We start from the raw sequence: 419,174 nt of genomic DNA on the forward strand, positions 1-419,174 counted from the left end.
ATATATTACTGTTGGTATATACTTTAAACTCATGAAGGGCCCTTTTTAGTTTTCAAGTTCAGTTTTTAAGGGCACAGGATAGAAAAACTTTGGAGAAACTCCTGGAACGTCAAAACCCCATTCCTTGTGTCATGAGTCCAGCTTCCTATCAGTGGTAGATGGGTGTCACACACCCTCTGCTGTGTGCAGACAGATGTTTTGTTACAGTGAGGCTGACTGGTCTATTGTAAGATGTGAACTGCTTACAATATGGTTGTGTCTACCTATAATGCTAGCATACAGAAGCCTGAGGTAGGAAGATTTCAACTTCATCGCCAGCCTAGGCTACATAGAGAGACCTTGTCAAGATTAACAACAAAAAGCCAAGTGTTGTGGTCCATGCTTTTAATCATAGCACTTGAGAATCAGACAGATCACAAGTTCAAGACTAGCCTCGTTGGCATATCTTAATGAGATCTGGAGCAGCTAGGGCTGCATAGTAAGACCTTGTCTTAATATAAAATGAAAGACAGAGAGTTCACAAGTTCAAGACTAGCCTCGTCTACATAACTTAATGAGATCTGGACCAGCTAGGGCTGCATAGTAAGACCCTGTTTTAATATAAAATGAAAGGCAGAGAGTATTTAGAAGTCAGATGTGGTCTGGATCCATACTTGGTCTGAGAGAAACGTCCATGTCCCTCTTTCCTGCAGGGGTGCACTATGTATTTGACACCACAATCGCGGCAGATTTCAGCATCCTGGAGACTCAGAAGGAATTTGTACGCCGGTATCACCGACACAGTGAGGAGCAGCGTGAACTACCCATGTTGACCTCTGCCTGTCCTGGTGAGCACAGGCCTACTGGTACCATTTCCCCAGAACTGTAGAAATAAATGTCCTGGCTTTGGCTAGAAGTCGGCAGGCCCATTCCACTCAGCAGGGCACCTTCTGAACAGGGACGATGTAGAGGAGATGTCTTGGTTCATTCTGGACTGACAGTCTCAGTTAGAAGGCAGGAGGAAGCAGGGGGATCTGACCTCATGTGTTCTCTCTCTAGGTTGGGTCAGATATGCTGAGCGGGTATTGGGCCCCCCAGTCATCCCACATCTCTGCACTGCCAAGTCCCCCCAGCAGGTCATGGGGTCCTTGGTGAAGGATTACTTTGCTAGAAAGCAGGTAAGCCAGTCCTCTCCAGAGAAGAGCAGCAGAGGGTAGACTCAGGGTGGATACAGCCTGAGGGAGAACACTGTACACTCCACGGACAGTGTGGCCCTGGACCTCCCGGTGGAGACACTGCCTGATTGCATCTGTTCTGGGTGCTTCAGAAAGCTAAGCCCCCCCCCCATCCTGACTTTTGCTCTAGGCTACAGATCCCCCCCCTTAGCCTGCCTTTTGGTTTTGTTTGGTTTTGGTTTTTTTTTTTGAGACAGGGACTCTCAATGTAATCCTGGGTGTTCTGGGACTCACTGTATGGATCAGGTTGACATCAGACTCAGAGAGATCTGCAGCCTCTGCCTCCTGAGCACTGAAATTAAAGAAATGTTCTAACACACCTGGTCCTAAATTTTTTTATTTTGAATTTTACTTTTTATTTTATGTGTGTGGGTGTTTTGACTATGTGTTTGTATGTCTATGCACCACTTACATGCCTGGTGCTACAGAGGTCAAAAGATGCTATTAGATCCCCTGGAACTGCAGATACATCTGGTTGTGAGCTACTCTGTGGGTGCTGGAAATTGAACCCAGGTTCTCTGGAAGAGCAGTCAGTCTCCTTGACCACTGAGCCATCTCTCCAGTCCCTGGTCCCATGGTCTTAACACTATCTGTCACATGATAGATAAAACCTAGTCTAGGGTGCCTTCATGTCCCTTGCCTCATCCCATCCCCATCTTGTGTTCCAAGACTTTGGGCAGTTTGAGATAAATCACATCCTTCCTTTCTTTCTTCTTGTTAACCAACTGTTTAAGCATCACACTGACTAGGAAAGACAGCAAGGGGAGGGATCTTCCAAACACTGAAGCCAGCCTAAAGGTTGTATCCATCTGACAACCTCATTTTAGCCATAGGAAATATTTCTTTGTTTATAAACTGTTTATATATAGTTGGCAAATTTCACCCCCCACCATGTGTATTGAGTTCAAGGGACAGAAAATTGGCTATGGATTGGTCTTCATTTCCTTTGCCCTCTATTTTTTTTAAAAAAAAAAATACAGACACACACACACACACACACACACGTTCTATCTGCATGTCTGCCTTCAGGCCAGAAGAGGGCACCGGGTCTATTATAGATGGTTGTGAGCCACCATGTGGTTGCTGGGAATTGAACTCAGGACCTCTGGAAGAGCAGCCAGTGCTTTGAACCTCTGAGCCATCTCTCCAGCTCCCCCTTGCCCTCTTATACCTGCTTTGAGAGTTCTAGCATTTCTAAGTCTTCTCAAAGCTCCCAGCCCTGTGCTCTCTGAGTGGAACCCAAAGTTACAGATCTGATTGCAGGTGCAGGTGGGGACATCTTGGCCTAACCCCCAGAAGGCTAAGATCAAGGTATAGTTCCTCTTGAACTCTGCCCCTACCCTGAGTAGGGCTTTTGTGCTCTGGCCTCAATGTAAAGGTCACTGGGCAACTGGCTCTTGATTTGTCTCGGGAGAGCAGGGTGGCCTAGATGTTGTTCCTTGAACAGCTTCAGAAAGTCTTCAGGTAAAACCTGCTCTTACCTGTGCAGAGCTGGTGGGGTAGTACCGTACATGGGGTAGGGTAGAAGCAGCATTTGCGACTCCCCCATATTCTAGTTGACATCCTTGAAGCTCTAAGTGAGTGCTCTCCTCCACAGAATCTGTCTCCAGAGAAAATTTTCCATGTTGTCGTGGCTCCTTGCTACGATAAGAAGCTGGAAGCTCTTCGGGAGGGACTTTCCACCACTCTGAATGGTGCCAGGGGCACTGACTGTGTGCTGACATCAGGTGAGAGCTGGACTCAGAAAGTGAGCATTCCTCTGACACTGATAATTGGGTTCAGCTGCCTAAAGTGAAGAGGAGGCTCCTGCATCCTGCCTGCCCTCGGTCTTCTTCCAGAGGAGTCAGGTCTCTGGGAGAACGATTGATATGTTCTTACATCACAGCCATCAACATGGTTTCCTGTAGAGGGCAACAAGTGTTTGTGCACACAGACAGCACTGGGGAGGCCAGGAAGGTTAAACACACAAGCATCCTTCAAAGGAAAGAGATGTTTAACTTGTCCTCCTGTAATTCTGGGAGTGGACGTAGTTTACAACCTGTCTGTCGAGCCAGGCTTTGCCCATATCTCCCAGAATTTAGGTTTTACTATTCCAGACCCTTCCCCAATAAATCTTGAGCATTGTTTTGGGCCATAAAACCCATCCTTATGAATGATGTCTTTTGTACAGCCTCAGTGACTTCTATGTTGTCTTAGGGCCAGACCAAATCCTGACTCCAGTGGGCATTATGTCTACATCAGTCATTCATTCTCCTTAGAGCCTGTCCAGGAACTCGCTCCGTAGACCAGGCTGGCCTCGAACTCATAGAGATCCGCCTGCCTCTGCATCCCAAGTGCTGGGATTAAAGGTGTGTGCCACCACCGCCCAGCCTCCTAGACCCTTATCTTTAGCATTGCTTCTGAGTCAACAAGAGACCATTTTAGGGATGAAGCCATATGTGTTTGTAAAGAGCGTCAATGTAAAGCTGTCTTAAGCTTTCTTGTCGTCACAGAGCCAAGTTAATTGTTATCAGAAAACTTTTTTCCCCAAAATTGTGCTGTGCTTAAATATGGGTAAAATAAGTGAGCTGTTGGTCAGACTCTCGAAGTCTTGGCCCAGCACCAGTACCAGGCTGAACTGAGTTTCATCCTTGTCTCTTTGTGGATGCTTCTCTGCCTGCTGTAAAGCCTGTGGAGACCCTCCACACTTTCCCACAAGCGAGGAAGCCAATATACACTGAAAAAAGTGGAAGATTCCTATGTACTCTAGTGAATGCTGCATTTAGTGGCCCTGCTGGCAGCTCTCTTCAGATGCTATGCTTTAGAGCAGTGGTTCTCAACCTATGGGTGGCGACCCCAACTGGGATTACAAATCAGATATCCTGCATATCAGATATCTACAGTATGATTCATAACTGTCGAAAAATTATAGTTACCAAGTAGCAAGGAAAATAATTTTGTGGTTGGGGAGTAACCGCAACATGAGGAACTTTACTAAAGGGGCTAGCGTTAGGAAGGTTGAGAACCACTGCTTCAGAGAGAGACTACAGCACATTCGGTTGGGGATGAAAATCAGCCGCTGAAGTCCTGGAAGCTTTTCAGAAGAAAGGAGGTCAAGAGCGCTTGTGGGAGCTTGTTAGGATCCAGGCTCGTCTGCTTGAATCAGACTCTGAAAGCTGATCCTTGAAGGTGTGTGGACCGGGGTCAACCTTGAAGACCAGGAGCTCTCTTCCTCCCTGTCCTGTCCTGTCCTGTCCTGGGACTCTAGCTTTGACCAGGGTGGGACAGTGCAGCAGGGAGTATTCAATGGTGCTGGTCTAACTTCCCGAGTGGGGTTCCAGTTTCTCTCGAGCACCACATTGAGAACTCAACCTGTGCTGTGTGTTAATGGTGTCTCATGGCACCTGCTGTCTTACTGATGTCTAGGGGACTCTCCCGGGGGGGGGGGGGGGGGGTTTCTTGTTAAGCTGTATATGGAAAGAAAGTGGTATACAAAGTATACTTTTCTGGTAATGTGCAGTGTAGCGTGTCTCAACCTCCAGTGCAGTGTGGCGCATACACAGGCTTTCGCTTTGATTCAGTATGAAGCAGCTACAGCATTACCTCAGGCCAGGGTTCAAAAGAGGATTCTGTTTTCACATCTTTTTAGAGCTTTTCTGATGCCAGCATTACCAGTTCCCGGCAAGGGGCTCCTGAGATATGAAATGGATCATAAAGCAAGGGGGGTCCTAGCTTTCTAATGCAGAATTTCTCTGGGAGAAGCAAAGCCTGGCCCAGAGCTCTGGACCACCTGTCCTTTCAGTGACTCCCGCCTCTTGTTTTCCTCCAGGTGAAATTGCTCAGATAATGGAACAAAGTGACCTCTCTGTGAAGGACACTGCTGTGGATACTTTGTAAGTGGCATCTTTGTAAATGGGGAGGGGCCTCTAGTGAGCTTTGCAGGCCCCAGGCTGCCTTTATCAAATCATGTGAGTACTGAGACAGGTTCCTGCAGTTTTACCAACCTTGCCTTTGCAGTGGATTCTCTAGTACTGCCAGGGGACTTGAGGGCTTACAGTATCCTTCAGGAAGAAAGGAAGCGTAGAAGCTATGTGGGGAAGAGCCACGCATCTAACACTGTGACTTCTTCTGGTCCCTTTGCACCAAGAACACAGCTGTTGGGTTTCTGTTTCCCATGGTGACCCTGATGCCTAGCTAGGACTTTGGATTTCGCTGCACAGAAAAGCAAGGGAGTGAGTCCCAGTGACACAGCCCCACTGCAGTCTTGGGTAGATGTGAAATGACAATTCACGTTGGTCATTAGACCTCATTAAGGATATGCTCTGGGGGGCTGGAGAGGACTCAGTGGGTTAAGAGCGTTTACTGCTTTTCCAGATGATCCAGGTTTGTTTCTCAAGCATCCACATGGTGGCTCCCCAAAGTTTAAATACCTGCAAAGGACTAATCTTTAAGTGGTTCCCTGGATCCTGTTCCTATAAAAACTATAAAAACTACTTTGTCTTAGTCAGGGTTTCTATTGCTGTAATGAAACACCATGACCAAAAAGCAAGTTGGGGGAAAAAGGGCTTATTTGCCTTACACTTCCACATTGCTGCTCATCACTGAAGGAAGCCAGGACAGGAACTCAAACAGGGCAGGAGCTGATGCAGAGGCTATGGAGGGGTGTTGCTCACTGGCTTGCTTCCCCTGGCTTGCCCAGCTTGTTTTCTTATAGAACCTAGTAAGTACCACCATCCCAGGGATGGCACCGCCTACCATGGACTGGACCCATCCCCCATTGATCACTAACAGAAAATGCCTCACAGCTGGATCTCATGGAGGCATTTCCTCAGCTGATGCTCTTTCCTCTCTAATGGCTCTAGCTTGTGTCAAGTTGGCACACGACACTAGCCAGTACGTCATCAGCACCAGTGACGATTTTGTCTTGTCTGTTTGAGGTTTGGAGACATGAAGGAGGTGGCAGTACAGCGTCACGATGGAGTGAGCTCAGATGGGCATCTGGCCCACGTCTTCAGACATGCAGCCAGGGAGTTGTTTGGCGAGCACGTGGAGGAGATCACCTACCGTGCACTGAGGTTTGTGCCGGCTTATCTACAGCTGGGGTGCCCAGGAGGGATGCTGACAGCCAGCCAGAGCGGGGGTGATACAGGCGGCCCATATGCAGTGTGTGTGGTGTGCCTGGTGTACGTGGTGTACATGGCTGCTCCACACGAAAGCCAGCGCTGCCTACGATAGAAGGGCCTTTTGTGAGTCTCCCCACTGAAATTACGTTGGTGACATCTAAGACTTAAATTGAAAAATGGGTCGATATGGTAAACCTCGCACTGGGGAGACTGAGGAAAGATTGTGAGTTCAAGGTTAGCCTGGTCTACATAGCAAGACGGTACTTCAGACAAACAGAAGTGATCTTTAGGTCAATGACCATTAAAATCCATGTTTTGATTTACAGAAACAAAGACTTCCACGAGGTCACCCTTGAGAAGAACGGGGAGGTCTTACTGCGCTTTGCTGCGGCCTACGGCTTTCGCAACATCCAGAACATGATCCTGAAGCTCAGGAAGGGCAAATTCCCGTATCACTTTGTGGAGGTCCTCGCATGTCCCAGAGGTAAGCGGTGCAGCAGGCCCGTAACAGCCTGTCCACAGTAACCACGCAGGGCAGGTTGCTTTCTCATGCGTGGCATGCCATCTTCAGCCATGAAGTTCCCTTCCCTCAACTGTAGCGTGAGAAGTGGACAGCTGTATCCTTAGACATTCCCAGGGACATTCCCGGGGAGCCCCACCCGGTACCAAGGTCACTAATGTGGAGCTGGTCCATAGGGCCCACTGGTGGAAGCTGGCAGCTGGAAAAGACAGACGTCGCTTGCTCCCTAGGAGTTCCCCTTGCTGCACAGGGAAATTAACCATCCAGGTGTAAAGACCAGGGCAGCTGAAGAAAGTTCCTGTCTAGGCGGAGAGACAATGAGAGCAGGCCAGAGCTGGGATAGGTGTAGTGCCTAGAATCTCTCGCTGATAGAGACGGTGTAGGTACTGGAGAATGAGCGGAGCCTCTGATCTTAAGTCTCTCTACACCCCTGGGTGTGACGGAACAGTCTCAAGACCAGGAGTGTCTAGGTCATCCTGAGTTTGTGGTGACGAAAGGTACTTAAGTAGGAACACCAGAGTTCTCAGAAGCCCAGGGGAGCTAGGCAAGGTGCATTGTCAGAGACGAGAAAGGGTCCATAAGGAGTGAGATAAAGGAGAGCCTATATATTTCTAGTCCATCCATGTCCTAAGGGATCTTCCAGAGGAGGGAATCTGCTAGTGACCAGCATCTAAGGGGGGATGAGAGCAGGGGGCATCTACTTTTCCTGGGATTGTACCCAGGTATTGTACGTGTATATGGTAAGCAAGGGCTTTCTTATAGCTTTCTATTGAGCTATGTATTCCCAGCCTATCTCCTGGCTCATTTAAATGAAAGCTTGATGCTGGGAGTGGAAGCCAGGAACTTGAGCCTTCTAGACACACACTCTGCCACCAAGATATTCCTACCCCTAGGTCCTTAGTGCATTTTGGGGCGTGTGTGAATGTGTCTATGTGTGTGTCTGTGTGTGTATCGGCAGGTCTAAGAGTGGGTGGTACTGACAATAGGAGACCCACACTGATTTAGACTGTATGGCTGGGATGCTCATGCAGAGCTCTTAGCTCACTCAGCCCTAAGGCAGCCTTGTAGGGCCTGCACACTGACAGCATTGTGTGCAAGTGGTTGTGCTCATAGCTTTTTAGCCATTCTATGCTTTTTGGGTAATTTTCAGAAGCTAGGAATCCAGACAGCAGAAAGCTGCCACTTCTAAAGGCTTTTAGGTAAAACTGGTTTATAGGTAATGTGTGTATTTATATATATGGTAAGACTAAAGAATACCCAGGGGCTGGAGAGATGGCTCAGAGGTTAAGAGCATTGTCTGCTCTTCCAGAGGTCCTGAGTTCAATTCCCAGCAACCACATGATGGCTCACAACCATCTGTAATGGGGTCTGGTGCCCTCTTCTGGCCTGCAGGCATACACACAGACAGAATATTGTATACATAATAAATAAATAAATAATTAAAAAAAAAAAAGAATACCCAGGACTCTCCTCCTGGGCAGGCTCCATGATAACCTCAGAGAATGCTGCGAGCCCCAGAAACACGCCCAAATCACATGGTACTACCTGTTTCATGCTTCTGCTTCCAACTGTGCCCCTTGATGTGAAGCTCCCTTGTAACCGGCTGTCCCATAGGGAAGATGAGATTCACCTCTGTGTATCTTTCAGGATGCTTAAATGGCAGAGGCCAAGCCCAGACAGAGGACGGCCACACAGACCGTGCACTGCTGCAGCAAATGGAAGGGATCTACTCCGGCATCCCCGTGCGGCCCCCAGAGAGCAGTGCGCATGTGCAGGAGTTGTACCAGGAGTGGCTGGAGGGTACCGAGTCCCCCAAAGTCCAGGAGGTGCTGCACACCACATACCAGAGCTTGGAGCCCCGCACAGATGGCTTGGATATCAAGTGGTGACAGAGCGGGAGGTCAGGAGGGGGCAGCGCCGAGTGGAGAGCGGTGGATGTTTCACGAACAACAGGTCGCTCAGCGGCATGCAGCTTCACGTGGTGCTACCTCTGTAGTGTGTGAGGGAGTGGAATATTTTCACATGGAAAAAGCATTTTTCCTCTCTGAGTATCCTTTTAGCCCAAGATTGTGAGAAAGACCCCAAAGATGAGGCCAGGGACACGCCCCTGTCTTTCAGGGGTCTTGTTTGTTTGTTTGTTTGTTTTGTTTTTTAAAGAATCCAAAATGTATTCATTTTTTGGTTTTTGTTTTTTAAGAAAGGATTTCTCTGTGTAGCCTTGGCTGTCCTAAAACTTGCTCTGTAGACCAAGCTGGCCTCAAACTCCTCACAGAGATCCATTCACCTCTGCCTCCCAAGTGTTAGGATTAAAGACGTGTGCCACCACTGCCCAGCTCCAAGTGCTAGGATTAAAGGTCTGTTCCTCCACCACCCAGCTCAAAATGTGTTCTTAAAGACTCAACCCCCTGGAGTTGTGATCTATGAACCTCAGAGTATTGCTGCGGAAATGGAAGGGCCAGGCTGCTCTGTGGTGGGTAACTATGGTTACACAGGTCCAGTCTTCCTACCCAGTTTGGCTCTTTTACTTGTACACATTTTTGAAAATAATTTTGAATTCTAGGGTCAGCAAGATGGCTTATTGGCAACAACCTTAGTTTGACAATCTCGTGGTAGAAGGAGCGACCACCTGCCGTAAATTATCCTCTGACTTCCACACAGTCACCGAGCCTGTCAGCTTTGAGGTTGATCCTCTTCAGGGAAAAGGCTGATGAGAACAACAGATTCCGCCAAGTGGAACACTTGCTTAACATACATGAGAGCCTGATTTGAATTATTTTAAAATAAATGAGTCGAGAATTAAGACGGTAGCCTACTTACGATTTGGGGTTCTAAGGGAGGTCCAGCTCATCGGTTACCCTCATGGGGCAGGAAGATGCTGGTAGTAAGGGGAAACAGTGTATCCACACAGAGGAGTAGCTGCCCAGAGGTAACCTCTACACAATCACTTGACACATGCCAGAGTTCATCCAGGAGGTGATGCCTGGTGGTTTTGTAAAGCCCTTGGATTTTGCTCATGTGTGTAATTGCCTTGACTCCTCAGTGCTGTTGGCTTTGGTTTGTTTTGTTGCTCCTATGAGACTGTCTAGGAGCATAACTGAGTCTATTCTAAACAGCAGTTCTCAACCTGTGGCTTGCAACTCCCCCCACCCCAGAGGTTGCATTATCGGATATTCTGCACAGCAGATATGTGTATTATGATTCATAACTGTAGCAATATTACAATTATGAATTAGTTGTGGAAATAATTTTATGGTTGGGAATCAGGAGAACATGAGGAACTGTATTAAAGGGTTGCAACCTTAGGAACGTTGAGAACCACTGTTATAAATTATAATTTTTTGCCTTCAGTCCATATGCCTTGGTATCTATCCCTCAAAGTAACTGATTATGGAATAAACAGTGCAGCAGGGTCTGAGTATAGAGCTGAAGGGCCCAGAAGCTGTCCTACCTATCCCACACTACAGCCTGCGGTATGCCCCAGCCCGAGTGATGTTACCTTGTTCCTGAGTCCCTTCCTGATAGGTCAGGAGGATGCCCAGCCAGCTCAGAGCACTTAAAGTCAATGGTGGGAAGGGACTAACTTCCTATCCGTGACAGCAGCTGAGGCTAGGTCTAAGATATGAGATGGCTTCTGTTTTGCTGATGCTAGGTTGTGGCCCTGTGAGCTTTTCAAGACTGCAAATGGCTTTCCGTTCCTCCATCATAATGGAAGCACGAGCAGGGTGGTGGCGACACATGCCTGTAACCCCAGTACTCGGAAGGCAAAGGCAGGTGAATCTCAAGTTCAAGGCCAGCCTGGTCTAAAGAGCAAGTTCCAGGATAGCCAGGGCAACACAGAGAAACCCTGTCTTGAAAAAATCCAGAACAAAAGTGCAAATAGTTTAAGCACAAAATGAGACAAGACCTGGTCAAAGCAGTATGACAGTTGTGGTCAGAGTAGATCTTCTGATGAGTGACTGGTTCCAGCATGACAGTTGTGGTCAGAGTACACGGTGTCTCCTGGTGAGTGACTGGTTCCGGCATGAGGAGACAACATAATTCCAGTTCATATCAACTCAGTATCCTGTTTCACAGTGCCTATGATCTGCACGGCAGAGGACCATTTTCTTAGTTTGTTTCCTACCTGACCTGAGCTGTATTGGTTTATGCCACTGTGGATAACCATGCTTATACACGATGAAATTCTGTCACAAAGACAGCAAACTTGGTTTCTATTACAGGTAATTTAGAAATGGTTCTATCAGGGTGGGAGTCATGGTTCAGGAGCAGACTGTGTGCCTATTGTACCTGGCACTGGGTTCATCCTCTGAAACCACAAAAGCAGAAAGTTGGTGGGGAAAGATTCACTACATTCTTTCTGGTAATGTATACGTGGGATTGCTGTAAGATTTGACCCAGCCTGTGTGCCCTACCCATCACTGGTTGACATCTGGGCTTGCCAGGTGCATCGCAAGTGAGCCAGCTACACAAGTGGCAGTCGCAGCTGGCAGCTAAGCTGCAGGTACTGCCTTGGGTGCAGCACTCATCTGAGAGGCACAGCTGGCTGGAAGGGTAAGGCAGGAATATGGCTTTTCTCCCACTTGGCATACTACATGTGGGTTCCGTTCTGCAGCTACAGAGGGGAAATTACCTGAGGAATTTACTTTGGCTTGGTACAGTCCATTACTGCAGAGAAGAGGCCTCTTACCTCACCTTCCATGAAGCGCAGTATTTCCTGTGGATGTGTCTCCTTGTAAATACTAAGTTGAGATGAATGTGAACCCAGTGCAGTGTGTGTGTGTGTGTCTGTCTGTCTGTCTAGTGCTGGGAATGGAACGCAGGTATGTCATGTGCTAGGCAAAAACTGAGCTGCATCTCACACACACACACACTTACTCTTTTTATTTTGAGACAAGTTCTCAGTAAGTCACCCAAGCCGGCTTTGAACTCACTATGTAGCCTGGGCTGACCTTGCGGGTTAGGCGTGGCCAAGTAGTATGGCGGGTTTGTAGACTTTCTAACAAGTGCCAGGAAAAATCGAGTCGCTGCAGATGCTCAGTGACTCAGAAGCTCAGCTGCTTCTGCCGCTGTAGTTGGGCAGAGCAGAGGGGCAAGGAGCTGTGCTGAGAGGGTACAATCTGCATGGAGGCAGAGGCCTCCGGTGGGGGGGGGGGGGCGCTGGCTCCCAGCGGTCGCCACCCGGGAGGCTCTGATTTGAGGCAGGTATCTGAAAAGCCCCACGTTGGACGCCAAAATGTAGCGGGCGTAAATGAAGGCAGACAGAAATTATAATAATATATTCAGCTTTAATTGGGAAAGAGACTTACAGAACCCGAGTTTCCAGCGGAAAACAGGAAAGCAGAAGGGAAGGGGGAGAGCACACCAGCAATATTTATTAGTAAAAAAATCCCCAGGTGACCCCGCCCTACAAGCAAGGTGATTGGCTGGGGCTACCCCTACAATTTTAATCATCCTACCTCTACTTCCCAAGTGCTAGGGTTATAGATGCAAGCTGCAAGCTACCATAACCTGTTTTTATTTATTTGTTTGTTTGTTTATTTGTTTATTTATTTATTGTTTTTCAAGACAAGGTTTCTCTGTGCAACAGTCCTGGCTCAAACTCGCAGATATCTGCCTACCTCTGCCTCCTGTGTACTAGGATGGATTTAAGCCTGTGCCACCCAGCCCAAACCCTGTTTATACAGTGGAGGGACTGAATCTAGAATTTGAGGATATACTAGGCAGGCTTTCTGATAACTGAGCTATGTCCCCAGCTCTGTTTCTTCTCCTTATCCCTTTCTTGTCCTCCCCTCTGCCCTTTTCTTTCTCCTTCCTTTCCCTTCCCACCCTTCCTTTTACCCCCACCCCTCTGATATCTAATGCTGGCCTTGAACTCTGGCTCAAGGGATCCACTCAGCCAAACAAGTAGATGTCACTACAGATTTACATCACTGCTGGAGAAATTTTAATAGAGAAAGGTCTCAGAATCATACTTTTTCAGCCAGATATGGGGCATACACCTTTGATCACAGCACTTAAAAGGTAAAGGTGGGTGGATCTCTTGAGTTGGAGGCCAGCCTAGTTTACATAGTAAGTCTCAGACTAGCCAGAACTAAATGGTGGAGACACTATCTCAAAAAACAAACCAAAACAAAACAAAAACGAAAAATCCCTTTCCTTCAGCCTTCCTCCCTGCTTCCTTTCTTCCACCTTAAAAAAAAATTTTTAATAATTTGTTTTTATTTTATGTGCATTGGTGTTTTGCCTGTGTATATGTCTGTGTGAGGATGTCGGATCCCCTGGAATTGGAGTTACACAGTTGCGAGCTGCCATGTGGGTGCTGGGAATTGAATCTGGGTTCTCTGGAAGAGTGGCAAGCGCTCTTAACTGCTGAGCCACCTCTCCAGCCCCCCTTTTGTGTTTTTGAGACAGGTATATATATACCTCTATGTCCAGCTAGCCACATTCACATCTCTTCCACCCACTTTCCCTGTCCCTCTCACTGCCTTCCCCTCCGTTCTGTTGTGTTTTGAGATACAGTCACATTTAGGCAAGGCTTGCTTTGAACTCCTGATTCTCCTGCCTCCAGCTCCCAAATGCTGGGGTTACAGGAAAGCCACCGCCCAGTGAGATTTTCCTTCAGATCCTGACAGTAAATTTGGGAATGGCGGTAGCTGGAGAGATTGCTCAGCAGCTAAGTATGCTTGCTACTTTTCTAGAGGACCCAAGTTTGGTTCCCAGGATCCACATCAGGTGACTTAACCACTTTTAACTATGGCTCAAGGGAAACTGATACCTTCTTCTGACCTCTGCAAGTAACCACATGTACCTGGCACACACAAAAAAGTCTTAAACCAGCACTGGAGGCAGAGGCAGGTGGATCTTTGTGGTTCAAGGCCAGCCTGTTTCCAGTGAGTTCCAGGTCTGCCAGAGCTACACGTGGGATGATCTCAAACAACAACAACAAAAACAAAAATAAAAATAAAAACAACAAAAACCAAACCAGGCGATGGCAGTACATTCCTTTAATCCCAGCACTCAGGAGGCAGAGGCAGATAAATCTCAGTTTGAGGTCAGCCTGGTCTACAGAGCGAGTTCCTAGACAGACTCCAAAGCTGCAGAGAAACCCTGTCTCCAAAACAAAAACGAAACAACAAAAAACCCAAAACAAACAAAGATGAAGGCAAAACCCAGAATATTTTTTAAGATTCAGTCTGAGGTGTATATTGTTCAGGTATTTCCCTTGCCTAGCGTTTGCAAAGCCCTAGGCCCATCCTGAGCACCAAGTAAGCAGGCACGAGAAGCAAACGCCTTTATCCCAGCATTCGGGAGGTAGCATTAGAATGAGAGTTCAAGGTCATCCTCAAAACATTCAGTATTTTAGGCCAGCCTGGAGTAGATTGAAAGGAGGAGGAGTAGGAAGCAAACCGTCTCCCATGGTGTCTCACTAATGTCTCTTCCCAGTCACTTCACGTCATTGCCAGGTCTTTATAATGTCAGTCAATTTTAGCCCCTCCATCAGGTGTCAGGATTTTGGGGGTTGGTTGGTTTGTTTTGTCTTTTTTTTTTTTTTTTTTTTGAGACAAGGTTTCCCTGTGTAGCTTTGGAACAAGTCCTGGAACTAGCTCTGTAGACCAGGTTTGCCTTGAACTCACAGATATCTGCCTGCCTCTACCTCCCAAATGCTGGGATTAAAGGCGTATGTCAACACCACCCGGCAGGATTTTTATTTTACATTTGTTTTTGGAGAAAGTATTCCCACCTATTGAGGTGATACTAAACACACTTCTGCCATTTTGTAGCTGTGTATTTATATAAAGCAGTATTCCTAGCAGTGATAATCATAAAATCAAAATTTGCTGGAGTATGCATTAAATTTCAGTACTTGGGATGCAGAGAAAGGTGACTCTGAGTTCCAGGCCAGTCAGGGCTACATAGTGATACCCTGCATACAGATCAAACTGAAAATCATCAAAGATGCTCTATGTCTTGCAGGATCAAACGTTCAGCATATGAAGCAACTGAAAATCATCAAAGATGCTCTGTGTCCTGCAGGATCAAATACTCAGCTGGGTGGGGGTGGGGGTGGGGCTTAGGAAGAATTATATGCGGGTGGATCCTGGGGACTCACTGGTCAGCTAGCCTTGCCCAAAAGGTGAACTCCAGGTTCATTGAGAGACCTTGCCTCACAAAAAGACAAGGAAAATAAACATTGGGGAAGACATCCTGACATCAGTCCATGGTGTCCACACATCCTGCAAGAGAGAAGCATTCACTCATATATATATATATATATATGTATATATATATATATATACACACACATATATATGTATATATATAAAACTAGACAAGCACATGGACCCTATTAGTATGCAAATTTGCTTTATGCTAATAAAAGCTAAACATGTATGTTGAATAATTGCTCTAAAATAAATATCTTTATAATTTATTATAAGTGTTTGGTTTGGCCAGATATGGTGTGGTATGTGTCTTTTATCCCGACACTTGGCAAGCAGAGGTGGGTGGATCTCTATGAGTTCTAGGTGATCCTGACCTACATAGTAAGTTCCAGGCCAATCAGAGCTAGAGAACAAGACTCTTGCCTTTCTTCCCCCCCAAAAAAAACCCCCAAAATCAACCACAAAAGCCAAACAAAGCAACGTAACTGTATGTTTATTTTGTATACCTGTTATTACCAGGATTGTGTAAAAAATTATTGGACAAAAATTGGTGGAGAGTGGAAAAAGATTTAGCCCTGTTATAGGTAGATGCTTGAAGCACAGTGCAGCCTCAAAACGGCCCTGGGCTCGAACATGTATAAAGCAGAAGCTCAGTCGCTGTCAGTGATGGCGAACACTTCTTGCTCTTGACTACGCATTGTCCTTTGACTGCGTTTTGTCTCTAGACGTTTACCTATTTATTTCCATGGTTATCTCTACATCATCTACAATCCCTCAAATGAATGTTTAATGAAATGGCTTTCTTCCATATTTATAGTACAAAGCAGTCAACCTTTAGAAATTTGTACGGTGATTAGTCATCTATATGTCAAAAAAGACATGGCAATGTTATAGAGACACGTTGATTGTCATTACATTTATCGCTGGGACACACAGAATGAATTAAAATGCAAAACGTTCTGACGCCTCTCGCCCGGGGCCGCTATTTAGAAGCTCTTGTGCAGAGTAAGTATAGCCTGCTCTCAACTTCTCCACTATACGGTCCCTGACCTGAACTCCTTTTGTGCCTCAGTGAGAGAACACTGCATCGCATCAGCCAGCACCTAGGGGCCACCATGTTGGTGTGACGTTCCTCATGACCACGTGCCTCCCTTAGCAGAACCAAAGCAGGTGCATCGCTGCCCTTCGGTCCTGGAAAAGACACTGGGGCCTGAGCTTCGCCCCTGTATGGCACCGGCTTCTTGAGCCCCTCACAGCCTGCTCGATCTGCACGGCTCTGCTGTTCTCAGGCCCCCGTGATGGTTTCTTTTTTAAAGGAGTGATGGGCTGGCTGGCTCTCTCTGTCTCACACTCACACACACACTCACACACACACGCTGGCAAAACGTTCAGATTTGCAGTCATTGCTATGAATTACTGAGTGCAGAACTATACACCGGGGTAGTTTTGAGTTGCAGCCGTGCGCTGTCACACTAGCCGTGCAGCGTGCGGGACTCGACGCAAGCCTAGGGTGCAGTACGAGCGTGGTCACCGGCTCTCCGGGCGCGCCCGCGTCCGTCGTGACCTTGGACCCCCGCTCACCCCGCGAACGCGCGCGGCCCCACGCCAGCTCCCCATCCGCCCCGGGTTTTCCGCGCCGCCGCGGCCAAGCTGCGTCGCGCGACGCCGCCGGACGTGCGGGCGCTCGGCGGCGCGGCTCACCATTGGCCGGGCTCGGTAGCCCCACTGCGTGCGCCGCGCCCATTGGCCAGCGTGCCCGTCCGTCGTCGGGCCCGGCGCGCGGCCGCGCGAGCTCCCGCCCTCGCAGCTCTCTTCGCCGGCCGGCGGTCTCCGCGACCGTGCTCGGCTCGCGCGGCCCACGACCGCGCCCGGGCCTCGGCCCGCCAGGGCGCCCGCGCGGATCGGCCGGGCCTCGCAGGCGATGGCGGCCGCGGCGGCGCTGTCGGGCGCGGGCGCCCCTCCCGCGGGCGGCGGGGCCGGGGGCGGCGGATCCCCGCCGGGCGGCTGGGCCGTGGCGCGGCTCGAAGGCCGCGAGTTCGAGTACCTCATGAAGAAGCGTTCGGTGACCATCGGGCGCAACTCGTCGCAGGGCTCGGTGGACGTGAGCATGGGCCATTCGAGCTTCATCTCGCGGCGCCACCTGGAGATCTTCACGCCCCCGGGCGGCGGCCATAGCGCGGCCGCCCCGGAACCCGCGCAGCCCCGGCCGGACGCGGGCGGCGACTTCTACCTGCGCTGTCTCGGCAAGAACGGCGTGTTCGTGGACGGGGTGTTCCAGCGGCGCGGGGCGCCGCCGCTGCAGCTGCCGCGCGTGTAAGTGGCGGGCGGGGGCTGCGGCCTGGACCTGACCCACGCTGGCCACCCCTCGGGAGGGAGGGACCCAGATCCTGGGGGGCAGGCAGGACCCAGACCCACCACCCCAGCTACCTACGAGCGGGATCAGACCCTGGACCAGACCTCTGGTCACCCTTCCGGAGGGAACCTGACCGCTATCCAGGAGCAAGGCTAGATTCAGCACCAGGACCAATTCACTGATTGTGACCTACAGCCAGAATCTAGACTTAGGGACCCACCCTAGTTTAACGCCCACTACCCGAACTGGACCACATCCGCAGATTCCACCAGGGATGTTTAACCTGCTGGCCCCCTTATGTCAGATCCCATGCACTGGTATTGCAGCCCACAACCCTTTGTCCAGTCTGACATGGGACTCCCAGGACACAGACCGTCATTTCTGCCATTAGCCACCGGCTCTCCCTCCCTTCATCACCTGTGTTGGTGGGTGGAAGTTTTATGGGCTCTCAGTGCCTTCTGGGAGTTTGCATAAGTTGTTATAACCATCAGGGAGGTCGCACCTAAGGGAGATGTTAAGCTGTGTGTGGTAGGAAAACTGACCCGAATTTAATACCCAACTTAAATCAAGAATAGGTATCTTGTTACTTTTTCTTGTTCACATTTTCAGTGGCAAAAAATTTTGAGGGCAGTGTCTTAAGCCTAAGAGTAATCTTTTCCCAGTTTTTTTGTAGCCAAAAAATAGAAAACTTCAAACATGAAGGATTTAAAATCTGTCCAGAACCTTAGACATCTGGGAAAACTGGATACTTTCAGCAGTTTTTTTTGTTTGTTTGTTTGTTTGTTTTTGTTTTTAAAGCATCTCTAGCCAGGTGTGGTGTCTACAACCTGTAATCCCAGCACTCTGGAGGCCGACACAGTAGGTAGAAATTTGAGTTTCCGGCTCAGTTGGACTGTGTAATAAACTCTAGATCAGTTTGAATTGCATGGCAAGACACTGTCTCATAAAACTAAAATCAAGAACAAAAGGTGTTTGGTTTTTAAGGACTTGTCACAGGTCACATAGGGTGACAAGGGAGCCTAGTAGGGACTGTCAGTCGTAGTACAAAACAATTTCATTTACTTCTTTGGTTGGAGAAAGTTGTTGTTTGCTGTGCGTGAAAAACAACTTTGCTCTCCAGGAAATGCTAATTATTCCCCAGGGTTCCTTTTCTAGATCTTTGCTAGTGTAGCTTTTGCCATAGACTGAAGTTCTTATCGCTTTCAGTTTTTGGAGATAGATAAGAGCTGTGCTTTTAAGTTAGGTTGATATGTGTGCCATATATCATAGCCTTGGAAGGGTGTTCCAGTATGGGACACTGCTGGGCTGCAGAGCTCACTTTTAAGAAGAATTTACCAGTCTCTGTGGTTCAGGCACTTGTTGCTCTTATAGAGGACCTAGCTTCAATTTTCAGCTTGTCCACATTATAGCTGCAACCTTTGGTCACTCTTAGGTGTCAGGTACCCTCTTGTGAACGCGGTGCTCACCAGGCATGCACATAGTGCACAGACACATGCAGGCAAGCACCCATCCACTTAAAACAGAATACATTTAAAATTACATTTGTTGCCAGGTATAGTGAGTGGTACACACCTTTATTCCCAGTACTCAGGAGGCAGAGGCAGGTGGATCTCTGAGTTCTTCAAGGCCAGCCTGTTCTACAGAGAGTTGCAGGACAGCCATGCTTATCATAGAGAGACCCTGCTCCAAAACAAACATATATAATGTTTATGCGCGTGCCTTCCTTACATCCTCCACAGCACACAGGGAGGCCAGAGGACAGCAGTTTCCCCAATTGTCAGCTGTGGCCGTGTGAGCCTTACCAGTGAGCCGTCTTGCTGGCCTACAAGTTCTTTTTTATTGTTATTACTTTTTCAAATTTGAAATTAAATTAAAACACTTTAGATTAAAGAAAACTTGTGAGTGTGTGTCTGTGTGTTGGTATGTACATGTTGAAGGCATGTATCCTCGGGCATCAGGATCCCCTGGAGCTGGAGTTAGGGGTGGTATGAACTGACAGGTGCTGGGAACTAAACTCAGGTCTTCTGAAGGAGCAGTGCGTGTTCTTACCTGATGAACTGTCTCTCTAGCCCCAAATTATTTTTTAAATCTGTTCTTCAAATTTCATTATTACTTTACGTGTATAGATGTTTTACCTGCAAGTATTTGTCTGTGTACCATTTGTTTCTGGTGCCTTCACAGGCTGGAAGAGGGATTTGGATTCCCTGGCGCTGGAGTTAGACAGTTGTGAGCTGCCATATGTGTCCTGGGACTTGAACCTGCGTGCTTTGGAAGAATAGCCAGTGCTCTTAACCACTGAGCCGGCACTCTAACTGCCCAAATTCTTTTTAATGGATTTTAAACAAATACACACACATGTACATACACTTAAAAGGGAGTGTAAAAGAATAATTGTGCTGAGGCTGAAATGGTTTTTATTTTTATGTTTTTTGAGACAGTCTGACTATGGAGACCAAGGTGACCTTGAACTGGATGGAGATCTTCCTGTCTCACCTGCACCTGGTGTAAACACTTGTTTGTTTTGTTTTCAGATGTGTTATTCCTCTACAGGCCAAGCAGACTGGGAACGCAGTGTGGTGTTAGGCTGGCCTTGAACTCTTAGTGAGTCTTTTGCCCCAGCCTTTCTCTCTTTTTTTTTCTTCCCCAAACAGTATTTCTCTATGTAGCCCTGGCTGTACTGGAACTCTGTAGACCAGGCTGTCCCCAAACTCAGTGTTCTGCCTGCCTTTGCCTCCCAAGTGCTGGGATTAAAGGTGTGCATCACTACAGGTTCCACTAACTCCAAGTGCTAGGCTCTATGGACTGCCACGACTGCTTGGTTTTCCTGTTGAAAATCACTGTACATTAAAAAAAAAAAGCAGTCCATGGTTGATCTCTTGTTTAAGCCATCATGATTTTATCTAGTTCCAACTTTTACATCTTTACATTTTGTAGTTTACTTAAAAATTCAAAGAGGTGCCCGGCATCTTAGTGCCTGCCTCCCAGCACTTGGGAGGAAGAGGCAGGAGGATCTCTGTGAGTTCCAGGCTAGCCATGGTTCCAAGTGCCACCCTGTCTAAGAAAACAAAATTCAAAGATAATTTAGAAGAATTATGAAGTGCAATAGTTTAGGTTTAAAGTGTGATTGATTCATTGGAAGAGTATATTCTGTGTGTATTTGGCATATCCAGGCTCTGGTGAATATCTTTGGTACTCTGGTTGTCTCTGCAATGGCCAGTGAACCCTGTGCCCACTGTGGATGGGTACTTGGGACTCAGTATTGCATGGCAACAACAGGGGAATGTGTTTTTCTAAAAACAAACCCCCACATGATTCTGAACATCCTTGTTCTTCAGTCATGTGTGCAAGGGAATCTATAAGGGAAATGTGACATTTTAGTTCTGAGACCCTGTGACTCGGGAAGCACTGGTGTTCTGGATTCAGTTCTCTTGGGGCTCCTGAAGGTGGGCAGGTGAGTGGGCCTATAGCTTGGCATTGGAGTAGAGGGCATCCGAGCTGGGAGTGACCTTAAGGGGGAAGTGGGTTTATTTGGCTGGTGGGACAGTGCTTTCACTTTAGTGAAAATGCCCCCCAGCCCAGGCTCAGATAGTTGAATATTGGGTCCCCTGTGGGGACTGTTTGGGGTGGTTGAGGAGGTGTGCCTTGCAGGGATATGTCCCTCAGGGTAAGCTTTTGAAATTAAAAGCTTCTAGTTTTGTTTTTTCTATTTCAAACTCATGGTTCAAGATCTGATCTCTTAGCTTTCTGCTCCTGCTGCCATGCCTGCTGCTGTACCTTACGCTGTAGTGGTTTTTATCCCTTTAGATAAGATCATTCTAGAATAAACTCTTTCTTCCCTAAGTTGCCTTGTTATGGTATTTTATCACAGCAATAGAAGAGTGCTAATACAGTGTAGTAAAGAAAGTCCTCTTAGAGGATGGGTCCCTTGCTGCACAGTGCCTAAAACCATGGTGGTGGCGCATGTCTTTCATCCCAGCACTTGGAGGCAGAGGCAGGTGGGTCTCTCGAGTCCGAGGCCAGCTGGTCTACAGAGTGAGTTCCAGGACAGCCAGGGCTACACAGAGACACCCTGTCTCCAAACTCCCCCCCCCCCAAAAAAAAGAGAAGAAATCAGTGTGACCATAAAGTTTGGGGTTGTTCCTGTTGTCGTCATGGTAGCAGACTTAAATATAACATCAAAATAAGCAATTTTTTTGTTGTTTGTTTAGGCAACTTTTAAAAAATGTTTTCTTTACAATATATGTAAGTGTATGGGTGTCAGATTCTTCAGGGCTGGAGTTACAGGTGGTTGTGAGCTGATGTAGGTGCTGGGAACCAAACGTGGATCTTCTCCAAGAGCAGTAAATTCTCTTAATCACTGGGCTATCATTCCAGTCTCACCCTGATTTGAGAGTCTTCTGTTTTGAGTTGATTTCATTGGTTAATAAAGGAACTGCCTTGGCCCTTGATAGGACAGAAAATTAGGTAGGCGGAGAAAACAACAGAATGCTGGGAGGAAGTGAGGCAGACGCCATGCCTCTCCTCTCCAGGGCAGACGCATGAAGCAAGCCGCCAGGTCAGACATGCTGAATCTTTCCCGGTAAGACTGGTGCTACACAGATTACTAAATATGGGTTAGGCAAGATATGAGAGCCAAGAAGAGGCTAGATATAATGAAACCAGGTAGTGTTTAAATGAATACAGTTTGTGTGTTGTTATATTGGGGCATAAGCTATCCAGGTGGCCAGGAGCTGGGCGGCAGGAACGCAGCCTGCAGCTCTCACTACACCACCCCAACCCCCAAATAAGTTCTTTGTTTTGTTTTCTGAAACAGGGTCTTTCCACATTGTTCTAGAACTTAATGTGTAGACCAGGCTGGCCTCTAACTCAGAGATCTGCCTGACTCTGCCACCTGAGTGCTGGGATTAAAGGTGTGTGCCACCACAGCCCAGCCTGGCCCAGGTTTTTTTTTTTTAAGGTCTGTTTGTTTGTTTATTTAATTTTATTTGTGGGTGCTCTATCTACATGTAACCTTTATGCCAGAAAAGGGCATTGGATCCCACTATGGATGGCTGTGAGCCATCATGTGGTTGTTAATGCTGTGATTGTCCCTCTTGGCTTCTGTCAGTCTCTGTTTGCTTTTTATTTGTATTTTTAAAATCCATATTTATATTTATACATGAGATCCTAGAACATAACCTCTTTCTGGGAGAAGTGGGCATTTGAAGCTGAGTTCTATAAGCTTTGAAAGTCATCTCTTGCTTTCCAGGTGGCACAGCAGCTTAGGGTACCCTGGGGGTGGTTGGTGACATGCTATTCTCAAGAACAGCCTGGCAGTAAGTTACCCTTTTGCTGCCAAGATTAGAGAGGCAAGAGGGCTTCCTTGCTGTCCACAGCACTTTGTGGTCTGTTGTCATTATCTTCTTGAGTTCTAATTCCTCTTCTCACACAGTTTTTTTCCCCCTGCTAGTCTATTAGATTCAGTACCAAATCCCCCAAAGACTTGCAATCCCTAGAAATGGCACAGCACAACTGCCTGGTAACAGTTGTTATTTGTGCCATTAATTGCTGGTTTACCACGTTACTCTTGAGCAAACATGCTCAGGTGCTGGTATAGTAGGATGGGATTCTAGCTGGATGTGGCTCCCTCATCTGCTCTCACCCCGTGTTCTAGAAGGTCCCTCTGTATCGCCAGTTGCAAAAGCACAAGGCAGCTTTGTGCACTTTTGGAAATACTCCAGGAGAGGATGTGGTAGTGAGTACAGACTTCTCCATTGGGAAAGTGCAACTGTTTCTGTTTTCTTTTTAAACAAGAGAGAGAGAGGGTTTCTAAAACAAGTTAATTTCTAAGGAAAACAATTAGTATTTTGGATAATATTTTTTTGTTTGTTTGTTTTGTTTTTGTTTGACAGGGTTTCTCTGCAGCTTTGGAGCCTGGCCTGGAGCTAGCTCTTGTAGACCATGCTGACCTTGAACTCACAGAGATCCACCTGCCTCTGCTGTGATTAAAGGTGTGCACCACCACCACCACCACCACCACCACCACCACCACCACCACCACCACCACCACCACCCGGCTTGGATAGTACATTTTTTCCAGTTCTTATTTTATCTTGGTTCTCTCTCTCTCTCTCTCTCTCTCTCTCTCTCTCTCTCTCTCTCTCTCTCTCTCTCTCTCTCGGCAGGTTTTCTCTGTGTAGCCATGGCTTTTCTGGAACTTACTCTGTAGACCAGGCTAGCTTCAGACTCACAGAGATCCTCTTGCCTCTGTCTTCCAAGTACCAAGTGCATGTGCCATCACCGCCTAGTTTATGTTTGATTTTTTTTTTAAATTTGTTTTTAGTTTATGGCATTGGTATTTTGCTTGCATGTATGTCTGTGTGAGAGTGTTGGATTCCCTGGAACTGGAGTTTCAGATAGTTGTGAGCAAGCATGTGGGTGCTGAGAAATGAACCCAGGTCCTTCGGAAGAGCAGCCAGTGCTCTAACCGCTGAAGCATCTCTCCAGCCCCGCTTATGTTTTTGTTTTGTTTTGTTTTTAAGCAAAGGCGATTTATACCATCTTAAATAATGACAATATATTTGTCAGCTTTCATGCTTCTGGTCTTTTGAATTCACTAATTTAATTTAAGTGAACCATGATCTGTCACAGGCACATGTTGCTCTTGCTGTCACTCAAAGCATGTGTTGAGCATCCTATCAAGTTGTTACCTCTCATATCCCAGGAGTGGTGGCACAGGAAGATGTAAGGACTCTTCTTGAGACTCAGCTTCATTGAGAGGTACTACCTTCCTTCCACATGGATTTGCAGTGTGTAGCTACTTTGAAGCAGATTCTAGGAATTCTTTAGACAGTATCTGCTTTTTGCTCTAATTGACCTTTTGACAGAGCTTGTCTACCTTATATAGTGAAAGCTGTAGTAGTCCAAGAAGTGGTTCTGATGTCTCTCCTCAAGACTTTAGGCAATGTAGACATGTTTTCTAGGCATATGTAGAAGGCTGGTGTACTGCCATGCAGAGATTGAAGGCCAGGGATGCTGGCACAAATTCCGCAGTACTCAGGACAGATCCCCACAATGGATGACAGTCCCAGGTGTCAGCAATGACAGTTTTCAAAACATGCGTGGGCACATGTGTGTGGGGGCACATATGTAGACTCACAGGAGGACAACATAGGGAACTGGTTTTCTCTATCATGTATGTGGGTTCTGGGATTACACTGAGATGTCTTTATTCACTGAGATATCCTGTTGGCCCTTGACAGATTAAAAAAATACACATGTGTTATTTGTGGGGAACTAATGTGTGTCATGGTACATGTGTGGAGGTCAGAATAACATTAGGTGCACATTCTTGCTTTACAGTGAACTCCCTTGAGACCTAATTCTCTTTCAAACTAGATATGCCTGTAACTTATGGGAGAGACATCTCAGTTTTGCCCCACAACAGTATCTGACTTGTGCCTATAACAAAAGCTGCTCTCGTCTCGTCCTCTTCTGTCTGACACTTGAGCTGGGCCTTGTGGTTGAGGGAAGGACCTTGGTTCTAGAGCTGAGAATTGAGTGCTGAAGATCCTCTTTGTTAATGATTCTCAGCAGACTCGATGAGAGCCTGCTGAATTTGGGGGGAGAGGGAGGAGGGTTCTTTGTAGAAAATCTGAAAAGATTCCAGGGTCAAGGTTAAAGTTAAACATTTGTAATGGTTATGTTGAAGCCTCAAAAGGTGGTTCCACTGTAGCTTGGAAAAATATTATTGTAGTTATAAAAAGAACCCAAAATCCCAAACTCCAAGTTACTGTGTTTCTGTGTTGGTGTTATCCAACTAGACCCCTACCTGCTTTCACCATAGTATGCCCATTCTAACCCTGGAGAAGGAGCCTAGGAGTGTCTGATTGGCACAGCTCTGTCCCATGGCCGCGGTAGCTTTGGTTTGTTCACTAGACAAACTTCTGTCCAGTTGATTTTAGTGTGACATAGTCTTCTGGGCACATTTATGGTTACTGAGGGTTGGGTCTACATTGGTTGGGGTTTTGTTTTGTTTTGTTTTGCTTTGCTTTGCTTTGCTTTGCTTTGCTTTTTTGAGACAGGGTTTCACTGTATAGCCCTGGCTCTGTAGACCAGACTGGCCTTGAACTCACAGAGATGCACCAGCACTGCCCAGCTGTTTTATTTTTTGTTTTTTAACCCGAGTTCTACTTTTGTCACCCTGGTTTACTGCAGGGAGAGTGGACCGGTTAGGTGTGCATAGAGTCATCATAGCAGCAAGCGACAGCTATCCAAGATACTGAGACTCACGCAGCTGCAGTAGCAAAGCTCATCTCTTGGTTCTCTCTTAAGTGGATATAAACAGGTTTGCTAGAGACACGAGAGGAGTTGTGAAAATGCTACGTTTGCCATTTCCAAACTGTTAGAGGCGTCTCCATGCCCATCTGAGCCTGGTGTGGCCTCCGTGGCTTAGGTTAGCTGTGCATTCTGATTTTTTTTACAAAATTATTTATTTTATGTGCATTGGTGTTTTGCCTGCATGTGTATATGTATGAAGGTGTTGGAACTCCTGGAGCTGGAGTTACAGACAGTAATGAGCTGCCATGTAGGTGCTGGGAATTGAACCTGGGTCCTCTGGGAGAGCAGTCAGTCTTCTTAATTTCTTCAGCCCCCATCCTGGCTTTTTAATGAGTCTTTGTCTACTTTGCCCACTTTTCTACTAGAGCATATCCTAAATATACCTAAATAACCATTCAGGTCCTGAGTATATAGTCTGTGGATCTGAATGGCTCCTCTTCAGGTTCTCCTCTTCCTGGAGTTGTGACCTGTGACCTCCTCTAGGTCAAGGGACTTAATGGGACTCAGGTGTGTAGCACAAATTCTAGTTGGTCTTTCTTAAATTTGTTTTTTAAATTAATTTATTAATTATACACACACACACGCCAGAAGAGGGCATCAGATCTCATTACAGATGGTTGTGAGCCACCATGTGGTTGCTGGGAACTGAACTCAGGACCTCTGGCAGAGCAACCAGTGCTCTTAACCTCTGAGCCATCTCTCTCTCTCCAGCCCTCTAGTTGGTCTTAATAATTAAAACCCAGAATCAAATATAGAGGTTAATGCTGAAGATCAGAGAACCAGAGAGGCCAGCCACTAGAGAGTTTTTTTACCTCTACCAATTCTCAGATCGAAGGGGCGATTCAGTCCTCGGGCTGCATCTCCAGACTCCCTGTCTCTGCTAAACCTCAGACTGCACTGAGCTCCTCTCTCCTCCCAGCCAAATCATTCCTGTCTCTACCTCCCTAGTGCTGGGTTAAAGGTGTGTGCCACCACTCCCTGGCCTCTAGTGGCTTAACTCTGCACTCTGATCTTCGGGCAAGCTTTAATTGTTAAATCATAAACAAAACATCACTACACAGGTGTTTACTAGTGAATTGTTCAAGGTAGGCATAAAGAAAGATATGTATGGGTATGTACAAAATGCTATATGTAGGTCAGAGGATACACATGTATACATACATATATGTCAGAGGACAGACCATGTTGGTTCTCTCTTCTGTATGAATTCCAGAGATAGAATGCAGGTTGGCAGACGTGGCAGCCAGTGCTTTTACCTGTTGAGCCATCTCACCGGCCCTTGATGTATGTAGGCTTTGTTTTATTTTATTTTTAATCTTATTTTGAGACAGGGTTTCTCTGTGTAGCCCTGGCTGTCTTGGAACTTGCTCTGCAGACAAGACTGGCCTCTAACTCAGAGACTAGCCTGCCTCTCCCTCCTGAATGTTGGAATTAAAGGTGTGTACCACCAGCCCATCAATACATGCCTTAGAACATAACATAACCTTGTTATCAATCTTGACTATCAGCATTGGAAGTCATGTTCTCCTTGTAGTTTGCTGGGGGGGTTGTTGGTTGGTTGAGAGCCATGTGAACCTTTCATTTAGTAACTGAGATACTTGAGCATGTATCTGGCTGTTATTTTGATAGATCATCTGAAAGCCAGTCTTCCCAGTCTTGGAATTGGGTTTGACGAGGCCCACCATCATCTCTGGTTAGTCTTGCACTTTGCCTGGGGAGCAACCCAAGTGACTTATTTACATTCTAGTGTAAATATCATACATACTGATACTTTGGAATGTCTTGATTCCCAGAGAAGGTCTCAAAGCCCATGCCTCAGGCAGTATCTTTTGTTTTTGGACTAAATTAATTTGTCTAAAGCACTGAGGTTTGGTGGTTTGGCTTGAAGTTTTTTCTTTTTTTTTTTTTTTTTTCTTTGCTTTTTACTTGAGTTCTTAGGGTTGGAGCAGAAACAGATTTGGAGACTGCCTTCAGCTTCTACTGGTAAACACTCAAAGTTAGAAAACGTTACTAGGAAAGATGACCGCACTGCAGGTGGTTGTAGGTCAGACACTGAATGAAGGGCTGTCAGCTGACCTGTGAGTAGGATTGCAGTCTGGTTTTTGGAGTTGTCTGAAGAAAATTATGTCTAAGAGGTCTGAATACGTTTTAACCTGAATTGACTAGATGCTGATATTACCTGTCTGTCTGTCTTTTGCGTTCTGTTGCTCTCACTGTTTCACTCTTGTGATGGCCACTGAACCAAGACCGACACAAATCCTGGAAAGCTGTTTCACCTCCAGCCCCACCCCGCAGGTAGTCTTTTAAATGATCAAATTGTATTTGAAAATCTGTGATAATACTTGTTATAAAGAACTTTGAAAACTCCCTGAAGTAGATGGAGTTTGTAGAGGTGCTATTCTGTGAAAAGTTTCTGTAAGCAAAAGCATAGGGCAAATACTGACCTAGGCCACTGTGGACAGAAAGAAAAGTTCAGGGCTGGAGAGATGGCTCAGAGGTTAAGAGCACTGGCTGCTCTTCCAAAGGTCCTGAGTTCAATTCTCAGCAATCACATGGTGACTCACAACCATCTGTAGTGGGATCTGATGCCCTCTTCTGGCATAATACATATAGTTAGAAAACTCATACATAAAATAAATAATAAATAAATTTTTTTTTAGAAAGGAAAAGTGTATTTAGGGGAACAAACTGCTGGGTCTTGCCAGTTTTATGGGGACAGGTGTGTGTGTGGGGGAGCCAGAAAACCTTGGGGCTAGAGTGAGGACTTTAATCTGTTACAGACTAATTTGGCTTAATCTGGAACTAGATGCCCTTTGTTGGAGATAGTTGTCTGTTGGAGACAGATAAGGGAACTAATAACTTGCCAGGCAAACAGGAATTCACTTCATGAGATTGCTGAGGGATGCTGGGTCTACGTTTTTGTTTACCTCATAGCAGTCCTGTTACCCTGTTAAGAATCCAGCCTCAGGTTAGCCCAGAATGTCATTTAGGATATTGTCAGTGGCTTTGCCATTTTTAGGACCTGCTTTGGACTTAACAGTTAGAATTTGATTTAAACAGTAGAGACCCTGTTGGAGGTGAAATGTATCCTGGCTGTGTCAGTATTTGTTATTTGTTTTGGGTTTTGAAACAGGGTCTTCCATCGTAGCTTACTTCGGCTGACCTCAGACTACTACCAGTCCTCACCAGCCTCTGGAGTCCTGGGGTGCCAGGCTCGTGGCCACACCCAGTGCTCATTTTCCAGTCACTTTGTGACTTGCTCTACACGGATCCCTGTCTGTTGGACAGGGTGTGAATTATGTTGTGTATACACATTCTCTCCCTCTCTCTCTTCCAGGATTTGATTCTTATCGTCCATGTAGCGGCTAATAACCTGGAACTTCAGTTCCAGGGACTCTGATACTCTATTCTGGCCCTGCATGAGCGTAGTGCCTGCAAGCAAAGTATTCACACATATAGAGTAGAAATTAAATATTAAAATAATGATTGTGTTTCTAGTCCTCGTAGCCTAGATAGACTTTACTATTGTTTTAGATTTATTTATTTTATGCATATGAATATTTTGCTTGCGTGTATGTTTGTGAGCCATGTGCATATTTGGTGACCACAGAAGTCAGAGGCATCTGATCCTATGGAGCTGCTGTTGGGAGTGGTTGTGAGCCACCGTGTGACGTAGGGATCAGCCTTATACAAGAGCAAAAGTTGCGCTGAGCCACAGAGCCATTTCTCCAGTGTTAGGTGGTTTGTATTTTTGTTTGTTTGTTTTTCAAGACAGGGTTTCTCTGTACAGTCCTGGCTGTCCTGTTACTTACTCTGTAGACCAGGCTGTCCTTGAACTCAGAGATTTGCCTGCCTAGACCTAGTGCTAGGGTTAAAGGTGTGCACCGCCCACCACTGCCTGACTGGTTTTGGGGTTTTGTGTTTCCTCTTCAGCCTGTTTATGGACTATGAAGCTGTTCTGTTTTCTAAGTCTGCATTAGTTACTTTTCTTGTGCAGTGATGAAATATCATGGCCAAGGCAATTTTTAGAAGGAAGGGTTTGTTTGGACTTACAGTTCCAGAGGGATGATAGTCCATTATTATCATGGCCATGGTGGGGAAGCAGGGTAGCTGGAGCAGCAAGTGGGAGAGTTCACACCTTTAACAAGCAGAAAGGACAGAGGGAGGGAGGGAGGGAGGGAGGGAGAGCATGCGCACTAGAAACTGCATGGCTTTTAAAACCAGTGACACACTTACTTCATCTCCTAAGCCCGCCACAACTTTGCCAACAGCTAGGGACCAAGTATTCAAATACCTGAGAATATGGGGGACATCTCATCCGAACCACCACATTGTTTTAATTAACAATGTCATCTCACTCCCAAGGAGGGAAATGTCCTTGACAGTCCTCATCTGCATTTCTGGCTAAATTAGAACAAATGGATTAGAGTTAATAATGCTCACAGATTAAGATTTTCTGTTTACTGTCTTTGAATTTTATGTTTTTCCTATGATAAGAAATCAAGACCTGTTTTTTAAAATGTGTGTTTGGCGTCTGGGATTATAGGAAATAAAATCAATTTGGGCTAGCAAGATGGCTCATTGGATAGAGGTGGTTACCACCAAGCCTCAGCATCTGAGTTTGAGTTCAGTCCTCAAAACCTACGTAGTAGAAGGGGAGAACCAACTCTCATCACTGTGGTGGACACTTCTTCTTTCAGATAAATAAGCAAAAATGTCAAAAACATAAATTAGCCTAATAAAGTTTCTGACAAAGAGCTGCTTGCTCACTATGGAGATTAAATTCTTTGTATGAACTGATTTTGTCCATCAGGATCTGAAATTTTAAACAGTTTAAGACAGTGTCAAGGGTGCAAACCTAGTGGGCTTTTGTTTTGTTTTGTTTTTCTTTTTGGGGGTGGGGGGGTTTGGTTAGTTTTTTTTGTGTGTTTTCTGGTTTTGTAAAAGAGGATTGCTAAATTTGCTACCCAGGCCTGTCTCAGACAGGAAGAGAATTTAGTTCTTCATTTTGACTGGGTTGATAATATTGTTTCTTTTGGATTTTAGGTGAATGGAAAATGATTCTTGTCTTGGGGGCAAGGGCATAGCCTGGCTTACTGTGTTCTGTTTTCTGTCCTGCCCCTGTAGATTTTCTGTACTAAGCAGACAAACTCCTCCTCTGTAGAATCTCCTCATGAGGCTAAAGTTGGGCATGTCATAGGAACAGTTGGATCTTGGGAAATAGGACTAAGGAAGATGAACTGCCGTTTCCTGTTGTCAGGTTAATACATAAAGGGTAACTCATGAACTCTCTTTTAGAATGAACTTCTGTTTGTTCATTTTGTATTACTAAGGGAAGGGATTGAACCTAGGTCTTCTTAGATCCCAGGCAAACATTCTACCAACTGAGAGCCTTTTTAGCCCTAGAATGGAATTGTTTTGTTTTTGGAGACAGTTTCTCTGTGTAGCCTTGGCTGTCCTGAATTTACTCTGTAGACCAGCCTGGCCTCAAAACCCAGAGGTCTCTGTCTCTGTCTGTGCTGGATTAAAGGTTTGTGCCATTACACCCACCTCAAAATGTTTTTTTCTTTTTAATAGATGTTTTTTGAGTAGTTATAGGTTCAGTGTGTTAAGGGTAAAGAGATTTCCTTTAATACTTTCTGCCCAGTGACTACAGATCATATAAACTATGAGTCAAGATTTTGTTTAACCCACTGGGTAGTAGCTTGTACTTTGGTCTGGTAGTGTGTGAGCCTCTGCTCCTGGCTCTGACACATGCCGGCCAATAGAGGGCAGGAGTTACCAGCTTACTGCTCTGCTTCTCTGGATAATTTTGGGTCTGCTGTGAGAGTGATCCAAGATAAGTATGCAGGGGGCGTTTGTTGCCTGTCAGTAGCAGTGCAAATACTAACTAGTGGTCTAGGACAGCAGTTTAGGGGACTTGCTCCTTTTCGTATAGTCATCTCGTGTGCCTCGTTAGAGAAATTCTGTGAGGAGTGGCACAGTGTTAGAATCCACTGGAAACCTGCGGGTCTGGTGGACTAAAGAAAAGTGGATGTCGCGTGTGCTGTGTGTGATTCCACAGTCCCGAGCACCTTGTGATCCAGACTGTTAGACTTCTGAGGCAAAAACACAAGGATGTTCTCACTAAGTGGGGCAATTGAAGGCTATAATTAACTCTTCAATGCAGGTCAGATGGGCTGCCAGGGGATTTGAGGTTAGGTTGTCAGAACCTTTGCTTTTAAATTTGGACAAGGGACTGCAGACCTGTATAAGATACAGGGCAGGAGGAAGGAAATGCTAAGGGTGGCATGCTCTTCAGCGTTCTTGTTCTTTCTTCCCGGTTTTCTCTTTAGTCCCAGCCCTTCCGTAGCCTGTGGGTTCATCCTTGTCCTCCCTACTTCTCTGAATACACAGAACTCCTTAGCTGCCCCTCTTTCTCATTTGAGCGTTTCTCTGATCCCTCTGAGTCATTGCCGTTGCTGCTTTTCTGAAATCCAAACGCAGAAGTATTCTGTTCTGGGTGAAATTTAGTGAAAGCCACTTGTGTTAGGATGCATATCATCAGCATCCTTCACACTGCCTCCTCCTTGGCTCTGGACCACTGTCCTGCATTCTAAACCATGCATTAGGTGTCTTTGCTTTTGAATGGATATAGAATAAAGAATGGACTCTGAGGTAAAGGGATTTGAAAGTTGCTTATGAAAATAGTCTGTGTCTTTAACATTTTTTCTTTCATTTCTTCCCTCCCTCCCCCTTCCTTCCTTCCTTCCTTCCTTCCTTCCTTCCTTCCTTCCTTCCTTCCTCTCTCTCTCTCTCTCTCTCTCTCTCTTTCTTTCTTTCTTTCTTTCTTTCTTTCTTTCTTTCTTTCTTTCTTTCTTTCTTTTTTTGAGACTGGGTTTCTCTGTGTAGCCCTGGCTGTCCTGGAACTCAGTCTGTACACCAGACTGGCCTTGAATTCTTTTGAGATTCGCCTGTCTCTGCCTTCCAAGTGCTTGGATTAAAGGCGTGCACCACCACTGCCTGGCTTCATGTCTGTAAACTTTTAAGAATGTGAATTTAGTACAATTTATTCTATTCCAGATGGACACATAAAATAGTTTTATCTGGAATTATTATGGATAATGCTGCTGTGAATATTCTCAAGTGCTTCCGTGTTAGTCTGTGAGAAAAGATCTCATGTATCCCAGACTGACTGACCTGGGACATAATATATAGCTCAGGATGACTTTGAACGCCTTCTGATCCTCCTGTTTGACTAGTAACTGTTACAATTATAGGCATACACCACCATATCTAGCTCTTTGGATAGATTTTAAGTTAGGAAGCTTTCTTAAAATTTTATTTATTCAAAGCCAGGGTGGTGGTGGCACTGGCCTTTAAGCACTCAGGAGGCAGAGGCCAGTCTGGTCTATAAGAACTAGTTCCAGGACAGACTCCAAAGCTACAGAGAAACCCCATCTCAAAAACATCACAAAAGTTTATTTATTCAAAAAATTTATTTATTCTTGTTAGTATTTATTTGTTTATTGAGACTAAAGTACCATTCTGTGGCTCATACTATCTTGGAACATCATATAGTTCAAGCTGGCCTTGAGTTCTTGGTAGTCCTGTCTCAGCTTTCCAGTATCACAAGTGTGTGAAACCATACAGCTATGCCTAGCTGGTTTTGTTCCTTTGTAACAGGGCCTCTATGTCTTCCAGGCTGGTGTGGAGCTCTCGATGATCTTCCTTCCTGCCTCAGCCTCCAGGAAAGAATTTTTGCATTGCTTCTTTTGAGACAGTCTCACTGTGTAACTTTGGCTGACCTAATAAAAATTTGCTGTGTAGACCAGGCTAACCTGGAATTTACAGATATCCACCCACCTCTGCCTTCACATGCTGTTATTAAAGGAATACACCACCACACCCAGATAATGGATGTTTTTGTTTATTTTTAATTTATTTTAATGTGTATGAGTGTCTTGCCTGCATGAATGCCTGTGTACATGGTGAGTCTTGTGCCCATGGAGGTCAGAAGATAGCATCAGGCCCTTCCCTGAAACTGATGTTAGATAGCTGTGAGCTGCTGTGTGGATTTTGGGTACTGAGCCCAGGTCCTCTACAAGAGCAGCAGTAAGTGCTCTTAACCATTGAACCATCTCTCCAGCCCCGAAAAGGATGTTTTTAAATAGAAATTTGCTGTTGTTTTTGTTTGAAACAGAATATCTTCATGTAGTCCTTGGACTTGCTCTGTAGATCAGACTGGTCTCCAGCTCAGAGACCCACCTGTCTCTGCCTCCTAAGAAAATTCTAGTGTATATTTTTAGGTGAGCTCATGTGTGTTCCTGCTGGGTTTGCTCCTTAAGCTTTCTATTTCCGACTACGTGGTGGTGCACACCTTTGCCTTGTGTGGTTAGAGCCATGCTGGGGGGAGAAAAGACACTGACTGTATTATAGTTCAGGTGCTTTGACATTTTCTCTTTTGATTGCTGGCACTTTAGCAGGTACCTGTAGTTTGAGTTTGCTTTTCCCTGCTGGCTGCTGGCTTGGAGGATCTTTTCATGTGCTGATTAGCCATTCCATGGAGTGCACAGGTGGTGTGAAGTGTTAGGCGTGAGGAGGGCTAATGGCATTTGTCACCATAGGTGACTGAGTGTGGAGGAGGACAATCTTGTTCACCCAGAGCCAAACATGCACAAACTCTTGACTGCTGTGTAATCATCAACTTTATTAGTGATGAGAAAAAAACACTTCTAGACCCTTACAGGTAAAACAAAAGTAACACTTTGTCCAGTGTGCCACTCCAGAGTTAATGTGTGCGTCCTAAAATGTGTCAGGGTGGTTTTCAGGGTTGGGGGAAGAGGACACCACTGTGTTCTGTTTGTTTTTAAATTAATTGTTGTGTGTCTGTGAGAATGCATGCTTTTCACAGAACATGTGTGGGGTTCAGAGGACCGTTTCCAGGAGTTTATTCTTTATTTCCACCCTCGCTTCTGGGGTTCAAGCTCAGGTGATCAAGCCTACACAGCGGGCACTTTTACCCACTAAGCTATCCTGGCTTGGCTGGTTGCTATTTTAAGTAGGCTTTCTTTGAAGTATACTTCATATAGAACAGAGCAATCCGAATGTGAGTTTGAGTGATGTTCGTGTACATCCTGAGAGTGCCCATCGCAGTCTGAAACTAGAGCATCAGTTCACCCTCAGAGTTGCAGGCATCACCTTCCTGTGGGAGCCCAGGCAGTTTCCTAGATCAGTTGTGTGGTTTTCAGATTTCATGAAATGGAGTCGGTGGAGCAAACTCTTGTGTTGACTCTCTTTGAATGATGTTTTTGAGATGCACTTGTGTTACTTGCATGAGTGGTTTTCCTTTGCAGTGGTTGAATGGCATTCTGTTGCATGGGTTCATTCTCCTTTTGCTGGCTCTGTGTCCTGTCATCATCTCCTGTCTGCTCTACTTGCTCCTCCTGTTGTCCTCCCCTCCCCCGTTTCTTCTCTCTTCTTACTGGTTTGAAACTAGAGCACATACATGCTAGACACATACACTCTTACTACTGAATTAATCCCTATCTTTGTACTCTTTATTTTGGGATTGGGGGGGTCACACTCTATAACCCAGGCAGGCATTGAGCTTTTGATCCTTGTCTCTGCTTTCTGAGTAGCTGACATTACAGGCCTGTACCATAGAGCCAGTTTTTCTGACAAGTGGTCAGGCAGAGCAGTGGGTAGAGAGAGCTCTTTTCAGAGTCTTTGTTAATGGAATTAGGGGACAGAATTGCTGAGATGAAAAGTTGAGAAACTCAGAGCTGGTGTTGGTGGCGCATGCCATTAATCCCAGCACTTGGGAAGCATAGACAGGCAGATTTCAGTGAGTTCAAGGCTAACTTGGTCTACAAAGGAAGTTCCAGGACAGCCAGCACTGTTACACAGAGAAACCCTGTCTCAAAACAAAAGAGAAACTCAGATGAGCCACTCACATTGCTCATCACAAGCCACTGGGACACTGCACCAGCTCCTGAGAGTCTTTGAAATCAAGGCTCACTGTGGAAAGGTACCGCCCACTAGTATGTCATTCATTCATTGTGTGTGGGCCTCCGATTAACTAAGGGCCACTGATGTTACCAAGTTTCAGTGTTTATTTAATTCCCGAGAGGACACAGAGGGAACTGGCAGTGGAAGTACTCATGGGCTTATTGGTAGGTCTCCCTTTTTTTCTTCCAAACTCCTCTAGCCTAGAAAGAGCAGTTTTTTTCTTTAAAAATTTTCTCGTTTTTTTGTTAGTTTTTTTTTTTTTTTGATACAAGCCTAGTGTAGCTAAAGTCATAGCTAAGGCTGACTTTGAACTGGTCCTGCCCCCACATCTGAAGTGCTGAGATTGCAGGTGTGTACCATGACATCAAGTTTAGAGTCGAAATTTAAGACAGTGTTTTAAGAGGCTGGAGAAATGGCTCAAGAGTTAAAAGCACTGACTGCTTTTACAGAGGACCCAGATTCAACCCCCACATGGTGGCTCATAACTATCTGTAACTCCAGATTTGATGCCTTCTTCTGACCTCCACAGGCACCAGGCACTTACCCAGTATACAGACATACATGCAAGCAAAACACCCATTCACATTAAAAAGAGAAAGAGAGATTTAATATAGATATAATCACGGGCATTAGAGGCATGAGAAGATCTCTGTTAGTTCAAGGACAGCTGGCCCTACATAGGGTTTCAGAACAGCCAGGCTACATGGTGAGACACTGTCTTGAAAGGAAGGAAAAAAAGAAAAGGGAAGAGAAAAATTCCCAACCAAAACATTATAGGATTTGCTGGTACTATAGCTGTTTTAGATGAATCTGCCTCCAAGAGGAATCTGCACTCCTGAGACTCCAAGATTATGGGTGTCAATATGAAAGAGAAATGCACAGTGGAAAACAGGAACCACTGGAGTTGTTTGAAGAAGTTCCAGGAGCAGGCGATGGTTTCCCAGAGATCAGGGACATTTGTCCCTTCACTGTAAGGGAGATGGGTTGGTTGCACGAAATCTGTTGGAAGCACTTATTTTGTATTTTGTTTTTCAAGATAGGGTTTCTCTGCATAGCCTTAGCTGTTCTGGTACTTACTCTGTAGACCAGGCTGGCCTCAAACTCACAGAGATCCACTTGCCTCTGCTTCCAGAGTGCTGGGATTAAAAGTGTATACCACCACCACACATCCACCACACATTGGAAGTAATGTTTTGGAAAACAGTTTAATAAATCAGTTGAACTTATTTTATATAAAGAGACACATACCTGTGCTTTTAAACTGCTTTCCTACTTAGAGACCATTTAAACATAATTGGTTCCCACGGTACTGTAAGTTGGTGTGAAGGTCTGGTTTGTACCTAAAATATATGTTGGTGAAGCCTTAGGGGTGTCAGCCCAGTGCTCCAGATTGTCTGTGTGTCGCCTTTGTAATACAGTGAAGGAACCATCTTTAGCCAGGACAGAGGCTGGAAGTGTTAACATTGTTAATCTTTGTTCAAGTAAAGGGAAATTAGCTATTGCTGGGGACTACATCTGGCAGGTGTTTGATTTTCTTTTTTCTATTTTTGGTCTATACTTTTTATTTTCTTATGCTGATCTGGGTACTGTCTCTGTGTGTTTCTCTGTCTCTCACACACTCTTTGTCCCTCTCCTGTCGATGGGGTGAAAGGCATGCCTCATATTTCCCAGGTTGCTCTTGAACTTTCTGTTTAGCTAGAATTGGTCTTGAACTTTTACTCCTACCTCCCAAGTGCTGGTTTCACAGGTGTGTGCCATTATGAATGGCTAGTGTCATGTAAAATACCTTTTTTGTGGTATTAAATGATTTGGTGTACATTGTGGGTGGATTTTGAAGTGGGGAAGGCCCCCCTCACCTGCAGTTTCTGTGGGGAAGCTCAGGCTTCTGGTGGACAGCGGACATGAACTGACCATTGGGTTTGTTTTTCAGGTGCACTTTCAGGTTTCCGAGCACAAACATCAAGATAACATTCACAGCCCTTTCCAGTGAGAAGAGAGAGAAGCAAGAAGCCCCAGAGTCGCCAGTGAAGCCTGTGCAGCCACACATCTCACCCCTGACCATTAACATTCCAGACACCATGGCCCACCTCATCAGCCCCCTTCCCTCTCCCACGGGAACCATCAGGTACAGCAGAGGCTGAAGGTCGCATGTCCACAGCTGTACCCAAAGTGACCCTATCTGTTTTCACCGCAACTGGCGGTCAGGAGTTTGCTCAAAGTTTTTGTTGTGAATTGTAATTCTCACATGTTGGTAGGTTGTGGGATTCCTGTTTGTATCCCTTTAGGTTTGTTTTACCAGAGCCATTTCTGTGGCCTTGGAATTAGAGTCTGGTGAGCACACCACAACAGTGGTTACATAACCCTTCCTAAGTCTCCTGAGTTACTGCTAAGCAGAGGTAAGGGCTAGGGTTCCAGTGATTTCCTCCATCAACCGTAACTGATGGTTAAGAGGGCAGCCAGTGCCTTGTGCAGACCTGGTGTGGGTTGTTGTGTGTCTAGAGATTGAGATTTCACTGCCCTGTCTCTGTCTTCCAACTTATTCTGAGCCTTGGAGGGGAAAGTATAAATGCCTTAGGGGGAAGTGTACATGACTTACTTCTCACTGAGCTCTCACCCATCATTATTCTCAGAATTGTGGGCATCCGTGAGCTCCTTCATTTGGTGGTGACGGAGAATAGCATTGAGGGAAGCTCTGGTGGCAGTAGGGGTGGAGCTGGTGTGTTTGGAGTCTCTAACCCTGGTGACTAAGTCTGGGGCTCACTTTTTTTTTCCTCCCTCCCTCCCTCCGTCCCTCCCTCCCTCCCTCCCTCCGTCCCTCCCTCCCTTCCTCCCTCCTTCCTTATAATTTACTAATTTACTATGTACCAGTGTTCTGTCTGCATGTATGCCTGCACACCAGAAGAGGGCACAAGATCTTATTATGGATGGTTACTGGAAACTGAACTCAGGACCGCTGGAAGAGCAGCCAATACTCTTTAGTGAATAAGCCATCTCCTGTCTGCCCTCCCTCCCTCCCTCTCCCCCTTCTCTGGAACTCACAGAGATCCACTTGCCTTTGCCCCTGATTCTGGATTCCAGCTTTAAGTGTAGTCCTGTTTCCTGTTTTCTTCTTTTTATTTTATTTTATTTATTTATTTGGGGGGGTTGTTTTGTTGCTATTTTTTGTTGTTTGTTTTTCGAGACAGGGTTTCTCTGTGTAGCTTTGAAGCATGTCCTGGAACTCGCTCTGTAGACCAGGCTGGCCTTGAACTTTAGAGAGATTTACCTGCCTTTGCCTCCTGAGTACTGGAATCAAAGGCCTGTGCCACCTCTGCTCAGATTGTTTCCATGTTTTAAAATATTTTTTTTTCATTGAAGAGCTGACAGATTGTCTAATTATATTTCTTCTAAAACTTCCCACAGACAGAGTGACAGAGTCTCTAGGAACCATATTCAAAGCTGAAATTTAAAATTCTAAGAGGCTAGAGAGATGACTCAGCTCTTAAAGAGCACTTTCTGCTCTTACAGAGGGACCCGGGTTCAGTTCCCAGCACAACACGGAAGTTTACAAACATCTAATTCCAGTTCCAGGACATCCACCACTCTCTTCTGGCCTCCCAGGCACCAGGCGTGCACGTGATACACGTATACATAGGTAAACACTTCAAACATGTAACATAAATCTTTTTTTAAAAAATTAAGTTAGGGGCTGGAGAAATGTCTCAGAAGTTAAGAGCACTGGCTGTTTTTTCAAGAGGATCCAGGTTTCAAGTCCCAGCATCTACATAGCAGCTCAAACTGTCTATAACTCCAGCTCCAGAGAATCTGACACCCTCACACATACAGGCAAAACACCAGTGCACATAAAAATTTAAAAAAAAAAAAAAAAACTTCCTGTTAGATGTGATGGCTTACTCTCTCTGGTAGAGTACATGGGACCCTGGCTCCTCACAGCTTATCCTGGCTATTGCATTTCCTGACACATTGCTTGAAGCAATCTTCAATACCACAAAGAATTCCAGGGAGTACATTTTTTTCTTAGGAAATACTGCTTTCTCATTTTTTTTTTTCCAGTTTAGCTAGACATGGTAGCACATACTTACAATTCCAGTACTTCAGATTCAGAAACTAAAGCCAGAAAATTGCTGCCTCTTTAAAACCAGCCTGCAGTACAAATGAAGGGCTGTCTCAAGAAAAGTAAGTGGCGCTGGGGAAGTGTAATTCCAATTCCAGGAGATCAACATCCTATCCTGGCCTTCTTAAGGCACCCACATAGCATATATGCAGACAAAACACATTAAAAAAAAAAAACCTTAAAAAAGAAATGTTTGTTTTCCCTGATCTCAGATCTTTACTAAAGAACAATACTATGCTTGCTTTAAAGTAGACTTTCCCCTCTCTTTCACAGTGCTGCAAACTCCTGCCCATCCAGTCCCCGGGGAGCAGGATCTTCAGGGTACAAAATGGGCCGTGTGATACCATCTGACCTCAATTTAATGGCTGACAATTCACAGCCAGAAAACGAAAAGGAAGCTTCAGGTGGAGACAGCCCAAAGGTAAGTGTCTGTCATCTTGTACCTGGGGCTGGGAAGCATTCTGTAGACATTGGTCACTGTGGGACAAGTCCTTTTAGGAACACCGTGTTGTTTTAGTTCAGCTTCTCTGCTGCTGTGATAAAACACTGTCCTACACCCCCTTCTAATAATGGCCATTCCTGAGGGAAGTCAGGGTAGGAATCCAGAAGCCGAGGCCATGAGAGGAGTGCTGCTTCCTGGCTTTTTGCTCATACAGCCCAGAGTCACCTGCCCAGGGGTGTTACTGCTGACAGTGGGTTGGCCCCTTTCAGATCAATAATTAATCAAGAAAACGCACCATAGATATTCCTATAGGCTACTCCGGTAGAGGCCATTTGTCAGTTGAGGTTCTTGCTTCCCACTGATCCTAGTTTATGTCAAGTGGACTGAAGCTCACCAGCACAGCACACAGTGAAGTAACCATCTATCTATGAATTGGATTCTTGTGCAACTCTTAATGTGCCATAGGTATCAGGGTTCATAGTGCCTTTTTTCGTTTGTTTTGTTTTTGTTTTTTAAGACTGTTTCTCTGTGTAACAGTCCTAGTTGTATCCTGGAACTCGCTCTTGTAGACCAGGCTGGCCTCAAACTCATAGAGATCCACCTGCCCATGACCCCTGAGTGCTGGGATTAAAGGCGTGTGTTGCCACCACCCAGCTGTAATGCATTTTTTAAATCCTTGAATATACATGTGAGGACCCCAGGGCAACTGTAGGCACAGTACTGATTATATATAAAATTTTTAGTAGCACAGAAAGGCTGTTGTTGCAGTGTTAAGTAACAAACAGTCTGTACATATGTGACATGTTCACAAAGAACACAAGTCATAGCTATGTTACCTTGTGCACACAGAGGCATTCCTAGGTGCTGGGTTGAAACGTCACAGTAGAAAGGAGACTATGATGCCAGAACTAATAGTGATCTTTGTGAGGCAGGAGCTGCTGGGTACTAGCTATGCTAATACTCACTTTGCAAAATTTGTTCCACCCATTTCGAGTATTTTCCATGTTAAATTATTTAAAAATAAAAATATTTTTATGCTCAGTATTTCAGCACCTGGGAGGAATCTGAGTTCAAGTCCATTCTGGTTTGTTTACATAGAGGCTTTCAGGCTATTGGAAGTGTACTTAGTGATACATTGTTTCTAAAAAACAAAAACAGCATTTTTAAGGCCAACAAAATAGCTTAGCAGATAAAGGCACTTGCCACCAAGCCTGAAGATTTGAGTTTGATTCCTGGGACCCACATAGTAGAAGAGAACTAACTCCTGGAACAAATGAAAGCATCCTCAGAAGCATGTAAGAAAAAAGCCCTAGGAAGTGCATTGGCCATTTGAGCAGGGATGAGGCCTCAACCTCTGAGCCAAGCACATGGTGTAGGGACAGCTAGCTGCTCAGCCACATGTCAGACTCAGGTTCTTGTTTCCCTGGTTCTTTTCCTAGAACCTTAGGGTGTGCTGTTGTGGGTGCTTAGGCAAAGCTTTTAGCAGCCTAAGTGATAGCAAAATAAAGTTAGCCATTTAAAGTGGGCTGTGGGAGTCTTCTGAATGCTGGCATTGGTTGATGGAGAATTGATAAGCATCTCTCAGCTTACTGGAGATCACTGTCTTGTCACTTTGTTCCTTATACTTCTAATTTTGCCCTATCCCTAGTGCATCTCCAATGAGATGGTGTTCTTATTTTTGTCTTGGTTTTTGAGATGGGGTCAGCTGGCCTAAATTTACTATATAGTACAATAATAGTTTGTTTCAACACTATGTAAAAATCTAAAAATAAAAGTCAGGGTTGGAGAAGAGTCTGGAGATGTGACTCAGTAGTTAAAAGAATACTAGCTGTACTTCCATAAGACATGGGTTCAAATCCCAGCAGCCACGTGGTGGTTAACAAGCTATAACTCCAGGTCTAAGGAGATCTGACTCTTCTGTCCTACATGGCACTGCATACACATGGTGCACTGACATGCATGCAGGTAAAAATACCCCCACATTTAAAAAGTAAATAAAAGTGTATACTTGATATATGAACAGTATGCATCCTTGTGGTGCTGATGATCAAATCCAGGCTTTATACTGAATGTGCTTTGAATAAGAATAAGTGGTGTTATTTGAATATACTCTCTTTTTAAAAATTTATTTATTATGTATACAATGTTCTGCCTGCATGTATGGCTGAAGACCAGAAGAGGGCACCAGATCTCATTACAAATGGCTGTGAGCCACCATGTGGTCACTGGGAATTGAACTCAGGACCTCTGGAAGAGCAGCCAGTGCTCTTAACCTCTGAGCCATCTCTCCAGCCCTTGAATATACTCTTTTGCAGATTGCTCCCCTTTTTAAGATTTATTTCTCCGTTTATCTTTGGGACCTGCCAGCTACGGCAGCCTCCCTTCCTAGCCACAGAAGAGTGTTCTTATTTCTGACAAAGTTGTCACCATTTAAATGGGTTATGATTCTGACATCAATAAGTAACATTCTCAGTTGATTTTAGAAGTTAAAAGATTTATTTATTTATTTATTTATTACATAGTGTTCTGCCTACATGTCTGCCTTTGTGCCAGAAGATGGCACCAGATCTCATTATAGATAATTGTGAGCCACCATGTGGTTGCTGGGAATTGAGCTCAGTACCTCTGGAAGTGTTCTTAACTTCTGAACCATCTCTCCAGTCAGAACTCTCTCTGAGACTTATGCTGGTACATGTGGGATTTTGAAATGTTGGAAAGATTGGGAGCTACCAGCAGCCTAGGATGAGCAGTGACTATTTGGCTCCTTCACAGCCGTGTGCTCACAGTAGAGTCTTGGCAGAAGAGGGGCGTTTGGAGAGTTCTCCTCAGGTGCTCTTCTGCCTTGTGCATCACACCTAGACATGCCGGTCCCTCTCCACGTCACAGGGCGTTTCTTGATGTGTATCGCTCTGGATTTCACTGAAGTCCAGCGGCTTCTATCGGTTTTATTTTTGTTCTTGTCACTTCAGTTTTCACCTGTGTGATCCCCCCCCCCCAATAGTGTTTCTCTGTGTGGGCTGTCCTGAAACTGTTTGTAAACTAGACTGGCCTCTTGTTTCTGCCTCCAGGGTACTGGGATTAAAGGCATACACCACCACTACGCCTGGCTCCTTATGTGATTTTTAATCTTTATGCTGTTCTACAATTTTTCTATTTACTTTTCCCAGATTTTCTCGATCATATTACTTTTATAATAAAAAACCCTTGTTGCCTGGCGATGGTGACGCACCCCTTTAGTTCCAGCACTTGTGGGTAGAGGCAGTCAGATCTCTGAGTTCAAGGTCAGCCTGGTCTACAGAGTGAGTTCCAGGACAGGTAAGCCTCCACATAGAAACCCTGTCTCGGAAAACAACAACAACAAAGCCCACACTGTTGTAAGAATACTCTTGAATCTTAGGTGCTTTTTTTTTTTTTTTTTCTAACACAGGATGACTCGAAGCCACCTTACTCCTATGCACAGTTGATAGTACAAGCAATTACAATGGCTCCTGATAAACAACTCACCCTAAATGGAATTTATACACACATCACTAAAAACTATCCATACTATAGGACTGCGGACAAGGGCTGGCAGGTAAGTCCATCTCAGCTTGCTCGCGTCCTGTGTGTTGAAGATGCTGTTTATCCGTCGAAGCTGTTAAAATACTGCCTGCCGTTTTCTATGTCAGAGAAGTCATGGGGGGGGTGTCTCCCACTGGAGAGCTCTAGGCAGGATAGCGCCCTGCTGCTCTATCCAGGAGGAGCAGCAGTTCTGAAGAAAAGTGAAACTGGCATGTTCTTCTGTACAGACCAGGGTCATGAAGATGACTGTGCCTCTCACCTGAGTGTGGCTGCTCCAGGAGTGGTTTAGTGAGAGCGTGGTTGCCTGCTCTGGGGTCTGTTTTAACTCAGCAGCATACGTTTTCAACTTGCTCCTATCCTTGACCTTGGGATGTTGACATCCATTTGATCTTTTACTGCCATGAGAGCGTAGCTGCCTTTCCATCTCTGTATGTCAGACCTTACTTATTCTGACATTGCTTTGGGGCAGGGGCTCTCAACAGAACAGCTTATTTAAGAAAATTGTATTTCCAGGGCTGGAGAAATAGATCAGTTGGTTTAAAAAACATAACAGTTATAACTTGTGCATAAGGACTTGAGTTTCATCCGTAGAATGCATGTAAAAATCAAGGTGCTGGAGAGGTGCATACGGGCATCTCTGGGACTCAACTCACTATCTGATAAGCTTTAGGCCTGTCAGAGACCGGGTCCCAAAATATACCAAAGTGTTTTGCTCCTGAGGAATGAACCTCAGAGCTATTTCCTGGCCTACACACACACATAGGCACAGAGGCGGATTCCTGCCTGAGTTCTGTTTTCCAACATTATGTTTGGAGGATGTGAGTGTTCCCTCCCTGTCCCAAAGGCCTTGCATCCATAGGATTGCTTTTCAGTCTAAGTTTTAGGATATTACAGGGTCTGTTCATTGAACAGCTTTTTTTTTATTAATTTATAGAGGAGATTCTAACACAAAATGGGGCAGTCTGAGTGATTGTATAGAAAGATGGACTATTTCTTCCTTATATTTTCTGTCACAGTGCCTCCCTCTCACCGCTTCCCTATTAAATCTCCAGGTGTTGCCTAGGCTGGCCTCGAACTTGTAATATTCTTGCTCAGCCTCCTAAATTGCTGGGTTATAAATGCACTCTCATGCCTGCTTCCAAAATGATTACTTATAATTTTATAATTTACCCAGCCTGGAGTCGGTTGTTTACTGTGTTTATAAGAAAGTGTGAAAAGATGGGCTATCATCGTCTGAAAGGACCAGAGCTAGTTTGGCGTTCCCATCCGATGAGAAAGACTGAGTGTGGGAGCTGGAGCTCAGGTCCCTTCTAGGAAGGCTCAGACTAGGGATGCTTGTTTTAGGTGTTCATTTAAGATTACACTAATTTATAGGTCACATGAGCCTATCGTGATTTTCATACTTGTAAGAACAGATTGAAGGCACATTAATCTTAGCCTTGATCGCAGTATATAGACCTGAATTATATGGAAAATGGGTCCTTTTTTGTTTGTCTCTAAACTAAATATTTTGTCACTTCCTCCTGTTTTTACAGTGCTGGCTAGGAAATTGCACGTGACCATTTATGAATTTGACCTCATGCTGTATGCAGATTCTCGGAAGGGGGTGGTTAGGAAGGAGACCCAGGCTAGGTGGATTCTGTTAGTATTCAGATCAGTTCCCTGAGTCTCCTGAGCACGTAACTGGTAGCAGAGGAGCTTTCATGGCTCATGGTGGACGGAAAGCCTAGTTACTGCCTCCACTTTTCCACTAGCTGATAGCGTGCAAACTCAGTTGTTCCCTGGCCTAGTGTAGCTGGGGTCTGTGGAGTGTCTTCTGTATGGGAGCAGCCTACCGTAGGCAGGCTCAGTGGGCAGTGGCTTTGAATTGACTGGTTGACTGGCTTTTATCTGTTTTCAGGTTTCAGAATGATTCAGATTTTGGAGTGTTTGCCTGTCTATAACAAGATATCATAGGGGAAATAACCAGCTTAAGGATGATATTCATTCAATTTTTTTTTTCTTGTACGAATAGTCTGCAGGTGATTTTATGTAAACTTTCTAGGACGCTCGTGTTAATGGCAGTTTGGCACATGGGGGCAAATGTGAATTTTTTACTGGAGCATCCTGTTGCCCTCTAAGTTTTTGATTTGGTTTCGGTTTTGTGTGTGTGTGTGTGTGTGTGTGTGTGTGTGTGTGTGTGTGTGTGTTTTAAAAGACAGTGTCTCCCTATGTAGTCCTGGCTGCCCAACAACTCGCTCTGTAGATGAGGCTGGCCTCAAACTCAAAGATCTACCTGCTTCTACCTCCTGAGTTCTGGGATTAAAGGCATGTGTCATCATCACCTGGTGATTTGGGATTTTTAAATTAGGGTGTTGGAGCCTGTGTCATCCTTGTCTGGGTTGCTTCTCTTAACATACAGCCTTTGACTCTGCCTCTCCTCCAAACCTGAAAGGTCTGAGTGCAGCTGGTGAAGGTTTGCCTTCTGTGTGAAGGGCACCAAGAACAGTCCCCTTTGGTTTTCTAGAATTGAAAGAAAGGTTGGTTGTCAGCAATACCTGATAACAAAACATCGCACCACGTGTCTTGGTTTTTTTAAATATTCTAAATCTCAACGAGTCAGACACAGCCAGGCCCCTCATACTGCTCACGATGTAACTCAGGTCCACAAAATAGTCAGAGGCCTGGCTGTTCTGGAGCAGCCCTGGGACTGGTAGTAAAGTGATGCTGAGCATCTGTTAGATTTTTTTTTTTTTTTTTTTTTTTTTTAGCTGCCTGTGACAAGTCCGAACTTCAGGCCGGCCATGGCTAGTTTTATTAGAAGGTTAATGGGGAATTGAGAAAATTGGGGATTTTTGGGTATTCCCTGATTTTATTTTGAGTTATTACCACTTTGAAAGAAGATGAGATAATAGCTGATATTCATGACTTCCACCCTGCGTGTACTTGAGGTGTGGTCACATTCAGATCACAGCAGGCTCTGTCTCAGACTTGGACAACCTGAAGCTGAACTTTCTGAAGAATGATGGCTTCCGAGCTGATTTTCTCTCGTCCCTGACAGTGTTATTGTTGAAGATCAAATAAACACATGGATGTGCTTCGCAAATACAGAGCCGAGTACTTGACTAGAAGGTGGAGTCGTTGAAATTCCTGGTCTTTACTGACTTGCTGAATAAATCCTTTATACTGTATTAATGTACTGTACATGGCATGGCAGACTGTCAGCTAGTTATGTGCAAACATTTCTAAAGGAGGGCCTTGTGTCTGCTCTTTGTCTTCAGACAGTCAGCAGTTAGTCCTGATCCCACCTGGCAGAAGGAGGGAGATGTGGGAGATGGCAGAGCCTTAACCCTTCCCATGCCTAGGTTCCCCCTCTCCACCTGAGATTCCCTGAGTTGTGGCCACAAAGGCTCCAACCCAGAGCAGTCTCCAGCCAGGGAGGGCTGGGCCTTGAAGCCTCTCTGTCACGTCTGCATTGAGCATCTAGTTTTCTGCTTTACAGGACACTAAGGCTTGGGCACATCTTCATTTCTCAACAAAGAATTATATGAAGTCTACGTATTTTTTATGTTTCATAGAATTCAATCCGCCACAATCTCTCTCTGAACCGTTATTTCATCAAAGTGCCACGCTCCCAGGAAGAACCAGGCAAAGGCTCCTTCTGGAGGATAGATCCTGCCTCCGAGAGCAAGCTGGTAGAGCAGGCTTTTAGGAAGAGACGGCCTAGGGGCGTGCCTTGCTTTAGAACCCCCCTGGGACCGCTCTCCTCTAGGTAAGGACACAGGAACCAGAGACCACACCCATGGTCAATAATATCACCTCAGTGTGCTGGGGAGCTTCTTTCCGAAAATGAGGACCTGCGGATGCCGTTACTGGTGTTGGGGTGGGGACTGGGGAAGGTTGGTTGTGTTTGTTCCTTACTGTTCTGCGTTCCTCCTGTGTTGCTTGCTGTTTCCTTGAACTTGATGCGCATCTTACAGTAATGAGACCCCAGTAGGCAAGGTCATGGGCCACTGTGTTTTCCTTTCTTTTGGCATGTGAACAGTTTTTAAAGCGACCTTCAGTTCTGTGCTCAAGATTTCTCATTTGTCTGATTTTGAAACCAAACACTTTAATCTATTGGAAAAGAAATGAGTTTATTAGAAACCGTAAGGCCCCACAGTCTGCTCCCTGCTGCATCCTGCTGACTGGCTGCACAGGAACTGCTCAGAGAGGGCACCAACCTTTTCATGGGACTGAGCGGCCTCTGACATGCGTGGGAGAGAAAGTCAGAACACAGAGCTGCTCTCTGTTGGCAGGAGAGAGAAGGCTGCCCTTTACAAAGTGAGGTTGAGTGGACAAGTCCTTTCTGGGGTATCACTGTGAAAACCCACTGTCTTCTTTTGGTGACCCAGGAGTGCCCCAGCCTCTCCCAACCATGCAGGAGTGTTGTCCGCTCACTCCAGTGGCGCCCAGACCCCGGAGAGCCTGTCGAGGGAGGGCTCCCCAGCCCCCTTGGAGCCGGAGCCTGGCGCCTCACAGCCCAAACTTGCCGTCATCCAGGAGGCACGGTTTGCACAGAGTGCACCAGGTGAGACCACAGGAGGAGAGGTGGCAAGGGTCAGGCAGTGGGGCCAGACAGACAAATATGCCTGCATTTGGCACTAAAGCAGTGGTAGGACCCTCAGGAAGCTTCATACCTTGTGCCTGGCACTTTGTGTAGTTCCTGAGTGTTATGTAGAAGGTTTCGGGGAAAGAAAGTGGCACTGGGAATTAATTTTCTCTCCCTCCCTCTCTCTGTTCCACTCTCTCCCCCTCCTTCCTTTCTTTTTCTTTTTTTTCCATCAGCTCAGGTGAGATAGAGTATGGTTGTAATGTGCCTGACCGAGAGGTTGAGGCAGGAGGATTGCTGTGAGGTTCAGGACAGCCTGGGATTCATAGTAGCCCTGTTTCTAAAAACAAAAGTCAAAGAATCAATATTTCTCAATTGCTTCTTTTTTTTTTTTTAAAGTCTCTTCTCACTAAAAGAAGCTACACAAACTAGGCAGTGATTAGAATAAAAATATATCTACTTAATGAAAAAGGTGAATATTCCCAGTTTACTTGCAAAACCATAATATAGAAGGAAATGTGTGCCTGGAAAGATGAGCATTTTGACCACTAGGCATGATGGATGCTCAGGGAAACCCTAGCCTGCTCCCTGTCTGCAGCTGCTGGTGTCCACTTGCGAAAGCCAGGGAGTGGCCTGGGTCTGCTTCTGCGCTTTGTGCCTCTGTCCTACCAGGGCAAGTTCTCTAGGCCCAATATAGGGTGTGTTTTCGAAGGAGGAAGTATAGAAAGAGGTAGTGGGAGAAATCAAAACCAAGCTAAGTTTGCAGTCTTTGATTCTTAGATGTGGGAACTTAATGTCCCCGTTAAGATACTACGTTTCGACCATAAGAGATGGCTCAGTGGTTAAGAGCATTCTCTGCTCTTTCAGAGGACCTGGGTTCAGGTTTGGTTCCGAGTATTCAGTGTCCTCTTCTCACCCCTGTGGGCACTCATATGGTGCACAGACATAAAAGTGAGCAGAGTAGTGAGACGAGTAAGCAAAAATAAATCTTGAAAAATTGTAATAATAAAAAGATAGTATATATCTCTCATTAGTAATATTCTGTATTTTAAAGTGTAGTGTTTATGTTAGTAAGTGCTTAGTGTGAGAACTATAAGACCAAGGCCCATGCAAGCCTTAACACTGCTCATGTTTTCTCCCAACAGGGTCACCTCTCTCTAGTCAGCCCGTCTTAATCACTGTCCAACGGCAGCTACCCCCGGCCATTAAGCCTGTCACCTACACTGTTGCAACCCCAGTGACCACATCCACCTCTCAGCCACCTGTTGTGCAGACGGTACATGTTGTCCATCAGATACCAGCAGTGTCAGTCACCAGTGTGGCTGGACTGGCCCCAGCAAACACATACACAGTTGCTGGACAAGCTGTGGTCACTCAGGCTGCAGTGCTGGCTCCTCCTAAGGCAGAACCACAAGAGAATGGCGACCACAGAGAAGTCAAAGGTGAGCAAGAAGACAGCACCTCGTGCTAACTTTTCAGTCCCATAGAAGTTCACAGGCTCAGTTGTCCTTGGCTGTTTTAATATGTTCCTTAGTTTTTGTGTGATCGTTTCTTTACTTCCGTTTTAGGGTGGCAATTGCGTCCACATACATCCTAGAGAAACCCTGTTTTACTAAGTACAGCCCTAGCCCACTGTTGGTTTTAAAGATTTTACTCTGTGTGTGTGTGTGGTTTGCACAAGAGTGTGTGTGTATGCATGCACCCTTGGAAGTCAGAGGTGGTTGTCTTCTTGGAACTAGAGTTACTGACCAATGGAGGTGCTGGGGATCAAATCCGGTCCTCTGAGTGTGGTATGTTCTCGTAACCATGGAGCCATCTCTCCATCCCATTACTTGGTTTTAAACATTTCTGCAGTACTAGGCATCAAGCCTAGGGCTTTGTACATGTCAGGCAAGTCCTTTATGGCTAAGCTATAGCCCCAGCTTTTTTTTTACCCCCCCCCCTTTTTTTTTTATTTTTTATTTTTAAGGCACAGTTTCAAGTTACCCAGACTAGTCTCCAACTTACTTTGTAACCCAGACTGGCCTTAACTTGCCAGTAGCTGAGGTGGTAGCCATGTGACACCCTGTGACACCCTGTGTTGGAATTAGGCTTGCACCATACTTGTTTTCATAAATTGCCAAGATCCCGGCTTTGCAACAGTGTATCATCTCTCTTCCTTTTCTTTTGATTTCAGTGAAAGTAGAGCCTGTCCCTGCAATTAGCCCAGCCACACTAGGCGCTGCTAGCCGAATCATCCAGACATCACAGGGTACCCCTGTCCAGACAGTGACCATAGTACAACAGGCGCCTTTAGGTCAACACCAGCTTCCAATAAAAACTGTAACGCAAAACGGAACTCACGTGGTACCAGTGCCTCCAGCAGTGCACAGCCAGGTGAACAACGGTAAGAACGTTTGTTCGCGTCTGTTCGTGTCCCAGCAGAGATTCTTGACTATGGGAAGAAGCGTTCCATGCTTGGTTCTGACTTGACTTTGTAGTTTTGTCTGTGGAAACGTTTGCCGTTTAAAGCCATGGGAAGTGCAAGGGATGCTGTGGGAGCCACGAGGCTTGGTATTTTCCCACCACAGCCCCTTTGTCTCTAGAGTTTTTTTTTTTTTAATTTTATTTATTTATTATGTATACAGTATTCTGTCTACATGTCTGCCTGCAGGCCAGAAAAGGGCACCAGATGGCTGTGAGCCACCATGTGGTTGCTGGGAAGTGAACTCAGGACCTCTGGAAGAGCAGCCTGTGCTCTTGACCTCTGAGCCATCTTTCCAGCCCCCTAGAAATATTTTTATTTTCATTCAGTTATTTTTACTTTATGTGTATGGGTATTTTGCCTGTATGTGCATCTGTGCACCGAATGCATTCATTGTCCGTGTAGGCCATAGAGGTCAGATCCCCTGGAACTAGAGGCGCAACAGTTGTTAGCTGCCTACGGGTGCTGGGGATTGAACATGGTTTCTCTAACCACTGGGCTAGTTTTCTGGTCTCTCCCCAGAAATTTTTACAACATCCTAGGAAAATACCAAACAAGAAGCCGTTTAATAGAAAGAGGGTTTATTTGTGCTCAGAGTTTGAAGATATAGCCTGTCATGGAGTGCAAGGCAACTGGCCACATTGTGTCTACTATTGACAAGCGGGAAACTTTCTCTTTCCAGTTCAGGGGGATATAAACTGTGTGTTGTCCGTGTGTGGAAGGAAGGTCGGAGGACAGCTTTGTTCCTGTGGGGTCTAGGATCAGACTTACTTTGTCACATGGAGGCACAAGCACCTTTCCTGCTGAGCCCCGTAAGGACAAACTCAGATTTTTCAGAGTTAATATGTTCTTTCTTTTTTGAAAAACTACTGGGGATGGAGAGATTATGGTTAAGAACACTTGCTATTCTTCTAGAGGTTATGGGTTCAGCAACCACCACTAACTCCAGCTACAAGGGATCTGGAAGTGTCCTCTGGCCTCTGCAGGTACCTACATTCACGAGTTTGCACACGCACGTAGAGAGATTCGCAAACATGCATATAAATAAAAATAAGTCTTTAAAATTTTTATAAAACTTTATGATGGGGTACATGTGCCGTACATAGCACACATGTGGAGGTCAGGACAACTTTGAGAATTTTGTTCTCTTTTCCACATTTGTGTAGGTTTTTAGACTTGAACTCCCGTGGTCAGGCGCAAATGCATTGTATAGTCTACTATAAAGACTGTGCATATAGTCAGCAGTGTTGCGGGGTAGGGTGCACATGAAAGTCAGAGGGCAACTTGTGGGAGTCGGTTTTCTCTTTCCATCAAAGTATGGAACTCAAGTTCTCAGGCTTGGTGGCAAGCTCTAAGTTACCGTACTAGCGTAAGCATGTCTTCTTTATAGGCAAATGCTTTAGGAAATGACTTGAACAGGTGAGAAATGGCTGTCTTTCAAACCAGAATAGCCTAATTTCCTCCTTGGAAGGAACAACTCTCTGTCCTTCAGGTGAACAGAAGCCACCCCCGTCTTGACAACAATGAGCTCTTGAGTAGCTTGTGCATTTTAAAAGCTGCAGAAGTTATTCTTGTTGATGGAAATACCCACTAGCCAGGCATTGACTGCAGCTTCCCTGATTTCCTCTGCTTAGGATTCCCTGCCTTCGCCCTTCAGGGCCATCCCTAGGGTTCTGTGTAAGCTTAGCTCTGTAGATTTGGAGTGCCAGGGTGGGTTGTGGTCGAGGGTTTATGCAGTAGTGTGGGTTCTGATGTACTGTCTCTCTTCAGCAGTGGCGAGTCCTCTCCATATGCTGGCAACCCATGCGTCAGCATCGGCGTCCCTGCCCACAAAGCGCCAGAACGGTGACCAGGCAGATCAGCCGGAGCTCAAGCGCATTAAAGCAGAAGATGGCGAGAGCATTGTCATTGCCCTGAGCGTAGATGCGCCACCAGCAGCTATGAGAGAGAAGGGGATCCAGAACTAGCTGCTGGGAGACCTTCTCTTCAGACATCAATTTGTGGTGCCAAAAGGAGATGCTGCCTCTTCCTGAAGCAGGGAGCGCATCCTCAGTGGGTAAAGGGCCCTGCGGTTGGACTTCACCTCTTAGCACTGAAAACATGAACCCAGGTGGCCTTAAAACTCCCTAATTTAAAGACAAGTTAGACTTGAACAGACCCACAACAGCAACCCTGGTTCCAGAGGTGGTGTCTCCTACAGAGCACTCGCTGGGCTGTCATCTGTGGGCTCAGCTTTTACTACAAGCAAGAACTCTGAGTCTCTTGTGCAGATGCAGCACCCGCTGCAAGTGGATCTCTCTGGCTTTCCTCTAGGGGACAGAGCCATAGCCACCTGCTGCCCTCATAGGACCTGCTGGTTGCGGCTGAGAGACAAGACAGTATTTTGTTGTCTACATGTGGAATTAGAATACTTGGAGATGTCCTTTCTTTACTAAATAACGGGGTCTTTGACATTTCATATCACTCCATTTCTACTCTGGAAATTTGAGATTCATTTGGGGGAAGAATGTCATTCTGTTTGTTTCTGTGGTTTGTTTCCAGCCCATGGGATGGTTTGCTCTGGTCTGTCCTGCCTGTTTGGGTGGCACTTCTTTAGGATACCTGCTTGCCCATTTCCGTTCAGAGCAGTTCCCTGTGCCATTGTAGAGGGTGGGTGGACTGAGGCTGCATGGACCCATAAGGCCGGGGCACTGGGACAAGGGACCCCGGGAGCCTCTAGCCTCCGGGCTGCACGTACCTGTTCTTGCGCGTTCTGTTGTCTGTTTCTTTATGTTGACTTTGTCCTTGGCATAGTTTCCCACTCTAGTAAATGAGTCTCCTACATATTGTGTATGCTTAAAGCAACAGATCCCCCTCCCCCTTGGGAAACAGACCCAGCTTTTGTTACACCTCCCTTTTCAGACCGAAGTCATAGGTCTCTTCCAGAACCCTGCTGGGAGTCATAGGGGTCCGCTCTGGCTTCTGGCACCTGACTGGTTACCTGCATGGCGAGAGCTCTTGGAGAGATTGAGGGTCTTGGAAGTAAGACCCAGTGGCCAGGTTCTCAAGAATCCAGGCCATTTTCTGATTCTCTAGAGGTTTCTCTGGCTTTTCAGAATGAAGTCCCACACTAAGTCTGACTTACGTCCTATATAAGTAAACTTTAAGAGGGAAGGGTGAAGAGAGGTGGGAGGCCAGCAGCCCAGCCCACACTCAGGATCACCGCTCATCTTTCCGGAGCATTCTGGACTTAGCTGAGCAGCAGGCAGAGGGACTTAGCCTCATTGTGGGTTGTTGTTTTTTTTTTTTTTTTAAATGTCATCATCATAACGTTATTTATTTAAATGTAGTTATTTTGGTATTTAATTTTTTTTAAGAGAAGGGGGGGAAACCCTGTATTTTCCTGGTAGAATGAAATGGCTCAGAATGGTATATTTAGGCAATTTAAAACATTATTTACATAAAGACCAAATATGATAAGTCTGTTCTAAGTATTGCTTCACCCACAGTATGGAGCTGTCACAATGTTACTGCAGATGATGTGTGTTGACGTTCTGGAGTTACTGCACACAAGCTGGATTTATATAACTCAGCCACTGAAAACAATAAAAGATGAGACATCATGTGAGTGAGAACACGTGTGTGCCACAGCAGTCTGCCTTTGGACTGCAGCTTGGGGGACTGGAGCCCCTCCAAGCCGCAGTCTGCCTCCTCCATCTTGCAGGTAACCTTGAAATGTGTATTTCTTAAAGGTTTGCATTTTGCAAAGCACTTTGGGTTCTCTTGTGCCCAGCATGTGGGTCCCAGCTCTGGGCCTCAGTTATGTGGTGCTCTAGCAGGAGGCCACCCTAGTGAGGTGGGTTCGGGCACCACCAGCTGAGCATACTGTGTCTGGGGACATCTGCCTGTAGCATGCTTGACTAGGATTGGGTAGATGTTCCCTGCGTGAGTCAAGTCTGCAGACTCGTTACCTCTGAGCTCCAGACAGACCTTAGGAGTCTGCAGGGGTTTCTTTTGGGGGCTCATAGAAAAATTTTGAAGATGGAAGGAGGATTTTTTTTCTTGAAGGCCACATTCTCAGTCTCAAGTGAGTGAAGTGTCCTGTGCAGCCACAGGCACACACTCACCTCTTCTCCTTGCTGCTCTTTGGTACATAGGAATGTAAAGCTGAACGGAGCGGGCACAAGCTAAGCCGCAGACTAACAGTACTGAACCCAGGTTTCCTTGCCAGTGTTGCAGGTACTGCTTTAGTCTATGTTCCTGAGTCCCCAGAAGCCGCTCCGCACACCATGGCTGGGCTCGTCTGCTGTCTGATGTGGGGTGGGGGCGATGACCCTGACACCACAGCAGCTTGCAGCAGTTCCCAGGTCCACTGTGGCACCTCAGTGTTGAATGCTTAACGAGTCTCTCTTCGACCTTTACCAAACTTCTGAGCTCCCTCAGGGACTAGATAACTTGAGTAGCTTTGGCTTGAACCACACAGAACACAAAGGGAAACTTTGCTGTGTCCTGGGTACAGTACATTCCAGAATGTGTGTGGCATACTTTGTATATTCTCCACACCGCAGAATGTCTCCATAAACACCCCACCTCACCTCCTTGTCCTCTGCGGGGGGTGGCTGGGCACAGAGTAGCTGAAGTAGTTCAGAAGGGGCTGGGGAGTATCAGGACTTGGGTTTTCTACGCTGTGTGACACAAGGAGAGAAGTGACAATCGTGAAGTCCGAGCATCTGCTGTTCTAGAGTAAGCAGAGTGGTGATCTGTGTGCAAAGATTTGGAATTTTTAAAAAAAAGTACCAAGTTCCTGAAATTCAATAAAATATTTTTATTAATTTTAACTGAATACAGAGTATCATTGTCTTTTGATAAGCAGCTACATCTGTCTTACGTCTGTGCTGGGAGACTTTCCCAGGAACACAGGTGTGTTCAGCACAGGCTTCTTCGGGGGTGCAAGCACAGGGTACGATAGTGACAGCTATACAGGCAGCTGTGTGCTATCCAGGGTTGGAGTTCAATTATTTTAGAGTTTTAAGTTGTCCGTGACCCCAACCCCAATGCTTGCCCTCTGACCTAAGGATCAAGATCACCGAAAACAAGAGATAGCAAAATGTTTGCCAAAAAGGTATACAGGTGTTGAGGTTCCCAGGTGATGACAGTGGCCTCCCAGCTGCTTTCCCAAGGCGGAATATATGGAAACTCTGGGGATGTGTGGTCAAAGCCAGGAGAACTTACAGGTGACGCAGTGGCAGCCCAAAGGTGGGGAGCATCCTGAGAAAGCGCTCCCGTGCAGGTGACAGTAGACGCCACAGTGCTCTGGTAAGCAAGAGGTGGCATTAGGAGCACTGAATATTTAGAAGGACCTTGGCAAGGAATTGGGAGGGTTGATCAGTAAAATGTTTGCCTTGCATGTACAAGTCTGGATTTGATCCCCAGAACTTGATACGTCCATGTGGTAATCCTGTAATCCTATCCCTCAGAAGGTGGAGGCAGGAGAATGAGAAACTGAAGGCCATCCTTGACTGCAGGGCAGGTTTGAAGCCAGTCTGGGCTACATGAGATCTGCTCAAGAGGGAGCAGGGAACCCTTTAACAAACAGGAGAAACAGGGTGCCTGGGAGACAGAATCTGGGGATACTAGCATGCACAGGGAGTTAGAAATTCCCCGTACTACTGCACCTCACGTCCATCTGCAGCCATCATGGCAAAGCTGGCCAGGAGGGTCTGTGAATTGTCCAAGCAGTGCATGCAGGGTGGACCTGAGCAGCCCAGAGCAGGCTGGGAGAATGCTTCCCACACACAAAGGTGGGTATGACTACACAAGGTATATGGATATGAAGTCAGCCCAGCAGTGGTTGCTAAGGTAAAACCATATTCCAAAGAGTAAGCAAGTGGCCAAAGAAAGCTCAACCCAAAGAGGACAGCTGTCAACTCCAATATGACCTAAATGTAAATAAAAACAGATGACCATTGGAGAAGAATTAGCCATGCTTCCTAAAATAGAGCAAATGCTCTTGAAATAAATCAAAAGGTATAGAGCTTGGGCATCATAAATGATTAGGTAGATACAGCATTTGGAAATGAAAATAAACTTCAGGGACATAAGCCCCTGAGTTCCCAGCAAAAGATGGACTTGGCTTTCAATAAAACAAGCCAGGTGGTGGCGCACACCTTTAGTCCCAGCACTCTGGAGGCTCTGTGAGTTCAAGGCCAGCCTGGTCTACAGAGCAAGTTTCAGGACAGCCAGGGTGGTTAACCAGAGAAACCCTGTCTCAAAAAATAAAAACGAAAAGGAACGGGATGTGCAAATGCCCATGAGTAGAGACTATTGAATTTAGATCCCACGTAAGACCACAGTTAAGATCATCTTTAAGTCATGGACAGGGATTCACAGTCATTGTGAGTCAAAGGAGAGACTACTGTCATCTTAGGTCCATGGATGGACACTAAGCACAACTAGGAAATTTAAAGGGCTAAGGAACACTATTGATCAGAAACTGTACAAGCAGAACAAAATGCTCTTAGAAAATAAAGAACTAGCTAACCCGTGGAGCTGCTTCAAGTACTAAGTAAGTCCTTGTGTTTTCATTTAACTGATAACAAGGTGAAAATTTTAAACCTCCAGGAATCAAGAAAAAGTTAAAAAAAAAAATTAGAGATATTTAAGCAAGTAACTTGCATTTTTAAAATGTGATCCTTTTAATTTGCCTGTATTAAAATCATTCAAAACAAAACTTAATTGCTGCTTGCTTAATTAGAACATTTACATTGATAAAGTTATGCAGGAAGCAGAGATTTGACGTGGTAAAACTCGTACTAGAAGTTAGCTTTACAGCCTAAGTGTAACTCTGTTTCCTTCTATGCTACCTGGTCCCACCACAGCGTGAGTTCAGACAGTGACTTTAGCAGAATCCGTACAGTTCACAATGGCCTGTCTGCAGGTCTACGATCTAACACGGAGGCCAGGAAGACAGCAAATGTGAGCCTCTCTCAGAGCAAGAGAACCAGCTGGATGTACTCTAAGCTTTAGACGTGGAAACCAGCAGGTAACGGCTTTATTTCCAGTACTATGAATTAGCACAAGATATAAAGGAACATACTCGAATGAATGAGCAAATTAAACTCTTTAATCAAGAACTAGAAGCTAACTTTGGAACTGATAAACCCACCTGAAGTTAAAAATATATGCCTGTAATCCTAGGATTTAGGAAACCGGCAGGATTCCAAGTTCAAGGTTAGCCTGGATTGTACAGTGAGTTTTGATGGGACCTAGGCCACAGCAAACTTTGAATTAACAGACAAAAAAGAAGAAAGACACAGCCTGTGCTTGGACAGGATGGTTGGGACAATGACAGAACCACACTAGTGACATCACTGAGAAGGTGACCAATAGAAAGTACCATCCTGGCACTTGGGAGGCAGAGGCAGGTGGATCTCTGTGAGTTTGAGGCCAGCCTGGTCTACAGAGCGAGTTCCAGGACAGCCAGGGCTGCACACAGAAACCCTGTCTCTCGAAAAACCAAATTAAAGAAAAATTCAGGGCTGGAGAGATGACTCAGAGGTTAAGAGCACTGCCTGCTCTTCCAAAAGTCCTGAGTTCAATTCCCAGGAACCACATGGTGGCTCACAACCATCTGTAATGGGGTCTTGTGCCCTCTTCTGGCCTGCAGGCAGACACACAGACAGAATATTGTATACATGGTAAATAAAATTTATACAGATGGAAATAATTTAAGAATGCGTTATGGTCAGTAGTCAGTTTTCTGTACTACATTAGGGAATGGGGTGATAAAGGGCAAGTTTTATTATTTATTTCCAAGACAGAGTATTTTCTGTGTAGCTTTTGCAGCCTGTCCTGGAACTTGCTTTGTAGACCAGGCTGGCCTTGTGCTCAAGAGATCTGGGATTTAGGACCCGCGCCACCACCCGCTATTTATTTTTTTGAGACAGGGTCTCATAGCCTAGGCTGCCTTGAACTTCTCATTCTTTTACTTCCCCGAGACCACAGGTGTGTAATGTGCCTGTAATCCAGGGTACCACCATCAGTGACCTGTGTGTTGTGTGCTAACCAAACACTCGACCAGCTGAGCTACATCTTTAGCTCCAAGCGAGAACTGTTAAGAATAAGGAAGTGAGCTCAGAGGTGGTGCGTTTCTGAGACCTCAGTCATCTGAAAACCGAGGCAGGACTTGATCCGGAGAACAGTAAAACTGGGACAAGGGTGGAAGGAAAGTGGGTGTGGTGGTGTCCGTCCTCCTCTGTTGTACAACCCTCTGGGCTACAAGAGACAAACATTAAATCAGAGCCATAAAAATGAAAAGCCGTACAGTTAGGAAAACACACCCAAATGTACTTAACGCAAAGCAGGGTGTAACAGAGATTGAGTGCAAAGTCTTACAAAACTGGCCCAGGTGGCAGTAACACTTCTAAGAGAAAAGCAGGGCTTGGCTCATGTGCGGTCACTTGCCTGACATGCAAAAACCAGGAGCACGCAAGAAAAATTCACACATGACTGATCCATGTTCATACAATCCAACCTTTCTACACATGAAGGTCTTGTTCTTCAAAGACTTGAAATGGGCAGGGTTGAGGGCAGAGCTTGTGTTCCCAGGAGAGGTAAGGGGGGATATTGGTTGAGGCTGGAGACATAAGACTATTTCAATAAATAAATTTGAAAACAATGTGCCCGGCCTGGTCCTAGTGTTGAGGTTTAGGAACAAGTGAATGAACGTCAAAGCTGAGAACTCTCTGGAGCCCTCTGTGGTATACATTCCCTTAATCCTATTAATCCCAACACTACAGAGGTTCTGAGTTGGATGCTGGCCTCGTCTACACAGCAAGTTATAGGACAACCTGTCTCAAATAAACAGTAAGAATTGAAAGCCTTCAGGCCCAACAAGCTTGTATATCTTTGTGCACAGTTATTTCCGTTTTAGCACTGATTGTGCTAGCAAAAAGTGTGAGTATTTTTGAGCAACCACAGTATCTCTGGCATTGAACTTGCTTTCTTTTTCAAAGCAGTACTTGCAGTGTGGAGGCTCCAGGAATTCAAGGCCACCTTCAGGCACACAAGAGTTTAAGCCCAGCCTGGGCTACACAAGATCCTGTTCTCAAAAAACCAACTAACTAAAGAAATGTTTCTAGAAAACTTAAATATTAGCCCCTAAAGCTAGGCATGGTGGCCAGCCTAATCTACAAAGTGAGTTCCAGGTCAGCTAGGACTGTTAGAGAAACCCTGTCACAAAAACAAAACAAAAATTGGGACCTAATGCTGATTGAAATTAAAATGTCTTCATCATTCATCTTTTCTGGTGGTAGAAGTGTGAGACAGTTCTACAACACTGTATTTCTCTGTCTGTCCCTCTCGTTCTTAATAACTACATATAGCCAGGCATGGTGGTGCATTCCTTTAATCCCAGCACTTGGAAGAAGCAGGTGGATCTTGAGTTTGAAGCTAGCCTGGTCTAAATAGTTCCAGGACAGCCAGAGGCTGCTAGACAGAGAAACTCTTGTTTCGAAAAAGCAAAACAAAAAAGAACTACATAAATTTTATTTTTTTTAAAATTCTAAGTACTTTCCAAAATGTGAGAGTCAACCAAACACCTCGATCAGCCAGCTGAGGAGAGGTCATACATCATGACTGTGACCACCAGGCTATAGACCATGCTTACACCCAGAGGCATGGTCTGCCTGAAGAAAGAAAACATTAAACAAAGACTTGGTCCCACAGTGACGTTGGCCAGAAGGGGAGGAGGAACGATCAGGGGTCCACTCAACCATGTGAGCCTGTGGTTTCTGAGAAAGGAGAATGTTGGTGCAGGACCTGGCAGCTCTGGTGGACGGTAACATTTAGTTTGCTGAGAAGAGTGGGCAAGGCAGAAACAGAGCGCAGTTTCTCATGTCCTCAGATGCTAAGACCACACCTTGGAAAAACCGCCAATCAGGAGCTTCTGGAATCCCTGTAAGTGCCAGCATTCAGATATCCCCTCTTGGGTCAAGGCCCACCTACCACTGGGTGTTTGAAAACCCTGTCTGCTGATGCCTGTAAACCTACAGAGCTTTGCATGGTCCACCAATTCTATTATTACCCAGAGACAAAGACAAATCTGAGGAGCAGGCAGCACTGAGTTTTCTCTTAACCCTTGCATTGCCACTCACAGGGAGCCCACGTGTGCTCACTGCCCCTTGCAAGGTGTGCCAAGGATGGTGTGGGCTGGAAAGTTGACTAGGGAGGCCACTAACGAGGCTTTGCCCAGGGTCAAACACCCTCAGCCTGATTAGATGCCAGGCCCTCTTGTGCCACCCATCCTAGCTTCATGCCAATCCCGTGGTGCTGGAGCACAACACTGCCTCAAATCCTGGTGTATCATCGCCTGTCACCTGCTTGCCTCCCCAGTTCTGAAGCTCCAGTTCACACTGGGAAGACCCATGCTTCAGGACCAACCACTGCAAGTTGGAAACATTGAAGGATCATCACACTGCCTGCCCCCCAAAACTGCAAAAATATTATATAAACCAGTCTGACACCAGCCAAAGTATATGGACGAGCGGTGCCTCACAGAACCTTCTGAAGGGCAGCTTGCTGATACCTCTGAAAACAGGAAGCCAACGCTGGTATGACAGGGGGCAGTGACACCAAAAAATTTTTTATTAAGTGTTCCATCTGTACCCGCTCTCTGGATGGTCCTAAACCATACAAACTCAGTTTCTCTTTTCAGAGGCTGTGCTGGTGAGGTACCCATGTAACAGGGCACTCTACTCCCAGCTCAATGGCCTACAGGTCTGCCCTGCAGCAGGTGCAGGACCCTAATCCCATTATATACTCAGGATGAGAACATCTGGCTTCATTACACATGGCTCTGCTCTTTACAGATAGAGTACAACAAAATTAGTCACTTTTATTTCAAAGAAACTACAAACAAGTGTGCAAAATTAAGTTTCATGATTAAATACACATAAAGTAACATGCATACTTGACATCAAATCCACAGTTAGCCGATTACAGGAATATGAAGGAACTGGCAGAACTGAGAACCTGCTGCTGGGCACAATTTAAATGTTTGCAACCCGAAATCAAAACCGCAAAACCGAGCTTCTTAGAAGATATGTAAAAAACTAAACATATACCTCAAGTGGCACAGAAACACGGAGCCTGTAGCCTGTGTCAGTACCAGGATGTGCCTGCCATCCCCAATGCTAGCGTGTGTTCCTGTGGGTGTTGGGAGAGATGAGACAGGGTAGACACCACAGGCAAAGCCAATTCCCTTCACACAACTGGTAGCTACAGGCACATGGACATTGCACTGAGAAGGCCCCTAAGTTAAGTAATGCTTTCTTCTGAAGTGATTTTTAAAGTCTATGTGTTACTTTGTTCCCTAAAGGTAATGGGAAGTTCTGTTTTAACCCAAACTAAACCAGGAGACCCTGCCTCCCTCGCAGCCTGAGGACTGTGCCTCAAGCGGGATGTAATTCATCCTTTTCTCTGGCAGGTCTGGTGAGAACCCCAATCATGTGCTCTGAACAGTGCTCCTCACGTGTGGCGGAGGTTTCTCTACCCTTCTGGAGTGATGTAGGATGTAAGCCTGACACACTCACCCTACCAGCTTCCACTGACTCGTGTTTGGACAGTCCCCAGGGACTGCAGGGAGCCTGCTGGCATGAAGGTGTGGCGGTGTCACTAATGCTAACATCACAGCTGAACTAAAGGGTGGTGGCTAGCAAGAGCCCGAGATGCTCAGAGCCACAGAGTCTGCAGAACCATGAGGACGAGTCCTTTTGATATGGGAATGAGAAGCCTTGCTCAGGAAGGCAGACAACCACGTATGGCTTCGAGACCAAGGTCCTCGAGAGGGTCCTTGAGCCCCTCACCCACAGGCCTGGGGCACTGGCACCAGCCCCAGGAGTCCACAGGGCGCTGGGTGGTGGCATCAGCTGCACTCATAGGCAGAGTCACAGCTTGTCATCGGTCATCTCCAGGAACTGTGCACACACATCACGGACACACTCGCCCTTGGGATTGAACAGGAACTTGTAGTAGCTGCCGTCTGCACAGATAGCTGGGAGAGGAGACCACATTAACACATGAGCACAGTTAGGCCCCACCCCAGCCACAGGACTTGGTGCAGTCTGGACCACATGCTGAGGCCTCCCACACAGGATGAACTAACTACTCACCAATGACTGCATTGGGCTCTGTTCCAAAGGCACAGATGCATGGGGAGCCTGATGGAACCTGGAACTTGGAGAAGCTCCACTTGGAGCTGAAGTATTTTGGAAGGAAACTGGCTGATGCCAAACTGTAAGCACAAGATGAGAGGCTTTACATTCACAGAGACAGAGACAGAGGTGTAGCTGGCTTGATACCACAGCGCTGCTGAAAATTCTGAAATTCTTTTACAGCTTAGGGCTGTTCTTTTTATTTTTATTATTATTATTATTTAGTTTTCTGAGGCAGGGTTTCTCTGTGTATAGTCCTGGCTGTCTTGGAACTTGCTCTGTAGACCAGGCTGGTCTTGAACTCATAAAGGTCCACCGGCCACTGGAGTTACAGACAGTTGTAAGCTGCCATGTGGGTACTGATACTGAACCAGAGCCCCCTGGAAGAGGAGTCTCAGTGCTCTTAACTCAGGAGTCACCTCTCCAGCCCCGGATGGAGTGATCTCATTTCTTATATCATGGTTCTGTAATAAGACAGCATGGCTCTGGGCACAGGGAGGGGCACAGGCTCTCTGGCCATCAGACTAACCCTCGACGAGCATGGCAACACTCAGGAACCGACCTGCCCGGAACCAAGTGTCCAAGAACCTGACAGTAATGGGGCCTTGGAAGTGGAACAACAGGTGCAGGATCATTCCACATTCACCTTCAAATCCCACAAACACCTAAACTGACATCAGATTTGCCCTTACAGGAAACACAGGGAACTCCTAAAACCCACCTAGACTGTTTATTCCTTTTGGGATCTTCAGCTGCAAAGATGTGCACAGTGCCGTGATCACTGGACACACAGATGAGAGAAGCGTCCTGATTGAAGTTGATGCTGCAGAGAAACCAGACAGGGCTTGGGTCTGTGCAGATACAGAGAACCGGAGAGATCCAACCCCCTTGTTGTCAACACACACAATGCACTAACTAGCCCACATCCCAGGTCTCAGCACTGCCTTGTCAAAAGCGTTCACCATGGAACCAGGGATCACTCTCTGTTCACCAGGGCCCCCTAGGCACCACTGGGGATACCTGTGTGCCAGTGAAGGGTGTGGGGTTTCCTGAAAGGACCTCCATGCCAGTTTCGGGAGGTTCAGGTGAGAAAGGCATACCCTGCCCTGAGGAGGTGGCTCCCAAGTGTGTCGTAGCAGGCAATGGCTATATGCCTTCTATGCCTTCTGTACTGACAGCAGACATTTGGGGAGTGTGCCTAGGGCCAGGGCACACAGGTTAAACTTCCAATCTCAATGCCCACAGGCCAGCTCTTGCTGTAGCCATGGTATGAAATGCTGCCTGGCTGGGCTTTAGCACTACATACATTGTGGGCCCTTAAAGGTGAAGTGTTCACTCTCAAAACGAAACAAACTGGCTACAATAATTATAGACAAACCAGCAAGGCCTCTACCATAAAGGGGGAAGTAAGCACCACAGGCCCATAATAAGAAGTAAAATCAGTAATAAAAAGAGCTGAAGCCGGCGATGGTGGCGCACGCCTTTAATCCCAGCACTCGGGAGGCAGAGGCAGGCGGATCTCTGTGAGTTCGAGACCAGCCTGGTCTACAGAGCTAGTTCCAGGACAGGCTCGGCTACACAGAAGGATCCTGTCTTGAAAAATCAACCCCCCCCCTCAAAAAAAAAAAAAAGCTGAAACCCAATAACCTAACAGCTCAGTCACACCCTCCCACCTGTGCCGCCACCCTGGTTCTACCGCTCCCAGGGTGAAGCCCTTACCAATAGATATTAGCCGCTTGAGATCCTCTTCGTAGCTCCTGGACTAAATGCCCTGATGAAGTATCAAATATTCTTATAAGGGTCCCCTTTGAAAAACAGTGAAGTGTTTCATTATCAACAATTTGTAACTCTGTCATCAATCTGAAACGATTTACATAAAAACCCACTGGCCCAGACAGCCCTGTATCGATTCGCCCACAGCACCTAGAATCCAGTATGTCTCTTGTCTGCTACCTCAGGCACAGCGCAGGAGGGGCCACAAGACCATCCCCCGCCTGCTGCAGGTCCTCTCCACAGGCACCAGGCCCTCTTCCTCTCAGGAAATGAGGCAGCGCAGAATGATAGGAGAACTTACACACCAACTGCACCAACCTCCCGGAGCAAGAACTGTTCTCAAAAGACTCAAAACTTTAAAAAAAAAAAAAAAAAAATTTCCTTAAAAGTGAAACATAAAAACAGTTTTTGTGGACGATGACCTGGCAACCTCTGGAGATGGCGCAGGGAGGGAAACTGCCTGACATGCACTGGATCCACCTAACCAACCCACACTGCTCAGTCCTATCCATGGCAAGGCTGCACGAACCCAGTCTAACAAGATGAAGTTCAAGTAAATTCTAGAGAAGAAAACATTAATTACTGCAGAATCCTGATGGAGGTGGGCCTTGTATCTTATCTGTTGATTTCATTGGTTAATAATAAAGAAACTGCCTCGGCCCTCATAGGACAGAAAATTAGGTAGGCGGAGTAGACAGAGGAGAATGCTGGGAAAAAGAAGCTGAGTCAAGGAGTCGCCATGATTCTCCCACTCCAGACAGACGCAGGTTAAGATCCTCCCTGGTAAGCCAGCTCGTGGGCTACACAGAATATTAGAAATGGGTTAGAACAATATGTAAGAGCTAGCCAATAAGAAGCTGGAACTAGCTGGGCCAGGCAGTGTTTGAAAGAATACAGTTTCCGTGTAATTATTTCGGGGCATAAGCTAGCCATGCGGGCGGCCGGGTGCCGGGGACGCAGCCCTGCCGCTCCTATTTCAACAGAATCCAGTGTTCTAACAGTATTCATTAAAAATAAACTTGTTAAAACAAACAAATACTTGGAAGGCAGAGGCAGATACATTTCTAGGAGTTTGAGGCCAGCCTGGTTTACATAGTAAGCCCTTGTCTCAAAACAAAAATGAAAACAAAACCCCAACCACCAACAGCCCCCACCCACCCCTACCCAGAGTTACTAGTTTATCTGGTTTTTGTTTTGTTTTTGATACAGAGTCTCATCCTGCACCAAAGGATTGCCCCAGCTGGTCCTGAGGCCATAATGCCCCTGCCTGTTTCCACGTGCTAGCATTACAGAAGTGAGCCATTAAGCCTGGCTATAGTTACTAGTTTTATAAATATTACATTAAATGAGTGACAGAATAGAATAGAATATAAAAAGGTTTCTAACTGGCAAAATGACACAGCCTGACGTTGAGTAAAATGCTTTTACATAAGAATGTATTTTGTAAGTTTTCTCTAAGCCACACTGGTAAATATACAAAGTTCTGCCGAGTTGAGAAAACAAAAGAGAACACACATGTCCCACATTTCTAATGGATTCTGATGTGTGTTCATCTAGTGATGGTGTCCACAGCTGTGTACACACACAATAGAGGCCAAGGGTGAATGTTCTGATGTGTGTTCATCTAGTGAGGGTGTCCACAGCTGTGTACACACACAGAGGCCAAGGGTGAATGTTCTGATGTGTGTTCATCTAGTGATGGTGTCCACAGCTGTGTACACACACAATCAGAGGCCAAGGGTGAATGTTCTGATGTGTGTTCATCTAGTGAGGGTGTCCACAGCTGTGTACACACACAGAGGCCAAGGGTGAATGTTCTGATGTGTGTTCATCTAGTGATGGTGTCCACAGCTGTGTACACACACAATCAGAGGCCAAGGGTGAATGTTCTGATGTGTGTTCATCTAGTGAGGGTGTCCACAGCTGTGTACACACACAATCAGAGGCCAAGGTCCTTTCTCTATGGCCCTCAACCTTATTTTTTGACCCAGATTCTCTCACTGAACCTGGGTCTCATTATTTCAGCTACAAGGACTGGCTAGCAAGCCCAACAAGGGAAGTACTTACTGTGCAAGTACCAGGAGTGTACAAAACCCATTTTAAAAAGTCAGGAATGGCACACATCTGTAACCTCAGCGCCAGGGATGTGGAGATGGCGGGGTCACTAGTGTTCACTGGTAGTCAGCATAGCTGACTTGGTAAGTTCCAGGCCAATAACAGACCATCTCAAAAACATGGCTATGTGAAGAACATCTGAAGCTGACCTCTAGTCTCCACACACGCATGTGCAAACGATCACCTGCATACGTATAACTGAGGTATAGGGAGTTGAAAATAAAGAATCTAAGGGTAAAAGAATTTTTAAAAAATCCTTTGCCAGATAAGCCCATCCTACCGACACCAGTTTCTATTTATTTATTTATTTATTGTTTGTTTGTTTGTTTAATTTTGAAGACAGGATCTTATACATACCAGACTGGCCAAGAATTGATTCTTTTATCCCCACCGCCTAAGTACTGGTAACAGGTATGTATCATTATGGCCCACCTCCTTTTGTTTTGAGGCAGGGTCTCACTATGTAGCTCTCGCTGGTCTATGTGGACCAGACAAGCCAAGTGCTGAGATGAAGGCATGTGCCACCACCAGACCAGGCTAGCCTGGAACGTCTAGAGCCTCTGCCTCCCAGTGCGGGGACTAAAGGTGTGCACCACCATGGTTAGTGCAGCTCTGGAGAGCACATTCGGGGAACTGTATATAGTTAGGTAAGCATTCTATCAACTGAGCTACATTCCCAGCTGAGAAAAATCCCATTTCTAAATCTATAAAAACAGTCCTTGTCTAGTCAGCTGTAATTCCAGCACTTAAGAGGCTGAGGCAGATACCTAGGCCTCTTGGTAACCAGGACAGGAAGCAGCAGACTTGCTAACTCTCTGCTGTATGTCCACAGATACACTGACCACTGCTGTCTGTTAACAACAGCTCAGGAAACAACTAGGCAGGGTAGAGTCTAACTGTGACTTCTCCCAGAAGGCTGAATCCACTGATAGAAACACTACTGGCTTGTGGGCTCACTTTAATTAATAATTTCCTACAAGGTGAAGTTGGGCTTACTGTCCTAAGTGGAAACCATAGTAAAAAAAAAAAATACTAATTTTCAGAAGTTTATGCAGTGGTCAGCAGATAAAGGTACTTGTAGCACAAACTTGGCAACCAGAGTTCAATGCCTGGCACCCACACAAATACAGAAAGAAAACCAGTTCTACAAAGCTACCCTCCATCCCTCACGCTCCCCCCTCAAATAATCTAAAAACAGGTATAAATTTTTGGTTTTCACTTCAGACAAAAATAAAGGACAACACGGTTATGGGGGTTTGAGTGAGCAACATTCCCCTGTAGGCTCAAATGTCTTAACACTTAGCCCCAGAAGCTGTTACTGCCTGCGGAGAGTATGGAATCTTTAGGAGCTAGAACCTTGCTGGAGTAAGTACAGCACTGGGGTCGGCTTTGAAAACCCACTGCCCACCCCCATGCGACCTGTCAGCTTCATCTGTTGTTATGGATTCTCCCTCTCAAAGTCAAAACGAACCCTTCCATGGCCGCTGCTGGTCGTGGAGCTTTATCCCAGCACCAGAAAGGAACCAACAGAACCGTCAATGTGCCAAAGTCTCAGTCTGTGGTTAAGTCAATGAGGAAGTATCCTTAGGCAGTGTCACCAGAAAACCAAGACCTAAGTCCGCCTCAGTCTTCCGAGGGCCCCGGTTAGCAGTCTGTCTTTACTAGGTTTGTAAGGAACAGGAAATAAAGCAGACAATGTTGGAGGCCTGGCCTAGACCCCGACCCACAGTCAGATCTCACTGGCATGGAGGCCTGCACTTACTTTTTCAGATGCAGTTGCAATTCGTGTTCCCTGCAGGTTGAGAGCAATGCAGCTCAGGACGCCCTCATGTGCGGGAATGTCCACTGGTGGCTTCTCGGTGCTGGCCAGGTCCACAAGCTGTACGTGGCCGGTGTGAGTGCCGGGGAAGGCGAGAAGGGAGTTGTTACTGTTGGGACACAGGACACAGAGACCTATGCAGAGACAGAGAGAACTGGTTGGAAGATGACACTGGCTAAGCCTGTTTCCTCAGCCACAAGTCAACTATTTGTGGAGTGTATCGACCTAGAACAGTCACTGACTGGAAAGAGTCTCGGGGCTGACCAAGCTGCTGCCCACGAGACCTGCTTACACAGGGAACACTTGCTAAACAATTTACTACTCAACACATTTATCTATCAGGCGTCCGTCTTCCATAATGCCAGCTACTGAGAATACAACAAAAATTACAGAATTTAAGAACTACTCCATCAGCAATGACACAAACTCTCAAATACTTAGAGTCAATCTAGACACAGATGTAGCACAACATGCAGAGACCCAGACACACTTCCCAAGGCCATGGTTGGAAAAGCCAGCTTTGCCTGTGTCTAACTCATCCACAGCCTTCAAAGACATAGCTAAACCCTCAGCACACAAGCTGACAGGGAGGGTTATGAGGAAGAAAGGTCCTAAAAGACCCCCCCCCCAAAATGCACAAAAAACGTAAATGTATAAAGTAAGACTGGAAGATTAATTTTAAAGTTTCAGCAATGATGGCAGAGTGATCACCGGAAAAGAATGGAGAGTCCAAAAGAGACTTGATTCTTACTCATCAAAACAAAGGGAACCAAAGTAATGTAATACACAAGACAAAAGCAATACCCTGTATCAAAAACAATGGTTCTCAGCAGAGTGCAGTGGAGCACAGCACCTGAAAATCCCAGCACTCAGGAGGCTGCGGCAGGAGTGTGTGTGGGAGGCCAGCCTAGGCTATGAGAACCTGTCTCAATAAACACAAGTATTCAGAGAACAGAACATGTACTTCCTGGCTAGTGTGTCAGCTACTCTGGGAGCTGAGTCAGGAGCAGTCGAGTCCTGAAGTTCAGGACTAGCCTAGCAAGACTTCACTCAAACAAACAAAAAAAAGAGGTAAGAGAGAAAAGGAAAAGAGAAAAATGAAGGGAAAGATGCGGTAAGCATGTAATTTACAGCACAACATAACTAAAGGGGAAATGACCATCTCTGCGGCAGTATGAGGTGAGGTTGGATACGTAAGCCAGTTACAAAAAGTCTACTCAAAAAAGAAGAAGAAAAGGCCAGAGCTCCCAGTGTGGTTAGCTCCGGAGGCAGACCACAGAGGAAGAACCCCAAGACTGTGGTAAGGGTGTGGTATCCAGGATGCTAAGGGAGCTCGGGCAGGCACTCCCGCGCTTGTCTGAGTGCGCACAGGGCACCCAGCCTCTTCTGTGTCCCCGCTGCTGCCTTCTTCTCCAGTTCTTACCTTTAGGGTTATAGCAGGTTTCAAAGACGTGCAGCTGATGGGGATTGTGTGTGAATGTAAACACCTTAATCATGGAGTCCAGAACCACAACAATTCTGAAAAGAAAAATGCAATCAGAGCTCCTCTCCTCAAAAGTAAAATAAGCATTTTGAGATTTCTGTTCCCACTGTGAAACTCAGAAACACAGGATACCTCACACAAAAATGACTGGGCTTGTTTTTATTTTTTGTCAGGGTCTCAGCTGGCTTCAGTCTCAAATTTACAGGGGTCCTCTTGTCTGATCCCTGAATGCTGGGACTGTAAGTGTCTATCAACACACCTACTTTGTGTTTTTTTTTTTTTGAGTTAGGGTCTCATACAGCCCGAAGTGGCCTTGAACTTGTTACATACTCGAGGGTGGCCTTAACTCTTTATCCTCTTGCCTTCATTTCCCAAGTGTTGAGATTATGGGTATGCGCCACCATTCCTGTTACAAACAGGTCCAATGTGGCCAAGAAGGCAAAAGCATAGGGGCTGAGCACAGCTGGAAGGGCCCACCATCCTGCAGAGCACAGCTGGATGGGCCCACCATCCTTCAGAGCACAGCTGGATGGGCCCACCATCCTTCAGAGGTCACTCTCAGAGGAACTTCATGAGCAGACAGACGTCTCAACTAGAGCACTAGCTAGGTGAGACACATCACAGAATTACACTCTTACTCTTAAAACATTTCTGTAATTAAGGAAATTGTACCAGGAGTTGTGGCACAAGCCTGAGAAGCCCCTCCTGCCACCTGGAAAGCTGAGACAGAATAGAAAGACTTTAGGACCAGCTTGGGCTACCTAGTTAAAAAAAAAAAAAAAAACCCTGATCAACAAACTAAAACAAAAACAGAACAAAACACCACCCAAAAAATTTCCAAGTAGAAGATTATTAGTTTGGGTCAAATATTTGCATTATTACAGCCTCTAAACACTACCATAACTAAGCTAAGAATGATGCAGGAGAAGCTCCCACATACACTCAACTCTACAGCTGACATACAGGGGAATCTTAGGAACATGACACATAAATCACATCAAGTGAAAACACAAGGGATAGTGATGAAGCTCTTCTTTCTCCCAGTCAACAAGGGAACAGGGTGAGCTCTGTAAGGCAAGGCTGGGCAGGGCCTGCTACTTTCAGCAGGGAAGAGTCAATGACAAGATCAGCTTCCAAGTTCTCTTCTACACAGGACACCCAGTAAAAGGTAGCAATTGACAAAGCCCGGCTGACACTGCGGAGGTGGCTTCACATGCAGACCTGGGGACATCCCCATGACTACCCAGAACATCCTTCTACAGAATCTAGCAGCCAATCAAATTTCCAGCCTTCTTCAGGGCAGAAGAAACAGAAACAAAAACAAAGTAAAAAAACAAACAAAAAACAGTAACAAAAAAAAAAAAAAAAAACACCCTCTTCTGCTATGGGTCATAAACTAGTTCCTGACATTTCAATACACTATTCCACAGAAAATCACCGTATCTGTTTTTTCAGGAAAAGAAACTCCACTTAGAAAATTACCACTGAACCCACCTATCTCTCCGCAACTTGACAGCTTTGACCTCCGTGGAGAACTCTATCTCGATGACTGTCTTCTTCTTCAGGTCATCCCAGATCATCACTGAAACACCAGAGAGTGCATATGGCGTCACAAGTGGCCCACAGTGCAGAGCTGCAGGTGGCATCTGACACATGAGGCCAAACGGCAGGTATGGCCAGGCTTGCAAGGCTAGGTGGAGCTAGCCCTCAGAACCCTTCCCGACTCACACAAGCACAACCAAGGTCTTAGGAAACCTACCTGTTCGTACACACTCAAGCCTGCTTCACCTGAATGAGCTAAAAAGCAAGAGTGACGATAGTGACTCGTGGAAGTGTTTCAGTGCCAGAGAGAGTGAAAAGGGGGCTGGAGATGGCCTGGTGGTTAACAGTGCTTGCTGCTCTTCCTGTGGACTCAGGTTCAGTTCTGAGCACCCACGTCTGGTAACTCACAATCACCTATAATTCCAGGTCCAGGGACTCCAATGTCCTCTTTTGGCCTCCTCTGGCACTCACAAACGTGGTGTACACTCAAACACACATGTACAGAAACAGATTTTTAAAAACCGGCTGGGAAGATAGCTCACTGTTGAGTATCGTCTAGCATGCCTTTGGAGGCCTAGGTTCAGTTCCTAGCACCATAAAGAAAAGGGGGGAGTAGGGGAAAGCAAGAGAAGGAACTGGCAGGTGACAAAGAGAAGGCTCAATAGGTAAAGTTTCTGTGCTGAGTCTGATAACCTGAGTTCACTACCTGGAACCCACTGAACCCGCATGGTGGAAAGAGAACCAGTTTCTGAAACTTCTCTTCCTTACCCCATGCATAAATAAATAATTTTTAAAATCTTTAAAAATGATGATAGGTAGTAGGGAGAATATAAGACTTAGCACGAAGAAAAGGGGAGGGGCAAGATCCCTACCCATAACCACACTACTTTTTCATCTCTCTGCTCCTGATTCTAAAACAAAGGCAGAATTGCAGGGCCAGCCTCACCTGAGTGCTGGCTGTTTCCCGTGTGCATAGAGCTCCACTGAGAACGGCAAGCCTAGGACCCATAATCACCTCTGCCTCTGTACATGGTCCCCTTTCTTTCCTTTTTGGGAAACAAAAAGGAAACAGAAACAAAGCCTCAAGACACCCGAGGTACTTTCCTGCCCTCACAATCCTTTCTTTTTTTCCTATATCAGACATGAGCTATTCCAATTCTCTACCAGACACTAGCTTACCCTCCCAGTACACCCTCAACTACCACTTAGTTGCTGTGGGATAATTTTCTTATACCTTGTAAAGATTTGTCAGTCTTTTTGGTTTAATAAAACGCTGACTGGCCAGTAGCCAGGCAGGAAGTACAGGCAGGGCAACCAGACTAGGAGAATTCTGGGAAGAAGGAAGGCAGTCTGCAGTCACCATCCAGATGGAGAGGAGTGAGATGAGAATACCTCACTGAGTAAGTTACCAAGCCATGTGGCTAACATAGACAAAAATTATGGGTTAATTTGAGTTGTAAGAGCTAGTTAATAATAAGCCTGAGCTAACAGGTCAAGTCACCCAATTTATAATTAATATAAGCCTCTGGGTGTTTTGTTGGGACTGAACAGCTGCAGGACCAGGCAGGACAGAAACTTCCGTCTACACTTAGTCTCCCTCATCCCCAAGACACGCCCCACTCCATTCTCAAGTAACCCTCCATCTTCCCTGTGCTTTTTCTCCCTCCTTCTTTTCAGGTCTTTTTCCCCTCAAGCTTTCTTCCTTCAGATGGGATCAGCTGTGCTCACTTCCTCCTCCTAACAAAAGCTAGATTAAGCTCAACTAAGGGTGTGATGTCTACAGTGAAAAGAAATTTTAGGAGGGCCATACCTCTCACCTGTAATTTCCTCTAACATATATAACAACAGATCCACACCAATACTGTAACCCATGCACCCACAGCCAACCTGGCTCTTTGTTCTATGTGAACAACAAGTTAATGTTCTATGAGTCCATGGCTTTCAGCAGGGGAAAAAAAACTTCCCTAGACTTTGCTTTACCCTGAATCACAGTTACACCACTACCCACCTACAGGTGAAGCACACCTCACTCATTAACAGTTGACATCCACCTACTCTCTGGAAGCTCCTTTCCTAGTGGTTTTCAACACTCCAGAGGACTACTAGAGAGGCTCTCACATGGTTACAGACATAAGACGCTCTACAAAATTCAGGCACCAAGACATACATGGCACGGTTTTAAAGACAGGACTACTGTACCTTTGTTGGGAGGATATTTCGGCTTTTTTCCACCACCAACTAAAGCTAAATAGTTACAGCGAAATAACATTTCCACGTGGCCAACTCCTCCTTCTAGAAATTCTGAAATGATAATTTAAAAGTTAAGATGTTTAGCAAATGGGAAAGTAACAACATGCAACGCTAAGCACGCCACTCATTTATTAACTTCTTTTTGAGCCAGGTCTCGCTATGGAAGCCCTGGCTCTCTGCCTGCCTCTGCCTTCTGAGTGCTAAGATTAAAACACGTACCACCACAGCTGACCTAGCCAGCATTTCATTCCCACACTATTTCAAGTGTGTGGGTGCTTTGCCTGCATCACACCTGTGTACCACGTGTGTGCCTGATGCCCGCAGAGGCTAGCAGAGGGTATTAGGAAATCCTGGAACTGGAATCGTAGAAAGTCGTGAGCTGCCATGTGGTGCTAAGAATCAATCTTGACTGCTAAGCCATCCCTTCAGGCCCTAGCATTTATTCTTAATCATCAATGTGTAACCAAATACCATCTGAAGTAGAAATGGTGACTACCTCAGAAAACAGTCAGGCTTTCCTGACTTCTCTCAAGTTTCTGTCATTGTGAGCAACAGTCTCTTGAGAGCTAAGAACAAATTCCCTGAGAAACTAATTGAGTAAAAGTGGAAAATGTGTGTGTGTGTGTGTGTGTGTGTGTGTGTGTGTGTGTACACATATATACCTAGATAAATCTCTCTCTTTTTCTCTTTTTCTTTAAGACAGGGTCTCTATATAACCCTGTCTGTCCAGGAGCTCACTATGTATTCCAAAGTGGCCTAGAACTCACAGGGATCCTCCTCCTCTGCCTCCTGAGTGCTAAGGGTGTGCACCACCACAACCAGCTCCCAAATTCATATTTTAAGATGCAACAAGTTCTATAGATTTTGGAGAAGTAAGCAGTTGTGGTGCACACCTGTAACTCCAATACTCAGGAGGCTGAGGCAGGAGGATTAAGAGTGCAAGATGAAGATGGCTCAGTTGGTACAGAGCTTGCCATGTAAAGCCCGACTATCTGAGTTTGATCTCCAGAACCTATATAAATGTAGAAGAGAACAGAACCCACAAAACTTTGACTTCAGCATGTGCACCCAACACTGCACATGTTGAAGAGCACAAAGCTAGTTTATACTATATACAAAGACAGTCTCACAAGTAAATAAACAAACAAGGCCCTGGGTGGGAAAGAAGGGAGGGTGGGTGGGTCAGCTGATCACAAATAACACGTATGGTGCCACACAGTAGCATTACTGTTGAATCTCAGCGATTGTACTTTTAGTATTGATGTCTGTATGGTTAGTTGTATGTCAACTTGACACAAACAAGAGTAATCTGAGAAGAGGGAACCCCAATTGAGAAAATGCCTCCATAACATTTGGTTGTATGTCAGCCTGTAGAGCATTTTCTTAATTAATGGCTGGTTGATGAGAAAAGTCCAGCCCATTATGGGTGGTGGCACCCCTGGATTAATGGTCCCGAGTTCTATGAGAAAGGAGGCTGAGCAAGCCATAGGGTGTAAACCAGTAAGCAGCACCCTCCACGGCCTCTGCACCAGCTCCTGCCTCCAGGTTCCTGGCCTGTTGAGTTTCTGCCTTGGCTTCCATCAACGGACAGTTACGTGGGCTATAAAAGCTGAATAAACCCTTTCCTCTCCAAGTTGCTCTTGCTATGGTGTTTCATGAAGGAATAGAAGACAGTGTCTGTTTTCAGTCTGAGACAGGGCTCTCACGCTGTAGAGAGTGCGGAGATTATCTACTGGTGCTTTATTAGTCAGGGCCCCACTTTACAGCAAGAACTCACACTTCTCTGCCTCAGCCTCCAGAGCACTGGGATTATACGTGCAACTTCAGCGGGATGATAATTTCCTTCTATAGAGCTAAGATAGTACTGGAATCAGAAAATTTAAAACCCAACTTTGGAGAGAAATGGTTATGATTCTTCATTTTCAATAATTTATCTAAAATTTGTTCACTTATTGTTAATGCTTTATTACCTCAGTAGTTAAGGACCAGGAACTGACAAACATTTAAGAAAAAATATATAGGACGAGAAAGTAAGCCGAAAATAACTCTACTTATCAAAATTAATCATAAAAATGAAAAGCACAATTATTTTATTTACCTATACAATTTCTAGTTCCAGCTTTTGAAAATTTTTATTTTATGAAAACACAGACTAGGGAGCTAGAAAGATGGCTTAGCAGTTCAGAATAGTGGCTGCTCTTCCCAAGGGCCCAGCTCTGACTGCCAGCACCTGTAGCTCTCAACTGCCTCTAACTCCAGTTCCAGGGAACCCAATGCCCTCTTCTGGTCTCTTGTGAACCAGGCATGCAAGAAGTACATAGACATACATTCATTACACACACACACACATACAAATTTTAAATAAAAAACAAACAAAACATGGATCAAGACACCAAAATAGCTAGGCATTAGTGGTGGAGGCACAGGCAGGTGGGTCTCTGAGTTTGAGGCCAGTCTGGTCTACACAGCAAAACCCTGTCTCGGGGGGAAAAAAAAGATATTGAAATAAATAGGAAGAATTATAGTTTATCATTATAAAGAAAAATTTTCTTTTTCCAGACTGTTTTGTTATGAAGCCCTGCTTGGTCTTGAACTCACTCACACAATCCTTCTACAGCGGTTTTCTGAGTGCTACGATCTAAATGCCAGGGTTACAGATATGTGCCATTAAACCCAACTATTAATATTTTTTAAATGCTGGACATTTACATAACTGGGATTAAACCCATGATCTGATGTCTCTATTTTTACATTCAGGAAGAAAAGTGCATTAAATACACCTTATCCTTCCCAGCAGAGGTAAGCAGGACTGAAGATGTGAGGAGGAAGAGAAACATGGTCGCCCCGTTTACAAAAGGTCACGTCTTCTCTCTAGACTGAGGGCTAAGATGGGGAATTCAGGAAACGATTGCCATACCGTACCTTGTTTCTCTTTTTCTTTGAGTGGATCAGTGTTATAGACTCGGAATCCATTTTCCATTCCACATGCAAAACATCCTAAAGTAAGAAACATGGAAGAGACATGTTAATCCCCAGGGCTATTGCCAGCAGAAGGGGTCCAGGGAAGCTTCTGTCACATGTTCAAACCATATATGCTGTGTACTAAGCCACAGCGACCTGGAATGTACTTTGGATGGGCATTTACCATGCCGTTTCCCCACTCTGGGCCCTTCTCTGGCATTCCAGTGGGCCAGGTTTCTGCTTAAACATCGGACACACCTCTCACTAGCGCCAGACTCACCAGACGCCCCTTCTACAACACAGTGCTTGAGTGCTGTGTCAGGTATGTTAGGGATGTGCAGTGCTAGGAGACAGGGTGAGGCTGCTCTTTGCCAGCTCCACGGTGACCTCCTAGAGAGCAATCCTGAGGTCTCCCAGGACCTCACTCTTGATTGTTCAGACTCCTCAAACTCCTGTCAGTCACAAGCAGTGACTGACTTAGGACATCCCAGTCAGTCACTGTCTCCAAGTCACATACTGAGATTGTCAAGGTCCAAATAAAAGGTACTGCTAGGAACTGAAAAAACACCCAGGACGGGTGGTGGTGGCACACGCCTTTAATCCCAGCACTAGGGGAGCAGAGGCAGGCGGATCTCTGTGAGTTCAAGGCCAGCCTGGTCTACAAGGGCTAGTTCCTGGGACACCCTGTCTCAAAAAACAAAACAAAATACCCAAAAAACAAAAAAAAACCCACCCAGGTCTCAGGATGATACGGTGATTCCTATAATCATGGCAACATAAAACTACACTAATTAACTTCAAATATGGTGCTCAACTATTACTGAACTCAAGCTGCAGCTGAGAGAGGGAAACCAAACACTTCATCTTTTCCTCCCAAGTCAGTGGTTAAGGGAGGCAAAGGTTCTCTGTGGTACCAGCTCTAGAGACAGAGAAGACACCTGCTGCCTGCCTCTGGCCTCTGCATGAACAAATGATTTCTAAACCCACCAAGAGCAGCCAGTCGGTGATGGTGCATGCTTTCTATTCCCAATACTGGGGAGGCAGAGGCAGGAGGATCTCTGAGTTTGAGGCCAGCCTGGTCTACAGAGTTCCAGGACAGTCAGGGCTACACAGAGTAACCCTGTCTCAAAAACCAAACCGAAAAAAAAAAAAAGTCAAAACCAACCAACCAAAACAAACAAACAAACAAAAACAATTCACCAAAAAAAACCCACCAAGAGTAAATCTACAAATCAGTATAAGCCAAACCAAGTTGTAATAGACTCAACGCATAAGGCTACTCTAGCCAGAGACCTTGGGACTCCTGATCCTCCGGTCTTACAGGACTCTACCACCATCCCTAGTCAATGGAAGTACTAGTATTGGTGCAAACCCATGACCTCATGAGAGCTAGGCATGCACTCCATTAACCGAGCTACATTCCTGTGACTGAGTAAGAATGGCCCCCATCTGGTGTGGGAGGTCCTTCTGTCCATGTGCAGCTTTCATTGGTTAATGAATAAAGAAACTGACCTGCCTGTTGATAGGGCAGAACTTAGGTGGGGAAGACGGAACTGAATGCTGGGAGAAGGAAGGTGGAGAGAGGCACCACAGAGGCACCATGGAGCCACTAGAGACAGACATGCTGAATCTTTCCCAGTAAGCCACTGCCACGTAGCGATACACAGATTAATAGAAATGGGTTAAACTGAGATGTAAGAGTTAGCCAATAAGAAGTTAGAGCTAATGGGCCAAGCAGTGTTTTAATGAATACAGCTTCTGGTAGTGTAAGCTAGCTGGGCGGCCAGGACAAACAAGCAGGCCCCTCCATGCAACAATTAGCACCAACGTGAGGGACTAAATCCACTTTAAACACCGGAGAGAGCTTAATTTTAAACACAAAAACAGGAGTTTAACACAGCTTTTTGCTCTTTACTGGCTCCCTTAAGGGAGATTTTCCTGACTCCGCCGCAGCAGGAAAAAGTGGCGGTTTTAAAATGCCGGCTGTCTGGGCCACTGCCAGTGCGAGCCCTGACTCTTTCAGGCAGGTCTGGCTACAGAGCATCTGAGTTGGGTTTGTGAGCAGCATCAGATTAATAGAAATGGTACACTGGATTAATAGTCCAGGTACACTGGACTGACAGTGTACCTGGAACTGGAGCAGTGTGCTCGGCTCAGAGACACAAGCAGCTCCACCATGCTGGACAGTGCAGAGCTAGCTGGAACTACCATATATGTCATAGTAATAGTGTGGCTTAAGTTTTAAACTGGGCAGGCAAACAGGTAATACCGTATTACCCCTACTAATGGCACAACTTGAGTTTTTAAGAAGCACTTGTCGTTTTAAGAAGTGCTCCTGGACAGTAAAGAATTACAGATTCAGACATAAAAGACCTCTAAATGGGTCACAGTGTTGGATAAATGTATGCAGGCTTGGGAGAGAGAGGAAGAGTGTAGAGTCATAAAATAAAGTTAATGATTAAAAAAGGGGTAAAGTCTTTAAAGAGGCAGAGTACAAATAGTCATAGATTAAAAGGAGTAAAGAAAAATAAGCCACGTAAAAATGGAAAATCCAGAGAGTCTGGATTCTGTATATTATTGTGTTTTCTTTGAATGTTTTTGACTGTGAAGGAGCTAAGTACAGAGAGACATTTCATTGTATGGGCTGCTAAGCTAAACCAGCATGTATATTCTACGGGTATCTTGACTTCAGAATTTGGGTCTAACGACATGTTGCTTGGGAAAAAGAGGTTCTTTTGTTTTCATAGAAGACGAGAACCTGTGGATTGCTTCCAGGCGAATATGGTTTCATAGGCAACGCCCCCCTGAAAGGTCACCATGAACACCCTCAAAAAATTACTTTGCCCAACTGCTGACTGGAATGAACCTAGCACACAGGATACAGCATGAAAGACCTGATTAACAGCAGGAAGCAGTATGGACAAATCTATGCCCATATTCCCAAATACTGACTACAAATGTTTGTTTACATTTAAAAGGGATATGACATAGATATTAATAATTTGCTTTGGTATGGATCTTGGTTTATTTGCTGTGGGACAATGGTCTGTATCCTGTCAATTATATTTTAAATAAACACTGATTGGCCAATAGCCTGGCAGGAAGTAGAGGCAGGGCGATGAGAACAGTACAATTCTGGGAAGAGGAAAGCTTATTCAGCACTTGTGACTCAGCCACAGAAGAAGCAAGATGTCACTGCTGAAAAAGGAACTGAGCCATGTGGCTAATACAGATAAAAATAATGGGCTAATATAAGTTATAACTTAATAAGAAGCCTGAGATACTAGGACAATCAGTTTATAACTAATGTAGACCTCGTATGATTTCTTTGAGACTTAGCAATTGTGGTAACTGGGCAGGACAGAAACCCTGACATTTATCGATACAAATTTAAGGTCAATTTTGTTATATTTATATTTCTGATCTTGATTAAGGCATTGTGTTTGTGTAGCGCATTTAAAAATGCAATGTAATAGGTAGTCATTTATAATAAGTCAAGATTGTAGTCATGTTAGTTAGGTTTTCTGGATATATAGATATATTTCAGTTAGTTTTTCTTCAAATCTTTCAGAGACCTTCAGAATATGGCATTTAAATGTTTTAATAACTTAGGACTTTTCATGATAATGAGACATGTCTGCTCCTGGCAGCATCAGTTACTCCAAGAAGAGGATGGGCATTGAAGAGACTCCTTATGGAGTTGTTTAGCCATCTGGGCAAGAAACTGCTCTTGCCTGGATTGCTTAACTGGACATGCAGGACCCACAGAGAAATGACTGCTGAACTTGCCTAAAGGTGAGATGATCCTTCAGGGTACCTGCTTCATGAAAGAGTCTGTGAAATATTCTGCAGGATACAGAAGAAAGTGACTGAACTGTCTTTGAAATTTCCTGCTTTATGAAAAAGTCTGTTGGATACTATGGGCCTGTAGGCTGAAAATGGATGCCTCAACGATACAGAACTTTGGGTGACTGTCCAGGCAGTGAGATGTCTCTGTCAATTCTAGAGTTTTAGAAATTGCTTACAATGCACTTCCTGTTTACTTAGGTAATATTATATCCTTCTGGAGTCTTTGATGGAGTTGAAGAATTTATAGTTATAGTTTTCCTTAGTTTTGATAAAAGATAAAGTAGATATAACTATTGTAACTGCAATTCTTGCTTGATAATTGTTTTGTTATATGTAATTTTACTATGTTAAAGTTAAAGCCTTCCTTTTTGTTTAAACAGAAAAGGGGAAATGGTGTGGGAGGTCCTTTTGTCTATGTGCTGCTTTCACTGGTTAATGAATAAAGAAACTTCCCTGGCCTTGTAGATAGGGTAGGTGGGAGGACTGGACTGAATGCTGGGAGAAGGAAGGCAGAGAGAGACACCATGGAGCCACCAGAGTCAGACATGCCGAATCTTTCCCGGTAAGCCACTGCCACATAGTGACACACAGATTAATAGAAATGGGTTAAAATGAGATGTAAGTTAGTCAATAAGAAGTTGGAGCTAATGGGCCAAGCAGTGTTTTAATGAATACAGTTTCTGTGTGGTTATTTTGGGTGTAAGGTAGCCAGGCGGCCGGGACAAACAAGCAGGCCCCTCCATGCAACACCCCAGCTCATATATTTGAATACTTGTTGTCTAGTTGGTGTAACTGGGAAAGATTTGGAGATATGGGCTTGTTAGACAAGGTGTGTCACTGTCAAGGTGGCTCATCAGGGCAACAGAAAAGTAACTACAACAATTTGCCAGCTCAAAAGCTATTTTCTTTCTTTCGTTTTTGGAGACAGGGTCTCTCTGTGTAGCCCTAGCTGTCCTGGAACTCACTCTGTAGACCAGACTAGCTTCAAACTCAAGAGCTTTGCCTGTTTCTGCTTTCCAAGTGCTGGGGTCAAATGCATGCACCGTCTCAAGGAATTGTATAATTATTAATTCTGTAAAAGGTTTTATTACCAAAATTTATTTTTAAAAAATGCTCTTAAATTCAGAATGTTTGGCCAGAGGATGCCCATTGTATGCCTACCCTACCATGCTGATGCTAACTGTGCTTCTTCACAGCCCCCACAATGGGACCACGCCTAAGAGAGAAGCCACCAGGTCAGTAATCCCAGGCTGCTCTACAACACTGCAGTCTGCTTTCTTCCAAGAACTGCCAGTGCCTTCAAAGGACAAGAGTAAATCTGCCTATCTCCAAATCTAAAGGAAAGCTTCCTACACCTGTCACAAGACAGACATTATCTACCCCTTAGCTCTGTTTACCTTAGAAACATTATAGCTATCCCTTGGGTTTTGATCATATTAAATGCATCCCTCAAATCTCCTGAAACACCTAGCCCATGAACTCCAAGTAAATATATATATAGATAAGATATACAATAGTACTACCTACTTAAAATTATTTTTTGTACCCCAGCACCTCAGAATAAATTACTTAAAAATTATTTTAAGAGGGATGGTGTGAGTATGGTATATGAAACAGGAGGATCAGCACAGTTCACACAGTGAGTGAGACTCCATCTCAAAAACAAAAATGGCTAGGTGGAGGTATAGGGAGGGGATCTCCATGATTCCAGAACAGTCAGAGATACACAGTGCAACCATCTCAAAAATAAACTTAAAGGTTTTTTTTTTTAAAGGAAAAAACCATCTTCTTAGCCAGGGGCAGTAGTAGAATCAGCCTTGTAATCCCACCTACCCCAGAGGCTGTGGGTAGGAAGATCCCTTGGCTCAAGATAAGCTTGGCCAAGAGAACAAGATCCTGTCCCAACAACAACAAAATTCAAGTTAAGCTCATTTTTCTGGGATAGGAAATCATACATTTGCTGAAGTGCCTTCAAAAATCTTATTTTTGAATGCCAAGATGTTAAAACTCTTAGAAGCCCAGAATAACAGCCTTTACAGTTTTCTCTTCCTTTGGAGAGATTTAGAAAAATGTAACTGAGCTAGGCGGAGAGCCGCACTCTAATCATTGCTCACAGGAGGCAGAGGCAGGTGAGGTGAATCAGAGCTTGAGGCCAGCCTGGTCTACAGAGTGAGTTCCAGGACACCCATGGTTACATAGAGAAACCCTGTTCCGGAAAAAAAAAAAAAAAAAAAGGGAACTTGACATCGGAGGCAGGGGTTCCTGCCCACATCTTTTAGCACACAGTGATAAAAAACATCTCCCCCAAGACCCCAAAACTCATAGAGCGGCTCCCAAAAAGGCAAATCATAGACGTCTTTTCATTCTATTGAACAGAAGAAAACACCGGAGGGGAGGAAGAGGGGTATTGCTGGGACCTGCATCAAGATGCCAGCCCACAAGAACCACGACAAACTGCCGCTCCGTGACCGGTAGGACCTTCGACGACACCCGATGGCAACGTAAACGCTTTAAGACCCTTATGCCCAGCAGTAAGCCTGCGTGGTCTAGGCACCCGGTACAAAGTGAGGCTGCCCGCGGGGAGAGGCAGCGCGTCCGCAGGGACAAGGGTTGGGGGGGTGTGCTCGCCACGCTGTGGTTGCCCTGGCTGGAAAAGCGGGGGGGTGGGGATGTCTCCATACAGGGTGGTTCGGAGATCTCTCCCAAGAGTCTGGGGTCTCAGGGCGTGACCGAGGTCTCCCGTTAGGGTCGAGGGAGACACTCGCGACAGACAGATCCGGGGCCCTGCAGTGTCGGGGTCTCCCGGAAGGGCTGGGGTTACTGCCACGGAGCCGGGCCCGGAGTCTCACCATGGTCCTGGTTGAAGCCGGCATACAGCAGCCCGTTGCCGTGGGGGTTACACGGCAGAAGGTTCATGGTGCCGTCGCGGGGGGAGCGGGGGGTCCCTCGCCCCTCAACACCGCATTCCGCTCAAAACCCGACGATCTACCCCGTCGCGCGGCGCTAGGGCCGCCGCGGCCGGAAGCGACGGTCCTAGGGGCTTGCGTCGTGCGTGTGTCGTCAGCGCGTGCGTCGTCAGTGCGCGCGGACCCGCTGGTGCGCGCGCGCAGCTTGCGAGCTCCAAGCGCCAGAGGCTTTCTAGCCCCGGGAAGCTGGTGGCCGGGGAAAGCCGAGCGCGTCCGTGAGGGGCGGGGTGGACGGATCGGAGGAGGAGCTGCGGAGGGAGGTAGGTGCCTCGGCTCTCACACAGCCGGGCAGGATTGACGGGACCGCGCCCGACACGCCTGCCCACGTCGCAGATTCTCTCGGAACCCTGGCCGCCTTCCCACGAACGCACGTTCCCCCAGAAGCAGCCTTCTTGAATTCGCACTTGCGTTTTCCAAGAAACGGACCCTCGCCAAGAAACCGACACAGTCGATCTCTTGTGTCTTTTTGGGCTCCCTCAACCGACTGACCTCCCACAGACACAGATTCCCCCAAGAGACACCTCCCTCACTCCAAGAGCCTCATAGGACACAACCCTTGAAGGAAAGTTCTCCTCCACCCCCTCCTCCCGCACTAATCACGGGGTGGGGGCTGTTGGTTGGGGTGTCCTGGTCACAGAGGTTTAGACCCCAGTTAGACCACTCAAACTTGAATGGCTACTATTCTCAGGATCCCTTCTTTCCTCACTGGCCTCTCCCTAACTTTACCACCCTTTCCCCCAGTAAAGACAGCATCTTGGAAGTAGCGAGCCGTCGTGTAGGAGTCCTCCAGAGCTTCCAAACTGTGAGACTAATACTTCTGTTATTTGTAAACTATCCCATCTTGGGTAATTTTTGTGAGAGTTCTTCAGATGACCCAAGATTGCTCATCCATCTCTCTGCCCCATCCAACAACCTGGGAAAGAAGTGAGTCTCACAGGGAGAGCTTGTGAGCCCCCCTCCCCTTACAGCCTGATTTGAGTTACCTCACTAACAAGCAGCTTTGGTTTTGCTAATGAAAACCACATTTAATTTGATGAAGCTTTTTTCTCAGCAAAGTGAGTCTGGGATCTCCAAATTTTTGCAAAAGCAAACACCACCGTGACATCTATAATGCACTTACTTTGTCTACATAAATTTTAAAGATTTATTATTTTTTAAGTGTGTGTGTTTCTATGTAAGTATATGCCATATGGGTGAGGGTACCCTCGGAGGCCAGAAGAGGAAGTTAGATTCCCCTAGAGCTGGAGTTACAGGTGGTTATAAGTCACCAGATGTGGATGCTGGGGACCAAATTCAGGTCCTCTGTAAGAGCAGGAGGTACTCATAACTACTGAGCAATCTCTAGCTCAATGGCTAGCCTAAATAATATCAGGTAAAAAAAAAAGCTTTCTGGGTAGGAAAATCTCTGCAATGCAGCCATTTTCACAGGGCAAATGAAGACATAATCGTGTGTGATATGTTTTGCATCTCAGAGTTTGAAGAGAAGCTCACACACCTGGGATTAATGAACCCATGCTCAGACTTTCCAGTGAATGCCACAGGGGAAAATGGCAAAGGTTCACTGGGGTTTAACCTGCACTTCAGCTATACTTTCTGTGTATTCACCACCAAAGCATGAACACTTTTTTTTAAAGGATTTATTTATTGATTATGTGTTGTGTCTGAATGACTGCAGACCAGAAGAGGGCACCAGATCTCATTACAGATGGCTGGGACTTGAACTCAGGACCTCTGGAAGAACAGCCAGTGTTGTCAACCACTGAGCCATCCCTCAGCCCCAGCATAAATACTTTTCTTAATATGTTCCATTTGATAACTTTCATTCTACAGAAATTTGCTGTAGCACTTGCTGGCTCTATCACTTTTTCAGGTCCCCATCATAAACTATGACAGACTCGGTGTGAAAAAAATGTATCTATTCTACAGCAGTCTGGAAGGCAGAGGTTCAAAATCAAAGTGCATGAGGGCTGTGTTCGCTCTCAAAGGTCCTGGGGAACAAAGGCAAAACCTCTGGGCAGCCTGTATGTTCCACAGATATCAGGCTTCCAAAAGGCTCCAGGTCCCAGGAGTTTACAAAAAAAAAAAAAAAACCAAAAAACAAACAAACAAAAAAAAACAGGTCTGGACATGGTGGTGTGTGCATGTGATGTATTCCCTAAGCTGAGGCATAAGAACCTATGTGGAGTGGCTGACTTAGCTGGGGCTCTCTCCCACACAGCCCACCATCCGTCCCAGCAGCACTGAAGAGGGGAGGAAAAGACATTTAAGGAACTTTCTCCACACAGCAGGATGCTCACCTGTTAGCTTCAAGTCTTCAGTGGACCACACAGCTGTGTTCCGTCTTCTCTGAGGACATCATTTCTATGTCTCTGGAGTCCTGTAAATTGTTAAATCTGTAAAGCACTAACAAAAATCATAGAATATCCGAGCTTTATCTTAGTTCACTTGTTGTTATTTAATCCCTTCTTGTGCCCTGCTTCCCAAGTAGCAGGACCAGAAAAGAGACCTAGACTTGAGCCTTTGTAGAATCAGTAGGGTTTTTGGTCAAAAGAGTGACAAGGGTTTCATCTGTAGGGAAATGCCTGGCCACAGCTCTCTGCTTCAGTAAGGGACAATAAACTCTGACATTTGCCAGGAAACACAGGGATGTTGTTGTCACTTTATTTTGTAAAGACAAGGTCTCACTCTAACCTTGGAAATCACTGTGTAGTTCCATGTTGGTCTAACTATCACAGCAAAATTGCTTCAACATCCCCAGAACGGGGGCAGCAGCCATTAGCCCCGCACCCAGAACGGGGGCAGCAGTCATTAGCCCCCGCACCCAAAACAAGGGATAGCCGCCATTAGCCCCCGCACCCAGAACGAGGGATAGCAGCCATTAGTCCCCGCACCCAGAACGGTGGCAGCAGCCATCAGCCCCCCACCCAGAACGGGGGCAGCAGCCATCAGCCCCGCACCCAGAACGGGGGCAGCAGCCATCAGCCCCGCACCCAACGCTGCTCCTTTTCTCTGCATTATCTTTTTTTCTTTTTCCTTTCTTTCTTTCTTTCTTTCTTTCTTTCTTTCTTCCTTCCTTCCTTCCTTCCTTCCTTCCTTCCTTCCTTCCTTCCTTTCTTCCTTCCTTCCTTCCTTTATTTATTTTTAGTTTTGGTTTTGGTTTTTTCGAGACAGGGTTTCTCTGTGTACCTCTGGCTGTTCTGGAACTCACTCTCTACAGAGCTCCTCCTGCCTCTGCCTCTCCGGAGTGCTGGTATTAAAGGTGTGAGTCACCGCTGCCCAGCTTGTGTTTCTTACCTGGGAAAGAAATCTTTCCCAAAGGTTACAAAGGTCAAAACCTAACCTTTGTGGTAAGCATCGTGAACCAAAACCATCCTCGCTGGCCACACCAAGCAAGGAGTCAAATGAAGAAAAGGGCTGCCACGACTTAGATCTAGAAAGAGGTATCACAAATTTTCAAAGAGAGGAACAATATCCACTTTATTGAGAAATATTCCCTTAAATAATACGGTTTCTATTCCATTGTTTACTGAAACACCTTTCTCCTTGCAATCAGTTGAAACAATGCTGGTTATGCTCAACATAATTGGAGATATCTTTGGCATTTTCTTCCTGTAGCTTCGTAACTTGTAGAACACTTTGTACAAAAAATGTAGGTTTACAGAAAAATATGAATATAGATTACTTATTAATCCCAAAATGTAGTAAATGACATAGCAAAAACTTTATCAAATCCATGTCCTACCCAAATGGGACAGATCTGTGGTACACAATCTCTGTGTGCAGCTGCAGCACTTTTATAAATTGACCTTTGACATGAAAAGGTTTACAAAAAGCCCCTCTTGTAATACCAGTGATGCTAGCCTATCTGACTATCATTGTCTCTGAGATTTCCTTGAATATGTATTCACTACACACATTTTATCAGCCATACAAAAGCAGTGACAGAAAAAGTTGCACAGCAATCATGATAAAGGTAACATCCATAATTTCATATTATCAACAGTAGAGCAGAATACTAATTTTTCCCTTTGCACACACAAGTCCAGAACAAGAGCTTCATGCACATCCACACACAAGTGTCAGTCACGGCACACTGGGCATTCACACCACACCGGTGGCATAGGCATTCCACACGAAAGCAGCATCGTTACTGGGAGTGATGGAGACTATGTTTCTTGAGTCTAGAATGGTCTCTGTCCTCCAGACTCTCCTAGAGAGCCAGCTCTCTTCACTTCGTAATTTTTAGGCAGGGTCTCATTAGTTGCCCAGGCTGGCCTTGAGCCCAGGTGAGCCTTGAGCTTGTGATCCTCCTGCCTCAGACTCTTGAGTTGCTGGATGACAGGCCAGTGCCCCCAATTCCAGGCTCTAAGAGATTTTGCAGCCATTCCTGGTACAGTTTCTGGGTGGGCTCTGGGGTGCGCGGCTGGCCCTGGCTTTGCAGAAGCTGCTCCTCTTGTGGCTGGAGCTGGCAGTTAGGGAGTAGGAACGGCCATGCATCATCCTGGCGTTCAGGCCATTGGCCATAGAGAACGACTTAAGGTGGCTTCTTAAGGCAACAGGGAGCGGGAGCTTGTCTACCAGGTGCACAGGTGTGCAGGACACCACAGCACGGCAGCAGAGGTCTTGCAAACTCAGTACTTGATAAAAGAAAAGAGAACCACTTACGTTATGGTTTCCATAATGAGGGATGTTTACAAGGGGAAGCCCCAAATCTGATTGCCTCCCCCCAGGAACTAGGAACCTCAACCAAGAGGCTGTGTCACTGATGAATGTAGCAAACCCTGTTCTGCCTCCACCTTTGCCCATATACAGACCACAAAAAAGAAAAAAATCTTCCCATGAGCTTTCTTCCAAAGCAGCAATGATTACTCCTTTTAAATACATTTGCTTTTAAAAAGTGAACATTTTATTTATGCATTTGTTTGTCTAATTAACTAATTGTGTGTGTATCTGTGTGTATGCACTTGTGTGTGCATGACACACCCTACACACGGAGGTCAAAGGCCCTCCATGGAGATTCCAGGGATCAAACTCAGGTTGGCAGCTTGGCAGCAGGTACCTTTCCCCACTCAGCCATCTCAGAGCCATGAAATGATTGGATTTTTGAGAATGGGCACAGAAGCCTTGAGAGAAGTCCTAGGAGGCAGACAGTCGTGCAGGGGGCTATAGAACCACCTCCCATCTGATGGGCTAAAGGAGACTTGGACTGGTCCCCTTAGCATACCCTTGCTTGGCCTCCAGAGACGGTCCATCCCATGCCGCAGCAGCACGATCCTGGCCAGCTCAGTGAAGGATTCTGTAATGTTGAAGTTGCACAGAGGGCTAACCTCAAAGAAGGTCACACCCAGGCGCTCGGCGTAGGCCTGGGCCTGTTCTGTGGGCACCTGCCGCTTGAATGCCAGGTGCAGCCGGTTTCCCACCAAGATTTTAGGAACTCCAGGGGCATGCTAGAGCATGAGACAGGCAAGGAAAACAGTTTGAGTGGTGTACCCCTACAAGTTCATGTCCACCCAGAACCTCAGTGGTACCCTACTGCAAATACGGTCTTTGTATACACAATAACTGAAGGTGAAGCCTTACTGAATTGCAGGGGTAAGGGAACTGTTCTAATGGCAGGTGCCCTCATAAGGGTAGGAGAGGACACAGAGGGGGCACAGGGAAATGCCATGTGACAAAGAAAGCAGAATGACTGCCTAGGGTAGCTGCAACCATCAGAAGTTGGGATAGGCAGAAAGAGTCTTGTCCTGGAGCTTTTGGAAGAACATGGCCCTGCCAATTTCTGTCCCCCAGGACTTGGAGGACATTAATGCTGTTTTAAAACACTCGACCTGTGGCCCTTTATTAGGAAAGCCACAAAGTCAGCATCAGCAAGCTTGGTGCTCATGCACCAGGTCTCAGCCAGCAGCTGGACAAGCAGCAGCTCCATCACTGCCCACTCACCCCTCCCTCCAGCCAGGAACCTGCATGCCTGAGTCGAGGCACAGCAGAGCCCAGCTTCCCGAACCTTAGGGTCCCTGGGTCTCACTGTTGGCCCAGCTGTAAGGTGAAGCATTCTCCCTGTTGTTGAACCTCTGGCCAATGTCTCATATCATACCTCATCAATCTCCTTAATCCATCGGTTGATGCCATCAAAGGACCACCGGTTGGCAATGTCATAGACCAGGATCACACCCTGGGAGCAAAGCCACAAAGATCAGCACACAGAAGAACACAAGAGGCAAGCTTGGTCCAGAGATTTGAGGAGACAAAATTATTTTTAAAAATCAAGACAGTATCTCATTGTATAGATGAGGCTGGCCTGGAACTCACTGAGATCCACCTGCCTCTGTCTCCCACGTGTTGGAATTAAAGTTATACACCACTTTGCCTGGTCCCTAACTAATCATTTTACATACGTTGACAAAAGCATGTAATTTTGATTTGTCTATTCCTTATAGGAGTTATTTCCCATGATGTTCTACACGCTCACTGATAGATGCTTAAATAGTTGAGCTAGGGGCTGGAACTTATATCTATAAGCTTGTCTGGGGCATAGGATATGGGGACGTTGCCACCTAATGAAAATGCAAAGTGGACACATGGACATGCTTATACATAGATAAGAAGCTCAAATACAGATAGTCACATGCATGTACACATACATTCAGGCCCTCATGAGAATGCATCTGGGATGCCGAAGAAACATAAGCCACCAGATTATAGCACATGACCTGCATAAATTTATATATAGGCTTCACTTATCTTCTAGTTCAGCCATAAAGGAAGTGGCTGAGTAAGAATCCGTAAACGCTATTTTTCAAAATCAATTTGATCTCCAGTCCCGGAATGCGATTACCTGTGCGCCTCTGGAGTACGAGCGGAATATGGTACAAAATCTCCCCTGCCCTGAGGTGTCCCTGGAAAAGACGTTGGAGACTGTTAGGAGGAACTGGTGTTTCTTCTTGACGACCACCTTCTTAAACTTTGGAGCCACAGCAAGTACCTTTTACAGTCATTGTGCTGGTGGCCATGACCTGCCAATCCAAGACAAGGCCACCACACAGCCCTCTTGAATTTTCTGGAGAGATCGTGGCACTACATTCCCTATGGTGTGTGTGTGTGTGTGTGTGTGTGTGTGTGCGTGCGCGCGCGTGTATATGTGTGAAGGTTGAGGACAATTTGTGGGAGCCTGTTCCTCAATACTGAGTGTCACACTCAGCTCATCAGTCTTGAGGACAAGCACCACTACCCACTGAGCCATCTTGACGGCCCCTATTTTTTTTCTTTTCTTTGTTTTTCTAGACAGGGTTCCTCTGATGTTGTGGAGCCTGTCCTGAAATAGGTCTTGTAGACCAAGCTGGCCCTGAACTCACAGAGATCTGCCCGCCACTGCCTCCCGAGTGCTGGGATTAAAGGTGGGTGCCACCACCACCTGGCTCCCTGAGTTGTTTTTTTGAGAAAGGGTATTACTCTGTAGCCTCAGTCCCCTGAGCACTGAGATTTAAAAAGTGGACACCACCACACCTGACTGGTTGTTCTGAGACAGGGTTTCTTTATGTAACCCAGGCTTAACCCAAGCTTGAAATGACCCTCTGACTTTCCTGCTCCCAGTGATGATATGTGCCACCAAGCCTGTCTTTAATATCTTTTTAAAAAGAGATTTGTTTGTTTTTATTAATGTGTACCTGTGTCTGTGTGAGATTTTGTACACTGGATGAATGCTGCAGAGACCAGAAGAGGGTGTCAGAGTCTCTGGACCTGGAGTTACTTGATAACCTTGAGCCACAGGTAGAGCTAGGGACCAAACCCAGGTCCTCTGGATGAACAGCAAGTGCTCTTAATACTGACATATCTCTACGGTCCCTAATATGTACTTTAAAGGTCAAACTAGCACCCAGGCTTGGGGACACACGCCTTCAATCCCTATACTCTAGAGGCAGAGACAGGCAGATCTCTAAGAGTTCAAGACCAGCCTGGTTTATACAGCAAGTTCCACCACCTGGGGCTACATAGTGAGACCCTATCTCAACAAAACAAAAAGTCAGACTAGAAACCTAGCAGGGGATTTTAAGTTTATTCTCAGAGGCAGCAGAGTGGAGTAGTGGAAGGGTGCTGGGCCCATAACATTATCCTCAGAAATTTAAGTAAACCTAACTTAAATTTTAAAAGTTCTTTTAAGGTTAGGAATATAGCTTGGTGGCAGTATATTTCCCTCATGCAAGCAAGGCACTGGGTTCCATCTCTAGCACAGAATAAATTTTTTCGATGATTACGCAAGATAGATCCTTCTTTGATACCCAGTTGCTTCATAAGCAGATCCTCCGCAGATGATGACACACACCAGGAGTGCGGTTCTCAGGCCAGGCCAGCATGCCAAGAAACTACAGGAAGAAGAAAGGATGTTCCCAGAGTGGGTTAGGCCATGCACGCTGCTGTAGACGCAGCGTCTTTTTTTTTCTCCTTTTTTTTTTTTTTTTTTTTTTTTTGAGACAGGGTTTCTTTGTGTAGCTTTGGAGCCTGTCATGGCAGTTGCTCTGTAGACCAGGCTGGCCTCAAACTCACAGAGACGCCCTTGTCTCTTTCCCGAGTGCTGGGATTAAAGACATGCGCCACCATCGCCTGGTTAAACTCAGCATCTTGAGACAGAGCCAGGGGACTAGAGGTGCAACCTCAGATGTATCTCCCCAAATGTTGTAGGGTATTATTTTAAGGTGTGTTACATTTGTTTATGCTCTGGAACATTTGTCTTTAACAATGTTAAGATTATTTTAAGATGTGGTGCTTTTGTTTATGCTGCATTTGTTTAACTCTGTGAACCTGTGATTCTTTGCCTGTCTAAAACACCTGATGGTCTAATAAAGAGCTGAATGGCCAGTATCAGGCAGGAAAAAGGATAGGCAGGGATGGCAGGCAGAGAGAATAAATAGGAGAAGAAATCTGGAAAGGAGGACATCACGGGTCAGCCACCCAGCTACACAGCCACTGAGAAAGAAGTAAAGAAAGGTACACAGAAATGAGAAAGATAAAGACCCAGAGGCAAAAGATAGACAGGATAATGTAAGAAAAACTGGCTAGAAACAAGCCAACCTAAGACCAGGCTTTTATAAGAAAGACAAAGCTTCTGTGTGATTTATTTGGGGGCTGGGTGGTGGGCCCCCTAAAAGAGTAAAGAATTCAAAGAGTAAAAAACAACTACAATTTGGCATTCCAGCGAGAACACCCAAAGGTCAAGGGAGCTCAGGAGAGAGAATGAGCCCCAAGTTCCCAGGTGTAGGTCCTAGAGAATGAGGCGGACAGGCGCTGTTTAGCTGAACTCAAGACTGGTGTGGTGCCTGCCAGGAAGACCAGAATAGAGGGAGCTGTAGCCCAGGTGATCAAACAAGGCCCCTAGCCTTGGAACCAGGACACTGTGAGCTCTGTTCTGTACACTCAGAACTGAGGCTGAGAGAACCGAGCTGTCCTGGCCACTCTACTTCTATCTCTGACAGCACCCAATGAACTGAAAGAGGAAGCAGGTGACAACCAGGTGTCTTCTACCAACAAGCGCTCTTTCTCGGACACATCCTAGGTGCACATCCCCTTAAATAATGGACTCAGACAGCCGAGTCAACATCTTAGGGGAACGCCATCAGCTCCAGCTAGGACTAAAGGGGCTGGTTCCAGGGCTGGGGCATCCCGACTGGCACAGCCCCCAACTCACCAAAGCTGCAGTTTCACTCTTCGGCCATCCAGCAGGATGGTGGTCGTCTTGTGATCAATTCCTGGAAAAGAGTCAAGGACATATTAGGTTTGGGGCTGGATGTTTTTCCTCAGCCATCACCCACGACAGAACTATTAAGTATGTGGAACCCTTGCATCGAGAGAGAAAAGGTCATACAGCTTCAAGTTCACAGGCAGGTTGAGATCTCTGAGGATTCCCTTGGACCCCAGACTGGCCTCCCGGTGGACAGCCACTCAGATTCAAACACTCTGGCATCCATGTTGGCAGCCATCGGCTCAGTGCCTGGGTACTTCCCAACTGCATGTTGGACTTTGGTCATCCCCCAGTGCTGTCTTGAGGATGGGCACTGAGCCAGGAGGGCTGGGTGACCCCATAATGCCCACTTGGATCTTCCATTCTCAAGAACCGCTCTGAATCTCCACAGAGCTATGCACAGCCTGGTGGGTGATGGGTTTGCCACAGTGCCGTAGCCAGCTGGGGGCTCATCACTCACCCTTTCTTACCTCTGCCCTTTGCTCTGACCATCCTGCCCTGCACACGAAAACTAATCTCAGCTGTCTCCGAGGGAACAGAGTTAAAACGGTAAGCCTGGCAGGAGGAGTGGGTCCCCCAGGTATTACACTAGGAATGTGAAGGAAATACAGTCTGGGAGCAGAGAGGAAGATGCCAACTCTAAGTTTGTGTGTGCCCAGGAAGGTAGGCTTGGGGAGCAGCCTCAGATCAGGTGACCTCTAGACTATACACTATGGGCAGTTTTCTAAACTTTCCTCTCTTCTCAAGCTCATGTGTATGGGCATGTGTGTGATGTATGTATATGTCCACACTTGTGCACGTGTGCATGAGGATGTGAATACATGTGTGTCCAGCATGTGTGAAGGTCAGAGGTTAACCTCAGGTCAGTCTCTACACCTTATTTTAAGATTTCATTTTTAATTATGCGTATGCATGTGTACATGCGTGTGTGTGTCCATGTACACGCAAGCACTTGATTTAGAGTTACAGACAACTGAGAGCTGGCACGTGGGTGCTAGGAACTAAACCTAGGTTCTTCATAAGAGCAACGAAGTCCTCTGACCACTGAACCATTCCTTCAGCCCCTACTTTATATTTTTAAATGTATTTAATTTGGCCAGGCATGGTGGTACATGGCTTTAATCCAAGCACTCAGGAGGCAAAGGCAGATGGATCTCTGTAAGTTCCAAACCAGGCCAGCCTGGTCTATATAGCTAGTTCCAGGCAGGCAGGGATGCATAGTAAGACCCTGTCTCAAAAAATTACTCGTAGTTTTTTATTGTTGCAGTTATTTTATTACTTTGTGTATGTGTGTGTGTGTGGAGAGACAGAGACAGAGAGATGGAGACAGACAGACCGGCACATGTATGTGTTGTGGCATACATGGAGTTTAGAGCACAATTTCTAGGAGTTGGTTCTCTACTTCTACCTGTGTGAGTCCCAAGGACCAAACTCAGGCAGTCACTGTCACCAGCTGTCTCCTCCACAACCCCCAGTGCCAGGGTTACAGACACGCCTCTGAATTCGGCTCTACTGTGGATGCTGTGGGTGGGGTAGGATCTGAACTCAGGTCATCATGCTCTCAGGGCAAACACTCTACTAGCCGAGCCATTTCACCGGCCCCGCAGGTTTGGTGTTTTAGTTTTTGTTACATTCATGGGCACATGGCATGCATGTAAAGAATGCATGCTATAGCACGTGTGTACTTAGAAGACGGCCTCTCCTTCCACCTTTTGGACCTCAGGGATCAGATTCAGGTTTGTTGCTGCTGTTGTTGTTTTTCAAAACAGGGTTTCTTTGTGTAGCCTTAGCTGTCCTGGCCCTCGCGCCATAGACCAGGCTGGCCTTGAACTCAGAGATTATTCATCTGCATCTTCCTCTCTAGTGCTGGGATGAAAGGTGTTGGCCACCACCACCCAGCTGAATTCAGGTTCTTATGCTCAGTGGCAAGAGCCTTACCTGCTGCTCCATCTCTCTAGCCCCCCAAATGTGTGTGTGTTGCACTCCCATGTTTTGCTGGGATGGAACTCAGGGCCTCACAAATGCCAGGTAACTGTTTTACCAAAGGACTGTATCCCAGATTCCCCCAAACTTTTGTTTTGGTTTTCGAGACAGGTCTCATGTAGTCTAGGCTGGCCTCAAACTATCTATGTAGCTAAAGACCTTCCTCTGGCTTCCCACCTCCCATGTATTGGGAAGACTCGTAGATCATGATCTGTTCTCTTTATGAGACAAGCCACGCCCACTCCCTTCCCTCCCTGCCCTCCACTGAGGCAGGCAGATCTTCCTTCCTGCTTGTAGCCTGACTCTCTTCCTTTTCCTTCTCTCCCCCACCTCAAGAGTCCATCATGCCAGTGGACGGTAAATCCGCGGAAGAACGAAATCCCACTCCTTAGAGAGGAATGCCTCTGCTGCTCTTCTTAAGAAGCTTGGTTGGGGTCAGAAGCATGGCGCGTCCTAGCCCATTAATGAGAATGAGCAAAGATGCTGGCATGCCTGTGACTTTGGACACTCCATGAACTGGCTTGTCTCACCCCTGACAGCCCCTCCCCCATTTCTCCAACTTTGTGTTCTTTTGACCTCTCAACGTCTCTTGTTTTTGTCTAGTTCCTACCCTGGACCTTCAGATCCACGGAGTTCCCAGAACTATCAAGCATGGGTGTTCTGCAGTGATCAGCAGTGAGGCATACAGAGCCTGACATACATACAGGTAGAATGTGGATAGGGTTAACTGTGAGGGTGTTTCCTTTCCCTGGAATGCTAAGGGTTTTTCACTCTCTTCACGAATCTATGAATAAACACACTTGGAAATCTATTTTAAATGTTGAAATAATAATTCTGACCTCAGGATGTCTGTCTCCAGACAAGCAGAGTACCAACCCTTCACAGGCTGGAGGGCATATCATTTTGGTCTTTGAAGAGACTGACCCATTCCTAGGCAGGCTGGCTCTTCCAGCCTTGAAATATCCTTTGGCTCAGTCATACTTACAATCACATTTGATCCATAAGGACTGACTGCTCATATGGAGGAGGTCCCATAAGATTGCTTCTCCTAGCAGGGCAGAAGTTGCATACACCTTTAATCCCAGCACTGGGGAGGCAGAGGCAGGAGGATCTCTGTGAGCTGGAGGCCAGCCTGGTCTACAGAGCGAGTTCTAGGACTGGCTCCTAGCTACTGAGAAACCTTGTCTCAAAAAAACAAACAAAAAGATTACTTCTCCTAGTAACATTGTAGCACTCTGTGTGGTCATGCCCTAGGATATCCCCACAGTGAAAATTGACTCCTGATGCATTCTTTAGACTGTGTCCCTGTTACTAAGTGGAACTAGGCTGTACTGTAACAAATATAACAATATGGGATGTGGTTCTTAAGCACTTATAAGTTCTATTACATTATTTGTCAGAGACAATGTATCTGGTCACACACATGTGCCATAGCCTGTGTGGAAGGTTAGAAAAAAACTTGCAGTAGTCCATTCTTTCCTTCCACCATGTGGGTCCCGGAAATGAACTGAGGGCATCATGCTGGTGGGAGTCATCTTTACCCACTGAGCCATCTCACTGGCCTACCTACAGCCCCCATACCTTACAAGCTTCATAAAAGAGAACAAGATTTGGCTTTTGTTTTCATCAAAGTAATGGGTCTCTAGTTTCAAGTCTCAAGCCATTCTGAGACCCAGTAGAAACATCGCAGGCCATCCTACCCTACCTATGTCCCATTCCCTATTTAAATTTTTTGTTCCCCCCAGTAATTATTTTGTCAACCTTTGGCCTGAGATAAGATCTCATAGTTCAGGCTAGCCTTGAAGTTGATATGTCCCTTTGCTTGCTTTGAACTCCTGATCTCTCAAGTGTTGAGATTATAGGTATGTCCACCACATTCGTAAAATTGTTTTGGTTTTGGTTCATTTGTTTTTTGAGACAGAGTCTTTGTTATAGCCCAAGCTGGCCTCGAAATTATGGCAGTTCCTGCCTCCACTTCCTGTGACTCTAAGCATGTGCTAGCATGCCTACCTATGTTTTAACCTTTATTAACCATTACTTTGCTATTTTTCTCCAAATTTTTAGTAACTTGTGTTCTTGACTTCTGAATTTGCAGTTTGCAGATAAGGGGGATATGATATGAAGATTAACACTTTGAATTGGTATGGATCTTGGTCTACTGATATGTTTTAAGGTTGATTTTGTTACACTGTGTAGATGTATTTCTGTTCTTGTTTAAGGTATTATGTTTGTGTAGCTCACTGAAAAATATAATGTATAATTAAGAAATACAGATTAATAGTCATCTACAATAGTCAAACTATAGTCATGTTATTAGATTTTCTAAATATACACAGATATTTTTCAGTTACACATATAATCTTCAACACTTCAAAGACTTAAAGAATATGGCATGTAAAATATTTTAAGAACTTAGACTTCTCAACAGTGAGCCATGTCTGCTTTTGGCAGTAATTACTTCAGAGAGGTTGCTGAGCATTGAAGAAAATCATTGTGGAATTTGCCTTCAGTGTGACGAGGCTAGCCATTTGGGCAAGAAACTATTCTTTTCTGGACTGCTTGACGGTATGCTGTATGAACCGGACATGCAGGACCCACAGTAACTGCTGAACTTTCCAAAAGACAGGATGGTCCTTCAGGGTTCCTGCTTCATAAAAGAAACTGCAGGACATTTGGTAGGACACAGAAGAAAGTGTCTGACACACTGCCAATAGAAGCAAAACCATCTTTCAAATTTCCTGCTTCATGGAAAAGTCTGCCAGATACTATGGGCCTGCAGGCTGAAGATAGATGCCCCAGTATTACAGAAGAACTTTGAGTGACTGTCCAGGCAGTGTGATATCTCTGTCCATTCTAGAGTTTTGGAAGTTGCTTACTGTTTACTTAGGTAATATTATATCCTTCTGAAGTCTATGATGGAGTTGAAGACAAATAGTTATAGTTTTCCTTATTTATGATAAAAGATAAATTAGATATAAAAAATTTAGACTCACAAAGATAGAATAGATGATGGAGTATTTTCCTCAATTTGCCAAATGTAAATGGACTAAATATTATAACTATAATTGTTGTTTGATAACTGTTCTGCATATGTAATTTTATTATGTTAAAGTTAAAACCTTCCTTTTTATTTAGACAGAAAAGGAGATGATGTGTATTCCCCTCTGTTATGCTGTGAATATTTTATTACCATTGGTTAATAAAGAAGCTGCTTCAGCCTGTGGCAGGGCAGACTATAGCCAGGTTGAAAGAGATAGAGAGAGAAAGTAGGCGGAGTCAGGGAGATACCACGTAGCTGCTGAAGGAGAAGGACAGTCTGGAACTTTACCTGGTAGGTCACAGTCTCATGACAATACACAAAATAAAAGAAATGGGTTAATTTAAGATGTAAGAGTTAGTTAATAAGAAGCCTAAGCTAATAGGCCAAACAGTGCTGTAATGAATATAGTTTCTATGTGATTATTTGGGTCTGGGCATCCGGGAAACAAATGAACAGTCTCCTACTACACATGGACCTCATGTTCAAGGGATAGAACAAGTCCTGAAAGTTCTCTCTGATCTCAAAGTAGATACCATGGCATGCATAGCTCTACACACATACACACATGTTCACACTCAACTTCCTGTTTATTTAAGTCTACGGTCAGAATCTCCCTGCCTGTTCTCGGCCAGGAACATCCCCCAGTATGGAGTTCCTCTCGAGTTTATGATTTCCTTGGTTCTCTCGAGGAGGATGCATGGAAAGTAAGTGCGGAGGTGTTGGGAGCGTCCTTACACATCTTTGAATTCGATAGGGATTTAAACTGGGTAGGGAATACTTTTCTTCCAGAAGTATGTTTATGCTGATGGCAGATGTCAGGCTGGTCCTCCATCCTTCAAACAGTCGGACTTCCTCTCAGCCAGCGGACAGGGCTGCTTTCTCCTCTAGCACTTGGCACCTTCATGCTTGTACTTAGATGGCAGCTTGCCACACTGACTGTCCTCTGACCCGTTTAGTCTCAGGCCACAGATGCTTCCACTCTGAGAAACAGTCTGGTTATTTTATTTCATGTGTATGTGTGTTTTGCCTGCATATATGTCTGTGTGCCACATGCATGCAGTACCCAAGAAAGATCAGAAGAGGGCATGAGATTCTCTGGAACTGAATATCCAGATGCTTGTAAGTGCTGGGGATTTAACCCATGTCCTCTGGAAAAGCAGCCAGTTCTCTTAACTGCCTCAGAAACATTCTGTTTTTGAGTCATTGTGTGTGTGTGTGTGTGTGTGTGTGTGTGTGTGTGTGTGTGTGTGTTTTGAGATAGGATCTAATGTCTCTCTCTGGCTAGACTCAAACTCAAAATGTAGTCAGGGGTAATCTTGAACTCCCAACACTCCTGCCTCTACCTCCCAAGTGCTGGTTTGTGTCATGCTTGAATTGAAAAGCTTTCTTGAATTACATATTTGTTTTTCCTTCTGGAACATTGTCAAGAAGATGCTAAACACTGTAAACTTATCCCATAACTTTCTTTTCTTATTTTTCACTTCTTTCTTGTTTCTTTCTTGCTCTCAGTCTTTTACAAAGTCTGTTTCATCCTCTCTCCTTTTTTTGAGATAGAGCTTCATTTCTGTTACTACTATATTTCCAGTTTCTAAGATCTGTCTTGGTTTTATTGAATCGGTCCTTTCTGAGACTCTGTTCTGGCATGAGCCAGCCATCCTGCAAACAATGTTGGACACAGCAGAAACCCAGCAACCTAAGAGTGCTGGAGAATGCCCTAACAGAGGGACTGCTCACTACATGCCCTACACAGCATGATCATTGACAACATTCACCTGGTTTAGAGGTCCTGGGCCAGCTTCCTCCCAAGGTAAGAAACAGCAAACCTGAGAAGCAGGCTTGAACATGGAGGTCGTCTGTGAGAAATCCCACCAGCACTGGGATCCAGCCTCGCTTGGAATAAGCCCTGCTCTAACTGGCCAGACACATGATGTGGGAATATCTTTTCTGCTTAAGCTACTTTTTTAAAGTTTTTTTTTCATTTTTTTGAGACAGGGTTTCTCTGTGTAACAGCCCTAGCTGTCCTGGAACCAGCTCTTATAGACCAGGCTGGCCTCGAACTCACAGAGACCCGCCTGTCTCTGCCTCCCAAGTGCTGGGATAAAAGTGTGCACCACCACCGCCGGCTAAGTTTTAAGTTAACCGTTTTGTTCACCAAAACTGTTCAAATTACAATGCCTGGAGGAAGGAAAGAGGAAAATATGGGGGAGAGAAAAAAGAGAGGAGTGTGGGAGGGAAGGAATGGCGGGGGGGGGACTCCTAGCCTGGGAAAGGCACAGAAGATACACTTGAGGATCCCCTACATAAAGTCCGCTGACCTCCATGGACCCCATAAGGGTAAGTAAGCAAGAATTTAAAAGAAAACCTATTTAGGGAGCAGGAAGATGGCTCAGCGTGTCTCTTGTAACCCTCGCTCCAGGATATCGAACCCCCTCTTCTGTTTCTGTTGTCATTGCTGTATTATTTGGTTTTGTTTTGAGACAGGGTCCCACTGTGTAGTTCTGTGTGGCCTAGAGCTTGCAGACCAGGCTGGCCTCAAACTCACAGAGATCCATCTGCCTCTGACTCTTGAGTATTAAAGGAGTATATCAGCACACCTGGCCTCTGCCACCCTCTTCTGGTCTCTGCGTATCCACACACATACACATAAATGAAACTTTAGCACAGCAGCAAGAATTTAGACTCAGGCTTGCGTTATTAGAGTGGTTTGGCTGCTCCCAGATGACCAGTTCTCAAAGGGTGAGAACCTGCAGGGTTGGCCCCAGTGTGCTGGGGACTGCGAGTGACTTTCCCAGCCTCTGTGCGCTGTCCCTGTGGGGCCTTCACTTCCTCCAAGGCAGTGAGTGATGTAACCTTTCCTCACAGTTTCCTTTGTCTCCAGTCTGGGTGCTGTTTCCCCCAGCACCTCTCCGTAGCCCTGTGAGGATTCAGGGCAGGGCTAGTTGGGGTGCTCTCTCAGACTGTCGAAGACATTCTTAACAAAAATGCCATGAATAATGTTGATTCTGAACAACTGAGACCCATTTCCCACAGCTCTAGCGAAGGGAGTATAAGAAGCACCAGCAGATTCAGATCTGGGAAGCGTGGTTTCCTGATTCCCAGTTGTGCTGTCTCTCAGCACAGGAGGCCAGGGAGCTTTCTGGGCTCTCGTGTAACTCATCAATGAGACCCCGCTCCATCCCCTCCCCTCCCCATATCAACATATAAATTTGGGTGAAGGAACACATCCAATTTATCATGTGGGGTGGGGAGACAGAGCTTTCACCCCACTTCTAACGGATAGGGTAGTCACTCAAGTCAGGTAAGCGGTAAGCATAACCCACTGGGGACATGATGATCAAAACATAGATGTATACCCATCATGACACCAGCAGCTTCCTCAGCTTGCCCTGGGTCTCAGTGTTCCAGGCTGGAAGTAAGGATACACCTGCCACAACTCAAGGGTCCTTGCCTGTGGTGGGTATAGCCATGTCTTTTCAGCACCTTGGGTCCCACCTAATAAGGGTACTCAGCCTTCGGGCCTCAATATACCACCCCATGTGTAGCCGTGTCTCTTCCAGGCTAATCCTGGAGTGTCCCTTCTCCCCTGTGCTCCGATGGTTTCTCACCCATCATCTCTGTCTCTACAATGCTCTGAAAGCATTCTTATTAAAAAAAAGTTAATGTCAGTTAACTTTTTTATGACTGGGAAGCGCTATGAAAGTCAAAGTCATTCGGAATGATTCATAGCTTTTATCTTGAACACAGAAGTTGCCTTCCTAGTGTTTATAGAGCCAATTTTGGCACCAATGTCTTCTGGCATAATTTTTAACATTTGTGTAACCTATTTTTCTTTTTCTTTACTTTTTTAATGATTTATTTATTATGTATAGAGTGTTCCGTCTGCATGTGTGCCTACAGACCAGAAGAAGGCACCAGATCTCATTACAGATGGTTGTGAGTCACCATGTGGTTGCTGGGAACTGAACTCAGGACCTCTGGAAGACCAGCCAGTGCTCTTAACCTCTGAGCCATCTCCAGACCCCTATTTTTCTTTTTAAAAAGGAAAAATTAGCATCCAACTGTCTTTGGATGAATACCTGGAGTGGCGTGGACTCTGCATTTGACCCCATTTGACCCCAGCCTTGGTTAACAGACCTAACTCTTTTGAGTTGATTACAATGAGTTTCTCACAAAAAGAGCCCAGACCAGTAGCTGTTGCCACTCCCCAACTAACTGGAAGTCAAAAGGCCACAGAGGGAAGCTGGGGTATCAATTGGGGCTGTTCAGGTGCTGCTATCTATGGTCAACTTGGTCTTCTCTGGCTCTTTCCTGTTGCTCTATCACACTCTAGACCAGCGGCCCTCAGCGGCCTATGGTATTTATCATTCCTCAGTCCTCTACCCTGGGCTCATCCCCATGCACGGGAGAGGCAGAGAAGACCCAGCCTTCAGGTATCTAATCCTCCATTACCTGAGTCAATCACACATGCCTGCTGGACTTCTAGGGTCAGAAGTCTGGTCCCCGACGAAGGGAGACTGAAAAGTCTTTGCTTAGGACACACCTGCCTCTTTCAGGATCCCTGATGCTTGGATGAGGCCTTTGCCTTGCTGTGGTGTTATGCCTGCTTAGATCCTGGCACCTGACCAGGGTCTGTGGCTCCCCTCCAACACCTCCACAGAGTCTGGATGTCAGGTCCTGGGAAAAGCTACCAGTCCTCTGTTCAGTCTCTCTCTCTCTCTCTCTCTCTCTCTCTCTCTCTCTCTCTCTCTCTCATCCACCCATCTACATCCATCCATCCATCACCCATCCATTCATCACCCATCCATCTACATCCATCCGTCCACCACCCATCCATCCATCATCCATCCATCCATCATCCATCCATCACCCATCCATCCATCACCCATCCATCCATCACCCATCCATCCATCATCCATCCATCCATCATCCATCCATCCATCATCCATCCATCCATCACCCATCCATCCATCACCCACCCATCCATCACCCATCCATCCATCATCTACGTACCTACCTATCTATTATCTAATATGGCCACAAAGCACACAGACACAGAAGTCGAGGACTCACACAGGTAATTTTAGGTTCACACAACACAAGAATTTTTCATAATCTTTCTTTAGTTTCTGAGATATTTTGCTTTATGCTGGCTAGTGTTTTCTTGATATCAGCTCATCTGATGTCTTATTGTGTTTCTTCTTTGTTGTTGTTGTTATATTTTTGATCCATGAGGTTGTAACACTGATGCTGTCAGTGTTAGCATAAAAAATACTATTAAAATTCATTGAGTGTGGCTAACTCTGCCTATGAGGCGAGTCGGGCCAATGAACTGGCTCTGTGGGTAAGGGTGCTTGCCTCCTGCATTTGATCTCCAGGGCACAATGAGTCGGAGGAGAAAACTGGTTCCTGTAAGTTTCCTCAGACCTCCACATGTGTGACATGGCCCACAATGATGTGTGCACACACATATACAATAAATACTGAAAAAGAACATGATTACAATAAAGGAAACTTCTAAAACAAAGCCTGTCAGAATGCCCATTGAGTCAGAATAACAGGGTTATTAATAGAAAGATAATTTTAACCTTAAAAAAACCTCACGCACAAAAAAAGAAAAAAAATCAAACACCAAGCTATTCTCCGCACACTCAGATGAATAAGTGATTTAGTAATCTATTTTGACTCCTCCACCAGCTGCTGCTCTCTATTTCTGGGAGTGAGTCGACAGGAATGTGCCCCTTCCTACGAAAGATCACTTAGGGTGCAAATACTGACTAAATGTAATGTATAATATGTTCGTTTCCGAGCACCTGACTTTTGAGTAATATCAAATCAAAATATGAGCTATCAGATTTGGGGTTTGGGGGTGAAGCCAATGGTCTGTAAGCAGACAGTGGTGACAATTGCACAACAATGAGCACACTCAATGCTGCTGGAACAAAATCAGTCTAAGATGGTTCACTCTGATCTTAAATGTGTGATTTTTACCATATCAGAAAGAGCTTGGCCTTCTGTCTCCTCCCCGGGACACACCGCTTACCTTGTGAGCTCACTCATCTGGGCAAGCGTGGTAAGGGAAGCCAAGTTCTATTTTTAGCAGCACCCTGTTCTAAATCTGCACAGAGAACACCGCTGTGGTTATTGCTTATCTTAGAAGGATCTCTGTGCCCTTCCCGGGGTCCACTTTTGGTATAGCAGACACTGTATAGAACACAGCGTGTGTACGGTGGGAAGGGAAGGGCCTCACGGAACCTAGCTCAGAGGATGTGACCTGAGCGAGCAAATCACCTGTCTGTTCTAGGTTAGGTTGGCCCGTCCCCGTTACCCCAGAAGATGCCAGGATGTCATGACGTCAAGACACCGAACCTCACAAATATCCTGGGGTTAGAAAGGGCAGGAGACTGGACATATGGGGGCCTGTTGCCTTGCAGATATCTGGAATGTATGAAGGAACTGGGCTCCCAATGAGCACACAGGAGTGTTGTGCTGGTGTGTGTGAGCTGTTGACCCTTGTGTGTAGTGATATTTCACTTGTATTTCAATAAACAAAGCTTGCCTGAAGTCAGAGAGTAAAACAGCCACACTGATCAGCCTTACAGACTAGGCAATGGTGGCACACACCTTAATCCAAGAAGCCACACTAGTTTGCCATAGAAACCAGGTGGTAGTGGTGCACACCTTTAATCCCAGCACTAGAGAGGAATATAAGACAGGAGGAGACAGCTCTCAGACACAATCTCAGTCTGAGGATTCCTGGAGGAATTTCGGACTGAGCTAGAGGCAAGCGCCAGTGGCTGGCTGTATTGCTTTTCTGACTTTCAGGTTGAACTCCAATATCAGTCTCTGGGTTTTTATTAGACATGCTACACTAATGGGCTAAGAGCTGTGTGGTCCAGAGAACGAACATGAATATGAGAAGCCCAGGAAGAAGCATGACACTAACACCTGTTTAACTAGGTGGTGGTGGCGCACGCCTTTAATCCTAGCACTTGAGAGGCAGAGGCAGGTGGATCTCCGTGAGTTTGAGGACAGCCTGGCCTGGTCTACAGGAGGAGCGATTCCGAAGTGCACGCGGGGCCCCGAGTTGCTGTCATTGCAGCTGGGAGGAAGGGACCTGGGGAGCCATACCTCCTGCCTGTCCTGTGTTGCCTGGGAGTGAGCAAAACACACTTGGTTCTTGTCTGTGAGCAAAACTTTCTGATCTAATTAGCAATGTGTTTATATGTATACATATGATTGTGTATCTGCATATATTATGTTTTGTTTTATTCATTTATTTTTAAAGGTTTATGTCTTTATTTTATGTGAGTGCTTTGTCTGCATGTATGCTTGCCCGTATGTATGCTTGCCCACCAACAGAGGGCATCAGATTCTGTTACAGATGGTTGTAAGTCACTGTATGGCTGTTGGGAATTGAACTCAGAACCTCTAGAAGAACAGAACATCCAGTGCTCCTAATTGCTGAGCCACCTTTCCAGCTCCTCTATAGATAATTTGGATTTCCTCTAATATAGTAAAGGATAGTAAGTGGGTAATAATGTCAATCATTAGAAATAAAAGGTCACTGGAGATACTGGTAAAAATTACTTTTGTATGGGGTTGGAGAAATAACTCAGCGCTTAAGAGCACTGGCTGCTCTTGCAGAGGACCTGGGTCCAGCTCCCAGCATGCACGTGGTGGCTAAGAAACGACTGTAACTCCAGTGCCCTCTTCTAATCTCCATGGGCACTGGATGAACACAGCATATATAGACATATGTGCAGGCAGAACACCCATTCACATAGAATAAAAATAAATCTTTTTTATAAATCCTTTGTAATTTAGAAAATATTACTGGAGATATTGGATAAAGGCAACTAAAACAGACGGCCAGGGCAAAGCCTCCATGTCATCTGCGAGTCTGTCGGGCTGGGGTGCCTGGTCACTATGGGATCACGAAAGCCTAGCCGGACCTGTGATGAGGACCCTAAGCCTGAGGCTGACTTTGGGGGGGGGTCTTGGGAGATAAAGTTCTTGATAAGGTCCTAGCCAACAGAGACCAACATGGGTAAGTCAAAACCAACAGCTGCTAGAAGAGGAGGTCCCTTGGGGGACCCCAAGTTCTTGGTTCTGCCTTCATGAGAACGGTAGCACCAGGCTAAGGATGTGGCTCAGCTGGTAGCATATGTACTTGTCCCAGCATCCACAAAGATCTGGGCTTGACGCTCAGTCCTGCATAAACCACACACAGTGGTATATGTCTGTGGTCCCAGCACTCAGGCAGTGGAGACAGGAGGATTAGAAATTCAGGGTTAGTGCCAGGTGGTGGTACACACCTTTAATCCCAACACTTGAGAAGCAGAGACAGGTGGATCTCAGTGAGTTTGAGGTCAGCCTGGTCTACAGAGTGGGTTCCAGGACAGCCAGGGCCACACAGAAAAATATGGTCTCGAAAAAAAAAAAAAAGTTCAAGGTTGTCGGGTGTGGTGGCACACACTTTAATCCCGGCACTCAGGAGGCAAAGGAAGGACAGATCTAAGAGTCTGCATAGAGTTCCAAGTCAGTCAGGGCCATGCAGTGAGACTTTTCTCAAAAACAAAAACAAAAAAACAGCCCAGGGTCACCCTTGGCTACACAGCAAGCTCTTGGCCTGCCTAGAAAATCATCTTTAAAATGGGGGTCACTGCCATCTGTGCTGGATTGAACGGTGTCGCTCTAGACTTTATATCTCTCCAGAATCCCAGAACCTAACCTTATTCGGAAAGAGAAATAGGGTCTTTTCAGATGTAGCCAAGATGAAGCCATAATGAATTAATTTGGGCCCCCAATCCAGTGCCTGGTATGCTTATAAGGATAAGGAGATGGAGAGACATACAAGTCAGCCTGCCTTATGCCAAAGACCAAGGATTAATGATACCAAGAAGTGGGGTGGCAAGGAAGGGCCCTCCCCTCAGGCTGTCAGAGGGAGCAAGGCTAGCTGACAGCTTGATTCTAGGCTCTGCCTTTCTCTCTGTTTAAGAATCACTGCAGCTATTGTAAGGCCCCATGTGTCAATTGTCACAGCGGCTTGGGAAGCCTTCCTCCGCTAGCTGCACTTGAAGGCCCGCCCCCTCCCTCTGCTCTGCTCTGTCTTCCACAGCCTAAGGAAAGCTCCCACAGAGGAGCCCCCCTTTGCAGGTTCCTCCCACACCAGCTACCTGACCCCTAGTTTGATGAACTGGCTCCACCCAAACCCCCACAGACGTTCAGTGACCTCCCAACACACACAGCATTCTGAGCAGACGACACCAATTTCATCTGTGCATAGGTATTATTAATCTAAGAGAGGACGGTGAGACTTCACAGCAGTCAGTGCATGTTTTCCTGTTAAGATGACAACCTTTTGTATGAATAATTAATAGTCTATACGACTAGGCCAATTACTGTTTAATATGGATATTTATGAGTCTTCCTCTATAAACCTGTTTTGCTTTTATGTTGTTTAAACCAATCAAACCAATCCTGCCACAACCCACAATATTAACACACGGTCAATTCAAATGTCATGTTTAGAGGAGGGCAATTAAATGTTAACTGCAGGAGGTTGGGATACACAACCCACACAGTGTAGCAACAGTTTGAGGCCGGTTTTGCCTCAGGTCAAAACCTTGAGGAGCATTGGCGAGGGCCTATGCAATTCTTTTTTTTTTTTTCTTTTTTCGAGACAGGGTTTCTCTGTGGTTTTGGAGCCTGTCCTGGAACTAGCTCTTGTAGACCAGGCTGGTCTCAAACTCACACAGATCCACCTGCCTCTGCCTCCCAAGTGCTGGGATTAAAAGTGTGCGTGCGCTACCACCGCCCGGCCCTATGTAATTCTTTATCAGCAACATTATGGGATTCTTTCTAAGACACGACCACCAGCAGCTAGTACCAGGCAGACCCTGCTGGGACCACAGCACCCTGGGCTTTGGCTTGACTGTCAAGCTCTGGCACTAACACACAAAAGGAGCATCTCTCTGCCTGGGCTCCTGATGGTGCAAGTGTATTTGCTGTCACTCTGCCAGTGGAGGCTAGGGAATAGAAATCACAGGGCAGTTCCCCCATTAGCTAGGGATCCAAGACTCAACTGTGTACCTGGTGGAATTCTGTAAACTGTGTATCTGAATTCGATACAATATGTTCAGAGTCTAACAATCAGTGGGCTTGTGTACCTGAATTCGATACAATATGTTCAGAGTCTAACAATCAGTGGGCTTGTGTATCTGAATTCAATACAATATGTTCAGAATCTAATAATCAGTGGGCTGGAGAGATGGCTCTGTAGTTAAGAGCACTGGCTGCTCTTGCAGAGAAACTGAGTTCAATTCCGGGTACTCACAACCATCGGTGATTCCGGATTCAGGAGACTCAGCGCCCCCTTATGCCTTTAAGTACTACGTGCACGTGGTATACAGGCACACATCTGAGGTCAGACACCCTGACCCACTGTCCAAAGTCCAAATTCTTCTTTCATGGATGTAAAATGTCTAAGATGCCACAAGAGTACCACTGTTTCAGCCATGTTCAAACAGTGGTTCTTTGTATAGGTTGTTCCAGCATATAGGAGGAAAAGCCAGATTCACAGACGGCTGTTCATTCAGGAAAACAAGCAACACTAATGATGCAAGCAATTTGCTAAATTGGTGTATTATCACAGAAAGTCCTATCCTAAATCCAGTCACTCTACCAAGACGGTGCAATTACATTTTGTTTTGTACGGTATACAATAACGGTTTTCTGTCTGGGTGTCAATTTTTCAATAAAGTTTTAATTGTGGGGTTAAAAAAGGAAATTAAGATCGATGGTAGCTATGGTGGCACATGCCTTTGATTAAAACTCAGGAGAAAGAGGAAGGCAGATCTCTCTGAGTTCAAGGCCAGCCTGGTCTTCATAGTGAGTTCCAGCTAGAAATACATAGTGAAACTATGTCTCAAAACTAAAACAACAGCAACAACTAAACGCCCTCAACCCCAAATGTCATGGAATGCCAACTCCAGTTTAGAAAAAAACAAAGCATGTAGCCAAATTCACTCACAAAAGAAAAACAATGCTGTGCGCTAGCAAGATGAAGAGATGAACGTTCAGAGAATGAAGGCACTTATCAAGCCTGATGACCTGAACCCCTTCCCAGAACACACATGGTAGAAGGGAGAGAGCCAGTTCCCAGAGATTGTGTTGTCCTAAACCTCATGCATTTAGATACATGATAAATAAATAAAATGTTAAAGGAAGAAAAATCATGCTGTGGAAAAATAAAAATAAAACTGTCTAAATGGCCCAAAGATCATACACATAGTTCCATACTTAAAAACTGTACATGCCAACAAACCTTGGAAAAAAAGAGTGGGTTGATGAGATGGTTCAGTAGTTGTTCTTCAAGAGGCCCCAGATTCGGTTTCCAGAACCCACATGGTGGCTAACAACCCCCTGTAAATCCAGTTCCTGGGGATCCGGGGATCCAGTGCCCCTTTGTGATCTCTGTGGCCACTGCATGTATGTGGTACACAGATACACACAGGCAAAACACCCAAATGCTTTTTTTTTTTTTAAAGAAAAAACTCTATCCACTTCTCCAGGGTCAACAGTATACCAGGTACTGGAGTCACAGCTGCTTATGAACCAAGAAGCAATAACTTCACTATAACAACCCCACAACCCACCAGCAAGGACAACAGACAATGCCACCGTGGAGGTCAGGTGGAGACAGATGAGATGACCTAATGCCACCGGGCCTCCCGGAGACCGTTTCTTGGATATTCCTTGCTGATGCTTCTTCCCCCCCCCCACCCTTGTGTAATAAAGGGCTGACGGTGAGACCCAAAGCTTATTACAAATTTTAAAAAGCCTTTAAAGGGCGAGATCAGCTGGAATGAACCAACTCTGAGATAACATAAAACGTGAAGAAATTCCTGTGAGCTGCATTTTTGTCATAAACATTTTTTTTTAAATGAGGTAGTGTCTCCGGTCTCTCAGCTAGCTTGACCTTCACCTTGCACTTCAGATCCAGTTCTACTACCTGAGTGACAGGATCATAGGCGTGTAAACCCAGAACTTCACGCCCGTTAGGCAAGCATTCTATCTACATACCCAGTCCACATACCAAGTCTCAAATAAATACTCTTGAAAATTATTTTGAGGCTGGGGTCATGGTTCAGTGGATAAATGCATCTGCTGTAAAACCAGAGGTCCAGCCCAGGATTCACGTAGTAAAAGGAGATAAATGATTCCTCCAAGTTGTCCTCTACATGTGAGCTATAGCACACACACACACACACACACACACACACACACACACAGACACACACACAATAAAATGTAAACATTTCAAAAATAAATAAAAATTTATTTATGACTCGGTAGGACCTCCATCTCATGGGTTTTTAAGTGTAAGCCCGTGGGACACTGCAGAATTTTTCAGCGTTTTATTTGTACGTAATCTTTTCTCTGAGGGTAGCAAATTAAGCAAGGTACATCTGGGAATAAAGTTTGAAACATAGTTTAAAAATCTTATACTGCAAAAAGCACGCACAGCCTGCACATGCGTGTTGATATGGCCCATTGCACTCCTCACACCTAAGAGTTGCAAGTTCAAGACTCATGGGACTGCAGAGTGAGTTCAAGGCTAGGCTCGACAACCTAGTAAGAAGCCATCTCAAAACCAGAAAGTAACAAAAGGAGGCATGGCACGGTAGCACATACCTTTAATACTTTAATACTCCAGGGGCAGAGGCTGTCAGACCTCTATGAGTTCCAGGCCAGCCAGAGCTACATAGCAAAACCCTGTATCAAAAAACACAACAAGCCGGATGGTGGTGGTGCACACCTTTAATCTCAGCACTTGGGAGGCAGAGGCAGGACGATCTCTGTGAGTTCGAGGACAGCCTGGTCTACAAGAGCTAGTTCCAGGACAGGCTCCCAAACTACAGAGAAACCCTGTCTCAAAAACCAAATAATAATAATACAAAATAAACAAGACTAAAAAACAAAACAAAACACAAACAACAACAAAAGCAAACAAATGAAAAAAGAGGGCTATGTTTGAGCAATGCCTAGCACGTAGGAGGCCCTAGGCTCACTACCAGTACCACACACAGACGCAAATGCAGCTTTATTGTTTTCAAGTACACAGAAGTATTTCTCAACATTAAAAAAAAATTGCATTGGAAAAAATGTTCATACTTCATACGTGGCACCACGATCTACAAAGAAGTAGGAGATCAAACCCTCTTTAGGGAGCTTCCCCAGCGGGCACGGGTTCAGGTTGGAACTCTTGAGTTCACACCAGGAAGCAATGACTTTATACATCATGTTTTAAGTCTTAAACAGGTTGCCATGGGAAACCTGCAGGGTAGCTATGCAAATGAGCAAATGCAGGGTTGCCTGCAGAACAGAAAGAGGAGGAAACGACAGCTCTGGGAGGAACATTTGTCACGAGCAAAAGAAAGGGGAAAAGATTACAACTGGGTCACTGACTAAGGAAGCCTTAATGCCCCTTGTATGGACAGAGCATTAAGGAAAGGGGCTTTCCTGAACATTATTTCTTAGAGCGAGATTTCTGAGTGGTGGGGATATAGCAAAGTTCCCTGAGTCCCCCCTCCCCTTCCACGCACCTCCATATAGCAGAGGCCACTTTACAATCTCAAGGGCATTATTCACCCTCTCGGGACCTGATAATATAACTTGTCCCCTAAATGATTCTTTTGTTTTGTTTTGTTTTGTTTTTGAGACGCGGTTTCTCGGTAGCTTTGGAGCCTGTCCTTGAACTAGCTCTTGTAGACCAGGCTGGCCTCTGCCTCTGCCTCCCGAGTGCTGGGATTAAAGGTGTGCGACACCACAGCCCGGCTCTCTAAATGATTCTTGTATACTCTCAATACATGGGAATTATTATTATCTCTTGGTGAAAATGAAATTTAAAAAATATGGAGATTTTTCCTGAGAGGAAGGAGCTGGAAGGGCTGGAGAGATGGCTCGGTGGTTAACAGCACTGGCTGCTCTTCCAGAGGACTGGGCTCAATTTCCAGCACTCACATGGCAGCTCACAACTGTCTGTAATTCACCTGAGAGTGATCTGACAGCCTCACACAGATATACATGCAGGCAAACATCAATGCGTGTAAAACAAAAATAAATAAATCGTAAAAAAAGGAGCTGGAGACACAGCCAAGAAGGGAAGTAGTCAGGGAACATGGCATGCCTGTTCTGCTGGAAGCATTTGGGAAGCAACAGATGTAGTATTTGGGGTCTGTTTAATCCACTTCCCTTCCCTAATGAAATTCATAAACTACAGAACAGTCCTCGATCCGGGAAAGGAAGGTCAGGAGCTGGTGTGGGACGTACCAGCCACTGAGGCAAAGGGGAGAACCTGTCGTGGGATATGCATAAAAACTACCAGCCCTGTTCCTCCTGTGCCTACTTGGGAAAGAATAAACAGAACAGTCCAGAAAGGTTGAACTGGAGACCCGCTTGCTGGTCAGGAGAGAGAACCTTGGGAGAGACCAGGACACCATAGTCGCCGCAGGAATGGAAGATAGGTCCCTTGGGAAACAGGCACCATAGCAAGGGTCCTCATAGGTGGCAAGACCCTGAACCCAACACCCTTTGCCTTCCAGCTGCCGGACAAAGGACAGTAAAAGGACCAAGTCATTACGCTAACGAGAACACACCTCACAGGGCTCCCTCAGCAAGACAGGAGGAGCTTACATGAATGAGGCATGCCCAGAGGGGTGCAAACCAGCTGCCATGGTTTGGATGACTGTCCCCAGCAGCCTGCACGCTTTGGTGTGCTCTTAGGGTGACAATTTTGGTAATGGATGGAGCCTTGAGCTGGCTGGTGTGAAGTCTTGGGTCACGGTGGAATCTCAGCTGCCTCTTTGCTCTTCTTTTGCTTCCTGTTTGAGGAGATAAGGGGCTTTCCTCCAGTGTACTTACTGCCTTGCACCAGGCTCAGAGCGTCAGTGCTGCTGGCCATGGATTAAATCTCCAGAACTGTGAGTTAAACAAACCTTTTGTCTTTATAAAGCGAGTACCTCAGCTATTTGTTATAGAAACGGGACGCAGGCTAACATACAGACCAACTGCTCAGGCCCAGAGTACTCCAAGAGCTGTTGTCAAAGAGCTGGCACAAGGAGGGAAGACATTTCTCCAACTGGTTAGCTAACTGTCAAAAAATTACAAAATGTGCATTGATTTCTGTGTTCACTGTTTTTGTTTTTCTGTCAGCTTAACTGAGGCTAGAGTCGTCTGAGAAGAGAGAACCCCAGCTGAAAGAATCACCCACCACACTGGGCTGTAGGCAAACCTGCGGGGCATTTTCCTGATTGATGACTGATGTGGAAGGACCCGCCCACTGTGGGTATCGCCATCCCTTTGCAGGAGGCCCTCTGTATATATAAAACAAAGTGAGCAAGACAGTAGCATTCCTCCATGATGGCTGCCTTAGGTCCTGCTTTGAGTTCCTGTCCTGACTTTCCTTTATGATGGGCTGCAAGATGAAATAAAACTTTCCCAAATTGCTTTTGGTCACGATACTTCTCACAGCAATACAAACAAAACAAAACAAAAAAGACAAATAAACAAGACAATCACTCATACCACATCCCAACTGGAAGACAGCCATCGGTATCAAAGGTAGACCAACAGCTTTTAAAGGGGAACATTTTCACTGCGTGTCAATAGGACACAAAACTCACCTCCAACCATGAGGCATTGGTAGTTTTGGTTATGTTAAAATCAGAGTCTTCTGTTTGCTCAAAAGGATTGACAAAATGCTCCCAGGGGAGAGTCACTATGCTCAGGGCAAGTAACTAACACAAGACTCATAGACATATTTTTAAACACTCCCACCAATCACTAAAAATAATCAAGCTCCATGAAAAAAAAAAAAGACAAAGCTGTGCATATTTGATAAAACAAGAAATAAAAAATGAAAATGTGTTTAATTTCATTAGCCAACAGAAAATAAAAATCCTAAACAAATGCTTTAAAAAATTTCTGTGTCTTTTTGAGGTTGGATCTCATGTAGCCCAGGCTGGCCTTGAACTTGCTATATATCTAAGGATGATCTTGAACTCCTAATTCTCCTGCTTCAACCTGACCTCTTAAATGCTGAGATTGCCATTCTAGGCCACTACATCTATGTTTTTCGTTTTGCTTTGTCTAGTTTTGTTTCCTCTGTATAACAGCCCTAGCTGTCCTGGAATTAGCTCTTGTGGACTAGGCTGGCCTCAAACTCAGAGATCCACTACCTCTGCCTCCCAAGTGCTGGGATTAAAGGCGTGCACCACCACCGTCCGGCTTATTTTGTTTCTTTAATGTGGTGTTGAGGAGCAACACTAGGCCTTCATGCACGTTAGGAAATCACTCTGCCAAACGAGCTACACCCCCTAGATCACACTAAAATAAACGAAAGAGGGACTGGAGAGGTCGCTCAGTAGTTACGAGCCCATGATGCTCTTTCCAGGAGCCTGGGTTTGGTTCCCAGCTCCCACATATAGCTCACAACCTTCCATAATTCCAGTCCCAGGGAATCCAACATCTTCTTCTGATATTCATGGGCACCAGGCATCTATGTGGAGTACCTACGTGCATGAAGGCAAAATACTCACAACAATTTAAAAAAAAAAATCTAAAATCAAGCAAAAGAGAACAGCTAAAATATGAAAGGAAAGTATTAAAGTGATTAAAGTGTTGGTGAGGGTATAAGTCACCACAGCTCTTGTAGAAATGTATGCACCAGAGTTAAATTTATGTGTAAGTATTCACGTCTGGTGTGTGTGTGTGTGTGTGTGTGTGGTTATGGGAACTGAGCCCATGGTCACACATATGGAAAGGCACATGCTGTATGACTAAGCTACACACTCAGCCCCACACACGTGTCTCACACTCAGCATTGCTAACAGAAGTGAAAAAGACAAGCACTGGAAACCACGGTGCACAGCAAAGAAAACCATACCATCAGAAACTGGAAACCACACACATTCCCATGACCAGCAGGACCGGCAAGCCACAGTGTGGCCACTTAAAGTGTTTACAAACAAGAACCTCACATGCATATAGGAGCGAGAGAAGCACTCACAGAGGAGCAGACGCTGTGGGATTCTCCTTTCCACCGTATAGATTCAGGCAAGAGTGACCTATTCTGTCAAAATCCAGGATTGTGCTTATGTTGAGGGGCATGGTGGGACTGGTAGAGGGGAGGCTGGCAGAATCACATCTTTTTTTTTTTTAATTTTTATTATGTATACAATACTCTGTCTGCATGTATGCCTGAAGGCCAGAAGAGGGCGCCAGACCTCATTACAGATGGTTGTGAGCCACCATGTGGTTGCTGGGAATTGAACTCAGGATCTTTGGAAGAGCAGGCAATGCTCTTAACCGCTGAGCCATCTCTCCAGCCCCCAGAATCACATCTTAATCTGGATGCCGGTGACATGGCATGTTAGGGTTGTGGAGTTCGCTAAGCCGTGTAACAACAGAATGTGTACCATTCTACAGCACATGTCACCCCAAAACGTTAAGAGTAACGAAAGCATGACAAAGGGACCAAGGGACAAAAGAAAGTCCCTTCTGCCTGCTTTGACAACACAGTGAACTTACAAAAACTTTAAGTCAGTAAACTATGAACTCAAATAGATATTTGACACTTTTTACTTTAAAGTTTCATTTATGTTTACTTTCTGTGTATTAATGATTTGCCTGCATGCAGGTATGTGTAGCACGTGCTTGCCTGGTGCCTTCAGAGGCCAGACGAACACGTCAGATCTGTGGGAACTACAGTTACAGGCAGTTATGAGTTCCAGCACCATGTGGCGCTGGACACGGAACCCAGGTCCTCTGGAAGAGCAGTGAGTGCTCTTAACTGAACCGTCTCCACAGCCCCTCAAGGAGATCTTCAGTGAAATGTGGAAACTGTTTACATTGAAAAGAGGAAAATAGCAAAAATAAAGAAAAGCTTTGGAATGACATCATTCCTCAATTAAAAACTAAGCTGCAAATAACTGCAAACAATTTACTAAAAGCAAAATGCTCAATAAAGAAAGACAAGCTAGCTGGGTGGTGGTGCCACGCACCTTTAATCCCAGCACTTGGGAGGCAGAAGCAGGCAGATCTCTGAGAGTTTGAGGCCAGCCTGGTCTATAAAGAAGAAAATAAGAACAACATAGTGACTGCATTTGGACAATGCACAGACATCCAGCATAAAACTGCAGGGAAGAACAGCAGGCATCTCATCAATGTGCACGCTCAAGCCTCATAATCTGTGAGTGTGTTAGGGTACAGATGGAATTAAAGTTGGTAATAGAAAGTATTAAGACAGAGATATTGTCCCGGATCGTCTATGTGCACAAAAGTTATCATAGGGTCTGTGGGAGTGGCAAGGGGAGACAGGAAAATTCATGTCAGAGTGAAGGGAAATGAGGAAGACACAATGGCTGCCAATGGCGCTGAAGACCAAGAGAGGGGCTCGGAGCCCTGGGGTGCAGGAAGGTTCTAGAAGAAGTTGAGAAAGACAAGCTAGAAGACTCTCTCCTTGAGTTCCATGTCCTACTTATGCCTTGCCTTTAGGTCAGCCAAACCGTAGATTGCCAGACCCAAAACTGCGAGAGAATACACTTCTGTTGTTTTAAGCCGGCTGGTAGTCATTTTTTGTAACAGCATACAAGAAACTAATACAAAACCAATAGAAGATATTTTTATGGACATAAGAACAAATTCCTCTGAAATTAAGCAAATATTTTTTTTTTAAATCTAGGAACTCAGATTATCTAATATACCAAAACCTCTGAGTCATGGCCCGATTAAGCAAGGAACTGTAAGGCAAAGAAAAACAGTCTTCAGAAATTCCTGAAGAAACGACAGACTACCCATCTAGGAAGTCAGTTGACTGGAGGCTTTCACCATGACAACATCAACTACTAGACAGACAGTGAACAAGTTCCCAGGTGTTGAGGGAAAAGAGCAGTCTAGTCTAGGAACACTATGTACAGCCAAGGCTTCGTCCAAAGGCAGACAATGGTGTTCTCAGTGCAAGCAACTCAAGAAAGCTCTTAGTCTTTCCTGGATAACTGGTAACGAGAGGCACCACAAAGAACCTGGGAGTAAGCTATGCTTCAAAGGGTTAGCCAGTGCTGAATCCGGGTGAACACTGCACCCTGATATTAGAGCCACAATACAGACTCGAGGGTTATGAACCTCGGCAGTATGAGAATTGCAAAGTGGGCTACAAAACCAGGACATGGGTGGGAGAGTGGAGCGTGATGCTGCAAACATCCCCCTCCCCTGCCAAAGCACCGAGAGTCTCACGACGAAATGTCTGTCGTCCTGATAACAGCATAACGGCCCCATCCTCATAATGGCGTCTCTCCCCCATTTATTTATATTTCTTCTTTCTTTTCTTCTCTCCCCTCTTTTCTCCCTCCTGTTCTGTTTTCTTTACCCCCTCTCCCAGAAAGGGTCTCACATTGTAGCCCAGGCTGGCTTAAAATTCATGTCCATTTAACCCCCTCTGCTTCTTGAATGCTGGGATTACAGATGTGAGCCACCATACCCGGCCTGTTCTTCCTACTCCCTTTTCTTAGCCCTAGAAGAAATATTTAGTAAATCAAAGGTCCACAAAGGCCACAACTATGGTATCAGTTCTTTCTCAGCCACGTCGACAATAAAATATGAAGGAAAGCCTTGCTCAATCTAACCAGGCTGCTCACATGTCATCAACGTCTTTCTCACTGCCCACATCAAGCAACTACTGTGGGACTCATATCCCTTTTGGGGGTTCTCTAAATGTTTGACTCTTCCTCTGCTGAGGCCAATGCCTCATTGAGCACCAAGACCTGAAGACCGGACTGTGGATACGTGCCTGCTCTTGGGGTAGCGCTGTCCAACAGAACTTTGCCCTAAAGGTCTAAATCTGTGCCGTCCAGGCTGGCAGTTACCGGCCCTGGACCACACGCTTTGTAGAGCCTTGCTAGCCCATGTGGCATTGCCAGGGGGGCTAGAGATGCCTGCAAGCCCGGAGGACGGAGGTCTGTCCTAGAAAGGTGAGCTGAAACCTCACGATGATACCAAAAGGCAATCACAATAGTCATTCTCCACAGCCACAGTACGAGGGAGGCGTCACCACATGACTATTCTTGTATGTCTGGCCCAGGTTTCTGCCCCAGTGTTTTCTTCCTCTCGGGTGCAGGGTCTCAAACCTCAAACTTCTATCTGTGCCCAGTCTCCCGAGCCTCTTAGTTGGGCACCTTCCTACACTCAAGCCAGCTCCACAGGGTCACTGAGGCGCTTCCTCCTAAAAGCCCTGTCCACTAGAACAGGGAGCCCCAGTGCTAGATGCTTGGAACACGAGGCTCAAGCCTAGTCTTGTTACTCTCTGCTTGCAGTCCCACGCACCAAAAGGTCACGGCCCCGGAGCTCGTGGACTCTCCTGTTCCCTAGTCCGCTGCCTCTCTGCCCATACCTCCCGCAATCCCACTCACTTCTCCCAGACTCGTCGCTCGCACCTGCGGTCTCCCTCGACACCCACCCCGAGCCGCTTTGCGGACTCTGCCCACAGCGCGCAGTCTACCCCAGCATGCGGGACCTAGCCCTGCCCAGTCGCTCCGTGGGCTACACCCACTCTGGAGCGGCCGCTCGCACCGAGACCCCAGCGCTGCGCCTCCGGGTGCTGCGACCGCGCTCCCGCCGCTGCGCTCACCCGCCGGGTGGCCATAAGGAGACTCGGCTGCTCCGTCCTGCAAGCTGGCCAGGATCTCGCCCTTGCCCACGTCGCTGTCGCCCACCAGCAGGAACTTAAGTAGAAAATCGTAGGCCCGCACAGGGCTGCCCAGGGCGCTCATCATGCCGGCCTGGCCACCCCTCCCATACCGGCCCCAAGCTGCGCGCAGGCGGCTGCGGGTCCCCGAGCTCCGCGGGGAACGCGTTTGCTCCACCGGCCAGGGGCGCTTGACAGCCGCAGCGTCCCGCCCACTCTGCCTCGTCATTGGTGAGTCGCAGTTGCTGAGGTAGATACACATGCTCATTGGCTAGCAAGCTCGTCCATCTAGTTCTTAACGCCTCTGCACCTCGCCCACCGCCTCTCTTGGGAAGACTTGTTGCCTCGACCAATGGAGATCCGGAGGCGGTGATGGGCCGTGCCAGAAGGAAGAGGAGGCGGGAGGCCTGCTTCCACAACCAATGGAAGAGAGGGTTGGCAAGGAAAGGCGTGGCCAATGTCACTCCTCCCGGTGAGCTAGTGCACATCGGGAGCCGGCTTCAGATTGGTGTGTGGGAAGTGAGACCCTGCCTGGTAACAAGGATTTACCCCGCAACTCCACAGAACTTCGAATGCTGGCATAAGAGCTGTGCACGTGTCCGTGTGGGCATCAGATGGAACTAAAAGATACAGGCAGTTGTGAGTTCCAGGACCAAGTGGACACATGGACGCTTGCACCCTGGTGTGCGCGCATGGGCGCCTCAAGGTCTTCGTGGGTTTCTCTGTCGATGCATATCAGTGTATCTACTTGTGTGTGTATCGCGTGCCTGTGAACAACATGTTGGGGACTTGCCTGTCTTTGACCTTCTCTTAACCCCTAGGGAGCAGTGGACGTTTGAACAAGCCCGGCTCTGTGCTCTGGGGCTTCTCACCAATAGGCACTAAGTTACATAGAGTAACTGTAGTTTAGCATCTCCGCTACATCTTCGATACAATCTGAAATGGAAGAGCTTCTTACACTCTGTGCCCTCTGTTTTATTAAGGAGCACATTGTACTGGTTCGTTCAGTTCCAGGAGCGGGTGGAAAAGAAATAGCGGTGTAAGAAAATTACCAAAGTGTTTGTGGACACTGTTCTAAGAGGAATGACTGTCCGCAGCTTCAGAACAAGGATGTTTTAACGCCGAACAGGCTGGTGTTGAAATAGGAAGCGGTGGGGCTGCGTCTCCAACACCCCGGCCGCTTGGCTAGCTCATGCCCGAAATAACAACACACAAACTGTATTCATTTAAGAACTGCTTGGCCCATGAACTCTAGCCCTTACAGGCTAATTCTCGCACCTGGACTAGCCCATTTCTAATAATGCGTGTAAGCACCCCAAGGTGCGCTTACCGGGAAGATTCTAGCCTCCGTCCATGCTGTCCGGGAGCAGAGCAGAGTCTGACCTCACTTCCTCTTCCGCCCAGAATTCTATTCTGTTTACTCCTCCCATCTATCTTTTAACCTATCAGGGCCAAGGAGTTCCTTTATTGCTTAACCAATGAAATCAACAGATTGATATATGACACTCCCACATCAGGCTGGTCTTTGAGCAAGGCAACGGCTGCTTCCCTGCAGGACTGTTAATTACCTTTCAGAAAGAGTTGACCACAATAAGCTCTAGTTTCAAAATATGGTTGCAGTTTAGAATGGGTAATTGAGACAGGGTTTCCCTGTGTATCCTTGGCTGTCCTGGCACTAGCTCTGTAGACCAGGTTGGCATCAAGATCTGCCTGACTCTGTCTCATGAGTTCTGGTATTAAAGACATGTTCCACCACTACCTAGTGCTAGGATGGATGATCTTGCTGAGCCGATTCTGACTCAGAACAAGACTATCTTTGACTTAAGGCCACACTGTTACTAACCAAGATAAACAGTAGCTGCAGCACCAAGACATTGCAACATTGTCTGTCCACATAGAAAAACCTCCCTTAAAGAGCTCTTTTGAATGCCTATGCCTAGACAGCCTTTCCCTACTGTTTTGCAAGATGAAGTTGTTACACAGGGCATCAAGTAAATTCTACTTTTGCCCTCTTCTGTCACAATTCCCGTCTCACCAGCCTGTTGGTGTCATTCCTGTGAGATGACGGCATATGGTTTAAGATTATAGCCAGTCTGATTGATGGCGTTGGAGACCAGCATCAACAAGGATAACACTTACCAGGGTAGGGGAGTGGGGAATAGAAAAATAAGTAAAGAGAACCAAGATGTGAGTGAAAATAACAAATCAAAGCATAGGATAGTATCTGGAGGGAGTTCCAGTGAATACTGAATCACCCTAATTTCCATTTGCTTAAATACCTCAACCCCAAAAGGTATGAGTAAGGTAAAAACTGCAATAACACGATACAAGAAATGAACTGAGCAGTTGGAAGATTACAGGATACATTCTTAGTTAAACGTTCTGTGGCCAGAACAAGACAAGTAATGCTCACACCCTAGACCAAAACATTCTGTTGACTTTTGAGGCCAAATAGGACTACACAATGTGACCCTGTGTCAACAAAACAAAACCAACCCCTATACTTCAAAATTTTTCCTTTGCCAATTGCATTCATACAGATTTTATTTTTTATTATTATTTCTAAACTTATGTATATGTATGTCTGTGTGAGTGTACACTGTTGTGCACGCGGTTGCCAACAGAAATCCAAAGGTGTCAGATCTCTTGGAGATGGAGTTACAGATGGTTGAGAGCCACCTGATATGGGTGGGACCCAAACTTGGGTCCTCTGGAAGAGCAGCAAGCACTCTTAACTGATGAACCATGTCTATAGCCCCCAATTAGGATTTCAAAGTTTTTTCTTTGATTGCCAGTTTATTTACAAAACTTACTACTTACAGACTGATCAGTTGATCAGTTGACTGATTGACGTGCTGGCAAAGCCACTAATTACAAAAAATAAGGCAAGAGCTTTACTAAGATTACTAAGATACATCTCAGGTCCCCCTCCCCCTTCCTCCTCCTCCTCTTCCTCCTCCTCCTCCTCCTCCTCCTCCTCCTCCTCCTCCTTCTTCTTCTGCTTCTTTTTAAATAATAACTTTGCCAGCACGTCAAAGTTCTTGCCTATGGTGGTAGTTTGAATAAAAATGACTCTCATAGGCTCATATATTTGAATGGCTAGTCACTAGGGAATAGCACTGTTTGGGAAGGATTAGAAGGTGTGGCCCTGTTGGAGGAAGTGACTCTGGGTGTGGGCTTGGAGTTCTCAAAAGTCCACACCCAGCCCAGTGTTTCTCTCTCCCTCTGCCTGCCTGTGGATCAGGATGCAAAGCTCTCAGCTACTTCTCCAGTGCCATGTGTACCACCATACTTCCTGCCATGATGACAATGGACTAAGACTCTGAGATTGTGAGCAAGCCCCAGTTAAATGTTCTCTATAATAAGAGTTGCCTTTGTTATGGAATCTCTGTGTTAGAACAGTGACTAATACACCTACCAAACACAAAGTCCTGGGTTTGATCACCGAATAAACTGGGCATGGTGGTACACACCCATAATCCTAGTATTGGGGAGGTGGAGGTAGGGAGATCAGAAGTTAAGGGTCATCTTTGGCTATGTAGCAAGTTTGAACCCAGCTTAGACTACATGAGACCCTGTCTGAAAACAAAATATATAAAAGTCTTCAGCCTGCTGCCTGGAATTATACCCAATTTCAGCCTTTCCCTGCTGTGGTACAGAGCCAGAACACTTCCTGGAGGGAGTGATGAGTGGCATCTGTCTCCTTTCCCCCCATGGTCCTTATCATATCATAGAAGTCACTTTGAAGCTGGTCTTTACTCAGCTCAAACATGGCAGCTACCACCTGAAGGGAAAAATCAAAGGTACCTTGGTATACTGAAGGGCTCCAGGCCACATATGTGTTCAGTATTCATGGTTTATATAAAATCACATAGAATTCATATAGATTCTATAAATAACCTTCTATACTTATACTTAAAATAATCTCTGGATTATTTTCAATACCTAATACAATGTAAATGATAATAGTGATCCCAGCTAGATTATTTGTAGTATCTAATACAATGTAAATTGTTGTTCTTACTGTTTGGAGAATAATGATAAGAAAAAGTCCCGCTCATATCCTATACAAGTGAATTTTTTTTTCATCAAATATTTTTAGGCAATGGTAGATTGAGCCCATAGTGCAAAATATACAGAGGGCCATTGGAAATGCCAGAAAGACTGTTGCTATATTCAGGTGACCGTTTTTTGCCCTGAAATAAATATGAGGCCCACCAAACAGCAACCCAACATGGATGCTTACTTCACAAAGCAAGAGTTCCCACTTGATTTGGGTTGGATGACCTCTCCAACCCATAATTTTAATAGTTGTATAAAGTAGGCAGAATGTAGAGAGATGAATACACCACTAACAAATCTCTTCAGTCCAAGGCTGGGCTTCTAGCTCTGCCCACCTCTGGTTACTAAAAAATTCCTCTTTGTGGTCAAGCTGACACATCTATGAATTTCTGTCCATATCCTAGTCAGCTCTGAGAAACCAGGCTCTGACTAACAGGAGTCACACTAAAAGGACAGACGGAACAACAGAAAAAGGGGACCTACAATTTCTCATGGTGAAATACAACAAGAAGGTACACGTGATGTTGACACTTTGGAAGTGAGGGGAGGGTGGCTAACATTGTATTTTATGTTTAAATTACTATACATAAGAGATCTATAAAACAAGCCAGGCAGTGGTGGCACACACCTTTAAACCCAGCACTTGGGAGGCAGAGGCAGGAGGATGTCTGTGAGTTCGATGCCCTGGGTAGTGGTGTCTATCCCAATGCCAAATAAAATAAAATCCTGCTCAGCCTTGTCCACAACAGTGAAAAACTTGGAATGAAGGCTTACCCATCACGTCTAAGTGGATCTTCCAAGAGCTAGTTCCAGGACTGGCTCCAAAGCAACACAGAGAAACCCTGTCTCCAAAAACAAAAACAAAACAAAACAAAGCAAAAAAAAAAAGAGTGTCAGAGTCCTGTTTGTTCCTTCTTCCCTGTCTTCAGACACTAGGACACTAGATCTTTTTGGAAGAGAAAGCATGGCTCATAGATTTGTCAAGATAACTTGATTTGCTCAAGCTCTGTTCTCAAATGCCCATTAATGGTTTACTGTTGGGGTCTTGGAAAGATGACTTGGAGGTTAAGAGTAGTGGCTGCTATGCCAGAGGACCTGAGTTCAAATTCCCAGCAACCACATGGTGGCTCACAACCATCTGTAATGAGATCTGGTGCCCTCTTCTGGCATGAACAGGCCAGCAGAACACTGTATGCATAATAATAATAAAAAAGATTCACTTCACTGGTGGTAATCCATGTGTGCTCTGAGTCAAGCAAAGGTACTAGGTAGAGTGGATATTTTGTTTATGTTTTAACAAATAAAGCTTGCCTGAGATCAGAGGGCAGAGCTAAGCCACTAGAGGCCAGGGAGTGGTGGCACACCCCTTTAATCCCAGGACTCCGAAGACACAGACAGATGGAGCTCTGTTAGTTCAAAGCCACCCTGGGCTACACAACTGTTGAAATAGGAAGCGGTGGGGCTGCGTCTCCAACAACCCGGCCACTTGGCTAGCTCATGCCCGAAATAACAACACACAAACTATGTTCATTTAAGAACTGCTTGGCCCATGAACTCTAGCCCTTACAGGCTAATTCTCGCACCTGGACTAGCCCATTTCTAATAATGCGTGTAAGCACCCCAAGGTGCGCTTACCGGGAAGATTCTAGCCTATGTCCATCCTGGCCTTAGAGCGCAGAGCTATCGTGTCTATCCGGCAGAGCTGAGCATGGCGCTGTCCGGTCTCTCCGGGAGCAGAGCAGAGTCTGACCTCACTTCCTCTTCCGCCCAGAATTCTATTCTGTTTATTCCTCCCACCAATGCTTTAACCTATGAGGGCCAAGCAGTTTCTTTATTGCTCAACCAATGAAATCAACAGATTGATATATGACACTCCCACATCACACAACTAACTCCATTTTGTGCTAACATCCATCTTGGTACCCAATAGCCTTTTGTCTCTGACTCAAGCTCCTGGGAGATAAGTCCCAGCAACTCTGACTCCTTGACTCCCACCCGGAAATGTACAGCCACCACCACCTGCCTGTTACAGTGACTCGCTGCTGACTACGGCTTCTATAACTCGCTGACACAGACAATCCAGGGCTATTTTGTGGTCACCTTGTCCATCTTATCTTGGCAAAGCAGAACAAGATTCTTACCTTTAAAAGCCCGTCCTTCTCCTACCTCTGCACAGTAAATCTCGGATTTGAGTTTGAGACTCTGGCCCTACTTACAGCTTTAATAAATCTGGCTTATTATGATCTGAATTGAGTCTGAAGGAACCCAGTAATAGTGAGGACCTGGGAACTGGCTTGGCTCTGGGACACAGTGGAGATAGTGTATGGACCACTGCTGCCATGGTTGAAGTGAGGCAGTGCCTCTACCACACCCCATCTACCTTTTATCTGTAGTACGAATAATAAAAACCAGAGTCAGATATAGGGGTTAAAGCTGAAGATCAGAAAGCTGGGTGGTGGTGGTGCACGTCTTTAATCCCAGCACTCAGGAGGCAGAGGCAGGCGGATCTCTGTGAGTTCAAAGACAGCCTGGTCCACAGAGTGAGTTCTAGGACTGGTTCCATAGTTACTGAGAAGCCCAGACTCAAAAAAAAAAAAAAAACCACAACAAAACAAACAAACAAAAAGCTGAAGATCAGAGAAGCAGAACATTAAGGTACTCGAGACACCTTTTACCAAATGCTCAGACCGCAGGGGCGATGCTCAGGCCGCAGGGGCGATCCTCAGACTGCCTAGACTGCACTTTGTCTCCCCAGCCCTCAGTCTCTGCACTCCAGTGAGTTCCTGTCTCTTCCCCTTATATTCCTCTCTCTGCCCAGCCATATTGCTCCTGTCTCCACCTCCCTAGTTCTGGGATTAAAGATGTGTGATCCCAAATGCTGGGATAAAAGGTGTGAGTACCACCACCTGGATCTGTTTCTGGATTGATCTTGTGTAGTCCAGAATAGCCTTGATCTCACAGAGATCTGTCTGCCTCTGTCTCCTGAGTCCTGGGCTGAAAGGTGTGTGCCACCACTCCCTGGCCTCTAGTGGCTTAATTTTGCACTCTGATCTTCAGGCAAGCTTTATTTATTAAAATACAAATAAAATATCACTACACTTACCTGACCCTTCTTCCACCCTCCCCTGTTCCTTACCCTTATACCTCCATCTCCACTGAAGTCTACCAAACTGATCTCTCTACTCACAGGCCCCTACTGTACTCCCTGAAACTGGGCTTGTTGGCCCCTTTTGAAGGTTCAATAATCTAATTTTTCTTCATTAATACATGTCAAAGACACCAGAAAATGTGTTTCCAGAATACTCTATGTCAGGTTAGTACCCACACTTGCAAAGACCAGACTGGGTTGTAAAAGCTTGGACCTTCCCATCGGGTCCATGCCCCACAAGCTCGGGATCCTGAAGGCAACACCTGCCATTCAAGCTGCATCAGCCCACAGTGCTGTGTGTGTATTATCAGAGAGCCAGTCTGAGGGTACCTGGTTTTCCTCGGAATAAACTTTGACTTGGCATCCACACCGATTGCATAAGCCCTGAAAGGCTTGAGGTCTTGCTTTCTACCAGACTCAACTTTCTGGTTCCTTTGGGTGTTAACCACCTACACGCAATTGTGTCCAACTTACCAGTGTTGTTTGTGTGTCTGCTCCCACACACCTCCTGAATCCAGGGTCTCAGACACTTTTCAAGACAACTCTTTCATCTTTCTGGGCCCCTTAGGGAGCTGAGTGAAGCGTGTGTTGGCTTCTGTTTATGTAAGATCCAGGCGCAGGATTATGCTGTAGTTATGAGCTCCTGGGTAATGGTAAAGAACGCAGAGGGCTCAGCACTGAGAAGTGGGAGCAGCCTTGTCCCAGGCTAATCAGAACCCAAGCTTTAGAAGTACTGCACAGAACAACCCACGTTTTACAATTAAGTTGCCATTTATTGGACCCCAGACTAGGAATACTTGCAAGCAAAGTTAAAAAGCAGTGTGTGTGTGTGTGTGTGTGTGTGTGTGTGTATGTGTGTGTGTGTGTGATCATGGAACCCAGAGTCTCAAACGTGCTAAGCAAGGCAAGTATTATACCACTGAGCTACAATCCTATCCCAATTTAAAAAAAACAAAACTTCCCTTTTCTTGCAAATGTCCCTTTTCCCTTTAGACATCTTTCTTTCCTTCCCATAGGAACCATCCCGCAGGGGACATCAGAACGCCACTTGAAACATCTGGCTTGAGAGCTGTCTTTATACATTAGCCAATTTGCTTTATTTGCAACTGGATGTAGCTCTCCAGTCTTGTTGGAGATTATCTACCAGGATGGAAGTTAATATCCAAAAAGGATTGGGGGAGTTGGGTGGAGTCGCGGATACTGGGCCATGTCTTCTCTCAGGGCTCACACATCTGCTTGCTAGTGTAGGGTCTGAGCAAATGCTGAAGAAAGACCCCGACTCAAATAGTGTGTAAGAGCAAAGAGTGTTTACTAATATTCTAATTAATCATGTGGGGTCACTCACCTGTACAAAATGGCGACAACCCCAAAAGGAGCGTGTAGCCTCCTTTAAAACATAGAAAAGGGCAGTGTCAGAGACAGGTCATCTCAAATATGATTGGTTAAGCAAGTACACTAGTACACTTTTAATTGGCTGAAGTTTAGCTTAAACGTTTTTGGACATACTTGCACAAGCTTGGGCAAGTTTGGATGTGACTCAGAGGGGCTGCTGGATTTGTCCTTGAGACATCGTGAGGCTCCCTCATCCCTGAATGTAAGAGCATTGTGGATAAATGGCCCTTTGTGGGAGGGACATCTGTTTTTCCCTTCTCAGATAACTCAGCTGTGAGGAGTTTAGCCTCTTCTTTATCAACCATAGTACCTCTGTAACATCTATAGTTGCAGGCCGGGAGGTGGTGGCGCATGCCTTTAATCCCAGGACTTGGTAGGCAGAGGCCGGAGGATCTCTGTGAGTTTGAGGCCAGCCTGGTCTACAAGAGCTAGTTCCAGGACAGGCTCCAAAGCTACAAAGAAACCCTATCTCGAAAAAAAAAAAAAATAAATCTATAGTTGCCTTTACTTTCAAGACTAGAGACAGCTGTAGAAACCTGGGCCTCAGTCTCTCTGGAAACCCAGGAGAAGGTAGAAGACTCATTGAATTTTCCTACCTGAAGTATAAAAAAGGCCTAACAGGGCCTGAAGATTATTCTTCTTATCCTGGCTCCCTGACACTGCTCCAAGGTGTTGATTGTCCACTCTGTCAATCCTTAGGCTGGGGTAACAATAATTTCTGCTACATCTGCTTTTTTAAAACTGTTTACATAACTGGTCATTGACTGTTCAGGTGAAAACTTTGCAATATTTCCTGGAAAGAGAAGAGAGATTTTTGCCAAACTTTTTGTTGTTGTGTAGCAAGTTTTCTTGTCAGACTATCTTTTGTGGGACCACCAGCTCCCCAAATAATGACATGAAACATATTACTAATTATTTAGCTTTAGCTTAGACTTGTCTCAACTAACTCTTATAACTTAAATTGGCCAATGTATATTAATTTGTGTTCTGACATATGGCATTACCTCTCTTCCATCTTGTACCTCCTGTTTCCTCTCTGTGTCTGACTGGCGACTTCGCCTTTTTTCTCTCCAGAGTTCTCTCTCTGCCTGGACGTCCCACCTGCTTAGGCATTGGTCATTCAGTTTTTATTACACCAATCAGAGGAATACATTTTCACGGTGTACAAATATCCCACACCCTTGTTGTTCGTGTTGATGTTTCCTGAAATGAACAGAGCCCATCAGAACGTGGAGTGTCAGGTCCCCGGTGAGTTCCACCAGATGGAGATGCATGGCCCACAGACACAGGCATTCCAAGAAAGTACAGGGTTTCCAATGGTGATGAAAGGTGTTTACAAAACCATATCCTGTGTAAGTCAGTTGTGATGGAGGAGTGATTCCTGTCCCTAAGAGCTAATGAGGGTCATGTCCTCAAGAGTTTATCCCCACGGTGACTGGAAGAATTTTCCATAGCCACTTCCTGTGTTGGAGGCCTTGTTTCTGACACAGTTCCAGAGTTGATCCCTTAGGGCATATCTTCTCAGGGATAACCCTAGCCAGTTTGGGCACAGTGGATGTCCCCAAAGCCAGTCCAAGAAGGTCGAGACTCCTGATACCATGAGCTACTGAGAACCTTACCATAAACACCAATGCTTCTCATCAAGAGGAGAAAACAACTCCACAGAATCAGAGTGGAAAACAGCAATGATCCTAAGAAACTGTGGTAAATATACAGCTTTTGCAAATTTGGGGGTAACAGATGAGTATCAGAAGCCTCTGCCCGAGCCACTTCTAGTGGGAAAGGAGTCTGCCCTAAGCAACTCAGGCTGCCAACCAAACAGCTCAGACCCAGCAAGCTGTCATTTCTTGGACGTCTGCAGGCTAGACGTCCAAGATGAAGGTAGGTTTGGTTTCTGTTGAAGACTGTCCTATCTTTTAGATGAGGCCCTTCTGCTTTATGTGATCTCTCTTTCCCCATCCCTGTTGGAGGAGAGACAGCTTGTTGGTTTCTGGTCTCCTGGCTAGCTTAGACACAAAATAATCACACAGAAACTGTATCAATTAAATCACTGCTTGGCCCATTAGCTCTAGCTTTTTATTGGCTAACTCTTACATTTTAACTTAACCCATTTTTATAAATCTGTGTATTCCCACGTGGCTGTGGCTTACCGGGGAATGTTCCCAGCTTCTGTCTCAGGCGGCTCCATGGCTTCTCCCTCACTCCGCCCTTCTTCCTCCCAGCATACAGCCTAGCTTTCTCTGCCTAGTTCTGTTCCTCCCTGCCATAGGCTCAAAGCAGTATTTTATTCATTAGCCAATAAAAGCAACACACAGACAGAAGGGCCTCCCACACCACCTCCCCTGCACCTTCCCCTCTTCTCTTTCTTCTTGGTCACCTCCTCTTCTTTTTTGTTTGTGTTTTGATTTTTGAGACGGAATCTGAAAATGTGGTCAAAAGTGGCATGGAACTCAGTCTTCTAACTTGGTATGCTAAATGCTGGGATCACAGCTTCTGCCTCCATGCCTAGCTTCTCTACTTCCTCTTGTAAGGCCACTAATCCCATAGGAAAAATCTCCACGATCATGAACAAATTCATCCCCAATTTTTTCTCAAAGCCTCTCTCTCCAAATACTTTTGAACTGGAGTTATAGCTTCAATGTGATTTTTTTTTTTAAAGACAGGGTTTCTCTATGTAGTGCTGGCTAGCCTGTAACTCTCCCTGTGGACCATGCTGACTTAGAACTCACAGAAATCTGTCTACCATTGTCTCTTGAGTGCTGGTATTAAAGGCATGTGCTACCACAACCAAACTATTTCAACATGATTTTAACAAGACACAGATGTTTAGTCCATAGAGAGGCTGATGGTGGTAAAAGACTGTGACTTCTACTGAGAGCAAGAAAGGGGTATGGAGTTCAACCTACCAAGACCCTTGGCTGGGAGGTATATGCCTCTGTCCCTTAGCTAGCCTTTTGCAAAAGTACTTCTTTGGTCCTAGAAAGCATGTGTCTGAATCCTAGCCTTATTGACAACAGATGATTCCCAACTGGGTGAGAGAGCTGAACTACTCATTGTAGGATACTGAGTAGCAATCCTGACCTCTGTACATTAGAGTCTATCTCCCTTCTCCTCAGTGGTAACTAACAAAAAAATGTGTATAGAAGTTTGAGGCTAGCCTGGTCTACAAATTGAGTTCTAGGACAGTCAGAGCTACACTTGGAAAAAAAACTAGTCTTGGAAAAAAAAAACAAAAACAAAGCAAAAAAAAAAAGGAAAGAAAAGAAAAAAATGTCTATAGAATTGTCAGGATGTTGGGTGCAAGACACCACTACCAGCAACCGATTGAGTGAAGTCTGGTTTGCATGTAACTATCTCTTATCCAAGAGACCATTCTAGCCCCATAGCACAGGCCCTGTACCAAGTGTAGAGGCCTTCACCCTGGGGAGGAGTAATATTTACTCTTTTACTGTACATGTATACATGATGAGAGACACTCATAACATGATATATATGTGAAAATCGGAGGACAGTTTTGAATAACCAGTTCTCTACTTCCGGGCGTGTGCAGCAAGCTCTTTACCCACTGCACTCTCTCGCTGGCCTGAGGGTAATGTCTTATGTGACAGTTTCAGTTTGGGAAGATGGGAAAGTTCTGGACGGTGGGAAGAGTTGCTCAAGAATGTGAATGCACCGGGCATATGGTGGCTCACGCCTTTAATCCCAGCACTCGGGAGGCAGAGGCAGGTGGAGCTCTATGAGTTTGAGGCCAGCCTGGTATACAGAGAGAGCTCCAGGACAGGCTCCAAAGCAACAGAGAAACCCATTGTGATGTCTTGCTGGTCCCCCAAGTGTGCCGTACTGCAAGGGAAAACTCTGCACTGTAGCTGCTCCAGTTAGATGGCAGTGAACTGCTGGAGAACACTTGGCCTGAGGCCCATGTACCAAGGGGCACAGTCAGATGCCATGAAGAGACATAATGGTGTCTGGGGGCCGGGGGCTGCATGTACAGCGAATTCCACACTACATACATGCCTGAAGTAGCCTCCTCCTTGCCCGTGCAAATCTATAGTTGAAAGATCTCACCCAGTGTTAGCCTCGATGCTCTGGCCATCTGGGGACATCGTGATGGTTATAGGGACCATGGGTACCCTAGAATTGTTCTTTGGTGGGGCTCCAGGAGGTCCTTGTCTCACCCCCAAAGTGTCCACTGCAGATGTCAGCAACCCTGGATGAGCCCCAGGGGGGCAGTCCCTGTACGTGGGGCTGAGGTGCAGGCGCGTGAGAGAACCTGTAGGAGCACTGGGTAATTTTAGCACACTCTGGACCCACCTAGGCTGTTCTGGTTGGAGAGAACATGGGTGGAGTGGGGTGAACTGTGGGTGGAAACTGAGCAGGGAAAGTTTGAAGGTAAGTTTTTCAAACAGGGGCGTGGGAGCCCTGGTGAGGCAGGGGATGCAGGGGGCTGCCTAGCTGTCTATGAGAAGAAATGTTGGCAGGGGCAGGCTGGGGACCACATTCAAATGGATCTCGTGTCAGGGCTCTGGTACTTCTGGGGCATCCACAGGTTAGTTCTACCCAAAATAGACTTTCTTTCTATAGCAAGAGAGCAACTGGAATACAGCGATGGATTTTGGTGAGTCACCAGCCTACACACACCCACTCAGTGCTCAGCTGTTAAATTCTATTTACTTCTCCACAGAAGGGAAGAGAAAACAGAGTTCGCGTATTCGTACAAGCCCTTGGTTTGAGATAAAAACCATCAACCCAAGTCTACAGTTCTGTGATCTATTTTTATCTGGGCACAAGAGAAAGTTAAAAAAGGGTGGCTTTTTTTACAATTAGTGGAGATAAAAATCTCGTTTTATGAAAAGGTATTTCTTGCACATGGCCTGGAATTTGCCCTCCACCTTCTACAGTAAGGGACCTCCTGCCTGAAATTGTACACTAGGCCAGAGGAGGGGCGATGATGGCAATGGGGAATTGGACAACCCACCATCTGCTCTGCAAATTACAGAGCAAGCTTTCTTCAGAAATACAACCCATGTCTTGAAGGTCTTCAAACAGCTGAACAGTTATTGTATGAACTAGAATTCCACCCCTTCCTATACAGCCCCAGGCAAAAACACTTCCATATAAGATATTCCTAGTGGCTTTATGCCTGATAAATGGACAAATATGATAATTTATATCAGGAAGGCAACTCTGACAAATGCAAAAACCTTGAGGACATCATGCTGAGTAAAATAAGCCAGATGCGGGTCCCAGGAGTGAGTGCAAGTAAGAAGTTGAATGGGGGCTACTGGAGCGGAGTTGTACAGTTAGTGTTTAGTGGGCACGGGTTTCAGCTGGAGAAGGACAAGTTCTAAAAAGGTTAAGATGGTCTCAGGGTGTATCTCAGTGATAAAGCTCTTGCCTAGACTATGCAAAGTCCTGAAACAGAATCCCTAGCACAGAAAAAATAAGGTTAAAATGTTAAAGCTCATGTTACATACATACACGCACACACACATACAAATACGCACACACATGTGCACATACACATACACATGCATGCACACATACGCACATGCATGCACATACACAAACACACCTATCTATCTATCTATCTATCTATCTATCTATCTATCTATCTATCAACAAAATCGAACTATGTGGCCCTGGCTGGCCCTGTGTTTGCTATGTCCGTCAGGCTGGCCTCAATAAAGGTCTTCCTGCATCTGTCTCCTCAGTGCTGGGGTGAACGGTGTGCATCATCACGTAAGGCAAGGATAACTTGTTATACTGACCAGCTCTAGAGATGAAACCCTGGTGGGACCTCTACCCACGTTGCTTCTCTGAGCCATTGTGACCTCCTATGTGCCAGTAAGAACTGGTTTGGTTTGGTCTGGTTTTTCCAACTTTTGGGAGGGGTAGCTTTTCAAGACAGGGTTTCTCTGTTGCTTTGGAGTCTGTTCTGGAGCTTGCTCTGTAAACCAGGCTGGTCTCGAACTCACAGAGATCCATCTGCCTCTGCCTCCCGAGTGCTGGGATTAAAGGCGTGAGCCACCATATGCCTGGTGCATTCACATTCTTGAGCAACTCTTCCTACCGTCCAGAACTTTCCCATCTTCCCAAACTGAAACTGTCACATAAAATATTACCCTCAGGCCAGCAAGAGAGCGCAGTGGGTAAAGAGCTTGCTGCATGTGACCCTCAGAACCCACACGGTAGAAGAGAATGGACTCCAGAAAGTGGTCCTCTGACAGGCACACGATGCTTACCCACTCCCCCACATCAGCCATAGATAAATAAATATAAAAACCTACATTACATCCACTTGGTGCAGAGAGTGTTCATTCATCCCGAGGCCCTTTCAGCAGCCACTGTGATGGATGGAGAGGCAAGAATTATACACCACTGTGTGAGTCGCCTGTCAGACCCAGGGAGCCAGCTCTAGTGGGAGACACGACAGACAAGCCAGGTTCATAGCATCACATGTCCAGATGAGCCGCTGTGGGTCAGAGAATGGGCCATTTCTCCCTGGCTGTGCCCTAGAAGGAAGCCAGATGACTTGTGGAGAATGAGAGTGGATATAGAGGGCTGGACAGGGTCCTGTCCCTGCAATAACTAGAATTCCAATCCAATTTGATTGGATTAAAAAATCACAATGGAAACATACCTCTGAGTGTGCCTATAAGGATGTTTCCAGAAAGGTTTTGTTGAAAAGGTAAGATCCACCCCGCATGCAGGCAGGACCATTCCGTGGGGGTCCTGACGGAAAATGAAGAGAGAGAGATGACCACCAGCATCTGAACACAGAGGTGTGTTTCCTGACGGCCTGTGCAGTGTGACCAGCTACCTCACACCCCTGTCTTCACAATGTCCTGTCCATGACGGACCACACCTTCAAACTGTGAACCAAAATGAACCCTCTTCCTTTAATAATAAGATAATAAACTGTTGCTTTTTGTCAGGTGTTTGGTCAGAGCAATAAGAAAATTAATTAACATAGTCTCCTTTCCATTCTTTGTTCTCCAATCCTGTGCTTTTGATGGACCAACTGATACAAGCGATGAGATCTTTTCGTGCTGTATTGGACCTTGTTGAGTTTGTTTTCCCCTTAACTGCCGAATCCCAAGATCATTAAAACTTGCTTGGAGCAGATAAGCAGATTTGAGGCCCCCAAAATCACAGAGGCTTCTGCCAGTGCTATTGGCTGCATGCTAGAACTAAGTGCATTTTGGGGGTTACAGGACACAGTAAGACACTGTGGGTGGTGGTGTTGTTACTACAGGACTTGAAGAAATCAAGCTTGGCTGAACGGGCAGTGTCTTCTGTATCTGTCATCTGTCATAATACTGGAAGGTATTGTGTAGACTACTGACAAAAGGCTGTTTTCACCAATCCTGCTTGATTTTGTTGTTGTTATTATTGTTTGTTTCAAGACAGGCTTCCTCTGTGTAGCTTTGGAGCCTGTCCTGGAACTAGCTCTTGTAGACCAGGCTGGCCTCGAATTCAGAGATCCACCTGCTTCTGCCTCCTGAGTGCTGGGATTAAAGGCGTGTGCTACCCCTGCCCAGCTCCTTCCTGGTTTTGGATCACCGTGACAGGCAAAAAGCGTTTGCTGGTGCAATCGTGGCACAACTGTTAGGCATTCAACCAATTGCTTTCCCACTGTTTTAAAGCCACCTACACCGGTACAGACACATTTGGTTGGAGATGTCATAGACTCTAAACAGGAGAGCTATTACTGTTGTTTTGTTAAAAGGATGTGATACGTTGCCTGTCAAATTGTCTTCTAAACATTTGTGTTTATGTCTATAAAATGCTGTTTTTATTAGTCTGGGTCATTAAAGTAACTTCATTTTATTTGGCAAGAGGTGGGTATTGTAGAGACTTACAAGCAGCCAAACTGTTAAGAAAAACTGACTGCAGCTGTGGCACGGTAGTCTTCTCAGTAGTAAACAGCAAAAAGTAACTAACCATTCATTTCATACTTTTCCCCTAGGGTCCAGGGAACATCACAGAATAAGAAACAGAATTTAAGAGGCAGAGGAAGCAGGTAGCTTGCTGGGTGGCGATCGTTAGCTGAAACATTCCTTCCTGGAAGGAAAGAAGATTCAAGTTCAGGAGATTTGTAAGACTCAGGAGCTCACCAGGTTTCTGAGATTCACTGAGCCCCTTTCAAGGTTAGGGTGGAGCTGCCTGCCTGCAGTGCAGGGAGCTCCTTGGCCAGTATCTATCTTGGGGTGGGGTTTTGAGTGATGCTCCCTTAACTTTCTGTTGCTAGTAACAGCAGCAAACTCTTTGTTTCACTAAGAAAGGCTTGTGAGGAATCACTTATTTGGTCTTTACTTAATGTCTAGTCTTGAGTGAACAGACATTTGTTGACATCTCCTGGGAAAAGTCATGCAACTCAGGATTTGAGAAAGTTCTGGAGTTTCCCTTGGGGCCTACCAAATCTACCAAAGGTTTGAGGCTGGCTGTTCACAGGGAATTTTTTTTAAATCCCCCCCCCAAAAAGAATATAAAAACAACAATAGAGGCCTGGCGGTGGTGGCGCACGCAGGTGGATCTCTGTGAGTTCTAGGCCAGCCCTGTCTACAAGAGCTAGTTCCAGGATAGACTCCAAAACTACAGAGAAACCCTGTCTTGAAAAACCAAACCAAACCAAACCAAACAAAAAATAATAGAAATGTCTTCTTGTTTTCTTTTGAGATGGGGTCTCTCTGTGTGACCCTGGCTGTCCTGGAATTCACTCTGTAGACCAGGCTGTCCTCAACCCACAGACATCCACCAGCCTCTGCCTCTGGGACTAAAGGAATAAAAATGTCTTTAATCGGGTTAGAGAGATGGCTCATTGGTTAAGAGCACTGGCTGCTCTTCCAGTGGACATAGGCTCAATTCCCAGTACCCACATGAAGCTCACAACTGTCTGTAACTCCATTCTAGGGAATCTAACACCTTCACACCAATAAATATAAAATAAAGTAAAATAAATTATTTTTAAAAATGTCTTTAATCAAGCCTGGTGATGATGACACACACCTTTAATCCCAGCACTCCAGAAGTGGAAACAGGCGTACCCGTGAGTTCAAGGCAAGCCTGGTCTACAGAGCAAGTTCCAAGACAGCCAAGGCTACACAGAGAAGCCCTGTGTGGGGAAAAAAAAAGTCTTTAATCAAGCAACTTTATTTTCTCAAGAATGAACTAATAAATACAAATGACCTATCTAACAAATTACACATATTTTTGTTATACACAATCAACATGGGTGTTCTGGATAACATCAATGAAAGGCACATGATACAATTCACTATTTGGCCTGGTAAAATGGCTCAGTGGGCAAAGCTGCTGGCTGCTAAGGACTTGACTTTGATTCCTGGGACCCACAGAATGAGAAGGGGAAAACTAAGTCCCGCTAGTCCCTCTGATGGCCCAAGTGTGTGCACGTGTATGTACATGTATATGCATGGATAATGTAATAAGAACTTTTAAAGGAACTGGAGACACGACTCAGTGGTTAAAAGCACATCCTACTCTTTTTTTTTTCAAGACAGGGTTTCTCTGTAGCTTTTGGTTCCTGTCCTGGAACTAGCTCTTCTAGATCAGGCTGGCCTTGAACTCACAGAGATGCACCTGCCTCTGCCTCCTGAGTGCTGGGATTAAAGGTATGTGCCCCAACTGCCCTGCTAAAAGTATGTATTACTCTTGCAGAGTCCCTGAATTAAATTCCCCTGTTTGACAGCGCACAACTGCCTGTAACTCCAGCTCCAGGGATTTCTGGACTCTGACTTCCACAGGCTTATGCGCTTGCACGCACTTACGTAGACAAATACACACAATTAATAATAAAAGTAAACTTTATTACAAATTTTTCTTTAAAACCTTAAAAAACAAGTTACAGGGGGAACATACTCAAAATACATTGCACGAAAGGATTTTTCAATAAAACAGAATTTATATTTTTGACTCGCAAAGAGTTTTTGAATAAAAGGGATCTCCCAAACATTTACAATGGTGTTTGCAGAGTCATCAAATTTTATGTGGAGGCAAAGAAAACTGAAGAGTTAAATTAATGTCATCAAAAATAACTTCTAATTCATGTCAGGTATGGGTGGCATGTCCCTTTAATCTCAGCACCCAGGAGGCAGAGGCAGGTCTCTGTGAATTTGAGGCCAGCCTGGTCTACACACTGAGATCCAGGGCTACATAGTAGATTCTGTCTCAAGGGGAAAAACAATGACAAAAACAAATCATAGAACAAAAACAACAAAACCAGTTCAAATAAAAATAGAAAAAAATCATCTATAGGCCATTTCAATGCCCAGAAAATTGGCCATGGATTAAATTGTTCCAGGTCAAGAAATACAACGCCAGGGCTGGTTCAGTGGATAAAGCCTCCCGCCACTAAGCCTCATGTCCTGGGACCCGGGCGTCAGGAAAGGGAGTACCCGTTCCCTTCAGGCTTTCCTTTAGCATGGTAGGAAACAACATCTCTAAAGTAAAGGCAGTTAGCGTCATGAAGGCAATTATTCCTCAGCTTTAAAATGTTTTTATTTCATTTTCATTCTTGAAAACACATTTTCCCTGGGAAAGTTATTTTCTTTTGACTATAGTCGATCATTCCACTATCTTCGGCTTCCAGGAAAAACAGATGTTAATCCTGCTTGACATCTTTGCTATTCGTATTACAGACTTCCTTTGCTTTTGCTATTTTATTACTTCACTGCTACTTGTCCAAGAATGGACATCTTTTCCTTTATTTACTTTACGGTGCTTCTCTGGGGCTAGAGGGAGGGCTCAGCAGTTAGCCCAATTCTTTCCCAGTACCCACTTCTGAAGGCTTACCAAGGCTTGTGATTCCAGCTCCAGGAGCATCCAGCACCTCTGGCTTCTGCAAGCACGGGCACTCGTGTACACCCCCCCCCACACACACACACAGATACACACAGACACAGGCAGAGCAGGGGTAGGGGAAGAGAGAGGGGTGGTAGGAGGGAGGATAAATCTTAAAACGGTAGAGCAGCAGCATACAGTGGCATATGTCTACCATCTCGGCACCTCTGAGGCTGAGGCGAGGAGTATTGAGAATTGGAGGCCAATCTTGCGTTAGAGACTCCGTGTCAAAACAACAGTAATGTTTCTGGGACCTTAAGTCAAAGGGATGGTGTATTTTACCAGTTCTAGAACATGTCAGTCTCTTTTTTTTCTTTTTGAGAGCTTAAACTAAGAAAGATTTTATTTTTAAAACAAAACAAATTCATTAACACACATCCAAACACCACAGCAAGCACTCACTCCCTGGGTGTTTGTTTGTTGTTTGCTTGTTTTGAGACAGGGTTTCCCTGTGTAACAGTCCTGGCTATCATGGAACTCACCCTGTAGACCAGGCTGGCCTCGAACTCACAGAGATCCTCCTGCCTCTGCCAACCAAGTGCTGGGATTAAAAGTGTGTGTCACCACTGCCCGGCTCCTCAGGTTTTATAAAAGAGAAAACTGCATTCAGGTGTCACACAATCATTTTAGAAAGTCTACTGCTTGTGGTGACATGGGACATCTAAGAAGCCATTGTGTGTTTGCCGCTGTGTGGAAATGCATGAGCAATGAGAAACAATAGAAGGCGGTGTGGCCTCAGTCACACTTTCTGTGTGCTCTTGTTCTCCCTCCCCAGTTAATCAGCAGGTAAATGTACAAGGAATTTGATATCAAAGAACACTTCCAAAGGTCAAAAACAGATTCAAGGCCATGGCTAAAGTTACCATGGAAGTCTGGGGGTGCAGTGGGGGTGTTCCCAAAAGCCAGATTTCACACAATAGCAGACACTAACTGTAGTAGAAAAGAAACCCCGATTAATAGAGGCTGATTCTTACGAAGCACAGGAACCCTGACTCATTGACCTAGGCATCGCTGTCTTGATCAACTCCATCAGTTACTTCCTGAGGTCTCCTTCAGTGAAAGTCTCACTTAACTCCTTGGCCATTCTTCAGATTTTTAAATGACATTCTCCAAGTTTTGTCATCGCTGAGGAGCTTGAGAGCTTTCAGGATTTCTTCTTGGGAGTCTTTCTCTAACATTTTCTGAACCATCACCGTCAAAAAGTCACCAAAGTTTATTTTCCCTGTATCTTCCTTATCGATTTTGCCTATCATTTTCCTGATTTCTTCTTTCGTGGATTCAAAGCCTAGGGCCCTCCTTGCCACCTTTAGTTTCTTGATGTGTGTAGTTCCAGTTCCATCAGTATCAAAGAGCCTAAAAGTTTTCCAGATTTCCCATTTCTGTTCTTTATTAAATTCAGCCTTGCTGGGCGGTGGTGGCACACGCTTTTAATTCCAACACTTGGGAGGCAGAGGCAAGTAGATGTCTGTGAGTTGAAGGCCAGCCTGGTCTACAAAACAAAACAAAACAAAACAAAAAAAAGTTCAGGCTTATGGCTCATTATTTTTTGCTGACCATTGGGTGCCATGTTAAATCTCAGCACGTGGGAGGCAGAGGCAAGCAGATCTTTGTGAGTTCAAGGTCAGTCTGGTCTACATGGCTAGTTCCAGGACAGCCAGGGCTGTTACACAGAGAAATCCTGTCTTGAAAAACAGAATAAAACAAACAAAAAAAGAATGCCCTTCGGGGGACGTATGGAGAAACGGCTCAGTGATTAAGAGTACGACTGATCTTCCAGAGGACCCAGTTTACTTCCTCTCACCCACACGGTGGCTATAATCCAGGAGATTATAATCTGTCTATAATCCAGGAGAGTCTACTCAATTCTGACCTCCATGGGCACCAGGCATGTACATAGTGCCCAGATATACATACAGACAAGACATCCATACACATTAAATTAAAGAATGGACTCTGCCCGGAATGCAGGGATTATGCTGGGTTTATTGTGCCAGAATATCTCTCGGGAAAGCCCAGAGCTGGCTCCTTTATTCTGCTTATACATGTTTGTTCCATGACACGGGTAAATCCAACATCTGTCTTCCACAAGGTGGGGCAGAGCAAGTTCACCGCAGCAGGATGAGAACGGAGTACATAGCCAGTTGCCCTGCATTTGTTTCTGTGGTGGGACCTGCTGGCCAACTGGGTGGGACCAACACAGGCTCCTGAAGTTGAGGTCTCTCCCTTTTATGTGCAGGTGAAATATTGTTCCATCTAGTGCTCAACCATGCTGTCTTGCCCCTCATGACTCTGATATCAAGAACAAAGGGCAGAAGTATTTAGTGCCCTCCTCTGGGACTGGCAACCAGCATATAATATTCTAATTAATAATGACACACACTCCAATTTGGGCATGTTGACACACTCCTGTAATCCCAGCACTTGGGAGGTAGGGACAGGAGGATCAGGAGTTCAACATCATCCTTAGGTACACGGCATGTTAGAAGCCAGCCTGGGGAGCTGGAGAGATGCTCAGCAGTTAACAGCACGGGCGGTTCTTCCAGAGGTCCTGAGTTCAATCCCAGCAACCAGAGGGTGGCTCACAGCCATCTGTAATGAGATCTGGAGCCCCCTTCTGTCCTGCAGGCAGACATGTAGGCAGAACACTGTATATATATATTATAGTAAGTTAATAAATCTTAAAAAAAGAAGAAAAAGCAGCCAGCCTGGAATACAAGAGAACTTGTTTTTTGTTTTTGTTTTTTTTTAAAAGTAAATAAAAATCTAAAAGTAAACAACATGAATATATACATAAAGATCTCTCAATGCCTACATTCCCCATTTGCTTAAAACTTGTGTTTAAAAAAAATAATCTAAGTAATATGAATTTGAGTTGTAAACCTAACCAAGATCAGACAAGAATAACTTCTACCAATGCCACCGCTGCTTTGTTCAAGGACAAGGCCTATAGAGTGAGGTCCTATCTCACAAAAATCAACTCCACGTTCCACAGGCAAAGCAGCAACAACAAACTTATTTATGTTTACTACATTCATTTAATGTTAAATCAGTCATTTCTCTCCTCAGTGTAGTGTGCTCATCAAGCCAGAACGGAATGACCTTCCTCCAGAAGGAACTCTGTGGGAGGGCCTCCGACAGCAATTCTTTTCATCTTCAGTCTGCCACTAGGTCTTACTGATTTCAGGTTTGCAATTTTTTTTTTTTTTTGAGACAGGGTTTCTCTGTGGCTTTGGAGCCTGTCCTGGCACTAGCTCTGTAGACCAGGCTGGTCTTGAACTCCCAGAGATCCACCTGCCTCTGCCTCCCGAGTGCTGGGATTAAAGGCGTGCACTACCATCGCCCGGCTTGGTTTGCAATTTTTTAAGTCTCTTTCTTTTTCATTTTTATTTTTATTTTATTTTATTTTTGAGACAGGATTTCCCTGTGTAACAGTTCTGGCTGTCCTGGAACTTGCTTTTTAGACCAGGCTGGCCTTGAACTCACAGAGCTCCTCCTGCCTCTGCCTCCATCGTGCTGGGATTAAAGCATGCACCAGCACACCCGGCTTTTAAATCTCTTTCCTTATATCTATACACACATCCTGCTAGTTTGTTTCCTCTAAGCACGACAGATTTTTAACAGGCGTTGGAGGAGCTGAAGTCTGGCTGGGACATTTGCTAATTTGATAATCACGTTCAAAACAAAACCTCTTTTTTTTTTTTTTTTGAGGCAGCAAGCCCCAGGGTTAACAGACTCAAGCAGTCGATTCCTGCACTGAAGATCATTGTCACCAACCTGGATGCTCTGGCAGGTTGAGGGGACAGCTGAGCTGCAAGGGTGTCTAGGACAAGGGAAGATATGAAGGGTCTCTGTAACCACCACAGCCAGCTGAATAAAGACCTGCAGCTAGAGGCAAGAAGGCGGTTCGGTTCAACACTAAGTGGCTGGTATTGGTTCAAACCGTGAGTCTGACCCTGACCCTGAGTAGTTTATTTAGGCATATATTTTATGCACAGCACAATTTGGTTAAAAAAAATCCTAACGATAATGAACTCAATCTCGTGTGTACAATAAAGCTGAAGACTTGGGGCTGGAGAGATGGCTCAGTAGTTAAGAGCATTGCCTGCTCTTCCAGAGGTCCTGAGTTCAATTCCCGGCAACCACATGGTGGCTCACAACCATCTGTAAAGAGGTCTGGTGCCCTCTTCTGGCTGCAGACATGCACACGGACAGAATATGGTATACATAATAAATAAATATTAAAAAAAATAAAGCTGAAGACTTGAGTCTTTGCAAACTACATGACAAGCTCCTAAGGGTCTAGGGAAGGATTCGGTGTGGTCTCAGTCACACAGCTCAAAGGTCACCAGGCTACTAACCACGCCTGCTCACAGGTTATGCCTCCCTTCCTTTGAAGGAACAACGCCGTGTGTTGAACATTCCTCGTTCCCCTAGCATCTGTGAGCACAAGGACCTCCATGTCTCCCACCAGAGGGCAGGTCTGTCGGGCAGGGACCTTAGCAGGGAAAGCCACCCTCTGTCTTCACAGCAGTTCGGGAATTGTTTCGAAGCAGTTTGAACGGAGAAGAGGTTGCACGCGGAGGGGGCCACCAGGCTGGGCCCCACACCCACTTCCCAGCGCCAGCCTCACTGCAGCCAAAGTGAACCTGTGGGTGTGGCCTTGCCTCTCACCTCGTCCTAACCAATCAGATCCCGCCCCTCCAATGGTGTCCCCGCCCCTTCCTCCTCGTCACCCAATCCCCTCACTGTCCCGTGTCGGCCCCGCCCCGCCGCTCTACCGCTTCGGCTGCAGGCCTGAAGCAGGTTTGCTGTCCCGCAACTGCCATGGAGACGGTGCTGAAGCGGGAGCTGGGCTACAGCTCGGTCAAAGCTACGGGTCACTCGGGAGGCGGGTGCATTAGCCAGGGCCAGAGTTACGACACGGACAGAGGACGAGTGTTTGTGAAAGTGAACTCCAAGGCGGAGGTAGGACCACCGGCCCGGGGCTCAAATGGGGCCAGGTTTGGGTGCACGGTGTGTGTCTGAGATCCCGAGCCTCCCGGGGCTCTAGCTCTGGGTCTAGGTCCGTGGTGGGTAGCGTTAGAGTCCCAGTCTGCAGCCATAGGCTCTGTCTGGTCGCCGTCCACGCGTGACCACCATACTCTGGCCTCCGGCCTTTGCACAGTCCTCTGCCTTTGCACACTCCGGCCGCACTGGCTTTGCGCATGCTGTGGTGTTTTGAGATCGCAGTGTCCGCTTCTATGAGGAAAGCCTTTATGTTTGGCGAGTTTTGAGAAACGTCAGAGGACATGCGTTTTTATCTAGAACTTATTTCAACTCCCACGGATCAAAGATCTCTCACCCCAATACGCTCAGTTTGTGTGTGGACTTTTTCTGAAGTGCCCTATTGCTTCCGCAGGGCGAGCTCCGCTGCTCCAGTTGTGTTCCTGGTTGCCGCTGTCCCGTTTTCATTTTAAGCTGCTCGCTCCAGGGCTTTTGCAAGGGAGGTGGATGGCTTCTGTAGGACTTTTTGGATAAGACTAAAGGTGTTTATCTTGCCGAGCCCTGCACCTCACACACCCTCAAAGTGCTTTTTTATTCTTTCCTTAGAATTGGTGTCTATAACCAAGGCTGACCTCCAAACACAGTCCTCTTGTTTCAGATTCTTGCTGGGGTTACAGGTCTTAGCCACAAGCCTGGCTTGCATGTACGTTCATTTTTCTTTCAAGAAAGGAATTCTACCTTTCACATGTGTGTTAACCTTTGAAATTATTTTCTCAAGACTTGCCCGGTCTACAGACATCAGTTGAACTCTGTCAACGGTCCTTGAAGTTACTCTTGCACTAACTTATCCTCAGTGCCAGTGCTTGGTGTGACTGTGATGGCCTTCATATTCCACAAGCTGGGCTCAGACTCAGAGACTTGCTTTGCGGAGGTCCTGAGTTCAATTCCTATCTGAACTTGCATTCTCTTTCTCTGGAAGCATTTTATTTTATTTATTCTTTATGACACAGATCCACTCTATATGTAGCCCAGGCTAGCCTGGAACTTACTGTGGAATCCTCAGCCTCTCAAGTTAGGTATGATTACACATATCAGCCAGCATATTCTGCTAAGTTTTTTTTAGATTTATTTATTCACTTATTTATTCAGTTTTAAAGGTGATGTGGATGATTGTGTGTGTTGGGAGAGATGTGAGTGTGGTACCCATGGGAACCAAGGGCATCAGATCCTCCTGCAGCTGGAATTGCAGGTAGTTATGGCCTACCTGGTGTGGGAGCTGGGAACTGAATTCAGGCCCTCTACAGCCCCCTGCTGGGTTCTTTCAAAGTCTACTTTCAATTCTCCAGCCTTCCTCTCCCTTTGATGAATGATGCGGGTACACAGGCCATAAGGCAAACATCTGCTGATTGTGGATATAACTGTTGTGTTGGGAATCCAGCTCGTCCATGTTCTGCTTTCTGTGAGTCAAGACTACTGCTACTAAGGCTGCTCCTGTATTTGCTTTTTTATGCCTTGCTAGGATCTACCTGGTCTAAGTTTTTCCCCACTTGACTGTTCTTATGTGATTCTTGTGAACATACGTGATTGGTTTATCTCAATTTTAGTTCCAGATTTTGTTTTGTTTCCACAATGGTCCAACCGAGGCTTAATTTTCCTATAGGTCTGTTCATGAGTAGCTACTTTTGTAGCTTAGATTCTTCAGACCACAAAAGCAGTAAATGACATCAAAAGGAGCTCTGCTTCTTAATGGCTTCGCTGTCCTTTTTAAACCTCTCCTGATTTTTTTTTTTCAATGCTGCTTCTTAAAGTAGTCTCTGTCACCAGGATCTTTGTGGAAGTTTAGCTTCTCCTTCATAGTCTAAAGAGATTGCTGTGAAGGTTCTGCCTAGGACATAGCTCTTATCTTTCTCCTCAGAAACGTTGGCCCTGTTAGTGAGTAATAACATCTGTAGAGTGTTTAGAACGGGCTGTGTGTTAGCTGCTAACTCAATCATAACCCAAGTTTAAGAAATTCAGTATTCTCTCATTTTATAGGTGAGGAAACTGAAGCCAAGAAAGCTTAAGTAGCTTGCCCAAGATCACAGAGGTAGTAACTACGAGAATGAGTAGGAGAATTTCCACGGTAGCACTGTTCAGTTAGGGATGTTCACACTGTGAAATAGTATACATGGTGAAGGCATAAAACAAATACACCAGACCCCACTACCCATGTCCCTCTGTGTAAAACGCAGCACTCAGGAGGCTGAGGCAGGGGGATTGTGAGTTTGAGGCCAGCATGGACTACACAGCAAAACCCTGTCTCATAAAAACAACAACAACAACCCAACAACACAAAAAGAATGACCAAACGGGCAGAATAGCTCTTTGATGATAGAAGCCAGGGCAGAGAGAGCTGTCCTGGGGTGAGCATTGGCTGTTGAGTGAGAAGGAGTGGAATTTCTGTTGGTATCTGGATTATTGATCTTGTGATGGCGATGCTTCAAGATTGATTGATTGGCACATGTGGGAGGCAAAGCAGGCAGTTCTCTAAAGAGTTTGAGGCCAACCTGGTCCACATAGCCAGTTCCAGGGCAACCAAGGCCACACAGAAACCATCTCAAAAAAGCTAACAAACAGAAGGTGTTGGTTACTTTTAATCCCAGCACTCAGGAGGCAGAGGCAGATGAATTTCTGAGTCTGAGGCTAGCCTGGTCTACAGAGTGAGTTCCAGGACAGCCAGGACTATGTGGAGAAACTCTGTCTCAAAAAAACCAAAGCAAACAAACAAACAAACAAAATGCAGCCCCAAACTGAGAAGTAGAAGCTTTCTCATACCTGTGTGACTTCGGCACTTCTATTTTTCCCATGAGTTCCCAGAAAGCACTGTCCATTTCTTGAGTCCTCTCTGGCATAAATGTGGTTTGGAACTGTAATGCCTGAAGAAAGCGTGTCTAACTGACCTTTCTCTGCTGACCTCGGTTTCCTCTCCATTGTTTGACTGACAGGCTAAGAGAATGTTTGAAGGTGAGATGGCCAGTTTGACGGCCATCATGAAGACAGACACAGTGAAAGTCCCCAAGCCTATCAAGGTCCTGGATGCCCCAGGAGGCGGGAGTATGCTGGTGATGGAGCATTTGGACATGCGGTACCTGAGCAGGTCTGTCTCGACGCCATCCTTTCTGCTTAAAAGCAAAGGCTCTATTTTTCCCCGGTGTGGTTCTTTTATTTTGGGGGCATGATTTTGAAGTGTGGTGTAAAGAGCCCTAGACCACACAGATGATGACCCTACAGTCTGACTGGCATGTCCTCTCTGCCAACTGAAAGCCAGAGAGAGGGCTCTCTCAAAGTGAGATGATTACAGAAGACTCTGCTGCAAAGTCTAAGAAGACTAGGAAAGGCGGTCAAATAACGGGAATCTCCTATTTCAATTTTGTTTCTTTATTTTGAAACAGTCTTATACAGCCGAGGCTTGATCCTCCTGCCTCCTCCTTCCTAGAATTCTTGCTATTGTGCCTTCATACCTAGTTTTCCTCCTATTTCAGTAGAATGAACTTTTAAAAAAAAATTATTTATTTTATTGTATTGTGCATGGGTATTTTGCCTGCATGCACAGCACAGATATGTGTACCACATGCATGCCTGGTGTGATAGATTCCTGGAACCAGATCCGTCTGGACAGTTGTGAGCTGCCATCTTAATGCTGGGAATTGAACCCAGGTCCTCCAGAGGAACATCCAGTGCTCTTAACCACTCCAGTAGGATGAACTTTGTGCTCAACACTTGACCTGCTTTATGTGCCTTGAGCTCTTTCAGATGGATCTGCTGTCTGTGTGCCATCTGTTTAGTTCCTGCGTTTTGGTTTTAGTCATGCTGCCAAGCTTGGGTCCCAGCTTGCAGATCTGCACCTTGAGAACAAGAAGCTTGGAGAGGGGCTCCTGAAGGAGGCTGGCACCGTGGGTAAGGGACCCGCTCTGGAGAAGGGCCTTCAGCCCATGGGCTCAGGGATGGGGTGACGCTGTAGCCTGTGCTGATGCCAAAGGCAGGGTGGGCACCCTAAGGCTGCACATTTGCCGTGCAGTGAACGCCATGGATGTGATGGGCACAGTGTGTCTTAGACATCGCTGGACGTGAAGCTGCGTGATGTTATGGTCGCTTTACTTTCCAGAAGTGAGTCTAATCTAAGTTGTTTAGCTTTCAGTATAAAGTGGCTCCTTTAAACACATTGTTGTCTCTTCCGTGTACACCACCCTTGAGACTCAGAATGACGGCCCTAATGCCCCCCATCGTAGAACAATGCTATGGTGTTAGCATTGAGAGAATTTCCCAGGATTTTCAGGCTGACAGTTGGTAACTCACACGCTGACTCTGCTAGACAGAATAGCTGATAGTCAGAGAGCAAATGATCTGGTCTACTGTGTCATGTTCTTCTGGTGGGTCCTGCAGCCTGCCCATGCTGTGAGGATACACTGGTTGTACCGTCAGCCTGTCTCTGTCTCTGTGCTGTGAGGATACACTCAACTGGTCGTACCATCAGCCTGTCTCTGTGCTGTGAGGATACACTGGTTGTACCATCAGCCTGTCTCTGTGCTGTGAGGATACACTGGTCGTACCGTCAGCCTGTCTCTGTCTCTGTGCTGTGAGGATACACTGGTAATACCGTCAGCCTGCCTCTGTGCTGTGAGGATACACTGGTTGTACCGTCAGCCTGTCTCTGTGCTGTGAGGATACACTGGTAGTACTGTCAGCCTGTCTCTGTCTCTGTGCTGTGAGGATACACTGGTAGTACCGTCAGCCTGTCTCTGTCTCTGTGCTGTGAGGATACACTGGTAATACCGTCAGCCTGCCTCTGTGCTGTGAGGATCTACTAATAGGCCCGTTAATACTAATAGGCCCGTTAACTGGCTTTTCTGTTGCTCCCAGACTGCATGGAATTCATTATTGAGAGTTCCTTGAGTTGGGGAGATACATGAGTTTGATGCCATTTCAAAGTGTAATAGGTTTTTGTTTGTGTATTTTTTGAGACAGGGTTTCTCTGTGTATCTTTGGCTGTCCTGGTACTCACTCTGTAGACCAAGCTGGCCTCGAACTAACAGAGATCTGCCTGCCTCTGCCTCTCTAGTGCTAGGATTCAAGGTGTGTGCACCACCATGACCCAGCAAGTATAATTTTATCTGTCAAAAATGGAACTACATTGGTCCCTGAAAACCTCTTTTCCTGATGGATTGTGTGGTAGATATTTTTCCTCTCTAAACAAATGCATGTTTGATTTATTTTTGGCAATGTTTTGTATCCCTCCATCCCCATGCATTCTCTGGTACTTGGTTCTGCTTCTGGAATAGCTATTAAGTTTGCTAAAGCAGATGCTATTCTGAGTGATTTGAGGGTCTTGCTTATCTCTGGGTGCGGGCATGGGGAGGTAAGGGCATATTGACTGCAAAGGAACATCTCTGAGCTCCCAGGGTGGGCTGAGGGTCTTTTGGGACAAGGGGACAAACTAGTGACCTTTCTTTGTTTCTTTTTTATGTGAAAGGGAAAGGAAGTGGACAGGCAGAGCGGCCCTTTGTGGACCAGTTTGGATTTGATGTAGTGACATGCTGTGGGTACCTCCCCCAGGTGAGTGGCACGGAACTTACTTCCATTTCACAGTCAGACACAGTAGGGAAGTTGCCCTACTCCTTTCTGGGAGATTTTGTAAGTCTTTGCACCATTTTTTCCCTGATAATTTTTTTTAATATTTATTTATTTGTTATGTATACAATACTCTGTCTGTATGTATGTCTGCAGGCCAGAAGAGGGCACCAGACCTCATTACAGATGGTTGTGAGACACCATGTGGTTGCCAGGAATTGAACTCAGGACCTTTGGAAGAGCAGGCAATGCTCTTAACCACTGAGCCATCTCTCCAGCCCTCCCTGATAATTTTTAAGAAGTTGACATGAAGTAAAATCACATGTTAGATTAAGATAGAAAATGAGACAGAACAAAAAGTTAGAATGTTGGATTTCAAAGAAGGGTTAAAAATGAGAAAATCTGTAACTTTTGTTTTATTTTGATTATAATTATTTGTTTGTTTGTTTGTTTGTTTTGAGACAAGATCTCACTATGTAGCTTTGACTGGCCTGGAGCTCACTTTGTAGACCAGATGTTGGTTTCCTGGCCACCCAGACCTGAATAATCACACAGAATCTATATTAATTACAGCACTGTTTGGCTGATGGCTCAGGCATATTCCTTGCTAGCTTTTACATCTTAACCCATTTCTATTAATCTATGTGTGACCACGAGGCTCTGGCCTACTGGTAAGGTTCCGGCATCTTTTCCTTTGGCAGCCACATGGTGTCTCTTTGACTCAATCTACTCTATATCTCTGTTCAGATTTCCTGCCTGGCTTTATTCTGCCCTGCCATAGGCCAAAGCAGCTTCTTTATTAACCATTGTTAATAAAACATATTTACAGCATACAGAGGGGAATCCCACATCAGACATCTGCCTGTTTCTTCCTCCCAATTCTTGGGATTAACGGTGTTTACCACTATGCCCAACTTATTTTTAGAGATTTTATTTTATATATATATATATATATATATGTATATACATATATGTGTGTGTGTGTATGCTTACCTGCTAAGGCAGAAGAAGGAATTAGATCTTCTAGAGCTGTAGACACAAGTGGTTGTGAGTAGCCTGAAGTGGGTGCTTGTAACTTCAGCTTTTCTGTATCCCACCCAGTCATGAGTCCCTTTTAAAATAGTCACTCAGAAGCCGGGCGGTGGTGGCGCACGCCTTTAATCCCAGCACTTGGGAGGCAGAGGCAGGCGGATCTCTGGGAGTTTGAGGTCAGCCTGGTCTACAAGAGCTAGTTCCTGGACGGGCACCAAAGCTACAGAAAAACCCTGTCTTTAAAAACCAAAAAAAAAAAAAAAAAAAAAGTGTTAGCCAATAAGAAGCTAGAGCTAATAGGCCAAGCAGTGATTTATTTAATACAGTTCCAGTGTGGTTATTTTGGGAGTCTGGGCGGCCAGGAACAAACAAGCGGCCTCCTACTACACTAGATGTTTTATGGTGGGCACAGGGGCCATAGCTGGGTGGTAAGCACCCGTGCCTGGACGTTCTTCTTCTGAAAGAGGTTCCATATGACTTTTCTCATCTCTCCCAGGACAAGGTAAAATGTGGCCAGGTAGATGGTCAGAAACAAGCCCTGAGATCCAGAGGGTCAACTAGCTCAGGCCTTTGTTCCATAGTTGTTGTAGTTAAATTGTTTGAGTTGATCTCCAGGCCTGGAAGGCTGCAACTAGTCACCCGGCTCACCCTACTGACCATTCCCCGGGGACGCTGGCCCTGCAGTCTCAGCCTGTGTTGAGACTTCATGCTGCCCGGTCTTCCCTCAGCTCTCAGCCTCCTGTGGCTGCTACTCCTCTTCATGCTTCCTGCAGCCCATTCCACACTGGGAGTTCTGGGCACTCAAGTCTCCTTCAGTTCTGAAGTTTTCTGTAAAGTCTGTGTGCTGACTTTGTCAACTTGACACAAGCGAGAGTCCTCAGAGGAGGGAGCCTCAGTGGGGGCAACGCCTCCGAGATCCAGCTGCAAGGCATCTTCTCATTTAGTGATCCATGGGGGAGGGCCCAGCCCACGGTGGGTGGTGCTACCCCTGGGCTGGTGGTCCTGGGTTCTATAAGAAAGCAGGCTGAGCAAGCCATGGGAAGCAAGCCAGTAAACAGCTCCCCTCCATGGCCTCTGGGATCCTGCCCTGTTTGACTTCCTGTCCTGACTTCCTCCAGTGATGAACAGCAATGCTGAAGTGTAAGCCTAATAAACCCTTTCCTCCCCAGCTTGCTTTTTGGTCATGGTCTTCAGTTGCAGCAACAGAAACCCTGACTAAGACAGTCTGCTCTGCCCTATCCTCTCTCCTGAGCAGGTAAATGACTGGCAGAAAGACTGGGTCACATTCTATGCCAGGCAGCGCATTCAGCCCCAGATGGACATGGTGGAGAAGAGGTCTGGTGACCGGGAAGCTCTTGAGCTGTGGTCTGCTCTGCAGGTGAGCAGGGCCTTCTCTGTATACCCAGTGCCAACGGTGCCCACTGAGCACTGATGGGGGGACTCCAGGGCATGGGCAGCGCTGATTGTATTTCTTACAGCAGTGCCCGTCTCTCTCTAAGTCAGACATATCTGAGTAACGGCTTGTAGATCTGTGGAACAGCACTTAGGAAGACACCTACACCTCCATATTCATTGACCGCCTTGTCTAAGACTCCATCTTCCTCCTTGCAGTTGAAGATTCCTGACCTGTTTCGTGACCTGGAGATTGTGCCCTCCTTACTTCACGGAGACCTCTGGGGAGGGAACGTAGCAGAAGATTCCTCTGGGCCCATCATTTTTGATCCAGCTTCCTTCTATGGCCACTCAGAATATGAGCTGGCAATCGCTGGCATGTTCGGGGGCTTCAGCAGCTCCTTTTACTCTGCCTATCACAGCAAAATCCCCAAAGCCCTGGGATTTGACAAGCGCTTGCAGCTGTATCAGCTCTTTCACTACCTGAACCACTGGAATCATTTCGGATCTGGATACAGAGGATCCTCTCTCAACATAATGAGGAATCTCAGCAAATGAACTGGCCAGAGGGCAGTCTCTTCTGAGTGTGCTGGGTCTCCTAACAAGATGATTCTGTGTGCAGATCAAGTCTTACATCACAAGCGTCACTGCCCTGAGGGAAATGCCTCGGAGTCAGGTGACCAGATTCCAGCTATTCCAAGGAGTTCACGATTCCCCACCGTCTTTTCCTCACGGGATTCTTCCCACTTACTCCATGGCTGCACTTGCTTAAGATACCTTGACGTCTTAATTCTTAGCTTTGTAGAGCATGGGTTATTTCAGAGGAATGGTTATATAATCCTGAAGTTGCGTACATTGTGAGACTTCCTGGCTAGGTCAGGCCTCAGTGGTGATTTGAGCAGAGACTTAGGAAGTTTAGGTACAGGGCACCACACCTTGCTGCAAAGGAAAGAACTGTGAGGACCGTGTTGGTGTGGCCAAGGTGCCTACCTCCCGTCGCTTCCTTGTGCGTTTGGAACATTTCTGAGCTCTTCACAGTGATGCTTTGTGATGGTCAGGCTTGATCTAGACATGGAGTCCTCTTGTCAGGAGATCTGAGTAATGACCAACTCTGAAATCAGTGATATTCCCTCTGCTTGTGTAGCGCTTCTGAACCCTGCCACAAACTGAGCTATCAACCTTAGGGTAACTCAGCTCAGTTTAGGAGCCTGGAAAAACGTTAGTCAGCTTTGTGTGTTCTCCTCCTGCTCCTCCTCCTCCTCCCCCTCCTTCTTCCCCTTCTTCCTCTTCCTCCTCTTCCCCTTCCTCCCCTTTCTCTTCCTCCCCTTCCTCCTTCTCTTTTTCTTCTCCTCCTCCTGCCTTTTGTTTTTCAAGACAGGGTTTCTCTGTGTAGATCAGGCTGTCCTGGAACTCACTCTGTAGATCAGGCTGGCCTCAAACTCAGAGATCCACCTGCCTCGGCCTCCAGAGTGCTGGGGTTAAAGATGTGCACCACCACTGCCTTGCCTTGCGCTGCTACAGAGATTTACATTGGTATGGATCTTGGTTTATTGATACAAATTTTAGGTCAGTTTTGTTATATGTATATGGGCCAAGCAGTGATTCAATTAATACAGTTTCTGTGTGATTATTTTGGTTCTGGGCAGCCAGGAAGAACAAACGGCTCCTTGCAACATTGTGCTGTTTTCTAAAACTGTCATTTCCTTGCAACATATGAACATTTGTGTCATTATTTTTTGTCTTTCAACATTGTAGAAATGGGAAATTTCATGGTTGAAATTGATGCTGATAAATCTTTTTGCCTAAAAATTTGAATAAAATTGCAGTTGTTTCAGTGATGCCTGAGACTTTTTTCCACATACACGTGCTCAACATTTATCTTAGCTGTTCGCCAGAAAATATTGTAATGCTATATTGCCTGAAGCTCACTGTGTAGACCAGGCTGACCTCAAACTCAGAGATCCACCTACCTCTGCCTCCTGAGTTCTAGGATTAGAGGTGTGCGCCACCACCACCTGCAGACCCTACCACTGTTTTCAGGGACTTAGTATCCCACTGTCTTGCCTCTGGATTGTTAGTGGCTCTTATTAGCCCTCCCTATGCAGTTGGGTCCTGTGTGCCTCTCATTGTAGCTATCGTCTGCCAGGACCTTAGTGAAGCTCAGAGGGCTGTGGGAGGACAGGCTTTCTTTCTGAGATAACCTAGCAGTCTGTCCAGAGACTGATGGCCGATTCACCTGAAACATCCCTGGGATTTTTAGACAACAGTTACACAGAATAGCCTAGAAACCTCCAGAGAGGGGACAGGTCCTATGAAGAATTAAAATGCCTCAAACTTCCCAACGGTTAAAGAAGCTGACAAGCAACAGAGCCTTCTTAGTCTAAAGCAGAACGGTCTGACCACCCTGAATTTTCTACACAGTCAATTTGTCAGCCAATAATGAAGAAGTTTCTGGCATGTTGTTTTCAATGGTTTATGTCAAGGAACAGTGGTAGGACAGGCCTCAGGCGGAGACAGCAGTTATGTTTCCTCTAGATGGCCATTCTACCTGATTTTTGGAGTGAGCTTTCCACACCGTCAAGTCCATCTACTTGGTATGGCCTTGACGGATCATAACCAGTTGTGTGGGCGGCAGAGAAGGCCCATGTGGGTTTGCTTTTCACATGAGCCACAAGATCAACACCAAAGCTTAGATCCATGATAATCTGGCAAAGCCGTTCCTCCAGGGGACGCTCAGAGAAACGACAAAGCTTTCCTGCTGTCTGAGTGTGAATGTCGACTGTGCATGCAGAAAACGCCCACCATGGCTTTTTCTTCTCAGATATTCACAGCCTGAAGACTGCTCCCCTACAGAGACTGCTGCTGACTCCGGCTCCTACTGAGATTAGTGGAGCCTGCTCCCTTCCTTTAGCTAAATACCACAAACCCTGGCTACTTGTTCAACAGTAAGCACACTGAGATTCTGGGATGCTGAAGCTTCTCCCTCAAGCCTTTTCTGTGTGTCCATCCATATGTCTCTTCTCATTTCCTCACCACCCCAATTAGGTCAGTCCCTGGAGCCCTGGAAGACCCACAGAGGGAAGACAGTTAATTGTGCTTGGGTTTATAACCAGGTTAGAAAAGGCCCTTGGGTGGAACCTTGGCTCTGGAGATGCCCACTCTGGCCTCCATGATTGGGAATGTTCAAGCCACATTGGGAGGCCGTATCATTGTACCTTGGCTGTTAGTGTCTGCTGAGCCCAGATGCCAATCATCCTACACAGGTGCCAGAAACAGGAATTATTAAAGAACCTCAGGGAACCCAGTTTCAGTCCTGAGCTAGGGACAGCCCACAAGGACTACAGGGATAGCCAGAACTGACAGGTTTTGCCCTTCTGAGGCCTGCTGGAGCTTCTAAGATAGGCTTGCTGGTTGTGGCCTCATGCACATTATCTGGTGTCTGATCGGGGTCAGAGCTGCCGAACTGTCAGCTGGCAGGTCAGGAGGGAAACCCTGAGCCACATGGTACAGTCAGGCTTTCGATGACACGTCGTGGGCCCTGAGACAAGGATTCAGAGGATGGAGCCCAAAGCCAGATTCAGTTTAAAATATTCTGAGCTACATCCCAGCACTGGGTCAGGTGCAAGTCAACTCCTCTGTGCTTCGATTTCTTTACAGAGAAGGTGGGAAGTAACTATAGATCCTCTCACAGGACAGCTGTGGACTTAGCTGACATTCACTCGTGCCTCAGCACGCACGGAAAGTTCAGCAACGGATCACTCACCCCACTGGAGACATTACAGAAAGACATTATTAGTACACGAGGGCACCAGCAGCTCATGGTGGGGGCTGGGATTTGAGGCAGCCTCTCCTAAAACCCTTGAGGGTTACCTCGGTACAGACCGTACTGCGCGCGTGTGTGTGTGTGTGTGTGTGTGTGTGTGTGTCCGTGCGTGCATGCGTTCGCCCCTGTATATACATGAGCATATGTGTCTTGAAACTTCTTTCTTATCATGGCTATCCAGACTCTCACCTACCTTGGGTGGGGCAGTCTGCTGCTATCATAACCCCCAGTGCAGCTTTTATCAGCCAGCCCTGTGGCATTAAAGGTGCCACTAGGCCTAGCTAGGGCACCCCCCCGCACCCCACTGGCTAGGACTCCACCCTACTCTGTCCAGTGAGAGCCTAGCTAAGCTTATAGCCTCTCCTCAGGCTAGCTGAGTCTCCAGGTTGTGCCTTGTGTTACAAGGATAAAGAAGCCCTGGCCCAAATCTTCCTGTGGGCCACTACTGATCCACCCAGTTGTGCAGGGCGCACAGGGCCTAGGTGGACCCCAGATGGTGCAGACAGATATACTGGGACTTCTCATGTATGCTGTGAGGACACAAGGACACTTTCTCTCTGTCTCCCAGGCTTTACCCAACACTCAAGATTAGGTCTGCCGGTCCTGCTCCCCTGGGATGAGTCAACCCGGAATAGAAATCCCGGAATGAGCCTCGTAGGAGAGCTCTGAGAGCCTTTGCATCCCTGCTACCCCGGGTAGAGATTGTCTTGGAGAGAAATGGCTGTCTGGTAGAATTCCCCCTTCTTCTCCCTCCCACCTCAGCTCTGGTGCAATAGGAGCGTGCAGCGATAGTGCGCACCCGAGTGGCCGCTAGGAGCCAGGAGGCCGCGGCGTCACTGGGTCCGGACCTTGTGATCGCCCAGCAGTAACTGTCCCCACTCCCCGCCACTGCGTGTTCGCGCGGCGTGTTTACTTCTGGTACCCGGGCCCCTCCTCTGTGTCATCTCCCTGCATTCTGGTCCTCTGGTCTCCATGGAGCAGCTGCTGCGCGCCGAGCTGCGCACCAAGACACTGCGTGCCTTTGGGAGCTCAGGGGCCGGCTGCATCAGCGAAGGCCGTGCCTACGACACCGACGCTGGTCCGGTGTTTGTCAAGGTCAACCGCAGGACGCAGGTGCGCTGAGGGGTGTGCAGGATGGGTTCTGGGGAGGGGAAAGAGGAATGCACGTTTCTGGGAAGTAGTAGGGGGAACTAGACCTGGTGTCTTTACCCTCCCTGAGGGGTCAGCTCCTGCAGGGAGGCTTCCTCCTAGAACTGTAGGATTTGTCTTTGATGTATAATCACTCTTGTTTTTTTGCCCCCACACAAGGGCTTTAAATTTCTGCTGTCATTGATCATGGAGATGAGTCTCAGCTGTAAACACCATCTGCCCACGTCTGGTCTCTGCCTTGAGCTCAGCTCCAGCATTCTGGGGAAAGAGAGGAGTCCCACTACCAGGCTAGCACTCTTCCTCACAAGCTCTGGAGTTACTAGGACACCTTAATGTATTCCTGTTTAAGAATGTGTGGAGCCAGGAATAGCAACACATATTTATAAGCAAAGTGCTTAGGAGGCTGAGGGCGGCATATCTCAAGCCAGCTGGGCCACATGAGGAGACCCTGACTCAAAACAAAACTAACAACAACAAAAGAATATGAAAAACTATAAGACAGATGGAGAGCGTTGGCTAGAGGCCCCAAGAGCAATCTGCTGATGGCACAGTTGGGTGCTCCCCCAGCTCTGAGGGTTTCCAGAGGTCCTATGCTCCAGATGTAGCTCTGGAAGGTGGTTCCAGTAGTTATGCTGACTGTGGGGGGAGAAGAGGATCCCAGAGCAGCCCTTTTTGGTCCCCCAATATCATTAGAGATGGTGTCAGAAATAGGACTAGCCTGCATCCTCTGTACTGTTGGGATCGCTTGGAGGTTCACCCTGGAGACATGGCTGGGGTTTGCAGATCAGATGCTCTTCCCATCCAGGATACCCAACCCTTGCCTCTTGGTCCCAAGTGCAGGTTTACGGTTTAAGGATACCCCTCTGACGTTCCCCTTGGAAATCTGAATTAAACGCGAAGAATTCTTTTCATGTGTGACAAAAGTGTTTTGGCTTCAAGTTTCATTTTTTTTAATTAAAAACATTCAATTATTTTTTGTATATGCATGTGTGTGTGTGTGTGTGTGTGTGTGAGAGAGAGAGAGAGAGAGAGAGAGAGAGAGAGAGAGAGAGAGAGAGAGAGAGAGAGAGAGAGAGAGAGAGAGAGAGAGAGAGAGAGAGAGAGAGAGAGAGAGAGAGAGAGAGAGAGAGAGCTCTGGCTTACACACACCACGATGTATATAGAAGTCAGTGGACAACTTTTGGGGAGTTGGTTCTGTTTTTCTGCCTTGTTTTCTGGCAAGGTCTCTCTTGTTTCTGCCCCTACAAAGCATGTTCCAGGGTAGCTGGCCTCAAAGATTCTAGGCAATTTTGCTGTCTCTGCCTCCTGTCATGTAGCGGGAGGGCTTGGATTGCAGGTGCACAGTACGAGATTTGACTTTTCACGTGGGCTCTGGGGATCAAAGCTGGGTCATCAGGCTCGTGTGGTAAATGCTCTTACCTACCAGTGTCATCTATTTTTAATTTTTAAAAACCTATGATTCTAGCCAGGTGGTGATGGCGCATGCCTTTCATCCCAGCACTCGGGAGACAGAGGTAGGAGGATATCTCTGAGTTCCAGGCCAGCCTGGTCTACAGAACGGGTTCTGGGACAACCAAGGCTACACAGTGAGACCCTGTCTCAAAAAACCAAACCAAACCAAACAAACAGCCACCCCATGATCCTATATATATAGAAGTATTCACAAACCCATTATAAATGCATTTTTTTGTGGGGTGCTGAGGATTTCATTCAGTAGTACAGCATTGCCTAGTATGCACAGTCTCCTGGGCTCAGTCACCAGCACCATGAATAAATAAGTAAATAAATAAAACACATGTTTTTCACCACGGTATGAACAATATGTAAGTCTGCCTAAAAATAAAATGGGATATTTGTAGAAATAGTTTAGGAACAAGAAAGCCTCTGGGTGCCAGCAAAAGCCTTACCGGCAAGCAGGCTGTATGAGTCTTTTGTAGCTTCCCTAGTCCCTGCTTGTAGGGATAAGTCCCTCCAAGAGGCAGGAAAGAAAGCAGTGCCATGGAGGACCCAGGCCCCAACTCGGACTTTTTGTTAGCTCTTATCTGACTTGAGCCTGCTCCTCCTGTCACCCCTTGTCATCCCTTTGTGGTCTGTGCTTCTTCCACAGCAAGGCTTTGCCGTATGGGTCTTCACACAGACACCTTGAGTCCTGGCATCGGGTTTGTCCTTGCAGCTCCTTACCTGAAGGGGTCCCTTTCGCACCCTGGCCTTGAGAGGTGCATGTGAGGTTGTTTTTCAGTAACTGAAGGCACTTGGTTTTGTGGCTTGTGTCAAGGGCCATGCATCCCTTGGACTGGCTAACAAGGCCCCTGTGAGAGTCCAGGTTATCAGAGCTGACAGTGTTCGTGGCATTTGGATGCAGGCCCGGCAGATGTTTGAGGGAGAGATGGCAAGCCTGGAGGCCCTCCGCAGCACTGGCTTGGTGCGGGTACCTAAGCCCATGAAGGTGATTGACCTGCCAGGAGGTGGGGCTGCCTTCGTGATGGAATATTTGAAGATGAAGAGCCTGAGCAGGTGAGTACATTTGTGTGGATGGGAGAGGGAAGGTCATGTGTGCACATGTATGGGAGAGGGAGGAGGGCCGTGTGTGCACGTGTATGGGAGAGGGAGGGCCGTGTGTGCACGTGTATGGAGAGAGGGAGGAGGGCCGTGTGTGCACGTGTATGGGAGAGGGAGGGCCGTGTGTGCACGTGTATGGGAGAAGGAGGGAGGGCCGTGTGTACACACGTATATGGGAGAAGGAGGGAGGGCCGTGTGTGCACATGTATGGGAGAAGGAGGGAGGGCCGTGTGTGCATGTGTATGGGAGAGGGAGGGCCGTGTGTGCACGTGTATGGGAGAAGGAGGGAGGGCCGTGTGTACACACGTATATGGGAGAGGGAGGGCCGTGTGTGCACGTGTATGGGAGAGGGAGGGCCGTGTGTGCACATAGAGACACACAGACAGGAAGAGAGAGGACAGGGAAAGTCTGGCATAAACACAGTGAGACAGGTACAGAAAGAGGCAGGGACAGACAGACACATAGACAAAAGACACAGAGAAATAGAAATAGAGAAGACAGACAAAACAGGTGGAGAGAAAGCAGTGGAAGGGGGGACACTAGGGAGCAGCCTCTGCTCAGACAGAAATGGACTGAGAGAAAGAGAAAGAGCACTGGGAAGAAGCCTCTGCTGAGCTTGCATAACTCAGTCCAGTGGCCAGAGTCCTTTTTCTTTTTTAAGGTGTTACTATGTACCCCTGACTGGCCTTGAACTCACTATGTAAACCAGCCTAGCCTCTGCCTTCCAAGTGCTGGGATTAAAGGTGTGCCTCACCATGCCTGACTGGCTGTCAGAGTCCATTTTTAAAGATTTACTTTTATTATACACATATGTTTGTCTACAGGTACGTGCACCAAGTGCATGTCCAGTGAGGCTAGACAAGGGTTTGGATTTCCTGGAACTGGAATTAGAGATGTTTTTGGGCTGTCACATGGGTACTAGGAACCTGGGTCCAATGCAGGAACTCTGAACAGATGAGCTGTCTCTTCTTTCTTCAGCTCTGGTCCTTGGAGTCCACTCTTTATTGTTCTGGTTTCCTCTTATTGGACCTGAGATCTTGAAACTGAAGCTTCTATTAATTCTCCAACTTTCATAAGAATAACAACTTGTCTTTCTCTACTAAATTAAAAAAAAATACTTATTTTATGTGTATTGGTGTTTTGTCTGCATGTATGTCTGTGCACCACATTGTGTACTGCCCTCAGAAGCCAGAAGAGGGGGTTTGGATCCCCTCAGCCTGGAGTTATAGAAGGTACGAGCCATCATGTGGGTGCTGGAATTGAACCCAGTTCCTCTGGAAGAGCAGCCAGTGCTCTTAACACCTGAGCCATCTCTCAATCCCCTATTCTTTTTTTTTTAATATTTATTTATTTATTATGTATACAATAGTCTGTCTGTATGTCTGCAGGCCAGAAGAGGGCACCAGACCTCATTCCAGATGGTTGTGAGCCACCATGTGGTTGCCGGGAATTGAACTCAGGACCTTTGGAAGAGCAGGCAATGCTCTTAACCTCTGAGCCATCTCTCCAGCCCCTATTATTTTACTTTTAAGAGTACCTTTAAGGTATTTATAACATTTCTCAAAGCAGAACGTGCTGACTAGTGTTATTTGCCTGCCATTTTAACTGCTGCCTTTCTTCTTTCTTTAGCCAGGCATCAAAGCTCGGGGACCAGATGGCAGATTTGCACCTTTATAACCAGAAGCTCAGGGAGAAGGCCAAGGCCCGGGAGAACACAGTGGGTCAGTTCAGTTCACCCTGGGCCTAGCCCGTCAGCTCTCTTAGATGGGTGTTCGTGCTGCTGCTTCTTGGTGGCATTTTAATAATGGGTTGAGTGGTATAGCATCTCCCTTTATAGTTCATCAAACAACTTTTTCTTTATTTGTGTGTGTGTGTGTGTGTGTGTGTGTGAGAGAGAGAGAGAGAGAGAGAGAGAGAGAGAGAGAGAGAGAGAGAGAGGAGAGAGAGAGAGAGAGAGACATGTTCAGGTACTTGCTGGGGTTGATCTGCCCCTGATCCTCTAGAGGTAGAGTTGCAGGTAGTTATATATTGCTTAACCCAGGTGCTGGGGTCATCTCTCCAGCCCCAAATACACTGTGAAAATGAGATGATTAAGTAATTTTAATGAAGCTTATAAATGAGTAGAATTGGCTTCTAACCAACCCGTCCCACAGTCTGTCCATTGGTCTAGCGTAGAAAAGCCCCGGCGAATCTATGTGCTGGCTTCCATGCGTAGTGAGCTCTCAGATGACCAGTGTCGGAGCCATTTGTGTGCAGGCAGCCAGGTCTGCAGGTCATTCTCCTGAGGTCTGGTTCCCACGACAGATTTCTGTTGACAGGCTGTGGGGCTGAGAGTGCCGAGCCCCAGGGTGTGACCAAGTTCGGCTTCAACACGGTGACGTGCTGCGGCTTCATCCCACAGGTGAGTGTCTGAGTGAGGGCGTCTCTACCTAGTGATGGCCATTCTTGAGGCTCCGGTGCTTGACTGAAGTGCCAGTCGCTGACCCCTTGTGTGCAACAGAGTGCCAGTTCTCCAGATACCGGAGCGTTCAGCCGTTGTTTCTGAAGGCAGAGTGTAGGCGGTGACACCTATGACAGATGTGAAGGCTACCCGAGCCAGGCTTGGAGGGAGTCAGCTGATCGACATTCCAGGTGGGGGCATCAGTGATGCAAAAGATATGCTATAGGAGGGTACCAGGCCTGTTTAAGAGTCTGAGGAGTGTAGACAGGGTAATGCCAAAGATCAAGCCCTTATCGCTCAGGTCCTTTTCCAGGGCTGCTAACATGATTGTCCTTTATTAAAATACAATTGAGATGTAATTCATGTAACACAAAACTCTCCATTTTATTTTGTTTGTTTGGCTTTTCAGGACAGGGTTTCTCTGTGTAGCCCTGGCTGTCCTGGGATACCCTCTGTAGACCAGGCTGGTCTCAGACTCATAGAGATCTGCCTCCCTTCACCATGCCCAGCTAAAGCTCTCCCTTTTAAAGTGTATTATTCAATGATTTTTAGTACAATCGCAGTGCTAATGCAAATATCACCGTTATCTTGTGTTCAAGTTCTAACCAGGCCCTTACTGCTTAGCCTCTGAGGTCAGAGGAGGTCAGGTGTGTTCAGGCAATATGTCTTTGGATTTTTATGTCTCATTCCAGAATATTTTCATCACCCAATAGCAACTCCTGTTAGCAGTCACCCCCTTTTCCGCCCTCACAAACTGCGCATCTCTATGCCCATTCTAGACATTTTATATTGGCGACATTGTGTAACATGTGACCTGTGTCCAGTTTCTCTCACTTACTACAGTGTTCTCAAGGTTAATCTACCGCACAATTAATAAAAACCCCAAGACAGAAACTGGAGTTCAACCTGAAGGTCAGAAAAGCAAAACAGTCAGCCACTGGCTGTTACCTCTTCCTCAGTCTGAAATGGCAATCCTGCCTCCAGGAATCTCAGAATGAGATTCTAGTGCTGGGATTAAAGGCCTGCACCACTACCGCCCGGTTTCTATGGCAAACTAGTGTGGCTACTGGGACCACTGCCTGGTCTGTAAGGCTGATCAGTGCGGTTGTTTTACTCTCTGCTCCATGTAATCATTTCAATATGTTCCATGTCAAATCTTTTGAAGTTTATACATGAAATCCGTTCATGTCAAGTGTGTCCAAAGTCTATTCCAGTTTATGGAATAACCATGATCTCTGTCTATCCGTTCATCTGCTGATGGATGTCTGTTGTTCCTAGCGTGTTTTTGATAAATAAAGCTGCTATGAACCTTTGTGTAAGTCATTGTGTAAAAGTACTTTATCTTGGGTGTATACAGGAGACCCGAGACAGGAAAGCCTGGGTAGCGCAGTAGGTTCTTACTGAGTTTTTGTGAAACTGCCACATAGGGCTGAGAGTTGGTTAAGAGTACATACTGCTTTTCAGGAGGACTTGAGTTTGGTTCACAACCACGTGTCACTTCAGCTTCAGGGGATCTGATGCCCTCTGTCGTCCTTTGCAGGTCCCACACATCCGTGGCATACTCTTACAGATCCATGGCACACTCTCACAGATCCGTGGCACACTCTCACAAATCCGTGGCACACTCTCACAGATCCGTGGCACACACTCACAGATCTGTGGCACACTCACACAGAGATACACACACATAAAATTTAAAAATAGATTAAAAAAATAACAAAAAGCTGCTCATGCTTCCAAAGAGGTTGTACCAGTTTACAGTCTCATCAGTTCATATAAGAATTCCATTTTTTTTCTACTCTTATCTACACTGGATGTTTTCTGTAGTTGTTTTCAGTTGAAGCTGAAGAAAAGCGTTCACTCTGAGATTCCATTTTGTATTTCTGTCATGACTGGTGGGTGATGTGGAATAAGCATATGTGGGCACGCACACATGTTAACTGTATGTCTTCTTTAGCATATGTGGGCACGCACATGTGTTAACTGTATGTCTTCTTTAGCATCTGTGGATGTGCACACATGTTAACTGTATGTCTTCTTTTCCTTTCCCTTCTTGAGACAGGGTCTCACTATATAATCCTGTCTGACTTGAAGTTGAATGTAGACCAGGCTGGCTTTGAGCTTGCTATAGTCCTCCTACCTGAGCCTCCCAAGGGCTGAGGTTACAGCTGTGGATCACTATGCCTGGCCCTGGCAAAAGCCAATTATTATTTTTTAAAATTGAGCCAGGTATGCCATACGCCTGTAATCCAAGAAGTTTGGAAAACGGAGGCAGAAGAATTAGAAATTCTTAGGCACCCTTGGCTACACAGCATGAGGGCCTGGGTTCGGATCCCTGGCCCTGCTGTGAAAATGCTGGGCACTGTGCCATGTACCTGCAATCGCCTATACTGTAGTCACAGTTCTGGCTTCTCTCGTTGCTCAGGTGAATGAATGGCAGGATGACTGGCCAACGTTTTTCACACAACACCGGCTCCAAGCACAGCTAAACCTCATTGAAAGGGACTATGCTGACCGAGAGACACAAGAACTGTGGTCAAGACTACAGGTGGGCATACCGCTTCTCTCGAAAGAGGCTGTCTCTCATGAGCCTCTTGTGCATGTGGGGGCCTCTCAGGACTGAGTCAGAGTTGGGATGGTCAGGTTGTGGGTACATCAGCCACCACTTTCTCACCCCGTAGGTGGGGGGAGGGATGGGACAGACCCTTGGCTCATAGATTTAACTCATTTTATTTGTCCACTCTTAACCTCAGTTTTTTTCCTCTACCAAAGACCCGATGTGCCACCCTTAGTGAAAATGTGTGTTCCTGCATGACTTGTTTCAAAATATATTCCAAATTATTAGAAACACAGTTCATCTATCAGTCTAGGGCAATGATTCTCAGCCTGTGGGTCGTCATCCCTGGGGATCAAACGACCCTTTCGCAGGGGTCACATACCACATATCTTGCATATCAGATGGTTACATTACAATTCATAACAGTAGCAAAATTATAGCTATGATGTAGCAACAACTTAATTTTATGGTTAGCAGTCACCACAACATGAGGAACTGTATTAGAGGGTTAAAGCATTAGGAAGGCTGAGAACCACTGGTTTAGGGTAAACATGCATCAAAGTAATGTTATTTAACAGAAAAGATTCAGGTACATATGTGCAATAAACCAAAAACATAGCTCAGAGGGTAGGTACCAAACTGGTTCATAGTCTACAGCATAAAACTAACTTCTGAGATTTCCCATAAAGCTTTTGGGCTCATTTGGTTAGTTCCCAGAAAGCTAGGCAAAGCTGCATTCCTGAATCAGGTGAGCCTTTGGACCCGACAGATTTTTTGGTTGGACTCTAGATGAATCCATGTCTCTCTGCTCTATTTCCAAGCTCGGGATAATGAACCCATGGGCCTCTGAGTCCCACACTTCCAATACTTTCTCTTCTAGGTGAAGATCCCGGACCTGTTCTCTGGTGTAGAGATTGTCCCTGCCCTGCTCCATGGAGACCTCTGGTCTGGCAATGTGGCGGAGGATGACCAGGGGCCCATTATTTATGATCCAGCTTCCTTCTATGGCCATTCTGAGTTTGAACTGGCAATCGCACTGATGTTTGGGGGGTTCCCCAGATCCTTCTTCACTGCCTACCACCAGAAGATCCCCAAGGCTCCGGGGTTCGACAAGCGCCTGCTGCTCTATCAGCTCTTCAACTACCTAAACCACTGGAACCACTTTGGGAGGGAGTATAGAAGCCCGTCCTTGGGCGTGATGAGGAAGCTGCTCAGGTAGCAGAGGGCTGGGACCCAATAAAAAGTCAAATCGGGACCCCGACTGGGCTAATTTGGAGTTGGCCTCCAACAAATTCATCAAGAACCGGCCGTGAGGCTGACAGAGGGAGCTGTGTATGCAGCTCCTGTTGATGCTGGCATCTGATACAGCATCACTGTTCCCGGCAAGTTCCCCCCTCAGCGGCTGCAGCCCCAAGTGCCACAGTTGGGTAGGAAGGACCACCCCCGCCAAGGCTCTGGTCATTCAGTTGCAATCGCCACCGGACCCTCTTTAGTACCTCACTTTTTTTCCTACTTTTTTTTTTAGACATTATTTTGTGTGTATGTGTGTTCAAATGTGTGTGTATAGGGTAGAGTACAAACCTTGTGTTTTCTCTTCTTCCACTATGTGGGAACCAAACTTGTTGGTTATCCACAACATATCCAAGAAGACTGCTCTGACATGGATTTAAGCCAATAGAAAGTCTTTATTAGCCCTCCAGTGACTACAGCAGGTGTTTGGAATCCCAGCATAGCACTGAGTATTTTTCAGGGTGAGTTTTTTTTGTTTGTTTCTTTGTTTTGTTTTGTTTTTCAAGACAGGGTTTCTCTGTGTTGCTTTGGAGCCAGTCCTGGAACTAGATCTTGTAGACCAGGCTGGCCTCGAACTCACAGAGATCCGCCTGCTTCTGCCTCCCAAGTGCTGGGAATAAAAGCGTGCACCACCACCACCCGGCTCAGGGTGAGCTTTTAAGCGCAAAAACCATATCCTGGACTGATATATTTTATTTAATAAGAACAGTTGGTCAGAAGCGGAACTACAGAAGCAAAAAAAAAAAAAAAAAAAAAAAAGCAAGGTTAATTCATTTAGAGACTTTCCTAGAACTACGGATTTTGATGGGTTAAGTTTTTTTTTTTTTTTCAGTTTAACTGGTGGGTGTTGTCTACATGCTGAGAGTTATAGTCTGAACGGTACTTCCATCATGGAAAGACCCCACTTTACAGTGAGATCTATTATGCTGGTGAGCGCAGGGCCAGCAGTGTGCAGCCCACACCCCTTGTCAGGGCTGCCTTGGGCGGCCCCATTGTTCCGATGTTTAAAATGTCATCGCAAATGCCTTCATCCTGGAACAACATCCCTCTCACAAACCCTATCGTCTCCCATACTCTTATAGCACATCGTAGGCGCTCTGACATCGTCACCTAGTTCTCATCCACCCCCCCTCCCCTGCGTTCAGACACCTCCCCTCCACTCAGGCCCTTTCCACGCAGCTTTCCTGCAAAAAACCTCGGTTCCGCCCCATCTTAAATCCTCCTTGTCCAGACGCTCCGCCCTCAGCCCGCCTCCAATCACCCAAATCCATCCCTCGCCTAACTCAGATCTGCCCACAACTCAGGTCACACTCTCCGCGGCCCCGCCCACCCCTGCCGGGCTCCACCCACTCCCGGTTGGGGCTGGAGAAGCCTTCCTCCTCCTAGTACCGCCCTGTGCACCGAGCCGGCTTCGCTCGAGCTGTTTTGTCGGCTGGCGCTCCCTGTAGGGTGGGTCGAAGGTCTCGGGGCGGAGCTGGCGTCTCTCGTGGGGCGCCTCCTTTCTCTCCCGGTTGCCGGTATGGTTCTGACGGAAGCCGCTGGCGGGATGGTCCTGAGCGATGAGCCGGCTGCGACCACCGCCGCCGAGGAGGAGGAGGAGATGGAGGATGACGTGCTCTCCAGCGGCGCCGCCCTGGAAGCGTTCGGCGAGAGCGCGGAGACCCGCGCGCTGCTCGGCAGCCTGCCTGCGGTGCACGGCGAGCGCGCGGCCCGGGAGGTGGCGGAGGAGCGATTCCGCGGTGCGCGCGGGGCCCCGAGTTGCTGTCCTGCAGTCATTGCAGCTGGGAGGAAGGGACCTGGGGAGCCATACCTCCTGCCTGTCCTGTGTTGCCCTGGAGCGAGCAAAACACACTTGGTTCTTGTCTGCGAGCTGGGAGGGAGCGAGCAGGATTGCCGAGAGCAAAGCTGCCACCTACGGGCGCTTGTGGCTTGGGGCGTGTGCTCCTCTGGGGCTCCGCTGTGAGGCCATTGGCTCTTCAACCTCAGAGCGCCAGGTTTAACTAGGACCTCGGCTGCAGGCAGGGCAGGAGAGTGGACGATGCCGTTAGGTTCCTTGGGTGGTTCCACATTCTCCACGTCTGGGTAGACTTTTGCAGTCGTCTATAATGAGTACTGTCTGCCATAGTTTTTTGTCAACTTGACACAAACCTAGACGTACCTCGAAAAAAAATCTCAAGTAATTGCACCACCAGATCGGCTTGTAGGCACGTCTTTGCAGATGAAGGAGGGCCCAGCCCATTGCTGGCTGGATAAGAGAGATTGCTGAATTTGAGCCTGGGATCAAGTCGGTGAGCAATGCTTCCATATAGTTCCTGCTTCTACTGCTTAAATTCATTCCTTAACGTCCCTCAGTGTTTGGCTGGGTAAGCCAAATAAACTCTTTCTCAAGTTGGTTTTGGTCAGTTTTTATTACAGGAACAGAAAGCAAACCAGGGCAGTGTCCAAATGAGCCCTTGGATAATTAAAGTTTTATATGTGAGCAAAATCGTTTTTGTGGATTCCTCAGCTAAGAAGATTCTCTCCACAATGTCTTTCTTGCTTTGGAGTGATGGGGCTCTAGTTTTAGGGAAAGGCAAGGGGGTGGGGCTTAGTGGAGGGAGTCTGAAGTGGCAGGTGAGGATCTCAGAGGCAGAGAGATCTCTGGGTTGGGTAGAAGCAGATTAAGTTGCTGGTAGGGGTGGAAAGCAGGTGGCCAGGGTCAGAGAGGTTGTGCAGTCACTGGTTTGAAGATTGTTGGGATGGGAGGGCATCACGCTTAGCAGGGGAGCATAGAAGATGTGGAAGGGTGTATCAGAAAAAGCGTGAGAAAGAAGATCCAAGAGGAAGGTGTCACACTGGTCCTCAGGAACGTGTTGGGCATCTATTAGCTAGGTCGGGTGTTTCCCTGGGAGTTACAAAGGCCAAGAAGAGGCGCGCTGTCTCAGGGTTACCCAGAGGCAATAGGAGAGTTTATAAAGCCATCTGATTTGATTTTTATATTGTTTTCCTTTTAGTGATTATGGACAAATACCAGGAGCAGCCGCACCTCCTGGACCCACACCTTGGTAAGCACAGAAGCTGGTGATTTTGATGGTTCAGTATTGGTCACCATGAAGGCTTTGTGTGTACCCCTGGCACCTCCGTGTGTACCCCTGGCGCCTCCGTGTGTACCCCTGGCGCCTCCGTGTGTACCCCTGCACCTCTGTGTCTATCCCTGGCGCCTCCGTGTGTACCCCTGGCGCCTCCGTGTGTACCCCTGGCGCCTCCGTGTGTACCCCTGCACCTCCGTGTGTACCCCTGCACCTCCGTGTGTACCCCTGGCGCCTCCGTTTGCTACCGGCAGAAGGTGCCAAATGAAGTGTCCGTAGGGCTGTGTCCTTTTTTGTCTGTCATTTGGTTTTATGAACCTCTGATAATGAAGACCTGGGAGTTCAGGTGTCGGTCTAGATTGTGTGCAAATGTGTTTAAGCTACTTTATGCTCGTTGCTATTTAAAGACTACATCTTGTGCTGGAGAGATGGCTCAGCGGTTAAGAGCACTGCCTGCACTTCCAAAGGTCCTGAGTTCAATTCCCAACAACCGCATGGTGGCTCACAACCATCTGTAATGAGATCTGGTGCCCTCTTGAGGAAGAGACCTGGTCAGTCGTCCTCACCAGCTTAGACCATGAAACCCAACCTGGACAAGTTCAACAGAACCGCCATATGCTGGCTTTCCATGCCTGCTTCAGCATTGCTAGAGCAAAGTTTGATTAATTTCTTTTCTCCTTATGTGTGTTTTAGCGTGTTATGTGAACAGCTGTTATCTTCCAGGTAACTCACGCAGGATCGTGCGCTTTCTAAGTTCCCGGTTTATCTGCACAGCTGTTGATGAGGTCATCTGTCATCTCCATGTTTACAGAGGGAGACACTGAGGCGTGGTCTCATGTCTTTAGTATAAGGAGAGTATGGTACAGGGCTATCCTCTGAGATAAACAGCCACCGTCTGTGGAGTTCAGCCGCGTACACTTTCAAAAGATTATTCCAGCTGGGCTTGTTGACTTTTTACACCCCCTCATATGGAGGCAAGAATGGGCAGTAGACCCTAGAGTCTGGGTTCTCAACCTGTGGGTCTTGACCCCCTTCATACGAGTCACATATCAGATACCCTGGATATCAGATTTTATATTGTGATTCATAACAGTAAAATTAGTTATGAAGGAACAATGAAATAGTTTTATGGCTGGGGTTCACCACAATATAAGGAGCAGTATTAAAGGGTTGCAGCATTAGGAAGGTTGAAAACCACTGTTCTCTATAATACTTATATAATAGGGTGTATATATATATGTGTGTGTGTGTGTGTGAGTGTATAAAACATATATAGCATATATTTTTCTCTTATGTATTATACATTGTTCTATCTCTATCTAGAGGAGGGAGACTCCCATCTCTGTGGCTATGGGAAAGCCATCTCTGCTGGGTAAAGACTTTTTTGGGAGACATCTGCATTCCAGTAAATAACCCCTCACCCATGCTCCGTAAAGAAGTCCAGTATATACTCATGGGTTCCCTAGAGTGAATTCTGATGGACTAGTAACCTTGGTTTGCCCTTGGGACCTTAGAGGAGGTGTAGGTATTTTACGTCCACCCCTAGGAAGGCATTTTAGTTTGTTTGCTTTTCATTGCTTTCATTATGTTTGAACCTAATTTATATTACATTTTTTTGTTTGTTTGTTTGTTTGCATCTTCTGTTTTTTTTTTTTTTTTTTTTGGTTTTTCGAGACATCTTCTGTTTTGAGACAGAGTCTTGCGAAGTAGCCCTGACTGGCCTTAAATTCATGGCAATTCTCCAGCCTCAACCTCCTAAATGTTGGGATTGCAGATGTGAACCTCCCTTTTTTTTTTTTTTTTTTTTTTTTTGAGGTAGGGTCTTGCTTTGTAGCCTACGCTGGCTTCAAGTACTCTTGTTTTTGTCTTCTGTGTGTGTGTGTGTGCGTCAGTGTGTGTCTATGTGTGTCTGTCTGCATGTTTTTTTGTGTGTCTGATTTTTTTCCTGTGTGTGTGTGTGTGTGTGTGTGTGTGAGAGAGAGAGAGAGAGAGAGAGAGAGAGAGAGAGAGGAGTGATCCAACTGATTTAATCATTGTAGTAACCTCGCAGTCCCTGTGGAAGGTCAGTTATCCTAAGCTACATATAAATATGGGGAAACTGAGGTACAGGTCTGAGAGGTTCAGTCACTTGTTCCCTGCTGCACAGTTGGTGAGATTGCAGGCAGGATTTAAACACCCCTGGACCTCCTGAAGATGAGAGATGGTGAGATTGCAGGCAGGATTTAAACACCCCTGGACCTCCTGAAGATGGGTCTTTGGAGGGACCAGCTGCAGACAAGGGGTTGATGTCAGACTGAAGAGTGTCTTGGGTCTCGTCTGATAGTTTTGGATTCCTCATCGTCCCCATGAAACAGATGTGGGCACTGTACAAGAAGTGAAGAAGACCTCGATGCTTGCTTGTGCTCATCCTTTCCTGTGTGGGGCACATTTTTTGACTTCAGTTTTGCCTTTCAGTGTTGTTTGTGGTATGTATCCATTGAGGTTTAATATATTTGAGTTTGAACATTGTCTATTTTTCTTGTGTTTTTTTTTTTTTTGTTTTGTTTTGTTTCTGAAGCAGGGTTTGATTGTATAACCTAGACCGGCTTTAAACATCTTCCTGCCTCAGCCTCGTGCTAAGATTGTAGGCCTCTGCCAGCAAGCTCAGTCTCTTACTTTGCATTTGGTCTTTGGTAGTAAGCCCAGAATCTAACTCTTTAATTGATTATGTAAGGCTTATTAACTGAGTGATCTGGCAGTCCTTCCCCCTGCTTGAAATATAATATTTTAATGTAATTTTTATTTCTGTGGGCATGTGTCAGTTCTCGGAATTGCAGGCAGTTGTTTCTGGCCAGCGTGGTTTCTGGGAACCAAACCTTACCGATTTTCTTTTTACTTGGTTCTGTTTCTGATTTTGGTTTTTGGTTTATCTTGGTGTTCTGGGGTTTGTTGTATTGCATACTGAATTATTTAGTCTTCACAGTGAATTGATTTTTGTAATTGAAAATGTCCTCTAGGGGGCTGGAGAGATGGCTCAGAGGTTAAGAGCATTGCCTGCTCTTCCAAAGGTCCTGAGTTCAATTCCCAGCAACCACATGGTGGCTCACAACCATCTGTAATGGGTTCTGGTGCCCTCTTCTGGCCTGCAGGCATACACACAGACAGAATAGTGTATACATAATAAATAAATAAATATTTTTAAAAAATAAAAATAACTAACAAAAAAAAAAGAAAATGTTCTTTAGGTTTTGTGATGTTATTGTTCCTTAAGCCTCTCCTGATAGCAAATATTGCGTGTCTCTCCTTTTTGTCTGGATTCAGCCTGCCAGTCCTTGTCTTTCGATAGCCATTAGGGTGTTTTCATTTAGTAAAGCTGACAACATGACTAGGTTTTTTTTTTTAATTAATTTTTTATTTCATGTGCACCCATTTGCTTGCATGTATATGTGTGAAGGTGTCAGGACACCTGAAATTGGAGTCACAGGCAGCTATGAGTTGAACCAGGACTTGAACCCGGGTCCTCGGGAAGAACAGCCAGTACTCCCAACGGCAGAGCCATCTCTCTAGCCAACATGACTAGGTTTAGTCAACTCTTTTGAAACTTACTTTCTCTTTCTTATTTCCTTTTTAGGTTCTTTCTTCCTTTTTTTAAAATTTTTACTCTATTACTTTATTTTGTATTAATTTAATTGCTTCTGGTGTTTATTTATTTTGAGACAGGGTCTCACTTTATGGTCCTGGCTGATTTGGAACTTGTTGTATAGACCAGGCTGGCCTTGAACTCACAGAGAACCTCCTGCCTCTGCCTCCTGAGTGCTGGGATTAAAGGCGTGCGCCACCACCACCCAGCAATAATAGTACTTTGTAAGATAGAAAAGGGGGTGAATTTACTGGGGAGTCTTACGATGCAGCTCTGAGGAAGAAGGGCTGGGGCTCAGTGGTTTTTGTTTTTTCTTTTTTCCAGGATTTATCATATGTACCCTGAACTTACTACATTATACCCTCAAATAATACACATCTCCTTGTCCTGGGTTCTGATCATGGCCTCCGTACAGACAGGAGAAGGCTGTGTTTCACATTACCCTCGTTGTCCTCTCTTTTCTGTCTCAGTGCCTTAGTTCAACCTAGCCTGTTGGTAAATCAGAGCAGTTGTAACAGGTGTCTCTGTAAAACATGATGTCAGATACCGATTTTAGACATTTTCCCTGTACAAGGGGGAGGGAGTTAAGGGGCGAACCTTTCTTTCAGAGGCGACTGAGGTGAGCGTGTGCTTTGCTGTATTGACACTTGGTTACCCAGACTTGCTAATACTGAAGCATTTGTATGCTCTAAACAACCATTTTCATCTCCCCGTTGATGATTAATTTATGTTAAGTGTTTCGTATCTGCTTTTCCCTAGAGTGGATGATGAACTCCTTGCTGGACCTGGTACAGGACGAGACATCTCTGCCTGGCCTCGTGCATCTGGCTTTTAAATTTCTTTATATCATCACCAAGGTAACATTTCTGCAGCACTGTAGAGCGGACAGAAACTTTCTCATCCAGTTACCTCCTCAAGTGTTATTTCTCGGCGGACGTGGTTCTTCAACACAAGCTGGGTTTTCATTCTCTTTTCAGTATGTGTTAGGTCTTGAGTCTTAGTGATCTTGGGGTCCTTTAGTTAGAATAAGGAAAAAGCAAAAAAGCTGGATGAAAATAGAAGTGCTCAACCTCTTCCCCCCATACACACACAAAGTCTTACTACGTATCTCTGATTGTCACTGTGTAGACCAGGCTGGCCTCAAACTCACAGAGATCCCCCTGCCTCTGCCTCCCAAGTGCTGGGATTAAAGGTGTGCACCACCACCACCCAGTAATAACAGTACTTTGTAAGATAGAAAAGGGGGTGAATTTATTGGGGAGTCTTACGATGCAGCTCTGAGGAAGAAGGGCTGGGGATGACGATCTGTTTTCTCTGCAAGTTCTCCGGTGATGCCCATGTGCTGGCCCCAGACTTGGAGATGAGGGAGTGATTTGGAGTCATTTCTGTGAAGTTTGTTTGAGTCTCAGGGCACATGTTCTAGCATTCTTACTGTGTAGCAGGGCGAGGACTTTGGCTGTTGAGATAATGCTGCATGTTTTATAGAAGTGTGAGTGGGGCCATTGGAGGTGCATAGGAACTTCGTTTGCATAAACGTCAGAGATTGCTCTTGGAACAGGGTAGAAGCAGAAGTTTTTAGTTGTCACATACTTATGTCCCTGGTGCACACAGTATGATTTGTTAACCAAATTGGGATAGAACATATTTACTGAATATTAAGAAAGGAAGGAAGGAAGGGAGGGAGGGAGGGAGGGAGGGAGGAAGGAAGGAAGGAAGGAAGGAAGAAAGAAAGAAAGAAAGAAAGAAAGAAAGAAAGAAAGCAAGCTAGCTCTCTTGTCCCTTCGGTCTTGCTGAGTTGTGCCGCTGCAGTGTGACAGGATCTCCTCAGTCATTGGGGACATAGACAATGGTTTTTGATAAAAATATCAAGATAATTCTGCTGGTCTTTCTATTTTCTAATTATACACTATAGTCTATATTCTTTGTATTCTAAAGTCATTTTATTTGGCAGGTTCGTGGGCATAAAGTATTTCTACGTCTGTTTCCTCATGAAGTAGCTGATGTTCAGCCTGTGTTAGACATGTGTGCAGGTCAGAATCCTAAGGACCACGAGGTGAGTCCCACCCCAGCCCGCCCTGCTGGCTGCACTATCAGTCACAACTTTCTCTTCCAACTTTCCTTGGTTTTATCTTAGGCTGTTAAAAAAAAAATCCTTCTGCTTCTTTGACTTCTACATATGTTGCTCTAAGTTACTCTCTTTTAGACTATATCCTTTAAAAAGCAAAGAGTATACCTGTGCCAGGTCTTCAAGACCACCACAGGTCCATGGTGCCCTAGGAGGACACACATCGCAGAGTTGTGTTGTGTTTATAGCGAGGGTGGGGTTGATGGCGTGTAAGGGTAGGCAGTGAGTTGGTGGGAAGGCCAATAGGATGGTCATGGAGTGCAGCTGGATATTGTTCTCTCTTTGGGATTATTGTAGGTTCTTGTTATGTAACCCAGACTTACCGAGAACTTACTATGGCTTTGAACTTGACATCCTCATGACGCAGGCTTCTGAATGTTGGGATTACATGTGGGTGGGTGCCTTATGCCTGGCGGCTTCTCCTCTTTTTTTTTTTTTTGGAGATCAGGTCTTACTATGTGGCCCTGACTGGCCTGGAATTTCTTAGGTGAATCAGGCTGGCCCGGAACTCAGAGCAATCCACCTTCCTCGCCTTCCGAAGGCTGGGATTCAGGGTGTGCACCATCACACCCATCAGCTTTGTCTTCTGTACTGGAACCATTCTGACTGTGATTTAACTCCTTAGACATGGGAAACACGCTACATGCTTTTACTGTGGCTCTCTGTGACCTGCTTGATCCCTTTTGATTTTTCACGCCTTGATGGGAACCTCCCCGCTCAACCTGGAGAAACACGAACACCCATAATGGACCGTATTTTGCAAGTAGCAGAGGTAACTATGATCATATAGCCCTTTGGCAGTTAATTGCACACTTGTTCACACTTACGTTGTCCTGAAATGGGTTTGGTTAGATAAACCTTTGATGCGTATATTTATATTTGCTTGACTGACATTCTTGCTGTCAGTGATATCTCGGCTTACTTTGAAACTGTGGTAACTTATGTAGAGATTAGATGAATTACTTGAGTAAATCTCATTTCTTTATAGATAATACAAATATTTGCTAAGCATAATGGTGGTGTATGAGGGGTTTCAGGGGCAATGGTTAGGGAAACTTCATTTTACATTTAATTCTGACTATTGTATAAATATATAAATACTACATAATTGTAGGCAATCTGTAAAATGAAAAAAAGAATACTAAAATGAAATTTGTCAAATTCTTGCAGTCCTATTTGGTCGTCAGTGACAAGGCTCGAGATGCAGCTGCTGTCCTTGTTTCTAAGTAAGTGTTGTGGGCTGTGCAGGGCTGATGACAGAGATGAGCCTGGTACACTGTAAGCCTGCTTGTGTCTGTGCTCAGATGAAGTCTGATCCTGTTGCCCTGCCTGAGGGAGCAGGCAGCTCTGCTTGATCTTGGAAGGCCTCTGAATGAGAAGTGACCACCCTTGGTGCTGCTTTGGGCTTGTGGGGTTGACTGGCACTAGTTTGTGGCACTCATAGGGGTCACTGGTGTCAGTTTTGGGCTGGTAGGATTCCTTAATACAAGTTTGGGAATTTGAGGGGGTGGCCTGGTGCTGGTTTGGGACTCACGGGGTTACTTTATAGGCCCTTAAAGAGAAATATGCTTAGCGCAGCTGGGGTTCCTTTCTGTAGTGTGGCACCCCCTGAGGTGGTAGCAGTTGTGAGTGTTGGAGCCATCTCAGAAGCAGTTTATGCTGGGGTTTGTAGAGATCATGGGAACACACAGGTATGGTTTGGGAATGAAGTCCTCAGAAAGGGTTATATTGTAGTTCACTGGGTAAAATCCTGGGTTCTGACGAAACAAACAAACCATTGCAAATGTCCTGTGTAGCCAGAATGCAAGTAGGAGGTGGTCTCTGCGCTAAGGTGGTCAGCACAGCCTGCTTGGGTTGTCTCAGACATACAAGCCAGGGATACCTGTAAAGGCTGAATGAACCTGTGCTGGGAAATCCGGGAATGTTAGGATTCTTTAAAAACATCTTATTCTTGAAGCTGGTGCGAGGGCTCAGTGGTTAAGAGCCCTGACTGTTCTTCCAGAGGATTCAGGTACCTATATGGTGGTTCACAATTGTGTGGTAACTCCAGTTCCAGAGGATCCGATGCCCTCACTCAGACGTACATGCAGGCAGTTGGCAACCTTGGATGCCATGTTAGAAAGCATGACCCAGTAATTGAGCTACGGGTCCCGAGAAGGCAAGAGAGGGGAGGAACACTTTAGTTTCCTGGGATTGGCAAGGCCTCTTTGGTTTTTTAAGACAGGATTTCTCTGGTGCTTTGGAGCCTGTCCTGGAACCCACTCTGCAGACCAGACTGGTCTCAAATTCACAGAGATCACCTGCCTCTGCCTCCCCAGTGCTGGCATTAAAGGTGTGTGTGATCACCACCCAGCTTTTTTTTGGGGGGGGGGGGACAGTCTCACTGTGTAGCTCTGGCTGTCCTGGAACTCACTGTGTGCCTCTATGCCCAGCTAAGGTCTCTTTCTTAGGGACCCCTCTCCCAAGGGCTACTCCCTCCTCTGTCAAGGTCTGAAAAGATGACAACTTTCTAATGTTAGAAGTGTTACCGTTCACTGCTGCAGAACAGTACCTGAGAAAAGCCACAGGAGGAAAGGCTTGTTTAGGCTCCCAGTTTGGTAGGTCTGTGGTCCATGGTAAGTCCATCTCAGTCATTACCTCTGTGAAAAAGACACTGGGCTGTGCTGTGTCGGATCATAGCAGAGAGGATGGAACAGAGTTGCTGACCTCATGGTATCTGGGTAGTAGAGACGGATGGACATACAGACAGACTGCCAGGGACAAAATACAACCCTCTCAGAGAATATCCTAAGTGATGTATTTCCTCCAGCTAGGCCAGCATGTACTATCAATAATGCTATCAATTATGAACCCATTAATGAATTAGTCTCTCCTAAGTTTTGAGCCCTCATGATCCAGACAATCACTTCTGAGAAACCCCGTCAGCCAGCAAGCAGCTTTGATCACATAGTCTCTCAGGATAGTTCAGATTCAAACTGTAACAAAAGGAACCCATACATTTTGAAGACTGTATGAAGACTGTAATCTGTATCTCCTTTCTTACTCTGGGAGGTGTAGCCGCTTGTGTTCTGGTGCATATCTGGTGACCACATGTTCTGTTTGGCTGAATTGCTGTACCCCTGAATGCCTCTGGAACTCTTATCTTTTTCTGACATGGATATAACTGTGGCTGGAGAGATGGCTCAGAGGTTAAGAGCACTGCCTGCTCTTCCAGAGGTCCTGAGTTCAATTCCCAACAACCACATGGTGGCTCACAACCATCTGTAATGAGGTCTGGTGTCCTCTTGAGGAAGAGACCTGGTCAGTCATCCTCATCAACTTAGACCATGAAACCCAATATGGACGAGTTCAACAGAACCGCCATGTAAGGGCATGCTTCAGCATTGCCAGGGCATAAATTTTGTTCATTTTTCAAATTTCTTGTTATTGCTGGACATGTAGATGGCCTTTTTCCTATTTGGTTAACATGGCCATTCCTGAATCTTCTACATAAAACTATTCTGATTGATTTCTTGGAATGAATTCCTGTAAGTGGGGTGAATTTTTTTAGGGGTTTAAAATACAGTCACTGCAAAGGTTAAATAAATTGAAGGCTCCCTTTTTCGTATTTGCCAGCTTAGTGGGACTTTGCAAATGTTAACTTTGTTGAATGAAAACTATTATCTTTAAAAATTAAAAAATACATTTATTAAAAATGCTACATTTAATTATTTACTGCATGTGTCTGTGCATATGCGTGTGTGTGGACTTTTACCTACTGAGCCATTTCACCAGCCTTATTGTCTACCCTGTATCTGCTGTGTATTTTTAGTACTACTAGTGGTGGTGGTACTTTAGTGCCACGCTTTACTCCATGAAGTATCTGCGGGCCACAGAACGTAAAACTCAACACCTTATGTTCACTTCTTGGGACCCTACAGGAAGAGTCGCAGCCTGGAGCACCAGAACCTCGGTGCCGTTTAGTGCTGCTGTGAACTGAATGACTGTTTCATTTGGGGAGGCTGTATCCACCTTGGAGAGCCTGAGGTCCCGTGAGACCAGGGTCACTGGGAATGGCCCCGGAGGTGCCCAGTGAATTTGTTTACTTGGCTCTGAGTCACCTTTTCGGTGGGGCGCAGAGTGGGCCTGTGCACAGTGACGTGCTGTTGTCTGGCCCTGCTACACTAACTCTTCTTTGCCTGCGGCTCTGGAACCACACCTGCTTCCTGTAGTAGCTGAACTTTTAAGGCGGAACTTCCTGTAACCGTTTGTTTTCAAGCTTCTGAGACAGAATTCCACTATCAGCCAAGGCTGGCCTGTGGTTCACGTGAGGTCCAGGTTGGTCTCAGATGTGCTGTCTTACAAATGTGAGCTACCATGTGGAACTTTTCCTATAACTTTTTGTTTTTCTTAATTATAAGTTTATTTTTACTTTTATTAAAAAAGTGTTATTTGGAATCTTCATATGTGAACACAATGCGTTTATTTAGATGCTATCTAGATACTGTGTCCTCATTCCCACCTCCAGCTTCTCTGGGAGACACCCTCCTGTCCAACCAGTTCCCTTCTCAGCTTCATGTCTTTTGTTGTTGTTGTTCTATTTAGAAGGCAGTTTGTTTTCTGTGTCCTTTGGCAAGATAATACTAATAGGGCCTATGATCTCCCCAGCCATGGGTTATTGCCTAGGTGTTTAGTACCAGACAAGAGTTCCTTCTTGTGGATGGGCCTTAAATTAATTTAGAAAGCTGTTGGTTATGACTGTAATATTCATGCCACTGCTGTACCAATGGATCTGTTTTGCCAGGCCAATATTACTGTAGCTTACAGTCACATCTGTTGTTGGCTCTTCTCCCTTAGTAGCTGTAAAACACCTTTTGGCACCAGGAAAGCTAGCCAGCAAGGAGGAAGCTTCCAGGTCAGAACAGCTTGATTTCTCTGTGTCCCGTGATTAAAGTCTGTGTCTTTAGCAATCAGGTCCAGCTATCAAGTTCTGGTGAGAAAGAACACCTGCCAAAGTTAAGGAAGCCAGGCACGGTGACTCCTGATTTAATCCTTTGTGAGTTCAAGGTCAGCCTGGTTGGTACAGAGATTTCTAGGCTAACTAGAGCTACACTGTTAAACTCCGTCTTAAAAAAACAAAACAAAACAAGAACAAAAAATGAGAGACAAGGAAGATAATAGAGCTTTACTCTTTAAAAATTTTTTTCATAAATTATACATACAATATATATGGGTATTTTGCCTGCACATATGTCTGTGTACCATGTGCACACAGAGCCCTTGGAGGCCAGAAGAGAACGCTGGATCCTCTGGGACTGGATAACTTACGGTTGTTAGCCACCATGTGGCTGCTGGAAATCGAATCCAGGACATCTGGAAGAAAGTCCAGCATTCTATTTCTTTTTATTTAAGGTTTGGGATGCATACAGTGTTCCTGCATACATTCCTGCCAGAAGAGGGCACCAGATCTCATTTTGTGAACCATCAGATGGTTGTTGGGAATTGAACTCAGGACCCCGAAGAGCAGTCAGTGCTCTTAACCTCTGAGCCATCTCTCCAGCCCCAGCCAGAGCTCTTAGTCACCGAGCCAAGTCTTCAGCTCCCAGATTTACTCTTGATGGCATCAGTCTGAAAAAGTAGCTCCTGTTTCCTGTTTATATATGCAAGGACTACTGGACATGATGTCCGTACTGGAGAGGGTGACACAGGACAATCTCGTGCACTTTGAAGGCCATCTTACGCTACATAATGATACTCTCTCTAAAGAAAAAAAGTGCCAAAGAAAAAGATAAAGCAAGGCATATTTCATGAAGAAGGAAATTTGGAACAGAAGTATTAGAAAAATCCTACAGATGAATTCTAGTGACACATATGGTATTTTTGTCTTTTTCAGTGCTGTTATTATTATCATTGTCATTATTATTATTATTAGGTTTTTCGAGACAGTTTTCTGTGTAACAACTCTGACTATCCTGGAATCGGTTTATAGGCCAGGCTGGCCTGGAACTCCCAGAGATCCGCCTGCCTCTGCCTCCCGAGTGCTGGGATTAAAGGTGTGCACCAACACTGCCGGGCTTTCAGTGCTGTTATTAAGTTGAACAAATGTAGCACAGTCTCACAAGGTAGCACCGTACTTTTCTATTTTTTATTTTTAACCACTGGCTGACTGGTGTATGCCGTGTGTCAGGCCTGTGATTGCCTCTGTCATCTCTAATTATGAAAATATGACGAAAGCCTGTTTTGGTATCTGGGTTGCTTTCTGTGGATAGACCCTAAGGGGTGCAAATCTTGGGCCTCTCTTGGGCCCTGGGTGTGCCAGACGGCCTGGAGAATACCTGCTTTGGGCTGGACTGAGTGTGTCTTGTTCATTTTTATTTATTTATTTATTTGTTTGTTTGTTTATCTGAAGCTGAGGACCGAACCCAGGGCCTTGCCTTGCTAGGCAAGCGCTCTACCACTGAGCTAAATCCCCAACCCCCTGTCTTGTTCATTTAAAACATGTAGTTGGTGTCTGTATTGGTTGCACTGCTGCGACTGTAGCCTCACCGCGAGCGAGACACTGAGTAGCTCCGTTCGCTGTGGTGGGAAGTGGCTTATGTGCAGTGCACCAGGAAACAGAGAGTGTCCTGAACTAGAGTCCAGATGGTAACTTTTTTTTTTTTCCAAGACAGGGTTTCTCTGTAGCTTTTGGAGCCTGTGCTGGCCAGAGCTGACAGAGGCCTTTTTTGGTATTTTGTGTTTCCTTACTTTTGTTAAAACTCCTTTTCCCTGCCAAGTGGTGTCTGCAGCAGACAGGAAACAAACACAGAGACCCATAGCCAGGCATTCTGCAGAGGTAGAAACCTCAGAACACTCCATCAAATCAATCACATCAGAAGCAAGGGGATGTGGAAAACTGTAATATCTAGAGGATATTAATTGCAGCACTCAGGAGGCAGAGGCAGGCAGATCTCTGTGAGTTCAAGGCCAGCCTGGTCTACAAGAGCTAGTTCCAGGATCGAAAGACAGAGAGGAAAAGGGAAAAGTTACACCTTTCTGAGTCAGGATCCAGAGAAGCAGCCGACCCAATGGAACCCTGTGGCAGCTTGTAGGCCCTGCATTAGGAAGTGGGAATTCTGGGAAGGAAAGTGCGTTCTGTCTCACTGAAGGATTAATTACTCCTCCCGTCTCCTAAGCATGACCTGCGTAAACCACTTTCCTCTTTCCTTCGGTCCCTGGTCGTTACACTTAATCTCCTCTTAGCTCTATTTCCCCTGATACAGAGCTTTCCCACCTTTCTTGTCAGCTCTCCTTGGCAAGTATCGAGGTTTGTCTGTGAGCCTGTGAGCCTGTTCCCCCTCTGCAGTTTGTCTTCCGGTTTCTTTCTTTGGGGTTACACCTCTGGTCTGCCTTCTCTCTTGGCATCAGCTCTGAGAGGGCAGAACCTTGCTTGTTTTTTTCATTATCAGACCCGTTTAGAGTCACAGAACCAGAGGTCTGGGCTCACATTGTCAGCTGGACGTTGGGTGGAAGGAAACAGGCATGCGTAGCATGAGGTGGAAGTTGGGTGACCCATAAAGGTTGTGGTAGAGAGGTCCTTGGGTTAGATTGGTGGTCGGACGAGGTTTTGGAGGATGTATCTTGAGGTTAAGGGATACACTTGGAAGGAGACGGAGCTGAGAAGTAGGAAGATGTTCCCTGCCACAGTGGGGATAAAGGTGTCCATTGATTTGTGAAGCTGCTGGATGAGTTGGCCCAGGAGGGAAGGCGGGAAGGTGGTGAGGCCTGTGAGTAACTTCGTGAGAGAGCCTGGTGGGAAACCAGCTGCTGGGCCATGATGGTCAGGGCCTTGGTTCGCTAGAGAGAGCACCATGTATGTAGGCAGCTGCTTAGGGGTACAAGGTGACTGGGAGGAAAAGTATGTGGTGGTTGCTGGGATGTGGCTGAGTTCAGCACTGGAGTCCTGTTGAGCTCCTCCTGTGTTTGTGTTCCTCTGCAGGTTTATCGTACGTCCTGATGTCAAGCAGAGAAAGATGGCCAGCTTTCTGGACTGGAGCCTGTGTACCTTGGCCCACTCCTCCTTCCAGACCATCGAGGGGGTCATTGTCATGGACGGGATGCTGCAGGCCCTGGTAAGCACCAGGGACAGCTTGTGGATCTGTGGGACTGTGTTTCCAAACTGATGGTTCATCCCCAAACTGTTGGCTCCAGTGACTCTAGGTTCCAGCGACTGGAGCATGGTGGGGTTTGTTTGCATCACAGAAGTGTGGTTCCATCTTTTGCTGCGGTGTGTTTAGTGTTTGAGGCTGACCAGGAGTGGAGGCTAACAGGAGAAAGCCGATGAAGTGCGCATCACCACTAGGGGGCAGTGGTGTCTGTAGAACTGCAGCCGTGTCCTTGTGGGTTTTGCTTAGTTTCGTTGACTAAGGCAGTCAGTGACGCCAGCCCTTGTGAACGAGGCAGAAGGCTTGAAATCTGATCCTTTTTGAATTAGTGGGTTAATCCGAGGTTTCTAGTATCTGAGTTTAAATACAGAGTCTGGGACCTGTCTCGAGAAGCCCGTTGTGCCTGACCTACTATTGCTGGTCTTCTCTGTATGGCTTTTTAGTACTGACAAGAAGAACGCTCTAGTGTGAAATCCTGTGAACAAGGCTAGGAAGCTCCTGCACCAGTACTCAGGAGGTCACAGACGGACTTCTAAGACTTTGTTTGGTTTTGATGCTCAGTGTTCAGAAGGTCATAGTGCCTCTAATGCTGTTACTAGGGTCAGTGTTTACGAGGTCACAGCGGCTTTCTGAGGCCCCGGTTTTGAGAGTCAGCATTCAGGAGGAGGGCATGGATTGCCCTGAGGGTGGCAGATGATCTGGACTGTAGCTCCAGGGCCAGACCTGTCTTCTTGACTTCCTTTGACTACATAGGGTGAGATTTGAGAGTAGTTCTTGTCCTTGTGTTTGAGGCAGAGGAAACAGGAACCTTTGGGGAAGTTTGAAGGCAACCAGCCATACTGGCATCTTGGGTTTGGCTGTCTGCACACCTTTACACAGGTCCTGAGGCAGGGTGGGAGGTGCTAGGGCCAGGTGCTTGAAACCCTAGGAAGGGGACGTGGACCTGGGGACAGGAAGATGAGTAGAGACTCTCAGGACCCCCTGCATCTTCCTCTGTAGCTGTGTGTCATCCTGGCTGTGGGAGCGAGAAATGCTTGATCTCCTCATTTCCAGCTGTATTGCTGCTGCTTCAGAGGGCTGCCCTTCAAAACACGTAGGAAGGAAACCTGGGAAAACGAGATGTTTATGTCCTGTGCAAATCGAGACGTGATTTGCTTGCTATGAGGACTGGCTCTTCCTTCGTTTTGTTTGTCCACAGAGTTGTGCAGTAACCGCTGTCCCCACTGTCTCTCTTCAGTCTGTCACTCCACACACCACACCACTCCATGGCACCCGTGGTCCCTGACCTGCATGTCTGTGGAGGTGGCTTTTAGTTTACATGTTTAGACTCATGTAGGGTAGGCTTCTTTCACTGAGCACAGTGTCCATAGGTCTGTCTGTCCGTGGTGTGTGTTAGTCCTCCACTCCTTCACTCCTTTCTTGTGGTCAGACAATGTTTCATTATGTGGTTGGTTGTGATTAGTGCTACAGGGAACATAAGAGTTTTCTTTCTGTTTGTGTGTGTGTGTGCGTGTTTAAATTTATGTTTACAATTCTCTTGGGTATGTAGCAGTAATTTTTTCTAATGCGTGTGATAATAGATATTAACTCAGCAGATAGTGTTTCAGCTCGCAGTGTTTTTTTTTCTCTCTCTCTGATAGTGCTGGGTTGTCAGACTAAGACCTTTAAACATGCTAGGCAAGCACTGAACCATCTAGGTTTTCCCAGTCCCTAATAGTTTTTTTTTTTTAGATCATATTTTGTCCTTGAAGTATTTTTTAAAAATTATGGTTGTGGGGCTCAAGAGATGGCTCACTTGCTGCCTTTCCAGGTGGACCTGGTTCAGTGTCCAGTACCCATGTTGGGAGGTGCACAACTCCCTGTAACTAGTTCCCGGAGATCTGATGCCATCTTTTGGCTTCTGTGAGCACTTATACACATGTGCACACACACATAGATCACACACATATACCCATAATTAGAAGTAAAATAAATCTTGAGAAAAATTATGGTTGCCTTCACATGTCAGTTATAGTGTGTACGTACATGCACACATGTGTATTTCTTTTACTATATATATACATATATATTGTGTGTGTGTGTGTAAAAGTTATGGTTGTCTCTTTTGTCATATTAGTGAACTCTGAGGTTCTACCTGTGGCAGATATCTTTGGGATTTGCGAGTACAGATGGATAGCCCATACCTTGGAAGGCTTTGCTCTAGCTGTATGGAGAGGGTTTATTGTGATTTTCATTTTGATTGCAGTAGCGGTTGGTACAAGCAGTGACCTACCCTGAAGGGTAGCGTGAGGAGCGGGGGGGGGGGTGTGTGTGTGTGTGTGTGAAGGATGCGGAGGTCACAGCTGTGTGCCCCCATGATTGATTTATAAATCACGGTTGGTAGTGTGCATTTGTGTCTTAGGTAACTGGTGACGAGGTAGACAGAAATGGTTAATTTGAACGATTTGGATGTAAATAGATTCTTGATATTTTGGCATTAATATTTAAAAACATTTTATTCCTACTTCTGTTTGCTGTGTGTGTGCACAGCATGCGCCACGGTGTGTTTGTGGTGATTCAAGTGCTTTTAATTGTTGAGCTCTCTTTCGAGCCCAACAGCAACAACAGTAATAATAATGATAAAAGATTCCAGAATAACTGTTCGTTATGTCCACCATGTGCTTCCTGGGTTTGAACTCAGTCTTCAGGTTTGATGACCAATTGAGCCATCTCTCTGCTTCCCTGCCCTGCCTGCTGTCATCGTGGTCCCTGTCGTGTATCCATCCCTGTGTCGCCCCCCCCCCCCACCCAGTTTTAACTTCTTTTTGTTTTTGGAAACAAGGTTTCTCTGTGTAGCCCTGGTTGTCCTGGAACTTCCTCTGTAGACCAGGCTGCCCTCAAACTCAGAGATCCACCTGCCTCTGCTTCCTGAGCGATGAGATTAAAGGTATGTACCACCATGCCTGGCTCCCTATGCTTTTTAAAAATGAGGCACGTTTTACTATGTCGCCCCGGTTTGCCTGGAATTTGTAGACCAGGCTGGCTTTGAACTTGTGATACTCCTTCCTCTTCCTCCTGAGTGCTAGGATTCCAGGTGTATGTCAACACCTCTGGCTTGGCATGAGTCTTGTTGAAAAGTTTTAGATCAAGAGAATACAGGAAGGTCTGACAATGTAGCTAGAGTCTGACCTGTCTAGCATGTGTATGTGGCGCACAGGAGGGCAGACATGATTAATCTCAGGGGATTGATTTTAGACTGGCTTTGTTCAGCTCTCTGCATTCTTTCTGGGGTTAGGTGAGAAAGATCTTGCTTTACAGCTCAGGTTAGCTTCAGTCTTGTAAATACAAGGGTTATGTGTACGTATCACTACACCTAGCCAGCACTCTGCATTTCTGAAGGGCTTTGGGATCTATAGCTGACTACTTGCCAGCCTGGCTCAGGAGTTTCTCTGATCTGCCCATGGCAATAGAGATGCAGCTGGCGGGGTAAGTAGGGGCTGTAAGACTCCAACGGGAGGTGGGATAACCTGCTGGGCTCTAACCGAAGGTTCGCTGGAGGTCCTGCCAGAGTGATCACCTGTTTCTTGTCTCTGTGTGGCTCCCAAGTTTTCTTTTTTTTTTTTTTTTAAAGATTTATTTTTTTTTATGTATACAACTTTCTGCCTCCACCCGCCAGAGGAGGGCACCAGATCTCTTTACAGATGGTTTTGGAGCCACCATGTGGTTGCTGGGAATTGAACTCAGGACCTCTGGAAGAGCAGACAGTGCTCTTAACCACTGAGCCATCTCGCCAAGTTTTCTGTTTCTCCTTTCTTATTTGGGACGTGCATCGAGCATTAGATTGCGCTCAGATACTGGAGGCCCAGTTGCTGTTCATTCCTTGCCAGTTATGCCAGTGGGTTGAGATTCCTTTTAGTGACTTAAGCCAGTTAGACGTGTGTGCCTTTTATTCGAACATCTTCAAATTCCAGTGTTGAGGGAGAGAAATTCTCTCTTTCCTTCCTCCCAAGGTGTAAAAAGGGTTCCCAGAGGCTTAGAAAAGTTGTCTCCTGCTCCCCCACCCCCAGCTGGGTGTGTTGGCAGGGAGGGGAAGATGAGACCCAAATCTCTGCTGTTGGGGCAGGGTGCCGTGGTGGTTTGGCATCCGCACCTCTGCTCTATCTAGAGAGATTTGCCCTGAGGATGGTGAGCAATTGTCTGACGCAGACACCTGAAATCCCGGGAAGTGGACGAATGAAACCGTGGATCAGCAGCCATGGTGGTCTCTCGCCTTGGGCTCGCAGTGCCTGACTCGGCCTCCCAGAAGCCCAAAGTCCTGCTCCTTGGGGCAGCGGCATCTCCCCGGTCTCCCACTCAGCTTTCTTTTCTCATTTGGAGGGTCACTTGGGTCTGGTCTGGCTCCAGGGCAGGAGGAAGTTACACTTAGTGGGTGGAGCAGTTTCACCATGGGCTTGTCAGACCTGAAGGCAGAGGGCTGGGTGTCCTGTGCATGATGAAACTTGCAGGTGTATTGTGCTTCAGGATTGCATGTTTCCTTTGATGCACTTGGCTTCGTTTTTATCCACCTGTTCATTAGTGTGGGTTAGGCGAAACAGGTGAACCCTGAACAAGTCACATCGAAACTAGGATTGATTTTATTTCCCTCGAAGCATAGCCCTCTTGCCGCGTCGATTCTTAACTCCTGTAGGACCGAAACAAGAGCGACTTCACTTCTCTGGAGGGCCCCTTTACTCTGGAGTATTTATAATATAAGTACTTATAAGAACATTTGAGAATGGAAAGCATAATTTAAATAAAATTAAAAATGTATTTGTGGGTTTCCCTCAGATTCGGAGTTTCTAACTGCTGTGGCTTCTCTGCTTTTCCTGCGGTGGCCATGATAGTGTAGGAACTTCTGCTCCCAAACACAGGCTGCTGGCAGGAAACGTCCTGCCTGTGTTGATTGGTGGCAGGAGATGCTCTTTTGTTTACCATCTGTTAGTACTGTATCTCTCCTTCACAGTGAAGTTTTCTTATTTTTCCTATTTTTAAATTCTTTAAAAGTTTTCCAGGCACAGTGGCACAGGCCACCACTCAGCTCTGCGCTGAGGCAGGTGGATCTCTGAGTTTGAGGCCAGCCAGGTCTACCCAGAGAGTTCAAGGGTGGCCAGGGCTACACCGAGAAACAGCCTCGAAAAACAAAAAACAAAACAAAGAACAAATAAAATTCAAGGTTTATTTTATTATTGTCTAAAGGTAGAATTCTTACTACAATATGGTTTGGGGGTATAGCTCAGTAACTTGTTTAGCTAGCATTCTTGAAGCCCTGGGTTTTTTTTTACTCAGAACTGAAAAAAACAAAACAAAACAAAAAACCCACAAAATTCTACCCAAACCCAGCAACCTCACAAACTGTAGTATTAAAACTCACGAAAGTACAGGAGGCCAGCCTGGTCTGCAGAGCCACTTCTAGGACAACCAAGGTTACTACATAAAGAAACCCTGTCCCAAAAAACCAAAACAAACCAAAAAAAAAAAAAAAAACCAAAAAAAAAAAAAAACCCCTCAAGAAAGCCGAGGGCACCAGGATCTACAGGCCCATCCCAGGCTTCTACATGGCAGCCACCAGTAGACATGGTGTCTTTTCTCACATGTGGTTGTGGTTTCCAGGATGAAAGAGGTCAGGTACCTGGGTACAAGTGACTGTTGACTGGATTGCCTGCGTGGACAGGCATGAGGGACCAGTGTCCTGGACTTGGCTCTGCCTGGGCCTTCAGTCGCCTGACCAAGCTGTCCTGGCCGTGGCCTCTCAATAGGCTTTAGCTGTTTTTGATTTCATCTCTGCTAGTGGCCTGAGGCATAGGTGTGGTACTTGGCTCTATCTTGCCTTTGAACTGTGTGGAGACTGGTCGGTACCCGGCATGCTCTTTAGACAGAACTTAGCCTATTATGACTTTATGGACTTTGGCTTCTCTTTGGGGGACTTCTGGTGTCTGGAGATGCTCAGTATGCAAAGGGCAGAGTGTCTGGATGGTTCTGCCTTGATGTTCAGGGTAGCTTTTCTTTTTGTTCTATTTATTTTTATGTATTTTGTGGGTGTGGTGTGTGTGACATAGCACTCACGTGGAGGCCAACTTGCAGAAAGAATTCTCTCCTTTCGTCGTAAGAATCCCAGGAATTGAACGCAGTCCTGACAGCAGCAAGGGCCTTTTCCCACTGAGCCATCTTGCTCGCCCCCAAAGTCGGATTTTGGGTGGAGAAAACATGTGACAGTGTGGGGATTGAGCACTGAGTGCTGCGTGTCTGTAAATTCAAGGGAATAAGTTCCTGCGTTAGGCTTTGAGTAGACGGAGCAGCACGTTCTCGCTCTATCTAATTTCTTGTAGCTCAGCGTTTTACATAGGTGAGCCCCGTAGGAACATGTCCGTACATGCCGGCAGTGCAGGGGAGGGACTTTGTAGGTCACAGGCCTCATCCTCCTTATTCCTGTGCTGGTGTGAGCTGGGTTAGTGCTGGAGGCTGAGGAGCTGGTGCACCCCACACCCCCCTTTAGCCTTGGCTGTGACTTCTGTGGCAGGCCATTTGAACACTTCACAACTCCACCCGCCTCTCTCCTCTCACCTGGCCCGTGGACAGATGTTGATATCTGGTTGCCCATACTTTCCTTGGCCTTCCTTCTCAAAGCTTCCCTCAGGCCTTGGCTGTTGACACCCCATCTCTGCTTTGCCCTTGGTCCCTGTTTCCTGCTCTCTGTCCTTGTTTAGAGCCCTCATTCTGTGGGTGCACTTGAGACACCTCTGGAGTCACAATCTCACCTCATGCCTGTTGTCCGCCTTAGCCTTGTGAATGTGGAAGCCTGACGGTGGTGGTAGAGGTGTTGGCGGCGGTGGTGGTGGTGGTGGTGGGTGTATGAGAGAGGAAGAGAGACAGAGACTCAGAGACTGAGACTGTCTCTGCCTGTGTCTTCCATGCCTGCTGTGTTGTTTGGTTCTCTCGTCTCCTTTGTCTTGTCCAGAGCATCACCTGGCTTTCCAGCCACCCCTCCATGATGCCTTAGTCCCACCCCACACGTCTCATCCTGTCGTGTGGCTCCTTAGCCTGTTTTGACCTCACTCAAGCCTATCCTGTCTGCTGTGCCCAAGCAGCACAAGTCTTTATCTTCTGATAGTAGGGCAAGCCATCCTACTTTAAGTAGTTCCACGGGGCCTTTGTTGCAATTTATGTAAAATAGTCTCACACTAGCCCAGAATGGAGTATAACAAAAGCTTATTTAATAGGGGGCGAATTCACAGAAAGATTAGTGATCGCAGTCCTCTGCGTGCGCTGGGAACTGGAACCGAATCCAGTAACCAAACAGTGTTGAAATTAGTATAGTTTCTACGTGATCGTTTCAGTTCTGGGCGACTGGGAAGCAGATGAGCAGTCACTGCTCACAGGCCCATACTATCATCCTGTCTGTTGGGGTCTCTGAAGTTGTGTGCTGTTCCACGGTCAAGGCAGCTTTCTCTGTATGCAGTAGGCCGCCCCTCGAGGGACTAGGGAGCGAGACACTTCAGAAGGAAGATCTGCCAAGGACAGGTTGGGGTCTTCCTGCCGTCTGTGCACAGAGGACGGCGGCATGTCATCAGTACGCCGAGTGTTCCAAGTTGGGCACCCGGCACCGTCCTCATGCTTGTGTGTGGACTGGTTAGCTCAGGTGATGAAGTCTTGAGCGTCTGTATGGCTGCTGGCCAATGTCTGTTCATTGGAGAAGCTGGGTCCTTTGTGGCCAGTGGGTTGGCCAGCCCTCTGTGGCTGAAGGTCATGCTCTTGCTGTGGGACAACAAAATGTCTGTATCAGCTCCCTGAAATTGTTCTCTCTGTATCCTCTTTCAAAACTTTTGGGCAGTCGACACTTTGTCCTGACAGTGTACAGATTGTCTGTCCTTTGGACTAGGTCATTCTAGTGGCTTAGCCCCGCCAGACAAGCCTTCTCTCCCAACACCTCCCCGCTGTTTTGTTTAATGACAGAAGATATAGGATCTCTGCATTCTGTGCTGTGTTCTGAGGAGTCATTGGAGGGCTCTTGACATAGAGTTCTTGTAGAATCCAGGCTTGCTTTGAGCTAACTCACCCCCCTAACTCCAGCTCTGGACCGACGGGATTGTAGACATGTGCCACAGCGCCCTTCTTGATCAGTCTGAGTCCTCTCAGGCAGAGGCATCGCTGGTTCCTGTTGGCTTTGCGGGCACTGTGTGTACCGCTGCCCCCCCTTCCGTGTGTCATGTCTTTGTGGTACCGCCTCAGCCTTTCCTTGCCTGTGCTTCTTTCCTTCCTCCTTTTCTCTCACTTCCACCTGGGGCCAGTACTGACCTGGCCTGCATCAGGGAAGTTTGGGCTTTGGTCTCTGACTTCAGGTGCCTCCGCCATACTGGGCATTCCTCCAGGTGCCCATGGCTCCTGCCTTTGAGCCTGGAAAGCTCCGTGGTGGTGGGCTACCCTCAGTCCTGGGCTTTCTGTGGGAGGACTGCTACCACACTCTGCCACATCCCTCAGGTATTGAGGAATGGTTATTTTTACTTAAAAAGCACTAGAAATTGAAATAAGGACAATAACACAGACTTGAGGGGTTGGCGTTATCCGCCCTTAACATTGGCCCATTTTCCTATTGTCTAAGGTCCTTCCTATTGGTGAGTTTTCTTTTCAGATCATGGAGGTTGCAGTGAGTAATTGTGTTTTTGTTGCTGGGAAGAACTGATTCTCCAGAACTGGCTGTGCTGGTACCTGCTTGTCTGAGGCAGGACGATCATGAGTTTGAGGTCATCCGGCTGTATAGGGAGATTCTGTCTCATATAAATGAGCAAACAAACCCGAACTTGATGTTTTAGCTTTCACTTTCTGAAATTCTTCTGTTAACGGGATAATTTCTTTCAGTTATGTGTTAGAAGAGGGGGCTTTGTTTCTCTAGTAAGGAAACAAAGTAAGTAATCTTGTCTCTGGGATATGGTCAGACCTGAAACTGCCCAGCGGGTAGTTTATATCCTGAGAATTTGGGCTGATCCCATAGTTCAGAAGTCACCCAGAGGCACTGCCATCTAGGGAACCATCAAACCAGAAATGTCCAGGGCATCCATGGGACCCCTCAAAGAGCTGCGGCTGTGAGGGAAGACATGGTAGGAAATACCGTCTCTTATTCTAATGAGCTATTTATTCCCATCATTGACATTCAGTTTCAGCAGTCTGCCTATTGGGCAGGTGATGCCTCTGGCTAGGATGGTGCTTCTGGGGCTGGGTCCTGCCCTGTATCTGAGCACCCCCTTTCTAATGTACTGTTCTTCTTGGGGTAGACAGTCCTTCAAGCCGTTACCCATCTTTGTTTTTATAAGCCAGTTGATGTGCTAGGCCTCCGTTTTCTAGACTCTACTTTGTGGAAAGAGTTTCTTCCCCCCTAGTGCTGGAAGAAGGGCCTTCAGGGTGACCTGTTCTTATGCCTTTGCGTTGGCGGAGAGGCAGAGAGGGTAGGTCCTCTGGCTTAGACAAGGACCTGACTTGGGTGCTCAGCCTGGAGTTGCTTGTATGGGTTTTGGCGACTTCCTGTGTGACGTGTTTAAAAGCACCTTCTAATTCTAGCATCACTGGGTTGCTAAGCTTTTCATGATGGAGAGCTTTCTTAGTGTTAGATCGTTGTCTGCCCCGCGCCTTGTCCCGTCTGTGAGGTGGTCTGGGCACAGCAGCGCCCTTCTGAGAGACCAGTGAAGTGCTCGTGGTAACCTGCTACCCTAATGCTGTGCTTTGAGTTCAGTCTAGTGCTCGTCAGTGTTCCCAAGGTTCCAGATTGGTGAGCTTCTCAGAGACCTTGCATTTTCTGTGACAGTGCAGGGACCTTTCTCCAAGGGCCTGGGGTGGAGTTGTTTTTCTTGGCTTGAATTTGGCAGTGCCTTCAGGGAGCCTCAAACCAGCACCTCTTGCTTGGCAGCAGGGTGAACTTGCTTCTGTGTGGCTCTTCAGCCTGTGATTTACAGGGCTTGGAGAACATGCCCCAGGGAGGGGAAGCTAGCTTGGGTGGGGAGCAGTAGAAAGGTGCGGTGGTGGTTTAGGATGATTACTGGGAAACTCGTTTCGTTTGCACCTTGCACCGAGCTAGTTTCTAGAACAACAAAAACAGACGTGGTTGCTCCTCCTGCGTTGAGAGGTGTTTTTTCCCAAACTGTTGGTGGTATAATTGCCTTGGTGCTGCCTATGCTTTTCAGAAAAGCAGGTGGCTCTATGTTAGTTCCGATTTTATGTATCCTCAAAAGAGAGGCGTGTGTATGAATCAGTGCAAGGGCTCAAGTTCCTCTGAAGCCGAGAGTCATTCTCCCCAGGGCAGGGCAAGCACTGATCAACATTGGAAAGGTTGAAGTACTGTGAAAAAAAAAATTTTTTTAAATGAAGTATAGCCCATGCTGGCTGTGAACTTGTGGCCCTCGTCTCTTGCTCCAGCCTCCTAAGTGTTGTGGAGATGCCTTTTATATGAAAAATCAAAATCCCATATTCATTTTTCCGTTCATTTTCCTGGGTTGCCCCCACTCCCACCCCCAGGACAGCTCTGGCTGTCCTGGAGCTCACTCTGTGTAGTTGGTTATTTTATTTTATTTTTTTTTGAATTTTCAAGACAGGGTTTCTCTGTAGCTTTTTTGGTTCCTGTCCTGGAACTAGCTCTTGTAGACCAGGCTGGCCTTGAACTCACAGAGATCCTCCTGCCTCTGCCTTCTGAGTGCTGGGATTAAAGGCGTGCGCCACCACCGCCCGGCTAGTTGGTTATTTTTATTCTTTGCCCTTTGGGTGCCCATCACCCAACTCCAAATAAATACATGGAGGCTTATTCTTGCTTATGGATGCTTGGCCTTAGTTTGACTTGTTTCTAGCCTGCTTTTCTTAACTTAGATTATCCCATCTACCTTTTGTCTCTGAACTTTACCTTTCTCTATTTTATATACGTTTCTTTCCTTCTTACTCCATGGCTGTCTCTCATTCTCAGTAATGAGTCTGTGTTCATCAATATCACTGCAAAAGAAGCTTCCTTGTCCATAGCAGCCGGCAGTGCAATGGATCATGACTTCTGCATGATTTGTGGACATCAACGTAGTTTCCAACGACAGCTTGGATCATGGACATCAGCCTGTTCCTTCCTCCGTGGGCAGCATGGATCATGATGTCAGCACGGTGTCCAGCAGAAGCACCGATCATGGATGTTACATAGTCTGGGACCAGGACCTTTGAGAGCTCCAGGCTGCTATGCATCTCTCTACTCTTGGTGCCAGCCACCCTGCCGGGACCCTAAGCACCGTCATGTTTGCAATCTGTGGGTAGCGCTGCAGCTCCGTTTTTTTCCTGCCCTCAGCAGGGTGAGCAGTGGCGTCTGTGGCAGCGGCTTGAGCAGCGGCAGCGGGACACTGGCCTAGTGATGGGGTGAGGCTGGTCAGTGGTGGCCCTAACCTGCCGCTGCCTGAGGACTAACCCTGCTTCATAATGACATGTTCCTATACATGTGACTGCTGGTGTGTCTCTGGTTCTCCTTCACCTTGCTACTTGCCTCTCTGTTCGGTATTACATTAATCAAATTAAACTGTATTACATTAATCAAATCATTTAATATTATTAAATTTAATATTAAAATATTAAATTATAAATTATGTGTATATGTTTGTATGAGAATTTGTCATGTGAGTACAATGCTTATGGAGGCCCCAAAAGGCTGTTAGACCCCTGGAGTTACAGGTGGTTTTAAGCTAGCTGATGTGGGTGTTGGGAACTGAACTTGGGTCCTCTGGAAGAGCAGTACATACTTTTAACTGCTGACCTATCTCTCCAGTCACCACAGCTGCCTTTTATAAGGTTGAGAAGACTCCTCCTCCTTTACAATTTATTGAGTTTTCATCAGGAAACTAATCGTGTATTTTTATTTGTTGTTATGTTAATTTGCTATATAGTACATTAATGGATTACTGGATATTAAACTAGCCATGCATTCCTTGCCCATGAAGGATAAACCCCATTTGGTCATGGTGTAAAGTCCTTGTAGAATGCCTTTGGAGTCAGTTTGCTAACGTCCATTCAAGGGTTTTTATATCTGTATTCCATGGCTGTTGGTTGTAGTTTTCTGTTGTAATCTTGGCTATGTATTGGGGTAACAGTGACCTCATACAGCCAGCTGGCAAGCATTTCCTCAGAGTTTGTGCAGGGTGGTATTTTTTTCCATGAATGTTAGCTAGAATTCAGTAATGAAGTCACTAATTTTCCTACTAGGATTTTATTTGTGGGAGGATTCTAAACCACAAACTCCATTCTTTACATGATATAGTTCTACTCCAAGTTTTTACTTATTTTGTTTTCTTAGAAAAATTCCATATATGTATGAACGTTCTGCCTGCTTGTCTGTATGTGCACCACATGCATGCAGTACCCATGGAGGCCAGAAGGGCATTGGATCCTCTGGAACTGGAATAATTTCAGGTGGTTGTAGGCAGTCATGTGGGTACTGAGAACTGAACTTTGGTCCTTTGCAAGAGCAGCAAGTGCGTTTAACTGCTGAGCCTTCCCTTGAGGGCTAAGTTTTGTCTCTCTCTCTCTCTCTCTCTCTCTCTCTCTCTCTCTCTCTCTCTCTCTCTCTCTCTCTCTCTCTTTTCTCTGAAGATTTTGGAGCCTGTCCTGGAACTAGCTCTTGTAGACCAGGCTGGCCTCCAACTCACAGGGATCTGCCTGCTTCTGCCTCCTGAGTGCTGGGATCAGAGCTGTGCACCACCACCGCCAGGCTAAAAGTTTCTATTTTTTGACCTATGCTAATTTCTTTTGAGGTCTTTGCCCGAAAGGTCATGACAATCCTTTGCCATCCTTTTGAAGTCACTGCCCTTTGACTTTCTCATGCTCCTTATTCTGGACATCGATCTACTTTTGTGTGTGTGTGTGTGTGTGTGTGTGTGTGTGTTGGCCTGTGAGTCCAGGTCTTAATTATGGAAGGCAAGTGCATCTACTACTGAGCTACACCCTCTGAACTTCTGCTCACACACACCCAGCAGTTCTGATTTCAGTGTGCTTCAGAAGTATAGGCGCTTTGAGGTCCATGATGCTTTAAGTGTGGTTGCCATTGTCTGTTTTATGGCTGTGGCCTGTGCTCCTGGCTGCTTTCTGGACAGGCACAAAGCCTTACATGGACTCTGTGGACTTTTTTTTTTTTTTTTTTAAATATTTATTTATTTTATTATGTATACAATATTCTGCAGGCCAGAAGAGGGCACCAGACCTCATTACAGATGGTTGTGAGCCACCATGTGGTTGCTGGGAATTGAACTCAGGACCTTTGGAAGAGCAGGCAATGCTCTTAACCTCTGAGCCATCTCTCCAGCCCCCTCTGTGGACTTTTTAAAAGTGAAAAGGGTCTCACTTCTGTATTATCCCCATGTGATTTATGATCTGGGCCTGAACTGTGTGAGTTCCCAATTTGCAGACCTGGGCTGGCTTTTATGTGCTGTGAGATAGAGGGTGGACAGGTGGGCAGCAGGGTGCGGTCAGCCTCTGTCCCAGATGGTGGTCGGGTGGCCAGCAGGGCCATGCTCTTCCCTTGTTTACTCCTGGTGCCAGACCCGCTCCAGAGTTACAGTGTACAGTGCTTGTGTTGTGTCCAGTTGTGTGTGGCGGCCGAGTGCGGCAGGTATAGAGAGTGGGAACGTGCAGGGCCCTAGGGTCCACTGGCAGGTTCCTTCTGGCCTGCCCAAACTAAAGCTTTCCCTTGGTGACACCTCCCTGAGGCCTCTCAGGTTCTAAGCTGTGACATGGTGTTTCAGAGGTGACAGTTAAGGGCCCGAGTCCCGGGTTGCCATTCATTTGCTCTGAGTGTGTTGAAGAGATGCTGCCTGTGGTTGTTGGGTCTCTAGAGAAAAATGAAGTTAGGGGACTTGTGTCATGGACTGGCATTGAGCTGGTGGAAAGAGCTGAAGAAGACAATGTGGCTTCTGCTAAGGGGTTGTGACTGCCAGCATTTTGAATCTGTGGTTGGTTGGTCTCAGTTCCCAGGTGGGAGCTGAAGGAGCTGGGTTGCCTTTCCCCACTCACTGAGCATAGAGGCACAGTTTGTGCTGCAGGACCCTTGTGTGGACAGATTTTAGAGTTTGTGCCTTGTGATGCCCCAGCTTTCAGGTGAGACTCCCTCCCCATTGTCACTACCTGTTCTGCTTGAGCAGCTTCACAGTCTGGGGAGTCAACAAGCATCAGACTTCTCTGGGTTCTATTAATAGCACTGGGTGGAGCTGGGACTTGACATCAGGACCTGGATTTTATGTTTTAATGTGTGTGTTTGTGTGGATGCTTATACATATGTGTGTGTATGTGCTTATACATGTGTGTCTAATTGTGTGTATGTGTTTGTGTGGATGCTTATATGTGTTATGTATGTAATGTTTGTGTATACCTGTGAGGACCAGCAGGAAGGGTCCAATGCAGATGGCTAGACACTGATTGGACCTGATTTTGATTTTGGTGCATGTATATATGTGTTGTATATATGTTGTATATATGTGTTGCTATATGCCATTACGTGGGTTTATGCCTTTTAAAATGCTTATAGACTTGTGTGTCTACATGTGTTTATGCTCATGTTTTATTTGCCTGTTTGTTTTTTGAAACAGGGTTCTTCCTGTGTAGCTCTGGATACCTTGGAACTTGCTGTGTAGACCAGGGTGGCTGCGAGTTGATGGTGATCCTCTTGTCTCTGTCTCTCAAGTGCTAGGATTATAGACATGAACCACATGTCTGCTTGTGTTTATGGTTTGCATGTGTGTAAATGTGTGGAATCAGTGTGGCACCAGTGCTCTGGTGAAAGAGAATTCTAGCGAGGACCAGTGTTTCAGTGAGGGTCAGTGTTCTTAAAAAAAAAAAAAAAAACTATTCGTGTGTGCGGTGTGTGTGCGTGTGTATTTGGTGCATGCTTGACATGATGTGTGTGTAGAAGTCAGGAACAGATTCCAGGAGATCAGGATCAATGTTCTAACTGAAGGGTCAGTGTTCTGGTAAGCACCAGTAATCTAGCAAGTATGCTAGAGAGAAGGACTTAGTTCTAGTGAAGTCAAATAGTTGTCTGCTGCTGCCCTCCAAATCTAGCACTGTGTACAGAGTCTGCAGGCTGTGTGGCTGCCGTCACAGGGAGGGTGAGTTGGGAGGTGCTAGATCCAGTGGTAAGCTGTGGCAGAGGGTTGAAGACTTCTGTGGAAGGCGAGGAGGGCGGAACCCTCCTGGGTTGGCTAAGGTGGTGAGAGAGGAGGGAAGACTTCCGTGGCTTCTCACCTTGGTGTGGATCCTCTGGTCTACAGCTCTGAATTTGTACACAGATGACAATGATGAGACTTTGCACCTCTCTGTAGTTCAGTCTGTACGTACTGCAGGTTAGGATCAGAGCCCCTTGGAGGACTATGAGCAGACCTGTTGGAGGATTCCTTTTCTATACTTCCCTCTATCAGGGACTGACTTTCTTCACCTGGTGTTAGGTGGGCTTTTCTGTCCTGCCAGCCAGTTCCCAAATAACCACACAGAGACTTCTTATGAATTATCCAATAACTAAGGCTTGTTATTAGCTAACTACATTAGCCCATATTTCTTAATCTGTGCTCGGCCATGTGGCTCATTGTAGACTTTGTCCTCTTCTTCCTAGTGTCTTCTTAGTCCGGTTCTCCTTCCTAACCAACCTTATCCTGTGCAGCTATAGGCCAGTCAGCTTCTTTAGTAAACCAGTCACAGTGACATATATTCACCTGGTATAAAGGAGTATTCTACAAGTGTATGCTCAGCAAACATTCTGGAAGATGTAATGAGTTTGTTCTGATAACTTGTGTACATTTTAAACTTAGAAATGTATTTAAAGTATATTATTTTTTCAGGCTCAAATATTTAAGCATGGAAAACGTGAAGATTGTCTACCCTATGGTAAGATTAATTTAAAGAACAATATAAATATACTGCTCTGAGTTTGTGTGCTTCTGTGAGACAGTGTATATAACAGTGTATGTGTGTATTTAACAGTGTGTGTGTGTATATATATAACAGTATTGTAACAGAATAAACATACTGCTGTGAGTTTGTGTCCTTCTGTGACACAGTGTATATAACAGTGTGTGTGTATATATATATATATATATAACAGTATATATATAAAACAGTATTGTAACAGTACATATAACAGTATTGTAACAGAATAAACATACTGCTGTGGGTTTGTGTCCTTCCGTGACACTTTTGCTCAAGCATGAACCTGTAGCTTTGTATATTTGGACACTGTCAGTTCTTTGACTTTCTGGTTTTTGTTTCTTAATATAACTATGATAATAGGAAATTGCTAGAGGCTCTGTAGTGAAGAGCTGGGTTTTGCAATGCTCCAAGTGCCCTGACTTAATCGTGCCCTGGTCATAGTAGACTTGGTCCTACTATGGGACCTGGGACTGTATAGCTGCTTTGTTTTCCTGTGTCACCGTCCCCCATTGCTTCACCCCCCCCCCATATCATCTTAGCCTCTTCCTGTGAGTCATTCCTTATAATACTCATTGCTCTGTCCCTCTCACCCTCACCGTTTCATTTCTCCTTCATCTCCCTCCCCATTGCCCCCTCCTCACTACACCCTCCCCTTCACCCCTCCCTGTTATTCCCTCTCCATCAGTCATCACCTCATCCCCTCCCCCCACCCCCTCATTCCCTCTCCCCATCCCCTCATCCCTATCCCCTCCCCCATCCCCTCTCCCCATCCCTTCCTCTATCCCCTCCCCCATCCCCTCTCCCCATCCCCTCATCCGCCCCTTCCATCCTCCCATCTCCCACTCCATTGGCCTCACCTTCCCTCCTCACTCATTCCTTTGGTTCACCACCACCCTCTTTCCTGGCCTCTCACTTCCGATCCCCATCACTCCATCCCCTTCTCATTGCTTCAGCTCGTCCCTCTTTCCTGCCACCCATTTCTCCATTGTATCCTCTCTTTCCCTGGTCTTGTCCCAATCCCTCCCATCACTCCAATATGTCATTCCTTCTCCTTCCTCCTCCCCTGTCCTTTCATTCCCCTCCCCGTGCTCCCTCCTCTTCATCACGTCATCTTTTGTTACCCATCCATTCTCTCATCGTCCTCATCCTCCCTGCCTGTGGCCTCACACCCTTTCCCCGTCCCCTCACCCCTTCCTCACTTCTCTTGTCACCCGGTCCATCTCAGAGACCTAGCCCTGTGCTTCTATCCTAGGCTTTAGTTTTGTCTGTAGAATGCAATTATCATATTCCGCTCCACCTTAGTTCCCTGGATGGCCTATGCATCCCAGGGTCTCGTGTAAGAGCTCGTCCTATTATGCTCCCTTGGGGCTCAGTGTCCTGCCTCAGCATTGCCTCCATTCTAGCGTAGTGCTGAATGAGCACTCCTTGAATAAAGCAAACCCTAGAAGCACTGGTAAATTTGAATTGGCCTTCTTTTGCCCACGCTTGTGCCCCAGTGTCCCTCGGGCCCTGCATGATTGCTTGCAGCAAGATGGCTTCTCCTACGCTCTGGGCCTTTTCTACTTTTTGTTCCATGGTTAGGACAATGAAGAGGCTTCACTCTAGCATTCTGGTCAGATAACTTGGGAAGAACGAGGTCTTGCTCAGGGCTTCAGTGTGAATGGGGATTGACCCATTTCAGGGGTGCATGCCGCCTCCTGCTGCATTGAGTTGCATGTTCTCATCTGCAGCCAACACTGTGCTCCAGTGCCTTGATGGATGCAGACTCCCCGAGAGCAACCAGACCTTGCTGAGGAAGCTTGGCGTGAAGCTCGTCCAGAGGCTGGGGCTGACTTTCCTGAAGCCGAGGGTGGCCACATGGAGGTAAGTTAGGCCTGTGACCTTGTTTTTATCTCAAGAGGAGAGGGCTGTGTGGGCTGAACAGCAAACGTCTTCTGCTTTGGTTTCCCCTTTGGTGTCTGAGTGTTTCTGGTTTTGAAGGAATAGTTTGTCTTTTGGCTATTTTCTGACTCAGTATCTTCAGCAGAATAGCGGAAGCTAGAATGGTAATGGGAGAAGCTTGCTCTGCCTTTCCCTGAGGTACTGCTCAGGTGTACCTCCAAGGTGTTGGTTTGGGCTCTTGGGATCTTGGGGGAAAGCTTTCTGGTCAGTCACCTCTCAGAGAAAACTTGGCTCACTTTGGAAGGTTTGTTCAGAAATAAAAGTGTCTTTTCTTGCTGGTAGATGTAACGTCTTCTAATACCTCACAGCATATTGTTTGTGTGTGTGTGTGTGTGTGTGTGTGTGTGTGGTGTTTATTTTGGAGACAGGCTTATTCTGTAGCCCAGGCTAGCCTGGAGTCACACTCCTCTTTAATCTTCTGAGTACTGGGATCCTAGGCTTGTGCCATCCTGTCTAGAAGGTGCTGGCGCTGTTGCTATTACCATTATTGAATGCGAGCGTTCTACCACCGAGCTGCACACAGTTACCAATGTGTGTGATTTGAGAAAAGTTATATAAGTTTCGTTAAAACTTCTTCTAAAAGTGTAGTGAATTTCAGAGAATATGTTGGGCTTTAGAGATGTCTAACTGAAGTATCCTCACGTGTTAGTGTGCACTTCACTCTCAGGCTGAGTGCAGGCCACATTCTAGTGATCTAAGGTGTGAGTCTGCAGACTCAGGAGGAGCCTGTGACCTAGCCAGAGGCTGGCAGGTGGGCGAGGCAGCCTTCTGTTTTGCCCAGGCTGTCAGCTGATTGGACAAGACTCACCTGTGCTAGAGCTGGTCCGTGTGTCCAGAAGTGTCCTCAGAGACATACCAGATGTGTTCAGTTAATGCTCACAGCTACTAAGAAGCTTAATTTAAGAAAATGATTCAATATTACCATTATTTGTCTCTATTTTTGCACACCTAATAATGTCGTTATTAATAGAATTAGGTTTTGCTGGGCTTGGTGGCACACTCAAAACCCTAGCACTCTGTGAGGTAGGAGGAAAGCTTACGGCTGGCCTGCTGTACATGCTGAATTCCAGGCCTGCCAGAGCTACGTAGTAAGACTCTGTCGCTTAAAAAAAAAAAAAAAAAAAAAAAACCAAACCAGACCAAAATATGATCTGGTGTTTGTTTTGTTTTGTTTGAGATGGAGCCTGTATATGTAGCCCCAACCCTGTCTGTCCTGGAACTTGCTTTGTAGGCCAGTCTGTCCTCAAACACAGAGATCCTTCCGAGTGCTGGGATCAAAGGAGTGAGCCACCAAGTCTGACTAATGATTGGATTTCAAGGTCACCCTCTTGCTATTTGTTTTCTCTTGCCTTTTTCTCTTTTATTTCTCCCTCCCCACTTGTGCAGGGAAAGGGTCTTCTGTAACGGAGACTGACTGACCTTGAATTTGCTATTTTGATGACCTTGATTTCCTGGGTTTTTTTTCTGTCTCAGTCTGTCAAGGGCTGGGATTGCAGGCATGAACTACTGTGACCAGTTCCTCGTTCTATCTCTCTCTCTTTTGAGGTTCTTGTTATATCTCCTAGCACTACTCTCTAAAGGCTTTTTTCCCAGTGCAGATGGTGAAGTTTGGTCTTCAGAGGCCGTGGCGTGCTGGGTGGATCCACTTCCTGTCTTGTGTTGGCTTTAGTTTTGTTAGTTTATTTCAGTTCTTCTCTTCTGTACACAGGTTTTCCTTAAGTGAGAGCTGGAACTTCTGGTCTTCTCTGGACCCGATAGCCAGTGTCCCTAAGATCCCCTGAGTGCTGAGAACTCTGTGGAGCTTTCCCCTGATCTTCTCTCTGGGTCCTGTCCTGTCCTTGCTCACTGTGGGAATGACCGAGGACCTGAGGGAGATTGTGTGTGAGTTTTGTGTTCATTCTCGCAGCTCGTGCCTGTCTAGTGACCTGCGCAGCACTGTGCTGTGTGTTTGCTGCAGTCTTGGCAGTGCCTGTGAGGCGGAGGTAAAGGTGGGTGCACAGCTGCGATTCTGTGTTGGGGAGGAGAGCACCCTGTAATACTATCTCGGCCCAAGTGGGTCTCAGAGATTCAGACAATTCTCTTTGGAGGTGGGCTTTGATTACTCTGGTATGCCGACTCTTAGCAGGGAGTTGCTTGGTCAGGGCCAGACAGATGATGGTTGAGTGGTGTCCATGAACCACATTATTGTTGGTTCCCTTTTGCTTGTTCCCCAGGCAACTGGGAGATCTGTTCAGAGCTGCACTTGGCGCATAGGTAAGGAGTGGGCCCTGTGGCCTGGGCTGAGGTCTGAGGCCAGAATGTCAAACAGCTGGAGAAGGCAGCCATTTGCTTGTGAGCAAGGGTGAGGACCTGATGTCTTTCATGTGTAGCCTGTGGCGAGGCCTTGCCATTGCCTTCTGCCTTCAGACTTTGTTGTGGATGGCTCTTGAGAATTAGGGCATGTGTCTGCTCTAGGTTGACTTTCTTTGAGGCTTGTCCTGATAGTATTATATCAGTAGTCTTCTTTCTCCCCCAGTCTGTATGGTGTGTGAGAGTTTTTCAGGCCTCTTGTATGGTTTTGAGGGATGCTAAGTTGATGACTTCACTTACCAGACAGCTTGCTTTTAGGGTCAGGCTGTGCCTACCAGCCTGAGATGATTTTGCTCTGCACAGGTATCAGCGTGGCTCTCGGTCTTTGGCTGCCAACCTGCAGCTCAGTGCCCCGGGTAAGAGTGAGCAGAAGCCACTGTCCGATAGCTTAACTTCTGATGGCGATGAAGACTATGATGTTCCAGAGGGGGTGGAGAGCGTGATAGGTAAGTGGAGCCACAGTGTGTGTCACGCACGCCTCATCTACAGCATGTCTGTGCTTTTCTTCTCTGTTTACCCTCCCCTTCCCTTCCTCACCTAGCGTATGGTCCCTGACTGACCTCCCCATGGACACTCGCTCTTGCAGCACCAGCTTCCCTCTGTCCCTTCACCCCTCCACACTGCCTTCGTACACCTGACCCCTAAGTTGCTCTCCCTGGTTGTCTTCAGGGAATCAGGGTTCCCAGGAAAACAGACTTGGAACGTGGAACTCATGTCTCCAACCTTTATCCTCTTGTCTTGTCCGAGCACGCTTTTCATCATCTCAGACTACTGTAGGCCTCCACACTTATCAGGAATCTTGACCCAGGGTTCCCAGTCCCCCCTTTACTGTGCCCAGCCTCAGGTTCATCACTATCTCCTCACTCTCCCTTCCTTACTACGGATGCTGGATGGAGTGGATCCTCAGCTTCTACTTCCTGGGTGGATCCTGGCAGGAGGTACAGAACCATGTGATCATCTCCCTTGCTGTGTTCTGTCCATTCATTCTTCAGGACAGTTTTCCCCAGACTTGTCTATCCCTGCTGTCTGTATCGTCTCCTTGACCTCCATAGTGGTGTTTCTGCAGCCAGCACTCACACATATTTGGTCTTTTCTGGGACGACCCCTTCCTCCTTAGGATTCTCTTCCCTGGTTGCTGCGTCACAACACCTGTCCTGAGTCCCTCTAAACCACCTTGAACTCAGTAGACGCAGGATGAGTTCTCTTGCTCCTCTGTTATTGCCTGCTTATCTGCCTTAGGCATGTTGCTTCATGCTCTGCTCTCCCAAAGACCACCCAGCCTGCTGATTGGTTTCTTCCCACCCCCGACCGGTAGCTATCTTCTGGGGTTTGCCCTCTGACCAGTGTTTGGACCATACTGGGCTTGTAGGGCTGTGTGACCTAGAATAGCCTTCAGACTGCCTCTGGGCTAGTCCCCAAAGACCTCATCTTCCCTTGTGGGAGCCTTCCCAGATGTCTCGGGTTTCTTTTGACCTCTCTGGCTCACTGAGGCCTTTACCTGAGGAGGCAGCTTGCTCCTTGCTGATTGTTGTTAGGAAGTGACAGCAATGCCCTCTTCTGTGGTTGTTTAAAAGCAGGGAAGAAGTGTTTTCATTGTAACTAAAATGAAGGCTCAGGATTGGAGAGAGAGCTCAGCTCTCAGAACACTTGCTGGTTTGGTTCCTAGTGCCTACAAGATGGCTCACAATCATCTGTTACTTTAGCTCCAGGGGATCAGACCCCCTCTTGACTTCTGCAGGCACCAGGCATGCACATTGTGCATATACATACAGACAATACGCTCATGTATTACAACATTTAAAATAAAACCAAGACCTGTTGGGCGTGCAAGATGGCTCAGTGGGTAAAGGGAAAATCAGGTTTGATTCCTGGAACTTGAGTGGTGGAGGGAGAGAACCAGCTCTGGTCTCTCTACATTCAGGCAGTAGCATGCCACGTCACACCCATCCTTCATCTAATGTGAAAAACACAGCAAACAATTCAGACTCTTACTTTTTAGAGAAACGGTCTCACCGTTTAGCCCTAACTGGCCTGGAACTCTGTATAGACCAGGCTGGCTTTGAATTCAAGAGATCTGCCTGCCTTGGCCTCCTGAGTGCTAGGCTTTCCAAACTGATTTCCTCCTTCCTCAGCTTGCCAAGTGCTGAGATTACAGGCATGGGTAACCCACGGCTGGCTAACATTAAGATTCTCAGCACAATTTGCACAGTGTATGCTTTGGAGTAGAGTGCAGGATTGGTGGAGTAGTTTGCATACAAGAAGAGGACGAAGGTTTTGTGTGGGCTGATGGTGTGTGTCCTGCTTCTTGCAGAGCAGCTGCTCACTGGGCTGAAGGACAAGGACACCGTGGTGCGGTGGTCTGCAGCCAAAGGGTACGTATAGAAGCCGGGTGGGGGCCGGCGCTGAGTGCCAGTGGTGAGGGGCCGGTGTGTCCAAGCCGGTGTTCCTTAAAACCTTGCATGGGCTTTGAGAGTTGTAAATAGTTTGTAGGTTTTCAAATGGTAGAACTATTGTTTTATATGCTGTACATTGAAAGGTAATTACTGGCTGGGCATGGAATTCCAGCATTTGGGAGGCAGAGGCAGGCAGATTGCTGTGAGTTCAAAGCCAGCCGGATCTATGTAGGAAGTTCCAGGGCTGCCAGAGCTACATCGTGAGACCCTGTCTCAAAAACCCAAACATTTAAAGAAAAATTCTGAGGTTAAATTTAAGCTCCCTGAAGTGGTGTGAGGCCAATATTACTAATAGTTGGTTCCTATAAGTTACATGTTAGGTTGTTGAAGAGATTCTGTGTGGTAAAAATAGAGTGAGGCAGGGCTGTGTCCCGCTCACAGGTTCCCCTGACATCACAGATAGGAAGCTCTCCCCTGAAGGGGGCTGCCCTGGGAATCTATGTCCATAGCAGATGTTCTTGGCCTGAAGTCTGTCCGGCTGGGAGGGATAGACAAACACACAGTGAGCACGCTAGGAGGAGCCTTCCCCTGGGCCTGACTTCAGGTCTCTGCTTTCCTCTGTGCAGACCTGGACTAGCCTTTGGTGGAAATGGGACAGTGTATAGGGGAGAGGGCCTAGGTTGGCTTTTGCAGCTGTCTGGTATCTGGGGCTGTTATCAGTGATGAGTTCAGTGTCTGTATTACTCTGGGGAGAGGTGACCACACTCCCGGTTCACATGCCCAAAGAGTCACGTGCCCTGTCCTTGGCATTGTTGCTGAGCAGTATTTGAGGCTTGCCGTCCTCTGGGGAATGGTCGTGTATATAGCAGATAAACTCTTGCTTTTCTTTTCAGGATTGGTAGAATGGCTGGAAGGCTTCCCAGAGAGCTGGCAGACGATGTGGTGGGGTCTGTGTTGGACTGCTTCAGGTAGGTCATTCCTTGTAGCTGTCTGCTCTTGTGGACTAGAGTATTTTCTTTCAATTGAGCTGTTTGTTAGAACCCCAAAGCCTATTTTTCCCTCTTCAGGTTAAACTTGAAAGCTTAAGTTATCCGATACGTTGTTCTTTTCAGCACCATTATGTATCTTAAACCTTTAGAAAGAAATGACGCTAGTGTTGAACCCATGGGAATGTAGGTCTTCATCTTCAAGTGTGGGTTTTGCATTTGTACTGCGGATGGGCAGAGCTTCATAGAATGAGGGAACGTTCTGAATCTATAGGCCTCATGTCGCTACTAGCCAGAGTGGACACTAAGACCCTTGAGTGTCTGAGGCCTGGAGTTGCATTGTAATGGATTGGCCTCTCAGGACATTCCGGGTGTGTGGGCGCATGGCCCGTGTGTAATGTGGCTTATTAGGTGGGTGTGATCCTTGGGTCACAGACTGGCACTGTGTGCTCATAGACAGAGGCATCGGTTTTGCTTCCTTCCTAATGATTACTATTCCTGGTGTGATGGTTTCTTCCTGGGCTTTAGAAGTAGAGAGTTGAGCAGGGGCATATGCCTGTCCAGACACTCCTTTTTCATGGCCCCTTGTTGGCAACACTGTTCTGGGCCTGCTATTCTGGCAGGAATTATGTTATCAGTGCTTCGGGTGCTCCAGTCTCCTTGTGTCTTTAAAGATGACCCACCAACAGCCCAAATCGGCTTCCTTCTGGAGTGGGCCCTTCTTCATTTTGCCTGAGGCTACTTAGAGGCAGTTTACTAGAGATTGCGTGCCAGAGACGGTTTTAGACTGACGGTATATGTAGTGGAAGCTGCAGGAGGTCGCGTGTCAGAGACGGTTTTAGACTGACCATATATGTAGTGGAATACTAGCAGAAAACATTCTTACTGGGATGGCTGTGGAGTGTGGAGAGGAGAGATTGTGTAGCTTCTTTTCTCACGATTCTCTAGATTTGTTTTAGACCTTGTCCCTGGAGCGCCTTCTGGAAGTCACGAGGTGGCGTGCTGGAGATGCCATGAACTTAGTACCAGTATGTACTGGCTTTTGAGGACAGCTAAGGCCTTTTTTGCAAGTTTAGGAAGGGTTGGATTCCATCATTTCCCAGCTTTTGCAGAGTTCTAAGCACTGTTTTTGCCCATCCCTCTTAGGGTGTTTCTGCACATTCCCTCCGGTCACCTAGAACTTTTTATGCAGGTGCACCTCTCCCCACCCTCCTGGAACTTCTTCTACACTCTCTTGCCTCCAGTCTCTCTGATATTCTTAGCCCATTCTCTTTGAGTTCTGCAGGGTTCTGGTGTGTAAAGCTTCTCCAGACTCTGTTCCTTTCTCCTGGCTTACAGTCTTGTCTAATGTTGGAGCCTAGTTCATTTAACCTTCTCATAGGGTCTGTTTTTCTTTTTCTTTTTAATAGATGGCAGATACAAAAGTATATCCTGAAAAAAAACAAAACAAAACAAAAGTATATCCTGTTTCCATGTCTATGTTCTGGAGACAGAAAGGGTGTTACTGCTCTTGAATTCTCAGCCCACATTGCATGCTGATGAAGGGTCAAGATGTTGGGTCTGTACAGAGGCCTGGGTCTCCCAGTGTCTTCTTCTAACCCACTTATGGCATCCCAACATTTTGTGCTTTCTCTGTCTGGATCCCTAGGTGTGGGAGCTTAGGCTCGGATTTGGGATAATAGCGTGCCCTTAGCACTTGGCCAAAGTCAGGCTGGATTTTCTCAGACACGGGTATGTAGTGGTGATAGCAGCATCTCAGGCCTGCCTGCCTGACTTGTAGTTTAGAAATGAAGTTAGTTTACTGTATTTGAGTCATTATTGCATTATACTGTGTTAGGTTCACTCTGATGGTAACCCTCATAAAAGCACGAGGAAGCGTCTCTCTCCATTTGAAATCCCGAGGAACATAAAGATTTGGAAATGGAACCAGGTGTGGTGGCATGCTCTTATAATCCCAGCACTTGCGAGGTAGAGGTAGGAGGGTCAAGAATTCAAGGCCAACTTCAGCTATATAGTGAGTTTGAGGCCAGCTTGGGTCCACGAGACCCTGTCTAAACAAATAAAAAACCCAAGATTTGCAATGATGGCATAGCCGCTGAGCAGCACCTGCTAAGACACCTGGCACATTAGGAAATGGTAATTGTGGGTGAGTCATTGGTGGTGGTGGTGAGTAGGAGGACAGCTGTGTCTGACAGCGCACGAAGGCCCATGCTGTGTCCATCTTGTAGACATCAGTGATGTCTTTTCATCTCCTCGTAGTTCATGTGCAAAGCAGCTGGTGTACAGTTTAGTGATGACTTTCCTACACATTTCTCTGCTGTCAAATGAATTCAGCCAGAATAGGTAAAATCCTGTCATTTGTTTTGCTTTTTTTGTGATGTGCATCTTCATGTTTATGTTGGCAACAAAATACAGAAACTTCAGAGCAGCCCTGACCAGTCTGAGACAGTCACTCACGTTGTAGTTACGACGGGCCACACCCTGAAGAGACCTTTTGAGTACCCAGACACATTGATTTTAAATATAAAATGTCGCTTGTGAGACTCTATTTCATTTGGGTGTAAAATTGGGTTCTCGTATGCCCAGCTACTTGGGAGGCTGAGGCAGGAGGATTGCCATTAGTCTGGGAACATAGCCAGACTTGATACCTCCGTGCCTTTGAAAAAGTCTTAAATGCTCTTTCTTTCCTTTGTTTTGAGATGGGATCTCTTGTGTCTCAGCAGTCTAGCCTTGAACTTGTGTAGTTGAGATGGCCTACACTTCTGACCTTCCTGCCTCCACTTCCCAGGATTAGAGCATGTGACACAGTGCCCATCTCATTTTATCTCTTTTTAAATCTTGAATATGATCACTGAGGTAACAGTGGGTGCCATGTTGGAATCTCTGTTGACTCTCTACTGTCTGATCAGAGTGGGCTGAGGTCAGAGCATTGTGGCCATGGTGGCAGGACGTCATGTAGGGCAAGATGGCCTGGTTTGACGCTGAAGATGGTGGAATGTCTCTGGATTGGTCTTGAGCTGACCCAAGTCCTTTCATTATCATTGGGTGATGTGAAGGGTAGTGTTGATGTGGCGGCTGTCTTCGTATTAGGTTTGAGTGCCTTATTTGTTTAACCAAGAAGTCATGGTTTTAATAAGGCTCATGGGCCCAGAATACGGATTAACTTGTGTTTCTTGCAAAAGTGTGGGCTTTCAATATGGAGTTGACTGTTGAACTGTGGTCTTAGTTTTCAGGAGACCGATAAGGCATGGCATGGTGGATGTCTGGCCTTGGCGGAACTGGGGAGACGAGGCCTGTTGCTGCCATCGAGACTCTCAGAGGGTAAGTAACTGAAGTGCATGGATCTGCATCCTTAGGGCTGCTGAATCTTGGTGGGGTTCCTCAGTGTGGCTGTCTGTGGACACCAGTGCTTCTGGAGAGGGCATGCATGGTATATGCATGGTATATGCATGTTCCTCAGGCTTCTTTCTCACGCCAGCCTTTGTAATTTACTAATTACCTTGTTAGCCTGTTGTAGCTTCATGCTGCATATGCTCTGTTGTGCCGGATTTAGAGGGTCATGGACCCTGGTCATATTTGGTTTTCTTGTCTCTAGAACTGCTTCTCTCTCGGGGGTACTGTCACCCATTGAGGAGAGTACCTGAAGACGTAGCTCTTGGTGCCCCCGCAGTGTATTGTGTGACCTGCAGTGACAGTGTTCTGATCGATGACACAGTTTGTGGCAGCAGTGGAACTGACCTCAGGGCGGGGCACAGTGCCGTGCCAAGGCTGTTTGTTGGGTCCTGGTGAGGTGGAGTCAGAATAAGACCATGCGCCACTGTCTGGAAGTACCTCGTGAGTGGAAGGGAAAGGAGTACAAAGGATGGAGACGGTCCTTTCTGAAAGTGTGCCCCAGAGATTGTGAGGGTGTGGCTTTTGTGTAGAGCAGTGGTTCTCAACCTTCTTAAAGTGCTGTAGCCCTTTATACAGTTCTTCACGTTGTGGCGATCCCCAACCGTAAAATTATTTCGTTACTTCTTTGTAGCTGTAATCTTGTTACTGTTATGAGTTGTAACGTAAATACCTGATATGCAGAATATCTGATATGCCATCCTTATGATAGGGTCATTTGACCCCCAAAGGGGTTATAACCCACAGGTTGAGAATGGGTGGTCTAGAGTTAAAACCCAGGAATCGTGTGGGTTGCATGTCACTGATGCCAAGCTGCAGTATCAGCACTGGAACACAAGGGAGGCTCTCTGGAGCTGTGTTCTGTTTACCCCTTCTGCTTTTAAAAACGCAATATGTTGCATCCTGCATCGTCTACCCGTGTACAGTTGATGGTGGTCTCTGACATCATGTAATTTAACCTCAGAACATTCTCATTGCCTTAGGCTGGAATCCTGCACCACAGAGCAGCTGCTCCCACCTTACTACCTAGCCCTAGGCAACCTCTGGTCCTCTCTTCTGTTCTGCCCTTTTCAGGAATTTCATGTCAACAAACCTCGATGTTTGTTCTTTTGTGTCTGGACGTCACGTGATTTTCTGATGGTCACTATGTGGTGGTGCTTCGTCCTGCTGTCGGGGATTCCACCGCATGAGGGACTGCTTTTTGCTTAGTCTTATCAGTTTAAGTAACCATTTAGGTGACTTTTTGAGTAATGCCGCAGTGAGCATTTGAGTGTTTGTGCAGACGTGTGTTATTATTTGTCGTGGATGTAGACCTGGGAGCGGAAATGCTGGTTCGTCTAAGAAACAAATCAGACTCTTGACTGTATTGTGCATTGCTCTACACTCCCACCAGCTCCACTTTCTTCACATACCCATCATTTTTATTTTTGTCTTCCCTCTTTTTAAGACATAATTACTATTGTAGTTGTTGTAGGACGTCAGTCATCTCATCATGGCTTGGTTGTTCATCCCTGATGGCCAAGGAAGAAGTCTGAACCGGCTCCAAGGTGTTGCTAGATGGTTACTGTTTGCATAGCTAGGATTGTCTCTTTGCCAGGAGTTGTGGTGTGGCAGAGTCACACTGTTCTGTCAGAAAGGACCGGATTCAGACTTGGGGAGGCAGGGGGCAGTTTCCTTAGCCCATGTGGAGATCAGCAGGTCTGTGCAGATGGATCATTGTGGAAACCTATTGCTGTGCCGTGGAACCTGAACGGTGCTGTTTCTCTTCGGGTCTCTTCAGTGGGGCCAGCTTGTATGTGCTGCGCCATGTTTCAGCACACTAGACTGTGTCAATTCCACCACCTGGAGTAAGGATAACAGCATTACTGGTGTCACGGTGTCAAGCTGTTATTAACAACGTGATGTGGAATAAATTAGCCCATTATCTCTCTGTGGGGAGCTGTCCTCCAGCCCTGCAGTACCTCCATGTGAACTGAACCTCCCTGAAGCTTCTTCTTGTGCCAGGGGCACCCCGTACTGTCTCCTGATGGAGGAAGTGTCATGTCAGGTAGGGGGACAGGGGCTCTAGAACCTGTGTGAAGATGGTTACCCTAACATGGAACGTCTGAAGGATTTTTTTTTTTTTTTGAATTTTCGAGACAGGGTTTCTCCGTAGTGAAGGATGCTTTTTATGTTCTTGTTTTAGATCTCACACCATTCCTCCGAGAGTGGTCTTGTTTGTTTAAAGTCACGGCTGAATACTTGCTTCTCATAGCCATTGTGTAGTATGTAGCCTTCTGAGCTGACGGAAGGAAAAGCACCACAGTCCCAACATTTGGAAATTAGAGGCAAGAGGATCAGGAATTCATGTTCTTGGTACAGTGAGTTTGAGGTTAGCTGGGCTAATATGAGAGCCCCTGTCTCTTAGGAAAGAAAAAGGATAAACACGGTCTGGAAAGACAAGGTGTCCATGAACACGCTGGTAAACGAAACTTCTGATTTTGTCTCAGAAGACATGGGAAGCTTTCTGGGTACACGCTGAAGTCAGGGAGGAAGTGACTTTGGGGAGGTCAGATTGATTTTACCACAGCCTCAGAGAGCAGACCTGAGCAAAGTCTCAGGAAGGAGCAACTTGGTGGTCTCTTTAAAGAGTTCTGCCAAGTTACCTTCATGCACACACACGTGAGCACTTACACACATGTATTCCCCCACACTTGAGCCCTAGTTTGTTTGTTTGATCTTTGCTGTGGTGGATAAGGACCTTGGCCATTATCAGAGGACTGCTTAGCCTTTATTCCAGGTGGCCCAGATGCTTGGTTGGTCCTGGTTTTGATTCTCTTGGTTTTGGGGGGAGTCGCTCCTTGAACCATGGGGCATCATCATTAGCCTTGTTTACGGTTTTGGCTGGATTTTCTCTGTGGCTGTATTTGATTGGTGTTAGTATTCTAATAGAGTGTATACCTGTGTTCCTAATTTTGTTGATGATTCATGCCCACCCCCAGTTTTAGGTTTTGAAATTAAACATCCTTATCTCTTTGGTTACTTGGTTAAAACCTTCTGTTTCTTTGCTGTTTTTATTCAGTGGAGAATTTTGTGCCAATAAGTCATGTGTTATGAGTTTCTTGGGTGTGTCCTATCTTTCGTCCAAACTTCAGTGTGTTCAGCCTTGACTTCCTGAGATAGTTCACTGCCTCTTTCTTCCTTTTCACCCTGGGACTTGAATTTTGGAAATGTAAAGTTGTACTCTGCTTTATCCCTCAGGTCTCTTAGGTTTTTGTTCTTTTCCTTTATTATTATTATTACTCCTCATACCGGGTGATTTCAGTTTCCTTATGTTCACTGATTCTGCCTTTTACCTGTCGCAGATCTGACTAAGCCCCATGTTAGTTTCTGTCCTCATCACTGGGACCAGATTCTACCTGACGAAAGTGGTTAAAAGAAGGAAGGGTTTATTTTAGCTCATGTATTTTAAGAGTCCAGTCTGTCTTGACTGGGAAGGCATGCCGGCAGGAGTGTGAGGCTGCTGGTTACGTTGCATTCTCAGTCAGGGAGCAGAGAGAGATGAAAGATGCTTAGCTCACTTTTTCCCTCTTATGTAGTCTGGGACCCCTGCTCATGGAATGGTGTGTCCCACACTTAAAATAGGTTCCTATCTTAGTTAACTCAATCTAGAAACTCCCTCATGACACACCCAGAGTCTTCTAAATAATTATAGATCCTGTCAAGTTGGCAATCAGTATCAATCATCACATCCCTCTAGAGAACCTTCATTTCAATTGTTGACTTTTCAATTTCAGAACCTCTGTCAAGTTGCTATAATTTGTCTCTTTGTTGACATTTTGAGCTGGTTCAGATATGGTCTGTGGTTCCCTTTGAGCATTTTAAAGCCTGTGTTTGGTAAACTCACTGCTTGGGCTGCTTTCCTGTTCCCTTTGTCTGCCTTGCAATTTTTTGTTTTTGTTGAAAATAAAATATTTTGAATATTCTAATAGGCACCTGCACTTAAAAAGCCTCCTCCCCACAGGCACTTGCTCTCTGGATGCATTGAAGCCTGTGGTGTCCACTGACCCTGTGACTGTCTTGTGTTTGTTTACTGTGGTTTGTTCCGTGTCTCATCATTAGGTGAGGTGTGAGGGGATCTGTGGTGCTGAAATAGTAGTTTCCTTCCGTAAGCCTCCCTCTGGTCGTCATAAGTGCTTGATTAGTATCCAGACTTCTGCAAAAGTTGATCCTATCAGTTTTGTTCAGTTTAACACTTCAGCACGTTGTAACGCAATCTCGCTGGGGGCCTCCACTTGTACTACGCATGTCTCTAGCGTACCACCTGCACCATGGGACCGTTTGCGAGCTGGGAAAGGGGCTGGAGATGGACACACACACAGACAGAGAGGCAGAGACACAGGTCATCCTTGAATTCCCCAAGAATGCCCCCTTTATTGAGTTCGGGGACAGCTTATATAGGGCTCTGGCCAGGCCCCAGCTCTCAGGAAGGATCTTTCAGCTACAGACTCACCAGAAAGCACTCCCCTGCCAATCAGGGTCTCACACTTAGAGCAGCTGCTCAGAGCAGAGGAAAACAAGGAAATTCAGGGTCTGCTGGTCTGCAGTCCCCAACAGCGTATAACTGCTGTTCTGCTGTGTTGCATGACATCAACCAAAAAGGAACATTTGGGTAGTGTTGTGGCATCTGTCTGGATCTTCTTAAGTAGCAAATGCCATATAGGATTAAGCATGGAAGAGTTTGCTTGTGTGTGAGAGAGAGGCAAGAGGGGGGAGTTAGACAGGAAGACTGGACATCTTCATTGGCCCTGATAATACATATGTAAGATGCCTGGTATTGTAGGTCCCAGGCAAACAGGTCCCTAGTCAGGGACAGGTTGACCAGGTCCCAGAGTTGCACTGTTATTTAGTTTTTAGCGTTTATGCCATTGGGAGCTGCCAGACACCCAAGTTTGTAAGAAAGTGACTACAATGTGGCATCTATGACTTTGCTGCTGGACAGATTGTCCTCCCGTGCTTTCTTTTCGTATCTGTTTTTTCCTGCCCTGTCGAAAGTGTTGTGGGAAGAGGACAAATCACAGTGGACCGTTGTCAGGATTGTTGAGAAAGGGTTTTGTTTTTTGTTTTAAAATATAAATTGAGATACAGTTTACTCATTTAAAATGTAATTAAATGGATTTTGGTGTATTTCATTTCTTTTAGACATATAGTTAAAAATATATAAAACAAAAATTATTGTAGCCATTTCCCAGCATTCTGCTCAGTGACATTAATTATGTTCTTGCTGTTGGGCAACTGTTTCATACATCTAGTTCTACAACATCTGTTATTCTGAGTAGATATCCTGTCTCCCATCCCACATAACTCCAGTCGACCTCCTGTTCCTATGGTTTTGCCCATTCTTGGGTCTTCATGGAAGTACGAAGTGTGTAGAATATTTTGCATTTGTGGCTGGGCCATCTCATAGAGTATAATGATCCCAAGATGGGGTGGAGGTCCTTCTGTGTGTGCATTGCTTTTATTGGTTAATTAGTAAAGAAACTGGCTTGACGACCTATAGCAAGGTAGAGCTAGGCGGGGGTGGGGTGGGGGGAAGGGGGTGCACAACTAAACTGATTGCTGGGAGAAGGAAGGCAGAGTCAGGGAGAAGCCATGCAGCCCCTGTTGGAGACAGACGCCAGATGGAACTTTACCCGGTAAACCACAACCACGTGGCAATTCACAGATTAATGGAAATGGGTTAAATTAAGATATTAGTTAGCCAGAAATACGCTTAAATACGCTTAATCTTAAGCCAATCATTTGTGAGTGTAGAGAGGTACTAATCTGGAAACAAGATCCTAGTATTTTATTATATGACTGCAGGGATTCCTTTTGTTTTATAGGCAGATGGAATATCTACTCTAGTTGCCATGGGTATACTGTTGAAGGTGACCTTTGGAGCAACTGTCCCTGGAGGGTGGTGTTTCTCCATGGTGGGCCTCTCAGCTGAGGCCAGGGGTACCTGTGCAGACCCAACTTTCCGAAGGCTTAGTACCTCCTGTTTGGTAGAGTAGTTTCTCATGCTTCACCCAGGCATGGGAGGCAGCTGGTCAGGTTCTTCTTGTTTGCCATTTAAGGTGGTGTAGACAGTGGGTGAGCTATCTATGGTACTAACCCAGAGTTCTGGGCCTGAATGGAGGGCTGAGTTCTTACGTGGGTTAATTCCAGGCTTTGGACCGTGAGCACGGAGCAGACAGTGCTTGGTGGGTCATTCCTCTTTCCCACAGGCCTTTACTTGATGGGGAGCAGGAGGGGTCATATTTTTGTTCTTTGTCAAACAAACAAACAAACAAACAGAGCCAGGCTGGAAAATATAAGATTGTATTTGTTGGTTTTATATCCTAAGAGAGCACATTTAGGTTAGTGGTATGTAGTGGTTTGATGGACCCAAAGGCCTCGTCTAGCTCCTTGGAAGGGAAGGGCTCCTCCGGCCTCACCAGGTGGTAGCAGAAAGCTTTCCTGCTTCCATGAGTGGGAAACCTGCTGTACCTTTAGAGATGGCTTGCAGCACTGGCCTCCTGTATCTCCTAACGGTTGTGAAAAACTGCATCCTGCTTATGCTGGTATTTGAAATTTTTTTAAAGATTTATTTATTTTTTAATGTACATTGGCGTTTTGTATGCATGAGTGTCTTGTGTGAGGATGCCAGATCCACTGGAACTGGAGCTACAGGCAGCTGTGAGCTGCCATGTGGGTGCTGGGAACTGAGCCCAGGTCTTAACCACTGAGCCATCATTCCAGCCCCGATATTTGAAATCTTATATGACATTAACCAGTTGCAAAGTGTTTCTCTATGCCTAACATCATCATACCTAACAGGTAGGGCACTGGCCAGCTTTCACCGGGCATCCTCTATGGGGACTGGCTAAGAGCTGGGAATTGATGCCAGAGGAAAAGGATTTTTCAACAAGAAACCATGAATTCTGCTCAGTGCCTATAGCTTGGTTCTTGCATGCAGGATAAAAGACCATCTCTGTCTAGACTAGAAGAGCTTTTGGGGACCGAGAAAGGTGGAACCCTTCCCACGTAGCACTTGGGGCCAGGGCTCCTGAGACTTATCTTCTTTGCACTCTGAGACTCAGGACTCCTAGATGGTCCTTGTAAAGCCCCAGGGATGAAGATTTGTCCATGCCTGGATTCTGGTGATTGATTCACCGACCCCAGAAGTACTTTCTTAGTTTTATTGTTGCCCCAGCTGTCAACTCTTTCTTGCTGAATGCTATAGCGGAACTCTAAAGAATACCACAGACCTGATGTTGGTCTTTGCTCCATGTGTCCTCAAAGTTCACACAAGAGTTTATTGGAAAATTAACATGTACATCATTTTAGGGAGTTGAACGCGAGTGAGAAAGTTGCTGTGACATCATAAACAAGAATAAATTGATCCTACCTTAACCAGAAATGCATTTCCCTGATGGAAATAAATTACTTGTAAAATCAACCTCTGGACGCTTGTGATCAGTTCAGTAAAAAGTAACCACAACACTTTTTACAGGTAACACCCGATGCTCAAGCTGAAGCTGTTTCTGGCATCAAAACACATAACTATATTCAATAGGAAAACAGTAAAAGTTTACTAGTCCTGAGAAACAGTACATATAAAACGTCGTTCCTCACACTGCTCCGCTGACTCACACTGCCGAGCTGGATTTTAGTTCTGTATAGTTCCTTGATGTGTCTCAAACAGGAAAGCCCAGTTAAATCTGTCAGTCTTGGAGAGCATAAGCCACTCAGATTTTTTTTTTAACCAGAAGTAGAAACACCTTTTAATATTTATTCTTAATGTTTACAAAAACCTGGACAAGATTACAGCCATTTGTCTTTTTTTTTTTTTTTTTTTTTGAGAAGAAAAGAGAAACTGTTTATAAAAACTGACTGATAAAAAGTGAAGGTAAACTCGGGGTACACTGGGTGTCCCAGCACTTGGGCTGATGCCAGCTTGAACAACATGACAAGACTGTACCTCCTCCAAGAAGCAAAAAAGCGAAGATGCTGCTTCGAACATGTGTGAAAGGCATCTTCTTGGCCATAGCGCTAAGCACGTGAGGCCTCAGGACACCCGGGTTCTCTTGCGTAGCGTGAGCACTCTCGGTATGGTGTCGTTCAGCCTTGGCTTTTTAGTTCCTTGCTGGGATTTTCCTGCATCCCTTTGACTTGTCCTCTTTTGTCCTTTGGGTCTGAGGTCACACTGAGCCCCCTGGTTCTCCGTAGAACCGAGAGTGGGCACATCTTGACCGGTGGATTCCTGGGCTGTGCCTTCCTCATCACCCACTCGGACTTTCCCCGGGCTGTAGGCCGCCAGCTGACAGAGAGCGACAGCCGCGGTTTGCTTTTGCTCATCGCAGCTGTCTACTGTGTGCGCATCTGGGGCCGTCCTGCCGTGGGCCTTGTCTTCCTGCGTCTCCACGGGGCTTATCCTATCCTCGGAACCTTTGGTCTCAGTCTTTAGAGCAGCAGCAGGTTCAGCACCTTGCGGTGGGCTGGGGAACACAGGCCTAGGAGCCCAGGCATTACAGGGATCCTTTACAGAGAGATTGAGTGGCAGGTCCTGCAGCCCCGAGAAGCCCAGGGCGTCTGCCTGAGCATTGTCTACGTACATGGGTCCATAAGTGGCTGCAGGGTTGGTCTCCAACTTCTTTGAGAGGTTGAGGGGGCTTATCCTGGAGTGGTCCTCTGGGCTAGAAGGTGGGGCCTCTGTGATGAGAGAGTTACTGGTCCCTGTCTGGGCTGGAGAGTCACCGTTCATGACCTGAAGGCTAGAAGAAATCAAGAGAAATTTTAGGAAGATCATCATGTAAAGCATTTTAGTCACGTGTGAACTTGGTGTTAAACAAAACTACATTGAAGCTTTTGAGAAAGAAATTTTCTTACCTTTTTGGAGACTCTGTTCTGTTTGCGGGAGGTTGAGACGGAGGACTTTCTGATCCCCTCTGGACAGGTTTGAAGGCAGTGGGGCTCTGTTCAGGCTGCTGGAGTCTCTCCGGGGTTCCCGAGGAGGCTGCTTTGTTTGAGAGGTCACACAGGCCTTCGAATGTTTGGCTTGTTTGGGTGAAATTGGTGGGGCTTGGCCTCCCTGGGGAGCCCGTGGCAGCGCTCCCTGCTCGGGGACTCATTTTTGCCTCTTCTGCATCCCTTTGCCCATCTTTAGAAGGATCTTTGGCCTCAGGGAGAGGGCTTTCCTTCTCAAACTCTGTGTGTTTTTTGTGGGAGTTTGAAAGATTTAACTCGGAGGGACTTGAGGCTGGATAAGCCAGGGCTGCTTCTTCAAGCAGTCGAGAGCTCTGATCTCGTGTGATGCCAGGGACAGGTGGGAGCCGGAGACCATAGGGGGGGAATGCCGACTCTGGTCTGTAAAATCCGTAAGGAATTGGCAGATTTGAGTGGTATTGCTGGAAAAATCTGTAGTGGTCGTATGTCGACGGAGTTGTGTTCAGATGCTTGGGGATCGGTCCAGGATGAGACAGGAAGTGTCTTTGGTCTTGGGACCCATAGACAGACAGCAGAGTGGCGTCACACTCAGGCGTGTTCCCAGTCAGGAGGTAGGGGGAGTAGATGGCAGCCAGCCCATGCTCCGTATAGAAGGGATGGGGGTACTCGGGGATTGCAGGGTGCATATAGGGGGAGATAGCACCAAACCCCTTTGTAGATGGGATTTTATGTGGAAAGTCAGGTGGCAGGAATGGGGAGCCAGCTTTCCAGGGGTAACCAGGAGTATGGAATGCAGACTTGGCATGGAAAGAGGTGGCTTTGGTGGTAGAGTTGGTTAATGCCAGCATTTCAGGAGCCTCTGTGTCTTCCGGCCCCCTGAGTCTGTGCTCCCCAACTGGAACAAATGCTGAAGACCTACCCCCACTGTCTAGCTGGGTGCTGAGGATGGCTTCTGGTGTCACTTCTTTCTGTAGGATTGGTTTCTGGGGACCCTTGTGGGTCCCCCGGGCCTGCATCTCTAGGTTCTCTTTGGCATCTTCCTTTGTAGAGCCCTGTTGAGACTTTGGATCGAAGCTGGAGAGTCCATTTGGGAGAGACTTGGAAGCAGCTGGCTTTGAGGTGGGTTCTGGCTGGTGGGTCTGCTTAGGGTCCAGCGAACTAGATTTGGGACACTTGGGGATGCGATCTTGCTCTGACACCAATGTGATAGAGTTTTTGCAGAGCCCGTACTTCATGTGATTGAAAAGATGCGACTTCTCATTGCACGTGAAAGGACACTGGAAGCATTTGTACTTGAAGGGCTTTCCCGGGGGCCGAGGAATATAGTGTGGTTTCTTTGGTTTCCGTTCCTTTAGGAGACTCATTGTCCTCTGTATCTGGACTCTCGTCTGTTCAGTCTGTGATCACTGCCGATGACTCTTTGACCAGGATACGATGGCTTTGAAGGAGGTAGTACTGGTCTGTGTTCTTGCTCTGAGCACTTTATCTGCGGTCAGCCCCATGTGCCGGGGGTCTAACAAGGGAAAGTCCTTCCATCAGGCACCTAGAACTGTGAAGGCAGACAGAGACGGGTGTCAGGCACAGTTAGCAGGTCATTGTCGGCACTGCCACACTTTAGACAGACGAGGAGCCTAGAGCTTTTGGAGAGTGGGTGACACCCTACCTACCTGCTCTGCGTTTTCTCAAGCTTGACCTGCAAGAGCTGCCTGGGGACTAAGGGAGCAGCGTGCTTAAGGTGATTCTTTGAGTTTTGGGGGCCTTTATTCTGCAATCTGGACCTTTCCTTGGTCAGTTTCTCTGGGGTTTCTGATAGGATTCTGTACCAGAGCCTCTTTTCCAAGTGCTGTGTGAGAGCAAACATCTAGGGGGATAAACTGCTGTGGCATTGTTCAGTTCAGTGCTACAAGGCAGCTTGGCCCTGTTTAGCTGTGTTACTGCTGTGCTTTGTATTATTACTAGTGAATATTTAAAAATGAAGACTATTTAAGAACATAGGACTTCGCCCTACTGCTTCTAAAATCACAGATGAAAAGCCCACTTTATTGGCAGGTAGTACTTGCTGATGTTGGGGTGGTGATTACCACCCAGCTTCATACTTGCTGGGTGATTGCTGTAGCACTGAGCTGCATCCTCAGCCCTAGTAAGCAGTAGCATTTATGTTGGCTCAAACAATGTGAACGCTTTATTTCAGTAAACTCGGTTTGCAGTGCCGCTGGCATGATTCGCAAGTCCCCGTGACTCTCTGCCCTGGCACTCACCAGCGTTTGGGAGTAAACTCATAGATTTGCCCCTCCTTTCCTTGGATATGCCGTCTCAAAAGACCGGGGCAGTGGTGTTCAGGCAGAGGGAGGAAACTATTTTGCCTCAGGTACATCCAGCTCCTAACCCAAAGCTGAGCACGTAGCGAAACTGCCTGCCTGGACATCTGGGTGACTCTAGATGGAGCTTGGGCATGAGATGAAGAATTCAGGTCAGGTACCTTGATCTGTGTATGTGAAAAGGGAAAGATCTCCTGCTAAGTATTTTAAATACTTAAAAGTAACACTCAGTAGAAATATTTAAGAAAAGTGTTCTCAGCTTTAAAACTAAGTTTGTGAGAAAAGTGCAAAGCTATGCCCTCTAGACCTAGCCAGAAACTTGTCTGCCAGCCAGACCCTTAGAAACAGAAGCAGCCACTAAAGTCTTACTCTCTCTTATCTGTCTCCCTTGTCCTCAGTGTGTGTGTGTATGGTGGGCAGTGGGGTGGAGTGGCCGGCCACAAGAGCAAGTTCCTTATGTCTACTTGTATACTTTATATTCTGAGGATGTATCTGGTTTTATTTATTTTTTTCTTCTAATTTATTTGTCTCTCTGTGTAAATATATACTCCATGTATAATATATAAAAATAAATTACACACGTATATATATCAAACACAAAGAACTATGCCCAGCATTGTGGTGCACACCCGCAATTCCATGTAGGAGACGCTAAGGCATAGGGTCTCAGGTTCAAGACCTGCCTGTACAGCTTAGCCAAAAAAAATTTTCCCTCAAAACAGCAGGAGCAAGCCCACCAAGAGCTAAAGTGCCCTTCACCAGCTACCCTAGTACCGTAGTTTAGGGCTGTTGTGTTAAGTGGTTGTTCTGGAGAATGGTGGCTCATCTGATACTGAAAGCAATCCACTGTGAGCGTCTGCGTATCCGGAGGGTGAAGCACAGATTTTAGATAAGAACGTCAAGGTGCCCATGGCTGGAAGGAAGCTAGGGTCCTAGGCTTCTGGGCATGGGAGAGACTCAGACTGTCAACGGGGGTGCCGCCTGGACCACACTTTTGCTGCAGAAGCTATGAGGCACACTGTCAGAGCTGAGCATGTTAACAGGAAAAGCCCTGTGACTTTCTCTTTTTCTCTCTTATTAAAAGGAAAATGGAAAGAAATTCTCTGTGGGCCCCGCGTGAACCTGGAGTACATTCTCCCTGCCTCCGTCAGGGAACCTGAGAAGCCTCGTCTGACTAGCTGATGAGGGCATCTCGATAAGTCAGTGAGGCCTGTGCTGGCATGTTCATTACACTCTTGATTCTGAAGGCGTGAGAACCTCTGCAAGGCAGGTTCCCATGGCTGTATAGGATATGTCATGGCACAGATCTGAGAGAGGTGATTTCATCACTGACTGAGAGCACCACCATCAAAATGATGACAGCTGCAAACATTTATCGAGGGTGAGCTTCTTCCCAGTGGCTGAGTATGGACACGGGGACGGCACTGTGTGTCCTGGATAAGCTAGAAAGGAAGTAATGATGGGCCTTCAGAAGCAACCGTAGGGAATGTCATTGGTGGTTTGGGGCAGAAGTAAGCGCACCACTGTGGCTAAATAAACACACTGTCCTTGTAAGGTTTTCCTATGTCTCTCAGGAGGCAAGTGTTTTACAAAGCGCCATATGTTGTCCTAAAGAGTAACTTAGGAAATAATTGCTATTATATATGTATAAAATTACATATGTAATATATTAAATTATTAAAGTATAACATAAAGTAAAATGCTATGTGAAGTTTTGGTTTGAGCCTTTTGCCTTTTTTACTTTTTAGCCTGTGAATCCTTGGGCTGGGTGGGATAAGCCCCAGCGGCTCTTGGGCAACTGTTCTTGGGTGAGACGATTTACTGAGGTTTATTAAAACTGGAAGGGAATGAGTATAAAGACGGAGTCTCAGCTGTAGTAGTTTCAGTAACTGTGGATAAACTGACCCCTCGGGATTTCACAATTGCTAATTAAGGCAGAAGCTCGCTGCTTGGAGGCAGGTGTAAGGCGGGTGTAACTCATCTATAAAACTCCCGTGTTAGAGAAGTAAGTGGGATAAAATTGATGCTTTTGTAAGCTTTCGGATGATGATGTCAGCCTGTGAGTTCTCTGTCCTACCCAAATGAGGTTTATGAGTATAAAGAAACTAACCCACAGCCATGACTGCAGCCAGGCACATATGTCTGTGGGCATGGAGGCTTATTCGAAGTCCTGTTTGGTCAGTTTATACCTGCCGGACTTTGTACTGTCTGGCAGCTTCTAGTGTTAAATATTCCCCAAAGTGCACATTGTTGCCAAAACAGTAAAGCCTAGACCTTTGGCTGTTTACAGTAAGTTTGGATTTGTATTCAGGGGAAAGCTCTTCCTAAAGGCAATAAGAAGGGTATGTGGCTGTCTCTTTTTCGGGGCGTGCCTGTTACTACTTTGGGAATACAGCTCTGGAAGGCTATATGTGGAGCTGTGACTGTCTGAGAACTGTAGTGTTAGCATGTTAGGTGCTGGCACAGCCTCAGAGGAGTTTTACCTGGCACCCAACCCTCCTCCCCTTCACTTCCTATACGATGGTCAGGGGGTTCTGAGGGTGTGTTCCCATAGACATCCAGCCTGGGTCAAGGGCTGTTGGTAGAGAGTTCCTAGGTATCCTCTGTCTTCTTGGGGAAGCCCTTTTCTCAAGCATGCCTCCCCAGACTACCTTGGCTCGAGACTTCCTTCTCTGAATCCTCTTGGGATGCAGTAGAGACTATACAACATGACAGTGACCTAAAATCATGGACAGTGTCCAGCTTGAGACCCGTAAGCTCTGTCCTAATTTTCTGCTGACATAAATCAGCCGTGTTTGTTGAGACTCGACCGGCTCTTATATTCAGTTGCTTGACTTGGCCTTGGAAAGGACCCTGGGCTGAGAACACCTTCCTTCTGCCCACACTGTGCCATCCGGGATACCTGCCCACACAGCAAGCACTGGGTGGTTTCGGTTGGCCACAGAGTTCTGTTTGTCTTTAAAGCACTCTAGCAGGTCCCTAAGTGTGTGGACCTGAAACATAGCTGCCAGCGTCAAGGCAGCAGTGAGCGGCTTGCAGGTTTTAAAAGTTTGTAAGGGGCTTGCACTTAGAAAACCGATGAGAGAAAGAGTAATTTAAAGGAACCCCGGTAGGACACAATGGAGGTAATTACAGCTCTGCTCTATAGGACAGCGATTGACAGGCTGGGCAGCTATGTTTGTCCTGTGACTTGACCTGCAAAGCAAGGCCGTGCTGTAATAGTCCGCCTGGTGGTGTCCAGCTGTCTGGCACAGAGCCCCGCAGGTGGAACGTCGTGAAGGGCATGCTATAATTACAGCACTGTGATGTGGCGTTGTTGCACCACTCAAGGGCACGCCACTGTCGTCTGCCCACTGGGGTGTCGCAAGAACGAGATCTGTGAGTTTTACTTCAGCTGAGTTTTTGCTGTGACTGGCCGCCACTCCCTCCCAAACTTTCTGTTCTTTAAGATGAAGGTGAACTTAGGACGGCCATATCCTTAGAGGAAAGCAGTTTTCTAGACTATGTGTGGAAGAAAAGATCCAGAAAACAGATGGGTTCTGTTGTGTTGGCACACAGTACACACACAGCTCCCAGGCCAGCACTGCACCAGTGGTCACCTTGCCTCTTGTTTCCTTAACACACATTCTGAAATACCAGAGAGCCTTTTCTAGTGCTCAGAAAGCACCGGGATGACAAATGTAGGTGGCTCTGCCTAAACGAAATCTGATTTGGTCGGAATTGGCCGATTATTTGATCAGTAATTATTTTCATACAGATTTATGGGAACTTTCGTATAGGAAAAATGCCCTCCCGCCCCGTATGTGTAACCTTAGCAACCAAACAAAAGCTTAAACTTTGTTGGCTTCTTGGTTTTGAAAGGTTTTGTCGAAGCAGCACTTATTTTAAACTTGAAGTCTTAAGTATTAAACTAGAAGTGAAACCCAGCAGTTGTACAGTTATTTTTCTATATGATATACGATTTTTGCTCCTTTTGTGTTGAAATTTATTGTAGTTTCTTTGAAAAGTAGGAAACAGTTAAGTGCTAGTATAAATACATGTTTTGGTTTATTTTTAAAATAAATTTTATAGCAGAAAGGAGGGCTTGATTTTTAAATAAGCTTGCTCGTATTTTTGGAATAAAGTATCAGCCCCATTAGGAGTTTTGTTATTGTGGTCTGCATCTCCAAGATGCACCTGCCAGGTTCTGAGTAATCCCTAAGGAACAGAGCAGGAAAGAACAGACAGCAGCAATCATTCTACCTAGACAGACACCCCAAGACACATTGTAGAGTAGTTTTGAAAGAAAACTTGAAGAAATTGTAAGCACTTACCGGAGGTGGGCAGTGCTGGGATGCGGAGCCCTTCTGTGCAAGGTGCTGAGGACTGAGGAGCAGGATCTGTTCTCACGCTGGCTCGCTGGCTCGGTGAAACTGGAGCCGGCTGTTCCAGTGGGAGGGATTTAAGTGTAGGAGTTGAGCCCTCAGGGCGTAGAGATGCACCTGATATTCCTCCGCCTGCAGCTACAGTTCATGTGTTTGCACCCACTGAGCCTCACCGAGCAGGGACCCAGAGAGTCCTGTGCCACTCCAGATGCCCCGTAGGACTCTAGGTTCACCGTGGGGGGTCCTGTCAGGGCTGCCCAGTTGCAGAGAAGTCAGGGTTCTAGGATGCAGAGCACGGTGCTGATGTTCTTCTCTTCTGAGTATTTGATGTACGTTAAAGATTCAGTGTAGGACTTCCCTTCAGTACTCCAGCATATGCACAGAGCCGCAGAGAGACGCACATTCATCCTGAAATACACATCGCCAAAGACAGCGCCAGTAGTGTTTCTGCTGTGGGGGCCAGAGAAGCCTCTGACCACCCTTGTGACTTTTCACCCTTCTCCCCGAGGATTTTTGCCGTGGTCACCCCGAGACCCAGGGTGGCAGAGAGGATGGTAGCCTTGCTGCCTTGTCACGGGAACCTGCCGGAACATGCCCCGGGCCAGCACTGGTGGTGGAGCTGACATGTGCTGCCTGTCGTTCGGGCGGCAGCAGCGAACACGCTCACACCCCCCTTCAAGCTTGATTTTGGAGCCATTCTATTCCCCCACTCCGTTTACTTACTTGCTCCGAGGCTTGTGTGGGCTGCAGTGAAGGCTAGAATGTGATGGCAGTTTGGGGCCAGGGAAAGGACAGTCTGGTGGTTTTCAGGCTCTTGGTCATACCTGAAGCTGCTGGCATGGGCCAGAGCACCAGAGCACAAAGGACAGGCTCCCTAGGCTGGAGTACTGGTACTCTACCCCCACCTGCTTGAGACTTAAGATTTTACTGACTTCACCTTTATGCTTAATTCTTTGTGTGTGTGTTGTTGTTGTTGTTGTTGTTTTCAGATTTATTTTATGCATATGAGTGTTTTGTCTGTGTGTGTATATATGTGTACCATATGCTTGCCCGGTGCCCACAGAGACCAAAAGAGGATATTAGAGCCCTCAGAACTGGAACTATAGGCAGTTGTGAGTCGCCATCTAGGTGCCAGGAATCGAGCCCAGGTCCTCTGGAGGGACAGCCAGTGTTCCCAATCACTGAGCCACCTTTCCAGCCCCCTATGTTTAATTCTTTAAAACTTTCTTCAGTTACTTTTGTCTCATTTATATGAGGAGTCAGAAACATGTGCAGTCTTGGTCTAAGAGCAGCAGCTCCCCAGGATCCCGCACACCTCTCGCTGGGTAGCAGACGACGTTATCTCTGGGTTAAGACTTTCACTAGATTGTTATACCCTTGGTCTTAATCAGTACGGGGCTCCTGTACTGATTTTGTACTGTATTGAGCAGTGGTTCTGCTCTTGGGTGTTTGCTGAGGTCCCCAGTATGGTGACGTTCCCAGCTGCTCTGCCCCTTTATCGGACCCCATGGAAGATGATGGCATTTGGATATCTCAGGACAAAGGCCAGGCTGAGAATTGTCCTGGTGCCATTTCTGATGCACTTTGTGGAGCAGCTGGGCTCAAGGGAAGGTTGATAGGACATTGCTGGGTGTTTTACCCCTGCCTCTTTGCTTTCACCTGGTATTTGAATTTACCCCTTGATTCTAATTTGTAGTCCCGATTTCAGATGTGTTTTAGTCTGTGCCACCTCCCACATCCTACTGGGGGCTCCACCTCCTTCCTGTGTGGGTTGTGCTCCTTTAATCCACGCCACCATCTCAGTTAGGTCCGTCCTGTCTCTGCTGCTGCACGGCTCCTACTTCCCTGCCCTCTTTTCTCTAACTACCCGTGCGTCTTATTTCCTGCATTTCGTAGTCAGTGTGGACAGTGCTACACTCAGCCCCTAAACACGTGAGCAGATGTACTGATTGAACGCCATCTTACAGTGCTTCCTTCGGGGAGAGTCCTCACGTACCAAGTGTGGCAGTTGGGGTAGGGACTGTTTTGAGGCCCAGCCTTGTCGCCATTTTCCTTCATGGCTCCGCAGCTGTGGATTGATGGCGTCCAGATGTTCTGGATTTTGATTAAGGGCAATCTCTGACTTTATGAGAGCATATGTAGCTGCCTCCTCTTTTTTTTTTAAATTGTTTTTTATTGAACTCCACGTCCGCTCCCTTCCTCCCCTCTCCACTCTTCCCCTCTCCTGTGACCCCATGCCCCCACTCAGATCTTGTCTTTTTCACCCTCCTGTGTAGACCCGTGTATGTCTCTCATAGGGTCTTCTTTGTTGTCTAGTTTCTCTTGGGTTGTGGCCTATAGGCTGGTTTTTATTTGCTTTTTGTCTAAAAGTCACTTATGAGTGAATATATAGTGGGTCTGGGTTACCTCACTCAATATGGTTTATTTTATAGATCCATCCATTTGCCTGCAAATTTTAAGATGTCATCATTTTTTTTAACCGCTGTGTAGTACTCCATTGTTTAAATGTACCACATTTTTTTATTCACTCTTTGGTTGAGGGGCATCTAGGTTGTTTCCAGGTTCTTGCTATTACAAATCATGCCACTGTTTTGGTAAGGGTAGTCTGGCCTTACGAGACCATGTGTAGCTGCCTCCTCTTTGTCCTTATATTCTGAGTTCTGACATGAAGCATCTTCCACAGTCGGTGTCTGTGGTTTCTGAGAGTTGTGAGTGACCTGGCTTTGATACCTTGTTTTAACTTCTCTGAATATTTCTGTGATAATCTCTGAGAGGATGGGAGGGCTCCAGGACTTTATGCAGGGATTCATCTCCTCTCCTGTTTGAAAGAAATCCCAGAGTTGTTGGTGGCCCCGACCTTGGGCCATTTATGGACTGTGGTGTGTAGGGCGTGGCTGGGCTTCCTCTTTGGTCCCTCATCAAATGTGCTCGTAGCCTCCTAATGCTCCTTCCTGTTACTGTGTTTCCTATCCTCTTTGACCTCATAGCTTACGCCTTAGAACGTGAAGGAGGGTCTGGAGAGATACTTAGCAGTGAAAAGCACTGGTTGCTCTGTCGGTGGCTCTAGCTTCTGTTCCCAGCACCTACACAGCGGCTCAGCCATCTATAGCTACAGTTCAGGGTATCTGATGCCCTCTCCTGGCCTCTGAGGGCACCAGACATACACGTGGTGCATAGTCATACATGCAGGCAGAACACTTATAAAAACACATAAAAAGAAGGAGGTCTTTTCTGTTGTCTTTAGTGGGGTTCAGATCCTTATGTTTTGTCCCAGTCTTTTCCACGACCTAGATGTCTTAATGAAGTTTCTGAGCAGTAAGTAAGGCCGCAGGGGAGAGAGATGGGAGCGGCAGCTGGTGTTACTTGGCATCTTCCATGTGGGTCCTTGGGCCGCATGGCACTTGCATCACTCCCTGTAGTCACAGGATCTGCCACGCACCTGCTTTACGAGAGTTAAATGAGCACAGAGGGGTTAAGTAACCTGACCCAGGAACCTAGTCCGGTAGGTGACAATTTCATCATGTGGATGGGAGGTAAGCCGGGGTACAGAGTGGGTGTCTGGGGCAGCCGCCACCTCTGGATAGCAGCATCCCTGCCGAATGTGGACGGGTGCTGCCGGGTCAGCTTTATCAGAGCTTACTTTCCCTGGTCTGTGCTGGAACCATCCGAGGGATGCTGTCCTGCACTGCAGGGTGTGGAAGGCAAGCAGTGTGGTCAGATGTAACGTAACATAGGCACTCCTCCACAGCACAGATTGGCTCTCCGTTTCCTTCCTGTCCTTAAACATCTGTTTTCCTGTGCTTGGGCTAAGCTGAGTCTCCTTGGATGCAGGGCAGGGCTGTGTGGTCTGTAAGAGGGTCAGCACAGACTTTGCCAAGTCTGGGGAGTCGCTTCACACAGCAGCTTCTCTCAGAAAACATCTGGGGAGAAGGAAGGGGAATCATTTATATTTCTGCCCTCCTTACAAGAAATCACAAGATGACTTTTCCTGTAATCTTTTTTTGCTCTTTTTGTGAGTAGCATCTGAAAAGTAAAAAGGATATGAAGATTGCTGTAGTGATTGTTACAAGTCTGGTTTCAGTTTCCTGGTATCCTGCAGTGCCCCAGGGGCAGTTCTAGGCAGCAGGCAGCTCGCTCTGGGGCTTGCTACGCAGGTCTCCCCTGAACTGGAGCTCTCTCTGGTGACGTGATTGGGATGGGAGGACAGGGTCCTTGAGTGGCAGGGGAAGGACAGCAGCAGCTCCATCCTGCCCGGTTCCAAACTCCTGGGAGTGTACAGGGTTCTGGGGTTTGCAGCAGTCCTTCGGCCTGTCCCAGGTCTTAGTAAGTCTGTCTTTGGCCTTGCCTCGATGGCTTCTTTCCTATTGAGGAGGGTGTCTCTTAGGGTTTCTTGGTTGAAATTCCTTTTCAGGTAGGATTGTAGTAGTGAGAGACTGTCCTCTTGAGAGTCCTGGCCATGAGCTAGTCCTGAGCTGATGGATGGCTCCTTCCCAGCATCCCTTCCTCTCCTTCTTATTCCATCTGTTAAGGTAAGTCCTGGCTGAACTGTGAAGAACTCTGCTCACAGTGGTCTGGACACTTTCCTAGACTTGGGTTTGGCCATCGGCACTGTTCTTGTTTTGCTCAAAGCCACCGGGCAGATCTGGAGCTGTAGCCAGGGGGCGAGTGCTGCTGCTCAGTAGACTGAAGTGTCCAGAGCTTCTGCAGGCTCAGCGGGCATCCGGCCAAGACGGGGTGTGTGTGTGTGTGTGTGTGTGCCCCACCTCCCTCCTTGCTCTGATTCCTAGAACTTCTCCAGGACGGTGGGCCAGATCTTGGCCAGTGGGGCCTGTGCCCCATTTCTCAGCCTTACGGGGCCTCATCTGCCACGAGGCGGGAGGTGGACGTATGAATGGAGCCCTCAGTGCTTCCTGGCAGGCTTTAGGACTCAGGTGTGCCCAAGCTTTTGACTCTGGAACATGACATTCTTCTTTATGGAGTTTCTGCTCAAGAACCAGCAATTGAATTAACAAAACAAAACAACAATAAAACCCCTCAGTGTTTTAAGTAGTTTTATACTTTTGTGTAGGCCTGAGGCTGCATTTACCACTCTCCCTGGCCATATGCGCCCCTTGGGCTGTGGGTTGAACTTGCCTGGTAGGTGGTATACTTGCTTTCTTATTTTAAACAAAACTAAGAATATCAGTGGATTGTATCCACCAATACAGAGTGAGCTGGGCAGCTTTAAAGAGATAGGGCCAAAGTGTGTTAGAAAGTTTCGTTGTTGGTGGTTGACTTTCCTGAGAGGGGAGACCTGAAGGCTCAGATGGTGATACCATCACGTAGGTTTTAGTTCTTTATTAAGGTGAAGCCACTCTGACATTCCATAAACTTGGAGACAATTTATTTTGGGGAATAAGGAGGACAAAAGGTACCTCTTACACCTTTCCCACCAGGTTGGTGAAGGTGAGTGGTGTCTCCCTGAGACGTGCCCTGTGGTGGGAGGCCTGACTGACTCCACCAGAATGTGGCCTGTGGGCAGCTTGTGTAGGGCACATGTTCTCCTGGCTTCTTTGCCTCTGAGCTGTGTGGAACCAGGTTCCTGTGGCTCCTCAAGAGCCTTCAGGGTGAGTGATTGAGGGTGAAAGGCTTTTTGTTTGTTTGTGTCAACAGTCCTTGGTTCTTCTTGTCCCTCCTGGTGTTGGTTGGCGCCGATGCTCTGTGTCTAAAGGGAAACCTGAAACTCCGAGCAGCGGCTTGCTTTGTCTTTGATTGGGAAACTCAGTTTGGGTTTGTGAACATGGGCCAAGTCTTGAGGATTCCCACAGTTTTCCTCACCTGCCTGCTCTCCCAGCCTGCCTGGCAGTGCAGCTCTGGGGCCTCGTTTTCTGGCCGTGCTCGAGGCTCGTTAGTCTTCCAGGTGCAGCTCAGGAACCTTTTCTGGACAGTTTTGCTGTGCTCACGGCCACAGAGAGAAGTCAGTTATACTGAACATGGACATATGAAATTTAAAAGTTGACGTTAAGATTTCTTTTTTTTTCTCCTCATGCTACACATTAAGAAGAGGGGGAAAAACCAGGGTCTTGCTGGCCTGAATCTCATCATCTTCCTGTCTTATCTTCCCAGTGCTAGAATCACAGATGTGTACTACTGTGCTTGGCTTGTCCCCTTTCCTTTTTTCCTGTCCTCTTTGGTTTGCTTTGTTTTGTTACTATTGCTCGTTTTTTTGTTTTTTTGAGACAGGGTTTCCTCTGTGTAGTCCTGACTGTCCTGGAACTCACTCTGTAGACCAGGCTGGCCTCAAACTCAGAGAAATGCCTGCCTCTGCCTCCCAAGTGCTGGGGTTAGAGGTGTGTGCTACCACCACCACCTGGCTTCAAATTTGTATGGTTTTGAAAGTAAGAATTAAGCGAGACTCACCCTTCATTGAACTTGTTAGGCATTGCTCTACTTGTTGAAGTTTTAAGTCCCATGGCTATCTTATAGAAGGGAGTAAACACTTTCATTCCCAAGTCTTCAGTATGGTCCATTCGTAGAAAATCACACATCGTAGGCTGGCGCCCAGAGTTTTTCTGTCCTGTTAACTATCCCAGGTCTTCCCTGGAGGTTCAGGAGACAGCTGTTCTCAAAGAGAGGAAAGCAGCAGTAGACTGAGTGCCTGTGAGGCAGGGTACTTCCTTCTTCTGCAGCGCCTCTGCCTCCTCTAGCTGGTCATGTGCGTATAGTTGCTCAAGCCTGGCCTTGCTAGCTCTGAGCTGTGCCTTGCATGTGTGTGGCACTGCTGGTGACCCCGATGTGTTACTATAGATGTCTAAGCTGATAGAAAGCAAAAGTCCATAGGGCCGCAGAGATAAGTCAGTAGCTACAGGTCCCTGGAAATTCTCTACATTATCGATAATAATAAAGCCAAGTAGGAAGCCGACTGGAAACAAGATACCAGACATACATGCTGCACAGTCTTACACTGTGGGTGAATGTAACATTTGAATAGTAGAAGCAACAGATTTGGGTTTATGGTAAAATATTAAAAAATAGTTGCTACATCATTAGCATAACATAATCCTTAAGAAGTATCAAGGAGTTCCAGCGGTGACCATATCCTCATTGTGAAGTGACAACATTCATGAGTAAGGCACAGATTTTTCCTTAGAAAATTATTGGTTTGGAAAGTTTGTATTGTTGCTTGTGTGACTAGGTAGTTCAGGCTGTTTGTTGATCCCATGCTTCTTTTTACTGAGTGTTTGACGTTATTTTTAGGCTCTCTTTAGTCTCTATGCATACAGAATTGGCCTCTGATAGCTTTGAATCTCAGAACTCTTCTTTAGGATAATTTTCCTTCCTTTGTCTTTTTGGAGTGTGTTAGTCATTGTCTGAATTTCCTGGGTGGCTGCTCTCCAGGGGCCTACTGGTTGTTTGTGTATGGTCAGGGTAGCTGTCCACATGATTGTACTCAGTATTGGCTACTTGTTTCTGAATTGCAGCATCACCCTAGATATGTGTAGGTATGGATTTCTTATGTCTTCTTTTATGTAGTTATGTTTTGCGTATCTGACTTAGGTTTTTCAATAGTTTGGAAAATTTTTTTCCTTAAGTCTTTGGAATTTTCTTATTTCTATTTTCTGTTTCTGGGACTCAACTGTATCCCTTTTTATCTTATTGTGTCTCCTAGGCCTTTTTCTTTCATATTGTCTATTTTCCTTTTACTCGGATTTTGTATAATTTTTTAGCTTTTATTATCATCATCGGGTTATCTTAATTGCTAGATTTTTTTCCCTTGCCAGACTTTGTGTTTTTAATTTAGATACTTGTATATTATGCATAATGAGCTTTAGATTTATATATGTATATTATGGATATTTAGGCATTTCAAATTGTCTGGTCATATTTAATCCTGTCTTATTTGTAGTTTGTTTTAAACTTCATCTTTTATTTAAACAGTTCATGTAATGTTCTGCAAAATTGGAATTGTGTATATATGTGTGTGAATACATATATGTGTGCATAAACATGTGTGGGCAGGCCAGAGGACAATCTTGGGTGTCATTTCTCTGGCACGTTCCACCTTTTTCTTAAAGATTTTATTTTTTAAGTTGTATATTTGTGTACAGGTGCCTGTGGAGGTCAGAAGAAGGTGTTGGATCCCCTGGAACTGGAGTTAGAGGCTGTTGTGAGCCACTCAATGTGGATGCTAGGACCTACACTTGAGTCTTGTTCCAGTCGTAGGTGCTCTAACCACCGAGCTCTTCAGCCTTCCACCTTGCTTCTGAGACCGGGTTTCCAACTGGTCTGCAGCTCCTCAGCAAGGAGGCTGGCTGCGAAGCAGTCCCCCAGGGATATGTCTGTCTTCATCTCCCCAGCACTGAGATTACAACACACATCACCATGCCTGGCCTTCTCCTCCGTCTTCTTTTTTCTATTTATTTATAAAACATGGGGTTCCGGGGATTGAACTAAGGTCCTCAATCTTGCAAGGCTTTACTTTACTGACTGGGGCATCTTCCAGATCCATCGACTGCTTTAAAGTGAGTAATTCAGTAACATTTGGGATATGTAGGGTTGCACAACCATTGCTTCTGTCTCCTTCCAGGACATTTCTATCACCACAGAAGACACCAGAACACAGTCACAGTCTCCCATAGTCTTCCCCAACGTTAACAGCTACCAGCTTGTCTTCTGTCTCTGTGAGCTAGTAAATCAGAACTTAGGCATCTCGTTTCTCTCACTGTTGTTTCCGAACTTCATTCCTTATAAAGATCGAATATAGTGATGTTTGGGTTGTTTCGTAGTACTGCTGTGGACATTTCTACAGCAGTACTGGTTCAGTTACAGTTTCTCTCTCTTCTGGGTGCACCCCAGATCTCATGACACTCCATCCTCTGTCCGCCAGGTTGTTTTCCATAGTGCAGTATTATCTTATATCTCTAGGGGTGGTGAAAAAAGAAACCAACCTCTATACCCAGTCTGGTGGGTAGGGAGAGTCTGTTGATGTGCTTTTGACTTGCGTTAGCCTTGGTGACGAGTGATCCTGAGCATCTTCTCATGTGTCGGCTGCTTGTCTATTTGGGCAAATGTCTCTTCAAGAGACATCTGTTTAAGGTAGTACATACGTATCATCTCAGCACTCACTCAGAGCAGATTCTTTTTCTTTTATTTGGCGATTATTTAATTGGAGTTGGTATTCCCTGTGAAATATGTATTGTTCAGTAAAGTGTCAACATGTCAAGGTGGGCTGTGGCTCAGTGTTTACCATTCATGTGTCTGTAGGAGCCAGGTACATTGTAAACCCTGTTTACTTGTGTTCCATAGTTGTCTTGTTTGTTTTTGAAAGTGGGAATCAGCTTAGGATCAGAGCTGAGCCGTGATGCTTGTGAGCGTGGGTGGTGCTGCTGCCCTCTTTGGCTCTGCAGTACACTCAAGGGGCCTTGCTACCCACGTCTTTCTGCTATTTTAGACACTTTGATGGTGTTTATGCCATTTGATGAAAAAAATTACATTCATTTTTCTTTTGTATTTCTCCCATGCATGTCATAGCACATATAGAGGTCAGGAGACAACTTTTGGGGTGTTTTCCTTTCTTCTATCATGCAGTCCCCTGGGATAGAACTCAGATAGTTAGGTTTGGGGGCAAAAACCTTTGCCTACTGAGCCGTCTTGCTGGCCCATTGATGAAAAATACTTCAGCGAGAAACTTTCACTTGCTGAGCTTGCTTCCACACTGTCCAGTCTTGTCTTCTGTGTTTTTCCGGCCAGCCTTTCCTGGTGGTGGTGCTCATGTGTGGCCAGTTGATTTTACTAGGGAGTTTACAGCTGATTTTGCTGGCTGAAGAACCCGGTTCTAGCACAGGTTAGCAGCATGTCAGACACTGAAACTGCTTCACACAGTTCCAGAGCAGAGAACAGCGGAGAATACCCTTCATGTGCCTTTATGGAAGTTCCGTGTGTTGGTCCTCTGTTCTCATCGTTGTCTTTGCTGATCCCTGTTGTGTGAAGGGCCTATTATGAGCAGATCACTGTAGCTCCTGAGACCCAATTGCTTGCTTTACCCAGACACACTGGGCTTATGGGGATGAGGGGAGGGACTTGAGGTATGTCTAGCTAGTAGATATGAGTGGAATTCTTAGCTTCTGCACGGGAGTCTGGGCTCTGTTCTTGATCCCGAGTCCGTGTTCAGTGCATCCAGTGTCTTCAAGGCTGTGTTTTCTGTGTCACTTAGCCTTTTGTTACTGTGACAAAGTTCCTGACTTAACAGGAAAGATTTATTGTGGCTCAAGTTCCAGAGTTCCCGTCCAAGGTTGGCTGGGCCTCTTTCTTTGGCTCAAGGCGAGGCCGAATATCATGGTGGTGCAAGTGTACGGAGGAGGAAGGATGGCTTGCCTCATGGTAGCAGAGAGGGAGAGAGGGAGGCATTTGACCTCCCAGTATATACCCCCTCACTGACCTATTTCTCCAAAGGATTCTACCTCCTAAACTGCCTCCTCCTCCTGATAATGTCATCACATTAAACATTCACCAGCGGATTTATCTATTAAATCAGCACTCTCACGATCTGGTCACCTCCCAGTCACTGGCTCCAACATCTGGTTGGAAACTTCCAAATTATAGTGGTTCCCCTACTGACTTGGTCTTTTGGAGAAAGTGAGTGCCGTGAAGAATGGATGATGTGCCTTGAGCTGTTCCAGCAGGTGATGAGTAACTGTAGTGAACACAGTGATGGGGGTTAGAGGTTTTAACTGCAGATATCAATTGAGCATCCTTTGGAATCCGTAGCCAAGGATTACTGGCAGGCAGTGTGGTGGTGGAAAGTCTGAGACCTACCCAGTGGAGCTATACCCACCAGGAACTGCATGTCCCCTGTCCGTGATCATTTGTACAGGAAATTTGTAGACATGTGGAGTGGTCACACCAGAACCTCTTCAGTCGGTTAAAGATGGGTGCTGGGCTTGCCCTTAACCACGACTGAGGACTCGCTACCAGGTTAGATGTGCTCTCTATGACCTTGGGCCAATTGCTTTTTATGGGGTCTTGTGTGTCTCTTGCAACATTGCCTTGGGGCTAGGGCACACCTCTGGCAGCACAGTCTCCTGGGATCCTGCCGCCTCTGAAAGAGCTGTCGTGTTCCTAGAGGCCAGAGCCAGGGTCATCGTCTTGGGTCATTGGTGGCCTGGGCCTTGGGGTTGGGGACCCTGGCTGTAAGTCAGGTAGAACTGGTCTGACTTCCTGGTTGAGCCTTTAATCCTCCTGGACGCTGTTTTTGCTTCTTTCAAGCTGTGGTCCTCGCCACTCTGTCATTAGCTGTGGGTGTTTTTGTGCCAGTCCCACAGCATCAGCAGGGAGCCACCTCCTGCCTCACGGTTCTGCCATGCCATGTCCTTCCTCTGTGGTGGCAGTGGGCAGGAGACTGCTGCCAGGGTGGTAGCTGGAGGAACCAATGGCACAGATACAGGGAACCACTGGGTGTTATTGAAGATGGTCAGGGACTCTGAGAGTGTTTAATTGGCAAAGAACCACTAGGAGCATTGAAAAGACTAATGTAGCACTGGATACAAACTCGGGAAGGCTTGGCCTGGCTGAAGTCAGCTCTTGAGTGCCTTTGAGAGCCAGCAGGTAGACTGGCTGACTGATAATGGAGAAGGTATCGAATCTTTTTTTGTCAGCCTGGTGATCTTTTTATGTGCCTTTACTGGGCACCACCAAACTCCTGTCAGGGGGTCCAGCTACACCCCAGTGACCTTGTTGTGGTGCCTGTGTGTTTGGGCAGTTGTGAGACTCACATCCCTGTGCCCTCTATTGAGGAGCCTGTGTTCTACTTCCCTGGAAGGCCTTGCTTGAGTACTCCAACCTGCTTTTGTTTGGACAATATATATAGGATGGGGTTCATGGGTTGTTGGTGAGTCTTTTGGGGTTCATGGGCTGTTGGTGAGTTCATGGAGAACACAGAGAAGGGAGGCACAGCTGTGGGAATGCCCGGCTATGGAGCCGTGGTACTATGTGCACACCCTATCATTGGCAGAAGTGGGGTCCATGGCACTGTGTGTACACCCATGGGTAGGTAGGATGGAATCGGTGGGGCTGTGTACACACCTTGTTTGTGGGGGCTGTCATGGGCAGGTGCAGGGAAGTGAAGTCTGTGGCATCGTATGCACGTCCTGTCCAGACAAGTACAGTAGCATCCAAGGGGAAGGGGTCTTGAAGACCTACCTATTTGCCCTCCATTTCAGTTCAGTACAGAAGAGAAACCTCTCATGAGCTGATTTGGGCAGAAGCCTTCATTCATTTTGTTTAGGCCCTAAGTTTAGGCCTCAGTTGGCCTATTCTGATGAAGTGGGGTTTGGTGGGAAGTGAATTGGGGGTGCCCATGGATGTCTGCCTTTTCCCTCTGCCAAGACCCTTGAATATGGAGCAGGATCTTGCATGTGGAGGTGACTCCTCACTCCGTGGAAAGGGCAGATAGCACAGACCTGTCGTGTTACCTTGGTAGTTGTTCCAGGCTGTGGAATATGCTTGGGAGGTGCCTGTAACCTTGGACTGAGAGAGAGAGGCATTGCTGCCTTTGGTTGGCTGGCGTGTAAGTAACACCTCTCCAGGTAGGGTGCTCCTTCTGGAGAGAAGCACACAGCCCCGGGGAAGTGCTGGTGTCCTCCAGTGGGACATAACATTTGACTTCCTTGTCATCTTGAAAACTTAGGTGCTCACTGTTGGTGCCTTCTGCCAGCCCTCTGGAATGCTTGGGGGGCACAAGGGGACTCTTGCTGCCTATCCTCTCTGTTACCCTAATCATGTGGGCTCTCACAGAAGCTCTTTTGTTTAGTTTTGCTTTCTATTTTTTAAGTCAGGGTTCATTCAGTAGCTTAGGCTGACCCAGAACTCGCGGAAATCCTTTTGTCTCAGCTTTCTGAGTGCTGGTTTTACAGGTGTGAGCTGTCAAGCCTGACTTCACGTGGAAGCTCTGCTGTGTGTACTGGGACAAAAGAAGTGTTGCTGTGTTCTCTCAGACATCTGTGAATGTAGCTTAGTGGAGGTTTGCTGGTGTCCTTATTCCTAACCATGACCTATGCCTTTGGCCTTTCCATCCGGACACACGCTAGACCTTTCCATTCGGACACCCGCTAGACCTTGCTCAGTCAGTATGACTTCTCAGAGTTTTGTGCTTTTCTTGATGTAGTGTTAGTTCTTTTGGGCTTGTGTTCCCTCAGTATTGTTCCTTTTTTTTTCTTTTTTCTTTTTTTTGGATTTTTCGAGACAGGGTTTCTCCGTAGCTTTTGGTTCCTGTCCTGGAACTAGCTCTTCTATAGACCAGGCTGGCCTTGAACTCACAGAGACACGCCTGCCTCTACCTCCCAAGTGCTGGGATTAAAGGCATGCGCCACCACCGCCCGGCTCCTCAGTATTGTTCCTTTGTCTCACCTCCTTCTCTACTCCCCGTCACATCCATCAAGAACGTGGTGTTTATGGGTGCCCCGTACTTCTTACTAGGTGTTCTGTGGATTTCATCTGACTATCCAGCTGGTGGGGATGGAAGAGAAGGCACACATCTCACCTGTGTGTTTCTTGTCATTGTTCCTGGAGAACCTGCAGCACCCAGAAGGCTGGTGTGGTGGGTCGGGCCTCCCCTAGTGAGACTTCACCTGAAGTTGGAAATATCTTCTGTAACTGAATTTCTTTGAGGGAAGCACCCATGGAATGAAGGGCACTGCCAAGCTGGTAACTGTGTGCCTGTCTGTCGGAGTTTCTCATGGGGACTTAGGGACACCTGCCTGGACTCTGTGACGGATGGGGCTTGGCTCTCCGCTGGACAGCTGGAGGGTTTCTTGTTGGTTGGAGGGTTTCTAGGACCCACATGAATGCAGAACCCTTTTCTGGATTAAGTGTGGACTTAATGTAGTATCTGCTGGATACTACACCTGAGTGCCCTTGGAGAGAGCAGAGCCAGGTGATTTCTGTCCTGCAGCACTGGGCACGGAAAAGTGCTCTCCCCAAGTGTGGGTGAGCTGCCCCTGGCTCTTCAAGGACAGGCCAGACCCACAAGTCTATGCCTCCCTTGCTGCACAGTTGAGGATCCCATAGCCATAGGCAAGATGCTGCTGCCGCAGGTTAGTGAGGGGCCTCTGGGGCCGTTCTGCCAGGGCCTGCAGGGAATTAGCCCACAGGTCTGTGCTCTGTGCACCATTCTTCCTGTCTCCAGCATATTCAAGGGGCATTTTTCCCTGAGCAAGTTGGACTACATTCTTAAAGACAGTACACTGGCTGTTGGCACAAGGGGCAGGTCCTGCAGCCACACCTGATCCTGGAAGCTCAGGTTCAGGGCATGGCTCTACTCATGGGATATTAGATAGGTCAGGGTATTGCATTGGGCACAGCTTGGGAGACACCGCTCTCTGTGATGTGTCTGTTCATGGCCAGCATTGCCTGATTTTAGCCTCCTGGGTTGCATTGGAAGACTTGATTTTTTTTTCATACCCTTCTCTTAGGACTGCTCAGACCATCGTGTATCTCTATCTCTGCACCTCCTCTTATCATCGAGTTTGAATTGGGAAGGTCGAGTAAAGCCTGGGGTTTGCACTAGACACACCTCAGGAACCTGCACAATCCATGATTGCCCAACGTGATAACTTGTTTTAAATTAGTGTGGCTGAGTGGCTGTCAGGCGATGTAACTGAGTGGTGACTTTTATGGGCTGGTTGCTTCTGCATCTGCAGAGGATGCCCGAGTCCTTGCGTTACTGGCTTATGGGCTCTACAGACCCCATAGGGAGGAATGTGGGGCTCTGGGGTTAAATCGCTTCTCTCACCTGGAGGCTGCTTCTTCCTTAGGCAGCCCGTGTTAAACAAACGACGTGCTGTCTAGAGAGAAGGGTGTTCAAATTACCTTGCTGGACTCCAAGTTGCCAAAAGGAAGCCCTCTGGGGGTATGATATATATTTGACATGCATTTGCAGTGTGTAATTGGAACCATGAGAAAGGTTTTTGTTCAAAGCTATTGAACAGTTTCCTTATTTTTTAAACCTGTTGAATCTGGAAAGTGCTGTTTCTGAATTTCTGTCTGATAATGACTATAAAGGTTAAGAGCAAAGAGTTTCCTCTTCCAAACCACCTCCTCCTTCCCCGAAGCCCAGCTTCGTGAGTGGTCATTGCCTTCCTTGCCCAGGAGGTCATCCACAGAGGTGCCCTTCTTAGGAGCAGCAGAAGCGGGCCCAGCCTGTCTTCTCATGCCAGGCCGCCGCTCTCACTGCCTTGGTATGAATCAGTGGCCTTAGCCTGGCTTCCCAATTTTTAGATACAGTATCTGCCGTTGCTGTCTTTCCTTTCTGGGCCAGCCTCCACTTAGCGGCCGGCCATTGGTGGCCATTGCCTCACACCACATGGTCTGTCGGCTCCCGGTGTTTGCTGTGCCTCTGTGGAGGATGCTTTTCATCTTTCTCAGCAGGAGAAAGGCCAGGATGCTGTCTCTGAAGACTGCTGACTGGGCTGCAGGCCAGAGGAGGGAGAGGCCAGTCAGGTCTTTGCTGGGCAGCATCGGCACTGTGGCTGGCTGTAGGGCCCGAAGCCCTAGTGAGCTTTGCTTTCTGCTTTTCTAACTTAGAATTGTAGAAGAACACACGCACGGGAGGCCCGGCATGTTGTGACATCTGAAGGTCCTCACCCTAGCTGGAGACAGGCAAGATATGAGTGTGTTCTCAGGGCCTACAGCTCCCGCAGCCTCTCAGGCAGTCTGGGTAGTTGGAGCCACCAGGTGTCCTCCGAACAGTAAGTAGGGTCACACCCTGACAAAGTCTGTCAGGGGGTCCTGTTGGTGGATATAGACCCATTCCTTGAGTTTCCTGTGACTGGCTATGTCAGTATTCTCTGAAAAGGACTAGTTTCCACAGTTATCTCACTTCAACGTGGGGACAGAAACCTGGGCTCTCTGGCCAGGTTGGGCACTGCGGTGTGTGTGGTACGTGTCTCTCCGGGGAGGCACCGCGTCTGTGTAGGAGAGAAGCGAGGTGGACATGCAGAGTCCTGACACAGCTGCTTACAGTCATCTGTCTGGAAATTGGTTTTGTCCTATGGATGATACTTTGACAGCACATTCCGATTTCCCTGCGGCCAGAGGCTGGCTGGCCGGCCTTGCCCAGAGCCCCAGGGACTCGAGCTGGCAGCAACACCACAGTATACGAGCACTGCCCCCCCACAGGTGCCACAGCCAATTTTCCTGACATGGTTTGCTCCCTAGTGGGCAGCCCTGTTAATTAACAGAGTGTGAATTTGAGCTGTATACTGGCAAACTGGGAGCAGTTCCAGGTCAGTCAGGCCTGTTTCAGTACAACAGCTGACGACTTTTTCAGCATTGCCCATTGGGTATAGGTGAGTCAAGATGATGGTAGTTATAATTCCTAGTCCACAGCAGCCATGGTGGTTTTCTTTTGCTGGGTTTATATTTAACCGTCAGCGCCATATTTGGGGAAACATCGGGTGTGTACAGGAGTAATAGTCTGTCAGATACTGGGTTCGCTTCTGGCTTGCTGCTTCCTGCTCCAGAGAGTCTGCCTGCTGATGTGCCTCTTCCCTGGGGTGCAGAGGAACCCTGTAGGGTACGGGAGTCTTTGGGACATACTTAGGAATGATCTAGCATGGGAAACAGGTTACCAAAAGCCAGCCCAGCGCCAGGGAGAGGTCCTGCCTTCACTGTTAGAAGCCTTACTAATGCCAGGCTTTTTGAAAGCCCGTGGGACGCCTGTCCCTTTCTGAATGGAGATGGAGGAGTTGATGAGGGGGATAGATGGGAAAAGGAGGAGAGGAGGGAGGGGAAACTGATTGGTATGTAAAATAAATGAAAAAAAGTTATTTAAATTAAAAAAAAAAAGCATGATCCCCACTGGAGCCAGCCTTTGTTTGTGACCACAGGGTGTTTCTGGTTAATGGGAGATGGGACTGGACTGAGTCCTTGGAATATAGGAGCTGCTTCTGTGGATAGGGCCAACTTGGAGATTGGCTGTGAAGAGACCTTGGGATGACCACTTACTGGGCCCACACTATCCCCAAGACTTCATTGTGGCCACTTACATGAAAAACTGTTGGGAAGATGGGCTCTGTGTTGGACATCTAGGGGGACATCTGTCCCAAGTCAGGGGATAGGCTTTATTTGGTGTTCTTAGCAGGACCACGCTGGGTAACCTAGCATCTGCATGAGGCTGCAATGTACACTGCGTTGCTTCCCTTAGGATGTGTGTCCAGGCCTCTTGCCCATCACTTGTCCTGTGCACACTTTACAGCTTCCCTGAAATACCACAGCTATATGAAACATATTCCATTGATTCATAACTACGTTTGATATTTATATAGAAAAACCCTTAGAATCAAAAAAAGTAGAGATTTGGTTTTATAACATTGATAGTTCTTCAGGAATTTTTTTTTTTTTTTTTGCCTATATTTACCTCAAGGTGATATTTTCTGGTTGACAATCGCACATGCAGGAGATGGGTACCTCCCCCAAAACACACCTTAGTGGTTCCATTCTTCACACTGTTGTGGACACAGGGTTGGCACTCACGTGTAGTCAGGATGTAGACTACACGGGTGGGTGTTCTGAGGGCGGCATGCATGCCATCCCTTTGGAGTCCCTGGGCACTGTCATGTTCTTTTTGTCTGCTGCTACTCTTTGACGAACTCCTTTGATTTGTCTGCCAGCTGTGAATCTTACCTTGATGGCCTTCAGTGTCTGTGGCCAGCTTCTGCAAGTAAGGGTGATCACTGAACCCCAGTTATTGAGCACATGGCCGTGGGCGCTGCTTCAGCTATGATACCAGCAGGATATTCCTCCGTCCCTCTCTAGGTATGGCACTGGGAATTGGCCCCAGGCCCTCACACATTCTAGGCCCCTCTGGCCTCTCCCACTGAGCCATATTACTAGTGTCCAGCCCTGTTTTAAACACATTGTTCAAGTACCAGCGAGAGCTGTCTAGCATTCCTTGCTGCAGAATGGCTATCTATCTGGGTGGGATCAAGAAACTGGGACTTTAGCATGCTCTTTTAGAAAAGTCCATTCACCTTTGCATTGTAAAAATCAAGTTTTTTCTTAAGTTTTTCTCTGTCGCATTTTCTATTACCACTTTTAAAAATTAACTCTCAGTCTTCTTATTAAATTAAATTCCGGACTGTTGGGGTGGCTTAGATAAAGGCATTTAAACCAGCCCTGACAACGTGAGTTTGCTCCGTGGATCTCACATGGTGGAAGGAGAGAACTTATTCTGAAGGTTGTCCTCTGACCTCCACACGTGCACAGCACACATGTACCCACCCACAACCCTCCTACACACAGTAAATAAATTTCTTACATGATTTAGTAAATATAATGTTTAACCTTTAAGAAGCGTTCAATCTTTAATAGGCAACTCTTCACAAATACATGAATACACAGAAGGATACAGTAACATTTGTTTTTATTATTTTTTGTGTGGTGTGTGTATGTATGTGTGCCTGTGCACACATTATGTGTGTTTGTGGAGGCCAGAGGTCAATTTTGGGTGTCTTCTCTATTTATTTTGTTTTTTGTTTGTTTGTTTTCCAAGACAGTTTCTCTATGTTGCCATGGCTGTCCTGGAACTTGCTCTGTAGACCAGACTGTTCTTGAACTCACAGAGATTCACTTGCTTCTGCCTTTTAGGTATTGGAATTAAGGGCGTGTACCACCACTGCCTGGCTCTACTTTATTTTTTAATTTAAGGTTCTTCACTCAGTCTGGAATCGCACCTATTTGATGAGATTAGCAGTCCAGCAAGTCCTCTTATCCCGGCCTCTCCAGTGCTAGGGTCACAAGTGTGAGACACTGCCTGGCTTTTTACGTGTGGACTGGGGATCTGAACTTAGGTCCTCAGTGCTGCATGGCAAACACTTTTCTGACTGAGCTGTTTCCTCAGTCCTTATTTAATTGATTATTTGTGGGCATATGACTGCTGTACACAATATAATTTTCCTTATCAATTCTTCCCTTGATGAATACCCAGGTTGGTTCTATAACTTAGCTATTTTGGACAGTGCTGCAAATAAACATTGATGAATGTGCTGGACATGGTGCCAGACACCTTTAATCCCAGGAGTTGTGAAACTGAGGCAGGCTAGCCTAACTTGATCTACATAGCAAGTTCCAGGCCAACTAGAGCTACACAGTGAGACCCTGTCTCGTATAAAACAAAACAAAAAAAAAGTTGAACAAGTATCTTTGTGATATGTTAACCTAGGTCCTTGAAGTAAATACCCAGGAATGCTATAAATTTAATGTTCAAGCATTCTTGAACATATCTTTAAATGCTCTCACCTCCTTGTATCAACTGCTCTGTGTGTGTGTGTGTGTGTGTGTGTGTGTGTGTGTGTGTGTGTGTCTGTCCGTCCGTATGTATGTATGTCTCTTACTCTGTGTCTGTGTGTGCATGTATATCAGTTACTTGGTTGAATATTTCCACCAGAACCAGAAGAAGAATTCATGTGTCTTTATCTCTTGGCTACTATAGACATTTCAGATGGTGAAACAAATAATCCTATGCACACAGGACCACTAGGACTGGCTTCTGTGTCTGGATCCTCAGCCCTGGGACTTCCAGGGCCCCTCTCTGGTCCAGGCTCCCTCTCTGGTCCAGGCTCTGTGGTGTCTCCACCCTTTTCTGAGGTTGTTGAAATCTTGTCCTGTGGCTTCACATCCTTCTGCCTCACTTGTGGGTGTCACCATCACTCTCCATAAATGCATGACCCTTTCTATCCTGGTGTGAGCTTCTGAGTTTTGCACGCTCTTGGTATGGCCACAAACTTGGGAGCCTGGTTGTGGTTATTGCTTTGAAGAACCATCATTTCTTTGTGTGATTCTTGGGAAACTCAAAAATACCTCTTTGCCTTTGAGCTGGTGGACTTCTTTCATTTCAGGGGTTTGTTCTGAGCAGATTTTGATTTTTTTTCTTTTTTCATTTTTTAAATTGATTTTATTGAGCCATACATTTTTCTCTGCTCCCCTCTCTTTCTCTCCTCTCCCCTTCCACCTTCTCCCATGGCCCCCATGCTCCCAATTTACTCAGGAGATCTTGTCTTTTTCTACTTCCCATGTACATTAGATCCACGTATGCCTCTCTTAAGGTCCTCTTTGTTGTCTAGGTTCTCTGGGATTGTGAATTGTAGACTGGTTTTCTTTGCTTTATGTCTAAAAACCACTTATTGTGAGTAGGTATGATATTTGTCTTTCTGGGTCTGGGTTACCTCACTCAATATGATGTTTTCTAGCTCCATTTATTTGTTTGCAAATTTCAAGATGTCATTTTTTTTCTGCTGTGTAGTGCTCCGTTGTGTAAATGTACCACATTTTCCTTATCCATTCTTTGGTCGAGGGGCATCTAGGTTGTTTCCAGGTTGCTGCTATGAACATAGATGAGCACATGTCCTTGTGGTGCCATTGACAGGTTTTGATTCTCGTAGGCCTGTGCATGGCCTGTCTCTGACCCTGCCTCATGATGTGCCACCAGTTGCTCTTTGCTTTTGTCTTCTACCAGTTGTCACAGTGATCCTGAAGGCACTGACCTACGATGAGAAGCGGGGCGCCTGCAGCGTGGGCGCCAACGTCAGGGATGCCGCCTGCTACGTGTGCTGGGCTTTCGCACGCGCCTATGAGCCTCAGGAGTTGACTCCTTTCGTGACTGCCATTTCCAGGTAAAGCCTGTTGGTTGTGCTGAGGGGTGATGATGCCATGAAGGAGATTTACCTCAGGCAAACGTCCCATCTGCCTCGAACTGCTCTCCTCAGATAACCCGTTCTCAACAACTACCTGCCAGTCCCAGCATTGCTGGAATCTTGTGGAATGGGACATGATGTGGGATTTCCCTCTGTGTGCTATGATTACCACTGATTAATAAAGAACTGCTTTGAGCCTATGGCAGGGCAGAACAGAACTAGGCAGGGAAAGCTAGGCTGAATGCTGGGAGAAAGAGGGCAGAGTCAGAGAGAAGCCATGTAGCCCCGCGGAGTCCGATGGAACATTGCTGGTAGGCCTTTGCTGATAGACCACGACCTCGTGGTGATGCACAGATTAATGGAGATGGGTTAAATTGAGATGTAAGAGTTAGCCAATAAGAAGCTAGAGCTAGTGGACCAAGCAGTGATTTAAATAATACAGTTTCTGTGTGATTATTTAGGGACTAAGCCGCTGGAAACCAACAAGCGGCCTCCTTACAACAGGGGCAGGATCTGCTGGTGGGGAGATAGGGTTCCAAGCACCACTGTCCAGGAAAACAAATGGGCTCTGGGTCCCACTTCAGGGAGATGCCATGGAACCGAGTAAAGCTCAGTCACTGGAATACCATGGAACCCCTTCTGCTAGTGACCCTGGAGCCTCCAGCAGCTGTCCCACAGTGTGCTGAGGACAGAGCAAGCCATAGGCCTTGTCCTAGTGAGCATGAATAGACTTCGACAGAGAGGACCCATTACGACGTTCACACCATGATAAATACGATGAGCTGCTTGGCACCCTCTCTTGACTTCTCAGAAAGAAACAGAATGAAGCTCAAACTCAAAGAAAGTTGGTTCCCCCTCCCACCCCAGTGTTATGTGCCAATTGCTGCTCAAAACTGAAGAGACACTTGTACTGAGGACCCATTTGTCCTGCACCTTTCAAAGGGATAGGAAATCAGGCAGAAAAGCCCTGGTACTATCCCAGAGGCGTGGAGCTCCAGAAGCCACTGAACTCATATTTAGAGCCTACAGACCCAAGCTACTACCCCTGCACGTGGGACTGCACTCTTCCATGGCCAGAGGTACTGGAGTCTGGTGACCCAGCACCCGTCACTCCACTTCTAAGGATGCTTCCGTGCCTCACAGAGGTCTCCAATACTGTTTATATCACAAGTTGCTGAATGAAGGTGAGGTGCAAGTCTACTGGTCACACAACTTGGGAAATCAGGACAGACAAAATCAGCCTCAGAAAAAAACCCAGATATTTCTATATTCCAGAACTCTGGAAGTGTGAGCTAGGACCCCAAGTATCATCCCCATGGTGCTACTCGCCCCTCACCTCATTCCAAGGCACACCTCCAGAATATTCCTCCTGGACTTCTCAGCTGGAACTCCCTGCTCTCAGAAAGGAGCATCTCAGGACCTGTATCATTTTATGGGGCATAAGCACATACTGACGGTGCACCACTCATAGGAACATGACATAAGCAGGATTACCAGGAAGCTTGCAGGAGCCCAGGTGCACTGCTCACGGGGAACATGACGTAAGCAGGATTGTCAGGAAGCTTGCAGGAGCCCAGCTGTCCGGGGCCTTCTGCTGAGCGTTGGGCCCTGTCCATGGTGGTGACCTCTCTGTTTCCTACTCCACTGCCACACAGATGTGTCCTCTCTTTGCTGTGTATGTGGCTTTGAAGGAGGTTCTTGGAACTGCTTTCTTGTCCTTATCTTCAAATTTCTGGCAGTATACAGTATAAGTAGAAAAAAGGTTTTCTCCTGTGCTCAAGTGTCCCAGAGCCGGGCAGCTTCTTCAGATTGATGGCCTCTTGTTTAGCTCCACAGGGCTCTGTCAGGTGGCTAGCTGCGGTCATTGCCCAGTTTTTTTTCCTGAGGATGAAAAGAGGATAGAGCCTTAAGCAGGAGATGGTGCGAGCCAGGTGTGACGCTGTCATGGCACTGATGAACGCCAGGAGATTGTGAAGGACTGGAAGGGACCTTGGCTCTGATGTGCAGGAGCCTCCTGCTTCGAAGTGAAAACAGTCCTTACAGATCCCACTTAGTTTAACAGTTTTGATCCGAAGGCAGCAGACTTACAGAATGCCATGCCATGCCCTTCCACCTCTCCTGATCCCTGAGGTAGGAAGGCAGGATGGCCTGATGGAGGAATCGGAGTGATGCCAACGGGTGCTGGCCTGCTGGCTTGGGAGCATGTGGCCATGTGGAGAGGCAGTGCATGGCTATCTTCCTGTTCTTTTCTGTTAAATGTGGGTACCCAAGGCCATGCTGCTGCCTTTTGAAGGTAAGAGGTACAAATGAGAGGTTCCTGTCAGCTTCCTCACGGTTGGGAGGCTTCATGGGGCACGTGGTCCGGAGTGAAAAGCCAGTTACCCAGTTCCCACCAGAACACCTGTCTTCACTTAGTGCTGTAGGACTTGTACCACATCCCCGATTGAGCTCCGGGTGGGCTTTGTAAGGGACACGAGCACTCTTTGGAAAACATGGCTGATAGCATGAGGCAGCCCTGAAGTCAGCTGCTGTGACCTGGTGTTGTGGCTGCAGGTGGAGCTTTGGGCTCTGTCCTGTCTTCTCTAATCACATAGAACAGTACGGTGAACAGCTTCCATAGCTGCTAAAGGAACTCGGGACCTTTTGTTTCGGGGTTGTCCTTTCCTGCTCAGGGAAGAAAAGGCAGCTGCACATCAGAGCCGAGGGTCCCTCCCATCCTTCAGTCTCCTGGCGGTTAACCAGTGCCCGGTCAGGGTCACACCTAGTGCTGCACCTGTCCCCTCCTCAACATTCCATCCCCTTTTCATTCTCAGGGAAAAAGCGCACACCAGATGCGCTCTCGAAGGTGGCCCAGATTGAGCTTGGCATGGTCTTTCCAGAGCTTGTGTGAACTGCGATTGCTGAGTGTGAGGTGTCCCGTGGGGAGATGTGAGGTCCTCTTCCTACTGGGTTGAGATTTTGGGTGTGGTGTGGAGAATGCTGCTTCTGTCAGGACTCTGGGTGAGCACAGAAGTGGCCTTGACTTTACCCACAGCTCAGTCTCTGGAATGACCTAACTTTCCTGGCCCGGGAGTAGTTGGTATGCAGCCCTGACTAGCTGTAGTCTTTAGAAACTCTTGTGTTTCTTGGGCCTAGGAGAGGTTGGACTTGCTGACATGTGGGAAAAGCCCGAGGGGTTGATGAGGAGCTCACGCCTGTGTGTTGCACATGGAAACTGCAGCTGTCTGGCCTCAGGTCTGCTGGCTGTCTCTCTCACAGCCTCCTGCTTCTCCTAAGCTGGCAGTCAGCTGCTCTGGAGTTTCTTGTGAGAAGGCCTCTCTGGCTCCTTTGCCCACACCTGCCTCTCATGGGCAACAGTGCCCTTTGGAGCTGAGCTGCTGCAGGTTTCTAGCCGGTCGGACAGGTTCTGAGGAACTTGTGCCTGGCCCTTTCTGGCCCATCTGACTCCAGGCATCAGTGGGGGAGGGCACCTGGTGAGTCAGGTGCGCCAGTGAGCTTGGGGCATGCACTACCTCCCGCCTGGAGCTCTGTGTCTGAGTATCGGTCGGGTGTGCCCTGCAGACTTGCTTGCAAGGTTTGTCATGGGTGACCATGCTCTTTAATTATCAGGTTTTAAGCCCATTAATTCCAGCACATGATAAAATCTTGGTATCTTTACTTTCACAAACCCCTCCGTGTATCCTGTAAAAGTGCAGTTGAGATCCAAATATAGTTCTCAGAATAAACAGAAACATCTGTCAGAAAGAACCAGGGAGGCCTTGGTGCCCGATGCAGAGATAGCCATCAACCCTTTCTAATCTTGGCCGAAGAAACTGGATCAGTTGTTCTTCCCCCTCCCAGTGCTGACTCTGCTTTGAAAATGTTAAGGGCAAATTTTTATTGTTTTGAAATAGTTTTGATCAACTCTGAAAACCATCTTTCCTTGGCTTTGAGCAAACACAGGTGGAGAAAGTCTGACTGTTCTGTGTCACACACCTGGCTTCCTGAAAACCCCAGTGCAGTGGCAGCAAGATGTGGAGCGAAAACACACTGGGATGGCTGTATATCACCTAGAGGAGTCTTTCTAACCAAAGTCAGGATCTGATCTGCAGGAAAGAAAAGAAAGCAAACCTGCTGCCGCTGCCAGGGTGCTCTGCCTGTCACCTTCTAGTGATTGCCTCACCTGAAACTCTTTTGTAAGCTGAGCTCCTGTTGACGTTCACTCCGCCCAGGCACAGGCCCGCCCATGCCAGGGGCAGCTCCTGACTCTCACCTCCACTGTGCAAACCGGCCGGGCAGCGTGGGCTGCCTGTGAACTGCCTGGGATTGGCTCTGTAGGATCTCTTCCTCCAGGGCAAGATTGTCCTGGAAAAAAAAAAAATCAGGAAATAGCAAGCGTTGCTCAAAGCTATGTCTTGGTCTCCTCGGCCTCTGAATGGCCCAGCTCTCTGAGAAGGGAAAGCTGCTGTTGCCAGGACGGGGCCAGCAATCAGGCTCTGACCCCAGAGTACATGAATCTTCTGCTTACGGCTTAGGGAAATTCAATAAAACACAGGGCTTATATTTTAATGCGATTTACAACTTAAAAAGCCATAGATGGACGATGAATTATTAGTCTTCTCTGCGTCAGTATGGAAGTGCTGCCATTTGCCAGGTAGCCGCAAGTAGGCTTGCTTTTGAGTGCTACATAGTATCATACAAATGAAAAAAAGATGAGTTTGGGGCACATGCTGAACTGAGGGATAAGACTGTGGGAAAGCAGAGAAGCAGGCTGAGGCATGCCACTTTCCCTTGGCCTGGAAAAGGATCCCTTCCCGGTGATTCCCGGTGAGCTGTTACGCAGCTTCCCCAGGGAAGTCAGGCAGGTGGGCATACCCACCAGCACCTCTCTCAGATGGGTGCCAGGTGTTGTAGTGACATTCACACAGGGTCACCCTGCCAAGGATGACTGGGGCCCAGGCGGAGGTTAGTACGTATGAGGACAGTGATGTAGGAAGGTGATTTCCTAACCCTTCGCTCTTGAAACATCTTCGTATTTTTAAATACTGCAGTCTTGTTCTGAAGTTAGGAAAACAGTTTTAAGGAAGCTAATCCGGAGCTGGAGAATGGCTCAGTGGACAAAAGTACTGGCTGCTCTTTTAGAGGACTTGAGTTAATTCCTGGCCTTCACGTGGTAGCTCACAACTGTGACTGTAGTCCCAGGGAATCTGAAGCCCTCTTCTGGCTTCTTCAGGCTCAGCACACAGGTGATACACAGACACAAGCAGACACACACACAAACACAAATGAATAAAAAGTTAAAAAAATATTTTAGCCAAGATTAAAGTGTTTAAACACCTTTACTCGTAAGTGCATGCAAATTTGTTTTAATTAATCAGAAGGTGTTACCTACAAAGCAGCATTTTCCAAGTATTGTTACATCTACTTCAGTATAATCTCTCAAGTTTTATGAAACATGTAAATTCTGATTTATGCCTATAATCATAGCACTTGAGAGGCTAAGGCAGGAGACTCACCATGAGTTCAAGGCTCACCTGGGCTACAGAAAGAAAGACTATCAATGAAGCAGTGACTTTTAAGGCATTTAATGCTTAAGGAAAAGCTAACTTGATGGTAGTATAGGAGGCTGTTGATGAGAGTCCTGTAATGGACTCCGACTCCATGTCCCAGTCCTTTTGATTTATGGCTCATTTTGCTTGCTCACACCTTGGAGAGGTCTGCATGGAACAGCCTTTGTATGTTCACTGTCAGAGACCAAGAGGATGGTCGCCAGCAAACTCGCTGCCTCGAGAAGAATAGTTGAAATATCCCTGTGCTCTGAGGAGCGTGATAACTGGGGCTTTTGTGAGCACACAGACCTGTCAAGGTGACTGTGGGAAGGATGGCCCCATAAGGAAAGTTGTTGGGCAGGTCTGCTGCTGCTCCTCCCACTGGATATGGTCCCCATGGGAGGAGCTGCCACTTGGGGCTTCTTGTATTGGTGCTGAGCACAGGAGAGATGCCTTCATTTACGTGTGCAGTACTCCCTCGGCCTCCCACACACCTGAGAAGGACAAGTGGAGTTGGGAGAAGGCCCCAGTAGGGGGTTCCCCTAACTCTACCACCTTATCAGGGCTCATCTGCAGCCATAAAGTTACCTAGTAACCTGTGGAAAGTGTTTTAGGAAAAAGGTAAATTGGGCACAGCCTTGTCCCTAGGAGGAAGGAAGTAAAACATTGAAGCTAAAGCTCAGGTCAGCCTCGCTCACTGCATGCTCATTGCATGCCCACTGCATGCCCACTACATGCCCACTACATGCCCACTACATGTTCACTGCATGCTCACTACATGCTCACTACATGCTCACTACATGCTCACTGTATGCTCACTACATGGTTGGGAAAGTTGAGAATGAGATCGAGAAAGACATACTTGGCTGGTCCTTGATCCATAAATCTCACACCTTGCTGTTTCCTGAGAATATCCCTGGGGCTCCAAGGGATGTAGGGACCAAGGAGAGAAATCCTAGATGGGGAAATGCTTCCCTGAGAAGGGTTCCCCTTGAGGATGGGACCCATGGAAGTAACTGACGGCTGCAGGAGAGGTGAGAGACATGAGATGCGGAGGAACAAGGGCGCTCTAGATTCTGACAGTAATAAAGTTTGTTATATAAGAAAAAGACTTAGTTAAAAACCTGTTGGGTGTCACGAGAGCTGGGGAAAGTTGGTTTGGTGTGGTGGTATTGCTTCTGGCTCTAGAACAAGTTGAGACTTAACAGCTGCCTTCCATGTAGTGTTTCTGTGGTGACTGCTATAATCGGCTGGCTGCCTGTTGGCAGGTCACTCATTGCTATATCAAATACCTGAAGGACACTACCTTGTAGAGAAAAGGCTTATTTTGACTTGTGGCCTGGGTCTGAGGCCAGGAGGCTGTATGTAGTGGTGGCCTTCTTGCATGAGGATCCCCAGAGGTTCCAGTCTTGGTCTCCATCCTGTTGACTTCATCTAATGATACGGACAGTGCTCGCTCTATCGTGCCTCACACTGGGTTGAGGCCTGTGAGCACTGTGGAAGCCATAAGGTTGCGTGCTTCCCAGGGGCAGGCTGCCTGCCAGGCGCATGGAGCTCTGGCTTGCTGTTGGTGTTGTTTGGGAGGCATAGGCAGCAGTGTCTGGGAGTTAGTGTCAGCCACACACTTGTGACCGTTTGTCTGCTGTCAAGTCTCATCCTCTAGAACCTTTTGTCTTTGCATTTTGTCGAGCACATGTGATCCCAGGAGGGCAAAGACATTTTTCTCCAAGGCACTAGAAGCTCAGGACATTTGTTAGGGCTGGGGCTATAACTCTTGCTATCTTCGAGGTCACTGTAGGACCTTTGAGCTTCCCGCTGTCCAAGAGGCTCACTCACAGCAAGTGAACAGTGGGAGGATGTCACATGGCCTGTACCCCTTCCTATGCATGTGGAGGTCAGAAAACAAGCTTGGGTGTCATCAACAGGAGTTCTGTCCACTCCTTTAAGACAGGGTCTCCTGTGGGCCTGGTGTTCAGCCGTTAGGCTAGACTGGCTGGGGTTATTCGCCTGCACTGCCTCACCAACATTTTATGAGGGATCTCATGCAAGACAAGCAGTTTACTGACTGAGTTATTTTCCCAGCCCTTGCATATTTCATTTTAATTAACCATTTTCCTTGTTTTTACAGTGCGCTGGTCATTGCCGCCATCTTTGACCGAAACGTGAACTGCAGAAGAGCTGCCTCCGTAAGTTCCGTCGTCCCCGGAGCATTCCCTTCTTGGAGCTGGGGGTGTAACTGTGGCTAATGTCCTGCAGGTGGGCCTCTATCCCCCTGAAAAACCCATTCCCCACGGCAAAGGAGATCAGAGGACCCAGTAAAGCAGTCGCCATGGTAACATTTGTAGGGCTTTTACTGTGGAATTCATGGGGAAGTTAGGGCTCAAGGCCTCCCTCTAGTGCTGCCAGCTGTGGTGAAATGTCTTGAACAAGTACGGACGAACAGGTTTCTGTTCAGTACCCAGACCAAGTTCAGGGTCGCTCCGGCTCTGCAGGGGAGGAGAAATTTATCCTGTGACTCTACCCTAAATGGCCTGGCAGGACTGGTCCAGGAATGACAGAACAGGGCACTGCAGGTTTGTGCTTCAGGAAGAGCTGTTACTAAGCTGCATTTGGCTCTGCTTTCCTGGCCACATCGGAATGGATCTCCCTGGGTGGGCTTTGGCCTCATAGCTGACCGTGGGCCTTGTGTTTTGAGCTCAGTTACCCAGGTCCCCTGAGATCCAGCTTTTTGGGATTGGTTTGGGTAGACTGTGTGTCAATAGGGGTGTTGACTAGGGCCATTGATGAGACCAAAGTCTCATGAATTACAAGGGGAAGAGACTGAGATGCTGCCCGCGTGGAGATGTTGCAGTTATCTGACTCCACACATAGCTGGCTGCTGTGGTCAGTTACTGAGGCCAGGTCCGTGAGTGCTGTGGGAGGCCACAGCTGATTCAGGCTATGTCAGGAGCGCTGTGGTGTCTTAGCAGTCTGAACCCAAGCCTTCCTTTCATAGATGGGCCAGCAGTTGAACACATTTGGGGTGCTCAGAAACATAGGTGAAGCCTATGGGTGAAACTTGTTCATTGTGAGATGTGTGGATTTGGGAGTTCCCATGATTTGAGCTCTGAGGCCCTGCATTCTCATAGAGACAGACTGAGTAGCATTTGACTGCAGCTGCTCTGAGACTAGGGGAAAGGGAGGGTGCTGGTGCACAGGTCTCCAAACTGTGGGAGGCCTGTGATTGAGTAGGCAGTGTTGCAGGTGTGGGTGGGATTTGTTAGTACCAATGAGATCTCCATACCATGGGAGGCCTGTGATTGAGTAGGCAGTGTTGCAGATGTATCCTGTGGGATAGGAGCCGGGCCTTAGAGTAGGAAGGAGAGGAGACCCCCCTCAGTCATGGAACTGAGGAAAAGGGAGACTTACCCGGCTCTGCATGTCAGCAGGGGCTTCCTGTTTAGCAGGCTGAGAAGTTCTTTCCTGTAGCTTCTTTCATTTTATTCATATTTTAAAATCATGAATAGGTATTCGACTTTGATGTAATCAAGTGGTCTTTGGCCTGTGTCCTTTTATGTGGTGTACCGTGTGGTTCCTTTTCAGACTTTGAAATAACCCTTCCTTTCTAATGTAATTTCCACTCGCCTGTAGGCCCTTCTTTATGTTGGACTCAGTTTGTTAGTGTTCTCCGAAAAAGAACTTCTGAATCTGTTCATGGGGGCTATTAATCTTTTGTTCAGGTATTTTTGTCTGCAGTTTGAAGATGAACTAATACATTGAGGGTGCAGAAGTATTTCTCTTTTATTTTGTACCATAGTTTTTAAGAGATTGATGTTTTTCTACTTTAATTATTTGGTAGTATTTGAAGAACCTATCTAGGCATTTTTTTTTTTTTTTTGAAAAAGTTTCCACTGTTTGCTTTTGTTTGTACTGATTACAGAGTTGCCCACCTTCCTTGTTTCTCAGGTCAAGTCTTCTGTGTTGTTAAGTGTAAACGGAGACCGTTCTTTCATTCCCAGCCGCCCAGACCTGAATAATCACATAGAAACTATATTAATTACAACACTCTTTGGCCAACTCTAGCTTATTCCTAGCTCTTACATCTTAAATGAACCCATTTCTGTCAATCTGTGTATCGCCAAGAGGCTGTGGCCTACTGGTAAAGTTCCTAAGGTTCCAGCGTGTCCTTCTCCTTCGGCAGCTACATGGCGTCTCCTTGACTCTACCTACTCTCTCTATATATAGCTCTGTTTGGATTTCCCACCTGACTCTACTCTCTGCTAAGCCATTGGCCGAAACAGCTTTATTCATTATCCAATAAAAGCAACCCACATACAGAAAGGTATCCCACATCAGTTAAGTGAAGTAACTTGGTGTTATCAAAGGCTTCAACTGAATTCATATTCTCTGTCACAGTGGTCCCTGTCTTCAGTTGCCTGTCCCAAGTGATGGAGTTTCTGTCTGTTACCTGACCTCTGGCTGCACTGCAGTAGAAATGCATGCAGGCCCTGAACCTAGTTCTATATATCCATTGCTGCCTCAGCCATGTGTTTGGCATGGGATCCAGCATATTGGGTACGCATATGTGAAGACCTACTATGGAGGGCTTAGAAGGCCTTGCTGTTCAGTACTGGTCATGAGATCTCAGCCAATGGGTCATGCTTCTGGTGTTCTGGTCAGGTGATCTTTGAGGTCTTGCTGTCTCAGGATGCCTGACTGTGGTCTTTCATGACTGCTGTTGGCTCTCTGCCTACACCTGCACCTAGAAGCAACCAGAATGCAAGCAGCCTGCCCAGAGTCCTTTAAAACTATCATCAGCCCAGAGGGACTCCACTTTGTCTGCAGTTAGTAGGCCCAGTGCTTTCTTGGGAGGTCTTAGTGGTCTTGCTCTCATAGCTGATAGTCAGTAACTGAAAGTCTATATTAAATCTGAACTAATGTATTTTTGTGTTTTCTTTATTGTTTTCTGTAACCTAGGACATATTTATGAGAAACAGTAATAAAATCAAAGCCCTGTGACTTTATGTGACCTGGGATGAAGTGAAACCATCATCCATCATTATGTCCCGGCAATGCGTAAGCCTGCAGGGGCAGCCCGTTGATGGCGGCTCTCCAGTTGTTCCTATCCTGGGCGGTCCTCCATGTTTGTGTTATTGCGATACCCAAGGTTCCAGCATTCTTTGAGTCTTCTCTTGCCCTATCCTGTGCACTCCTCCAAGCAGTGCTGTCTTCAGGTATCTGCCGTCATTCATTCTCATAACACGGCCAAAGTATCTCAAGCGCCATTGCCATATCCTGTAGTTTACTTCCTTCTGCAGATGGAGATGTTTCTTAATGTCACCCACCATTACACAACCTGTCTCTTCATGTGACGTCTAGGATCCTCCTGAGACATGCCATCTCAAACACATGAAGCCGCTGTTCTGACGGGTGTTTCATTTTCTGGGTTTCAGAATTGTAAAGAAGGCAACTCAAGACAAGCATCTCATATACTTGTAATTTTGTTGTTATGTCTCCTGCTGACCAAACTTTTCCTAGTGCCTGCAATGCAGCCCTCGCTATCCCGATCCACCTCCGCCTCTTGATGTCTAAAATAGTTCCCTCCTTTGAACTGAGGTTTCCTCCCAGATAGACAAAGTTGACTGTTTGCTTGAGATTCTGATTCTTTTTTTTTTTTTTGGTTTTTCGAGACAGGGTTTCTCTGTCTTTGGAGCCTGTCCTGGAACTAGCTCTTGTAGACCAGGCTGGCCTCGAACTCACAGAGATCCACCTGCCTCTGCCTCCCAAGTGCTGGGATTAAAGGCGTGAGCCACCACTGCCCGGCCTGATTCTTTATTACAACATTAAAATCCTTGTGCACCCTTCCCAAGTGTTGTATATCAGTCTTCTTGATGTTTACTTTCATACAAGGCTTTCACTGACTTCCAGCACTCTATTTCCCATGGCCTGCAGCTGGTTTGGACTTTCAGCAAGTAGTGCTGTATCGTCAGTGAAACACAAGTTACTGATTCGCACACCGCCTATCTGCACACCTATCTCCTCATCCTCCAGGGCTCATGCTGTTATTAATCCCAGGAATATATTAAAGAGCGTTGGAATGGGACACATCCCTGCAACACTCCTATGATTGTCTTAAACTGACCACTTAGTTCTCCACAGACTTTGACTGATGCAAAGGTATCTTTATAGGCATTTTTTAGTATCCTTATGGTTTTCTCTGTGTACCTGTAGAACCTCATTGTTTTCCAAAGTCCTTTCTTCCAAATGCTATCAAATGTCTTCCTGAAGTCGATATAACAGACGTGACTTTTCCAAATTCTTCGTATTTTTCTGCCAGTTGCCTCAAAGTGAAGATCTGATCAATTGTGCTCCTGTTAGCTCTGAATGCTCACTAGGCCTCTGCTAGGATTTCCTCTGTTCTGCCCTTGATCCTTTGCAGGATAATGGGGAAGGTCTTGCTGCTATGGCACAACAAACTAATACCCCTGTAATTTGAGCAGTCCAGCTTGTCCTTCTTGTGTATGGGAATTATGGCTGAGTGCTTCCATTCCGTGGGAAACACTTCGTGTTCCCATGTCTCTCTGAAGAGTCTGAGAAGTGCCTTGGCCCCTGAGCCTACTGTAGCCGCCTCCAGCTCCTCCACTGTGATGTCATCCATTCCCGGACCTGTGTTTCGCTGTCTTGATAACTTCCTCTGTCTTTCTCCTGTCTATATTTAATGTTTTCTCATCGTCTCTGATGTTTGAGTGTCTGCTGAAGTGTTTCTCGTTGTAGTCTGCGTTGACAGCATTAGGGTCATGGTCCAGGGTGTCACAGTACTGTCTCCATCTTGGCTTTACTTCCCCTGGTTCTATTAATAAATGACCTTGCCCATCTTTAATCACCCAAACTGAGGAGCATATCTGGCAGTTATCAGTCTGATAGCTTCACAGACAAGATGTGTTATTGTGGAGTCTCGCCTCTTTGACCTCCCGCAGGGGTAGTTGTGTTTGCTGCCTGCGGGGTTTCTCTTTAGTTTCCTTCTCCCGCCAGGTTGACCAACTCTGTAGTGAGCCATTCCACTGGTGTTGCCCTTTTTGCATAACCAAGCATCTCCTGTAGAGCTCTTTTGATTTTCTTCCATTCACTTTCTATGTTTGTAAACAGTTGTTTAATGATTTCCCTCATCTTGTTTTCAGCGATTCTCTCTCCACACAGCTGGGTCCATTGTTTATGTTCCATCGTCCAGGTCGTCTTGCCTGGCATGCCTCTCCTAGGTTTCAGTTGAATGTTGGCCATAGAAGTTGGTGATCTGACCCCAAGTCAGCTAGGAAATGATTGCCTGTTTTAGAGGCCAGATAAGAGTTTCCTGCTGACCAGATTGTGGTCAGCTTGGCTGTGTGTGCGTTTGTCAGGGGATTCCTACGTCCTGCATCTTGATGGTTTGGCCTGCTTGAATTTTGGGTTGGATGTGTACAAATCAGTTACATAGCAGAGGTCAGGCAGTCATTCCCCGCTGGTTCCTTTGTCTGAATCCATATGTTCCCACAACACTATAGTCCGTTCTTTCTCCGGATCCCACTCTTGCACCGAAGTCACCCATAATCATTAGTGTCGTTCTTACGCACCCTGCTGACCTTGTTCTGTAGATCTGTGTAGAAACTGTTGCTGACATCATCTGCTTCTGCTCTTGGCGCGTATGCCTGTATGATAGTTACTGGTTGTGTCATTGTCTGAAATCTGGCTGATACCATTCGGTCACTTACAGGTCTGTACCCGAGCAAGCATTTTTGGGCCAAACTGGATAGCACTAAAGCTACTCCTGCTGCGTGTTTTCCCCTCCACCTGAGTTGATAATCTTGTATCAGTTTACTACAAGTTCTTGTGTCCCTGTCCAATGCATTTTTGTCACTCCAGTGACGTCCCACCTGAACTGACTGAGCTCATGCATGAACAAGCCGGCTCCCCCGACTGTGTTTAGTGTTCTCATGCTACAGGGCCCTGTTGTATGACAGGACTCTTTCTGGCGTGAGAAAGTGTCTTTCCTGTCCATTTCTGTTAGCTCCCTTCCCTGCTTTTGGCTTTAAGAAAGACGCGAAGCATTTGTCCTGCGCTTAGGACATGGAGGTCCTGGGCCCTGGTCAGGTCCTGGGACTTTCACCCAGGTGTTTCTGTTGAACTTGTCCATGTTGGGTTTCGTGATCTGAGTTGATGAGGGTGATTGACAAGGTGAAATAAAACTCTGTAAATCTGTTTTTTTCTTGAAGCTAGAACCCTATTGAACTAACAAGAAGTTCCTTGTGTTCCTTTTGAATCCAACACTGTTTATATAGTGATGTGGGATTTAAACACAGGAAAACGAGGGATGCCTTTACTTGAGGCCCATTTGAAAACATAAAGGTTCTGAGTACACCAAGAACTTCTTTCCAGGAAGCTGCTTCTTCAGGCAGCTGCTGCTCTGGGTGCTGTTTCAGCCTCTTGGCCGACGCCTTTCCAGGGTTTCTCTTTCTGGGTATGTGAGATGTCTGTTTACCTGGCCAGGATCCAGGAGGTGTTAGAAGCGAAGTGGACAGACGTTGCCAGTTCCCTGGCCTTACCTTGCTGTTGTTGGTGACCCCTCTCCTCTTCCTGGGTCCCTTGTCTGGTGGCCACAGTCCTTCTAAGGCAACAGGGCCTTTGGTTTGGATCCTCATGAGAGCTTCCTGTTGCTGGCTCTCTCTGGTGGTCAGCATGCAGGGGCTAGACAGTAGAGTCCTGGCATTGCTTGGTGGAAAGGATCAGTTACACACTGCTAACTACTCTAGGTTTTGCATGCTAGATAGTGTCCAGCAGGCTAGATGTGCTGCTGACTTGCGAAGAGGCCTTTTCCTCTCCTGAGGACAGGCAGTGGGCGTGGCCCTCATGGGAAATTTGGGATGAGGAGTGGAGAGGAAATGGGGGGGGGGCGAGGAAAGGGGAGAGGGAGAGAGGGAGGGGGGATGGAAGGGGGAAGGCAAGAGGAGAGACTGAAACCCAGTATTTTATTTAATGTTTCATTCCAATTGTTTCTTGTATTATTTTTTGCCTTTTATTTTGATATTCTTGATGTTCACATAGAGTTATGAGAATACAGTAAAATCTGCTTACCCCTTTCCCCGGGTCTCTACTGGGTAACATCATAGGTTATGTCCACCAACTCAGTAGTCTCAGTCAGAACTCTTGGTGTTCTGTGTCCTGTGTGTGTGGTTAGCTCCGTATGTCTGCATCTCATACATATGTGAACCCCCTACAGTTAAGGCACACGGTAGTCATCACCACAGAGGTCCCTGCGTGACCCTTTTAAACATGGCTGCTTCTCTTCTTCACTCTAGCAATCTTCAGTCTACCTTTCCAGCTTTGTGGTGCTGTTCCATTGCTGAAGCGGCAGCCTTTGGGTCTGGTCTCACTGAGTGTGTTCAGTACATTGGGAAATTCCCGGTCTTCACCTTCTCCTGTGAGTGGGTTTGTTCTCTAACGGAGTCTTGGCTTTACCTGTAAACGGGCTTCTGGGTTGCTGCTGACCCGGGATTATTATGAGCACTTTCCTACAGATTGTGTATGCCTAGAGTTCAGTTTCTGGGTCCCACCTTCCAGTATGCTGCTAACTGTTCCCCAGGGCGACTGTACTATAATGTGTTCTCCTCATCTTTGCCGAGATGTGGCGGGGTCGCCTGGTTTCTTCCTGCTCTTACTTTTTGCTGATATGTGTGTGGTTTTAGTTTCCTTTTCTCTGATGATACTGAGTCTGTTTGGGGTGCTCATTTGCTTTCTGTGTCCTCCTGAGTAAGATGTATTCTCAAGTCTCAGTCATTGTCTGATTGCATTGTTAGTCCTCACTGTTGAGTTTTGAGAGTTCTTTATGCTCTCTAGATATTTGGCCTTTATATTGGAGATGTGTGTGGCAGATCCCTAGTCTGTGGTTGTTTTCATCCTTCTCTTAGCGTCTCCATGGACAGGAGTTTGCTATTGGAGTGAGGTTTTTGTCTTATTTATCTCTCTTTGGTGTGTGCTCTCAGTATCAAGGCTGCTAGCCACTTGACCCTGTTCCCCGCATTCTTCTGTTTTCTGTCTGAGCTGAGCGTATATTCTGAAGTGATATCCACGTGGTCTGTCTTCATATTGTGTTGGGTGATCCCCTAATCTTTTATTTTCAAGATTGTTTCCACATAAATCTTGAATTAGTTCTTACCTTGTGTGGAGATGTCCCTGCTTATAATTAAGGTGACATTGCATCTCTTTACATTACCCTTTTCCTGTGTTTCTTTCTTTCTTTAAGAATTGACAGCTGGGTAGTGGTGGTGCACGCCTTTAATCCCAGCTTTCAGGAGGCAGAAGCAGGTAGACTTTTTGAGTTCAAGGCCAGCCTGGTCTACCAAGCAAGTTCCAGGACAGGCAGGGCTACACAGAGAAACCCTGTCTCAAGAAAACAAAAACAAAAAGAAAAAGCAACAATCCCCCCCCCCTCCCCAATAAAGGAAAAAGAATTGACTGTAAGGAGCTGGAGCAGTAGCTGCTCTGCCAGAGAACCCCGCTTTGATTCTCAGCACCCACACAGTAGCTCACAATTGCCCCTAACAACGTTCTGAGGGGTCCAACTTCTGACCTCTCTGGGCACTCGGCATGTGTGTGATGCACATACACACAGGCAGATGAAACACTCATATATATATATATAGTAACTCTTCAAGGGGGGCAGTTTGCAAAAATTACAGAAAGGCCAGCAGCAAAAAGCAGCTCCTTTCCCATTTTAGAAGCGTGTAGGAGCCACCTGAGGGCCAGTCACCGAGTGTCTCCACCCTGCCATGAGGCTCTGTCCTGGAGTTGTTTCACATTTCTGTCCTGGTGCTTTACCAGTCCAGTGGGGTTGATGCATAGATTCTGGGGTCCCATGACTCAGTTCTCTTTCTGTATATCTCTGCTTGCTCTCAACCCCCTACCCCATGCTGCAGTGTCTCCTTAGGTAAGGGGTGTTTCTTCTGCCACCACTGCCCTCCCCTTGTATCTGTTCTCACCTCTGCTTGCCAGGATGGTGCATGCCGCATGGTTGTGTGCAGCTTTGCTCCAGCTCCCTAGGGTCTCTAATCCTGGTTGGAACTCAGCTGTGGATGCTTCGGGGAAGTCGCATGAGGTTTCCTTGTCACTTTGTTCAGACAGTCCTAGGTAGGGCAGTGTGCGAGACAGGAAAAGTTGTCTCCACAGAAAGAGGAGTCACCTGAAGAAGGTTTACCTAGAGGTTCTAATCTTGTTCAAGTTCACACGGAGCATTTTCAGCCCCGATTCTGTGCCTGGCATGTAGGGCTCCGGGAGTTCAGAGCTGGCTGGAGTCAGGCCTGTGCCCTCTAGGAGGCAGCCCTGAGGTGTTGGGGGTGGTGGGGGAGTGGTGATCTTGGAGTTTGTTCTCAGGGTTGTGTTCTGGGACCTTCGTTGGGGTGTTAGTGTGAAAGTGTATTTCCAGGGAAAGGCCAATCTCTTATTATATTTGATTTTGTAAATGGAATTCTTCAACTGTGGTTTTAAAGAGGACCAGGACATAAAAACAGTGACAAACCACCCTCAGGGCTTTGGTCCGCTAACAAAGAGGACTTTTATTTAAAAAGTAAAGCCATGGGTCATTTACACTGAGCTGTGTTTGTTTTGAATTTATCTTCTGATGTTGAGCAGAAGCAAACCTCACTCACCTGCTCTGTTTGTTCTTTTTGCTCCTTAGGCTGCCTTCCAGGAGAACGTGGGGAGACAGGTATGGCCACTTTATAAATCTTTATTTCTGAAACTTCCTGTAGGCTTAGAGGTGGGAATTTTGACAACTTTGGTTTCATATCTTCTTATACTATTGGGTGTGGGTAATGAATGTGCCTCACCTCAGAGCAAGCTAATAAACATGGTAGTTCTGATCCCAGGCCCACCGTCATGTGACCAGGAAGCTCTGGGAGGCTCTGTATGAGTGTTTTATGCAGGTTAGGATCTTGCTTCACATGTTGCTGTGGGCTGTACCTGTGCCAGGCACCAAGCATCTTATCCTGGTGAATGAGTCCTTGGATCCTGTAGGCCTTGTCCCGTCCCTAGTGTTTTGCTTGGAGGCCTCACCTCCCAAAAGCCTTGACCCTACAACTGCCCTCGATACTCACGAGTATTGTAGCTGTGCTTGGGGCCACCTAAGCTGTGCCCGTGACTCTTGACACCCATCACAGGCCTTGAAAGTAGGATTTAGATTCATTCATGAGTAAGATTCTGGCACACTGAAGTGTGTGGTCAGTCTCGCAGGAGGCTGGAGAGGGGCTAGTGCAATGCTTTTCAACCTATGGGTCGTGACCCCTTGGGAGCTGTGGAATAACCCTTTCACAGGGCTTACCTAAGACCATTCGAAAACACGCTATTTACATTGTGATTCATTACAATAGCATACATGAAGTAGCAACAAAAATAATTTTATGGTTGGGGGTCACCACAGCATGTATGAAAGGGTTATAGTGTTAAGAAGGTTGAGATCCTACTGGGTTAGGGGCTGGGGAAAGTGGCAGCTACCAAGATGAGTCTGAGCAGGGAGGAGAGTCCCTGAGGAAACCGCTAAGAATGATTGCTCTAGGGTTTCATGACAGAAGTGGCTGGGGTGCTTCTTAATGTTACAAGGGAGGAAGCTCGAAGGATGGCCAAGCCCTGCCGTGGTGTGCAGAGTAAGCTGTGTGTGATTGATGATAGGGTTAAAGGCGTGTAGACCAGGATGGATGTGCTCTGGGTCAGAGAACCTATACGTGGCTTGGGGCGTGAGGTAAGAATATTGTAGTAGAGGATGCTGGGAGTAATTCAAGAAGTAACAGGACTGCCCAGTGACCTGGGTGGGGGTGTGTGTGACTCTTCCTCTTGGGCTGGATTGCTGGAGATGTAGGTCTTGACATCAGAGTTGATTAGATCTTGCCTGCCTCCATCCTGGCCAAGACCCCCAAGTGGCTAGCTGAGTGGGCTCTCCAATAAGTAGGGGTGTGTGTGTGTTGTGTGTATGTATGCTCCGTTCCCTTGCTGTATCCTGGGGGGATCTTGGCATGTTAGGGTTATCCCTTGGGCAGCTGCTGTGTCTAGCTGAGTAGCTGTGGGACTGCTTGGAGTGTTCCTGAGTCACAACTCTGAGCAGGTGGTTTTCCCAGATGCCACACTTATGTGTGTTCAAGCAAGACATCTGGGGTGCAGGGTGCTGAGGCCCCTTTCTGGAGAGGAGAGGACAGCCACATGATTGGCAAGCCTTAGCCTATTGCTTATTCTGTTTTTGGGTGATATAGGTACTGCTGCCTCTCCTTCATCTTGGTCACAGTCAAACCTGGGCTCCGCTTGCCTGCTCAGTCATGAGCTGTTGTCCTTTTGTGAATCATTCTGCAGTGGTACCTTTGCCTGGGCTGTGGGCTTCTCTCTCGTTGTTATGTATGACGCTGGGGGCTCTGATAAATAATTACCTAATCCAAAGCATTCTGTTAAAGCAGAAAGTTTTACTTCTGTAGAAAGGTGCAAAAGCCACCTTTATCTTTCTGGGGTTTTTTGTTTTTGTTTTTGTTTTTTTGAGACAGGGTTTCTCTGTGTAGCTCTGACTGTCCTGGAACTCGCTCTGTATAGACCAGGCTCCAGGCTGGCTTCAAGCTCACAGAGATCCACCTGTCTCAGCCTCCGGAGTGCTGGGGTTAAAGGCACACACCACCACCACCTACTGCAAAGCCACTCACAATCCAGCAAGCACGCACACCCAGTGGGGGTCCTGCTCTGATTTTTAACCCCAAGACAAGGGGCTCTGTGCCTCACAGACTGAGGGGTTAGAGCTTGGCCTCATATTCCTTGATTGGTTGGCTCATTCAAATTGGACTAGCATTTTGCTAGGGAGAATGAAATCTTGACTTCAAGAATATGCTAATCTCGAGAAATTCTAGCCAGATGATGTCTTTACCACTTTTTTTAAACATGGAATTTCCTCTGTCTTCTTTTACCTCTGATAAAAAGACATTTACATCTCTCTATCATCAAGCAATATAAGAGCACACAGAGTGTGCACCGTGCAGAGCCAGGACACCTCAGTTCATCACTCTCCTCATGGGCAGAGGCTGGGACAGCCTTTCTAGTTCTCAGGGGGGCTGTTTGCTGGGTAGTGCTTGTGAAGTTGTGAGGTGTTAGTGATCCGGCTCCAGGATTAGCTTACGGAAAGGGTGAAGGCATTGAGGCTGAACCTGAAGGTGGGCTACATGGAGGAAGGAGTTGCTTCCTCTGCTGGCTGTGTTTTCCAGCCCTCTCAAGTCTGTGCTTGGGGTAGCCCTAAGGACAGAGGCCAGGGAGCAGGAGGCTGACAGACTTCAGATGTTTTACTTAGGCCTGGGTTTTCAGCTCTTCTGGATTCCAGATGGACTGTGCATCCTACCATGTCCTCAGAATAACTGGCATTTATATGTAGCTCAAGGACTAAACTTTTGTTTCTGATACTGTCTCCGTGGTAATAAATAGCCTGAATTCCATGTAGAAATTCAGACTCAGATTGTCAATGTCTTTATTTTGTATCAGTTTCTTTGGATCTGGTCACACACACACATATGCTGGTAGATGCTCTTCTGAGACTGTTGTGAGCTGGCTGTGCAGAGGGCTGACACCTTTCCCTGTGTGAGATGCAGGGATGCGGCAGGCAGGTGCTGGTGGTGGGTACCTGCCGCTTTTCTTGGCTTTTACTTAGGCCAGCTTTGTGCATAGATTGGGAACCTCATCTGCTTTTGGCTACAACTTTCTATATTTACATTTTTAAATAAAGTTTTTTTTATTTAGTTTCTAGATTCTTTTAACCACAAGGGATAATATTAAGGGAGTACCAATAATGTGATGGTTTTTGGGCTGGAGTTCCACTAGGCGTATTCTTGGTAGGTGAGAATGGAGGGGCCTGCCTCTTGTTTTGGAGTTTGGGGGACTGATGGCTGCTTTCCTTGAATCTCTTATAGGTTGGCCATTAGCCCTGAAAGTGGCTGTTTCTATCAGCCTCATCCGTCCTTATGGCAACTAGTAAGTTGTGGGCCCATGTCCACGTTTCAGAGCCAGGCAGGGGCTTGCCTGTCTTTCATTGGCCTTTCTGCTCCAACAGCTGTGGAATTGAGGGCTATGTTGTCGTCTTTGTGACCAGAAAGGGGGACCAAGCTCCAAGAGTTGGGACCCGGTACTTGTTTGTTTATTTGTCTGTTTATTTATTTATTGATTGGTTTTTTGAGGCAGGGTTTCTGAGCCTGTCCTGGAACTAGCTCTGTAGACCAGGCCGGCCTCGAACTCACAGAGATCCGCCTGCCTCTGCCTCCCGAGTGCTGGGATTAAAGGCGTGCGCCACCACCGCCCGGCCCCCACGGTCTTTTTAAAGGAAGGACTTTTATAGCACTTGAAGTTGAAACAGTTTGAAGAACGGCCAGGCAGGCAGGATGAACACAGACAACGAGCTGGGCACCCATGAGCCGTGTGGCTCAGCTTGAGCCGCTCTGTTGTGTGCGTGCGTGTGTGCGTGCGTGTGACCGGTGATTTCAGGTCCCATTTCTCACCTTCCCTATTTTCTTCACTGTTACTTTTTCAGGGTACTTTCCCTCATGGAATTGATATTTTGACGACAGCAGACTATTTTGCAGTTGGAAACATATCTAACTGTTTCCTTGTGATAAGGTAAGTTTTAACGTGTGTAACAAGGCTTGGGTGTCAAACATCAGCTTCTGCTGTTCCCTGGCTCATTATACTGTGGTCTCCTTGGTGTGACTGTAGCTTATGTTGTAGGAAGGACAAATTGAAGCGTTCTCGGACCAGTTTTATACTCCGTGGTACACACATGTGTGCTCACACGTCACTGTCCGGGGTTGGTACCGTATGGGGAATAGCCACAAGCACAGTTACACGTGTCCTTCCCACCAGGTGTCACAAATGTATTGGTCTCTCAAAATGACATTTAGGATTTGAAATGACTGTGCATTTTTTTCTCTCTCAATAAAAAAGTGTGTCCAAGTTGAAATTATCTGATTATCAGATCAGTAAGATAGATTAAGAAATCAGGTCAAGGAATAAATGTTTAACACCCTTACCTGCTGTTTTCAGAAATCACATCAAATTATTTTTACTTGCATAACTTAAGTACTAGGGACTAGTTTTGCACTGTAATGCTAACGTGGAAAGGGGGTGCTTTATGAAGTAGTTTAGTTGATGTGAGTTAGGAGAAACATGCCAAGTACATTTTTTGAAAGTTCCTGATTATTTTATGCCCTGGGGGTAGATTTCCTAACAGCCCTGCTGTGCAGACCGTGCAGAATTTACAGTCTCCATAACCAGCCTTGTCAGACTTTAAACAAACAAACAAACAACTAAATAACTAAAATCAAAACCACGCGTGCCCACAGCAGCTGCATGCCATTGCCCCTCGGCCCAGCGCTTCATGTCTCGTGTCCATGTGTTCTTTGTTTGCTGAGTATTAGCGCTTCGATTTTGTATGTGAAGTCCTGTGACCCCTTTTCTGGAGTTTCCTAGGTAAAATAGATGGTTGTTAAGTTGGACTTGTTGCTAAGGTTTCTTTCCACATCAGTTTAAAACTTAACCATATTATTACTCTGTTCTGTAAAAATACAAAGAGCGTGACCTAGCCCCAGCATGCTTCTTCTCCAGCACCTTGGGCCCGTGTGCTGCTCTGGTCTGAGCAGTGGACCAGCTGCTGTCTTCTGAGGACCGCCCAATAGCAGGCTTCACTGCCTCCTCGCACAGGGCCTCCGACCAGGGTCTCATCTCCCTGACTACATCCTGGAGGGTAGGATTTACAGGGATAATAGCAGGGGCTAGGCTTGTAGAAGGCCATGACTGAGAGCCAGGTGTGGGGTCAAGCAAGGACGTAGCTTGGTCTGAGGTCCCTGTGCTGGATAATTTTATTGTTAGTTAAAAGCTAAGGTCATCCAAGAGGAGGGAACCACAATTAATGTCTCCATACAGATCCGGCTGCAGGCAATCCTGTAGAGCATTTTCTTAATTAGTGATTGATTGGAGAGGGCTCAAACCAATTATAGGTACTGACATGCCTGGGCTGGTGGTCCTGGGTTCTGTGAGAAAGCAGTCTGAACAAGCCATGAGGGGCAAACGAGTAAGCGGGACTCCTCCATGGCCTCTGCATTAGCGCCTGCCTCCGGATTCCTGCTCTGTTTGGGATCCTGTCCTGACTCCTTGGACGATGAGCAGTGCTGTGGCAGTGTAAGCCGAGTAAACCCTTTCCTCCCCACGTTGGTTTGGGCCTGGTGTTTTTCACTGTAGTAGAAATCCAAACTAAGACAACCCCTAAATGCAATATGCTTGTTCAGCACTGTGCGGTGATGGAAAGTCATCTGGATTGGTCCACGAGACGATGAGGGTGCTTGATGGGTACTCTGCTCTGTCTGTGTTGAATTTGGGGGCCCGGGACAGTCCTCAATTGGGACAGAATCCAGGCTGTTATAGAGGAGCTTCCTCTGAGCTAGCTGTTCTGCTCTGTGGACCGGAATCAAAAGTGGAGGAAGGTCCCTTGGGAAGATACTAGGTGAGACCCAGAGCTGGTGCTCATCTCTGCGTGTTGAAGACGCGTGGTAGACTGTGCGTGTTCAGCACATGTCTTGATGTATCGTGGTGTGAGCAAATCTGTAGCGTTCACATGGTGAAGGGCATAGTGAGGCCTGTGGCCCTCAGCTCTGTGCCTGGTGGGAATTTGAGGATTCTTCTGTAGCACGATTAGTAAAAACCCAGAGACAGATATCAGGGTTCAGCCTGAAGGTCAGAAAAGCAAAACAGCCAGCCACTGGCTGTTACCTCTACTTAAGTCCGAAATGGTGGTCCTGCCTCTAGGAATCCTTAGAATGAGACTGAGAGTCTCTCTTCCCATATTATATTCCTCTGTAGTGCTGGGATTAAAGGCGTGCACCACTACTGCCCAGTTTCCGTGGCAAATTAGTGTGGCTGCTGGGATTAAAGGTGTGTGTCACCACTGCCTGGTCTGTTGGGCTGGTCAGTGTGGCAGTTTTACTCTCTGATCTTTAGGCAAGTTTTATTTGTTAAAATACAAATGAAATATCACTAGAATGTTTGGAGGTATCGTTTGTTGTTGGGGAATATTATTTTCAGGTGTGTGACTTCTGTTTACGCTGCATTTGTTTAACTCCGTACTGGCCTGTCTAAAACACCTGATGGTCCTAATAAAGAGATGAATGGCCAATAGCGAAGCAGGAGCAAGGATAGGTGGGGCTGACAGGCAGAGAGGATAAATAGAAGGCGAACCAAGGACAAAGAGGAGGAGGAGCCAGACAACAAGGAGAGAGGAGAGGAGGACGTCAGAGGCCAGCCACCAGCTACACAGCAAGTCTTGAGTAACAAGGAGAGAAAGGTATAGAAATAGAGAAAGATAAAAGCTCAGAGGCCAAAGGTAGTCCAGATAATTTTTAAAAAAACTGACAAGTAACAAGCCATGCTAAGGCTGTGCTTTCATATAACTAAGTGTAAGCCTCCGTGTGTGTGATTTATTTGGGAGCTGGGTGGCGGACCCCTCAAAAAACCAAAAGAAGACGACGTCATACAACAGTTTATATTATTTTTTAACTGGACTGATATATTCTTTCAGTGTCCTATAGGCTTTTGTGTCAGAACCTTTTAAAAAAGTATATGTTTCATAACATACAGTTGTAATGTAGTTTTAAATATGCATTTGTGTAACACGTGGGTCATGGGCAAGTGGGGAGTTGGAAAGCAGAATCTTTTCATGGTCCTCAGGGAGGATGTGTCTACCTCTAGGAAGTGGCCAGAAGTCCCCCAGGGTTTGCCTTGTCTGCTCTGTCCTCAGCTTTCTCCCCCTGTACTTCATGGGAATGGAACACAAAGCCTCATAGGAATGTGGCTGGGCTGTCACTGTCCCTGTGGACATACCAATGTCTGTTAACTGGATGAAGAACTTTGGTCTATGTGATTTAACCCCGTGGCCGCTGGACGCGGTGTTTTTCTGCCAGGCCATTTTCTCTATCCATTTGTCAGTTTCTCAACATCTCCAGCCTTGAGCACCGTTTGAAAAATTGCCACCTTTTTTATTATCCAGTAGTTTGTTTTCCAGGAATCTCATATACTGTGTTCTCTAAGTCACTCAAAGCAAGGCGACCTCAAGATAGTGCCTCCACCTGCCTAAACCTCATCTCTGTTCCGTTTCTTGTCCTCATAGTGATGGGTGGCTTAATTCTGCCATTTACACATCCCTCATCAGCTTCAAACATGTGTCCCCTTCTGGTCCTCCTCCTTTCCCTGGCTACCTGACCCCCATTTAATGCTTTGTCCCGCCACCCTGGCATCTGACATCTTTCTTAGCTTATGCTAGCTCGCTCCTTTCCCTTCCTGTACCTTTGTGTCTGTCTCCCCCCCTCCCAGTACCCTGCATGCTACCTATGGCTTCATTGCTGCCTTGGGCCAAAGTTCAGGCTTGTCTTCCACAAGGTCACAGCTAGTTGGTGGCAGAGATAGGAGTGGCCTCTGGTGGTCTGGTCTCCTCTTTCTGCTCCCTTCTTCTGTGAGGCACAAATTATTTGTCCGCTTTTCTGGAATCCTGCCCTTCCTTGACCCTGCTGCAGGCTTTAGCGTTGCTGACTGGGTGTGAACCTGGCTTCTGTGCGTGCAAGGGACAAACCATGGAACCTTGCAGCCAAGGTCCTTGATGATGTGGCCCCATTCCTGTCTCCTGGGGAAAGCCACTTATTTCTTCTTTCCATCTCCTGGTCCCGTGCAGGAGTTCCTGTTAACAGTTTACTGAGAGTCTGCTTACGTTGCATATGGGCAGGTTGGCTGGCTAGGTGAGGGGCATCTTTGGTCCACTGGTTAGCTAGTATATGTTTCCTGAGTCTGTGCTGGACCCTGTGATCTCAGCAGATCCCTGGGGCCGTCAGTCTTCATAAATGCTGCGTGGTTGATAACAACCTTTTACTTGTGCGTTATACATGAAGATATCAAAAGTGAAGTTGTGGTCCCGGGCACGCTCTCACCAGAGTGCTTGTTTAATACCGTGTGCAAGCCCTGGGTTCCATCCCAGCACTGTAGACAAAAAAAAGTAGATTTGTGGGCCTGAAGGATTTTATGTTTTAAATTTCCTAGGTCATGTGACCATTGTCTTCAGGGCTGTCCTGCCCACAGTGGGTCCTTCAGCTCCTGACCGTGGTAAGCCCTTGGTAGTCGTTTGGCAGATGCATTAAATTCTCTTTTTCATTTCCTGGGTTGAACTTAGCTTCTGGAGGTTGAGTACGCACTGCCCTTGATGCTCCTGATGATTTTTCTTATGGATGGATGTCCTTATTGAGTGGAAGAATTTGATTATTTCAAGAAAGTCTGCTGTGATACCAGCAGAAGATACTTTTGTGTGTGTGTTTTCTTTGTTTGTTTGCTTTGACTTTTTTTTTTCCTGAAAGATATTTTTCTTAGAGCTTTAAGTTTTTTGTTTTAATACGTTAACTTCTTACATGGTTCTAGTTTTTTTTTCCTAAATTAGAAAGATCCATCCCACCTGTGGATTGTTTTTAAGCCCTGCCTTGTTGTTTCTAAGAGTTGTTTTCCAGTGGTTCTGGGAGGAAACCTGTACCCTCAAGCTTGTGAGGGGAGCTCTCACACCTTGAGCTGTACCCTCAGCCTTGTAACTTTTTTCCGTTTCCCTTGCGCCCCACAGTGTGTCTCTCATTATTGTACAGTTTAGCAGGTGCTGACAGTGTACCCTCCCAGGGAACTGTACTTTCACCGTTGTGCAGAGGCTTCCCACTGTCTCTGTGATCTGTTCTGCCTTGCTCTGAGTGCAGGTGCTTTGTGTTCTCTCGTATTGCTTGAAGAGTGAGCTTTCCCTGGTCTGAGTTCTTCCACTAAACACCGCGATTCCTCTGTATTGTGTGTTGTGGTATGGTGTCCATGCTGCTGTGGTGCATGTAGCCTGCCTTCCGGGTGCCTGCCTGCCGGGTGCCTGCTGGTCAGTGGTTAGCATCTTTCACTTTGTTATTCTGATGAATAAGGCTTTGTAAACACTTAGAAATCTTTATGTGGATTTGTATTTAATTCTGGTACACAAGGTCATGAGAATTTGTGGCGATTTTACTCAGTACAGGACTGTGAATGTGTGGTTTGGGCTTCTCCATACCTTCCTGAGATCGGTAGCAGCCCGTCTTTGAACATCTTACCGTTCAGAGCATTTCGTCTTTGCTTATGACCTGTGTTGGACATATTTCCATGTGCTTACTGGATTTTTATTTCTCTTTTTTAGTGATGTTCCTAGGCAAATGTAGGGCTGTTTTGTTGTTTTTAAATTCGGGTTTTGTTTCCTTTATATTTTTTAGTGTAAACTGACAACTGTGCCTTTTCTTCTGTACACCACTTTTCATAGCCTTACTGATGTGTAGTTAACGCATGTTACAGGCATACAGAGTATAAAGCTTACTGTTGCTGACAGAGGAGGATAAACTGTCAGATGGGTAATGGTTGTGCGCACCATCACCAAGTTATTTTTCTGTTATAGATTATTTTTCACCTTTGTTTAATTTCTTTCCCTTAGGATGATTGTTTTGCAGTTTGTTCATTTTATGTGTTGTGTCAAGAAATTCGAGAGAGAGAACTCTGGTTAAGAATGTTGCTATTCTTGCAGAGGATCTGAGTTTAGTTCCCAATACTTAAGTCAGAAGGCTCACAGCTGCCTGTAACTCAAACTACAGGAGATCCAGCACACTTCTCTGGCCTTCAGGGACCCACACACGTGTAGTTTATACAAACACAGATTGTAACACATTAAATGACTAAAAATAATAAAAACAGATCCTATGCACCAGGATCTGTTGGGTCTGTCTGACCCTTAGCCTACCCAAACTATACCTACCCTCAAGGCCTAGCCTGGGTCAGACACCCTGTGCTCTGATCCAGTCTGGTGAGTTCCTTGGACCCCGGCCCACCTACACCTTCCCCACCCACAGACCTAGTCTGGGTTGCATATCCTGTGTGCTGGCTTAGTCTGGAGAGTTCCTGAAACTCTGCTGGCCTGTGCTATCCCCACCCCAAGGCTTAGACTTAATGGTACAGCCTGTATGCTGGCCTGCCTTGGTGACTGCTTAGGACTCTGGGCCATCCACGGCACCCTCACATTCCCTGGGCATAGACGGGTAAATCAGCTTGCACACTACCCCAAGCAGATCCAGTATGCTCCATTTGTTTATTTGTGAATTAAAGTCACCTCTGTTGCTCCAGTTCACCCATCATCCACCACGATCCACCAGTTCTATAGAAGTGAGAATTACCAAAATGAAACCAAGAATACAGAATTTAAAAGAACAGTCATGAACATCATCAAAGAATCCAAGGACTTTAAAGGCAACATGAGCAAACAATGACACTAAGGATGATGGGGAAATCCACAGGGAAACATTTTATGTTTACTTAAAAACTTATGAACAATAGAGAAGTGTGTTGCGTACATACATGTATGCAATAATGACGTGATAACACTTGATGGTACTGCTTCCCCCAAGAGCCCGAGGACCAGAGCATCTTCTTTGATCATATCTTCTGTATATGACAGGGCACTGTACCCAGGAAACAATAAACAAGACCTGCACTATGAACCCCAGATCATAGTCCAGTGTAGATGGGGAAACTCACAAGGCTGCATCTCTAGATGAGGAGCTGTAGGCAATTACTGACTACTGACAGAGGAAGAATCACTCTCTTCCAGAGACAAGCCCCCTGGTAGGTTATCGAGCCCCAAGTGGTCAGCCTTAAGTATATTAAAGGAGCACACACTAAATGAGGCCAGCAGTGCTTTGAAGGTTGTGTTTATTCATACACACTCACTAATAGTTGAAGAGGTCATGAAAGTGTAAAGGAGTCAGAGGGTGGACAGAAGGCGTTGCGGGGAGAGGGTGGAATGAAAATGATGTAAATACAGCACTTGTGTGTAACTCTGAAAAGTTCAAAAAGCCAAATCAAATGGAAAAAAATTCTTTAAAACAACAACAAAAAAACCAGGTTTGATGATGCATGCCTTCAATTCCAGTGTTTAGGAAGCAGGCTGGTCTTTGTGATTTTGAGACTAGCTTAGGCTGCATAGCAAGTTCCATGTCAGCCAAGGGGAACGTAGTAAGATCCAGGCTTCAAACAAAAAACCCATTCCTGTGGCACGGATGAATAAGCAGTCTGCCTCTCCATCAGCTGCATGAGCACAGAGTGCTGCTCCCAGACACAGCCCTGGATATGCTGCTGAGCGGTGGGCATGGTTTCTGGATGGATGCTCTGCTACCTTGAGTAACACAGGGTCATCTGGTAGGTACGTTTTACTTTTGAAGAAATGGCCAAACTATTTTTGAGTGTAATTGTTTTAGTTTGCATTCTCAAGAGTAGTACATGAAGGTTCTTGTAGTGATATTTTGTTTGTGATCTAGCAAATAAAGCTTGCCTGAAGATCAGAGTGCAGAGTTAAGCCACTAGTTAGCTATAGAGGCCAGGCGGTGGTGCCACACACCTTTAATCCCAGCACTCAAGAGACAGAGGCAGATAGATCTCTTGAGTTCAGAGCCACCCTGGGCTACACGAGATTGAATCTGTCTAAAAGAGAAACAGAGCTCACACAAAGGTGATCCCAGAACTTGGGATTACGTACATTTAATTCCAGCACTGGGGAGGTGGAGACAGGAGTAATATGGCTGTGTGGGGAGAGGAATAGAAGGCAGGAGGAGACGGGAGCTCGGGGCATTCAGCCTGAGCATTCAATCTGAAATGCTGTTTTCGAAGAGACGGCATTCAGTCTGTGGATTCATAGGGACAAGGTTGCCCCTTGGTCTGAGGATTCCATAGAGGTAAGAACTAATGGCTGGCTGTTCTGCTTCTCTGATCTTTCAGCTTTCACCCCGATAGCTGACTCCAGGTTTTTATTAAGACCAATTAGAATTTATGCTACGGGTTCTGGCTTCAATACATAGAATAATGGCTTAAGAGAGTTTTATACATGTGTCATTGTACCTGCTCATATGTGCCCCTTTCTCGAGCTCTTAATATTATGTCTTTCAGTGTGTTTATCGCTGGCTTCCAAGAATACACCAAGCCGATGATTGACCACTTGGTTTCCATGAAAATCAACCATTGGGATGGGTAGGTTTTGTATTCTCTGAAAATTCCCCTTTTTCCTCCCAACAGGAGAAGCTTAATTGAACTTATAAGTCACGAGTGTATTTTCTCATTGTAGACAAACTATTTTAAGATAATTATTTCTGATAAGTAATGAAAATCCCAGTCCCTGTGTGTGGCATGCTTGTTAATGGTCTGTCTAGTTTTACTTCTGGAGCTGTTGGTCAGGGAATCCTGAGACGTAAGTAATTACTGCTGAATACCCTTGTCATATGTAACAGGGAAGCTATCGCCTGAGGACAAGGCAGTCCAGGCAGCTGGCATAGCCTGGTCTTCCTGGTCATTTGACTGGCTTCCATACTGATTCCGCTCTGCTTGGCCTCCCTAGCTATCTTATATATTGTCACTTAAGAGCTGAGCAGACTTTAGTGGTAGTTTTCATAATGACAGTGGCAGCTTTGGGGCCATCGTGGTATTTCATAGGTAGATAAATGTGTCTTCAAAGAAGAAAGGCAACTGTGACTTAGATGTAAGCCCTGTCAGTGTTTTGATACCATTTCTAGGTAGGCCTGGTCAGCCAACACAGGGCAAATGCTGGGGGAATTAGTGGTACAATCATGGTGCCCCTTCCAAAGCCCAGTGTCAGAGCGGGTCTTCGTGGTTGAAAGACTCTGATACTGGGGTTTCAGCTTCCCAAGGACCAAAGCCTTGCAAATGTTCGTTGGCTGCGGCTATGCTTGTATAGCTGTGTGCAGTCTGCTTTGGACTCTCCGGAGCGAGGAACCTCTCTCCCAAGCCTCTGTGTTGTTCACTTGGGCCAGCTGTGACCACTTGCCAGGAAACCTTCCCTTCCTTCAGGACCTTATGTGCCAGGTATACAGGAAGATGGGATGTTAGCTTTCTTATGGGGAGAAGAGCACCTAGGCTTGCCCAGCCAGAGGTTAAAATTAAATTGCCTTTTATATTAGTTTACGAGCCAACAAGACATTTAAAACCACATTGTAAATATGCAATCCATGAGTTAGCTTAAGTTTTTGAACTTTTGAAATCTGATTGATTTTCTAATTCTGTCAGTTCTTTCCTGTGTTTCGATTTGGATTTCTTTTTAGATACATGTATACCTCTAATTTTGAATCTTCCTGATGTGTTTATCATTATGAAGTGTTTCATAAATGTCTTAAAATGTAACATGATATTGAATCTGCTGTGTATGGGCTATCAGCTTTTTCTTTAAAGGGACAGATAGTTAATGCTTTGGGTCTCTGACTCATATATATGACCCTTAAAAATTAAAACAGTCCTTAACTTAGAGCCTTACAAAGGAAGCCTTCTACAAAAGTTAGTAGAAGAACCTACTAGCTACAAACAGTCATTTTTGTCATAGCAAGTGCCACAATTTTATCCCTTTTTAGTTGAGTAATATTCCATTGTCTGTATCTACCATATTTTGCTTATATGTCATTTGTTGATAGATCCTTGGCTGCTTCCATCTCAGGTCTGCTGAATAAAGCTGATAGGAGAGAGTGTGCAAACCCCTCTACTAACAGCTACTGTTACTTCTCAGGGCCATCCGAGAACTGTCTGCAAAAGCGCTGCACAACCTGACCCCACAAGTACCCGAGTACATGGCCTCTCATGGTAGGTGTGCGTTCCACTTCCTACGGCCGTCATACAAGTGCACTGTGTGCATATGTGTGCACATACACCGCAGAAAGATGAAGATGACGTCCTATGTCTGTTGCTGAAGAGTAGGCTGTAGGCTAAACCAGGATAGAGTACCAAGACAAACACAATGTGTTTGTACAGAGGCAGCTTTGGGTGGTGTTCAGCACAGGTGATATCCACAAAACAAGGAGTCTGTTCGTTGCATTGTGTAGGTTAAAATGATGGGGGATTCAGCGGTTGTCAGTGCCTCTAGATTGGTGTGACTTAGAATTTGGAGCTGTTCTGCCTTCTCCTCCCTAAACACCAGAGGCTGAGGTTTTATCTCACTGGGAAGGATGGAAGTGCCTGTCACCTTTTATGGTTGTGTGGCCTTTGATCTGCCTGCTGTCCTCAGGCAGAGTGCTACCACCATCTGTGGGGCAGAGGTGCAGATGGGAGAATCTGCAGATGTGACCGCACTGGGCATCCGGGGGCCTGTGTGCATGTACTGATTTATATGCCGTGTCCTAGCACGTTGCCCTGGTTGCCCAGGAGAGAGCTCTGCCCACCAGAAACAGGGGTGCTGACCCTGACCAACCCCAGAGGAAATGCTTCTGAGTAATGAGTTGTCCCGTGTGTGTTCTCCAACTTGACCACTGCAGTCTTCCCGGCACTGTTGTTGATGACACTGAACTCAGATCTACACACCAGACATGGTGCCATCCTCTCCTGCGCAGAGATCACCTATGCCCTGTACAAGCTGGCTTCACAGAGCAACAGGTAGGAGATGTCACCTGGGAAACCAGGTAACAGTAGTGGTTTGGGGCTGGAGAGTAGCGCGTCTGCTCTGATGGTTGATTATTTGTGTGTTGAGGCAGTCGGTGGTTAGGACTACACTCTCTTTTCAGGGAAGGGCTGCTGGTTGGCATTTGTCAGGGGCCTCTGCTGCCTCTGCTGCTTCGTGTCCCCTCTTCATCCCAAGGACTCAGACAGCAAGAGCAGTGGCCACCTGTTCAGGGGTGGCACTGAGCAATTCAGTTACCATTCCGTGTATGATTGTGTATCGGTGCACACATGTGTGCCACAGAACACATGTGTAGGTCAGAGGAAACCTTGAACGTCTTCTTCATGCCCCCCCTCCCTTGTTTAAGACAGTATCAGCCTTGCAGCTCACCAAGCTGCTTGTGAGTTCAGATGATGCTCTGGTCTGTCTCCCATCTTCCTGGGGGTACGTACAGATGCACCCCTGTGTCTGGCTTTTACCTGGGTTCTGAGGATCTGAACTCAGGTTGTTTGACTTGTGTGGCAAGGCGTTTTCTTAATGAGTCATCTCAGTCCCCATTTGTCACTTGAGTAATTTAAACTACTTTGGACTGTGCAGTGGTGACACACACCTTTAATCCCAGCACTTGGGAGGCAGAGGTAAGCGAATCTCAGAGTTCGAGGCCAGCTTGGTCTGCAGAGTGAGTTCCAGGATAGCCATAGATTCATATAGGAACCTTGTCTGGAGAAAAACCCAGAAAGAAAAAAAAGGCAAATTTGGAAGTTTCCCTTGGCTTTATTTATAATATAACTACAAAGCAAGAACTCAGGACCATGCACCGTGGTGCATTCCAAGAGCTGTGTAATTTCCTTATGTCACTATGCAGCTGATTCCTCAAAAATAAGATCTTCTAGACACAGTGCATCTATGACCTGCCCTTAAGTTCAAGCTTGAATCTGTACTTAAGTCATTTCCTGTGTGTGGTAGCTCCCTGGGTCAGGGTGACAGCATGGACCCAAGGAGGCCTCAGAACACAGCTCACAATCTGTGTGGGTGGAATGGTCACCTAATGTTGAAGACCTTGCTGTCCCTGGTGAAGGGCACATGAGCCATGACATGTCTCAGCAGTGCATTGTGATGACATGGTACCTTTGAGACGCATTCCCAAGATGTTGGGTTTATACAAGGCCTCAAGGTGTTGGACTTTCGACTTCAGACCTCCAGGACATCGGGGCTCTGTGTGGCTCTGCCTAGCACCTAGCAGACTAGATCTCCAGGGAGCTGGAGTTACCACAAAGCTCAGCCTAGCAAGTAATAGATATCAGATCCTCAGGGTGTTTGTGGCTGTGCGTAGTCAGGCCTGAAGCACAGCGGCACCATAGGCAGTTGACACTGCTTGGCTCTGCCTGGCACACGCCATAGCTCAGTCTACAGCAGTAATTTAGAGCATGTCCCTGTAGAGGACTTCCACGGTGTCAGCAGGGGCCCAGTGTTCAGTAAGACTACTTCTGTCCTGATCATAAGGTTGTGTCTTCAGCAAGCTGGCTATAGGTCAGAGCATAAAGATAGCACCCAGCTGCCCAGCTGCTGAAACCAGCATTGTGTGCATTTGCGTGTGCGTGTGTGCGCGTGCACGTGCGTGTGTGTGTGTGTACAGATGTACTTGTCCATGTGTGTACGTGTACATGTGGAGGCTAGAGATTGACAGTGGGTAGCTTACCTTCTCTGCTTACATTCTTATTATTTGTTTTTTTTTTTTCTATTTTAAATTAAATTTAGTACCTGGAGACAATGGCTTAGTAGTAAAGAACATTTGCAGAAGACCTGGGTTCAGTTCCCAGCCCCTGAGTGATGGCTCACAGACCTTTGTGACTCTATTTCTAGGGATTCCCAGTACATTCTCTGGACTCCATGGGCCTCAGTCATGCTTATGGTATATGTACAACTGATGACAAAGATACACATACATATAAAAATATTGAACTTACATTTATTTATTTGAGAGAGAGAAGCACACACGTGTGGGCATGAGTTTGCCGTGATGCAGATGTAGAAGATAGAGCACGACTTGAAGGGGACTCAGTCCTTCCTTCTACCTCGTGGGTCCCAGGCTTAGCAGTGCCGTTGAGCCATCTCTCCAGCCCCCAGAACAGCTTTCATGAAGGCAGGAGTAGGAGATCTCCCGGGATTGTGGGAGCATGGACAAGGCTGATCTTTCTGAGTCTGTGTGGTCTTCACTGTGAACCTGAACTCTGGCTTCATCCTTGTTGAACTCAGTACTGTGCTTCTCTTTCTGCAGGCCCGTCACAGACTATCTGGATGAGAAGGCAGTGCAGAGCCTGAAGCAGATCCACCAGCAGGTTTGTGTGGTCTGTCTGAACCTCTTCCACCTGGACAGGGTCTGCTTACCTTGTTGACCAGGACATGATGGGTTCTCTCCACCAACATTACATTGTGGGAGTTTATCTGGAATTGGTAGTTGGACTAGACTTGTTCTCTGGGGCCAGAAGCCATCTTGTTGGATGGGTATCACAATCAGGGTCTCAGGGCAATATTGGTGTCTCATTGGTCCTTAACAGGAGTTCCCAGCTGAGGGGTCAGAGGGATCTTCTGGAGAGTTGGGTACCCGTAAAACAAAGGCCTTTCATTTCTACCTTTGACCCTGAGGTCCTAATCTCCACTCTCCTGAAATTGAATCCCGAATGTTGTACATTTTAGGGAATGGGAAGAAAACATGAGATTCTCAAAACCTTCTGTGACATAAAAGAAAAAAAGTATTGTTTTGAGGCCACTTGTTTGTTTCCTGGCCGCCCAGACTCCCGAAATAACCACACAGAAACCATATTAATTAAATCACTGCTTGGCCCATTAGCTCTAGATTCTTATTGGCTAACTTTTACATCTCAATTTAACCTATTTCTATTAATCTGTGTATTGCCACATGGCTGTGGCTTATGGGTAAAGTTTCGTCTGGCTCCAGCCCTGCTCTGCCATAGGCTCAAAGCTGTTGACCAATAAAAGCAACAACACACAGACAGAAGGACCTCCCACACCAAAGTATGAATCCAGGGTATTTTCCAGGAATTAAGATTCCTCCACATTCCTGAATACCCTTTCTTGTTGCAAATATTTTTCTATTCCTCTTTTTATAATAACGGTTTGTCTTAGATCATAATGACCATGATGAGGCCATCTGGTTAGTTTTAACATTTTTTTGCTTTGAAGCGGAGCCTGGCATCTTTGCTCAGTATTGGAAGTGAGGTGTGGAGGGGAGAGTGGCATCCCCATGCAGAGGCTGAGGGAATGGAGCCCCTGTGTCCTCTGAACCAGGACTTCCTGTTTCTGAGGAATGTGGATAGTAACGGATGCTGCTTTTGGTGTTTGTGGGAATTTCTGGTATGTCTGGAACTGACAGTTGTGTTGACTACCCAGCAAGTGTTAGATGTACTCCCAACAATGAACTCAATTACTTTTGAGTTTTTCTGGAGACAGAAAACACCAGAGCCATTTGGCATGATGAGTTTTCTGCCTGAGTGGTGATCAGTGGGCCAGGATGAAAGGGGCCACCCTCTTTCTTCATGTCTGTGTGCCTCAGTTTCCCTTTAGAGATAATGAACCTGAAAAACGTAACCGAGGCCAAGCACAATGAGGTGGGCCTTTGTTTTCTGACCTTCCTGACTGGCTCCCTGGCAACTAAGAGCTCAACTTCGTCACCCTGCCGTCATTCTTACGTTGCTCATAGCCACCGTTTAATGGATGACAAATTAACCTAAATAACTTAAATAACTGACCTTTCGTTCTTTAATTTTAGCTTTATGATCAGCATCTCTATAGGTAAGCCTACCGAGTAAGACATCTTATGTGTGTAATAGAAATGTGTGTTGTCTGTAACAACTGGTTTACTGAAGCACTTACGTTATATTTGTGTGTGCGTATGTGCATGCATGTGTGTGGTGTGTATGTGCGTGTGTATAAAACACGTCCTATGTGCAATGGTGGAGGTCAGAGGACAACTTGAAGGAGTTCATTCTTTCCTTCTGTCTTGTGGGTTCCCAGGGATCAAACTCAGGTTGTCAGCCTTGGTAGAAGGCACCTTCAGCTACAGAGCTATTTTGCTACCCCTTGTTTTACTTTTAAGCTAATAACTCACCTTCATCTGTCCTGTTACATGTTTACTTTGTAGCATTGTAACTTTGTGAACTGTTACACATTCACTTTGAAGACATGCAGCTGCCACTCAGCCCAGGATTCAAGGACCTGAAGGCTGCAACTCTTTGGTGTCTTTGGCTTTTTGGAAGCTGAAGTCACAAGTCTTGGTACCCCACGGTTCAGTGTACCCTTGGCAGTTCTGTGACTGAAGACACTTGTGTCCTGCCCATTTGGGTTGCCTCTCTGCTTTTGGTGACTGTTGACTCTTGGGTCTACCACCTCGAGTGCTCTGTCTCTGCAGTCTGTGCAAATGGGATAGTATGTAAAGCCTTTAGGTCTGGTTTTCTCCAGTGTGTTTTTGGGATTCATTCCTGTTAGTGTGTATGCTGTTTTTCTGTTTTGTTTTATTTTAGGTAGGTTCTTACTTTGCCCCACTGTGGTCTTTTCAAAAAAATTATTTTATGCTTATCGATGCTCTGCCTGCCTGTGTGTCTGTAGACAACGTGCATGCAGGGCCCAAGGAGGCTGAAAGGTGTCTGGTTTCTTTGAGATGGTTGCTGCTGCATTGCATGGGCACTGGGAATTGAACCTGGATTTTTTGGAAAAGCAGCTGAACCATTTCACCAGTCCAGGGATTTCCCTTTCTTTTTGAAGACCAGGAGGACCTCACTGTGTTGCCCCGGCAGGTCTAGAATTTACTGTGTAGACCAGTTGGGCTTGCATTTTCAGAGCTCCCTCTGCTTCCTGAGTGCTGGAAGAATGTACCACCACACTTGGCCCTTTTCTACTGGCAGCTCACCTGCCTCAGTTTCCCTGTGCTGTGGTTCCATCATACCTGTGTTTTCTGTCCACGTTTACTCCTAAGAAGGGTGTCCTCTCAGCTCAGGGTGCAGTGTGGAATGAAGCTGCTGTGTGTACATGTGTGTCCCTTTCCTTGGGTATATGAGGAATGGTTTTCCTGGGTCATTCGGCAGGTGTGTATCTTTTTAAGAAACTAGAAGGTTTCTTTGCAGATCACCCAGCCCTTTGCCTATGTCCCAACCAACTCCACACCTGAGTGTTTGTGGTCTGCAGCGGCATACTGTAGTCACGATCATTGTTCCTGTCTTGTTTGAGAATGTGGTTTATGTTTCCCCAGTAACTACATGGTGCTGACATCCTGTGGTCTCCTGCGGAGTGACCATTCATTCCATCCCTCTTCCCCTTTGAGAGGCAGTCTCTCTGCACAGTCCTGGCCACCCTGGAACTCCCTATGTAGATCAGGCTGGCCTCAAACCCAGAGTTTCAGCCTGCCTTCCGAGGGCTGGATTAAGGGTGTGTGCCACCACACCCAGCCCTCATTCACTTTCTTAAATACTCACCTCTTCCTTTCCTTGTTGAGCAGTCAGAGCTCTGTATGTTCTGGGTCTGAGTTCTGTTAGACACAGGAGTTCCCCGTTTTCCTCCTACTCTGTTTCGTTTCTTGCTGCGTTATTTCCTTTTGTGGCGTGGGGCTGAGCACTTACTGTTCTGTACTTTCTAAGTGGGAAGCCTCACTTCCTGTGTGTCTTATTGACTGCTTTCCAAACCTTTAAGAGTAGGTAGTGATGGTAGGTGCACACAGTGAGCTATGCAATGCCCGAGAGCTTCTGTGGAGGTGAGAGTATCCTGTCAGAACTGTCCGGCACACAAGTCTCACCATATTAACCACTTCTTTCAGTGAGGACCTGTTCTAAACCTTGTCCAGGTCTGAATAAAAATGCCTTGAATTTTTTATGCTTTTTATTTTTTACAGCAGTAGGATAAAATGACTCCCAGAAAAGATACTAAAACAATTTGATTTGGAAGACTGGAGAGATGACAGTTAAGAGCACTGGCTTCTTTTCCAGAGGACCAAGGTCCGATTCCTAGCACCCACGTGGCAGCTCACAACCATCTGTAACTCCAGTTCTGGGGATTTAATGCTTCTTCTGAACTCCACAGGCATCAGACATGCAGATGGTGCACAGACACACATGCAGGCAGAACATCCATACACATAAATTATTTTTAATGTATTTAATTTTTGCAGTGTTTGCCTAAAGCTCCATTTAAAATAGTAAAGAGATTTGGAAGAACAATGTGATTTTATTTGGAGAGCTTGTGGAAAGCCACAAGGTGTCAAAGAAGTGCCATCCCAGTCCCCAGATAGGCTCCTAGGCCCCTGTGTGGATGCTGATGACTGGGGTTGCTGCTGGCAGGCACAGTGTATTTCTGAGTGATATGGGGGTCAGACTGATTTTCCAGCAGGGTCGCCGGCAATGAGAGGCTCAGGGAGGCCCTAGCCTAGTGTCTAGATCTTCAGATGTGTATTCATCATTATTCTCATCTGCGTGTTGGAAGGCAGATATAGGGGTTTCCTATCCTGTTTATCCTGATTAATTAAACTTTATGATAAAGCTCATCATTTTTAATTTTGTAAGGTTTGGGGTGCTTTTACAGAGTCACAGCCTGTAACTACCACCCTGAGGTAGATACCTCCCCGAACTCCTGGTACCACAGACTTGCTTCCTGTTGTTTTAGGTTAAATTTTTTCTTCTGCTCTTTTTTAATCTTTTGTTAACTACATTTGGCACAGTTTTTCTTTTGCATATCCAAATTCTTAAAGTGTTCAGTATGTTATGTTCTCTGTTGTTGGAGGAGGCTGCTTGTTTTGTTCCTGGCTGCTCAGCCCCAAAATAATCACACAGAAACTATATTATTTAAATCACTGCTTGGCCTATTAACTCCTTATCAGCTAAATCTTACATCCTAATTTAACCCATTTCTATTAATCTGTGTATGGCCATGTAGCAGTGGCTTACCACTGTCTCCCGTGAGGCTACATGGCTTCTGACTCTGCCCTTCTTTCTCCCAGCATTCAGTTTAGTTTTCCCACCTAGCTCTGTTCTCCCCTATCAGGCCAAGCCAGTTTCTTTATTAACCAATGGTATCACAGCATACAGAGGGGAATCCCACATCACTCTTTGTCTTCTCCCCCAGGGTCCATCCTCTTTCCGCTTACATTTCCTTCCATCCTTTTAGACAACATGAGGGGTATGATAGCTGCATTAGTGACCTCGTGTGAACTTTATCAGCTTGAACATTTCTGGGTTGTTGATTTCTTTAGTTGTGGTCCTGTTTTCCTGGTAGTTTTTCATTAAATTCCCATCTTTCCAAAATTTACATTTCTGGATTTGGAATACATGCACGTGTGCCTGCACCCGCGCTTGCGCGCGCACACACACACACACACTTTCTGGTTTCGTTTGGACACTTTTAAGACTGCATCATAGCTTGGGTTGTTTAGAGCAGTGCTAACCTACTGCTGATTTACAGCCGCTATGAGGACCCTGCTATGGCCTTTCCTTCCCAGCTGATGAAGATTGTTCTCAGCCTGAGTCGATCTGAGAAGCATCCTGCCCTCTTCTTCTATGTGTTTTCTTTCTTCCAGGCACATACAGCTCCGTGTCGGCTCTAGGATCTCTCCTGCTGTCTGTGTCTGTGCTGCAGGCTCTGGCCTTCATGGCCTCACCTGCTAAGCATCTCTGTCTCTTTTGAGCCTGTCATCACAGAACATCCAGGGGTTCCATTAGGGCTTCACCCACAGCTGCCCATGTGACTTACCTGGTGGTGCCTGAGAGATTAGAAGTTTCTATGCTGCATTGGCTTCCAGAGTCTGCTGTGTAGCACACATATTCTCTGGCTTCCTAATTGTTTTGTTTTTGGTTTTTCTCAAGACAGGGTTTTCTGTGTAACACCACCAGCTGTCTTGGAACTCGCTCTTGGTAGATCAGGCTGGCCTCAAAGTTGCAGCAATCCACCTGTCTTTGCCTCCCAAGTGCTGGTATTAAAGGCAGGCACTATCATCGCCCAGCTGGCTTCCTAAGTTTAAGGCAGATCTTGTTACTGTTGGGGCCAGAAGCTGGAGCCTCCAAAGCCAGTGCTGTTTTCCCAGCTCCTGCTTGCTAGCATTTCAGGTTGGGTGGCTTCTGGCCGGCAGGCTGGGTGATGATGAATATTAGTGTCCCACTGCTTTGGACCGCACAGTGGTCACCCTGGCATTGTTGTGAAGTGTGGTTAAGCAGCGTTTGAGATTGGTTCTGTGTGATTTATCAGTGATGCCCAAGATTCCTGTGACAGCCCAAAGGACAAGAGTCTGCCAGAGGATGATTGTGCCACAGATTTTTGTTTATTGCCAGAAATGTAGCCCACACTCTGGGCAGACTATGTCCCTAACTGAAACTGTTAGTTTTTGGTACCTGAAGTTTCCGTTGCTTGGAGGGGTGTTTCATGTTTCATGTATAAAAGATTTTAACTCTGTTCCTTTTTGTTTTTTAGGGGTCTAGGAGGAGAGCTTATGAGACAAGCAGGTATGTCTGGGGCCAGAAGCTGCTGTCTTTCTTTCCAGTATGGGGGAAGAGTATTCTGAGGTCAGGCCAGGCCCCCCAGTACCAACTGGTAGCAGTTCTTTTCTGTTGGAGATCCTGCTAGGGGCTGGCTTGCTGTTGTCCCTGAAGGATGTGATTGTGCTCTCTGCACATGCTCTGGTGTGTCCAGTTACTCCAATTCCCAGCTCTGGGGCTCTGATTTGTTTTGCATGCCACAGGACTGGTAGCTGTGGTGGATCTGGGGGTATGTCAGCTGCAGATTTCCTCTTTATACTAAGTTCTGCAGAGTAAGAGATGGTGTAAGCAGAAGTTTCTGTCCCCGGATCTTGCAGTTGTTCAGTCCCAAAGAAACACACAGAGACTTATATTAATATATAAACTGTTTGACCTATTAGTTCAGGCTTATTATTAACTTAAATTAGCTCATAATTCTTATCTAAGTTTAGCCCTGTGGCTTGGTACCTTTTATCAGTAAGTCCTTCTCATCTTGCTTCCTCTGCATCTGAGTGTCAGCTGCAGACTGAGCCTCTCCTCTCCCAGAATTCTCCTAGTCTGATTGCCCCGCCCATAGTTCCTGCCTGACTACTGGCCAATCAGTGTTTTATTAAACCAATACAAGTGACAGATCTTTACAGTGTACAAAAGCATTATACCATCACAGAATGGTTAATCAGATCCTGTGTTAAGTGTCCACAGGGATCTCACAACATAATCAGGTGAATATTCCCAGTTAGTTGAATGTAATAGAAAACCCAGGTTCTTCCTGGCTTGTCTAGGGGGTATCTCCAGATATCCTGGCCAGAACTGGCCACATTGGCAGCTGATATCCTAGTCTGGTGTGTGTGTAGGCAGGGCGGGAGAAGCAGGTTTTGGTGTGCTGGTGTGGCCCTAGTTGAGACCGGTTAGAATTGTCTGTTTCACCCTTGAACTGTTCTGCAAGTCTGGGCAGCAGTCCCAAGTGGACTCTGACTATATTCGGGGAGATAGATGTCTTCTGGACTGTCCCTCACAGCCTGCGCGCTCGCTCTCGCTCTCTCTCTCTCTCTCTCTCTCTCTCTCTCTCTCTCTCTTTTCTTTCTTCCTCTTCCTCCTTCCTTCTTCCTCCTCCTCTTCCTTCTTCCTCTTTCTTCTTCTTCTTCCTTCTTCCTCCTCTTTCCTCCTCCTTCCTTCTTCTTCCTCCTCTCCTTCTTCCTTCTTTTCCTTCTTTTTCTTCCTCCTTTTTGGTTTTTTAAGACAGGGTTTCTCTGTGTAATAGCTCTGGCTCTCCTCAAACTAACTTTGTAGACCAGATTGGCCTCGAACTCACAGAGACCCACTTGCTTCTCTCTCCCTGAATGCTAGAATTAAATGCACCATGCTGGCTCCCACAGGTCTTTTTAAGAGGGGTCCTCAAGCTAGGTCTGGAGTATCTTCTTCCTGATGTCCATCTGGGGAGATAGCCTGGATTTGCTCATGGCCTGGCCAGCATGAAGGTGGGTGGAAGAGTTAGGTGTTGGTTATACACTTTTGGAAAATAATGTTTTTTTTTCTTTTTCCATAGTGTGCATTTTAATAAAGAACTTGTCACTTTCTAGAATGCCCTTTAAAGGCGACACCGTTATCGGTAGGTGCTTTCCTCAATGACACAGATAACATTTTCTTAATACTGTTATTCAGGTTACAGAATAAGAGATGAGCTCGTTGGGGTGGGTGAGGTGAAGTTGAAAGGGCTGCAGTATTGGTACATCTTGTCTTGGAATTGCTGCCACCTCCTGCCACCCTCTTCTAGAAAGGACAGGCAAGTGGGAAGTTCTTCTGGAATCCTTTACTGGTGCTCTTAGCTGTGGCTCTGCCTGCCACCATGGTATCCAGTCCTGGAAATTTGTGGTCATTCCTTGCCTGGTACTTATTTATTGCCCAGACGGTTCTCACTGCTGAAACAGAGGGCAGTCTCCCTCAAGTCTGCTCTAGCCTCGCCTACAGTTACTAATTTTATTTAGCTGAACAGAGAGTAAGCATATCTCCAGTCCATTTATTAGGTATAGTTGAGTTGAAGTTAGGTTTAAGTTGTACAGGACCAGGAAAGATTGTCCAAGGGAGAAAGATAAGATCACTTGGGCTGGAGAGACGGCTCAGTGGTTCAGAGCACTGACTGTTCTTCCAGAGGTCCTGAGTTCAATCCCAGCAACCACATGGTGGCTCACAGCCATCTGTAATGAGATCTGGTGCCCTCTAGTGCTGGCCTGCAGGCATACATGCAGACAGAACACAGTATTCATAATAAATAAATGAATAAATAAATAAATCTTAAAAAATGTCTTAAAGCTTGCAGCTGTTACAAAAGAGGAGTTCTCTATCGTGATGTGCAGGTCTTTGGTTTACAGGGCATGGCATTTTCTACACAGTGGTGGCAGCAGCAGGGTGTGGAGGAGCTAACTTTTAGCAGCCTGAGGCGGGCTTCCTCCTGGAACTGGCGCCCTTGGACTTTTATGCGGTCTGGGAATGTTCACTTTGGAGTTTCTCCAGGATGCATGTCTGTTGTTGTGAATGTCGGCTGAGTACTCTGAGGCAGGTTAGTCATTGTCTTTGCTTTTTCGGCAGATGGTTGGCAGTGGCTGATAGATGACACTCTTAGAAGTCTTCACCTTGTTTCCAGCCATTCGCGACAGCAGATCAAGGTATGCCACGCGGGATTTCTCTCCCCTGTTGTCCATAGCACGTCTCGGTGGTCCTTTCATGCACTAACCTCACAGTCTGCAACACCATCATGGAGTCTGCGTGGTTCACACGGGTAGCCTAGAGTGACCATGGTAACCAGGAATTTTACCCTTCCTCACTATACTTTTTATTTCTACCAGTCTTCTTCTCTATTTTGATAGTGATAGCGTGCCCAGTCACACCTGAGTTCTGGTAGCCATAGGTCAGGTTGGGAAGGTATTCACATGAAGACGAGATTGAGCAACCAGATGGCTCGCTTATGTTCATCTTTCGGGATCGGAGCTGTGACATACAGCCATTTCTTAGGCCGTGAGCTGTAATGGTTGATGTTTTGGAAAGGCTCTGACGTGCCAGACAAGGTGTGGGAGCATGAGCCCCTGCCCGTCCTGCACTTCCTTCTGTTTTGTTTCTGTGGAATTCTTCCTGGTTAAATGCAGTCTGCCTGGTTAAATTTGGAGGCCTCATGGTTGGTATCTCAGAATTTTCTTTGAAAACTGCCCATAATCGAGTCCCACTGACCATGATCGTATTTTTTGTTGCTTCATTTTGGTGTGTGTCGCATCTCTGTGCTGTTCTGAGGGACTCCATGCTGATCTTCTCCCTGCCCCTCCTCAGTTGGGGAGGGGTGGAATGGAAGGTTTGATTTGAGGTGGAGTCATCTATTGCAGAGGGGAGGTGGGAAGCCAGGGAGATGCCACATCGCCACCTTCTGATTCGTGTGACCCTGCATCATCCCGCCTCCATCAGGGTTGCTGGGGCTAAGATTGGTTCCTCACCCTGTCTGTTCTGCATACACTTCTATGCGGGATGCCAGTTGGACCCTCCTGTTCCCTAAACCAGGTTCTACCAGTGCTGCCTGGAGCCCTTGTCCTCATAAACAGACACGCAATCCCCACATTGCTGCTGCTGGGAAGAGAAGCATGTTTTGTCTTATATCAACTGTACCATATAGGAACACATAAGAATTGTACTGTTTGGGAGAAATAGAGTTCTCACGTTAGGCTTACTAGTGCGTAGAATTTAAGGTGATTGATACATCTGACAGGTTTGGTAGACACACTGGAAAGTCAGAAGATTTATTAGAGAAACAGTGTGGCAACGATGTACTAATTTGTTTTTAAACATAATCACTGTCAGATGGCAGTGGCCCGCACATCTGTGGCTGAGGACTTCTTAGACCCTTTTATCACTCATGTCTTCTGTTTTAGGAGGCAGCTGTCTCGGCCCTGGCCGCCCTCTGCAATGAATACTACATGAAGGAGGCTGGGGAGGCAGATGTTACCATTGAGAGTAAGTGCGCTGTATGCTGGGCCTACAGCAGGGATCACAGTGTAGACAGGTAGTTAAAATTCCTTATGAAAGCCAGGTTTAGTAGTAGAACATTTCCCTAATGCCAGATGAGCTATCATAGCTCTTAATCCATGGGGAGGAGAGCACTGTGAGTTCAAGACCAGCCTGGTTTAAATAGAGAGACTTTGTCCCAAACAAAAACAAAACACAGACATAAAGGAAAAATATCTTAGGAACCGAGTGGTAGTGGTGCGTCGTACCTTTAATCCCAGCACTCGGGAAGCAGAGGCAGGCAGATTTCTGTGCGTTCTAGGCCAGCCATCCTACAGAGTGTGTTCCAGGATAGCCAGGACTATTTCACAGAGAAACCCTGTCTTAAAAAACAACACCAACAACAACAGAAATCTTAAGGAAACCTTAAAACCACCTTATACAAATTTTCTTGTAGCTTATCTGTCACTTTGAAGGTGTGTCTGCATCAGAGCATTGTCCTGGTTCACCTTACACATCTCACTTGTATTTCTGAGGGGCACCACTAGACACAGGCCACTTCTAAATATTTCTTTCTTTTTAGGGGAACTGATTCCACAGTACCTTGCTGAGCTCCAGAGCCCAGAGGAGATGACCCGCTGTGGCTTCTCCTCAGCCTTGGGTGCCCTCCCAGGGTTCCTTCTCAGGGGCCATCTGCAGCAGGTGAGGGTCCCAACAGCACCGAGGGGGCACAGGTGGGAAGGGCTGGCCAGTAATCTGCACACCTCTGCTTGGGAATTTGATGCTGGAATTCTCAGTAGTAGCACACGTGGCCATGAAAGTGATGGCTGCTGGGCCTACACCTCAGTATGTGGGCTGACTGCTCCTGCAAGGCATACTTAGAGAGCTGTGCTCAGGTTTGTAGGGTAGGAGGCTCTGTCTGAAGAAACTGGCTTCTTGATGAGAAAATGGTAGCCTCTGTGCAGAAGCTGGTGCTGGCATGTGCCTTCTATTCTTGTAACCATCTCAATTTATTTCCCTAATAATAAAGCCATGTAGTTAAAATTTCTTATGAAATTTTATGTTCCTTATGTGCCTTGTGTCCCACCTTGTTGGTAGTCATGGTGGGAGGTAGGCTGGGTATGGTTGGAGGCTGCCAGCCCCGTGTCTCAGCCTGGTGCCCATGGGCTTCTTTTCTGCCTGTGCCATAGAAGAATATATCATGTACTATTATTTTCTCACACTGTTTCCTCTGCTTTGGTGTGGCCTGCTCTCTCCCCATTGTCTTTCCTTCTCAGACCTGGGCGTGCCTCCAGCCTGACTCTGGAGACCATGCACTTTTCCCCTCTGAGTTGAAACACTAGGCTTGGTCCTACCAACCCCTCCTCCCCCAGGTGCTCTTGCTCTGTCTGCCCCTGCTGCCTGTCACACAAGCTGGGATGCAGTAAGACACACACTCCACGTTTGCTTCTATGTATACTGGTTCTCTTTCCTCCTGTGGGATCAGGCAGTTCTGACGGTGTGACGAGTAGGCCTTTTACCCTGTACAAAGCCGAGTGTAGCTGTTGTAATAACTGAACTCACCCTGGGGTTTATCCACTTGAAATGTGGATAAACAATGAAAGATTTTAGAACTGAACTATCAGTTCACGAAGTAATAGCCCTGGGCCTACACGGTGGCTCAGTGAATAAAATCACTTTCCGGCAAGCCTGGTGACCCAAGTTTGATCCCTGGGACCTGCATAAGATAGAGAGAACCAGCTCCACCAAATTGCCCTCTAACTTCCACATACAGGCCGTAGCATGTATGATTGTGTACACACATGTGCGCGTGTTCGCTGGTCCGGGGCAGTGGGTAGGAGAAAATATAAAACTATAATTGCTCATTTGTTGTTGAGATCTAGAATGTCAGGTATCCCCTGTCCAAGATGGGAACAATAGAGAGGAATCTCCTGTAGGGATGAGGCAGATTCATAGCAGTTGCTGGAGTTCGGGTGCAGCAGATGGGAGGCTGTGGGATGATCCCTTTTCAAACGTTCTTCCAGAAACTGAATTGGCCTGTTGTCTTGTGTGGGAGGTGGCTCCTGTGAACTTCCTGGCAAGCCCCACCCATGGCTGCTGTGTCCGTGGCTCCAGAGCCACGTCTCTGTCTGAAACAGAAGTGTGCTGACAGCCACGTCTGGTGGTACACACAGCACTTAGGATAGTGGGACAGGAGGGTTTGCAAGCTTATGGAGACTGTGACTGTCTAAAAAACATGTTTACTTTGTAGCTGATACTTATTTACTGATTTGGGGGACTTTTTGCCCTCAGGTTCTCACAGGTCTAAGAACAGTCACCCGTACTTCTCCCAAGGATGTGAGCTTTGCTGAGGCCAGGAGAGACGGTTTGAAGGCAATCTCAAGGTGAGCCCTGGCCTGGCAGGTGGACACCAACAGGCACCACAAGGATTACCTGCCATGCTAGCTAGCAGAGAGCAGAAATGTATAGAGCTGCTTTCTAATTCTCCCCCTCTGGAGCATTGTCAGGGAACATTTGTATCTTCATTTGAAAACCACCTCAGAAGCCGAGGAACAGCCGTTTGAGGCCAGCCATGGCAACATTGAAGCCTTAAACCAACCACACACAAACCAAAGCATCGTTCTGGCTTTGGGAATAGCCAGGGGTTAGAGTGCTTGTTTAGCATGTACAAGGCCATGGGTTCTATGCCCAATACTGCTAAATAAACTAACAAAATGGATGAAGAGTTGGGGATCGTGCCTCAGCTTGAGGCTGGCAAAGGGAGCAATGCCTGAACCCTGTGTCTTAGTGGCTTCTGTCTGTAGATGCAGTGTGAGGGCCTTGTCTGCCTTCTCTGGCTCCCTGTGGTTCTGCAAGCCCATTCAGTCCTGACTTCTCAAAAAGCAGCATTATCCTTTTTATTGGGGTGGAAGAGAGAAAGAGCCAGCTACCTTGTAGCTTGTGGGGCAGTGAAGGTGACTTCACAGCGAGCACCATTCCGCATCTGCAATGGGAAGGGTGCCCTGGGTCCTGAAGCCTGCCTGGGGCTCCTGCGCCATGCCAGGTGTTCCCTGCAGCAAGACACCCCAGGCCATCGTAATGTGAAGGATGAGCTCACAGACATGCATATCTTAATTTCAGAGTTTGCCAGACGGTTGGCGTGAAAGCAGAGGGCCCTCCAGATGAAGTCATGTGCAGAGAGAACATTTCCGAGGTTTACACCGCGATGCTGGACTGCATGAACGATTATACCACAGACAGCAGAGGGGATGTGGGAGCCTGGTAAGGACAGTGTTTGTACTGTGACTTCTCTGCTATTTCTGAGATAGGGGAGGGCACGACATCCTGAGGTACCCAGGATTGAAACAACAGGCATTAAGTCATGCTAGAAACGCTCATAGCAACGATCTGCACTGACGTCTCAGGCGAGCCCTCTTCTGCTGCTCAGGCATCCCTAGTCCTTTAGTCTGCACGACTCTTCCCTCTCTCCTCCTGTAGGGCAAGTTTCCTGCCCAGGTTGCAGCACCTTGTGAGGGAGAGAACAAGGCTGCTGCTGTCTGAGTCAGCAGCTCTACCGGGTGCCTCACACCCCCTCAATACCCCCTTGTAACCCCTCGTACCCCCTCACACCCCCTCACACCCCCTGCTGGCCTTAGGCATTGATGGTAAAGAGTTCCGAAGGAGCTCGTAAAAGACGCTGTCTTGATTGGGATCAGAACATGGAGAGAACATGTTATCCCTTACATAGGATGTTTCAGACATTACTTTCTAACTTGTTCTTCTTGCCTCTTCATTTTGGGTGCCCAGCTAGTTGTTTCTTCTTACATCCTATTGCCTAGCTGGTTACCCCACTTTACAGATCATTTTGGAGATCCGCCATGTCCTCGTATTCCAGAAACTCGAGCACCCATCACATACCAAACAGATCCTGAAGGTTTCTTCGTTCTGTACAACTTTCTGTTGTTGCTGCTCTTCTTTGGCTATCCAGTCTGCTTTGCTAGTGATTCTCCCTTTATTTCTCTACTATTAAGCTCATTCTATATTTTTAATTTCATGTTACATTGATCATTAATTTGTGTTTGCACTGGGTCTTTGCTGGCATTTCCTATATGCTCCTTCATTGCAAGCACATCTTCCTCTTCCCTAGGACAGCTCCCTTCAGGTCTGTCAGCTGTCATGGACTGAGCTGTCTGAACGTATCCCTGTAGACATAGATGTCTGCATAGACAAGTTTTCCTGTTTTGTTGTCCAGACCCTTCCAGAATGTACTGCAGGCTAGGTAGCAGACAGGGCCTAAGGTGGCATTGTGAACCTAGCCCACATGGAGCTGGTGACTTGGTTCTACGATAAATATTGTCAGGTCCTAGGCTTCTTCTCTGAGGCCCCTAGACTCCCAAAAGACCTAGTTCACCTGGATTCCTTCTTGAAGTTCAAGACAGAAAAATGGTGAGCACTGTGTGTCTTTTCCATGGAAGATGTGAACAGCCATCTATTTTCCCAGTGTAAGGCACTGAAGGCAGACCAAAGAACAGTTCCACCCAAGTCTAGCGTAGTGAGCCAGTCGGTCTCCTGAAGTAGGAGTTACTTACACACGGGTGACTCAAAGGCACTCCCTAGCAAGGGTGACAGCTCACAGAAGTCTCTGGAGACGTTTGCTCTACTTGTATGCATCTCCCCAGCAGTTACTACTGCTTTTATAACTGACTCTATCTAGGCTGAGCAGGGTATACATCCAAAGAGAATAGTACATGCAGTAGGGATAAATCCTGGTGCTACTGCCAGTGGCCTCTCAGTCTGCTCAAGCCATGCAACTGTCAACCACAATCAGAGGGACTAGTTTGGTCCTATGCTTGTTCCTTCCCAGTCCGGCTGGAGTTGGTGAGCTCCCATTAGCTCAGGTAAACTGTTTCAGTGGGTGTCCCCATCATGGTCTTGATGTCTTTGCTCATGTTCTCACTCCTCCCACTCTTCAACTGGACTTTGGTTGCTCAATCCAGTGCTCCAATGTGGGTCTCTGCCTCTGTTCCCATCAGACAAGACTGCCTGACAAAATTGGGAGCATGGGGATGGGGGGAGAAGGGAGGGTAGAAGAGAATTATAAGGGGAGAAGGGGAGGGGTGAGGAGAACTTAAGGAATGAGATAGTCGAGAAGGAGGAAGGACAGAGATGAGTAAGGAAAGAGATATCTTGATTGAGGGAGCCTTTATACAGTTAGTAAGAAACCTGGCTCTAGAGAAATTCCCAGGAATCCACAAAGATGACTCCAGCTAAGACCCTAAGCAGTAGAGAAGAAGGGGCCTGATCTTGACTTGCCCTGTAGTCAGACTGATGACTATCTTAAATATCACCATAGAACCTTCATCCAGCAACTGATGGAACCAGACATTCTTTTTAAATTTTTTTCTTTTATTACATCATTTCTCCCCTTTTCTTCCGCTCTTTGCTCTTTCAAATTCATGGCTTCCTTTTTTCATTGGTTGTTGTTACGCACTGTGTGTGTGTGTGTGTGCGCGTGCTTGTGCTTGCATGTGTGTGTGTGTGTTTTTTCCACTCTCCAAATTCCTTAGTAGTTCATGTGGAGTTGAGGCTTTGCCCACCTCAATCCGTGTTTGTTGTTAGAGATGGCTCATTTGTTCCCGGCTGCTTAGACCCAAAATAATCACTCAGAAACTATAATATTTGCAATACTGTTTGGCCAACAGTTTAAGCGTATTGCTAGCTAGCTCATATATCCTCAACTAACCCATCTCCATTAATCTGCATCACCATGAGGTTGTGACCTACCAGCAAAGTTTTGGCGGGCTCCAGCTGAGGCATCTGTCTCCTGTGGTGGCTACATGGCTTCTCCCCGACTCTGCCTACTCTCTATATATATCTCTTCCAGCCTGGCTATATTCTGTTAAGCCATTGGCCAAAAGAAGCTTCTTTATTAACCAATAAAAGCAACACCTATACAGAAGGACTTCCCACACCACGTTACCATGCCTGTTGTCTTTGTTCAGCTTGGCTTTAGGCAGTAATATTGGTGACACTTTACTGGTTTGTTTTCCCCTGGTTCTCAGTCTTTCTGCCTCCTCTTCCACAGTGATCTCTGTGGCTTAGCTGCTTATATTGTGGATGTGTGAGTTGGGGCTGGGGCTCCACAGCTCTGCCTTTTGATTGGTTGTGGCTTTCTCTGAAGGTCTCTGACCATTGCAAAGAGAAGTTTCCCTGATGAAGGTGGGGACTACACTTTTCTGTGGGTACAGGGACAAATGCTTAGACTGCAGTTAGGGATTATGCTGGGTTAGTATCGTGGTGACGGTTGTGGGTTCTCCTCCAAGAGCCATGACTTCACAAGTCCTAGAGGGTTGGCTGGGTTTCTAGTATAAGGTGTGATTTCCTTCTTACTGAACAGGTCTTAGGTCAACTTAGAGAACAGTTAGTTTCCCACACAGAAGGAGGAGGGTAAAATAACAATAAGGACTCTGAAGAAGTCATATGGAATTATACAAAAACACTTATAGTGCATGTAAGCTGGTGTATAAACACATATGTGTATTTTCAATAAAGTTTTCCTATCCGGGCTGACAGTGCTTCCTCTAAGGGAGCCAAAGACCATCTAATAAAAACCCTAACAACTCATGAGAAGCCCTCTTTTGGGTTGGTCAGGATTGTCCAAGGGAGTCCTAAAACACTGCAGGCTGTTACTAGTACCCTTGGTTGTCTCCCAGAGGTAGAAGATAAGTCCCTATTGCTAAAGACATCATGCGTTTCAGACACGGGGCTCAGAGGCCTCCTCCCTGAGGACCAGCTTTCGTGGTCCTGGGAGGCTCGACTCAAACTTCCGTAGGAGGGAACCCTACGGGCACACAGTGACTACACCTTGACACGCTGTTTTTTCCTTTCTAATTGGTCAGTGTTGAGAACTTTCTCAGAGATTCTAATTGTTTTTGAAATTCTGTCTTTTTCATTTACTTCTATTTTCTTCGTATTTTTCAGATACAGTTTATTGTAAAGACTACACTTGGTCAGTCTCTGTTGCTCCTGTTATTTTGGCATTTGTTAGGTTTTATTCACTTGAAATTCTTAACTGGATTTTCTATGTTGTGGTTAAATTGCAAGGCTATATAGTTTTCTTTTAGCAGGTAGTGATAATGGCCAGCCAAATACACTGACGTCCACTGTGTTTTCAGGTCACAGAGTGGAAGGAAGGGCTTCACAGAGAGGTGGCCAAGTCTGGACAGACCTGGCGGTATGGACTGGGCTCCGTGACAATGGCTTCATGCAGTTGCCCTTGCTCCCAGGAGCTTATCTGGGATGTGATTTTTTTTTTTCCTTGCCCTGGGGCTCTGCCAATGGTCCTCTGAGGCTCAGGACTCAGTTCTTTCTCCTGTTCATGTGCTTGGCAAGCACAGCTTGTCCTTTTGCTGGTTTCTGCTGGATTGTTTGGAGTCTCGCCCTGTGCTTCACAGCTTCAGAGATGGCAGGCACCATGAAAGAAATGTACAGATTACCCCACCATATGTCTGTGCTTTCTAACGGTGTGCCTAGACCTGGGCACTTTCCAGACTTCCCTGTGTCCCCCGTATACTATACAGACATGCCCCTGTGTCCCATGGTACTTTCTGCAGGCCTCCCACATCCCTGGCACTCTTTGCTCATGTACCCCATTTCATCCCAGCATGCCCTGCAGATCTCCTTCCCTACGTCCCGTGGCATCCACTGTCCATGTGCACCCGTGTCCATGTAGCTCACTGCATCCCCAGGCTAACTTTGTGTCCAATGACCCTCACCTGACTTTGAGGAGTCCCCTGGAACCCTGGCCTGCACTGCGTCTGCGAGCTCCCCTCAGAAGGGCCCGTGGGCCTCAGAGGGAACCTGGTACAAGCCCCAGGGAGAGTTTGATTGAGGCAGAGATGACCCTAAGCCTTAGGGTTTATTTCTTCCTTTCCTGACTCACTGAATGCACCTGTATCCCAGTTTAAATGACTACTTTTGCTCTGAAATTAGATCTTTTTTTTTCTTCGATATGAATTAATGACAGACAGCTCTGTTTAGCAAGAAAGAAAGTCTAGAATGGATATGAATGTTGATTGCTCTCTGATGAGAACAAGAAGCGCCAGCCTTGTGCAAAGAGACTACAGCGGCCAGCTTCACAGGAGAGGAGTCTGTGGGAAGTAGCTGCTTCGATGGTGTGTGCACATGTCTTAGGCCCTGCTGAGACTTGTCCAGTCTGTCTTCAGATGCTAAGAATGGGCCCTCTTGCTTGACAGTATGAGAGAGAGCACGTCCCTCGTTCTCCAGTCAAGGGATTTAAGTAAAGACTGCCAGCTGCCGGCATTGGGTTTCTCTGATGGTTTACAATGAAGTGGGATTTCTGTAATCTCTGAAACTTTCCCTGTGTTAGGGCCTTCTGGAACCAAGCTTGTGTGTGGTCACTGGGTGTCTCAAGACTTTTTCCCCCTCATGGGCTCCTTGTAGACTCTGTTCTCACAGGACCCGATGGATGTGTTTGATGGGACCAGGGCTTGAATCCCTGTCCTGGATTAACCTTCCTATATCTCCTTATTCACAGGGTCCGGGAAGCTGCCATGACGAGCCTCATGGACTTGATGGTTCTGCTGGCACGGACAGAGCCGCAGCTGATTGAGGCCCATGTGTGAGTATCTGAGGACAGCAGGGGCGGCCCTGTGTCTCCATCCCTTCTCAGAGTAGCTTCTCTGACCTCTGTCTGACCCTCCACAGTTTGTGGGCCATGGCCAGGGACCTCCTCCTGTTCCATGTCCCCAGAACAGGATACCTACCCTCCCACCCCTGTACCAGGACCTCCTTTGATCTGGCCTGTTTGGCAGCCAGCTTCAGAGAGTGAGACCGTGGTGGTCTCTGAACTCAGGTTCTGTAGCCGAGATTCCTGCCGGAAGGGACCACCATCATTTGATCCAGCCCCGGTGATTCTCAACCTCTTCTGCCATACTGCTGAGGCCCGGGGTTCTACTGTTCGTTTCCAGCCTGGCTTCTCACCTTTCTTCTGTCACTGACCTGCAGTACTGTTGGTTTTCCCACCTCCATCCCAAGAGTTCATCAGCATCCACATGTGCCTGTTCTGTGGCTCCTGAGATGTTGGGGTGCAGGGTATAGTCGTAGCATCCTGTGTTGGTTAGGTTTTTTGTTTGTTGTTGTTGACTTGGCACAAGCTAGAATTATTTAGAAAGGGACTCAATTGAGAAAATATATCCGTAAGGTTGGCCTATAGGCATTTTCTTTATTAATGATTTGTATGGTAAATCCCAGGCCAGTGTAGGCTGTACCACTCCTAGGACAGTAGACCTGAGTTGTTTGTTTGTGTTTTTGTTTGTCGAGACATGGTTTCTCTATAGCTTTGTAACCTGTTCTGGAACTAGCTCTTGTAGACCAGGATGGCCTCGAACTCACAGAGATCCTCCTGCCTCTGCCTCCCAAGTGCTGGGATTAAAGGTGTGCGCCACCACCTTCTGGCTTTTTGTTGTTGTTGTTGTTTTCTGTTTTGTTGTTGTTGTTGACCTGAGTTGTATAAGAAAGGCTGAGCAAGGCATGCAAGCCAGTAAGCAGCGTTCCTCCATGACTTCTGCCTTTGTTCTGCCTCCAGCCTTGAGTTCTTGTCCTGACTTCCTGTAGTGATGGAGTATAACCTGAGAATCACAGTGGAAATGAACCCTTTTCTACCCAAATTGCTTTTGGTCATGGTGTTTTATCACAGCAATAAAAACCCTAACTAAGACACGTGTCCTGTTTGCAGCTGTGAGCGCGTCATGTGTTGCGTTGCCCAGCAGGCAAGCGAGAAGATTGATCGGTTCCGTGCCCATGCCGCCCAGGTGTTCCTGACTCTATTGCACTTCGACAGCCCCCCCATTCCCCATGTTCCCCACCGCAGAGAACTGGAAAGCCTGTTCCCCAGGTACTGTCAGGTACGGATCCCCTTTGCAGCCCAGCCCCTCCAAGCGTGGCCTTGAGGAAATCACTTTCTTTCAGGTCTGACGTGGCCTCTGTGAACTGGAATGCACCTTCCCAGGCCTTCCCTCTTATCACCCAGCTCTTGGACCTGCCCGCCTACAGATACCATGTCCTGCTGGGGCTGGCCGTGTCTGTTGGTGGTTTGACGGCGTCTACGGTAAGGAGGCACCTGGCTGTGCAGGACAAGGGGATCCAGGGGACTCCTTCCAGAGGGTTCTGTCCTTAGATGTGTGCACTGCACACGCTCAGTCATAACAGCCCAGCACCTGGAAGGCCCTCATGTCTTTGTAGTTTGCAGTTGTTTCTGTTCAGTCCTAGGCATTTACTGTCATTGACGTAGCCTTGGGGAACCGAGGGAAAAGCTAGCCACGCTGTGCCTCAGTACTACGTTTTGGGTTTTAGGTCAGGTATTCTACACAGAGCCTCTTTGAGTACATGAAGAGGATTCAGAAGGATGCTCAACTCCTGGAGAGCTTCAGTGGGACTCTCCTGAAGGTCTTTGAGGACAACCTCCTGAATGACAGGTAAGGGGTATCTTGAGGCTGGGAGGTCATGGTGCTTGTGCCCTGATCCTATTTCCACAGAGCCCAGGTTTCCCTGGGACCCATGGTCACAGTTAGTAGGTGAGGAGCAGGGCCCAGCACACTGTCAGGCCCTGCTGGCTCCCTTCAGTAACTTCAGTGAACCCCAGCATTCATCTCTGGGCCTCACGGGTTCTTGGCACGCACCTCCTGCAATCCCTCTCCCTCAAGGCACTCTGGGCAGGAAAGTGAGCTTTTCTGTGTGCGTGTGCAGATACCAGATCGCATGTGAAGTGGGATGAGGTTCTAGTCTGTAGGAATATTCCCTGACTTTTCTCGTCTGTAATAACCTCATCGAGAATATAAGAAACCGGAAAGGCAACCCATGAAGTATGTGGGGTGGTTCCTGTGGGTGTGCGAAACCTTTCTTGTTCCGCCTGCCCCAGAGCTCTCCCAGCCGTCCACTCTGGCAGCCACTGATCTATCACCAAAGTCGAGGTGGCCTATTGTGGCATTCCATTTAAATAGGCAGTGTCATCACCCTGTCTGTCTGTCCGTCTGTCCGTCCGTCCGTCCTCTTGTTGAGCTGACTCACTCGTTTGGGCATTTCATGTTCCAGGCCTTGCAGACAGCTGCAGTGCACATGCAGGAATGGATCTCTGTGGATGCACACCCCCTTTTCTTGGGTACACACTGTATGATGGACTGCGGGGCCATGTTGATTGTTAACTTCTCTGAAGCTGCTGGTCCCCTCTGTTCCATGTCTCAGCAGCATTAGTGTGGTCAGCCTCTCGGGTGGCTGTTCTGTTAGACACTCAGTCGCCCTCCTAGAGTCTGAGGTGTGCGTTCCCTGACACCACAGCTGTTTAGTTGGGTTTTCCTCCTCCCTGGTTTTGATGCCTTCCCTGGACCAGGCAAGTCCTTGTTAGGTCTGTGGTTTGAAGGAGCCCCCTCTCACCTGCCTTGTGCTTCAATGAGCTTTGTGTTGTTGCTGAGAAATCTTTGCCTAATCTGGAGGTCCTAGAGAGCTCCTCTCTTCCAGAAGCTTCAGCTTTACGTTCTATCTTTAGCCCTATGGTTTGAGATAGTTTTGTGAGTGCTCTGTTTAATTTTGCAAATGACTGTCCAGTTGTCTAGCTGTCCAGCACAGCCTGCTGGACTGCTCACTGTTCTGGCTTTGCGCCTTGTCAAAACCATCAAGTGTACAGGTGATGCTGGACTTTACCTGGATGTCTATACATCTTTACGTCAGGAACTCTGTTCTTACCTTTGCTTTAGGTAATCCTGAAAGGAGCCATGTTGGCTCCTGCTTTATTCTTACTTCCCATAGTCACTCTGGCTTTCTGTAAGAATTATAATTCTGGTGTCTGTCCTTAAGAATTTGGCAAGGCTGTCTTGGACTCTAGACTCATCTAGGAAGAGCCATCATGGTGTTAAGGGTTTGTGTTTTTGTTTTGTTGTTGTTTTTTTAACTTGTCAGTGGCATTTATTTGTCTGTCCCTCATGTGGGTGGCTCCATAGTTCTTGGGTGCTTGTGTGGGTCTCATGTTTGCTTATCCTATCCTCTCAGGGTATCTGTATCACTGCTGAAAATGCTGGACCAGCTGCTGTCCAATGGGTGCTTCGACATCTTTACTGCGGAGGAGAAGTAAGTATCTGTTTGCTTAGTGTTCCCTCTCTGTTAAACCTAATTGCCCAAATTTTAAAAAAAAAAATGTATTTATTGTTTTGGTACCTTGCTGTGTTGCTCAGGCTAGCTTCACTGTTACCCAGGTAGGATGGTAGACTTGGACAAGTGAAGTAGTCCACTTACTAGGGCAGGCAGGCAGAGAGGTCTGGAAGCTGATGGAACCTGAGGTGTGATAAGGACTAGATGGAAATAGAGCAGTATGTGGGCTGTGTTTTGGGGCCCAGGAGTGTGCCTGTGCCCATCATAGCGGGACAGAGGCTATGGGACACAGGGCACGAATGCTGCTTCCTGCTGTCTGTGGTTCCTCAGCCTCTTGTCCAGAGGAGCAGACAGTCCAGCTTCATGATGTCTCTAAGCCCTGGAACCACGTAGGTGCCAGGCTGCCTTCCTGAGTGGATGATACTTTTGTGCTTCACCGAATGAAAGCTAAGTTCCTTAGAAACTGCCTGGAGCTTTGGATTTTCCTTTTAAGCTAACTGGTGGTGGATTCAAATCCACTGGGTCTAGACGGGTCTCCTTTGCTCACTACTATTTGCTGCCCCCCTGAGCAGATCTGTGCTGTAGGGCATCAGGCTGGTGTCATGTTGAGAATATGTGTTCAGGTGCGAGTAGTAACTGGCTATTGATCAGTCAGGCCTGAGAGGGTGCCGGACTGTGGCTGATCCAGGGGCGTGATGCCAAGAGATGTGAGCATGTGGGAGCCATAGCAGCTGGAAAATGTTATGGCCGGCGTGTCTCTTTCCACAACAGAAATCTTTCAGAATACCAGGTGTGGCCAGGAAGCCATGTCACCCCACTCAGACAGGCAGAGCCGAGACGTTCATTAGACACCAACCACAGGAAGCTCATGCCTGGTGGATTAGCTGAGGAGTCTTTCAGGAATGCTGGAGATGACCAAGTTCAGTGTAGACCTGAATGGGACCATTGGGACCACAGAGTGTCTGTGGTGTGTGGGAACTTTAAGTCTAGAAGAACAAAAGAACTGTGCATGAGTCCTACAGGAAGACCAACTGAGGCTGTATTTTAGAGAGCTAGTCAGGGAAGGACTGAGATCTGGATCAAAGTCCCAGGGTACAGCAGCCTTCTCTTCATACCAGGGTTGACCTGGGAATTAACTGTCATGGACTAGCCTGGTGTGTAGTGGCCCAATATCAAGGTCATTGGGGATGACTAGGACCCCTCATATGGCTTCTTTCCATGAATAGTACCTGCTGGTAGGGTCTTCTCTGTTGGGTGGATAACTTGGATATGGTCATACCATAGCTGTGTTGGGCCTGCCCGCCCATGGGTGAGGTGGGTGATGGCATATCTTACCGGTAAGGAGATAGGATAGCTGTTCTCTGCTGTGTGTGTTGGGAATGAAAGAAAGTGGTTGATGCCACATAGCACAGCATCTGTTGAGCAAGCCGACCTTCAGGTTACTTGGTACCAACAGCACACTGGATGCCAGTACAGCATGAACCATACTGCTCTGTATTCCCGTGAAAGACCTACTTACAATACTGTTTTCCCCTTCAAGCCACCCCTTCTGTGTGAAGTTGCTCACACTTTGTAAGGAAGAAATCAGGAAGTCAAAAGACGTCCAGAAGCTTCGGGCGAGCATTGCAGTGTGAGTTTTAAGTGCTCCTGGGTGGAGACGGAGGGACTTGGTGGGAAATACAATTTTGATCACAAAGCTGTTTAAAATATGGACTGTTGGAGTGTTTATTGAGGAAGGGAAAGGCCAGACGACTGCTGTCAGTCTGGAGGGTCAACCTGACAGGAAAGCTCCATCTCTCACCTTACTGTATAAGCCCAAGGAATGTGAATACAACTATGCCAGTTCAGGCATCTGGGCACAGAACACTGGTCATGTGTAGGCAATGTGATAGATACACACAGGCACATGCTAACACAGAGATCTCATTATGTATAGGCAAGTACATGGGAACACATTAGTGTACAGTGCACACTTGGATACATGACCGTATACCATATGGGAGCGCACTAGCACATAACACACAGGTGTGTGTATAGGTGCACACACATTAGCACATGGCCCAAGGTTTATGCTGTGTACTTGTCGGATCTCAGATGTGTCTTGGGTAACATGAGTATGGCACGGCTCCATGTCCCCTGTGGGCTCTCTGCAGGCTCTGTGGGATGGTGCAGTTCAGTGGTGATGTACGACAGAAGGTCCTTCTGCAGCTGTTCATCCTCCTTGGCCACCCTTTCCCTGTGGTGAGTGTGTCCGCCCCATCTCAAGGCCAGCTAAAGGTCTGTGCTCATGTACGGCCTTTGGTTTAGAAGTAAACACAGGGGTGAGATGGTTTCCAGGCGTGGGCAGCCCTGGGTCATGGTAGTCAAGTGGCTGGCGTTCGTATGAAAGGAACGTGGGTGCTGGTACCAGGCAGGATGAGCATAAGGAAGCATTGCCGAGGGTGGGGTGCCAACAGCCCAGGGTTAGGGTTCCCCTCCTACCCAAGAACTCTCTAAGTATCCCAAAAGGAAATTCTGCAAAGGACAGTAGTTTCTTTGAGGTAGAGTGGGATGGCCCACTGCTCAGCCTCTTTGTCAGAAAGGCACATTACGGGGTCACAGGACACTAGCAAGAGGGACGGACTCCCAGGCAGGAGTCCCTTCTGACAGAGGCTGCTGATCTTCCTTCTGCTGCATGTCTGAGATGGCGGAAGTGTCTGGGCTGTGGCCAGATTCATCTCCCGGGGGTGATGGGTTTTCCTCTTGTTGACCTGCTGTTCTTGTCCCAGATCCGGAAGGCCACAGCAAGCCAGCTGTACGAGATGGTGCTCACCTATAGCGACTTGGTGGATGCAGGTGTGCTTGATGAGGTCATGTCTGTGCTCAGTGACACAGCCTGGTAAGTCGGGCCTGCCTGAGCGGCTGCCACTTTTCTCCTGTTCCCCTTGCTTCTGATGGAAAGAGGGGAGACATTTCTAACCCTCAACAGCTTCACATAGGGCTGAGGACAGACACATCCTGGGAGCTTCAGGAAAATGTTTAATGTGTGACTGCTTTTCTCTTGTAAGCAAGGTGGGCAGAGTGGCTCAGAAGCTGGTGTATTCAGTAACTTGAATACAGGGCCATCAGGATGCCACCAAGTGGGTGTCCGTTAGCAACTTTTATTTTCCTGCTGCTAGGGCCATGTGATCTTTCCTGTTTTAATGGCCTTAGAGACTTGTCTTCAAAGTCAAGAAGTAGAGAGGAGATGGTGGTGGTGGGGTGTACAGCCTGTGGGTGTGATTCTCAGACACTCCAGCCTGAGCCTGGAAGCAGTTACCTTATATGACCTGTGATCCAGGCACTGTACACATTCATATACATGTTTGCATACATGATCACATACATACAGCTGCTCATAGTCACATATGTATGCACTACCAAGCTGACTTGTCCCCTGTAGCAGATATACTATTTGGGAGGCACAGCCAGGTAGCCCAAGTTACTGCTACTGCAGACACTGTCCACTCAGACTGATGGAGAGGGGTATTGCTGACCTCAAATGCTGGCAGGTCTGTGGGGTGGTAGCAAGTGAGGGTTTGTGATGTATTCATGCATGCTCCCCAGAACAGCGATCTCCATAGGAGCTCACGTTAGGATGTGGCCTTCCTGCCTAGGTGAAAGCTGTGGGGGCCTGGAAGGCCAGAATGCATTTCAAGGTCTTTGCTGTCAGTAGAAACTTAACACAGTGCCTTCTGAGGAGACACTGGACATTGCTTCCAACTTTCTAAAACACTCATCTTGAGAAAGGATAGCAGGGAGGGAGGAGGAACTTATATGTGTATGCATGTGTCAGGGCTTGCATATGTGAGTGCAGTTGCCTGCCGAGGCCAAAAAAAGATGTCCAAATCCCCCCAGAGCCAGGGTTACAGGTGGTTGTGAGTTGCCCTACATGGGTGTTAGGAACTCTGAAGAATATGACACCTGGTTTACAGAGGACTATTTTTTACTAACCCTTACAAAACATGCTTTGTACCTTTCTATTCAATGAAATCAAAGGCAGCTGAGTTCTAATGAAGATGCAGAAGCCTCTTAGCCTGAGGTCGCGTCTCTTCTCTATGTTCCTAGAACAGGGGCCTGGTATTTACTCTGGGGGAAGAAACTGAACCATGTTGGCTTCGGGGACTCAAATGCTTTACTCCCCAGGGACGCAGAGCTTCCAGTTGTAAGAGGGCAGCGGAATCACCTCTGTGACCTCCTTGGCGTGCCCAGACCCCAGCTGGCTACAAAGGTAACCAGTGTTCTGAGGATACATGGGGCCTGTGCTGTCTGCTGTTCTGAGCTCCTGTCTAAAGTAAACCGGGTCCCACAGTCGGTTCTCTCATCACTCCCTGCCTGGATGTACCTCCTATTGGGGGGCTCTGTTTCTCTGAGGACACCTGTCTCCCTGGGGCCTCAGTCCTCTTGACTGCCTGTGCTTGGCCGTGGAAGCTGCTGTCGGATGTTAGCTGTGGCGTAGGCCGTGGGCTCCCTGCCCTTATAGAACCCAAGCCTCATGCTGGAGTCCTAGGCGAGTCAGGGACAGAGGAACATTCCAGTCAGCCAGTCCATCTCCACCCTTGGGCTTTTCCTGGCCTGTGGGATACATCCCTCCCTAGAAGACAGTTCAGGTGTGCCTGACAGAGATGACTTTCCTACCTTGCTGCAGGCCCCCATGGTGGGGATTCTGTCTTACTCCAATCAGTACTGACGAAGCAGTGTTTGCGTTTGTCTCGGTTGTCCTTTAATTATGTCTGAATTTTGGGGGATGCACTCTGGAGCTGTTATTAACTAGGTGTTCCTACACTTGACATCCCCTCTGCCTCTGTTAGTGGTGACATCTGGTTAGCTTGTCTCCTGTACAGTCAATTATGCCTTTCCGTCATTTACAGATCTGTATTAATTAGTCTTTCATGTTTACTCTAATTACTGACAAGTTTATGTTCATAGTCTCTGTTTCCTATTTGACCTTCCTGTTTACGGTTTCTTTTTCCTTTATCTGGATTTTAGTTCCCATCCTGTTCACTGTTCTGTTCTTCTGTCCCTGATTACCCTGGGGCCAGCGCTCTTTCCCTGCCTACTGCCTCATCCCTGGCCTTGACCTCTGAGCTGGGCTTGCCCTAACCCTGAGGCCTTGGTATTTAGCTGACACAGTCTTGATGGTCAGCTACTGTTTTTCCTGTTTGCTTTGATGATCTGGCTTTAAACCCTGAGCTCCTGTTACCTCGCATGCTGGAAAGGATTTTGTTCTTTCCCTCTTGTGTGTGCTATGCTGGGTTTGTGTGCCTGAGTCCTCCCAGGGCCTCCCCCTTGAGGAGCCAGGGTGTAGTCTCAGTCTCCTATGTGGAGAGCGAACTTGAGTTTTCAACTCTGTTCATTCACATACTTCAAAGTTCCCTATCAATGGAAAGAACAATTTAGCAACCTACTCTGTCCACCAACCTGCTAGGATCCTGGGACGTGGCAGCCTTTAGCCATACATCAGAGAGGGTGGGGACTAGCCTGACGTTGCTGTGTATCTTTACAGCCTGCTCCCGGAAGCTGAACTGTTGCCTGCCTAGCTGGGATGCCCTGCCCCGAGGCGCTACAACAAGCTTTACCATCATGGAAACCTGGTGCCACACACCGGAGAAAGGTGGCACATGCTGCTAGCTGGACTGGGAGGCCATCCACAGAGAGCAGTAACTTCATGCATGCTGTCTTCTGGTGGCCTGTTCTGCCCACTTCTGCTGTCCTAACACCATGTGCTTCCCATTAAATCATGTTCATACAGCCCGGCCTCCATCTCTGGGTGAAGATCCACCGTGGGTTCCACTCCTGGTGTTTTGCTGGGTGTTAAGCACTGAGTGATTTCTGTAGCATGGCAGATGCTCACTCCCTGGTGGAAGTGTGAAATGCTGGGCACCTGCAGTGGCGGGAGCTTTCTCCTCCCTCATGCTGAGCCAGCCACGTCCCCAGCAGTCCTATCATGGTCTGAGCAAGAGATCCTCAGAATCCAGTGTCCCTGTGGGACTACTGGACAGCTCTGGTCCTTGGTCCTGGATCCTTTGCATCTCCTGTCCCAGGACGTACATTACCTGTCCTGCTGTGGTAGCTCCATGCCTGTCTCTTTGATCTGTCTATATCCGAGGCCTGGGAGCCTGCTGAATGTTGCTCATTGAGCTTTAACCTCAGAGAGAGCGAGAACATGAGTAGTCTATGAGCTGAAGAGCAGAAAGAGCAGCTAGAGGCTCTGTGTGCCCAAGGCCATGTCCCCGCTTCTAGTAAATGAAATTTTGGTGGTAGCAGAGCAGAGTAGATAAAAGGCCACAAGAAACCTAATAAAGCTGGAACTCTACCAAGCTGTGTTCTCAACACTGGTAGACGGAAATCTGTCCTCATGGAAGGAACTCTGGCTCTTGCTGGGTCTTCACTGCGTTGGGTGAAGAAGAAACATCCAGGAATGGTGTGCACACCTTTCATCCCAGCAGAGGCAGGCGGGTCTCTGAGTTTGACGCTAGTCTGGTCTGCATAGTGAGTTCCAGGATGACATAGAGAAACCTGTCCCAACAAAAACAGAAGAAACCCTGGATTGATGATCCGTCACCATATAAACTGGGTGTGGTGGTAGGTGCCTAGGATCCCAGCACTTGGAAGGATCATCTCTGAGGAGGCATACGGAGCATTTTAAGCTGGGCTGGGATATAGGAAACCCTATCCCTTCCCATAAATAATAACAATTCTCCCTGCAAAAATGTTAAGAGGTAGAAATGTTCAGAGATTAGGATAAGAGCTGGAGAGATTTGCTCAGTGGTTAAGAAAGCAGAGTAATCTTGCAAACAACTTGAGTTCATCCCTAGCATCCATAAAACCACCTGTAACTCCATTTTCGGGGGAGTTCAGTATCTTTGGCCTCAGCAGAAACTACACTCACATGCAATATTTATACTAAAAAAAAAAAAAAAAATTAAAAGACAGATTAGGAAACAAACCAGAAGAGCTTCTGAGAAAATAGCAAAAGCAAAGGTCCTATATGGATGAGGCCCCAGCTCAAGACAGAATTCTGCAAGGTCAGAAGCTACTCAGGAGGACAGCTGGTAAGTCCATATTGTATCCCTGCTTCCCAGACTAGGAATGTTCATGGTTAGACAACCAATCCTTGGGGGTGGGGGTGGGATCTGAGCTGGCACCAGGTGCCCTGGGTAGGTAAAATTACTGTTAAGAAGGCAGATGGTAGTCCAGTGGTTACCAGCTCACCAGCAGACATTGGAGTTGAGGAAGACAGTAAGATCTGCATTATACTGAAAAATTATTGTCAGCTTGGCTAAATCATGTGTATGGTGTATGTCTTCGGTGGGGTTTACTATTGCTATGAGGAGACACCATGACTATGGCATCTCAAAACACATAATTGCAGGGGCTCACAGTTCAGAGATTCAGTCCCTCATGGCAGGAAGCACGCAGGCAGGTGCTGGAGAAATAGATGAGTATCCTACATCTTGCAGGCAACAGGAAGTTGACTGACTCACTGGGCAGTGTCCTGAGTATATGAAACCTCGAAGGCAACCCCCACGGTGACACACTTCCTCAAGAAGGTGTGGTCCAGATTAAAGATATGATCACCAGCCTCAAGGTCTGGATTAAAGGCCTGTGTCACCTGTCCAGCCTCTAACAAGACCACACTTCCTACAACAAGGCCACACCTCATAATTGTGCCACTACCTATGAGCTTATGGGGGCTAAATACATTCAGACTACCACAGTGTAACTACCATTCAAGAAAGCGGGCTGTAGTAATTCAGTACAGTCAGAGTCTCCAGGATCCCCAGCTGAAAGCAGTGATTTCTGTGGGTGAACTTTAAGCAGCAAAAAATGACCTCATGCATGCAGTTTCCGTCAGGATACCAAGCAAGGGAGAAATGCATGGTAGCTAAATATGGGGTTTAACATACAGGTAAAATTTCTTCAAGTGGACAAGTGAGGTAGAAAGGGGTCTTAGTCCTGTGATCTGAATGAGGGTGGTGTGTAGGAAACGCAGACACCAGGTGATTGGAGCTGCGGAGGAAGGTATCACAGCAGCAGCGGAGAAAGTCTTAACATGAATGACAAGAAAAAGGAGGATAAACTGTGACAAACATCAATAAGAAAGGAGATTGTTGACACAACAGGAGTGCATTCAAGTCCCCGTTTAAAGACAAGACTAACCTGGAGGGACACAGACAAAACTTGGGAAGGCTCAGCCTTGGAGAGGGAGATGCCCACGTTTCCTTGAGCAGGAAGATGTCAGAGCTTTAAACCTTGGATATATGTGAATGTACCAACAATGTTTAAGCTGGGCACACGTCTGTAGCCCACTGCTTAGGAGGTGGAGATAGGAAGGAGAGTTCAAGGCCAGCCTGGGCTACACAGTAAGACACTACCTCAGTAACAGAGTAAATCAGGAAGAGCAAAGCCAGCCTACCATCTGGGAAGGGCACTGAAATTGAGAGGCAAAATCTTATCATTTAATGTGAAATGCCCAAAAGGCTTGAGTTTGATCATTCTCTCCCAGGTGGTGGCACCTGTGGGAATTAGGGCCTGTTGTGAAGACGTGGGTTGCTGGATGACAGGGTTTAGAGCCCGGTCGAGAGCTGTGAAGAACAATGCCTACCATCAATGCCTTCCCTACCATGACAGACCGTACCCTCAAACCACGAGCCTATATATCCCTCCAGAAATTGCTGCTTGTTTGGTATTTGGTCACACTAATGAGAAAAGTAGCTAGTACAGATGGTTTGAAAAATGAAGAAAAGTTTGGCTTAATAGACATGTCTAGAACCTAGAAGCCAGAACTTTGATAATATAGACTCCTGCTTTTAAAAGGTAAAGTAGTATTTTAAAAATTACCAGTTGGTCCAAGTTACCAAACACAGGAAATTTGCCTAAAGTGGTGCTTAGAAGATTAAGACCAAGTTATGTAGCAGAAACTAGAGTGAAAACTAAGGAACAGAACCTGAGGGGAGGGGCTGGAGGAAGCAGAGAGTGACGGACAGTTGTCTGTGGAGGGGAGTAGAGCAGACAAGGCTCAGAACCTGCAGTGGGTGCAATCCAGACACCTGGCGGCAGCCTCAGCTGAAGTGAACGAAGTCCCGGCCTTCCTGCAAGTTCAGTGACTTCAGGTTGTCTTCAAACGCACCCCCTGTGAGGTCCTGTGGGGAGAGGAGATCCAGCTCAGTCAGGCTTCCTCTTGCTCTTGACTGCTGCAGGGAAACCCAAGGCCCAGTGGGAGCTACAGCTAGAACTGCTGCTGTACAGCTGTGTTGGCCACCAGTAGGGTGAGGTACTGAGAGGCGCCCTTGCCAGAAGGCAGATAAGGCACTCTCTGGTTTACCTTTCCTTCCTGCTATTCAGGGAACTTTGTCTCATCTCTGCAAGATCTACCAAGTGCCCACCCCGTGACTCTTCTTACCTGTCACCCCCACCCCCAGTCCCTAAAGGGAGCAAGGGCCATAATCTTGCTAAAGAACAGCCCCACTAGTGGCATCTGGTAGGATGTGGGAGGGACCGCTTTGTTCCTCTTAAGGCATCTGTCCTTGGGCCAGCACAACAGGCCTCTGAGCTGGGCTGTGACACTGACCCTACTTGTCCCATCATTGCTACTGGTGGTCAGAAACACTCGAGTGAATTGGGCGGTGGTGGCGCACACTTAATCCCAGCACTTGGGAGGCAGAGGCAGGCGGATCTCAAGTTCTGAGATCTGAGTTCAAGGCCAGCCTGGTACAGAGTGAGTTCTAGGACAGCCAGGGCTACAAAGTGAAACCCTGTCTCAAAAAACAAAAAGTAAAAGTGAAACACACCTGAGTGAGCTGCCTGAAAAAGCAGAAATGTCCACAGTGGCCACACCTGCTGCCCTTCCTCTTTTCCCTCTCACTTCCCCTCCTTTCCCTTCCCCATATTCAGAGAAGTGACCGGGCTTGGGCCAGGGTAGGTCAGAGTCTGCCCCCATGAGACTTAACGCTGCTGAACACGGAACTACTCACTGGATGCTCCTGTGTTTAACATGTTCTGGAAGAGTGAGGACACATGAAGGGAAGGGGTGTCTGCAGGGCACAAGCCAACAAGGGTTAACACCGGAGTTGTAGAGGACTCTGCCATCACACTCCAAAGGAGAAATCCCAGTTATAAACATGGCAGAGTGAATCTAAATTCCCACCAGATGAGTGGTGCTCAGCTTTAAGTGAGACACCCCCAGACCACAGCAAGATAGTTCTCCAAAAGGGTGAGAATTTTTGGAGCTCTTCTGAGCCTGGACATACATAGGGTACTTTGGACACTTCGTCCAGCCCCTTGGAACACTTGCACTGTTCTTAAGGAGGCTGTAACTCTGCCCTCTTTTCTAATAAAGATACTTATGAAAAGAGGTGGAGGGCTAAATGTGACCTGCAGGCCAGTGGTTGCTAACCTGTGTCGAGCCGTCTTCTGTGTGTCGTGGGCCACTAAAGTTCATTTAAGTAAGAAATGTAAAAATAGCCTCCTGTGGTGAGACCCTGGAATGTGACCAGGGAGCAGAAACGATCATCTCAGCCTTACCAAGAGAATGGGCTGCCTAATGTGAGGCCGGGACAATTAGATGTACCAAATAGATTAACTAGGGACCCCTAGTTAACCTTTCTATCAAAATAACTTCTCACCGTATCACAGATAGCAGAAGTCCTAGGCATAGGTGTGGGCCGTGTAAACCGTCACGATCAAGAAAATCCATCTCAGAATGAGGGGGAAAGTCAAATAATGTAAGTTACTCGAAAATATACCATCAGCTTTAAAATTCTGGAATTTTAAATGGCTTCAGTAAAGTGCTTTTCACATGCATGGGGACCTGCGTTCAGTCTCTGGCACCTCTGTGAAGGCTGGTGTGGTGGTATACACCTGCATGCCAGCAGTGGGGAGTCGGGGACAGGAGAACCCCTTGGTTTGCCTCCCTGCTATAGTCTTGCCCAGTCAAGGGAGCTGAGTGAAAGAACCTGCCTCAGTAGTGATGAAGATGATGATGAAGCCAGTGTCAACCTCTGACCTCCCCTAGCATATACAAATATACCACACACACAAAGAATATCCAAAATATGTAAGACAATCACAGGCAGGTCCATTTTCCTTACTGTGTTAAGAGAAATGCTACACACTGCTAGAAGATGCTTGGTAAGCAGTGGAAACAGCTAAGGAGGGGCCTTTTCTCCCACAGTATCATCCGCTCAATGCTGTTGTGTACCTGTTTCCAGGTGTGACTGTCATCTGCTACTGTGTGACACCACTCCATAGGAGACACAAACACATAGACGTGTCTCACCTAGAACCCACGCCTACCCCTGTAACGACCGGAAATGAGCTGTCACAGATTGGAAGCCATGGGTTGAAACACAGGCTGGAGTTCTACCTATGGCCCAACGTGTGGGGGACAGCCACACTGTTTGCTGAGGGCCCACCATAACCATCACTGGTAACGGGGTGACAGCACTATCTTTGAAGCTGGTAATACCTTGTCCTGTGGCTGCTGACATTTAGGGTGGCCATGCTGTCTCTCCTGATAGATCTGGAAATTTCCATTAGGACTTTGAGAGAGACAAACTATCCAAGAATAAAAGGAGTCAAGCAAATAGTAGACAACTTACCAGCACTTGCCGTGAGACCTTTAGGAATAAGACTCCCCTGGACCCAAAGCTGGAGCGGGATGGTGGGTGGCTCTGAGGCCAGCGGTGAGCAGATACAGTCTGACAAGAGTGACTGAGATACAAGGTCTGCTTAGCTCTGCCTCAGCCTGCACCCAGAAGCTTCTCAGTGAAAAGACAGGCCCATTTTACTACAGTGAGGAAAAGCCATGGATGGCTACTGACCATCAGGATTGCACACAGTCAATGGCCAGGGGCAGGTCCCACGGGCAGGACATACTAGCCCTCCACAGCCCAGTACACATCCCTTCCAGGTGAACTGTGGTGGATGCTTTCTGTTAATAAACATGATGTTCTGTATAAGAAAGAACTTCCTATGCAGTATTACCATAGAATCCGTTAATGTCACCCCATTAAAAGAGTTCTGGGAATAATATCTGAAGAGCAGACTCCCGAGAGAGGGAATCTGCCACATGCTTGACCAGCCAAGAAACAGTGTCCAGAGCAGATGAAGAAAGGTTAGCCCTAGCTCCACCAAGAACCTTGCTGTCCCGTCATTGTTAGCTTGGCACAGTTGTTGGGGACTCGTTTCCTGGAGAGACTGGGATTCTGTGTAATACTGACCACAGGTAACCTTGTTTTCCACAGAAACAGGATGCTTGGCACCTATGTCCACATGACCAAAAGCAGAGAAACCAGATGAACCAAAGCAGGGTCCTGTGGCCCCACTGGTCACCACCAGGCTGTTACTCTATGTGGGCAAGGCTGCCCTTTGTGAAACATGAGCCACAGTGCTTGAACGTGGTGGCTGGGCTCAGAACAATGACTTTGAGAACAGCTTTAGGAGGGTGTTACCAGGTGTGCCCACCTCATCCCCCACCTCTAACTTAGCTCAGGGTGTTTTTATGGCCACCTGTCTCCTCCAGTCTTAGATTCCTTTCTAGTGCTGGGATTAAACGTATATACCACCCGCCACCTGGCCTCTATGGCTAACTAGTGTGGCTACTGGGATTAACGGTGTGTGCCACCACTGCATGGCTGACTAGTGTGGCTTTGCACCCTGATCTTTAGGCGAGTTTACTTACTAAGGCACAAACAAGATACCACTATAGCTGATTTACAATAAGGATACAGGTAGCGGGCTATGCTCTGGTACCCATGGTCAGGTCTTGTCCTTTGTTTTAGTCACTGGGTCAGAGTGGGAAAGCACCAAGGAGCCCCACAACCAGAGCCAACACTCACCAGCTTCACACAGATGACAAAGGGTGGCCGGGCAGCTTGGAGATGCAGGATGGGGACCTTCGGCTTGGGTCTCTCCTATAAAGATGGTGTCAGCCATGAGTCACTAGGGCGTCACACAGAAGGAACTCCCTGGAACCTGTCCTAACCATAGCTCTACTCTCAGTAGCTTGTGGTCAAGTAGCTGATGGGAGTCTTGGGCCAGTCGGGGCAGGACAGGTGGTTGTGTCCTGGATTGTGGCAGCCCCAGCCACCTGATAGCCACAAGAACCAACTCTGGTATGCCAACATTGATGCCCATGCCGAAGGAACACGTAGCTGTTTCCCCAAGGACGGGGGCAGAGTCCTAAGGGGTCCTGGAGACTCTTTGAGGGCTACATTTTTGGGCAGAGCCAAAAATGCCAAAGTATAAGGGGAAGCTGGCATGGTATGGATGATCCTCCCCTGTAAGGTGCTTTGGTGTTCTGCACACGGCTACATACCTGAGACTCCTCATGGCAGTAAAAGCCCTTTCTGATCTTGTTCTCATCAACATCACAGAAGGCCACCACCTGGGGGTGAACACGGGCAGGCAGGTCAGATGGTGGTCATGGGTGTACGGTAAAGACATGACAGGATTGAGGGAGTCAGGAGAGTGGCCAAGGGATGAGGAGGACAGGGTTCTACCTTGCACCGGCTGGCTGCTGTCAGGCTGCGGTATAACCTACGCCCCTGCTTGCCTGCGTTCCAAATGGTGAAGGACTTCCAACGGGGCAGGACTTGTTCCTCTAGGAAGTGGACACGGTGGGTCCAGATGGTAACTCTGTAGCCAAGCAGAGGGGAAAGCTAGGGCTGGTCAGATGTTGTGGGCTCCAGAGCCACCTTACCCCTTAGTCCTGGGGACACATGTGAACGGCTTACATGAAGTTTAAACCAAGGGAGATCTGGCTCTACCTACCACTGTCATAGTTAGAGGTCACCATGAGCCACCATGTACAGCAATGCTCTTTGGGAAGCCTTTTAGCCACTCATATTGATCCCAATTTCTATTTGGGACCCTGAGACTTGATGGATGAGGGCCTCTCCACAGCTGCCAGTTCCAGCAGCACACGAGTGTCTCCAGTATGTGGCAGGTGTGTATACGTGTGCACAAACAGGAGGGTTCATGCAAAACCCAGTGGCTGGCATCAGGTATCTTACCTGAGACAGGGTTGAACCTGGAGCTCGCCAACTCAGCAAGACTACCAGCAAGCTTCAGGGACCCTGTTTCCTTTCTCGGCACTGGGGTTACAGGTGTGCATTGCTTTTTATGTGGTGGTAGAGAATGAACCTGGCTCCATCAGTAAAGTGCTTGCTGTAGAAACATGAGGACCTAAGTTCAGTCTCCCCAGGTTCCAAATTCTAAATGTGGCAACTAGTCCTTCTGAGTTAGAAAGACAAAAGGAGTGGGAGTGGACCAAACCACCCTGGTCTAGTTTCACAGAAGAGTCAATACTCACAAGGAAGGCCTGGGTAAGGTCATAGTCACACTAGGAAATAAACTTTCTACCCTAGATGTCCCTTTCTGGGCACAGTAGGCCCTTGGATGAAGATCTCCAGGGCTGGTTCTTTCTCCTGAGATCTCCTCACCTGCTGCCCCTCATCTAAGGGCCTCCCAGACCCTAGCGCTCTGTCCTTTGGATGGTGCCTCCCTTGTATTCAGGGCTGCGCCTCCTGATGTCACTACCCACATCAAAGCATGCTTTGCCTGTTCAGCATTTCCCTGAGATCTCCTATGTTAAAAACATTCTAATTAGGGTTATGCCTAGCTCAGTGGTTTTGGTAGGGGATTCCCTGGAGGTTCTGGGGAACAACATTTAATCCTGAACCCCAGCCAGAACCCCAGCCCGTTCTCTCGATGGCTGCAGTGCCCCCTTTATAAGAGAAAGTCACACACAGGACAAGCTTCAGCCCCATACATACACCTCTCTGCAGCTATGCTGTCACCCAAGGAAAGGGAAGACCCTGAGAACCTCGATCTCACATCAGACCTCAAGCAAGGGTCAGACACTTCAGCAATGTCATAAGCCAAGAAAGGACCTGATTTCTATCTCTCAGCAAACTTTAGAGTGATGGGCCCAACCAGTTTCAATATGGGAGCAGAAGGCAGGAGGGTAGAGTCAAAGGCAAAAGATCAAGACTAGCTGGCACCCCCAGCACACCCCTCTGTCTGCTCTAAGTGTAGGTGAGGGTTCTCAACAAAATGAGGCTGAAGCAACCCCAGGCTTCTCAGACCCTGTGAGATGCCAGCAGGCCAACCTCCATCTCATCCTAGCCCCAAGCGCCCCCTTCCCTTCTGCCTCCAGCAAGGGCCTTTGCAGGAAACCTGCATGGAGACAGCCCACTGTGAGGGTTCGTGGATATGAACACAGGAGATGTAGCAGGGGCTATGAGGCATCTCTGTGTCCTCTTGGGCTCCTCAAGGAATGCCCTGCCTAGACGCGGCTAGAGGGCTGCTTGTCCTCACTTGACCTCTGAGGACACCCTGAGAGTTTGTTCCCATAGCGTTGGTCACTTCAAGGGGTCTGTTCTGGTCAGTCCCTGAGCAAGATGTGATGTATGCATCAAATCCATGAGGGTACATGCACAATGCTCTTGTGCAGTATATGTGCACACGTGCCGTGACTGCCCATGTGCCTTTCTGCATGTATGTATGTGACATGGTCATAGGTAAGTAAACATGTACAACAGCAGCTCCTGCTAGAGACTAAGCACAGATGATGTGTTGGTGAGATCCTGCCCACATACTCACTGGGTCCACTGGGGTATCTCTGTGTGAGAAAAATCTCTGATCCTGCTATGCTCCGTCTATGAAGCTTACTGTGAAGCTTACTTACAGGATGGTGGGTTTAACTGGACAGTGAAGTCAACTTGGTTCCCCAAAACCCTGGGCACCAATGATTTTATACTGCAATCCCAAACCTGTCCACCAGGACTGGGTTCTAGCTGGAAGGCCCTTAGCATCCCGAGTTTTGTTAGGTGGCTTCTAATGGGAAGGGGGATTGTGTGCAGTTAAAAGGGGTGACGCAGAAATTGCTGGACATCTGGGCCTTGCTAGAGCATCCTGCACTGGTCTTGTTTCTCCTAGGAATCTGCTTGGAGAACAGGCCGTCTGGCAACCCAGCAAGTTTGTCTCTTTTTGTTAAGAGACCATCGACTTAGAGCTGGGGTCAACAGCTAAGGGAACTGGTTTTCTTGGACCCAAATGCCTACATTGAGGCTGAACGATCACAGACTTAGCACTGTACCAACCCACAAGAGTCCATGGGTAAGCGGAAGCTAGTGGGGTGGGAAAGGACCCTATTCCCAGGAGGCATGGTCACTGGTCAGTAGCATCTGTGGCCAGAAACAAAAGGCTATAAAAATCTTGCCAGAGGCACACAGGGGATGGCCCACCTATCCCGTCAGGTACCACAGCAGCTGTATGTCAGCACAAGCCATCTTGGGCTGAATACCAGGGGTCAGGACGTGTCTGGTCCCCTCATCCCTACTTTTGAGGTGCATCTTGTTGCTGCACTTATCTGGGAAAAAGGGCCCTATTTAGTTCTCTCCAAATATTTGATAAAAGCACAAACCCAGCATCATACTGCCAGGGAACAAGGTCAGAAACATACTTCTCTTCTGACCTCAACTGTGAGAATGGGAAGCTAACAGCTTGCAGAATATAGGCAGCCTGGGTATCAGGAAAGGTTAAACATATCCTAAGACTAAAGAACCCTCAGTGAGAGTATGAAGGCACCAGATGAAGTGGCAACAGTCGGTTCAACTGCTCACGAGTTTAAGGAATGCTTGATTTCCTGAAGGGGCTATTCTCCTCTATGTCCTTTGGTATCTGAGGTATTACACACATGAACAAATGGCACAAATTCAGGCCATTTTGAGCCTGAAATAAAAACGACAGAATCGAGGTACTGCCACCTGAAGACTTCTGATAGATTAGACAAAGACAACTCTCAAGCGAGCCTCACGCTGTAATTACAGCTGCTATCCTGGGAGGTGGTGCGGCTCACAGCTTAAAGACTTTAATCCAACACAGAAACTCACATTAGATCACTTATTTTTATGCTGTGGGTGGCAAAGCTTACTGTGAAAACACAAAGGCATGAACTCTGTCTACACAGGCCGCTCTGCTGAGGGCGTGAGGAGTGCCTGCTGGGTGGGCTGCAAACCACCACCCAGGAGTCGAGCCTCACGGACGAGCATGGGAAGGACCCCCGTTATACAAATGACCGTATCCCAAGGCTGCTCACGCTCACACGGTCCACGGGATGACGAGAGATGAGTGTAGTGTTTCAGCCAGTAGAATCGGTACCAGAAACACCTGCAGCTTGGTGCCCAGATAGCTCCCAGTGTTCTGGGACTAATTTCTACCTCTATCAGTGGACACTGGGAAGGGGTTCCTTCTTGGGAGAAACACTGCTGTGTGTTTTAATGCAGGTATAGTTTACACCAGATGATGTAAACCTATACTAGCTGATTTTTAAGACAGCTGTACTCTTGGTTTGTATCTGTTTCATTCGTACTGCTGAACCTAGTTTGCTAATGTGACTGAGGTTTTAGTGAGAAACATGGTCTGTTGCTCGTTCTCTTGTTAACACCTCTGTCTCATACACAGCACAGACTGAAGAGTTAAGAAGCTCTCTCTTTTATACTAAGAGCAAGCCTGGTTCCACATCTTTAACCAGTGGGCTTGGAGAGCCAAGGACAGATGGCCCGCGCCAAAGAAAAGTGGAAAGGGGTCATCATTAGCCCATCAGATCTTTTCTTGGGTTCCACAGTGAGTTGCGCTAGGTTAGAGCAAATGAGAACAAAGCTGAGAGCAAGCCTTCACCTCACACAATCAAGGAAACCGGTATTTGGCTTTGGCACTGGTATTTCCTGACCTCTGAAACAGGACATCCAGTAGCCCTGAAGGACTTACTATGAGGTGGTACAGTATACTCCAACCCCACCACTTACCTCCTCAGTGGTATTACCTACACCCCACGATTATGAGCTCCATTAAGTCCTAACTCCAATCACACCAGTGACTTACAAGTGATCTGGGCCTGGCCACACCGGCACCTTACCTGTCCCTGCCGTCCCAGGTATTTCCAGGACTTGGTATGTCCTACTTACTCAAGGACCGAGTGTGTGGCTGCATACGGGTGATAGCGGTAGAGGAGCAGGTTGTGGTCCACACGGAAGACGCCACCCCCTTTCCTAAGGTGCTCATAGAAGAACAGCAAGTCCTCTGGTACCCCCTGAAAAAGCCAGAAGACAGTGCTCACCATGCTGGGTACTGACCCAGGCTGTCAGGAGCTGTGGAAAGGTGTTTTGTTTAGAGCCAAAGATGGTGGCCCCTGTGGTCCCAGCTCTCTGGGAGGCAGAGCTCACAGGATTGCTTGAGCCCAGAAGCTAGTGCTCAGCCTGAACGCCACAGCCAGACTTTGCCCCAATAAAAGAATCCACCGTTGATACTCAAGGGTGATGTAGGTTGGTGCAGGTCACATGACAGAAATGGAGATTAGTAACTTGTTCCTCAGCAGGTGAGGAATGAACTCTAAGACATAAGGATGAAGCAGGGGGTCGGCTGTGTGTGGATCTGAAATCCAGTCCTGCCTTAAATTCTACTCTGTGGGGCAGAAAAGGTCTTGGGGCAAACTATCAGCAATCAGTGAACACAGAGCTGCATGGCCTTGGAAAACGGAAATCTCATCAATGTGGCAAAAAGGGGATGGTTTCCCAGGAGGCCCTCAATGAGATGCTGAAAAGGAGCGGTTGGATGCATCAGAAGGCAAGGATTTCACCTGAGTGCAGTCTGTTACAAGGCTGTATTTTAACATCGTGGTCAGAAGGGGGCGATGTTGAGCTAGGAACCAGGGAATAAGCAGAGAAGACACGGAGGTGAAAAGTATATTTGACTCAGGCAGAACAAATACTGCCTTGATGAAAATTCACTTCCTCCCACACCAAAACCAATGTGCTTAGTAACAGAACTTGAGACAGGTCTCTGAGCCGTATCATACAGCCTTAACAAACAGGAAGGTGTGGAGGTGGGAACGTTTTGGATGGAAAAATCAATACCGACTCAAACTGGTTTCAAAAGGGAGAGTAAATAACACAAAACAGATCTGACGAAGGGCTTAGCTCAGACTGGGGTCAGGCTCACCAGCAGAGCTGTTGCTTGGGAGTGAGAATATTCACTACTGCTAGGCAGGGGCTGGAGGACAACAAGGCCATATGCCGGCTCCCTGCAGGATACAAGCCAGCCCTGAGGATTCAACAGACCCAGAGGTAGAGACAAAGTAGCTAATACCTTCCTTACCACCTAGTTTCCCACCAACAGCATTCCAGAGATGTTGTGGCTCTGAGCATGTTCACCGAAACCCACTGCAGTTAGCACAATCATGAGTAGTAACACCGGGGTGCTGGAAAAGTGTAGTGGTATACTTGTATTTTGATAAATAAATCTTGCCTGAAGACCAGCGGCAAGGCTAAAGCCACTAGAGGTCAGGCAATGACGACACACACCTTTAATCCAAGTAGCCACACTAGTTTGCCACAGAAACCAGGTGTCACACGCCTTTAATCCCAGCCCTAGAAAGGAATATAAAACGGAAGGAGACAGCTCACAGACACAATCTCATTCTGAGATTCCTGGAGGCAGGATCGTCATTTTGGACTAAGAGGTAAAAGTCAGGGACTGGCTGTTTTGCTTTTCTGACCTTCAGGTTGTAAACCCCAAGTTCTGTCTCTGGGTTTTTATTATTCGTGCTACAGGAAAGAGTCTGAAGTGATTTCCTGAAAACCCTGGCCTGATTATCGGTGCCTTGCAGGCACCCTCCCTCACCTAGGGGAACCCAGAAAGAGCCCAAGTTCTACTGGTTGGCACTTACCTGTCCCCCTTCATCAAACAGGCCCACATGGGAAAACCAGGCCCGAGAGCAGAACCACGTGGGCATGATCACTGTGGGGCCATGGGAGGTGAACACCTAAGAGAAAAACGAAATTAGGACCAATGTCACTGATAGGAAAGACCAGCTTGTCAGGAACAACCTACAGTCTGTTACTCATGTGTCATTAAGAAAGTGACAAAAGAATTTATGCCCCTTCTTTGTGGGAACAGGATTCACAAGACAGACAGGAGGAAATTAACCCAGGCTACTCCCAGGTCCCCACTCTGCAGCTGATGCTGCTCACTGCTAAGCATATTAGGGATCCCTCTGCTTATGCAGGAGGTGAGCTGTGTGTGGGGACCGGCAGTAAACACGCTGCTTCTAACTGCAAGAAGAGAAATCTGAAGGAGCGTGAAAGGATTCTAACCACGACTAGATAATGAAGCTCAACATGGCTTCCTGGAATGACACAAATGTCACAACTGACTCAAGACACAAAACCTGAGTAATTTCTAATAGCTTGAGCCTTCACACACACACACACACACACACACACACACACACACACACACACAAAGCCATGGCCAGGTGGGTCTCTGGTGAACGCTGCCAAATGCTTAAAGGACCAACACCCTCTTCACAATCTTTTCCAAAAACGGTTGTACAGAGTCCTTCTAAGTCACTCTATGTAGCCAGGATCACCGGATGGAAGCAGCACACATAAGTGATCCTTATGAATAGAGGCAACAAAAATGCTCGTGAACGGAGTTTAGCTGTCACAGAATAGGACCATACCCATGAGGAGGTGGTATTTACCCCAGGACAAATGCACCAAAAGCAGACTGAGGATGGGAGAGCCTAGATAGATGCTGTAGCATTTGGTGACGCCCAGAACTCTGCCAAGAAAAGCCCTGGGCTGTTGAGAGCATCGGCTGATATAATGTACACAAAACCCTGGCACCAAGTCTGGTGTTCCTCAGAACTCAGTTAAGGTCGGTGCCTCCACTGCTTAGGACTTTAGGGTTTGTCATGTACATGGAACATACTCATCCTTTTTAATAAACCACCGCACCTTCTTAGTAGCCAGCTCCTACGCATCCTGACCAACATGTCGTTAAAGGCTCTTCCCTGGGACGCCCTCCCTAGAGCTTACAGTCATCATACTGACATGCAAGTATCTATGATGGGCCTCTCAGCACTGGCTGGAGCTTCCTGAGGGCAGAGAGTACCCAGAGAGCATCTCCTGGGAGGAAGATTTTACACTTGTGTTACCTTGACTACAGATGGTCTGGGCCCAGTCTCAGCTGAACCCAGGACAAATGTCTGTATCAGAAAGGTAAAAGAGCAGCCAAATCTTGTTAGACGTGGTAACACACACCTATAACCTAAGCACTGGTGACGTACCACAGCATGCCAACATATACATACATATCAATGAATAAACAATAAAAAGAACTTTTTAAAATTAGCTTTAATGAATGAAGGTCCTTTCCACCAAGCCTGACGGCTTGGGTCCAATCTCTGGAAACTGACATGGTGGGAGAAAACAGCCTCTCTCAAACTGTCCTCCGACTTCTACATATGGGTAACAGAAGAAGCATGCTCACATATAGAATCGATCAATCAATGCTTAAACAATCTTAAAACCACACCTGTTACCTCAGCACTCAGGAGGCTACAGCAGGAAGACCAGGAGTTCAAGACAAGCCTTGGCTACATGAGACTCTAGCTCAAAAAATTATAAAGTAATCAATTAAAAAAACAAATAATAGTTCTCAAAGACAATGGTGAGGGACTGAAGCATGTCTAAGCCAGGTATGCCCTTGATGGGGAAAACGCCACAATCCTCGTAAGGAAGATACACAGCCCCAACTCCTGCATCACCTGCTTCAAGAGTCTGCCCTGATTAATGGTGGTCTCCTTTCTCTGTTATCCCCCAGTCAGTAGCAGGAGGACTCTCCAGGGGTGAGTGTCTAGGCGTGTCTTTGGCATGAAGGCCACCTCATCACCACCACTCAACAAATCTCTACAGCTGTAGTGTCCATTTGAGCGGTGAAGGTCAGCTATGTGGCTAGGTTCCAGGCTATGGTGGCTGAGCAGGCCTGCTATCCATGGTGACTACTACACCACATCCCAGGGTAGAGAGATCCCAAGGTCCTGGGCTTTTAGGAATGTCACACCAAGAAAAAGCATCAAAGGGACCCTTCCCAGTAGTCTAGTTCCCACCTCCCTGACGTCTGGCTCAGCCCCTGATGGAGGGATAGCCTTCCAGCTTTTGTTCCAAGGAAATGGCTGTCAAAAAGAAATGAGGCTGCTTCATCGGGGAGTCAGGGAGATTGCTCAGGCGGTGGGGGAGCCACAGGGGACAGGACAGACGTTGACATCTGGGGGAGCCATCCTCAGCAGCTTGAAGGCGGCAGCTGGAGCAGATGAGGGAGCCATGGGCAAAGGGCCATGCCAACATCACTGCTGTAAAAGTCGTCTTCCCTTGGGTAGTTCCAGCCCATGAGGTCACTGATACCAGACAACTGATGGGCAGCCAGATGTTTGAAGAGGAAGAAGGGTCAGAAAGGGACCCTTTCTTATCAAGGGTCCAAGTATCTGGCAGTTTGGATAACACCCACTCACACAGAGGTGACCACACGGAGGGTGCTCAAACAAGGCCTGTGTGCTCCCATACTGAGCCACAGACACTAAGAGCCCTGGAAACCCTAAAAGCAACCACTTTCAGGCTTCGGGCTTCAATCCATAAGCACAAGCCTCAGCTCCCTGCCTTTTTTTCTTTTTGAGACAGGATCTCATTATGTAGCTCTGGCTGTCCTAGAACTCACTATGTAGACCAGGCTGGCTTCAAATTTACAAAGATTGACCCCCTCTGCCTTCCAGGTGCTGGGATTAAAGGCGTGTACCACCACCATGCCCGGGCTCTGTATATTTTAAAGACTTATTATTTTATGTGTATCAGTATTTTGCCTGCATGTATGCACGCCTGTTCACCATATTTGTGCCTGGTACCCTCAGAGGTCAGAAGAGGGCATTGATAGAGAGGGACTGGAGAGGCAGATGGTTGTGAGGTGCCCTGTGGGTGCTGGGAACAACCTGGTTCCTCTGTAAGAGTAAGTGTGGTTAAGCTTTCTAGCTCCTACTTCCACTTCTTGACAGAGAGGCTTAGTGGAGTTTGGACTCCGAGACCTTCTCATTTCTTTCTGAGCCTCAAGGATCCTTTAGAACGGGATTCAGGGCATCTTGTGGTATCCAGGAACCACTGACCAAGCACTAGCCCCACAGGAACGATGGGCTGTAGATGCTAGTCAATAGAGTTATCTATATGATTTATTTATTTTGGGAGGTTGTTTAGAGGTCTTTTTTTTTCTTTTTGTTTTGTTCCATTGATTCCAGAAATTCTCACAAGCATCCTACCAAGAGTTACATTTCGAGTCCTCTCTGTTTTAAATTTTGAGGCACTAAGTTACCCTGGCTGGTGGTGTTGGTTGTTTTACTCTTTTGGCTTCTTTGGGGTCCACCACTCAGCTCTGAAATAAATACACACATGGAGTCTTATTCTTTCTTATAAATACCTGGCCTTAGCTTGGCTTGCTGCCAGCCAGTTTTTCTTAAATTATCCCATTTACCTTTTGCCTCTGGGCTTTTTTATTTTCTTACTTCTATAGTCTTATTTCTACTCTTACCCCGTGGTTGGCTCCTTCTTTTCATGCTCCTTTATCTCTCCTGCTCTTCTCCCAAATTTCTCTTATTTATTCTGTCTGCCTGCCAGCCCCACCTATCCTTTCTCCTGCCTTGCTATTGGCTGTTCAGCTCTTTGTTAGACTATCAGGTGTTCTAGACAGGCAAAGTAATACAGAGTTAAATACAACATAAAAGAATGCAACACATCTTTGCACCATTAAAACAAATGTTCCACACAGCATAAACAAATGTAACACATCTTAAAATAATATTCTACAATAAACTGGTCTTTAACTTTCCAGCCTCAGTCCCAGCCTCCAGTATGACTGGGATTATAGGCTGTGCTATCAGGCCCCGCTTATAGTCTATCTGTAGAAGTCAAGTTGAACCTAGCCTCAGCAAGTTCAGGTCACTGCTAGAACTCTCCAAAGTTGAGCTCCCCTCCCCTACCTCAGAGAGATGCTTATCTTCTGACCACCCTGTCCCCTCGCCTCTCTGTTCCTCCCCATGGCACAAGGCCGACTCTCAGCACAAATAACAAGTCATCTGCCCCCATCCCCATCATCCTGATTCCTGCAACCAGAATCTTAGACTGGATTTAGACCAAAAAGACAGAATCAGAGGTTGTCCCTAGGCTGATGCTCTGCCGCACTGGAGAGGCCTTGCTAACGGCTCTAGTTTAGAGCCTCAAGTGCTACTCTCTCAAGTGGCTAGCTCTTGACAAGGTCTGTGGCCCAGGGGTAAGAGGCTTAACCTCTGAGACTGGCTTTCACATCTAAAATGGGGATACTAGCCAAGCAAGGCACCTGCCTTTAATCTTAGCATCCAGGAGGCAGAGACAGATCTCCGTGCGTTTGGGGCTAGCCTGGTCTATATAGTGAGTTCCAGGCCAGCCAGAGCTCCACCAGTGAGACCTTATCTCAAAAATACATAAAAGGGATACTGCTATTTCTGCCTATTTAAGTTGGGAGTTGAATGTATTTCCTTAACTTGCTATGGAGTGATTAAAAACAACTGAACCAATCCACAGTGGATGCCATGTATGACATGGTGAGATGCTGGAAGGCTGCCCCTGAGGTCGGAAATGCCTGCTCTCATTACCCCTGTTCAATGCTGTGAGTGAAATTCTAGCCAGTGCAAGTGGGCAATAAATAAATACAGCCTGCTTTGGAAAGGAACTCTGTATTTGAAGATCACATGATTAAATTAAAAAAAAAGGAAAACACACATACACAATCTTTGTCAATAAATGAAGTCTGCATAGCAAAATTCAACTGGATCCTAGGTACTAGCAAAAGGCGTTCCAAAAACAAAGCGAAGAAAATACTTTCAGGCTGGAGATGTAGTTCGGTGGATAGCGTGAGTGCCAGTCTTCCCAGCAGCAGCTGCTGAAGGCACGGTTTTTTACTTCAGTGTGATTTTTGGCACATCTGGAGAGATGAGTCAGTGGTTAAGGGAACTTGCTGCTCCTCCAGAGGATCTGGGTTCAGTTCCAAGTACCCACACGGCTAACAAACATCTGTAAATCCCAGAGGTGCAGGCACAACACTGGGGCCTCCACTGGCACCGGCCAAACACCCATATGCAGGAATTAAAAATAAAATCTTTAGGTGGCTTTAATTGCATGTGGAAGGACTCCAGCCAGCCCTTCTCCCCCATCCACTCTGCCTTGCTAAATAAAAATTAGATTACATTTCTGAAGCTAGCCCCCAAGGCCTATTTCCTTATTTTGCCACTTCCTCCTCCTGAGGCTGACTACCACGGTCCAGCTATTGAAGTCCGGCAATCAAAAGCCTCCTCTGGCCCACCGAAAAAGACCAATTTAAACACCCCATCCTAACACAGGGTTTCCCCTTTTAAGTTTATAAACTGTCATTTTCCTATGGGTCATGTCTGTCTCCTCTCCCCAGAGGCAGTCCTTGGTCCCCCTCTGGGACAAATATCTCTGCTCCCTTCCCCTTCTCCCTCCTCCTCTATCTCCTTTCTTATTCCCTGCCTTTTGTCCATCTGGGGCAAATAAACCACCTCTGTGCTGAGAACTTGGTCTTGGAGTGTCCTGAGACAACACTGATCCTTCCAGCATGGGTTTATGATGCAGGACATTTGATCACCCTGTCCTTCCTCACCCACCTAAGGTGCCTTCTGATTGTTAGCTTGCTCTCAGAGTTCTATAAAGAGGGTTTTGCCATCCCTTTGTCTTACTCAAGGACACACAACTGGCAAGTGGCAGCCAGGGGACTGGGAAACAAGAATACAAGCCCAGTTTATTATCCTCGTGCTGAGCCCTGTTCTTTTGTTTTGTTTTTATTGGGGCTATATTTCCCCCCTTCCCTCCCCTTCCACCCTCTCCCATGATTCCCATACTCCCAATTTACTCAGGAGATCTTGTCTTTTTCTACTTCCCATGTAGATTAGATCCATGTATGTCTCTCTTAGGGTCCTCTTTGTTGTCTAGGTTCTCTGGGATTGTGAACTGTAGACTGGTTTTCTTTGCTTTATGTCTAAAAGCCACGTATGAGTGAGTGCACATATTTGTCTTTCTGGGTCTGGGTTACCTCACTCAATGTTTTCTAGATCCATCCATTTGCCTGCAAATTTCAAGATGTCATTTTTTCCTGCTGAGTAGTACTCCGTTGTATAACTGTACCACATTTTCCTTATCCATTCTTCGGTTGAGGGGAATTTAGGTTGTTTACAGGTTCTGGCTATGACAAACAATGCTGCTATGAACATAGTTGAGCATATGTCCTTGTGGCACGATTGGGCATCCTTTGGATATATACCCAAAAGTGGTATTACTGGGTCTTGAGGAAGGTTGTTTCCTAATTTTCTGAGAAATTGCCACACTGACATCCAAAGGGGTTGTACCAGCTTGCATTCCCACCAGCAATGCAGAGGTGTTCCCTTTTCCCCACAACCTCTCCAGCATAAGTTGTCATCAGTGTTTTTGATTTTGGCCATTCTTACAGGTATAAGTGGGAAGTATACTTGATCACATTGACTCAGGAGACCACTTCCTAAATATAACCCCAGTAGCACAGACACCAAGAGAAACAATAAATGGGACCTCCTGAAACTGAGAAGCTTCTGTAAAGCAAAGGACATGGTCAACAAGACAAAATGGCAGGTATAAGATGGAATCTATGAGGTTCAGTGTGGCTGCTTTTATGCCTAGGTCTTTGATGTCTGATTGGGCTAATAAAAAGCTGAACAGCCAATAGCTAGGCAAGAAAGGATAGGTGGACTTCCAGGCATAGATAGGCACTCTGGGAGAGATTCGGTAGCAACAGTTTGAGAGGTTAACAAGCCATCTGGCACAATGCATATTAATATAATGAGTTAATTTAAGTTATAAAAGCCAATTGGGAACAAGCCTAAGCTAAGGCCAAGCTTTCATAATGAATATAATGTCTTTGTGTCATTATTTAGAAGCTGGTGGTCCAAAGAAGTCTGATTAATGACTTTTCTACTCCATTGGTCTGTATGCCAGATTTTGTACCACCAGTCTCCCAGTTTTATTATGGTGTGGTAGTATAATTTAAAATCCGGTATTATGATAACGATACTACTGTTTTCTGCTTAAGATTGTTTTGGCTCTTGAGAGTCCTTTATGTTTCCATGTTAATTTTTTTGTTATCTTATTTTTTGTTCTTGTGAGACAGGGTTTCTCTGTGTAGTTTTGTCTGTTCTGGAACTAGCTCTGTAGCCAGGCTGGCCTTGAACTTATAGATATTCTCCTGCCTCTGTCTCCCAAGTGCTGGGATGAAAGTGTGCACCACCACTGCCTGGCATTATTGGAGTTCTTATAGGGATTACTTTGAATCTGTAATTTGCTTTGGTGAAATAGACATGCTCACAATATCCATTTTCCCAATCCATGAGCATAGGAGGTATTTTTATCTTCAAGTTGTCTTCAATTCCATTCCCAGTTTTAAAAGTTCTCATCGTAGAGGTCCTTCATCTTTCTAACTAGGGTTATTCTTAGGTATTTTTATGATGTTACTGTGAAATTTTCTTAGTTAAGTTCCTTATTGGCATATAAAGTTATTGACTTTTGTAGTTGGTTTTATCTCCTGACACTTTGCTGAAAGTGTTTAACAGTTGTAAGAGTGTTTTGGTGGAGTCTTTTGGGGGCGTGCCTTTTAAGTATAGGATAATATTGGGTGCAAACAAGAATAACTTGACTTCTTCCTTTCTTATTTGCACCCCTTTTCTTCCTTTTGCTTTATTGCTCAAGATTAGACTTTCAAGTCCCACACTGTGAAAGAGTAGATACTGTTGATTTTAGAAGAAATGTTTTTGGCTTTCCTCACTCAGTCTAATGTGATCTCTAGGCGCAGCTCTGACACACAGCCTTTAATATGCCGAGCTATGTTCCTTCTATTCCTAGTTTCTTTGTGGCTCTGCTCTTGAAGGGATGCTAAACTTGGTCCAGGCTAAGTGAAGTTTAGCACAGTACATCAATCTGTAAGGCTATGCACACACATTCCTGGCCACAGAGAAATGTAGGCATGCATTACACATATTTCCAAAGACACACACGTACACACAGACATGTACAGGTATAGACCACATGTGGACACATGTATGAATGCCTGGCTCATGGTGGACACAGAGCGAGTCAAGCAAGAGCAATCAACAGAATCCTGGAGATTTATCGATCCTGAAAAAGTGGGCAGCTCTGGTGACTCTGGTCCTTCAGGCAGGTTCTAACCTAAGAACTTGTTTCTGCTTAGGGTTTTTAGGTTTCCAGCAAGATGGCACTTGCAAGGCTACCGATGCTTTAGAAACTTTCCAGTCATTGGTGTTTTTTTTAATCAACATTTAATTTTCAATCAACATTTACTTATTCTTGGACTAATCCTACGTTTTCATGTGTCAAGATGGGAAATGTAATATGTTTAGTGGTCACTGAGCTGGGTCCCTAAACAGGAATGCATGTGGGCAGCAGGTGATTGATTTCTGAGTGCACATATGTCCTTTTACATATGGTGATTTCTGAGTACACATGTCCCTTTACTTACAACCCTAATGAGATATAAAATAACCCTGTCTAATTATTCCTCTCTTACCAATACAACAAGCCCACATTAGCAAAAAGCTAAAGCTTGGGAGGACCAGAGGCCTTTGCCCATTGATCACTGACTCAGGGGTCATGGTTTCCCCCGAAGACGTTGTTAAGCCTATGATTCAGCACAACAAGTCCAGAGAAAAGCATCCTTTGGCAGTTTGGTGGATGCTATAATTCCAGAGCATAAAACAAGTCCCCTCTGCTGGTGAGTGAGAGATAGGCGTCAGGCACCTGGTCATTCCATACCTTCTCTTCCACCTCTGCTACCTCAGGGACACAGAGAAGGCGGTGGAGAGGTACAGGCCAGGCTTGCTGGCATCCTCAGGGCAGAGGGCTCTCCACTTTCTCCAGTTCCCAAGGTTGACATTAGGATACCTGGCCAGGGCACTTCAGGATCTCACAGTGGTAACAATAAGTGATAATAACAAGGTTCCTTCCTCACAGGGAGGGAGATGAGAAAAAGATGCCCTGAGGGGTACAACAGTGTTGTGGCCCCTTCTCAGGGTCCTGAAACATCTGGACCAGCTCTGCTGACAAGGGATGACAATAACCCAGAAGGGACTCCTACACTCCCTCAACACAGACATGAACAGCCGTTCAGCTTTGCTTTGCCCCCAACAGAAATTTGCTATCAACCACCTCCCGCCCCCCGTCCCCCCACTCTGCAATCAGATGCTAGGGGTGTGTGGTAAGGGCTATGAAGAAATCAGGGACTCCCTTACCCCCACCACTGCTGGTACAACTGCTGTGAAAAACAGCTCAGCAGTTCCTCAAAACAATTGAAAATAAAATTACCGTATGATCTGGCAATTCCTCTTGCGGGTGCACACCCAAGAACTGAAAGCGGGCCTGGAACAGATGTCTGTAAACTCACTTTCGCCACAGCCAGAAGATGACGGCAAACATGGATAGGCACGTAGCCCAAGCGCGTCATGGGGTCTGACTCAGCCCCAAAGGATGAGGTTCTGACAGCCGCTGAGACACAAATGACCCTGTAGACATTACGCCAGGTGAAGCGGCCTGTTTAGGAGGCCCTTAGAGTTGCTCACAACTCCCAGAAACAGGGAGGCTATCCCCAGCCCTGGTAGAAACGATGTTTGATGACGCTAAAGAACACTTCCCACACGTGAAGTGTGAGATGCACGCCATGTCACACAAATTGGTGGGACCCTGAAGGTGCACCTGAGATCTTGATGTGCTGGTAACTTTACTACCAACACGAGGTAATAATCTTGGCTGATCAGTTCCACAAACTCCTGGTACAAAATTCAAAGAATCTTGCTCAGGAAGCTGAAATCCAGTGTTTTCTTCTCCCGCTTCAGCCCCTGAAGTCTCCACCCAGCAATCTCCCATTGGGATCTATGAGGCTGCGACCCAGTGGTATGCTGAGTACTTCTGGCCCCAGTGCACAGTGTCCCAGCACCAATTTTGAGGTCCAGACCCAGAAGTTTCTAGAGACTGTCCTTGAGCCAGGGATCAAGAGCTCTCTAGCAGAGGGCTATGAGACTGGAACACAGCAGTCTTTGGACCTAGTCTAGAAGGCCCAAATCATCCAGTTACCAGGTCAGGAAGAAGTCTCTTACCCAGGTATTAAGACCTTGGTGGTACATGCTTAAAATCCTAGCACCTGGATCCAGAGGCAAGAGGACCTCCAGCTCCAGGCTAGCCTGGGCTGAAGAGTCAGGCTAGGTCTTCAACTTCTGTCTGGTTTTTAATTTTGTTTTAAGTGGAAGTCTCTAGAAATTTTATTCTTTCTTCATGATTCTATTTTTGCTTTAGAAGTTGGGGGAAGCATGGTATAATGTGTTTCTGTTTTGTCCTTGTACATTGTTTGCAAACAATGAACTGAAAATGTTCCAATAAAAAATTATAGTCCAGCAAACAAAAACAATTGCTCCTCCTGTGGACCAAGCTGTGGTAAAACAAGAGAAAGGAGGTGTGTGTGGGGAGGGGGGTGGCTAACACTCATGACTCCTGAATCCCTTGAGGAGGGCTGGTTAAGAATCCCGTGGCTCGTCTACCTTCTCCTTGCTCCTACCCATAGAAATGCAGGAAAGAAGATAAAGGCCATTAGTAGTTAGCTGGGTGTGGCTTCAACAGAGGACTCCCAAGATCTTCACTAACTCCTGAAATGCCTTTGTCTTAGCCATAAGTAGCTAACCCCATAACCAGTGGGGACAGGTTGACAGGATGTCTGAGGCTATGTATACTTTCCTTTGAGGTGATCACCGAACCATGGCCACAACACAATCTCAGATACACAGCAGTAGCCTGCGGCCAGTGTTACTTACGCGTACCAAACTACAGAACCCTCTAAAGGGCCATCAAGTGCAGACACGGAAACTAAAGAAGGATTCAAATGTCCCATAAGTATGTTTTCTTTGTGCGACCTCCTCACACAAGGGGGCAGAAGCACCCCCCTTGCACACAGCAAGGACCTGCAGAAATGAACCACACACCTAGGGCACTCAAATCTCCCAGAGAGCCACAGCCTAACAGAGCAGAAAGGAAGTGAAAATCCCTGGCCTCTGGAAGGGGAACAGTCCTCCACAGTATGAAGGACAACCCTCACGGTTCACAGGGCCCCAGGACAACATTCAGAACCCATAGACAAGCAACCTTGCTCTAGTTAGTTCAGATTCCCTTTTCCCAGGCAGTTTTTTTAAACCTGCCCTTGTCCCTTAGCTCTGTAACCTGTCATTTCCGTCTTAGTCAAGGGTTAAGTTACATGAGGCTGTGTGACGGTGCTGACGACAGAATCCGTGACTTTACACACAGCTGGCAAACGCTCTAAGCTACAACCTCATTGTAGGGTTGAGGTTCTGTTTGTTTCTGAAGACACGCTCTGACAGCAGAACTACGTTGGATGGCCCAATCCCATCATAATCCCACAGTACACAGGCCCCATGGCTGGGCAGAGAAATGCCCAGTAGACATCTGACCAGAGGGATCGCATGGGCCAACCCTCGAGTCAGCCACTCAGGTGATTCACCAGATACACCAAACACCAGGCAATGCAGTAAATCTCCACCGGTTTAAAAGGCCTCCACTTAGCGTCTCTCCTGGGGGATGTGGCAGCACACAGTCTGGTTCAGCACCTTCCAGCAGCCCCCAGGGGTCAGCTTTAGCATTTGAGTAAAGAGCTATGAGGCCCTGACGCCTTTGATCACCAAAACTTAGCTCACGTACAAACATTACTCCCCTAAAACTGTGTTCTGTATGTTTCTTTTATTTGGCCATCAGGGAAAAAAGAATTTCATGCTGGTACCTGGAAATTAACAGAGAGCAAAAAATTGAGCTACCATTTTCAACTTTTATTTGCCAAGATATCCCAACTTATTTTCTGGCTAGTGTACTCTGCAGTTGGACACCTGGGAGCCTCTGTCCAACACAACAAAGATAAACAACAATCTTATGGCATTCAGATTGTCTATGATATATAATGTATCAACAATTCTAGGACTATCCAAACAGCTACTAGCCCTTCTAGCAACAGCCAGAAGCTAAAAGCTTTAAACTATTTATAACAGCATCATACTAAAAATACTTAAAGATGAATTTAGTAAAATGTGTACACTTATAAATGAAAGCTGTATTAACAGTTCTAATAATTAAAGAACATCTAACCAAATTCTGTTAATTAGCCTCTTAATCAATGCCACCGGAGAATCTCAGATTTTGTGCAAATCAATTCTAAATTTAAGATAATTTAAAAATTAGCTAAAGTATTTCTATAAAAGTAGAAAAACACTTAATACAGCATGATGAAAACTTGTGTAACATTGCAGCAGACACCAGAGTAAGGACAGATGTGCACGCATATCTCCACGCGGATCCACATGCGTGTGGTTAAGTGCCACGGTGAAGCAAAGGAGACACACCAAGGGCTTGCACTGGACGAACCTCGGCTCTTATCTCAAACGATGCACAAACTTAGGTGACCAAGAATGAGGGGACTGAACGTAAGAGTCTTAACTAAAACTTCTAGAAGAAAATACGTAATAAAATGTTTGCAAGTTGGGCAGAGTGTTTCAAAATAGAATTTAAACTCAAAGTGATTTCATCAAAATTAAAAATGTTGGCCTTTGAAAGTTGAGAAAAATGACCTTCATTTTTACAGACCCTAACACTGGGTACTCTCTTCATGGACTCCTCTGACAGTTGATGTGATGTATCTGGTAATTTCCAACAAGAGCCAGAAGAAATGCCACGGGAGGCAAGGGTGATGAGGTGGCACAACAAAGGCCACAGGCTGACCAGGCATCTGTGGTCCAAGCCATCTGATGCTGAGGGGCACACACTCCCAGAGCACTGGCCACACAGTCAGCCGAACAGCTACCAGCCTAACAGTCAACTCACTGGCCAATCAGCTTCCTGCATAGAGGCTCAATCAGGGTCTTGGAGAGGCAGAAAGGCAAATGGAAGATAAGGCAGAATGGCCTATAAGAAACAGAGAAGACCTGGTTAGAGACTGAAAAGTAAGATAGGACAGAAGTTAGGGGATGATGAATATAGAACACAAGATCTTCCAAGAAAAGCAACGGGGGGGGGGGGGGGGGTGAATGGGGGGGGGGGGGGGGGGGGGGGGGGGGGGGGGGGGGGGGGGGGGCACATAAGGGAGGAGGCACTCAGGAAGTGTCTGGGGGCAGGGAACGTTCCTGTCAGAAGCAGCACAGAGTGGACCGTGGGCAGCAAAGTAGCCCTGACTACTACAGCTGTGGACAGTGTGCAGGACCTGTCTGGACACAGCATCCGAGACTTGTAATCACCAGACAGTGATACCAGCTGTAGTCAGGGCGCAGAAACTCTTGAATATCTACCTAGAGATGGTCAGCACAGGGTACAAAGTCCCAATCCCAAACTGGCTGTGCGCAGACAGGTCCAGACCCCATTGTTCCAGCCAGAAAGGCAGAGGGAGGCCTGAGGACCCTGGTTCTCTGCAGACTCCACTTATCCACAAAACTGACCTATAGCAACAGACTTTTATGCCACTAAACTTTGGAGCGGCTTGTTATGCTGTGGTGACAACTATGGTGTTGTCAGTGACATGTGGTAGAAATGCTACCCTATGAGAAAGCGCCAAGATTGTCTCTGAATCCAGGACTTCTATCCTCTTTGGGAAGACAGGGGGCAGGCTGTGCAAGCTTCACATGCCCACAGAGCAAGGACAGCCCAGAACTCCTGGTGTTCACAACTGGCAGTCTAGGGGTTGGAGACTATTAATATCTCTGTCCCTACTGTTTTTGGGTAGTTCTGTGGGTGAAATACCCCTACAACACTCTATCAAGTCAGGTGCTCTGATGGTAACCTGCACGTGGACCTATTTGCCGACTTCCAGAGCAGGCATCCTAGCACCAGCCCTGATGCACATACATGCATTGATTGGTTTCCTGCAGAGGCAGGTGGGGAGTCCTGGGAGGGATTCTCTGCACAGAGATTTCTCAGGCACAGCTAAATATCGCCTGGAGCCCCAACAGTCTACAGTTTTGTCTACCAAGCAAGTCATTAGCAGCTCTGCAGAATAGCACCATAGGGATTTGGTGTGGTTCCCGTGAGTCATGTTGACTCCCTAAACAGACATCGCAACAGAATGATTTACTGAAGGGACCCAAGTAACCGGCACAGTGTTTTGTTTCAAGCCAGCATGCTGGTCCCTGTCATGTTCTGCTTTCTCTCGGTCCTAGAGAATAAAGGGTCCCCTGCTACAGGGAATACCAGGGAGCATTTGTTCATCTGAATGTCTGGAAATAATGCAGGATACAGGACTGTGGGCTACACTCATTTCAAAATACTCAGTAGTACCAGCCGCCTTCTTCCTCAAGTCAGACACCATCAAGTTATACAAGACTGGGAACTCAGCTGGATCTGAGATTCTTCCTGCTCAAAACACCCTTCACTGGCTCACTTTACTGAGGTGGGTGTAAGCAAGCAGCATGGGACAGAAATATGGTGAGTGACTATTCCCTAAACTGCTTAAGAAAAGAACAGAGGCTGAATTTAATGCTCCCAGATACCCTTGTAGGTACCGAAGTTCCAAATCTCATTTTCAGAAGAACTGAAAGCCATGCACTCAAGTCTCAGTCAGGTCTTAAAATCTCAAATTCTAACTGGAAAGATTTAAAAGAGGTTGTGGTACCAGATGCTAGCTCATTCGGGCACATGGATCCCTGTTTACTCCAACTAGAGTTCTAGAGACTCTCTCACCAAGTCAGACTGAGTTAAAAAAAAAAAGGGGGGGGGGAATAGATGCTGGAAGGCCATCCACAAGCAATTTTAGATGTCAGACAAATCAACAGCAGCTTGAATACCATGGCACGGCACCTGTGAATGCTATCCTCTGGACTAGGGTTTGGGAAGCCCCTGGTTCCTAAAGGGTCCTTCTCATCACAATGAGGTACAGAGAAACCCCTCGAAGGCTGTGGCTGAGAAATCTTACCATGCCGCCCCGTTTTAGTGCTCTGTGGATACCTTGTTATATGTGTGAACACCATGTCAATACGCTCAGGTCCAAGGACAGGACATTGTACCACTGAGGTCAACATAAGCATAGGAAAATATTTCCAAAAAACTGGTTTTGCCCACTGATCAAAGTTCCCACACATGGGTGGCTTAGTTCATAGTTTTAAACTTAACGCTTGTCTATTCATCTTATAGGGATAAGATCAGACTGCCGTATTTCTTGGCTTACAAAAATCCAGTCTCAAACTTTATGAAACTAGTTCTGACAGTTCAAATGAGAATCGAGAGGGTCTGGCTTACTTATGATAAATATGTACTCCTGGATCAGGTGCTGTCCCAGTATGTTAGGACCTGTGATAGGGGCAGGGCCCTGCTCATACCCTAAAGCTAATACAGAACCATTTGCTTTAATCCCAGTTTGGGGCTCATGAACTTGGAATGGGGTCAGCGAGGCAGCCTCTATTGCTTGAAAGCTGGATGGGTTGGCCACCACCACTAGCTTCTTGCCCAGTAAATAGCTGGTGTCAGCTTTTGGCAACAAGCTGACTAGTTGGTCCTGGCATCTCTAGGACAGTAGTCTCATGAATGTACAGCTCCGGTCTCCCCGGGTAAATGTACAGATTCCCGAGGGCCTTTGTGCTACCCCCTGCATCCAGACCCTTTGCAAATGCTAGGGTTATATCTCTGTCCCCGAGACAGGTGAGAAAGAACATACACATTTCATTATAGAGAACCATTTACTACTGCAAGGGCAGATCACACACAGTCCTTCAGGGCTGCTGCTTCCCAGATACATCTTAAAGCATTGTTCTGTCTATTTTATCAGTATCCTCCACACACATCCAAGAATGAATAAGCTTTGGAGAACAGGAGAAAGTCTTTCACTGTCCGTGGAAGAACAGAATGGTCGGGCATGGTGGGAATCAGTAGGGGAGTTCCTCAAAAGCCCCCAGAATGGCCAGCTCACCCTGCAATACTGTTCCTATGTTATAAGCCCAGAACTGAACAGAGAGCTCAGAGAATGCATAACAGCCACTCACAGCAGTGTTATTCCCAATTACCAAAGGGCAAAGACCACCTGCTGTCTACCGAAATATGGAGAGGACGCACATGATGGACTGTTTGGCAGCTTGGAAAGGGAATAAACCTCTGCACTTTCTACACTGTGGATAAACTCTGAAAACATTATTTAGTGGACAAAGACAAGCTTAAAAATTCAAAGAAAAGTGTTTCTTAAGGAATAGTTTCCTTACTGTTGCCAAGCAACTTACACTAAGTTACAGACAATCCTATTGTGCCCCTAATAGCCAGTGACAAGAACTGCAGGCAGATCAGAAATGCTGAGTATCCAGGCAGCCTCAGCTGACACTTGGGCAGCACATCCTTTATATCACCCACTTTATAAGCCGACAGAGGCAGAAATGCTACGATAATTGTATTTGAAATGCAGAAGATAGAGAGTAAGCAAACATGCAGCAGAGAAAGCAGCTAGTCCTAAAGACCCTCACAGAATGAACTCCAGGGAGAGCAAGTGTTGATAGTGAAGACTCCAGGTGCCAAATCTCAGCTCCTGGAGGAAAGCTTTGCGAGCAGGTAAGAAATAAGAGGGAAGCCATCCGGTGTGTTCGTGTATAGGGTATCCCACAGGGCCCAGGCTGAGGAGAGGCATCTTGGAATTGGTGCTGGAGCCAAAGTCAGTCAAGTCCAGCCGAGAAGCTGTATGCCTACACTGTCTGCTAACATGAGGCTAGGTAATGGTGGTCTTGAAGACATTCGCTGCCTTACTGATGATCAAGGAGCTGAGTCAAGGTCAGTAGAGCCATAAGGCAAGTGCTCCAAACAGGGAGCCTAAGGCCCCGTAGACTTGCAAGGAAGCACAGCTAACCCAGCTCAAAAAATTACATTTGGATATAGTCCCGTATGAAAAATGAACAGGTAGAGAGAAGAGTATGGGCAGGCAAAAGAGAGGAAGGGGGACCAAAAAGGGAAGCCGTAAACAGGAATGGGACATGTGAGGATTCTGGGAAAGGGGTGTGAACAGCCAGGAGGGGCATGAACAGTTAAGAGTAAAGGCTATGGACAGATCAGAGGGATTTTAGACAGGGGTATAAAGTAAGAATGGGGGGCATAGCAGGTGGAGTGAGGGCCATGGACATAGAGCAGAGAAGGGAGCCAGGTCAGAGGGAAAGACAGACAGGCAAGAGGGAGTAGAAAGTAGGAGTTGAGAGAAGTGGGCAGCGAAAAGGGAAGGGTGAAGACTGTGAGGTTATCACACAGTGAGACTACGGAGTATAGGGAATGGGAGGAGAGCGTTGGTGCACTGATGGCCACATTAATAATTCCTCCCTTCCCTGTTTGCTTTCGTCACCTCCTTCATGCCGGGCTACCCCATGCCCCCATGAGAAATCAGATAGTCCATTTCCTTAAACTGTCAGTGTGGAGTCCACAGGCAAGGCCTCACTTGCTCCGACACTGCTCTCAAGTCCTAGTCTGAAGTCTGCTCTTAGGTTTTCGCCATCAATGACAGTAAGTACACTCGGCCAAAGACATTTTAAAATTATGGTATGAAAATTAGGGTATAAAAGCTAAAAAAAAAAAAGTCAATGAGAGCCTTGGGATGTATAAAATCAAGTGAAACAAATCTCAAAACCTATAAGCCATGAATGTCCTGGGTGAAGTCTATTTTTCTTTTGTAACCAAAGAACATGAGGAGGGTAAGTGCTACCCAGTTGGAATGAACGCATATTTCCCTCTTACTCGTCTACCTCCTTTGTTTCGTGTTCATGGTCCCCATTCTACCTGTTCACAAGAGTCACAGTTGATTATGGGTCAGCAAGAGGACTTAGTGGTCTCTCATGTTCACAGACAATAGGGTCCCTGGGTCACCAGAACCTACAGCATGGGGATGATCACGTACAATGCCTTCTAAACCAGCTGTAATTTTTCCTTTATTTAATTTTGTTAAAGATCTTCAAATGAATGGGTTATTGTGTGGTCAGTTATGAAAAGACCTAGGTCTAACGGTGAAACCCTCGAATTTACAAACAATGAAACCGAGTCCAAGGAACATTTTAGGGCATCTATTAGAACGGAAGACTCATGTTTTCCCAGCAAAGACAAAAAAATGGAGGAATAGATATTGTACTGGGAGTGTTAGAATCCCAGATACAGCAGTCAGGAAGCAGAGGCAGTGAGGTAGAGGCCAGTCTGAGCTACAGAGTGAATTCCAGAACAGCCAGGGCTACACAAGAATCACAGACAGAGAAGGGTACAGGGCATAATCACAGAAACTTTATACATATTGATTCATCTGGATCCTTTTTAAAGAGCAGACCTTTCTCCAGTGATATGCAAAGTAATAGGATATGAGGCATGGTGCCACACGTCAGTGCTGAGGAAGCATGGGGCCATCCATGACACGACCTTGCTCTCTGTACATCTGTATCTTTAATATTTCTCAACTTCAGAAAAAATTTTAGACAAGGCATGTTCTGTAAATACGAGATAAACAAAAAGAGTCTGCCCAGTTGGCCCTCCAGCACCTAACACATTACATTAATAAGAGCTCTGCCCCGGTGCTTGAGCTAGCTCTTGGGAACCCACTCCCTATGCTGGGCTGCCTTGACCAATCGTTTTTTAAATTTTTTGTTGTTGTTTTATTTTTATTTTACATAAATTGGTCTTTTGCCAGCATGTATGTCTGTGTGGGGGTGTCAAGAACCCCTGGAATTGGAGTTACAGACAGTTTTGAGCTGCCATGTGGGTGCTGTGAATTGAACCAGGGTCCTCTGGAACAGGAGGAGAGGATGAAAGGGAAACTGGCCAGTATGTAAAATAAATGAAAAAAATATTTTTAAGAAGGAGTTTGTAAGAAGAGCAGGCACTGTGGGACTGGTAAGGGCTATGTAAGAAACCCAAACACATGGCAGGCAGTCAGACCCTCCCTTCTGCTAAGACTGACTGAGCCTAGAGGGGAAGGGACAAGCCGAGGTCCCTAGCAGCCACCACTAATGTCATACTCACATCTGAAGCATTTACTATTGGAGTCCCTGGGCCCAGTTTGGGCATATGGCCCAAGAGAAAGAGCCCAGATGGGTTGCTGCAATACCCTAAGGCTTTTGTTACACAAGCCGTCCCAAGGCCTTGATCAGCTAGGATCCTGTAAGGTAGGTAGGCACCCACGCCATGGTCTCGATAACCAGGCCTGGTTTCCCACCCACACTCTGGGAAGAACCAGCAGGTGGCCTACAACTCTTCCACTACCACAGATGTATCCCAAAGGACCTGTCCAGTCATGACTGGCCCGGGGAAGCACAAGCGAAGGCCTCTGAAGGCTCCTGGGAAGTACCCAGATCTCTCCAGTTCACCTTAGCACTAAGCATGGGCTGAGCAGCTCACTCTCAGAAGCCTGGCCAAGGCCTTGAGAAGCAGCTGGACAGACCTCTCTGGACAGGTCAGCTCCAGGGTCACCGCACAGCCTTCATTTACAAAAGCAAGCACGGGCGTTATGCCCTTAAAATATTCACCCGATTCTCACAGACAGGACTGTGTTTTCTTTCCATTTCCCAGGACCCTAGTCTGGGGACCGAGTTCCTTCTATCTCCTGCGGTCCTGTATAGCTCTTCAGAACATGGACCTGCCACCTGAATCTTATACGCGCCTCCATCTTAACTAGCTTTCCAATTTTATGGAATGTCCCCCAATAAGTTTCTGGTAAATATTTTCTGACTATTTGAATACTTCTTAGAAAAGGTCTGATATACACACACAATAAACACTGTCAGGTGCAGAATTTTACATTCAGTAGTTTCTATGGTGGGTGGTGGTGATCAGGAGGCAGAGGCAGGTGGATCTCTGTGAGTTTAAGGACAGTTTGATCTATATGGCAAGTTCTAGGCAGTCAGGGCTACATAGTGAAACCCTGTCTTAAAAAAAAATTAATCCAGTCTTTTATTTTTTGTTTTTGCTTTTTGTGACAGGGTTTCACTGTTTAGTTCTGGCTGTCCCGGAACTCACTTTGTAGACCAGGCTGGCTTCGAACTCAGAAATCCACCTGCCTCTGCCTCCTGAATGCTGGGATTAAAGGCATGCACCACCACTGCCCAGCTTTAATTCAGTATTTTCTATGAGGACTTTGAAGTTTAAACCTCAAAGATTAAGGCATCCTACAGTCAGTCAGAAAAGCCGTGGGTCACACCTGGGAAGGAGGGGACAGGACCTTGCAGGACAAGTAAGTGAGCGGAAGAGTGGGGATATAATTAACATGGTTCTTTAAAACCTTTTCTAATATTCAAATTTCTTTATTTTTAACAGCTAACGTTACTTCTATATTCAAAAGTTTTTGTACAAAATAATGGTTTTATAACACTGTTCACACATATGTATGTATAACACTATATTTTCACACGTATCTGTCACTGCACTTTGCTTGTACTCACCACCACCCCATTACTTTCTCTTGGCTCTCCTCTCCCCCAATTTGTTCATGAAGTAGCCAAGCCTACTTAAAATGACATCATGTCTGAAACCTCTGCACTCAGGAAGCTGAGGCAGAAGGATCTTGAGTTAGAGGCTAGCCTTGGCTACACAGTGAGATCTTTATCACAACATCTTTAGAATAGTAACAATAACAAAGTTTTCAAAATAAAATTTAAAAACATCAAAATTAAAAGACAGTTTTCCATAGGCACAAAACCTAACCTCCTAGGGAGAGATTTTGAACTCATGTTGGGCATCCACTATATTGGATGGAAGTTGCTCTCAGAAGATGTGTAACAGTGATCCGTGCCCCAGGGCATCCTGATACACTGTGTGCACACTGGTTCCACTGGTGTGGTGTTTCCTTCCAGCTCTCACAGGCGGCACAGATGCATGGAACAGTCACAGTCTGCCCAATGTCTGTTTTGCACACACTCAACAATTTAGAGTATATCTTTCTATTCACAGCACAGAAGCTTGTGACAGCAACATGAAGCCAGGGCTCTGTGGCAGGTGCTGGGCCTTGACTGCCTCTGTACAAGGCGACAAGACATTCTCTGCCTGCCTGAGGGGATAGACAGATGATCCCATAGAGGAAAACCATAATCATTGACTCCACGATGCCCACAAATCCTCATTCAACAGAATTAGGTCTAAGTCAGTAGCTACTAGGTGAAACTATGTCTGTCCTCACACCTGCATACCAGAATTATAGCCATCCTTCTACCTACCTCTACATATACTCATCATACACAGCCACCCTCCGTCCGCTGTCACGGCCACTCTCTGTCCACTGCTAAAGCAACTATGTATTTGATTCTGGAGCCACTGTGGCTGCCAATGTTATGCTTATCCACCTGGGCCACGTTAAGGACACACTGCAGAGTAAAATGCTTTCTTTGGATTATGAGCAACAGTACTTGAGATAATGTCCTACGCTGACCTGACCCATCAGGGCTCAAAGCAACATGGGGTTGCCCCAACAAGACATTGTCTAGTTAACAGTGTGTAGATGACCAAAGTTACAAAGCCCAACCCTGACAGGATGTGTCAAGAAGTTGGACATGGTCCCAGAGGACTCTAACCTTGAGCCTATAAAAGATCAAACACCCAGTGGTTGTCACCTGTGTCAACAGCTGATCCGATGTCAACTGGTTGATCCAACGTGTGTATCGCTCTGTAGAGTCCGGGGGGTCTCTCCTCACTTGGCATCCTATGATCTGTGAAAGACAACAACAAAAAGATTTTAAGGTTTTGTAAGTAAGTGTGAAATCCAAGGATTGGGGGCGGATTCAAGCAAAAACCCTTGGCATCAGGAGGAAGAGAGAACAGAATGCCGCTAGACAGACCCTTGCTGGTAAGCCACAGCCTCGTGTTGATACACAGACTAACAGAAAAGGGTTAACTTAAGATATAAGTGGGGCTGGAGATATGGCTCAGTGGTTAAGAGCACTGGCTGCTCTTCCAGAGGTCCTGAGTTCAATTCCCAGCGACCACATGGTGGCTCACAACCATCTGTAATGAGATCTGGTGCTCTCTTCTGGCCTGCAGGCATACATGGAGGCAGAATGTTGTATACATAATAAATAAATAAATAAATCTTTAAAAAAATAAATAAATAAAATGTTAAAAAAAAACCTTAAGATATAAATGTTAGCCAGAAATACATGTAAATGATTGGCCAAACAGTGATTTAAATAATACAGTTTCTGTGTAACTGTTTCGAGTCAGAGTGGCCGAGAACACACGAACAGCCACGGACAACACTCTGACAAGTGTTCTTATGTCACGGGTGGTGACGGTGAACCTGGGATAAAGCTCCAGTGTTGTGGGAAGGACAAGGACTGGTGTGGGGGTCTGAATGAAAACGGCCCTAATACGTTCAGGCATTTGAATACCTGGCCTCCAGTTGGTGGCACTATTAGGGCATGTTTAGGAGGTGTGAACTTGCTGGAAGTATGTCAGTAGGGGTGAGCTCTGAGGGTTTAAAGCCTCATCCTTTTTCAGTTCACGCTCTGCTTCACGCTTGCACTTGAGAATGTGATCCCTCAGCTTCCTGCACCAGATGCCATGCCTGTTACCTGCTGCTGTCTCCCCCACCCCATCACGATCTCTCTAGAGCCATAGCCACAATGAGCTCTTTCTGCCCTAAGTTGCCTCGGTCTTGGTCACAGCAACAGAAAAATCACTAGTACATTTGGTGCTGGTTTGCTAGGGGTTGAAGTTCACGTCTCACACAATGAAAGAGAATCGGTGAAACTGCAGTTGAGTTGATGTTCATGCATAGCTGGGTAGACAAAGTCAGTGAAATTCTACTTAGGAGCAAAGCTCCCACTGTATGTATGCTCAAGACTTTGCCCAGAAATATAGTGATTCTTCATTTACATTTTAATAAATAAAGCTTGTCTGAAGATCAGAACACATTAGTCAGTCATGGGCCAGGCAGTGGTGGCACACAACTTTAATATCAGGAGCCACACTAGTTAGTCATAGAGGCCGGGCAGTGGTGGTCCATGCCTTTAATACCAGCCCTAAAAAGGAAGATAAGACAGGAACTTGCTCTCTTTTAGTCTGAAGATTTCATAGAGGTAGGAGCTCTCTAGTGGCTTAGCTGCTTTGCTTTTCCTGACCCAGTATCTTTCTCTGGGTTTTTATGATTTGTGCTACAGTGAAGCTCTTGCTTTGCTAGGTGGGATTCCCTTCTGTATGCTGTGAATACCACTGGCTAATAAAGAAGCTGTCTTGAGCCTATAGCAGAGAAGGGCAGAACAGAGCTAGGCGGGGAAAACTAAACTGAATGCTGGAAGAAGAAAGGTGGAATTTAGAGAAGCCATGGAGACACAGCCAGAGACAGACAAGCTGAAACCTTGCTGGTAGGCCACAAGCCTTGTGGTAAAATATAAAATACTGGAAATGGGTTAATATTAGATGTAAGAGCTAACTAGCAATACGCTTAAGTGATTGGCCAAGCCGTGATTTAAATAATATAGTTTCTGTACGATTATTTTGGGAGTCTGGGCAGCAAGGAAGACAAACAAGCGGCCTCCTACTACATATACCCAAAGTGAAACTAAAGCTTTCACGTTACTGAATAGGCGAGGGTTGGTGGGGTTGTCCTTGGGATAAGGTTCCTACAGTACCAAGAGGATGAAGGTCATTGAGACTCTCTTAGGGATGAAGCTCTAGCTTCACAGGGTAAATGAAGGTTAGTGAGAGACTGAACTTTAGGGTGACCTCTTACCTCACAAGTATCCAGTAAGACCATATACCTAGGAGGGAATGTGGAATGAATATTCCTTTACATCGTGTGAATTTATGTCACTGTGATTGGCTTAATAAAAAAGCTGACTGGCCGATAGCCACGCAGGATAAAGTTAGGCAGTAGAACCAGACAAAGAACACTGGGAAGGAGGAGGAGTCTGAGGAGTCACCAGGAGACACAGAGGAAGCAGGAGATGAAGCTGCCATACTGAAAACAGGTACCACCATGTGGCCGACCTTAGATAAGAAATATGGGTCAATTTAAATGTAAGAGCTAGTTAGTAATAAGCCTGAGCCATCAGCCGAGCTTTATAATAAATAAGTCTCTGTGTGGTTAGTCAGGAACTGGCTGGTAGGAAAGAAAAGTCCACTTATAGGGGAAGCTCCTACCTCACAGGTTAAATGAGGATCAGTGAGACTATAGCTGTAGGAAAGTTCCTGTCTCATCTGTAAGAGTTCAAAGATATGGATTGGAACGGATAGAAAATAATAGCTTTGCTGTCTTTGAGGCTACTTCCTGAACTGGGGGATGAGAAAGTTTACTCTGTAGAGATAGACCCTGGAAGGCTGGTGGCTCCTCAACTCATCTATACTTAGTGCTTGTGGTAGATGTTCTTGTGCCTATTTCTAACATTGAGTTTGATTTCTGGAGCCTACTGGATTCAGCAGACACCCACACAGCCTATGTTCAAGGATTCCAAAGAGAACTATCAGCCATGTAGCGTTTATTTGTACACCACTCACCACCATGCTTGTCTGTAGTGGGCCACACAAGTGGGATGATGTGATTTTCCTGTCTTCACCCGCTTACCACCACCCTTCCCTTCATGCCTCGGCTCAGGAATCCAGTGGGAAGGCCCCTTGTGACAACCCGAGGATCCTGCAGAGCAAGCATGAGGCTTCCCACACTCTATCAGCTCCAGAACTGTTTAGGTTGCAAAGGTTCAGGAGACTGAGGATAGGAATTAATAACAATAATACATTACATTTAGAGCTTCTAATAATGCCCCAAACATAAAATCCAAGAATTCTGCAGTGATTCAAACAATGGGACACATTATCCCAGCTGCCATCAGGGGTCTTCCCTTACTAAGTAAGTGGTTTTTCTTGTAAATGGCCTCAAGGAAGTAACAACAGGGTAGGGACAGACTGCCAACATTCATTTCATTCCTTCTGAACAGACTAAGCATAATAATCAACATAGCCACCAACCAGAAACTACAGATTAGGACTTCGTAAGCCATGATTTTAAACCCAGAATCACAGTAACTGCTTCTTCTCAGGCTAATTTTGTGTTACAGAGCCAACGGTCCTGAGTCAAGAAGAGAAAGAAGTTCTTCACCAGACTCTTTAAGGTTGGGAGCAAAACGCAGCACAAGGTTCTCTACTCGATGCTGGACGGAGCATCTGAGAACTCAATGAGGACGAGCAGGAAAAGCCATAGTCTAGAACTTTAAGCAATATATTAAAATGCTTTAGCTCGTCAAGGCTGATTTAACTATAACAGAAATTGACAGTTTTCTTTTTTTTAATTCCTGAACATCTCTAAATACCACAGCTCATTTCAGTGAATGGCACAAAAGCTGCAGAATTAAGTTCACTAATGCAGCCAATCTGCTTAGTTTTAGCTTTGGGTAGAAATGAAAGGGATTAAAACATCTGAAAACAGCTATCTAAAATGTCAATACGTGTTACAGAATTCCTTACATGTTTCCAGCATATATAATATTATAATAACTGGAAACTCTCACTTCTGAGTAAAGCATATGGTATCTTACATGAGAACTGGAGCCCCAGCCCCAGCCAGCTTTTCTCTGCTGGGGCAGAGACAGGTTCATGTGCCTTGATTCCAGCAAGACCATCAGGACAGGCAAAGCACAGATGAACATGTCCTACCAAGTTAGGGGCAGCAAGCAGGCTCAATTCAGAGCAGGGCTTGTCCTTCATCCCCTGACTTCCACAACAAACATCATCTGTCAGGCAGGTACTCCAGAGGAACTTCTAGAAATTCTATCCCTTATGTTCACAGCACGGAAGTTTATTTTACTCCTAACAAACAGACCACACCAGAAAAGTCTTTCTCCAGATGATGAGGATACCTGCCAGTATCTCTGGCGACTGGGGTAGCAAACCCTGAACTGTTGGGTGAGACCTAGTGATTCCCACCCTGGGGAGCCAAAGGACAACATTGCCTGATGTAAATGGAGTTCCCATACACTCCATGACAGCCGCATGCTGCCAGACACTGCTGGCCAACTTCTGACATCTTTCCCAATTGAAAGGGGGGGGGGGGGGGGGAAGATTCTATGCTTTTGAACTTTAGAAAAGCAACTTCTAGAGTCTGTGGTCACTGAACACTGTGATTTGTGGCTCTTCAGCTCTGTTTACTCATGACCCTTTCGGGACACAATGAAGGCTACAGATCTTCCTTTCTCTTGCTGAAACACACTGCACACCCCTTTGGGCCCGAGTCCCCCAGAACCTTTGGTAATCACAGTGAAGGTGGCTACATTGATGCCCTCTGCTCCGAGGAGGGCAGTGCACATGATCACACACTACTGCCTACACATGGGCAGAGTAGCTCGTGTCCCTGCCTTAAAATTCTATACTAGAAGAGGTTCTGAGATCTCCCAGGGCAAAGCTCAACATCTACCCTCTATGCAGACAGAAGTGGCTGAAGCGTCAGAAGCAGCCTCAAAGGTAGGTTGGGAAGGACGGGCTTGGGAAGACAGGTGAGGCAGGCAGAGTAATAGGGACTGATATGGGCACATACCCTACCTGGAACAATTTCCACCACCAAGAATCAGAGCTGCCTCAGGGGATATAAAGGTACTATCCTCTGCCAGAGACCTCTCAGGAGCAACCAAGGCATGCCCTCTTATCTTACAGGTATATTCCACAGCACCAGCAATTCCAGCTCAGGGCACATAAGTCTTCAGCCTCTGACTTGAAACAGGATAGGGATAGCTGGGTGGTGGCGCACGCCTTTAATCCCAGCACTCAGGAGGCAGAGGCAAGGGATCTTTATTGAGTTCAAGGCCAGCCTGGTCTACAGAACAAGTTCCAGGAGAGCTAGGGCTGTTACACAGAGAAACCCTGTCTCGAAAAACCAAAACAAAAAATAGAATCGGGAACTCCTTACTCCAAGAGTGGGGCCTGAGGTCTGTGTTTGTACATCAGGATCAAAGGGAAGGGAGGGGAGAAATAAGTAAAAGGTGCCGACTTAGTGAAAGCAGAGTTCACACAACAACGCCTGCTGGAGGACAACCAGCTGCCCTGATGGTAAAAGGTTGATCTGATCTGAATGCCTCAAAGTATCCTTTGGGAAGGTTGCTTAGTGTCCTTTCCCCTCCGAATGGACCAGTGTAATATGGAAATAAAGGCCACTGTAGTCCGACTTGACTTTACATGGAGCTGGACTCCCTGGTGGGAAGCAACACCCTGTCCCGGGCGAGTGGCTACATGGCAGAGGATACCACTGCATCATAAAGCAAGCAATAGAGGGAGGGACGGAGAGGAGGAGGGGAGGAAGAAAGAAATCTGTCTTTTCCGTTTCAAAGTGACAAGGGCTTCCCAAAATGGTAACAGGATAGAAAGACAGTGGACATCAAAGGGACATAGAAAGGAGCCCTTTGCTTAGGAAGGAGATTTTGCTTGAAGTCTTTCCCTAGCTGAGAGTCAAGGATTTCAGTATAATTTAACAAAAATCTCCTGTAGAGGTTAACTACATAGGGACAATTTGTTTTTATACAGAGATATTTCAAGTAAGAGTATTATAACATGATAACAGATCATGCTTGAGGCCTAAGCATGTTTGACCCTGCTGCATTTGGCTTACTCCTTCTCCAGCTATAAAACGTCAATTTTCTGAGACTCTCACAAGAGTGTAAACTTTGCTTACAGTAAAAACATGTCTTAACTCCCTGTAACCTAATATATAAAAGATTCCTTCAACTCTTCTGACCTATGGTTTTACCTTATTACCCTTTAATCCTGTCCAACGTACCTCAGGAACTACCCTCTCTGATCTCATTTATAAAAGAAACAAAAGAGCAAAGAAAAAAGAATTTTAGAATTCTTTAAACAATGTAGCTTCAGAAGTCATCAAAATTATATGTACAGCGATTTTGTTTTTGTTTTTCAAGACGGTTTCTCTGCATAGCCATGGCTGTCCTTGATAGAACTCGCTCTGTAGACCAGGCTGGCCTCGAACTCAGATCCGCCTGCCTCTGCCTACCGAGTGCTGGGATTAAAGACTCTACTGCCACCACTGCCTGGCTATGTATAGCTACTGATAAGATCCTTAAACGACTCTCTTGAGAAGTCTATGCCCATACTCAGAGGTACGGTATCTTTTCCTAAATACTTGTCTATTAATACTCTGCTTAAATCTATGTTAAAAATCCCTTCTTAATAAACTCCTTTACTTCATAGTGACTTGTCCTGAAGTTCTTTTCTTTTTTGATGTTTTGTTTTTTTCAAATTGATTTTTTTTAAGATTTGTTTATTATGCATATGATATGCTGTTGGCATGTCTGCCTACATGTCAGAAAAGGGCACCAGATCTCATTATAGATGGCTGTGAGCCACCATGTGGTTGCTGGGAATTGAACTCAGGTCCTCTGGAAGAGTAGCCAGTGCGCTTAACCTCTGAGCCATCTCTCTAGCCCCAGAAATTCTTTTCTTTGATGAAAATAAGAATTCTGATCTCACTTAGTGGTGTTCTCTCTCTCGAAAGAACACCTTAGACTTCTATAGGCAGCAAGGTAGTTTTGCATCTGGTTCCTACTCTTGTTGCCACTAGCCAGACTCACGTTTATACCCTTAAAGGCTCAGAAACATGGCAGTCACAAATCTCCCCAATTTGACTGACTATAAACAGTCTTTCTAATCTCAAGGAATAAAATCTCTGAAATGAAAAGACTAGCATTCCATTAAAGATGGCGACACCACAGAAAAGGTGTTGTACTCACACTCGTTGGGTGCTGCACGGCCGCTTCATACTGCAGCCTCACTCTCTGGGGCATCATGACATCGTCCTGTGGAAAGAGCACGTTTTACATCAATATAAAGCAACTCCAACGTAGTAAGAAAGGCACACAGTCCAAGAACACAACAGTGTAGGCAACTCAGATATTCATAAACCAAGCTCTTTGGTCATCAAGGAAAAGCATCTATGTGACTGGTGGGAAAGAGAATTCTGGCAGTCAAAGTGTAGCTCAGGATGAAGGTGCAGATTTCCTAAGACTTAGCACTGTTACCATCTGTGTAGAAAAGGTCCTCTACCCAAGTTAGATTTGGACAGCACTTTCCAGACATGGAACATCCAAGTCAATAAATATCAAATGGAGAAACAAGCTACATCCAATATTATTCTCAAAGATCACTCAGTGGGGAATGCAGTCACAGCTGCACCGATCAGCAAATCCAGGACAAAAAAACAAGATACGGTATCACTTCACATACTTAAATTCAACCGTAGGAAAGTAGACCACGTTACTTAAGTGCACACATAATAAAAAAAAAAAATAAGGAAAAGAAAGGACCATGGAGCCCCAAAAGCTCACTGAGGTCACTCGGAACAGGAAGTTGCTGGAAGCTGTGGTGATATTTTTGATATTTTATTTGTGATCTAACAAAATGTGCCCGAAGATCAGAGTGTGGAGCTAAGCCACTAGTTTGCCATAGAGGCCAGACAGTGGTGGCACACACTTTAATCCCAGCACTCTGGGGTTCAGAGACAGAGGGATCTCTGTGAGCTCAAGGCCACCCTGGGCTATACAACTTCGATCCAGTCTAAAAGAGAAACAGAGCCAGGTGGTGGCTCACACCTTTAATCCCAGTACTTGGGAGTCACAGTCTTTAATCCCAGCACTAGGAAGGTGGAGAGAGGAATATAAGGTGGGAGGAGATAGGGGCCCAATACATTCAGTTTGAGAATTGGTGGAGATAGGATCTTCTCCACTCTGGTCCAAGGATTTGGTAGAGGTAAAAGTCTCTCTAGTGGCCGGCTCCTTTCCGTCTTTGATCTTTCAGCATTCACCCAATATCTGACTCCGGGTTTTTATTATTAAGAACAGTTAGAATTTGTGCGACAGGAAGCAACATCATAGCCAGTTCCTGACGTGTTTGCGATAGGAAGCTCCTTATATATGTTCCACAATACAAGGTTTATATTGTGCCTTTTCCTGCAGGAATGCTTCACTTCATAGTAAAATAAGGTATTTTCAGAGGACGAATAATCAACAAAGATTTAAATATTTAAAAGGGTGTGGGAGTAGGTGACAGGGGAAATACTTATAAAATAATGCTACAATAACTGGACCAGAAATTAAGGGGCCACTTGCCACTCTGGACTCCTTATGCCCATAAACAAACAGATAAAGAAAGGAGTTAGGGTGTATGCGAAGGTGGCTGACCCAGACTCCTGGGGGATGCAGATGACTTCTCTACAAAGGACTAGGAAGTATAGAGTGCAGGAAATTTCTTAAAGAGTCTCTTGGGGGGCTGGAGAGATGGCTCAGAGGTTAAGAGCATTGCCTGCTCTTCCAAAGGTCCTGAGTTCAATTCTCAGCAACCACATAGTGGCTCACAACCATCTGTAATGAGGTCTGGTGCCCTCTTCTGGCCTGCAGGCATACACACAGACAGACAGACAGAACATTGTATACATAATAATAAATTTTTTTTTTTTTAAAAAAGAGTCTCTTGGTTTGATCGTGTTCTGTGATTAAGGCTAATAAGAAACCACAACAGCACGATTCAGGCAGCATGACAAATGGCCCAGACAGTTTCCAGAATAAAGGTGTTAGTCACCTTCCAGGCAAAGAAGCAACTCCACAGAGGGCCTTCATAAACGATTATGAGACAGAGAATTATGGATGGAGACAGAAAGAATTGCCTATTGCCAACACTTTGGGGATCTGCTTTGATGCTGCTTCCAGTGACTTCCTGTTCTGAGTGACCTCGGTTTGGGCTTTTGGGGCTCCACTGTCCTTTCTTATTTTTTTCATTATGTGTGCACTTAATGAATAACAAGGTCAACTTTCCTAGGGTTGAATTTAAGTATGTGAAATGATACTGTATCTGTTCTTTTGTCCTGGATTTACTGATCCGAGCAGCTCTGCTTGCATTCCCCACTATGTGGACTTTGGGAGCAGTTATAATAACTATGACCATGTGACCAATTACAGAAATGAGGCTATCAAATTTCCAATACATTTCCACCTTATTTTGTTACAAACACATTAGGTAAACATCTTTGTTTCCTTCCTTTCATTCCCCTATTTCAGTTTTGGGTACATCAACTGAAGACTAGGACTCTCTGACGAAGAGACTGTATATGTTTAGCATAGCCGCACAGTATATTACAGAACAACCTAACTCTGGCTGGACCCAGGTGTTGTGGAAGGAGAGGCGTACACATGCCATATTATCAAAGGGTGGACACACACATGACGATTAATTCTATGTCTTGACTTGACTGGCCTAAAGGCTGCCCGGAAAAGACGCAAGATGCTTATGTCTGTGAAGGTGGATCTGAGAGAAAGAGGAGCACTTTTATCAGTGGACTGAGACCAATTCTCCCATCCTCCTCTCTTGCACACATGCATACGCATGACCACACCCCCTCTCCTCCTCCCCCCTCCCCCCCACAGACACACCACGACTTTACTGTTCTGGTTTCTTCCTAATACACATGGAATTAACCAAGACTCTAATTTTACAGTTTAGGGGAGCTATACAAAAAGCACAAATGGTCAGTACTGCTTGGCTCTCAAGAGCCTAAAGAATATTCAAATATGATTTCTACCACTTCTGCTGTTCAGAGTCAACAACTACAGTAAGAGCAAAGAGAGAATGGAATCAATACACTCGCTGGCCTGGCCAAATGGCCGAGAAGCTAAGGAAGATGAACAGAGACTCAATCCAAAGAGTTAACAGAGAAGCAGGTACTAAACTTCACAGACCACGGTGACCAGTAATATAAATAGGTCTTTCCTGACGCCACCAGACAAAGAAGGCAGCCCAGAGGCTGGAGAATGGAAAGTTTTGTTTTGTTTTTTTAAATGAAAGCAAAGGAGAACTTCAATAAAGAGTCAGAAGTGTTACTGCAGGGGAAGGTTTTCCCTTCATAGAAGTCAAACTTGACCTGCTGGCTCCCACTCCCTCTGTGGGCAGGACCACTCTGATCGGTTAATAAGAATCAGCTGGCACTGGACTGTAAAGGAGAGACTAACAGACCAAATCCAAGATGCTGTCAGCACCAACCGTGAACGCAGAGTGCATTCACGTCAGGGCTCATGCCAACGAACATTACCTGAGTTCTCAGTGAGAAGATGATTTGAAACATCATTACTGGCATTCCTGAATGTGCATAAAATTCCCAGAGGGGCTGAAATTCCACAATTATGAACAGGGAATCACCACTATGGAATGACGGGGCAGCCTTTAGAGAACAAACTGGAAGCCTCATAGAATGAGTATTTATAGGCCTGGAAAGATGGTCCGGTGCTCTTTCTGTGTTTCTAAAAACCTGAGTTCAGTTTCCAGCACCAACATATCAAATGGCTTACAGCCACCTGTAACTCCAGCTCCTCAGGACCCAATAGCCTCTTTTGGCCTCCTTGGGCAACTATACTATGAGGTGTACACACACACACACACACACACACACACACACACACACACACACACTTTTTAACTTTAAAAAAGCATTAAATAGGGTCTGGAGAGATGGCTCAGAGGTTAAGAGCATTGTCTGCTTTTCCAAAGGTCCTGAGTTCAATTCCCAGCAACCACATGGTGGCTCACAACTATCTGTAATGAGATCTGGTGCCCTCTTCTGGCCTGCAGGCATACACACAGACAGAATAATGTATACATAATAAATAAATAATTTTTTTAAAAAAAGAAATCATTAAGTAAGAATGAAATGCTATTCCATTCTGACATAAAGCTAGCTGGTGAAAGCCTGCTAGTCAAGAGAACTGAGAATAAATGATAGGCTTCCTGTGAAGTCTGAGCGAGATATGCTTAAGTGCAGAAAGGCTTTGGGGACACCAACAAATGCCACTGAGGACACACACACTAGTCTGCCTGAGTTTGGCATTTGGATGGGATGTTAAAACTTAGGAAGAAACTTCCTGTCAGGCGTCACCTTGTGGACTGAACTATGGAGGACTAATGTACAATCCCAGCCACCTCCTGAGCCTGTTCTGAAAAACAGTGTTTGGTGATTTACATAAGCCAAAGGGCTTGTAAATCCGCATCACTCCGACCTGTTAAGGTTTTCCCTATCAGCTGGCTTCCTCCCCCTGTGGTTCAGTCTCTCTGCAAAGGTCCTGTCTGTCCAACTCCAGGACCTGTGGTTCCTTCCCAGAGGATTCCACATAAAACTTTTCTGATGGAGAAGCCACAGGATGTCGGCATACCAGACAGATAGTGGCACAGCAAATCATAGGCAATCCACTGCTATTCCGTGGGCCAAGCAAAATGCACTGGCCCAGTGACTATTCCTCAAACCAGAAGCTCTCCTACATGTTACTTCCCTTCCTCTCAAACTACACACACTCCCTAGCCTCCCATACAGCAACAGCCTATAAACCTGGGATCACTTTAGGCTGGACGTGACCGCGAGTGTGCTGGGCTTCCCCCATCGCTACGATCCGTCACATATCTGTGGTCCTGCTTCATCTCTTTCAGTTCGTTCCATCCAAAGAACCTTGAGGATGAAGGGGCTCTGTCCTCAGCTCTGAATCTCTGCAGGCCTCTGCTAGGATTCACCGTCCAATGCAGACCTTATCTGGAGTAGCATGGATCCTGGGCTATGGGCTCATACCCCTCAAGAAGATGGCCAATTCAGATGCCATGCTACTTGGCTACACAAATGGGGAGTTGCCAAGTGCTAGGATTAAAGGCGTATGTCACCACCGCCCGGTGTAACTCCTGTTTTAAAATAACACGAGTGCACCTAAATTATAGACACACTCACATGAAATTTGTAGTTCCCTGCACAGAGTAGCTATAAGACAAGAGAAAACTAACCAAAGAGACAACTGTGAGATATGAGACACAGGTCCCTGTTTTCCCTCCCCTCCTTGTCTGTCATGACTTCCAGAGCTAGTTACACACAGGCTCAGAATGAACAGTTTGCTTTCTGTTTTCAGCTTAAGGGAACAACTAAGCACCTAAAGGTGGAGCCAAAAACTTGAGGGTAAAGCTCAGTAGAGCAGCAGTCCACATGGATCTTTTCTGCCAGACACATGCACTGGGCCAAAGACAGTGACAGTCCCCACTTGCTTCCTAAAGCTGAAGTGGGTTCTGCATGGCTAATACCAAAGCTGTTTTATAAATAACCTCACCCTAAAACAGACAGGTCAAATACAAAAATCACAGAGACACTTCCTTGTCCAACTGGCAACATCTGCCTTCAACAAAGTTACAAGCATGCTGTCTAAATACAATAAAGATAACACTATGCAGAACTCTTGACTTCAAAATGTCAGACCTCCCAAGGTAACCCTGTGGGTCAGTTCTCCTCCTGTCCCTTGCATGAAAGGGAGGCTGCATCTCCTGGCCTATGTGACCTTCCTACCTCCATGGACCTGGAGTAACCAATGAGACAGAAACAAAACTTGTAACAGCTGTATAAACCAGTGGCCAACATATCATGGGCCCTGGTATGCATGTTTCTAAGAAGCCAGGGACCCAACGTATGGAATAATTTAGATACATAAAAGTTGTATTTGTTTAAGACAAACTGATTTGCTTTGCTTTAGTCTGTCAGGGTTTCTAAGCACAGCACAATTTGTATACAGTCTCTGTTCATCCGCTGCAGCTAAGTGTCCCATTCCTGAGGATGCCCCATAAACGTGACAGTTCTGACGGTCTGCTAGTGTTCTCCTTCAGTGCTAGCACACAGTAACCGGCTTCTAATTTCTGTTATAACAAACAACTGTGAAACTCAGGAGTCAAGAGCACAAGCATTTTAAGTTCTTGAATAAAATACACAATCACGCTATCAGTGTGGTCCCAATTCACACTCACATTTTGAAAACTTACTTTGTGGAAGTATCTTGCTAATTTAATCTGATTACAAATTAAAAGTTTAATATAACGTTGACTGATTTGAAACTCTGTGTAAGTCTACCTGTCACAGCTCGGTCCACTCCTGACCCCCACCCACGAATCCGCTTCATGTTTTGCTCTAGCTGTCAGGACCTGTTTCCATGTCTTTAATCTCTTAAGATCATGCTTGCTAGTACTGTGCTTATGTTAATGTTGTTTATATTCTCTGTGGTCCCGTTGCACATTTGTAAATGATCTTACTAGTGTTAATTGTTACGGCAGCATATAGCAACAACCTATTAAACTTGACTTTTGAGATTCATCATAACGTGTCGACAAATTTATTTTTAAGAACCATACTAAAATTCACAATCATTATTTGGTCAATATTACACAAAGCCATTATCAACAAAACAGGGAGCTACTTACTGAATCCAAAAAGCAAAGGTAAGACCCAGTGCTCTGTGCGATTGCTTGGTTTTTAGAATATCCAACTGTTAGGAGAAAAAAAAAGAGAGAGAAAATAGCTCTTTTAGAATTCAACGTTCAAGAGCATAAAACTATATTTTACAAGAAAGCTAAGGTCATTTCACACTACTAGAAAAACGTCAGGTATAATTTTGAAGGGATGAAAGGAAGGTAAAGAGAAAGCAATGCCCATGCTCACTGATGACAGCAGAGAATGCCAGGAATAAGTGACGACAGGCACCCAGAACAACACTAAAGTAAAAGTAAAAGATCCTTGGGGAGAGTCGAAAAGTCTGCTTGCACGGGAGAAGCACAGCCTACTTATGTGTGACTGGTTGGCAAATACCTCAGTTTGAATACTTCAAGGATGGCTGGCTGTGTCCCTAGTGAGGTGAGGCGACTGCTAAACATCTGTGACACCTGAGTGTGCGTCCACCCAACCCAGGTCTTTGCCCGAGCATGAATATTCAGCTCTGACTGCAGCAAACGCTGATTACTACAGACCCAAAAAAACTTTATTTAGTCATGATTAGTCATCCTAAAAGCCCACAGCTGGGGTTACTAAATGCATATTAGAAAAAAAAAAAAAAACAACTTATTTGACAGTGGAAAGAGTCCAGGATCTCACACAGAATCGTAGGTGATCCTTACTGTACTACTGAGCAAAGAGTTCAGACCCAGAGCAGAGATTGCAGGGGACAGAGAACTCAGAGCAAAGAGGTTCTCCTGGGCTTAAGAGCTAGGAAAGTGCTTGTCCTGGATGGAGAGGCCAGGTTAGCCTGGGCTTCAGGGGCTGAAGGATGAGGGATGCCTTATCCCCAGGGGATAGATATTAAAGTATATACATTATAAAGTTTCCTTCAAAGATATTACATCCGAGATATAAAAACCAAAGCAAACAAAAAAATCCACAGTGACAACTAAATGTGCTGAAAACGCACAAGACTTTGGAAGATAAAATCACCACAAAGAGCATTACAGAGAGAACTGTGCTGTAACTGATATAAACACGAAATGGAAAATGCAGGGCAAACACTGGAGGGCACCTGGTGACTTGGGTGTAGCCGTGTTTAGGATGGAAGAACAAACCACTTCTGGAGGGGCTGACAGTTGGGCTAACGCGGCTCAACTTTGCCCTATGGGAAGGACAGTTGCAAAGGCTTGGAAATTTGGGGTACCTGTGCGGAAAGTTACAGGAGCTCAGCCTGGGTGCTAAAGGCAGATCCCTTAAAAGGTGTTCAGTCCAGAAGAGGGCACTAACGGGGCTTTAAGGAACGAGAACTCTACTCCTAGAAAAGAGACAACCAACACCTGAATCACGTTAACCAGATCGTTACAAGTCCTGATGCCACTGGAAAAGTCACGCAAAGCAAAACAGGTGTGGACAGAGTCGAGATAATAAATCTCTTTGGCATTTGAAGTTAAGACAAGCTGAAGAAAGTTGTCAGTCCTGAGGGAACACCACCCTAACATGCATTTAGAGCTAACTATGACACTCGCGACTTTCTGCTATTAAGAAAGGCCTCTTATACAGGGTCTGTTAATACAAAAGAGTTGCACCTCCCCCCACCCCTCAAGGGGGAGGGAATGATAAGACTCAGAAGCAAGACACAAGACAGGGGAAGCTGCCCCGGTCACTCACGCCCCTAAGATCCAACCCAAAGCAGCATCTTTCCGCAGGGTTCATACCAAACAGCAGTTTAATTTCTACCCTTAATCCCTAGAATTTGGCCGGTCCGAACCAGTTAGCAACGGCACCAGATTCTGATGAACTATAGGCATAAATAAAAGCAAAGGGGGTAAACGACTAAGAAAGGAACGTGATGCCTCCTACTGTGAGATAGGTTTGCCACCACCAGGAAACTCCAGCCATCCCTGTGGCTCAGGGCAAGCATGCAGGATAAAACCCTCCCGAGAACCTCAAAAACAAGATGACACTCCTCACAAGCACACTGAAATTAACAGAATTCTGCCACAAAAGTTGCTTATGGAAAGTCAGATTTTAAGAAAAACTGAATCCGTGTAATGCTGGAAGATTCTCACAATGAATCTTATGTTTGGCAAAGACAAGGAATTTGCTCTAATATTACAGCCTTGAAGAAAGTCAAATGTTTGTGCGTGGGGGTTCTATGTTTGGGGAGGCCAGTCCCTTTGTAAGGGCAGCTGGTTGCCATGGTTCCAACAGGAAAAACCTAGCTCCATGGAGATATTAACATTCCTCACTCCTGGAAGAGGAGCAGTGGGCTGTGGTTCACTCTGCCCTTAGTAAAAAGTCACATGATGAAGTGCATTCCTGTTGTTACGAGAATGTTACGAAAAAATGAGTCCTCCCCACTGCAAATAACCCAGCACTCCTGAAAACAGAACCTTCGAATTTATGCTAGCTAAAGACGTTCTACTTAACGCATTACAGGAAAACATGTCTTTCCTAAGAGCCTACTAAATTCCACTGTGCCATACAGAACTTCCCAGACAATGAGGTGATGTCATCGCCCAGCACTTCACCTAGGGTCCTTAGTTCTATAATGTCCTTGGCACAGATGCATTCAGACACAATAACACTCAGTGACAAACCATTGTGTTTTATGAAAGACAATCTGTTTTTACAGTGGAGACAATGAACATCAGTACCAAAATGCACTTTCCATTCAATGATAGAGGTTGCAAAACCCCTCTCTTAAGTATATCAAGGAATATTTAGTTTCAAAAACAAGTTCATTATTTCAGAATTTCAGAAGTTGAAATGTATATTCTGTGATAACCTATACATAGTTTTCTACTTCAAAGATAATAAAACTAGGAAATAATTTCCAGAAGATATTGAGATTTTCCAGACATTAGGGTTGGATGAGTGGGGATAAGAGCCTGCCGGAACTGTACCACCTCAGATGTTATCATCTTCTGTGTGACAAGGTCTCTCGCAGACCTGGATGTCACCAAACAGGCTCAGTTGGCTGTCCCGGGATCTGCCTGTCTCCAAACAAGCCACCACACCCGGCTTTTTGACACAAGTTCTAGGAATTAAACTTGGGGCTTCATGCTTGTAAGACAAACACTTTACAGACGGGCCGTCTCTTCAGCCCTAGGAAGTAGTTTTATTTAAATTCTGTCTTAAGAATTGTTCATGCCATTCTGCTTCCTCAAACAGCCATGATGAGGCAACACCCGGGGGTTCGTCTTGACAGAACAGGTTCAGCTGAGTCTTGGCAGCTGACCTCAGCTACTTACATCTACCCTGTACTTCACCCAGAATAACAAACACAAGATGAACTAAACAGCGGGGACAGAAAAAGGAAGTAACATCAGCAGGGCAGGCTTTCAGACTGGGAGGGTGCGAAGTATAAGCTCCTTTCAGAAAGCTGGCAAACTGTTTCCTGAGGACTGAGCTTGGCCTAAGGTCCTGAAGACACTGTGGCCCAGTATTCCATGCTACCTAGATGTCTGGATATTGGGAGGGAAACCATGACAGCCCCGGCCCCCAAGAATGAAATAGGAACTGTGTAAGCTCATGGTGATATACACTCTAAAAATTGAGTAAAGCAAACACGGTAGCAAAGGCCTATAATACCAGAGGGTTGAGGCCGGACGGCTGGCTACTCAAAGCTGATGCCAACTTGGGCTACATGATGAGAGGTAGTGGGGAAAGAAAGGAAGGGAGGAGACATCACTAGGTGACCCGAGGCCACAGGACCATCATTATCATCCATATTATTATCCGTGTTCCTGAAAGCAATCATCCGGACGCAACACTAGCAGAAAGGAGCCGTGCAGCACCAGGTTGGCAATGGCAAAACTTGTCTCTTCCTGACAGCCACTAGGTTATAACAAGCACACCCACACCTCCGCTTCCTCCACCTTCCATACCCCAAAGTCTCAAAGGAAGCTGTTGAGAGGCCAGGCTTGGGGATTACATGTTGGCTCTAAGTCGGTCCTAGCAGCAGCAGGTCCTACGCACTCAGGCTGTCACAAGTTGTTTTCTAACAGGAACCCTGCCTGCCCACAAAATACACTAGAGCTGTATGGACTACCCCATCTGGACAACGTAAACAAAATGGGTACAGTGTGTGTACTGGTTTGACACCCAACTTGTCATAAGCTAGAGAAAAGGGAACCTCAACTGAGAAAATGCCTCCATCAGATTGGCCTGTGGGGCATTTTCTTGGCAGATCACTGATGTAGCTCAGCCTACTGTAGGTGATACCACCCCTGGTCAGGTGGTACAGCGAACTGCTGAACCAGGAAGTACAAGCAGGTAAGGCGTGTTTCTCCACGGTATCTGCTTTAATTTCTGCCTCCAGGTTCCTACTTTGAGTTCCCGCCCTGACTCCCTCAGTGATGGACTGTATGTTATAAGGTGAAATAAACCCTTTTCTCCCCAAGATGTTTTTGTTAATGGTGTTCATCATAGCAACAGAAACTTGGCTAAGACAGCATGCTACTCTTGATATTTTAGAGCAGTGGCTTTCGACCCTAAGTTTTTCTCAGAGCTCCTGGAATACTTCCACCACTTCCAGTGCTGAAACAAACAGACGCTGTGAGAACATCTTAGGCAAGACTTGGGTACCAGGTGCTTTAAAGTATCACAGATGTTCCAAATGCAGCCACACTGGATACAAGTAACTATCTCTCGGCAAGTAACTTACCAGCTCTACACCTGAAGCAAAAAAAAATAGTGCAGCGATGGTAAAAATGGCTTAGTGGGTAAAGGTGCTTGCCACCAATGCTGAGAATCTGAGTGTGGTCCCAGAATCCATAAGGCAGAAAGACAGCATCAACCTCCAACTACACACGTGTGCCCTCACACTCACACCCACTCACGCCATAAATTAAAGTTAAAAAAATTAAATTTTCTATGAACAAGAACTAGCCAAAGAAGATCCATCTGTCACTACAGATGACCTGACCTATCCCTTTTCTAATCTTAAGCACTATATGAGGCACACTATTGTAGGATATTTTACTCTCTTGGCTTTTTAGGGGGCCTGCCACCCAGTTCCCAAATAAATAAACACTGGCTTATTATCACTTATGAACGCCCAGCCTTAGCTTGGCTTGTTTCTTTCCAGCTTTTCTTAAATTATCCCAACTACCCTTTTGCCTCTGGACTTTTATCTTTCTCTATTTCTGTATACCTTTCTTTGCTTCTTTCTCCATGGCTTGCTGTGTAGCTGGGTGACTATCACCTGGTGCCCTCCTCTCCTTGTTCTCGTTCTCTTACTCCTCCTCTCTCCGCCCACAGGTCTACTTCTATTTATCCTCTCTGCCTGCTAGCCCCACCTATCCTTGCTCCTGCCTCGCTATTGGCTGTTCAGCTCTTTATTAGCCCATCAGGTGTTGTAGACAGGCAAAGAATCACAGCTTCACAGAGTTAAACAAATGCAGCATAAACAAAAGCGACACACCTTAAAATAATATTCCCCAACAGCACACTCTCCAAATCTAAGACCTTAGAGTCCCTGACTTATCACACGAGAAGAAAGACTACCTGGAAAATCATTCAACCTTGAAAATGAAGGGAAAGACGAACAGCAACCTTGATCCAACATCAGAAAATTTTTAAAGTGAAAGTACATTTTAAGGTATCTTTCAAAGAAGATATCTTTAAAATAATGAGACTCTGGGACCAAGTAGCGGTAGCGTACGCCAGTGCTTGGGAAGGCAGAGGCAGGTGGATCTCTGTGAGTTTGAGGCCAACCCGGTCTACAAAGTGAGTTCCAGGATAGCTAGAGCTATACAGTGAAACTGTCTCAAAAAAACAAAACAGTAAATAAATAATAAAAAAAAAAAACAAGAGTCTGGATGCCACACCAGAAGGTAACGAGATGAGTCCTTTACAATTACCAGAAAAATTATTTTGCCACTAGAATTCTTTGTCCAGCCAAACTAAGCATGACTTAAAAAGGCACTGCAGACAAGTAGGAATCTTAAGTACATTACCAGTTATACCCCAGGCACAAAGATTACTTTAAATAGTAGTTTCAGAAAACTGAAAAAAAAAAAAAAAAAACATGTAAGAAGAAAAAAAATTCAAAGGGAAATGAAGGCAAAACAGCATGTGAGTAGAAACCAATGCCACAGAAACAATATGGTCCAAGGCTCTAGGAGGTTCTAACTTTCAGGAAATCCAGCCCCAGGGTGCTCCTTCTGAGTCAACACCAAAAACATTACGCTGTGAGTTGCATATTTACAATACTGTCAACACTGCTTTTGTAAAGTATTGTTCCAGCAAAGTCTGTTTGCTGGAATCTACCTACTGGCAAAACAAGTAACATAAGAGTTTCAGGATAACAGAACCTCAACAAGCTTTGAAGATTAACTATATCATAATAACAAAATCTCTAAGGTAGAAAGAATGGATTGTAATTTACCAAACATACATTTATTTGTAAAAAATAAGTAACTGGGAGGGGTCAGTGGGAGGAGGGCAGTTGCTGGCGACTATTTAACTTGGCAAAGGTGTGTTTGTTACATTTGTTTGTGTTGTGGACTATTACTTTAACTATGTAAAGCTGTGCTACATTTGTTTATGCTGCATCTGTGTAACAATGTAAAGATGTGTTTCTTTGCCTGCCTAAGGCATCTGGTAGTCTAAAAAAAAGCTAAATGGCCAATAGCTAGGGAGTAGAAGGATAGGCAGGGCTGGTGGACAGAGAATAATTAGGAGGAAGAATCTAGGCTCAGAGAAAGTGAAGAAGAGAGAACAAGAGAGAAAGATAGGGAGACTCTTGGGGCCAGCCAGTCATGGAGTAGGACATACAGAATACAAGAAAGGTAAAAAGCCCCAAGGCAAAATGTAGATGGAGAGAAACAGGTTGCAATAAGTTATAAGAGCTAGTGGGACAAGCATAAGATAAGGCCGAACATTCATAACTAGTAAGAAGTCTCTGTGCCAAGATTTGGGAGCTAATTGGTGGCCCAAAAGAAAGCCGGATACAGGTGTACGGTGGGACAAGTGCAGTAAGTCTCTTTCACATCCCAGCTTCTAGCTGGCTACAAAGTGATCACTTGCTTCCTTCCAAGGCAGGAGCAGTCAGGACTCTGCCATCATGAATGTGATTTCATATTATCCTTCTAGATTCCTCATGCCAAGCAAAATACCAAAGTAAAAATTAGGAAATAAAAACCAACCAAAGCCGGGCGGTGGTAGCACATGCCTTTAATCCCAGCACTTGAGAGGCAGAGGCAGGCAGTTTTCTGTGAGTTCAAGGCCAGCCTGGTCTACAAGAGCAAGTTCCCGGACAGGTTCCAAAGCTACAGAGAAACCCTCTTTCGAAAAAAAACAAAACAAACAAACAAACAAAAACCAAAACAAATGTATACTATCTAATCAGGATTAAATTATCTATGTAAAAAGTCCGTGATAGTGTGTGAAGATCTAACAAGAGGTAGAGGAGGTGGTGATTTAATAAAGTTGCTAATCTCACCCCAGGATTCTAAACTGTATAAACTGGTTAAAAGAGGGCCGTACAGCCAGAGTCCTTCAGGGAATTCACTTCCCATCTGTACACAACAAAAGGGAAATGGACTTCATGGAAGGAGGAGAAGTAAAGACGGAAAAGAAAAAAAAAAGAAGAGAGAAGGGGAGAAGGAAGGGAGGGGTACAGTAGATGGCAGAGATCGTCAAGATGGCTGGGGGAGGGGCACCCACAGGGGAAGAACTGGAGCCAATAAAGAGGCATGAAGAGAAATCACACTTGTGTTAATCAGAGCCACCTGCCAACATTCATGCAGCCAGAAAAAGACGTAAGATCTAAAAAGATGCACTGCCCACGACAATCACTACAAGAAATGTTTTCAACGTCTTTTAGGCAGAAGAAAAATAGTAAGATGGGAATCTGCATCTATATGAAGCAAAGAAGGACACTGGGAAAAGGCATATGGGGAAATATGAAAAATTTCTTCTTTTTGTTCATATCCTTTCCACAGAGCCATAAGCTAAATTAGTGACAACATGCTGTGGATTCACAACCACACAAGACAAAGTGTAAATGTGTGGGTTCATGTTAGCAGAGACCAGAGGGCGATGTGTAAGAAAGGGCACACACTCTAGGTCCTGACTCTCTGGTGCACATACTCAAAGGGAGGTTGCAGTCATTAAGGCCAGCCTGGTCTACAAGAGCTAGTTCCAGGACAGGCTCCAAAGCTACAGAGAAACCCTCTCTCAAACAAACAAACAAACAAACAAAATCAGTCTCTTTAAAATAGCCAGTCTCTTTTAAAATTCAAAGTCTCTCAACTGTGGGGTCCTGTAAAAATCAAAAATAAATTAAATACTCTCTTACTGCAAGAAGGAAGAACCAAGGCACAGTCACAATCTGCACAAAGCAAAACCAAACCCCCACAGTTTAACTATCTCGATATCCAATGTCCAGGATTGATTCACGTTTGTCTGTGCTCCTCCAACGGGCTTGGGTCATGTCTCTGATTCTGCCCTCTGCATCACACACAATGCATCTTCTAGGCTCCAGCTGATTCCACTCAACCACTGCTGCGGTTCTTGGTGGTCGTCTCCAAAATGCTGGAGTCTGCTGCTGCAACTGGGCTGCATCTTCACCAACAGCCTCTCCTAGAATCTCTTCAGGGACTCCAGCCCTGCCACAGTGTCAAGCCTCAGTTGCTCTCCATGTCCCCTTCATGCCTTCAAAACCAGGACCGCCTTGGATGACTCTAACGCTATGAAGTTCAGCTGCTGGCCCGAGTAAAACCTTGGCAAAACCCGTCTGTCAGCTTCTCTGTGCTGACCCTGAGCAAACACATCCCAGAAAACTTCACCTCAGTGATGCTGGTCTCTTCTTAATCACAGCGGATTCCTCAGCCCCGACTGACCAACACCCATTGTCCCAGCAAAGCAAAGGTTTAACTTTAATGTTTCTGGTTCCTTGTTAATCATAGCCGATTCTTCAGTTCCTGCTGACCAGACACCGCAGATGCTTCACACGAAAGGCCTAGTAGAGTCTTTAAACTTCCCTCGGAAACCTCACAGGCCAGGTCTCCATCTTCTGCACTGTTCTTGACATTCTCGTCTTCCCAGCTCCCACAGAACAGCCCACTGAGCTCTCAACACTCAATGGCTTTCTAGACCAAAGTTCCAAAGTCCTTCCACAACCCTCCCCAAAACACATGGTCAGGTCTGTCACAGTAATACCCCACTAGGGTTACTATTGCTTTGATGAAACGTCATGACCAAAAGCAATTTGGGGAGGAAAGGGTTTATTTGGTTTACACTTCCATATCATAGTCCATCACCGGAGGAAGTCGGGACAGAAACTCAAGCAGGACTGGAATCTGGAGGCAGGAGCTGATACAGAGGCCACGGAGGGGTACTGCCTACTGGCTTACTCAACCTCTTAGACTACCACCCCAAGGATGGCACAATGGACTGGGCCCTCCCCCTCAATCACTAATTAAGAAACGCCCTACAGCCAGAACTTATGGAGGTGTTTTCTCAATTGAGGTTCCCTGCTTTCAGATAACCCTAGTCTGTGTCAGGCTGACATAAAACTAGCCAACATAATCTTCCAGATAACTCATATCAAGTTGACATGAAACTAGCCAGTTCACACACTTCTCATCCTGGCCCAGCTACCTGTTATAAACTAAGTCCCGGGTGAACCGGCTGAGAACTACGAACTCCTGAAAGACAATTGGATGCTCCCATCTGTTTCCCAAACCCATAGAATGAAGCTCTTTCTATCTTCACAGTAGTGTCCCTGGAAAACTGGGGGCCCTGGGTGTCCTGATCTTGGCTTGTAGCACAGAGCTGGCATCCCATGGGGAGAGACAAGCTGAGTGACATCAGGGATTACTGTACAGTTAGCCACAAGCCCTCAGCTCATTCAGCAAGTCTGGGCATACAGGAGCTTCTCTCTCTCTCTCTCTCTCTCTTTTTTCTTTCTTTTTTTTTTTTTTTTTTTTTGGTTTTTCGAGACAGGGTTTCTCTGTGGCTTTGGAGCCTGTCCTGGAACTAGCTCTGTAGACCAGGCTGGTCTCGAACTCACAGAGATCCGCCTGCCTCTGCCTCCCGAGTGCTGGGATTAAAGGCGTGTGCCACCATTGCCCGGCTGTGACACACTTCTTGCAACTAGGCCACATCTACTCAAAGACCACACCTCCTAACCCCTCTCAAGTAGTGTCACGCCCTAATGACCAAGCACTCAAATATATGAGCCAATGGGGACCATTCCTATTCAGTCACAATGTCCAAGGAGAATTAGGCTTAGCACAGCACAGACCACAGAGGTACAGACCTCCCACTTAAGAGTGCAGTGATACCCAGACCTAGGTACCCTAAATACTGCAGAGGTGATGGGAACAGGAGTCTTCACTAAAAACACTGACCTCAGGAATTATCCCTAAATAGGGCCTAAACTTGACTGGATTGGTCTCTGCAGTAATTCACTCCCCACAATGTCACAAAAACAAACAAAACAATAGCAAGCAGCAGTTACTGTAGCTGAAGGTGCAGAAAGAGAAAGAGGTCCACCGTCGTCCGGCCAAGACGAAAGTCATCTCAGGTACCTGCCTCTGAGGAGGTGAGCGGTATCAATAGCAACCAGACGCCTGTTATCTATACTGTCATTTTCCAGTAGAAAACAGAAGCCAGGAAAAGAAACAGGAACGCATACCCTACACTCAGGTCAAAGGGCAGAGAGCAGAAACTTCCAGTAAGAAAAGCCAGACATCAGGTTTAGAGCTGAGAGTCAGAGCAGTCAGTACAAATACATTACATGCAAAGTAGCCATGACCACAGAAAGAAAGCTCTAACAACATCATATTTTTCAAAGCAGCATTAACAAGAATGCAGAATTAAAAATAAGGAACCAAATAAAACCCTAAAACTGCAAAATATAATACCAGAAACTGATTTTCGGTAGTAGACTCAAGACTACATTAAACCCTGGAGAATCTGAAAACTTGAAAATAGATGGATAAAAATTTTGCTCCTTGGAAAAACGGAGAAAAAACAAACAAAACAGAGAACAAAGAACAGCATTAAGCATACCATGTATGCATGGTGTATATGCTGCAATTGGTGGAAATAAATAAGCAGGGAAAAAATGACTGAAGGATAATGGTGGGAAACTCCCCAGACACATTCAAACAGTAAGCAACATTTAGGAAGCCAAACAAACTCCAAAACAAGTAATTCACAACACAGAAAAAAGTGCCCAAAACATGAATAAATAAACTCCATAGTTACAGGAAGGAAATGACTTATCACTTATAGGGTGTATTAATCAGAGTTCAAGGGTAAAGCGGAACAGAGAGAATGAATATATACTAAAAGAGAATTTATTGGATTGACTTATACGTCTGGGTATTCTATCCATGGCTGTTACTAAAATCCCTTTCCAACAACAAACTGAGGTATGATTTCACCAAAGTTCACCTGAGAAAACCGAAGATCTTACTAAACATACTTACAGAGAAAGGGGTGAGGGGTGACGGTCAGGAGTTGGTCTTAAAGTGGCCACACTAGGTCTGCACTCAGCAGGAACAACAGCTTCCCTAGGGCTGCAGGGAGGCCCTTCCCCTGGTTCTTCCACACTTACAGCCTTTAACCCTTCCCCAAGAGCCCATGTAATTAGGACAAAATTGCACACAGGTCATTGGCAAGGGAAACCGAACGGGTTCGACCTCTCCTATGAGGGAAGGGGAAGCCTTTAATACTTGCGTTCGGGAGGCAGAGGCAGGCAGATCTCTGTGAGTTCAAGGCCAGCCTGCTCTACAACAGCTAGTTTCAGGACAGCTAGGGCTGCTCCACAGAGAAACCCTGTCTCAAAAAACAAAAAACAAACAAAAATTATCCTTCAAAGGGAATCAAGAAATCCCCAAGTAAACAAAAACTGAGGAAGTTTGTGGATTGCCCGTAGGGACAAAGGAGAATCCTAGGGCTAACCAGAAACCTGAAGCCCAAGGATGGGAACAGTACTGATAAAACTGTGGCACAGGCAAATATACAAGACGGCATTGTCTTATTTTTATCTGTATATTTTGCAATATGACTTAGGAGATGATATGTAAGACAACAAAATCTTTGTCAATAGGCACAGTTTATAATGTATCTCTATGGACACAAAACAAAGATGTAATTTTTGTAACATCAAGTAAGGCTGTTCAGAGCTGCGAGGAACTGAAGCTGAAATGATATGAATTCGACCCAGATTACTGATAAACGGAAGATGACTTATTATAATCCCTACAGTAACTAACTACAAACACATAGATAGGTTATAAGAAGGAAATCAAACAGAACACTAATCAAGCAAGCACCTGCAAAAAAGCAGAATTAAAGGATTGAGGAATGAACACAAGAGATTTAGGACTTTTATAAAGCAGCAGTAAAACAGCAAAAGTCCTTATAGGTGAAGTACATTTATATTTAAACGGATAAAACTCTTCAATTAAAAGGTAAACAGTGCAGAACAATTTTTTTCGTTTGTTTGTTTTGGTTTTTTCGAGACAGGGTTTCTCTGTAGCTCTGGAGCCTGTCCTGGAACTAGCTCTATAGACCAGGCTAGTCTCGAATTTACAAAGATCCGCCTGCCTCTGCCTCCTGAGTGCTGGGATTAAAGGCATGTGCCACCATCGCCCGACCATGCAGAACAATTCTTGAAAATGAGTCATCTAGCCAGCTTTTTATCTACAATCTCAGCTTTGGGGAAACTGAGGCAAGAGAATCACAAGCCTGAATTAAACAGTAAGATCCTGTCTCAAAACAAAACAATAAATTTAAAAATGACTCCTCTAAAGCTGGGCAGTCCCAACACGTGGGAGGCAGAGGCAGGAGGATTTCAGTGAGTTTGAGGCCAGCCTGGTCTACAAAGCAACTTCCAGGACAGCCAGGACTGTTATATAGAAAAACCAAAAAAGGACACCTCCTCTAAACCTTGTAAAAGATCCAAATGCACACATAAGCTGAAAGACAGCATGTAAAAAGATATTCCATGCACTAATCACAAAGTTGGGTAACTGTGCAAATACCAGACAAAACTGATTTTATTCCTAAATTATTTTATATTAAGCAAGAAAACAAATAAAGCCCAACATTATATACTGATAAAAGAGTCCATCAATCAAAAAGACAACACTTATGACCAGAAAGAAACAGAGTAAAAGAAGCAACTAAAAAAATAAAAAAAAAAATTAAAAAAAATGCTGTTTTTAGGGGAGCTGGAGAGATGGCTCAGCATCTCTGACTGCTCTTCCAGAGGACCCAGGTTCAATTCCCAGCATCCACACAGCAGCTCACAACTGCCTGTAACTCCAATATCTGACGCCCTCACACAGGTAAAACATCAATGTACATAAAAAATTTAAAAACATGTTTTTATGAAGAAATGAACAAAGTAACCAACATAGCTAGATGGGGGGAAAAGGAAGACTGGAGTCACTGGGATGAGGAATGTTACATCACTGTCAGCCTTGATGAGGGTTCAGAGGGCTAGGAGCGGACACTCTGGACACTAAAGCCAGTAACCTGAGAGAAGTCAAAGAAACTCCTGGACGTACAAACTAAAAAGTGACCCAGGAACAAGAGACCTGACTCAAGAACAAGGCAAAGAATAAAGCCCAGGATCTAATTCATGGCTTCGTCAACGAAGTCTAGCAAACAGGAGAATTAACACCAGTCCCATTCTTTCCCATTTCCTAAGCGATCCTACAGGTCAGAATTCCCATCAAAGCCACCAAAAAATACTGTAAGAACTAGAGACCATACAACAACATCCCTTATGAACACACACAGAGAAACCCTTAATAAAAGCCCAGTGTAGCAGCTCAGACCTTTAATTCTAGAAATGAGGAGGAAGAGGCATGTGGATCTGCAAGTTCTAGGTCAGCTTGACTACACAGCAAGTTACAGGCCAGCCACAGCTCGTACTGAAAGCTTGTCTAAAAAAGGTGGTGGTGGTGCACACCTTTAATTCCAACACTCCGGGAGGCACAGGCAGGAGGATCTCTGTGAGTTCGAGGCCAGCCTGGTCTACAAGAGCTAGTTCCAGGACAGGCTCCAAAGCTACACAGATAAACCCTATCTCGGAAAAAAAAAAATTAAAAAAATCTTCAACAAGAGATGGGAAACAGGGCTGGAGAGATGGCTCAGAGGTTAAGAGCATTGCCTGCTCTTCCCAAGGGCCTGAGTTCAATTCCCAGCAACCACATGGTGGCTCACAACCATCTGTAATGGAGTCTGGTGCCCTCTTCTGACCTGCAGGCATACACACAGACAGAATATTGTATACATAATAAATAAATAAATAAATATTTTTTAAAAAAGAGAGATGGGAAACGGCTCCGTTAGTAAAGTGTTTGTCACACACACATGAGGGACTGCTTGTATCTCTAGCACCCACATAAAAACCCAAACATGGTGTTAGCCTATAATCTTAACACTGGGGAAGCAGAGACAGGAAGAGTGTTCATCAACTACCCTTGACCAACCAGTAAACACCAGGTTTAGTGAGAGATCATATATCAAAACATAAGCTTGAGAATGACACCAGATATCTAGCCTCCATGTATGTACCTGCACACACACACACACACACACACACACACACACCCTTCACAAGGCACCAGGAAACTGAATCCAGCTGTCTACTAGGAAGATTACACATAATGAGTGAGTAGGGCTTACCCAAATAATGCAAAAATGGTTCAACAATAGTTATCAGTGTAATTATATAAGCCAACATGGTGAAGGAGAAAAATCAGTTTCTCAAATTGATGCCAAAAAAAAAAAATCACTTGACAAAAATCCAGCCCACCTACCCCTTTGGTGATTAAAAATAGTACTGTTGATAAACATACAATACAAGAAGACTTCCTTGGTTTGACAAAGGCTACTAGTAAACCCCATAGTTAAATAAAGGACACTAGTAATACCCATAGCTAGTACCATACTCAACAGAGGAAGACTGTGAGCTTTCCCTCTAAGGTCAGGGTAAAGGTAAGGATGTCTACTTTTACTACTTCAGCATGTTACAAGAGATTTTAGCCAGGGCAATTAGAGGACTAAACCAGGAGCTAGGCATGGCGGCACATACCTATAAGCTCAATACCCAGGATCCTTAGCAGAAAAATCATGAGTTTAAGGCCACCCTAGGCAACACAGTGAGTTCTATAATGAGATCTTGTGCCCTGAACACTATAAACATAATAAATAAATTAAAGAAAAAGACTCAAGTAAACAGTGAGCAAAGAGCTGAACAGATACCTCTCCAGATACACATCACCAGAGAATACATGGAACACTCAGCGTCACTAACCACTTGGAAATGCAAACAAAACCGTGAGTTACTTCGCACTCACCAGAATGGCTACAATAGTAATGACAAAAGAAAACAGCAAGTGATAGTGTGTGTGAGTAAACTGGAAAGTGTAAAATAGTATAAGCAGTGAGAGTAACAGTCTGGCAGTTCTTCAAGATGATAAATATAGAATTATAAGGCATATGCTCAATGGATTTAAAAAAAAAACAACGCTCATATACTCAAAGAGTTGAAAAATCAGTGTTCCAATGAAACCATTTAAGTTCATAGGTTGATAAAAAACTATAATTATAATGTATCATGTTACCTCCTCTGGGAGAAGGAGAGTCATGGCCTCCAACCACTACAGAGATGCCAGAATCTTCCAGTTTCACCTTCCACTTCTCAATGATGGTCCCAGAACTGTCCTGTAAGTGTGACACTGCCGGTTAGGAACCGCCCTTAAGTGTGGTTTGTAAAGCATTAAGTCACCCAACAGCTGGCTCATAAATACCTTGCTGGCATCATTAAAAACAGAGAGCTCCATGGTGCCTTCAAAGTCTTGCTGTAACACAGATGCCAAGCATTCATCCAGCCACAGTTCAGCATTGCGCACTGGGAGGATAATAGTCTAGAATTCAGAGAAACGGGTTAGCCAACAGCCACGGGGAACCACACGCCCTTCAGCATCCACGAGATGGCCTAGAACCAGGCCTCATGACAGGCATACCCAACAATCCGAAGATATCTACTTCTCCTTTCTAAGCTCTTGCCATTCATTTGGCCCCTCAAGTTCCTGATGCTTTCAAAACGTTATTTCATTTATTCATCTGTTGCTGTAGGTGTACACATGACACTGGGGAACAAGTCCAGGTTGTCAGGCTTGGTGCAAACTCCCTTTACCACTGATCTCTCTATCACTATTCCCTTCTAGATGCTTCTGAAAGGGGGGGGGACCTGAAAAGCATCAAAATGCCCCTCCAGCTCAATGGTAAATTCATTATTTTAATCACTAGGCAAAAGCATCACAATTCTGATTAACATCTCTCCCCTGCTCATGAGAACCAGCCCTTGACTAGATGGCACACTCGCCCTTTGAGAAACTCCAACAACGTGACCCCTTCATACTCTTTTTTTTTTAATATTTATTTATTTATTATGTATACAATATTCTGTCTGTGTGTATGCGCGCAGGCCAGAAGAGGGCACCAGACCCCATTACAGATGGTTGAGAGCCACCATGTGGTTGCTGGGAATTGAACTCAGGACCTTTGGAAGAGCAGGCAATGCTCTTAACCTCTGAGCCATCTCTCCAGCCCACCCCTTCATACTCTTGCACAGATAATCACACAGCTGGACCAAGGGGGCCTGTAGAGACCCTTAATCTTTGTTCTATCCTTGAATTCAGGCACCAGCACTTTCTCTCAGGAAGTGAGAGAAATAAAATCAAAATAAATAAAATTAAAAGTTTCTAAAGTGGCATAAAATAAAATCACTAAAACTTGATGACCAGAAGAACAATTATCACAGGAACTGCCTCAATTTTATATGATGGAGTGAGCAATAAAGAACAGCCACAGATGGGGCTGGAGAGATGGCTCAGAGGTTAAGAGCACTGGCTGCTCTTCCAGAGGTCCTGAGTTCAATTCCCAGCAACCACATGGTGGCTCACAGCCATCTGTAATGAGATCTGGTGCCTTCTCCTGGCATGTGGGCAGATAGAACACTGTATACATAATAAATAAATAAATCTTAAAAAAAAAGAACAGCCACAGAAATTAACAGTTGTTGCCACCCTTGAGTTATCGTGCAAATACAAAAGTTTCTCAGAAGGAAAACCAATAGGTTATGTAGGTGTGAACATACACACACATAACATGCACATGTTACATAGCTATATGTAACCCAGACAGTAGCTACAAAATCTCCACAAAGTCTACATACAATATAGACAATATCTATATAAATCACTATAGATAACATCTACATATAATATTTAAATTACTGAAACTGAACATAGTTATAAAAATTTATGAGTATTGAAGACAAAATTTACCAAGTTCTTTACAAACTAAATGTTCTTTGAGGAGGTGAGGATCCAAAAGTGGCATTTCATCCTGTGTTTGTTCTGAAAATGAATGCCTAAAGACTTTTATTTATTATTATTATTTTTTTGAGCTTCTTGGGATTGAACCCGGGGCCTTGCATGTGTATAGCAGAATTATACCCCAGTCCTCTGGACTGACTTTATAAAGGAAATGAACATTTTTCATTTTCTCAAGACCTACAAGTGAAGAAGGGTGTGGGTGACTCATATCTGTTATCAGTTAAGTGGGTGTGGAGGCTGGAGTGTTAGTTCACGGTCATCCTCAGCTATGGGTGTTGCAGGCCAGCCAGAGCCACGGGAGACCTAACAATAAAAAAAAAAGGGATATGTGAATTTTTAACAAGGTTAGGCTAGGCCTTGATTTTACCTGTTCCCAATGTCAGTAAGCTCGGCAGGAAAAATACAAATGACGCTGAGTCTCTGAACCGTATCTACAAGGTGTCCTGGCTCCTGACGCCTAACCCACCAGCTAGGTTAAGTGGGACAGGTGTTGCATACCATCGAGGCGAGCAGGGCTAAGGGAGTGGGGGTGGGCGATAGTGTGCTGGACAAGGAGGTGTGTAGGTTAGTGTACGGTAGGAACTCTAGCAGGAGCGCGATCTGTACACACGTTCGCCTTGACACAGGAAAGGGTGGGTGCCCTCCAAGCTGAGGATCCTGAACCCATGGCAGCGTTCCGGAAAGACCCTGGCGGCTGCGAGCCCAGAAAAAGATGGTTACCAGGTCCTGAGGAGAAAAAGCTACAGAAGGGACGAGAGGCGGGGCTGTGTCTCACCCCGCCGTACCTACCACTGAGGCCAGCGGGCCATGCCCAGTGGCGTCCTTGGGGAGCTGCATGGCAGGGCTCCACCGCCCTCCTTTAGCACGCGCGTCCAGCACAAGCAGCCACGGTTTGCAAAGCAAGCTCCGGGAGGCGGTGCAGAGACTGGACCACTTCCGATTGGAGCCGTGCCACGTGGATCGCTAGGCGCTAGCCGCTAGCGGGTTTCGGGCCGTGCGGGGCAGAAGATAGTCACGTTCTATTGGTGCAGAGACACGTCAGTCAGGAAGGGAAGGCGGGGCTTCTGGCAGAGAGCCTAGCTAGGCGGCCTGCCGGTGTATCCAAGGGCTGGTGAGCTCGCGGGTCAAGCAGCCAGCTCTGCCTGAGCCGCTGAGGGGGTTGGGGCCGGGAGGTGGCCGTAGCCTACACTGTGTGGGCAGGGCCTGGCTGAGCAAAGGGTTGGGCTCCCGGAGGCTGTGGGCGCTCCTGGCTTTCAGCCCTTCTCGTAGTACTCGCCGGTCTTTGCGGCTTCTTGCCCCGCGGAAGTCGTCTTGTCCCACCTGATGGAAATAATTGCAAACCGAAGTCCACAGTCATAAGAATGTGACGAAAAATATTTTAGAAACGGGGGAAACTTGTGAGGGGTGCCACCCTGTGCGCGTGGGTGATGACTTAAAGATCCAAAACCGACCACCCGAGGTTGGGCCTGAAGAACTTTAAAAAGGGAAATGGCAATAAGTTTAAAATAAATAGGCGACATTTCATCTGAACTGTGTTTGGTCTGACTGTGCCGGAGGAGGAAAACGGATCCCGCCCAGTGGGAGGATCGCCTGGCTAGGCTGGTCTGGATCTGGAGTAACCAGCAGCAGATAATTTGTGTAGCCTGCATTCGGAGGCGCGAAACGCAATCAAAGCCAGATGACTCAGTTTCTATGCTGCACAGAGATTCACCGGCCCAAGGGTTGCTGGAGGTTGACGAGGGAAGGGAGAGTTCTGTGAATTCTGAGAGTCCCAAAGCGCAGGAGTCTCACACACAGTGCCAGAAGGTCTCAGGAAATCAGTCTCAAAGGACAGGTGACACTCTCTGGATCACATGAAAGATAGTAACTGGAGGGAGGATAGGAACCCAGATAGAGAGGAGGGTCTTCAGAGAAAATGCGTGATTACTAATGTAAATAACCCGTGTGCGTTTCTTTTCCAAACAGAGGCTTTTCTGACATTCACTTGTGCCTGCAGTTTCTCTGACTAATCATCCCACAACTAGAAGTGTATTTTAAGATGGCATATTTTGGTTGTCCACACCCTCCATTTCTGAGGGGGTGACACCGAGGTCACCCACTGGCCTTGGCACCAAGCAGCCCTCAAGATGTTTCCACATTTAAAAATAGCAGGAGAAGGGATGGGAAAGATGGCTCAGTGGATAGAGCTGCTTGCTGCCAAGCCGTAAAACCCAACTTTGAGCCCCCGGACCCACAGGGTGTCAAGGAGAGAACCTACCCCCACAGGTTATTTTCTAACCCCCAAACATGTAGGCAGTTCATAGTCACCCACTGATGGAGGAGTTACTTTCATTGGTTAATAAAGAAACTGCCTTGGCCCATTTGATAGGGTTAGGGTTAAGGTTAGGGTTAGGTAGGCGGAGTAAACAGAACAGAATGCTGGGAGAAAGAAGCCAAGTTCAGTGAGTTGCCATGATTCTCCCACCCGACACAGACACAGGTTAAGATCTTCCTTGGTAAGCTATCTCGTAGGCTACACAGATTATTAGAAATGGGTTAGATCAATATGTAAGAGCTAGCCAATAAGAGGCTAAAACTAATGGGCCAAGCAGTGTTTAAAAGAATACAGTTTCCATGTAATTATTTTGGGTAAAGCTAGCTGGGAGCCATGCAGCAATAAGTAGCCCGCCGCTCCTATTACTACAACCCACACCCCCAAAACACATGCAAAACAACTAAATAAAATATAATTTAAAAATAACGATCTCAGAAAAGCTTCAGAGAATTGCAGTGCTTTTTTTAAACTTTAGTTTTAGATTATTTTATGTATTTGAGTGTTTTGCCTGCATGTATGTGTGTGTACCACATGCCTTCCTAGTGTCCATGAAGGTCAGATAAGGGTGTCAGGTCCCCTGAGCTGGAATTACAGAATTGTGAGCCACCAAGTTGGTGTTAGGAATCAAAACCATGTCTCTGCAAGACCAACAAGTGCTCATAATTGCTGAGCCAACTCCCTGGCTAAGGACTGTAGTGCTGATACATTGAAACACTTTCCTCAGTAGGAAACAGTGGCCTGCTTTTCTTTCAAGGAAAGAATCTCCCTGGTAGTACAGCAAAGGAACCTAGTACCCTTAGCAGTCTTGTTTGTTTGTTTTGTTTTTCAAGGCAGGATTTCTCTGTAGCTTTGGAGCCTGTCCTGGAACTCACTCTGTAGACCAGGCTTCCTTTGAACTCACAGAGACCCACCAGCCTCTGCCTCCTGAGTTCTGGGATTAAAGGTGTGCGCCACCATCACCCAGCCCCCCTTAGCAGTCTAACAAGCTTGATTTTAGGAGATGAAGTGGAACCCAACCTGTTTCTACAGCCTGTCCTAGACATCGCCAAACCTTTTCCTGCCTGTATAAACAAACGGGGCTATGATAGACCCTAACCCTAACCCTCTGCAAGTACTGTGAGCTCCCCAACTTACCCACATAGAGAAGGTAAGCAGGTGACAAGGACCCCGGAGCTCTGTATATTGAGTGTGCTTTGGCTAGCATTGTGCTACCCCTCTAAACTAGACGAACCCACTAAGGCATATGAGAATGTCTATGAACACCTCTTTTTATCTCCTATCCTTGTCTCTTATTTCCTGCCCTTTGTCCCTCTGGGGCAAATAAATCTCCTTTGTGCTGAGACCTGGGTCTTGGGGTGTAATACTGGTCCCTTCACTCACTGCCTGTAATCTCTTTGCAATAAGAAAGTTTCTCTTTGCTGTATCCTCCAACACTAGATGTTCTCTTTTTAAAAATTATGGCTATCTTTTTATGTGCATGGGTGTTCTGCACACATATACGTATGTGTAACACGTATGTGTGATACTTGAGGAGACCAGGAGAGGGGCTGGATCTCCTAGGACTGGAGTTACAGATGGTTGTGCACTGACATGTGGGTGCTGGGAATCAGACTCAGGTCCTCACAGGATCAACCAGTGCTCTTCATTCCTGAGCCATTTTGACAGCCCTGGCGTTGTGTAACAGTTTCCTCTGATAATGAAATATTCCATTATGCAGGGAAGCTCCTTAAACAAGCTACAGGAAGTCCCTGAAACTAACCAGATTCACTAGGCTCCCTTCCTGCCAGAGTAAATAAAAGCTGACAAAACCCCTCTCAGACTGAAAGAAGCTGAGCTGCAAAGAAGACTCAGAGGAGAAAAGCTGCAAAGAAGGCTCAGATCAAAATAGCTGCCTCAAAGAGGCAGAAACCAGCCTGTCTGGAAGAGGTGTAGACCAACTGAGGCACCTAGAGAGGACACTCTCCAACCTGTCCAGCTACCTGTAAGCTGGGCAGTGTGCTCTATGTTCCCAGCTGGGCTGGTCCTTAGTGATGCAGCTGTCTTTGAGTCATTTCTATTCCTGAAAGCAACCCCAAGTTCACCACACTGGACTTGGGTGGTATCTGTACTTTGATCTGTCATGAGTTCCCTGTCTGGGGTGAGTAAACATGCGTGTTCCATCTCCTTAGGAAAAGCTTTGTCACACACCTAGAAGTTCCTTTTGCAAACATTCAGAGAGCTAAAATGCTATATAAATTCATGGTGGTAGCAGGGGCCGTTCTGAAATCCAAGAGTAGTGGAGCCTAAGCTTGAGCCCTCTGAGGTTGTGAGAGTCTCACCGAGATACTACCAAAGGGCCGGGCTATGGATACTGGCACCGGCACTGGCAGACGATGGGAAATGGGCAAGGCATTATGTTTACTGTATTGAGAGCATGTTGTCTTTTTGTTTTGTTTTGTTTTGGTTTTGGTTTTTCGTCTGCTACCACTGCCTGGTGAGAGCATGTTGTCTTGAATCAGAGCAAAGAGGTGGAGGAATGAAGGAGGCAGATGAGTAAGTATGGGCATCTGGAAGAAAGTGCAAGGTGAGATTATCATCTCCCTGGCGATTTGGAACACAGACCCTCAGTCTCTCCCCTGCCCATCCTTCAGCTCAGCCACCCTGGCTTGTCATCCTGCATAGTCTGTAACCATTAGAAATGGCAAGTAGCCATGTCTACTCCCTCACTGCCTTCTGGAAGAGGATCCAGTGCCCCACATCTTGTCTCAAACACCTACCAAGCAAGGTGTGGTACCTATTTTCTTACCCAGCCCTTGAACCGGTGCCCCCTAGAAGCCTTGTGTCTGTCGTAGATGAAACAAGGTGGGAAAGAAAAGGGCGATGTTTGTGTCTGTAGCGCTAATGAAAGGCTTATGGCTTTCTTCTTACCTATGAAAAGATTGACTGTCCTAGAGGCATGGAGCTAAGAAGGATCCTCCGTTCACCTTGGAGTGGCCTCCTGTTAGCACGGACTCCTGAGTGTGTGTGTATTTAGGGTTCTACATGACTTCTGGTCTACGTTACTCTGTTCACTTCTGTTTTTTAGCACAAACTGTAGGGTGCTGGTGGGCAGCCTAGTGCTGGCTGGTGTGTGGGGTACCATCTGGCTTTCAAACTGAGATTCAGAAAAAAAAAAAGACACACTGCAGCAGGGTTGGGAGCTGGGTGGCATGGTTTCATATCCACCGTCTGCCAGTGACCCCAGCAGGGTGGGTGGAGCCCAGAGAGGCTCTGGCCCCAGAGAAGGGGAAGGAGTGAAAATGTCAACAGGAAGCCCCTTTGTGGGTACTTTTGAATGTTGTCTGTCCACTTCTTTGAAGTCCAGCAAGGGTGGACAGAATGACTTCCATCATCTCCAGATCACTTTCCTGGCCATCTTGCAGCCCAACTCACTTCCAGTTTCATGATCCTCATGAGCCCCACAGCCTCACAATCTCCTCTTCTTTAGTGGAGCTCAGCTGAGAGGCTGAGGACCAAATGTCATCTTTAGGGACACTTACCGACTAGGCTGGGTGGCAGGTATTCCATCCCTGTCTACCCTGCCACTACCCCAACCCTTTCTCAATAAGTTTCACAGTTGGCTAGGCAGTACATGCTCTGTTCCCTAGATGGCAGCTTCCAAGGTCAAGCGGCAAATCACATCCTAATCAACGAGGCCCAGTAAGTTCTACACATAGTAGAGGCTCAAGGAGTCCATACCAGCGGATGCCACCAAACTGGAAAAGCACAGCCTTCGAGAGGAGCGTGTCCAGCACAATGTCCCTTTGGTACTGAACACCTGAACCTCACTTCCTCCTAGTCATCACCTTAAGAATGTGGACACTAGCCGGACTGTCCTGGCAAGCTCTGGGCTCAAAGAACAGCTAGGCAGAGCTCCAGCCTTGAATGTCCTTCTCTGACTTGGAGGATGAAACAGAAGATACTGGACAAACTAGTATGGCCAGCGTGTGCAGGTGTGTGCCAGGTGTGTGATATCCAGGAATGGGGAGGAAGGATGGCCCACGCCCCAACCTCAGTTTGGGTCAGCCATGCCTGAGGGCCCCAGCCGGCACTTGTGTTAGTTTTGTGGGAAGGGAGTTTCCTGTGTTTTCTCAGAATACATTTGACCAGAATAGCCTGCCCCTGAGAGATCCTATGCCAGTATCATAAGCAAGGTGAGCGTGGCTGCTGGAGCTCACACAGTTTACGTGGTACCCTGTCCCCCCACTGTAGAATGCTGTTCTCACACTACCCATCTGGCTTGGCTTCCTTCACTCATTTTTCTCTGCTTGTGCACATGTGATTTCCATAGCATAAACAGCTCTGACTTATTTTCCATCCTAAAATTATAATTTAAGTAAGGTCTGAGGATATTTTTCTCTGGAAAAGGTGAACTGGGGGAAGATAACCTCTTGTGAATCCCCAGGAGACTCTACTGTCTTCTTGCCAGCCAAGTTCTCCAGCATCATGATGTAAAGAGCCTCCCCCACTCCTGCCGCCCCCAACACACACCCAGGGCTCATGCTTTGGGAAGCACTTTCCCTCAGCTAAACTTCATATGTTTCCTGTACTTCCAAAGCATCCAGGCAGGAAGTACTAAACCTCAGAAGGCAAAAATAGCTCGCTCTTCCCCAAGGGCCATGGCCTCCAGACACAGAGCCCCTGTGCTGCCAAATGCTGCAGCTCTGGGCCCACGAGGTCTTGTCATTTTCAATCTCATCTGATACAAGTCCATTCATTTCCAAAAAGGCTAACATTAGGCCTATTGGTGACTGCTTTGCTCAAATGTGGTTCTTAGACACAAACAACCCCTGGCAATAAGATACAACTAGTGCTAATTGTAGCCAGATGAGTGAGGAGGGGCTCCAACTGGGTCCCACAATCCTTCAGCTCAGACTCTCACCCCAGTTACCAGGGAGACCAGCAAGGCATGATGCTGTGGCTGTAGGTGTCTACAGCAAGAAAGCAGTCCTGGAGAGGACACAAGACCCAGGAGATTCTTGGGGGCTGACCCATGTGGACAACAATATCAACATCTTCAACATCTATCACGAGGAGTCAGTGAAGGTTCAGCTCATAGTACAGAGAAGGAAGAGAGGGGACAATCTGCATTTACATTGCACACTTAACGGGCTGGCATACAAAGCCCCACCTCTGCTGCAAGCCCTGGGTTTCATCTTCACCATTACTCATACCCCACAGGGGAAGCAGCAGCCTGGGAATTCAGTGCTCCTTGAAGGCACACGCTGGTTGTGGGACCGGACCCACTCCAGGATGTTGCTGCGTCTCCAGGTGGGGAGTCCTTTGTAGCATACCTGTCTCCTAACATCTCTCCTGCTGTGGCTGCCCATGGCCTAGATAAGGACACACGGACAGACAGGATCCAGAGAATAAGTCATCAGAGGGACAGGTGGCTAGGGAGCGTGGCTTCTATTGCCAAAGTAATGCACTTTTACTATATAAAATATAGGTTAAAAAAAGGTAAAAAAATATATAGGTAAAACAACAACAAAGAAATACGATTAATACAGGGGCGGGTGTGAGGATGCCCTAAAGTTCCACATAGAGGAAGTGGCAGCTGGGTGGTGGAATGTGTTGGACCCTGGGAACTAAACCCGGTGTTCCTAGTACTGGATGACCCTGTGTCATGGTCTGCTGAGGTGAAATCTGATTCCTGAGGGTTGTGGCTAATAAAGAGAGGCAGCTACAACTTGGATATCCTCAGGGAGGGATGGCCCACAGAGGTGATGTTTTTGACAAACGGCCTATAGTCCATGTTTCATTCAGAATTGGCCTGAGACGTGCTGAACTCTTTGGATGTCCACACTGGACATCAATGTAACATAATAAATATGTATTTGGTTTCTGTCCTCTTTCCTGACTCAGCCCTGAACTTGGAATTTCCTGGACAACAGAAGCATCTTTTGCTTTAACGAGAAGACCCCTAAACAATGAAGCCGAGTTGTTCAGCATGTGAGAGTACCAGACAAGAACAGCCTAATTCCAGGGGGATGGAAGGTCCTGTTCTTAGGATTCTTGGTACTAAAATGTACTTATCACCTGGATGCTCATTTATATCTTTTTCTGTGCCCCCTAGAATAAACTGGAAATGCATTCTGTGTTTCCCTGAGTTATGTGAGCCTTATAGAAGATATGGGATGCTAAATCAGGCAGAAACATGGGAACAATAAGGGCTTGGTACAGTGTCTGAAGTGTGGTTCATAATACCAACATAGGGTGGCTGCCAAAAGTTATTTTCTTAGCTGCCCACAACTCCTTGTACATTTTGAAGTCTCTGATTCTCTTTCCTTCTGAGATCTGCACTATTTAGAGAGCAGGTATTAAGGAGAAAGAAAAGGAAGTTAAGTCAACCAAAACTACAGGCTAGTGAGCAGGACATGGGCTTTCCAGCTACCGATGGCTTAGAGCCCCTCACCACAGGCCTCTTTGGTGACCTCCTGCAGTCAGGGAGTCTGACCCTTCATAGACCCCCACAGAAATCAGGGAGGCCCTGGGAAGACAACAGTCTGTAAGCAGAGCCAGCCCCTCTCAATTCTAGGGGAAGGATAACCCAGCCACGTTGATGAGGAACCCTTCGGTTGTTCATGGGCTGTTCTACGGGCCTTACCCAACCGTGCAAAGATCCCACCCAGCCTACCCCAAGGTCCTTTGTAAATGCCCCAGGCACAGTAAAAGCCAAAATCTGTTGTTGAACCAGGAAACCTTGCATCCTGAGTGCCACCCTAGAATGTATAGCCAGGCTTCTGGCTTGTTTAACACATCCATGATTTATAGACCCTTCACGTTTACAAATCTTGGGAGAAAGTGCACATTTGTCCCCCCAAGAAAACTGCCATGCTTAGTGCCCCGCTCCCACAATCCATGTGTTATAAAAAGCTTTATCCCTAAAGTCACACATATGTTGATGGTATTTAGAGATTGGAATAAGTGGATAGAAATAATGGATAGAAGGACAGGGAAAATAAAAGAGGTATGGGAAGGGAAAGAGCCCTCACCCCTGCTGACTGAGAATAATATGATTTTTATGTGAGCAACATATAAAGATTCCCTCAACTTTTTAGACCTATTTCCATAGTATCACCCTGTATACTTATACATACTCAGAAACAATCTATGATCTCATTTACTAAATAACAATTCCTTAGAATTTTTGACATAGTAAATATATCAAAATATTTTAATTTTTAAATCCCTTGAACAATAAAACTTCAAAGGCTACCAAAATCATATCTATAACTAAGTTTGACTCTTTTAAGATGTTCTCATGGGCTGGAGAGATGGCTCAGTGGTTAAGGCACTGGCTGCTTTTCCAGAGGACCTGGGTTCAATTCCCAGCACCCATACGGTAGTTCATAACTGTCTGAAACTCGGGCTCCCAGGGAACCAATACCCTCACACAGACATACATGTAGGCAAAACACCAACACACAGAAAAATAAAAATAAGTAAACCTAAAAATATATTCTCACACATTCTTGGCCACTTACATCTCTTTCTCCCTCTTTTTTTAATTGTTTGTTTGTTTGTTTTGTTTTGTTTTATTTTATGAGACAGGGTTTCTCTGTGTAACAACCCTAGCTGTCCTGGAACTTGCTCTATAGACTGGGCTGGCCTCAAACTCACAGAGATTTGTCTGCCTCTGCTTCCCGAGTGCTGGGATTAAAGGTGTGTGCACCACTGCCTAGCTTTCTTTTTCCCTCTTAATACTGGTACTTAAAACTGTATTAAAACATCTTGTTTATTTTGGCATTTTTGGAGACAGGATCTCCCTATTCATGTCAGGGTGGCCTGGAACGCACTTTGTAGCTCAACCTGTCTTTAAACTTGACAATTCTGCCCCAGCCTCCCAGCAACTAACTTTTCCTTAATCAACTTCGAGTTGGCTTCATACTGTCTCATTTTATAATTCTTTTCTGTGGTGCAAGTCAAGAATCCCAGTTTCACTTAAGTAGTGTGGTCTCTGAAAACAATTCCTCAGGCTGGCAGCACTGAGCCCTGTTTCCCATTGCTGCTGAGAGGGCCTTTGGATTAGATGAGGCCCTCCGAGCATAACCTACAGTAGCATTGGTGACTAGAATGAAGCAACAGAAGATGAGGATGATAGCCTGTATTTGCAGTCCCAACTCCTTGGCCGGCTGAGCAGGGAGAACCATTTGGGCTAGGAGTTCAAGTCTAGCCTGGAGAATATAGCCAAACACTAAAGAAAAAGGAGGGGGAGAGGCTGCGGCACTCACCCCTAGCAGGCACGATTGTCTATTTCATCGTGTGATATATTCACTAGGTCATAAGCTGACAGCACATGGCTCCATCAGATGCCAATACCATGCTGTTAGGTTTAACCAGCCTCTAGAACCATGCGACAAACTTCCATTCTTTTGAAGTCACCCAGGCCATCGCATTGTAACCACAGGAAATAGACTAACTCAGGTAGACATATAACAAACAAATCCCTCAGGCTTTTTACTTGCGGTCTGTTGAGAGGCTGGTGGAAGCACAAATCTTCCAACCCAGGCAGACGGGCAGGAGCCAATGTTTGGGGACAAATTGTCCTTTCTACCCAACGGTCATGCACAGGGTTGCTGGTCACCACCTTTTATTCATATGTGGCCTTAATTCACAAAGCACAGCATTAATTCTGACAGGCAGCATAGCAGTAGTGAAAATACTAGACACTCTCCGAGCTAACAGAATATGAAAACTTGAAAGTTCAGAGAGAAGCAAAGCCAAACTCCCTTGCTCAGCAACAGCTGAGGAGTTTGCTTCTGGTGCTGAACACAGGGCAACTACTCACCTGAAAAGCCAGAGGCACTGTAGCCTCCAAGCCAGTCCACTCCTTTAGCCAGGGAGAGAGGACACCCCATCCAGCTCCCAACACTGGTCTTCTCAAGAGGAGATGGTGTGGGTTGAGGGTATAGAATTATCTGACATCTGAAGTGCTCTGTCACCCAACAAAACTGTATAAGGCTAGGTACCCCGGCCCGGGTTACTGTCAGCAGTCACCAAAACCCACAGAATAATAATATAAACTACGAGAGAGCTCAGGATACCACCTGACGGTACCGTGTCAGCTGATCAAATTAACCAGATAATACAAATCATCGTATAGGCCTAAGCTAGCCAATTTCTATGTTATTGTGTGAGATCGACTCAAAAAGCGCTTTTGAACAATTTGAGTGATTATGGCATTATCTAACTGTATGTAGGTACATACAGCCGTAGTTTCTACATTTGTGGTAGAGGGAGATGTCCCTGGAATTCATTTGCTCATTCCTAGCACCGGCCCAGCACTGGGCAGCTACCATGCCACATGCCAGCAGGACTTTTTGGTGCTCGTGTACCAGGAAAGCAGACAGATATTGGCTCTCAGGTTCTACAGTAAAGGAGAAAGTGGGAAGCATAACCTAGCATGAAGTGGTCTGTGCTTCATGGCTGTGGGCTCTGTGTTAACTGGGCCAGAATTGTTTGGGTCTGGAGCCACGTTCAGCCAGCACCTCATGGGCATAAAAAGCATGGTTATCCCTCTTCTTGAGACGTTACTCCCCAAATGTCTCAGGGTCTGTCTTGAGCCAGCCCCTTTCCTCCCTGCTGCCTGTGATACTTCCTGGCTCCAAAATTCTGGACCTGCATCAGCAAACAGCTCACGTGATTGTTGGTCTCTGCCAGCCAAAGGGGACTTGGCAGTGCACAAAAAAGACCCTGTCCCTGCCCCCACAGAGCCAGCAGTTTGGAGACAGTGTTGGAAGGTCCTTAATAGAAGGACTTCCTGCAGAAGGGAAGAACAGACTGCGGGGTTGGGGGGATGGCAGAGATGGGGTGACCTAAAGCAGCTCTCAAATGAGGTCGGGGGGTCACAGACACCTGTCATCTGAGTAGGACTGAATTTGATATTGTCTTAGTTAGGGTTTATATTGCTGCAATAAAACACCATGACCAAAGGCAACTTGGAGAGGAAAGGGTTTATTTCAGCTTATAGTTCCACATCAAGGTCCATCACTGAGAGAAGTCACGGCAGGAACACAAACAGGGCAGGTAGCTGATAGCAGGCACTGATGTAAAGGCCAGGGAGGAGTGCTGCTTACTGGTTTGCTCTTTGTGACTTGCTCAGCCTGAGCCTGCTTCCCCTCCCCCCACCTTCCCATACCAATCAGCAGTCAAGAGAATGTACCATGGACTTACTCACAAGCGAGTGTTATGGAGGCGTTTTTCTCCATTATGGTTCCCTCTTCCTAGACATAACCTAGCTTGTGTCAAGGTGATATAAAATGAGCCAACACAGATATGTAGTTTGGAATGCTGTCCCTGGAAAGTGTGGGGGTAAGAGACACAGGAAAAGCACACAGGCAGCTGTGCCCAGCAGACTTGTAGCCTGGAATTACCACGGAATGGCTTTTCTTTGGACCTAGGAGTTTGTGAGTGAGCCTGAGTTCTTCTTGGGCCATTTGTAGCTGGATAAGCTGAGTTCAGTTTTTGATGCCCTGTCTACTACTGACCGTCTCTCTACCTATCTATTTGTGTAGCCTCTCCATGCTTGCAGGACTCCCTATGGGACAGCACCTTCTAATCACTACGTCCTGTCTTTCCTTCCATACTGTGGTAGTGACCATAGGGATAAGCTTACTTTATATGAGAGGACAGACACCAAGAGACTCAGATTTTATTTGCCAGTGGCAGCCTACGACATCAACTCTGTGACCTCAGTGTGCTGGAAGGTTCTCAAGGGTGACTTATCCAGCATCCTAGATACTTGGCTGAACCTCGCTCTAGAGTGGATGTCCTTGAATGTTTGAGGATTCAGGGTGATCCTGGTGACACCTGCCTCCACCTCCATAATGACTTGACCATTGAGGATAACCTGAAATTATGTAATATACCAAAGACCATGGGGGAAGCGAGGGACCAAAAATGCTCACAGACAGAAGAACAAGGAACAGAGTGGTGGCTGCACAGGCTGACAAGCTACAGTTTGCCTCCTGGTAGTAAGGCTGTTGCCATGCACTACGGTAACAAGGCATGTCACCTGCCTTAGGTGAGTTAGCTTTCGTTAAGGCGGTAAGAGTCTAATTTGCAACAAAGTACACAAGTTTATGTGGCACAATGACTTGCCCAGGCTAGGGTCACTAGGCCAGGACAAGGCAGAGCTGAGAAGGAGGTGGCCCTGAGCCAATGGCTTCACTCTATCCCAGGCTTTTGTCCAAGATCTCGAGCTTTGATAGCTGCACTAGCTGCACTGCTTTCCCTCCTGAGCGCTCAGGGAACGTCCAGTTGGCCCCAGAATCTCCGACCTCCCACCTCTCCTCCATGCTCTCTGTTGTTGACTGATCCCAGCTCCTTCGCTTACATGCAAACTTTCATATTAGTGAGTTCCATCTATTTTTTATTGTAGCTCATGTGAGCATCTTCCTCCTCACTTTCTGGAGAACAATGTCTCATTGAAGATAGAAGATTATCAATCTTAGACCACTCCTGTTCCTCTGTGAAACAGCCTGCTCAAGTTAGATGGATAATATAGTTTGCTATACCCCAATGCAACTCTGAAGGGACCTTCTATCTACCCTTGAATTATCTTAGATCTAGAGGAACATCTGGCTTTTAACACTGCCAAACTAGCCTCAAGTGCTATGTGCACAATAAGGTAGTCCCTTTTGTAAATTAAAATACTTCTATCTTCTTTCCAACCCAAGTCAGGCTCCTTCAGCAAGCCAGGCCTACCCTGTGTCCTTATCCTGATGCTAGAAGTGGTCTTGGCTGGTGTGCTGGTTGGTTTTTGCCAACTTGACACAAAGCTAGACATATCCAGAAAGAGGGAGTCTTAACTAAGAAGATGCCTCTCTAAGACTGGCCTACAGGTAAGTCTGTAGAGCATTTTCTTGACTAACGATTGGTGTGGAAGGGCCCCACTTACTATGGCAGTGCCATGCCTGGGTAGGTGGTCCCGGATGGTATTATATAGCAGGTAGAGCATGCCAGGAAGTAGCACTTTTCCACGGCTTCTGCTTCAGTTCCTGTCTCCAGGTTCTTCTCTTCAGTTCCTGCCCTGACTTCCTTTAATGATAAACTGTGATGTGGAAATGTAAGCGAATTGTCTCCCAAGTCCCTTTCGGGCATGGTGTTTTATCACAGCAAAAGATAGCTAGAGAAGACAGTGAGTGGCTGGATGGGTCCAGGGCTCAGGACATCTGGAGATCCTGAGTAGCTACAAGAGGGCTTAGACCCAGTCATTTCAGCCCCTGGTATTGGGTAAGACCTGGGTTCAATCCTTGTATGAATTTCATATTGGAGTCCACTTGTTCTGGCCCCCTCTCCTGCACCCCCACAGGCTCTGTAGTTACCTGAGAACAGAAACACTCCATATGGAAACCTCTGATTTAGGCTCTGTTTTCTTGGCTGTGGGGTGGGATCCAGGTCAAGACAAACATGTTACATGAGCTGGCTATGTATATGATTGCCACAGAGAATACCCTATTGCTTGTTACGTATTTTCTGCCAGAGAAACCTCTCCTGTCCCACAACGGGGCTCTGAGTAGAGAGCAGAGAACCTCGTTCCCACAGGGATGCCTCATAGCTGTCACAGACATGTTGTCAGTGCTTGCAGGAGCCTAAGCTCTGTATCAAGGCTACATTTTTCTCTTTCTTCCTTTTTCTTTTTTTTTAATCAGTGCAGAAATGAAGGGTCATCACAAACCTCTGTACTTCCCTTCCCATTTCTTATTTTTCTTTAAAAATTTAAAAAATTTTACATTTCCCCTCCCACACCTTCTCCTGCCTCTACCTCCCCCATCCACTCCTCAGAGAGGGTAAGGCCTCCCTTGGGGAGTCAATAAAGTCTGGTACACCAAGTTGAAGCAGGACCGAGCCCCTCCCTCCTGTATCAAGGCTGAGCCAGGTATCCCATCACAGGGAATGGGCTTATGGTGGTGCATGCCAGCAGGATTTGCTGAAGAAGGCAGAGAGGGGAGGACTACGAGTTTGAGGCCAGCCTGGGCTGTCCATTTGTCTTCCTCCCACCACATTCTCAGATCATTTCCCATGGCTTCTAGGAGCTCCATTGAGAAGCAGAAAGCTACCTCATCGGGGTCAGGACCCAAGAGGATCAGGACGGTGAGTCTGGTAACTGTGCCAGGGAATGGGAAAGGCTGGTGGCTCCTAACAGACGTGGGGAGATCTGAATAAATGCCTGTTCATCCTAGAGAAGGAACTGGCAGTAGACCAAAGCACAGATACCACTAAAGTCCAACTTAGCGAGCCAATGAGTGTTATTAGTGTTACTTACGGGAGTATGAGTGAGGGCTACTCATAGGAGTAGAAACTGCAAATCTGTACCATACATAGCCTGTAGGCAGCTCCACGTGTTTGAATGTCCTTTCTACTCTCTTAGTTGTTCTGAGCTTCTTCCAGGAAGCTCATCTGGCCTCTGGTTCTTTCCGGCTGTTTAGCTGGCCTCTGTTTCTTCTAGACTGCTGGGTTAGTCTTTGCTTCCTTCAGACTGCTGAGCTGGTGTGCTGGCTAGTTTTATGCCAACTTGACACAAGCTCAAGTCATTTGGGAAGAGGGAACCTCAAAGGAGAAAATAGCCCCACCAGATAGACCTGTGGGCAGCATTTTTATAATTAGTCCATTGTAGGTGGTGCTGCCCACGGGCAGGTGGTCCTGAGGGTATAACAGAAGCAGGCTAAGCAAACCTTGTGGAACAAGTAATTAACACTTCTCTATGGTCTCTGCATCAGTTCCTGCCTCCAGGTTCCTGCCAACTTCCTTCAGTGATGGACAGTGTTATGGAACTGTAAGCTGAAATAAACCCTTTCCTCCTCATAGCAATAGAAACCTTAACTAAGACATCTGGTCCCTGCCCCTTCTAGGGTGCTGGGTTTGTCTCGGGTTGACTCTCAACAATTTTTACTGTTTATATACTATTTTTTAACTTTATTTTATTTATTTAATATACAATATTCTGCCTGCATGTATGTCTGCAGGCCAGAAGGCAGCACCAGATCTTATTACAGATGGTTGTGAGCCACCATGTGGTTGCTGGGGATTGAACTCAGGACCTCTGGAAGAGCAGTCAGTGCTCTTAACCACTGAAATATCTGGTCATTTCGCCTTCCCTTTTATAGTCTATGCCTTAAGATGTTTACAGGGATTCAGATGTCTTAGATACAAGGGGCAGCAGACTGTTGTTTTATGCTGTTCATCTTCAACTAAAAGCTGACTCTGGAGTTGGGATATGGCTCCCCCTCTTCTGGACCCAAGAATGCTTGTGTAAAGGTTTCCTCCAAAATTTCCGTTCCATATCAGCTGATCCATCCGACTATGTGACAGAGGAAGGACAGCAAAACAAAGCAAAGGGACAGACTACCCTCCGTGGGGACTGGAACTATTCATTTCATACTCTTTTGGTTTTTGTTTAACTCGCTGAAACTTTTGCTAAGGCATAAGTCTTATCTTACCTTGAGATTTCTAAGACTATTGTGTAAACTTTCTGTGCCTCAAGATTTGTAAGTGTATTGGGTATGACTGAAAAATCTGTGAAATCTGTAACAAAGGGGTTAACGTAAAACTCATAACACTGGGTTGTTAGTTAAAAATCTATACCTGGCTAATCTTAAAGGAAGCATGTGGCTTGCTGCCATCTTAGCTGCTAGTACCCCATCTGAATGGAGACAGCCACGTAGCTGACGGCCAGTTTTGCTAGGGTTAGGAAGGATTGGTTTTGCCATGTGACTTCATCCTCTTTTTGATTAAAAGTGACCACATGGTATAAGCCAACCTTTTGTTTTTGTTTTTTACTGAAGCCCAAACTAGATGATTTCTCCACTATTTTTGGTCACACTAACGACCTTCCCCCTTATCAGCCTCAACCCACAGTCCCTCGCTCCTCTCTGGCCTCTTTGGTCTCTCTTTCTCCACCCTCTGTGATAGGCTGTCCAGATCAACCCTCTCAGGTGCCCACTTTTAGCCCACAGGTAGCCCTTAGTCTTCCTGCTATGCACTCCTGCTCCACCATGGGACCCTCTCTACCTCCCCCTACCTGGCCTAACCTGACCATGGTTCTCCCCCTGTGAAAAGTCACCCAGGTGGAAGGCTTGGTCAGGGCACATGTCTCCTTCTCACTAAGCAAACTCTCGCAGATAGAAAAATGTCGGCGTCTCTACCTTCATCAAAGAGTTCTAATATATTGCTCACCCTTACAGCCTCACCTTCCATGATGTTTATGTGATTCTCGCCAGCAACTTTCTCCCCAAGGAGTGCAGGCGAGTCTGGAACCAGGCTAGGATGCATGCAGATGAGATCCACCAAACTAATGCTCCCCACCCAACTGGGGCTGAGTCGGTCCCTGACCAGGATCCCGAGTGGAACTACAAACCTGGGGTGGGGGTGGGGGTGGCATTTTAGCTAGAGACCAGTTTATACCTTGTTTCTTGGCCAGTCCCCATAAAACTACCTAAAAAGCATTACATCATGGAAAAATCCAAGAGTCATCCAAGACAAACATGAAAACGCTTCTCCATTCCTGGACTGCCTTACAAAGGCCTTCCTAAAATATACCAGTCTGGATCCCAAGACGCTAGATGGGAAACGACTCCTTATGACCTATTTCTCCCAGAGTGTTCTTGACTTTAGGGCCAAACTTAAATGCCTAGAGAGGGGACAGAAGTCTTAGCAGTGGTCGGTGGCCTTTAAGGTGTACAAAGCTCAAACCAAAAATATCTGATGACAACTAAGGCCTTTCAGTGAGCCATAGCAACTGCCCGCTTGTACATGAAGACTGTACTTTAGTTTCCATGATGCCCATACCCAAATAGCCACACAAAAACTATATTAATTACAACACTGTTGGGCCAATGGCTTAGGCATATTCCTAGCTAGCTCTTACATCTTAAATTAACCCATTTCTATTATTTTATATTTTACTATGAAGCTTGTGGTTTGCTACCTCTTGCTTCTTGGGCAGCTACACAGCAACTGCCTCCTTCGGCAGATACATGGCGTTTCTCGAACTCTGCCTTCTTTCTCCCAGCATTCAGTTTAGTTTTCCCTCTGAGCTATATTCTGCCATGTCATAGGCCAAAACAGCTTCTTTATTAACCAATGGTAATAAAACATATTCATAGTATACAGAGGGGAATCCCACGTCAACCCTTTGCTTCTGAAAGCATAAGACTCTCTGGGTCCCTGCTCCAAATGTGGTCAGAAGGGTCACTGGGCTCAGGTCTACCTGAACCTTTACAAAGTCCATCGACCATGTCCAAGGTTCCATCAAGAGGGACACTGGGCTGCTAACTGCCCATGTTCCTTGTGGCATGAGGATATCAAGCCAAAGTCGCTTTCCAAATGATCTTTTAGGCTATGGACAACTGAGGGGACCTGGGCTCCCCTGGCTCAACCACCACCATCTCCACAGGAAGCCTTAGGTGGTCATCACAATCACAATGTGATTTATCCCTATACACTAGCAGTTTAAAAAAAAAAAAACTCAACCCGATGGAACCTACTGCTTGGTTCAGGATCTCTGGTTTATTACCTTGGCAGTGGTTCCTTTCACCCCATAGTAGCTGACTGCCATACTCTCCTCTCCACCATCCCCTCGGGGACCTATTGTTTTTCTGTCTTTGACCTCAAGGATGTCTTCTTTTCCATTCCTCTTGACCCTGAGTAACAAAATATCTTTATTTTTACTTGGACTAACCCAGACACCCACCTTTCTATCCAACTTGGGGTTCTAGGACAGCCCACATCTATTCAGTCAGGCTTTGGCCTCTGACTTATTCTGTCTATTCCTAAATCCAAGCTTATACAATATGTAGAAGATCTTTTCCTCTGTAGTCCATCCCTACAAATTAGTCAGTCAGAAACCTCTACTCTACTAAACTTTGTGTATGGTCAGGGACACAGAGTCTCAGCCACTAAAGTCCAGCTGTCCATCCCTCAGGCTAATTCTGTGAGGCTAGCTATTACTCCAACTCACCAAACCACTATCCTAGAGAGAACACACACAATTCAGTCACATCACTCACAGTTCTGACCACCAAGAATGGAATCCTGTCCATGGCTGATTTCCTGTGCTCTTAAGTCCCCTCTGTCTCCCTTTTTGCTCACCCCCGATATGAGGCAGCATTTGGCCTCTCACACAAACCCCCTCCTTGCACCCATTACCAAGTCCTTTCATAAGCATCAACAGGCCCTCTTCCAGGATGGGCTGAGTCAGTTCCCAACCAAGTGTAGGACTTAACTCGGGGTCCTGGGTCATCGACTGGGCCCTTCCTTTGCTCCTGTTGAATTCTTATCAAAGAAAATTGGACCATACTGTCCAAGGATGGATACCTCGCCTGTGTGCTCTGGTCACAGCCAAGCTTCTTATATGTGAATCAAAGAAGTTAACCTTCAAGTCACCTCCTACCTTCTTCCCTCCCCACCTCCTGTTTCACCTTCTAACATACAAGGGTCTGCAAACACTGCCCTCTTCCTGAGTTCTTTCTCTTCAGATAGCATTGGTAGAAGACACCACACTTACCTTCCGGTCATACCCAACTCTCAACACTTCAAATCTCCTTCCCCTACCAATCCAGGTAATATTCCCCATCTCACTCTTGCATCAAGACCCTTGAAGAAATACTACCTCATCCCCCCCCACACACACCTGAGGAAGCCCTACCTCAGGCCACCTACACTTTGTTCACAGATGCTACCTCCTTCCTACATGAGGGAATCTGAAAGGCAGGATGTTTCAGATACTAAGGAGGTCGAGATACAGGCTCTCCCAGCCAAAACCATAAAGCAACAAGCCAAACTAATGGCTCTTACCTATGCTTTCAATTAGCAAAGGGACAATCCCTAGACCTTTACACAGATTCTAAATATGCCTTCCATATTCTCCTGTCACATGCGGCCATCTGGAGGGAGCATGGACCACACTGATCCCACCTCTCTGTCCTTTCTGACCTTAACATCTATCAGATACTAAATAACACTCTGCCCGGCTACTTTGGAGAATGTTAGTTGTTTGTCCCTCCTGGGTCAAACTCACAACCACCACTTGTGGTCTTACCCATTGGCTTAAATCTCTTCCTGACCTTTGACTAGCATTCCAGACTTTCTGGGCCCTGATGTTGCCTCTTATTCTCTACAAAAGTCTGGAATGTTAGGAAACTCTCTGATACAGAGGACAAATGGCTACCTGTAGTGCTAATGGCATACCAGGAAAGGTACCTGTTAGAACCAAATTGACCCAAATCTATCATTAGGTAGATTCATCAGCCAAAGTAGTTCTACAATATGATAGGGCACTCAATCTGCTCTATCCAAAACAAGAAGGTTAGTATATGATTTTAAGAAAACATTTTTATTTCTATCCAAACCACTTGGGAACCATTAGAGACAATATTGACTGTATATCATCACTGGAACAGTGGGACTAACTTTTCCTCTCAGTCCATCCAAGATCTCCAACAGGCGACCAAGACCATCCTTACCTTCCTGAGCCAAATAGACTTGAGGCCATTGTGGTACTAAAAAATTGGCAACTAACAGCAGAGAAGAGTGGCCTTTGCCTCTTCCTCAGAGAGGAAATTTACTTCTACGTCAACCAGCTGGGTAGAGTAAAAGACAAGATCCAGCAACTCCCGACAGATCTCCAAAAATATGAGGAACAGCTCGATGCCTCTGAAACTGGATATTACCTCCCCCCCCCCTCCTTTGAGGCAGGGTTTCTTTGTGTATTCCTGGCTGTCCTGGAACTTGCTCTGTAGAGCAGGCTGGCCTTAAACTCAGAGATCCACCTGCCTCTGCCTCCTGAGTGCGGGATTAAAGGCATGCACCACCATCACTGGCTTGATACTATTTAACTTAATCTTAATTCTTAATCCTGCTAGTCATACCCTGCCTTATAAACTTCTTGTCTAGATTTCTTTAACAAAAGATCCAAAGGATTTCTAGCCAGACTTTTAATCAGTTGTTATTAGAGGATTACCAGCCCCTAGTCCAGAGGTCTGCGAGGACTTCAATGCTCCCATTCAACAGGAAGTAATCTAATGATAATGTTTACCCCCTTTTACAACCCCTGATTGTTTATCAGTAGCAAACAAAAAACGGGGACCACACCCTTGAGAACCTCCAACTGCCAGGCCCCACCCCCCAGAATACTCTAAGGGCCATTCCTTGCCTCTGAGCTGTAACCCTTACATACTGTATAAAAAGATGTGTGATTTTATTCTTCCTATTAACATGGTTTCATTGTTTTTCCCCCTATACATCTTGTGCTACCCTCCCAGGGTCAAGCTGCCTGGAGTGTCTCCTCATCTGAGCTAGGCCTCTTCATAACACCCACCCCAGTAACACTGACACTCTTGGGGGAAAGGCATGTGTATGTGGGCCACCTTCTCCTGTCACCCCACCAACACTGGCTGTTCCAAGTAGTTCAAAGACTGGCTGTGAGCAGAGCTGGGGTAGGGGGTTCCTATGCACCTAGAGGCCTATGTGGATATCATCTTACTCCCCTAAAAAGGTGGGAAAAAGTGGAGCACCTATGGAGACGCCATCTGCTGAAGGGTGAAGGGGCGTAGGCTAGGAAAGAGGGGAGGGAGGAAGTATCCATAGCATCTATTTCTTGAGGCTGAATTGACAGCCAGATGCTCATTCTACCTTCATAGCCTAAAGGGGAGTTCATCTGAGCCTCTTTACTTCTAAAAATGTTTATAGAGCACAGTATCCCTTCCCAAAGTCAGGGACAGTAAGGCAGAGATAGAGCTGGAGCCTGGACACCTTGTCTGGTACCTGAAACCCATGCTGCAGCAAGGGTTGTCTGAACCTGCTGTGTGGCTCAGAAGTTTTCATGTCCTATCCCAGGGGAGGCTGCATACTCACAATTTTGTGATCTTAGAAGGACCCCATCCCCACCCTTGCAGTCAGAAACACACTGGGGTTCCTTAGGTACATTTTCTAATACTGGCAGGATACAGATAGCACAGAAGGTATGCAAAGGTCCGCGTCACCCCTGCCTGTTTTGCGTAGGTTCACCCACGTCCTGCCAGCCCCTCTTCCTCACAGCGTCTCCCCTACCCTCACCTCTGAGGTCTCTGTGCAGCTATTCCCAGCCCTATTCCTATACTGTACAGTGTGGGCTGGGATGAGGGGGACTGACCCTGCCAGGTTATGTGTTTGGGGCATTGGATGCTCCCTCCCTGGGCAGCCATTCCAGTGGCCTCAGGGACAAGGTAGCACACATGGGTAACTAACATATTGCCATGTTGGAGACAGATGACCTGATCCAACTAGCATCCTCTGAACTTGTTTCCTGACTCAGGGTGGAACCATCTGTCCAGGAGAACCCTCAGGATAGGTGGACTCCAGGTTCTTGCCTTTGTGTCAGATGTGCCCAGCATGGTGCCCTATGCTGGAATAGCAATTTCAAGCTTCTTGTTCTGGGGCTGAAGTCAGACCTTCAGCCCCTCTGTGTTGGGACAGCCTTCAGCTACAGTTTATCTATTCTCTAAAGACAGGACTAGACAGGTTGATGCTACGGGTAGATACAGGAGGCTCTAATAAATCCTTATTGATGGGAGTTTATAGCCACTCCTGCCACTGGGCTGAGTCACTGTTGGGGGAGGGCCAGCTCAGGGTGTCTCACTGAGGACCTCAGCTATGGATTAGAGGAGAAACACCAAATACTGAGTGGCGATGACACTATCCACTGCCCCCCATCCCTACATAGAGACAGCTTCCTGCCTTCCATCGAGTCAAGACTGTGCCCACATATGCACAGTTCAGCCTTCCCAACATGACCAGATGAATAGGGTCTATCTCCCAGTCTACAGGCACGCAGCATCTTATGCCTTGGTGGGTTGGAGTTCTAGTTTAACAGAGGCTGATTAGGCCGTGTGCAGGATAGCATCAGGCATGGGTGCACAATCTCCCATCCTTTACCTGGTTATAGGACCTGCTAGGGTCTGGTGGTGCTTTCCTATCTAAGAGAGCAGACTCCACTAACACAGTGAGTCTTTTTCTCAGCTATGAAATTTTAGGAAAGTAAGGGTTTCTACTGGGTGCTAACATCCTGTTGTATATCTGGAATTATCTTGCTATTTTGTAAGTGATTACAAGTCGGTCAGGCAAAAGTGCTTTCTGGGACTCAGATGGAGCTCAAATACCTACCAGGTTCCCTATAGGGTAACACCTGCCCAGGATAGCTCTCAGCTAGGCACTCTCAGAAGGATGCTACTGCCCTGTGGCCTCCCCAGTTATTTAGTGGACCAGGCTTGGTGAGGCGCAGATAGATGCTCCTCCACAGCTCAGTGTCCAGAGACATCAAAGGTAGATACGTTGTGTAAACATCATTATTTTCAGAGCTGGTGTCTGCACAGCACTATGTGTCTATGTCTATCATCCTTGTAGGCAGGGATATTGTTGTATGTAGTGTTTAGGGCTGATAGGTCACAGCCTGGTAACCACTACATAATTTGGGGGATGTGTGTGTGTACACAAGATATATATGCGGCCTTCTCTCTGGAGAAAGTGGGCAGACTGACTACCACAGTTTCCTGATGCTTCAGGCACACACAGAACTTTGGGTGGTGGCTGTGTGAGATGCTGCTCTCTCCTTAGGCATCAGGAAGTAGATTCTTTCTGGTCATTTTTGTCATGAGAGTCACTAGGTTAGACCTTCTAGCTAATGTCCTAAGTGACTACAGGCCTATGTGTACGGGCCACTCAGCCATACCCTAGATTATGGCCACTGTCATATGGTGGCCCCATCATTCCACCTTAGTCTCTGAGTTTGCTTTTCATGCTTTTGCCCAATGCTCTCAGTTACTACGGCACCAGGTGCCCACAGAAGTGTCCCTTGGCCCTCAGTTCTCACCCTGGTGCTCAGCTTCTTTACACCTGCTCCTGACCCAGGCAGAACTATCTGACTCTGAACTTCACAGGCAACTGCTGATATATATCAGCTATTTCAGATCAGAAATCATGATATGCAGCCGACCTAGGCTTAGACACATAGGTAGTTCCCGCCACCCCCCCACCCGGCCCCGGTTTTTTGAGACAGGGTTTCTCTGTGTAGCCCTGGCTGTCCTGGAACTCACTCTGTAGACCAGGCTGGTTTTGAACTCAGAGGAGATCCACCTGCTTCTGTTTCCCAAATGCTGGGATTAAAGCTGTGCATCATCACTGCACAGAGATGGCTTGGTATTCTATCACAGGTCTCTCTGTCCAGGCCTTTGTGGTTATTTGACTAACAACAACCAGGGTCCACTTGCATGTCAAGCTGCGATTTCCATGTATGAATTTTGATGTAGCTGAATCTCTCCTAAGGCCACCCCTTCTCTTCTGAAAGCTGCCTCAAGAGTCAAGTGCCCACTGGTGGGGTCATTACAGCTAGCCACCTCTTAGGCTGTGATCTTCCAGGTACCATACACAACTTCTACTTCTGTGACCCATATTTACATACCTTAGGTTATATATGGGTCAGTCTGTCTGGACTTGAATATGAGTCCCTTGCTCTGTGGACTTGAGGGAGGCCCTTGACTCCAGCCAAGCCAGCTGACTTTTCTCTTCCTCCCACTTTTCTCTGACTCACAGACAGCAAACCTGCTAGCAAATTAGGTTAGGGGGAGCTAGGTGAAGGTTGCTGAGTTGAGGCCTCTAGGCTGTTTCATGTCGTAATTACAGGTTACTCACTGCAGTTGCTAAATGTTAAATTACAAGCGTTGGCTCTCTGTGCATCATTTGACCACAATTATGATAATTATGTCCTTGTCAGAAGGTCAGCAGAGTGACCTCAGAGGGGGATAGCAGGGTGACAGATGACTTGGGGGCTGGGGCTGAGCAGGGTAATGGGATAGGTGTTCTCATACCTACCCAAAGAACCAAAGAACAAAGCAGGGCCATGACTGACTTACCAAAAAAATTTCAAATGCTGAAAGAAAACAGAACTTTCCTAGGTGATTCTTTAGTGATAGCCATTTTTATATAACAGAATAATCATCAATATACAATGGAAACCCCAAGATTAGGTAAACCCATCACTGTTGGCAGTCTGATAAGTTGTGTCTGTGGCACAAAGTTCCAGTGTTATGTGGAAACAGACAATTCCCACTAATGTGTCGTTCGTTAAAGAAGAGATGCCTGAATCTTGTCTTCAAGAGCCTCTGATTACCGGCTCCCATACAAGGATGACATTGGGAATACTGTCTCATTCTGGAATTAGAGCTATCTTACTTTGGAAGTCACTGAGGTTCAAAATTGAGCCCCAGCACCACAAAGTGTGGAAACCATAATGTGGTATTGGTATCTAAATCATATAGTCTATCACTCACAAGGGCCTTTGTGCACGCTAAAGTTTAAAAAGGTTGACAGGTGTCCAGTCTCACAGAGCTTTTCCCCAGCATCTCCTCTCTATTGTTGGGCCCATGAAACGTGATAGCCACACTTTAGGGCAGAAAATCTCTGGGGCCACACATACATAGCTGATTCTGTACTTGTTCCCCTGGTCCTCAGATTTGAAGCCGTCTCACATCTGACCAGCTATAGATGCTCCATCCAGGGGCTGTCCTTGAAAAATTATCATAGATATCTGCACCAAACTCTGTACTAATACTGTAAGGACCACTGTGGGGGCATTCCTCCCCACTATAGGACAGGAGGGAGAGGCCACAGCCCTTTGTGGGTTGAGCCCACAAAATGTTACCTGAAAGTAGTCATATCCCAGTTACCACGGAATAACACATACCAGGCTTTTTCCTTACAGAATTTCCCAAAGGAACCCTGGAAAATCCTATCCTAGGCTAGCCAATAGGTCAGGGAGATGAGAATGAAGAATTATTGCTTTTATAATCCTTCAGGGCCCTGGAAGGCAGTGCCAACCTCCTCAATGTCCTATGGGATTCTTGTAAGAACCCTCATAGGCAAACACCCATTCTTACATTTTTTAACTTCCTTTTTAAAGGTTTACATAAACACTGGGCAGAAAATAGAGAAATCGCCAACATCTACCCCTTCTTCCCATCGTCATTAACATGTTGTCTTTATATGTGTGCTAGCTTTGCTACGCCATAAACGAAAGGCCAAAATCTACATTCCGGCTTACTCTTGTGTTCTACTGGTTTTGATAAATGCACTTGGCCTTGTACCATTCCCTGGGATAGAACCGGCTTTAGTGACCTGAGACCCTGGTTGGTGACAGCAGATCCTTAGCTCTCAATGCCTTCATTGAAAATCCCTCTTACCTGCTTCCACGATGCTATGGTCTGAACCATGACAGGCCATATAGCCCTTCCAAGATGGATGGTTACATGCAAATAGTGTATTTAGCTCTAGAGAGGAACTGCTATATAGAAAGTGGCTGGAGTTTGCATATGCAATTGGCAGGTTCCTTTCCTCACCGGCTTGGGGTATCACTTGGCTCATAGAATTCTGTACACTGGAACTCTGTAGTGACGGGGCAAAGCCCTTGCTCTAAGGGCCCTTGAGTTGGTAGAGTAGACCCCTAAGTGCTGAATACACAAGTGTGTCCCTGAAGCATCAAACAGGGCCTTACATTTCAGGGTGACATCACTCTATATGCTATGTGGGGTTTCAGTTCTGGGTTTTAGTGGAGTAGAAAGACCTGTTCAATTGTAGGACTGTTCTACACTGATTTTTGAAGTCTCCTCTAGCTCTGCAGGCTTTTCACCTTTTCTGAGCTCTCGTTAGTGGCTTTGAATCCACAGGTGGTGCTGGCTCTTCCTCTGTCCTGAAGACTCGTAAGTCTCAGTATGATAACCATCCAATAAACTAAACTTTTAGTTCTCTCCTCGTGAACAGGGGTATTCTACAATCTCCCCTCTCCACCAATCTCTTGAAATCCCTCCTGAAATGCATCCATGCCAATTTCTTCTATCATTTGATTTTGTTTGGGGCTTTGGAGCTCAGGTGAGCAAACAGAGGCCACTAAAGGCGCCTGCATCATCACCTTCTCCCTGCCTTTTCTGAATCAAGTTCCAGGCCAGAGAGAGTGTCTCCCCATTTCTGTTCTGCTCCTGTATCACTCTCCTGAGAAATGTTAGGATCTTCATATGATATCCACAGAAGGAAGATGCTGGAAGAACAGCCCTCCTTCATTGCCAGATTGGGCTCTCAGATGGTTATTTGTGTTTCTGTGGGAGAGATGTTTGGAGACCATTTGAGTTGTCAATCCTGGGAGTAGGAGGTGAGATGCTATTGATACATAGAATGGGTGCCAAGATTGAAGGCTGCTAAAGTCCCACACTGCCTAAGAGAGGTTCCACTGTAAAGAAGCATCCGGCCTCAAACCTCAGCTTCAAGATGATAAAGTGCACATCAGACAGAGACCACAGGTCCCTTGGAAATGTGGCCTGGCGACTGCACACCTGGGGCCTTTCTGTGGGCTGGATGCTCCAGAGCCTCACCTGGCAGAACCTGCCAACTCTTAACTAATGGCAGAGTCTCTACCTCCACCAAGGCAAATTTTGAGTTCAGGGAGGGTTAAGGGAGGGTGTCAGGAAGTCCACAAAACCACTCCTGGTAAGGTGTGAGCGTTACCGACAATGAGCCCCTACTGCACTCCTCAAGGCCACAAGGATGGAGTCTAGCTTCTGGCAGAGTCTCAGGTTTCTTTACTCCTACAGCTTCTGAGCTCCAGCCCTAGTCCTCCTCCCGGACCTTATTCCGGTCCTTCGCGCGCGCCCCTCTCTGCAGCGTCTTCGTTCGTCCCACTCCGAGGTACACTTTCCTGTGTCTTGTGCCGCGAGATGCTGACCACTGTGTCTGTGCTGCGTTATACCAGGGCGTTCCAGGCCGGAGCAGGCAGGACGCTGGTCTGTGAGCTGGCACGCTGGGCGGAACTGCTAGCCCCGGCCGAAGGCCAGGCGGGGGCGGAGCTCGGACGAGGGCGGGGCGGCTTCGCGGTTCCGCCCCCCAGCTGAGCCAGACCGGGGGCCGGGAACTTGCCAGCTCAGAGGTTCTAGCGGCAGCCGGCGCGCTTCTCTGGTTGCAGCTTGGGCGGCTCCGGCGGCTCCTGTGGTGGGCGGCCAGGGGCGAGCAGGGATGGGATGCGGACGCGCGACGTGATCAACCGGCACGCAGAACCACGCCGCCGGCCGCACTGGCTCTAGAGTCTACTAAGTGGGTGCCGGCGCGCGCCGGACGCAGACCCGGCCACAGCATGCGGGGTGCGGCGTGGGCGGCCCGGAGGCGAGCGGGGCAACAGTGGCCTCGGTCCCCCGGCTCTGGGCCCGGCCCACCCCCGCTGCTGCCGCCGCCGCCGCCGCTGCTGCTGCTGCTGCTACTGCTGCTGGGCGGTGCGAGCGCGCAGTACTCCAGTGACCTGTGCAGCTGGAAGGGGAGGTGAGTCTTGCGGGCGATTCCGGCGTGGACTGCTTGGACCTGGCTCAGAGCCCTCGGCTGCGAGATGCAGAGCTGCTGGAGGCGGCAGGGTAGGGGCCGCGGTGCTGGCCAAGTCCGGTGACCCCCCGCCCTAGCCCTGGTTTCAGAACAAAAGAGTTGGCTGCTTTTGGGGCGCGTCTCGGAAGACGCCCACTCTCCGTGCGCGTATCTCTGCCATAGTGGGTTTCCTTAGCTCCGCCGGCTTAGGGTTCGGGGCTCCATCGGTTGGGATTTCTGACTCCTGGTGAAGGTTTGGTCCTGTGCACATCGAGAAGGACAGCTGTGGCGCGGAGAGCACGGAGCCAAACGCGACCTGTATAGACCTCAGCACCAGTCGCGTCTGTGGGACAACGAGACCGGGTCGACACCTGTCTGCGGACGAAATGCAGTAGGGTAGAGCCCCGCGCCCGCTCGGTGAAGGTCAAGCCGCCCTTGGCAGGCGGACGCGGGGTTCCCGTGACACCTCCCCTCTGGTCCCCATCAACGGTGACAGCCGAAGACTTTCTGTTGTTGTTTTAACTGAAGTGTGACGTGTGGAAAGGAGCGCAAGTCACAAGTGTGCGCGGGCGGGGTGCCTGAGGAGTCGTAGCTGCCCTGGACACTGAGGGCGCGCCTGGCGCAGCGGCCGGCCCCCTCTCTTTGCAGAGCCAGTTTTATACACTGCAAGTTGCCAATTCAGCGGTTTGCCCAGCGCGCTGCGCAGATGCGGGTCTCCGATGAAAACGTGGGCTGGGGTCAGCAGCAGGGGTCTGGTGTGGCTCATACCATGGGCAGGGCGCCTGCGCAGGCCGGTGGCGGTACACGGTCTGGTCGGATGCACAGACAACAGTGTAGAGGGTTCATGCGGGCAGTGTGTGTGATGGGTGATTTTGGTGAAGAGGGTTTTCTAAGGTTGGATGTTGAGCGGTGCCCAGGCTCTGCGTAAGCAGGACACCCATAGTTATCTTGTACACTTAACAGTGCCTAACTTTCCGAGGAAACCACGGAGACTTCAGTCAACCCTCATAATGACTCCTGCTGAGCGCTGCCTCCAGAGAGCTCCCGCACCTCCTTTCAGGGAGTTTTAGCCCTCTCTCTCCAGTAGAAATCCCTTCTGTCCGGCAAGAGCAGGGAGTTAGTAGAAGCTGGGAAGACAAGGGCAGATGGGGTCTGGGGGAGGACTGGCCTCGGGAATGCTGGCGCCGTCACAGGGCTGGCCGTGAGCCTGTGATGTTGAGCTCTTATGGGGCTGCCCTTTTCCCGATGTTAATTAGTTCTCTGCTCACAGCCTGCGCTGCTGAATCAGTGGACTCTAGCTAGCCTCAGGTCTTGGGGTGCCTTGTTCCAACAGACCAAAGCCAGAAACCGAACTCCTGCCTTTGAATGGGGTTTCCAGACACTTGGCTGTCTTCCAGGTTCTCCGAAGACCGTGTGCCTGAAAGGCCACCTTCTCCTGAGCCCAGGCATCTGTGGTGAGGGACTGAGCAGAGATAAACTAAGACACCTTATTTCTGCCGGCCACTCTCACATCGGTCCTTCCAATTAAGTGGAACCAGATGACCACATAATTCATGTGACTGCTGGGATGGCAGCTCTCAAACTCATGTCTGGGCATTGTGAGCTGGCTCCCTGTCCCCTTGGATTCCCTCTCTCCCCTGCCCACATTCAGAGCCAGGCTAAGGGCCTCCAAGTGTTGTTAGCTGTGGGAAGTGTCCAGTAACTGTTCACACTTAATGTTTCCTCCCCATCCCCACAAACTCATGCCTATTCTGGGATTCCTTTGAGGGCCTCTTTTCCAAGGCACAGCCTGGCAGAGGACAGCTGAAGGTACCTGGTGGTTGTAGGTAGGTATGTGGGATTGGGAGAACACCTAAGAGTCCCTTGTGTTACAGCCATTGTCCTCACTTCACAGTGGGTCAGTATACTACTGCCCAGCGTGCCAGTGTGTTTTCTACTCCACAGTGTTTATGCCTTTTTTCTCCAAGTAGTCTAGAACAAACCACCGGGTAGAGCAAGCCTCAAAATGTCAAATCCTGGCCTCTGATAGAGTCCATAGCCCTGGCCACTCCGTTTAACTCATGTAGGGTGTGGGTGTTTCCAAGAAATCAAATTGGAAATTTTGAAATCCCTTTCTCTGTTTATTAGCTGGTGCCATAAAGGTGGACCATGAACTTTCCCACTATTACCAGCAGGCGCATGGCAGGTGTGGTTACGCCTGGGCTGCCTTGCATGGTGGGAAATGAAAGGCCGAACTTGGCAGCAGAGCCTTTAGGTTTCACTTGAACCTAAAACCTTTCTAGAGACCCTTGTCTTGTCCCAGTATGAGCAGTGCACCTGAGCAAACCCTGCTCACCTCAGCGAGTCCTCATATCAACTTGGAATTTACAGTTTGTCTCACAGGGCTGCTCAGATGGGTATTCATTGGGTGGTGACCCTCGCTGGGGGAAATAAACAAAACAAAACATTGTGCTGGTGATATGGCATGACGGTGTAGTGCTTGTCCAGCCTGTGCCAGGGTAAAAGACGTTGCGTTGTTCCTCGGGGGGCAACACGCACCCATGCACACCATTCATGCAGTTTAATCTGTGATCGGATCAGCCTTGTCATCTCTGTGGTATAGACTAGGATCAGCTCCGTCTGTATTGCAGCTTTAATAGCAGTGGGACGTGACTGCTTTATTTTGTGTAGCTGGTGCATCATCTACATCTCATGAAGATGATAAAGTCCTGTTGATCAATGGGCATTTAGGATGTATTTTCGTTTATGATGCTGGATATTGGAAATGGAAATTTAGGGTATTAGGTGTTCCCGTGGGAACCTGCATGGCTGGTCGTGACTTCTTCATCGATCTCTCTGTCTGGTCCTAGGCTGAGGGTCCCTTTACTTTGATTCCTGCTTCTCTAAATGGATTATGCACATGGCACTAGTTTTGATGTGAAATCTCTCTTGTTAACCTTAATATTTTTAGGAGTATGAGGGAAGACTCTTGCTTGGCCTGGGATGGACACTTAGTCCTTCCCTTAGCTAGTGAGACCTGAGTAGAGGTGAGCTAACAGGTACCTTGTTTCTGTGGGTACCCTGCCTTCATGTTCTTTCCAATTAAGTGGAATGCAGTGGCCAACACAATGTGTGTGGCTGCTGGGGTGGCAACCCCTAATCTGGGCATTGTGGGCTGGCCCCTTGTTCCCTTGGGTTCCTTCTGCCCTCCTGTGTTGTGGATGGAGGATAGTCTTCCTCTCTATCCACTTCTGCTTCCCTGGGGCTCAGTGATCTGAGGTTCACAGAGCCCCTGTAGTGAGACCCCCACTGCTAGGTGCTTTCTATGGAAGAGAGTTGAGGTTTGTGATTGGCCTGGTGCAAGTGTCAGCTGTCCCTTGATGCTGGAGACAGGAGAGGAAAGAAACAGCAATTAGGTTTTAGCCATGTGTGTCAGCTACTTGCCATTTAGTCCAATTTTCACGCTATAATTATGCCCAAATTCCTACATAGGTGTCGGATGAACTTGTGTGAGTTATATTGACTGTAATTTCTAAGTTTGTTCCACATGGATGTCATGGTAGTGCTGGCTGTTGCCTGGCCCAGGGCTGTGTGGGGGGTGGGAAGCAGGTCAGGAGGGGTTCACCCACAATGCTTCTCTCTGATGTGGTCTGCGGGGTGACTTAGAGTCCTAGACTCCTGCAGTCCTTATACACAAAATGAGGTTTTGGGTGCCGGAAGCATGAGTCACGAGCAGTAAAGGTATGGCATGTGTTATGCATTTTCTCCCTGCAGGAAGGGCTTCTGGTAACTCACTCAGTCTAGGTTCTGTCCAGAACCTTTTTTATTTTGCATAAAAATCCCAAGAATGTGGGTGAACCTGTCTGAGATCTGATCAGAACCAAACTCGTGTAATAGAACTCTCAGCTGAAGTCACTGGTTTCTTTCCAAGACCACTTTGTGGTTATGATGTAACCTTAGCAACAGGCTGACTTTTGCTTTTTAGTCTGTGCAGGAGAAACTACTACATTTTCGGCAGCTTCGATTTTTTTGAAAACAACCCTGCCTCCCGAGGGTGTTGCATACTGCATGTCTCCTTTCATTTGGCCTTTGTGGGGCCAGATTATTCCTTTAGGAACCGTACGACTTTGCCCATCCAAAGGTCCTCTTGTCCTTAGACTTCTCCCCAACCCCTACCCCAGGGATGTTTCCTTTGCCCTTATAATGAACCGTGCTTAAATGGTCCTTGGGTTTATTTTCTTAAAATATGACTGGTGATGTGACAATTCAGGTTTGAAAATGAATAAAAAAAATGGTCAGATCACTGACTTAAGGAAAATCGAAATTTCTAATTTCCTGTGCCTAACTCCTCCAGCTGGTTTGTAAGTTGCTCTCTGGAGTATGTGATTACATATGTAGTACACGCATGGCATCTCTGCATGCAAGGTTTATCCTTATCTTCCACTCCCTTGACTGATTTGAAGCCTTAGCTGGTGCAGTGGTCCTGCTGGTCTGCTTTCTTCCGTGTTTTGGAAAACCTAGAGCATCCTTGCTATAATTTCCTGGTGCCTTTTCCTTGGCGAGGGAACCAGCTAAGACTCTGGTACCCTGTGGTGCAGTATGGGGAGTAGCTAGGGTCTGGGGAGCCAGCATGGCTTGTACCATCAGAGCTTTGACCTTACTCCGCTTGGCTCTTGGAGTAGGTTCAGTGGAAGCTAAGAGCGGTGGGTAGCTGAGCACGTCAGGTGAGTGCGAATGCCCCCTGAGTGAGACTTGTATGTGGGTTAATGCAATGGGAATCTTTGCCAGGAGGTTGCCTGACTCTGTCCCCTCTTCCCACAGCGGGCTGACCCGAGAAGCACACAGCAAGGAGGTGGAGCAGGTCTACCTGCGCTGCTCGGCAGGCTCCGTGGAGTGGATGTACCCAACTGGGGCGCTCATCGTTAACCTGCGGCCCAACACCTTCTCACCTGCCAGGAACCTCACTGTGTGCATCAAGCCTTTCAGGGACTCCTCTGGGGCCAATATTTATTTGGAAAAAACTGGAGAACTGAGACTGTTGGTACGGGACATTGGTGGTGAACCCAGCCAGGTGCAATGCTTCAACCTAGAACAGGGTGGCCTCTTTGTGGAGGCAACACCCCAGCAGGACATCAGCAGGAGGACCACAGGCTTCCAGTATGAGCTGATGAGTGGGCAGAGGGGACTGGACCTGCATGTACTGTCTGGTAAGTACCCTGTTCAGGGCTAGCATGGGTTAACTAATCATTAGTCCAGCTGCCTTTTCTCAGGTAACATTGGAGGTTTGCATAGTTACTCTGAGTTTTTTCCTACCCTCTCCTTTATTCACCTCTGTGAAACATTCCTGTGTCTATGGCTTCAATGTAGCATGCTTGTCCCATGAGCCCTTTGTCGTACTGAGGGACTGCAGGGTCAAAGAGTATCGGACCTTAAAATCAATGCAGTCTTTTCCCCAAGACCCCCTTTAAGAAGACTTCTGGTTGTGGTGCACCTTTAGGCTTCTGGAGATTCTGACGTGAGGGAAGTGAGGTGGTTCCCTGAGAATGGCCTATGGTCTGATCCCTAAAGGACCCTTTACAACTCATTTGAGATGGGGATGGGACTTCTACAAACTGGCTCGGGTTTTTAGTGTCTGCCATAACCTTGAAATAGTTTTGGGTGGAGAAGCTGTGATATCCCAGAGGCTTTTGTGAATGAGAAAATCACATAAGCTCTCTCTCCACAAGATAGAGCCAGGAACCTAATAGAGAGGCTCCTGCACAGAGCTGAGGTGCCTGCTAGGGACAGGGACAGAATAGCAGCCTCAGGAACCAATGCAGGGTCAGCTTTGTGACTGATGATGAGGTTCTGGTACGCATTTCTCCCACACCAGGTGAATGCCAGGTGAGGAGATATGTCTGCCTAATAACTGAAGCTCTGGGCTTGGCTTTGTTTTTGTTTGTTTGCTTTGTTTTGACTCAAGCAGATGTTTTTCTGAATGTCAGGCAAATTGCATCAAGGGTCGTGTGGCTTTGTGGGTGGGTAGTAGAGAGATGCCAGCATCAGAACCCTACGTTAGGGAAAGGCAGGTCTCTCCATTGGGGTCTTATTTCTTTGGTCATAAATGAGAGTGACTGATAGATCCTAAGAGCTGTCCTCTCTCTTCTCTGATCCTTACTGCTTGCTGCTTCAATGTCCGCACTTTAAGGCTAAGGGAAGGAGACCTGTGGGGGGTCACTCGAGTGGCCTCAGCTTCTCCCGGGGTTTCAGGAAGGCAGTAGCCCTGGCATAGGTATGTAGCTTTAGTGCTGTATTCGGTACTCAATGCACCTGTCAGACCACCGGATCTCACGCAAGGCAGTCCAACAGTTAAAATGTCGTCCCATCCCTGTGCCTAGGACTTTGCTGTGTTTGAGCCTCAGGGTTCCCTCACTATCCTAGAACATACACCTGCTTGGCCCTGGATGTCTGAAATCAAACCTGAGTGACTTTCCACACCTTGCCAGTGCCAGTTACTACACAGTGAACTATCAGAACTCAGAACAGGGTCTCAGACTAAGGTGGCTATTAGCTCTGGCCCAACCCTAGGATTGCCTGAAAGCAGTCATAGACACCTGTATTACTTAGAGCTGGGTGCCACCCTTCCCAGGAGCACTACCTAAGTCTCAGGGTTAAGATGGTCTCAACCTGGACACTTGGCTTGCTTGGGGGGTGGGGTTCATGGGTTATTTGTGCCTAAGAATGGGTATGTGATGTGGAATATTAGTGCTGGTTATTGCCCTGCTCAGATTGGGGCAGCGCCCGAGGTCTCTATGGCCAGCACAGTCTTTCCCTCTTCTGCTCTGGCCTTGGTGCAGTTTCAGAACTAAGATATAAGCAGCGTTAATGCAGTATCAGTCAGAGAAGAAAGAATGCACCTGACCTGGATGGTTGTGCCAGAGGCTGACAAGCTCTTAGATGAATCAGCTTCATTTGTGCTGACTCAAGAGAATAGTGATGCCATGGGCTGGAACCCAGATCGGAGTGCATGAGAGACTGTGTGAGTGTGCAACGGTGTGGAAACCTGTGCGTGTGCACGTGAGCCTTGCTCCCCAGCCAGAATGGAGGGGACCTGTCACTGCTCTAGGATAGTTCTATCAGAGCGTTTGTAGTATTTGTCCACTAGGATTGTGTAGTTGACTTGTGACTGCATCAAAACAGAAAAGACCAGGGCAGTGGGGTACAGTGCTGTTTCAGGGGCACAGATAGGTCCTAGGAGAGGTGACCCCGGCATCTGGGATGCTGGATTTGGCTGCTTGCCTGTGTCTGCTGCCCTTGTGGCCTTGCTCAGGATATCTGGGCAGTGGCACTACCTCTGACCCTTAGGGAAATCTGGCAGAATACTAAAGGCCCTACGTCTGACTACAGATAAAACTCCATCTGGAGGCTGACCTCCCTTGGCTCAGCTTTGTGAGAGAAATGACTGTGGGGTCATTTCTGGTCCAGGGAACAGGTACAGTTTGTGTGGGTTCTCGTTTCGTTCCATCCTGGCAGGCTCATGACGTAGGCCATTGCTGTGGAGAGGCCAAGTGAGGGGGTTGGTGCTAACAGTGGCATTTCGGACACACGGCTGAAGAGGTGGACAGCAGGACACTTCTCATCGCCATTGATGTTGCTGGCTCACGGCGCTCACACCTGCCACTTCTGAGCATGTCTGCCTATTCTTTCTAAATCCTGATCTGTTTGTTGCTCATAGGCTTGAGAAGCTGTATGGAGCCCCACTGCCCACGCACCTTTGGTAGCCTCAGAGTGAGAGCATGGCCCTGGCGGTGTAAGGGTTGATGGCTGTGTCTTTTTTGTTTGTTTTGTTGAGACAGGGTCTCTTTATTATGTAACTTTGGCTGTCCTGGAACTCGCTCCATAGACCAGGCTGTCCTTGAATTTACAGAGATCCACTTGCCTCTGCCTCCCGAGTGCTGGGATTAAAGGCGTGCGCCACCATGCCCAGCGATGGTCTTGAAGTGGAACAAAGCATTGTTTCCTGGAAGCCGAAGAACAAAAGGCATGTTCCTCTGGTCGGCTCCTGCCTTGGTGATTTCTTAGGCCACTGTAATTACCTTGTAATTATTTTGTGTCTTAACCCTCTCCCAACCCTGGATAAAGAAGGATGTTGTCTCCATTGACTTCCTTGCTAGGATGAAGGGTTCAGAGAACCCCTGGGTCTCCATTCTTCTGGTGGAACCTGGTGGTGGTGATCAGTGAAGGAGCCTAGACCTCATCTCCCAGTCTTGCTGCTCTGCTCCTGTTAAATCACAGCACCCACCACCTGTCACCAAGTGTACTAGGGACCTGAAAGGGCTTTGCTTTGGAACTGTATGTGTCATCCTGGCTGTCCTCCTTAGCCAGTGTTGCCCCGGCACCAGTTTCTCTGGCTTGCAAGGTCTGCAGGCTTTTCTAGCACCCAGCAATTCTTGCCTGTGTTTGCTTTCCCTGCTTTCCTCTGCTTTTGGCAGCTGTACCCAGACTGAGCCCTCGCCTGACTCTTCAGGTGTCCTCAGGAGGCTCCCTTAGATTCTTTTTCTTTATCCTTATTTGATTTCTTTGATGCACTTTCCTGCCTGGTTTCCAAAGTGGCTCCCAGGAAATGTGATGCCGGCGTCTGCGGCCAGCACAGTTTACAGCTGCTATGAACTTGATCGTTTAATAAGTGGAGGTCTTTATAATCCACTTTGAGTTTCTGCAAAAGTGAAGCTCAGAATTAGAACAGGGGTGCCTCCAGGTGGGCTGCTAGCTAGCTCATGGCACCGGCTCGTGGAGGCTGGTACAGGTCTGCAGGCTGACTAGCCTGACAAAGGAGCATCTCCTGCAAGGAGCTGTGAGCCAGGGCAAGCACAACTGAAGGGGATGGATGGTCTCTACATGTTCTCTGAAGCTAGCACCTGAGGTCTGAGCCCTATGATTCACAGAGAAGGAAAACTCATGGACTTGTTTTAGGCTACATCCCCAGGCCTAGGGTCCCTGCCCCTCAGAGCCTTTCCACTGCAAGTTGCTGCCGTGGTTCAACTTAGGTAATTCTCAACTCTGAGGTGCTTTAGGGTAGCTTCTGGGGACTCTTGCCTCCAACTTTCAACCCTTTCCCTAGCCTCTGCTGCCCTCTATCCTGAAGGGGACCCTCAGGTAGGCTTGGTCACTAGGGTCAATACCTGCCTGTGGACACTGGTCTGGTGCCAAACAGACCCATGTCTGCCCACACCAGTATGAACCACTGGTTCCTAGTTAGTATGAGAATGAATAGAACGCTACAGAAGCCACACACCTCAGCAGCTTGAGAGTTGGTGGTCAGGTAACCCCCAGTGCTGGGGACTATGATGACCCCAGCAAATATTCCAGGAAGGAAAGGAGCTGCAAGCCAACTAGGGTTGAGGGTGGACATCCAAGGGACCAGCAAACCACAGCTTCCAGGAGTCTGGCTGCATCCAGGTCTCCTCGGCGAAGTGTCCGGACTGTAAAGCTCACGTGGGGGTGGTAGTGCTTGATTTTCTGATGGGCTAAGCTGATGCCAACAGGTTGTACTTGTTCTGCGGCTTCTCCCTTTTCTGATAACTAAATAGAAGCCAAAGTGCTGGCAGGTGAGTGGGTGGGTGAGTCAGCAAGTGCTGAGGCTGGGAGGCACCCCGCCCCACCCCCCTTTCTGGGGTAGGACCAAAGGATAGGGCCCCAGACACACCCAGCCCAAGGGTCCACAGAGAGTCCTGCTTGGCCGGGACACTGTAAACCCTAAGGCTCTGTCGCAGGCTTACTCTTTCAGAACCTCATAAAGCTTCTCTGAACTCCTGTTGGCCTGGAAACACTTGGCCTGCTTGCCCTCGGCCCACACAAGTGTTGTCTTGGTTCCCCTGGGGCCAAGTCACCAGTGCTTTGGGTCAGTGTGTGGCCTCCAGGCGTGTGGATAGCATGAGTTTCTTCAGGACCAAGCTCTCCTAAGACAATGGCTGCCCCAAAGTCTTTGCAAGGGAATGGCCCCAGGGAAATTTATCTACTGAGACTTCATACCTCAGGGTTTCTGTTTTTTTGGAGAACTTGGCCCCAAGCAGGAAACTGAGCACGAAGTCTTGAGACATAATTCACAGCAAATAGCAAGCTTCCATCTTCCTGAATCCACTCTGAGTGCTCTGTGGAAAAGCTGCTGAGCCACAGTTTCTGTTCCACACCAAGGGAAGTGGTGCAAAGGGCAGGAGAGGGCCATCTCTGGAGAACTGGGCTGTATAAGAAGTAATCCGCCCGTGGGGTAGCTCAGAGGTACACCGTGGGGTGTATCTCTGGGCTCTCTGTAAGATGCCAGATCCCAGGTTTTGAGTGCTTCAAGCTTGAGTTCTGTGAGGAGGACTCAGTTTGATGGGCTTTGATAGGTAACTTGTCCCAAGTCTCGGTGAGGCCAGGGTAGGGTTAAACTGATGGCCCCAACCTGAGACTCCATACCCACAGCAGACAGATTTCTCCATTTACCCCCAACTCACATTAGCACCCCCTTTGCAGACTCTTAGCCTTGGTTCTTGTAGGAAATGCCTGGGCAAGATGGACTGAGTGAGATTCTCCACTGGGGCTATGATCTGGGAAGGAGGGCATCATACTGCCCTAGGAAGTCTGTTTTCCAGTAGGATGCCTGTGTCATTTTAGGATGTGGATGTGGAAACTGGGGGAGGTTACCTTGGTTGGGTGGTATAGGCACATGGTTTTAGTTCAGCTGGGGGTGTTTTGCATTGTGATAGTCATTTATTAACAATTTTGTTTTGTTGTTGTTTTGTTTTTAAATGAGTAGAGTTGTTGCTTATTTGGAAGTACATCAACAATCTCAACACAGTAGTGGCATGAAACTCCTTTGTCTGGGCTCATGTTATTTTGGCTACAGCATGAGCCAGGACTACCAAGTGATCACCTGGAATTGGTGTCTGGCTTGAGAGAAGTTGTTCTTGTGCTTCCTGCTTTGCTGATCACCTCAGGGTAGAGTTAGAGTGGTCAGAAGTTTCACCTTGACTTTGTCTCATTCTAACAGACTTCCTCAGATGTAGGGCAGGGAAGCAGGCCTTTTATCTTCTGCCGTGTCAGGGCTTGGGAGGGTCAATGACTAACCAGCGTTGTCTGGGTTGTATCATCCACCCTGTTCTTTCCTCCCCAGCCCCGTGTCGGCCATGCAGTGACACTGAGGTCCTCCTTGCCATCTGTACCAGTGACTTTGGTAAGTCTATCCTGTGGTTGTCTTTCCAGGGTCTGAGGGCTTTCCCAAGTCAGCAGTGATTCGTGTGTGTGTGTGTGTGTGTGTGTGTGTGTGTGTTGGGGGGGTGGTGCTGAAACTGCCCAACCTGGCCTCACCCTGGACTCACAGGGAGCAGTGCACTGTGTGCACTAAGTGAAGTCTGCACACCATGCATGTAGGCAGAGCTTTGGTTTGCAATCTAGGTGTGCCAGCGTGTTCTCATTGTGCAAACCAGCTCACAACCTCCTGGGGACTCTGGGAGTCCATAGGTTCCCTGTAACTTTTCAGAAGTTCTCTGGGAACAGAGTTCAGAGGGCAGTCTGGTGTGTCCCTGTGCCAGCCCCAGCTCAGAGCTCTGCCCATTCCTCATCCAGGTGTTTGGGGTTTTGGAGACCTTTCTGGGGTCAGGGATGTTTGCACAGTGCTCTTCTTGGTCTCCTTGCTAAACTTCTGCCATACGGTGGCTTACCCTAAGCTCAGGCCCTGCTGGCCCTACTCAAACTCTTATTTAAAAACCAGGAACTATCACTCGGTGGGATCTTGACTCTGTTTCTCTACTTTCTAGGCCCAAACCAACCTCCCAAAACAAGTCATTCCCTGTCCCTTCTCCTCACTTCAATCTTGTCCTGTGAGCTGTGCTGTGAAACCTGATAGGACCCAGAACCGAGGAGCATTTTGCTTACATTTTTTGTTCTTACCTGAAGAGCATGTGGTATTTAGCTGATGCTCAGTGGAATACCTTTGTCCGACACTGTCAGTATCATGGAGTGCTGAGCTTTCCAAAGGCTGGCAGTGGGTTCAGGTCCAGGTTCTAAACTTTGCTAGCCCAGGACATGCCCAGGTTGACCTGCCATTGTTGACAGTGCCCTTTCGATCTCCTGACCTCTGTCTCCTTCCTCTGCAGTTGTCCAAGGCTTCATCCAGGATGTCACGCACGTGCCAGAGCAGCAAGCTTCCGTCATCTCCCTGCGGGTGAGCAGGCTCCACCGGCAGAAGAGCAGGGTCTTCCAGCCAGCTCCCGAGGGCAGTGGCCATTGGCTGGGCCGTGTCACGACACTGCTGGAGTGTGGTGTCCGGCCAGGGCATGGAGAGTTCCTCTTCACCGGACATGTGCACTTTGGGGAGGCACAGCTTGGGTGTGCCCCACGCTTTAGTGACTTTCAGAGGATGTACAGGGATGCAGAGGAGAGGGGCACAAACCCATGTGAGATCGAGATGGAGTGACCTGCAGGGTGAAATGGTACGCCACTGTTTGTGTCCTCAGGTGCGAGTCTGCAGGGTGGTGGCATGGGCCCAGCCTGTTGCTCAAGCTGGGGAGGTACATGCTGCTCTGACCCATTGGGTCTCAGTCAAGGATGCCCTGACCCATTGGAAATGCTGTAAACTTCAAACTAAGTTATTATTTTTTGTAAAAAAGAAATGTACATAACAAACAAGCTCTTGTGTCTGAAGATGCCTTTGGTGTGCCCATTTAATGGTGTTTTTTAGAAAGTTAACTTTAGCCATTGCATTTGGGCTGGTGGGAGCTAGGTTTGGTGCTCAGTGATGGCTGGGTGGTTTCCATGGTTACCACTCACCCTGGTTATCCTTGTGATAGAAATGTATGGAACTAATACTTTTTTTATTTTCTTTTCATTTTGTTCCTGATTTTTAAAGACCATCTCTGCAGTTGGGAACTGTCCTAGACTGTAGGCTTCTTCCATTCCAGAGAATCAAGACCCGGATCTGAGCACACTGCTATATCCATCTAATCCCATCAGATGGGTCCCTGCATTGAAGGTTCTCTGCTCAGCTGTGGCACTGTTATCCCAAGACCTCTTTCTCCCATGACAATTCTGCATGGTGCTGCCTAGCTTTAGGCACATGCTCCTCCCCTGCTCCTACCAGGCCACCTTCTGCATCTGTCCACACATTTTCCAGTACTTGTCCTTTGACTCTAGGTTTCCCCAATGCACAGAACAAATCTTGGGATACCAAGGGACCTAGCCTACTTAATGGCCCCATTTCTTCAGAGGGTGTGAGTTTTTTTCTGTGGTTAAAAAAAAAATCTCCACAAATTGAGGCTTAAACATCAGGCTTTAATTTGCACAATCCTGGAAGCCAGAGTGGGCATGAGCAGGACCACATTTCCACTGGAGATTCCAGGAGGGGCATTTTAGCTTCTGGTGACTCCAGGCATCCTTAGCCTTGACCATTTTACTCTGGTGTTGCTTTCCGCCACGGGACTGCTTTGTATGTTTCTGTGTCTAATTTCTGTCTTCGGAGGACGCAGGTCATCGATTTAGGGCCCACCCTTGTGTCTGTGTCAAATTTCTGTCTTCGGAGGACACAGGTCATCAATTTGGGGCCCACCCTGGTGACCTCATCCTCACATGATTATGACTCCATTTTCAACTAGGTCACAGTCAGAGGCTACAGTGAACATCAAATCTGGAGGAGGGATACTCATCCTCGGGGCTGGAGAGATCCTCAGTGGTTAAGAGCACTTGCTACTCCTACAAAGGACCTGTTTGGTTCCAGCATTCATGTTGGGTGGCTGGCAATTGTCTATAACACCAGCTCAGAGTGGTCGTTATAGCAACCTCTTCTGCCTCCACAGGCACCTGCACTTATGTGCGCGCGCGCCTGCGCGCGCGCGCGCGCACACACACACACACTTTAAAAAGAAACAAAAAAAATTTCACTCCAGTATAGGGAGTTTGGCGTGGGCTGCATCTCACCTCTGTGTCCCAGCTCACAGGTCCTGTCCTGCTAGAGTCTTGGCTGGGACCTCATCAGTTCCTGGGAGTTGCTGCCTCCTGTGCAAGTTCTGAGAACTCAGTGGCTCTTCCCAGTTCTTGAGGCTTGTTGGGGGATCCCCTCCCCCTCCGACTTTGGCCCTCAAGGGTAAACAGACCCAATCGTTTTATTTATTCACCAGGTGCTTCTTCCCTTGCGGTTTCTGAGGCCAGACCAAGGAGAGACTGATATGGCCAGTGAGCACCAGGCTGGTGTGCCAGTGTAGGTGTGCACCACGCTAGCGTGTGCCAGCTCAACTTGACCTGGTATAGGTCTGCAGGTCATGACAAGAAGCAGGTGCCGATGGGTGAGGACGTGAAGCAGCAATTTGTGATGGGCTGGGCCCTGCTGTGCCTGGTGATTATGATACCTTATGTTAGCAGGACTAGGTCACACAGAAGCCATGCCCAGTCGAGCCCCTCCTAGTTCCTCCTCTTGGCCTACAGGAAGCTGCAGAACAGGAATGGTGTGTTGGCTACCATCTGTCTCTACAGGAGATTGGGGTCAGCCTTACTAGATTCAAGTGAATGGCCTCAGCTTTTGATATACCTGGGGGTGAGGCCCTTTGCACAAGATGAGAGAGAACTGGGCTTCCCAACAGGTGAAAAAAAAATGGTCTCTTTGATAGAGCCTTGGCTGGAGCTGGGGAAAGACCCAAGAGGCTGAGAAGTGCTGACACCTGTTGAAATAGGAGCGGCGGGGCTGCGTCCTCAGCACCCCGGCTCCTGGTCGCCTGGCTAGCTTATGCCTGAAATAACAACACACAAACTGTATTCTTTTAAACACTGCTTGCCCATTATATCCAGCCTCTTCTCGGCTAACTCTCGCACCTGGACTAGCCCATTTCTAATAATCTGTGTAAGCACCCCAAGGTGCGCTTACCAGGGAGCTGCCTGGGAGAGTTTCTCTTCCTCCCAGCATCTTAGTCTGTTTACTCCACCCACCTATGTTCTAAGCTATGAGGCCAAGCAGTGTGTTTATTACTTAACCAATGAAATCAACAGATTGATATATGACATTCCCACATCAGACACCACCTACAGATAACTCCTTACATGTAACAGGGATGTCTAGGTGGATACCCAGTTCCTTGTGGGAACATGTCCATGGCTTGGTACTGGAACAGAGCTGGGGAAAGGGCATGGTACTAGGTGGGAACCATGGTGTTTAGGTGAAGCTGCCTCCTCAGAGAACCGTAAAGCCCACAGAACCTTAGCATCTGCCATGAAGTTGTGGACGCTACTCTGTGACTCTATCCAGAGGTCGAAGGGGAGCCATGTAGGAACCTCAAGTCCCGGCCCACCCGTGCCCCAAATTTCACCTTTCTTACCTGTAATGGATTAAGTAAAATGCTGTGGATCCCTGGCGGCACACATGGGCGGCAGTGGGCCAGTGGTGCGCCCTCTGTGGACTGGGCGAGGCTTCGCGCTCCTGGACGGGGGGGGGGGGGGG

The 419,174-nt window shown here is 46.7% G+C and overlaps 10 protein-coding genes and 1 non-coding gene across 15 annotated transcripts in view; 7 read left to right on the top strand and 4 right to left on the bottom strand.

Moving 5' to 3' along the window:
- The window catches only part of Narf (nuclear prelamin A recognition factor), a 17,274-nt gene extending 7,136 nt beyond the window's left edge, over positions 1-10,138 (top strand). The window contains exons 5-11 of the mRNA XM_050130424.1: positions 693-827; positions 1,039-1,157; positions 2,812-2,941; positions 5,023-5,086; positions 6,131-6,268; positions 6,643-6,800; positions 8,484-10,138. Of these exons, the coding sequence (XP_049986381.1) occupies positions 693-827; positions 1,039-1,157; positions 2,812-2,941; positions 5,023-5,086; positions 6,131-6,268; positions 6,643-6,800; positions 8,484-8,725 (986 nt within the window). The 3' untranslated portion in view covers positions 8,726-10,138. The remainder of the gene's footprint in view (positions 1-692; positions 828-1,038; positions 1,158-2,811; positions 2,942-5,022; positions 5,087-6,130; positions 6,269-6,642; positions 6,801-8,483) is intronic.
- Positions 10,139-16,824: 6,686 nt separating this feature from the next.
- On the top strand, positions 16,825-55,633 carry Foxk2 (forkhead box K2). Of its 2 annotated transcripts, none has more exons than XM_050130445.1 (9): positions 16,825-17,311; positions 37,591-37,785; positions 40,048-40,195; positions 43,644-43,790; positions 47,335-47,528; positions 48,151-48,326; positions 49,493-49,789; positions 50,524-50,733; positions 52,585-55,633. In XM_050130445.1, exons 1-9 carry the CDS (start codon positions 16,920-16,922, stop codon positions 52,776-52,778), a joined length of 1,953 nt encoding a protein of 650 aa, XP_049986402.1. In that variant the 5' UTR covers positions 16,825-16,919; the 3' UTR covers positions 52,779-55,633. The 2 variants fall into 2 exon arrangements, with proteins under 2 accessions (XP_049986402.1, XP_049986401.1); XM_050130444.1 differs by having other exon boundaries at positions 16,827-17,311; positions 52,582-55,633.
- Positions 42,558-42,685, top strand: LOC126493446 (small nucleolar RNA SNORA24). Its single transcript, XR_007589813.1, has one exon. It is a non-coding gene; the product is annotated as a small nucleolar RNA SNORA24 (small nucleolar RNA).
- A 6,026-nt stretch (positions 55,634-61,659) lies between the features above and the next one.
- On the bottom strand, positions 61,660-83,834 carry Wdr45b (WD repeat domain 45B). The gene is made up of 10 exons (XM_050130446.1): positions 83,644-83,834; positions 76,907-76,981; positions 73,934-74,035; positions 71,687-71,774; positions 70,133-70,227; positions 68,653-68,843; positions 64,722-64,807; positions 63,724-63,825; positions 62,961-63,082; positions 61,660-62,842 (listed from the first exon to the last, which is right to left on the bottom strand). The coding sequence occupies exons 1-10, from the start codon at positions 83,708-83,710 to the stop codon at positions 62,736-62,738; spliced, it is 1,035 nt and encodes a 344-aa protein (XP_049986403.1). The 5' UTR covers positions 83,711-83,834; the 3' UTR covers positions 61,660-62,735.
- Positions 83,835-87,202: 3,368 nt separating this feature from the next.
- On the bottom strand, positions 87,203-119,445 carry Rab40b (RAB40B, member RAS oncogene family). Of its 2 annotated transcripts, XM_050130453.1 has the most exons (7): positions 119,203-119,445; positions 93,440-93,500; positions 92,037-92,120; positions 90,596-90,656; positions 89,855-89,932; positions 88,985-89,207; positions 87,203-88,397 (listed from the first exon to the last, which is right to left on the bottom strand). In XM_050130453.1, exons 1-7 carry the CDS (start codon positions 119,345-119,347, stop codon positions 88,126-88,128), a joined length of 924 nt encoding a protein of 307 aa, XP_049986410.1. In that variant the 5' UTR covers positions 119,348-119,445; the 3' UTR covers positions 87,203-88,125. The 2 variants fall into 2 exon arrangements, with proteins under 2 accessions (XP_049986410.1, XP_049986411.1); XM_050130454.1 differs by lacking the exon at positions 92,037-92,120 and having other exon boundaries at positions 87,205-88,397.
- Positions 119,446-143,494: 24,049 nt separating this feature from the next.
- Fn3krp (fructosamine 3 kinase related protein) lies at positions 143,495-153,569 on the top strand. Its single transcript, XM_050130448.1, has 6 exons — positions 143,495-143,686; positions 146,689-146,840; positions 147,549-147,640; positions 149,214-149,296; positions 151,599-151,721; positions 151,955-153,569. Exons 1-6 carry the CDS (start codon positions 143,546-143,548, stop codon positions 152,291-152,293), a joined length of 930 nt encoding a protein of 309 aa, XP_049986405.1. The 5' UTR covers positions 143,495-143,545; the 3' UTR covers positions 152,294-153,569.
- A 2,801-nt stretch (positions 153,570-156,370) lies between these two features.
- On the top strand, positions 156,371-165,531 carry Fn3k (fructosamine 3 kinase). The gene is made up of 6 exons (XM_050130455.1): positions 156,371-156,671; positions 159,070-159,221; positions 160,896-160,987; positions 161,585-161,667; positions 164,132-164,254; positions 165,144-165,531. Exons 1-6 carry the CDS (start codon positions 156,531-156,533, stop codon positions 165,480-165,482), a joined length of 930 nt encoding a protein of 309 aa, XP_049986412.1. The 5' UTR covers positions 156,371-156,530; the 3' UTR covers positions 165,483-165,531.
- A 1,403-nt stretch (positions 165,532-166,934) lies between these two features.
- Tbcd (tubulin folding cofactor D) lies at positions 166,935-308,215 on the top strand. 2 transcript variants are annotated; one of them, XM_050130439.1, is made up of 39 exons: positions 166,947-167,292; positions 168,547-168,597; positions 173,000-173,097; positions 174,192-174,293; positions 174,991-175,137; positions 175,536-175,591; positions 182,323-182,455; positions 198,334-198,379; positions 200,152-200,284; positions 203,015-203,157; positions 205,023-205,083; positions 205,998-206,072; positions 209,317-209,411; positions 245,600-245,756; positions 253,434-253,491; positions 262,989-263,018; positions 266,850-266,935; positions 275,327-275,407; positions 276,948-277,021; positions 277,690-277,807; positions 280,090-280,150; positions 281,602-281,624; positions 286,278-286,309; positions 287,868-287,930; positions 288,908-288,984; positions 290,233-290,314; positions 290,889-291,007; positions 292,598-292,689; positions 293,426-293,566; positions 298,842-298,925; positions 300,042-300,200; positions 300,275-300,413; positions 300,659-300,780; positions 302,348-302,425; positions 303,987-304,076; positions 304,600-304,687; positions 305,215-305,324; positions 306,611-306,695; positions 307,971-308,215. In XM_050130439.1, the coding sequence occupies exons 1-39, from the start codon at positions 167,073-167,075 to the stop codon at positions 307,986-307,988; spliced, it is 3,627 nt and encodes a 1,208-aa protein (XP_049986396.1). In that variant the 5' UTR covers positions 166,947-167,072; the 3' UTR covers positions 307,989-308,215. The 2 variants fall into 2 exon arrangements, with proteins under 2 accessions (XP_049986395.1, XP_049986396.1); XM_050130438.1 differs by having other exon boundaries at positions 166,935-167,292; positions 306,611-308,215.
- Znf750 (zinc finger protein 750) lies at positions 215,886-225,309 on the bottom strand. The gene is made up of 4 exons (XM_050130440.1): positions 225,285-225,309; positions 225,061-225,169; positions 218,373-219,978; positions 215,886-218,257 (listed from the first exon to the last, which is right to left on the bottom strand). The coding sequence occupies exons 3-4, from the start codon at positions 219,791-219,793 to the stop codon at positions 217,552-217,554; spliced, it is 2,127 nt and encodes a 708-aa protein (XP_049986397.1). The 5' UTR covers positions 219,794-219,978; positions 225,061-225,169; positions 225,285-225,309; the 3' UTR covers positions 215,886-217,551.
- A 144-nt stretch (positions 308,216-308,359) lies between the features above and the next one.
- On the bottom strand, positions 308,360-376,059 carry B3gntl1 (UDP-GlcNAc:betaGal beta-1,3-N-acetylglucosaminyltransferase like 1). 2 transcript variants are annotated; one of them, XM_050130441.1, is made up of 13 exons: positions 375,841-376,059; positions 373,459-373,575; positions 373,273-373,372; positions 357,655-357,719; positions 351,129-351,194; positions 344,019-344,114; positions 322,200-322,295; positions 320,440-320,564; positions 315,970-316,105; positions 315,786-315,854; positions 315,307-315,381; positions 311,494-311,610; positions 308,360-308,983 (listed from the first exon to the last, which is right to left on the bottom strand). In XM_050130441.1, the coding sequence occupies exons 1-12, from the start codon at positions 375,886-375,888 to the stop codon at positions 311,530-311,532; spliced, it is 1,074 nt and encodes a 357-aa protein (XP_049986398.1). In that variant the 5' UTR covers positions 375,889-376,059; the 3' UTR covers positions 308,360-308,983; positions 311,494-311,529. The 2 variants fall into 2 exon arrangements, with proteins under 2 accessions (XP_049986398.1, XP_049986400.1); XM_050130443.1 differs by lacking the exon at positions 375,841-376,059 and adding an exon at positions 375,001-375,020.
- Positions 376,060-403,303: 27,244 nt separating this feature from the next.
- Positions 403,304-416,398, top strand: Metrnl (meteorin like, glial cell differentiation regulator). The gene is made up of 4 exons (XM_050130451.1): positions 403,304-403,717; positions 408,554-408,939; positions 414,867-414,926; positions 415,849-416,398. The coding sequence occupies exons 1-4, from the start codon at positions 403,536-403,538 to the stop codon at positions 416,166-416,168; spliced, it is 948 nt and encodes a 315-aa protein (XP_049986408.1). The 5' UTR covers positions 403,304-403,535; the 3' UTR covers positions 416,169-416,398.
- The last annotated feature ends 2,776 nt before the right edge of the window (positions 416,399-419,174 follow it).

This window comes from Alexandromys fortis, unplaced genomic scaffold, assembly GCF_014885135.2.
Source record: "Alexandromys fortis isolate MF-2015 unplaced genomic scaffold, M_Fortis_MF-2015_v1.1 scaffold_349, whole genome shotgun sequence".
Taxonomy (NCBI): Eukaryota; Metazoa; Chordata; class Mammalia; order Rodentia; family Cricetidae; genus Alexandromys; species Alexandromys fortis.

Excerpts from the sequence above, each read along its gene's own strand:
- Znf750 (XM_050130440.1), bottom strand. The coding sequence starts at position 219,793 with ATGAGTCTCCTAAAGGAACGGAAACCAAAGAAACCACACTATATTCCT. Across the intron at positions 218,258-218,372 it reads AGAACAGAGTCTCCAAAAAG|CCTTCAGGTCATGAACGGTG; the intron begins GTAAGAAAATTT and ends GATTTCTTCTAG.
- Rab40b (XM_050130453.1), bottom strand. The coding sequence starts at position 119,347 with ATGATGAGCGCCCTGGGCAGCCCTGTGCGGGCCTACGATTTTCTACTT. Across the intron at positions 90,657-92,036 it reads TCTGCTTATGAAGCAACTGG|GGACACCTCAGGGCAGGGGA; the intron begins GTATCAAAGAAG and ends CGTCTTTTCCAG. Across the intron at positions 89,933-90,595 it reads CGTACTCCAGAGGCGCACAG|GGTGTGATCCTGGTCTATGA; the intron begins GTAATCGCATTC and ends CTTTGCTCCCAG.
- Wdr45b (XM_050130446.1), bottom strand. The coding sequence starts at position 83,710 with ATGAACCTTCTGCCGTGTAACCCCCACGGCAACGGGCTGCTGTATGCC. Across the intron at positions 71,775-73,933 it reads GAAATATCCTCCCAACAAAG|TGATGATCTGGGATGACCTG; the intron begins GTACAGTAGTCC and ends CTGGTGTTTCAG. Across the intron at positions 70,228-71,686 it reads GTCAAGTTGCGGAGAGATAG|AATTGTTGTGGTTCTGGACT; the intron begins GTGGGTTCAGTG and ends TTTTCTTTTCAG.
- Foxk2 (XM_050130444.1), top strand. The coding sequence starts at position 16,920 with ATGGCGGCCGCGGCGGCGCTGTCGGGCGCGGGCGCCCCTCCCGCGGGC. Across the intron at positions 43,791-47,334 it reads CTGCGGACAAGGGCTGGCAG|AATTCAATCCGCCACAATCT; the intron begins GTAAGTCCATCT and ends TATGTTTCATAG. Across the intron at positions 50,734-52,581 it reads GCACAGCCAGGTGAACAACG|CAGTGGCGAGTCCTCTCCAT; the intron begins GTAAGAACGTTT and ends GTCTCTCTTCAG.
- B3gntl1 (XM_050130441.1), bottom strand. The coding sequence starts at position 375,888 with ATGCAGCTCCCCAAGGACGCCACTGGGCATGGCCCGCTGGCCTCAGTG. Across the intron at positions 373,373-373,458 it reads TTTTTAATGATGCCAGCAAG|GACAGTTCTGGGACCATCAT; the intron begins GTATTTATGAGC and ends TCACACTTACAG. Across the intron at positions 311,611-315,306 it reads TTGTCATCTGTGTGAAGCTG|GACCTCACAGGGGGTGCGTT; the intron begins GTGAGTGTTGGC and ends CTCTCCCCACAG.
- Metrnl (XM_050130451.1), top strand. The coding sequence starts at position 403,536 with ATGCGGGGTGCGGCGTGGGCGGCCCGGAGGCGAGCGGGGCAACAGTGG. Across the intron at positions 403,718-408,553 it reads CTGTGCAGCTGGAAGGGGAG|CGGGCTGACCCGAGAAGCAC; the intron begins GTGAGTCTTGCG and ends CTCTTCCCACAG. Across the intron at positions 408,940-414,866 it reads GGACCTGCATGTACTGTCTG|CCCCGTGTCGGCCATGCAGT; the intron begins GTAAGTACCCTG and ends TTTCCTCCCCAG.
- Tbcd (XM_050130438.1), top strand. The coding sequence starts at position 167,073 with ATGGTTCTGACGGAAGCCGCTGGCGGGATGGTCCTGAGCGATGAGCCG. Across the intron at positions 266,936-275,326 it reads AACTGTTTCCTTGTGATAAG|TGTGTTTATCGCTGGCTTCC; the intron begins GTAAGTTTTAAC and ends TATGTCTTTCAG. Across the intron at positions 286,310-287,867 it reads AGAGCTTATGAGACAAGCAG|TGTGCATTTTAATAAAGAAC; the intron begins GTATGTCTGGGG and ends CTTTTTCCATAG.
- Fn3k (XM_050130455.1), top strand. The coding sequence starts at position 156,531 with ATGGAGCAGCTGCTGCGCGCCGAGCTGCGCACCAAGACACTGCGTGCC. Across the intron at positions 156,672-159,069 it reads AGGTCAACCGCAGGACGCAG|GCCCGGCAGATGTTTGAGGG; the intron begins GTGCGCTGAGGG and ends ATTTGGATGCAG. Across the intron at positions 164,255-165,143 it reads AACTGTGGTCAAGACTACAG|GTGAAGATCCCGGACCTGTT; the intron begins GTGGGCATACCG and ends TTTCTCTTCTAG.
- Fn3krp (XM_050130448.1), top strand. The coding sequence starts at position 143,546 with ATGGAGACGGTGCTGAAGCGGGAGCTGGGCTACAGCTCGGTCAAAGCT. Across the intron at positions 147,641-149,213 it reads GAAGGAGGCTGGCACCGTGG|GGAAAGGAAGTGGACAGGCA; the intron begins GTAAGGGACCCG and ends TTTATGTGAAAG. Across the intron at positions 151,722-151,954 it reads AGCTGTGGTCTGCTCTGCAG|TTGAAGATTCCTGACCTGTT; the intron begins GTGAGCAGGGCC and ends TCCTCCTTGCAG.